The 576,716-nt window shown below is 39.9% G+C and overlaps 21 protein-coding genes and 3 long non-coding RNA genes across 95 annotated transcripts; 12 read left to right on the forward strand and 12 right to left on the reverse strand.

Annotated features, from left to right (window-relative positions):
• Positions 1-22,073: 22,073 nt before the first annotated feature.
• LOC101155151 (zinc finger protein 503) lies at positions 22,074-24,936 on the forward strand. The gene is made up of 2 exons (XM_004080400.5): positions 22,074-23,026; positions 23,356-24,936. Exons 1-2 carry the CDS (start codon positions 22,772-22,774, stop codon positions 24,784-24,786), a joined length of 1,686 nt encoding a protein of 561 aa, XP_004080448.1. The 5' UTR covers positions 22,074-22,771; the 3' UTR covers positions 24,787-24,936.
• A 544-nt stretch (positions 24,937-25,480) lies between these two features.
• On the reverse strand, positions 25,481-45,206 carry LOC110017168 (uncharacterized). The gene is made up of 3 exons (XR_013651488.1): positions 45,099-45,206; positions 27,507-27,624; positions 25,481-26,830 (listed from the first exon to the last, which is right to left on the reverse strand). It is a non-coding gene; the product is annotated as an uncharacterized LOC110017168 (long non-coding RNA).
• Positions 45,207-53,515: 8,309 nt separating this feature from the next.
• Positions 53,516-57,877, forward strand: comtd1a (catechol-O-methyltransferase domain containing 1a). Its single transcript, XM_023949420.2, has 7 exons — positions 53,516-53,668; positions 55,491-55,615; positions 55,719-55,824; positions 56,305-56,423; positions 56,793-56,847; positions 57,279-57,412; positions 57,490-57,877. The coding sequence occupies exons 1-7, from the start codon at positions 53,587-53,589 to the stop codon at positions 57,640-57,642; spliced, it is 774 nt and encodes a 257-aa protein (XP_023805188.1). The 5' UTR covers positions 53,516-53,586; the 3' UTR covers positions 57,643-57,877.
• A 773-nt stretch (positions 57,878-58,650) lies between these two features.
• On the reverse strand, positions 58,651-61,729 carry LOC101154906 (non-selective voltage-gated ion channel VDAC2). Its single transcript, XM_004080399.4, has 9 exons — positions 61,561-61,729; positions 60,800-60,871; positions 60,671-60,720; positions 60,165-60,317; positions 60,032-60,084; positions 59,731-59,958; positions 59,470-59,620; positions 59,329-59,386; positions 58,651-59,248 (listed from the first exon to the last, which is right to left on the reverse strand). Exons 2-9 carry the CDS (start codon positions 60,864-60,866, stop codon positions 59,157-59,159), a joined length of 852 nt encoding a protein of 283 aa, XP_004080447.1. The 5' UTR covers positions 60,867-60,871; positions 61,561-61,729; the 3' UTR covers positions 58,651-59,156.
• A 1,255-nt stretch (positions 61,730-62,984) lies between these two features.
• Positions 62,985-67,778, reverse strand: samd8b (sterile alpha motif domain containing 8b). 2 transcript variants are annotated; one of them, XM_004080398.5, is made up of 6 exons: positions 67,529-67,778; positions 66,245-66,815; positions 65,594-65,689; positions 65,355-65,472; positions 65,135-65,285; positions 62,985-64,333 (listed from the first exon to the last, which is right to left on the reverse strand). In XM_004080398.5, the coding sequence occupies exons 2-6, from the start codon at positions 66,799-66,801 to the stop codon at positions 64,029-64,031; spliced, it is 1,227 nt and encodes a 408-aa protein (XP_004080446.1). In that variant the 5' UTR covers positions 66,802-66,815; positions 67,529-67,778; the 3' UTR covers positions 62,985-64,028. The 2 variants fall into 2 exon arrangements, with proteins under 2 accessions (XP_004080446.1, XP_011486522.1); XM_011488220.3 differs by having other exon boundaries at positions 67,423-67,670.
• Positions 67,779-69,440: 1,662 nt separating this feature from the next.
• Positions 69,441-70,457, forward strand: LOC101170962 (dual specificity protein phosphatase 13A). The gene is made up of 3 exons (XM_011488331.4): positions 69,441-69,769; positions 69,843-70,060; positions 70,141-70,457. The coding sequence occupies exons 1-3, from the start codon at positions 69,555-69,557 to the stop codon at positions 70,326-70,328; spliced, it is 621 nt and encodes a 206-aa protein (XP_011486633.2). The 5' UTR covers positions 69,441-69,554; the 3' UTR covers positions 70,329-70,457.
• Positions 70,458-72,728: 2,271 nt separating this feature from the next.
• On the forward strand, positions 72,729-74,792 carry LOC105356560 (dual specificity protein phosphatase 26). 2 transcript variants are annotated; one of them, XR_013651490.1, is made up of 4 exons: positions 72,845-72,986; positions 73,104-73,131; positions 73,233-73,316; positions 73,781-73,885. XR_013651490.1 is itself a non-coding variant. In XM_011488219.4 (3 exons), exons 1-3 carry the CDS (start codon positions 72,868-72,870, stop codon positions 73,990-73,992), a joined length of 549 nt encoding a protein of 182 aa, XP_011486521.1. In that variant the 5' UTR covers positions 72,729-72,867; the 3' UTR covers positions 73,993-74,792. The 2 variants fall into 2 exon arrangements, 1 of the variants encoding a protein (XP_011486521.1); XM_011488219.4 differs by having other exon boundaries at positions 72,729-72,986; positions 73,099-73,316; positions 73,781-74,792.
• Positions 74,793-75,789: 997 nt separating this feature from the next.
• Positions 75,790-83,121, forward strand: LOC101175354 (dual specificity phosphatase 29). 5 transcript variants are annotated; one of them, XM_078937289.1, is made up of 6 exons: positions 75,790-75,878; positions 76,225-76,307; positions 77,954-77,995; positions 79,085-79,316; positions 79,392-79,612; positions 80,334-83,121. In XM_078937289.1, exons 4-6 carry the CDS (start codon positions 79,162-79,164, stop codon positions 80,537-80,539), a joined length of 582 nt encoding a protein of 193 aa, XP_078793415.1. In that variant the 5' UTR covers positions 75,790-75,878; positions 76,225-76,307; positions 77,954-77,995; positions 79,085-79,161; the 3' UTR covers positions 80,540-83,121. The 5 variants fall into 5 exon arrangements, with proteins under 5 accessions (XP_078793415.1, XP_004080445.1, XP_023804959.1 ...); XM_004080397.5 differs by having other exon boundaries at positions 79,088-79,316; XM_023949191.2 differs by lacking the exon at positions 77,954-77,995.
• A 37-nt stretch (positions 83,122-83,158) lies between these two features.
• On the forward strand, positions 83,159-85,509 carry LOC101175113 (dual specificity phosphatase 29). Its single transcript, XM_004080396.4, has 3 exons — positions 83,159-83,441; positions 83,677-83,894; positions 84,905-85,509. The coding sequence occupies exons 1-3, from the start codon at positions 83,314-83,316 to the stop codon at positions 85,105-85,107; spliced, it is 549 nt and encodes a 182-aa protein (XP_004080444.1). The 5' UTR covers positions 83,159-83,313; the 3' UTR covers positions 85,108-85,509.
• A 3,524-nt stretch (positions 85,510-89,033) lies between these two features.
• Positions 89,034-91,037, forward strand: LOC101170714 (dual specificity phosphatase 29). Its single transcript, XM_023949190.2, has 4 exons — positions 89,034-89,164; positions 89,249-89,435; positions 89,513-89,736; positions 89,812-91,037. The coding sequence occupies exons 2-4, from the start codon at positions 89,266-89,268 to the stop codon at positions 90,012-90,014; spliced, it is 597 nt and encodes a 198-aa protein (XP_023804958.1). The 5' UTR covers positions 89,034-89,164; positions 89,249-89,265; the 3' UTR covers positions 90,015-91,037.
• Positions 91,038-91,503: 466 nt separating this feature from the next.
• Positions 91,504-115,410, reverse strand: kat6b (K(lysine) acetyltransferase 6B). Of its 4 annotated transcripts, none has more exons than XM_078937287.1 (17): positions 115,185-115,410; positions 112,404-113,282; positions 108,214-108,322; positions 106,693-106,808; positions 106,412-106,493; positions 105,792-105,921; positions 104,859-104,914; positions 102,829-102,953; positions 101,311-101,423; positions 101,041-101,182; positions 100,723-100,884; positions 100,282-100,375; positions 98,845-99,076; positions 98,418-98,577; positions 96,703-96,963; positions 95,622-95,919; positions 91,504-95,539 (listed from the first exon to the last, which is right to left on the reverse strand). In XM_078937287.1, exons 2-17 carry the CDS (start codon positions 113,019-113,021, stop codon positions 92,808-92,810), a joined length of 5,430 nt encoding a protein of 1,809 aa, XP_078793413.1. In that variant the 5' UTR covers positions 113,022-113,282; positions 115,185-115,410; the 3' UTR covers positions 91,504-92,807. The 4 variants fall into 4 exon arrangements, with proteins under 4 accessions (XP_078793413.1, XP_023804954.1, XP_023804955.1 ...); XM_023949186.2 differs by having other exon boundaries at positions 103,959-104,914; positions 115,185-115,395; XM_023949187.2 differs by lacking the exon at positions 115,185-115,410 and adding an exon at positions 113,861-114,119.
• A 2,612-nt stretch (positions 115,411-118,022) lies between these two features.
• On the reverse strand, positions 118,023-253,931 carry adkb (adenosine kinase b). 4 transcript variants are annotated; one of them, XM_011488215.4, is made up of 11 exons: positions 253,582-253,931; positions 251,459-251,533; positions 251,289-251,342; positions 237,589-237,667; positions 195,451-195,623; positions 192,022-192,130; positions 161,331-161,501; positions 135,073-135,108; positions 129,933-130,047; positions 118,862-118,948; positions 118,023-118,691 (listed from the first exon to the last, which is right to left on the reverse strand). In XM_011488215.4, exons 1-11 carry the CDS (start codon positions 253,629-253,631, stop codon positions 118,567-118,569), a joined length of 1,074 nt encoding a protein of 357 aa, XP_011486517.1. In that variant the 5' UTR covers positions 253,632-253,931; the 3' UTR covers positions 118,023-118,566. The 4 variants fall into 4 exon arrangements, with proteins under 4 accessions (XP_011486517.1, XP_004080442.1, XP_020567531.1 ...); XM_004080394.5 differs by lacking the exon at positions 253,582-253,931 and adding an exon at positions 252,145-252,285; XM_020711872.2 differs by lacking the exon at positions 161,331-161,501 and having other exon boundaries at positions 253,582-253,886.
• On the forward strand, positions 198,705-199,861 carry LOC111946377 (uncharacterized). The gene is made up of 2 exons (XR_002872059.2): positions 198,705-198,841; positions 199,589-199,861. It is a non-coding gene; the product is annotated as an uncharacterized LOC111946377 (long non-coding RNA).
• Positions 199,868-201,131, reverse strand: LOC111946376 (uncharacterized). Its single transcript, XR_002872058.2, has 3 exons — positions 200,995-201,131; positions 200,285-200,364; positions 199,868-200,206 (listed from the first exon to the last, which is right to left on the reverse strand). It is a non-coding gene; the product is annotated as an uncharacterized LOC111946376 (long non-coding RNA).
• Positions 253,932-254,615: 684 nt separating the features above from the next.
• Positions 254,616-279,691, reverse strand: LOC101170227 (vinculin). 2 transcript variants are annotated; one of them, XM_011488214.4, is made up of 21 exons: positions 279,295-279,691; positions 269,875-269,945; positions 267,578-267,728; positions 266,920-267,028; positions 266,645-266,767; positions 264,987-265,147; positions 261,951-262,041; positions 261,687-261,834; positions 260,719-260,872; positions 260,462-260,637; positions 259,832-260,022; positions 259,425-259,624; positions 258,468-258,596; positions 258,220-258,369; positions 258,025-258,133; positions 257,643-257,945; positions 257,437-257,561; positions 257,174-257,359; positions 256,243-256,446; positions 256,062-256,166; positions 254,616-255,988 (listed from the first exon to the last, which is right to left on the reverse strand). In XM_011488214.4, the coding sequence occupies exons 1-21, from the start codon at positions 279,460-279,462 to the stop codon at positions 255,842-255,844; spliced, it is 3,201 nt and encodes a 1,066-aa protein (XP_011486516.1). In that variant the 5' UTR covers positions 279,463-279,691; the 3' UTR covers positions 254,616-255,841. The 2 variants fall into 2 exon arrangements, with proteins under 2 accessions (XP_011486516.1, XP_011486515.1); XM_011488213.4 differs by having other exon boundaries at positions 261,951-262,044; positions 279,295-279,686.
• A 5,721-nt stretch (positions 279,692-285,412) lies between these two features.
• LOC101174466 (C1q-related factor) lies at positions 285,413-293,171 on the forward strand. Its single transcript, XM_004080393.5, has 2 exons — positions 285,413-286,346; positions 288,368-293,171. The coding sequence occupies exons 1-2, from the start codon at positions 285,714-285,716 to the stop codon at positions 288,545-288,547; spliced, it is 813 nt and encodes a 270-aa protein (XP_004080441.1). The 5' UTR covers positions 285,413-285,713; the 3' UTR covers positions 288,548-293,171.
• Positions 293,172-297,842: 4,671 nt separating this feature from the next.
• On the reverse strand, positions 297,843-301,624 carry dcakd (dephospho-CoA kinase domain containing). Its single transcript, XM_004080392.5, has 5 exons — positions 301,290-301,624; positions 300,092-300,204; positions 299,461-299,664; positions 299,248-299,335; positions 297,843-299,174 (listed from the first exon to the last, which is right to left on the reverse strand). Exons 2-5 carry the CDS (start codon positions 300,201-300,203, stop codon positions 298,889-298,891), a joined length of 690 nt encoding a protein of 229 aa, XP_004080440.1. The 5' UTR covers position 300,204; positions 301,290-301,624; the 3' UTR covers positions 297,843-298,888.
• Positions 301,625-301,665: 41 nt separating this feature from the next.
• On the reverse strand, positions 301,666-305,111 carry pus3 (pseudouridylate synthase 3). 4 transcript variants are annotated; one of them, XM_078938159.1, is made up of 8 exons: positions 304,938-305,077; positions 304,826-304,846; positions 304,225-304,639; positions 303,646-303,923; positions 303,385-303,568; positions 302,772-302,881; positions 302,504-302,676; positions 301,666-302,071 (listed from the first exon to the last, which is right to left on the reverse strand). In XM_078938159.1, exons 3-8 carry the CDS (start codon positions 304,636-304,638, stop codon positions 301,815-301,817), a joined length of 1,416 nt encoding a protein of 471 aa, XP_078794285.1. In that variant the 5' UTR covers position 304,639; positions 304,826-304,846; positions 304,938-305,077; the 3' UTR covers positions 301,666-301,814. The 4 variants fall into 4 exon arrangements, with proteins under 4 accessions (XP_078794285.1, XP_011486512.1, XP_020567674.1 ...); XM_011488210.4 differs by lacking the exon at positions 304,826-304,846 and having other exon boundaries at positions 304,938-305,111; XM_020712015.3 differs by lacking the exon at positions 304,826-304,846 and having other exon boundaries at positions 304,225-304,665; positions 304,938-305,093.
• Positions 305,112-305,853: 742 nt separating this feature from the next.
• Positions 305,854-308,253, reverse strand: LOC101169982 (CD63 antigen-like). Its single transcript, XM_078937979.1, has 7 exons — positions 307,759-308,253; positions 307,450-307,638; positions 307,270-307,344; positions 307,078-307,182; positions 306,415-306,552; positions 306,258-306,341; positions 305,854-306,173 (listed from the first exon to the last, which is right to left on the reverse strand). Exons 1-7 carry the CDS (start codon positions 307,813-307,815, stop codon positions 306,102-306,104), a joined length of 720 nt encoding a protein of 239 aa, XP_078794105.1. The 5' UTR covers positions 307,816-308,253; the 3' UTR covers positions 305,854-306,101.
• Positions 308,254-314,663: 6,410 nt separating this feature from the next.
• On the forward strand, positions 314,664-323,211 carry LOC101169741 (myosin light chain kinase, smooth muscle). Of its 2 annotated transcripts, none has more exons than XM_078937904.1 (18): positions 314,664-314,804; positions 314,987-315,354; positions 315,917-316,060; positions 316,846-316,998; positions 317,076-317,210; positions 317,740-317,841; positions 317,927-318,057; positions 318,137-318,293; positions 318,405-318,707; positions 318,793-318,889; positions 318,972-319,175; positions 319,288-319,505; positions 320,238-320,361; positions 321,158-321,310; positions 321,420-321,549; positions 321,654-321,735; positions 321,879-322,019; positions 322,840-323,211. In XM_078937904.1, exons 2-18 carry the CDS (start codon positions 315,192-315,194, stop codon positions 323,043-323,045), a joined length of 2,643 nt encoding a protein of 880 aa, XP_078794030.1. In that variant the 5' UTR covers positions 314,664-314,804; positions 314,987-315,191; the 3' UTR covers positions 323,046-323,211. The 2 variants fall into 2 exon arrangements, with proteins under 2 accessions (XP_078794030.1, XP_004080592.1); XM_004080544.5 differs by having other exon boundaries at positions 314,687-314,804; positions 314,902-315,354.
• An 87-nt stretch (positions 323,212-323,298) lies between these two features.
• Positions 323,299-331,453, reverse strand: coasy (CoA synthase). Its single transcript, XM_004080390.5, has 10 exons — positions 331,217-331,453; positions 327,198-327,927; positions 326,900-327,114; positions 326,598-326,729; positions 325,955-326,144; positions 325,617-325,681; positions 325,436-325,520; positions 324,899-324,996; positions 324,203-324,349; positions 323,299-324,101 (listed from the first exon to the last, which is right to left on the reverse strand). The coding sequence occupies exons 2-10, from the start codon at positions 327,865-327,867 to the stop codon at positions 324,012-324,014; spliced, it is 1,692 nt and encodes a 563-aa protein (XP_004080438.1). The 5' UTR covers positions 327,868-327,927; positions 331,217-331,453; the 3' UTR covers positions 323,299-324,011.
• A 1,132-nt stretch (positions 331,454-332,585) lies between these two features.
• zdhhc6 (zDHHC palmitoyltransferase 6) lies at positions 332,586-338,100 on the reverse strand. Of its 3 annotated transcripts, none has more exons than XM_023949835.2 (11): positions 337,864-338,100; positions 336,643-337,189; positions 336,421-336,512; positions 336,079-336,238; positions 335,832-335,990; positions 335,635-335,688; positions 334,169-334,336; positions 333,969-334,010; positions 333,499-333,644; positions 333,381-333,427; positions 332,586-333,215 (listed from the first exon to the last, which is right to left on the reverse strand). In XM_023949835.2, exons 2-11 carry the CDS (start codon positions 336,907-336,909, stop codon positions 333,115-333,117), a joined length of 1,236 nt encoding a protein of 411 aa, XP_023805603.1. In that variant the 5' UTR covers positions 336,910-337,189; positions 337,864-338,100; the 3' UTR covers positions 332,586-333,114. The 3 variants fall into 3 exon arrangements, with proteins under 3 accessions (XP_023805603.1, XP_023805601.1, XP_023805602.1); XM_023949833.2 differs by having other exon boundaries at positions 333,499-333,647; XM_023949834.2 differs by lacking the exon at positions 337,864-338,100 and adding an exon at positions 337,593-337,704 and having other exon boundaries at positions 333,499-333,647.
• On the forward strand, positions 338,077-439,967 carry vti1a (vesicle transport through interaction with t-SNAREs 1A). 4 transcript variants are annotated; one of them, XM_011488208.4, is made up of 9 exons: positions 338,077-338,275; positions 342,291-342,349; positions 344,057-344,167; positions 357,587-357,664; positions 362,122-362,142; positions 368,526-368,610; positions 402,558-402,628; positions 406,707-406,779; positions 438,510-439,967. In XM_011488208.4, the coding sequence occupies exons 1-8, from the start codon at positions 338,182-338,184 to the stop codon at positions 406,770-406,772; spliced, it is 585 nt and encodes a 194-aa protein (XP_011486510.1). In that variant the 5' UTR covers positions 338,077-338,181; the 3' UTR covers positions 406,773-406,779; positions 438,510-439,967. The 4 variants fall into 4 exon arrangements, with proteins under 4 accessions (XP_011486510.1, XP_004080436.1, XP_011486511.1 ...); XM_004080388.5 differs by having other exon boundaries at positions 338,079-338,275; positions 406,707-406,768; XM_011488209.4 differs by lacking the exon at positions 362,122-362,142 and having other exon boundaries at positions 338,079-338,275.
• Positions 439,968-469,981: 30,014 nt separating this feature from the next.
• On the forward strand, positions 469,982-552,973 carry tcf7l2 (transcription factor 7 like 2). Of its 50 annotated transcripts, none has more exons than XM_078937950.1 (16): positions 469,982-470,565; positions 470,718-470,784; positions 470,972-471,096; positions 500,950-501,051; positions 507,066-507,125; positions 536,083-536,215; positions 537,936-538,038; positions 539,865-539,951; positions 544,228-544,368; positions 544,455-544,617; positions 544,723-544,830; positions 545,878-545,941; positions 546,722-546,772; positions 547,837-547,909; positions 549,000-549,060; positions 550,629-552,973. In XM_078937950.1, exons 1-15 carry the CDS (start codon positions 470,377-470,379, stop codon positions 549,040-549,042), a joined length of 1,509 nt encoding a protein of 502 aa, XP_078794076.1. In that variant the 5' UTR covers positions 469,982-470,376; the 3' UTR covers positions 549,043-549,060; positions 550,629-552,973. The 50 variants fall into 50 exon arrangements, with proteins under 50 accessions (XP_078794076.1, XP_078794080.1, XP_078794078.1 ...); XM_078937954.1 differs by having other exon boundaries at positions 549,036-549,060; XM_078937952.1 differs by lacking the exon at positions 549,000-549,060 and adding an exon at positions 548,438-548,510 and having other exon boundaries at positions 545,893-545,941.
• The last annotated feature ends 23,743 nt before the right edge of the window (positions 552,974-576,716 follow it).

A 576,716-nucleotide genomic window follows, 5' to 3' on the forward strand; every position in this document is an offset into this window, starting at 1 on the left:
CTAAGCAGGGAAATGACATGTAGAATAAGACATAATGAGTAAAGCACTGCGTGTGCCATCACTCATGTTTTCCATGAACTGAATTCTTCCTGTGCTCAAGTCATATTTCCAAGGTCTAATCTTCCATATGGAGAGAGATGAGTTATTGGCTATTTATGAATAGAGGTGATGATGAATAGTGCTGCATTTATCTGCATAAGTAACTCCAAGGGCTGGCACAGAGGTTCAGGCAGCTATAATAAACATAGTTTGCACTCAGGGGCAGCTCTTTATTTATGAGGCTGCGGTAATAGATATTATGTGGTCATCGTCAGTTCCTTCCCCCTAAAGAGAGGAAAGGAAATGGCTCCAATACATGCAATGGTTTTTGCACTCCTCTGATCAGGCTCACTGCCATCGCTGTAATCAGCTCCACTCAGAGTTTAGTTATGACCAATTAATGAACTACATTCTTTTGGGAATTATAACACACTCAGGGACCCGCGGTTTTAATTAGGAGGCACCTTGTTGGATCCAAGTTAATGCCTTCGACGTACTGAAAACATGGCAAATTAATCCCCAATTAATACTACAGGCAGATTTAGTCATTATAAAACTGCTTTCCACATAAATGGATGAAAATATCCCATATGTTCTCGGTCTAATCTTGTTTTTGTGATGAGGAAAACCTCTACAGCTTTTGCTCATTTTGCTAAAGGAAAAAGCAGAAACAATAGAAGAGGCATTATTACCGATAATCTGTTGTTCATGTTCTTACAAATCTGCACACAAAGAAACTATTTCATGGTGATGGAAAGTAGCAAAAGATACAGTAGCTTTTGTGCAAGTAAAACCATTTCTCTAAAGGTTCCGGATCTTAAACCAAACTTCTCCACAGCCAAACCAAATGTTTAACATTTATACAGGCCCACCGTGCAAAACGATACCAGTAGTTCCCAATTTGTTTTATTTTGTGGGGCAGAAATGATTGGCGTGCAACCAGAGAAATGAAAATCTTTAGCGTTTCTAAACTACATTTAAACAATGTGGGATTGCTTTGTTTTAAAATACATTTTTTAATCTGAATAACATCAATTCAATTTATTAAAGAAGTTAAACTAACACCTAAAAGTCGAGGAAATTTGGAAAGAAATTCCTTTTTTTCTGCAATAACAGCAGAAAACCCCAGTTCCTTGGCTGATAGCTCTGAATCTAACCAGACTTTTAGCCTGGGCTTTACGGACTGCATTGACCTTGAAAAAAAGGTATTAAAGTATAAAAATCTTACAATAAGATATACTTTAATGTTAAAATGTTATTCCTTACAGTCTATTTGATGTTTTTTTTTTTGCAGTTTGTTCACTTTCTAATGTTTCAGTATGCAACAATTATTCTAAAATACCTAAAGTCTGATTTAAAAGGTTATATTCCACTTAGATTTCCAGCCAAAATTGACTAAATTTATTAAAATAATCAGTTTTTTAGGACATTCTCAACATACAAGTGAAAATTTATTGTGTTTAGAATAAGTAATAATACAAAAGATCTGTGTGTTTTGTTTGTACATTTAAAAAAATCCCGGCTTTTCAAAAAAAGGTTAAGATTACAACTTTGCCAACTGAGAAAAAAAGGCAAAACAGGATTCTATGAAAAGCATTAGCAAACACCTGAGAGTACAGGTGTACAGGAAATAACAAAAAAGATTATAAATAACATAAAATACAAATAATATGTTGAAATGCTGCCTTTTATCAAACAACCGCAGTAGTTCAAGCATTTGTAAATTCATTTTTGCTTTAAGGTCACAGACTTCATGTTTGTAGCCTTCTAAAGGTATTAGAGCTTCTTTTTTTATAATCTTATGTTTCTTTTGTTTGTTTTTTTGCTAGAAAAAGATACTATTTTGTGATTGTTTCTTGTCACATTTTTACGGAAACCAAAACCTGGTGGTTCCAAACCCCAGAATTGCATCAAAGGCACACTGACTTTAAAAGGCACACACTTTGAGTGTCTTTTAATGTTGTAAATTAACATCTTACAAAACTTTAGTGTTCTGTGGATGAACAAATGAGCTGCTGTAGATGTTTATAAAAAAAAACACTTGCAGCAATATTTTACTAACTTAACTGAAGTTTTCCAGTTTTTATATTTTAAGCCTTATGCAATTATAAAAAATATATTTCCTGTCATCTAAAACAGTGAATTTGTTGGCATAAAGCAGCAGTTTGTGCTTTTTCAAGTAGTTTAGCTTCTGTTTAGTTTCTCTTCATTTGTAGTACAACTATGTTGTGTTGCTGGAAAGGTTAAACTGCAGAATTTCAGACCAAAATATTCTGTTTACTTTTGAATTTCTTCTCTTTCCTTCCCCCGATGCATAATAGTTGTCAAGGAAAATATTGCATGAGAAAATGGGAAAGGGGAATAGCTGTTACAATCTTAAAAAAGAAATCCACTTTATAAAAAATCCAGTCAGATCTTTTGCCTTGTTTTCATTTTTTCCCCTCATTTTGGGATTTGTTTTGTCAAGTTTAAAGTCTGTAATGTTCATTATTTTATGTTAAATTTTAGTTAATCTAAGCTGTTGTTAAAGTGTCTTGTCAGGAAAGTATCCAGACACATATTATACACAGTTATACTAACATGTTTAAAAGAAACCTATTTAGATTTTGTTTAATTAATTAAATATATCAACTCAAGTATTTCATCTTAACAGCAATTAAACCTGTAAAACATAATTCAGAAATTCTCAAAAAAAGAAGAAGCAAAATATGTTGGTGATAACTGTCAAACATCAGTTTCTACTTCAAAAGAAATGAAGCAATTTTAATTTCACCCTAAATATTACTTTAGAAAGTGCTGACTGAACTATTTTAATAAATAATTCTAACAAATAAATGCTTGTTTAGTTCTGTTTGTTGTTGAACTCCTTACAAGTGACAAGAGAAAGAATCTGCAGCTTTTCTAATTTTCTTTCTGCTGCTTTTGGTTATTGAATCTATAAACAAAGTATTTGGGGATATAATAATGCATCTTTTGTCTTCATAACTGTTTGCACTCATTTTCCTGGGTGTTGTGTATAATTAATATCTCTACGGTGCCAGAGGTTGTCATTTTTCAAATGGCTTCTCTGGAAATGTTTTACACCTCTTAATGGCTCTGCTAATGCCGTAGCTGTCATGTCTTGGACAGCTGCACTTTTACAAGACCAACTCGGCTGCGCCACAGGCTTCTCCGCGGACTCACTGGCTGGATTTGGGGCGGAACAGCCAGCTGGTGGGGTGTCTACACATATTACGAGCAATCTTTATAAACATGAGCGGGAAGTCACCTACCAACAATGTTCCATTTGAACTTGTATTCTTATTTATTTTATTTTGGACAAGAAAAACTAAAACCCGATGGATTCTTTTCGGCTTGTTGAGGCAAAGAACGGAGATTTTGAGAAATTGTATTCCTGTTAGTTAAAAGGGCCTTTGGAAATGTTTTTTTCACAACAGCGTGTCCCAAACTCCACACCCTGCAAGCAATCACAGGATTAATGGAGATGTCACAAGATAATCAGGATAGGGGGTGAAAAGGACTGCTTTTTTTAAATACTGTGTAAACTTTTTAAAAGCAAGGAAGGATGACAGGAAAAAGATCAGTACCTTTTGGGAAATTATTTTTATACTATAACATCTAAAAAAAATGTGCCTGAATATTGTAGTTTTATTAATAGAACCTGTTGCATGACACGAATAAACGAATAAAGAAGGTGGAAAACATGTTTTGAATAAAATTGGCTCCATAATTTAAAAAAAAATCATTGTATCAATGGCTGTAAAATATCATCAGCCATAGATCTCATAAAAATCAGCGTGCATTCAAGATATATGTACAAGGATACTGTTGTTCTCTCTTCCCATTTGTCTCCTCTTTACCATGTTTGGCCTTTTCACCCTAAAATGCCTGAAACCTCAACAGCCCTCCATTGCAATGCGGGAAAAACAAAAGGTCTTCAGAAGTCAAGCTGGATAAGCAAAATCACCATCATGTTTGATATAAGTGGGGAAGTAAAAGTGCTGCTGTTCTCATCCTTTTTCAAACACTATCTGTCTATTCTCCTGAAAGCAGATATTGTCGGCTGTGAGATTGTTATCACCGTTCATGCAGTGCAGCGCGAGTTCAGGGCGCACACTTTGTGTAAGTGCTGCTTCCTAATAAAATGACACGTGACATTAAAAGCGTCGATGAGGACCTCATGAGGACAGCGGGTGTATGATCAGAGGATGGATCAAAGTGAAGAGTTCTTTGTAATACTCGAGTCTTACTGCACATTAAAGATGGACATATTATTCAATGTGGTCATAAAATATAAAATTCCAAAAGACAAAGTTTGGGAGTGGGGCACAGACTAAAATAAAATGTTGAGGTTGGAAGCCACAGTCCAGAGTTGGTTTACATCTCCATCTTGAAAACGCCGCATGACGATGGCCCCTCAACCCCCATTTTCCACAAGCTTAGACCTGGTTGTTTGATGAGGGCTTATCCCTCAGCTGACATATTATCATTGGACAGGCCTCTGGCTGTGAAAAAAAAACGAGCTACGCAGAGGATTAGCCTCCACACTCGTGCTAATGCAGTCAAACTGTCAGAGAGATCAAAGCAACTCACCCCAGATTAGGACCAATTAAAGCAGGTGGCCCTGTACAAATTAATAGCTGGAGCACTCACCCATTTGAAAGACGGAAAACAGTGAGGAGTTTGGTGAAGTGCCGTGCTTTGCTACTGTCAGTCAGTTAAGGGGTTATGGCAGGCTGTCAGCAAACAAAATCAGTTGTTTCAGGAAGGTTTTTTTAACCTTCAGTTCCGCCCACAAGAAGTCAAATCAGCAGACATGTGCATCTATGTGCTGATGCAAGCATGACAGTTGTGACAGCTGTGTTTAATGGAGCAATTTAAAATAAGTGGCACTTCATTTGAAGGTCGCCTCATTACTAGACTCTGATCTAGTTTCTGCTGGATGAAAAGCCGCAACATTTGTGCATTTTGACTTAGCCATGATGAGAACTTTATTAGGAGTTAAAAGAGGGTTACATACAAAAAAGATTAAGTGGAGCTATGTTTCCCCTGCCCTCGACAACACACATTCAAGCAACCATTTCCAACGAACACATTTTTAAGACCATTTTCAGGCTCTTCATACAAAACGTGTAGCACCGCATGTTGAAATGCAAAACTTTGACGAGTCAGGGACTCCGATTTGGTAGCGACGTATAGATGGTGTTTCCTTTTCACTCACAGAAGTGCCAACTGTTCAAAAATTCTCCAAATTTGGATGTTACAAAACCGCTTAATGACATCATCAATAGTCACTGGTGAGCTATGTTAGCGCGTAGCTACCAGGGCTCGGAAAATACACAACAACACTGGTTTTATAACTTTATAAAGTCATGCAAAAACAAAAACCCAACACTTACATTTAAGTATTACCTTCTGTGCAACAGAGCACACCAACGTGAAAGAATACATTTTTCCTCCGCCCACAGGCATGACGGGGGTCACCCTACTGTCGGAGGGAAAGCCAGCCCCAAGTGGCTGCGGCTCCTCCTTACTTTTGGACACTAAAGCTTCAAATGCCCTTTTAATTGGGGGAATAGTGAGGAGACAGAGGGGTAGTGAAGCAATTGGGATATGAACCAAGTCTTTAACATAAAAAGCCTGGAGCAAGAGTCATGAGATTTGTAATACTTCAACATTTCTCACCAAGTCTCTTCCCACTGAAGGTGGCGGATAGGTCAGTAGCAAAAGAACAAGAAGAAGCCCCTCCCTGCTTGTCCAGTGTGAACACTGTGGCATGTGCGGTTAGCACGTTCAAGAACGCGCGTGACATGCCTGGTGGGAATATAGCATGAGTGGCGCCGAGAACTAAAATGAAGCTTTCCAAATATTCGTTTTCTCTTCAAAAAACTGTGCATGTCAAACACAGAACACCTGTCAAAAATATTTATAAAAAACGAATTGATTAATGTTTATTCCAAGTCCTAAAAGCTTGCCCTGCCAGTGGGAAATGATTATAAAATTATGTAAGGAGTTAATAGAGATTTTTTTGGAGCAGACGTGAACATCTGAGACACCTGAACCACAGCTGGTCAGATAGGCTCCAGGTCATTCGAGGGCCAGCGGAGGCCGAGCTGATCAAGGCCTCCGCTCTCGACAGGGGGATGAATGATGACCGCAGAGTAAATGCCAAAACTATAAATTTCATTTCACACCGAGCCAAAGCTCCTCCAGAGTTTATTTACATTTTGACATAGCATCTCCTCTCGAATGTCAATGTCAAAATATCTCAGGGCAGGATAATTTATATATTCCAGTGCACACCGTGAAGAAAGTTTCCTCCACTCTGACGTGTCCGTTGTGCGCCACTGCAGAGCAGACTGAAAGGATCTTTCATTAACTTGTCCCTTCTCGTTACTCCTCCTGCATTTTGTTTTTCGGTTGATCCAGCAGAACTGAGTGGGACCGTAAGGACTGTCAGAACAGCTTTATACATGGAGCTTTGCCCTTTCGATTATGAGCGCAAATGAGAAGATTTGACAGTTAAGCAAACTTAAAAAAAAAAAAAAGTAATAATAAAAAAAAAAAGCTGAGGTCAGACACATTTTAAAGCAGTAAAATAAATAAATATACCCAGCACTCTGATGGTAAACTTTCAATGGGCTGCATGGAGAGCCCTGTTTGATGTGGACGCCTGGAGTCAACTGTGTTTGGAAAGTCATGAGGTGGAGCTGCCAGGCTTTTAACTGCTCCAGAGAACACATCCCACCACAGAGCAGCACACAGGAGTCCCTCTGTCCTGAGGCTGGACACAAACGATCAACTGAGAGAATGAGAGTGCAAACCACAGTGGGATTTACTCCTGCACCCGTCTGCAGGCTTCTAAAACACCTTGAAGACATTTACAGACCTGTTCTGTGAGAGGGTCTCATGAAATCAAACCACAAAGATTAAAAAGAAGAAAAAATAATAAATCAATATTCCATCTTTTATTTAAAATATTTGATTTCCTAACATTTGTCAAAAGCCAGAAATAAGATCTGGCCAATAATAACAGAGTTTGAAAACATAATGAAACTCACATCTGCCACAGCAGGGAAAGATATATCCTAAATATATATTCATAGGAGATGGAAAAAAGTAATTGTTCCTGTTATGTGGCGTGGGACACATAGGATATTTAATTTAGGAGAACAAATGTGCTTAAGTTGTTACTGCAGGAAGGCTTTCTATCTCAGGAAGGTCGTTTTGGCATGTTGCATACCACTGCTGAGATCACAGAGGCTGACTCTGCTTGCAATTACCACCGAAGGACCTTGGATTCGGGCAGGCGGCCGTTATTCCAGCTTCTGGCCCTGAACACTGTGACATGTCAAAATTCCCACCGTCCTCAGTGCCACAGCCCCGGGCAAAACATGCATCAATGCAGCCAAACCACACTTGTGGAGAAATGGACACCATCATCAATATAATGAGCTGCCTTCCAGTCAGCAGTATGAGTTACTTTGTTCTGTACTGTATGGATTTTTAAAAAGAAAGGTGATGAAAGTATTTAATAGGAAGTTGGTTAAGTTTAACACAAAAATGCAGAAAAGTTGGGTGAACATCAACAGTTTCTTGAATGATCACAGCATCAAACCAAAAGTAATAGATTACTGAGCAAAAAGTCAAATTTCTGTTCTGGGAAACAAAACTCTTAAAAAGATTGATTTCGATCTGCTGTCCACCTAAATTACAATTTACTTTTAGGCTGTCTGCTGTTCACATTGTTTGTCATGGATTACCTCACAAGAGATTGTTATCTCTTAATGTTAAAGTGCAAATATCTTAATTTCTATTTACTTAAAGATAATAACATTTTATCAAATTTACTGGTCAAAATGTGTTAGGAAAGCTTGGATAAAGCAGTTTTGTGGCCTAGCTCAACTTACTTTTTTTTTTTTCTTCACTTTTTGTTTAAAGTTTTTTTACAGACTACACAATCCCAAAACTTTTTGGGGTAATAAAAGATAGATTTCATATGGATTTTATAGCATTATTTTAAAAAGGTAAATAAATTTGTATTACTTGAACAAGTAAAAGTTAAGGAACTATCCTTTTAAGGATTTTGCTCTTGTTTTGTTTTTACTGAAATGGCAGAAGCAAACAAAAAAAAATGACTTTTCAATCTATGTATTGATTTTTTGTGAATAATTTTCCTGCAAAAGCTTTAGCATCTCTGTAAAGCAGTTAGAACTGTCAAGGTGCTACACAAACAAACAAATCAAATTTAAACTGTCTGTTTTTGCTAAAAGGAAAATGATGTATGGGTTTTACTTATGGACTACTCCTATGATTACAGAGTTAAAAAATAAACATGCATTTAATGAATGTGAAGAAAAAAAGACACACAACGTAACTCATGGAAATAACACAATCCAAAGTTTAAAAATATGCTTCCTGTAGTAATTACACATTTTTTAGCAGAAACTGCTTCTTTGTTCAACCCAATGACATGATAAAACTGTCTTGTTTGCAACATAAATGATGCATAAAGTTGCTACAAATCCCCTAAAAGGAAACAGGAATCCAATGACGAGATTCCGCACCGTCTCCAACCACACCCACCCATCCTCCACCGCCACATTGCTGTGATCAGGTCATGTGGAGAGACGCTTCATCCCCATCTTAAGAATCCTAAAGCAGAGCATGATGCGTGGAGTAATTTGAGTGTAAGACGACACTTGAATTTCCTTAACCCTCTGATAGGATTAAAGAAAAAAGAGGAATAACGGTCTCCATCAGAGAAAGATGCTGGCAGCACCTTAAGCAGTGAATGAATTAAAGCCAAACAATTTAAACAAGTTAGATGATCTGAAGGGGATGAATAAATTTGGACTAAAGCAAAAAATAAGTTCAAACTAAAATAAAATAAAATGTCAATTGAAAAGAAAAGTTACATCTAACTGTGGGGAAAAAAAGAAAATTCTGACATGTCAGAATCTGACTGACATTCCATGAAGTGTGGCATTCACCAGTTTGTCACGCCTCCAAATATCTGCAAAGCATGTCATGGTTGGCCCGAGCATCTGTGCACAATCTGAAAAAGTAGCATGACTCCTGTGCAGATGGTCACAGGATGTGACCACCTCATGTTGCCTGTTCCCATCCATCCACAACTAAATAGCTCCTTTGACACCCTGCATTTGCAGTTCGTCTGAGATGCTCACATGATCACCTCAATGTTTTTTTTCTTTGAATGTAAAAAGATCAGAACATGTGCACAACACATCTCCGAGCAGGCTCAGTCATGAGTTATCCCTCTTCATATCATTCTTTGAAATCTGAATGTCCATCTGCCCTTTTTCATAACCCCCCCTCCACTCAACAGCAAAATCTAATTTATAACTACTGTCAAAGGCAGGTTTGACAGATAGATTAATCTTCCACTCAAGTTTACATCTTGGGCATCTGGACTGCTGATCTTGCTCTAACAAGCACAGAGGTCTCGGCCGGCTGTCTTATAACGGTGATGTGTTCATGGCTTCAGATGAACAGCTCTGTGACTGAAATCTATTTATGCGACAGCAGCAGCATCGGATCCAGAACGCTTTCCTGAGACCAGCACCAGTGTTACAGGAAGTAGGCTAGTGAACGGGTTCTTTACCTTGTCAAGCTTTGAATACAAAGAGTTTTTGATAGTAATGCTTCATTATCAGGGGAAAAAAAATAAAACAAGTTAAATCCTTTAAAGTCCCACTCTGATCCCCTTTTAATCTATTTTAGAAGCGTTCTCAGTGGTCTTTAAATAAAGATCATCCCGGTTTTAGCCAAAATTTAAAAAGTCATTTTCTAGGACATCATTTCTGAAGGTGTTTATTAGAAATTCACCTCTGAGTTGTGGGTGGGACTGTTGGCACGGGGCAAGCCCGCCCCACTTCCCGACAACCATCCATTTACACTCTCTCCTGCTTGCTTACAGCCCCTCAGACCCCCATCCTAACATTATAGGTCCAACAAAAATGCGACCAATATTGGAGCTATGCAGTTGAACAGTTTTGATCCAGATGCCAGCTCGGACTAGGAAAACAAAGATGAACATAAATCTGTTTGTCTGCAAGTGGATGCATCCGAATGGAGCAGGGAACTTGTGGACTGCCGACTGTGAGGCACTTACGTCACTGCTACAAGCTTCTTCAAACTGCATTTTTTGTCTCCTCCTGATTCACCACCATTTGAATAAAAAGATACTCAGAAACACAATTCTAAGCTTAAATTTTAATATTTATGTGTCCTCAATCATGGGAAAAATGCTACAAGAACATGTCGAAACACAGTTTTCACCAGAGTGAGTCTTTAAGGATTTCTTTCCAAGGAAAAACATGTTTTCACAAAGTACCCCTCTGTCATTGAGAAATGTTTTTTTTTTTTTTTTTTTTGCAATAATTTAACCCTAAAAAATGTCAAAAATGTTTATTTGAGTGATTATGATTATTTTTTCATTTGCTAAAGTACAAAAATGACAGAGTATTAGACAAAAAAGTTAATTCTAATTCAGCAATGAAGGCAGGTGAGGGTCCAGTCATTTCAATGTATATTTCTCTTGGATAAAATGTGTTTTTTTTACCTATAAAATATGCCATTGTCTGATCATAGAGGCTTATTTTTACCATCAACATTGCATTACTAATGGACAGCACAAACATCTCATACATTATAACATATTTTCTCTTTATTCATTTTAAATTAGAAATGCAGGTTTTGGATGTTCTAGTATCACAAGTACTTCATAATCCCCCAAATTTTAAAAATATGTCTTTTATAGATGTGGTGTAGTAAAGAGATTTCTCCATTTATAATTTTGTCAATCCTTTCTACATTTTTGATCACACCGGTCACTATGAGCAGTTTTCATACCCACAGTACACGATCTTTTCAGATGACTTGTCTCTTTAGGAAAGCTGAAGGAAAGCTGATTTCTTTCAGCTTTCCTTAGATATTCAAACTGAGTCTGTGGGACTTTTCCAGAACGAACCCATAGAAAGATGTTTGTCCAATGCAGTCCTTCTCGTGCATCATTTGCAACGCTCTGTAGTCCCATAAGTCTCTGAGTGACCCTGTGATGGGCTGATAACCTGTCAAGAGTAGCTTGACCTGCCTACCATCAGAAGACAACCTCAGTCTTCATGACCCTGAACAGGGTGGCTTGTTTAGAGAAAATGTAACTGATGTACAGAAAGTTCCTTCTATCCTGTTGAAGTGTCTTACCTTCAGTAATCAGCATCTTTTGTTCGTTCAGTTATTTAGACAAGGTAATTTAATTTGCATGGCATCTAGGGGGTTCAGAGTGCCGTCCAGAAATGCAAACAGCATAAAACAGGGGGACTGCAATAAAAAATAAATAAATAAATAAAGATAAAATGCATTTAAATCCTGTATACCAGCAACAGATCTGACGGGCATTTGAAATTCATCCATCCACCCCATCACAGAGCAACACAGAGATAAAGTCATGGCCATACTTTTTAAGAATTACATAAACATTGGAAGTTGAAAAAGCTACTTAAGTTTTTATAATAGCAATTTGCATATACTCCAGAATGTTATGAAGAGTGATCAGATCCATTGCATAGTCCTTCTTTGCCATGAAAATTAACTTTATCCAGAAAAAAACTTTCCACTGCATTTCATTGCTGTCACTAAAGGACCTGCTGAGATCATTTCAGTAATCGTCTTGTTAACTAAGGTGAGAATGTTGACGAGCACAAGGCTGGAGATCATCATGTCAGGCTGACTGGGTTAGAATGGCAGACTTGACATGTTAAAAGGATGCTTGAAAACCTTGTTCTTCCATTGTTAACCATGATGACCTGCAAAGAAACGCACGCAGCCAGCATTGCGTTGCATGAAAATTGTTTCACAGGTAAGGATATTGTGACTACTAAAATTACACCTAAATCAACAATTTATAGGATCATCAAAAACTTCAAGGAAAGAGGTTCAATTCTTGTTAAGAAGGCTTCAAGACATCCAAGAAATTCTAGCAAGCACCAGGATCGTCTCCTAAAGAGGATTCAGCTCGAGGATCAGAGTGCCACCAGTGCACGCACAGTGAGGCGAAGACTTTTGGAAGATGGCCTGGTGTCAAGAATGGCAGCAAAGAAGCCACTTCTCTCCAAAAATAACATCAGGGACAGATTGATCTTCTGCAAAAAGTATGTTGAAAGGACTGCTGAGGACTGGGGCAAAGTCATATTCTCCTATGGAGCATCTTTCCAATTGTTTGGGGCATCTGGAAAAGGCTAGTCGGCAGAAGAAAAGGTGAGCGAATGTGATTCTTGATTTGTGAGGGGCGCGTTATAGTAATTGTCTGATAACATGTCACTGAAAATGTAGCTGTAACACATGTTCAGGTTCTCCTAACCTTCTACAAAGGACCACAGAAGAGAGTTTCTTATCATTATAATTTGTCTTTTCCTTCAACTCTTTGTTCTGATGCGAATACTCATGGCTGCTCCTGGCAGTTCAGAGTTTGTAGCACTAGGCTAGGCTAGCAAATAACGGATGTACTATTTGAGCTACAGATACAAATTGCAAAAAGCTTCATCGCACATTTTTAGCAGTGTGGAAAAAGGGCAGTAGAAAGACACAACCAGCAGGATAACAACTCTGGAAAAATGTCATTGATAGCCCTCAAGCTCTTACCTCACCTTTTTTTTCACCTTTTACCAAATCACACAAATCCCGATCTCCACCCTCCACTGCCTCTTCAACAAAAGATGCTTTGAGGTCCTCTTTGTGCCCGGTGCAGATCAGGAGCGGAGCCACCTGAGACGAAGACGGCTTTAAATCCAGCTCACAATGGAAGCACGTCCATCCTAAAAAGAAACACAAACCGTGAATGACTGACAAAGTTTTACTATTTGTGGTTATTGTTTTACTTAATTTTCATTTTTTTTTTTATTTCACCCTCCTCATCAATTTTTGGCTGATGGTAATGCGCCCTGAGCTTTAAGCTTCACCTTTTTATATTCATCGCCCCGAGAGCCCTCCGTGGGGGCTTAAAACTTCAAACAGTTCCTCATGAAAAAGTCAGAAGGTGTGAGACATGTGTTCCCCCTCTTTGCCCCCTACCCTGCTGTCTTGCCAACACCAAAGGCCTGCATTGATTTTCTGTGAAGCAGGGCCGACTCCACCCCCATCAGGGATCACCTGGCTTACCAAAGCCTGCGTCTCTTACACAGCGCTGCAATTAAGGAAAAAGAGAACATATTGAGATGACCCTACAAGTTTTATTTTGTGATAAAATCTTCAAATAATCTTTAAATTCAAAGTCTGTTTTGTATAATGCACTTAAAAAAAAAAAGTTGAACTGTCAAGGTTGATTTCTTTACTCTGAGTCCATGTGGATAGTTCCTGCATATGAGTTAATAAAGTGCGGTTTATGGATGATCCTGGACAGACTGCACAATGTTAAAGAAATGTCCTGCAACTCAGAAAGATTTAAAACTGTCCCAGCTGTAAATTTAAAAAAAATGCAGCAGGAAAGGTTATACAAGAGCCAGCAGAGATAAAAGTCTGAGGTGGCTTTCCTGGACAATGATCCATTGACGATCCTCTTTAAATTAAACATTCCCTTCTGTTTGTCTACGCTAACTCCCTCCGGCAGGCAGAGTCAGGGGGATTTCTGCACAAACTTTTCTTAAAAGTCATGGTTCCTGTCCTTTAGCTCCTAAACCTTAACAATGCAAATCTAGCCAAATATTAAAAAAATTGTAATTATTTGATCAGTCAATCCTTTGACATTTAAATTTTTTATTAATTAGATTTATGTAGAGAACTGCAACATTTAACCTGAGCAGAAAACTGACAAGTGCTACTTTCTTTCTATGTATGCTCATAAATATTGAAACGGGTAAATCAGAGTCTCTGTTAACACAGAAATTCTTCCAACACAATCAACGTGTCTGCATTTTTTGTATTAACTGATTTGTAAACTTAGAATAGAATGTTATAATAGGATAGCAAAATAGCAAAAACACCTACATTTGGTTTATGGTAGTCTGCTTTCACACTGGACTTTTTGGACAGCAAAACATCATTATCTTCATTCAGTTATTAAAGCTTCTTGTTTGGAGGCATTAAAGCACAACAAAAAATGGAATTCCAAAAAAAGACTGAAAAAGGATGGAAAAAATAAAAGCCAATACCTATTTGTATGATCATCACAAGCACAGTCACCTCCCAATTACTCCTATATCACCATAAGACATTTCTAACTTTGAGATTCACTCCCCTTTTTGTTATCTTATCTAAAACATCAGATAGGTCGATTTTTCTTTGTGGTTTACGTCCTTTCTTTGGATTTGGAGGTCCATCTGCAGTACCAGAAGTGCTACCTGTGATACTTTGTATCCAGAGTTCATGTCATCAAAACATGTTGGGAATTAGAGCAAATGAACTGGTCTGGACCAAACATACTTGATGTGAATGCACCCAAAGAAGCCATATTATCCTTTACCTCAAAGTTGTTGGGTCAAATATGAGATTCAAGTGGAAAAGGTAATAAACTAATAAAGCTATGGATATTGTCAACAGGAAAGCAAGTAACCAATAATAGTTCTATAATATCTAGTCAGCACTTTCACCAATGGGATGCACACTCTTGGTTAGTTTTACGCACATGCTTTCACTGTCGTTCAACCTTCAGAACCTGCAGGAGCTGTATTGTATGCTCAAATCACATCAACTGATCAACTGAATGCAGACATGTAGATGTAACTGAACTCCATCCTACAATATTTGTCTGACAAATGACGCTTTTCTGATGTGTAAACGTAGTAAGTTTAAAGATCCTTTCTGATCTCAATGATTCAATGATTGTCCTCTCCTCTCTGCCTCCTATAGATAATCTGTACCATTTCATTCATCACCTGTGTGCATTTCCTGATAAGCGGAGAGCAGTCCTTTAGAACAGATAAAAACTGATTATTGAATAAATTTAACAGCTGGTTTTCCTTCTGTTTTACTAGCAATAAACATGTCCAATATTTGTTTTGCTTTTTGAGCACATTAAATAAAAGGAAAAATACAGACTTATGGTGTTAAATAGAAGGTAGCAAACAATAAAGAGTTTTTACAGAAAGCCCCAAATAAATTGATTAACCTGTATTTTATATTTAAAAGGATTTATCCCAATAACATCACTAATGCAGAGAACAGTAATGCATTTGTGAGAAACTCACAACGTTGTGCTAAAAGGACGCCACCCACCTCATAAACACGTTGACAAGAAAAAAAAAAAAAATCAGTTAAATATTAAATCCTAATGGAAACATTAACAGCGTGTTGAAGTGCTAAAGCAGCCGTTTATGGACAAAAATTACTCACTAATAAAGGTGCTTAATGCAGGTGATTTCACACGTTAAATGTTATGAATGTATGATGGTAATGGATTTGACAGACTTTTACTTCCCTGCCATCGACAGCAGACGTCTTTTTATTTTATTTTTTAAATGACATAATAAAAAGCACCAATTAAGGAGAATCGAAGCAAACCAACGTTGGCCGGGAAATGAGCAGCAAAGAATGTGCTTTGGAAACGACTTAAAAGAGCTTGGCGTCGACATGTGAGACACAACTTCCTTGGCTACTTCAAGCCCTGGTCTGATGTCAGCCTCTCTTTCTAATGGACAGCCACAAAGCTGACAGGCCGTAAATCAGAGGAAGTATAGAAAGCCATTAGTCCAGGGATACACAATAAAAAGCGGTAATGGTCTCATAAAGCCTGCAACACCACAGCAGACATTCTGATTCTGTCTATTAAGGGCTGCACAGAGCCTCGGATGAGTGAAAATATAGGAACCATTTTTCTTTTGTGCATTGTTGCCTGGGGTCCTGTGCTGATGATCAATGTACAATAAGATGCACTGCCCTGAGAGGTATTTATTTACGCCGCACTCCACCTGACTGAATATTAGAGAAGAACGTTGTGATTATGAAGTGCTCCTATTGAGCTTCATGTTACAGAAGCTTTATTGATTTACTGGGAGCTGGTTGTAGATGCTTTGTGAGCCATGGGTGCTGGTTATTGTAAGAACAATAGATTGCACAACTTTTTATGATGGATACAAACAAATATTTTTTTCTTTGGTGGTTAGCTGCTCTCATGGATTGTTTTTCGTTCTTTTTGTTCACATGTGAAGTTTTTCTGAATAGTTTTGTCTTTTTTTTATTACAACAAGAAAGTATTTGTCAATGTGTACATGACTCAGCTTTGTGACAGTCTGATATGAATTAAAGGCTGTCCATGATTCTGTGTGTACATTTAAAATGTGGGAAATGGATGAACATGAACACAGGGGAAGAAAATTCTAAAATAATAGGAAATAATTGCTTGTTGGAAGGTTTTTGGTACTCTGTCTTCTAAATAAAATCTGTTAGAAATTTTTTTGTTGAACCATTATTAGTAGCAAGAAAAAAACATGAACTTAAAAGTATACTCCGACATTAAATCTCTCACCTAAAAGCATTTTATTTCACCAACAATGCTCAATTCAAAGCCACCTCATGTTAATGCAGTTAAAACACACATCCGCACTCTCACTGAACTGCTGCACTTGAACTTTTTCTCTTCCTGACATTGTTCTATCAGTAACGAGTATAAGTCATTTTACCTGCAGAAGACTTCAACCCACTTTCAGTTGCTATATAGACGATGCCATACTTGACTCTAGACTTCTTTGGTGCAATAATTGCATTGAGGTTCTGTTTACGTGCAAAAAGGAAAGCAAAAACGCCTAATGCATCATACTTCCACCACCATGCTTCCAGAACATTCTAAATATAAGCGAAGGTATAATATTAAAGAATATTAAGGACGCATCTGCGCCATTCCTTCTGTTAGCTTCATACATTTCTGCACCAGCCAGTTATTTAAACTGAAACTAAGAAAATAATACGGTTTAGGATGACACTTGGGACAATATAAATAGCTCCATTTTTACGAAAGAATTTTTGATAACATTTTTAGCCAAACAAGAGTGAAGCATTGCCAGGTTCAAATTTAGAACCTTTGATTTGTTTGAGCTTTTTTGTCAATTCAGGCTTTGACCTGGCACAAGCAGGACACTGGTTTGCATTTTTCTTTTTTTCTCTTTATATCTGTCTGTCTATATGTTTGTCCTCCCTTATATTTTTTTGTTTCATTTTACTACATTTTTGTGTATTTTTTTTTCATTGGGATTTTAGTTTTTTGTTTGTTTGTTGTTGTTTTTTTGTTTGTTTGTTTTTTGTTACATGTAATTTTTAATTACTTTACTTTTTCAATGCTTCAAAACTTCTAGGGCATAATGCTTCAGGTCACATAGACCCTGACCAAAGGTTGCAATTCTGTCCATACTCTGTTTTTATGTTTTTCTCAAAAAAACAAAAATATTAATAAATTGTATCCATATAGACTGTAGAACTTGGAAGGGACTGGTTTGTTGTGATAGATGAAGATTATCATGACACAAGGGAAGGTTAGGGTTAGTATATATTGCTAAACCGTTTGTTAGGGTGACAGTTTTGTGAAATGATTTTGAAATTGATCAAATGTAAGCTATAAACTTGTAATTAAATATTGTAAAGAAAAGACGGACTCATACTTCTATGTAGAATTTTTATTCAAATATTTAATCAAAACTATACAGTTGCCCCAACTTTAGAGCAGAGACCAACTTTGTGCTGTACGTTTTATGGTGAAGGCCATAGGTTGGGTCATGATTTTTTTTGTCTTTTTTTCAGTTTTCGACATAACAAATTTAATTTACCAAAATGATTCATCTTGAAATGATGCCAGTGACTCGACAACCAGATGCCAAATTTCCAAATAATTTCCTCAAATCAACCCAAATCTCGTTCCACTCTAGAAAATAAGAAGCTCCACAGAGTGACACACCAACAGGCCGTTCCAAAACTTCCAGCTAGACTGAACCCGCCTGTAGACGATGACAAGCCCCTCTCTGTCTGATGTCACTTCCCATTTGCAGGCCGACTGCTATCTGCTACCGGCTTCTGCCAATAATAGCTCATCAAAACAACACAACCCTTCTTGGCACCAAAATAAAGGCTGCGGTCCATGTCTGTGCCACTCAGTTGTCAATTAAGACTCCTCTCCACACTGACACTTGTGACTTAAAAGAAACAGTGGAGAATGTGATGAATCTGAGCCGACAGTTGAGAAGGCAGTACGCTGTGTTGCAGTACCATAATGTGCTCAAGATATGGATAACAACTGACACCTCTGGCAGGTCTTATGAAGTTTGATTTCATTTGTCAGGCCTCTTCTATTTTGTCTTTTCAGCTCACTTGCTCTCCCGCTTTTCAATCATCATGGTAATAGCTCATTGTGATAGCCTGAAGACACTCGCACTCTCTTTCATTTAAAATGCAAGGACATAAATAAAGCAGGTGCTGTTGTGGGCAACATATCAAGATGGCATTTGCCATATCCCAGGGTGTTCTGATATAAAATTCATAGCATTTTTAAAAAAAATAGAAAAACACACAATATTTTGCTATAGACAGACCACAGACATCTCAGAAATAATCACTGGCTTCAGTATTTGATCTCAGTCAAATGGAGCAGTAAGTGTCCAAGCTTGTCTCTGCGAATGCCTTTCATGCTTGTCTCCAGCCAGCCGCGTGACGCTAATTCCTGACTGAAGCGCTCCTCCCGCGCATCCTTAATCCTCCCTTTGAAATGTGACAAGATCATTCTTTAGGCCCACTTTAATCTGAATAATCTGCCCATCACAGACGTTCATCCCGACCCGCACTGCGCCTCCAGCATCATAACACGCTACCTGTACATTTCCCCCACCGACTTAGGCTCCAGAAATTAAATCTAGGCAACTAAGTAAGACGGATCAACATCTTCTGCTAAAGGTTTGCCAAATAACAATGTTAGGTCATGAGAACGTATAAAAACTATCTGATTTAAAGAGTTATACATTTATGAAGTGTTAATTGAGAGGCAAACTTTGTCCAACATGTGACGTGTTTCACTTTTTAAACTTTTCGTCAGTTAACATAAAAAAAAACAAAAAACAAGTTTTTGATGTTTAATGAGTCAAATCAACTGAAGAGTCAAACTTTGATGCCGAAAACATGAAAATGCTAGTTGCCAAGCTAATGAAGAGTCCATTGGGTCTAACATGAGCTTCTTGAAGTTTCCACAAAGTTCCAAACCAGTAATGCGGCAGCTGTCAGATCAAATTCAGCAACTGGTTCCAACGCTAACAGGGAGGCAACATGAAGTTAACTCCTCTCTACAGCATGACTACAACTTGCCAGGATCTTCACCCACCTGATGGCAAGTAGAGGACAGCACATCATCTCCACAGGCTTTACTTTCTACTCCTGACCAGCTTTAACTAATTGAGGAGACAAAGTGAATAAGACCCTTCAACGCTGCGATCTTGGCTGCACCTCAACTTTTCTAACTCTCGCCGTCATGCTGAGCTCCTGCCGTCTGACTTCCGGCAAGATAATGTAACTTCTCCACGTCAGCTTGATCTCCTGCAAAAGAAGTCAGGTCTATTTGACACAGATGGGGAAGGCGGGGGGGGAGAAAAAATACCTTGGGTACAGTGAATGAGAGTAAGTATGACTTCTTAGTATCTGAAATGTCCTGTCATGAACAAGTAATATCTGTAATACTTCTTGACACATTCGCCTATAACCTCTTATTCTTTGCCAGCTTCTGTGGGGCCGCTCTCCTCTCTCCAGGCAAAGAAGAAAAGCAGTCTATTTTCTTGTCATATTTGGTTGAAAGGGGACTATCAAGTCGGAGTCTAATTTCCTCCACTTTAAAGACAGTCCACATGCAAGGTGCATTACCATGCTATCAAGGTGATGGGAGCAATTTCAAGCTGTCAGTCAGTCATGGAAATATCAGAAGGACTTAATGTCTAGTCCGGCTGTCAAAGGCACCGGTGAAGTCGCGGTGAGCTTAATCTGACTTCAATTCTCCAACTTACTTTCCAGAGTTTGCTCTGTTTTACTGTACATTGATACATGCACCTCCGCAGATATATAAATGACAATGTTTAGCTGGAGAAGACAGATTATATAGAAGTCAAGAAAATGAGACTTTAAAGAAATTCATTAAACGCTCTAGCTACATTCACACCAAGCTCGGCAACGCGCTATCAATTTCCAATAAAGTTGTGTAAATACGTAATTCAGACTACTTCATTCAAAACTCTTGGCAGACGTGCGATAGTAAACAGTTGAAAAAGAAGAAGCCCCTCCCTGCTTGTCCAGTGTGAACACCATGGGCCTAATGCGTTTTCAAGAACGTGCGTTTAGTGCGTTCTTGAAAACGCGTCACATGCCCAGTGTGTCTGTAGCTTTAGACTTTTAGCTTATGTGTACAACTGCATCCTATCCTGCATTTTGACGCAGCATCTAGTTAAAGCTGTTCATTTCCAGATAGACACACCAACTGTGGGTGACACACCAGGCCTGTACTAAACCATTATTAATGTGACAGAACTCGGTGCAAAGCAAATCAATTAAACAAGAGCAATATCCATAGTCTGGATAACAACCTTTTAAGACTGCTTTCATGTGACAAAGAGATCATGAACCAGACTTTTACACCAGGACCTGACAGGTCAAGAAAGCCGCATGAAACAATAGCACTTTCTAACCATAATCTCGCCTTTTTACCTGTCAGATCCAGTCTGCCTGTCGGGCTCCTGACATGGCCGTGCCTTGCATCAGCTGCCACGGGGTACATTTTAATGTCACATTGCGAGAATTTCTTATTGCATTTGAGTGACATTTTAATGCTGCATTTACAGGCTGTTTCATTTCAGGGGTGAGCTTCGTGAACAGTTTTTACAATAGTTTTTCTACTGTCCTGATAGTTTCAGTTATAGGTCATTTTAGGATTATTTGTTTTTCCATGAATCAGGAAACCAGAATATGCAGACTAGAACCAGTACCTGGTATAAACAAATCCCACTAATCCACACAGATATACTTCTGCAACAACAAAAAGAAACTTTCGCTTGTTATGTTTTTTTAACATAATTATTTTTTGTTTTGTTTTACACCACGGGCAAAAAGTGGCATTCAAAACAGATCTTTAGATTTCATTTGAAAATGTCAGAAAACAGAAATACTAATTTTATAGAAACATATAAATGTGAATAAATTGTTATTTTACCTCTTTAAAACTTGATATGTGTTGTATACTTCTATAATATAAATAATTTGACACCCAGTCCTAGTAAAATGTTTTATGTGCACCAACTGGATGATTTCTGTTAAAATTGATATTTCCTTGGTAAAACTAATGAATTTCTGCATAGTAAGTTAAAAAATGTCAGTCGTTTAGAGATAAAGCTGGGAGTTTGGTGTCTGCTGCAGCGCTCCATCCATCACGTCCACAATAAAGGAGTTTCTGCCTGACGGTCGAAATTTATGGTCGCCCTTCTCTGCCCTCATAACTCACAGAGCTGTGACAGAGGCTGACAGCTGCCGCCGAAAACGACACCTTTGTTATCAATCACAAACAAACAAAAAACACTTGCATATGCTTAACTTTTGCCAGATCAGCAAACCGTTCATGAGTTACTGAGTAATAGGACTGGAGGGGGTCTTTTGATGGGATGAACAGCTTGATTAATGATGCCCACAAAAGGGTTTACACACTGAGATGGAGGGCAATTTTTTATTGCTTTTATTAAAAATGTTTCGTAAATGTATACTGAAAACAACGGAATGTCTTAATCTGGGAAGTTGATTTAAAAAACAGACCAGTTTGTGATGGATGCGTGAGGGAAGGGAAACAGCAGTTCTTCTCTTGTGTGTTGAAGGAACCTCAATCTGAATCTGACTGAAAAAGAATCCAGAGACAGCTGACAGACAGCTAGTCAGCTGTCAGTTCCAGGTCTGCACGCCAACTCGGATTCAGAAGACAAACTAGGAGCTCCGCGCTGGATATACACGGGGCACGTTTTGTATTTCTAATTGCAGATTAAAATATCTCCTCAACAGTGACTGACAATGTGAAGACTGCTCCTGTATTCTTGTACCAAAAACTTAGACAAATTGCGCACTGATGAAAACGTGGAGAGGAAACGTTGTTCACAAAGTTATCCGATCTGGTGCAAATGTGTCTATGAAATTGTGTTTGTTTGGGTTTGGGTGATGTGTAACCGTCCCTGAGCTTCAGTCTCCCTGATCCACACACGCTGGACAGTGGAGCAGCGCATGCGTTCCTGTGCCAATTACGCAAAGACGCAGAAACATCTTAAAATTAAGGGCGCTCATCGTGGGTGAAAAATGAAACAGACACCAGCGTGGAGAGACAACTTTTTTTTTTTAGCGTGGAGAGACAACGTTACTTTACTTTGACTCTTCATTACGTCAGGATCTCCTCTTTGATTGGGAGGCTGCAGAGGCAGCAACCTGCAGTGTGATTCCGATTCCGCTGGAGAGAAGGAGGCGGGGTGATCTCTCCTGCCCGAGAGACCCACGTAAACCGAGCTCTCTTTCGGACCAGCAGCCCCACTGTTAGAGCGACGGCACGGACGGAGCAGCGCAGACGCAGAGTCAGAGTGCACGGATTCGGCTCACTCTCTCCGCGTCTGGTTTGAGGATACTACTGCGTCTTTTTGTTTGTTTTTCCTGGAAAAGCTTTTAGTCAGACGCTCCTACTGTTGGCTTCGAGCATCTTCCTCATGTATTTTTCAACCATTTGCACGAGACTTGGGTCATGATCACATCGCCCACGGTCTCTTTTCTGAGAAATAGCACAAATCCAGCGTGGGAGAGCGGCTCCACGGGGGAGAAGGGAGAAGGAAAGATCCGCCAAGTATTTTGTTTCAACTCGGTCTCTCCTGCAGACCCTTCTCGCCAAGCCAGTCGTCTCCCCATAAAGGTTTTGAAAATGCTGACAGCGCGGTCAGGACACATTTTACACCCGGAGTACCTTCAGCCTTTACCGTCCACTCCCATCAGTCCCATCGAGGTAAGAACGTGGTTTGGGTGAAACGTTTGCGCACAACTGTGGGACTTACGTCCTGAAATCCACGGACTCTTGCTTGCTTGGAAGCTTGCGGGGGGCGGGGGGGGGGGGTGAGGAGTTGAAAAGTGAAGTCATTGTAATTGTAAATGTAAATTTGTTCTTGTGGAAAATCGTTTTCCATTTCATCTTCACACAAGTTTGTGCGCAGTGCGTAAAATACGCGCAACACACGCCTGGAAACATATATTGGAAAACTTAAAAAAACGTGGATGTCTTTATTCATTTGTTTGTTTGCTATTTACTTTATTTATTGTCTGTTTTTTTACTCCCAGCTGGATGCCAAGAAAAGCCCGCTGGCCCTGTTGGCCCAAACATGCTCGCAGATCGGCAAACCGGACCCGCCGTCGTCCTCCAAGCTGTCCTCTGTCACCTCGAATGGATCTAGTGAGAAGGAGAGCAAATCTGGGCCGCTGAAAATGAGTGACATCGGAGCCGACGACAAATCTAGCTTCAAACCTTATTCCAAATCATCAGAGAAGAAAGACTCGAGCAGCGGTGGCAGCCTCAGTGGGGATAAAACTAGTTTCCGAGTGCCTAGCGCCACCTGCCAGCCGTTCACCCCCAGGACAGGCAGCCCCAGCTCCTGCACCTCCGTTTCTCCCCTGCCGTCTGATGGCAAAGCGGGGGATAAGGACGAAAAGAAGGAGTCTGACAGCAATAAAAGCAGCACAACAGAAAATAGTGGTAGCCAAAGGATAAACGGAATTACCTCTGAAGGCAGCCAACACCAAGAAAACACATCTGGATCCAAAAGCGGTACATCAGACTCTACATCCGTGACCTCCTCCTCCTCTGTTCTCGGCTCTGGACTGGTGGCCCCCGTTTCCCCCTACAAGCCCGGTCATACCGTTTTCCCCTTGCAGTCTGCTGGTATTTCATATCCAGGAAGTCTAGCAGGTGCTTACGCGGGTTACCCGCAGCACTTTCTCCCTCCCGGAATGACCCTTGACCCCACCAAATCCAGCAGCCAGCTTTTGAGCGCACAGTTTGCTGCTGCCAGTTCACTCGGATGCAGTAAAGCAGGAAGCAGCCCTCTTGCTGGAGCCTCCCCGCCGTCTCTGATGTCAGCGAGTCTCTGTCGAGACCCCTACTGCCTCAGCTACCATTGCACAAGCCATTTGTCCGGCGCGTCCAGCGGCAACTGCGCGCATGACTCGGCGGCTGCAGCTGCGGCAGCCAGCGCGCTCAAGTCCGGATATCCGCTCATGTACCCCACGCACCCGCTGCACAGCATGCACTCTTCCACTCCGTCTTTTACCGGACATCCTTTATATCCCTATGGCTTTATGTTGCCCAACGACCCCCACCCGCACGTGTGCAACTGGGTGTCTGCAAACGGACCTTGCGACAAGCGCTTTTCCTCCTCGGAGGAGCTCCTCAGCCACCTGCGGACTCACACGGCCTTCGCCGGCACAGACAAGCTGATATCGGGTTATCCGGGCTCAGCATCTCTCGCTAACGCAGCTGCTGCCATGGCTTGTCACATGCACATCCCGCCTAACGGCAGCCCCGGGAGCGCGCTGGCCCTCCGGGGCCCCCATCACCCCCTCGGACTCAGCGGCCGCTATCACCCCTACTCAAAGAGCCCTCTACCCACTCCGGGGGCTCCAGTGCCGGTGCCAGCCGCCACCGGGCCATATTATTCCCCATACGCTTTTTATGGACAGAGACTCACAACTGCTTCGGCCTTAGGATACCAATAGAGACAGAATAACAGGTTTATACGGAGATTGAGGCCCAGTGAGTTTTCTATTGTAATTCATGCAGGGACTGGATCCACATGAGGATCTCTGTATTTATTTGCGATAGCTTCAAGCGTGACTAAAATAATAAAACAAGAAAAGTCTAATACATACATTTCAAAAGCCTCGTTATTTTTGAAGGGATTTTTACAGTGTTCAAATTTGGAAATATTCAATCTTAAATCATGTTTAGTTTGTGCAAAACTTTTTAATCATGTATCATTTAAATTTTTGAGGAAATCAGAATACTGAATTAATTTAAACTTATTGATCAAAACTAAAACCATTAACTGTTTTCATTATTGATTGATGGTTGAAAATGCATTATTATAATTATTTTTTTAAAATATTGCTTTCATAAGTATTCTCATTTAAATTAATTTATTTGTGCTGAAGTTTTTGTTAAAGCTAAAATACAGACATAAAAGCTTTTGCATCTCTACAAGACCAAATATATAAATTTTGTGTGACTAAAATGATGATTGGAACTTGAAACTGCTCAGAAGCACCTAATGCAGCACTCAAAGTCTTTTTCCCAGGCCAAAACAGGCTTTAGAGCTTTAAAATGCAAGGATAGGATCAATCCATATATGATCTTTGCTCCATGATTTTATAAATATATCTTTGTGAGTGTTCAAATGAAACACAGTGCCAATTTAAAATGCTTACTAGTTTAATCAATCCATGTAAACAAGTAAGATAACTCCCACCGACAGCTTTCTCACCCATCCTGAGTAAATCATAGGGTTTCTTAGCAATTAAACAACCACAACAGTCAAACATCATAATCATTAAGTTTGCCCATTTTTCATGTAGATGAGGCCCAAACTCATGTGATGAAGGGAAATTAAGCAACAATTCAGCAGTGCAGTCAGTCAGCCATGGAGCCAGCATGCGTCTATGTGAGGCATTCATTCTTTTTTATGAACAGCACATAATTAACAGGCTGTGAACAAACAAGACTGAGATCTTTTTGGATGTGGAGCCGACGTGTGGTTCACCCTTTGCACATAAGAAGTCAGTAAATCATTCTTACAAAGCCAATTAGAATGGACCTGCAGGTGAATGATACAATTTTAATTCTGCAGCAATGAAAAAGTATTTATTTGGATTAAATTTGGGATGGTTAATTTTTTAAAATGAGATTATAAAGCAAGAGGTTATATGTTTGAGCTTAACAGAAAGTGCCAGGAGCTGTTCTTTAACAGAAACTTAAAAATTACTATATGCAAAATTTAAGATAAAGCTTAAAAACTACATTTTTCTTTCATCTTTTGAGGTCAACATAAAAAATATTTAACGAACAAACTCAACTATTCCAACTAATGATCTTAAATCCAGTTCTCATATAGGAACTTATCTTGTGTTCTTGATAAACACAGAACAAGCTTTTAAGTTTAAATGTGGTATTTTAACAAAAAATAACAAAGTTGCAAATAATTTTTTCCTCTTTTAATCTTTATTAGCAGCTAAATTACAACTTCATGAGCAAAATAGCAAAGTTGAATCTGAAGTCATGTGTTCTGTTAAAGTTGAGTTCGATGATGTTGCTTCATTGGTTTGTAAGGCTTTGTTTGCTCTTTTGTGATAGAGTTAAAGAGTTTGAACATAAACTAAAAAATAGCAGAGATTTTATTAGTAATTTATTTTTGGGTACTTTTTAGAGCTCAAAACGTTTAAGGAAAGTTTTCTTTCCAATAAAAAGGAGAATTGAGAAATTTGTTTGCAAGTATGTTCATCTTCACCTGAAATTATGGTCTCCTTCATTAGGTGTAATCTGCATTTGATACATCATCTTGATCAAATGCTTCTCTGATATGTTCAGGGTCATCCATCTTTTTCTTACGTGACGGAGGGTCTTTTCCCTGTTTGAATGTCTTTTCCTTAGACTGTCCAGCTGTGTGTCTCCATGTTGAATCCCAGAGACGGCCCCACCTGCTCTGCTTTGAACTCCGACGTGAGCTGGGCTCATGGCCTCACACATGAGCAGAAACAGATCAGCCTGCTGTAGACACTTGTTTGTGTTAAAAAGAAAAAAAGAAAAAGCGTCCACTTCTACACAGCTGCACGCCATGTGCCGCGGCGTTGTCCGGGGCCCGTTCTGGTTGAAGGCCGCGGACATCAGCGCTGCTACGCTGGATTCACGTTCATTCGTGAAGCGCCCACAGCCATGTGTGAAAGCACAGCTTTCCATATGCAAGGAACACATCCATCAAGCAACTTTCAAACACTTGTCAAAAATGTTACAGTCACATAATGGATTTAACACCCTTTTGTCAGCTATATTAATGATCCAATCAAGGGATTTCCCATAGTTACACAAACATTAAACGCTTTGAATAAACCATCGACCGTGATTACGCTCTTTAGAAAACCAAGCAGATTTCTGCTTAAGGACACAAAGGAAAAACTGATGACATTTTGCATGTTCAGTCAGCTGAAAAGCGTGTCTTCCATCATCCACAGAAACATGGAGGTTTATTTTTGCTGGAGAAAGGCTTTGGCTTCTCCAAACACATCCCATATTCATCATCGCTCCATCATTTCCTCCCTCGGACACGGAAAGTAAGAATACAGTTAAAGCTGGCTTTTACTCAGCCGCTGACCTTTGGAGCTTGTCTTCTTGTGTTAGTGCAGCATCAGAAAAATGGAGGAACTGTTGTCAGGACGCTGACAATTACCTTAATGCAGAGAAGCCGAGGTGTCCCTATTTTGTGTTTTCACAGCGGTGCATCTTTTATAAGCTTCTAGCCAGCCGATGCCATGCAGAGGAAAGGGGAATTTTCTTTTGAAGACAGTCTGTCAACACACAAAGCGAAAGAAGGAGCAGCAGTGAGTTAAACAGTGGGCCCTTGTCTTTCAGCACTCAACATGCCCTATAATTTACAAACTACTGACAGGGGGCATTTTGAAGTCTGTCAAAGGCGGCAAACTTTTTGTCTCCAAATGTCTTGCTCACAGTGGGCCGACTTCTGCCTCAGCTTGGGTGATTAATGACTTATGGCCTTATTGTGTGGAGGTGGCTAATTAACTACAGACTGACTGAGGAAATGCACTGTAAAAACTTGCCTCCAATAACCCCAATTTTTCCCTCTCCTCATCTTGGCATGTGGAAGCGCTTACTGACAAATTTACAAAAAAGCAGAGCAGCTTTGAGCAAGATGAATAGCCTCTGTAAGCAGTAAACAGCCTTTAATTTAACCGTGTTTAAATGGATGACACACTGGCATCGTGCTTCCGCGCCGTTCGTGCTCTCTGGTTGTGAATCGCAGCCAAAGCTCCCCCTCGCCGTTGGGTTAAAATTAGGCTTGGCATATTCATGGGGAGGGTTTCTCTGTGGTTAGGCTGGCAAACATGTGCTTGTTGCCTCTGAGTTTCCAGTGGTTCGTTTAGACTGACTTGCTAAGACAAAGACAATCAGTTTCTTTTGCAAAACACACAGAAGAAGAAGCCACAAAGGAACAGACCAGATGTTTTTTTTATGGAGCAAGCAGGAGGACAAAGGAGGACTGTAGGTGCCACTCCTGTCACCTTCTGTTATTAGGTTTGTTGCTGTTTTTGCAGTGATGTCGACAAGAAAACTCAATCAACTTACAATCAAACTTGCGTGCTTTGGTCACATTTTTTGCCCTGGCCTGTTGGATGAATTGAAACATTTTGGCAAAAAAAAAAAAAAAAAAAGTCAAAAGGGGCGAAGACAAACAGTGATGGAGTACGCAAAATGTTACTTCAATAATGTTGCATATGAGAAATGCCAAGTGGACCCCAAGTGGTGCACGATGCATCATGCCAGCTGGTCGACCATTTCAGGTGATGGACTTTACACTTACCTAAGTCAACTATAACAGAACGCTGGTCATTAATTCACAGAAGGACCTGCGGAATCGAGCCATCTGGCTAAATCGACAAAGTAATCTACAGCTCGTAATTATAGCTGAGGAGCAGAATTTCTCTTTAATCTTTCCCAGCTTTCAGGACGGAAGAAAAGAGAAGAAAAAAACTCCATCTGCGCCATGTAGCACATAATTTTTCTTTAAGACAAATGGTTTGTTTTCGTATGATCCAAAATTAGATCAGCACAAAACAATCAATCTCATACAGAGCCTGGGAAAAGAATCAGGATTCTGGATTTTGTTTTTCCTCCTTTTCTTCAGCTCCTCACCTTTCATTTTTCTTTAATGGATGGTTTTACAGCGGTCAGCATTCCTTCCGTGATGCTTTTTTAGTTATCACACGACATATACTAGACTCCAGAAAAATTATAAATATGAAAAAGCAACTTAATATAGTGATTCCTCTTTTTTTTTTACTCAGACCTGCAAGAGTGGAACCAAAATCAGTGTTAATGTAGAACTAAAGCGAGCAAAACACTTCATGTTATCCTGTCTCCAAATTAGGAAGACGATACAACTGTCAGGTGCCCCCCCCCCCCATTACAGGAGCAATGATGCTTTCACTGCACGACAAAAGGGAAATGGGTGCATGTTTTTTTATAAGAGACCTGTCTGTCAGCAGGCTCTCAAGTCATAACAAATCACCAGCACTCAGCTGAGGCTGAACATTCAGGGCGTCAGGAGGAAGACGGATGACCTGCAGGCTTTTGAAGTGCTCTGGCAGTTCAGATGGCTGAGCGGCGCTGACAGAGAAATATACACAACAGAGCAACCAATAATGAGAACATTAAACATTCCAGCCACCTGACAGGCTGACAAAAACAGCCTGACCGGACATCAATCATCCTGAGTCATAACCTTGACAATCAGTCCCTTCTGAAACCGTCCCTTTACCTCAAGGCCTGCCCTGCAGAGCGTCGCCACCTAAAAAGGTAAAAAAAATAAAAATAAAATAAATATCTGAAGTCTAATTCTTTAATTCTGATAGATAAAGACAGGCAGTCCCAGAAACCACAATGCATTGCTTCAGCAAATGATGGATTCAGAGAGAACTGGCAACATCTTTGTAAAATAAAACTCTCCAAAGATCGATTGGAGAAAAAATGTTGTCAAACTATTTTCCTGAAAGGATGTCTTGGTTAGGAACACAAAAATGCATCCAGCATATGTTTATGGACTTGGCTGCATAAATCTGTGTATTAATGACACCCTACAGGCATTTGGAAGCTATATAAATACTTGCAACGGAGCCAGCGTGTTTCGATAGAACTGCAGGCGTTAATCAGCAGCGTAGAGGCTCTTGAATGTGCTCTTAACAAGGTCATGCTTGAAGCCAGAGAGAAATGTACTAAATGTCAAGTATTAAAACTCTTATTTTTGCAAATGAAGGCCCTTGATCCATTTATTATGGGAATATGGGAAAGCTAGTTAGTCACTAGCCCAAGTCAGTAAAAATAGAAAAAGAAAAAGTGTGTTGATATCACTCGTTTAAAATTTGATGAAAGAACCTTTCAAAATAATACTTCCTGTTTTTCCATTTCACCTATAGAAAAACAAGCAGTAAACTACGTCAAAGCAGAACTGAAAGGAGAGCTTTAAAACCAACGTCGCCTTTTCGTTAAGCGAAAAACAAGAAGCAGGGCGGATGACCATTTCCAAACAGTACCTGAGAGGGAGCTGCACAATTCTAGGCCCTGAGGATGATAAATGACTTTGCTAACTCTGCGGGACTGCAGACTCAAATGAGGATGGAGCTAATTGCCGTGCGAAACTCTTTGGCATGAATGGAAAGAAAATGCAGGCACGCCATAGTTAGAAAAAAAAAAGTAGGCCCAGTTGCAGCTCTGAACTCCTTGCGGGCTTTTGCTTACAGGAGTTCACTTGGTGTCCATAAATCATTGACTGTTTACAGCTGAAACCACCCTTAGTCATCAACATGCAATACACTGAGTGACAGATTCCATCCTGACTACATTAGCCTGAAGTTCAAACAAGGTTCTTTTTTTTAAATCTCCAACCATTATGAACTCACAGGAAATGAAAGCCAGCTGGGTGAGGATTGCAGCATAAAACATAAAAATGAATTTTCATGAAGGAAAAAGACACTCTAAACATCAGAAGAAAAGCATTTACATTGATAAAGGAAATAACAGGTCAGTTTAAGGTATATTGAGACTTTAATTTCCTGTAAGCACTTTGTAACATCCATAGGCTTTCATTAGCGTAACATAGTGAGTTTTTGGGTTAAAATATTGTTGTCCTTATAAACTCCGACTTTGATCTGCACAGTGGCCAAAAATGAAAATAAAATACACTCGTTAAGCATAAATAATAGTTTTGTACTGCATCAGTACATGACCATAATCATAAAATAGGATGACAATTAGTTGCATGTGCCTTTTTTTCTTTTATCCATGCAAATACAGAAAAAAAGAGATTATAGCAAAGTTTAGTGAAGAAAAAAAAAAGTTAGGATGTTATGTTGAAGCTCTGCTGATTTACAAAGGGAACAAATGATGTGACCCAAATAAATGACCTTAACTAAAACAAAAGAATGTGGACCTCATTTTGAGTTAGCATGCCTCACATATATGTTTCTGTAACACAATCAATGCAGAAAGTCACACAAAAAACAAGATTTTCTTTTCCTGTGGTCAAGTTTTATGGCTGAAGTTTACATGTATACATCGTTTCCGCAATTATCGTGGGAAATACCTTCCATAAATAACACACAATAGGAAAACTCTGCAAAGGAGGATTGCAGTTGTTTTCAGCATACTACATATGCCGCAGAAAGGCATAAAGATTTTCACTTTTTTTGTTTAAACTCTCAAAGTTCAAACCTTCTTAGAAAAATAAGTTCAGTATTATCGAATGAAAAAGATCTATTCAGAATCTAAATCAAATGTGAACCGGGATATTGCAAGGGAAAACTGTAATCAAATTATGACATATATACCAAAGGCTTCCAGATTCTAAATTTCTCAAAGAAGTGAGGGAAAACAATAGAGAATTAAACCAAAAAGGGTTGAAAATAGCTTGAACAGAGAAACATGCTTTAGCAGCAGCTGCCATCTTGACTTTAGGATTTTACACTTGGACAAGAGACAATAGGTTCATGGATGTTTGCCTGTGTAATTTCAGTGCGGCTTCACTCAAGATTGTTCCAAGTATTTGACTCAAATTGACTGCAATGGCTGACGTTTTTACAACCTCATTTGGTTCGTTTTGCTTTAACATTCGAGAAGATCAAACTGTCCCCAACAGGTCATACAATGGTAGAAGCTCTTTATTTGAGGCCAGTTTTACAAACGGCATCCAAAATGAAAAGAAAAAAGGGAGACTAAATGGCTTTCTTTTTTGTTGTTTTTGCTCATGAGAACTGGAGAGCAAATTATTTTACCCATAGAAAATCATTTACTTCCAGTTCCAACAGAATGAAGTCAATGCAGTTCATGTTATGGAAGTTATGTTGGAACCAGATGATGTAGGTAAGCAGTGATTGGTCCGAGTCGGTCTGAGTCATCATTGCTATGGCAACCACTCTCACCGATCAGGAGTGAGCTTGTTGGAAGTCCACATCCTTTCCACTTGAAAGCGGCTCCGCAAATCTGTCAAACGTTTCAATATTTCGACATAAGACCACTTATCTTTATTAAGGCATCCAATTGGTCAGTGTATGACTTGAATAACTTGCACTACAGAAAAAAGTGAATGGAACAAAAAAATGGGATGAACAAGAACATGTTAAAAAAAAGGTAGCAGAGCAAGAATGGTTATTCTGACAAAAAGGATTACTGAGTAATAGCTTTTGATTTCTCAATAGAAGTTTATGGCATTTCACCTTTTTAGAATCAGTGGGAACTTCCTGTTTGTGGGGTGAAGGGGTCAGTCGCTCTAATTCTCATATACAGTCTATGGTTTGAACACATACTTTGACATTTTGGTCTGCAGGGTGTTCTTTCTGCATTCCCACTGTAGGTGAACCACATCAGGGTTCACTTGCAAGAGGACAAAGACCTCTGCATTTAGGTGGATCAGAGTTCAGATAAGCTTTCATAGTATCCAAGGAAATTACTTCTAGTAAAAACAAGCCATTGGCTTGTGGAATGCAACAGACCTACCCTAAAAGTACGAATTGTTCTAAAGTTCTAAAAAGTGTAAAAATCCTAAACAGATGCAAGTCTGTGATTTCAACCCCAACATTTATTCAGAAATAATTATTTTTCAATAATTGATGCTTTAAATAATAATGTCTGACCTGGAGGACATTACTACTCTGAAGCTTTGTTTTGTGGAAATCAGGACTCCACCCTGACACAATTCAGACGAACCAGGTCAGTCCCTCCATGATGATGGGGCCTCCAGCCTGAACATATTACAAAAGAGCATTTAAAGCGAGCCATCATTTCAGTTTTATGCCAAATTTCCATCAGTACTAAAACAATAAAAGCAGCTAAACAAATGAATATAACTATTATTATACTAATCTTATAGAATTAGTTTGAGTATTTTACAGACAGACTATATAATGATCAAATTATTTTCTCAAAGAGGGAAATTATGTGACCTCCAGTTCAGGGCCAAATAGAGCATAACCCATCTAACAGTACTTATTTATTCTGTGTGCTGCAGTTTCTTTGATCAAACTCAGACCCCCCTGAGGATTCTGTCAAGAATTGTGTAATTGCAGTCCTTTTAAAAGAGTACAGATTTTAGCTCTAAACACTAGTTTAATGTTTGCTCATGATTAGCCTTTAAGAGTGTTCCATTTGTAATCCATGATAGAGGACTTTATGCTCCTGTGGTTAAGCAAACATCAAAAAGACACTACAAAGAACCTCACATGGAAATGAAAGGCTTCTCTACTGAAACAAATGGTTTCAATATCCCCTTTTTTCATAACAGTGATTTATATACAGAATATTTATCGCAGGAATCTTTATTTCACAATAAATTCCTAATGCAGCCTGCAGTAATATTTTGTTTTCCTGCTGACATCAAAGGACACCAGTGAAATATTCCCACCTGCTCTTTTACAATTTGTGTTTTCATTATATGAGAAAAGCAGGTTGTGAGCCATGTGATTCGAGCTGGAATCTAGCTTTTCTGACTTCTCCAGCTGACACACCTGTCCTGTTTTTACAATAAATATTTGAGTGAAGGTTAAGGCCTGAGTAGGTGTTGTGGGTCAGCAGGAGGTTTGAGGCTGACAAACGCGTTGGACTGAATCCAAAGGTGATATCACAATTTGTCCCCCTTTTTATGCAAGAAGAGGCCAGATCATGCTGAAGATCTGTAACATGTGTTACAGATCAAGGAAAAAGTTGTTTGGTTTTATTTTTGTTAACCTTTTACAGTTTACAGAGAGAAAACTTAAAGCACTGGAATCATGTTCACGTTTGCTTTACAATCAGTTCAGATCAAAGCTCACGCTTGGAGCCTCCATGTAAGCGCAACATCTCCTCCCTTCTCTTCACAGCTTCCATGCATTCAGTCATCCCACAACAAGGAAAGAAGTCCTAAATTACCATCCATCACGCTAACCCTTTTATGGTTCATCAAAGGACAACGAGCTGCCAGAGTGAAAGAAGCGTGAAGCGACAGCAAACACCGCAGACACAAGTTAAACAGTGAATGCAAAAAAATGCAGGTAGCTTGTTTAATTTGTGATGGTTTTATGAAGCTGAAATATAAAAATAGGTTTTTGACACTTTATAGATATCACTTTACCTTGATTCTAAAGAGTAGCCACTTTCTTACATATGGAGAATGCTTGTACGACACTCTTTCAAACAGAAGACTTCCAGCACACGCTGCCAAACAGCTCATTGTGTCTTTTCTCTGTGGAATATTGCTCTCTAACAATCAGCCATTGTGACTATGGCAGTATGAGCTGTTGTGCTGCAGAAGTGTTCAGCAGAGACCCAGAGAAATGAGACACCAGCATGATTATACTGTATCCTGTCTGCAACTGATTTATTGTGACAGCACTAACTCCCTGCAGAACCATGTTGTCAGGTGCTAGGACTGCTGTTGTGCAAGATACTTGATATGCTTCAGTCTTTTAGTAAAGACCTTGTGAGAAAGTCTCAAGGCGCTGCTGAGAACCCTCAAATCTTCATTACTAAATATACAATCCCTTGTCCGCTTACACTGAACAGAACCCAGCCGCTCGTGTTTGTCTTGTGAAGTAACAGCTGCTGCTTTGTTTTAATTGAACCCAAAGTGCTTGAATGAGGTCTCATCCTTGTGGCTGTATTGTTGTCACACAGTAAGTTTAAAAATAATCGAAAAGCTGAAATCTGCTATATTTTAAAAAACAATAGAATGTGTCCATTTCATAAATGTCATGGTCTAAAATCCAGATGTGATCATATTTCAACCTAAATGCAGAATTGTTGGGTTCCTAAACAATAAAATACTGAAAAAAAATTGTAATCACACAATATTCAATGATGTATATAATGTATTCTTTTCCATATGTCTGCAAAACTAAAAAAAAAAAAGCTTCTGAATATCAATAAGAGATGCAAAATTGGAATAAATTTGGGGAAAATTTAAAACAATGAAGAAGTGTAACAGAGTTTAAATATAAAAACAAAGCGGTCCTAAAATTGAGATAAAGGTATAAAAAGTTTGGAAAAGTGCATATTTTACTGAGATTTGGGGGATTGGATGTATGATTTAAAAAAATCAGAATTGGCTCTGCAGAATGTCAGAGTATTCTGTGTCAGGTTAACTGCAACATCAACTGAGGAAGAAGATAAAGGAATACTTCTTCCTCCTATTAAATATTTAAATTGTTTCAGATGTTTTTTGTTTGTTTTTCTTGGGTTATATGGCTAAATTGTGCTGCTATGTTCTCATATTGTTACCAGTTTCTTTGTTAACCTTGCACTACCTTATTTTACTGGAATTGTTGCCATGCTTAAAAAAAATTGTCAATCAAACCAGCTTATACACATTATAATAATAATTAAATTACTTCAATAATTTAGCAAAGCTATTTACTACTTTCATATCAGTCTTCTGGTTGCTCCAAGTAAAAAAAATAAAAATAAAAAAGGATGCATCTCATGCAGGATGCTGCTGCCATTTTCAACCAGAACTAAAAAATGACCACATCGTTCCTGTCCCCAAGTCCTTACACTTATCAGGGAGACTGAGATGGAGGGAACATGGTGTGTAATCTGGAAGACGAAAGCAGATAAAAGAGTATGTGGTAAAATAAGAAGTTCAGGAGTGTTTTAGGAGGAAAAAAAATGTTAAAAAATGTGGAACAGAGAGAACTGGAGACAGCAGACAGGGAGATACAGCATGCAGCATACAGCAATGTAAATGGGGGTGGGGCGGAGTTACAAAGACCAAACAAAGGTTGTATGAGAACTTTTATGACAGGTTAGATACAAAGGAGGTAGAAGATGATCTTTACAGTCTGGCAAAGCAGATGGGAGGATGTGCAGCAGGTTAGAGTGATCAAGAACAGAGATGAAAAAGTGTGGACAAGTTTCACAAGTGTGATGGACAGATGGAAGCAGAATTTGAAGAGCAGATAAAGGACATAAAATGTTAGAGAGCACAGAGGACAAGAGGTGGCTGTTGTACAGCGGGAAGTAACAATGATCACTGAAGATGAAGTGAGGAAGACAGAAGAAAATGAAGAGTGGAAAGGGAATTTGTCCTGATAACACACTGTGGAGGGATGGAAGTGTTTAGGAGAGGTAGCAGTAGAGGTTTGGACTCAGAGGATTGAGTGTCTGTCTGAGGATGACAGAGAAATGAGGGAGAAGCATTCTGGTTCTCATTTTTTGGAAAAAAGATGTGAAGAGTTATGTAAACTACAGATGAATAAGCTGATTAATAACTCAATGAAGTTTTGGGGAAAAGTACTGGAAGCCAGGTTGAAGACAGAAGTGAACATTTGTGAGCAGCAGTAGGGTTGAACCACAGATCCAAAATTTGCTTTGATGATGCTGGAAAGGACAGAAAACCCCAGAAAGAGCTGCATTGTGTCTTTATAGAACCAGAGAATGTAAGACAGGATACAGAGAGGAGAGCTGTGGTTTGGATGAGCAAGTCTGGAGTAGCAGAGAAGTAGATTAGAGTTGTTGAGGACATGTATGGGAGCTGGAAGATAGTGGTGAGATGTTATGTAGGTGTGACTGAGGATTTTAAGGTGGAGATGGGACTGCACCAAAGATCGACTTTGAGCTTCTTTTTGCTGTGGTAATAGACAGACTGACAGATGAGTTTAGATAAAAATATGAGAACAATGATGTATGCAAATGATATTGTGATCTGCAATGACAGCGGTAAGCAGGGGAAGGAACATATCGAGGGGTGGAGGGTTGATCTGGAAAGGAGAGGAATAAAGGCCAGCTGCAGCAAGACAGAGCCTGTTTAAATGAGAGGAATTCAAAGGGAGTGGTGAGGTTACAGGAAGCAGAGGTGAAGAAGGTGGAGGACTTTAAGTACTTCCCATCAACAGTCCAGAGTAATGGAAAATGTGGGAAAGAGATTTAACATGTACATGCAGGTTGTGTGACAAGAGTGTCCTCAAAAAAAAAAATGAAATAACTATTGAGAAAAGCCATGTTGTTGGTTTAGAAGTTCTGAGAAAAAGACAGGAGGCAGAGCTGGAGGTAGCAGAGATAAATATGCTGAAGTTCTCTTTAGGAGTTCTGAGGACGGATAGAATCAGGGATGAATCTATTAGAGGAATAGCTCATGTTGGATGTTTTGGTGAATTATGCAAGAAAGCAGATCGAGATGATTTGGACTCGTCTAGTGGAGGGACAGTAAAGATGTTGGCAAAAGGATGCTGAGGTCGGAGGGACCAACAAAGATGCCTAAAGGAAGATCAAAGTTAACATTAAACACTAATCCAGAAAAAAAGAGAAATCAAGACAGCATCCATATGTTAACTATACAGAAACTGAATTTGTGGCTAAATGTAAAGTCCAATTTTTTTAATGGAAAGTATAGAGGAGGAAGATGTCTTTAGAACTCAGAGGCATTATGTAGCCACTGATCAACAAGAGTGAAGAAAACACAAAACATTAAAAATGACTGATTTCAATTGGTGTAAGGTTAATCCAGGCATGTCCCAAGTCCGGCACATGACCAAATTTCCACAAGCCTGCAAGACTCCTTTCATAAAATCAACTTGTGGGCCCCCTTTTTTCCCCGGGGTTCCCCCTCCTGGGCGGGGGCTGCGGGCCCCTGCCTTGCTCCTCCCTGGACCAACCGTGGGCCGGGCGGATGGCTGCCTGGAGTGCGGAGCGGGTCTCCCTTGCGGGGTCCTGGCTCGTACCTGGGGTGGGGGCAGGGGGATGCCCGGAACTCCTGGGTGGTGGTGGGGTGCTCGTCTGGGGCTGTGGGCGTCCTTCTCCGGTGGGGCCCTGCGTTGGGCGCTCCCAGCGCGGCGGGGGGGCTGCTCTCCTGGTTGGGCTGGGGCGGCGCTCTCTTTCCCTCCGTGCCTCCCTGCTCTCTGGCTCTGGGGGCCTTGCGGCGGTCCTGCTGGCCCTGGCCTGGGTGGCGGGCTTGGTCGCCCGGGCGGCGGTTGTTCCCTGCCGGTTCCCGTGTGGCGTTGGGGGGATTTCGGCTGCCGCTGCTGCTGCGGTGGGGGTCTTGGGTGGGGATGGCTGGGCACTCTCCCTCCTTCTTGTCACGTTCCACCATCCATTTTAGAAGAACATAAACACTCACCTGAGCACAGGTGTTAGCTCACCTTTGCACTAACAGTTTGCATGATTGAATGACTGAAATATTTCACACTAGTTGGTTTTAAGGCATAAGTATGCGTGTGAACACTATCTGTTTTGTGTACATGTCGACAGGTGGACATTTTTGCAGCTAGCAGGTGTGTTTATAACATTTGAGTGTGTGTGTGGATAGGCCCCGCCCTTTTTGTACTACATTTGAACCTTACCATAATGATTAACAACCAGTAAACTTGTTGCTTTATGCTGCTTCATGGTCTTACCCCCCTTCCCCTCCTATTATCACCCTCCTACCCCCCCCCTCTCTCTAACGTCCCTCTCTCTTCTTCCCCTCTTTCCTTTTCCGTCCGGTCCAACACCAAAGATTTTCAAACATGATTGAAATTTATAAAGTTTGGCCTCAATTACAAAAGGGGTTTATTCAGACATACCTTTGGTTTGTCTGAAGATTAATAACTAATAACCCCTCTTGTTAAAGTAAAATATGTCCAACACAAGAGGCCCTCAGCTCTCATCTGTCTGCCTAGCTGTTGGACAGGACAAGTTAAGAAGAAAAAAATAAATAAATAAAAAAATAAAATAAAATCAATAGGGGGCCCCCACAACATTTTCTAAATTTTGTGTGCATGATTTCTTGATTGTGGTTTGCTAAATTACATTTAAATCCATTGTGAACTTTTAGCAACACTATTGTACGACCCTTCTATAACGCCTTCTAGCTCATTTAAAAAAAATTCAAGTGTATATAAAAAAGGAAAGTTGACAGTATTAAATTCAATTCAATTTTATTTATATAGCCCAATACTTACAACAATAGTCATCTCAATGGGATTCATGCCGACAGTAATGGCCATCTCCTTTTTTCACTGGGGAAAAAAAGCCAAACAACTGTCTGCCTAAAATGCAGTGGAGTTCAATATTAAGAGGTACTACCAGACGAGACATGCCAACAACCACAAGGTAACTGGGAAATTAACTGTGGGAAAAATTGACAAATTTAACAATTTTTTGGTAAAAACTTATTTATATGCATTTGTTTTCTAAGTGATGAAATTGAAAGTTAAAAGTTTTATTTGCATTTAATAATATTAAGAATTTCAGGCCCAATGATTGGCCCTCAAACATGTTCACCTCACAGAATCTTTCCCTCTACAAAAGGTTTGGACACCCTTGGGATAACGATCCATCACTAAAGATAAACTGTAAAATGTTGTAGAAAGTGTTTTATTTTTTCTCGTTGCTTTTAATCTTAACACAATGTTTAGCTTTTAATATTATTGCTGCAAAAGAAAAGGTAGAAATCTAAACGAACATTATCTGGAAGTAGCAATAACGCCGTTTCCCACCAACAACTCTTTCTGCCAAATGAAAAACACTTGCTTGACCCCACTTTTCACCTCAAATATCCAGATAAAGCTTTTCTCCTTACAAAATGTGAGACAAGTTAGTGATGTCGGCTAAAAGGGCTATTGTGGAAACAGGGTTGAGACCGGGCGAGTGGAAGTCCTGGAAAACAGAAGCGAACTGGAATACAATGGACTAATTGGAACACTTCACTCCAAAGGAGTGTGACACATGCAGTTTCATTGTTTGCTCCATATCATCGCTATCTTAACCTTTATTTAACCCAGAAAAACAATATCCTATTGAGATCAAAAGGCTCTTCTGTGGAAACATCCTGGCTGAGCAGTTGGAGCATGAGTCACACATTATGGCAAAGCTAAACCCTGCCTTTCACCTTTTCCAAGTCAGTACTTTAGTCTCCGTTTTAAAATATGTCATATATAAGATCCAATTATGTGTGTAAAATCTGAAAAAGAAAAATAGCTGCAAAAATTGCCTTCCTGATTATATCTTAAAAGTCTTGTCAGTGCAAAAAAGAAAAAAAAAATAGATGAACTATTGACCGACCCACTTCAGGAGTCTGAACTGAAGGATTATGTTCCACCACGACTGCCTGCAGCTCTGCTTTGGGTTACTCTGGAACATCTTAATCACTCTGTTGTCACATCACATGAAGTTACCCATAACCATGTTATCCCTTTCAGGGACACAATGAGCAGATGTTTTTCAAAAGAAGTTCACTCATTCAGGGCAGTAACAAAAAAAGGAAATAAATTATTGCTAATTATATGTTCAAATAATTCAAATTAACATTTCTTTTAAAAGGTTGAATAAAGTGCTGTTGTTCCTCGTTGTAGCCTGTCTGCACACTTTGTGCTTTGTCTTGAGGGCAGAGGCTGGGCCCATAAATATATGCAGTTCACGCAGCATCACCTGAACGCAGCACTTTCAGCATGAAGGGTGGCATTATTCAGAATAAATGGATTATCAGGGAAACCAGCACAAATGACTCAATAAAACTGTAAAGCAGCCAGGCAGTAGTGGCCAAAATGATTAATGGCTGGCATTCAGGGGACTGGATTTATTTTGTATTCTATTTTTCCTTTAATGACTGCCTGTGAATGCCTCTTGCCCGTGCTTCTAGATTACCGGTGACTAATGAGGATTCCAAACTGGCTGTTATCCACTTGAATGTCTTTTTATTTAAAAAGTCAATACTGCCCATGTGTGCGTTGAGGGCATGTTTGTGAGAGTGGCTCGGGGTGATAAGTTATAAGCTTCCCAATTAAAAAGGATTTAGGAAAGCATTAAAGTACACTGGCATTCATAGCAGCACTTATCTTGATATATTTATTTAAATAATCTTGACTCTCCATTTACAAGTAAATTTACTCGTCCTCCACTTGCATCTGAATTATTCAGAGGCTTAGTCGTCACCCTTCGTCTTAGCAGAGGATCAATGTTTTGCATCTGTGGGATAAATTGCAAAATACTTTACATGTTGTTTTTAAAGCCTCCTGAAGAAAATGGAGGATCTAGAGGCACTAGTAGTGAGCTGAGGGACTTCACATAAATGAAAGAGTGCAGCTGTATAATTAGCAGTTTGGTTTATTTATGACAGAAATCAAACTGACGTATGTACCTACATGGTCAGAAAGACTATTAAATTTAAGAGTTTGATGCAAGTAGGATATATTTAAGATACAAGTGATGCAAATCAAGCAGAAAACTTTTTGACTTCCAAATTGAAGGTCAATGGAAAATACCTTTAAGGTGTTTAGTTTACCAGGTAACCAACCACTAAGACTTGCTGCACAAACACGTCCATCCCTATTTACTGCAACGATCCAGTTTTAACTCTGAGTTGGAGATCAGTGACATTTTATGTTCAAGATGATTGTTCAAGATAAAGATTTGTTTTATGTTTAGGAATAAACTCCTTTTTTTTTAACTGACAGGAGTCTTCTAAATCCTTACTGGTCCCAGCTGTGAAGTACATTTAAATTGATGACAACTTTGAAGCTTAAAAACAAACTTTAAATAAACAAAATAAAACTGTGGTCCCTTGTTTATCGCAGGAATTATGTTCTATAAAGAAATTGCAAAGTAGTCAGTTTTATTTTTTACAATCATAAATGTTTTAAAGTCCCACTCCGATCATCTTTTCCTCTATTTTAAAAGCCTTCTTGGTGTTTTTCTTAAATTATAATTGTGTTGTTTTTAGACCCAAAAAAAAAAACAACGTTTCTTTTAGGTCATTGTTTCTGCAGAGTGGCAGAAGTTCATTAGAAATTCACCTTTGAGTTGTGGGCAGGACTGTTAGGACCCCTACTTCCCATCACCCATCTGTGTACACTTTCCCACTAGCTCACAGTCCCTTACACCCCCAACTTAACTTAAGCAGTGCAACAAAAATGGCGAGGAATATTGGAGCTATCCAGCTTTAAACTCTCAAAGTTTAAACCTTTTTAATAAGGATTTACCTGCGCTTTTCCAGATGCTCAAAGCACGTTGTAGAAAAAAAGTCCAGCAGATCCAGCGAGCCTTCAGACTATGAAGCATTGTTCAATAAACATGGCAGTGTGAATGAACCTTTAATTTTATAATTAAAGGTTGATATAAAATTTAGAAATGGGAGATTTTAATTCAGGAAAGTAGGAAATTGCAAATTATCTAAGTTTGTGAAATTACATTAGGCATTAGACATTTTAGCCCAATAGTGTGAAAAATATGTTAGCTATCTAGATAAAACGAGACTTCAACCCATAACAACTCATGCTGACGTCAGTCTAACAGAATAATATCAGAAATGGATTCTGTGATCCACTTGCTTTGTCTTAAAATACAAATTTTATTTTTAAGAAAAAATGGGTTCTTATGGGTCAAGAATATGATTTAAAAACAGTTCATTACTATTATTATTATTCATGCATTTTACTTATAACACCACAGTCTTAAAAAACAAACTATTGGGTTTGTAGTAAGTTTATACATAAACCCAGAAAACCATATCAGACTTCCTTCACCACGTTCAACTTTTCTAAGTACATTGAAGTAAATGGCAGAGAACAACACAAGGAAACCAATTTTTCTTGATGAAAGAGGAGGGAGACATTGCTAATATTATTAAATAATGCTTTTATAGGCTCCTCTACATGTCTGCAGTTTATTCCTGAGAGGAAAAAAATGCTCTGAGGGGAAATGATTAAGAATAAAACAGAAAGCACTGCTGGCCTACATGTGTACACAGATAAGCTCTGTAAGACAGCATTTAAGGTTGCATTTCAGCGTTTCCAGTCAATAAGATTATAGCTTGGCGGTTGGTATGTCTCGTTAGCGAGACATTGTTGCGCTTGACATTTATCATAGCTCTAGGGTCATGAACTTAAAGCTAAACGGCAACCAAATCATTAAATTTGAACGGCTGCAGCTTTGCCATCTTGAAGGCACTTACTCGAAGTGTTTTCATGCCCAAAATTAGAGAGTAAATTCCGCTAAGCTAAGCATGTCTTTGTTCAAACTGGGACATTATGCGCTTAAAGGGACATAAACTCTGGTTTTGATGACACAATGGATGCTTTAACACGGAAATCATTTGGTGTATTTGATGTTAATTCAATTGGCTTCCATGGATTTATGCCTTCTTGTTTATCCAGTCATGTGGTCTGTTATTAGAGGCAATAAGGATCTCTAATAAAAATAACACAAGTAGCTGAAGCAAAGAATTAAAGAAACAAGACATAACTGTTATAATCTGTTGTAAGAAACTGTTCAATTTGACTTATGAAGTTTCGCTCACATAGGGCTCGGGAAGGTGTCTTCAAGCCACCACTTCCAATTAAAGTATGTAAATGTGCGTGTATGCAGGTTTCAGACTTCTGCGTTCAAATTCTCGCATTCACCGGTCGCACATTGAAAGTTAAACCAGAATGATTTGGTAGTTTTTCTGTAGGGGTCCCTGTTCATTCACAAAAGTGCATTAGTTTGAAATTTGATCATTGAGGAGAAATTAATCATTTACATTTGTGCCCGGCCTGAATGATATGACACCAAGTCTGTCATACATCGGAATAGAGCTGTGAAAGAAAAATATTTGCAAGATTTGTACAGCTTTGACATTTTGCACCAAGCCTCATCCAACTGTAGGTGGCAGACATACACTAGTATGGGGTAGCCACAGTCCAGAGTGAACACCATGCCCTAAATGTCCATTCAAGAATATATGTTAAGCGTGTTCTTAAACATGTGTCACGTGTCCTGTGTGAATGTAGCATAAGAGCATTTAAACATTAAATAGGTCATTAAAACAACAAAAATCACCAAGTTTAACATTTTGAAAAAAACGTTTGCTTCATTTGTCATTTTTGCAAGTCCTCCTTTTGTTCTTTTATCCATATTATTTATCAGACAAGGATATTGTTAAAGAATTGTAAATCTTTATCTTGTGCCTTCCTGGATGGTTTAGGCGGTTTCATTCAGCACAAAGCACACACACATACCCACACACTTTCTGTCACAGACACACAAGTTGTAGCTTTATTAGTCCTAGTCTAAAAGAACATTGAAACATAATTGAAAGGAGGAGATAGCAGCAAGTGGGAGGGCATTCAGGAAGTGAGCATCATTACAGCTATATCACCACGACAGCTTTATTGCCGTTTTTAGAGGATTTTTTTTCTTCAACAGAACAGAGGAGATTCAATTTTCTGATTCATCTGCAAACAGCGCAGACTTGAGTTTAGCATTCTGGATTTAAAGCTGGCCATCATGAGCTTAGAGGTCACCAGGAGGGCTCACAGAGTTGATGTCATGAGTTTGCGCCCACACTGTCACAGGCCTACTCATATTATTGCCCTCAGTGACAACGAGGGTATTGTTCCGCCTGATAAGGCTTCAGTGTGCGCTGTAATAAGAATTAGGGAGGGCATAAGTCACAGAGAAATTGGGTGACAGCAGATCAATAGATAATGGTGAAGCCTGGGGGACCATTAGTGAAGAGGAACCCTTTGTTTGTGCAGAGTTAAGAGATGGTTTATAGATCTTTGGTTCTGAATTAACAGTTTAGAGTAAAAATACAGTGACCTTCCACAGAGGGGTAAAAAGTGGATGTGGAATTTACAAGCTTTTCATTATTCCTGCATGTAGAGATGCAGCTTAAAAGTAAAGCTTTCACCTGAAATTAGCACAAAATGTAAACATATAATGTAACAAAAACTCATGAATAAATTACTTCTTACAAATTACATTCAAACTTGATTCATTTCACCCACTTGTTGACTTCTTTGACCCCTATTTGTCTGAGTAGACCCACCTCTGCAGCTTCCAGCTCCTCACCCTCATTCCTGCCTGTGGAACTGGGTCTCTGACCTGTGTTGTGTCCTCCAATCCCGCACGTGTTGCTCATCAAACAATCAGTAAATCAATGAGTAGTTCAAAGGCGCTCCGATTTTCAAGCGTCGGATGCAACTCAATACAAAGTTAATGCATGACTGTGACGTGTTTTGCTGTTTTATAAATAGTGTAAAGTGTCCAAACTTTTTGCAATAAGGGCCAGATTTTGTGAGATAAAAAACTCTTATAACAACATTAAATGTGAATGAAATTATTTTTGCAATGTCACTGTTCATTTCTTCCAATTAAACAGAAATATGTCTAAATACATTTTACCACAATTAGTGTAATTTTGAAGACTAGAAATGAACTAATGAAAAAGTCTGTCTGGGAAAAAACTTTTGTCAGCATTAAAAATAGGTTTATGTGAAATGTTACAAACTATTTACGAATAAATGCTCACTGTAGACTTCTAAATGTAAATCATGTAAACAGGAAAATAATAAAAACGTATTTTTCAGAAACAAACTACCGTGGTTTTGATCACAGTAACAAACACGTCTTCTTCTTTTTTTGTCCTAAAGGCTTTGAAGATCAAGTAGCCACAGGTTTACAACAGCTAATACTGGAATTTAGCCAATCACAATCAATAAATTATTGAATTAGCTCTTAGAGGTTGCTGGGGGGGGGGCATATTGTTAATTTTCTGACAGAAACCTGCAGGCCGGTGGAAATTTTAACATTGGCTACTTGTGGCCCCTGGGCCGGACTTTGGACATGTGGGGCATCTCTAATAAAATGTTGTCATATCGTACTGAGTATATGTTCAGTAACTCAATTATTTTAGAGTAACTGCCAAAATATGGCATTGTTTATGAGACGTAAAAAAGTAGGGAAAATAATCTTTTATTCATGTTTTTATTTGTCAGGTTGTTGTTTTTTTGTAGACTTCCTGAAGAACACAGCCTTAGGTTCTTTGTTTTGTCTGTTTATTATTAGATTTGATGTCCTTTTTTTATTATCATGGACCAAAGCGAATTAAGCTGAGAGTTTGTGTTTCTTTTCCTTAAAAAACAATGGATTATTCTAATTGTTACAACATATGTCCTTTTAACTAAATATGAAATACTTTGAAGTTTCTTATTACTTTAGACCTTTACACTCCATTTCTGCAATAGCAAAAAAAGTAACTTAAAAGTATAGGAATCAAATAACTGAGACAGTAATATTGTATGTATGTATTTCATTGCCAGTTGTAATTGATGCTGCTGTTTAAAAAAAATCTTAATTTTCAATTTTAAAATTTTCTTTATATCTCTTTTTAATTCTAAAGAATTCAAGTTTAATTCATTCAATCATTCAGACAGCAATAGGTCATCTGTAGGTTAGTGCACTTTGAATCAATGAAGCAATTGCCACTGGTGTAAAAAATGACCAATGGTGGGTCATTTAATGCTAAATATTTATATTAATATTACTTTACTTGCAAAAGGTTGAAGTAAGGCTGCAAAAAAAATATATCAATTAATTTAAATGCCTGAACTGGCGACTTTGTTACATAGAGCGGCAGGTTCTGCAGGCACAGCTGAAACAAAACTAGGTCATAAGGTTTGCATAGAATCCTTAAAAACGATATATTTATTTCTGATTAACAACAGCAAATACTTAACATGCAGAGTCTTTTTCATTGTTCTCTTGTCCACATGGGTTGTGGCATAGAGTCTTATTAACAGCGTGCAGCAAAACCCTGCAGCCCTTTAGAGGAGCTGGGGGATGAAAATGGGTAACCGTGTTCTGAATGATTCGGCAGAACATGTGACAACTCCGATGAAGATGATTCCATTATTGAGTTCTCAAGGCAAATGCATATTGTGGCCATCACTGCAGGACATTCCCAATTAACTGCACAGATTATTTCTTGTTGCAACGTTTTATCCGTACCCCATAACCAGACTCCAACCAAGTGAGCAATGAAAGCTGAAGATACCAATTATTATATTACAACTATGGCACATGCACTTTCACCACTAATAAATTCCAAGTCATTGGGTTGAGATTTAATTATAAATTATGTAAATGGTTGCCATGAATCATTTAGATTTGTGCTTTTTATTAGCTAAGTGGGAGCAGAATTCAATGATGGGTATTTACCCTGTTAAGTGATGACAGCGCAAGTGCAAGAGATTCAGTGAACAGATCACAACTTCGTACAGTTTAGGCTCCTGCAAATAGAGCAAAATCGACGTTAAGACACTGAATAATTGATTAATAGTCGTTAAAAAAATCTTGGTGGGTCTAAAGTGGTAAAGAATTGGTGTGTTAATTAAATATCATTCATATTAATAATCTAATTCTGTTATTTATAATACTTATTATGAGAAACACAAAGATGTTTCAATAAAGTTGTGTGCAGAACAACATTTTAATTTTTTGCTAATGTTCTGGTTTGCATGTTTTCCCTTCAAACCAGTTGGACTACAGAGTACAAATGGTTTTATTACTATTGTTTTTTCATCTTTTAAGCTTGCATTGATGATTTCCAAATCTTTGTCGATAAAGACATTAATATTGTCGGAAAATGGGGGGGCAAAGTTTTTGCTGCCCCCCCTCCCCGCATAGCTCTGCCCCTGAAATTGTATAAAAAAATATTGTACACCTTTGTGGAAAAATTTACTTGAGGATCTGACAGTTTTGGCATCTGTGGAGATTTTTCAAATGTAAATTAAATACACATCTTTTTAACTTAGCTTCTTTTATTAAACTCATTTGATCAAGTTATTTGTTTCTTTGGCTTTTAAATAATTTATTGATTTAATGGTTTATCCGGTAAATATTTTTATCTGTTCTGTCTTTTAATCTATGCAGTGCCTCCTCAAAGTTTTTGCTACAAGTTTTTTTTTCCATTTTATGTTCATCTGTTGTTGTTGTTGTTTTCATTTTATTCTGTTTCATGACTTTTTATTGTTTTAATATGTTTTTATATATTTTATGTCAAACACCTTATGTCCTACATCATGATGATGAAATGTGCTCATAAATGACTTGACTGACTGACTGACTGACTGACTGACTGACTGACTGACTGACTGACTGACTGACTGACTGACTGACTGACTGACTGACTGACTGACTGACTGACTGACTGACTGACTGACTGACTGACTGACTGGGTTGGTTGGTTGGTTGGTTGGTTGGTTGGTTGGTTGGTTGGTTGGTTGGTTGGTTGGTTTGGTGGATGGATGGATGGATGGATGGATGGATTGATTGATTGAAAGTTTCAAAATGTTGGTTTAGATAAACTTGCAATGTATAAATTTACATTATCACAAATTTTAACTGTTAAAGGATTAAAGCCTTTGACTAACTGCATCCCTCTTTTTTTCTTATTTTGAAATCTAATCCGACTTATAGATAGTGAATCCATATTTTTGCTGCCATTTCCCCTCATGTCAGGTTGATGCAGAGCCAGAAACAAGGAGTATATTTGGTCTGAAGAGGCCTGTCAAATCAAACTGTCAAGCTTCAATTTTTGAAGGAGTTGTATCGCTTGCTCATCTGTCAGTCAAAGAGAAGGACTGCTGGCAAAGTCAAACTTGAAAGTTGGGTGAAGTGGACTCTCATGACATTTCATTGTCTGGCGAAGAGAAAAATCTGAGTTTGTGAGGCATGTTTGCCAAGAAATAAAGTGTAGCAGCCAGTAACAAGGAGGACAGTTAATGCAGCATGTCACTGGAATGTGCTCTGAAGTGCAATGTAGAGAAAAATCATCAACTCAACATTTCCCCACGAAGTGGTGATAAAACCACAATGTAATTGGATTACATTGACGTGGAAGGGCTACATTCCAGGGCATGTCGTTCATCATAAATCTTTTTACACACTACGAAGCAAGACCAGCTCATAGGAAGAAAAATCCAATGGCAAAATCTATATTGAAAGACATCGTTCCAGCAGATGAGAGTTAGCATCAATTGTGATGCTTTTTAAACGGTGTCCCTGCCTCCATAATTCTTCTCTGTGAGGATCAGAAAAGGATGGCGAGGGCCAGAAACCCCAGTCAGAGACACTCATATAGCAGGTAATCCATCAGGCAACACAAGGTCATGCATATTTGATTTAGAACAACACAATAGATCTGTATCCACATCCAGATTTCTGAGAAACAGAAGTCAGAAGAACATTCTTTGTTATTATACTCCCTAAAAATAGAGTATTTAAAGGGTGACAAGTTTAGATAGCTGGAACTTGTCAAAAATTACTAAAATACTAATGTGGGATAATAAGAAAACTCAAAGTGTTTAGACATAGCAACTTTCAGCCCAAATCTAATATTTGAACTAAACCTTGATCAAATAATCTTAAATAGTAGAAGATTATTAAATTTTATTACAAATAATGTGGAAAATCCACCAGATAAGTTGCACTGAATTCACGTTGTGTATTCTAGTTCCAGGAGATTTTTCTAGAACTGGGGCGTCCAACCTAAAGGTCAACAAGGGGCCAACTGTGACCCCAGATTTAATGGCTCCTCAGCAAATCCAAATTGAAAGCGGCACACAAGATTTCGTTTGACCTCGGTGTAGTTTTTAGTTGTGACAGTAGGTGGAGCTGAGGCACTGTTCTCTCTCAAACACTGGTAATCCAAAAAAGGAAATAACAGATCTTTGTCAGAGATGACATGAAACTACTCTGACATAGAGAAAGATTAGATTCTAAATGAGACCAAATAAGCATCCGCAATCAAAATAGTTCTGTTATTCGCACAATTTTGCACTTTGATTTTGACCAACATTTGCAACTTTTCTACTAACTTGACCAAAAATCGATCAAAACTTTGTTGCAGTCAAGCAAAAAAAGGAGGGCCAAAGAAGAACCAAAAAATGTAGCAGATAAGATTCTGATCCAAACCATGTTGAATTAAACTGAGTTGAGTTCTGGAGGCATAAAAGGGTTTCAAAAAGTGGAACCAAAGGTTGGACAAATACCAGAGTGAAACAGTGTTTTGTTCTTAGCCACTAGATCAAAATAAAAGTTGCATATTTTTGAAAAGATGATGACTTATTGGGAATGTTACCAGTGTCATAGGATAGGAAAGATGAATGAAAGAGTGTACTGTACACAAATCAGCTTCATAGGCAGAACAATGCTGCCCTTCTGTGTGCAAACATCTGCATTACATCTTCACATCTGATCTTCCTGCACTAAATGTTACTGAATCACAGGTGGACACATAAGTAAACAGATTTAAAGATAAAATATTTGCATTTTTGAAATTGTCTTTCGAAGGTTGATTTTAACATTGCTTGGAATACTTTGAAAGGTTCCACCACTCATCCAAATGGCTTCGTCAGTCCTCTGCCAGTCCCTCTGCAGTTGTACATATCTCTGTAAAACAGCTACTATGAGAGAAGGCTAAAATAAAAGGTCATTGGGTTCCAGAGCAGCATGGCAGAAGAATGTGTGTGTAGCTGAACATGAATTTTAAACAGAACATCTGTTTTATGTCTAATGGTGAATTTGAGGAAACTCGTTTGCTCACATGACACAAATATTTTTTAACACAGTATTGGGAAGTTGCCCTTTAAATTTTTGTTATTATGTTGTTCTTTATTGCAGTTAACAACTGTTTTATTATTGAAAGCAACTTATCTTCATTTTGATGTCTTTGAACCATTTTTCAGCTCATTAAAAAATAATGGTATAAATCAGATGAAGCACCCCCAGATTGCATATCTTAGCTGCCACTTTGAAAACTGTTTCTGTTCATTTGCATTGTTTTCATTCCTTTATGTCATCCAAAAAGCACCATAGAAAACTGTTGCCACCCCCCCCCCCCCCCCCCTTTATTTTAAAGCCCATCTAAACTTATTGCACTGGGATAAATGACACAAAAAATGTCTTTTTTTGTTTGTTTTTTGTCGGGCTCAACTTCTGCATTCCACACAAAAAATACATGATTATTTGAGAAATAGAAGCCAACTATTTTTTTCAAACCTCAGACTTGTCTTAAATAAATTAATCAAATCCCAAATTTGCTTAAGAAATTTGTATAAACCTTGCAAGAATGATAAAAAAAAACGTACTTAAGTTCACTGTGGCATGTTTTATTTTACTCTGCATGAACCTCTAGTTGCAACTGTGAAGCAAGGCCATAAAATACATATAATAGAAAGAAAACGTCCCGTATAAGCCAAAGGTTTTTTTTGTTTTTTTTTGTTTTTAAACTAGTGATCATTTTAATCGAGTTGTTTTAGTTTGGCTACTAATTCTATGATTTTTTTTAAAACTCCATCAGGGTATAACCATAAAGATAAAAAGTTGAATTATTGTTTTATTTATGCAGTTTAGTGATTTTTTCTGAATTCATTAGTCTTGTGTTCCACAGTGTCAGTTCAGGGGGTGGCCAGCAGAGCGCACACAGAGTTAGATACAAAGTTTACCCGTTTGCACCCCGTTTTTGTTGAAAAATGAGGGGAGAAAATTTATAATTTACTGCCTGTTATATTAAATTTAGATTTGAAATAATGGTAAAATAACGATCACAACCCGTATCATTTACAAAACAAAAGTAAGCACACATTTCTCCACAGAAAAGTCTATTTGCCTCAAAACTATTGATCAAATGGGTTTAAAGGTCCAAAGATTTGTAGTAGAGCCCTGCGCGGGACTATTTTCTTCATCCCGCTTCCGCCCGCGCCCGCTGAATTTCTGACCAATCCCGCCCGCTCCCGCAAGGTATGCGTTACACTCCCGCCCGCTCCCGCAATATGTATGTCCAATCCCGCCCGCACCCGCAAAACTCAGAGAATTTAGTCCCGCACAGTAATAGAGATGCATTGATTTTGTATCGTCTCCCGTCCCGCAGGAAAAAACACGTATTTTGTATTGATGATATTAAAGAGATTCGTGTCCCTCCTCCAGCCTCATATTTTCATGCATTCCTCTTTTTTGAAATTTGCAACTTAATTATTGAATATATTTTTACAAATCCTGTTCGGTTAAAAGTGTGCGTGTGTGCGCGCGCAGACAGACGGCCTGAAGCGCGCTGAACCAGCCGGTAAAGATGCAGGTCAAAGTCATTTGAATTTATGGAGGAAAAAAACATTAATGGTTCAACAGAGCTGAAAATCTATGAATTACTTTTTTCCTGACAGAAAAATACTTTTAGCTTCAGCCTTTTCCAGTTTTGCTGATTCGCAGATCTGAGAACCATGCCTGACTCACGATGAACCTCGATTGTGGTTCTTTTCTGCTTCATCCATTGACATCATGTCACTGCCAGGTAACCTGCTCCATCCTTATCCGCGCAGTGTTGCCGGATAGATTGACAGCTCTTTCATCCGTGTGCTGCGCTAGAGCGCCCTGACTATCGTGTTAACCTATGATGACTGTATTTTGCGCTCTCTGTGTAGAACAGACTGGGAGCGCGGGGAAAAACAACTGTCAGCTACAGAGTATATGAACAGGTGAACAGGTAGAGAGGAAAAGCAGGTATAGAGGCAGGGGAGGGGCTTTGGCTTCAAACTCTGTCAGAGAGATGGAAACACGGGCGTCAGATTAAGATGCAGCTTTTACTGCGGGAGTTGAAGCAGACTTTCGCTGGGATGATTTTATAAACCCAAACATGGAAACATGATTTCCAAGTAGAACACTTCAAAATTATAAACCTGATCTCTCCACATTCTTCGTGTCTATCATGCATTTATGCACACATCGCTCCATTTAGCGATCCACCATAACCTCTAGCTGGTAGCTCCGCCTACACGTGACCGCGGTATCAGGCTTTAAGGAACACACTAAGAGGCGGGGCGGGGCGTTGCACACCCCCAACAACAGGTTAGATGACAGAGGCCATTGGGCGTCTCTGCCTGGTGCCTTCACGGAGCTTCAGTACATAAGAATCCAACAGCCGCACAGCCTAACGTAGTCCGCTAATATATATTCATGACATATTCATGGCAGCACTGATCCCGCAGGTTTTTTTTTTCGCCGCCCGCTCCCGCCCGCAGCACAATTGAAACCGCCCAATCCCGCGAGATTTGGGTTGGGTCCCGCGGGACCCGGCGGGACCCAATCCCAATGCAGCCCTCTAATTTGTAGCCTATTGTTTCTGACAGTTACAGGGTTAAAAGGGGGCGTTTGTCGCTAAATCGCAGTGGGTCACATGACCTTCATGACGCATCTCTTATTTCTTCTCTGATACGACTTCATACAGACGCTCTCCGGAGCCAAACATCTGTTCTACAACGCAGCAGAGGTGAGTTCTCGTCCTCGGTGCGTTTCCATCAGCCAGCATTCATGAAAGCTGTCTTTAAAGTATGACGTAGAATTCTGCGTTCCGTGGGAACCTGAAAGCATCAGAGCCGCTCCTTGAAGGCTCGTTGCAGGCGCGCGCTTACTCTATACGTTACGTCAGCAGCTCTTTCACGCGGAAGGCGGAAGAAGTGAGCCTTAATCTGTCCGCTGCCATGCCTGATCTGAACCTATATAAAAAGGTTCTGTTCGGTTCTGTCACAGTCGGAGTGGTTTTTGTCACAGGTTATCTATTTGGTAAGAACCCTGGCGTTAAAAAACTCCAATGTTCTTTAATGTAAAGGTTAGTTTATTAAAGGTCAGTGCAGGAGCTCACATACTATAGCTGTAGGACACGGGGCCTATCACTGGACTGGACAATACTGTTTATCTATTTTCTTTTTTTTTCTAACCGGAAATTAGAGTTATCACTAATATGTCGTTTTGCCAAAACTTTCAAAGTTGTGCAGACGTTTTTAATGCATTCTGTTTAAACCCAATAGAGGGTTAGTTTTACATTAATTTATACTTACGGTATAATAAAAAGATCAAAGGTATTACTCAATTCAGAGCTTAAATTGACTGGTCGAGATTACGTAATTATATTTGCTTTAACTATGCTAAATTTACAGAGCGGCTTTGAGTAAACATTTCATAAGATCTGCACTTTATCCCATTTTTCCTTCTGCAATTTCCTGTTCTTATTTATTTATTTATCAGGACCTCATCCACAGGATGAGGTCATTCTGTTTCATTTGTTTAAATCATTCAAACGAGATCTAATCTGAATTCAATTTAATCTGCAAGTCACTTGGATGGCCCTCGCCACTCGCTGCCTTCTGGCCCTGATCTGCACATACATGCAGTAAACGTCAGTCCTTTGTGCTCCACATATCTGTCCCTCTTCCTTAATGTTCCCACTTGCTATTTATTTATTCTAGATTGAACTTCATCCCTGCAGCTCTATAGACTGTTTGAACTCAAACTATCAAGGAGCACCACCACAGTAGCTCCGCCCACGCATCCATTCTTCACACGAGGCCATTAGGCAATAAGAGAGTTACTACAGAAATCCTCTGTAGTATAGAATAATCCTTGATCTGTCCAATGAACACAATGGTGGGCACATTAAAGGTGACAGCCCATGGCAACAATGATATGTTTTGGTTGCCTGAGGCTAAGGAGCATGTGTGTCAAACTTCATACTGATGTGCAAAACTAAATTTTAAATTTCCTTAGCAACCAGGCCTTTTAGAAGCCCAGTTTGCATCATTGAGAAAGTCGGAGGACATGAGATTTCCCTCCGCTCAAGTCACAGCTTGTGGGAGATTTAGTCTAAACGTACCCTTGGTGAAGCTGCCATGACCACGCCCCCACTCGCTTATTGGAAACAAACAAGGATAACCTTTAAAGTCAACTGAACAACAATGAAACTTGGAAAGGGCCAAACGCCTCCTTGACAATGGTTAGTAATGTAAATCCTAAATTTTTTAATGAGTGCAACTTATTCAAGTTAGACAATCAGGTGCCGTAATAAATGTATGTGGTTCCCACTTGCCCCCACACCGAACCTTCAAAACCTTTGACAGATTTTGTGGAGTGGAAGGGGTGTGGATTTCCAACAAGCTCACTCCTGATTGGTGAGAGTGGTTGACATAGACTAAGACTGACTCGTACCAATCACTGCTTACCAACACCGTCTAACTCCAACATGGCAGAGTTCATGTCGTGCAAACAATGGCGACTGAACTGAAAACCTGTGATGTCACACATTGTTGCTAAATAGCTCCGCCCTTGTAGGTCATAGGTCAACTCCACAGGAATAGTTAGTTATTCCTCGTTACGATATGCCTGACATGAAATATAATCAAACAGGATGGTTTGAGTCACTTTGGTGAAATTTCAGTGACAAAAACAGTGTAAATATGAATATTTTATGTTGATCATAGTTTAGTTCTTAATCCTTGATGTGTGCCCAGCCCTTAATAATAACTGGGATTCATGATACCATCTATCTGTATGATCTAATGACATCCCTGTGTTTTTCAGATCCGTATAATGACTTCATTTTTGTCCTTAGGAAAAAAGAAACTACCCAGAATGAGCATCTCCAAAAGTCACACGGCGGGGAGAAACGACCCACTGATGCAGTATGTGCTCAATCACTCCTTAAGGGAGCATCCAGTTCTCAAGAAGCTCCGACTGGTGAGTAAGTGCCGTCTCTGCGTTCCGTCACAGAGATGGAAAATCAGATTTCAGAACAACATTTGACAAATGTATGGAGCCCACTTCCGCTTATGGGTTTCAGAGAACGATGGAAGACCCTCGAAACATCATGATGGTTGCCTGTGAGCAGTCGCAGTTCATGGCCAATCTGGCAAAACTCATTCAGGCCAAGAAGGCAATAGAGATTGGTAAGTGAGGAAGATGAGACCTCACTTTTAAGTGTGGTTTTCTGTCCAAATTAAACATTTTATTTGAGGATTTCTTTTTAAATAAAATGTATTTGTTGCAAAGATTTATAATTGCGTTTGTTTAAGGAGTTTTTAAGTATATTCCTCAATTTATTATGTCTGTTTTTTGTTGATAAAATATTTTTGAAATTACTATGGAGAGACACTTTACAATCTAGTTACTTTGTAAACTAAAACAAAACATAATTTCCCTGCCCCTAAACTACAATTCTACCCCAGCCTTTCTGCCGGCAAAAAGCTGATTTAAAAACTGAATCTGCTGCCAGAAAAATCAACTTTCTGCAGCAAAATGAGGTCATAGGTTGCTGTATGAGTAAATAATGTCATTATAGCTATAGGTCTTAGTTAGCATTCACTGTAAACCCAGAATGACATTAGTTCTGGTTTCTGCTGTCATCACACACGGTTGTTCTTCTGCAGGGGTCTACACGGGCTACAACACACTGAGCGTGGCGCTGGCCCTGCCCGAGGACGGCGTCGTGGTAGCATGTGACATCAGTGAGGAATTCACAAACATCGCCAAACCCTTCTGGAAAGAGGTGCAGCACGCAGGAAATCCAGTTTTTAAAAATGTGAAATACTAAAATATAGATGGGCGGTCAAAGAGTGGGAACACGGTGTCATTTCCATCCCAGTGAAAGAAAAGGAATTGTGTTGCAGCAGAGATGCAATCACACACTGATCACAGCTAAAAACAAAAACCAATTATTTGCTCGGCAAGAGCTGAGACTGGTTTTAAACATTCCAGAAAAAAAGACATTGTAGTTTCAGAAAATGAATATTTTTGCATGTAAAATAAATGCACATTTTTTTCTTTTGAAAGTTTTCTATCTGCTTAAAGTGGCATTTACAATATACAATCCATTTCCTTTTTTTATTTTAAAGTTTTGTTTTTGTCCTATTGTCAGGCTGGTGTTGAAAAAAAAATTGATTTACGCATTCAGCCAGCAGTGAAAACCCTCGGTATGTAACATGATTTTTTATGTTTTAAGTAAACCTTACGGGCATTATGTATTTTTTCTAATTTGAACCACTTTAAGATTTCTTTCAGGGATTTTTATATGCTTTCATAATGGGCCTTAATGCATTCCAGATTGTGATTTGTGGTATTTATCAGCCAATATCTGCTCTAAATAACAGAAGGAATTGTTCAGCTGATTAAATCACTTTTTAATACTTAAGCATGTTTTGTTTTTAAATTTGCATTAGAACCTAGAAGGAACTGAATTTATATGGACAATTGTTTTACATAATCTGTTTTTTGTGCAAATTCTTGATTGTTTAGACAAATGTTTACAAGTTCATACCAAGTTCACGAACGTAGGTTTAAAGAATGGGGCAAATTTAGTTTATTTTTTTTGGTCACTAAAATACATTTTTATCTTCTCGTTTAGATGATCTCCTGTCTTCTGGTCAGGCGGAAACGTTTGACTTTGTGTTCATCGACGCCGACAAAACCAACTACGACAACTATTACGAAAAATCCCTTCAGCTGCTAAGAAAAGGAGGCATCATCGCAATCGATAACGTAAGAACAACCATACCAAACGCCACGAGCATTACAGACGGCGGCGTTTCTCTACAGACTCGTTTGTGCTGCTGCAGGTGCTGTGGGGCGGACAGGTGCTCAATCCGTCTCCTGGAGACGCAGACACCGTGGCGATCGACAAGCTGAACAAGAAGCTGCACAGAGACTTCCGGGTCACACTGAGCATGCTCACAGTGGGAGACGGGCTCACTCTGGCCGTCAAACTGTGAAGTCAGGAATGTGCGGCAACGTAGTCCATCTGTAGGAAGCTGGGAACGTTGTCTCCTTAGTGGAGAAACTGGAACAACTGATGTTTACTAACCAAAACAAGGAATCTATGTAGGAATCTAACAACAGCCTTTACTTTTTAGGCTTCTCGTTAGGTCCTGTGATTATTGTCAATTATTTTGTATGAACCTTTTCAATGTTGTCTCCTAATCAAATAAAAATGCACTTTTTAATTTAGTTACAGAATTGTTGTTTTTTTTCCCAAACAATAAATGTTGCTTTATTTAGAATAATAAAGTCTAAAGATTTATGAGGGTCACATTAAAGAAAATGGCGACTGTAGACATTTATTGTTCATGAGAGGCAAATATGATATGGACCAAGTAGTTTATAAAGGCTAAAAAGAAGCGCTACAAAACTTCAAACAATATAAGTGTTTCTTCGTGTCTGTCTTTGGCAATATTTTAAAACATAAAATGTGTTACATTTTAAAATATATTTTAAAACAAATAATAATGGCAGTTGCAGAAAAAAATGGTCCATGTAGGACATAAATTCCAATTTTGTTTAACTTTAAGATGTGAAAAAACTGCATGAAAGTTTAGCTTCTAATCTCACACTTTTTTTTTTTTTTTCTGTCTCCATCAGACTTAATGTTTCTCTCCCCAAAGGTCAACCAAAGTGACAAATGTGTTCAACAATTACTACAAAGGTGTCTTTTACTTTGAAGGAGGAACTCATAATTCATTCTGCAGACACTTCATCAGGTGACCACATGCTGGAGTGGAGTAAATGTGAGATTGCAGATAAGGAGATTGCATTGAAACAGTTCTGCGTTTTGGACCATTAAACACAGAAGCAACAGGAAATTGTTAGTGCATAGCAAGTCTTTCAAAACTTTCTATGGATCACATTTACTTCTTTCTGCAATGTAGACAATAAAACAAAAAAAAAGGAAACGGCTAGAAGAAATCTGAAAGTGATCCCCGCAAATGAAAGGATCTGCACAATGAGGGAAGAGCAGCTTTATTCTTTAAAAGCATAGACATTGTTGGAGAAACCTGGTAGGCAACACAACACTACCAACATACCAATAGGTTGTCCACATATTAGTGTATAGTAAAGGTAAGTTATTGTGCAAATAAACATCTTGGGACACATTTCTAGATCTTCACACTTCAACAGAACAAGGTTTTGGTTTTGTTACGTTTAGATTGTCATTCGAGGAACTTTCATCATATAGTGTGAGTTTTGTTTTCTTTCATAATTACAGAGGATTAAACAGAAAACTAGTGGATTCTTACATAATAAAAGCATGAAGCGGATACATGGTTACATGGAGTTAGCACAATGACAGAGGGTTGGTAAAAATATTTCTATATCTTTAGCTTTTTACAGAAAAAGAAATTGTGGATTTAAACTTTTTGGCCATATTGATAAAACATCTATCATTGACCACTCACGACCTATGAGAGCCAACGTTCTTCCTCTTCTTTTCAAATGTTAAAGAACATCCTCATGCCTCCAGCTCCAGGCCTAGACCTAGCTTGTGACCACCAGCATTTATATTTTTTCCATCCACCATTGCAGAGAGGGTGAGTTTCATTCCTGTAACGTTTTTATTAGATTAGAAAAGGAGAAAACATTTTGAGTCGGTTTATAAAACAAGTTCTAGAAATGGGTCTCACCAGGCCGCAGAGTCTGAGTGTATCCAATTCCAACCAAGCTGGCGTTATTCACCTTTGCCTGTATTAAATGTAAATTGTTTGAGTCAGAAATAAGTTTTGTTTGTTTTTTAGCAAACCTCCTGTTTTCAATCTGACACTTACAGATATGGAAGCACTGGGGTCCAGCTGGTATTTTGCAGCGATGCCAAACAGAGTACCATTGCTCCCAACCGTCCAGGCAAGATTTACAGCTGTCTCCAGTTTGTCATTCACTTTCTGATAAATGGATCCGCCAAACTCTGCACCATCGTTTCTGTAGGAAACAAGAAAGTAAACCTGCTTCTTAAAATAGTCTACAATGGAAAAAAAGGTTATATTTGATGACTAAAGGCCAATTGTGTTGTAACTGCTTTTAGGACTTACACATTGGTGTGGAGCTGAAAGTCGCCGGTCGTGTAACCGACAGCAAAGTTGCTGCGGGTCATCCTAGACTTGGCAGAGTCAAAGGTCATCTGGTAACCTGCCAGCCACCCCTCATAACCACCTACTGCTGCTGCGTGGATAGTAGGACCAGCAAAATCTAAATCTACGTCAACGCCGGCATTGACGTGTTCCTTTTTATAGGCTGCCTTGATTTTGCCACTCTTCTTGCTGTAAAATTAAATAAACAGATTAAATTGACCGTATAATGAAACCTGAATTTATGATTAAAGTTCCAACTTACCCAGTGTTGGGTGAAAACGTAGTATCAAAGTTAAGTTTCAGCCCTTTGGTGATCTAAATCAAAAAAAGAAAAAAGGAATTTATGTTGTTTTTTTTTAAATGGATATTAAAGACTTCTTTCTTTTTTTTGTTACCTGGTCCTCAACACAAACTTCCGTCCCCAGTGTGTTTTCTGTACTCCATTTCTCTGTAAAGGTCAACCCATACTCAGGCAATTTGTACTTGGTTTCCAAAGTACCAGTGACCTTGCTGGTGTCCGTGTTTGAGGAGCCAGACGTTTTAAACTCCTGAAGGGAAAAATTTAAAAAAGGGGAAATGGGGTCAGAGAAAATATTTTTTAAACTGCTTTCTTTTAAAACATCTGCAATTTTCATAACGATCAAATGTATAGCAGCTGCCAGTATTTGTTTTTTTTCATAGACAGAATATGGGGGGGTAAAAAACTAACACCGGTAAATATTTTTCTAAAATTAGCAAGGAAATATCAAATCACATATGCAACAATTAAAGAGAGTACTGTTAAAATGATTTTAGCAGCCATGCACGTGTATCTAAGGTGACTATTGCATGACCAAAGTATTCATGTTGACAAAAGAAAAACAAAGGGCTGATCGTGTTTTACAGGAGCTATTGAACTCACCACTCCACTTGAAGATTTGGTCTTCACATCAAGCTTGACCAGACCGAACCCTGAAATAACAGAAACATCATTTGGTTTCTAACCTGTGCTCTGCAGATCACAATATAGATAAGTATAGCTGCTATTTACCATATCCTTTGCTGAAAATGTCTTTTGCTGATTTTCCCAAGTCTGCATAGGCTGGAGGAACTGTCATTATGACTGTAAACAGTGATTTAAAATATCAATGGAAAAGGTGACTTTAAAAAAAATATAGAGGGACCATCCTTTAATAAAGAGCAAAAGGAATAAAAAGCCTTTTTTATGTATTTCCACTAAAGATGCTTGAACATTTATTTACACACAAACTACTAAAAAGGTAAAAACCACGAGAACAAATCTAATGCAACACTGTTATGCCTGAAAACAGCAGTAATTTAAGCAGATGGATTTGTTGATGGATGTGTGAATCGTTTCCATTGATTCACGGTGAGCCAGTCAAGGTTAAACTTGAGAAATGAACATCTATCATGCTGTCACTAATATTATGAAGAAAGAATATTTATGTTAACTCGGTTTGATTCTCCTGAATTAGCTGCTACTCAACTTCTTCTTGCACCCCCCCCCCCCTTTTTTTTAAACAAATTTTGACATTGAGAATTATCCAACTAACATGTAGTAGTTGTAATATATAAAATACTGGAAATCATAATTAACTTCAAAGAGCACTAAAGCAAACATTTTGAAATTCGCAGAAATGACGTCCTCGCTGTTCTTCAGAAGAGTTGGAACTCATCATCGAGGGGCGTTTTCGAGCGAGCAAATAGGAAGTCTTATAACCACTTTTGTAAAATATACGGAAAAAAAATAAAATACATGCGATTAACAAACGTATAAACTTCGAAACCTACCAAAAATTACAGTTGTTCAGAGTGTCCTGGTTAACTTTGGCGGTAGAAAAGGGCCAGAAATGTGCTCAAACCGGTGTAGGACGATATGGAGGAGACACCGCATTAAAACCCCTGTTGACCTCCTGGTCGTAGGACCACATACTAGGGCTCGGCGTTTTTTGCCTGAATAAAATGGCAGCAGATTTGCAATGTTCTTAAAATGTTTTTATACATAATGAATTATACTATTAGTTGTTAACAGCAGGAAAAATAGTTTTTACATTTTGAAATAAAAGAAGATTTTATGATAAATGTGTTTGTTTCAAAAGCACAGGCAAGTCAAGGACGTCTAAATCTCCATAGTAACCGCTACTCTCAATATAATGCATATATTAGCTCGTCTAAATTTGTTCAGGGGTGAAAAAGACAAATTAAATGTTCGATTAAAGCAAAGATATTTATTTTTCATATTATTACCGCATAGGGGCCACAACCCAGTTGGGGTCCCTATGCAGTAATTTGATAAGGGGGAAATAATAAAATAATTATGAAATAAAAACATTGAATTACTCAAAAAAGGAACTATTAAATTAGCATGAACGCATTTGTAAAACCCAAGTATTTGATTGAAAAGTATGTTGATGTAAAATTGTATAGATCTAATTAAAAAACCTCATAATTCAAAATGTTTAATCTCCACTGTTTGGATGACAGCAGAATAGACTAGAAATGATCGCACATACTATTTATCTTCTTATGTACTGCTGTGGATAAAAGGGCAACTTAAAATGGCTACAGTTCTAACATTTTACTAATACTATACTAGCAATTTATAATAATTTTAAAAAATTATATATACACACACACACGTTTCTTCTTTAACCCTTGTGCTATCTTAGATGACCCCCACCCTTACATTAACGTGTTATTCCTACCATGACAAAGGTGGATAAAGGTGGAAAGATTTCATGTAATCCATGGACACCAGTGAAGATCACAAATCATTGAAGAAAAAAGGTTTAGCGCACTGTCTAGTGGGTCTAGATGACCCAACTCCCAATGTTAAAGTGCCTAGGATAGCACAAGGGTTAACAAATAAAAAAAAATTCACTAAAATTGTGAAAGTGACCTCTTGCTCAGTCTCACTTTCCTTACTGGTTATTTCAAAAGATGAGCAAAAAAGTCAGAAAAAGAGATCCGTCTGGGAAGAGTTAAAATGTCTGATTTTAAGGGATTCCAACAATTGTATTTGCTCCACAAACCTGAGCTGGTGGAAAACCTTTCCAGAAGGGCTGCTATGAGATAAGAACGTTCCTAATGTTTAGTTTTTTAACAGTATTGATATACACCCTCATTGTAGTCAAAGTGAAAAACTTAACCTAACCTCTCACCTTTTCCCAACACTTTTGTACCAGGATTGTGCAGACATTGGGGGGGAAACATGAGCTTTTTCAGCTTTTTAATGATGAAAATGTTGGACAAGAAACAAGAACGTGTGGCATAAAACACCTCCTGTGTTAAAAGAAAAACAGCAGCCTGTCAATTTCATTTGGAAATGAAGAGCCCTCCCAAATGCCACAACGGCCAAACTGACGCTTCATTTCACAATGTCACCCACTGAAATAAACATCAAAATAGCACATCACAGTATTTTGCAAATACATAGTTTAGAGCAACTGTAAACATTTTTTTTCTCCATGTGCATGTTGCCATAACTCTGTATAGGGGAATACAAAAATAACTGTTGATATATATAAAAGAAAATAAATACAAACAAAGTACATTTAGAGATCAGCTTAGTGCAGATTTATGTCACAAAATTAGAATAAGGGAAAGCTCCTTTTTGTTCTATTTCTGATCATTCACAAAGGAGGAAATCATCTCTTTTACTTAAAAATAAAAATACACACATCCAACATGGGAAAAAAAACTGAAGAGTCGATCATCCGAAGACTGAGTTATTGGCAAATGGAATTTAAGACAGATGGAAAAGTATTTTGGCTAAAACTGAACTCATCCTGAAAGCATTTTTCTAGACCATAATCATAACGATCTGCACACGACCCCGACGGTTTGCTCTTCCTCCAACTAAACATTAAAAAAATCCTTTGCGCTATGTCATTTTAAACGCAGAAAACCATTTATTAAATGGCTTGATGCACATTTATAGTTGAAAATGTGGCTTTTTTTTAAAGGAAATTATTTTAGAGCAAAAGGAGGAAAGACAACTTTACTGTCCATCCAAATGATGAACTAAAAGCTGAAAACTTTAGGCAACGATGAAGAGCAGGTCAGAAGGTACTACAACAACGCTATCTGTGCTAAAATAAACAATATCCCTTTGAAGTAACAAAAAACTGATCGGAACATGATGACTTTTGTAGAAGAGTTTTGCAGATAAAATTTAAAAAAAGGTGACAGATGTCTGCTGTCTGTGTCGATAAAGATTCTAGTTGTCAACTTGAAAAAAGCTGAAAAAAAACTGTCCGCTACCCTATGAGCCTCCTCATCATAGCAGGTCTGGAGAAGGGCCAGCAGTACTCGTTAGGCACGGGTCCGTTAACGTTGCACTCAAAGAAGGAGAACATGGGGAACCAGATGCGGGCTCGCCGACTCTGCTGGTAGGCGCGGGTGTTGGCCAGAGTGTGGTAGTATAGAAAGAGTCTGGTAGTGATGTAGAAGGCTATGAACACGTCAATGGAGTAGTGTTCGTGTGCGGCCAAGATGAAGAAAATACCAAAGAGGTTGAGGACCCAGGACAGGGTGTGAATGAAGTTCCAGCTCCGGGGAGTGTCTGCAGAGGAAACCAAAACTCTGAAACCACAGCCAGGAGACAAGAGAAGCAGAACTTTGTCCTGTCCGGTCACTTTTACACACAGAGGCTGATCCTGAACATTTACACTAGCCCATAATACGTCAACAATATTTGAATACAGACAAAACACAGAAACCAAACACCTTTAGAGCTCACGCCTTTGATTGTTTTGCCTTTTTGTTATAATCCGGCTTAAGGAGATCAAACAAAAAAAATGAACACTATAATTTACTTTAGTCAGTTATTTGGAGTGAAGGATCATGATCTTAAACACTCGCTCTACTTCTTGTTTCCACATTTGAATAAATGCGATACAGAGATGGGCCAATAAAAAAATAATCTACAAAAGGATCTAGAACTGCTAGCTTGTTTGCATAGTTTAATTTTTACTTTTTTGTTCCGATTCCTATCCCAAAATCATATTTTTTACTTCTTCATTCCTGACTTTATTTCCAATTATGTGAAATAAATATTCTTCGATGTTTCTTTGGTTAAAGATGATGCTAAATTCAGTGCAGTCTTGGATTTAATGGTTAATGGTATCTTGCGAATTAGCGACCTATAGCATAACGGGGTTTAAACTAATAATATATATCTTTAAATGTTTTACTTTGATTTTTTCTGAATTTATTTCCAGCTATGAAAAAAAAAATAATGACACTCTTGTTTTTGCCTTCAAGTAGATGCTAAATGAAGGTCATTTCAGAGCTACATCAATAGGCGTCAAGGGGTTTAAGGATTTCATTTCCCTTCTTTATGTTTTTATGTCTGGCAACTTACATTCTGTCACAAAAAAGTTAAGCATGGTGAGAACGACAGTGTGGCCGCTGAACATGTAGTCGCCACACGTGTGCACTCCGGTCAGAGTCATCCCAAAGCCACTCCAGATGGCCACAGCCCGCTGCAGTTTGGCCCACAGGTCCCCATACATCTAAAGGAAAAAAGAACGTTTATTAATATGTCTTTAATTGTAGTTTAAGATATCCATGCATCATTTTACCTTCCCAGAACACTGCAGGTGCTGTCCCGGCACTGACAGCGAGGTGACAAACATGGTGATGCAACGCAGCATAAACACGGTGCCCATCAGGCTGCACAAGCGCCGCAAAAGGATGGACCTGCGTGGCGGGAACACAGACGGAACGCAGGTTCAGATTTAGAGGGAACACTCGACGCCCAAAGAACACAACTGAGGGAAGGGACGACAACAAACTGCTGAAAGCCTGTCAGAACTCCCACCTGTGTTTATGCAGCAGCAGAACCAGCAGCCAGATGTTACAGAGGATCACCCCACACGCCTCAGCCATGGCAAAAGCCCAGGGGATTCGGGGAACGCTGATCAATCAAAGACAAAAGGATAAGTCAAAACTGTAACAGAAGTTTACAACAAAATATCATCATTTCAATATTTTAGTCAAATTAATGATCAAACTGTGAAAAAATAAGCTATGTTCAAATAAATCTTGAAACATATGAATTTATTTTGTCTTAAAAAGGAATCAAATGATTAATTATTGTTTTTACAAGTTCTAAATATTTTTTTTTCTTAAAATATATGGAAAATCTAACAAGCTTTGATTCTTTTTTAAGGTCTAAATGCACAGAGGCGCAGATTCCCTGAACTCCGCTCTCGTTGATCTGAGACTTTCCTTTAAAGGCTCTGAGCTGCTCACAAACAATGTGCCACACTTAGAAGTAGGTCACTTCAAAAAACTCAGTAATCTCTTTGACCCCTTCAGGAGAACATGGGGACAATAATAGAACCTGTGCATTGAGGAAATAGGCCGTGAAGTTTGACATTAATTAGTCTGTGCCATTTCCGTCTTTTCTTGCCTTACTTGCTTGACCCCCTGAGAAATATTGGAAAATAAGTTGCAACTCCTAACTTACCTGTCGAGAAAAATATCTGGCAGTGGAGGGTATGTGCGCATGTCAGGCACGCGTTCGTGCACTATGACCATGACGAAGGATGTGAACCCGAACACAAACACCACGTACACCGAGCTGAGCACCGTTTTCCAGTACTCAGGATCCAGGCGCCTCATCTGCTGCTTGTATTTGCCGTTGGTGTACTGCTGGTACTCCTCTCCCACCGGAGCCGTGTCGGTGCCGTCAGAGTCCCTGCTTGAGTCTCCGTTGCACAACCAGTCCAAGGTGCCCCCAGAACCTGACGGAGAAAGCCCCTCGAAGGGAACGCCGAGCTCATCCAGCAGGTCCAGGTTCTGTTTCTGCAACTTGCGGATGGACACCATCAGCCTTTTGATGTCTCCCAGCACCTTGAGCTCCAGCGGCGGCGAGCGGAGGTCGTACTCGCTGAGGGCCAGCAGGCTGGATCCGTCCAAGCGGTGCTTGTAGCACAGTAGATCCACATAGTCGCAGAACCCTTCGTCTCTCAACCACTTAGCAACGTGCTTTGGCGTCCAGCGGCGGACACTCAGCTGGGTCATTTCCCCTCTCCTCACTTAGAGGGTGGAGAAGACGAGCTAAATTAGCTTCAAAAACTTCACTCCATCTTGGGTTAGTTTTTAAACATTAATAATGGATTGGATTTATCTGTGCTTTTCCAGACGCTCAAAGCGCTTACAGTGTGTCCATTATTCATTCACTTCTTATTCATTATCAAAATTTTGGCACAAAATGCAAAGATTGAACTCATGTATTTATATTAAAATTACAATAATTTTTGATGATTGCAAGTGAGCTCATTCACAAAAAATAAAAATCATATCACTGATGCAATTATAATATAATGTACACATTTCCTATCCAAAGGTGCAGGATTGATACTGTTTTATTTAATTTCACTATACTAGTAGTTGAAGCCTTCCATTCATCTCTATCTAAAACTCATTTAAAACAAATACGATATAGTCACTTCAAAATAATTGTCATTTTAACACAAGCTAAAACACAGACCATGAAAAACTAGAAAACCTTGCCTGACTCAAGTTAAGCTAGTCAACAACATTCATTTACAATCGCTGTAAAAACACCATATTTTGTAATTGTATTTGAAAAGTATTTTACATATTGAAATTAGCACCCATGAACATAAAATAAAGATTAACCTGAGGCACAGCATCTCCCAGCATCAGTATTCCAGAGTGACTCAGTCTGGTTTACATGAGCTAGTTAGCTTCTGCTAGCTTAATCAAAACGTGACGCCTTACTCACCCGGCTTAGATCAAACAGACGACTTGGTCTTTTAGTTATTCAGTTTATTAACGTAAAGCCATCTCGGCAGGGTTACACGGAATTGTGTCTACGGTGTGTGCTGCAAAAACTCCACCGTGAGGAAAAGCATTTCGCCTGAGGTTCGTGGTGCCTAGCATTCATGTTATCAATCTAAAGCGGTAATGTCGACTGTAGCGGCGCAGGAAAAAAATAAAAGAAAACGCCGCGTGCTTTAGTAAGGATGGTCAATGCTGACATCTAGTGGTGAGAAATAGATACTACATATTAAACGTTCAAAAATTCTAACAACAACAACAATAATAAAAATAATAATAATAATAACATAGAAAAATGTTTTTACTAGTGCTGGTAGTCGAGAAACATATTTTATTTTTTTTTTCTGAGTTATAGGATCAATTGGATAAGGAAAAGCGCAGTTTCAGGACTTCTAGACAACAATGAGAAATTTTGACTCCATGAGAGATGTGTTTTTGAACAAAAAAGCTTTACCACTGAGAGAAAAATATGCATTGAGATAAAAATTCCACATAAAAAGAAGACAGCTAGGATTCTAATCTGGGCCTTCAGTGCTGTTAGGTACCAGTGATGACCACCAAACAAAATAATTCATTCATTCATCTTCTTCTTCCCCACCACTTATGGGCAATGGCAGGGGACACCCTGGAGAGGTTGCCAGTCTGTCATGGGGCCAAACATGTCACACACCCAGCAATACTCACATTCACACCTATGGACAATTTGGAGTGACCAATTAACCTATGAAGCATGTTTTTGGACGGTGGGATGAAGCTGTCATCCCTGGAGAGAACCCATGCATGCAGAGAACATGCAAACTCCACACAGAAAGGTCCCTGATTGTTGTTCTGTCTCAGGTCCCCAAGCTGGGACTTGAACCAGGGGCATTCTTGCTGTGAGGCAAGAGCGCTAACCACTGCGCCACCATGCAGACCCCAAACTAAATCAAACAACTGTTATTGGATCGACTGATGGGCACACATTGTGCATTTTAGGATGATATAAATTAATCCAATTTGAGCAACATAAAGATTTTTTGTAATTATAAATTAAAAAGAACCAGGTGAAAGCATAATGGCTAAATTAACATCACATCAGTCAACACTTCTTCATAAGTCTACATCCGTTTTTGATTTAAATTTAAAACAACACAAATTCAGTTGGTTATTTGTTTTTATTATTAAAATGTCTTTATAATTAACATATTTTGAAAGTATTCTAACCATACTTGTTTGGTGTACTTTTTACATTCTAAAGTACTGTCTTCTCCTAATTTTAGGTATTCACAGACAGCTAGAGAGATGGATAGAAGTGCTCTTGAAAATCCTCAAAAAATGATCATGTGTGCATATAAGTGGAAAAAAATGTCTTAAAGATTTAGAGGTGTAAAGTTGGCCAGCATTGTGAATTTAGGTCACTGTTTTATTTTTAGAGCGGAGGCACCTGTCCTTGTCAGTGGCAGCTCGGCTGCTATCTTCTTTCTCTTTCGGCTTTTCCCATCAGGGGTCGCCACAGCGAATCATCCTTTTCCACCTCACTCTATCATGGACATCTTCTACCCTAACATTAGCCAACTTCATGTCCTCTGTTAAGACATCCATGTATCTCCTCTTTGGCCGTCCTCTTGCCCTCCTGCCAGGCAGCTCCATCTCCAACATCCTTCTACCAATATATCCACTATCCCTCCTCTGAACATGTCCAAACCATCTCAGTCTGGCTTCTCTGACTTTGTCGCTGACACAGGCAACATGAGCCGTCCCTCTGATGTACTCGTTCCTTATCCTGTCTAACCTGGTCACTCCTAAGGAGAACCTCAACATCTTCATCTCCGCTACCTCCATCTCAGCCTCTTGTCTCTGTCTCACTGCTACCGTCTCTAACCCATAGAGCAGAGCTGGTCTCACCACTGTCTTGTACACCTTTCCTTTGAGTCTTGCTGGCACTCTTCTGTCACACAACACTCCTGACAGAAGAGTGCAGCTCGGCTGCTATGATGCCTCCATTTAGTATCCAAATAAATGCTTGTGGAATAAATCCTCCAAATGTAGGAGTTTGTGTGCAGTTAAACATTAACAACATGCAAGTAAACAGTGCCGTTCGGCCTTTTACTCAGTCTGTGAAAGAGCTGGAGAAGATTTTATATGGAGGGAGAAGATCTGGAAACCATCTGGATGAAGTTTGGCCAAACGTCTTTATTGGGGATATGTGAGTCCGTTGAAATAAAATCTAGATTTATCTATGAAGTAGACCTTTTGTGTGATTTCTTTTTTTGTCTCAGGTCGGTAGCTAATGATCGCTACAGCCTGTGGAAGCTTAGAATCACTCATGTTGTGAATGCAGCTCATGGGAAGATGCACTCTCAGGGGAGTCATGACTTCTATGGACCCACAGTGAATTATTATGGGATCCCAGCAGACGATTCTCCATCATTTAACCTGTCTTGCTATTTCTTTCCTTCGGCTGAGTACATTCAGAAAGCTCTTAACACAAATGACGGTAATGTTGCTTCTCTCTCAATGTTCAAAAAATAAAAACATTATCTCCTAATTAATCACAAATTCTTCCTGTTTTTCCAGCTAGAGTTTTAGTCCACTGTGCGGTTGGAGTGAGCCGGTCAGCCTCCATTGTTCTGGCCTTCCTGATGATCCAGCATCATTACAGCGTGGTGGAGGCCATCAGTAAGGTCAAAGAGCACAGATGGATTTTCCCGAACAGAGGCTTCCTCAGACAACTTTGTGCTTTGGATAAACAACTTAAAAAATGACTTCTACTCAACAAAACCTTCTGTTGTATGTCAGAAAATGACCTTACTGTTGAGACGTTTCAGGAATGCATAATACTGTTTACAAGATGATATAAATGGATGAAAGAAAAGAAAAGAGACAAATTACTTTAATCACTTTTGTTGCTCAAGTATACTTCTTTAACTTCGTTTTTTTTTTGTATTTTTTGTTAGTTGAATGGGTCTTATAGGCTTTAATAAGCTGCAGCGTCTGCCTACGTCCTTTCTCATGTTATTTCTCTTAAGTTCTATCAAATTGAGACTTTTTTCCCCTTAAATAAAAAGGATTGAATGAGTGAATGAATGATTATTGTTATCACTTTTTATGTGTTTAAAATAACTAAACTAAACTAAAAATGATTAGATTTAATTAAAAAAACACATGTTTGAAGCACACTTAAGAAACATTGGCACATCAAAAACAATTCATGATCAATATTCCCCTTTATAAGGAAAAGCTAACCTGTTTGGTATTAGCTTAGCAAGCCTTTTTACTTTATATAGAAAACAACAGTTTTTTTTTCTAATTGATTACTTACTTGGTTTTGACAAGACAGCAAATGAAGTAGAAAAGATAATATATCTTAAGACTTAAACTTAAAGAATAATGAATTACTGTAAAAGGAAACCTGCAGAGTAACATAATCCCTTAATGCCTGAATTTATTTATTTCCAGCTTTGAAAAAACATTTCACTCATGGTTTTTCTTTCCTGTCTTCCCTTAATGAAGGTCGAATTTGGTTTAACTGCAGAGAGTGATCATATTTGGGCGTCAAGCAACTAAATTAAAAGATCAAATGTATCCATCCATCCATCCATCCTCTGAACCCAGTGAATCCCATTTGAGGCTATGGGGTTGCAGGAGTCTATTAACATAAAAAAATGTTATGAGTAAAATGTTTACAAGTCAATTATAAAAATAATTATATGTTTTGTAAAGGTGCTTTTTTTACTGTTGTTTTGATTACTGAATGAGTATGAGGATGCTTTTAATGCTAGGGACACTTCTTATAAATTTTACTTCTTTGTTTTTTTGTTCTTATGTTTTATCATAATTTGATGTATTTGCATTCTCTTGAACAAATAAAATACATTTGAAAAAAAAAAGAGCCAAACTTCATAGTTTTCAGTTCACATGTATCCAATAGGTTAACAAAAAATACTCTGCCTTTTATGGGACAATTTCACCTCAAATTTTTCACATATTTCTGAAAATGTTTTTTAAATAAACTATTTCTTTTCTAGATTAAACCGTTTCTGAATTTTAGAATTTAATTAATCACTAAGCCCACTACAGCCAGTAATTTCATCCAAATGGTTCTTAGATTGCTCCCTATAATTATTGTTATATTAAGGACATTTCCACAAATGTCACTTTAAGTATGCTATCAGCATGATTTCATGACTTCCTGAATGTCCTGTAATTTGTGGTTTTATGTTTCGATGAGTCTCCATGCGGCGCCATTATCAGGTCAAGTTTCCTTCTAACTTCCCCTATATTTAATATGATTTATGTTTTGTGGCTTTACTGTAATGAAAACTTCCAAATGATTCCTTGAGAGACGTTAATTTATTTATTTATCACATAGTTGCAGGTATCCCATTTTGAACCTCAACAGTTTTGACACATTTTTGCCTGATAAATTCTGTGAAAGTCATTAATATTTATCTGTTTCAAGGAAAAGCTGTGCTAAAAAAAGTCATTTGGTTTTCACAGAAATAAGAGCACATTTTTATATCACGCGTTCAGGCTGCTGACAGTTCTTTAACCTGCAGTTCTGCAGATTTCTTACTTTTATTGTATATGGGGTTTGTTTGTAAATGGAAGCTATAGGTCAATAGGTTAGAAATGACCTGCAGGCATTTATTGACATGTTTTATAATGCAGTATCAGATCTCAGATTGTGCACATTTAAATGACTGAATAAAAAAATCAGTTTTGCCTGATGATGCAAAAATAAGATACTTTTTTAGTCTTTCTAGAGGCTAAAATGTGTGAAATTGACCTGCAACATGTGAGTTTTCAAAAACAATTTCTGTATCTTTTTAATGGCATTTAACCAACAGCAAAGATGAATTTTCTTCATTTTTCAGGTAATTTGCCTTCGCTTGAGTGTTCATTTAAAGCTCCAAACAAGCTGCATTCATCTGTTTGAGCATTTCTGTTTAAAAAAAAACTGAATTATGTTTACGATAAGCTGCATGGATAACACTTTCCCCCCCCACAAAAATGACAGCAATTATCAGAGTGTAATGGAAATAGTCTTCTCACTTTAAAGTGAAGTAAAGCGGCGTCTCACAGCAGTGTGGAGAGCAGAGCCCTTCGCTGCACCATTTGTTGTTCTGCCCTCTGCTTGAGTAAGACTACACGCTAGGTTAAGCACTAAATTGGGTAACTGTTCAGTGACAGCACCTGCCGGCACTGATCATCTGGAGCTGGAGGAAGACTGGAACAACTTTTTTTTACAACAAACTTTTTTTTTAAATATATAAATAAATCCAAGTATTTGGAATTAAAACCATGAAGGACAAGAAGAAAGAATATCTGACTGTGAAGGACCTGCAGAGAGTTCTGGACTCATGCAAGCTACAGCTGAATCAAATTGATGAAGTGTGGCCGAATATATACATAGGAAATGTGTAAGTATTTCATAGTTCTGAGTTTTCCTTGCAACTATAGGGGACATCAAATAACGTCTGACTTTTTTTTTAACAATTTCTTACAAGTCTGGTGTCTCTTTTTCCTTGCTAGGGCAGTTGCCCACAACAAGGCGGCCTTGCTGAGGTTAGGTATAACTCATGTTTTAAACGCGGCTCACTCCAAGAGGGGGAGCATAGGGAATCAACGATTTTATGGCAACGACTTTGTGTATTTTGGCATTCCAGCAGACGACTCAACGCACTTTGATCTGGATGTTTATTTCCAGCCGGCAGCTGATTTCATTCACAATGCCTTGAAGTCACCGGGTGGTAAGATTCCCCACCAATTATTCTACAAAACACCAATTACACATTTGCAAGTTTTGCATGCCACTCTGAAAACCCCCTAATAGAGTAAAATCACCCACCATCATGCTGCCATTTCAATGTCACCGGTTATTAAAGTGCAGCACTCCTATGTAAACACATTTTCAGGCAGCAGTAATAGCCGCCTGACCTTGCCGAATTTAAATTTATAATATTACTGTGGCTCCTTTCAAAGAAGCTATCAAGCAGAAGACAAGTTGGGATTAAAGAATAAGTCGACCCCGTCGTCGAAGAGACCTTAAATGAACAAAGACATTGAATTGTGGTTTTTATTTTTAGCTCACAGCAGAGAAAAAGAAAAAGGCAGTTTGAGGCAGTCATGTATGATATTAATAAGACTGAGACTCTTCGCTAATCCTTTCTTTGCACCGGTCCCCTGCTCCCTGTCCCCTCATCCTTTTCTTTAGGGAAGGTCCTGGTGCACTGCATCATGGGAATGAGTCGCTCGTCAACCCTGGTGCTGGCGTACCTGATGATCTACCATCACCTCTCCCTCAGAAAGGCTTTGGAAAAAGTGGTGAAAAAAAGAGCCATCTACCCAAACAGGAACTTTCTGGCGCTGTTGCTGGATCTTGACCTTCAGCTTACAAAAAAGAAGAAAACATGTCAAATTCTGTAGTTGGATGGCATTTATACTTTTTACACTTTGGCTGATAATGCATCTTGTCCAGAAAAAAAAAAAAAAGATTTGTTACATCAATAGATTTGGGTCAACAAGTATCTTGATCTCTGTGAGGTTAACATTTGATTTGTATTTTTCTGAGCTGCAACAGCTTGTAGTATTTTTGTAAAGAAGACTGCAAAATGTCTCAAGATTTATGATTTGGCAACAATTATGCAACTTTTGTACAAACACCAAGTGTTACAGCCTTAAATTCTACAGAATTCATGAAACACAACTCATCCATCCTTTGGACCCTTTTCTTTAAGGATAAGTTTGCGAGCACACACTTAAGGGGGTTTTATGACATTAAAGACCCACTCCTATCATCTTTAAAGCTATTTTCAAAGTGTTCCCAGTGGTAAGCCCGCCCCTGCTTCCCGACATCCTTCTGTTTACACGGTCTCCTGCTAGCTTGCAGCGTTGAATCTAACATTCGCGATGCATCAAAAATGGCGAGCTGTATTGGAGCCATCCAGCCATACAGTTCTGAACAAGAGACCAGCTCAAACGAGGAAAATAAAGACCAACATGGATCTTCTAGTTGTCTGCAAGTGGATGCATCAAAATACAGCGGAGCAGGGCGTTGCGGCCCAGCAAATGTAGTGCACATGCTCTTTTTCCAACAGCACTTTTTTTCATCTACTACTGATTCCCAAGGATTTGAAAAAAAGAAACACTCAGAAATGCAATTTGAAGCTTAATTTTCTTTATATTTGGCCTTTATCATAAGAAAAATGCAACAATAACAAGCTAAAACACCAAAAACACTATTTTCATTGGAGTGGGTCTTTAATGCGCATTCAGTGACCAATTACTATACAGTATTGTCTTCTGTTTAGTTTAGTTTGTCATTGTAAATGTGATGGGAAAAATTTTTACACAAAAATAAATCTTCAAAGTAAGTATTTAGGCTCCTAATTTGTTTCATCCATTTTATTTTAGCCGTTTCGACCAATTTTCTTTGTCAGCTCTGTTAGGGTTTCCTGAAAACATAAAGTGTTTTATCCTTCCTTGTTAAAAAAAAAAGCTATGAAATGTAAATAAACCTGTTTTATTTATTTGTTGTATGAGGAAAGAGATTGTGATTTTAAGATATTTCTTTTGTGAAATAAATTTTCTTTACTTTGTGGTCGACCAAATGTATGATGAAATGCTTTTTTTTCAATTTCGACTGCAAGAATTCTGAGCTTAATCAAAATGGTTTTTTTTTCAACTAACTGTGAAATCAACAAATCTACATAACATTTTCATGACAATAAATTGTAACGGCAACGATTTTTACAAGTTATTGAAATTTTTATTCTGAAAGCTTGGTATATATATCAGATTCAAAAGATTATCATTTTAATTCATTTGTATTCTTGGATGTTTTAATTTAATTACAATTCAGTGGTTGATTTAAAAATCTTTTTTTAAAGAACAGAAGGTTTGGGGAAAAAAACTTGCAGCACTGTCCTACTTGTAATTTGACCTTAAAATCGTTATATTACCAATATTTTTCTTATGCTTTCCAATGAATCACAACTATAATTATTAGATATTTCACATGATGTAGAAATGACTTGCTCCAACAGATAAAAGAACGACAAGAAAGGAATGCTTCATTTTGATCTTATTCGGGAAAAATTAAAAAGCAGTGTCCTCTGCACCCTCTTGTGCTTGCAGCTCAGGCAGCCTGTAAGGAATGCAGAAGATGATGCCAGAATTATTTTGGGCATTGATTCAGATGTTAAAATAGCAAAAAGGGTTGCAGGGCAGATTACCAAAGAGAACACACACAGTTGTGCTGTCAACCTACATGGAGATCTTCACAGAGACCATTGAAAGCGAATCCAGTCAAGGCAAGTGTTTTTTCTAACAATTACTTTTTAACCCCTGTGCTATCCTAGGTCATCTAGACCCACTAGACAGTGCGCTGAAACTTTTTTCTTCTATGATTTGTGATCTTCACTGGTGTCCATGGATTACATGAAATCTTTCCACCTTTATTCACCTTTGTCACTGTAGGGAGAACACGTCAATGTAAGGGTGGGGTCATCTAAGATAGCACAAGGGTTAAAAGAAACATGCAAAAATATATACTTTATTGTATTAAAAAGTAATGCAGCTATGCAGGTTAAAAAAAATATGAATATTTACCTTGCCTGATGACTTATTATTTTAGTTTTTTGTTGTTGTTGTTGTTAGTTTGCCTAAAATTCAGTTGAACCAAACCTGACAAGTGGGAGAAAGAGGAAAAGGTCAAAGAACAGAGAATTGAACCAGTGAAGGTAAAAAAAACAAAATCACTCATTTTTCTTCCATTTTAACCGCAGGCATTTTCCCATACATAGCATCTTTAATTACACAAAAGTGGAGCAGGAAGGACAGGTTAGCCTAAGGGTGGAAGCTGTGCAAGCAGTGCTGCAGATCAACATGTGCACCAGGGAAATCTCTTTTCTTGCCCTCACTGTGGGAGGGAGGAAAGGGTTGTACTTATAGATCAATGAGGAGAAAGAGGAGCCTCCAGTTATTCCAGTTGTGCAAAGATACACCTCGACTTTGACTAGGTCATGTTCTTTTCTTGCAAGGAATTGGAAAACACAGCACTTGCATGCAGGGAAATATAGAGTCATCACAATGTTTGAATGCACTTCCATATGCCGCGACAGCTTAACAAAAGGTCACAGAAACAGATTTGGCCTCAATGGCTTAAATCCCCGTGGAGAAAAACTCTCCCAGGATAAATGCAAATAGGAAGCCGAGCTGCCCACAGTTTCTTCACCGGCAGGAACATCACTTGTACATCCTCATCCTGAAGCACAGTCCTTCACCTGACAAATTGATGCTAATGTATACAGTGTGAGTCTCTCCAAAGCCTGGTGTATAAATTGTAAATGTGAAAGTTAAAGTTGCCGACAGGAGAGGAAAATATATTTATTGGGCCAAAAAGCCAATTTTCTGTATAAATAAACTGCTGAACTGTATGTGAAAAACTGAGAGCATTGTGAGGTCAGCCTATAATTATGTAGACTTGTGGTCCTGTGCTTGTGTGGAGTGCATTTATTAACATAATTGCAATCTATATTTAAAGGGTACACTCCCTTGACATTGGATGTTTGAGTATTACATTTTCTTACAATAAAACCCACATTAAGTTTTCTGTTAGAGTTAAAAATGTCTTTTGATAAGGGATATGGTAATCCCATTATTTTGTTTGCATTCTTAGGTAAAAGGCGTGCCGTCTATTGCACAAGCTAAGGTGTCAGATCAATTGTGCACATTTCTTTTGTTTCCAAAATACATGTATTACGCATCAGTAAAGACCAAATTAAAAGCAAACTTATAGAGAAAATTCAGAGAAATGATTAAAAATTCTCTATATTATTCCCCCGTAGAGGTTTCAGTAGACCTAATGTCCCATTCATCCTTTTTGACTCTCTATTTACAAGTGTTCTATCTATATAAGTGTTACCAGTGCTCTATTAATTAATTGGAAATAATTACTACTACTGTTAATTACTGTGTTGTACTTTTGAACATAAACAAAAGGTCAACATAGTGTCTTGATGCCATCACCATCTGTTCAATTCGACGTTAAGTTGATTTTTGGCAGGAAATCTCTGTTTTTTTCTTTCTAAGTGATCTTTAATAATTTATGGTTTATATTCATCCATGATAGGGTCAAATAAAAAATAAAAAAATTTCTGAAACAAAACCAGATTCTTTTCTAGTTCTTTTCATTGTGGAAGATGTCCAAAAAGTTATCCAGCCTTAATGCTGCCAATATGTTTATATCAACCAACTGGAACATTGAACAAACACAAATGTCAAATATCTAAGATAACTAAGTTTCAGTGGGAAAAATCATTGAGGAAATGATAAATATTTGTCACACTGCTTCCTTTCTGCTAAATCTCTTGCTCCTAACCCACAGGGTTGTGATCGACACATCGGATATTATCCAGTATGATGCACGGTCAGTTATAAAATCTCGTCTTAATGTGAGAACTTCATTCTTGGATATAACTTTTTTTTCTTTCAAGCTGATCGAGCATGAATTATGTAAAGCTCAAAATCACAACCTTCTCAAAGTTCTGAAGCCTGGCACTTGTATCCTCTCACTTCCTCCTCCATCTCTTTTATTTCTATTTCAACCGCCCCACCCTTTTTTCTCCTTTTCACACTTTTCCCCTTCTCTCTTCCCTCTGTAAAAAATGCATAAATAATGTATATATATATATATATATATATATATATATATATATATATATATATAATATATATATAATCTTCTGCAATCTTCTGATGCACAAAGGGTATAATGGTGTAAAACCCTTTTCGTTTTTCATTTTATATATATATATATATATTATATATATATATATATATATATATATATATATATATATATATATATATATATATATATATATATATATATATATATATATATATATAATATTAATATATATATATATATATATATATATATATATATATATATATATATATATATATATATATATATATAATATATATATATATATAAAATGAAAAACGAAAAGGGTTTTACACCATTATACCCTTTGTGCATCAGAAGATTCGCAATCTCTATTGTAACAGTAATTTCTGTCCAACACAAGAGGCTTTCAGCTCTTATCTGTTTGCTCAGCTGCTGGACAGGACAAGTTGAAGAATGAAAGAAGAAAAAAAGAAAATATGGGAAGAAAAAGAAAAAAAGAAAATAAAAGAAAAATGAAACGATAACCATTTATGATGGGGATGAGCTTACCCGTCCACTTGCATCTAATTGGTAGCAGTTGGTTGAAAAGGAGATTTTTTTCTTTCAGTTCAGCTCCAGACTGATCTGAATCCACCTGTCACATCTCAGTCTTTTACCCTGACATCTAAATGAAACCCCCTAAAAACATAAACTCTCCAGTCCAACAATGGCAGAATGTTTAAAGTCATTTCCAGAGATCAGGCCTTTGCTGACTTCCTGACCCCCACCCCCCAGGCCTGTGTGCTTCAGGCATTATCAACAGTTTCTGTCTGTGCTTCCCAGCAGGCACAGTTGTCCAAACTTCATAAAAGTAAAAAGAGCAGCTCTTCGTTGTGAAAGCAGAAGTGGAGCATCCAGACATGCCTAAAGGCTTTACCTGCCTGGCGAGCCCTGAGGGGGGAGACGACAGGTATGAGACCCCTCCAGCATCTGAGCTTCACAGGCTAATGTGGACAAAGAAAGGGACCAGCAACCATCTGGATGAGGTTTTCCCAAGAATATACATCGGAGACATGTGAGCATCAATGTTAGAAAGTCATTTTAAATATGATGGTGTATGGTGGCGTCAGATTTTTTTTGTTTCATTTAGGCACGCGGCCAAAGACAAGAGGAGCCTCCAGGCTCACCTAGTCACCCATGTGCTCAACGCCGCTGATGGGAAGTTCAACGTAAACACGGGACCCAGCTTCTACCGGGACACCAAAATCACTTATTATGGTGTGGAAGCTTTCGACATGCCATCCTTTAACTTGAGCCCCTTCTTTCACCCTGCAGCAAATTTCATAAGAACTGCTTTGAGCTCGCCAACAGGTGAGGGGCTCCCAAAGACCTCAAGATCTCTTCTGCCTTTCACACATTAGCTTAGGAAGGACAAGGCCGGGTGCAGACACGGTTGTCCATCACAACAACCCCCCTAGATGTATTGTTCATTAACATGCAAATCAAATACTAAACACAATATCAAGCTAATATCTTTCCCCACACAGTAATCTTCTCGTGGGCTCAAACCTTTGTCAGGAAAATTAGTTTTAAATGGATTGCTCTGGTAATTTGTAAGTAACACTTTTATTGGACATGGAAATTACACAATTATGTTTGTGCTCCGTGCCTGCATGCCCTGTTATGCAAAGTGAAGCCAGTATCTGACATGACAGTAATAAGATGAGGCCTCCTCCTTCACATGTTGGCTGATCGAGGGCTCCAGTGTGTGGCGGGGGCCACAGTAATCCCCGGCTGCAATACATCGAGGCCAAGACAGTTCAATTACGCGCTCCTCTGCGCTCTAATCCCCAGTTCTGATAAGGAACCAGGGATTACTATGCTAGAAACATTTGTTGCAGCAATGTTAAAACTTTTAGTCTAGAGTTGGAAATACTCCACAACATGCATGGATTTTACTCCAACGGACAAAATTGAATGTCCAAAAATCAGTAAATAGTTACTTGATTGTTTAGAAATTGAGCCTTTTGTGGGTGAAATTCTACCAAGAAAAAAATCTGAAAGGACTGTTTCTGTTTCTGATGACTGGCAGGGAAGGTGTTCGTCCATTGCGCTATGGGGCTCAGCCGCTCATCCACCTTGGTTCTGGCCTACCTGATGATTCATGAACGCATGACACTAGTGGATGCCATCAAAGCCGTCAGCACCAACAGGAACATTTCACCCAATGAGGGTTTCTTGGAGCAGCTCAGAGAGCTGGACAAAAAGCTCCACTGCCATGGAATGTCAAGAAGCTGAAGCACAGTGACTGGATTCCTCCTGGTGTATAGAGAGAACCCAAACAGATGCAGTTGTTCTCACGATGCTCTGCCATGGACAGTTATAAATATTATATATTTAGCTTCTGACTTCCAGATTGAATCACATCTTAAAATGAATGCTATGACTGCTAACTGAGTCTATTATGAAATAATTGCTTGTGAATAATTGCTTGTTAATATTGGAATCTACCATTGACTGTGTATGAGAACGGGACTGAGTGACCCCTACCCCCCTGGGCGTTCCAAACAGGAAGTACCTGCTCGCCCCAAGACTTCTATAGAGAAATAAAAAGCTATTATTCGGTTAATATATTAGTCAGAATAATCATTCTTGTTCTGATACCCTTTTTTTTTAAAGATGTTCTTGCTAATCCTCATTTTTTTTAACACCTTACTTTTTTCATTGCAAGTTTCTCAAGTTATAAACTGGCCATTCAGACCCCTTAGTAAAAGTTTGGGGTCTCACGTAAAACATTCAAGACATTTAACTGACAGATTCTCCAGAACAAGCTTTAAGTAGTAGGGATGTGGACAATCAACAAGCTCAATCCTGATTGGCGAGAGTGGTTGCTATAGAGACTTAACAGAAACATAGACCGACCCCTACCAACCAACGCTTACAAAATGGCGTCAGTATCACAAAAAAATGGCAACTAAATTGACTTAATTCCGTTGGAGCAAGAGGTAAACCATTTTCTGTGGGTGACATCACAGTTTATCTGTCCAGTTGTCTCATGCAGTCAGTGGTGTCTACTTCAATATTCAAAACTTCTAAATTTTTGGGTTCTATTTTTATTCATTTTGAAAAGAAAGTAGAGGTGTTGATTTCATATGCTAATGGCTATCAACTCCTAAGCAACACAGCCTTACCAAGTGTGTTGCAAATACAAACACAACTTCTCATTTGGTCTGTTCGCATATTTAAAAAAATGTACTGGTGTGTCATCCAGCCAATGTGTCAACCATACATTTCTGTTCAGATCAACTTTGACAAAAGCTTTAAAAAAAAACTAAATAAATTAAGTGCAAAGTCTAGAGTCCAACCAAGACTTTAGATTTTGTGATAGGAAGCTAAAATTTAATTCAAACATTTGCCTATTTTGTGGATGTGGGTGAAGGTTGTCATTCAAGGTGGCGTTGTCTTGAAGTTGAGTCATAGCAACTGGACTTAAAACCTTCGTCCTTGAAACAGTTCTCAGCTCTTTATCAGTCTAAGTGGTGCATGATTACGTCCATATTTGGATCCTCCAGGTGGATTTCCCCCTCATTTCTGCAAATAGAAGCAGTGTAGTTTATACAGTCCGGTGCAGGGAAAATTGCTCATTGGAGAAACAAAAAATCAGCTTAAGACCAGTTTCTGTCATTTTCATCTAAGAGACAAAATTATAATAACCATTGGATTTATCTGCACTTTTCCAGATGCTCAAAGCGCTTCCATTGTGTGCATTATTCATTCACTCCTCATTCATACTTGGTGATGGTAAGCTACTGGGGCAGACTGACGGAGGCGTGGCTGCCAGTTCGCGCCTACAGCTGGGATCATTCATGTTAACGCAGTAGTGTTAAGGGCCTTGCCCAATTATGGGGCCTCATTGAGTGATGTTAACTGCTCGCTGATATGGTAATTGCCCCATTACCATTGTTCACCTTACCAACCGAGCTACCAAGCCGCCACAAAAGACACTCATTTGATGATCAAAAGGTACAGATTCTTGACAGAGAAGACAAATTGAAAGAGGAGTCAGAGAAGCAACGTACATGTTAATAACCCTTCCCCCTATTGACCATACTGCCCTTTCATTAGTTCCAAAGAACACTAAGATTGTGTTGGAATTCTTTCGCTACTCACTACTTAGTGCAATGTATAGTGTGTTTCCCAGAAGTCTCTGTGAAAAACCAGCGATGCATTGACAATGCATTGACTTGAAATGATTAATAATATGGGAAATCAAGTATTTTAATCTATTTTTATAAACCATCCAGATTTTCATCTTTAGAACACAGTTTTTCTTTAAATAGTTTTTTCTAAAATGTTCATATTTATTTGGTTTTTACTTAGGGAAATTGGTGATGTCATGATGACGTCAAGACTACTTTTTGGATGTTTTAAAGCCTTTTTTAAAATTAATTAATTAATTAATTCAGAGAAGATGGGGATAAAATATATGATTTTTTTCCCCAACCTCTTAGTTCTCCCTATAATGTGCGTGTAAACACATTGTCTGAGTCAAAATTGCACAATAAGAAACATATGGCTAAAATATCTCATGGAATACCCAGCACCAAGTAAAATTATACTGTAAAACTGTATTTTTTCGTACTTCATGAATTATTGTATAAAGCTGTGAATCCATTGTGTTTAAAAGTCTGTTTAGATGACTTGTTCATGCAACAAAGAGTTAGTTTAGATGTAGATCTAAGTGTTGATATTGTGCTTTTTACAAAATGCAGCATTACAATTTGAATTTAAGCTGTGTGATGCAGTTTGTCACAACACAAGTGTTCTGGTCTGTCACAGTGATCTAAAGAATAAATAGTTCTCAGGGCGTTTGCCCAGCACTCTGGTATGTTCAGCTGTCTCATTCCAGTGGGGTGACACTGATATGCGGCTCACATGGTAAACAGCTACAGTGAGGGCCTAATGCAGCAGGATAGAAACAGCAAAATCCCAGGTTAGCAAAGTTTTCTGAGTGTCGAGTTGAATCTAATTTGTGATGATTATACAAGGACACTGACTAGAGAGGTGTAGATATGAGCTCAGAGGAGGAGTCAAAGTATCAGACACCACCCACCTGCGATCTGCTCAGCCTTCTGCTGAAGAACAGACGTCCCACTGGAGCTGTCAATGAAGTTTGGCCCAACCTCTTCATCGGGGATGCGTAAGTGACATTCTCACTTCGGGGCCCCGCTGCAATGTGGTGATCCGATTGTGAAAGTGTTGCTGCAAACAAGTCGTGCATTCAGCCAACTGCTGGGATGAGTAGGAAATCTGTACATTTGAGTCACCAGTGATGCATTTTGTCAGCATATGTTACATAGATGGTCACAGGCAACAGGAAAAAACTGAAGAACCCAACACTCTTAGGCTCTTTTTGTCATGTCTGTCTTTTCCAGGGCATCAGCTCAGGATAAAACCCTGTTATCCAGTCTTGAAATAACACATGTGGTGAATGCTGCAGATGGCCGAGGGCACATTGACACCGGGCCATGCTTCTACAAAGACACCAACATAATGTATCATGGAATAGAAGCACCCGATTGCAGAGCTTTTGACTTGAGCCCATTCTTCACAGAGACAGCTGACTTCATTCACACAGCTCTGAGTGGGAAAGGTGAGCGTTCAAAACAGAACTGTATGGTGAAAATGTATTATGGAGCAGGAAAGGCGGATTATATCAAACATATGCAAAGGTCGGACTGAAAAAATTGAAATTTCTCTCTTTTTTTTGTTGCCAACATCTGAACAGTTTTAACTGTGAAATGGTTCTGTCAAAGCCTTTTCCCTATGTATAAATTTGTGATTTAGTCTTTTTGTGGCATAAAATGAGCTTACGGCAGCCTAACAGCTAAATACTGAGCTATGTTGTGCTTTTTTCCTGTTATGCAAATAAAAACCTTGACGGAAACTTGATTATCCTTAAAGTCCCACTCCAATCACCTTCTGATTAACTCTAAAAGTGCTCCCAGTGGTCTTTTAATCATGATCATGCCATTTTTAGCTAAATTAGTTTTTAAACTGTTGTTTTCTAAGATGTAGTTTCTGCAGAGCAGCAGGAGTTCATTTGAAATTCCCCTCTGAGTTGTGTGTGGGACTGTTGGCGCCTACTTCCCGATATCCATCTGTTTAGGGACTCACTCGCTAGCTTACAGCCCCTCACAACCCCAACCTAGCACTACCACCACAACAAGCAATGTTGGAACTATCCTATTGTGAGCCAGATGCCAGCTCTGACAAGGAAAAGAAAAATGTCTGCTCCTCTACAGGTGGATGCATCAGAATGGAGCAGAGCAGGGAGCTTGTGGCTTGGTATTGTCTACGTCACATCTACAAACTTATTCCAACAGCATTTTTGCTCCTAAATCACAACGATTTGATTAAAAAAAATACTCAGATATGTAAACTTACGCTTAATATTCTTTATACATGTCCTGCGTCGTGAGAAAAATGCCACTAGAAAATCTTTTTTTTAAAACAAAACATGATTTTTATCGGAGTGGGTCTTTACAAAATACTTTTTACACAAGAGGCAATTGCTCATCATAGAAATTAACCCAAAAACTAACATGTTGCTTCTGCTTAATCACAAATAATCTATTTGAGTATTTGTGTGTGTGTGTGCAGGAAAGGTGCTAGTCCATTGTGCACGAGGAATCAGCCGCTCAGCCACTTTTGTTCTGGCCTTCCTCATGATCAAAGAAAGGCTCACCATCGTGGAGGCGGTGAAGGCGGTTTGCAAAAGCAGAAACATCCTTCCCAATGTTGGCTTTCTTCACCAGCTTTGTTACCTGGACTTAACTTTGTCCCTGCAGAGGAGGAAGCCCTAATATGTGGAGGTGGAGAGGTGCTGCAGGAATGTTGGAGAGTTAAATTGGCTTTCAGCGCGCTGTGCGCTTCAGGCTGTGTGGGGTTGTGTTGCAGCCATTTAAAAATCAGCTTTAAAAATAGCAGTAAAAATAATCTAGTCACTTATTATGCTGTCACTGTGCAGTTTCATGACAGCAACAGAGCTGCAGCCGTAATGCTTTGACAGAATAAAGGAGGAAAATGTGGCCACCTAAGGATTTGTCACGACTTAACACTTGACAGTTCCTGAAATTTCCTCCCCAAACGGGACCTTTTTAGAGCTCTGGAATATGCTCTGAAATAAACCAGTTTTGTGTAAAATCAGCACATTTCAAAATAAAAGATTTTACTCTGTTATACGTCAAATAAAAAAATTAACCAAATATCAGTGTAAAAAGGTTTGTTTGGGAACAAATTTTGGGGATCTTTGTCTTAACATCAAATTGTTACTTTCATAGTTTCTGTCTAATTTTTTTTATTCTATATTCAGTATGTTAAATTTCTGTCAAGATATATTTTTTTTTAACTTGTCCTGTCCAGCAGCTGGGCAAACAGATGAGAGCTGAAGGCCTCTTGTGTTGGACATATTTTACTTTAACAACAGGGGTTATGAATCTTCTGACAAACCAGAGGTGTGTCTGAATAAACCCCTTTTGTAATCGAGGCCAAACTTTGTTCATTTTAATCATATTTGAAAACCTTTTTGTGTTTTACCGGACGGAAAAGGAAAGGAGGGAATAAGAGAGAGGGATGTTAGAACGGGGGAGATAGGAGGGTGATAATAGAAGGGGGTAAAACCATGAAGCAGCATAAAGCAACAAGTTTCTGGATGGTTAAACTCCTTAGAGTGAGTTTCAGATTTAATACAAGTCTATAAGGGCGGGGCCTGTCCACACACATACTCAGATATTATGAACAAACCTGCTGGCTCCAAAAATGTTCACATGTCAACATGTACACAATACAAATATTGTTTTACACATGCATACCTATGCCTTCAAACCAACAAGTGTGAAATATTTCATTCAAACACACAAAATTTTAGTGCAGGTGAGCTAACACCTGTGCTAGAGTGAGTGTTCATGTTCCTCTAAAATGGATGATGGAATGTAAAAAGAAGGAGGGAGAGTGCCCAGTCATCCCCACACCAAGACTCCCGCCGCAGCAGCAGCGGCAGCTAGAACCCCCCAATGCCCGCACGATAGCAGATAGAGAACAACCGCCCCCTGGGCGATCACATCCACCAGCCAGGCCAGGGCCAGCAGGACCGCCACGGGGGCCCCCAGAGCCAGAGAGCAGGGAGGCATGGGGGGACAGAGGGTGCAGCCCCGGCCCAACCAAAAGAGTTGCCCCCCCGCCGCGCCAGGAGGGCCCAACGCAGGGCTCTGCCCCAGAAGAGCGCCCACAGCCCCAGACGAGCACCCAGGAGTTCTGGGCATCCCCCCAGGTACGAGCCAGGACCCCACCAAGGGAGACCCACCCCGCGCTCCAGGGAGCCACGCACCCAGCCTCCTGGGCAGGGGCCAGCCGTCCCTGCCCAGGAGGACACCCAGATAGATTTGCTGTTCAGCAGAACATCTAATGTTCTCTATCTTTTTTTCTCGTTCCTTGTGCCCCTCAGAGTATAAAGTTTTTGGCCAGCAAAACCGAAGCAGATGTCACTTTCTGATTCTGGGAGCAAAGTTTTACTTTGCCATGCAATCGACTGGCCATCTGTCCAGGGGGTACCCTGTCCTTACTCAGAAATAGCTGGGATAGGCTCCAGCAACCCTGTAACCCTGAAAGGGATTAAGAAAATTGATGTAAATTTTTATTTAAATTTGTATTTTTACCACCAGATTTGAGGATTCCTTTGATGAAAACAGCAGCAAAGCAGTATCACAGCATTAAGTTCACAATTTTCTATTGCATGTAATCACACAGCAGCTGAAAAAAAACAAAAAAAACTCCAGATGATCAAATTTACAGAAGTTCCTCCACAGTAGGAAAGCAAATTTGGTTCAAGGTTTTGAGGAACAAAATGTGTAACATCTCTCATGCCTGTCCCTAATCAACTCATTCCATTCGAATGCCATGTTTGATCCAGTTTTAAATTTATTCTACACAATGAAATATTTAGAAAATCAGAATTTCAACCACTTTAATTACAACTTTAGTATTTTTTCTCACATTTAGTTTTATTAGAAAAAGTTCTATTAAAAAAAGTTCTATTAAAAAGTTTTATTAGAAAAAGTTCTTTTTTGCTCAATAAATACGGACATTGCTTAAAACTCTGTGCTATATTCAATAACACTGTTAAGAAAATAAACCCCTCCCCTTTGACAACAGCATTTTGATTTTCAACGTCCTCAAACAAATGTGTTTGTTATTAAGGTTTAAAAAAGAAAATTGTTTTGGTGGCAGCAAATAACAGCAGCCCAAAAAAAAAAATAACAACAATAACAAAAATACAAGAAATGTAAAAGCAAAAACAAACAAACAAAAAACAGAGGCCAAATTTGGCCCCGTGGGTTCTGCATTTTCATTTTTTATGCCCACATTCATGAATAAAATGTGTTATTTGTTCTATTCCTTTATTGCAAAGTTATTTAATGTGCTTGTAAAAAATAAATTTAAATTCTACTATTATTTTGAAAATCCACAAAACTAAAATGTTGTTTTTCAAGCACTGAATGGGCTCCCTGTGATCCTTTCTTCCTTTCTGGAGTACAAATGTATTGTTTTTACCAGATATTTTTACTGCTCAATGAAACATCTGGAAAGCATCTGTGAATCTTCAAATATTGCTGCAGGAGATAAAAGACAAAATGTATGAAAATAGCAAGAACATGCAGTTTTGATTGGAAAATAGTCAACCAAACAATACAATTTTTACCCAAATGTTGGTTTCTATAGAGGTCTTTCAAGTCTGACAAATATTGAAATATCACTACTTGCTGCTCAGACCCCTGATGCACCTCAACAAGACAAACAACACAAAGACATGTCTATAAATAAGCAATGCTCCACTTATTTATTCAGATTCCTCAAAACGCTGCGTCTTAACTGCTGCAATCTGGTGACGCACAGTTAAAACTGCGATGTGTCTAAAAAAGCTCGATACAAAATGACAAAAATATGCCAACATGGTCGTGAGCGTGTTTACAGATTCAGGTCAGACTTTGAAAGGAGATGAAACACTGAAGCCATCTTAATAAGAAATGCTCTCCAGAGTTCGCTGGGAGAAAGATGCCGTCAAAATAAAGGGAATTGGATATCACAGGTTTAATGATTTCACTGTCAGAATGAATGATGGCAGAGGATGAAGATAAGACGGAAAAATAAAGGAGTCTGATGGTGTGAAAACTCAGCCTGACATGTTAGCGGTTTCTGCAATACAGCCATCATCCTGCTCTCACGTTTTGGAGCTCGCATTTAGATCTCTGAATGGACCGTGTTTGCCATATAATGGGGAATCAAAGACATGTGCCATCCTGTAAAAAAAGAAAAAAAAAAACTCATCTGCCTGACAGTCTGACACATTTCACTTCTGCTCGGGCCCCTGAGGGCTTAAGAAGAAGCATCCCTAACAGGAGTTGTGAAGCTGCGCTTACATGCTTTCTCCCAGCCTCTGAAGATATGCAGAAAGGCTAAGAGAGGCTGACACAATTTCAAGAAGTCGCAGCTGAGCAAAAGCTCACTGCTCACCCCAGTGAATATGGGCATCCGTTGGCAAGCGCAAAGTTTGGATAACCACAGCTTGCAGCCGGCAGCAGAGATTAAAGCTGTGTGTTTAGATGTGGATGGCAGGGACTGGCCGGGTTGAAGTTTTCCCTACAGGCACAGAACGTGGCAGCTAAGGTCAGGGGCCTGCCACATCACAGCACTAAAAATATCCTCTGCATTTGAAGCTTGTCACAGAGGCGGTTATACAATCTGTGTCCTGACTCAAGGCTGCCAGTACTAGGAAACTTACCATGTTCTGCTTCACAACAAGCTGCCAGAATGCAGAAAAATCAAACTCTTGAGTAAAAAAAAAGAAATAGCCACGCTGAAATGGTGAGTTTTAACAAAGCGTGTGACGAACAGATGTCTTAGTTTGTGACTGTCGAAGGGCATTTCCGTTTCCTCTTCAAACTGAAGCTAAAGAGAGTCAAAGAATGGCTTCCCAAGAGAGGGAGAAAAACGATACGAAAGCAGGAGAGGAATCCATTCCAACTGATGACTATATCACACCTGGGGGCTACGAGCTGGAGAAAATCCTGAACCGTGGGAGTGTGGCTTACACTCATGTCAATGAAGTCTGGCCTAGTGTCTATATTGGGGATGAGTAAGTGCAACAAATGACTGTTCGGCAAAAAATAGCAAGGAATTTGGATGTTTTTACCAAAATGTTGCTTCCTACAGGGAGACAGCAAAAGACAAGGTCAAGCTGAGGAGTTTGGGGGTCACGCACGTCCTGAATGCAGCAGAGGGGACGTGGAACAGCGTGGACACCGGGCCTGCTTACTACACTGACATGAACATTGTTTACTATGGAGTGGTAGCAGAGGACGTGCAGACGTTCGATCTCAGCCAGTATTTCTTCTCAGCGGCTCAGTTTATCCACGAGACACTGAGCGACGCTCAGAGTAAGACATCTGCAGTGAAGTTCCAAACTTCCGATCTCAATGTCTGGAAAACTAAAATCTGATTTCTACTCTCAGATAAACTGCTGGTGCACTGTGTGATGGGAAGGAGTCGCTCCGCCACGCTTTTTCTTGCCTATCTCATGATCTACGAGAACATGACGGTGGTGGACGCCATCGAGCACGTAAAGAAACGCAGACGGATCATCCCCAACTGGGGCTTTCTGAAGCAGCTGAGAGAGTTGGACCAGCAGCTCCAGCAGGAAAGAAGCAGCTCTTGATAGCAGAACATTTTCAGACATTAAGAATCTGAATTTACACTCAGCTAAGAGCTGTGAGACATTTGAGAGATCCATTCTGAAAGTTAATCAAAATAAGGACTAACTTTGAAGACCTATTGATGCAGATCTTGTGGGTATGTAAAATCAGGTATAAACTGGGGACATTTGTTAGTTACACTTTAAGTTGATAAAGAATATGGTTGTAATGATTCATTTTAACAATTTGATTCATATATTTTTGCTGCGCAATACAAGTCATTGGTTCATTTTGAACGATCTGATTCACTGACCTAGAATTGATCCAGGACATCTGTAGCCAAAAATTCAACCATTGTGATTCAGAGATAAATACCTGGGTGTTGAACAGCACAGCTGAAGTTTTCCAGATTCTTTGCATTTCTTGCAAGATAATCAAGCGTAAATTAAATATGTGTACAGACAAGTAAACAAAAATGAATGACTAATTCATTTATACTACAGTTTACTAAAGTTCAGTCCACTGTTGTTTTTCCTCATCAAAATAATCGTCGTTATATATATATATATATATATATATATATATATATATATATATATATATATATATATATATTAATATTAATATATAGCCGTTTTTGTCTTATAAATAAACCTACCATGTCTCAATCCAAATGGTATTTTCCAATATCGATATAATCGATATGATAATAGTAAAGGTCGCTTTGATTTATAACTTGACTCAGACGGATTGATCTACTTGGACTGTAGAATCAATTCATCGATTACCGTACTTACCCCCCCCAATAAAGACCTTTTCATTGAAATTAAGATGCATAGATTAGAAACTACATTTTAGTCACATTAATCCAAATGCAGAGTGACAGATATTCATTTATATGAACTGGAAGCTGCTGCTACTCAGCTATTTTAACTTTGCTGAGATTTTGATGTATTTAAAGGTAGGAATCATTGACCGCCCAAATGAAAAATCACCAAGAACCCAAATCAGATGTTTTGAAGATTAAATATTAAATGTAGACAACATTGACCGGAGTGAGTGTCACATCATCCATAGAAAAGAGTTTCCCTCTGGCCCCAAGTGAGTAAAGTCAATTCAGTTGCCTTTCTTTTTTTTTAAGATAAGGATGCTGCCATGTTGGAGCCAGACGCCGTCAGTAAGTAGCGATTGGTTTCTACGGCAACCACACACTCACCAATCAGGAGTGAACTTGTTGGAAGTCCATCCTCTGCCAATTGAAAGTCTGCTTGGAAGAATCTAAAATGTTCTGAATGTGAGACCACCTATTTTTGAGGGATCTGAAAGGTCAGTTTATAACTAAACTAAAGAAATAACAATGGGATAAAAGGATTCGCAAGAACATGTTTTAAAAAAGGTAGAGAAGCGAGAATGGTTATGCTGACAGAATAATAGCTTCTTTCTTTCTCTAGAGATCTATGGGATTTTGGCTTCTTGGAGCCAGCAGGTACAAATGTATGAGGAGAAAAATGGTTTAGATGGTCAATCATAATTTATTTTTATGCTAAAATGTACAGCATTTTAAATGACTGACAAAAGGAGAAAAGTCATAAATACAAGAATGTCGTTCTCTCTGATTTGTGTGCACATCCCCAGGTATTTTCCTCCTGTTCAATCCAGCGACTCTGTACAGGTACAAAGGCTACAAAAGAGCAATATTAACAAAAACACAAATACAAGTTGCGTTTTACATGCAATCCATTAGCTTAGTTTGGTCTATTCACAGGCTCTATTCTTCTACACTTCGGTAAAATATAAATTCGACATTTTATAAAGATAGAAAACAAATCTACAGATGGAATGAAAACGTAGCTTTAAAGGCATTATGTAAAATATTGACTTTGGACTAAATTTATATCTTCTTTATTGTTATTCCTTTTTATAATCATTTAGTTTCTTTAAATTCTGCCACATTTCTTGACATCCTGAAATGTTTTAGAATCAACAGGGTACAAACACTGAGATATGCTTTGTTATTATGACAGAAATCAGTCTGCTTTATTAAACAGAAAGCTGCCTCGAGGAGATCTGTTACAAAAAGACTTCAGAATTATACATACATCGCAATAAAACCTCTCAAACCAAACAGAAAACAGGACTAAGTTTACATATTTTTTTTTTTACATTATTAGATTTAACAAAATATAGTTTCATCTTTCTCCCCGTGGAGGGAAAACCTAATAAAAGGCAAGATATTTTTAAAATGGCTTGCCATTAAGCACAACACTTGTACAGTACTACTCAATGCACTGTCACTAACAGAGACTGAAGCATGCTTGGTGTCACTTTACAAAATAAGTACAATAATTTAAATATGCAAAGGCAAAGAGTATAGTACAAACTAATTGTCAGCACTGTTAGACAGGTACACTGAACAGGTTCAAACAGCCACTATGTCCACTTGTAGCAGGCACATTAAATGGCTTCATCTGAGGCTGCTACACGACTGCAAGAGCACTGATAAAATCTATGTCTGAGCTCAGAACCCGACACGTCGGACACTAACACTACTTAAATATATTTTCATCGTAACGATGTAAGGCTTCCCATCTGAACGAACAAAAATACTCTTTAAAGTTTACTCGCGGAAACTTTTTGCATTCTTTCCAAGTGCTGCTGCTGGTTTTTAAGTAATAAAACGGAAAAGGAAAGACACGCACGCACACGCGCACACACACGCACAAAAAGAAAAGGCCAGATCAGTGCATCTTTAAAAAAAAAAAAAACACAGCTAAATGCACGCGAGAAGAACGAGCGTAGTCCTGCGGGGTGGGGGGTTACTGCCTGACGTAAGGCCCTTTCAGGGACTGCTTGGACATGCCCGTGTTCATGTAACCATGGTGACCAGCAGGAGGATACACCATGTTGCCATGTGGTGGAGCCTGCATGGGCTGCTGGGGGTATGGCTGTGTTCCCATCAAGCCCATCTGCATAGAGTACTGTGTTGACTGGTTCATGTAGGCATGGTTGCCATGGTAGCCGCTGTTCATCATGGGCTGGCTCATGCTGTAGCCATTCATGGCGTTCAGAGAGGGCATGTTCATGGAGTTGACATTGTAGCCCGGCGCCGGCATGATGTTCACGCTCATGTTCATGCGCGGCATGGCGGCCAGCGTCCTGGACGGGGCCTGCATGGCCACGGTCTGCGGCGGTCGGGCGTACATCTGCTGCTGGTGGTGGTGCGACAGCGGAGTGGACTTGGAGCGTGCCGACATGTGACTCTTCGATGTCATTTGGGGCTGGATCCGCTGTGAGGGCGGGATGCCCATGTTGCGCTGCAGCATCATGTGGGGGGGTGAGCTCAGATTGGGGGGGGGGGTCATGGTGGCCTGCACCTGGGGGTTAGGGACTCGATGCGGGGTCTGGGACAAAGACACAATACTGGAGTGCTGTGACGGGGTGTTTGCATAAGATGTGATGGGGTGTGAGGCGGAGTGGTTGAAAGGCAGAGAGTGAGGATGGTCGATGAAGGTGTTGGTGAACTGCTGCAGTTTGGCCAGACTCAAACCGGACGACTGAGGATAGTGGCCGCCGCCGTACTCCCCCTGGTGGTTAATCCTCTCATACAGGCTGAAGTTGGGGTTCCCAGACTCGGGGATATCTGCCAGCTGCATGGTGGTGGTGAAGTTGGTGGGTATGGCGCACTGCTGCTGGCCGTGCTGACTGTGTTGATTGTGAAGGCTATGCTGAACATGCTGATTGTGCTGGCTGAGCTGATTGTGCTGCAGGTGATGATTGTGGTGGTGGCTATGCTGGTTGTGGGGGTTTTGTTGGGCGTGCGGCGCTAGCTGATTGTGTGGACCGTGCTGATTGTGTTGGCTAAGTTGATTGTGAGGGCCATGCCTGCTTTGGGTGCTGTGTTGACTGTGCTGGCTGTTGCTGGGGGGCCTCTCCACCACCACGCAGCCCTGGGGCGACTTGACGCTGCAGTGTGGGGGCGAGCTCAGACTGTTCTGCTGAATCATCCCACAGCTGCCGGGATTAACGGCGGCCATTTGTTGGCTGACGGCGCAGCTGCTTTGGGGCAGGCCACTGGTGGGGATGCTGCCATACGAGCAGCTGTTCTGGGAAGGGCCGGCCCCGCAGATGCTACCCCCGATGGCGGAGTCGTAGCTACTGGGGTTCTCGTAGTTCTCCGCGTTACTTTCAATGCTGCCCAGATCACTGAAGCCGCTGTCCACCACCTGCTGGGAGTGATCCGACACTGACGGCACGTCCATCATGGGACTGGTCTCCATGTTGTGGAGGGACGGCACAGAGATGGCGCTGTGGTCGGGACTGATCTGAGTGTAGCCGCTCTCTAGGATGGAGACGGCAGGACTGTTAACGGAGCGCACCGACTGGCTCGGGTGGGACTGTGCAGAAGACAGAGGGCTGCTGTGGTCCGAATGGGGGCAATCGTCCAGTGAGGTGAGCTGGGGGCTTTGAGCCACGTGAGCATAGGTCTGCAGGCGCCTGCAGGGCTCCTGGCTCTCCACGCAGTCCTGGAAAATATTCTCCGCCTCGGTTTCTTGTGTCAGAGACTGAACAGCTTGGACGGTCTCTGAGTCAATCTCTGTGCAAACTGGGGGATCCTCTCTCAGGACAGGGCTGAGCGTCGACCTCACTGCAGACGGCAGAGGCGGCCGGTCTGGAGCGGAACTCGGCGTGCATTCCTCCTCTGACTCAGAGTCTGCAGGATTATCAGAGTCCACAGCTGCTATCGTAGCGACTGCCACAGCCTCAGGTGTCTGCTTTGCAGCTGTCGTTTCAGCCACTGCCTCCTGCAGGTGTTCTGCAGAAGAAGCTGGTTCCTCTGCGCTCACAACTTTAGATACATCCGGACTCGACTCAGAGCCATTGTTATCTTTTGGATTTAAAAAGGGCTGGGCACATTTTGGGGTCTCCTTTGGAAGATTTTCAAAGTCTTCCGCGCAGCTGTTGGGTCCTGCTGCCTTGCTGTGGCTTTCATCATCTGCATCCTGAAGCTCCACCTCCTCAACACTGTTGGTCTTCAGGGAGACGGCCCCCTCAGGGCTCTGATCCAAATCTTTGGCTGATGAGTCTTGCTCACGTCCACTTCCCTGTTGGTCCTCCTCAGCTGGCTCCGTGGAGTCCCCTCTTTCCACGGCTGCAGGAGAAACCGCATCGACAGAGCCAGCAGGAGAACACACCGGAGACGTCTCCAGGGACCTTTCAGGGGAGCTTAGATGTTGGGATAGATGTTGAGGAGGACTCGAGGGTGGACAGTGGACCTCCTCTTGCATCATGACTGGACTAGAAAAACCTCTCCCTTCTTTGCTGCCTTCATCTGCACTTCCAAAGTCCTGGTCTGGATCCTGTTTTGCCTCCTCGTGCTGCTGCTCTGCCTCCATTGGTGTCTCAGGAGGAGTGTAGAGGTTCAGCTTGAAGCCCATCTTTCGTTCATTCTTTAACCTCCATTTAGGAGGGCCACGCTTCACTCCTTTGGGCCAGCCCTTCTTCCGCTTCACTGGACGAGGTTTGCTTGTTCTCTTAGACAGAAGGCAATCTACGGATCAAAGGCAGAACAACAGATCTTCAGAGTCTTACCACGGAGAAACATCCTGTAAAATAAAAACGCGCTCAAATACCTTCACTCCAGAACTCGCGATTGCTCGTCAGCTTGTTTTTCTCCAGCCTTGGGCGACCTCTCCGCCGCTTCATAGGCACAGTTACAGTCTTCAGCTTTCGGGTCTCCTCCTCCTCATCGTCGTCATCTTCCATCTCGTCCCCTCTTGAGCTGCGCTTTAGCCGGGGCATGGGGTGTTCGTCGTCGGAGTTATCGAACGGCTCATTCAAGACCTCCGTGGTCTCAGAGATGGTTTCTGTCGTCACGCTGCTGTTTATCTGCTTCCTTTTACGGCCTCTCTTCTTGAGAATGGCGGTTCTCTGAAACACAGAGCAAAGAGGGGTTTATAAACGCCTCCTGCACAGCAGAGCCGCTCTTTTGGTTAGGCCACTAGGTGTAGAAACAAGCGAGAATAGAAGATATTCAGTCTGTGCAAAATGTTTAAACCACACAGAAAGACTAAATGTTTAAGCAATGGAGCTCGCTGTGCAAAACCACAAATGAGAAAGGCAGAGTAAGCAGAGACCACGGTCTAGCTTTTTTATTCTCCGCTTGTTTCCTTCCAGCTGCCTGCAACTCAGCCACTTTCTGCTGTAAAGTCCTTCACAAGGAAAATGTGAAATCAATACTGTAATGCACTAAATAAGCTCCAAAAGCCGGTGTCATTCTTTTCGGGCTTCTATGCCTCTCTTGTTGAAAAGGTCTCCTGACATGGCGCAGCCGGCAGTGTTATTATCTCCAGCACAAGGGGGCAGTGCCTTATAGACAGAACAGATGTGAGGCGCAGGGAAGAGGGCGGTAAATTAACCATGACCACTGACAATGGTACAAGGTTTAGCCTGCACAGGCTCAACACCGGCAGTGAAAACACAATCTATTATCTGCTGCTGCAGGCACACGGGGAGGCTGCAGATGACAGGAGGAAGCCACTGAACCCTAAACTAAATTTATGAATATTTATCAAACCTTTCCATCTCACTCAAGTAACCACTGTGCTCCTTAATGAAAGATAATATCCAAATGTCATGCAATTCCACTTTATCACAGACTACAACTGCAGACCAGTGATGCCCTGCATCTGTCACACAAACACCAAAAGGCACCTTTCTCTTGGCGGCCAGTATCGCGTGAGCTTTTTTCAGGACGGGCGGCGAGGCATCGGAGTCCTCATCGGTTTCGTCGTCGCTTACTGCCTCCGGCTGCTGGATTCGCCTGGTCCAGGTGGGAGTGGGCCGCCGCTGATAGGTCCGGAAGGGGATCTTGCAGTGGACCTTGGTGAGAGGCTGCCTGTGTCCGTGAGTCACGGTGTAGCCCTCCCTCTCCTCCTTCTCCCAGCAACTGGCCCGCTCCTTCAGCCGCTCAGCCTGGTAATTAAACAGACAAGACGCATTATCTCTGGGAAAGGAGCACGCAGGGATGGAATATCTGAGCAACGAGGCTAATGGGAAAACAAGTGATTCGAATTAACATCATGACAAATGAATCAATACACGTTTTTCCACTTAATATGAGCAGCTCCTTGATTGGATGTCTGCAGGTCGTGATGGAAACATTTCTGTTAAGCAACCATTAAAAGATTGCTTTTCATGGAATATTCAGTACTATCAATTATGTGGTGACACAGAGATTGCCTTTCCATTACTGGCCTTATTTTACCCCCTTAAAGACCCACTCCGATGAAAATGGAACTTTTCTCATAATGGAGGACTTGTATAAAGGAAAATTAAGATAAAAATTGCATTTCTGATGATTTCTTTATCCAAATTCTTCTCAATTTGGATAAAGCAGAGGGAAAAAAATCCAGTCTGAAAAAGATCGTAACTGTGTCGCAGAATATCCACTGGGCAAGCCCCAAGCTCCTCGCTTCACTTCATTCTGATGCATCCACTTGTAGACAAACAGATCCATGTACGTCTTTGTTTTCCTCATCCGAGCTGGTATCCGGTTCAAAACTGTACAGCTGGAACGTTCCGATATTGCTAGCTACTTTTTATTTCTGCACCGGTAATGTTAGGTTGGGGGCTGTAAGCTAGAGGGAGAGCGTGTAAAACGAGGGATGATGGGAAATGAAGGCATAGACTCCTTGTCAAAACTCAGGGGTAAAATTCTAATTAACTACTGCCACTTTGCAGAAACTATCTCCTAGAAAACGACACAGGTTTTTTAAATTTTGGCTAAAAACAACAAACTCCGAATTAAAAGAACACTGGGAACGCTTTTAGAATAGAAAAGATGATCAGAGTGGGACTTTGACCAAAATGAAACCGTTTTAGTTTCGCTTTTTTGTTCCTTCTGAGGGAAACGAAGCGCGTTCAAACACTCTGTTGTGCTTTCCTGTGACTGAACCAGTACTGTCCGTTTAACACATTCATTTCAACATGGATCTGCAGCAGCAACATAAATGGATAAACACACACAGCGGCTACGAGTTAATGGGACAATTAACCAGCTGTTTGGATGATTCAAGCAGATAACAAAGCGCTCCTCAATCTCCCTCTCTGTTGTTTTATTACAATACTTGACTGCACAACCAAGGCCTTTTCTTTCATTTGTGTTGGGATAGATGTGTAAATGATTTCCAATCTTTTTTGGGGGTGATATATAAAAGACATATTTCAACTGCTTCCATCCACCTTTGTTTTGTATTCCATCCCCTCCTTTTTGAGAGAATATTGGTGAGAAAACTGCGATAGCGCTTTCACAGTCGATGAGAGTGATCAAATGTATCAGATGCCTGAAAATGGCTAAATAAACATCATTTTAGGAGAGCATGAACAGAAAAAAAACCCAAACGTGGTTCTGGAACAAAAAAACCTACATCCATCTCCACCTCCCTCTCCTCCTCAGACAGGACGGGGTTGAGAGTGGAGGAAGGAGTCCACCGTAAGGCCTTTGGATCCACTTCTCTCTGGCGTGGGCAGGCTCTCAGCCTCTCCATGTGCTCCTGGATCAGTCGCTCTCTTCTGACTAACACAGTCCTATGACACACAGATTCAAACATTTTAAAAAAGCATGAATTAACGGCACAGAGGTAAAGTGCCGCGTGGTTAAATACAGACACGACGACGAGCTCTTTGGGACCGCAGGTGCCAAGTATCCTTTGGGGTTCTTAACCTGACTTACTTCTGTCAATATTCAGCTGCAATAATGGATATGCTGTTAAAAATACTTGCTGACCTGGTTAAGTCAGACGGCGTGCAGCAGCAGAAGCGCGGGCTAAAGGAGACTGAGGCTCGGAAACTGACCTGCCATCTCGTCTGTCAATCATGCCGAGCTGCTGGAGAGTGGCGGCGATGTCGTGCGGACACATCCCAGTGGCTCTGCTTATTCCTTTAATACTGATGTGTTTATCTGGGGGCATATAAAGGTGCTCCAGTATGACACTTCTCCAATATGCCAGGTAGGATAAGCGACCCAGATCTGACAGCGGCTTCTCCGGGGAGCCAACTTGTCCTTCTTGCCTGGTGAGGAGGTAACCTAAAAAGACACGGTTCAAACACAAACAAAAAAGACTTTTTACAGGCTGCTTCTGCATCATATTTAGCTTTGAAGCTAAAATTAGAGATTTTTATGGCACAATGAAACACATGGATAGCTGAGAAAACTGTAAACCAAGGGTAGCAAAGGTTGTCGGAGTAGAAGGAAGCATCTGGACGGCAGTGCTGCACTTAAATAGAGATATAAAAAACGAGGGGAAATTAACCTAAGTACAAATATATGAATGAGAGCCTAATTAATTTGATGAGCGTCCTGTCATGGGTCATCCTTTACCAGCAGAAAAACCAATGAATCCCATTGAATGTGCACCCAACACTCAACCAAACATCTAATGGGATGATTTTAAGAAATGAAGCTTCGCTAACAAACAATAACAAAGTGAAAGCACATTTTTGATAGATTGAAACAAAAGCATGAATGTCATACGTGTAATTATGACTTCAAAGAAGCGTTTTCCCACCTGCGTTCTCTGAGAAAACAGCTGTGAAGCTCAAACAAGCACAGCAGAAACTCTTTAATCTAAATAACTTCCAGCTCCAGAGCTACATTTTCCAATAAAGCCTTCAAAGGGCTCCAAACTCAGCCGTGCTTGTTCCCCCTTTATCCCTGCCTTTGTTATCAGCGCACTCTCAATATCACAGATGCTCTTGCATCTCTGTGTCTCAATGGCTCCCAAAGTGAACAGGAAATCAAATGCTCCATTACTGCCTCCCCGCGCTCCCGCGTCTCAGAGACAACTTTAGAAAATAATAAAAGTGTCTATAATGACTAAAAACCGCCTGCCTAAACACAGAAATCCACTCAAGGCAGCAACTGTTTTCTCAAGTGGACCGCAAACCATAAATACTGCATGTGCTGCATTTACTGCACGTAGGAGCAGCGTATACTCCTCATTAGAGGTCAGGGGGAGAAAATGGGGGGATTTTGAGCTCTTAGGGCGACCCTGAAAGCCATCAAATAATTCTAAGCTGCCAGAGCGCCGTTTCTCACCTTTAATCACCTGTGATTGCTTAAGAACTGTACATGAATGCTCCTGATTGGGCCCTTTCAAAGCCTTAACGAAATAACAGCACCTTGCCACGAGCTACAAATCCACCGTTTAATTTGAAATTGTTTGTGAAGACCGATGGAGGAAGAAGAAAAAGAAAAGATTTTAGAGCTATAAAAGGCAATAAAGAACTTACTGAAATCAATAAGGAACCTTCCAAATCCTTGCCTTTGGTACTGAGGCATGATCATTATGCAGGAGACATTGTACTTCTGCTGGCAAAGCTTTTCCTGAGGGAAGGAGAAACAGATCAAGTATGTCAGAGCTCTGCTGAAACTGGCAATTTACTGCACCTGCCATTGTCCTTGTTTTAAGCTGTGCATAAACACACTAAGGACTTTCCCTTTAGAAGTATTTATGTAAAATCACATGATAAACTATCTGCTTTGTGGACAATTTGAATATTTTGACATTTGCATCCAAAGGAAAAAAAACTTCTCAAATTAAAAGATTTTGTGATGTTTCTTGAGTTTTTTTATGAACAAAAACAAATACAAATGTTGCAAATACATCTTCTGTATTAGTATAATTGCTCAAAATAACGAGTGGTGTTTATCATTTCCCATCAAATCCGTACCTTAGAGAAGTAGCCCACAAGATGACAGCCTTTCTCATCGTTCTTTGTAAGTATGTAGAAGAGGAAAGGCTCCACATCATAATACAAGGTTTTGTGATCCAGGAAAAGCTTGGCTAACAGGCAGAGGTTTTGGCAGAATAGTTTGCTGACATTTCCATCAACCTAGACACGGAATAAAAAGAGCAAGGGGACACTGTTCAAACAGTTCCCATTTTCCCCTCCTTCTCCTTCTCCTCCTCCTCCTCCCACAGCCCCATTCAGTGGTGAAAGCTCATGCAGCATACAGTTATTGCTTTATTGCTGTAAAGGAAAGCTGACCTCAAATACGGAAAGGTTGTCCTTTCTGTAGATTTCATTGGCTGGTGGATGGAACCAGCCGCACTTCTTTGTGTGCCTCTGGAGAATGTTTTTGCTTCTCATGTACTTCAGGCAGAACTCGCACAGATAAAGCTTTTGTAATCTGGAGGAGACAAAACACCGGGTTATGGCTTCTTTATCCCTTCAATGTGAGGCCTTATCATAGTAACTAGAGATCAATGCAGCTGCAGGAAGAAGAGAAGAGACATGTTTGTTGGACAGGAACCCTACTTTGAATATTCAGGGGGGTACGGTGAGGAGTACCACGTCTGGATCTCATAACTCCCGAACTCAATGACAGACGGGCATCGACTCGAATCCGTGCACGTCAGTGATCCCGTTTTCTGTGGAAAGACGTTGAAAATGAAGTTTACGCAGAGATGTGATTTAGCACAAATGCACTTTGTGGGTCCCAAGTATCCTGGGAAAATACACTAAATCTACCTTTAATCCTTTTTAAAATAATAGTCTGTGAGAGGAATGCTGAAAAGTTTTTCATTTCATCTACTAAATTATTTCCAACATCTCTGTAATGGTTTGAACCAAAATGAAAAAATGTCTGGATTTTGTTGCTGTTTAAAAAAATAGCAGGTTGGATCTGTCTAGATCTGTCTAGAAGGCCAAACAAGAAACCAAACAAACAGATGTTGACTCAAATAATTTGTCTGCATGTGTTACCATAAGAGATGTTAAACGACAAACACTGCAGGAAGGGAATTGATGAGGTAAAATACACAATTTGAAGCTGCATGAGCAAACCGTTCTTTAAACATTGGTTTGAACGTCAACCTATCAGTGACTTCGTTTTGGTTTGAGACGTGTTGACGTGATCAGCGAGTGGAGTCCAAATCCATCATGCAGAGAATCCGATCGCTCTCCTCCTGAATTTAGATATTTTTCTTATTTACATTGAGAGAATAATAAAAAGGTCCTCTAATTTTAAATCCCATTTTTATGTTTCCCTCCTCGAACTAAATGTGGGACAGCAAGTTGTCAAACTGGGTCAGTAGCGCTGAAAGCAGCCGTCATTCAGACGCAGCTCCTGCAGTAGATGGTGAACCTCACCGTATTGGGAGAATCTCTCTCATGACCCCAGACATGTGAACCTATGCTTTTGTAAAACTCTTCTAAATACATAAACCTGTACTCTCAGCATCCTCTGTGTTCTCCATATCTTTGATCACAGTCAGATTTTTGTTTTGATTCTATAATACTGGAATTATTTTTCAACTTTGAGAGTTTTAACATAAGAGAAAAGTGTGAGAATGTTAATGTCTATCTGAGAAAAGCATGTGTGTAGTGAAGGGTTTACAACCTAGAAACATTGCTAAATTTCACCTACAGTGGGTTACTTTTAGAACGTAAAGCCCACAATAAACGAGGGAACACAGTACAGGAATCCAGTCAGTGCCTCCATGTAGCCATGAGGCTGAAAACCTTTCTCACACGTGCCAGAAAGTTTATGAAGACATTTTGGGACAAGTATCCAAAATCTGGGAGTTTGACATACATTTAAAGAGAGTCGGTGGATTTGACGCTTGAATCATGTTTGGTGTGAACGCAACATTAAAAAATACCAACTGAAATCAGATAAATCTTAAAGGCGAACAATACATCCGATTTTTGCTTTTATAATCAAGAAAAAAGTTAAACTGAAACAAAAACGAATGCTTTGTGCACTCAATGACTTGAGCATGAACAAATGTCTTGAGAATCCCAGATTGTATCTGTTTCTTCGTGACTCCTGACCTGAGCTGCGAGTTCCTGCACTCGTGCGAAGGTTTCCGCATCCTCTTCAGTGACGTGGTCACCGGACATGGCCACATAGTGGGCTTGGACTCTCTGCTTGGCGTGCAGCACAGCACTGTGATCCGCTACAGGCACAGGAACACACTGTTGTCAATCCATCAGGCGACATATCAACAGCAGGCTGTTGGAAACAGCTGAATAACCTCATAAATGAATTCTATGCAAATGTGCTTATACTGTGAGAACTGCTCCTGAGTCTGGGTCTCTGAGGAATTTCATAATGTATCATCTTTGCATGTTTATATGAAAATCCCTAATGTAATGAAGTGAAACTAAATCACTATAATTGCGTAACCGCTTTCATGTGCTTAGTCATCCACCAAGAGAGTTTCCCATAAATTAAGCAGCAGATGCAGTGAAGGGAACAAGTAAAAAGGAAACTGATGTTGGAATGCATTCAGGAATTTCATGATAGACATCAATATCCAGAGCTCAAAAAAAGAAAAAAGTGAAAGTGATATGTTATTGGTGCATTACAGATACGTGGTGTGCGACCTTGTTTAAAGCTGCTGGAAAGATGAAAGCCGTCTAAAGTGCAGCGGTGAAATGTGAGGGTTAGTGCACTTATGGGTGTAATCAGCATGTCAGCTCTGAGTCAACTTGTGTGGGTGAATCACTGCGTCTAATGAACTCTGGAAGTGGGGTTGACAGGAGACAGTGATTTCAGGGGTGAGGGGTGGGATGAAGAAGAGCACGGCGTGGCTACGGTTTCTAGGATGCGTAAATCACGATGCGCAGACTTGGGCAGAGGGTCAAGGACAGAGCAAGGAGCAACATGAGGAAGTTAGTGGGCCATGCACAATGACAAAAAGCCAACGGGCGAGAGGATGGAAGCCACGGAAACTTCGCAGCCAAGTCAAAACGCAACGAAATTGTTAATAAAGTAAAAAATAAAAATAAAAAAAGGAAGAGGATTAGTAATCTGTTAGAATGTTGAGAGTAATGCTCTCACAAAAGAATATATATAGAGATTAGCTGTTGGGGGGGGGGAAGCGAGATTCAAGCTAAGAAAAAAGCAGCTTAAAGGTGAGGAGACGCAGTTCTTGACTGAAATTTTTAACCTTGCTTACCATGAATATTCTCAGGCTTAATTCTTCCGTCTGAGTCTCCCTTTCCTGGCGAGGGGGCTCCCTTCTGAGGGCTCACTTTATACCTGAGCCTGCCTAGCGTCCTGTGCTTTTTAAGGAAAGGGTTACGTTTGAAATGACCGAGCATCTTAAAAGCGTGTCCTCTGGGTCGGCCGGGCCCGGCAGACGTAGAGTGTAACCTACTTTTGCTAAACTCGCCTTTTCCAAGGCACTGGGACCCTGTTTTGGAGAAATCCTGCTTAAGGGGCATGCGCTTAGGCGGCGCGTAGCAAGGTGGTCTCTTTTTCCGCGACTGTCCCTGAGTGGTATAAATGTGAGAAAGTCCATCAAAAAGTCCCTTCAGTTGGCTGCTACTGCAGAGACTGCTCAGGGAGGGAACACTAGACTGGCTGGAAGAGCTCTGAGGCGAGTTAGCAGAGGTGGAGCTGCTGGACACCTGTAAGGGGGGGCTAGGTCCTGGTAAAGTGGAAGCGGGAGGAAGTGCAGAGGATGAAGGGGTTATTTTTTGAGCGGCATCAGCAGCGAAGGCAAACGGCTCTGGAGGCTTGGCCGGCTCGGGCGGACCCTCGTCCCTACAGTACAACAGGCTGGGCGACTCTACGGCTAAAGCTCGCGAGCGACGGCCCACTGGGGAAGGAGTGAAGAATTTGGAAAGCCCGTCAATAAGCCCTTTGGTTTTCTTGTTAATAGTGAGTGTGGCTGGAGTGGAGGTGGGCGTGTGGGAGGTGGGGGTGGTGGTGGGAGGGGAGGTGGAGGTGGTGAATTGGGAGGCGTTGACCACACAACAAGGCTCTGCAACAGCCAATCTGTCTCTGGCGTCCTTCACAGATGCAGCATGACCAGATGAAGGTGAGGAACAGACGGTAATCTTTTGACCCCTACCAGGTGACCCCCTTCCTCCAAGTGCTACCATGGAGCCATCAACACTGGTTACACACCTGTGGGAGGAGGAAAAAAATGTATTTTTAGGTAAACAGTGTCAAGGTTTGTACGTTTTGAAGCCTTTTGCATCCACCGGTACTGAGACAGATCACATGAGGTTTGATTTATCGTAACTAAAGCTACGTAAACACCATGAAAAGAATTTCATTGGGAGTGGTCACTTGAACGCGGCGGCATTGTCGAGGGTGGTGTGAATGTGGCTCGACAGTGCAGAAAAATAAAAAAATGCTGCAAAATAAATCTTAAAATTCAAATTTAAATTTATTTATGGAGCGCTTTTCATGCTACAGAGCATGTCAAAGTGCTTCCCAGAAATAAGAATAAGATAACAAATATAGTAGTTAAAATAATAAACATAGTAAAAATAATACGAATAATAATACAAATAAATTAATTAAAAAATACACATAACCCAACACATACACATCCCACCATTACAATCAAAACAGATCTAATTGGTTGTTAAAATTTTATCAAATCAAAAACTATGTAAAAGCTTTACTAAAAAGAAGTTTTATGTTTTTTCTTAAAAACCTCCACAGTGGCTGAAGCCCTCACGTCCTCAGGCAGGCGAGGCCCACACTGCTGAAATGAGGCCTCGCCGTGGGTCTTAGTTCTGACCTTTGGGACCACCAGCAGACCTGCACCTGTGGACCTGAGGGCTCTAGGAGGGTCATAAACTAAAAGTAAATCTGATAAAAATGAGGGTCAAGTTTCATTTAGACTTTTATAAACGAATAAAAGAACCTTAACATCGATCCTTAAGCTGACTGGAAGCCAGTGCAAAGATTCAAAATTGGTCATTCTTTCTGGTTCTAGTTAAAAGGATTTAAGAAATGTAGGTAGATGGAAGCAGGTGAGTTCTCCACTCACATTCTTTGTTTGAGCTTATTTCTGGGCCTTCCCATTGGCTTTGCATATCGACGTTTGATCTGATCGGCCTTCTTGTGCAGTAGTTTCTTCTCGTTCTCCTTGGGCCTGCAGACTTGGCAGATCCAGGTTCCTGGAGAGTGTCCAAGGGGGGAGGGGATGAAAAAAAAAGCGTTTGGGAGGGTTCATCAATTCGGAAGATGGAGAATTCATTTATTCAAAACATTTTCTTTGACTTAAAGTGCTGGTAGGAATCCCGCCAGCTCACAATGACAATCAATTACTCAGCACAAAGCTAAAATCCATAAGGAAAACACAGGGTCACTTCACTACCCAAAGAAATAGACTTCATGTCAGCTTATTGAGCTAACTATGTGACTGGTATGAATTGCCTGCCAAGTATCTTATGTGCGCCACCATTAAAACCTCAATGTGGGGTCAGGACTGTACAGATAGCAAATGTCCCTGAGGATGGCGGTATAATGTGATGTGCATGCAAAGCTCTAACAAGTCCCTGCTTCTCTGTGTGCCGAGTGACAGCCTCCAACAGCCTGTGAAGAAAAGGCTTTGAATTGACAGCAGAAAGGGGGAAACAGAGAAGGCAGACAGTGTAAACACCTTACCTTTTGGCATTCTTGAAAGCGGTGGATCGCAGCACTCCATGTGAAAGCCCCGATCACATGAATCGCAGAACAGCATCTCCTCCTGGAAAGGGAGCAGTGGGCATGTTTGCCAGATGTCCCAGTTGCATTGCATGTAACACCCGCTTGTCATTTAAAGTCTTTTTGCAGGAATAATCTCGATTGTGCTCGAGAGGCTTTACAAATCTCCGCAAATCCTCAGGGGGGGTGGGCGGGATGAGATCTACCTTCCGAGCCAAAACGACACTATGGGATGTACTCACTGCGTTTTTGCCCTGGATCCGGCAGGAGCTGCAAGTTTTGCATTCGATGCACTGCCATCGTAGTTTTTTCACGTTTGAGGTCAAGTCAGGGGAAAACTTCAGACATGATGGATGCCCTTCAGAAGCAATAAAAGATACAAACACACACAGGCCTTGCTTATACTGAGTCGACTGAGTAAACAAGCTCTAGATAATGCTTCCCATCTATTTGCACGGCAAAGTTAAATATTAACGTGTTACAGCATGAAAAACAAAGGCGGGCCTGTGTGTCCACAACCTCCCCCCTCCCGTTCCACAACTTGTGTCTAAAAACAGTATGATCAAACATCTGAGCCGCTAATTACAGATAATTTGATCTTAATGAGGCAGAAACAGTAGCAGCACTCTTTCTAATGGAAGCCGATCCATGAAAATCATGTAAAAGCTTGCCTTCCCCCTCACCCGGCTCCCTCTCATGGTTGTAAAACAGCTGTTTTACAGTGAGAGCACAATTTGTGTACACTACAAGTGGTTAATGAAAACCACCTCTGCACTACTTAGTCAAATTTGAGCTATAAAAATGTCACCGGGAGAACAATTCCTTATGGCATTTAAAATAATTGTTCAAATATAAATGGCTCCTCGGTAGAGGTGTGTTGTTTTATATAAATATATATATATATATTTTATGGGCAGGTCTGCCCAGAACAAAAAGAACACAGAGGCAAATGCCAACAATCTAAAGAGAGGAAAAGCTTGATCTTTGCACGCCTGGAACTTCTCTCTTCCAGAATATGAAATAAGTGAAAATGACTTCCAGATTCTAACAGCTCCTTAGTGCATTTGTCCCTCTAAAGGTTGCAGCCACACAGTCAGATTGCTCCTATGATCCTTTCTTTACATAAGTTTAAGAAACTGAGGATTATCCACAGCATCAGTAACAAGTTTGAATAGAGTCTGTGTTTTGGCTTTAACAAATATGCAAGTAATTATGTTTTTTAGTCATGTGACAGTTATCGTTTATAGAAAAAGCAATAAATAATTCAGAACAGTAGAATTAAAGTCCATGTGCAGACAATAATTAGGTCATGTCTGTACACAAAGGTTGGCGATGCGGCAGCCATCATCTGACTCGATCCATTACAGCCTAAAGAGCACACTAAACATGAGAACAAACAGCCTGTCAACAGCCTCAAAACGGTTTACTCAGGTAGGAGGGCTGTGTGCCCAGTACTGACAAAAGAGGCTCTCTTTGCTTCCCAGAGCCTAAGTGTTTGTCTATTAGGACACATTTCATTACATTATAAATACCTTTAAGGATTATAATAAAGAATTTCAACTGGAGTCATAATAAATTGACTATAATAGAAGATCTAGTGGAAAAGTCTGTGCAGAAATAACAGTTACATTTTAATAAAGTTAAGGGGGGAAAAAGGTTTTTTTTTCTCTTTTGTAAAGAATAAAATCCTCCTTTTTGACATGATCAGTTTTTATGGTAGGTTTTGCATGAGGAGAGCCTCCATCCAGAGTGATGCTACTTACCACTGCTTCCACAGTCTGCACAGGACAGCAGTTCCTCTGCTCGCTTGTCTCGATTGGACTCCTTTGTTCCGAGACAGAAACTGCATATTGGGATGGGGTCGACCCGGAGCTGAGTGGGAAGGCAGACATTAAAGAGCATTAATGTAAAGCCGTTTCTTAGACGTCTCACTTTTCCTGGCACTTCTAAAGTCACTGGAGTATAGTGTCCCTGGTTTGGGGCACAAAAAGATAAAACTAGTTTGAGGATTTAATGAAGAGGCTGCAAATATATCAACTGGAAGTAGAAGCTCGGAGAATAAAAAGAAAAGGAAAAAAAGAGCTGAGTCTTCACAGACTAGAAATGAATAATAAATTAATCTCATCCTCAGAGATATGCTGCGTTTGAGATCCACCTCCTTTATCCGCTCCATCTGAATGTGTAAGTGATCTTGGGTAATCGTAGTTTAAGGGCTTAATCCAATTCTTAAAGCTTGCACTCCAGCATGAAAGGATTAACTAGCATGTAATCAAATTACCTCAATAATATAACATACACTCATTGTTGCTGCCATGATCCACTGTAAATGTTGTGGACAAACACTCATTTAAGGGCTTATGGACCAGTTCAGAGGTTTAGGAGGACTCCCACATAGACCAGGGGGTGGAGGGGGCAGAGCCAAGCCATAGCTTTATACAGTTACCAGTAAAGACTGATCTCAGGGGGACGCTTTTACTTCCTATTGTTGACTTTACATGCGGTATCCCTTTCAAAAGCCCCAGGGAGTGCAAGAAGAGCAGGCTGGTGAAAGTTCTGAACAGAAAAACAACACTTGACTGGGTGTGACCATAAATAACCCACCTCCTCATTAGTTTACACACTCGGGCCCTCCCAGTTGACTGCAGCCTTAAACTGTACTCCAGGGATGGGCATAATTAGTTCCTGTTTTCTGTGACGCAGGTCACCAACCAAATTTGCATCTTCCAAATCACCATTGGTGTTGACCTGCAGATGGCCTTTTGCTGAAATCAGGAGAGATCTTTCATTCTCCCCTTTTTTTTTCCTCCTCTCATTTGTCGACAAACACAAGGCACGAGTGCACTTTCAATCTGTCCCAACATCCAAATGAACCCCAAGGGGGGGTGCTGAAGTGATGCAGCAGCAATTTGGTCATTGTTCCTGGTTGTTTTAATTAGTCGTGCGGGTGAGAGGAGGTGGTTTGCTGCCACATCCAGGATTACTTCATTTCCCAATCTGCCAGGTCAATATTTGAATGTGTCTTTGAGTTGGAGTCATTACAAAGCTAAAGTCCCAAATGTGGCCGGAAAGAAATCCGAACCAGCCTAATGTTGTGGATTATATTAATAAAAATAAAAAATATATACATTCACATCGCCCGTTCAAGCAATCACTTTCAATAAAAGTCTATGTAAGCTCAAGTAAATGCGCATTTCGGACTTCTACCAACTCTCGTGTTCATGTGTACCTACTAGGCCTGCACAATGTACCGCAAATTTATTGTTATCGCGAAATCCAGCTCTGCAATATGCATATCGCAAAAGACGGCAAATATCGCAATAAATCGTAAGCCTTAAATGTGCTAAAAGAATCTTATGTCAGCTTGAACCATTTAACGAATCAAATAAATCCCTTTATGCATTTGACCAATCGGATGGAGGCCTATTATGTTAGATGTTTGTCACCTATGTCGACGAGTGACATTTGGAGTATAATTTTTAAACTGTTGCAATGTAATGGGAATGGTTATTTGGTTATTTTGCTATTTGTTTACATATCGCAAATTATATCATGATCGCAATTTTAATCTCTAATATCGCATATCGCGAGTTTTCCTCATATCGTGCAGCCCTAGTACCTACGCACATTTTTTAGCCCATTTTCGCGCTCTACATACAGCGTGGCCACTGAACGGACACTGAAAGTTAAACCAGGTCCAATTTTAACCAATCAGGAACTTGGATTTGGTAGTGAAGAATGGATGGCGTCCCTTTTGATAAACAGAAGTGCCAACCGTATGAAGATTGATCATGGAAGAGACGTTTATAATAATGGTTTGTGCCCAGATGGAACATTACGACTCCAAGTCTTTCATTTATTGGAACAGAGCTCAGAAAGGAAGAGCCTGAAGAAAGGGTCACGAAATTTACACCGCTTTGACATTTTGCACCAAGCCTCTTCCAACAGTAGGTGGCGGACATGAGCTAGTAAACAGGAGAAAAACAGAAAGATAAGGAAGCCCCTCCCTGCTAGTCCAGTGTGAGTACCACGCGCTAAATGCGTGTTCAAAAATGTGCCATTAGTGAATTTTTGAACGAGCTTCATATTTTTGGTGTGTTCGTAGCTCAAAAGCTGACTGAAGACATTCGGGCTGCACGCGCCTAGAATCAAATTTTTGTCATTCTCTATACAGTTTTGTGATTTTTTTTTTTACCCTAAATATAAGGTTTTAACATTTTATGGTGGTCTATCTGCAAAGAAAGTATAAATGTCTGTTAGTTGAGGGATCGTTAAAGGTCAAACGGCGCAAGCCTGATTCCTTGACAGCAGATTTCTGTTATCACACTTTAGTGCGTTTGAGCTGATAGCCTCTGCTATTACTGGAAAGCTTTCACTTCCAGTCAAGATGCTAAACAAACAGACGCGCATCAACAAGTCTGGAAATATTTACCTTTTGATCATATATGCTGGTGATGAATGGAGAACTTTTGAAAGCTCTCAGTAGAAGTTATCTACAACTTCCCCCAGTGATGGAAGTGTTTTTTTTTCTTCTAAAGAACGCATCTTAATGCGGTTTCCCAACACACTGTCTGCAGTCAGAGCAATGAAGTCTGTTCCTGGAAGTGGATTAATTTCCATTAGGAATATTTTTAGGTCTGGTGATAAAAATCAATACCAATTTAGAATCGGTGCGAGGCCAAAAAAGAAACGAGAAAAACAGCGAGACAAACGGCGGCTGAAGAGATGCTGATGATTTACTTGGGGATTCTAAATTAAGTACATTACAGGAAATTATGCTGCTTCAAAAGAGCAGGCTGTCCTGAGTGAGGGGGTGGGGTCCTATTAGAACATTGCTGGTAGAAAGAGAGCAAGCTGAAGTGGTTGCATAACACAGCAGGGGGGGAAAAAAAAAAAAAAAAAACCTCCCATTCCTCGCTTTTGTTCCTGCCAGAGTCTTTTCAAAATCTAATAAACTCTAAACCAAGACTGCTCTTCTTTGCCTTTAAACCTCAAAGTATCTCTTATTCTCAGCACACACACTATTTTGGTGCCTTCACAACTAAACGTCCTTTGAAGTCAATGTTAAACCTGAAGTGTTTGGAGGGGGTGATGTCATCAGGCTGGGAGCAATAGGTTGAAATGTTCCAAATGGAAAACAGCGCGCCTTTCCTCAACTATGAGAGTCAGTGGAGGACGCTATGTCTCTAAACAGTTCTCGGTTTCACTTTTGGCCTGACCACAGATGCAGTCACAGTTGTGGGTGCTGTATCAAGGTGTCGCTTCCTGATTATTCACTGTGAAACTGCTGAAGAGCAGGGCCACATTGATGCAGCTGCAGAACTGATGCATAACACCTTAAAAAAAATTACTCAAAGTTGTTTTTTTTTAAGTTTTTAAAGCAGTTTGCACCAACATTTTTTTTTTTTTTAAATCAAACACCATTTGGTGCTAAGCATGATGGAAAAGTATGAGTCAGCGGTGCAGAGACAGAGAAACAATTGAACCTGTGAGTTTGTTTACATGGTTCCATTTCCTCTCCGGGGCGGCTCGACTTGCACAAGGGTCAGGACCTGAACTCCAGTCTGAGAATAATCTGCCTTCCCTTTTCACAATTGCACAAGTTTCCAATAAAATATTCAGATTCTCCTCGCAGATGCTATAGAACTGGCAAGACAAGTGGCCACATCCTCTAAGGTCATTAGGCTAGAGTTACATAACCTGTGGGAAGCCTACAGCAGACTGCCTACCACACACTGTCAGCATTACTTTCAGAATATCTAAGCCCTCTTATTTTGGAGACCAATTTTGGGGAGACAGCTCCACTAGGTGATTTTTTTTAAAAACTTTATTTTGAAAGTTTAACAATCCATGTGCCCAACTAATTCGATTGAGATGTCAAGTTTCGTTCTTGTGACATGGCGTGCTTTTGTTAAACACGTCTGCTTCAAATATAGCATGAATGGGGTGAGTTTACCTGGTCTCGTTCGTGTGGGAGGAGCGTCACCAATGACAGGAGCAAGGGGGAAGCACTTGGACACCTGGAGCTCCTTCCCTCCACGCCACCATGGCTGAACTTATACCTCGGACCGTTCTTCAACAATCTGCCGTTATTGACGGACCGCTTTGCTGCCAGTCGCAACCTCTGCCGGAAAGCAGGGTTATCAACAACGTTTGACAGGTCGTCCTGATTCCTCAGATAGCGCTCGATGTTCTTTAGAGAGGAGCCGTGGGTATCATCCAGACCATCGATGGCCCTCCTAAGTATTTTATTCCAATCGATGTGGCGCAGATCGCTCGATTCCCATATAGAATCCTTTGATGGCACAGATGTGTTCGCAGGCAAAACCGATCCGAGTCTTCCCAGGTTCCCGGGGTCCTTGTAGGAGGTGCTCCCCTTATTTGTAACCTTGAGGATAGAGCCATCAAGAACGCTTAATTCCAACTGTTCAAGGATGGTCTTCTTGTCCAGTCCATGCAACGTGGCCACCGCATGGCAAATTCTTTCCTCCGAGGGCCTTTGCTTCTGCCTTTTGATTTTCTGTATTGCTTCAAGAATCCACTCCGTGTACAGAGGATTTGCAAGTTTTACCATGATTGAGCAATTCACTTCAAAAATGTGCGATCCATAAAGGTTCCCCCTTTCTGCAGGTGAAAACTGGGTACATCCACATCCTCAAGGAGGTCAAGAGGTTATGCTCCATGGAAGCATCCACACACTTGTTGTCCCGTCTCAATCCCAAGTTAACTTGAGCAAAAAGTTGTAAAAAAAAAAAAAAAAAAAAAAAGTAAAATCCACACTGGTAGGAATCAGCTGATCAGGAACTTTATTTATTAATAAAATCCCAGATTAAATCTGAAAAAGAAGGGGGGAGGAAAGCATTTTAATCACATTAACATATGTAGCTTTTTTTTTATATATATATATTGGGTGAAAAGGCTAAGCCATAGGAATGCAGGACTTCTTAAGATGTGCCAAAACATGAGAAACAGATGGATAAAAACAGATGCAGGCGCTGTCATGGCCGCTAAAGAAACCGGAGTGACTTAATCCATAGTCTGACACCCTAATCCACACAGTAAAACAGATGTCCGATTTCAAAGAGACTATTTTTTTTTCCAAGAACGGCGAGTTTTTAAACGCCATGACAGGCAACTAGAAACTTCCACGGACTTCAAGAAAAAGTAGTGTGTTCCCGTCGACAGATACGCATTTTTTTTGTTTGTTTGTTTGCTCCGTTTAAGGTTTGTCAAACCTAGCAAGTTTAAAATTACATTCCCGAAACATTAACGTAAAAAATATTCCCTAAAAAAAGGATAAGAATTTCCAATAAAAGCCGTGAGTTTAACCGTAGTTCTTGTCCGAACGCCACTTTTGACAGCTCGACGTCCGACAAACTGCTTTTTAATGACACAAGAATAATCAACGCTCACTCCTTGACAGCTGCTGCCGGACGCCGGAGGCACGTCTGCAAAGCCCACGCAGCCGTTCAGCGACGAAAGGAACCGGCGAGAACTACGTAACAAGCCCCGGAGTTGGTGTTCCGCGGAGTTGAACCTCTAAATCACAGTGTTGCCAGCATAACTGATGTCACCTAAACAGTCGCCATTTTGTTACAATGTTGTAGTTTACATGAATCCGACATGACGCTGATTACAATCCAATGGAGTCTCATTAAACCTTACCTACACTAATGTGCCCTCCCTAGCAACTTCAATATTGGCTGTAAAGACAAGATCTGATTTCTGGTTTGATAAAGGACATGTCAATCTTTATGTATGAGCTCGGTCTAGGCGGCACGCCACTGGCTGTATGATCTGTCACTTCACTCAATTGACCCGCCTCTTAAGGTGCCCCCAAGTGATGAATCGATACCGCTCTGCCCCAAACACGGGTAAAACAGGATCCTACGGACCAAACCGAGCCAGTGGGTCGTTATTACGTGAAAAATACACGAACAGACGCAAAACACGCCAAGTGGCAACAACAGTAGATGAATAACAACGCGGAGTTTTACGCCATCAAACACCAGCCCACCTTTACTCACATTCCTCCTTGAAACAGTTGGTTACACTTGAGAGTGATTTGAATCATTTTGGACTTTAATTGGCTGTTTGTTAAATCTATCATTTGTTTCCACAAACCGATTAAAGTCGCATTTTAATTTAAAGGGGAAAGTTACAAAAAATAAAATAAACACAAGTGTTCAGTACTAAATATATTTTAAAAAATGTTCCGAAGCTTCCTCTGTTTTTCATTATTCCCCCTAAGTGGAGCTCTAATTCTCCTGGTATAACATTTAAACTGAAATTTATGAGACATTAAATGCACATTTTTCAGCCCAGGAAAAGAAGAAGAATGCGTGCGGAATTATTAACGTCCCGTGCAAATGTTGGTATGACCTCTTTATCACCATCAACTATCAAATATCAGGACAAATAGTGTGCCCTGGAGGAAAAAGAGATATCCAGCGGGGAATACAAGTTACCACCGCGGCTCTTTCATCACAGCTTCTCAATTATGTATCGCTAGTTATGACCGAGCTTCCATTTCTCAGCTTCATCTTCTTCCTCTCATTTTCCAGATTATCCGCGGAAATGCTACGCAGCCTCCATTGGAGCATTTTCTCGCGTGCGCCGAGCGCGCGCGTCAAAAAACAATAAATTAACGCCAAGTTTCGTTGCAGCGACGACATCAAAACTGAAGAAACCCGCAAAAAAATATATCCGCTGGTAGTTTTTTTTTTTTTTTTTTTACCTCTTCAAGTTTTTCCCCCCTTCGGATACTCCTCCTTATTATCACGTCGAAGAATAAACGTGAGGCGACATATCCGAGCGAATTTGCGGGATTTGGTGTCTTAGAGCGATGGCTGGAAAGCTTGCGACGAGACATGGAGAGGACCTGATAACAACTAATTGAAAGGTTAATCTACATAGCAGCCTGTGACAAAGTGGGACCCTCCCCCTTCTTCTTCTTCCACTGTAGACATCCCTACTTCAGTGTAGTGGAGCGGACCGTCGCCCCTTTAGTGCGCTCCTGCAAAGATGTTGTCAATTTCCCCCCCTAAAGCCAATCCTCACGTCCACTGATGAGCCATGAGGGACGCGTTCACACTTTAGGTTTGTAGAGGATCAGCTTCTGCAGGCTGCAGAACATTTTTACATAACATGACACAAACAGCCAATGGGCATTTTAAACTTCCTCTCATTTAAAAACCAACTCTGAAGCAAATTTTGTTTTTATATGTTCTGGTGCCATTTTTCTAATGATGCAGGACACATATGAAGAAAATTAAACTCAAAATTGCATTTCTGGTTATTTCTTTATTCAAATCTTTGTGAATCGGGAAAGATGAAAAATAGAAAAATCTTGTAGTTGTGATGTAGAAGCTACAATGGGCGGGCCACAAGCTCCCTGCTTAAGGGGCCACCTTGCCCTGACATCATCGGCCATAAGCGAATATTACACAATTTACCCTTACCCTAAACATAAATGTGGGAAAGAAAAACTTTTTTAGCGTTTGTTTTGGTTCATTAGTCTCTACGAGTCTTTTGAGAGTGATATGGGGGGCCTTCCGGTTCTGATTGCAGACAGATGATTCTGGAAATTGATGGCTGCAGCCAGGTCCTTTTGCCCTGCTCCACTCCATTCTGTTGAATCCACTTCATTAGCATTTTTGCCATTTTCGTTGCACTGGTAACGTTTGGTTCTATGGGGCTGTCAGCTAGTGGGAGAGTGCGTAAACAGATGGGTGGGTGATGGGGAGAGGGGGTGGGCCAACTGTCCCATTTTTACTGTGTTTTATTGTGTTTAACTATGAACCACTTTGTGATTTTTATCTTGAAAGGTGCTACACAAATAAAGTTTATTATTATTATAATGCACAACTCATAGCCAAATTTCTAATGAGCTACCGCTTCTCTGCAGAAACTATGTCATAGAAAACACGTTTTGTGATAATTAAAAGACGGCTGGAAACGCTTTTAAAATGGCTCAACAGATGATGGGAGTGGGACTTGTATGTGACTGACAAACACAAAAAACACACTTTTATTATTATTATTATAACTTACAAGGAATTTTTCATTTTAGGTTTTGTTGTTTGGACTTTCTCCCCCATCAAATTGACCTTTTTTTATTATGACTTAAAATGAAAAGTCACACCCCTATAATATTTAAAGATTTCCTGTTATGCATGCCTTGACCTTTTGTTTATTTACTTAAATTCATTAATTGAAATAACCCTGAAGATTAAGTAGAAAAACCACATATATTGGAGTTCCTATTTAAAACAGGTTAAATAAAAGGCACCCAGACTTGATGCCTTTAGGACCAGTGTTAATGGAGGCCCTGACCAGAAACCTGCCTGTGTCTGGATATAATGAATGCCACCCTGGGCCCCAGCAGGTCCTCCATTGCTGCATGGGTCCAGGGATAATTTGAATTGGAGCATGTGCCATAGCAATCTGCCCATCCCCCAAATTCAATCCCTGCCAACTGCCACACTGGTGTTCACAAACACTGCTGCCCATCTGCGGGGCAAAACACTGGCCAAAGCCCCAGTTTACTAGTTTTTTTGTCTATATGATAAATAAAAATAGTCATAAATTCACCTAAAAAATCCTATTCTCAGTTGATGAGTTCTTAAAAGTTTCTTTTAGCAATATGATGAAATTTCAATCATAGGTAAGTTAAGTTAATATCCATATTAGTCAAAAACACAAATGAACAGATAACAACACACATTATTGTTGATATCATGTTTGTTTTTCTTTTGTTTTTTTTGTTTTTGTTGTTTTTTGCATTAACTGGGCAAATAATAAATAAAAGTTTATTGGGGAATGTGAGAGGAAGAAGTTTCCCTATTATGGCATTCATTCTCATTACTTAATCATGGCTCTCCTTTTTTGTGTTTTGCCATCTGTCATCTTGAGAAGCAAATGAACCAGCTGCCATGGAGTGTGATCCTGCCCAATCAGAAATGTGGTCCTTTTCAAAGCGCATCTGTGTGAACCTCTTTGCAAAAAAAAAAGAAAAATAAAACGCAACCAAAAAAAAAAGCATCTTAAAAGTCGGGAATAACATTTTTGGATGGTCAATGTTTTTACTTAAACGGTCCTTCTTAGCATATATGCATAAACTTTGCCTTTTTCAGAGTAAAATAGATTTGGAGGAGTGTTATTCCTTTTTACAATAAAAATAAAAAGAAAAAAGATAAAACTTTTTTTTTTTTACATCACAGTTCTTCGTAAAACAGACGAGAGCTGATTTACTTCTAACATAACCCTTGAGACACTGGACAACGCGAGTGGAACTGGAGGAGGGAAAGGGGCCTCCCTCTGATGCCTCGTCTCCAACCCCCAGCGACAGCACAGCTGGGTTGCAAAGGATCAGCCTAATTTTCGGGTCCCTTTAATGGTTGTGACGAAGACCAATCACTAATCCTTTAAACTGGGGAAAAATGATCCCGCAGCCCTGCAGCGCCGCCACAACTCCACGAGTCCAATAAGAACATGGAAGGGGGGAGGGACTTGGACAGAAGCAGGACACTTTGTCCATGATAGACAACCTTCAAATTTCAAAAAGAGATAAACCGGAGATTAGATGTTTAATGAAATTAGGATAAAAATGTGTTTTCTTTTTACTCAAGACGAGTCATACAAACATTTGTATTAGGTGGTGGGTAATGAGACAAAATTATTTCTAATCTAAAAAATATAAAAAAAAGAACCTATTTTGAGTTCTGAAAAATACAACTCAAATTATACCAAATTATTGATGTTTTAAAGCCAAAAATCTAACAAAACTTGAGTATCTTGAAGCCAATACACTGGATTATTAATCTCTTAACATGGTGAAACGTTTTTAATTTATTTTCCAAATAAAGCACAAGACATACAACCCTTAAAACCTTTCAGAGTGAAAAAAAAAACATCATCAGTTTCAACCTGCGAGTAACTATTTTCCATCACCTCATCAGGGTGGCAGGTGGTCTAATTTAGATTCTAAAAGAATTCAGAAATGTGTTGCAATAGGTTGCTCTTTGCTCAGTGACTCTAAATTCAAAAATGTACATAAAATTCAGAATAATATATATGTACAAAAAACATCTTGGGTAAAGGACAGGAGATTTGATACATTAGTGAAAGTTTGGCTTTTCTGGGAAGGTGCATCCAACCCTCTTGATTATGACGTTTGCCGCGTAGTGACCCGCCCTGATGCACTCCTCTAGCGGCTGCTCTTGGACCAGTGCAGACAGGAATCCTGGGTAGACAGAAGAAAATGGGAAGTCTGGAACAAACACCTTAAACTTATACAGTCATTAAAAGTTATCTTATTCAACCTAGAAGCATTGTCACAATATATATTGGGCTGGTTTGTACAGATCAAGTGGGAAAGTACACAGAAACATGTGGTGAGACATCCCTCCGTACCTCCAACAAAGGCGTCTCCAGCTCCATTAGTGTCCACAATGTCATTCTGGTCAATGTCCACAACAGGAAACATGGTCACTTGGTCATCTGTGGACAATAGAAAGACTGTTATTTTCTTGATTTTATCATTTTTCACAGTGTTTGGAAAGATATTTGTGTGATTTTTACATTATATATATTCATATAAATAAATATAAATATAAAATTCATATTCAACATTTAAACATTGTGTCTTTGACATTAATACGCCATTCAAACAAAAAAGGTTTGTTATTGTGTTTTTTGGAGGGAAATCATATATTTTCTTAAAATAACAGGCAGGGAAGCAAAATTCTTTTCATATATTGTTGCACATGATTAAAGAAACGTCTTTTCAACCCTAAAACAAGCAGGTCACTTATGCCTGCTGCCTATATTGCAATAGTTTTGCCCAATTCAATCGGTTTGTTCAAAAGAGGCCCAAGTCCACAATGTTTCAAAATAGAGACTTTATATGCTCTATGGTCTTCAAGGGAAGAGTTTCTAATTGTGTGCAAAAAAAGTCTGTTGTAATGTATTGACTATGCCAGACATTTAAAATGCATTAAGTGCAAAAATCCTGCACTTGGGCCTCTTTTGCATGGGTTTTGCTTTATTCCATAGATGGCAGTACTAGTTATCCAATATGGCAGCGCCCCTGTTTAATTCAAGAAGGGCCCAAGTCCAGAGACTTTAGTTTGCTAGTTCTCTGAAATTATAAAAGTGAGGTGCTTCATATAATAGCAATTGTAAGCTATGAACTGGTGCTAAATCAGGGTAAAGTATTAATCATTTGGTGTAGCCTCCCTTTAAGCTTTGCAATTACGGTAAAATAATTTCCTGGAAAAACAAAAACTCTTGGACTTGGGCCCTTTTTGAACCAACCGATTCAATTGTTTACGGTCTTTAGGATTTAAAACTAGTCAAATTCTGTCAATTTAGTTTTTTGATTTTCTGATGTTTCATGTGAAAAATGTCTTGTAGTTTTTGGATTTATTTTTCTAAATTTCAGTTATGGTATTTTCAGTTTGAGTCCTTTCAAAGTTAAAAGCCAGATACTGAAAACATTTGGAAGAAAAACCAGATGTGTCTCATGAAGGCTATTTATTATTTTTATTGTATTGTATTTAACCAAATTTTTTTTTCTACACAAAAAATGGCAGAAAGCGATCATTGTATTGATTGTATAAGCAATGGACTTTTTTTTTGTTTCATTTAGGGTCTATTCAGACTGTGAAAATCCTTTGTTACGGGTCAAGTCTGCTCAATTTGTTCTGAATCAAGTCCCGAATCTTGTGTTTGGTCTGTATTCAGCGGACTGTTCTGTTACGGACAAAAGGTTATAAACAAAACCACATGACTAAAGATCTCTTTAGTCATTGGTAAGGACAAGGAGGGCTGGTCAAAACGACAAAATAAAGACAGGCGTGCTGCGCTTTACAGTCCTTAATGGGACAGTTAACTTATTAAAACTATATTTTGATTACCAGTCTTGAACGTCGGGAACAACCCTTTTTACTTGTTACTTTGGTACTGCTTAGGCGTGCTGCAAAGCGGTTGCTGGCAAGGAGACGTACTGTGTGTGCTTTAACTCAGAGGATGCTAGCATCTGCAGTGATGAGGAGACGTATGAAGGTACGCTGATAGGTGTTTATGACATATAGATTGTCGGGAAAACAGGAAAAAGCAATAAAAGTTGTTTAATTAAGGCTGTATTCATCTGACCATATTTTTATGTGTTGCTGTGTCTCATTGTTGTGTTGTCATGGCATTGTTTTTAAAAGAATTCTGTTAAGGAAACTACCATGTAGCTTTTAGGGTGACATCATAGCAGCGCCGTGGGTGTCCCGCATAACGCTACAGAAAAGCATGTAATAAGCGTTTTCAGCAGTGTTAAAAAAAAGTTATAATGAATAAAAAGTTGAACTCTTTTTTTCCTTTTGATAACAAGAGAAACGTTGCTTGACATTTGTCCTTGATCTGTTGCTGAAGCAACAGATGAGTTCCTACTCTGTTTATGTCGGCTACGATGGTGGTTTTGGTTCAGTTGTTCCACTCAGAGGACGGATTGTAGTCAGACTAAGGAATCTCAGAGCGAACCGAAGCTCGGTAGGATTGGAAATGAACTGAGACCACTTCGAAAGATGGGTCCAAGAGTAGTTTCTGGTCCTGGACTTAGAAAATGTGTTTCAGATCATTGGGATAAACAAACTCTGGTTCACTTAAAGCAAACCAAATGTGTCCACTCTAAATCCACCCTGAAATTCATCTATTGAGTAGCATTTAAACTTTTTAAGAAAAGTGGAAGTTGTTCCATTCCTGGCTATCGCAAGCACTGGATCCACGACAGCCTCGGTGAGCAGATCAGCCAGTTCTATGTGCACCTTTGTACGCAGAGAGGTACGTGCAACATTGACAAGTATCTCTCTGTCCATTCTTTGCCTATAATTAAATTATTGTATAATAAAGCCAGGTTATTACTACAGCTGCTCTCATTTTTGTGTACGATCAGAACAAGTTTAAAATAGCTTTTTAAAGATATTAAGACAACTTTCCTTTCTGAAACTGCTGTCATTTTATCCAAACTGATTGCTTTTATAAGAATAAAGAATGGGGTTCCACAACCACATCTCAATAGTGAAGGCATCCACATTCCAAACGGTCAATGGTATTACTTCTTACCCAGGATTTAAGATTAATTTCTTTGTTGTAAGTGTGTAGGAGGTTTTTGCTCTCAGAAGTCTATTAAGTAAGGTTCAAATGAGGATTTTGGCCAGGTTGTGCCTCTGTGGATGGGCTTTTTTGATCAGTGTTACAAGTGACGGAATGTTACAACCTTTGTCTCAAACTGTAAAAACAAAACAAAAAAACAAGCCTCTAAGCTTGCCACAAGTGTCAGCGGGTGGCAAGGGTGGGTAGGCAAATAAATAAAGAAATGCCAAGCTGGCAGCACAATGAGTGCCAGTCTTCTGTTTTAGCACCATGACCTCATCTCTAGTAAATCTGATTATTTGCTTCATGAGAAACCATGTCTTGTGTAAGAAAAGAAGAAAAAGAACGATCCGAGACTTGTGATTAGTGTATGATAGTTGAGAACCCTGAGATCACCGTTTCATTGACTTTTTACATTGGATGATACAAAAAAATGGAAAGTTAAAAGAAAAGAAATCCACCCAATAAATCTGTTTCCCTCTTGATTTTTTGTGTTTTGCTTGGATTTAGCTGAACATTTAGTGTTTGGGAAACTAGATGGTTACAAATATAACCAAAATCCCCAGAAATCTAAAACTGTGACATTAACTAAGCAATCAGGGAGGGCAGCTTTACAGAGCTGGTTAGTTACATCTATAGAATGGGATGTTTCCTTTTCAGACATTTTAGTTCAATGGTTTGGATTCAGTGTATTGTGAATATTGCTCCCGTGTTGGTACACACTGGCATGCATTTATGCCACCTTTAATCTTTGATACACAGCAGCATTAAATTGACTACTTTCACTGACCATTGTTAAATTTTCCTGTGAATTATTTTGTGAAGTCTTTGTTATCTTTAGATATTGACACAGCAAGCCACCAAAGTTCAGTGACCAAAGTTAACTGTCATTTAATGTGAATTGCGTTTTTGCAGAGTAATAATAAATCAGTCAATTAAACTTTGTCTGTATGGAACATAGCCGAGTCTTCATGAAGTACATTTTGTTGTATAAAATTTAAATTATAGGAGAAAAAAAAGAAGAAAACTATTGGACTCCTTGACAGTATTAAGATCCAAGGAACATCGTTAAATGATCGTTTTTTACAAAACACAACAAAATTCTAATGAAAGCATTATACTTGTGTGGGTCCTCTTTATTGTTTGTACTATAATAAAAAAGACAGTTTATGTATTAAAAAGAAAAAAAAATATGACTAAATGAAGAATTTTATTGGTAAACTTATCTGTACAATAAATTTATTTAAAAAACAATTAAGAAAAAATAATAATGGGAGTGTTAATAGGCTTCTACACACCCAAACATTTTTGTTAGGTAATGTTCTTTGTAATGCAATTGTAAGAGCATACAGGAAAAAAAAGTCTTCGGTCTATTGTGTCTGGGATGTGGGAGGGGCAGAGTCACTGGCTGCAGCACCATTTGGGTAAACAATATACATGCTACCCAATAAAGTTTTCCCAAATCTCCAATTACAATGATATAAATAAGTTGGAGAAAAATGCAATGAAACGAGAACTTTTTGTTAAAATATCATATAATGTCCAGAAAGTTGATACTTTGAGAAGTGTCTTATTAAATAGTACAAACCTGATATAAAGGAACCTTTTGGCAATGTAAAAAAGAGACTTTCCACTTTGTTAACAAAATAATTGACTTTTAAGTGTAATGATCAAGACCGTAAACACAGCTTGTGTGAGTAGTTTCAGTTTCTAACGGAAGACACCAAATGGGAACCATCAAATCATTGTTGATGGATGATCCTGGATGAATTATGGCAGCATGTGATCTCCAAAGACTTTCCCAGTTTAAAAGGAGGAACAGACAGCTTATCAGATGACAGAGTCTTACGGTTTAGAGCGACACTGAATCAGCAAAGAGTGTCAGAACAATGTAAACCCCACACACACACACGTGTTCAAACACTCTAAGAACTCTGACGACGCAAGCCTTCAAAAACCTGCAATAGACAAGAGACGGATGTTGATAAAAGATGAATGCCTCTTAGTGAGGAAAGACGCTGAGAGTTTAAGCAGAACTTGGGAAAAAGTATTTGTTTAATGAGACCCCCTGCCCCAGTAGGTGCTCACTGATATGAAGATATAAGAAATTCCACCGTAGCATTTTTGATTTCATTTATTTATAAAATAGATGAAGGACAGAGTATGAGCTGAACCCCTCACATCATAATCATAATCCACCAACTGCTTTCTGCCTTTTGTGGTATCAAACAAAAATTTAAAGAATGAATGTGCAGTAGGTCGAGTGGATCGATGGATCAGATTAAAATATGTATTGTGTTTTTACAACAGCACTAATTCCTTTAAAGAGAAACAGCTACATAACAATAAATCAAAAAAAGAATACAAAAATTCCTTTCAGGATCAGCTAATTAGCAGCATAACGACTCCGCTTAATTAATGCCACAGATGAGGCTTGAAAACCCTCTTCCCTCTTGAAATGATTAACTGCACATAAAAAGTGTGCTAATAATAAATTACATTTTGTCAGTTGCTCTGCATTTAGGAAACTCGAGTCGTTAGATGTGGTCGCGCTAATGCATTGCATTTTGCGGCTATAAAACCGGATGCTTCAAAGGCCGCTGCACTTGTTCGTCTGCAGAGTCTGGCGTTCATTAGATCTCGGAAACCAAACAGAGATAAGTGTGAGTAAATATGTCTGCTGTGGCTAAAGCAAATGATCAGGGCAGTGCACAAGGAGTCAGATCTTATTAGAAAAGGACGCCAAGTAACCTTTAACACAAACTCGTTCTAATCTTCTCTGACTTAAGCTTCGGGACTCGTGAACAGTGTTCATTTGTTTGCTCTCATTTTCACCGCATCACTGTCAGATCAAACAAAAAAAAAGTCTCTGATGTTTTTGCTGTTCTATTTGTAGAAATTTAGTGACATCAACCGCCAATCAAGCGTCTGCACTTGTTTTAAAGTTGCATTAGAGAAAGGTGAGAAAATTTAAGCAATAATTGTTGTTTTAAGACCTATAAAATGAACTGAGTTTGCAGCTAAAGACTTGAGACCTGACTTGCAAACAGAAACTTGGTTTACCATGAAATCACTTAAATTTTCAAAAGTATTGTTCCATAAAAAGCTCAATTTGTACTGTTATTACTGAACAGGAAAACCTTTTTATACTTAAGAAACTTTTTTCTCATAGATAGAGAGGATTCAAGGATCTTAAAATGAGGTGCATTTTATCAATTTATCTGCAGTCTGTAACAATATAAGTGTTCAAAGATATAAAATAAAAATGTTTTTCTGATGTTCAGATGCATGGAGACGATCAATGTTGTCACGACATCTTTACATTTTTGATAAAGTACACAATTTCATATATTATATTTTAAAAATCATTTTATGGATAATTATAGCAGGAAAAAATGAGAAGTGAGTGAAACTGAATAGAGTAGCTATCTGAAATCTTTCTCTCTGATATTACTCCTGCTCCATGCTGTGGTGTGAATCATGACTCATGAGGAATCCAAATACCTCTCTGCACCCATGACCAATCTCTATATCCTGCTCTTGGGAGGGAAAGCTCAGACAACCTCACTGGTGCAAATAATTCAAACAGACTGACATGTTAACCCAAGCTCCAGCCCAGTTTTCCACTCTAACTAAGTTGTTATTGGCAAAAAAAAACTCTCACGGAGATGGCAAGAACCTGGAGTGGTCAAAACTGCCAGACTGTTGTTCCTGGCCTGCACAGTGTATCTGAAAAGATCCCTTTCCTGAATTCCACCTAATGAGACCAGCAACATTATTTTCAATCAATAACACTCTGCTACATGTTTTACTGATTCAATTTCTTTCCAGGGTGAAATAGCAGGCTGGATGGAGCCGGGGATGTGGGAGTGCTCTAAAGCTCTTCTTCAACAGGTAATATGCACAAATGAGGGGAAAAAAAACATTTTTTTAAAGGAATTTGAGTAATTCCGTCTAGTGTGGTGCTGTGCAATTGTGGGCTTTTGTTGATACGCTCTACAGAATTCCCTCGTTAAAGCTCATGAATAGTCGACATTAAAAGAAGTTCTTTCTAACAGGCGTCTCTTTGAAATGAGTATCAAGACCTTTATTACTGGCTATTCTTTTTGACTATAAAACGCAAAGCCCAACAGTGTCTGGAAAAAAAAACCTCTTCCATAAAAAAAGAAAAAGTTGTTGCTGAACTAAGACAACTTAAGCTTCAGTGAAAGCTGATCATAAGAAGCCATGTTTTTTTTTTTTTAATTACTACAAGCTTTGCTGTGGATTTTCCAGCGCTCCGTGTTTTTCCTTTGACAAGCAGGCTGGAAAGCTAGCCGATCATTAAAATTAACTTTGGTCCCGCTGCCCTTTATCATCTACACAAGTGAAACAATTAAAACATTGCTTTAAATTCAAGTACTGCAGGCACAGCTGAGTATCGACCTAAAATTCATGAGCTTGAGTTAAAGTCAAACATCTTCATGTGAAAAACGCTCCGTCCTCTCAGCCAGAATCCGAGCCTCAGAGAGGAAGGCTGCATTACCGCTTTCTTGGCAAACATGACAGGCTTGAAGTGAGCTGACATTCAATCCCTTTCCTAACCATAACCAGCATCGCAACTCTGAAAAAAAGGACGAGCGGATGTATGTAAATAATAAAGCTGGATGAAAAAGACCTGCAGGGCAGATCATTAGTTGAGTATATACTTGAAATAACCGTTTTTTATGTTTAATTATCATATCAACGTAAGGTGAAAACCTCCCTGCTTAAACAAAATAAAAGCCTTAAGTAAACACCCTTTTGCTTCAAATCCACTATTAACATCTTTGTCTCATGTGATTAACACATATAGATGAGCATCAAAGTTGAGATCAGTCTGCTTAGCCCCTTTGAGAGCACTAAAACTCTCAGAGGAGCTGAGTCAAGCTTTATCAAGCCCCTTATCAGCAATTAAGCGGCAACCTCTGGTGAATGTTCGTTTATTAGATCTCCTCAGTTAGGGTTCGGGGCACAGTGATCTTAATTACTGCTGTAATGGGCGTATAAGCAAAAGTTCCAGGATCAGCGGTGTCAGAGGTGGCTAAATAAAAGGCTGCTCCTCACTTTTTAAAAGGCATCTTTGAAGTGACAGTGTGACTAAAGTCCCCAAATGAGCCGCAGCGAAAAGAACAATAAGAAAGTGACATCTCTTTTTGGAGAATGATACTACTGGGGAAGGCGTTCTTCCATCCTTAATCACTATAAAATGGTTTAACATGACACACAGAGGCTGGCAAATGATCAAATCCTGACAGGAGGACAAATTGCAAACAAAATGAGAGATCAAGTTTATTAGAGTGGCGCCTCTGGGAAATGAAAATCTTTAATTCTCTTTTTACATTGACATTTATTTGGCTGGCATAAATAGCGATGTTCACAGGCAAACACGCACCACTTCACAACTACTGTAACCGCTCCACTGAAATGATGGCACACTTAATGACATTTATCATGTTTGCCTTTGTAGATTACATCTGAAACACATTGTCTTTCATCCAGCCAACATTCATTATGTATTTCATATAAAGTTCACAGTGGCGCACGGCTGTGCCTTCATGCAGGGGCAATGAGAGGAGCTGGCGGGAATTATCCATCACCTCCAGCACAATGGATGGATTCTCCGGCTTTTTAACAGCCAGACATTTCTTTAAAGATTTCTTTTCAAACTCTCATGAGAGAAAATTCACCTCTATGAGTTCTACTTTGATCACAGATATTGGAAATGGACTTGCTCAATTATGGTACATGGTTTTTTATTGGTCAAAATCTCTGTGTCGTCCTTTATCGACTTAAAGGGGAAGCAGAGCGGCAAAACCCTGTTACATCTCAAAGAGCTGTGATTAAAGCAATCCAGTGATGCCTCTGAAGTCTTCAAACTAAGCTTTAAAAAATGAAGGAGATAATAAAACCTGTTTGCAGAAATATCAATTGTATTGTATCGCACGGATAAATCTTTCAGATGTTTCGCATGTTTACCTTTGTGGGTTTGATCCATTCAATAAACAAGTTGGTAATAAATAAGTTAGAAATCTGTAAAAGAAAAAAAAAGGTGGTAGTTTATATCAAATATGACTTCCTTTTATAATAAAAATGATCAATATTCCTGCTTCCATAAGATGGTAAAAGTGCACAGGAATGCTTAGGTAGGTATTTATCAGGAAGCTCCACCTTTGAAATAATGTGTAAAACATAATTTTCTTTAATTAATAATTAGCACTAATTTGTTAACTTGTTTTTGGTTACAGTAACTCATTAAAGGAAATGACAAATGCATAATGCCAGCAAAGTAACAGCTAGAAAACTTATAATAACACTTTCACTAAGAAATTATGCCACAAAGGTAGATGTGAGCAATGTAAAAACAGACACTATTATCAAATATATTGTATCTGACAAATGTTTGAAAGTTTGTTTTAGTCCACGTGGCTGGTGTAAAAGCTCACCCGAACCCTGATATGAACAAAATCAGATAACTCGTCACTTGGACCTAATCCCTGCTGTGTTTCACTACAATGTGAATGCAGATGGACCATCCAGTAAAGCGGCTCGTTTCCAGGATGTTTGGTCAAAACCAAAATATCTCAAAGTGTGGTGTGTAAAAGCAAACCAAATCCAGGTTTGAGGAAACAAATCCACTGGGACTATTACTGGGCAAATGTGAAAGCTCTTTTTGCTTTTGGGACCTTTTTATTCCTATGATAATTAATCTTAAATAAAAGTTATGCAGCAAATTTATAGTAGGAAAGTTAGATTCCTCCTGTGATGGTTTGGAAGTTAAAGCATAACAAAACCAGATGGACAAAAGTTTAAAACTCGTAAAAGGAAACTGAAAGCAAACAACTCCTAAAACTAAGTAAACACTGGAGATTTGACACAAGTTCAAAACCCACGTTTATAGTAAGTTCAAAAATGCGCGTTTAGCCCATGATGCTCACACTGGACAAGCAGGGAGGGGCTTCTTCTTTCTACTGTTTAACTAGTACATGTCCGCCATGGGATTTTAAATGTATGAATCTATTTATGAATGTGTTCTAATGATGAAAACTTAGACAGTTTAGATAAAATAACATTTTTCACATAAATAAAATCATTCAAATACAATGAATTGTGGTCTATATTCACATATCTAGTGAACACTGATCTATTTTCAAACAGTTGGCACTTCCGTGAATTAAAAGAGGACGCCATCCATACGCCACTACCCCACTTCAGTCCCTGATTGGTTCAAAATTAGATCAGGTCAACTTGCAACGACCATTCAATGGTCATGGGCGTTGTAAAAACGTGTGACTCTACGTGTCAATGTGTGAGCCCGTAGCCCGAAACGTCTGTTTACATAGACTTTTCATTGGAAGATGTTGCTTGAACGACCGTTGATGCGGGCGGTGTGAACGGTTAATAATCAAGCAAAGTGATGATAGGTCAACTGTTGTAAAAATGAATACTATCGTTGAACTTTTTGCTAATAAAAGGATAACAAAAGAATATATTTTTTAGGTGTTTTAAAGTACACACTGTGCTAAATATCAGTGGAAGGTGTCAGCAGTATGAAACTGATGACAGTGGCACTAAAAGTCTTGTTGTACAGCCTCCCCGCAGCTCCCACTGATGAGTGATATGTTGGAGCCTTCACCTGAGGCCATCTCTTCCTGTGCTCCACTCGTCTGAGCTGAACTGCAAAGTCAATGAGGAGAGACACCCCGTGGGCCCAAACAAAGGCAAAGGCTCCCAGCAGTAATCTGAGACGTATTGTCTCCCCTCACACTGCTTAAACCTTCAACCCCTCCTCAGCTGTGATGACACTGCCTTTTAATGTCCCACTCGCAAAAACGCCCCGATCAAAGAAAATGGGGATGATTTGAGAGGGCCTGCTCTGTCAACTTCTCCCCAAGGTCACTCTGCCAGCGTTTTGCAAAGAAAAAAAAAACAAGGAAGGCAGGATGTCAGGATGTTGGGACTTAAGTATTAAATATTGCTGAGGACCGGTCTGGAGTCTGTCCAAGTCAAACTCAGAAGTACTTCACAAATCAATGGCTGCTCTCTGCATCCCCCGCACTTCTTTTATGCTCTAAAATAACAGAATGTAGTGCAAGCATTTTTTTTTTAACATCTGGTGTCAATATCGCAGCTTAACTTCAAAGAAATTACTGATAGCATTCTGCTCTTCTCGGTCTAGTGATCTATTCAAGACTGCATTCTGCAGTTACCAGATATGAGGTTTAAGTGAAGGTTGGAGATGTCTAAAGGGGGCCAGAAGCAGGGGTGGCTTCCAGGGGTTGGGGAGATAATCAGAATGAAACCAAAATGAGAAAAGCCATACCAACAGTTGCAACAGTGTCGTCCTTGCCCTGGGTGAAAACCACCACCCGCTGCCTCCTTGTGTTCTCCTTGGGGAGGTTTTGCGTCTTCCTTGCGATCTCTGCAATGTCATCCGTCTGCAAAAAAAAAAAACACAGTTGGTGTTGGTGTGAAGACACAATGAAAACATCACAAAAAGCGGTTGGGAGGTTCGATTTTTCCCCCCAGTTGGAACTAGACAGGGAATCTGGAACGGGCCAAAATGGATCAACAGGAGTGCGGAAGGGCTGGCAAAATATTAGAATTTCAATTCTCTTTCTTCGATGAAAAATGAAGTGTGTAAAGATATGCTGTTGTTAGATAAAGCTACTTGTGATAAAGCTGAAGAGATAGGTGGTGCTTGTGCTGTATCATTCTCCTTACTGGAACAGGCCATCTCTCCTCAGCATCTGCACAGAATGGATATTCTCGCCTGGAGACGACAGAGCTCTCCTGAGTGCTTGCCTTTGATCATAAGAGGGATAAAAAAAACCTCACCTGTCAGAGCTACTTTATTATTAACTCATCATGATGTTCTATGAACAGGTAAAATGTCTTTATTGTCATCTTGCAGTGGAGTGCACTGCTTTTCCTGTAAAACAGCACTATGAGGAGTTTGCATTAGGGATCGTGGATGCCTCCAGCATCTGTATCAAAGCTAACACTTGAGCACCTTCATGGTGAGCAAATACTGTGATTATGGGAGTAATCAGAGAGATAGGCTCTGGCCCAATACTCCCAACCACTCTGGCTCACTCAAACCAATGAGCTTTTACACCTCTAAATGCCTCCCAAACGTCCTTTAATCAGCCCTGAGAGGTCCGGAGAGACCCAGGGCTGAGGAAAAATGGGTGTAACACTCTAAGTAAGTGCTAATGGTGAGGTTAATACAGAGGCTGTTAGCAGGTGATGGTGAAAAAAGAGCAATTTGTCACTGCGACTGGATGTAACCACAAGCACTCCTTCAGATACTGAATGCACAACCACACAAGGCTTCGGCACATTGTCACCCTCAGGTTTTATGTTCGCCGACATAAAAAAGCCGCTCTACTCAGGTTTAGAAAGCTGAAAGGTTTCGAGGGCCAGAGGTGGCAGATTGAGCATCATGGCGGTTGAGCACCGCGAGACACCATCTTAGCCTGTCAGAAACACTTACCTGCAAACTTCCTGTGGGGTAAAACGGCGCAGGGAAACTGGATTTGAAGCAAGCCCAAAACAATTGGATTGACAAATGATATGGTCAATTTGGTTTACAACAGCCAAATGGCAATATTTACGACCGTGAGGCAACTGATCAGACATAAATCAACAAGGCGTGAAATATGAAAGCTTTACAAGGGTGTTAAATTGTGTTTCTGTGTTGAAGCCAGTGAGAAACTGATAATCTCCGCTGCAGGCTGCTTGAAAAACACTGCAAGGGAGAGATTCAATTAGAGCTGTGATGCAGAGAGTTCTTTGAGCCTTTAAAGGAAACAGATCACAATCAGGCAACTGTGTTCAGATCTGCTGATTGCTGTGTTGGAGAGGCCAAGCTCTTTATCTTGTATTTATACGGGAGAACTGCTGTCATTTTTTGTTAGTCAACCATAATGTGACGATTATAGCGCTTTGGGAAATATTAAAAGCACATTATGTTGTGGTTTCAGATTGGCTACCGTCAATATATCATCATGGTTGCTTTAGAAATCTGATGCTGGACTCAAGATAACCTCTTTTAGTTGACTACAGCTGATAAAGGACTTCCAGTACTGGAAGAGATGAATGAATATCTTTGACAGTCCATATCTAAAGAGCTAATGGTCCCAATTGTAAATCTGTTTTTTTTGGGGGGGGGGGGGTTTGTCTAGTTGCAGAAGATCGAAAAATGTGGAATATTGTTACAGTTGATGAAGTATTTCTCACTATTTATACATGGCCTTGACGGTAAAGTGTACCTGGCTGTCATAGTCAGCTTGGTTAGTTGTCTAATTACTTTCTGTTGGGGAGTTGTTATGAAGGAAATGGGGCGTTCCCTTCTGGCCTCCCAGTATTCTAGGGTCCAGCCCCCAATTAAAAAAAAAAAAATCCTCTTCTATCACTAGATGCATTTTTGTGACTGTGGTGTCACTATGGGCCGACCTCTGATCAGAAGATTGTGGGTTTGGTTCCTGCCGTGCCTGCCCTTGGGTCAAAGCATCCTTTGGCTAGACAGTGAACTTCACTTTGCTCCTGGTTGTTACAGGTTGGTGCCAGTCTTAGGCAGCAAAGCTGCAATCAGTGTGTGAATATGTGTGTCTGGATGGGTGAATGGGAGCGTGACTGAAAACGTACGTTTAAGCCACCACTTTCAATTAAAAGTCTATGGTAATGCTCATATATGCTTATTTTAGGCTTTCGCATTCAATACTATCGTGTTCACGCGTTACTACCCAAGTTTCTACAACTAACTAGGTTGAACTTTAACCAATCAGGGGACTGAATTTGGTAGTGATGTATACATGGTATCCTTTCTAATTCACAGAAGTGCCAACCATTTGTAAATTCATCATGGAGAAGAAATAAACATGACTCTAAAGGCCTGTTCACACCGGGACGAATTTCGCCGGCGATTTTCGCCGACGTTTAACGCCTCGTGACTAAAACAAAGGGCACCAATGAGAGTGTGCACACGCGAAAAAACGCCACGCGACAAAGCGTCAAAAAAAAAAAACGCCTCGGGTTCGTTTTTTTTTTTCGACGCATCGCGTCGAAATCTATTCGACCAATGAGAATGGCGCTTTTGCACACGTGTCTGGAGTTTCTGAAGTTACAGTAAAACACAACTTGGGGGCGCTCAAACACAAAACTGCCTTGCTGAGCACACATACCAGCGAAGAAGATAGACGCCAAGTAGCGTCAACACTGCCGCAAAGAAATAATGACGGACATTCTTAAATATCCCCTTACCAAGTACCAGTTGGAGCTACTGATGCTTGAAATATTCATGTTTTCTTTGTATTATTCTGACAAGCGCGTAAATACTTGCTATCTTCTTCTGAGTGAAAAGCGACTTTAAGAAGCGTAAAGTTGCGCAGCGCCACCTTGTGTACAGGAGTATTTCTGTTTACATTAAGCGCCATCTAAGGTCAGGGAATGAAATTGCATGTTCGCTCGGCTCACCGTCAGCGAAAATCGCCTGGGTGTGAACACAAAAAACGTGGCGAAAAACGCTGGCGAATAACGCCTGGCGAATATTCGTCCCGGTGTGTACGGGCCTTAAGTCTTTTTTATTTGAGAACTGAGTTGAGAAGGAAAAAGCCGGGAGCAAGACTCACAAGATTTGCATCACTTCAATTTTTCACACCAACCCTCTTCCAATTGTAGGAGGTTGACACGCAATAGTATCAGGTAGCTACAGTTCAGTGGGAACACTATATGCTAAACGCACGTTATTGAACACATATCACAGCAGGTCCAGTGTGAACGTAGCATCAAGTTCTTTGGGTCTTCCAGGAAAGTCGAAAAGCATTATATAAGGAAATGCCATTTCCCATTTATGCTATGGTATTTATCTGGAAAATCTAAAAGACTAAAAGTTTTAACAGATTCAAATAATCAAGTCAATAAAAAAAAAAAACTTTCAATGTATTACAGCAACTGTAAAAAAAAGTTTTGGCTTAAAAGACTTAATATAATATAAAAATGTATTCTTATAATTTCAAAATAAAAAAGTTGAATAATCTTTTTTTAATGTTAGCCATTTTTAGAATAACATATTTTTGTCAATTTTATGACATATGTACAACATATATTTGCATATATGTTTATGTTGTTTTTGTATTTTTTTTGCTTTGATTGCTTGAAATAAACAATTTCCAATTCCAAATCTAAAGTCAAGATAATTTTATGGAAATCTTTGTTACAGTAATTTAGGTTTTAGACACTGACATAGTTTGCCCTAAAACTGGAAAAATACTTACATTTATATTTAATAATCTGATTAGGAGTTTTTCTGCTTAAATTATGTCTTTGAAAGCTAAAACTTGGCAGTCAAGGGGTCAGATCACGAAAAGAAAGCAAAAAATCAGAAAGTGACGAGAAGAACTGTGAAGAAAACATCTCAGAATTATGACCACCTAGAAGAGAAGCAAGTACAGTACACACCACTGGTGTTATCTGAGAAATCACATTCATCCAACGCAATTTCGCAGAGTGTTCTGCCAAATCAGGTTGACACAGAAAATGTCAAAGAATTGTAACTACAAGCAGAGGCTTCACTTTGCCCTTTGTGCTTTTTTTTCTCTTTATGTGAGGCCCCCTCTATTACCACAAGCAACACCCCCCCCCCCCCCCCTGTCTTCCCCCCACCCCTCCTCCTGTCTTCAGCCCTTCTCTCTTAAACCTGTCACTGCCATCAGGATTGCATTTCTATTCTAGTCACGTTGATCACACCGTTAGTGATTCTGGATGACAATTATTCACACAGAGCGGAGCCATATTTAAGGGACTGCTGCTCCTGAAACAGAGATGCTACTTAAAATACCTGAGCTTCAAAAAATAAAGGTGGCTATTTGTGTTTTATTAAACAGAGATGCAGAAAATATGCAAAAGAAGAAAACAGAGCAGAGGGGAAATGAATTGCACATTTAAGAGGGAGTCTGCCTTTAAAACACACATTATAAGCGATACCAGGGAATGCAATCTTCATTTCCATAATGTAAAACCACAGGTGCCTTTCATTTGGTTATTAAAACACTACAGAGGGGTTCCAGTGTGGTGTAATGTTGTAGCAGCGAAGAGAAGGCATACAGTAACATCCCCGAACGCAAAGAAGATAATGAGGAGGCTTTTTAACCAGGCAACCTGATGAGCCGCACGCCTGCAGAGAAAAGCTTGAAACCATGCCCAACTTCTCAGCTTCCCAAGAGGCTTTTCAAAATTCAATAAATAACATCTGTAGGCGATGTTGGGTGCAGACCTAGCAGAGTGCGTCATAACAGAGAGCTGGCTGAACAAAGAAACCATGACGACTGCCAGGTTTCCATAGCAACTGCTGCAAGGCCTGGAGAGTATAATAGCACATCAATCACTGTCCAAAAGAACTTCATTATCAGCAAAAATAAACCTTTAGGATCTTTTCACTGTGCAATATCTGGTCAACTCACCTCAAAGCCCTGCTCTTTGGCAAATGTGGCCGCCTCCTGGAAAAGAGAAAAACATGCACACTCACAATTAAGGAGTTAATTACAGAGACAAACACGAAACAATGTCAAACTACAGGCATTAAGTAAAGACATTTCACTTGCCTCTGTCTCTCATGTCACAGTAAAATTGCTCATTTAAGCTAATATTAGGACTGCAACCCGACTGTTTAAACTATTACCAGACATGATGTTATCAGAGATAGCAGTGCATCAGTCGTAGCAATGAATATGTGCAGGTATGTGAGGATTCCCTGATGCTGAGGTTCTTAAGTGCTGATTAGACTGTAGATTTTTAACCTCCTGATAGGAGCACTTTACCTAACCATGCATTTGCTTTGAGTTAAATGTCACAGCTAATAACTCCGAATGGATGCAGAACCTTGCATTTTCCGACTTCTTTACGTTCAGTTGGTCAGTGGTGGTCCTCCCACAGAAAAAGGGAAGTTATATGTCTGGCAAAGGGGTTTATGTTTTTTATCCAATTGCTAACAAGACCAGCAGGCAACTATGCACCATTTATTCAGGGTATTATTGCTAACCATTTAGAAAACAGAAAAGATCAGTTAAAGTACATTTGAATCTGCAATCTTCTTCAAACTTTTTTAAACTGTGGGATTTGTGGAATTCTTCTCATGATGGAAATAAAGCATTTCAGTCAGACAACTCATACAGTAAAGATGATTTATTCCACATTTCTTTTAGTTTAGCAGAAGATTTACTCCATATTTCTTTTAGTTTGCCATGAGGCTCCGTTCAGATACATAAAACAAAGATCCTCATAGAAAACTTTGGGTATTAAACTACCCCTAACGGAGCTCACAGGTGGAAGCAGAGCTTGCGGAAATGGAAGAAGAGGATTGGACTGGACTTAAGTAGGATGCTGAACAGGTGAGTTGATTTGACTGAACCGCCCGCAGGGAGAAGTAACCAGGTAAACGCACTGCTCGAGTTGTCTGCCCGAAATACTCCCAGGGTTGTTCACTTTTGGATATCTGTTTATTCAAATCGTCATGAATCAGGAGCAGATGCAAAAGCGCAGTCTGAATAAGCTTGTAGGTGTGACGTATAATCTACTACAGCAAGCCACATGCTCCCTGCTCCACTTCATTCTGATGCATCGACTTGTAAACGACTAGATCCATTTACTTCTTTGTTTTACTGGTCTGGCTCGAAACTGTACAGCTGGAGGGCTCCAATATTGCTCGCCATTTTAGTTGCACCGGTAATGTTTGGTTGGGGTTGTGGGGGGTTGTAAGCTAGCAGGAGAGAGTGTAAACAGATGGATGTCGGGAAGTAGGGTGGGCTTAATGAGCAGGAGTGGTCTCGCCCATTTCTCAGAGGCAAATTTCTTTATTTTCTCCACACGTGCTTTTTATCCAATATCCCAGTTATCATAATTATTTTGTTAGAAACGAAACCTCACAAAATCTACAGAAAAAATCTGATCACAGAAATATTTGTGACATGTACAGTCCAGTCAAAGATAAATGACATTAGTTAAAAGAAAGTTTGTGTTGTGAAAACGTTTCTCTGTTTCATTTAGCAAAAAAACACAGCTAAAATATATATTAAAACCATATCCTCCTCGTTAATCAATTACTTAAGAAAATGTCTAAATGGTTTTGCCTCCATATGATATGTTTTGAGCAAATTGTGACGATTGGTTTAGTTTTTGTCAGTAATGTTATGGTTTTGGTCATGTTCTATTTTAAATTTCAGTTCATTCCCCTCATTGTATTTAAGTGTCGGCTTTTCAGAACTTCCTGCTCAGGTTTTTGTTCCAGTTTTTGTTCCAGTTCCTGACTGAAATAGTGTTACATTGCTGATGGATTAAATACAACACTGTGCTGCACATTAACATAACTTGTCACATGCTACATGTGAATGTATTTACATGCAATAAAAAAGTCTAAAACAAACTTTTACCACATAATTTGAAAAACATTACAGACATTTAAAAGTAGCTGGTTAAGTAAGGAAAACCAAATATAATAAAAATGTAAAAGTGTTTAGTCAGAAGAAATTATGATTTAATTACAAAAGACACTCAGTCTACTGGGTCAATTGAACTTTTTTAAATTAAAAATTATTTACAGCAACAACATAAAAAAACAAGGTTTATCTTCAAAAATATCAGCAGTGATCTTTTATTTAGCCCATGACAGAAGCTGTTGTTCGTCAGCTCAAAAAGATGCCGCAAATCAGGACAGACAACCTTGTGAACCAAATTCACTTCTGACCCGGGACAGGGCAATAAGTTGAAGCTATGATTCTAAATGATCCAATTATCTGCAAAAGGGGGGGCGAGTGTTTGTGTGACCTTGGGGAGAAGTTGACAACCTGGTCCTCAAACAGAATGGGAGGAGATGACATGGAACAATGAGGTTACTGGTCCCTGGAGGGGAGCCTCATGGCTCTCTGCTTTGGATCAACTTCCCGGCACCGGGAATATGTCAATTTATCACCCTACACACACACACACACACACCCACCCACACACACCCACACACACACACACACACATACACTAGACATTTAGTTGCTGCAGTCAAAAAGTGGTTTGATAATCATTAAAGGTAGAGCCGTCTTCTCCTTTTACCTCCCTTTGCCTTTTCAATCTATTGAGGGCTCAGGTCTCATATTTGTTTTCCTTTATTTATGACCACATATTGACTTTTCTCCTCAGGAACGTTCAATCATCGACAAGCAAGAGGCATCTCGCAGAGACAAGAGCGGCTTGAAAAGGGCCTTGTCAAAACAGTGATATTTCATATCAAAGCATTTAAAAGAGACGTATAAATATGAGCAAAGACAGCGGCGGCGCTGATTAGCGGCACACAGCTCCACTTCATCCCCGGTCTCCCTCTAGTTAGCAGCTATAATATTTGTGAAAAAGAAGCCTTTCGGAGGAGTGTGGGTGTAAGAAGAAAAGATAATTGAAGCAGTGTCTATGAGACACATGTGAACACTTTAATCCTTTCAGGGATTTTATTAATTTCTTTGAGTTGGCATGAATCAATAATATTTGTAATATAAGCCAAGCTAAACCCAGTACATTGGCATGATAAATATTCTATGGCATAAATATGCAATTACCTACATAGGCAATAAAATGACAGAGACAAGCAATTAAAGCCGCCATTTCTTAAAGAGCTTATGGCATTACTAATAAAAAATGTTGGGTTTTAGGCTGTGAATGCCTCACATTTGACATGTGCTGTTTTGGTATGTTGTGGAAGACGGTTTCCAAATGAAGTCCCATGTGCCTCTACAGCTGCCGCAACAATGACAAGTGCTTGGAGTGACATCTGGACAAATCCTCTCGCGCTCAAAAAGGCATCTTGTTTATTCAGAGATCGCATGCTTGCTTCTGAGGATCTGCTGCCGAGTCTCATTTCAAAAGGGAGAGGACGGTTGCAGAATCCGCCTTTTCTCCTCTTTGGGCAAACAAGGTAAGAGATAACAAGGGAGGCTGAGCGCGTGAGCCCTCTGCAGCCATGGTTAATATAAAGTTATCTGAATGTGTGAGATGTTGTTGCTGTCAGAGGCTTAAACAGTCAAAGGGATATTTTTAGAGAGCTTAAGCTAATAATCCAGAGCCCAGTCAGGGGGGTGGGAGTCTATGTTTTCATTTTGCCAACTAGCCAAAATGAAAACAGAAATAGACGCCTCAACCAAAGAGCCATTTGTAAATCTACACACTTTGGTTGCCTTGACAATTTAAATGAGGATTGCTAGGTTTAGAAAAAAATATGAAAACATGTTTTTATGTAGCTGCTAAATATTAACCACTACTTTTAAACAAAAATGGTTAAGAAAAAAGACAAAAATCCTTATAGGAGAGTGCTTATATAGAACTAAATCTACAAATAATTATACATTTGAGAATAAAAGTCTTAAGCTATGGACATATCAAGCATGTGACATGTGATGTACAGTACAAGTGCTCACACTGGACAAGCAGGGAGGGGCTTCTTATTTATTTTGTTACTGTGTACTAGCATATGTCTGTCACCTGAAGTTCGAAGAGGCTTGGTGTGAAATGTTGAAGCGGTACAAATCTCACAAATCTTGCTCCCGGCTTTTTATTTTATAGCTCTATTAAATAGATTAAAGTCTTGCTGTCATATAATTCCAGCAGGTCACCAATCGGAATTATTCATTTGTCCTTGACTCATTTCTCCATAATCGATTTTCTAAACGGTTGACACTTTGGTCAATTAAGGCCATGCATTTGTCACTACCAAATCCAAGTACCTGATTAGTTTGACCTAGTTTACCTTGCAACACATATTTATTGGCCAAGGGTTTGACACGTACAACCCTGCAAACAGCCCAAAAAATGTGTGTAGCTACACATGAACGGGAAAGTTTTCAATGCGGAAACATGAAATGTTCACTGAAGTGCGTTTACATTGACTTTCATTGAAACAGGCCACTTGGACGCGGGTTGCTGTAACATTATAAGGTGCACACCCTCATGGCGTACAGTGATGCCATCGTACGGAGCCTTTACAACACATTTCAGTTAACCTTACAGACCTTGAACAAATGCTGCATGCACAGGACGTGCAGGTGATATGCAAGTGTCCCTAGGATGCCTATAGGATGCTCAAATAATCTGTGCACTGATTGTATAATTTAATAATTTTTAACAGTTATGCTGTGCACAAGGGGTGCGCACTTATCACTTGAATAGCCCCAACGTGCCACTTGCGCAGTAGCATGATTTGGGAGCTAGAGTAATCTGTAGGACACGCCAGCATCTCACCTCCTTCACCCTTACTTCTCCTTAAGTGTTGTACAAAGTGGTCACTACGATCTGTTGCTCACAGCATTAAAAAAACATCAACATTTCCGTCTAGCAGGATCACTGAGGTCAACCACTTTGATATTTTGAGCAAGCGACCTGTGTGCCCTGTACAGGTTTGCCCATTTTTTGCCCATAGACAACCTGTAAAGGCAGTTGTAACATAAGTTAAGTATTTAGATTCATAATAATTGGGGTTGTTCAACAGATGCATCTGGTCCACAACCTTACAAAGCATAGCAATAAAGGAAAATATAATTCCAAAAGGACTTTAAACCAAAAAAAGGCCAAAAGAAAGCAACTTTTTTACTGAATGTCAATGAGAGTTAGTCCCTAAGGGGACACAACAATCAGCAAAACTACACAAACCTTTGGCTTTCAAGATAATATATTCCAAGTAACAAGCATTTAAGCATTTCCCCCCTCTGTGTAACAAGTTGTTCAGCATATGTCACAGCTGTACTGATTCAGGGGGGAAAAAAAATCCAATTTCAGCGTTTCCCAAAGAATCTGAATCAAAGAGCAAGCCTGAGTGCTAAGGTTAATAAATGTTGATAAGCTGAAAAGCGGAACTCCCCCAGGCCATTCAGAAAATAAGCATTTGTTTGACAGTGTTAGCCCAAGCTGAGGCAGAGGCAGAAATTGAATTGTATTTGACATGATGTGCGTATGATGGTGGTGGTGGTTGATGGGGGCGGGCGGACAACAGTGAGGAGGGTAAAACCCTGACAAGCTATTTACAACAAACCTTTTTCTTCTTCCTGTCTGTGCCTTTCAAAGACTTCAAAGTGTTAAAGAACTATATTTTGTTGCTACTAAAAGCGAGTCGTTTCAGCCAAAAATTCAAAAAGTTAGAAAATGAGATAAACAAAGTAGAGTCAAATAATCACGCCACATATATATATATATATATATATATATATATATATATATATATATATATATATATATATATATATATATATATATATATATATAAATCTACCACACCAGACAAGACCCAAGGAAGGTGTAGGCTGTGCAAAGAGGCACCTGAAACAATCCAGCACATAACTGCAGGATGTAAGATACTGGCAGGTAAAGCATACATGGAGCGCCACAATCAAGTTGCTGGAATAATATACAGGAACAAGTGTGCAGAATATGGACTGGAAACCCCAAGGTCAAAATGGGAAACACCTCCGAAGGTGGTTGAGAATGAGAGGGCAAAGATCCTGTGGGACTTCCAGATCCAGACTGATAGGATGGTAATGGCGAAACAACCAGACATTGTAGTGGTGGACAAAGAACAGAGGAAAGCCGTTGTGGTGGATGTGGCAGTGCAAAGCGATGGGAACATCAGGAAGAAGGAACATGAGAAACTGGAGAAATACCAGGGACTCAGAGAAGAACTGGAGAAAGCATGGAAAGTGAAGGTGACAGTGGTGCCTGTGGTAATTGGAGCACTCGGGGCAGTAACCCCCAATCTGGAGGAGTGACAACAGATACCTGGAAAGACCTCAGACCTCTCAGTCCAGAAAAGCGCAGTGCTAGGAACAGCTAAGATACTGCGCAGGACCCTCAAGCTCCCAGGCCTCTGGTAGAGGACCCGAGCTTGGAGGAGAAACCACCCGCGGAGGGTGGTTTGGGGCGTTTTTTTTATTTTTATATATATATATATTTAAGAACAGCATATTTTTCTAATTTACTGCTTGTAAGCCATCAGCGAGGTGAGTCAGACGGCTTTCAAATGCCCAGTAAACTGACATCTGGCTTTTAAATCAAGTGTTTCCAACCAGAATACTTACAGCAAACATTAAAAGCTGGGGGAGGAGATTAGGTAACTTATCAAGATAATGGAACCATGGAGGATTTTGGCCTCTAACACATGTCCTTCTGAACGTTGGGGCATCTCCGTCCAGGTGCTTGCTAACAGAAACCTGCCACCCCACAGATATGTGAGCTGATAAAGAAATGCAGGTAATTATTAATAAATTCACACAGGCTGATAGGGATGCACAGGGCGGAAAGAAGGCGGCTTGCTTGCGACTCTGCAGGAGAGATAAGGGGGAATAAATCACCTGTGCCGAGCCCTCCCAAAGCTCCCAGGAGAATGCAGCGATCCCGCTCAAGCATGACACACGACAAACACCGGGGTAAACACACGCAGGAACAACACACTCCAGAGGCAGCAGTCGCTTTTTACTGCCTTTGGGAATTTACTCGGCAACAGCTGATGGGATTTCAATCAGCTTTTACCGAGCCACTAAGTAGCAAATTCCTTCTTACGATTCCTCATTTAGACGCGACTACGTATTGTTTGCAGTTGTTGGCTTTTATTTGTAGATTTGAATCTGTTACTTTCATCAAGGCATGCATATTTTTACACTAAATGTGAGATAATCTTTCATTTTTCATGATATCCAGAGGCAACACGAGAAACATAAATAAGAAAAAAACAAACCCATGTTTTTTAAATGTCAATTTGTCCTTTTCAAAACATAACTAACAATTGATTTCCTGTCTAATGCTACACTCACGCCTACTGTGTGTTATTTTTAGCATATGATGTTCACAATGGACAAGGAGGGAGGGGCTTCTTTTTCTTGTTCTTTTTCTCTGTTATTTGTTTATGTCCGCCACCTACAGTTGGAAGAGGCTTGGTGCAAAATGTCAAAGCGGTGAAAATCTTGCGAATCTTCCTCCACACTTTTTTTTTTCAACAGCTGGATTCTGATAAACAAAAGACTTGATGTCATAATTCCCGCCAGGCACAAACGGCGATTAGTCATGTCTCTACCATGATCAATTTTCAAATGGAAGGCATTTATGTGAATTAAAAGAGACATCCAAATGTCACTACCAAATCCAAGTCCCGATTGGTTAAAGTTCAACCTGGTTTAATCTTTAGCATGGATTCAGTGACCATGCGTGCTGAGGGCGGTGTGAACGTAGCTTCACTTTTACATTAGTCTCTAAAGGGGATTAAAGTATTAACCTTTTACTTGTATCAAAAGTTTTTGGCAGCCTTTAAGCTAGAATAAATATGTGTTGCATGATTATCTAATGTAAGCTGTCAGCACTTTGATTATAAATAAGTATTTTACAGAAAAAAGATTACTGCAATATCAATTTACAATAAAAATGAGTATTTTCTTAATACTATAACTGGGTAGTAAACCTGCATTTAAACTAAATATATTAACAGATGAATAGCTCTGTGTTATAAAAGCTTGAGAAAAACTAAAGGATTTCAAGGTGACAATATCAAAACATCTAAAGCGAGTTATTAAAGCTCATGTTTTTGAATATAGTGTTTAAATGTGTACTTTCACTCTTGTGGTTTTTTTTTTTTTTAATAATCCAGAATGTTTTTTTTTTCTTCTTTTATGTTCAATGTCAAATGGTTTTACTTGTTCTCTCTGCAGAAGACAGCATAATTAGTCCCATTCTCCCTGGCTGGCTTGCAACATAAACAATCAGGATTTGCACACGGCTTAGCAAAACTCCGTCCATGAGGAAGTTCATAAAGCCTATGACAACTTCTGAAAGTGACAAAGCTCAGGGCTGCAAAAACGAACCACAAAACAAAATCTGTCTTAAATACCTAAACCCCATGAATGACAGATTATACTTAGAGTAGAATGGATAATCTGACATTCTAACCATGTTCATAAGGACATGCAAATGTATTTTCTTTTTCACTAAACAAAACTGATCTAGTGAGTTATTTAGTATTTTCTGGTGATTCTGTTAAAGCTTCTAACATTTAAACGATAAACTCTAATTTCTTGTTGGATGCAATTTAGGATATTTATATAATTTTGGGAAAAAGAAAATCCCACTAAAAATAGGCGTTAATGAGCAAGCACAGATAGCTGCTTTCAAATGCCCAGAGACATGGCACAAACTCTGCAGAGCACTGGCTTACAGGCAGCAATAACTTAGTATCAAAAAAAAGGAAAGAAACTTTCCAGGAAAAATAATATTTTCATAGTTACTGGGAGTAAAGATGACACACCTGTTACTGACCGTCCCCTTTTGACCACAGAGTGCTCCGTGTTGCTTTGACAATAAAAAAAGGATGCAAATAGTGGAGTTTATTATTGCCTAATGTTAGCTTAGGGTGTTTGTTTAATCAAATACTGGACCATCCATCCACTGTTTCTCTGTTCATCTCTTTTAAATCAACCCAAACTAGTCGAAACAGATGAGTTTTTTTTCAGTATTTCCTTCAGTTAAACAGTCTTTCCTCAACACTTCCGCTGCCTACATGCTGAATATGAAAATTGTGTTAAATGTTTCTTCGTGTAACCTATACCACCACTGTATCAGACAAAATTTTAAAAATCAGAGCTAAGTAGGGTGTTTTAGTGTAAAAATGAAGTTAGTTGTGGATTGAAGCTGCATAAATAAAATGCACTGTTAAGAGGGGTTGACCCGTACGGGTGCTGGCGGTTCTTGGGTTGTCTGGGTCCTTGGAGGGTCATTGAGGGTTGCGTCTTAAGGTCAGCATAGCTGTGTCTTGTAGTTCCCTTGAGGCTTGTGCGACCACCTTAGAAAACGCCATGAAAATGGAACGTACAATGTTGTGCATGTGGTAAGTGTATTTTAAATAATTTGTAAGGATAGTGCAAGTTAAATACACTGATGGCGTAGGGGTGATGTTGTGGTACTTTAGTCATTAGTAAGGTGTGCACATCGGCTCCTTACTGATTGGGTGCAAATGCTTCACACACTGGGTGTGCAGGTGATACATAGGCGACTACAGGATGTCCACGCTACATTCTCCACAAACTACACTCTCTCTAATTCCCTAATTTGTAACCGGCAGGCTGTATGCAAGGGGCGTATCTTTCACTCTAACACCACTAACAAGCCCCTTGCACAGAGCGCAGGATTTGGGGAGGTTGAAAAAATTAGCAATCTATACAGCGTGCCGTCGTCTCACCTACTTCCCCTTACTTCCCCTTAAGTGTTGTTTATATGTTTTCGCTACGACCTGTCGCTAGCAGCATGCCTGTAGAAAAAAATGTGCAAGAACATTTTTGCTTTACGGGCTTACTGAGTGGCTTATGATCTAAAGGTTTTGTGAAAGCCACCTCTAAGCCTCATATAGGTTTGCCTATTTTTTGTCTGCAGACAGCCTGTATCCACCTGTAAAGACAGTGACTAAGGCATTAAACAGGATAAATAGATGATACATTTTATACCTTCCAAGTAAAAAAAAACTAACTCTGAAATTGTAAAATAATAAACTTGAATGATGATTAAAGATAAAGTTAGATGCAAAAGTTTGTGGGTTTTATATTCCCAGCTTTTAACAATGCTCTTTCCGCCCAGTCCATTATACACTTAAATGAATAGCCTTTGCTCCTTTCTGTCACAGTGGGTCTACAAGGGCAGGAGAAAGTCTCCATGGTAATCCCACGGGGAGAACAGCAGCACCCCCAGCACAGGTCCAAAGGTTAAACAATCGGAAACATGTGCAGTACATAAATATCTCCACCGATAGCATCTCAGGGTAGGGAGGCAGGGTTTGCATATCTGCTTCAGAACAGTGGATGTAACCCCAGATAGAGCCAGAATCAGCAAATCTTTGGGGGGGCAAACAGAAGCTGTGGAAGTACTGGATGGTTGGGGGAACTAGTTATGAACCATAGGCTCTTATCGGCACTAAAGGCTTTTATCACATATCTCACCTCTGGGTTCTAACAAGGGGTCAACACACAATGCCTCCCGACTACAAACCGGTGATCTCTATTGGACGTGGTTAAGAGATTAACAGTGGGAACAGAGTTCAGAGCAGAAGCTTTTTGAGTGGCTGCTTTACTTTCCATTTCTTTTTACCATTAAAGTCCTACTCCAATCATTGTTTGGTCTATTTCAAAAGTGTTCCCAGTCATCTTTTAATCATGATTATGGTGTTTTTAACCATCAATCAAAAAATCTGTGTCTTTTTGTAGGACATTTCCGCAGAGCAACAGTAGTTCATTAGAAATTCAACTCTGAAGTTGAATTTACACCAACCGGTGTGCCATGAGATGTGGTCAGGTGTGCCGTGGGAAATTACCCATTTTCACTGATCTAAAAACATTTACCTTCTCCAGGATATCAGCTGTGGGTTCATCAAAACAGGCCCTGATAAAACACTGAGTAGTCAGGAATATGAAAGATCATAAAATTCTTTTTTATTTCTGTTTATTTGATTCTATTAAAGACACTTTGATGAGAATGACAGCACCGCGATTTAGCCGGAGCTTCAGCTCTGTTTTCGGAAAAGTGCCACCCCTTCAGCTGTCTCCACCAATCATTCTTGGACCCCTAATCATACGTCATCAGTCTGACCAATCAGTAGTGGTAAAAGTCTTCACTTCCTTGTTCCGATTTAGCTCCTAAAGTCTCTCAGTTCCAGCAAAAATAACAGCTAAAGCTCTTCTTTAGCGGTGTAGCTTTCCACGGGATCCAGTATCAGACCGTGGAACAAGTGATCAAAATAATAAAGCTCAGAGACGCATATTGCACTACATCTCCCAGGATGACTTGTGTTAAAGTGACAGCATCTCTGCGCTATAATGAGTCTTCCCTGATAAACGTCTTGAAACCACAACGAATACACATAAAACAGTTTTTAAATCTTCTTTATGAAATCAGAAATCAGTTTAGTTCTCCTTCAAGGTTTGTGTTTATTAACAGCCAAATATCCCAGAGTTTGGTCCAAGTCATCTTTTTAACTGAAAAACTTTTCTAAAAATGTCTGGATTGAAGGACAAATTCGCTGTCAGACTTTACTCACTTTTGAAAAATGAAAAGTTAAGCTTAAACAGAAGTAATAACAACATTCAAGAAACAGGATTAAGGTGAAGTTACCAACAGACACAATTAAACTAAATTGAAACAATTTAATAATCTATAAAGAAATAAAACTTTTAGTTAAAGTTTTCAAAGACTTGATTTTTGATTAAGACAAAAAAACCAATAAAACTTCAACATGTTCACTTTTTGTCTAGCTACAGAAAACATAAATATAATGTTAGTTTTTTTGTATAACATTTATCAAACATATTGTTATCATATTGTTCAAAAATTACAGTTGCCTTTGCACCAACATTTAAAAAAATATTTAAAAAACTAAATCACTATTTAGAAAGAATATATTTGTTTTTTTGTGAGGTTACATCAAATTGCATGTTAATAAACTGGAGGAAAAAACAACTACCAGGGTAAAATTTCAAATAATCTAGTTGAAAATTATTACTGAAAACTAACTTAACTTTTATTACAACTTTAAGAAAAAACAGCTGCAACTTCCAGCTTTTTCTGACCAAAGTTATCACAAAAATGCATGTGAGATTGTGGAGGGACTGTACATCAATACAGACTTTGAGTTTCTCCTTTTTTAATTTTTGGATGCTGATGTGGATTTTTGTCAAGGATAAAGTGTGCCGAGGCTCAAAAAGGTTAAAAAACACTGGTTTGTGTTAGCTCCTGTTACACCTGTTAGCTAACAGCCCCTCACAAGCCCAACCTAACATCAATGGTCTAATAAATATGCATGCACTATTGAAGCTGTTCAGCCGTACAGTTTAAAGCTAGATGCCAACACAGATGATTGAAACAAAGACAAACATGGATCTATTTGTCTGCAAGTGGATGCATCCGAATAGAGCGGAGCAGTGAGTTTGTGGACCGCCGACTGTAACACCTACGTCTGCTACGAGCTTTTTCCAACAGCGTTTTTTCCTCTGCTCCTGGTTCACAATATTTTTTTTTTTGCCACATTCTTTTTATTACATTTTCAATGCAAGAAAAAAAACAAAAACAGATTTTACATTCCACTAGATTCAGCCATTATAAAAATGGCAACTTTCTTCAACAGTATTTAGGTAATTCTTTCTCTTACTCACAGTCTTATTTTAACACACCACACCCCACCCCAAGAACAATGGTGCCTCTCCTTAGACTTTGACAAAATGATGAATATAAACTGAACAAACTTCAAAGTAAAAAAGTAAAAACCAGAGGTCTGTTGTACCATCCGAAAAATGATGAACATTGGGTTATGCTTGGACTGTAAGTGTTTTTAGAGCGTTTGGCAACACACATTTTTGCGTGATTCAAGCTGAGATTTCCAAACTCCCTCTCACCTTTGTTGTAGTTATGTATTTTTGGAAATTTACCTAATAAAAAGTGGGATCTGCTTTAAAGTCATTTTCTCTATTGTGACTTTCCCGTCTTCCCAAAATGTTTGTAAACCTTTGCATTCCCAAGTACAGTGGAAGTATGTTCCTTTAGTTTCTGGTTCACAACAATTTGAATAAAGAAATACTCAGAAATGCTATTTTAAGCATAATTGTCTTTATAAATGTCCTCCATAATGAGAATAGTGCCACAAGAACATATTCAAATCACCAAAAGCAGGCTTTTCATTGGAGTGGATCTTTAAATAACTTTGTGCTAAGCTATCAGACCCTCACAGATCCCACTCTCTGACGGTCGGCCCCTCGTTCCAGATGTTTTGGATCTCAATTTTCCATCATTTCAAACACCTTGTTTTGCTTTGCGTTGTTCTCTTTGGTGTGTTCATCTCTAGTCCGTGTTTGTTTCCTTCTTAGCGATTTAGTACACAGTGTGTGAATGTTGTGACTGCCTCACATCTGGTTAAGTTCCAGTAAACAATATTTCAAACCATAATACAGCAAACAACTGCGCCATGTGAAGGCTCAGCGATGCATTTGTGGTCCCAGCGGTGCTGGGCCTCTTTTCTCTCTGCTTGTCTTGTGTTTGAAAGATCTTAAATCATTACCGTCTCTACACAGAACAGCGTGTGCATCCATCACGCATGCACAATATGCAACTTTTTCTCACATTATTGAAACATTTCTAAACTCATCAAACACAAATTTTAGACCGTTTCTTCAATATGTTTGTAAAAAGTTAAATTGCCCTGTAATGTGAGCAGACTTTCATGAAAAAACAAGTATTTCGCTCAGTTTTTGGGTGTTTGTACCACTAAACTGTTAAATGAAAACAAATAAAAGGAGCAACACAACTGTTTTGGTAATGGATGAGGAATTCTCCTAGGGTCAAAGTTATGAAACTGAATCATATTGATGAAAAAAAAGGTATATTATGCATGCAGCAGAGACCGCACAGCTCTGTGCAGTTGTGTTACTGGAGTCAGTTGACTGACAGGTGCATCATTTAGATGAAGGCTGTATTTGGGGGGTGTTAAAGAATAACAGAAGTGGGGTGAAAAATATAACATCACTGCACAATATAGCAATTTCCACAACAGAGCACAAAAAAACCCAAACAAAGTGGGGGGTTACGGAAACACAGAAAACCAAGTCAAGTGACTGAGGCGTCGGTTCAAGCTCTCCGCTGTGTTGGAACACCCAGCAGTTTCTCTAAGGCCGCAGAGGACATGTTTAATAAAGGTTTTTATCACTACAGGTCTCAAAAGCTGAGTTTTTTTCCCTTTCAAGCCTCAAAACAACACTGGTAAATATATAAATACAACATCTATGTTTTTTTTTACCCAAATTATCCACAAAAGAAATGCTTTATTTTTGTGTAGATACTTTTAATTTTAGTTAAAACCAATTATATCTTAATTAGTAATGGCTGAATTGCTCAGCTGAGGATGAAAAAAAGATACTTGAACAATTCATTTTGAGTTTTCTCAAATATTTATTAATTATTAAGAATATTTGATCAAGGTCATTTAAAGAGAATGGAAAGTTTTCCAGGAAATAATTACTCTTTCTTACTCATTCATATGCAAACAAAAGACTTCAATCATTGAGGCACTCTTTCAGGGTTGGTGCAGCAATTTACATTTCAATTTCACTGACAAAATACACGTTTTATGTCAGCAGGTCCAGAATTCATTCAGTTTATGATGCTTAGATGCCTACTCTATTACAGAAGCATAACAAGACAAATTTTAGAAGATTACTGGTTTTGTGGTAAAGCCTAAAGTCTATTTTTAAAAAGGATTTTATGATGTTTTTTTGTTCTATTATACAGAAATCCAAACAGAACAATCAAAAGAAGCTGTTGCATGTCTGTTTATTTTATATAAATAAACTTTGTATGATTTTAGACATTTTTCTGGTAAGATTTGCAGCTTTTGTTGAGACCAAAACCATTAAATTCTCCTTTCTTTAATTGTTTTTATTCTTAACAGTTTATTTCAGACACATTTATCATCCTCGTGTGGTTTACTGCTGTTTTATTTTGTCAGTTTCACAGGCTTTGTATTTCTCCCTAAACTTCAGTCGTTGGATGATGATCACATTTTCATTTTTCACCCTGACAATCATCGGTTTTGTCGAATCCTTTGTTTTCGCCAAACGCTTTGATAAGTTTGAACCCAACTGTTTCCTTCAGCCCACAAAAAGCTCAAGGCAACCGACGCTTGATTGAAGATGCAGACAGAGGTCAAGAAAGCAAACAGCTTTTTTTTTCTGCTGAGAACTGTTGAGAACAGTGACCATACCCTCCTGCGTGTCATAAACATGCGAGCGTTTGGCCTGCTCTATTTACTTCCTAATGAGAAACAAAGATCTGCTCTGGAGAGAGTTGCATGCCTTAGATTATGAAAAACCAAGGCTGGAAAAAAGAAAAAAAAGTAAAAAGCCTTCAGAATAATTCAAACCATTTGTGTGCTCAAGGGGCCTGAAAGCTCTGAGTGGGTAAATCGACCGTACAAAAAAAAAAACAAGATATGACACTCTGTGTTATCAGTTTATGTGGCATTAGATGTCCATTTGCCAGACAAAAAAACAAAATCTGCATGGAGGGTAGATTTAGTATAAAAGCATGTTTTCTTTATGTTTACACACATAAAAAAGGAAAAAATAGCAATGAGCTAAATAGCACAAAAGCGCATACTGAAGCTCAATAAATTAGCAAAAAGCATAGCATCATTTAGCTGAAATATGAGCAGACCAAGAAGCTTATTCAATGAATGAGGCTCAAAAAAAATCTATTTGCTATTATGGGATGACACACAATGTTTGCAGATTGTGTTTTTATTCAGAATAAATGTTCCCTTCTCCAGAATTTTCTAACCATGAGGAGAAAAGAAGAGTCCTCTGAATGACAGTGGGAAACATGTCTGTGTAGAATGGACTGTGGGAATACAATTGTGCGTAGACAAAGGCCAGTCCTCCTGCCAACTCTGTGGATAAGAGGATTGGAGATGGGAGAAAAGGACCCAGCCAAACACCAAGCAACAGCGATTTGGGAGCGGGACGGGCCTCAAGACTGTAAGGGTATCTGGGAAACCCGCCAGTGTTTAAAACTTCTGCAAGTCTCACCAGCAACAAGCTGATATCCTTCATTCTGTCCCACGGTGACAGAAATATACTGATCTAAACGCAAGCAGAACGTAGGAACTATTGATCTGCTCCCACTGCAATATCTCCTCTTACATCCATAATTATTCTCCTTCAGCGGGCTTTACCACATGCTCCCGCTGCCCGACTGGCTGGCTTTCTGTGTGCCTGCTTGTTAAAGATGCTCTATGGTCTCACATTTCATGCTGCACTGCCAACGACCCCCTTCTCTTAACCCTGGCATTTTCACATATTTCATGGTTCAGTCCTGGGCTGGGGAAGGCACGGCGCAATTACAGCGGTTAGCCGGACTCCTCTGGCAGAACCATGCTGGCTCCCAAAGTACCATGACTCGCAAACAGACAGCCAGGAAAAACAAAAGGGTGTCAGAGAGACCGTTTTTTTTTTTTTTTTCCACCGCGCTGAATCAACTCTCTGTCTATAGGCACAGAGCAAGATTGACGGGTTAATTGTAGCAACACTTCACACATTGAGGAAAGGAGCTTTCTGTCTTTTTTTTCTCAGCCGCCAACACCTTTAGACAGAAGAAAAACAGGATCTTTCTGTCACATTTGAAAAGTAAATCCAACCACATTTGGCCGAATTTAAGATGGTTTTGGCTTAAAACTGCAACTTAAAGTACTTCTAAGTAGACACGTTATGACTTTACATCCTTTTTCATTAGAAACTATTACGACACAAGAAACAAGCTTATCTGTTAAGCTGTTTTTTATATCCTGATGGGATAATTTGGTGTCTGCTAATTTCTAATTAAAGAGGAGCTGATTAAAAGTCATCTGCTGTTCTGATTCCATAACACATTTCTAATAATAATAATCATCATAATTTTAGACAATTTAAATATTTTCAGGTGTGAAATACTTAAAGACCCACTGTGAGGAAAATAGCGTTTTTAACATGTTCCTGTGACATTTTTCTGATGATTAAGGACATATATGAAGAAAATTAAGCTTTTTGAGCTTTTTTTTTATTCAATCCTTGTAGATCAGGAGCAGATGTTTGAAAAAGAGCTTCTTTGTGACGTAGAACATCACACGCTCTCTTCTCTGCTCCATTCCGATGCATCAACTTGTTGATGACTGGATTTTATGTACTTCTCTTTTTTCCTTATCTGAGCTGGTATCTGGCTCAAAACTGTACGCCTGGATTGCTCTGATATTGCTCGTTATTTTTGTTGCATTGATAACGTTAAAAGTAGAAGAGTGTGTAAACAGAGAGGGGGTCCGGTTGCTCCACGTCAGCGGTCCCACCCACAACTCTGAGTGAACTCCTGCCAATCTGCAGAAACTATTTTCCAGAAAACAACACAGATGCTTTTGTCTTGGCTAAAAATAACATAATTATAATTAAAAGATCACTGGGAACACTTTGACAATACATCAAAAGATGATCGAAGTGGGACTTTAAGATCCCTGCTGGAGCCATGCTTGTATTCAAAATAACTATTAAATTAAAATCACAAGGTTGATTCTTTTAATTTGCTGATGAGCAAAAGGATGAAAGTTTAGGCACTGAGACCAAACCAATGGGAAAACACTAACTAAGGCAAAGCATCACCACTGATGCACAGATTGTTCGCCCTGTGATCTCCATTAGTCAGTTTTTTGCTTGATCATCTTGGCAGATCACGTTCTAAGAAATCCGACTTCTGAGCCGCTGATCCGAATCAAGTCGAGGCGTTGTGCCCACAGTGGCTCCACCACACAGACTGGCAGTGACATATCATGTCTTTGGCATGAGAGTTTCCACTCAGCTTGAGAAATCAAAAGCTACGAGTTTGTGCTATCAGCAATATCACATTCAAAGTGTGGGTTGCTCAACGGTGTAGTGGTTAGCACTCTTGTCTCCCAGAAAGAAGGTTCAAAACCCAGCTGAGTTCTTTCTGTGAGGAGTTTGCATGTTCTCCTTGTGCATGCAGGGGCGTCCTCTGAGCACTCCGGGCACTCTCCCTCAGTCTAAAAGAATGCTTTATAGGTTAATTGGTGTCTCTACATAGCCCCTAGGTGTGCATGTGAGTGTGTGGCCCTGCAACAGTATCTGTGTTGGGTCCAGCAGCCCTGTGACCCCTAAACGAGTTCAGAGACATTATAACTGCAACTAAAGAAGCTACAAAAGCAAAATGCCCTAGGATCTAACCATCTGACTAACTTTGGGTTGCACGGTGGCGCAGTGGTTAGCGCTCCTGCATCACAGCAAGAAGGCCCCAATTCAAGTCCCGGCTGGGGGACCTGAAACAGAATCACCAACGGTTTTCTCAGGGGACGCCAACTTCCGTCTACCGTCCAAAAATGTATTGGTTACTCTTTAAATGTGATGTGTCCCTGTGTCAGACTGCGACCTGTCCAGGGTGTACCCTGCCTTCACCAAAAAGCGGCAGGGATAGGCTCCAGCAGCCCTGTGACCCCAAAAGGGACAAAAACGGGTTTAGAAAATGAATGAATGAAATAACTTTGCTATCTTTAGATTATTCACTTGGGAGCCAAAAATAGCAGTTGGATAGCTCAGTTGGTTAAGTGCAGGATGGGGATATCAGGGTTTGATTCCCAGGGGCGCAAAACAAAAACACCTGTGCGAATCAGTCTCCCTGATGTTCCCTACATGAACAAAAGTGCTGTAAAATGATTATAAATTCCCTTTCTCTTTCCGCTTCAAACAAGCCAGTCCTTTAAATTTATTTTAATCTTAAGTAAATATAACTAAAACTAATGTCCACTTTTTTAATGTAATTATTTTAAGATCAGCATGTTTAAAATAACACCAAAGTTACATAAATACTTAAAGAAATGTTTAAGGCTTTCTGCACTTCATTGAAGTCCCACTCAGATCATCTTTTGATCTATTGTGAAAGCTTTCCCAGTGGTATTTTATATGTGATTTTGCCATTTTTTTAGACAAATAAAAAAAAATTGTGTTGTTTTCTAAGACATAGTTTCTGTAGAGCAGCAGTAGTTCATAAAAAATTTGCCTCTGACTATTAGCGCAGAGTAACCCGCCCCAATCTCATCATCCATCTGTTTATGTGTTCTCCTGCTAGCTGACAGCCATGCACAACTTCAGGCTAACATTAGTAGTGTAACAGAAATGGTTAGCAATATTGGAGCTATCCAGCCGGACAGTTTTGAAGCAGACACGGGCTCGGACAAGAAAAACAGAGACGTGCACGGATCTGTTTGTCGATGGATGCAGTGGATGCATCGGAATGGAGCGGCTGTAGCTTGCAATAAGTAACTTGGACATCACACTTACAATCTTTTCCTGACCCTATTTTTTGTCTGCTTCTGACTCACAATAATTTGAATAAAGAAATACTCTGAAATGCAATTCTGAGATTCATTTTCTTCAAATATATCGTTAGAAAAATGCCACAAGAACATGTTAAAAACACTAAAAACGCAAATTTTAAGTATTTCATGCTTAGATCCCAAAAGGTAGGAACATGAGTTTAGATTTTTTTTTATTTTATTTGCGTGTTTAAAACCAAAAGCTAAATCTTTGAGCCAAAACATGTCACCATATCATAAAAGGGTGCAGAAATACAATTTAAAAATGACTATTAATATTTTTCCTCCATTTGAAACGAGGGGAATCTTTGAAAGCTGTTCACCCTAAGACCTCAACATTAATATTTATAAATAAAACTTACATTTGAATAACTTAACTGGTCCTGAAAAAGAACAAAAAACTTTGGAGATCTTAAGTTCACATGAAGTGAAGTTCAGACGACAGCCAGCAGGAAACTGGCAGGTTGGGTTGTTGGGTCAACAAAAGGCAGACAAAGATAAGTTGTGGGTCATTGTAAGATCCAAAAATCTCACCCACCCTCTGTCCATCATGAGAGGACTGGAGAAGAGGTCCCGGGGACTAAAACAGTAAACACCATCATAAATGAAGCTCTTGGAGAGTGACAATTAAATAGGAAAACAGCTGGGACACGAGCCAGCATGCTAGGGGTTATTTTTACTCTTGGCAATATATTTATAGCACTTGCACATCCTTGCACACTGACTCCTGCATCCCTTCCCCCAGCAACCAGCGTCAGGCTGTAGAGACCAGAAGCTGGCACATGCCCCAAGAGTGTCTGACAGCATCGTTACTTATGTCCACTTAAGTCATAGCGTTAGCTTAGTTTAGAACAGATTGTGACAAACGACATCTTAAATTCCAGGAATATTTCGTCTGAGTCTTTGTCCCAAAAAAAATCTGAGTAAATAAAGGAACTGGTCATAGGTAATGCGGGCTGTGACTCATTACACAAGTCACAGAGTGTAATGCCGCGCTGAAGGTCAGTGTACCCCTCCGGCTCTGTACGGGAGGCATGTGACTTATCCCAGGAATAGCTAATTCAATTGAAATTCGGCACAAAATACACAGAAGGAGAACAACATCTAATATTTCATGTCTTTTCTTCCAATGACACTCTGATTGTTCTGCTTCACTAGCTTCAGAGATGTTTCCTCGCTCCCAGTTGGTCGATGCATTCTCGTGAATAACCACGCAGAGGTTAATGTCTCGTGTCCTCCCTGTTCTCTGCAGGCTGCTCCATCAGGATGAGAGGAAAGAAGATCCTAAACTATTTAGGTAACTTGCTAATCTTGTTGTCATATCTCTTTGTCTTAGGCGAGGGAGATGGGATATTTTCCTTGAGCTACCGTTAAGGACTTCGTCTTGAGACCACTGTGGGTGAGCTGTTGGGAGGGGAAATTCTTCCACAGATTGTTTTTCTTTTTCGAGAGCACCCCTTATGCCCTGAGGGGTCTTTAGTGAACTTGCCATCACCCACACATACTGACAAGCAAAGAGCACGCACTTCCACCGCCCTGCACACGTCACTGAGGCAATAAACAGCCACAGGCCTCGGCACGGAGATAAGGCTTCCAAGCAGTCGATCAAACAAACACAGCCAGATGACGAATCCGGAAAGATGTGAAGAAATGATGCCGTACTGCCCGCATATCTTTTCTTCCTGCAGCTTTTTTAACCTAACTACATAAACACACTCGTGCTGTACAGTATATACACTTGTACACCCACTTCAGCCTGTCTGGAAAAACCATTAGAGCACCCGCTTCACACATATAAATACACACACACATTGCATGCAGATGGAGAAAACTGGAGCTCAGAGCCAGGAGGCCTGAGGGGCTTTTCATGACAATAACCTTCTGTAGAACTGCTAGGATCCATCCACCTAGACTGTGGGGAGGTGCTGAGGGATGGGTGGAAAAATAAGCAGCACAGCCATAAAAAATATTAGACAAGGAAAGGTTCATACAAAGTAGAGACGAGGAAGAAATCCATGTCATTTTGCTCTCATGGCCTGGAGAGATGCAAGGCTAAATGCTTTTTTAAAAACAGCTTGAGCACTGAAATGATGATGACTCTTTTTGCCACAGTAAAGCACATTAATACGTCGCTGAATGCCATTCCCTCTTTTGCTAAATGGCTCACCTATTGAGTATTCAATTAAAATGACTGCCTCTCGTTTGGAAGACGGGGCTGGGACCCATATAAATACCCACCCTCTGAGTGTGAAGCTGCAGAATGCTTTGGACAGCAATGGAAGGCATGTGGAGCTCCTGGTATGGGGATGACGTTCGGCGTTAATGGAGGAGGAATGAGGAAATTGTTGGCTAATGGCTCGGAGGCAAAAGTTGCTCCTGAGCACCACTTTTTCAAACCATTAGCACATTTTATGCTTTAAAGGATTAAAATAAGTGTCACGGAAAAGAAAAAAACCCTAACGAAACCTTCAAATTGAAACGTCAAATGATTTGTCTCAAATTTTAGACGTAGATCTATCAACAATTATACAGTTATTCTCCTGCCTCCGTTTAATGGTTTATTTCAAACGTTTAAACAGCAAATTTGTGGCTAATTTCATGTAAGGATCCACCGGCGTGTGGTTTTTCCGGCAGTAATGATTCCCTCATCCGGCCTTAATTAACTGCGGCCTTTAAACTGAGGGAAATGTAATGCCCTGGGTTCCATGTCAGGTAGTCAGAGGAGGACGGCACAGGAGGACTCAATTAGGCCACTGCTGTTCCCAGGTTATCACACGACATGTTTGCCAATTAAGCAAAATGATGTCTCTGATGTCTGTATGCCTCTGTCGGCACAATCTCAGAGGCCCTTACGATGGAGAAACGGTTTCTCCACCTCCACCCCCCCAACAGGGAAGGAACAGACACCACACTATGCCCCAAAAAGGCAGTAATTACAGGACGGATGAGAGACTGTTATATAAGCAAAAAGGCTGCTGATAGGCCAGGCAGACCAAGCCCTATGCCAGGTTTTAAACAAGTGCCAGCAGGATGGAGTTATAGTAGAATTTACCAGGGTACACTCAGTGAGAAACACAGACACATTTCCACTTCAGAAGCGGTAAAGGCTATTGACATTTTTCCAAGTCTGCAGTCTGTGGTGCTGCATGACTCTTGGAGTTTGAAAGGATCAAAAGCAGAAAAGAAAAAAGGATAACCTGGAATGAAACCCACTTCTTGACAAATGATGCAGCACTCGTCTTAACAAACTCTTTTGTTCAAATGAAACAGTCGCTCTGAAAAGCTGCAGCTCTATCATTGCCTTACCCCCCCCCCCCCCCCCCCCCCCCAGCGAGGGTAGCTCTGTGTCGTGACTCACAGAATGTGGGAGAAGAAGGCAGAGACAGACAGACACATTAGCCTTCCCTTATGGCACATTCTGCAAGGCAAGAGGAGTCAGACTGCATGATGCTGACTGTCACCCACTTGTTATGAAAGCATTACGGGGCTGTGGCTTATCCACCGCATTGGGGGGTGGAAGTTAGGGTTAAGGGAAGGCCTGGCAGGCTGCAGGGGGGTGCGGGTAGGCGAGGCAGCCCTCTTGCCTGTCACTCATCATGCACCACTGCATGACCAGCAACCCTGTCTGGCTTCAGCACAATGGGAGGTCTGGGTTTAACTATATGAGCAGTCATTCTCCTACTCCCTACTCCCAGCAGCCCATGTGGGGGTGGGGGGAGAAGGAGTGTGAGGGGCCAAAAGGAGTCAAAACACACCGGACAAGCATTAGTCTTACACTGAGACTTGCAGAGCTCACTGCTTGAGGCAGCCTGGCTTTGAATATCAACTCTGTTCCTGCTGAAACTCCGGATTTTAGCATTCTTACCTCAAAGCAAGCCCTGGCAGAACCTCCAGAAGATAATCTCCTTTAGCAAACATACATTACAATTATCCAGAATCATTAAATGGTAATGACTGGAGGTGTGAGCAAACTTTTTAAGCAGTTACAGTACCACCCACGAGAAAATGCATAATGTTTACAAAATGCACGGCATGGTTTAGGAAACAGAACGGTTCCTCGTTGCAATTAGAGTAAAGGAAGAGACGGATGTGCATAAGAGCGGCTGGGGGGAAAAAAAAGCAGAAAAAGAGTGAAAAAAAAGCTGAAGTCAGCAGCAGCAATAAATCCTGAAAAGCTGAGCAGTTTCTTCCAGCTCTGTCCTGGTCCAAGACTCCGTCTGTAACCTAAAAACGGAGCTCTGATTAGTAGCTTTAGCAGACCAGTGAGCACCCACTCCCTTTCCCTCGCCCCCCCCAAAGGTGCAGTTTGCACAGGTGGTGCTTCAGTCAAGTTCATCCGGCTCATTGGAGAGCACTTCCCAGCAGCGCCACAGTCGGTGACCACTGCCCGACCTCGGAGCCAGCTCGCTTCCATAAAAGCAGAGAAAAATCAATAGATCAACCTGCATGAAACGGCGGCGAGATTGAGATGAATGATGGCTGAGCTAATTCTATTAATCTCTTTATGAGGTGGTAATAAACGCGCAACGTAATGAAGGCTGAGCGGAACAATTAGTGGAATCAAACAGTGGGTAGAGAACTTTGATTTAGCTTTAAATGATAGGAGCGGACATAGTGTTAACTGAATGTGTAAAGCATTGAGAGAACCTTCTGAAAAACTCTTCAGAACTCATGCTCGGTGCAGCGAACTTGAAAAAGCTTCAATCAAAGAGACTCTCGTGGCTTTATTAGCATGCTGTGCAGAGGCTGTACAAAGCCTTTAAGTCACTTTCTGCATACACTGCTTCATGGTGGACCAGTCACCTCAGTTTTCTTTTCTAGTTCTGCACATATGGAAGATCTTGCAGGCAAAGTGAAAGTAAATATCTTCAAAAATTTGATCTGTTTTGTTCTTTTAGTCCATCAGCTAAAGACGATTTCTGCAGATGACATATTTTAAGCAATTTCTAAAATAAAACATAGATCTAGGAAAATAGGAAAATGCTTGCAGCATTATCACCTGCTCAGACACCAACTCTTTTATCCAAACTAAATGTGATAGGTCATTAATAGTTGATGAGGTCGCGCAGGCTTCCACCTGTGTTTTTTTTTCTTAAGCTTTTCATAATTGCATGAATCTCTCCCAATCTCTCCAGAAGTTTCATAATGTTATATGTGTGGAAACCTGCTCTTAAAAGCTCAATGGATGTGGGATAAAGTCAGGATGAAACTGAAATGTTCTCCCGACTCATTGTAATTTATATGAAAGATGTAGTAGAACTCTGTAGAACTCTTCAAAAGCCGCCCAAGGAATCAGAACCGCTGAGTCACTGTTCAGTAGTTCCACCTTCAAGTGAAACCTATTCACTTTGTCAACAGTGATTTGATTGGAAGTCAATCAAAATGCTTTTCTCTTTCCGATTCGTTCCAACAAACAGGTTATATTTGATTATTGATTGGATTTTTCCCATTCGGTATCACTCAAAGAATTCTTTAACTTAAGATCAATCGGACCCCTTTCCAGAAGACTTTAGCTGGGGCTTTGCGTAGCTTATTTTGGGAGGGGGTTATTACATATTTTCTTATTTATTTTTTGTATATATATATATATATATATATATATATATATATATATATATATATATATATATATATATATATATATATATATATATATATATATATATATATATATATATATATATATATATATATTTATTATATTTTTGAACGCTTTTATTTAGACTCTCACAATAGAAACTCAACACCTGCCCAGGCCATAAATATAACCAAAACATCAAAATTTGAATTAACCATGCATCACTGATATTAAATCAAATTGTGAAAACATTATGGGAAACAGCATCACTTTTTACTGAATATTCTGATCAGGAACTGTTTTGGTGCCATGAATTGGAGAAACTGTGTTTATTTCCACGGAAATATTGCGCCGGATAATCTCAAAGGGTTCATAAGGTCAGCAGTAAACACCCCAAAACATCAGAGTAGAGAGGCGGAGCTGATGTGCTCGTCGCCGCGGCACTTGGCTGCACTTTCCATGCTGATCCTAAAGTAGTTTCATTACTGCTCGAGTAATATGTGCTGTCTTTTTTTTAGCCAAGTTCTAATGTCTATTTGTAGTAATTTTAGAGTACAACAAAACAGAGTGTGAAACTGTAACAATTCAGCAGCGCAGTGCCTTTCTTATGAAGCAGGCAAAGCCATGTCTTCTTGGAGGTTAAAATAACAGTGTCTCTCAATTTAAATGTGAAAAACAATATGGTAATCACACAGAGAGATACACAATCTGTCACCGAGCATTTGCTTTTAAGATACATTCTTCTATATCCACATGGCGTCAGTCTGCTTTTACCAACTCCCAGCATACAGGGATTTCTTTTTTAATTGAGTTTTTGGAAAGACGTGTTCAACAGGTTGAGCTGACAGATTTGATGAGTGTTTCTAGGATATGCTCTAGCAAGAGAAGTCTAATGATTCAAAGGATAGCATCACTAAATTAACGATTTATGGATTTTTACAGTGAGGGTTAGTCATGTGAACAGTAGCACTTAGTTGAGACCAAGTGCAGTGGTGTGAACAGCCAAATTGTGGTGCTTTTTCTGACAAATTATTGTTATTTTCATTGTGCAAAAGGTCATACTGACACAGAAAAATAAGAAAAGAGGGGGATTTCAATTTACAACTCGTTTATTTTAGGGTTTATTGGAAGTAAAAGCTAAATGTTGAAATAAGATATTATTAGAAAGCATCAGTCTTGAAAAGCTCATGTTTGGAGTCACTCACCGTCTCATTGCCAAACAGGATGTCAACATATGGCATAACTTTCATCAGGGGCTCTTTAAAGAACTGGCTGATGAAAGGTGCAGAGAGGTTCATGCAGAAGATCTTGTTGTTTTCTGAAGCGTGCTTCGCCACTTTAAGGATGGACTCTGGTGACACGGTCAGGAAAAAGCCCTGAAAATGAACAAAAGCCAACATTTTATGATGTTGTTTGCAGCTTTAGAATAGAATGCCTTTATTGTCGCTGTCCACTTGGACAATGAAATTGGAGTAGTCTCCATTTCAGTGCAAAAGGAACTCTAACAAAGTATAATATAAAACATGTCAATATGTACAAAGGAATTAGCAAATATAAAAAATGTCCGTAGTAATGTGCAGAGTGTGATGTAGTAATATGTGACACAAATTAAATCAGTACGTTAGCAAGAGGCAGACCATCCGTCTCTGTGTTTTTGAAAGGGAGAAACAGACGTGTGACTGATGAAGTGAAACCCCCTAAACTGATCATTTGTGGCTTTTTAAGTCTTATTTGGATGATATAATGTCATCTTTCTGACATAACACAGAAATGCAGTGTAGAAACACTTATCTGAAATGTGTTTTAGAACATGCACAAAGAAAGAAAAAAGAGCAGGAAAAAAATTTATCCTGGACAAAGCTCATGGCTGGACTCCAAGGTTTGTACTGGAGGAAGCAACATGCACGTATTCGATGATAGAGCGAACAAAAGTCTTGTCTGGACTCTCCTTACTTGGAAACAAGAGAGGCTGGCCCACTCATTGTGTGAATGAATACAAATCAGGTAAGAAAACACCTTTGTGTTTCAGGTGGAAACCTGAAGCGAGAGTCTCTTGCAAGCCGCACAAAAACACTCCTCCTTTGATACCGATCTTCTAAACTTTGTTTTTCAGCAACAAGCTGCACGGTAAAACCACCGTGTCACAATAAGGGCAAAGGGGAAGAGGAGAGGAAAGGAAAGTTTCAGGCTCGGTGATACATTTAATCCAGCTGATTGTGAAGGACATGGCAGCTCTCATGAAAACACTATGACCTTTGCAGCCACACAGGAGCAACCGGAGTGACGGATTGTTACAGCGAAGGAATACAGAGGGTAACTGTGCAGTCAATCAAAAGTAGGAGGCATTACAATACAGCCGTGAAAGCAGGCCAATGCTTTGTTGCACCTTTGACATCCTCCTTCCTCCCAAAACCTTGCATGTTTCCTCTTTGTCTTAAAGGCCCAGGTCAAGCCTGCGGTTGCTGTGTCATAGTACCATCTGTTGGGGGCTAAAACGGTGTTTTTAAAAGGTCTGGCAGCACAAAGGACCTCATTCTGGGCCAGTGGCCCATCTCTGATCATGACATTTTTCTTTTGCTGTGTGCCAATGTGTCGGAAGAAGGGGAAATTTAACAACACGTTTGCAGCACAGTTGGACAAAACTTTCAGTAAAATATTTTTAGAGTAAAAAAAATAATGTCTTTTATCTAACAAAATAAGAACTTTTGTTCTTTTTCTGTTTAGCATCAAATGCTTCTTTATTTGAAACTATGATGAAGCATTAAACTGCATAATGAGGTGTTCTTAGAAAACTTAATTAGTTTACTAAATTTTCCGACATGTTTGCAGGTAAATAGAAAAAAAGGAAAACAAACTCCAAACTCTTCTTTATAAAAAATAAAGCCCCTAAAAAAAAAAAAAAAAAATCAAAAATCCAAATAAGAAATCAAATCAAATCACATCCTATGTGAGCACTCTAGCTTAATTAGAAATAAGCTGATAAGTGGATGAACTTAAGCTGACAACAACATAAAATAAAATACATATTTTGGCACTGCAATGTGTATTTTTGTCAACATTTCCTGGTGTGAGAAATCTTTAAACTGATTAAAATCTTTGTAAAACCTTTTTTATGAATGATTTGTAGTAAAAATAGAAAGCCAAGCTGCAAGTGAAGTTAATCTTCCATTTTTATTGAGCAAATTATTTGTAATATCTTTAGTTACATACTGTAAATACCACTCTCTCATTGGCTCTTGTTTTCCTGTGTTTAAAGACAAAGCCACACTCAAAGAATCAAGCTCATAAACATATTTACATACTTTTTCCACTATAAACTGTGACTCAGTTGTGAGAAAATAAAATCCCCAGTCTGAACCACGTGAAATTCCATTAGCCACCCGTACTCTCTGCTGTCTACGAAACAAGAGAAGTTAAGTCTTTAGTGCTGCGGTGCGGATCGTGTAGCCAGCACACAAGATCCAGTTTCTCAGATGTCACACAGTCCTGTGAAGAGGAGCGACTATCACATTTCCAGGTCAAGATGATCAAAGTGCTGGGGATACTTTGTACTATTTCTTCCCAGCCAAAGCATTCAATAAAGTATTTAGAAAAAAAGGATTTTTCCAAGCAGTCATTGATGCAGAAGGATGTCTGGCCATGTCAAGTAGTAATTTGAGGGGAGACTTGGAAAGCAGAATAGCCATTTTCAATGTTTACTCTAAAAAGAGGTGGAAACTCCACTTCACTCAAACAAAGAGAATGTCTAAATGGTACTCTGAGATGAAATTAGAGGTAATCTAACCATGAATAACCTAACAGCTCAGCGACACCATGTTATCACACCTCCCTCTGGACTTTACCAGTATTCTGCCTGGAGCTGCACAGATCTGAAAAGCCGGGTGTGATGGATGACATGGTGTCACCAGGCCTAAAATAAAAGTGGACATCTGAAGGGTGAAAATGATCTATTTTGGGAAGGGCATTTTCATTTGCTGCTGCAGCAGCAGAGGTGGTCATGAAAAAGGAAAAGCTTAAATTTTTTTTTTTCTGGTTCATTGTAACCCAGGAGGGGATCAGAGGAAGTAGAATTTCGTGGAGGTGTGTATCACTCAAGAATGACAGAGAATTTAAACCAACATGTCCACTGAAACCCCTCCAAATGAAACAAAAACCTTCAAATTTGATATATTTGTGCAACTAAAATCAACAAATTTGAATGGTTTAACCTTGTTTCATGTCAACTATACTGATTGCTCCAAAATCTACAAAAATAAAATACAATTTCTAGTTTTTAGGGAAAGATGCAAGTTTTAAGAACCTTACATCTGTGACTTTGACCGCTTTTCATTTAACCTGATTAAGTTGATAAATTGTTGGAGTGAATGCACTCGGATGCAACAGGAACCAGCAAACAAGAAATAACATTTAAGCCCAGGCAAGTCCTGAGTCTTACTAAGCTACGTTTTTTTCAGGCTTTCATTCGTTTTTCCATGACGCAACACCATTAGACTAAAGCCTTCGTCACATGCACCCGTACAGGGGTTATCCAGGACTGATGCTGCGGGTAATTGCGTTGTACGGCCTGCGGAGGATTGTAGAGAAGCGGCTGCACCTTAAAAAGGAGCGCAGGTGTGTCTTGCAGTTTCCTTGAGGCACGTACAGCCACCCTAAGGGACGTCATGAAAATGGAACGTATTATTGTTGTGCGTGTGATCGTCTTATTTCCTCATTGTGCAGGTTTTGGGGGGTTGAAAAATGAAAAATCCATAAGACACATCTGCATCTTACCCAGTCACCCTTACCCTTGTGGATTGTGTAAGTGTGTGCGACAACCTGTCACCCACAGCATGCCCGTAGAAAAATAATGTGCACAAACATTTTCTCTCTACGGGCTCAGCGAGCGGTCAATGACATCACTATTTTGTGCTGCAGCCTGTGTACAGGTTTGCCCATTTTTCACCCGCAGACAGTCTGTATCCACACGTAAGGGCAGTTGTTGCTTGAGGCGGCAGGCCCTTTTATCTCTGCATTGGGCCTGTTTGGCTTTGAAGAGCAACGCAAAAGATTTAAATAAATAATAGTGTTTGTCGGCTAAAAATTTTTATCATATGACATGACACCAAATAAAGGGGCATTTAGAGCTTTACCTTTCCTTCAAAATGTACACATGCCAAATAGTTCACAAAAATGTAGGTAAAAGGTTTGATCTATTGTTAGAGTGGCATATTATAAGTTTAAACTCATATTCTTATCTTATGTCTAGTTGCCAAAGTTCTTAACCTATGATTTAAAGTAAATCTGCGGCAGCAGGATCTTATTTGACACGAGATTATTTTATTTTGAAAGGAACTTTTATGTGCTGCAATCAAAAGTTTAAAAAAAAAAGAAATATAACACTGTTGTAATTCAATTATTGTGAATATTCAAATGCTACATTTTATTAATTAATTGGTTAATGGCCACAAAAACATAAATATTGTTTTTTTCTAAACAGTGACTTTGCTGCTCTTGCTAGGTTTTGGTCTGTAAGAAACTGGTCCAAATCCCTTTTTTCACCATTAAAAGATGCAGACCCCTGAAATGAGGCATAAAACCTGTCTTTTTTAGCTTTGAGTGCTAACAGTAAAAACTTGCAGCTGACAATTTATCATCAAAAAAACGGTGTCAATGATTAACACAAGAGAAATCCCTTAAAATAATACCCCTAAAAAAGATAGTTTGTGGTTTGGAACACAATTGGAGGTTAACTAGCAACATTTTAAAGCTTTGTCATTACTATATACGCCCCCCATCATGTTGTGTGGTGCAGCAGGTTCATTACACAGAATTAGATGTCACACAGATCAGAGCGAGCGTGATGCCACACACTGCTCCCCTCCTCAGTTATCTCTGTGAAGCACTGTTGTGAGCTGGATCGATAGCTGAGGTTTGGAGCTTCATTAGCTCAGTATGACTCCATCTCCATCAAGACACCTCTGGCATGCTACACCGGTGTTGCGAGAGATATTTTACTCCCCGATCCTGAAGGTCCCGCTGTTTCACACACAAACAGGCGGCCATTCGCACATGTCGGGTGGGCGGTGGGGTTCTGTGTTAGTTTGTGGTTCGATAAACAGGAAAGAGAAAGAGGACAAACAGAAAGATGTAAGTGATTAATGGTGTCACAAAGCGCTTTGAGTGGAGGAAAAATTACGAGGATGAAAAGAGCTCATTTAAGGCTTTTCATTTCAGAGGAAAATGAGTTGCGGGACAGAAAAAGAAAGCTATAGAGCAAGTGGGATTTTTCACAAAACTAATGATGTTTTGTTTGCATTGAAATAGGCAGTTGGTTTCATTTGGGAACAAGTTCAGTTAGACCCACAAAGAAGATAAATGTGCAACAACCTAGCAACATGATTCAGCATTCGCTGCTCTTTCACTGTGTTTGATCTGGCTCTGAGGCAATTCCAGCAAGCCGATAGCATCTGCTGCTTCTTCTTCTTCTCTCTTCCATTAGGAATCATGTTCTGGTGAAGCTTATCAGACATCTAGGAATTCATCCTCTTCTTCTGAGGGGGCTGGAAACCAGCCAGATGTACTGGAGGGATTTTAGAAAAAGCTGAAGAAAAAGAGCTGTTACGTCGGGGAGGATTTTAACAACCGTGCTGTTTTGTGTGTCTGTGTGTGTGTGTGTTTTCTTAAGACATTATTTTCAAAGCGGTTCAACATAACCTGGTTCCAAGTTGAGGCAACAATAGTCTCTTGTGCAGCACGTGAGAAACTCAGTTGCAACTTGAAGGTCATGTTCAAAAGCAAACACACCTGGAGAAAGTCATCCCACCCAGCAGACATAAAACAAGACCCGAGAGCCAAGCACAGCAGCACAGGAGGGGAAGGTGTGTCACATTACCAGTCCACAATGTGCACAGCCATCAAGGATCGTAATTACATTAACCTCTGAAGCCTCCCCTCTGAAAAAGCAATGAAGGTAACTACTTGATGTGGGGGGAAACGAGGTTTCAACCCCAACGTGAGGTTAAGGTATCACTGGCACCACAACATCGGGAGAAGCCGCCTTTCATTTAAGTGCTATCTCATTAAAAGTTACTCAAAAACAGAGTCTCTTCAAATGGCTGCCTTTCGCGCTCCTGTTAAGCTGAAACAAAAATGTGTTGGCCGGGGGAAGAGGCCGGCCTGAGCAGGGGAGCGGGATGCCAAGGAATGTACTTAAGATCTAAAACAGACAAGATTTAAAGCCAAGAGCATTTAAATGCCAATACTAATCCACAAAATAATTCACTGCTCTGAACAAACTGTTTCTCCCTTACAGATACCATATGTTACCTCTGCGAAGAGATGAAATGAATTAAAGCAAACCAGAGGAGGTGCTTTGTTCTCTTCGAAAATATCAAATCTAAGTCCAGAAAAACAAAAGCTCCCCTTAAACTCTGCAGAAAGTACATTTGTAGCCTGTTTATTTTCCAAAGATCCTGCTTCCATCATTTGGAGATTAGCCCAGAACTATTTGGTTTTATGTGGAGTTAAAAACTTGCACACACTCTTGAGTGTCCTTGTCTGCCACACAGCGTTTCATTTGCATTTTAGTGCGAGCAGTTCTCTACTTCTGAGGAGGAAACATCCCTCTGGCTTACCAAAACACCAGTACTTTCAGCTGATATCCTGCAGTTTTGTACACAATCTCAGGGCAGGATAGAGAAAGAAAAAAGGGAGAGCGGTGGGTGGAAAAAGGAAAAAAAAGGATTGAAGCCCAGCATGTGAAAACAGATGTCAAGGCTTCAGATTAGTCTTTTCTGCACTGGCTTGAAAGGACAAATTAATTTATGGGTCAGATGTAGAAAGCAGAGGTCCAGCGTCGGGGTGTACAGACCGCAGAGCCGTGTCGAGTTTCAGCAGCTTGGAGGTTGTGCGCAGAGCAAACTAAATCTCCACAGACATTCCTGCTGCTGGGAAGAGAACATTTCCAAATGTGCCGATCTGTAAATGTAAATGAATTAGCGCACTTAGCTCGAAAACTGAAATGAGGAACTGCGGAGACAATCTCGCACTGTTCCAGAGTTGCTCCAGTGAAAGTCTGTGCACCAGGTTGGAAAATTACAGGTAATTGCTGAGGCCGTTGAATCCAGTTTGGTTTTGGTTGGAAGACTAAAATAACAAAGCTCTGATTGCTGCAAAGACAAGGCCAGTGAGCTCGGAGGCCCTGTTGCAAAGAGTTAATTTGATACATATTTCTTCCCCTTGAAATGTCTGAGGTACTGGCAAGAGACGATTAAGAAAATAAAGGAGAAAAAAAATAGGAGGGAGGGTGAGACCCCTGCTCCCCTTGCAAATACTATCCATCTGCCGCATTAAATTTAAGCAGCATGAGAAGCTAAAGGAGTACCCTTGCACAATATTGTGTGAAGGCTGTCAAACTCAATGCAGCACCCACTGCTTGGAGACGCCGGCTCCTAGCCACTAAAACTCTCTGTAATACCTTCTGACTGTGGAATTTACATCAGCCAAACACAAGAACACGCAACAAGAAAAGAAAACATTCAAATATTTATACTCAAAAAAGGCATAAATGAACCCCAGTCTAGGATGATAAAAAACATTTGTACTTAAAATGTTCAATACTTGAATATTAGATCTAGTTATGTTGGAACTTCATGCACAGGGTTTGTTTTGAATTTGATAAAAGTGATTAAAATAAAAGTGAATATTACATTTGGAATAAAGTAGTTCCTTTCAGGTTTCTGCTGCCTCTTTTTTTCAAGTCAATTATGCCATAACAAGTGGAGACTTTTAAATAAAATTCATCAGTGCACCAATTTTCTACAGAACTGCTTTGAATCTGTCAACAAACTACTTAGTTAATTCTCACATTCTCTTGCAACCACTGACTGTAGATGAGAACTGAAGTGACCCCTCCCACCTGACGTTCTAACAGGAAGTACCTGCTGGCTCCAAGAAGCCAAAATCCTCTAGACTTCTATAGAGAAACAAGGAGCTATTTCTCAATCATTCTATTTGCCAGAAAAGCCTTCTTCCTCTGTTAGCTTTTTAACATATTCCTACTCATCCAAGTTTTTTTCATGATATTTTTTTTTGCAAGAAATTCAAGTTATAAACTGACCAATCAGAAGCCTCAATAAAAGTGGTCTCACATCAAATGAAGAAAACGTCTGACATATTCTTTGCGCTTCCAAGTGGTGGGAGTGTGGACTTCCAACAAGTTCACACCTGATTGACAAGAGTGGTTGCCATAGAAACGATGACACAAACCAATCACTGCTTACTGACGCTTTGTGGTTCTAACACGGGATTCTAACACGGAAACACGGGAAAAACTGGCAACAGAATTGACTTAATTTGGTTTGAACCAGAAGTAAGTCCTTTTTTTGGGGAGACGTCACACTGAGAGTTTTAATCTTCAGAAAATCCTGATTCACACGTGGAGGTTTTCATTCGATTTATCTTAGACAACAAATGTAGGTTTCAAACTTCCTGTAACTTGCAGAGCGAATTCTTGGGTTACACGTGCTGATTGTGTGACTTTTATGTGTTGCATTTAGTTTTACGCACCAAAAAACCAAAATCGTTTCAATATTGTGAATGCTGGGATAGATCAGCTTTTAAGGGAGAAATCAACACGTGGTAATTCGGATAACTGCTGTATGGGATCAAGCACGCTGGAAACTCTTGTTTAAATGGTCACTTGAAAAATCGAATAAGTAAAACAAGATATAATCAGATATTCAGTGAGCTTGTAAACAGGGTCATTGTCTGTGACCTCCTGAGACGATGCTACAAGAAAGTGACAGAGTCAAACAATCCTTCAAACAAAACTCTCGATCCTGGATGGACCAACATTTCTGAATCAGTGCTCGTCTTTGATTCAGTATCACAACTTTGGACTGAATATAAATCCAACTTTTTGAATTCATGTCATCAGTTCGTTTTTTTGCCCAAAAAACACTGCATTTACATTAAAATAATGACATTATTTCATTAAGTAGCAACAAAAAAAAGAAAAAAGAAACGTAATATAAAATGCCTCCGTCTTTCAACACCTCAAAGTGTTAAATGGGCTTTTATGTTCATTAAGTTTATAGGTTTCATTTATTAATGTCAAAACCTTTAGCTCTTGAGTGTAAACAGGTCAATTACTTTTCATTAGCTTTATACTAATAAAGCAATTTTCTGCTTTCACTAGTATGTTGTTTATTTTAAACCAAAATACCTAAAAGTGTATTCGTGGCAAACTATCTTCCGTGTGCTAAATAGCAAAGCTGGGGTGAAATGAATGCATTTCATACTGGCTTACTGATCTCTTACTAAATCATTTTCAGCTTGTAGCAGTTCTTGAGCATCTTTAGGCTCGTGTGACACAATGTGGTGTCAGTGCTCGCTGTCGGTGTTGCAACAGCTTGAAAATCAAGCTCAGGAGAAATCAATAGCCCCCAGGCGAGAAAATGTGAACTTTCTCACCCTAAGCTCAATTTCCTTGAAAGTTAAAGTTCTAAATCAAATCAAGCCGTGTCAATGGACCGTGGAATTATGCTAAAATTGACGACACAAAAATGACAACCAGCGAGAAATGCTGCCAAGGCTAGGAAACTTCAGAGCGTGTTTATTTTCTCCGCCTTCCTGATGCAGGGATGATGCCTGCAGTCAGTTTGGAGCATTGTTTTGATTAAGACCACATGTGACAAATGTTAACGTGCAAAGATAAGAGCAGAAACTCAAGCATTAAAAATGACGTCTGTAACTCCAGCAAACGCAGAAAAAAGTTATATAAAAGGCTTTTAGTGGCCCATCTTTTGGATTAGAAGGTGTTAATTCTCTTCAGAAAGTTGAAAACTACACATAGCATTGCTAAAAAACTGCTCTAAAAGGACTGAAACAGATAAAATCAAGTGTTTAATGATGCAATTAGAAGCAGGCCACTCTAAGTTTTTGTGAAATGATCTGCTTTTACAGTATATGACCTTGCATTGAAATATTAGACGTCTTGAGGACTAAGCGCCTGTCACACTTCAGAAATGTATTCCAGGTTAGGATGGTTATCCCAAAAGCCAGAAAATTAGTCCTTAAGCTTAAAACAACAACAAAGAAACTTCAGTTTAGTGCTACTGCCGGCTGCTTTGCAGAGAAAATGAAGTGACATAAAATGAAAGTAGTTCATGGGCACTCACATACCGCTTGCCTTTGAATATTCTGCCCATTCTTCTGCATGTCCTTTGCAAAATAAGATAATTAGAAAATCTGGAAGACTTGCTTTATGAGGACATAACATACAAGGTTAAACTAGTAATTCAAAGTTAGGTTTATCTGACTGTAAAAAAAACTTGATGAGGTTCAGTCTTTCAAAAAAATAGGTTTTACTGATCCCAATTTATTTTATTTATTTATTTGTTTGCAATTTTAGGCTTTAGAGTTCATGAAAGGAATTAGAAAATACCAATCTGTGAAAACGCAGCTTTGCTTCACTTCAACTTCTACATGAATGCTGGAGAAAGCCGATTTAAATCATGTAAAATGTTATTAAAGTTCAAATGTTACAGTGAAAAACGAATAAAAATAAAAGCACTAATGTCAGAAAAATAAAGTTTAGAAAACTGAAACTAGAAAAGCGGATTTTCCCGCAATAGTAATATGCTAACTTTAGCAAATAAATTACAGATAACAGTTGCAGGAATTCATTCTTTGGATATTAAACACAAAAATCAGTAAGATTGAAAAACATGAACAAAACAAGTGAGTGGATGGAAAAGTAGATTTACCTCTGCTGATCTGAGCTACAGATCTAATGTTTTCTCCTGCCACAATTTACCATCTCTCCAGCAGAGCGGACGTTCGATGGATGTTTAAGTCCTTATGGATGTCATGATTTATTCCCAGAGTCAGAATCTGTTGTGTGCTCTTGTCTTCGGCTTTCATTAATGCAGTAACCTTTCCACCAAAGTGGAAAACTTCTCTGTGGTAGTTTTTTTTTTTTTTTTTTTTAAATCCACTGCAATCATGAATGAAAATAAAGATACAACACCTTTTGAAACTTATAGCATTATCATTCAAAACATTTTCCTGTATAATATTGAGGTTCATTATCATGACCTGAAATCAACAATGGCAAAGAATAAAAAATAACTATTTTTTTTTATACAATTTAGTTAAAATTGTAAAGGTAATTCCTGGTTGGAATGTGTTTGTTCTGAAAGGTTTAATTTGCCAAAAATGTTAGTGAAATGCTAAAGGTTGAATGTTTTGAAATGCAAAATTTTTTGTCGCTGATACAAAAAACATCAGTAGTTCTCCTGGTTGGTTTATAAAGAACCTCTCTGATGGACAGAATTGTCAGACGCCGCTTCTGCAGCCAAGATTTTTAAGGATTTCTAAACATCTCAAATGAAATATTTTCCAAAGATACGTGTGAATCCTTTTTCTGGAGAATCTTTCTTTTCTCAATTTTAAAGACAAAATAAATTTGGTATCTTACACATTTGGTGGAACAGTATCCATTACCTGATATACACCCACTCTTTTTAGAGCTTATCTCCAACATGAAAAATTACCACTTAAAGGAAAAACAAACGTATAAAGCTAGTCTGAGGAGCGGGAGGTGGAAGGTTGCCTTCTAATTGCTTGAGGGGAGAGAAACTATGGTAAAGTAAACAAAGTCTGATCGATGGTGGGGATTATATCAGAAAGAGCCTTTGGCCTTTGGCCAAGATGAGCAAACACACCAGTCTCTGTCTCAGCTACAGATGAGGAGAAAAAAAACAGCCAGTTTGTGAGTTAAAAGCATTATATGTTATAGAAGTTGGGGTGGGGGGCAGGCAGAAAGTAGTACTATGCCAGAAATGACATGTAGCCAGCTATATAATGCCTCAGCCATTTGTTCCAGGCAAAAATACCAGAAGATAAGAGAGCGGTGCTGTTCGTTTGAAAGGAAGGCTGTTGCAGCTGGAGGGTTAGCTTTAGGGTGAGCTTGCACTATAAGACCTACTCCAATGAAAATAGTGTTTTTATCGTGTGTTTGTGGCATTTTTCTGATAATGGGGAAAATATATTAAGAAAATTAGGCTCAAAATTCTGTTTATGAGCATTTTGTTATGAATGGGGAGCAGATGAAAAAATTCACTTTGAAAAAGAGCGTAGTTGTTACATTAAAACCCAATGGGCAGGCCACAAAATCCCTGCTCCGCTCCATTCTGATGCATCCACTTACAAACTACTACATCCATAGGCTGTAAGCTAGTGGGAGAGTTTGTAAGCAGGCAGCTCTGAGCAAGGGGGAAAGGGTGGCGGGGTTGCTCTAGGCAAATTTCAAATGAACTTCTGTCGTTCTGCAGAAACTATGTCAGAAAAAGACAAGTTTTTTTTAAATCTTGGCATAATCATAATTAAAAGACCACATAGAATGCTTTTACGATGGATCAAAAGGGGCGTGTGTGCAAACCTCTCCCTTTGCACATACATGCTCACTTCCTTTGAGTCACTTAGGAAAATGTGAAAAAGGGGAGAAATAAAGAAAAAAAGGACAAAATGAAGCGGAAATGCGGAGGCTCATCCCACCTTCCCTTTAAGCTAAGCAGAAGAGCGTTTAAAATACGTGTAAAGACTGCAAATAAGCTAATTCTTTACCTCTGAAACATGACGGTTGAGGGTGTAATAGGAGTCGAAGGGTTTTGCCGTAGATTAAAACCAAAAGAAAGTTTTTATGTGTCAAATGTAAGCTGCTTTGTCTCAGATGCCATTCAGTGCAAAATAGAAAACTAATGGCTTTTGAATCCATTCAACAACGCACTTCAATTTGTGATGTATATTAATGGCCCGTGTACTGCCTTCCCCGCGTTCAACAGGGCTGTGTTCTACTAAATTTCCCCATAAAATTCATGTTGATAAACAGGTGACGACTTGGAGAAAGGACTGATTATATTTGCTATTCCCCAAAGAAATTAGGGGAGATTGATGAATGCGCGCATACACTCCACACAAAGCCTTGGGAGTCTCTAAAAGCTGTTACCATGGTGGTATCCCATTAGAATAACAAACATTTCCCCTGGATGTTTAACATCGCTTCCCAGTGAGCACAGCCCTCCCCGAGCCTCGCCTCCCACTCCCCTCCTTCCTCTCAAGCACCTGCCTTAACATTTTCCACTTCTAAAATTCCACCATCCGTCTGAATAATGAAAAAAAAAGAGGAGGCAGAAGATGGCTGAAATATGAAATGCATTTATGAGAAAACTTGAGTGCCAAAAAGGACTTTTCTTCAAACCTGTAATAACTTGCCTTGATTTTCTTCTGCTACCACTTTTTTTTTTTTTTTTTGAGGAGGTAGTGAATTTCCTGGAGTGATAAGGGCTTAGCCAATGTAATCCTCCGAGGACCCTTCTCTGGCATGCCAGGAATCACGAAACCTTTCCTTAAAGAAAAAAAAAAAAAGGCAGAGTGGGAGGCAACAGTAGGTTTGGGAACAAGGGAGAAAAGCAGTCAGCAACTCTCATACATGCTGGCCAATGCAAATTAGCCTGTGAGCAGCCGGACTCGCCTTAGCTGGAGACCAACAGAGGAATATTGATATGACAATGCGAGGGGCTTCCCTGAATCAGACAGCAGGGGCCGCAGAAGATGCTCTAATTGGCCCCATGCAAAGGGAAGGGTAAAGTGGTTGTGGTGGGGGGCATAAATGTTTCATGAAGATTGATTCATTATCAGTTAGCTCGACAAGCCGGGTGGGCCCTCGTAAAGATGCGCAGCCCATCGAGGGGCGTGCGAGTCAAAGGGAATGCGGGACGGAAAACATCCGCTCAACCTTTCACCTCAGATATTGAAATGAGAGCAGGAGAACGTGACTTTCTGCCGAGCAGGAACTGTGATTGTTGAGTTTTAAAATGCAGGAGGGGTGGGATAACGCATTGATCTGTGACAGAGCAAGAAAAGCATTAATAATTCACAAATCTCCTCTGTGAGGAGGCAGGCTGCAATTTTTTACGACAACATATGTCAAAACAAACTGAAGTGTGTGAGGTTTGAATATTAATTAAACACCCACTTCCAATGAAAATAGTGTTTTTGGTGTTTTTAACATGCTCTTATTGACGTTTTCAAATGATGGAGAACATATATAAAGAAGCTAGAAGTATTGCTTTATTCAAATTGTTGTGAATTAGGAGCAGATGAAAAAATGTCATTTGAAAAAGATCGTATAACTGGAATGGCCACAAGCTCCCTGCTCCGCTCCATTCTGATGCATCCACTTGCAGACAAATACGTCTCCATTTTCCTTGTGGGAGCTGGCATCTGGATCAAAACTTTACGGCTGGATAGCTCTGATGTAGCTCGCCATTTCTGTTGCTAAGTTTAGGCTTTGGGTGTGGGACTGGAAGCTAGAGGGACAGAATGTAAACAAAGGGATGATGGGAAACGAGGGCAGGTTTTCTCTGCGCCAACAGTTCCAACAACTCAGAGGCAAATTTCTAATGAAACTATGTCCTAGGAAACGACAAAGTTTTGTATTTTGGCTATAAACGGCATAATTAGGCTGCAAGTAGGCACAGTGGTAGGCGCTCTTGCCTCACAGCAAGAAGGACCCCAGTTCAAGTCCCGGCTGGGGGACCTGAAACAAAACACCAATGGGGGACCTCTCATGGTGGGGTTTGCATTATCTTCCCGTGCATATGTGGGTTTTCTCAGGGACTCCGGCTTCCTCCCACCATCCAAAAACATGCTTCACATGTTATTTGGTCACTCCAAATTGTCCCTAGGTGTGAATGTGAGAGTGCATGGGTGTGTGATATGTGGCCCTGAGACAGACTGGCGACCTGTCCAGGGTGTCTTAGTCCCACGAGAGGCCGGGGTAGGCTCCGTTAGCCCCGTGACCCCGAAAGGGATAAAACTTGTTTAGTAGATGAATAAATGAATAAATGAACAAATGAACTGTGCGATTATCATTAAAAAGACCTCTAGGAACAATTTTACAACAGATGATTAGAGTGCAATTAATAAAAAAACACTAATAAAAGTTGATTGATAATACAAACCGAGTTATTATAAAAACATACACGTGTTCGAATTGTTTGCTACACGAGAGCTCATAAACTTTTACTGCCAAACCGCTTGCTGTCTCTTTGTGTGGTTAAACGAGACGTTTCTCCTCCATGATAAATGTGCACAAATTATTCAATATCCCACAAGAACTAATCTGTCCCTTAAAAAGTAACTGCAGGCTTCAGAGGCAAAGAGAGCCGGTGAACATCACTGGCAGCCGTTTAGGAGCCATGAGAAAGGCAGCTAAGCGTCTCAGCTCCTCGCCGTGCGGTTTGTTACATGTGGGTGACACATTTGCATCTTCAAAGATGCGTACAGACAAGCTCAATATGTGTGAGATCGGCTGGGTGGCGTGTGGAAAACCCCCTGCACTTCCTATGAAGAGGTTTCCTCCCGTCTTGCTAACAACAATGAGCCGCTTCGAGGTCCTTCATCCTTCAAGCAGCTGCCTCAGCAGTTTGCTGTAAACAAGTTGCTTGAACTGGATGCACAGACAGCAGTTGCTGTGTAGAGTGCAACCCTGTCTGCTCTGCACCAGGCGCTGCAGGAAAAATGCGAATCAGGAAGCATTACGCTGCAACAAATATGACAGGAGCAGTGCTGCACATTGTTGGAGCTACAACAATAGTTCACTCAGTGTCTCTTCCAATGAACAATGCAAGCTGGGTGTGCATTGTGCGGCGGCGCAGGAGACGCTTCCTTTGAATCGGAGGGGTAAATTACAAAAGAGGCTCGTGCAAATTAGACGTGATGGCTTCATAATACGTCTGAAGTGTCAGCTTCTAGGGAAACCTATCCCCAGGCTACACTCACAGATCGACGCTTTCAACTTCCAATTATTCCTGCCAAACCGCAGCAATCACCATGCTGTAAAACACTCAGCTAACATGACAAAACACACACAAGCAACGCCGATCCAGCTGCTGGCATGCGCCAAATACCCAATAAGTGAGTAAAGCCACATAAAAATGCGGCGAGAACTTGATTTGTTTTTTTCCTGTTCTGTGAAAGCTGTTGACGTCCAAGAAAAGAAAACCCAACAAATCTCTTCAGTATTTGTTGTTGTTTTAAACCTGAGAGACCATTCGTTGCAGGAAAGAGAGCTGCATTTCAAGAGGAACCATCTCTTCACTTACATTCATTTTGCTGAAGCAACATATTCAAGTGCTCTCACCATTTTGTGAGATAACTGTAGGGAGAGGACTCATAATGATACAAAACCCCAGCAGGATCCGGCATGTGTGCAACCGCTGAGCGATTTCATATCCAACGCAACTTCTAGTATGAATCTGCTTGCAGAAAAGAAAAAAAACTACTTTTGCGATTTGTGAAACCTCCAAAGGTGCCGGTGCGTGTCATTCATCTGTAACATGTTGAAGGATTCTGCAAAACTGGAAGAAAAGGTAAACCTCTGGGGTCGAATACCTCAGATGAACCACAAAGTCTAAATTGAATAAAAGACTAAAAATAAAAGAAACCCATGGGAGAGTCAGAAATCCCAGACTTATTTACCCACAAGCGTAAACACTACAGCATTTTCTCATCCCTGATTAAGCCTGTTTATCTATCCCATTGATGGGTAACATGCAATAGCTGCGATGCATCAATACAGTCTCCTCAACTACGTCTGCTACATAATTAATACACACTGACATGACATGGATATGATATGACAAGAGTATCAGAGGCAAAGAGTTAGAAAAAGAGCTGAGCCGATGCATTTTTCATGAGCTGCAGTGTACCGCAGCCAAAGTTCTAAACATGATGTTTCAGTTTCAGGAAAACTCACATCAAGGCCAACAGGGCTGCATATGTTGCACGACAACAAACCGTCTCCGGAGCTGCACAAACGCTGATGCATCAACTATTTAGATTGCAGAACCAAAGGTTTGGCTCTTCTTGTATCTATTTTTCTGCAATCTGAGTGTAAAAAACTGATATCTTAAAGACCCACTCTGATGAAATATGTGTTTTTGCTGTTTTTGGGTTGTGATGGGCTGTAAGCTAGCGGAACAGCATATGGATGGTGGAAAGTATGGGCAGGCCTACTCTGCCCACAAAACTGCATATACATTATTCCAACACTACATAATCATAATAAAAAATCCACTGGAAACACTTTTACAATAGCGCAAAAGATGATCAGAGTGGGACTTTTAACAGCTCATGGGAGGTGGCGTAGCTGTAGATGCTGAAATGTTTTCCTTCTAGATCTTGTCAAAAAACACTAAAAACCCAACACAAGTGTGGAAAGAATTTCATTTTGGACAGGGCTGATAATGTTCAGGTTCTGGGAGGAGGCGGAGTGAGTCCAATAGGGGCCATTCCTCCTCATTCAGAGCCATTACCACCCCACTGTCACCGCCAGTCTGTCCCCTCACCCATCACCCGAGCCCGGAGTGGGCTCCACCTCAAAACTAAATCACATTCTACGCACAAACGGATGGGGCCGTGTAGCCTCTACTGTATCTAATCTAATGTGTCCATCTCCTCTGTCTCCACGCACACTCACTCACAAGATTCTGGAAAGCCAGGCCCACTTCTCAGCACCTCAATCATGTACATTTCCACCGTGTGTGGTGAAACAAGAGTGGGTAATGCAAATCAGAGAGTAGAATTTGCCTCGATAATTGGGGCTTTATCAGCTCATTAAGAGGCATGGAGGCATGGTTGAAATGAGCGTGCAGTGTTCCTATTTAAAGCACCAGTGGAGAGCACATTTAAACATATCAAGTCCTTGAAAGGAGGAGAAAGCAGCTTTGATTGATGAGGTAAGTATCTTGTCAGGTTAAAATGGATCTATAACACAAAGAGGAGGCAGCAATTTAACTTAAAAACAAAAATAAAGTGTGTGTGTTCTCAGGTGGCCCTGATGGCCACTCTCCCGCCCCTCAGAGTTATAACGGCTGGGACAAAATGGCACATTGTAATAAAAATGTGACAGATTTATTATTACAGGTGTTTAACCTCTTCATAATCAAATCATGTTAGGGGTTCAAGGAGACTCTCTCCCGCTGAATCACATTCATTTTAAATTCACACGTGGCGGCTGAATGGTGTTGCAGTGCCTTCATCCAGCCTCACTCTCTGTTTACATTCTGCAAAAGAACAGGGGGGGTTCAAAAATAATATGAATCAGACTTTTTTTTTAACTTTGAGTTCTTTGTTAAAAGAAAAAAAAAAAGAAAATGAAAAAGCACAATTGAAAACTGCTTTTCACAGCTATTATATTGTGCCTAAAGGAAATGATAGGGTACAAAGTTGGCATTCCACCCTCCCCTGGTCCACAGGAACAGCCTTTGTGGTACAAACTGTACTTCTGAAACTCGCGTCTGAATGGCAGGATATGAATTTGTCCCTATTAAAGTGAGTGGGCACAGCTATATCAAGCCCACAGCCCTGGTTTGAAAGACAGGAAGGGTGACATGTCGCCATATTGTGTTTCATGTACAGTAATTGCTGCAGCTCAGAGGTGAAAATCACTGTGGAGTACAGCAAAGTACGAAGATGAAGGAAGCATGCCATTGGGCCCACGGGGAGAGCACTGTCATTATCCACAGGACACTGATGATTGAGTAACACCCTCTTACTGCAGCAGAGGAAAAACAACTGAAAGCCTTCGGCGCAATCAATACAGTTTGAGCCGTCGGAATGCAAATTGCGACTGTTCTGGCGGCATGACATGGGATGATGCACCATTACTTATTCTGGCTCCATTCAATGTCATCATTAGCCTCTGCAGTTTCAGATCCGCTCAATAAAGGGCATTATTTCCAAAAGGATAAGAGCTGCATTAATCCTTTTATGCTGCTTTCAGCAGGATAGACTCTCCCATATCTAATATTAATGTGCCAGGTGTCAAGAGTGAGATTGCTAATCCTGATAACTGGGTATGTTTGGGCAACTTTGCAGATGGCTATCTGCCCTCCACCAGCTCTCCTAATAGGGCAGAGGGAACAGGATGTGCTTTTAATGCCGCACTTCCTCAGTGTTTTCCTCAAAAAATTGATGATTTTCAACAGAGCTTTCTGAACTATTAAGATAAGCCAGAGAACGGGGGAGGACAAAATAAAAATGATGCTTGCCTCAGAGAGGGAAAAAATAGCTTCCTGATATAGTCCTAGCTCGCTCTTTAAAGCTGACACCTAGAACATACAGTGTATCAATTATACATGAAGCCAGAATCCATCTTGCTGTTGGCAGCTTGTTTGGATCTGGCCCGAGCCCTCTGAGTGCTGAGATGTGTCTAGGAGCCCCCCCATCCCTCCTGTCGTCTTTTTTCCACTCGCAGACTGTCCTTAAATCAATCCCTTTTTAGGCCTGAATTTATTTCTCCTGTAACAAATCTGTCTTGGCAAATGATGTCACATAAGCGGGGAGAATGACAGCCTGATGTCTGTGTGAGGAACATCAACCTTGCCACGGCAGCCTCCTCCCAAGGTGAGTAATCATGCTGGGGAGCGATGCAGTGGATGCCAGCCAGAGTCCAAACAAACCCAGAGTCTGTTGCTGAAGATAAACAAACCAATTAGGGGAAAGGCATGTTATTCCTCCGTTGGTGGGATATTTGCTAGATGGAAAATAATCAATGCATTCTTATTTCCACAGAGCGAAGCTGAAAAATCCTGAGCGGAATAAAATCTAAGGAGGGAAGGAGAATGAAATTACTTTGGAAAATAAATAAATAACGGGACTAAACTAGCTACTAGTCATGTAATTAATCCATACAGGCTCGGTGGAGAGAGGCGAGCACAGAGGGGAGGATTCATCATAGCTTTTTGCCCCCTCGCTCCCAGGGATACATGCCCTTCTTGTGCAGATGAGTCAGCTTACATCTTTTGACAACTGCAAGCCAAGGGCTTTGTCTAAAGGAACCTCAGTTATTGTTTTGATTGGTCCCCCCCTTCGTCGCCGCCGCCTCCTTCTTATGTTTGGGGCGCAAAATGCCTTCAAATATGATTGCGCCACAACAGAAAATGAAGCACGCACATCGAGAGGATCAGAGAGGAAGATGTCTGTTTTTTATTTGCTCAGGACAATCATTTAGCACTTTGGCTGCTCTCTCTCTGGCCTCTTCTTGAAGCTGGAGCGAGCTGCCCTGTTAGTGATTGCAGGGAGGGGCCCTATTGGCCAGCAGAAGCATTAGACAACGAGGCTCACTGAGCATGATGTTCAAGCTGGCCAATTACAACAGACATCCTAATCAAGGGGTCTCTGGCATCCCTATGACAGAGCGTCTGGGGGGCTCTTTGCATCTGGGGTGATGTTCAGCTGCTATGACCGCATTTCCACTCTGCTCCAGCAGGAGTTGGCCAAACCAAAGGCACAAAAAAACAGACAAAAAAATAAGAATATCTATAAGGAAGCAAAAGAGCTCATGAAACATGTCTTTTTTAAACATAAGGAAGGAAAAAAACAGGAAACAAAAAGAGATTTACAGGGAAAAAGGGGGAAAGAACTGAGATTTAATGTGCAGCTGAAATTCTGACACTTGCCAGAGGTCCAAATGTTCCACCAGAGCAACGGCAACGCTGTCGGCTAAGTCTCTATAAAGCCTCCAAAAGCTGCTTACAACACACTCTTGAGAAACAATAGATAAGGTCAGAGTAGTACCCCATGTCTGAGTGGCACCATGTATGAAACATAAAGGCTTTCCCGCTGCTTGCTTTCACCCCAGGCATGGCAAATGAAACCCAGACACAATTCAAAGTGAGCCGGTGCCACAAACGCCATTAATTGATTGTTTACAAAAAGAAAGCAATCTCTCTTGCTGATTTGAGCCTTTTGAAACTCGAGAGCTTGATTTTAGGGGATTTTGTTTTCTGAAAACAAAACTGCTTGTTTGTATTACCCTAAAATACAAGACATACTGTCATGGTGCCTCTTTCAGCTCTCCTCCCCCTCCATACCCTCATCAAAGACTTCTACCGTGCCCATCCGGACCGCAAGGTGGCAGTCGTTGAGGGGGGGGTACTGTCGTAGTGCCTCTGTCAGCTCTCCTCCCCCTCGCCTCTCTGCTCTGTTCCTGACGCGACCAGCTGGTTCCACTCACCTCATCAGCTTGCAGCCTTTTAAGGAGATCCAGTTCCAGCATTCAACGCCAGTTCGTTGTTCCTCTACGGTGCATAGTCTGGTTGCCTTATGTTGTCGTTCATGCCTGCTTACCTCTCGCTAAATCTTATTCTTACGACTCATCTACAGGAAAGATCACCACGAGTGCTCCTCTGGTCGCTGTCGTCTGTCCATGCTCCTCGTCCAAACCTTGCATCCTGTTCAACCCAAGTCATCCGGTTACTGCCGCCGAACCCTCCAGCACACCTCGCCTCCGAGTCAAGATTCCAGTTCCTCATAATTCTCTTGGCCATCATAATCACTGACTGTGAATTAAATCATTTCTATTTACCTGACGCCTCTCTGACTTTTCTTCCGGGTTCCAACATTTGGGTCTGCCAAGTCTTGTGAGATCATGACACATACATATAAATGCCACTTACCTTTTATTTTAAAATGCTTTTTCTATAATTCGGTTCATTTTCTATGAACTGAGCAACTGTTAGGACAGGAACAACCAAAAAAATAGTTCCTTGAAAGACTGGTGCAAACTACATCTGTTATTAATAGGACTCTATGAAATAAGCCCAAAATTCATACCCCATTGCCAGATTTTCTTAAAATAAGTAAATAATCTTTTAAGGAAAACATTCTAGCCACTATAGGACATTTTTTCTCAATCTAAAATACTATTGCTATAGAAAAACTTTCTTGATCAGATGATTTTTCTTGAAAGACAGAAAAAAAGAGGATCTTTCTTGGGAAAAAAAGGGTCTTTTTAGTTTTATAAGATTTGGTTTTTGCAGTGAAACCCTGACAGATTCTAGGCAAATCTTGAGTTTGGATTACAGAAAATTTCAATTTTTACTTTAGTCGGGCTGTTAAATTTAAATCTACGCTAAAATTATTCTGGTTTTTTAATGTCATTTAAGTTTTCTTTGCCAAGTATGTAGTTAGTTTTTATGATATCCATTACTTTGGGTCTCAAACTCCAATTTCTCCAATACAAAGTTGTGTTAATTGGTAGTAGCATTAGTAGATACTAGTAGATCTGGATTTACACCCAGAGGAGTGTCCCATGGAATCTGAATTTGTGCGGGCAATGCAGCAATGCGCATCTTGGCTGCACATATTACGTGTGGCCAACATTTATTTCACTTTTTGTGCAGGTTACATATAAATACAGTTGAATAACGTCAAAAAATTATCATGTAAAAGTTTTTCTAATAGCAATCTTAGTTTCGGAAAACATGGTGAGACAATTTTCTTACTCCATTGGCAGATTTTTTTTTTGCTTACTTAAAGAAAAGTTTTCAAATTTTAAGAATTTTTCACTTATATTTCTAGTGGGACTGTTTTTGAAGTGACACCTTCTGTTTTTTCCGGGTGAGAAATGCTAAACACAGTAAACTAGGTTTTTAATTAAAAGGGCAAATCATCGAGTGTAAGATTCAACTGAGGCAGTAAATTCAATTAAAGCATCTTACAAGACTGTATCTCCACAGAGATTTTGTCTGACAATAGACCAACATGATTCATAAGTGTTGGGAATTTGGAGCAGAGTGAAAAAGAAACTAAAAGGTTCAAAAATCTGAATTCCATCCATTCAGTTCTTTGACCCGCTGTATACTTATACGGGGCTGCCAGAGCCTAACCTGGCTGTTGGGCGAAGGCAGGGTACACCATGGAGAGGTTTTAATTCAAATATTAAATAAAAACATTATTTTTATTTATATACATAAAATTAAAAATGTTTAAAAGTGGAACAGGAATAATGTTCACTTTCAGAAGAAAACTTTTGAGTTTGTCATATGTGATCGTTCCAAGGATTTTTCCATAAAGAATAATTTAATCAATCTTGAATTTTTGAGTAGAGAATTGAACACATTGACAAAAGTGTTTTTGAAAAAGTGGCTAAACACAAAGGGGGATAAAAGCCAAATTAGCATTAAATAAAATAATTAAACACTTCTAATAGACCTTTAGTAATAACAAAGAAATAAAACATTAAAAAATATGGTAAATTGACCACTGCTACACCGGGGTCTCTGTATGGTCCTTAGGGACAATATTCAAGTAGATTTTATTAAGTGAGGCCTTTATGTACCAGTGAGATAATGTAACACTGTCTGACACTTAACTTTAGTCACCATCTTTGCCCAGGAGAGAAGCAATCATAAAGCATGTGCAGTTCCATCATGTGAATCTTAATCAGACACTTAGCCAGTAGAGCAGGTTTTTACTGTCCCTGGTGAGAGTATCAACACATGGCTATCAGGCACAATTCTTAGTCGCAAAGTGGCTATTTATTTTCTGCTCAGCATTACTTGACAAATAATTACTCAGGCTATTCAATTAAGCTGTGAAACTCACATAATTAGCTTCCACATCCCAGCCGAGCACTGAAACATGGATCAGTGTTTTACAACTTGGTCTCATGAATAAAAAGGAACACATTTGCCAGCGGCTTTGAAGCAGGGGGAGTGCAGGGACAAGGTGACGGCGAGCAGAAATATCATTAAGTTCAAACTATTTCATCCAGCAGAAAACAGAGTTGTTGCTGGTGGAGCAGATGCACACAGTAATCTGGGGTGAAAGGACACGGTGTTTTCCCTGCTGCATAAGAAAGGCTGCTTTTACAAGGTAATGTGGGTGTAGAAGAAGAGACTCTAAAGCAACACAGGCTACAGGCTGGAAGTCTGCCAGGGTTCCAAAAATGTTCCAATTATTAATTGGAAAAAAACTAAAATAAACCTGGCTCCGTTTTGCCAATCTTGAGCATTTCTGCACAGAACTTTAATAAAAATAAGTAAATTACAGCGAAAAGCGGAAAAAAAGCTAAACCGGGATAGTTGCCATTCAGTTTAATGAGGAACCACTTTATGAAAAAAGGAAGAAAAGACAAATAATGGAGAAATAATGGAGCAATCAGCTCTGTGCTGCCTTTAAATTATATATTTAAAAAACAAACAATGTATGTATTATTTACTCTGACCTTCCATATAATACATTATTATTCCATTGTCCAACTTAATGATGTATTTTTCTTTAAAAAACATTTTAAAAATTTAGGATGGATGGATTCAAGTATAATTTCCATGAAAAAAACAATTCTCCATTATTCAAAATCACGGCTTATAAATTAAACCGTCACTTTTTGATTTAATTTAAATAAAGCAATTCTTCAAATGTACCATTGGATTGTTGTTACAAATAAAGCAGCTCTTAAACTTCCGGATTGAAACCTAATAGAAATTAAATAACAGAAGAAATGCAAGTTTAGCATTAAATACAAAAGGGATTTAGTCCCTCGCTCTATTGTGGTTTTTGCTATCTTTTCAGTGCAATTTTGCATGTTTGCTTTTTTTTTCTACAGCACAATGTGTTCTGCGTCCTGATTGGCTGTAGACCTTGTCAATCAATCTCCTCAGCCATGCCTCCTGTACAGAATATGTGCAGCTCTCCAAATTTACATAAATCTTTGATCGAAATCAGATCTTTGCTTTCATTCTATTATGCAGGATTTGTTTTTCTATGAAGGTTTGAACTTTGAGAGAAACGTGAAAATGTTCATGTCTGTCTGAGAAAAGTCAATAAAGTGTGTAGTGAGGAATTTTACAGCCGTAAAACACCTAAAATCCTGCTTTGCGGATTTTAAGATATCGTGGGTTATTCTTAGAACGACGCCCTTTTACGATAAACAAGGGAACGCTGTATATAAATACACACCACATGTATCTGAAGCTATCTGACCAACAGATGGAACAGTTACATCAGTCAAAAACAAAAAAAAACAGGTCTTACCTGTTTTTTCTGCTGCTGGAGAGGACAAATACAAATATTAAAAAATAAAATAAAAATAACGTGAACAGGGTGCAGTTCCTCTATTAACCACTAGGGATGTGCCACCCATAGTTGACAGTCCCCATCAGTTCTGATTAAAAATGCAACTTTCTTAGTTTTACAGGAAATCTTGTGTTTACAGACAGATATTTTAAAATTGCCTATTCAGCCATTTTTACAAAGATTAATGTGTGGTAAATTTATATCCAGCCAAGATAGCAATAAGCACAAAACAAAACAAAAAAACACACACTAATAAGCCATTCGTTTAGAACAATGACTATTAACGATTTATTCTTTGAGTCAACCAAAAACAGACAATACTGTGCTTTTATTTCTTATTTTTATTTAACACAACAAGTTAAAAGTTACGACATTTGGAGATTTCAAATAAACTCAGGGCTTGCATGGTTAAGTGTGTCCATTTTAACCCCCATATCTGCTTGGATGATCTCTAAGGTGGGTTTTTGGACAGATCTTTTCTAGCAAACCTCTTTTTTCTTTGAAGTTTCTTTTTCGTAAACCTCAAGGTCTTCCATTTCTTCACGGGCTTAGATCTAGACGGACTCTGAAAGTGTTGATATTTTTCAGTGATTACTATTTCCGGCCTAATCTCGTTGACCGTTCCTGATCGCCGTCGTGTTAGAGGGTTCGCTGAGGCTTTCTTCTGCAGTTCCCAGAGACCTTCCCCTGAAGTGTTGATGTAGCTCTATCATGACATTCTTTGTGATCTCATACACCAGCAAAAATGAAAAGAAAGCATTATTATATCTATCTATCTATCTATCTATCTATCTATCTATCTATCTATCTATCTATCTATCTATCTATATATATATATAGAGAGAGAGAGAGAGAGATATCCATATATATATACATACAGTATATTCCCTTGTCTATTTAATTCTTTAATCCATTTCTACAATAGAAAAGCAAAATCTTTTGTTTTCAATCTTTTGAGACTTTGCTCTTTCATGAACTCCAAACCATCATTATAAAAAACTGAAAAATAATTATTCTGCAGAACTAAATAACAATTAAAAAAGACTTCTACAAGGAAAATTGTGTTTTTAACATGTTCTTGTGTCATTTTTCTGATGATGGAGGACCTGATGATAATTAAGAACTTGGAGGAGAAATCTAATTATTGATTTCAAATTTTTGTCAAAAACCTTTTTTTTTTTTTTAAGGAAATGTTATTGCCTTAATAAATACTGCAGCTGAGTGAAAGCCACAGCATGTGTCTGCAGCGAGCATCGTTGGCCTTTCCACCCTAATTTACCACACTCCACCCGCTCAAGCCTGTAGGGTGTGGAGGTGGCTGATGCTCCAGCAGGGCTGGGCCAACCCATACATCCCACCAGCAAAGGACACCCTGCCAAGAGCCAATCACCACACACACTCTCTCCTGACAGTTTATTACCACTCAATTAGGCAGGTGCACTTCCACACATAGGCTTCTGACAAAATGCAGCTCCCGGATGCATGTTTAACATCCAAGAGGATTATATAGTGAGAGCAAACACTAACTGCTTCACCCTTATCACTTGATTGCCTCAAGATTAAAATCCTATAATTGGTCCAAGCCAGCAGGAGAAAAATATGAAACAGCCAGAGAATATGATGAGATGTGGTCGACTTGTAATTAATCAATTATGAATTCAAAATCATGAGACATTTGCAGGCAGTTATGAAACGTTTGATTAGGCGCACTTTAAGTTGTACTCTGCTAAAGACACTGGGACGCATCAGAGCAGTTGTCCGTCCTGTGACATGACCTCCAGAGATGAGAGGCATGCTGACACGCTGGCTTGGCCGGTGAGAGACGGGACTTGGCACCCATTGCTCTTTGTCCCCCCACCCCCGAAAGTAAAAAAAGAAAAAGGGGGGGGGGGGGGGCTGGCTTTCAAATCTTAACACCAGTGGGCCCAGATTGTACACATACCAAAAACACACAGAGTCGAGAGAAAAAAAGGCAATCCCTTGAGATGGGATTCTAATAAAAATGAAATGATTTACAAATCTATTTGATAAGGCTTGCCAGAAGTCAAACTTGGCATGTAAATGTGGTGGGGATTAAATTTCATCGGCAACCAAGACTGTAACTGATCGCCTGCAGACAAAAGGGGAGCCTGCCAGTACCCCCCCCACCACCACCCCCCCACCTCTCCATCCTCCCTCCTGTTTTCTCTCCCATGCCTGCATTTCACTGCATGATCCCTTCACGACTGTTCGGAAGGACAGGGGCAGAGCAAAAGTGGTGCAGTGTTTTGGAAAAGGTGGAAAACAGAGAAGGGCTGGGGCAGAAAAGGCAGGGGGAAGACGGGATGAATGTTGGAGATAAAGAGCAGTGGGGAGACAGAGAGCAGAAGGACAGCGGGAAGAGTCTCAAGGTCAGCATCAGGACAAAGTCCCGAGTTGGACAGTCGCTGCTGCAGTTCACCTCTGTGCTAATCAGGCCTTCAGCTGGCTGATGAGGTGTCAGTAAGATGTGTTGAAATGATTTTTCCTTTGCTTTTTTGGCTGTGGGGTGGAGTAACAATGTGTGTGTCACTCTTGGGAGTAAGCAGGCTGACGTTCTCCTTGCAGTGCCAGTACTGCATTTTTTTTTCTCTTCCTGCCTTTTCTTTTTTTTTTTTTCCACTTGCATATTATGCCACAGTGGCTGAAGTTGAACTTAGTTTTCCCCTGCAGTGACGGGAAGAATGGAACTGCCAATTAATGTTATATAAAGTCCGCCAGTGTTAACAGTGAGTGTTCAACTGGCTGTGCTGCTTCAGGTCCCACTCCATTTATCTTTTGATCTACTTTAAAAGCATTACCATTGGTCTTTTATTTAGTATTATACCGTTTTTAGTGTCACAGAACCCCCAGAGTTGTGGATGGGACCGTTGGCATGAAGTGAGCCTACTCTTATTTCCCATCATCTCTTTGTTTACACTCTCTCCCGCTAGCTTACAGTCCCTCACACCTCCAACTTAACATCAGCGGTGCAACAAAACTGGACAGCATCATCAGAACTATCCAGCCATAACGTTTTGATCTAGATGTCAGCTTGGAGGACAAAAACGAAGGCGTACATGGAACTATTTGTCTGCAAAATGAAGCATCGGAAAGGAGCGGAGCAGGGAGCTTGTGGCCTGCCAATTATGGCCCCTGCGTCACTGCTACAGTTTTATCCAACTGCATTTTTCTGCAGTTGGATAAAGCTCCTGAATCAGTTGCTCCTGATTCACGATTTGAATAAGGAAATACTCGGTACTTCTTTAAATATGTTCTCCATCATTATAAAAATGCAACAAGAACATGTTCAAAACACCAAAAACATGATTTTCATCTGAGTGGGTTTTTAACAAAAAGGTGCACTAGCTAGTTTCCCCTTCAGGCACACCCAACCTCTTCCAGCCTATCGTAGGGTTGCAAGCTAACAGCTGTGATCCGATTTGTGACCTAACGGTTTTGCAGCTTGTGTCGCATTGGGCGAGTTCTGTGTAGCAGGCGGGCTGGCAGGGGCGAGCGTCTCCTCCGTCTATCCTTGGGTTATTTCTGACCATCTGTGCCCAGTCATTAACAGGACTTTTCACAGTCAATTGTCTTGTTCCTCTCCCCTCGACTCCATGCCTCTTAGTTACACTGACCATGAGATGTGCTTTTTCTTTCTCCTTGAATGTAAATGGCTTATTTGAGTAGAGGTCATTTTATTAGCAGGGGCCAAGTAGAGATATAGGTTAATTCAAAGTGGCATCATGGAAGATGCATCAAGCAGTGCAGATCAAATTACAGGGCAAAGCGCTCAGTGGTATAAAAAAACCCAACAACAAGCCAGTGGTATGCTGCAGAATGTGTATGTGCACGCTGTGTGTGTTAAACAGCAACGTATGTGTGTCTGAGAGCAGGAGAGAAGCAAAGAAGACAGCAAACGGAGAGGAGAAGCGGGAGGAAGAGGAGGAGGGAGGGGTGTCCATAGAAGGCCAAGGGGGGATGGGATGGAAGGAAAGTGGAAGCAAAAGAAAGGAGGTGCAGGGGAGGAGGAGGAGAAAGAGGCTAACTGGGCCAGCGTGCACACATCACCCCCACCAATTAGAGTCACTCATCTTCCCTCCTCACAACACATCACCCTCCGTTTCTGATGTTTACAATTTCCAGGGTAAGAACTAACTGTACACACGGCGGCGGCGATGGCATTCAGCAGGAAAAAGAGACGTGCCTGAAATGGATTTAGCCATTCCTTCTTTCCCCCCCCTCGCCTTTTGTTGTTGATCTTTGTGCGATGATTTGCCTAAGGACTCAGATTTCCTAGCAACAGCCTGCCACCAAACATTTGGCAGGAGTTCAAAACCCTCTCTCTTTGTGAAAAAACGGCAGTGCTGCCTCCCCGCTCTGCGTCTGCCACCAGCCCTGCTGCTGCCACCGCTGCCGGATGAGCCAGGCGGGCTGCAAGAGCTCTCCAATAATGCCGTTTTCATCCAATCCTGCCGCATCGCAGCGGCCACCTTGAGAGCCTCTGCCAGGGATCATCAATCAGCCCCTTGAACTCACATGCTCTGACAAACATCAACACATGTATGGGGAAAATAACATGCTAACACACACATGTGGACTTTGCGGTGACTTAATTTGCAGAACATGACCACAAAAACCACCTGGTATTAGTGGGATGGAGATCAACAAAGCATGTAAATATACAGAACTGCTCAGTGCGGTGAAAGGGGAGAAATCTACAATATGAATTTAAAGCAGTTAAATACTTCTAACTGCTCTTGACGAGGTTAATGGAAAGAGGAGGCTCCAGTCTAGACTCGTCATGCAGTACAACATGGGAATTGCCGTGGCGCTGTATCTAGACGAGTACCTTAGAAGTCTAATAAAGCGAGTGATCCCTCTGTTTTGACAAAGAGGCCCTGGAGGAACACAGAACGCCGTGTTTTTTAGATTCCAGGCACTGACAAACACCCATTTGTGGCCCTTCTATCCCCCCTCAAATCCCACGGAAGCTTTTCCCTGTGCACAAGACGGTCGGATGTGGGCAAAACCCAACTGCCAATTTGCAGAGGATGTGCCGTGTTTGCTAATGCGAAGCAGAGGCTAAAAATGAGACCACACATACGCCGACAAATCTGCTCTGTAGCGCAAGCACCGACAGCAACTCTTTGTATTTTTGTTGTTGTTTTTCCTTACTTAATTTTCGTGTTGGTCTTTATTTCTCCAACTGGGTGGCTAATTATGGAAACGCCATCATTATTGCACTACATCATCATCTTTAACTCCTGTTTAGAGGGCTTGTGGGTAACGTGGGGGAGAGCACACGGGGAATTTCACTTGGGACAATGTGCCAGGGAGTGTGTTGATGGCTGGGCTGTAATGCTGATTTATGTTGATAATGAACTGTTTAAAGATTTGGAATGTAGTGTGATTTCAGGGCTATCATTTGTGCCTGAGATGAGAGGGAAAATGGTAATCTGCTGGAATTAAATATAATCCCAAACAGTGAAACACGACCGAGGCGGGCCATCCTACTCTAGAAGCTGCATGTGAAGACATTACCTCAGCAGGGCCGCTTGTGTGTATGTGTGTGAACGTCTATAAACTACATTTGTCCTGCTCAATCTGTGCGCTGTGTTTTGTCTGTAAGGGGAAGACTGTGTAGGAGGGTTAAAGCCGAATGAACTTGCATAATCAATTTTCACACTTTGGCAGCACCTGTTGGTTTGTCCCCATGTTAAAAGAAATGAATGAATGCATTACATGTAGAGCAATTTCACACTGTGCTGCAGCTTCGTGCACAAAGACAAGAAGAAAATGGGGGAAAATGGAGCTGTATTGTGTCAATAGGTAACATAGCTCATTTCACTCAACAAAGGATGAATGGTTATATTGACAATGCAGAAGGCGTGCTGAGGCATTTCCTGAATAAAGCCTCTTAACATTTTGTCCTCTGTTGGCAATAGTTGGGGAACAATCATTTTGAATGTAGAAGGTCTCACTTACTGCAATATAATAGACTTTGGCTTTCTCCACCAGCTCCCAGTTGCTGTCCAAGTCCAGGTGTTTTTCCTTTTTGTAGCAGTTTGCCGCTGCCAGGTTAGCAACAAGGGACCTGTGGAGACAGACCCCATAAATCTTCTGCCTCGCTTGTCATCCATCTTAATTTTGTCCTTAAAAAAGAAAAAAAAACGCCCAGAAGCCCCAGAATTTTCTTTGTTCCTTGAAGATATAAAAGGATGATAACAGTTTCCTCTTCAGTGTCTGAACTCAGGTGAAATCTAGATTTATTTCCTTTAGAAAAGTAACTCTCAAAATACTACAAATAGATGTTAAAAAAGGAAACATCTAGAAGTTAGCTTATTACTTGGAGAAGTTGTAAAAAGTAGTGTATTTGCGACATAGAAAATATGCTGGGCGGGCCACAAGCTTCCCATTCTGGGCTTTAAGTAACGAAGGGGAAGAGGAAGAGGGGCCGGGGTTGCCAATGGTCCTGCCCACAACTCATAGGCAAATTTTTAATGTACTACTGCTGCTCGGCAAATGCTATATCCTAGAATTTTTTTTTGGTTTATTTAGGCTATAAACTGAATTATTATATTTAAAAGAGCACTGGGAATGCTTTTAAAATAGATCAAAGATGTTCGGAGGGGGTCTTGAACATCAAAATGACTGCAACCATCACAGCTACTTAAAGAGAGGGAGGTGAGGGGGATTCGGCCACATGACAGGAGGGAGTAGGAAGAAGTCTGTCCTTACATGGCAAAAAAAAAAAAAAATGCTGTTGGTGTCAGAGAGAAGAGTAACAGTGTGCTAAGTTGATCAGAGTGAGATGATGAAGGCTGCTATGTGACAGGAGGATTGGGACGGCGCTTGACCTGAGCTGCAGTAATCGACTCAAAGGTCGGAACAAACATGACAGGCAAAATGAGTGTCATCACTGAGGGAGTCCCGCAGACAGGAGCACCTAGAACACGATCAGGGGAGCAAACAGATCTGAGGGTAGGACACAGTTGTAGAGGTTCCCCTTCTAAATGTCTTCCAACAGCTGACAAACTTTCAAATCTACTAGATAAAAGTCCAGTTTGGTAATGGAACTAGTTTTAAAAATGTTAGTAGTAGTCGTAGTAGTCTTTTTTATTTTGGACTAGTGAAACAAATGTAAAATAACAGAATAAGACAAGAACGAGACAAAACTTACAAAAACAAGAAAAAGACAAGTAAATTATACAAAACAAAACAAAACAAAATGATATAAACACCAGTCCAAAAGGGAGTGAGAAGAAGAAAAATCTTATAAACTCTCACCCCCCTTTACCCTAAGCCCTTACTTTCCCACCATCAGAGTCCAGTGCCCTACCCAAGTGTATATGTACATATATACATGTAATTTTCATTTCCAAACAACATACAAATGAATAACAAAACGTATTGTCAAAGTATGCAGATTTATAAATGCTGACATTCTGTATTTTTTTGTATTTGCACATATTTATCCATGATCATTTTCCTGTATCTATATTTAAATTCTTTTATGTTTGGACATTGTTTCAAGCATTTACTGGTTCTGTTCCACAACTTCACTCCACAAATTGAAACACAGAATCTCTTTTTATTTGTACGTGCTTTATGTATGACAAATGTATCTTTTTCCCTAAAATTGTATTTTTCCTCTTTTGTAATAAATAACCTTTGGATATTTGTGGGTAATAAGTTGTTTTTGGCCTTGAATATTATTTGAGCGGTACAATACTCTACTAGATCGTAAAATTTGAGTAAATTTGATTCTATGAATAATTTATTTGTGTGCTCAAGGTAACTGACTTTGTGTATGATTCGTATTGCTCTCTTCTGAAGTATTGAAAGTGAATGTAACGTTGTTTTATAGTTGTTCCCCCAAACCTCTACACAATAAAAAAAATATGGTAAAACTAATGTACAGTATAACATGTGGAGTGATTTGTGGTCCAGAACCAGTTTAGCTTTATTTAAGACAGAAATACTTCTGGATAGTTTAGCATACTTCTGGATAGTTTAGCATTCATTGTATTAGTTAAAAATGTATTACCGGTAGTTCATTTCATGTTATTATTAAATGTAAAAACGCAGACATTTCTCTCCCTTTTGTTTTTGTTTTTCCACTTAACTGAATTTATACATTTAATCTGTAAACGTATGATTACTAAATGGGAGTGGTACTTATAGCAGCTAAAAAACACAATATTGGAATTTTTGAAAGCCTTTTTTGTTATTTTTTGAATAAATTGTAATGCTTTAAGAACATTTTTTGACAGACCATCTTCTTATCTCTAAAAGTGACAAATAAAAATAAAACATGAATACCTTTAAGTAAAATTTTAAGTTTTTTTTGTCAGAGATTACTTTGCAACTTTCAAAATACAAATGATCCAAATTATATGGATTTGTGTTTAAAATATGCTAAAAATATATTGGCAGAGCTTCAATTTATGATCACCTGTGCTAGTATCAGTCAAATATGACATAAAAACACATATTATTGAGCTTTTGTTCTAAAGGAGATGAAAATTATTAAGCTCCAATCACACCAACCCGACTATTCTGCAGGGATTCAATGATTCAGCTCCTAATTGCACATTTGAAAACTAGAATGTGATTACTCAACATATATTGTCCTCACAGACTGAAACTCAAGTTGTTAGATGTGAGAAAGAGGGGGAAGCCGATTTTTCTTTTCCCTTTGAAGACCTGCACTAATCAAAGCCTGAGGGCTGTGACATGTTGGTTCCCAGTCCTTCAAAGCCACTGTTGGCCCCGACGACGACCTTTCCTCTGGCCTCTTGAGCTGTCTGTTAAACACCTGTAAGAAATATTACAGAACTCGTCTCCCTGAGCACGGCACCTGACCTTTTAAGGTGTCAGAGCCCACATCAAACAAGTCCACAAAGAGCATTCAGCAGGGCTAACTCCCAGGGCAGCCGGGGCCCGCCATGACTGACTGACAACTACAGGGGCAGCAGATAAAGAGCTGCAAAGGGGGACGGGGGGGTGCTATTTAGAGAAGGTTATTGATTGACAGCTGGCCAATCACGAACTGCAGCCCCTTAGTGTTTGCGTGTGACCTCTGCTGCTTTAGCTGTGATGGTAATGATGCTAGCACGAGATCCGCCAGAGACGTGAAAGCCCCATTTACAACCAAGAAGGCTGACAAGTGAGAAGTGGGACAGCACAGACATCCCTTACACATTGCAACTGTCAGAGCATAGATGGATGAGAACCCATTGGGGTGGCAGAGACTAAGTACTGAAAAAATAAGCTCAAGTCGTTTTTCTTTTCCTCCTTTGATGTGTGAGCTTGACTGTGATTCCCAGTTATGATATCCTGCCCAGAGGATATTTGTCAAACCTGAGGTGAATGATGCTTTTACTGGTCAAGGGTGTCTAAAAAGTTGCCAACCTATTGTTTCCAGTGATACAAGCCGCACAGGTACCAGTGGGCTCCTCGTTTTGCTCATAGTAGCGGGCGTCCACGTGGGCCTCTTCGGCTTTCTTCTTCAGGATCTCGCCAAAGCGATCCGTTCCAATGCATCCGAAAAAAGTTGCCACCTTATGTGGTTTCTGGATCATCCACTAGGAAAAGGGAAAATAAAAAAATAAAAAACTGTTATAGAGAACTCAGTTTACAAATATAAGTCTGTTTGAAGGGTCAAGTTCGGCTAAGGCAGATGGCATACAAACTGTAGCTTCACAGCAAACATACTGCATGTGATATATGAGGGCTGCAGGCTGTCATAAACAACCAATTCCACTGTACACAGAGGGACTATTCTCATCCAAGCACTCCTCCTTTTTCCCTGTGTGCTAAAACAGTCTCATCTCCTTATTTACACAAACCCCATAATTCAAGGCTTCATCCTTCTTATGCAAACACGGTCTCTGTGCGGGTATGTGCCAGCGACCACAGGACACTCCCCAAATTGCTCGTTGGTCGTTTTATAGTCTGTGCAAACTTGATGTACCCAGTGACTTTTACCTGAAGAAGGGGTGCTGGTGCTGGGGGGGGGGGGTTGGCTGCACGAATTCTACAGCGGTGAGGCTTAACCTCCAAAGATTTATTGACGTTCAGTACGTGCTGGTGTTTGCTGGTTTTATTGCAGCCTCCAGTTTTGTTGCTGACAGGGGGCCCCCTGTGAATGAGATGTTGCTGCTTTTTGGGATGACCTGTATACGTGTGAAATTAATCATTTCACACAAGCAAATAGCATCTAGTGGAGTAAAAAACTGCATTTTCATCACTCGTGCTGAGATGCTGCCTCCTGTTATTTTTCACCACCCCACAATCCACCTTCAAGTCTAGTCTCCTGGTAACTAGCTCAAACAGAAAAAAAGTTGATCTATTGTAGAAGAGACTAACTGTTTAAACTGTTTAAACAGTAAGTAATCACTAGGGTGAATTTTAATGTAAATAAATGTAAAAACTTAGCTAAACAAAGAAAAAAACGGCCAGAAATTAGCATGTTTGCAAGTAGATTATGATTTTTTAGTTTTGGAATATAGATCTGTACAGAAAATTCAATTAAAACTAAAACATCATGATACTATTACTATCCCTTTTGTCCCCTAAAAACATGTTCCATTACCAAATTTACACACCTTGCATCAAATTAGATACACACCACTCTGAGACGCCAATCTCAATACGTAATCAAAACTTTTCTAGAAAAAACCCATTGTATATAACTTGGTCCATGTTTTCTGCACGATAGTGCATCATCATTACACTAGGGGCAGTAGAAGGGCTTTTACTGCTCATTTCAAAATGGTTGCTTCCATTAAATCTGAAAGATACTGATGGCGGCAAAAGGTTTTGCTAATTTTGAAAACTTTATGGTGAAAATAACTCATCTAACGTTATTCATTTTCTTAATTGACTGCAGTACTTCCTGTATTGAAACAAATGTGTGGATCAAATTTGAGACAGCACGTAGAAAAGGTGCTTTTTTTTCCTGAACACTCATATCATTATATTTTTTGGCATCTTGTGAGCAAAAACGTCTCGCAGATTTCATCAAGAATTTGAATTTTTTTTATGTAGTAGGCTTTACGGGGTTAAAGAGAGATGAGAATTTTTTATGGTCTTGTTCAGTGACAGAACTACATCCAATGCATCATTTTAAACTGTAGATATGATTTCATTAAAGTGACTCAATGATGTATCTACTATTTGCACAGGGACTATTATTGTGTCTGTCGTATCCATGACAAAAGTAATATAAAGCGTAATGGAACATAACAGCACTCTAGTGTAAAACGACTACAGTTGTATAACAATAAATGGGGAGTATAACAGCTTCAACTATCAATAATCAAAGAAAATGAAATAAAGTAAGCTCTAATATGATTGTGACAGCAAGATTAGATTTATGCAAATGATGAGAGCATTCACCTGTATGTGATTTTCTTTACTTGTGTTCTGTAAAACTGGTGCAAAAGTCCTGCTTTCTCTGTATTCTTTACTTTTATCATTATTATTCTTTATATTCTGCAAACATTTAAAGTCTTTTATATGTTGCCAAGTTTTTACATGAGCCATCATATATTAAATAAATGCCACAAACAAAAATCTTTTCAAATAAAATACTGTCAATGAACCTAGACTGAAAAAGAAAAAAATAATAATTCAAAACAGAGGTCGTTTTAGTTTACCGCCATGCTTTTAGAACATGTACAAAAAGTGGCTTGGGCATTATTACCTCACTAAAAGAAACAAGGTCTTTCAAGAAAATAACTGTGTTCTCTTAATGGCAGCATATGTTACTCCAAAACCTGTATATGTCACCCAGTATTAATGACGCATTCACAGATGTGCAGGAGAACTCTGCTACTTTCACTAAACCACCTCGAGCCATCAAGGACCCTGGCTTATGAGATGTACATTGGGAGAAAACAAAACAAAAAAACAGCCATTTTTTCAAAAAGGAAATGCGTATTTTGTGTATACACACAATCTCTCACTGGCCACTTTATTAGGCACACTTGTTCAACTGCTTGTTAATGCAAATTTCTAATCAGCCAATCACGTGGCAGCAACTCAATGTATTAAGGCATGTAGACATGGTGAAGACGACCGATCTGCTGCAGTTCAAATCATTTGGGATTTTCACACACAACTATCAAGGTTTGCAGAGAATGGTCCAAAAAAAAAAAAATCCAGTGACGGACAGTTCTGTTGGCAGAGACGCCTTGTTGATGTTTGAGGTCAGAGAAGAATGGCCATGCTAGTTCCAGCTGATACTACTGGTTACAACCAAGGTCTGCAGAAGAACATCTCTAAACACACAACACGTCCAACCTTGAGGGAGAAGAAGTAGAAGGCCACACCGGTCACTCCTCTCAGCTAAGAACATGAAACTGACGCTACAATTCACACAATATGGTGTCAAAATAGAGCCTAAAGTATTGCGCATCAAAACAGTAAAACCGCGCATCAAAACCCCAAATCTGCGAATCAAAATGCATAAATTGAGAACCAAAACCCACAATTTGCAACCAAAGGCCTTTCCCCAAAGCACAATCCTATTTCTCAGCTGCCGATTTGTTTTCTCGCCATTCTGAAATCCTGTTTTTGAGTTGCAGTTTTATTTTGAAACTGTCTTTTTGAGTTGCGCTTTTATTTTTTGAGTTGCGCTTTTATTTTTTGCGGTTTTGATTCTAAAACCTGTCGACACGTAAAAACAGCGACATGTCAGTCAAGGGGAGGGGAGGCGGGACATCCCTGATATCCAGAAGCTCATTGGCTACCGAATAAGACCGAGTCTTACGTCAACAGACCAGTTTAGAATGTGCCGGTAAGTTTCTCATGTTTTTCATATCTTTTACTATATTAAAAGATCAAAATTGTACTTTATTTAACCAGAGGGCGCCAGCACATTCAGATGAGGAGCTCCACCAGTAGCTGCTAGTGAAAAAAGATGTTAGAAAGTTAGATGTTGCATGAAAAACTACCACCATTGTTCTCCTGTGTTAGCATGCTAGCTAGCTCAATGCTAGCGGGGTATCCAGCTCTTCTCATGACTTTTGTGGATTAAACAAAGTACATTTTTTACCACAGTGTCAGGATCGGTCATGTCAACCTGGGAATAATTGCCCGTGGATTGTCACTATGGTTAATCAAATAGTTTTTTAAGAAGTACATTCATGTATATATAAGGTTTTTCAATATTTCCTTAGGGATTACACAGATGGATTGAACAACAAAGCAACATATTGCTGCAAGAAAGTGACACCTTTCCTAGTTTGGGATCAAGTTAATCCCTATTTAAAATAAATAAATAAAAGAAACACAATTTTTATTTGAAGTACCAGAGCAAATTTCCCACAGGTGGGATCAATAAAGTTTTTCTGATTCTGAACTGTATTCCAAAATAATCTTCTCAACCTTAAAGATTGCAGGTTAACACAGGAAGTTACCTTTCACAATATGCAGCTACTGAGTAGCAATTAAGGTGTGTGTGTGTGTGTGTGTATATATATATAAATATATACACACACACACTCATTTTAACTGTCTTAAATACATTTTTCTTTGTGTGCAGGATGCTGTGGACATTGGACGACAGACTAACTTAAACCAGGCAGAGCAGGAAACTGTTGGAGTTGTTGTTCCCTCTGTGGCTTGTCCTCTCTCCTCTCAGACCTGTTCAACCCTTGTGGGACATCAGAAAACCATGGCCAAGACATTAACATTTATGTACTGATCTATGCATGTCATCACAGCAGGATGTAACAAAAACTAACAATGTGAACAGATCTCATCTGCCTTACAAAATACTGCCCCCCTTAAGAAAATAAATGGCTAATAATCACCACTGGTATTTTGTAAAGCTTCATTTTTTAATGTTTGACCATTGAATGTGTTTTGTACAAAAGACTGATGGTTTTGCAAAGATCTTTGAAACACAGAGTCAAGTGCATTAGATTCTGTGAAATTCTGAACCACAATTCAGAGAAATTAAAATAACTGTTTTTAAAACTCCTTAAAAGACTTGAGGTGGAAAAGTCACTGTTTTCGTACAGGCACTAAGAAATGGGAAGCAGACAGTGTGGTCGAAATGGACAACTATTTTAAAGGCTTCTCTTTCAGTTGACAGGAGATGTCTGTGAGCCTGCTGGACAGCCTTTGCATCACACTGGGACGTCTTTGGGGCCTGCATCTGGAAAGAAACAAAAACAGCAAAGTTAATTAACCAAAAAAAGAAGAGAAAAATTAAGATTACATTTTTTTTCATTACCTTAAAGAAGATGTAGACATCCACGTCGTAGCTGCCTCAGTATTCCTGCCTTTTTTGTTATGGTATGCATAACAACGGCCCTTATAGAAAACAACAAACATTCAGCAATAGTCAATTTTAAAACCACCACCCAATTAAATATACTAATAATTCTATTGATGTCTAATACTGGAATAATTTTAAGTGGAATAAAACACGTTTTTGCTGGTCTGCTACAATTTACTCTGCTCTGGTTCACTCGAATACCGGACTTCTGCCAGTCTGCATAGTGCAGACGCATACATTTTGAATAATATGGCACAGCAATATTGTTTCTCTGTTCAATAATTCCCTCTGTCTGTAAACCCTGAAAAATATTGAGAAACCTTATAGGTTATAACATATTTGATTAACCCTAGTGACAATTCACGGACAATTATTCCCAGGTTTACATGACCGATCCTGACACTGTGGTAAAAAATGTTCTTTGTTTAATCCACAAAAGTCATGAGAAGAGCTGGATACCCCGCTAGCATTGAGCTAGCTAGCATGCTAACACAGGAGAACAATGGTGGTAGTTTTTCATGCAACATCTAACTTTCTAACATCTTTTTTCACTAGCAGCTACTGGTGGAGCTCCTCATCTGAATGTGCTGGCGCCCTCTGGTTAAATAAAGTACAATTTTGATCTTTTAATATAGTAAAAGATATGAAAAACATGAGAAACTTACCGGCACATTCTAAACTGGTCTGTTGACGTAAGACTCGGTCTTATTCGGTAGCCAATGAGCTTCTGGATATCAGGGATGTCCCGCCTCCCCTCCCCTTGACTGACATGTCGCTGTTTTTACGTGTCGACAGGTTTTAGAATCAAAACCGCAAAAAATAAAAGCGCAACTCAAAAAATAAAAGCGCAACTCAAAAAGACAGTTTCAAAATAAAACTGCAACTCAAAAACAGGATTTCAGAATGGCGAGAAAACAAATCGGCAGCTGAGAATTAGGATTGTGCTTTGGGGAAAGGCTTTTGGTTGCAAATTGTGGGTTTTGGTTCTCAATTTATGCATTTTGATTCGCAGATTTGGGGTTTTGATGCGCGGTTTTACTGTTTTGATGCGCAATACTTTAGGCTCTATTTTGACACCATACGCTACAATTCACACAACCTCACCAAAACAAAACAAAGAATTTGGTGTCAATAACGTAAAAACATGGATCCATCCTGCCTCGTATCAATGCTTCAGGCTGGTGCCCACTCCTGATTGGCAAGAGGAGTTGAGATAGCAACGATGACTCAGACCTATTCGGACCAATCACAGCTCACTGACATGAAGCCTAAGGTAAGCCGTTTGCTATGGATGACATCACACGCACCTGGTCCAGTTCTCATCAAGTCTACAGTCAAAGGAGCTGTGTAAGCAATTTTAACTGTGGAATTTACATTTCATTTTGTAAATATTACTATCTGACTGAATACATATTAATATGAATTCATCAATCATTTGGTTTAACCTCTTAAAGTCTTTTCCAGTTGCTCCCAGTTGCTTTTCCAGTTGCTCTATCTTCATTACTTTGCCAGTTTTCTTGAATTTTTTAATAAGAGTGGTTGAAAAAAGTTGTGATTGTAATTACTGAGTTGTGATGTTTTTTTCCATTATTCACAATGCCTGTGAAAAGAGCGCATATGCCCGTGCCATAGCTTGGTCGGTGAACAGCCTGTCCACGTGTCATCTTGAGTCATGATTCAGTCACTGAAGCGTGCCTCCAACCCCTCACCTGGTCGAAAGTACACAAAACACGTGAACACACACATATGCGCAAATCCCAGCTCGTCTTCCCTAACCTCTTGCTGCAGGCACCTCACACTTATCAAGGTCGCTTGCTTGGGTACACGTCAAGTCCAATCTGATTTTGCCTTTGCAGCAATGAGCTCTGAATCCAAGGTTAGGAGCTGTGGGCTGTAAATAATGACAGTGCAGCCCTTCCATTTGCAGGCCTCTCAGGTGGGAATAGAGAGGGCCACTCAGGGGCCTCAGTCCCTCTCTGATGACAGCATGGTGAATCACAGCAAGCACCAACCTCACAGACACCCCCCTGCTAGCCAGCATTTCCATCTGAACTCTCCTATATCCTCCTCTCTTTTCTTTCTCTCTAAGAAGTAGCTGTGCTCTCGCTGCCAGCTCAGCTTGTCATTTTACAGGGTCATTAACAGACCCACATACACACTAACACAATGCACCCACGCAGGAAAAAACGGCCGACTCGCACACATACAGAGAAATATTCTATAGCATCGACAATCGTAAATAAAAACAACCAAAAAATGAAATAAAAAACCTTCTCTGCTTTCTCCAGAAGCTGCTCTTACGGTTCAATAAACACAAAGCAGCAATAAATAAGAAAAATGTCTTTATTAGGGGCATGAAAAAGAAAGAATCTCACACTTCTTCTCCCTCCTCTGTGACACACCAGAGAGGGGAGTTGCATCAATTCATTTATACCCACAGCACCCTGCAGACAATCCCTCTCTATTCCCAGATTATGTGAGATAATACCTCCATTATGACAAAAGCGCTGTTCGCAGGGTCGCTGAGAGGTCAACCAACCTTGTGCCGGGTATTCATGCTTAGTCACATCCCAATTATATCGCAGTGGCAGAGGCAGAAATTGGCAAATGTACATCAAGGCGCTTCATTACTGAAGGCTGCTCTAGTGAAATTAAGAAGCAGATGAGACAGAGTGAGATTTGCCCCCAGGCGGCGTGTTAAAGAGAAGGAGAGGAGGATGGGAATAAAGAGGGAAGCTGGAGGGACAGATTTTTACTGAAGGTGCTCTCAGCTTGTTTCTTGCACGGCAGCTCGTGTATATTTAGCTTAACAAGGGGGAAGGCAGGTCCAGAATGATTAATAATTTCCCCTGGTGCATCACAGCAACATATCTCCAGGTGCTTGTTACCCAAGGAAAAGCTGACACAAATTAGTCAAATGAATCCTTAAAAAAAAATCTGTTAAAGATGTTGAGGAGTTAAAGATTTATGGTGTTGCTTCCAGTTCATCCAAATGCTTCTAACTCTCTATGTGCCAACCCAAAAGTGGCCCCCAGGCCCCCAGATAGCTATTAATTATGACATCTCATTGTTACAAGGAGCCCACTTGGGGCCTGACCCAAGCCTGCTACTCAACATCCAACAGCTGCCACTCTTCACTAGCAAGGCAGCCGCTTCGCGTGGCGGCTTCCAGGAGGGCAATTACATAGCCAGATGAAATGAGGCAGCTGAATGTTTGGGACCAGAGTGCTCAGACTGCCATAAGTACTAAAAACCATTACATTTACATTCCTGCTTATCCCCTCTTCCCATCTGCCTCCTTAACTGGCTGCTGTATATTGATAAAGTGGTAATGGGACCTCCAGTTCGATATTCCCCCTGTAAAAACATTGTCTTGCTCCTGGTCTCCCTCAGGGGTCAATGCATTCTCCTGCAGTTGCCGGGAATCATTTCTACCGTATTAATGATGCAATTCCAATGCAATCCAGATCTACTGAAGATGCAGCACACCAGGCTTTTTTTTTTTTTCCTGTGAACTTGATTGAGGACCCTGTGCGTTATACCACAGCTTGAAAACAAAGTGCCGCCTTCTTCGCATCACAGGGAATCTGGTTGGCACCCGCTCCTTTCCAGCCTCTGGCTCGGCTCACATCGCCCTTAAAGTCTCCATTCCTCCAGCTTGACTTCACCAGCTGGCTCCTCTTACGAGGACCACGGCCGTGCCTAATGATGGTCACATTAATTATAGGCTTATCAACCTAAGCTAAAATTCAATAGGGCTATTTTCGGAGGTCGAAAATTAAAAAAAAGGGTGTCGGGCCGGTCTGCTGGCCAACTTTCAGGCTCAAACCGGTGTTTCCTTTGACTGAGCGGTTAAAACAACCAGCAAACATCTGTCCATCAGGGCCTGTCATCGCAAGTGCTTTTATATAAAGCATTGGTGGAGTAGAGGGCCCTCTGCACGAACACTGACATTGATGAGGTCTGGCAGCTTCCATTAAATCACTCTTTCCCGTAAAGTGTCTAGCATCAAAGCAACCGACGGAGGATTTTTCACTCAATCAGGTGAGGAACTCCCTCGCTCCCTGCCTGTACTCTCGGGGGTTCCAACCTTCTGGTCAATAACTCCAATCAGCTCAATTTCATGCACAGTTAGTCATGTTGGGGTGCTCGGGCAGCGCTTGCATCAGAGTTGCATATGTTGTTGTCGCTGTTGGTGCTTGTATTCATGTTTCCCCCTCTTGCTCTGAGAGGTGATAAACGGCTTGGGGACCTTTGCCGTCTAAAAGCTGCATTTCTGGTCCAACACTGCAAGCTCTTTGGCAAGGCATTGAAAACATCAGCGCTGCGCTTTGGTGATGCAGCTAAACGCACGGAGGGTGGCAGAGCAGCAAATGATCAACACAATCATGAGATGAATTATTGGGTCAAAGCGCTCTCTCCGTTCAGATCAGTCACCCAGATTCTTGTCTCTGAAAGCAACACTCAGAAAGGCATCGCAGCTTGCAGCACCATGGGAAACGGGCCCAATCGCAGCTTCAAATATGCAGGTCCTCTCGTCCTCTGTTTAGTGCCTGCAAAGTCCCTTGCTGACACACCAGCATGGTGGGAAGGCTCGTGTATCAGTACTCAAGTCTGCTTTTGTAATTGATGTTTCACAGTTGTCATGTGGCTCCAGGCTCTGGCTGGAAGACAACATGCAGCTGACTGATGGTCTTCTGATGCAATCTGTGCAAGCATTTGGACACTGGCTCCTTTCATATTGTCTGAATTTAACACTGAAACATCAGATGTGAAAGAGCTTTGAAATACACCATTTTATCAGGATTTTCATGCTAAATAACACCTCAAAACAAACAATTTAAGCAATAAATATCCCTGACGGTCCAGTTTTAAACAATAAGCTTCTGTAGAGAAGGCCCTCATTGTCAAGTTTTTGAAGGTGCTCCTATTAAAGATCATTTTAATCTGCATTAAAAATGTTAAGCTTCAGTAAGGAATTTCATAGTAATGCATTAATATTGTGTTATATGCTGACATTGTGTTTTTTATGGCTCATTTCTCTCCACTCAAACAGAATTCCTTCAAACTTGTAAATGGGGTCAAATCAGGATCAGCATAATTTTTCCTTTTTTTAGTTAAGATTTAGAGTCCTTTCTAATTCAAGTTTCAATTTTACTTTTTTCAAAATTTTTAATATTTTGTTCAACTATACAATGTGTACCTTTGAGTTTGAAACTTTTTTTAAAATGTTCTGTTTTTTTAACTTGTTTTTTTATGTGGTCATCAGTAATGAAAACGCCCTTTCACAGTTTGGTGCATCAGGGGAGGGATGTTGTTTTGAAGCAAAACTGATGTCATCATAACCTGCCACCCGATGTCAATCATCTCCCAGTAGCCAATGGGCTCAAAGCCCCACGACCATGTAAAGTTATTGCAAAAAAAGCAACAGACTGAATTGAAACTGTAAATTGAGGACTAATAGAGAGGAAGGACAGAAACAAAAAAAAAAGTTGAAAATACAAAACAAAACATTCATTTGGTAATGGATAGGTTTATATTTTTCTTTTCAAATTCTTTCTTATTTACAATCTTATTTTTCTTTTTTTTTTCTTTTTTATTCAAGTTTACAATGTGTACAATCTGGTTTTTCATTTACTTAAGCCGATCCTGATTGGACGCCATTGGTGTAAATTGAAAACGTTTGCCAACATCAGCGTGCACGACCTGTGACGTGTTCCTACAACTTTACAACAACATGGATAAATATGTTTTTGGAGGACGTAAAAGTTTCAGCTTTGTGATGTCATCGGAGGGCTGTTGAGGTCTCCCAGCTTTTGGGGTAGAACATTACCAATCGTTAGAGAGCAAAATGTAAAGTCTTGGAACCTCAGGTAAAGCTGCTACCTTCAGAATGATATCTGAATGGAAAATGAAAACAGGCACTAAGTCTGATTTTGGTTCCGTATTTGTTTCCTCCATGTAATAAACTACAACAGCCTACTTCTATTTGAATTAAAAAAATCAAAGCCAGGACACTTTTCTTACTGCTGTAATATTTCCCTTGTCAAAACTGTGCTTCAGGAGGAGCTTCCTGATTAGATATTCTCCATTTTAACAATGTATAAGTGCTAATCAATTTACATTAGCTCTGCAAAGCAAATGCACCAGAGGCTAAAACATTACATAACTGATAAAAAGGGAATAAAAAAGCTGATTTTCATGTTTGACTGCATCTGTGTCATCTTAAAGCTTATAATAAAAGGATGAATGAAATGAATCACAATATTTTAAGAGGATTTCTTATCAGGAGGTGACAGCTAGATGAGTACTGTTTTGCTTGAGGTTTAAGACCCACTCCGGTCATTTTTTGCTTTTTTTTATAAAAGCCTTCCTTTTAATGATGATAATGCAGATTTGAGCTAAAATGTAATAAAAAAAAAACATAGTTTCTGCAGAGACGCAGGAGTCTATTAGAAATCCATCTGTGAGTTGTGGGTGGGACCATAAGCTTGGAGCAACCCCACCCCCCTTCCCCTCACCGATGCTGACAGCTCGTAGCAGGGAGCTTGAAGTCCACCCAGCTTATTTTCTACACTACAAAAAGGATCTCTTTGACACTAAATGACACTTTTTGTCTACACCCGATTCCCAATGACTTGAATAAAGACAGAAAAATCCGAAACATAATTTTTTTAGCTTAATTTTCCGTATATATCTACTCTATCATCAGGAAAAGGTCACAAAAACATATTAGAAATACAAAAAAAAACAATTTTCATCAAAGAGGGTCTTTAAATGAGTTGTGACAGGTGATAAAGACCAAAAAATGATTTAAAATATATAATGTTTCAGCTTCTCATTTGCAACTTTCGACTTAAAGCCCATTTTATCTCCTTTCCAGGGATTTCTTTTGAGGAATGTTTTGATACTTTTCCTCTTCTTTGCACCTACAGAAGGTACCTCTGTGCTACAGGTGTAGGAAAAACTAAGAGCATCTCACATGGGAGAGAAACGTTAGGCAACCAGACAAGAGCAACCAAGGCAGCTCATGTGTCCACTGTGTGTCTCAAAAAATAAAATAAAATAAAAAAGCATGGAAAGGGTAGCTAATCCCACAAGGATAAACATCAAACTAATGCCACGGCCACACACACCGTAGGTTATGATGTTTCATACGATAGGAATATCCACATCAGTATCTGGACCTTCTTCAAAAGGCTATCAAAGGGCGAGTTCAGTGTGCTCACAAAAAAAAAAAATACCTTTGCGCACCCCTCCCCACAGCACATAACACATCTCACTGCAGCATCTTCGCGCTGCATAGGAATCAAGATGTGTCGCCGTCTCCAGGTGCTAGGTTTTTATCTCAAAAGGAAACACCTGATTTTATTTTTCTTGGGTTCCTCTGCTACTTTGTTAAGCACACAACCTTGATTTTTTTGTGAGTGTGTTCCAAGCAAGGAGTGAATTATTTACAGAATAAACAAGGAGGTGTTGTTTCAGTCAGTCAAAACCAAACTCCCCTATCGCAGCAACAGAGAAGCAGACAGGTTTACCTGGCAGGCATGAGAAGCTGATGCAGAAGCCAGGGAGCATCTTCACCAAAGAACGCTGTACAATGATATTTATTTGCGGGTTTTAAAAAGTGTGTTATAGAAGCTTTAAAAAAGAGAACAGATTCATGGGTTGGGAGTCCCAGAATACTGGCTTTTCCATTTCATCTCCAGAGGCAGTTGTGGCTATAAAAGTACAATGTGGCTGAGGAATGGAAAAAAAAAGAAAGAAGAAAAACAGGAGTAAAGATGCTAATTGACCTTAATAAAATGGCATTTGAGTTTGCAGGGGTTAAAAGCAGTGGAAGGTTCAGGCAAAGAGAAGATGAAGGACCTTTGCAGCTAAAGCCTCTAATCCTGTCTGTGGTCAACAGACTCCAGCTGGTAGGGATGCAGCTGTGCTTGGCCCCTGCACAGGTGAGTCGGTTCTGGCCCCCTGCCTTCACAGCTCCTCCTGTACACATCACGGTGGATTTCCACGCTGCTTTGATCTCACTGGGTTGTCAGCCACTGCAACTGATCCCTGTTACCGAGGAGACTTTTTTTTTTTTCCTTTTTAAAAACATGCACTAAATGACAGCCACTGCTAAAGTCTTAATGCAGCTCCGACTTTGTTAAATTGCATTTGGCAATCCAGAAAATTCCCGTCACAACTCAACCGCAGGGAGAAAAAGCAAATGTGATGAGCATCAGCTGCGTACTTTGCCTCCTTTCATCAAGCTGATGAGTGAAAAGAATCGACAAAAGCGTTGTTATGTTGACATAACATTTATCTACACGTTGAAGTTCTATTGAAGGCATTTCAGACTGGAAGACTTCTTTGGCATCAGAAAAAAAAGTGCTTTCTTCAGACCAAGTAGACCAAACAGCCTGGAAAAGTCCCTCAATGATGAAATCAGTTTGTTTTAGGTCTGTGTACTTCTTGGTATTTCAAGTTTCATTTTAGCAACAGAAACAGACAAAATAAAATAGAAAGAAAGTTTGATTTAAATTGAATTTACAAAACAATCGTTGCAAAAATCAAACATTTCTTTATTTGTTTGTTATTTCAATCTAATTTAAAATATAGGAAACTTGGGTTTTTAAATATTTTTTGTCTTTGGGATAGAAAGAAAATTAAAAAAACCTTTAAAGAAATAAAGTTTCTTTAAATTGCAATATCGATCAAACAGTAATGAGCAAGTACGTAATTTTATCACCTGTACATTAATGACTGAATGTTGTTCCTTAGCCATGATTATGACAAAAACAAAGTACTAGGAGCCGCTGGGGTTCAGGTTGGTCACCATGGTTACAGGTAAAAATTTTAGATTCGGGCTAATTAAGTCAATTGCTTTTTTGTGTTTTGATTGCTTTCAATCTTTTTTTCCTGACATATATAATGATATAGAGAATATAAGCTGTTTTTATTTCTCTAAAATTTCTATTGTGAAATTGAAAAACAAAAAAAAGTAAATTTTTCTTTTCTTTTTTGAAAGGACACTTAAAACAACAAAACATAGACAGTTACACTCTGATAAGTAACTACACCTTCTCATCACCACGTTTTCTATTTGGTTTAATATGAGATGTTTGGTTGCTGCTTTTTACCCATGATGCACCTGGATGGTCCATTTGCATTTAAACTGTTGCTACAACACATCAGGGTTCACTTACAGACAAACTAAGAATCTTGTAAAAAGGCAGGTGAGGATGCGTTTGTGCGGTCTGCACCCCAGTTTAGGTGAGCTTTTATACCTGTCAAATTAAACAGATTACCCAAGGAAACATAATCAGATCCAACAGCTCAGTGTGAAAGCGCCATAAGTAGAAGGGGCGGAGCTACACAATCCTTTAAACATAGGGCAAAGCTGGACCCAACACTAAAGAAAGTGATTAGACAAATTTTCCATGTTCACAGAAATTCAGAAACTAGTCACATTCATTGTTTTACAAAAAGGTACGGAGGACGTTTTCTAGTTCTTGAAAACATTTCTTAAAATGTAAAAAATTGGTAAATGTTAGTGTTGCATCAAGGCTTTTTAGCATTGCAGTTGGATACGTTTACACCTCAAGCTGAGTCGTTAAGGCTCAATTTATCAAGTGAAAGACTTAACTGTAGATTAAACACATATGTGTCTGGAAATGAGGGCTTTTAAATGTCATGTTTCATTACACTACTGGCATACCTCATTATGAAAAATAAAAGAACAGTGGGGAAAATCCAAATGACAATTGGCCTGAAAAATAAAAGAATAGGAAAGACGTCAACGGTCTGGACTGGTTTCTCAGTTTTGACATTTACAACCCTAAGCCCTTCATTAAAAGACCCACTCCAATGAAAATCGTGTTTTTGGTGTTTTTAAACATGTTCTTGTGGCATTTTTAAAATGACAGAGGACGAACAGTAATAAAATTAAGTTCAAAATTGCATTTCTGAATATTTCTTTATTCGTTGTGAATTGGGAGCAGAGGAAAAAAACTACTTTTGTAAAAAAGGGTGTATCTGTCACAGAAAATATGCTGGGTGGGTCACAAGCTCACTTTTCCGAGATCACATCAAATAGGGACGAAAAGATGGGGCAGGTATGCTCTGTGCAAACAGTCCCACCCACAATTTAGAGAATTTCTGATGAACAACTGCTGCTCTGCAGAAACTATGTCCTAAAAAACAACACAGGTTTTGAGATTTTGGCTAAAAAAAATTGCATAATCATAGTTAAAAGGTCTCTAGGAGAGCTTTTATAATAGATCAAAAGATGATCGGGTCTTTAAGGACTAAATGGAAGGAAGAATTAAAAAGGTTTAACAAAGAGCTAAACCAAAGTTTTGCTTTAGAATAAAAAAAATAGTTTGCTGGATTTAAGTGGGACATCATTGGATCTAACAAAAACAGATATGCAAAAAGTAAAAAATTAGCATTTATAGAAGTGTTTTAGGAAGTGATTTTCACTCAGATTATGGAGCTTAATATCTGTTTTTATTGAGGACAATTTAAAAAAGTGCTGACGCTTTACTACTTCTAGAAATAACTGGACCTACCAATGTGCTCCAAGCTTGACCGCTGACCTAGTATGAACATATGAGGCCAACATGTTTACATAAAAATACAGTGGATCTACTTTGACAAGGACACACTGGGAGGCTGTGATTTGGCCACTGGCACAATTACGGCAAAATTCCTCATGTTTTCACGCACTGCAGCTAGATCCCACTTATCATATTACTCATGCCTTTGTGTCCTTTTCTGCAGGCGTAGAGGTTTCTCTTCATGTTACCAGCTGGAAATATCAGTGATGAGCTTCTCTGCTTACTAAGCTCACTGGTGCAAAGGCAGTTTGTGTGCAGCTTCTGTGGCCGGCTCGCTGCACAGGTAAGCAGAAAATAGCTCTTAGCTCCAGACTGACCTTGACAAGGATGCCATTCAATCAGTGAGCTCACCGCAGTAAAGGCCCTATCATTGCACTAATAGACTGGATCTTCCTCTCTGATCACCGACAGCGCATGGATGACTTCCTCCCGCCTGACAAGTTAAAGGAAAAATTTATTCAATAAATTAAATGAGGAAAGTAGGCCATGTCGAAAGAAATACTGCTGCTCGGAAGGTATAGATTGGACCTGTGTAACACTCTGCACACCTAATTTAATTTTCCATTTATAGACCTACAGAATCGGATGATGGCAATCGACGAAACAGTTAAAAATGCAAGGCTGAGCATCAGAGTGCGGTGAGTTTTTTTTACCCATCCTATGTCATTTACACAGTCTAGGATGAGCCTTTAATGACGGTGAACTTTGAGACCGTCATATTCCCTTCACATAAATCCAAAGCTTAAACAAGTAAGCGTTATTTTCATGAAGATTTAAAAAGACCAGCAGAAGAAAAAAAACAAGCTGAAGCCGTCATAACTGTTGGCTGCTGCAGAGCATCCTGACAAACAACTGAGGAAAAAGTTGGGATTTATTGCTCTGATAACCTTCCAGATTCCTTCGGCTGGTGCTGCAAACCAGACTACTCCAACAGAGTTATGCATCATTAATCCCTGTGAACACTGCCAGTGATAAATAATGCTCTGCATCCCTATGAAAAATAAGGCAGTTATTACTAAACCATGAAGACGGTATTTGTGTCATCACTTCCAGCGGATAATAACGTGAAGATACGATGTTTCAGGAACTCGACAGTGCACTAACAGTGACAGAAAGCAGTACATTTCTGCTCTCGTCAATATGCTGTTGGAGAGAAAGACTCAATAAACACTTGAGCCGAGCAATTCAAGGATCTTTATGTTTGTTTCACACTGCTTGCAAGGCCTAGAAGACACTTGAGCTATCAAATTGCATTAAGTAAATAATCCACCAATGTCAATAACAGAAATAACAAAAAACTACGTGGACTGTCAATTTGAGCTCTGTCTCCAGATTACTTTCTTAAAATGTGAATAAAAGCTCAGTTCAGCAAACCTCGAAAGCCTTTCTAAATGTATTAAGATACAGTGGTGGACAAAATTGTTGGTACCCCTCAGTTAAAGAAAGAAAGTCCACAATGTTCACTGAAATGACTTGAAATGTTCAAAAATAAATTAAAATGTACTGAAAATTAAATAATCAAAAGCAGCCATTACTTTTGAGTTTTGATTAACAGAATTAGTTTAAAAAACAAACTAATGTAATGGGCTGGACAAAAATGATGGTACCCATGACTTAATATTTTGTTGCACAACCTTTTGAGGCAATCACTGCAATAACGGTTTCTGTTTTTGTCAACGAGCCTTCTGCACCTGTCCACAGGTATTCTGGTCCACTCCTCATCAGCAAACTGCTCCAGTTGTCTCGGGTTTGACGGCTGTCTTCTCCAAATGACATGTTTCAGCTCCTTCCACAGATGTTCAATGGGATTCAGATCTGGGCTCATAGAAGGCCACTTCAGAATATTCCAACGCTTTTCTCTTAGCCATTCTTGGGGGTTTCTGGCTGTGTGTTTTAGATCGTTGTCCTGTTGGAAGACCCATGACCTGCGACTGAGACCAAGCTTTCTGACACTAGGCAGCACATTTCTATCCAGAATGCCTTGATAATCTTGAGATTTCATTTTATCTTGCACAACTTCAAGACAGCCTGTGCCAGATGCAGCAAAGCAGCCCCAAAACAGAACTGAGCCTCCTCCATGTTTCACAGTAGGGACAGTGTTCTTTTCGTTGTTATCATTGTTATTAATTCATTTTTGAGTCTACAAACATAGAGCTGATGTGCCTTACCAAAAAGATCCAGTTTTGTCTCATCTGTCCAAAGGACATTTTCCCAGAAGCTTTGTGGCTTGTCAACATGCATTTTTACAAATTCCAGTCTGGCTTTTTTATGATTTCCTTTCAACAGTGGTGTCCTCCTTGGTCATCTCCCATAAAGTCCACTCTGGCTCAAACAACGACGAATGGTGCGATCTGACACTGATGTACCTTGATCTAAGAGTTCACCTTTAATGTCTTTGGAGGTTGTTCTGGGCTCTTTGGATACAGTTTCAACTATCCGTCTCCTTAATTTGTCATCAATTTTCATCTTCCGGCCACGTCCAGGGAGGTTGGCTACTGTCCTGTGGGTCTTAATCTTCTGAATAATATGTGCCACTGCCATCACAGGAACTTCAAGCTGCTAAGAGATGGCGTTATAGCCTTTACTTGTCCTGGGCCAATTGTCTCCTTTGCTTTATGTTCAGTGTGGTCCACACCTTTTCACCAAACAGCAAAGTGACTATTTGTCTCCCTTTAAATAGGCAGACTGACTGATTATGAGTTTGAAAACAGCTGTGATGTCAATGAAAAGACATACCTGAGTTCATCATGACCCCCTGGACAATTAGTTCTCAGTCTTTTTTGGAGGTGCCATCATTTTCACCCAGCCCCATTTCATTAGTTTTTTTTTTTTTTAAATAATTCTGTTAATCAACAACTCAAAAGTAATGGCTGATTTTGATTATTTAATTTTTAATAAATTTTTATTTATTGTTACTTTTGAACGTTTCAAGTCATTTCAGTGAGCATTGTGGACTTTCTTTAACTGAGGGGTACCAACAATGTTGTCTACCACTGTATTATATTAACATGTTAACATTAAGTTCTTTATTCTATTATGCTTTCTTACTCCAGTGAGAATCGTGCCTTTGGTGTTTTTAGCATGTTCTTGTGCCATTTTTCTCATAATGGAGGACATAAATAAAGGACATTTAGCTTTACATTGTATTTGTGATTGTTGTTTTTTTTATTCAAATTGTTGTGAATCAGGAGCAGACAAAAAATTGCCAATTGGAAAAAGCTTATAGGTGTAACGTAGAACCTACTGATGTTCCGTTCCATTCTGATACAACCACTGGCAGACCTATAGATCCACGTACGTCTTTGTTTTCCTGGTTGGCTGGAGAGCTCCAATATTGTTCGCCAATTTTGTTGCACGGGTAATGTTAGGTTGGGGGTGTGAGGGGCTGCAAGCTAGCAGGAGAGAGTGTAAACAGATGGATGATGGGGATGCAGAAAGGCTTACTGCATTCCAACAGTCCCACCCACAACTAAAAGACGAATTTCTACTGAACTCCTGCCGCTCTGCAGAAATATTCTCCTAGAAATTGACATAGGTTTTTGATTTTGGCTTAAAATCGCATAACCACAATTAAAAGATCACTGGAAACGCTTTGAATATAGATCTAAAGATGATCAGAGTGGGTCTTTAGAGCCAATAAAAGGTGTCACAAAAAGTCATCTACCGGAGTGTTGCAGTATTAAACTAACATATTAAGTGTTTAAATAAATCGCTTTCTGCAGTTCTCAGAGTTAATTATTGTGGGATTCATGTTTTTGCCATAATGTTTTAGCCTTATTGCAGCTCTATTTATCTTGTCTATTTTCCCTGATACAGAAAAACCAAAAAAGGGAAAGATCTTCCACTTTTCTTACATGGTTTCAGTTGTACTCAGCTGATGAAAACAGAGACTGTGGTTTTCAGATGTTTTCCTGACACCATGCAATGATCTCTATTAACCAGACTGCACTTAATGCAAAGCCGTCGGAAAATCATGCCCACTCACTTATTAGACTGAGCGCCGCCTCCTGCATGTTGTCAGGTTTCTGTACATCCTTTGATTATGCAACACTGATCATTTTCTTCTTACAGGAAAAGGAAATTTCGCTAAAAATAGATTCAGTTAAGGCAAAAAAAAAAAAAAGAGAAAGGCCACATGAACTATTTTGAAACAAAGGTTCATTAAATTATTATGGGCCAAATATGCATAAAATGTACTTTGAAAGCCTGTATTCCTTTTTTTTAATATACTGTACTGCCAATATTATTTTTATTTTTTTCCTAACTTTTATGAAGAGTGCTGCTGGCATGAAATTAAAAGACATTTTTTTTAGTTTTGACATTTGGTCTTTGTACAAATATGTTCACCCAATTGTGATGTTTGTACATCATCTGCTTGAAACAGATGAGAGTCATTTATTGTAATCAACTGTCTATTTTATACGCTGTTAAAAGGTTTTTTTGGAAGCAGGATTGTTGACACACTTCATATTTAAATGACTTTTCCCAGAAAGGGCAGCCTATTTTAACCGCCTGATAATTTCTCATGGCTTAGACTTGAAGCCAATCCAATAAACATAGTAACACTATATCCCCTACAGGTGTAAATTCCTAGTGGCTGAGCAGAGCAAAAGGAGAAACTAGAAGGAACCCTATTTGATACAGAGATGTTTCCAGCACCAGATGCTGTGGGGCCCCCTCTTGTGAGAAGCAAGGCAAAGATCACTTACTTTCCTACTGAGAGTTGGAGCATACATTCAAACCCTGCTATAAATCAAATATAAATTTTCAGTTTCCTCTCACTTTCCTGGGAACGGCTGCAATAACAATGTCATTCAACTCTGCCTGGTTACCATAAATGCCCTGGATTCTGTCCATGCTAATGATTTGGTCCTGTATTTTACAAACTCTACAGTAAAAAAAAAAGATAGGAAATATTGCTGACCTATTTGATGTATTGCTGACTGTGTGTAGAACCCTAAACTTGTAGCAAATGTTCTTTACATATACAGTTTTTCACGAACCCTCAGATCAGATTTACTTTACCCTCTGCACGAAAACTCTCCCCTCCCCAGTACGCTTCCCTTCAGCCAAATAAAAGAGAAATTAGGTTGCCATGGGTAATTTCTCTTCAAAATAACAGATGAGTAAGAGTCCAAATCAAGTATGAGCCAATCCCACTCCCATCCCACTCACTCATAACCTGGAATGGACACAAATCACAGATTAGGTGGTTTAAAAGTAGAAATATATACAAGCTACAACCACAATCTCATTCATATATTTGCTTCACACTGTGTAAGCTGATCTTATATTTTTAAAGCTCTGTTGGAGCAAAGTTATCTGGTTAAAAATATTGTTTAAAAAAAACAAAAATCTATTTTGGAAAAAGAAACAGCTATTTGAAAATTTTTGCAAACCTGAAACAGTTTGGAAAAAAATTAAAACCAATTCCAGCATAAATGCTTAACTTTCTATAAAATAAATACAGTTATAATATTGTTTAAAAAATGACATAAATTGAAAAGAAATTGTGGACAGTTTGACATTGCAAGGGAGCCCGATCGTCTTGTTCAAGTGTCTACCTGACTAGTTTGTGTGGTCATCCTACAGGCATTTACATATCACCTGCACACCCCATGTGTTCAGCATTTGTGACTCGTCAGTAAGGAGCCAGTACTCACACTTCACTAACAACTAGAGTGCTGCGTTAGGGCACCGCACAACAGAATCATCATAAATGTGTGTATCTTAAATTAGCCTTACAAATAGTTCACAACACACTTACCACCTGCACGACAATCGTAGCCCAGATTATTATCACTCCACTGCCGTGTTGCATTTTTTGTACTTCATTTTTCTCATGGCATGTCAACATTTTTAATAATTTGTGTATGTTTTTGTTCGTGTCTTATGCATCAAACTTCAGCAGCAAACAGTTCATTGCATTTTCTTTACTACTGTGTCTTAAAAATTCCAAACACTTCGGTTAGTCTGGATCATGTATAAAGACAAGTTCCTATTTCACAGGAAAAGTCATTTCTAATGGCTGCTAATGATGGGAAAACCCCAGCAGGCTGCTTTTTAAGGTTGTCAGAGCAATGGCTAACAGCTGGCAACCACAGGAATCAAGAAATGCCAAACCAGCACTTTGTGAATGGCATAAGGAAGTTACACCCACTTTGCAATAATATGTTCCTCTCTGGTGAAGTGCCAGATGGGTTTCTGCCAATACAGACATGACATACTGATCAGATCATTCTGCACAAAAACACCAGACCAAAGAAAACTGTAGTTATTAGACGGAGATAGAGGCTGGCTCATTTTATAGCTCATAAATAGAAATGAAATGTAACTTGAAGATCAGAAATGGTTCACTTAAAATGTAATTTCCACAATAAGCTTTAATCACAGCGATAAACCCTACAACTTTTGCTATTTGCAGATCGCATTCAGACCCTGTGACAAGGTAATTATGCTTTTCACTTGACTGAGTTAAAATTCATTGCACAGTTAAAATGAACTGCATTGTATAATCTAATGAAGATCGACACAACTCTTGTTTCTATGTTAAAGAAACGAATTGGTGTTTTTTTTTAAACGTGTTTGGCGCATTCACAGCAGTCGTGCATCATCATTAACCGTATCACACCTGCTCAAATTCTCTTATGTCGTGTGGTGTCTTTTGTCGTACAGGTGTACATCGTGAATTTCCTCCTCTTTGTCATCATCCAGTGTCAATAAAGTCCCAGCTCTGATGATTTATTTGCCTTCTACAAATTAATTACTAAAACTCAGTAGGTAGCCTGAGGCAATCAGAGTAATCTATAAAGCCAGAGGTGAGGCAGATGCTTACTAGTCATGCTTGTCCTATTCATCTGACAGGGTACATGGCAGAATAATGGAACCAAAATAACTGAATTAAAATATATTATATTTAAAACAATATTCCTAAAAAAACTAAATTTGGTAAATTAATATCCATGCTGGACCATGAGTCTCACCCCTGTCTGCCCTGGAAAGCAGCTTCAGTCACAGACAGATCCATCCTCGCTGTGTGCAGGAGAGGTTTTGCAGGACTTTCTTTCCTGTTGCTCTCTTGTCTGTTTCACCCAAACATTCTCCAGAGTTCTTACCCTCCATCCATCCATCTCCAGAACCCACTGAATCCCTTTTAGGGGTCACAGGGCTGGAGGAGCCAACCCAGCTAACCCAAGTCGCCAGTCTGATGCAGGGCCACACACTCATCCACAAATGCACATTTAGAGGCAATTGAGAGATACCAATTAACTTTCGAAGCATGTTTTTGGACTGTGGCTGGACACCGGAGTGCCCAAAGAAAACGTACGCATGCATGAGTTGAACCTACAAACTCCACACAAAAATTTCCCAGCCGATATTTGAACCTTCTCGCTGTAAGCGTTAACTACTACCATGCAGCCAGAGCTCTTACTCTGATCTGTTTAAATTGTATCTACCTACATTTTTAATATTGTTTAGTCGTATAGGTTTGTATATATTTTAGCACTTACTTTATCTAAATTTTGACTTTGTATATTTCTTGTAGCTGTTTCTACAAGGCAATAAAGTTTTTCTTATCCTAATTTAAAAACTAAATGCAGCTCCAGATCGATTAGAGGTTTACTTTTAGATTCCCCTATTTCACCAAAAAGCGCATGGTAAACAAAAATAATTCAAAGCAGCTATTTTAGGCTATAGTTTACAATTAAATTATCCCTAATCATTGAGTTTCGTTTGTAATGTTAAAATGACATTTTCCTTTTAGAGAGATACGAAGAATGAAAAAAGAAAACAAAAACTGCTAAACTACATCCTCCTCACTACAAAGGAATTTTTCATACACAATCTTCTGTACTACAACAGCACCTCCTAGAAGCAGGAATCCTAATTCTCAAACGTCCACCTTTTTCTCTCCCCATCTACCCTCTCCCTGCAGCATTTTCCCTTTTCTCTTCTTTCCCAGGAGACGATGCACAACAGACAGCTCTAATAAACAGTGGCGAGAAGCCTCGCAGTGGCGGCGTATGCTGAGGTGGCCGATGTGATCAATTATCGAGTGGCCGATTCTCTTTAATTAGAGGGTTTAAGTATTGAGCCGAGCCCGGGTGGGAAGCTGAGAAGCAGCATGTAAACCAACCTCATTACACTGCAGTGATTCACCTCCCAGGAGTTGAGATTCACGCAGTGTTTACACCATACATTTGTTTCTGTGGTAACATATCGAGTGGAGGAATGGCTTGGTGACAGACCCCCCTCCCACCCCCCCAACACCCAACGTCCTCAGCTCCACTCTCTCGGTTTTCTTTATTTCACTCTCCCTCCCACTCACTGTTGAAGAGGCTGTCACACTGGTTTGCCTTTTGTTGTGCGGAGTCTGGAGAGGTAGCACAATGTGTCCTAGTTAAAGCAGTGCCCCATCTGCCCGGCGTAATTAGACAATTATGCTGGAAGGATCCGTCATTAATTCCTTTGTGGTGGCCAATTTTGCTGTACAAAGAGGTCTCAGGTTTAGTTTTTCCTTGCACATCTCTGTTCATTTACCCTGGGTCTGGTTATCGTGCTCAAGTATTGATAGTGTGGCAGCTTGGGACAGGAAAATATTCTCCTGCCAATATTGACTGGTTTGTGCTGCTGTTGTGAAAAAGGCCAAGGGGACTATTGGCTGCTGTCTCCTGCTGAATAAAAATAAACAGCTAGGAAACACCTGAATGAATACACAGGCAGTTACACAACAAACAACCATAATTAATGTACTTTGGTTAGGTACACTGATTAAAAATAAGCGCCCAGTGGAATAATTCTTGAGTTGCTTCATTGGATTTGCAGAGTGGGGAAAACCTTCATCAATTTTAAAAAAGGGCAGTTGCACCGACTAAAGACCCACCAATTCAATTTCACATTGATTCATTGCATCCAAGTCATGGAGGTAATGAAACACAAAGCAAATACTTATCCGCCACTTGCCTAAGATGTGCATCTGATTTGTAGCGGATTAAATCTCTCCCTTCTCAGCCAGCTAGCTTGGTCTTTTTAGTAATCTGACAAAAATCTAGACATGTCATCTCAATAATAAACCCAAGTTGATAATATAGGCTTTCTGTTTTTGGCAAAACAGTGCTGAGACACAAAGACAGGATCCGTGGAAGTTGTAGAGTCCCAACCATTAGCTGTAAGAAGCGGCCTGATGCTTGAACCAGTTTTCTGTCACTTGGATTAGTAAATGGCATATGCGTATTTTAAATATTTTACTGAGAATTAACAAGAGATTTATTTGATTAAAAAGCTAAAAAGAAGTGAAACGGTGTGATTTCCTGATCAACTTAAACCTGATGTCAGGAACTGGTGAGGTAGGACCCAATGAAGGAGACCAAGCTTGATGCCAGAAACTTCAACATGTAATAAACAAACATGAACATGACAAAATCCATGGAGAAACAAAAAGGTGACAAAGCAGAGAAGATGACCTCACAATAAAGAACTAAAAAAACTAAACACTCAAATACACTGAAGCTAAATGGAGAAAGCTGTGGATAAACAACCTGAACCTGGTGTGAATGACAGGAGGACTAACTCTAAACAGAACATGACAAGAACTAAGTCAATGTCTCTAAAAATGCAAACCACACATCATCCACATCATGCCATGCCACGTCAGATGGGTTGTCCTGCATCCATTTTCAAGTCAAGCCATCTGCATAGTTCTGTCTATTCCAGAGGGGGAATGCTGGGGCCACATCGCCCCTAAGGAGGGTCACCGGGAACATTTTTCTTCATGTGTTCTGTCCTAAGGAGAGTCACTCAGGCTGTTGTTCTCTTGTGTCCAGTTCCTGTCTTGTTTCTGAGGATGGTCACTGAGGTCGCTCTTCATCGTTTGTCCTGGTTCTGAGGAGGGTCGCTGGGGCCGCTCTTCTTCTTGTCCTTTTCCCATGGATGGTCGTTGGTCCTTCCCCTTTGTCGTGTTTCCCTGTCCTGAGGAGGGTTGCTGGGACTCCTCCCCTTCATGTTTCTGGTCCCAGGGGAGAGTCATCCGGACTGTTTCTCCTTCTACGTGTTCCCGAGGAAGGATTTACCATGCTAACTCCTCACCTTCATTTGGCTGCAGGAACCTAAACATTTTTCTGGTTTTACTTTTGTTCTGTTGCCTGAGTTAGGTCCCCTCCTTCCATGTGAGGTATCTTTTTAGGGCATCTGGAATCTGCCCTTTAGGGAAAGGGTACTGTGAGGATTGTGCACCTTGGTTTAGATTTTTGATTATATTTACTTCGTTCTTGTCATGTTCGGTTTTGAGATGTCCTTTGAGTTGTCATTCATAGCTTTCTTCATTTAGTTAATTATCATCAAGGTACGTGAGTGTTTAGTTTTCATTTTTTCATTTTAAGGCCATCTCCTTGGTCACCTTTTTGCATTTTCTATGAGTTTAGTTTATTTATTAAATGTTAAAGTTTCTGCCACCAGGCTCTTTCATTTTGATGTCTGCACATCCATCCTGAACCTGATTTTAGAGGCTAGCTGTGAAACACAAGAAATGTGTACATCATAAACAGAAGTATGTGATAGATGGAATTATTTTACAAAGAAATAAAAATAAAAAAATGAAATGTAGTTTTAACTGTAACAACAAGATTCAAAGTGACTGGCATGTTTCTATCTATTGCAAAAAATTCATTAAAAGAGTAGATTTTTGTTTTAAAAAGTTTAAACACGTGGCTGCTTTTTCCAGAATATATATATATATATATATATATATATATATATATATATATATATATATATATATATATATATATATATATATATATATATATATATATTTTTTATTTTTATTTTTATTTTTTATTTTTTTTTAAGTAGGATGATGCAGTCGATTGCAAAGGAGTCACACATCGGTGGACATAACAGTCCTGTTTCCTTGGTAGACACAGAAACAACATGCAACACTTTGACCAGTTGAGAACCTTTATAGTGGAACAGTGTGGCTGGAAATCTAAGCCCCTACTTGATGTGCAAGGTTTGAAATTATACTTTGGGATGCTTTTTATTGTGGTTTATAGTAAGCGAAGCATGTTTTTTCATGAAAACAAGGTTGAATCACGTCTTCGTTTTCTTGTTATGAAGCATCCTGATTGGAAATAAAAATGAATCTAAAAACTGCTTTTGAGTTACACAAAAGGAACTTGACACACATATGCGGGAAGGCATCGTACAATGTAACTCAAATCTGATTAAAGCAGTGATCTAATCAGGCAAGAATTCATCTGTAAAGACAAGCAGGCAAAGAGAAAATCACTGCAGAGAATTCTCTATAATTAACAAAAATCTCACAGCAGTGCATTAAAATTCAAATTACGACATATTATCTTAATTGCTTCGGAGATGCAAATCAAAACAAGGTTAACGCTGCTCCCTCAACGTGGAGGAGAGCGTGTGGTGGGAACTTTTCAATATTCACAGAATCAGCTTGACTTGTTCGACATGAGAGGCTGTCATTTTGTAATGCTTCCCCCTCATAGGGGTGATAATTCTCGCTGAGAGCACAAGCAGGCGCCGCCGCAACAATGACAGAACAAACAACTAATTGAGGTGCATTCATTTCCTTTTATTGTATCAAACAAAAGGCGGTGACTGCTCTTCACGAAGCAACTTGTGTCCAAAAATGATGATGAAGAATATCCAAATTTCTAAAGTAAATTGAAAAAGTAAAACATGACATTTCCATATAGCTTAAAAATGGCACATGTGTGTGTTCGATACAGGAAACGAGGGAGGAAAAAGAAGTTTTCAAGAAGCTGCAACTCCCAGGGTACACAACAAATTGCATGCCATAAATTGCATCTGACAGGTGCACACTGTAACTCTGCAGACATAAGACAGCCAGATGACAGCAGGCACAAGGGGTAACAGTGACAGGAGAGGAACATGCCATCCTTCGTGGATTTATGAGATGCCCCGACTTAGGCGATCCATCAGTAACGTAGCATCGCATCAAGAATTAGGATGAGCCTTCAGATGGGTTTTATGTTGGCAACACTGTTGCTTCCAACAAAAGGGACTTTAACTCCAGTGCAGTCTTTCAATAGGAGTACTTAAGCTCTGATAGAAAGACGCCATTTCTCTAGAGGTTATCACTTTAAGGTAATTAAAGCATGAAGCCGTTTTAACTACAATCATTTCTGAAACATCAGATTCTGACAAGTGCACCGTGTTATCGCTGAGAGCTACTTGAGTTTCTTTACCGATTGGCCTTGGGATAGTGGTTACCCACATGCTGTAAATTGAGTTTCTCTTTCTCACTTTCTTCTCACCCACGGCACAAACACTTTCACAGACACGCAGTGCTTCACTGGCTGGACAGAAATAAATGGAGACCCAAGGAGTTCCCTTTGGCCCCGGCCCTTGCAGTCTATAACAGAAACGACAGCTCTGATCGCTCCTGAGAAAGCAAAAGCTGCTCAGGGATCGCTTTACAATTCTCAGGGGCTCGAATAACCTGATCTTGAACTGATCCTGTGCACTGATCCTTTGGTATTGGGTTAGGAACGTGTGAAGGGGCCTGTTGAATGAACTCGCTGGATATCAACATCCTCAGTCTATGTTGGTCCAGCCTGGCAGATTGTTTGACTTGATTAGTCTCTGCCCAAGTGTTAGACTACCCAACGCCAAGCCCTCCAGACACCCGTATCAGCATGTCAGAGGGAAAAGTGTTCCCCCCAAGTCTTAAGGTGGAGCCCATTACTCTGAGTGAGAGCACTGTAAGTTAATAGGATTTGCTCACGTTCAAAAGGACTGAGCTATTTCCTGAGGCTGTTACAGGCCGAAGCACAAAAATAAATGTTCCTTTATTCAACACTATTAAGTGCCTCCACCTCCAAAAAAAAACCAACCAACCACCACCAACTCTGACCCCAACCGTATTTTTTCTCTCCGTGTTGGGATATCTGTTTTTACATCAGAAGGTTGTGCCCTCCCTCTATTTTTCTCCTTCATATTCCCGCCCCAAGCAGCCTGTAAAAGTAAAAGGTTGGCACTTTTTGTCTAAAGAAGTCATTTGTTCAGGTGAAAATGAAACTTGCATGGTAAGCAGAAGCAGGCCTGCAGTCAGACAGGGGCAGAGGGGATTCCAGATTAATCATAGGACTATACACCACACGGATATTCATTGAGAGGTAATTGCCAAGGGGCTTTATGTAATGTATTCTCCCCATGAGGTAAAACCTTGTAGCAGGGAGGAAGGATAATAGAGTAAGAGGATCATCTAAAAATGTTTGCTGCTTCAACCTTTCACTCTGAGCTTAACCCCGACCCAAGATAGTAATTGCCGAGTTAATTGCTAACTGATATGAGGTGGAAGCTTCATCCAGGTAGATCTTGAATGGGCTTACAAGGAACCTCAGCCTGATATGACTCCTTCTGACTCATAGGTTAACATTTACATATGTGATCTCTTTAAAAGAACTTGTACGTGCTTTGCCACTGTTTGGATTGTGTACCATAATTTTTGCACCATAAGGCGCACCGTCAATGTATTATCTATTTTCAAACTTAAGTCATATAAGGCAGCAGTCCCCAACCCCCGGGCTGCGGACCGGTACCAGTCCGTGGGTCATTTGGTACCGGGCCAAACAGAAAGAATAATTAACTTACATTACTTCCGTTTTATTTATTTTGGAATCTGAAAAATGTTTTATTTTGAAAAATTGCCCGATTCTCTGTTACATCCGTCTATGTCACTCTTGACGCAGAACAAGGCGCTCTTCTCGATCAAGTGATAGGTTACCGCTAAAATAAAACCCAGGAGCTTGCAAAATGAGCAAAAAACCAACGTCTTTGGAAAGTTTCTTTGACAAGGGGAAAACGCTCAGCCAGGAGACAGAAGAGGAGCCTTTGACTTCCAAAAAAAAGAAAGCTACATTTAAAAGACAGTACTTCGTTTTTGCACCATGAGTGTGGGAAGGGGAGAGGGTGATAACACCTGTGGGATGTACAAGGATATGCTTGTCAAAATAAAAGATCAGAGTTCGTTTTGTCATGTTTCTGTTCCTCCATCGTCGCAGCATTGCTACAATAATCATTTGCCCCATTTAAAAGACCGGACCGTGAAAGCTTTGTATGACGTCATACATGGTCCGCGTCGTTAAAAAGGTTGGGGACCACTGATATAACACACACCAAGTAATGAAGCTATAGTAAACATCGGCCTCGCCAACGCATGTTTAAGCGGCCACTTCCAAGATGTGAGAAGAAATAAAAAATTGCGGTTAATAATCCAGCTGAAATTCTATGACAGCAAGTCTTCGACATTTCACACCAAGCGTTTTCCAACTCTAAGTGGCAGACATGCGCTAGGATTGGGTAGCAACAGTCCAATCTGAACACCGTATACTAAACAGGCATTTAAGAATGTGCATTTAACGTGTTCCAGAAAGCATGTTGCATGTCCGGTGTGTTCACAGTAACTCTAGAACAGGCTTGTAACACGCTGCACGTTAGCCTGGCTGGAAGCGTTAGCCACGTTAGAGTATTCACAATACCTGCGACTCCCAACCTTGTTTGCACACGTAAAAAAACAGACTGCTACCACTAAAACAAACGCTACGATGACTATGCTAACTCCCAACCTAACCCAACACTTTAAACAAATGAAAACACTGCTACACTTTAGTCACATTACAATAACACCCAACCTTGTTTGCGACTCAATAGAGCTTTGGGTACCTTTCAAAAACAAAAAAAACATCGACATCGGTAAGCAACCAGAGCTAATCCATATAAAGGTATTCTGAATTCTAAGGCACACATTTGTTTTGTTTTTTAGTTTTTTAATTGAGGCTTTTAAGCGTACCTCTTAGGTGGATAAAATACAGTTTAAAGTTTATTCATTCAATTTCTTTTCAACTTTTTTTTGTTTGACTATGGCTCACTGGTGGTATAGGACTGCTTTCCTCAACAAATGGTGCAATCTCCATACAGATAACCTGTACTAAACATAAAGAAGGGATCCATTGGAGTAATTTTGCAAAAAAGAAAAAAAAAAGTTTAAAAGTAAAAGTGTCAGATTTACCGCACGCTTTCTATCGATTGACAATTGTGCTGTTTTCCAAATTTGCTGGAGTGACAGTCGCCCACGGAAAAACCGCAGCTAGATTTATAGGTTTAAGGGCTGCAGGACTACTAAAAGATTAAGATTAAGATTAAGTAGGCTGAGGCTAGAGGGACTGGCTTTGTGAAGGGTTTCTATGACAGGGAGGTTAAGGATCTTGTCAACACTTGCCTCATTTTTCACAGCAAAGTAACACAAACGTCAAGAAGAGACAGCAGGGATGCAGCAACAGTTTATAGTGGTTTAAATTGTATTCTATTTATATAGTAACTGTGTCAACAATATAACTGCACCAGGACAGTGCAAGTGAGACAGTTTAACAGCAACATTAACTTGGATTGTTAACCTTAGTTCCCAAAGTTTGGGTATGGTGGATAAAACACAAATCTGACCTTTTGCTTTTTTGACTGGACCAAAAGTTTTAAACTGATGCTTCAGGCCTTTTTTATGTTACTATCAGATCTTGAAGAAGTAACAAAACTGCCATTAAAACACACTATGAGCTGCCAACCATTAACATTTAAAATGATAGTAATGTTAATAGAAGTACAAGCTTAGAACATGTAGGAATAAACTATGAAGAGTCATAGCTGAAGGTTTTTCCAAACTTTACAAATCGTAGAACAGTTGCAACATAAAATTCAAATAACTTAAGACTTCAAGCGCAAACCTTTATTTACTGATCAGGCGGTGTTGCATCAAGAACTTCTAAAGATTATATACACTGTAAAATGTGTAATGTCAGTAACCGTTGCTACAGCAAGAGCAGTGAAGCGCTTCTTGCACAAACTGTATGAGCATCGTCACACAGGTGACTGTACAGCTGTCAGACTGGTTGGTAAAGTGTTGCAAAAGTAGGAGATTGAGCAGAGATTTGTGAAAACCTGATGGCAAGTAATGCTTTCTTTTTTGTTGATGCAACAGCATTAAGTCATAGACTAAGAATTCACATGCGATGATGCTAACCAACTCCTAAATTCATTACTACATCCAAAAATAGGGATTTTCTATTTAGACACTTCAGATCTACTTGATCCTATTTGACAAATTTACAAGTTTGAGGTGCAGCACTACTGCAAAATGAACTCAACATCTACAATTAGTGGATAAGAAAACCCTGCTGCTTCTTAAAGCAGACCGGCAATTGTAATTTCTATGTAATAAATTAGATCTTTAATAATGGCATTTTTTGTCAGCTCCTGATTCACAACAATTCAAATAAAGAAATACTCAGAAATGCCATTTTAAGTTAAATATTTTTATATATGTCCTCTATCACGAGAAAAGTGCCACAAGAACATTTTAAAAACACCAAAAACATGATTTACATTGGAGTGTGGAAAAAACTGTGTTTTCTTGGCTACTATCCCTTTATTCTCCGATCAATTGGATTATAGAGAACCCACTCAGTGACGTCTAACCTTCCCTCATTGATCTGTCGTCTGACACCTTATATTTTGGGTCCATGATGCAACTTTTCATTCCAGTGATGGTATCTGTCCACACAGAGAGGGCTGCTTCTTTGGATCCAATAACACACATGAACAAACATCCTTTGGTGAAGAATTATAAATCTAGGTATAGATAGTTTTTCCCTGACAATTAGCTGTCAACAGACCTTCCTAAAAGACTCTGGCTGGAGAGTGCTTGCAAAAAGTAAGATTTCACTTATCCAGCAATAAAACCACAAAAATAGAAAGACTTTTGTCCAATAACCAGAGCAGCAGTTAGAGACAAGTTAATTTATGGTCTGTGCTTCTAACACTACAATAATGTGCACATTTTTTCAGCAGTTGCTTGTGTGTTCATTAAATAATGACACAATAACACAGTTTTTACAGTGCCTGCTGCACATTTTATTGCCTAATTGTTAACAGTTCCTATTAAGTGCAGCAGTTTGTCCAAGGCATGCAATTTACAGCTTTTTATGAAGAGAGATCAAATTCATGTTTAGCTGAACTGAGTTCAGCCTTAGAGTGTGGTCTTTCGCTGAAGATTTGCACAGTCTTATCTTGATTTTAGGGGGTCTAAAAAATGTTTTTAAATAGGCGAGTTAAAGTTCTGTCTCTAATCAAACAAAATATGTTAGAAATGACCTAAAGGAGATGCTTACATAAAGAAACAATACAGAAATAAAATGTTTACTGCAAGTATTGATGCACAGCAGGGTCCTGTCACTTCCTAAATATGTAATCTTAGCTCAGTCTTCATCCTGCAGGATGAATAAATAAACAAGTGAAGTATTTGATAAAAATATGATGTCTGCAGTTAAGCAGACTTGTCTGTTTTCTGAGCTTTAGTCGATAGGCTATGAGCTGTGGTTTAGCAATCAAAAGAAAAGCTGTGAATGCAGATAAATGAATTGAGCTTCCCTGTCAGGTTGAGGAAGCCCCGTCATCTGACAGGAGTTTGAAGAAGAGCCATTCCTTTATGTCAAGAGGAGCCAGATTAGGTGTTTAAGACATCTGGTTAGTATGGTGTCACGGGAACGTCCTAGTGGCAGTCACCCTTGAGCAATCCCTGGAATCACTGAAAAGATTATAACTTCTGGCCCTGAATGTACTGCATGTACATTCTCCAAGAAGAGCTGGAGGTAATGGCCAGAAAGGAGGCCTGAACACCCCCCACGCTCTCCCAAGCCAAAACTGCACTAATGAAGGTAAGAGATGGATGAACCCAATCCGCTTCCATACTTACTTTTTCATTTCAGTGACATTTCAGGTCATATGCTTATAAAAATTAAAACAATTTGACAAATAAACTAATGATGACCTGGTTCCCAATGACATAATCTATGTAATGTACTAGATGTATGTAACTAGCTGATGTGTTACCTCCGTGCTGGGACTTTGTTGTGCTGGAAATGTTTTGTTTTTATTTTATTTTATTTTATTTATTTTCTTCTACTGTTGCTGTTTGCTTTTCTCAAAATAACAATACAAAAGTGTTAAAACTAAAAAAATCATAAGTTGTTGCACTATATGAAAGATAATTCTTTACTGTCTTTAATTATTTCTAAAATATTAAATAACTTTTTAAAACAAGATTTAAAATTTCTAAATCAATTTACCAAAACACTCCTTATATTTCCTCTTAAAAATGATTTTTAAAGACCCACTCTGATAAAAATGCTGGTTTTGGTGTTTTTAACATGTCCTTGTAGGATTGTTCTTGTTGATGGAAGACATCAAAATTGCGTTTCTGTGTCTTTCTTTTTTCAAATCATTGTGAATCAGGAGCAGACACAAAAATGCATTTTGACGAAGATTGTAGTCGTAACGTAAAATCTACAATCAGCCACAAGCTCCCAGTTCCGCTCTATTTTGATCCATCTACTTGCAGACAAATAGATCCCTCTTCGTCTTTGTTTTCCTCGTCCGAGCTGACAGCTGGTTCAAAACTGTACGGCTGGATAGCTAAAATATTGATCACCATTTTTGTTGCACCGGTAATGTTAGGTTTGAGATGTGAGGGGCTGTAAGCTAGCGGGAAAGAGAGTAAACAAATGGATGATGGGAAATGAAGGAAGACTCACTTCATGCCAATGGTCCTGCCCACAACCTAAAGTCAATTTCTAATGAATTACTGCTGCTCTGCAGAAACTATGTCCAGCATAATCATTGTTAAAAGAAAACTTCAGAAAGCTTCATCCAAATGGAGTTGGGGGGACGGCCGGGGGCGCGAGACGAGCCAGAGACAGGATCCAGGTCAAGACAAGCATGACCTGTGCGAAATGTGCAAAATTAATTTGCACAAAGCACAATGTGATGACTGATCAATCTTGTGCTGTGTAAATGTACAGACACACACACAACTTCATATTGCAATTGCTTGTTTGTTGTATTGTGATTTTGTTTTTTTCTGGTTCACAGTGCATGTATGGAAAACACAATTTCAAGGTTATGTTTCAATGTTATGTAAAACTATTGTATATTATATGGTGGTCTTTCAAAAGTAATACAGTGGTGAAAAATTTGAAAAAAGTTTGAACATGTATATTTTTAAGAAAAACAAGTGAATTATCTAATAATTCAATCATTAGCTGTTAGAGGTAAGGAACACCATTTCACTAGGTTTTTGAAAGAATAATTAGTAATGGAGTTAGTGATGATATATTCACACTGCTTGTTAGGATTTTTTGGGTTTCAGACCTCTTTTAATTAATAAAACTTTCACCGGGTCAAATTGACCCAGGAACATCATCTCTGTTCTTCACAAACGAACATAACAGGAGGGTTAAATATTTTTTGTCTTTTCCTGCATTTACAATTATCCGAAAAATAAAAGAGACTTCTTTGAATCATCCAACATGGACACCTTTTTAACAGTGAGTCAAACGGTGACAGAAACCTGCATCCTTTGATGTGCAGGACGAGTCACGTCTCAACCCCTGCCGGCTCAAATCAGAAAATAGAGCACATTAAACTGTGGAGTGAGTGATGGAGAAAAAAGGGACACTTTTCTTTTTGGATTTGTTTTAAGAGCTTAAAAGAGAAAAAGAAGTGGAATATTTCACAGCAGATCTAAGCACAGCTCTCTCAGGAAACCTGAATGTCTTCAGCGAGTCAAATAGTTAAGTTGAGCCGGTGCTGCCATGAACCCGGTGGGAGAGCCTGGAATAATCTAGGCGATGTTAATGATGCAATTTATATGTGAGGGGACCGGTGTTTGGCAGGCTCTTTCCGTCTGAGCAGGCTGCACAACCCAGCGAGCTCCCAACACCCCCTGCTAGATGGAGGGGGTGGAGTAGGAGGAGGATGTCAGAGCCCATGTGAAAAGAGGGAGCGAGCGAAGCACTGATAAGAGCCATTACTATTAGTGTCTGTCTGTCACCTGCTGTGCGTCATCCAGCCTTCTCTCTCCACATGCGCCCCCATCCCCGTTGCTCCATCCCGATACGTTTTCCTGAGGCGTATCACTTTAAATTTGCACTCACCTACACATTTTTCCATCATGTCAAAAAATATACTCAGCTGGCTTGAAAACTGAGCCAAGCTGCACTTTGAAAAACTACTGCAAGCTTTGTTTCAAAACAGTTGTGAATTAGGGGATCTGCAGACAGCTGCCAGAATTTTTTCGATAAACAAAACCGAAAGAGATGAATAACCAAATTGGCAGAAGGATATTCCAGCGTTTTTCATGTTTTTCCAGGCCAACACCGAGCCTAATTTGGCATTTCATTTATTACTTGGCGCAGATCTGCGGCTCCTTAAACTTATGAACTCAGGAGAAATGAACAGTAATTGCAGGCTGTTCTTTATTTTCTTAAAACCTTTTTAACCAAAATATTTAAAGCTGTTTTTCCTCAGTTGCTATGCAACACTTCAACCGCAAGAGTGGGAGCATGCTGAGAATGTGCCAAATAAATACTTGTGCCACAGGCATTCTGAGGGGAAATTGGAGAGAGGGGCATCATTTAATAGTCAGATGAAAATGTGGAGCAGTTCTGTAAAAAAGAAAAAAGAAAAGAAAAAGTAGACACCAAAAACCCTCGCCCTTTTATTCACTAGTTACATGACCTGTGCAAACAATTGTTCCAATAACAGTTGATTTAATAAGCTACTGTTAGACCCAATCAGAGCTGATCACATTTGTGTCTTCATATTTTGTGCATTTTAAGTGCATGCAGTGCCAAGTGACTTGTGTGCAGCACATCCTCCTGTAATTTGACGTGAGAGTGCTGCCAGTTATATAGACTACTGTCTACTTCACAAGTCTTTTCAGATTTCACTCAGACTTTGCCTGGAGCTTGGGCAGCTGTACAGCAGCCAAGGCAGAAAAAACACTAGCAAACCAATGGTGCAGGCTTTCTTCCTGAGCCTGAAACCAAGGACTTAAATCAAGGACACGTTATGCAAGATATCACATTCAATCCCAGTGCCAGTCTCTGAGGCTACATGATCCACACTGAGTCTCTGTCTCTTGAGCCCTCAATGTTAATCAACAGTCTTTTCAATGCATACTTATGAGTTACAATCTACTCTACTTGCTTTCCCCTTTAGCGACTTAATATAGCTCACCTCTGATGGTAAATTACCTCTAACGGTGATGTGTATGTTGATGTGTCACCTATATGATAAACTGTGTCAGTTCTTGTTAAAGCAACAAAGTCCCCAGTAGAGCAAGAGCAAGGGAACGGATTTGTCACTTAATGGCTATGAGGGGACTATTACCAAACTACTCAATCCAATCAACTTGATTACATTTCTATGTATTTGTCAAATTTTAATACAAATTTTGTTTGGTTACAAAAACCGTTTAGCATTATGTGGGATTTAAACTCACATCGCCTGTTATATGAATGTAAGAAAGACACAGAGCCCCTCCCACCATTACTATAGTTTTCATTTAAAATGTAATGTGAAGTCGTTAGCTTTTAACTTTTTGGCTTAAAACAATAAATCCTTGGAACTTTGTATATAGTTTGGTGGAGCTGTGTCTGTTTTTTTTTTACATTTTTCACATTGCTTTGACCCTATTGTTGTTTTGTATTTGTATTTATACCTTTTTATTTTGTCTTTACACATTTGATACTTTGTTATACATCATAAAAACAGTTTGATCTTAATTTTTGTAATGGTTGGAATTTAGGTATTTGAATAGTTCAAGGTTCATTGTACATCTATTGTGTAATATAGATAAAAAATGTGCGTAAAAACTGAAAGGAGCTAGGGTTGTACCAAAAAGACAAATGTCAAACATTGCCACAAAAAACTTAATTAACAGAGCACATTTCAATTTTTAATTTAGGTCTATTCTATAAGCGTTCTGAGTGGTCTGTTAATTAAGAGTAATTTAGACTAAATCAAAAAACTTGTGTCGTTTTCTGGGACGTAGTTTCTGCAGGAAGTTCAATAGACATTTCCCTCTGAGATGTGGGCTACACTGTTGATGCTGGGCAACCCCGCCCCCCATTCCCTTTTTCTGTTGCTTAGAGCTTGGGGTAGGGAGCTTGTGGGCCGCCCAACATATTATCTGTTTCATAAATAAGCTTTTTTTCAAACACTTTTTTTCCATCTTTTCCTGATTAATAATTTGAATAAAGAAACACTCAGAAATGCAATTTTGAGATGAATTTTCTTTAGATATGTCTGCCGTAATCTAAAAAATGTCATAACAACATGGTAAAAACTCCAAAAACACAATTTCCGTTAAAACATAAAGAAAAGCAGTTTTTGTGTCTGAAATTGCTTTGAAAGAAAACTGATTCATGGATTTGATAACCTCTGATCATATTTTAACTTGAAGAAGGCCTCCTTGCATAATGTCAGTCTAAATGAGAGTGATCACACAGCTTGAGGTTCGATAACTGCTGTGGCGCAGTGTCACAATGCTGCCGAGGCGTCAATAACACAAGCACAGACGCGTGTGCACAAGTGAGCAAGGAGGAGGTTGAATGTGGAACCAACAGATCTCCTCACTTCATCATTGAGTAAATGGCACCAAAGAGATGAACTGCAACTTCCCAGCTGCCTCATGGCGGGTGACATTGAAGAGCACGCTCGAACACATCGCTCATCAAAGCGAATGAGGCGTCCTTTTGCTTCCATTGCTTGTGACCATGAAAACAATGGTAGCCACCCTCAAGTGCACGCTCGCACACCTGGAATGTCTGGAGTGAGTGGAAATAGGAACGAGGGGGGGGGGGGGGGGGGGGGGGGGGGGTTCATTTGGCTTCATGCATGTCTCGCGATAAGCTTAACAGACTGTGACCTTTCACTGCTTCGTAATGGGAAGGAAACGACAAGACCCTGGTGCTATAAAAAAGCCCAGAGTGGGTGCCAGCAGTGGTTCTGCAATTAACCTGTCTTAAAACAAACAAGAGGGTTCTGCTTTAACAACAGGCACGTACTTTAGAGGCTTGATTTCTGTGGCACGAAGCTCAAAAGGCCCACCAGGGTTCGGGTTTAAATCGGTCATTAGCGTGCTCATTTCAGCACAGCTGGGCTGCGATCTATGCAAGACCAAGCTCACTTAATCTGATTAAAAACCGCAGAAACTCAAGAATAAAGCAGCATCATATGTCTCCTAACCTCCCCAGGTCTCTTTGGAGACAAAGATGATTTCTTTTAATGCTGATCGTTAAATGTTTGAAGCAGGAAGTAAAAATATGAAGTGAGACAGAAATTATAGATGCCCCTTTTTTTTTTACTTTTGGAGTTTAAAAGCACATCCTCCTAAAAATCTCACATAGTTTGAACACAAAAGCTCCACTCTTTCTGCTTAACTGTCCTCTTTTCTCTAAGTGGTACCAGACGTAGGCATTTCTTCATTTAGTCTGTTCAAATGGAGGCAAGTTCTTTATTTATTTAACAAAGCGAGCAGTAAAAGCCAAACATTAGGTCATGGAACATTTTCACCCAGAGAAATAAGTCATTGCCTTTACGGAGACATCAAAACCGTTTTAGATATTCTCCTCCAAAATATAAGCTGGGGGGGTGGGGAGGGGGGTGGAGGAACTTTCTCCAAGTCAAGTGCTGCTGTGGGATTTTTCCTGTTATTCATATATGACTTTCAACAGAGCGCTGGACATACGTTTCCAATTAGGAGCTCGGGGCCGACAGCCGAAGCGGGGCCCCACTCAGCCGTTCGGCGACTGACCGAGGAAATGTTAAACATGCATCACAACCGCCACCGAGACAGCATATTTTTCAAAACCTTTAGCTCTCTAAACAATTAAAACAGAAAAAAAATGAAGGAAGGAAGGAAGGAAAACACAATGAATTATAACTTTTTACGACACATTTACAGTTAAAACACTCAAACAAAACAGTTTGTCTGCTTGGTGAACATTTACAAAGCCTGTTTGTGGTGAAAACTAACACAAAACGTCAATGGTGTTGATTTGTGGGGGACCTAATGAGGGTGTATGGTTTACATGAAGCACTCAGGGTAGGTTCTACTTCCCTCACAGCAGCAATAACTCCCAATGAGTCTGTCTCTGCTCAGACTTCAATCTCAGGGCCCTTAGGAGCTGTTGGAGGACTTTGATGTTCTGTCTAAATGAATTGACTGTGCTTGTTGATACGGCCCTCCAGTCAACCGACTCCCCCCTCGCCTCCACCTATTCTGTCACCTGTGATAAACACTTCAAGTGCTCGGCAGTGCCAAATTTTGAATCAAATCCTCAGAAAAGCCACACACTTTCTTCAGCAACTTTGCAAATAACAAAAAAAAAGGATACATGATTGTTATTTCCTGCCATGAAGCATCTAAGCAGGAGCCTTTTGATGTGTGAGGCTGGTTTTTGTTACCTTACAGCCCTGCAACATCAAGTAAGTAAGCCTTTATGTTGGACGCTCCTTCAGGGCATGGTGTTTGTTAGAGCCAAGGCAGAGGCAACAACTTTCTTATATTATTGCGCTTTTTTTTTTTTTTTTTTCAAAAGAATCTGAGCTGGGGAGCTCTGCATACTTGCTCGCAAGTTCACCGACTTGATCCAAACAAAGATCTGAGGCTTATTCTGAAGCACCTCTGCACAGCTAGGTGAGCCAGAACGTGTTGATATATTTACTTTGAGACCTCTACCTAGTGATTTGAATATTGATAAGTGTGGAAAAAAGAAAAAAAGAAAAAGCACAGATAAGACATCACTGTGACCCACAGATGCATATCAAACACGGCTACGATCAAAGAGTGGTTGGGGGAAACTGTACTTATCCATCTAAGCTTCTTCTTGGTCAACTAAATAAACCCAATTAGGATAGATCTTAACCCTCTGATGTTCAGGTTCACCTTGATAATGTAGGATTCTTAACTTGAGCTGCTGTTTTTAACCTTTTAAATCCTTTTGTTTGTGTTTGTGAGGGGGCAGTGGTTGGGAGCTCTCCTGGCAGGAACACCAATCCTCCCACACCCTGGGTTCTTCCCAGCGCGCGTAGCGGTTCCTGTGCAAAAGCCTCTGTAATTTCTCTGCCTCCTCCAGCAGCGATGGTGCTCCTGAGTAAACCTGCCCTGGATCGAGCATCTCATTTAGTCACTGGGCCCCTTTGATGTGGATTCAGTGCTGCGGCGCATATCATTCGCGTTTGAAGGTTTAGCTTCCACAATACAGCAGAGTTTGAAGTTTCACATATTGCAGGTGCTACAATGTGATAATCTGGGAGCCGGTTATGCATTATACATTTTTCATAAAAGAATAGCATCAAGTGAAAGTGAAAATGTGGAAAAGTCAGTGCTTCAAGGCAGATATTGACAGAAACTGGTTCTGAGACTTCAGGGTGTGGGACGAAAACACTCTTGTTATCTTGAGCGCTTCAGAATCAGCTCTACATCTTTGCTCAGAAGGGGGTAAATATCCAAATAAACTGTAGAATAACATTTGACTAGGGCCTGCTTTGCCATTATGAGCCAATATTGTTGACTTTAATGTTTCTCGGAGGGCACAGAAGCCATGACGACTCTTTCTTCCAAAAAAAGGCCAGCAATGAAAACAGAGACTCCATCTGATTTCACAAGGGAGATGGTTCGCAGCTTGGGGCAGTGTCCTCTTTAATAAAACATGACAGGTTATTGTCAATGTCTTTGTTTCAGCTAGGGAGAACCAAACTGAACATGTGTCTTTACTTTAGCTAGTTAGGACATAAAATCTGTTTTTAAAAAAATGAAGCAATTGCGCTTTTTTTGATGACAGTCAAGGAGAAAGGAGAGCTCACAGCATCACCAAAAAAAAAAAAAAAAGAGAGCTGTTTCCTAAAGAATAAAATCAAACTGACAGTAAATGTCTTTGAGTGACTGTTTTATGCAAACACTTCTGATCTCGATAATTAAACAGTGTTTGCATGGAGGTGCGTAGCTCCGTGTCTCTTTTTAGAGGATGTTTACTGTCTCTGAAGCTGGGAGATGGTGGCAGCCTGAGGGCCTGTCTGCTTTCCTTTCCCTCACTTTGCATCCATCTTCTGCTAAATACACACAACACGAGTATACATACAAACCCTCTACGCTGGTACATAAAAACATAAACACAAACACCGCAGAAAACGTAGACATCAGCCTCTCAATTAGCTCCAGCACTCATTTCCCACTCCCCTAGAAGGGAATTATTTTTCAGCTGGATGCCTCGTCTTTGTTTGTCATGAGCAGACCGAAGTCTTATCATCAGCTAATTACTGCACGTCAAATGCATAAACTTATAGCACATTAAAAAAAATAAAAAAAATCATTGACTAATCATCTAAAGTTCAGATTGTCATTTTAGATTTGGGCAATCACTTATTTCTGTTATAAGCTCACATCTGTCTAACAACCGGGGAGAATTTCAGCGTTTGTTTGATGTAATTTGTTGTGACATGTTAATTGCATCTACTTGTAATTCTCTCTAATTATTGCTTGATATGTCTCAGAAAATTAGGCCAACTCGATAACAGTGAAAACAAAAAAAAAACCTCCCCATCTTTTTTTTTTTTTTTTTTACAACAGGTTTAATTAAAAAAAGTTGGCTGAATAGCAGCTTCAATAAAAGGCTTATTATGCATTTGGTAAGGCAAAAATACACAAATGCTTTTGTGGATGCAAGTACTACAAAAAGAAGATTTAAAAAAAAAAAAAAAGAATCTAACCTGAGCAATTTTCACTGAGTTCTGGGTAGAGCCGCCAGCGTGGTACTCAACTTTATTTCTCTTGACGATTTCAGCAAACCTGAAAAAGACAGAAAAAGATTGACGTGAATGTGTGCAGATCTACAACTATGATGCTAAGTTCATACCGCCCTCTGCAACACGCATTCAAGTGACCACTTCCAATGAAAAGTCTATGTAAACCCGTGTAAACGCACATTTCGGGCTTCTGCATTCAAAACTTGTGTTCACGTGTTGCTACGAAAGTTTCTACGCAAGTTTCTACAACCATTTTCAGGCTCTACGTACAAACGTGCAGCCGTTTTGAAAGTTAAACCAGATTAACTTTGACCAATCAGGGACTCTGATTTGGTAGTGACATATGGATGCCGTCCCTTTTTTGTAGACTGAAGACCCGACTGGTTAAAAAATGGATAAGAGAGGCGATATTATTAATTACGGTTTGTGCCAGGCCAGACTTATATGTCACCAAGTCTTTCATTTATCGGAATAGAGCTGTGAAAGAGAGAGTCTGGTGCAAAATTAATGAGTTTTGGATCCTTTCTACATTTCTCACCGCGCCTCTTCTAACAAAGAGTCTCAGGTAGCAGCAGTCCTGTGTGAACATTGCATACTGCGTTCAAGAACTGGGCTTTCTATCATTTTTTAACGCGCATCAATGAAAAGTCTCTGCAAATGCACGTAAATGCGGGTTACGAGCTTCCACGATCAAAACTCTTCCGTTCACGTGCAGATTTGCACATTTTTAAGATCGTTTTTTGGGCCCGTGTGAATGTAGCATAAAGGCGGTTCATCCAGAAGTAAAGACATCAGAAATTTGTATAAGGACACCAGCAGTCTATACAATTTCCAATGCAGTTTGCGTAGATGCTGTAAAAGGCAAAAAAACAATGTTCATAAGGTAAAGAGATGAATAATGGCTAGAAAAAAAATCTGATATGGCTGAAGCTGGTCATTGACAGACACAATAAAAACATTACACCCCAGTTAATGTTTTAACAATGTACTTTTTTTCCTGTATTCTTTCATAACTAAGCCATCTGTTTCCATTTCTTTGACCTTTTCTTAGTTAGATCTCCTTTGACTGAGAAGTGGACAATTGTGTCACATAAAATGTAAGATATGTGAAATATGAAGGTGGTGTGTAAATACACGACCAAGCGATAAAAAGGAGTCAAAAGAATTTGAAATTGTTGAGAACAAAAACAAGAGTTCACAGAAAGTCTAAAGACACTGGTATGAAGAAAGAAATGCTATCAGCACTACAGAAAACTACAGCTATAGTGACATTTTTGGTCTTTTATTGCATCACGTACACCAGGTTTGTGATTTGTTTTCTCCACTTCATGAATTTGTGCAAAAAATAATAATTAAATCTTGGCCAACAAAGCATGCATAGGTGCATCAGTCAGCGCTACAAACAACCTCGTGACCTGTTTTGCACATGCCTATAGGACAATATTTAGAGCCTCTACATTCTAAAATGAGCGTGCTCAACATATGTTGGACTTTACATGGGGTCACTTAACACTGCAGAGCATTATTTTGAGACCAACACATTAACTCTTAGGTTTCAAGAAAAAACATTTCAGAAAAATATTTAGGAATATGAAACATTTGTAAGTCTTCTGCTGGTCTTTTAGTTATGATTATGCCGTTTTATAGCCAAAATGAATAAGCCCTGTCATTTACTAGGACGTAGTTTCTGCGGAGCAGCAAAAGTTCGTCAGAAATTTGCCTCTGAGTTGTTGCTTACACAGTTAGTGCTGAGTGGGCCTGCCTTCGTTTCCCATCATCTCTTTTTTTTACACTCTCTCCCACCAGCTTTACAGCCCCTCACAACCCCAAGCTCACATTACTGAGGCAACAAAAACGGCGAGCAATATTGTACATGTATGAGCCAGATGCCAGATCGGAAAAGGAAAATCAAGAAGTACATTGATCTAGTCGTCTACAACTGGATGCATCACAATGGAGCTTGTGGCCCACTGACCGTAGCACCCACGTCACTGCTACCAGTTTTGTTTTTTGTTTTTTAATTAGGACAGTGCATATTAAACAATGTTTCAGCAGCTGCTTCAACATAAATATGCCAGGGTTAGCACAGGAACTAACTTTCATCCGTTGTCCTAAGGCAGGATAAAATGTTCAACAATTACATTTACAGCACAATACAATAGCACAATATCAGTGATAAAGATATTTACAATAAATCAGGAGTCTAAAAAAATCCAAGAAAAGCTATAATATCATAAACGTCTGCAGGACCGGTTTGTTTTCAGCCATTGTTTAAGTTTTAAACTGCACTTTTTCTAAGAAATACTCAGAAACGCAGTTTCCATTTAAATTTTCTTTATATATGTCCTCCATCATGACAGAAATGTTACCAGAACATGTTAAAAACACCCAAAACATGAGTGAACAATCTCCCTGTTTAGATATTCCCTAAAATGCAGTTCAGAAGTTAAAACAAAAAGAGATTTCTGCAATGTTTGCTTGACATTTGAGCATCAACACTGCCGTGCCAGCGTTACAACCCAGCATTAAATACACAATGCAAAATAAAAGGACTTCACCTCAGAAAAGGAAATAAAATTGCCAACTTTAAAGGAATTATTTTGTTAATTGGACATCGTTTTTCTGTCATTATTTCACCAAATGTTTTTTACTAAAAAAGATGTGAGTTGTTGGCCCACAACATTAGCTACATTAGCTAAAACTTACACGAATTTAAGAACCAAGTCTTTTTATGTTGAGAAAATGTTGAAATTTTATCAAATACCTGGAACAAGTGAAATAAAATGGGAATTGGAAACAGGGCTTCCATTGGGAAACGGGAGATAAACAATTGCAGCGTTTACACATAAACCACAGAAGCACACTTGACAAATACTGAAAGCAGTTCTTTCCGTTTTTGCATTTTCCCATCATATTGTCATTTTGAACATCAATACCTTTGGCGCTTAGGCGCAACATGATGCAAAGCTGGGCTCCGCAGCAGAGGCTTTTTCCTTGGAGCCAGGAACATGAATAATGTGTATTCTCCACATTCTTCACATAAACAGTCTCCTAGTGGGCCAAGTATATAAACGTGTCCACCCTGCTAGGGTAATTGACCCAACTGCAGTGAAGATGACATGCTATATTAGGAGTTGCTTGGCTTTTTTCCCATAACTCTACATCGCAGGCTGTTCCTTTGAAGCATATTTACAACAGAGGTGCAGGGGGGGACATCACATGACATGCTAAATAGGTCAAGGTGGACCATATCATTCCCTCTGGTGCCGTGTGTAATTTCATCTTATATTTACAGAGTGGAGGTAATTGTTGTGGAAAAAGCTTGATGCTGGCTTATGTTATGTTCAAATGCATTTGGGGATTTAAAATGTATTTTATGGCTTCACTTTTAGGAGGAAAAACATATGAATTTTAATCTTTAACAGGACGTGTACAGTTTTTATAAAATCCCAGTGCCACAGACTGGATAAATCCATATGCAGAGTGCATTATGACAAACCAACATGAGTGGAAACAGGTTCAATACCTGGCATAACCTTGCTTTAACGAGGCATGGTCGAATTTTGAGTTAGTGTGAAAGTACCCACAAATTCTTCAAAGAAAGTCTACATATCGTTTCTCAAGGCAAAGGGTCTGCCCGGGGCACAATGTTCCTAATAAAGAAAAAAATACTTTCCATGCAAGTGGAAAATATGCTAAGCAAAAGAGAAAAAAAATCTTTCCTCAGACACCTGTTATGAGTCCTCGACAAAAAGGAAAAAATTTGAGCTCTGTGGATGTTTATAGCAATGAATGTAGCCGAGGGACTCTACACCCATTTCAAATGGAGGCGCAGTTTCTGAGCATTTGAACTTTTTTTTCCTCACTAGAAGTATTTGCTCCACCTTTCAGTGCAGACAGCATGGGGCCCTGCTCTTGGACGCCTTGAAAAAAAGAAAAAAAAAATCCAATCCGAAAAAGGAGCAGCTGCCCGGAGACCTTTACACCCTCAAAAATCATGTGATCCCTCAGCAGCGACACCGTAAAAGGCCCCCATGGCCATTTATGGATAGAAAATCCCTTTCCATCTACTGCAGTCGGGGCTCACCCTTTGATAGGAGTGAGCATGAGGACAGAAATTGTTTTTTGAAAAAAAAATGTCTAAAGCTACTCACCTCACCCTTTAAAACCTGTTGGTGTTGCTCAAAGGAAAAGCAATTTCAACTGTGGCGCACATTTCACCAACATATAGAGTACATGTGCTTTACAAGAGGCTGCTATTGACACCGACTGGATATCACTCTTGAAATAGTGTTTTAAATACAAACACACCAAACAACAAGTCTGCCCCAATGGTAGGGGCAGCTCACATAACTCAGAGACATTTTGGTGTTTACATTCCTGGGGATTGAACCCCCCACCGTTGTTTCCCATCAAGGGAAATATGAGAGCCTCTAAGTACTTCTCTATCCAAGAGACTCACAAGTCCCCCCTCCTCACAAATGCTTTACAAAAAAAAGGCAAGTAGACTATTTACATGAGGCAATAATTCAAGATTTGCTCTTCTAAATCTCTTACATGGAGGGCAAGGCGAGCCCATTTAACCAATCCCTCTTCATTCGCCTTTGATGTTAGCCTATCTCTATAAGACTGGATGAGTGCTCTAAAATCCCAGTCGAGTGATTTCACAGGAAGAACAAGTCTCTGTTAATCAATGGCTAGATTGGATCTGGATCCTCCAGAGTGGTCTGCCTGAAAGTCCTCCCCAAGTGTTTGAGTGCACACCGGGGTAATTCATTGTTAATGATCACCGTAGCACCCATTCTCCTACGCGCCGTTCGTTCTCATTTAATTGCCTCGTTCACATTTAAACAGCTTACAAATCACAGGGACAGGCATGAAAAACATGATCAAGCTGTCCCGATCCCTAATCAGGAGAGGATCGACGTGTCTTCGCTGTCCTCCTTTGTAGAAGGTGCGTCGGAAAAAAGCTACAGGTATATTTAAACGGATGTTTTCTGCAGAGAAATGCGGCTAAAAGGCTTCGGAAATCACAGTTTCAACATGGCCATCTGGAGTGGAGACAAGTTCCTTCATTGATTAGATTCCCCAATCAGTAAGTGCATCCAATACCAGCCTTTCGTTGGTAGTCCAGAGGCACTAGAAGGACGGATGCACAGGTAATTGTTTCCATAGGTCAGGGGGAGGAAAAACCACTCAGGGATGTGACGAAAGGGAGATGGAAAGGGTGAGGAATATTGTTGTTTTTTTCTCTCCAATTAAATTGTTTGTCAAACCCTTCACAAAGGGTTACACAGTTTATCTGTTTAGGATCAATACGCTACGTCTGGGAGTGAAAGCTTGTCCCGACACAAGACAGGCCCATTAATTATTCTGTTCTGTGTGCTATCGCTGGGCTGCTCAAGGTTGAGCCTTATCTTTTCTTATTTCAAATCAATAATTATCTTCCATGCCTGTGCAACCCACTCAGAAATAGATGTACTTTTCATTCAATACCTGTAGAGTCTGCCTCTCTCGCGCAGCAGATGAAGAATGCAGAATGAATAGGAAATTCTTATCGCTGGAACATTAAGGCGGGGTGAGAATAGATGGCAAAGAACGAGGCACATAAAAGCACTGAGCACAAATGAGTCATGATTCAAAGAGCGACTGAGGCCTTGTTCCCTGTCCTCTGACACCCTCTAATAGACTGCACTGATGGGTAAATGTTGATTTGCACAAACGCATTACAATATCGTCATTATTCAGGTACCCCCGGTTCATTTGTGTAAAAAAGAAAACACACACAACTGCGTTGCACACTGGATGCACAATTAATGACTGCACAATTACATGGTCATAATGGGTGAGTAATTGCATTAGAATGCAGAACCAACAAATGTGCATCCCTTTAATAATCGGCCGATCCAGCAGCAGCAACAGCCATTTGTTGGCATTAGCTGAAGACTACTGTTTGTACGTAATTAGGCTGCACTCAAGGATTAGGCGGTGGGGATGAAACCGGTCGAGAAGGATGAGTTCATCTTATTTCCTCAGAAATGTCACAGGTTTTTTGGCTTCGCGCTGCAGAGGGTGGCGTTTGTCACATTGTGCTGTGTGTTTGTGGGAGTGTGTGAGGATACGAGGGAGAGGGGAAGAGGAGTGGGAAAAAGGCACGCAAGGATGGGGGCTTCTGGCGTTCTCTCGAGGATTGAGATTTGAAGCTCGAGCACAAAGCCTTTGAGACGTTCCCCTTATCTTGGAGGTGGATACCGGGATCTGGGCGATTCAGAGCGCTCCATGTGAATAATTCCACCAGCGTCTTTTGCTGTGGCGACCATATGGCCCAGTTTGAACTTTAAACATGCTGGAAGTGCTGTGGCTCGCCGCTCAGCCTTCCTATCTTTACACCTGCAAAGGCTCGGCGCACAGGAACGATCATGTACATCTGCAAAAGGCTGACATCAATGGATTCCTTCCTCTGTGGCTGCTGCGAGATCAAAGATGGCTAAAAATAGCGTCTCTGAACTGAACATTGTGTATGTACCGACTGAGACGCCCACATTTTAATTATAAAAAGCTTCTCTAAAAGGGGGAGTGGGAAGGAAAGGAATCATCTTCACACAGTCACAGAAATGTAGATTGTTTGTTACACCTCCTTTCACTGGGGGATGTTTCCTTCTGGCACCACCTGCTGGCAGCTGGCGTCAACAAAAGAGAGGAGGCATCTGCAGCTCCAGTGAGGACAAGCTGTAATTATGATTGCATCAGCCACCTCTGGTGATGCAGCGAGCGCGCCCTAAATGCAGAGAAATCACCCGCACCGCTAAACGTTCACCTGTTTCGTTAATTAAACATTTCTTTTTTTTTCTTGCACGATTTATGGGACGTGGAACCTCACTACAAGTCAGATTTATGTTAGCACTGCAAGAAGTCGAATTCGTGCTTATCAATAAAACATTCAAAGAAGTGTAGCTGGCAGCTGAGCGTGTTTCTGTTGTCTCTATTAACAGCTGAGTGTCATTATTCTCCGCGCTCTCTTTTGCTTGATGAAAGTAGGGCCATGACCTTTGTCCTGAGCACCAGGGGGAAGCCCGACATGCTGACCCCACCCCCCACCCCCCAGTGGCTGACCGAGGTGAGTTTAAGTACCGTACTCGAGCACTCTGTCTTAGCGGCGGATCAGGATGGGGAAGAGGCAGGTTGTAATGTGTCTACACACTCAGTCAAGCATAAGTGCCCCCAGTGAAGTGGCACCATGCAGCCCCGGCATGCACTCCTGCATGTTAGTACACACAAACACACACGAGGGAGTGTTTCTGCACGTCACACTCCGGGATAGCTCCACTGGGGGGGGGGGGGGGGGGGGGGGTTCTAGTGCTCTCGATTTGCCTCGTTATTTATTAAAAACATAAAATATGAAGAAAGAGGGGCAGAGTCAAGTGTGTTTACAGAGCAGAATCTATCACACACAAACCCAGGAGCTGGAGTGTTTAGCATGTACTCAGCGAGAGGGGCCTTTGTTGTTTTCTTCCCAGTAAGCAGATTGAGCAGCACAGCAGCAGCAGGAGTGTGTAAGATGTACACAGACAGCAGGGTGTGCGAGTGGAGAGGCACCTCCACTGATCTCCTGTGTCGTGTGATGATGTGTGTGTGTGATGTGTGTCTCAATCCAGCGCTGATCCCCCTGAGTCAGCCTCGTCAGTGATATGAGCCTCCCACCCTCCCTCGTTTCTCCCTTTCCTTCACCATCCGGAATGCTAATAACAGCAAGCCACTAATGTTGCATCCCTGAATTATTCATGCAGCAGAGGGTCACACGGCATAATGAGGAGTTTACTCTCATTCTGGATGTGATTGTGACGCTGCTAATCTGCATTTAGCACAGAGAAAAAGGGTGGCAGGGGAGGAAGGGGGAGAGTGCTGAGCGAGAGGAAAAGAGAGGATGAACACTGATGAACTTAATTGCTGTGAGCTAACAACCTCTGAAAGGAGCCACGCCATCATACAGAGATGAGAAAGTAAACAAATAATTATCACTGGACAGAAAGGGAGACGGGGAAACAAATGTTTGAACAGCGCTAATATTCAGAAGCCAGACAATTCCATCCCCTGCGAGGTGGAGACACGCTCTCTGTTACAATGACTCACTAATTTGACACACTAATAATCATTAGCTCTAATATGACATGGGGAAGAGTCCCAGGAGGGTTTGGTGCATGGCGTACTGTAAAATGCATGTAACAAGTTGTAATGCCTAGTTATCCTGAAATAAAATGTCTATTTGCTCCCATTATAATGTCAGACTGGATGGGGTTTGCCTTCATCCAGCTCAGAGGACTCTTGGGTCAAACAGCAGGCTGCTGTCGCCACCTGCTGGACGGATTAGGTACAAACCAAGAAAATGAAAAACAAATCATTGAATAAAAAAAGTTCAAAGAAGCAAGATTTTTTTTAAATGTTAGGGTTAACGTTTAAATTATTTAATACCCATTTAAATAAAAAAGGACCTGTTGAACGAATGAGAAAACAGAGAAAGTCAAAACTGTCTGGTTAGTCGTTTCCTTCCATACATCGCTTTGATGTGTCCCCTTTAAAACCAGCATCAACCCTGTGACTGCAGCTCTCAAACCACAGGAAATGTCGTCTAAATGAAAGCTAAGTCATGCAGTGGCTGCAACATGACTCATTAACCACCAGAATGTAAATCATAGACCAAGCAGCGGCTTCCATATGTTGGGGGGAACAGAGCAGAGCTGAAGCTACGTCTGAGATTCAGTTCAGCAATTGTTTGTGATTTTATTTGCAATCAGCAAATAAAATCCAGACACAAAAACTTAACAGACGTAGTTTATTATGAACAGAACAAAAGAAATAACAAGATGTTAAAAAAAAAAGAATAGATCTATTCCCCAGCCAGTACTATGGGGAAAGTGGATGGTTTGTGTTGTACAGCAGGCAATTTCTCAGCAACAACAGGATTATATGGCCTCTGCTGTGACTAGATAATTGAATTCAGGAGCGGCCACAGTGCACTGCCTCCAATGATCTTCCTCCCACCAGGGTGATGAAACGAAAAAAATGAATCGTGTTAAACTAGATTCGGTTGCAAAACAATGTTAGTTGACTGAGCTAGTAAGTCTATAGAGACCTCAGTTTGTAATAAAGATGTTTTTCACCTATACGATGCAGCTGTGAACGCATTGGATGTTGTTTTTCTTTTTATTCTGCATTGTGGAGGCTTTTTTTTGCCCAATGTCAGAGTGGGACCTCGCTGTTTTTTGTGAGTCTTTGTGCTTTTTTTTGTGTTGATTTTCAGGTGTAGTGCTGAACAGGTAATTGGACCAGAACTTTAAATCTCCATTTGGACATTAAGTCTTTGGAAAGGGGGCTATGCTGTAAACTTGTGGCACCTTCAAACAGTGTTGTGTTGTGCAGATCATTGTCAAGTAAGTCAGTGTATTTGTGGATTTGGACGTATGCCTTTTGTTCTACCTCTGCCGGTTCCAAGCCCGGTTTGAGAAGGTTGTGTCAGGAAGGGCATCCGGCGTAAAACATTGCCAAATTTACCATGCGACTCGTTCGCTGTGGCGACCCCTGATGGGAGAAGCCGAAAGTGGAAGGAAGGACGTATGCCTTTTGTTATTTCGGCCATAGTTTCACCTTTTCGATTCACCTCTAAGTTATTGTTGATTGTTTTATCATTATCGTAATAACATTTGCTGTTTTGTGATAAAGGACATTTTCCTGTTTTGGTTGTAGGTCTGGTAAAGACTACTCAATGTTATGCTCAAGCATAAAAATTTTGGGGGCTAGTCCGGGATATTTAACGATTCTAAATTTTATAAACCCCTTCATGTAGGTGTTTTGGATCCCACTGGGGTTTTTTTATCATATTTTTTGTGCTGTAAGAAAAACTTAAAAGCCTAATTTCTATTTTGTGTGCATTAAAATCTTTGAGTGTCCTATTGTGCTTACTGATTTCAAATCAATTTTAAGAGATACATGGCACTTCGGCAAAAAAAAAATTGTTTTATTTTTTTAGAGGTTGCAAACAAGGTTGGGTGTTATTGTAAATATGCCAACATGTAGCAGTGCTGAACTTTGCTTTTTTTTTTACGTGTTACTAAGAGGAGTAGGAGTTAGCGTAGTCACAGGAACATTTGTTTTAGACATGGTTTCAGTTTCCAAAAACAGGACATTCGGGAAGGAACTGTGTTTTTTTATTTTTTTATTTTTCATCATAAATGTTTAAAGGATATGATGGTGAGTTTACCGCAGTGGACAGGACATGCATTAAAATGCATTGTGCTGGGCATTAACCAACAAAACGGGATGTTAATCCTGCCCTGACCTTGCACTGAATGCGGAGAGAACCGTGTCTGTGGGACTAAAGATAACAACACAGCCTTTGTACTAAAGGAGAACGATACTGCTGATGTCGCTGCTTTGTGTTGACAACGATACAGCCCCCCAAGGTCACATGTGTCCTCTTGCAGAGTGACACCACCTGACGAGTTAGCCTTTTGTACCGCTCAGATCAGGAACTGATTTAAGTGTTTTATTATTATTGCCCTGTAGTTTTAAAAGTGAGTTACAGATCTAGGGTTTGACATAAAACCCATAAAGGTGCTCTTTTTCTAAACTAAGCATTCAAAAATATTTTTTTACTTATTTAATATGACAATAGGAACTTTTTAAGACTTTAACGTTGACTGAAAAACAAAATACTCCCTCCTTTTGTAGCTTGAGTACAGGATTAGATTAATTATATCACAATTAAACAAACAAATTTCAATAAAAAATAATTACTTTAATAATTACTTCAAAGCACACATATGCAGGCTAAGTGTGCTTATCCTAAAAGCTGTAAGGAAAATCTTAAAGTTCCCCATGACAATTTTTTTAAATAAAACATTTCTAGTGGTGTTTAAGTATGATTATGAAGTTTTTAACCCAAATCCCACACCCTAAATGTCTTAAAAGGCAATTTTTAATGTTTATCTGAAGCCTCTGTTGCCAAAATCAAAGTCAACAAGGGGGGGGGGCATAAACGACACCAACTGATAGTCTCTATTCTCAAAACTTTATCTCTAGCGATAAATAAACAGTGAAAAGTGACATATTTTTGGTTCCAAAGAGACACTTTTTGTATAATATGCAGAATGACAAAGCAAACATGTGTACCAGACCCTGCTGCTTAGTAAAAATGACACACCAAAAAGATCTTTAATAAGCACATGACAAATGATTTGAAATACATTATAATTTAGGCTACATTGCACCAGTAAGGAGCACTGGCTGTGGCTCATAACTGATGTGATGCTAGCTCGTGGAGATTGTTGAATGACCTTGCACAGCAAATGCAGAGAACACATTTGGGACTTTAAGCTTAAGATAAATGTTAAATATGGGCGGCCAACATCAAAATCCAGCCTTGGACGCACTTATATTATGTGCGAACAATGCAGCAATGTGCCATCTTCTCTTCTCTCGCACCTGAGCTTGTGCCCGCTGGATGGGGCAGATCAAGGAGCTGGTGCAACGCACATGCGTTACTGGGCCGTTGTGACATCACAATAGTTTATTCATTTAATCCAATCTTATTTGCAACAGTTTGATTGACACTGATTTAGAAGGAAAAATACTCGTGGAAGCAAAAATGACATTACTTTTTATTACATTTGTTTTCTTTCATAAGAAAATGTCATAAGCACATGTTAGAAACTTAACAAACATGATTTTCATTGGAGGAGGACTTTAAATAGGATGTTTGAGTTCAGTACAGTAATACTGATCAATAGATGCCGACACAACATCTGTAAAAAACGCTCAGCAGCTGCCAGATAAGACTAGAGTTATCAAGTTATCACCTCCGGCAGATACCAGTGGACAGCTGAGGGGCGTGAGCTCATTCAATAACAGCCTGCAATTGAGTAATGCGTTTCACTCTGGACAGAGTGGATAAAGAGGAGACATGCATTTCAGCAGCAGGTTGTGCTTCAAAATTACATCATCGTCTGATATTAAGAGAACAAATCAGAGTTAATATTGGAAACAATTATTACCGCAGGAGCAGACTAATGTATTTTCTGCACTATAAAACACACTTAAAAGCCCTCATCTTTTTTCTAAAATCAGCAGTGCGCATTATATATGGATTGATTCTGCTTGTGCTTACTGATGTCGAAGGGATTTAGAGAGGTACACACAGTGCTCTGTCAGCATGGACTGACATTCTTTCAGCTTGTTTGATTGAGTGTTATTGTGAATAGCTAAAATGAAGTGGTTAGCCTGTTTTTTTGTTGTTGTTGTTTTTATGTGCTACTAACAAGATTGGAGTTAGCGTAGTCACGAAAACGTTTGTTTTCGCAGTGTCCATCTGTTTTTTTACGTGTTGCAAACAAGGTTGGGAGTTACAGGTATTGTATAGACGCTAACGCTTCTAATGTGGCTCATGTGTAGCGTGTCACAAAACAATGCAAGAGTTACTGTGAACACGTTTAATAAACTCCGATTGACTGGACTTATCCTTGACTCTTTGTCTCACTTAATGCCCCAAATGCCCCAAACTTTCACACTGGCCATGTGTTGTGCGTTCAAAAATACGTTAAAGCTAAAAGCACATTCTTTAATCTACTTTTTGCATATGGTGTTCACACTGGACTGTCGCTACGATGCCTTTCATACATCATGACCAAATCAGAGTCCCTGATTGGTTAAAGTTCAACCAGTTTAACTTTCAACGTCCATTCAATTGACGCAAGTTTTGTACAGAGAGCATGACAACGATCTTAAAAATTTGCATAGCTACATGTGGCTGAGGCCCGGAAGTATGGCAAGCAAAAAGTTTCATAAATCACAAGCAAAAAACACCATAAACAATTGGTTTTCAGCCATCAAAAACACTGTTGTTCATGCCTGTTTTAAAAGTAACACGTAATTTAAGCTGTTGTAGTGGGACAGGCTTAGAGAGTGGTGTTTTATTGTTTTTCCTGGTGGTTTATGATATCTTTTACTTGCCATATAAGATGCATTGCACAAGTTTACACGGAAGTCGTCACCTGAACTCACGTTGCCAAAGGCTGTGTGAACATGGTAATATAGTTCTGTGGAGTAAAACTAACATTCATCCTTTTTTTAATTAAATCAACCACTAGCTAGTCAAATAACTGCCTTTTAGAAACGTATGAAGTATTGTGTAATTATCCAAACACTAGAGTATTTTATCACCTTCCTCCATCAATTTCCCTCACAGACGATGCACGTTACAGACAGCCGCTAACTATCTACACAAATCCCTACAAAGCACCCATCTGCACTAGATTAGGCAGAGGAAGTGAGTAGTGTTAGGTCAACTCAATGCTTAACTACACTTGATTTTAGGTATATTTCTTTTGTTTTTTGAGACAACTATAGTTGTGGTTAAAATGAAGGCAAAATCCAAAGCAATCAACAAATCAGAGGCTTGTAATTTCCTGCAAATTCAGTATTTAAAATTGTACTTAGAGGTCTTCGGCTCCAGTGATTTATGACTTTAGCTATTTTGAGCACTCCTAATAGAGCCAACATGGTAGTAACATGGGATGAATGGTTGGTGTTCCCCTTCCCTTTTTTTGGGATAATTTTATCCTCACACATTACACAACTGCCTGTACTGTACAGTCTCAACACGTGTGACTCACAGGGCTTTGTGCTTGTCTTCAGCAAGGATCTGGTCATTTGGCTTCAGTCCAAACCTTGTAAGGAAAGTCAGAGAAAAAAAACACAAGATCTTTAGCTAAGTTTATATCAGACGACACACACACACACACACACAAAGACAACCTAGAGCATCTGAGCATTTCAGACTTACTTGTCAAGGAAATCTTTGTCCACAACAGCAGAGATGTCAAGCAAGGGATTACCCATTCCAAAAAGTATGTTTTCACTGTGTGGAAAGAAAAACATATTGTATTATGCAGGGCTCGCACCAAACCCCTCTGCACAAACAATCCACTGAGTTACAGGAAGTCATCTGTTTGTGATTTGTTTAAGGTTAGGTACAATGCTTTTTTAATTGCTGTTATTGTTTATACAACAGTTGCTTTATCAAAGGTAAAAAAAAAAAAAAAATCATAGTTGTGTTATAAATAATCAGATACTGTTGCATCATCTCACATTCTCACACTTTTTACAAAATAATAGATGTTTGCACCAACATGAGAAATACAAAATATCCTTAAGGAAATAAATAGCATTTCCTGGAATGCTCCAACCCTCTAAAGTGATTTTTATACAAATAAAAAATAATTGTTTTTTTCTCTTTGTAAAGTTTTTATTTAAGACCTACATTTAAAGATGCACTATTTAAATGAGTTAGATCATCTCTAATGTAACAAAATTATAAACAGAATAATAAAAATTGGTCATTTTTTTACAAAACCGCCACAGAGTTGTCAGGGTTTCATTTTTCCAGGAAAATTCAACAACGTGCAGATTTTCAAGTATTTCTGTCGCACACGTCAATCACAGCAGAGCATACACCTTTCCGGATCTCACCTTGGGCTTGGCATGATGTCAGAATATTCAGTAGATGATTAAATGATCAACAGCTTCCCCTCTTGTCAAAGCAACGTGCTTTCCACTCCAGAAACTGTAGCAGCACTTCAGCCAACCCTGACACATTAGTAGAGGAAGTGGGCGGGGCTACACACGGTCCAACTTTTGTGTTGCATTCATGATCCACGGGGAAAAAGGGACCAAAAAAGGCGAATATTTCCGCTCCCTAACACCATAAGGATGTACACATTCCATTAAGTGTGTATGCGTTTGTGTTATGCAAGAATGAATAGTTTTTTCAGTTTCTTGACAATACGTTTATAAATATGCAAACATAATGCGAAGACGTTTGTCATTACGGAGTTTAATGTAAGGTAAATTAAATAAGTACGTTTGTATATTTGAGGATACGCTTGCCAAATTCTGTATTAAATTGAAATCCAGACCTTTTTATGTATTTATTTTATGCTTTTTAAAAATGGTCAAATCCCTTTTTCCATAACTGTCGTACCTAAAAGGGCGTTTTAGAGAGCTATTGTGTCTTTTTGTAGTAGTGCCACGTTTTTTTTGTGTGTGTTTTTTTTGTATGCTAATATTCTTTGATTTTTTTAGATTTCCGAGATAAATGAACGCCGCACAGCTGACTTTATGCAGCTGTTTTTTTATGTCAACAAAACATTTGGTGCCTCACGGAACAACGCTGTGCTATTTAGGTTAAACATCGTAAACTCAAAGTAACGGAATTGTTTTTTTTAAGTAATTGTTTTTCACAGATAATTTTTTTGATGCAAACAAGTTACACAACGTTAAAGACGTGAAACACAAACGAGAAAACAAATTATATAATATTAAAATAAACAAAAACATAAATTCAATAGATATATAACTAAGTTTCTGTTTTAAGGTTAATCGTTCAGTATGACATACTTTTTTAAACGTCAGTTTTTATTCCTAGCATTTTTGACGTCTGAATTAAAAAGTGGGTAAAATTTAAATTAGTAATAAAAATGTCCCGATAAAGTTGAAGTGTTACAGTCCACCACAATTTTTTTCTGCCAAACAAAAAATGAATTCAAATGTAAAACAAATACTATTTATCTTTTTTTAACTAAAAAACAACAACGCATTATTTGCATCAGCATGGTTTCATCTCCCTTTTTTTAATGATTTTTTTTTTTGTTCTAGTCACGTGACGAACAAATCGTGTCCTGGAAGCTTTGTCTGTAAACTTATGGTTTAATAAAATGTTAATGAATGTCAGCATCAATTAGTTTTGACCGTTTTCAGATTATGCAACGTTCAAATGTCTATGTGTCAAATCGCCAAACCGCCAGCTGACATTTAACACAACACCGCAGCTTCATGTCGGGGCTAGCCACCGCTGCTAGTGTTCCACTCAACAACAAACCCCCCACAAAAAATAACAAAATGTGTTACCTTATCATCATTTTCCTCCCCGTCGACGTGATTGTCTCTTTGTTGCACATGTTTTCTCCAAAATACGAGTCTGTTAATTCCGTGAAGCCTTTAAAAATCACCGTTTTGTGCCGATGATGCTAGCAGAAGGGCCGTAGCTTCCTGCCTTCCTTCCCTTTCCAATGGTAACACAGAAATCAGTCAACTGTATTAAACGTCAAGGAAAATCGGTCACTATATTCAAGCTGGTACTGCTATTAGCTTCTTTTTCTGTTCATACGAGGAGAAAAATGTGACGCCGGCAGGGTTTTTACTTTAACTGGTACATCAGGTTTCTCTTGGATTTTTTCAGCTACAGGAGACTTTAATGTGTGGAGTTCCTTGGGATGGAAGAAAAACAACCTTTTAGCATCACAGGGTTATGAATGAAAAACAAAGTTTTAGTGCCAAGTTGATTATTTTTTCTGATTATTTGTTAAATTCTGGTCAGTTCTGCACTATTCCAAACTACAAAGCATTGCATTTAAAATGGTTTCCCTTTAAAATTTCAAAGATTTGGTTTTTGTTATGGAAACTTCACATGAAGACAGACAAAACTAAAATATATATGAAGAATTTGATATTAATACAAATAAAACACAAGATTTTTTTGTTTGTTTTAACAAATCTGTACAAAAAAGACAAAAATATATTTGTTAAATTGATTTTTTTTTATATACCTTTGTGGTTATTTGACTCAATCATTTTGCTGAGTTTGTTTAGATATTTAACTACCAGCAAGAAGTTTACTTAAAATAGGATCTTTCTATAGTAGACTTAAAATGTTCCAATTTGGTCTGAAGAAGTATACTTCCTACACTACACATACATGGTCTAGTATACTTGCTATACTTATATTTGTGCTCAAGTGTACTTAATAAACCTCAAGTGTAAAATACTGTTTAATACACAAAGTCAACAAGCATAGGAGAATTTCTTGCATTTCAAAAATTTTACACCCCAAATTAAAGTATTTTTATGCATGTTTGCAAACCAAACAAATAATCAAGACACAATTTTAAGTGCTGTAAAATGCTTTAATACAAAATAGTGAATAATCTTTTAACAAACTGATGTTTAAACTCACTTTAACCCACCAAGGTTATACCATTTTAAGAAAAAAAAAAGGTTTGCATTCCTCCTAACCTCACCATAAAAGTCCTGATTTGGATTGAACTTTCAATAAGTATCCTATGCAAAAATGTATCGTAAAAAAATTCATTGCAACACAAATACAAAAACAACTTAAAGGGCAAACCGTATGAATTGCAAAAACAGTTTATTTTAAAAGGCACATCAGTTGTTAGAAGATTCTAAGGACACTTTTACAACAAAAGGTCTTCACGTTTTAGAGTATCTATTACAGTCGTCACAAAACATGGACGTTTCTGTTTAGTGTATCAAGACATGTCCAAACAAAAGAAAGAAAATCAAAAGTTCATTGCTTTGCATTATCTTATTCCGCTCTCTATTGACTACTGAGAATTGTGCAATTTACGTAACAAAAACGGACCGTGCCTTATATAAATATAAATGCTTTAAAAAAAAGTAGGTGATATCGTTTTAGCTGAATTAGCAACAGACGTGGAAGTAGTACACAGTGTGAAACAGACCTGCTACTATAGTTCATGTACAACAAATACTTTTATCAATCCATTTTTTCATTGTTTTCAATAGCCCCTAAGTTATGTTCGATTAAGAAAAGTATAAATTCAAAATATATTGCTAAAAAATCTTTGGCAGAAGGAAGAAAAAGGCCGCTACAACTGGATTAAGTGAAACTGAAAAACAGTGCTTCTATTTCCCTTGTATTGACAATACTACAGTAGATGTATTCAGTATTCTGTACTTATAGCTTCTCTTTGTACTTAACGTTTCAGGTTTGTTTGCATAAGTGAGTAAATCAGAAAATCACCAGTACAAAGACAAAAAAAATGGTCAAGAAAATATGGTTAATTAAATTTAACTTAATGTGACCTGGATCTAGAAAAGACCCTGAAATATTACCCTTACATTAAATGAAATCTAATCTCTGACCAAAATATTTATATCCCTGGGATTCATCCAAATAAGCTTAACATGTAGTTGTCTACCAAATCCCATCATTTACATTCTATCAGAACAGCAACCGTTCCAGATTAAGGAAAACGGCTTCACCCACAGCTGTGGCGTAGCACATGTCTGTCAAAAGCCTTCTGTGGACCGCTGGACACAATGAAGGAGGAGTCCAAAGGCCCTTCTCTTACTGGTACCAGGGGGTCTTCCTCACCCAGTGGAGGGTGAAGCCCGCGTCTGTCCGGATCTTAATGGAAGCGGCTTCTGCCTCCCTTACCGTCTCCTTCACAGATTGCATGAGGTTCTGAGCATTGTGGACCAACATCTCAGTCGCCTAAAGACGCACAACATAACCCTTTAAGTGTTTGAAACTCTTCGCTTTAATATTTGTCTGAAAGACTGCTCACCTGTTCCGACTCCTCCTCGCTGATGTTGGTACGACCCAACATGGTGGCTTTGACAGTAGACAGGATTTTGAGTTGGGTGCTGATGGTGGGAATGCGCTCACACACCTGGAACAAAAGGCATACGCTCAAACGCCCGTCAAAGTCCACGTCCAAACTCTCAGGTGAGGAGGGCTGCACAGACCTGGAGCAGGTTGGTCCGGATCCGTTTGTCAGTGCACTGCTTAGCGACCTCCTTGGCCATCTTGGTGACCTCATCGGAAGCCTTGGCGATGTCCTTGGCGCACTGGATGAGAGCACGCTTGTTTCCGCTACCTCCACGCACCAGGCGGGACATCTCTGCCATGAGCAGGGCCATTCGCTTGGCAGCACCAATGATGTCATTTCCCTAAAACAAATAATCGATTCAGTAAGAAGGTAAGGCTTTACATCACAACATTTTTGAAAATATTTAAAGACAATAAAGTCAAAGATTAAACCAATTTCATACATTTATCATAAAAAAAGCAGAGATCATTGTCAGAAGAAGTCATTTCTGTTAAACTGAAAACTTGAGAACTGTAAAACTATCACGTGATGTTTGGTGTCGCGACTTTGATGTGCGTTAAGTGTGACGGACGTAACAGAGAGAATCCGGTCATTTTTCAAATAAAACGTTTTTTTCGAAAAAAACAATAAAATGGAAATTATTTTTTCTTTCTGTGCGTCCCGGTGCCAAGTGTCCCGCGGCCCGGTGGTTGGGGACCACTGCTCTAAAGTACTCTAGAGTCAAACATATGTGCATCTGTTTGTCTGATGCTAAAGATTGACTACACTTGGTTTAATAATCCCAAAGACATCGCGCAAATGTGAGACAAAGCATAGATTTGAGATTTGCAAAGGGATCTCCCACAATGACTGGTATGAGGAAAAGAGGATCACCAGACTTATTATTCTGCTAAAGTTGATTTGTTACAAAATCAAAATATGACCCTGCTGTTGGTTTAACAGAATACCAAAGCAGCTGCTCATCTGAAAGACCTGATCAGATATCAATCGAACCTCTCCGCAGCTTTTAGCATCAACCTTTCTGTATGTTAGAACCAGGAGTAGAGAGCTTCCTGGGGTCCACTTACTTTGCTTGACCACTTGCGAGCTTCATCGTGAAGCTGCTTGGCGGCCACCATCATCGGCTCGTTCACCACGTCACCAGCTTTCTGTTCGGGGAACTCCTCGTCCTTTTCCTCTGGGGGAGGAGGTCGGGGGGGTGGGACTTCACCCTCTGGAAGAGGAGGCTTGGGAGGCGCTGCTTCATCGTTGAGCTAGAAGGTCGGAGACATAAAAGTTCATGTAGGCCTGCTGAACAAATGTAAAGTCTTTTAACTATGGAATAACTTACATTAAGCTGATCCAGCTCAGGAGGAGGGGGTGGGAAGTCTGGCTCTGGGGGCTGGAAGGCCTCCCTGACCTTTGCCACAGCACCGAGGATCTTAAAACCAGAGTCCAGAAAGCCTTTCTGAAGACCTGGTTTTCAAAAAACAAACGTATCTGGATGCTCCGCACAAACAAACCCTCGTCTATCTTCAGTTAGAAACAGCAACCTACTCGGATCTTGGATTTTTGCAGCCACTGCCTTGGCACTCATCACCATAGGAGAAATTGTCTGGCTCAGTTCATCGGATGCAGCCTTCACCACCTCCCTGAATTTTGGATCCTCAGAGTTCTCCACCTCTCGTTTGGCCACCAGCAGGATGCGGTTGGCTCTGCGGGCGATGCTGGTCGCACCAGCCACTAACATCTGAGGCTGGTGGTTGGTCATGGCCACGCGGCACTTATCCAAGTCGTTCTTTATGGCTTCCTCTGAGGCGTCCAGCAGAGACTTTGTGTCGATGGCTTCATCCACCAGACCTACAGATCCACAGAGGACCATAAGAATTTACACTTTGGTCTAAAAGGAGGTTTATCTATTCACGCATTGCAACATTACCTGTCATTTTCTCGACATTGTCGATCCACTGATTCTTCATGGTCTCAAAATGTTCATAAGCAGCTTGGTTGCCGGGGTTTCTCAGCAAAATCCGAGCAGCAGATACAACCTAAAATAAACAATAGCAATAAATCAAAAAGTCACCAATAATATGGGTTGGGTTAAAGCTGACCGAATCCACAAACAGAAACATACTTGTGGTGTCAAGTCTCTGGTTGACTTGACGGCAGCCTGTATTCCCTCCACTGTGCTTTTGTTAGCCGTGCCAACAGCAGCCGCCTTCTCCGCCGTGGCTCCCAGCTTATTGGCATGGTTCTCAAAGTTGGCAGCTCTTTCGTCAAAGACCTACAAAGTCAAAAAATCAGTGGAAACTATTTTTTTTTTTTGCAATTAGAGCATCATTGCTCATAAAAACTGAAGGTTACAGAGGGGAGGGCACTGACCTCATTTCTGTTAGGAGCATCCAGAGGGGCAGTAGCAGCTACTGCCAACAACTTAATGGGGGTGGTTGTGTCACTGAAAATGTCGGACACCTCCTGAGTCATTGCCTCCTGCATCTGTCCTTTGAGGTCCTGAAATCAGAAGGAAAAGGCTTTTATGACAGGTTATAACAGTACAGGTAAGACCTGCAGGGAAGAGCATTCAACAACATGATCAAGTCATCAATAAAAAACAGTTTCAAGGACCACTGTTGACAGCTTTTTTTGGTTGAATGATCAATTTATTTAAAGACAAAATAGGAATTATTTGTAGAAGCTAAACAGAAATGATCATACATTTATGAATCAAATACCTAATACTTCATTGTGATTTTTATTCTTAAGAAATACCACTTTTTTGTTTTTTTGTTTTTTGGGGGGTGGGGGGTGGGTAACATATTTTTGGTTTACAGTAAAAAGTTAATAGAAACACCACCTTCTCCAAATCAAGCCTCTGAAAAGACAACAATTTTGAATGTATTTTTAAAAAAAATCAGATTATGAGAAGTTGGGTAATAACCCACTTTCACTTTTTTGTTTCTCTAGCATCTATAAACAAATTCACCATCTAAAATGACTTTGTTGGTCTGTATTTTTAAACACACACAAATACGGCTCTAATGCTTATTTAAATGTTAATAAAATAATAAACTTAAACTGTGATTCCACTTTTCTTGTAATTTAATGCAGATTAGTTTATTTATTTTTATAAAAAGGGTCTATAAAGCCACCACTTTTACATGCTAAATCTATTTTATTTCTTAGTTTTAGCAGTTTATATGTGTGAGTTTCCATCCATGGAAGCAATAAGAGAGCAGCTGTGAATGTATTTCTCCTACTGTCCAGCAGAGGGAGCTGTGTCTCTGTCTTTATGTGTCAACTGGGACTAAAGAAAGGGGATGGTTGTGGGAGCAGTCTTACTTTTAAAGCCTCTTGGAGTTGTTGAGCCACAGCACGTGCCTGAGGGGAGTCCCCTTCCCCTCGGGCTGCCAGGTCGGCCAGCTGGGCCATGAGCTGCTCCACCCGCTCGCACTTACCCATTAGCTCCTGGCGGTATGGGCCAGGAAGAGCGTTGGCCAGCCTGCGGCCCTCTGCTGCAAGGCCACGGATAGCTGTCTGGCCTGGAAAAAAACGCACAACCATTTAAAGCCCTTTATTGGGTTAAACCTTTGCTTTAATTTTCAAACGTAACAAAACAAAAAATACAAATGTGCTTTTATACTGCTACTATACAGTTTATAGAGTAAAACCACAGATGGAGCAGTGAAAGGAATGTGAAGCTGTGTGATAAAGACAGAGAGATAGGACAGTTTGGAGGCCAGACTCACCCACGCCATTGTCATCCACGGTGGGATTGTCGATCCAGCGCTGTGCTTGCTCGATCTTTCCCTCCAAGTGCACAGCTGCCTTTGCAGGCCGGCTGTTTGTCACGATTTTGTTGGTTTTGGACTGCAGATTCTGCAGAGCTGTAGCGATCTGTTTGGCCAAAGCTCTGGCCTCAGGTGTGTCACCTTTACCCCTTTAAGGAAACGCATTTTAGGTAAAATAACAATCATATGTGACTGAAATAAAACCTGTGAGACCAAAAGTCCATGCACTACCCTATTGGCAATTTTTAGAAAGTTCATCAACACTTTTTAACAGAACTACACGTCTCCTGCTTAATTTTTAACTTGTAAGAAAACTCAACAACCAAATCAAAAGATTCAATACCCATGTGATAACATCTTGACTGTGCTGCCAAACGGAAGACCTAAAAACCACATTCCTTTGCAAGACTATATATTTTGCACACTTGGGTGATCTTAAAGTAAACCCTATTTCCTGGATGTGCATAGAGTCAAAATAAAGGTATAGAAATGGTGTAAAAAAAAAACAGCAAACAAGAAAACAAAAACTAAAAAATCCTGTTCCCCTGGTTTTATTAACTTTTACCTTCAGAGCACTAATGAACTTACATTTTTCTGAGGTCAGACAGTCTGGCGGTCAGAGTAGCGAGCTCTTTAATAGAGCGCAACGCATCTTCTCTTTCCTTGGGGTCATCACACATGTCAGCAATCTTCTTAGCTTCTGTGAGCAAAGCCTTGATGTTCTCTTCTCCCTCAGGGCCACCTTTGGGATCTGCAAGCCAGCTCTGCGGAAGAACACAACGCACATTCAAAAACAATCCAAATGCTGCATCCTCTGAGCTCTCAGCTGAGTTACAATGACCCACTTGTGCAGCATCAATCTTCTTAGCGATGGCCTGCTTAGAGTTCGTCATGGCCTCCAGTTTGCGAGCCGCATTCTCAACCTTGTTTGTCAGCACGTCGAGCCCGTGGGAAACCTGCTGGGCCTTCTGCACGGCCACTGGGGATGCTCCTTGACCTCTGTAGGGAACAAAGAAAGCACATGGATGTCATTAGATGGTTTGATAAATGGAGTTTTAGGGTTTTTTTCCCTACTAAAGGCTGGGATCCCAAATTTTTGAGTCTGCAGAACGAGAACTCCAGCTGCTCTCAATTGTTTCGACCCAAGTCCCTTCATACATTTCTTTAATCTAGAACTTTGGAAAAGAACATCTCCAAAATGAGAATTTTAACATAAATGTGTATGCACGCTACAGGGAGTGCTTAAAATACAAAAACACATACAGTACAAGAAACATTTTCCACTTTAAAAAACCATTTTCAAATATTTAGCTCACACAACCTAAACCAATGACAGACTGTGTGATTTTACATGTATAATAACATCAACAGTGGTGAATATTTCTGCATAAAAATAATGACATGACAATGAAACAAAACAAAAATGTTAATATTTATAAAACTTTAAAACTGAAAAGTCAAAAATGCTGAATTTATTTGGTTTATTTACATTAAATTTAAGGGTTTATGGTTGTTTTTTTTAATATAAATTGTTATTTGCTTCTACTTTCAATGAGAAGCATCCGTAGATATTCTGTGTTTATGACAGATTTAACACGAAACAGCTGCTTATTTGCTGTGGCTCTGTGTTTGTGATAACAGGTTTGATTTCCCTTTAACACAGGAAAGAGGCTTTTCCCTTTATAATGACTACATTTTACTCAGCAAACTAAAATCCAGTGTAAGAAAAGATTAAAATACTCAATGAAATATTTCAAGACATATACATAAGCCTGTATATTCCTCTTTTTTTGTCAGTAGAAACAGACTTTACCTGGCTCTCATTTCAGACACCTGATCTGTAATCTGGCCCAGGGTTTTTGCAGTGCCCACAATATCCCTGCGCTCCTTTCCCGTACACAATTCCCCGACTTTTCCCGCTTCGTCCAGAATCTGACGGATGGCCTGTTCCCCTGCATCTCCTGGAAATACAGCAAATGCAAACTCAGACGTACATGTTGATGCTAAAGTACCTCAATATTCATGAAAAAGTAAAGGATGTGGATATTGGTAGGATGATCATTATGTCCTGACATACCTGGTGGAGCATTTGGGTCCCTTAGCCAGTTTTTGGCATGTGCCATCTTTGAGTCAATAAGCCCCAGAGCCCTCTTCATGGATTCTGTGTCCTTTGGGTTACAAAGCAGAATAAATCAACATCTTTTATAGAATCAATGCAACCACACAACATGAACAGATCTTCCGTTCATGAAGCATTAAACCGCTTTAAGCAATATTCCACCCTGACGTTGAGTCAGCATTCCTGTAAAGTTCCTGTCCATATATGATGCACATAAATACGTTTAATGTTAAAAAAAAGGATCATTTTTCTTTACTGAATCCCATTCTCCAGGTTAGCTGAGACTCTGAGCTGCTGATTTTCATGATCGCACGAAAACCTGAACATTTATGTGCAGCATTTGCCAACATCTGTGTGGAACAGCAGTGCAAAGCACGGCATTCACTACCTTTGCTTTTGGTAAATACTGTGGGCATCATGGTGAAGCAGTCAATGATTTTATGTTGTATTTCATTCAAATTAGATGGAAATACAACAAACTGATCAGCCATGATGGGCCCAGATGAGCGAATGAAGTCCTGCAGGCAAATGGGGCGGGGCCAGACCCAGCAGAGGAGAGCTTAAATCTTCATTGATTCATAAAGTGTCAATATATGATAAAAAAAAATACTCCTTTTTGTTAAGAAATCTGATCAAAAACTGAGAGTCAGACTTTACAATAGTGTCTGTGTTAAAACAAAAGAGGGCATATTTGTGAGAACAGCTAAGTGTGTTGTAACAAAGCCAAAATAAACAGGGAAGAAGAAAAAGAGGAAGTACAAAGGTGTGACATTACATCATAGTTATGTGGGCGGGTTAGTTTATTGCTCAGACATGCTCAGTATGCAGCTGCTGTTCAGCAACCAATTTAAGGAAAAAGCCAGTTAAGGAAAATGAATGCACTTCTACCAAAAGAGGGCTGTTAAGCTTAGCGTTCTTCAAAACCTCTTTTAAAGAATAAACCACATTTAAAGGGTTAAAACAGCAAATGAGCCAGTTAGGAAAACTTTGTGTTAGCCGGACACTCATGACATGGGCTTTCAATTCTCCAAGGACAACTAACTAAAGGGGGGGTGCAAAGATGTCGATACGATGCAATGTTATGATTCAAAAGAAATAAAAATAAATAAATGAATGGCAGTAACATTGCAAAGATCCACATGTCAGCAAAACATCCTCAACGTCAAACCATTCCAACAGTAGAGCAATAACTCAACTCCTAATGGACTCTACGGATGGTCATTTCCATCTCCAAACAGAGAAGCATACGATGACACCACAAAAGCACAAACTATTTTCTTTCTTTCTTTCTTTTCCAGACATGCTGCTGCGCAAACAAGCTGCGACAGAGGAGAGGCTTACCTTCTACACGGGAGAAAAGAGGAACAAAAACAGTCAAAAGAAAAGAGAAAAACCACATAATTACAGAGATTAACTAGACAGCCTGAGGAGCAGGAAAAAGAGAAACGTGACAAAAGTAAAAGTGGAACAATACAGAAGAGGATTTTGCAGAACCAAATACACAGAGACAGCAGTACACAGTACACATAGCCTCACAGAAGCTTTAACAGAATAAAAAATATATTACTATATGGAACCAAAGGGTTCTTCATCAACAGGAACATTTTTAGTGTGAGGATGCAGAGCAGCAACTAAGGAAAAACTTTGTAGGAATACATAAAAAAAACTTGCTGGAATCTCTTCGACAGTTATGTGGGTCTATAAAACACATCTAGTGTTTTGAGATGAGTTTTGATTGAGGTTGTATTCAATCTGTAACCAGATCCAGTCTGCTTCATTTGGTCCGGATCGAGTCCTGAGCCTTGCGTTTGGGCTGTATTCAGCCATCAAGGGGACTTGACTTGACGCCCTGTTCCAGATTAAAGCTTGTAAACAAACCCATGTGACTAAAGATCTCTCCACTCACTGGTCAGGAATTACAAGGGCGGGGCAAAGCAACTACAGGCAGAAATGATGGAAGTCCTGTGCTTTAAGTACATTCAAACTTTATATTTTGCTCACAAGTTTCGAACGTCTGTATCAACGTCGGGCTCAACTCTTTACTCTTTCCTCGCTTTTTTTGGAGTCATGCTGCAGGGCGGTTACTGGCAAGAAGACAGCTAAGAAAGTATGCTGATAAAGAGTTATGACATACAGGTTGTCGGGAAAACAGTGAGAAGCTATGTGTGTCACATTAAAAACGGTTTTGATGAGTCAGAATTCATCTGATCACATTTTAGTAAGTTGCATTTCAGTTGTTGTAGTGTAGAAATTTCTAATTGCTTCTTTATTTTGCAGTGAACTATTTTTTTCAACAGTTGTATTTTTTAAATATAAGAGAATAAACTACAAGGTAGCTTTTAGGGTGACGTCACAGCACAGCGTACTGTGTAACAAGACAGAAAAGCGGTGTTGAAATCAATGTTCTAACTAATAAACAGCTGGGCCCTTTTTTCTGTTTGATAACAAGACAGTCGTTGCTTTATATTTATCCGCGGCTCATCTGTTGCTACATTCCTACTCTGTTTTTGTCGGCTACAGTGGCTGTTTTGGTTCAGTTGCTCCGCTCCGATTTTATTCAGACTGAGGAATCTCAGAGCGAACCGAAGCTCAGTCGGAAGGGAAAAGAAGTGCGAAAGCCTTAAAAGATGGGCCCCGAGAGTCAGCTGTTTAGCGATGGGTGCATTCAGAATGAAAATCTGTTCTGAAGAATCAGGGGAAACAAACTCAATGGATCAAATGTGTCCAGTCTGAACACACCCTGATAATCCTTATGTCTACAAACGGATTTCAAAGACTTCTTTAGTCAAATTAGCGGTTTTTTTTATTTTTTAAGTAATTTTAACTATTTTGGTAAATATTTATCAATAATCTGTAACTGAGCATGTGCTAACTGGATCAGAATACTTTCATCTGGTAAAAATAGAGAACATTTTAATTAGCAGGACATAATACAGCCTATGTGGGCATGGTGTAAAGATGAACAAAAAGCAAAGGTTGGTGTTTTGCAAGCACCTTGTTGGCCCAGGCGTCCTCGTCCCAGGACGTAAGCTGCAGCACCCGAATGATCTCATTGATCTCAGCGCTCATCTTCTCAAAGGTGAAGTTGCGGTTCTTCAAAGCCTCTTCCACACCTTGTCCACCTGACGTCTTGGTTGTTACAAAGATTTTGATACCTAAGAGGAAAAAAACTCAAACAATTAAAACAAAAATTGGGTTTACAAGTGACTAAAGCTGGTATCTACCTATAAGAGGGTACCCCTGGATAAAGTCTAGATATTTTGTCCTCATTTGAAAAGCTTCTGCTATACTAAAGGATCAGGAAAATCCATTTCTTTGAAAGGATAATACATTAGCTGTGGCTAAATATTGCCAACCATCATCTGTTGATGAACTGACCAAAAACAGGTGAGCAGATGATGAGAGAAACAAGAGGGGGGGGGGGGGGGGAGAACTACAGCTCAGACCTATCCTATTGAACTCATAAATGTTTATTTTCATTTCAGGATACTTCGACAAGACTGAAGATGTGTGGTATTTTCTGACAGTTGCTGTGAGAAAGCATTCCGGTGTCTAAAAAAACATGAAAGTATGACAGAAAACCTTACATCAGCAAAGCTACTGTCAAAACAATAAAGTTTCCAATCCAAACACTGGAGATCGAATTTGTTGCCTAAAAGTCTTCAAAAGTAGGCTTTGTTGTAAGAATTGTAATAGTTGTGGCTTCATTTATGTTTCTTAGATGATGGAAAGGGAAAACGTTTCTCTTACGGGACCACCATTAGAAGTTCTTTTTTGTTTTTACACATAGAAACTATAAAAACAACCAAAATCAAGTCAGCTTTATTATGGTTGTCCATAGACACACATTTGCCAAACTGACTCATCAGAACAGAAGGGCTATTGTTAACCAGGCCCAGATTTGGTTCCTCATTCTCCTCTCACAGGACACACAGAGAGAAAACAAAAAAAACAAAAAACATTTTTGAATTTTTACCGACATGTGGTCTAAACATGTCAGACGGAAGAAGCTAATAAGATGAGCAACAAAATGTCTTCTGGATCAAAGTTACAACAGAATTCCAGGAGAATGTGACCTGAACAAACTGGCGTCTGATTAGGGATGGCTACCCAAACTAATTTACGTGCAACTTCTGTAAGCTATAAGCTCCCTGCTCCGCTCCATTTTAATGCATCCGCTTATTGACAAAGAGATCCATTGACATCCTGAGTTTTCTCGTCTGAGCTGACATCTGGCTCAAAACTATACAGCTGGATGACTCCAATATTTCTCAGAATTTTTGCTGCACTGGTAATGTTAGCTTGCGGTTGAGAAGGGCTGTAAACTAGAGGGAGAGCAGTAGGACATCTGAATGATGGAAAGGGGACAGCGTTACTCTGTGCCAACAGTCCTGCCCACAACTCGGAGGTGAATTTCTAATGAACCCCTGTCGCTTTGCAGAAACTTTGTCCTAGAAAACAACACCGGTTTTTTGACTTTGCCTATAAACGGCAAAATCATAATTAAAAGACCACTGAGAAAAGACGATTGGACGGAGACTTCAAATATTTTTGGAAAAAAATGCGCTTGCTTTTTCATTTTTTAGCACCGGATGAAGCCCAAACGGTACCCATCCCTCGGTCTGATGTTCCTATGAAAGCCGTGTAGACACCTGAGATGAGGATGGGCAGCAGCTCCTTGACTGTGTTCATGGAGTTGACCAGCATCACCCGATGCTCCTGATGCGTGAGCTCCTGCTGCCGCTCATCTATCATCTTCGCCATCTTTGTCATACCTGGGCACAAAAAAACAAATAAACAGGTCAATAGTGTTGACGTTTTAAAACAACATGTTTCAGACTGTAAAGAAAATGCTTCATTTGTATATATATCCTCTTTTGACCTACATAACGCTGTTCTAAAGTATCATGCACTTATGAGCCTATACCTGGACCGAGGTTCTTTGTGTACGTGATCAAGTCCTCCATTGATTCTACCACCTCTGCCACAGTCAGATACTCCAGGATCCCTTTGCACACCCGGATGATTTTACGGACCTGAGATGAAAAAAAATTTATAAAAAAGGAAAAAACATTTCATTGCAACAGAAAAGGCTCATACCAACACATTTGGCCTGTTAATATCAACATGCCCTCTATTGACACAAGGACAGGACAACGCTGTCGCCTGCTTCTGTTCAGCTTTATTGAGGACTGCAGGAGTCACCACTTTTCTACAGTGATCCCTGAGCTGCAAAACACGATGGCACTGCTGACTGATCACTCCTGCAGACGTGTTGAGATGCCTGATATGTGCTCCAAAGTGCTGATCTGCAGCTTCTCGCTTTCCCTTAGTGTCCCAGAGCGGAAAAGATGGATGCGCTTGATGAAACCCGCGTCTGGGTAAAGATTTAGAAAGTGTGCCTAAGTGATTTATAAAGTGTTACCCCGACCTGAGCCGAATATTTATTAACTTCCTGGTCGTCTTTATCCTTCACAGGCACCAAAAACTCTTGCATTCTAACTGACATTTAATTATATTACTCTATCTAAATCTTGTTCTGACAGCAGATTTCTTCTGGGTGGGAAAAGAAAAACTATAAATACCTCAGCTTCATCAAAGGTCAGAAGCAGATCAGATGTTCCAGACAGGATGCCCCGGGAACCATCGATCAGAAAATCCCGAGCAGGAACGGCGTATGGGTCCGATTTGAGCATGGAAGCAGCCTGCACCAGCTTTGCGCATGCATTCTCCACTCTACGGAGCGAAAAAAGTGGAAAGGGAGAAGACCAAACATGTCACTCAACACTAGAGACCAAACATGGATTCTCTTTTGTTAGTTTGTCTTTTCAAACATCACCCTTACACCCACAAAAGTAATAATTGAGCAGTGTAAATATTTATTGGATAAAAAACAAATATGAAATAAAATATTCAGACTTAAATGATTTTACACCCAGAACACGAATCCTTAACTAGGTTTGACTGCCTAGAGTTTTAAAGGACTGCAAAAACTAATCGTTTCATGGAAGAAAAAGTTTTTTTTTTATGTCCTACACAAATTTTAGACCACGTGTCAATAAAACTTCAGAAATCTGGTTTGAATGAAAGGGTTGTCTTCTCTCTAACAGAACGGGAAATCAAATCTGGGCCTGGTTAACAATAGCACTGGCTGTTGTTCTGATGAATCAGTGTTGCAAATGGAAAACAAAAATAAAGCTGACTTGATTTGGAGCTTTTCTAACGTGAATATTTCTACTATTTTAGAGAAGATAACAGACTTTTTGAAGTTTTAGTTGGACTTGATTGATGTCAGCTCCCAGAACATTCAGTGATTTGCAAATTTACATAAGTCAGTTCACCCTCTTATGTGTAAAAACAAAATAATCAGATAACAGTGGTTCAATAACAGGAAGTTTTTACTCTGTCACCATCATTTAAACAAAACCAAAGTCAAAATGATCATAATTGTACGACAAGGCTTCATTTCTTTAGACGTTTGGGCATTTTCTTGTCCACAGACTTCCAGTGTTTGGATTGTAGCCTGAACTTTGACTTTAAAACATCTTTATCATTTTGACACTAGCTTTGCTGATGATACTTTTTGTACTTGTACTTTGCGTGGTTCTGCTCTTTGCATGACCCAGTTTCCCCTCTGGGTTTTGTCTTTTCTCAGAGAGTGACACATGTCTTTAAATAACTCTGATTTAAGATGAATTCATCTTGGTCTCCACAGCTCTGCTGCTGTGCCTCACACTTGGTCATGTCCGCTTCTAACCAAGCATTAAGCCAGAGTCCATAGATTATTGTTCAGTCTTCTTTAAAGCCATAATTTCCACACATTTATGTGTAGAATGTCTTTTAGTCTTTTAGTATCTATGTTTAATCATCTGCACAGCCTGTGATAATCTGTTATTTAGCTTCAACTTCAACTTTTATATCCTGATCCTAAACCTTTGGCTGCTGTTGCATTGTGGGTAAAATGTACTCTTTGACCTGCACAGCAGGAGTCCTACATTCTACCTGCACAATATTAACAGCCATTAAGCATGTGGAAACAGGCAACAAGCCAAAAACCACCACATGTTTTATTTCCCACGGTTTGCAGGCTTCCTACTTTTGCCTGCAGGGCAATTGTTGAGGTCAGAGTTTTTTAGTGGAAGATTTTCACAAAAGAACCAACCAGTAAAGAACCTTTTCAAAGTGTTTAGAAGTCCAAACTCATTTTAAGAACAAAAAGTCATATAAATGTACACATTATGCATTTTATGAGTTTTTTTCTGCAATTTGAGCGAGTAATGTCCTTCAGCCAGCACTGCAGAGAAACAGCTGTGCAACCCCCAGAACCCAGCAGACACTATATTTAGTGAAGGAGATGCATTCCAGCACATGTGCTGATGGATGACGACAGGGTGACGATTTGACTTTGAGGCGCCAAATGTGTCGGGCTCGACAACGTGTGCCTGCCGATGTGATTCATATCTGACCTTGGAGGCTGTCACGATCTGCTGCTTCTCCATTGCTCAAACAGGAAGAAGCACTTAGTGACTCATAAGACAGAAGCTTTTGGGGGGGGGGAATGATTTGGGCATTTAGTTCTCATTTTTAAGTCAGTTATTCTTTTTTTTCTTCTTTTATTGGATATCTGTTGATGCTTTTTGGTCTCACTCCTAGAAAGCAAAAGGAAGTCCCGCCAGACTAAATCATTTCATGTAAATTGCTAAAAGACTCCGAAGCATGCCATGTCTGACCTTTCCCTGAGCCCAACCGGCCATTACCTGAACAGATAAGGACAAACTGAGCCAAAGAGCGAATAGTGAGTTCCAGAATGCAGAAAAGGAGTCATTTGTTTCTAAAAAAAAATGTGTCGCTTTCTTCATTCGAATGAGTGTGGAGATCTTACTTGATAAAAGCAGGTTGCATATCCCTTTTCATAATCTGGTCTTCTGTAGTTTGAACGGTCTCCTTCCCAACCTGGAAAACATTTGCACTCATTTAGAAGACATTCCCAGCTTAAAAAAAACTAGATTTTTACACCATGAAATGACTCTTCCTTCAGAGTCATGAAGGAGAAAGGCCCTTCATGACCTAACCAAAGGTCTGCACAGCAACCATTCTGCAGGTCAGTGGTACCGAATGGCAACAGAAATGTTACGCTGCTTCAAATGAGCCCCACCCAAGTACTGAAATTAGATGTAAAGAGGCCAACAAATGGGACATATATGCCAACTTAAACACATGCTGTGTTTAAATTAATTCAAAATTGGTTGTCTTCACAATATGCAATATTTTGACATGAAAGATATAGATAGAATGATATGGAATCTTTGGTGAGTTTTTTTTAAATACATTTTGTCTTTCTATTGGAATTTAATGCAAGAATTCATCACTTTGTCAGGAAAAGTTTAAAGGGCCTATACCATGTAAAATCAATATTTTGAGCTTATATGATTATTATAATGTTAATTCCTCATGGAAAAAAACCCAGAAGTGGTATTCTGATCTGTTCATGCATTTCTGAGTATTCCTCTAAAAACCTGCGCTCTGAAGACCAGCCCCTTCCAATCCACAAAGCGAGCAGGTTTTAGCAATCTGACTTAGACCAGTGAGAACAGCCCCTTCCAGGAAGAGCCAGCTCCGCCCCCAGGCTGACACAAACGCTCTCACACCTTTTACGCTAAGCTAAACGCTTTTATTTTATGTGCACAATATGCACATCCATCTTTACAAAAGTTTGGATGGCGTTAGTTTTCGTCTGCAAAACGCAGACACGCTGCCGAGGCCGGCTCTAGGTTGACGTCACCAAATCCAGTCATCTTAATAATGAATATTTAACAGAAAATGTGTCTTTTGTGTGTCAGAAATTGAAACAAATCCATAAAATGAAATCATATTGGATGAGATAAACTTGTGAACATAAACTAAATCAATTCAGGAGTCTGGTGTTGATACTAAGTGTGTGTTTCAGTCTGCAGCAAACACCAGATGATGATGATGACGAGTTGACCATAATTTTGGCCACATGTCAGTTGCAGCTAAAAGTCCGTCTTACTGTAGGTCATTGCGTTCATTTTTTTCTTTTTAAAAGGAGTTCTTTATTTTTTTCTGTGTCCAACTCCTAGACATATGATTTGGGTAATGCAGCTTTTGGGGGGACCCGAGGACTCAGCACAATATAATGAGTAAAGAAGCCAAATGACTCATGTCCTCCAACATGACTTCAGCTCTGTGGGGAAAAACATGAACCATGTTGAGTGACAAACCATGTGCGTTTGTGATGGGGCATTTATAAACACAAAAAAAGTAATATGCGTTTTCTTTCACCTTTTATGCTAAACATGTTTAAAAAGTACAATATTCTGTATCAATGCAACACATTTGCAGCCTACTAAACTTAGTATTTTACCGTTTTGTGCCCTGAAAATAGTTTTGTGTAGTTTGTACTCGTTTTAAGCAACATCCGTCATAACAATTAATGTGGATGTTACATACCCGCTTTTTAGGCCCGGGGATCCTGTCAATAAGGTCTGAACCGCAATCCTGAACTTATCAAGAGAAGAGGAGGAAGAAACAACAGTTGCCTGTTTCTGTTTTCTTTTCCAGTTTGGATAAAACTGGAAAATTCCCAAGGCTCTTCTTGTTAACATTTCAGGAGAGTAGCAGATCCATTCCAGTCGGTTGACATGGAGGCAGCAGTGGAGCTGAGCACACATGCATTTAACACCCCGTTTTCACTGGGCCTCAAGGGACTGTGAGGAACTGCAGGGTTATAAATTAGGGTTAAAGGTTGTGTCAAACTAGAGCTTGGGCATCACTGGGGTCCTGTCTCCAGCAGAGAAATGTCAAAAGATGAACAAATGGCAATGAAAAACGAAAGTTGTCCCATCTCATTTCATTTTTCGTTTTGAGATTTTAAAATAGTTTCCCTGTTTGTACTATTTTTAAGGTTTCTCTGTTTTCAAACCTGCTTATAGGGTAGACTTGGTTGCAGTTTTTTTAAAGACTATTCGGTTATTAGATCACAAAGAAAAAAAAGCCTTTTGCCAGCATTTTCTTGGTTCTGTGCTTTTACTGAAAAAGAGAGTTGCCTTTGTTTGAGTAACCTCGGCATTGCTGAGACTTCCCTAACGTATGAAATATTTGTGTCTTCTTGAAAAAGAAAGGGTTGCAACAGTTTTTTTTGTTTGTTTTTTTGGTTTTTTCATTTTGACGTTCAACCAAGACGTTTATTTGTCTTTCCAGCTTGCGAAGACAGACAGAAATTTACACAAGATCAAGTCAAGTTTTGACATGACCTCACTGGAGCAAAAAAGGCAGGGAATCGTGCCGAGGCTAGAGGCCAAATGTGGCTGTTCAGCAAATGCTGAGTCATACTTTACCCAAAGAACCAGGCAGAAACTTTTGAAATGGAGTTCATTAAAGACTAAAGGACGTACTCATCCGCTTCTTACAGTCATCTTTTTACTGCTTTCTTACTTGGCCTAATCCTGTTGTCTGGTATTCCGCTGCAGTGCTCCAAGTAATGTTCTTTAAAAATAGACCAGTGGCCCAAGTTTAAATATATTGTTGTCGAGCAGTTTGTGATGGCTGGTCTTTTCCACTCTGAGCATGCGTCTTGAATTGGAAGTGTTGCAGCTGATATCAGCAGGTTTTTCTTAATCCAGCTGCTCACCTCCACTAACTTTTTAAAGACCCACTCCAATGAAAATGGTGTTGTTGGGGTTTTTAACATGCTCCTTTGGCATGTTTCTGATTATGGAGGACGTGTATATAAGGGGAGTATTTCTTTATTCAAACTGTTGTGAATCAGGTGCAGGTTAAAAACTACTGTTTGTTACGTAGAAAATGAGATGGGCGGGCCACAAGTTCCCCACTCTGCTCCATTCTGATGCATTCACTTGTAGACGACTAGATCCATGTATGTCTCTGTTTTTCAAAACTGTACGGCTGGATAGCTCCAATGTTGCACCGCTAATGTTAGGTTGAGGGTGTGAGGGGCTGTAATCTAGCACGACAGAGTGTAAACAAACAGCTCTCAGCAGTAGTGAGGGGAGGAGGGGTTGAGTTGCTCCATGCCAACAGGCCCCGCCCACAGTTCAGAGTCTAATTTCCAATGAACTACTGCCGCTCTGCAGGAACGACAGGTTTTTGGATTTTGGCTAAAAATGGGATAATCACCATTAAAAGAGACCACTGACAACCCTTTTAAAATAGATCAAAAGATGATCACAATCGGTCTTGCAGATTCAGAGCCTGTCAAAATACCATCCAATACTAACGACGGGAAGTTTCTGGAGTGGAAACACTGACAAGCCCGTTACCACCCGGAAACCCTTGTTTCTTGATGGAGTGTCTGATGGTTGAGAACAAGCTGGGCTTTGTTTAAAGCAAACCATCTCTCTGCCACTGGATGAAAAGCCACTCTGAAAGCAGCAGGGCTGCTGAGACAGAGCCTTCCTTTCACATACTGCTCAGAGTTGAAGCAATGCTGCAGTCGTTATAGTGACCACGATTATCTGCAATGGGACATTTTCAACAACAATGATTTCCTCACAGCAGCACATTACTGGATATATTTTGACTGCTGCAGTCAAAAACATGACTGTTCTATCTGAAGCAGAAACTTCTGCCGTCCATTTTATCAAATATCCGCTGTCTAATTATGAATCAAAGGGGAAGCAGAGGTTGCGTTGAAGGCCAGCGCCTTTATTTTGCATCTGCCAAGAGGCGTCAAACATTATTTATTCATTTGGCTCAGGATGCAGTCGCACGCGGTGAGTCCAAGGTGATGAGAGGCACACAAATCAAACGGCCTGCTTGGCCAGGGCAAAATGAAGTTTGGCAGTCAAAAGTTTTTACTCGTCAGATCTTTCTCCTGTTGCTGGAGTCTAACAGTCCATGAGGTGGGAGTGAGAAGCAGGTGGAATTATTAGCAAAGCTCTTCAAAATAGAAGCCAATAAATACAAGGTTTTTTTGGAAATGAGACTTCCCATCACCCATCTGTTAACACGCCGTCTCGCTTGGAGCAGGGAGCCTACGTCAAAAATGCAATCTTTTTCAAACGCCATCTCTTTGTCTGCTTTTGATTTACAACGATTGAATGAAGAAATACTGAGAAATGCAATTTTGAGCTTAATTATCTTTTTGTCCTCCATAATCAGAAAACGCCATGTTAAAAATACCAAAAAAATGATTTTATTTTGCATCAGAGTTGGATTCTAAACAGGCTTGGAAGCAACAAAAAAAACATTTATCTGTCAATTTCTACCATCCGAAATAGTTTTTTACTTATTGTGGTTTTAGACTGTATTTAAAAACGGATTATATTTATTGTTGTTTTTTTGACTCAGCATGATGATCTATATGTTTTACTTCAAGTTAAACTCACTAGTAAGTTATGAACTTCAGATGGATTTGAATAGCTTCCTCTTATGTTTCACCATGGCAACCACTATTACCAGAGTTTGCTCAGTGGTTCAAAATACAGTTTCTTTTTTCTTTAATGTTAATCCCTAAAAAGTTAGTACCAGTACTGCTAATATGAAAAGTACATGTTTTACATTCATAATAGTCGGCTTTCTCCTTCAAAGATTAGCTAAAAAGAGAGTTCTGATGTGGACCTTAGTCATGGTCAGCAGCCATAGACCCATAAACAGCTGGGTTTCCCAAAGCTGGCTCACATTCCTGTTTGGAGCGGGGTTGACAGCTGCCAGGTCTTCCTAGCTCCACTTCCTGTGTTTTCTTTTCAACACCCCCCTCCCCTCCTCTGCTACTCCATAAATCTAACCTGCAAACATTGTAGAAGTAAAAACTGGACTAGTACACAACATGATCTTTTCTTGTTAAAACGGGGTAACTGTTTTGGACTTGAACTGTTTCTGAGTTACCTCTGTGACTTGCTGTAGTACCCTGAAAGATTTCCCAAGGCAAATGACAGGATGCCCGAGTCTCAGATAACAGGAACCGTTTTCTTTTGTATGCCTTTAAAGCACTTGTGTTAATGGTTTCACTGGTTTCCTAACTTCAAAGCCCTTCCAGAAAAAGTATGAGTAAATCGATGTACCAATTCTTGATCTGAGTAAACACCTACAATTCAATAAAAATTCCAGCCTGCTTCCTCATTTTTCCACTTCTGTTAAACTACGGATATCCAAGAACGTAATTCTGTTTATTTTTAGCCAAAAAGATTTTCAAAGGGAAGTTAGTCCTTCCGCTTTTTAACTGAAAATGCTTTTTTTTTGGTACCAGACTTGCTTTTTAGCTGCTATGTATGCAACTCAATTCAAAGGATCAGAGGCCCCGCCTCCTGGATGACATTCTGACATGTCTGGAATTCTCTGCATTCCTTAAATTCCATGTTTAAATGAAGTTTCCTAAATTGCTTAAATTCCATATTAGCTGTAAAATTCACTATAAAAATGTACTTATGTAAATATAGTACACTTAAACATGTACTTATAGTCATTTTTCTTTTTAAATATCCACTTTATGACAGATGGACTTCGGGAGCATTGAAAAAAAATTATATTTAGTGAAAAATTAATTATTCTTTTAATATGCATTCAATAAGATATTCTAATGTGTTATTTGTGAATTATTTGGAAAAGAGTCAAATTCTGCTGCACTCCTGATCTTCCATTTGATTTATAAAGTAAATAGTGTTCAACAGAAATCCTATTAGGCAGTTTCCTCCCCTTTATTCTGACGTTCTCCATGGAGGACCATCTCCCCCATGATTTCTCGACAACAGCCTTGTTTTAATTGTCTTGCAACATTAAACTTGCAAAGGCAGAACCGTTGGTTAACAGTCTCAGCTTAGAGGAAGAAGACAGAAACCACCAATCCTTTAACAGAGCAGTTGGACTTCACACGTCTTGCAGAGCTACAAGAAGCCAAATGAAATCAGCTGCGGCACATCGTCACAGGCACAGGGTTTCCGGCTCGCGCAGGAAGACAGATCCAATTTCACCCTCACCTCAGTTCAGCACAGAGGTCTAACAGAGGTGGGAGTGTTTATCTTGAGTCATCATTGTGCAATTCATACGCCATAAACCCAAAATAAAGGAGTCAAAGCACACAATGATTAGCCTTAAGTATCCTTTATATGTAAGCCCAGCAATATGTTACTCACAAATGTGAAGCCAGACATCTTCAATGACCTCATAACGGGTTGCAATGTTGCTACGGCAACTGGAAATAATCACAGACGTGTGTGGTCATTTAGGCCATTGTTGGAGACATCTGGTAATTATTCTGAATGTCCGGAGAAGCCTGCATGAGTTCATCTCTGAATGAAGACGCACAGTCATGTGTTTGTGGTCAATCAGTCAGCCAGAATGTCCTATTTCCATATTTAAAGTTGGCCCTAAATATGGAAATATATAGTAAGCCAAGTTGCTCACATTTAGAAAAAACAATAAAACTATCAACACAAACGCAAAAAATAAAAACCCACAATGACTCGTTCCTTTTTTTAATAGCAGAGGCACTAAAAATAAATGAATATAAAGCCGCACATCAACATTTGTTCAATTCTGCATGAAGACACTTTCTGTCCAAAACAGTAAAGGAAGTGCCTTTGTCTCCCACACCCACCACAAGCCCCCTAACAGCACACCATACAGCATCTTTATCAGTGGAAAAACTATCAAATAGCTCCAAAGCCAGAATTCTTGCCTATAAGACAACACATAATCATTTAAGTTTGAAATTATACAATTTACATCATCTTCTTTTTTTTACGTTTTTTGGAAAATGTTCCTCATAACACTACAAATTCCTTAGTTTTCTCTGATTCCAAGGAAAGGAAGGAAGTCTGGGGGGAGTAGAAATAAATAATCTGATAAAAAGAGAGGAAAACCTGTTTCACAGAGGCTCCAGAGAACACACAGAAACAAGTTAAAATGCCTCAACCTAAGGGTTTAAATAGATGTAGACCATCCCTCCATCTATTACATGATTCGACTGTCACCAGAGTAACTCTCCAAATGTATTACCCAGCAACTGCCAGGCTATCTGGGAGTGCCCAGACTGACAGATTAACAGACAGTTAGTTACAGTTATGTCTGCCTTAATTTAGCCTAAATCTTTCTTTTGTGGGCTAATAACAATGTCTGCTTTAAGCCCTTCCCAGTGCTTGGTTTCTCTTCCAAAACTGCCATGTATGGGTTAAGGTTTCAGGATAAAAATGGAGGAAACGTCTTTATCATTTCCTGCCATGCAGTTGTTCTGAAGAACGGCTTTGTGGCTGGGAGAGTTTTTCCATCTAATTATACCCCAAAACTGCAGATGGTGAGGTCAAATGGACTATTGCTTAATTTAGGAGAGTTTTGCAAATTGATAATTAATGGACCAAAAGAATTTAAATTGCAGTGTTGGTAAGGAGGAAGAAAAACTTTTCAAATTAAAAGTAGTTAGATATTCAGAACTTTAAGAGGCAGTTACATTCAACAATTGGGGCAGTGTTGCTTTTTATTTCAATTTAGGTTTTTCAAACTTTAACAAGAAAAAAATGATCAATTTGGTTCAGATTAGAATTCAAGAAACATCTTTTTAAAGAATGGTTTTCTCTCTTTGACTGGGGGTCTGCTAGCTGAGGCTTTGGGGCCACAATTGGCTCTTTTACCCCTATAGTGGCCCCTCTGGCTGAAGAGAAAAGTAATTTTTAGAAGTAAGGGTTACTTAATTAGAATTGATTTAATGTAGATCAGTTTTGTTTATAAAATTTATAGCTGACGTGCTACTACAAGATAAACTATGTAAGTGAATTTACATCCTGCTGACATAATACTTTCAAAAACTTTAATAAATTGTCTGATCTTTTCTGATTGGTCAGTTTATTGTGTGCATATCCTCCTATGCTGCACAACAATGGTTGGTGGGATGTATAACAAGAGAAAATCAATTTTTTTGTCGTGTTGTTTTAAGTCCGACTCCAATCATCTTTTAAATCGTTGTAAAAGCTTTCCCTGTGGTCTTTTATTTAGTTTCTGCCGAGCAGCAGTAGCTCATCAGAAATTTGCCTCTGAGTTGTGGGCGGGACCTATTGGCAGGGAGCCTAGGCTCATTTCCCATAATCCCTTTGTTTACACTCTCTCCCACAGGCCCCCCAACCTAACATTAGCAGTGCAACAAAAGCGGCGAGCAATATCAAAGCTATTAGGCCATACAGTTACGAAGAAGATGCCATCTCGGTCGAGGAAAACAAAGACGTACATAGATCTATTTGTCTGAATCGGAATGGAACGGAGCTTATAGCCTGCCGATTGTATTATCTATGCAACAATTACAAGCTTTTTCAAATGGCATGAATGTGTCTGCTCCTGAGTCACAACAACTTGAATTGGCGTATACTTATATTGCACTTTTCTACCTACAAGGCCCAAAGCGCTTCACAGTCACACTCATTTCACACACTGATGGTGGCTCCACTGCCGAACACTGGCGCCAACCTACCACCAGAGGCAAGGTGGGGTTCAGTGTCTTGCCCAAGGACACTTCAACACATGGGTGTGCAAGGCGGGGAATCGAACCTGCAATCCTTATATTCCATTTTTAATCTTTATTCTCTTTGAATGTTTCCTCCATCAAGAGAAAAAATGACACAAGAACATGTTTAAAACACCAAAAATAAAATATTCATAGGAGCGGGTATTTTGTAGGAGTACCTGGTCCAGATAGAGGGCCTCTTATTTTGAAAAGAATATGGGCTTTTGTCAAAAGTAAAAGAGAAAAAAAAATCAAATCTTCGGAAAATCCTAGTTTCTATTTATATTTCTGTTTTATTCATGCCATACAAAAAGTAATGTAAAGAATTCAAAAGTAGTATCTGATTTGCCTATAAGGGTAAAAATATAAGCATTTGGTGCTTGATGAGTGAAAAAAGCCAAATATGGCTTAACCGGTATGATGCTGACCCCCATCTTTGATCACTAAAAAAACAATGCATTTGTAATATGTAGCAAGAAAATGTAAACTTTTTCTCTAAATTCTAGTCCTAGTTTAGTCAGCGATGGCACCCACTCAGCTACAGGAGGCAGGGCGCAGTCTCAAGGGGGGAAAAGGGCGTCACTGCACTTTATTAAGACTACTTCAAAAGAGTTTGGAATTATGTATGAAACTATGTAACTAATGGCAGAATAACATAATGCAGATACGTCTTTTTTAACAGTATAATATCGTTTCAATGCAGGAATGAGGGTGAACCCCGAGGGACAAAGCGACAGGTAGGTTCCAAGTTGAAGTACCACCAGACCAGCCACAACTATTCACGAAGAACCGACAGATGGTTTCCCATCATGGGAGGAAAAGAAGTTTACCCACCCGGACGAGGTTGCTAACGGCCGCCTGCACCGTAGCCACCGGCGCCGATAGATCTGGTATCGCCTTTCCGTCAACTTCACCTTCCTCGTGCATTATCACCAGATGGGATATTTGCTGAGCCACCGGCTCCAGGATACTTTCTATAGTCTTCGTGTGAAAAACGGGCATTTTGGCTGCTTTTTTAACGCTGTCCAAAGAAAATACCACACCACCAAGGGCAGTTTCTCTACGACTCCAACACGGATAAAACCTCAAAGCAACTTAAATAAGCCTTTCTTCTTCCCGGGACAGCGTGCAGACTTCAACTACACCGAGGAGCCATGAACTGGTGGTGGAAACTCGGACAGCGCGAGCGAGCTGTGCGTCAACGAACGTCGTAAGTCACAGCGGCCAATCAGAATGCGGCTAGGCAAGATTTGTAAAAAATGATTGGCTATTTTGAGTGCCACTCAACATTAGCACTGCCCTCTTTCCCAATGGAGCGTTTGCTCTGGATCCGAGTGCTTCCTAAATTACGTAATACACTCCTATGTCCTAAAAAGGGAAATATGCCTCCTGTTAGCGAAGCATGGGATTCCTGGGCTGTAATTTAGCTCATTACATTTGAAAGGCAATAAATGACTCTTGAGAAATTTGACTTGAAGAAGAGAAATAGTGCATTTAATAAAAAAAAAAGATTTTTTTTAAAGACAGCACTATGGCAAAACTGCCTAATTTGCTAGTTTTGTGGTTTTCATAATGTCATGCATTCAGTTTGCTAAGGAAAATGTACAACTATTGTGTGTAAATAGAAACCAGAAGGAGTTGTTTACTTTTCCTAATCCATCCCGCACCCATTATTACAAAATCCCACAGGGATAAGTGTGGTGCATTTTTTAAATTCCTTATCTGTCCAACCTCCTGAAAAAAAACTAAAAAAAACTTCTGAGGATCCAGAAACTGCCAAGCAAACTAGCAAAAGAATTTCCACAGAGTCCCAAGGCGGCCTGCACAGCACCAGTTTGTTGCCTAAAAAGGAAGAGTGCAAAAAGAAGGAATCAAGTGGGTCACATACATAAACAGAGGGTTGATATGCCATCTAGGGGAGTTTTTGTACTAAAAATGTCCAAACACATTCAGCAACAGCAACCCCACGCCAGCCACATCCAGGTATTCCCTTCACATGTTCAAATTGTCACATATTTTATGTCCCCCTAACGCTAAATATATTGACCTCCACATGTCCTCAAAGTGGGCTAAATGCAGTGTCCTGCAGACTTCAGACGAGTGAATATAGACATCAAAGATGGCCTGCTGCTTCCTCAGCTCTCCAGTTACTCCAGGCTGTCCCATGTGATCCAGTCTGGAATGTGCAGGTCTGGTCCAGATGGGTGGTCTGCACTCTCCCCTACTGTCCTACTCCCTGTTGATAAGACAACAAGGCAGTGTCCTGCTGCGGCAGGGCAGACAGGGAGCCGTCTCAAAGGTGTGCACAGTTACAAACACTTAAAAATCTGAAAATAGAGATCTCTGAATGTGGAGACATTACAGTTCAAAAGTTATGTATTTACCTTATTAGAGTATCATTGAGGATTATTATTGGTCAAACAGATATAAATATACAGTAAAAGTTTGTAGCATGGGCCAGTTGTTGGTAGTACTACAGGTTTTTTGAATCAGGTTTCCTTCTATTCTTGTGTCCACAAATATTTAGTGCCATCTTGTGGTTGAGAATAGTAACTACAACCCCTGCCACAAAATCACTGATTTTAAATCCTTTATTACTTTTGAATGTTTGGATCTAACAGTAATGTAACTTGTTTTAAATTTAAGTTTCCCTTTGAATAAAGTAGAATACAGTAGAAAAAAATGAAGTTAGTGTTATTGGTTGAAGGATGGACATGTAATTTGTTTAAACTTTTTAAAGCACGTCATTATGAGTATAACTCCATGTGAATGTAGAACTGAAAAGAAAACAAGGGTGAAAAACAAAGAAATAGGTTAGTGCCCTGATATGATAAGATATTTATTTTATAAAGTTGGTTTCATTTAGTTTTAAAGATGAGATGTTGAAAAAAAGAGTTCCCTGTGTACAAATGGAAACATGTTAACTATTGCAAAACCTGCTGATATATCTCAACTAAGCAATTGCTCACTGTCTGCTCATTTTAGTACATACCCAGATGGTGCTACCTTACCAGCTCTTGTGCATTTAGTCTAGGATCTCCTAGGGTGGCCTTGCAATGGGTTGGTCACCTGCCCAAGGTGTACCTCACCTTTGCTTAGTAGCTGGGATAGGCTCCAGCAACCCCATTACTCCAAAATGGATTTACAAGGTTTGGAAGACGGATTGATGTTGTTGAGTGCATAAAAAGTCTCTTTAAGAATCAATGTAATCTATTGCTTTTCCTGTTGACGATAATAGTATTGACACTTGCAGTCTGCATGGTTTTGTGAGCATATAAATCCAAATAGATAAAAAATAAAGTTGAAACTGTGCATCTTTAAGAAAAAAATCACAAAAAGAGTTGCATTAATAGAGCTATGATATGGCTCCCTGTGATAAACCACATGAGGGCACTAAAGTCTGCCATGGGAGGAAATTGTCGTTTCAATCTTAAAAATGTCTATAATAAGGTTTTAATTCAATGGAACAACTTTGATCATAGTGATAATCTGGCCCTTCACAATTGAAAAAAATGGATTTGATTTGTTTTTATATTAACAATTTAGCATATTAAAGAAGAAAATAACCAAGTTAATTCAAGCTTAATTTAATCTAAGAAATTGTATTTCTTAAATTAAAGCCACAAAGGTCTAGGATTTGAGGCCAGAACAGTCTCATAGAAAGACCAAGTTTTTAGTAGCTATCCTTTCTATGCAAATGAGCTTCTAGGCATCAGAATAAAGCACAGAAAATACATATACGTAACGTATCAGGCTTCCATCACTCAAATTCCTTTATTTTCTAATCTGTTGTTTAACTATATTTTTTGCTTATTACTGTTTTACATTTATGCTATGGATCTTTCCCCTATTCAATTCATTTTCTCATTACTTTGTATTTGCAATCTCAATGTCATCTCTCATTATTGATGAAGTGAAATGTACTTTAGTAAAACAGAGGATGTTACAGACTTCTCTGGTCTGGTCATCTATCTCATGCAGCACACATCCATTTGGCTCAGCATCTTGATTCTGGAACATGAGGGTCCCAGCAACAAAACCCTGCCCGTGGGATCTGACTCAGTACAATTGTCATGTCCTATAACTACAGCAGCATCAAAAATATAAGGAGGACTCACAAAGCCTCTGTCAGTTTGTACAAAAATCTTGACTCACTTTTTGATTCTAACATTTGCAGTCATGTAACCATGTGCATGCAGCTGGTGAACTGAATTGTGGGTCGTCTGTTTGTTTTGTTGTTCTCTGTGTGATTGCTGAGGATATTGTTCCTCATAACACAAGCATTAAATACCTAAAGAAGATAATGTTATGTGTATCGCATTGCAGGAAAGTAAACCCTGTTTTTGGTTGACCATCACATTATATTTATAGCATTCTGTTGAGGTGTTCCAGGTCCAGGACCTTTCCTTGTAAGTTCCGGCTCATTATCGTGGCTTGCTGGAACTCGGAGCTGCACTAAATATAATTTTATCCACAGCAACGTGTCGAGTGCCCGATGGCAAGCAAACAGAGCAGAGTTAAACCAGGGAGGTGCTGGAGGATTTAACGGCGAAAGAGACAGCATTTCCCTCAAGAGTTGGCTGATTGAAGTGGGTTAAAAGAAAAGAAAATATTGGATATGTTGCGTGTGGGTGGCAAACAACTCCAAATGAATGCTAAAACAGCTCCATGAGAACTGGACAGACACTTAAAGGTCTACCGTGCACATGACTGTAGTGATGCAAATGTGGATCCAGAAATACCTTGGATGCAGGTTTTCATTTTTAAAGAAAAAGCACTTACATTAAATATTTTTCCAAAGGTTTTTTCTTGATTAAAGACTAAACAGCAATACATTTTTTTAAAAATGTATTTATAAAACATGATATTTATTTGATGATCAGTCTGATGGGGTTTTATGATTGGTTAGCGAGTATAAGGGGAGGAAAATCAAAATGTTCAGTTAAATACATGTTGGATTTAGAATTTTCTGAGTCTTTAAATCAATTAAAAAAGCTCCAAAGCAGTTTTTAAAGAGAATAATAAGGTAAGATAAAGAAGCAAAGTTACTTATATCTTAGTATTTTTGACAATGAGCACCGGTGGCCATAGTGATAATGGCCACAATTGATGCAGAAATGATTTTAAATTACATCCATACTCTAATTTGTGTTGTTGCATTTCATTAATTTAATGACATTTTTATTCTTATTGATTATCCCGCAGTCACAGCTAACTATTCGTGTTTATTTTCGGTTTTCTCTATCATTTCGAGAAGAAACAGGATTTCTGTTCAACTTAGATCATTTTAAAAAAGGGGAAAACCAGGATGTTTATGAAAAATGCCAAACGAAAGTAAGCTTAATCTTTTCCGTATGGGAACAAATAAAAAACTTTTGAGACAACTATCTCCTCTGTGTCCAAGTCTGCCTCAGGTGGACAATACTGTGTTGGACGATGGGTTAGGTTATTTCTTTATTTGTACAGCACAAAAGTGTTTCACAAAATAAGACAGAGTAAAAGCACACAGAAAGAAAAGACATACTTGAGATTGTAATAAAATCGTAAAACAATAATTATGACAGTAAAATCATTACTCATAACTGAAAATCAGCTTAAAACAAGATTAAAATAGAAAAATGCACTGAGCTAAACAAATAGATTTTAGTCTGGATTTGTGGATAGTCAGAGTGAACAATTGTCTGACATTTTGGTACTCAACTAGGTTTGATATATATATATATATATATATATATATATATATATATATATATATATATATATATATATATATATATGTATGTGTACAGTTTTATTTATTTATTTATAAACATATAAATATCAACCGTATGTGTTTGATACATACATGAGACCTAGCTCAAGAATATAATCATGTTATATTTGTGTCATGGGATGTTTCTTTGTTTTGCTATGCAAATTTAAAATACACTGTCATTGACAAAAATAATGTTAATACGAGAACATTTAACAATATATTTGATTTTTTTAAAATGTTTTAACAACTTTCAATGTTTGTTCCCAGTTTCTGTTCCAAGTCGTGTTTTAATTATGATTCTACTGTTTTTGGCCTAAATAAAAAAACCTTTCTTGGACAGTTTCTGCAGAGGGGCAGGAGTTCAGCAGAAATTTAGCTCTGAGTTGTGGGTGAGACTATTGGTGGAGTGAGCCTGCCCTTATTTCCCATCATCCCTATGTTTAGACTTTCTCCCTCTAGCTTAAAATCCCTCACAGCCCCAACCTAAAGTTCCCGGTGCAACAAAAATGGGGAACAATATTGGAGCCATGCAGATGTGCAGTTTTGAGCCAGATTCCAGCTCAGATGAGGAAAACAAAGACACACATGGATCTATTTGTCTACAAGGAGATGCATCGGAATGGAGCTGGGAGCTTGTGGCCTGCCATCTGTAATTTCTACATACTTTTCCAGATGACATTTGTTTTTGTCTGTTCGTGTGAATAAAGAAATACTCAGAAATGCTATTTTAATCTTATTTTCCTTGAACATGTCTCCCATCATGAGAAGAATGCTACAACATGTTATCCAAACACCCAAAAACACAATTTTCAGAGTGGATCTTGAGGGAAAATAAAGATTGTGTACAAGTCATAATGCTGCCGACAGGCAGAGAGGTGAATTTCTCATGCCTATTCTGGTTGTCTTCATTAGCTCTTGTCACTTCCCCCCCACACACACTTTTTTTTTACATGTATGCACTTTGAAACATGATGCAACTTCATTTGTAAAGCTTTGATCTGAATAAATACTTATTTATCTTTTTCCAATAACATGACATGATTCGGTTGTTCTTCTCTGCTTTGTTTATTCCTTTTTCTTTCATGTTGTTTCTGGGTTGACACATCTGCCAGCAGGAAATTGCCCTCCTCAGCCCTGACTCAGACGGTTTGTTAGTGTTGCTCACTCTCTCCTCCCCTAGCTTTGCTTCTTTCCTCCCTCTCATGCCTTCTTACTCCCTCCCTCACACAACATCTTTACTTAGTCTCCTCATTCTCAGTTTCCCTCCTTCTGATCACTTTAGTCTGTTCTCCCTCACTCCTCCTTGGCTCTGTCACTCACATCAGTTCTCCCTGGACATCATCTCTTCCATCAGAGATCGTTGGATCTGCGTTTTGCCAAGTGGACGCACTCCCCCGCAGTCACCATTTCCACCCCGGAGAGTTCCACGCTGGCAGCGCAGCCTCTTCCCAGGCTGAGCATCGGGCGGAAGACCCTGGTGGCAGCTGCTGTTGGGGTCATGCTGGTCCTGGTTCTGGTGGTCATCATCCCTGTGCTAGTCAGCTCAGTTGGCACAGGCAGCACGGAAGACAGTGCCAGCCACTACGAAATGCTGGGCACCTGCCGTATGGTGTGCGACCCTTTCCCGAGCACCGGCACTGCAGGCTCAGGCGTGCACACCGGCACGGACACAGCAACCACCGGCTTTCTAGTGGACAATGGGGAAGACCTGAGTGATCACAGCATCGGCCCACCATTACCTACATACAGCGCTCACGGTGCACAAGGCAAAGTGGGACGTCCCGGAAAGCCTGGACCCCCGGGACCCCCTGGAGAACCAGGTCCACCTGGGCCAAGGGGACCACCAGGCGACAATACGGACATTGTTCGAACAGGAGTTCTTGGAGCAGTCAGCACAACCACCTACAACACCACTCCGCGGGTGGCATTCTATGCAGGACTACGAAACCCTCAAGAAGGTTATGATATACTGCATTTTGACGATGTGGTGACGAACATAGGTGGTAACTATGAGGGTACAACAGGCAAGTTTACCTGTAAGATTCCCGGCACCTACTTTTTTATCTATAATGTGCTGATGAGAGGAGGAGATGGCACCAGTATGTGGGCGGACCTGAACAAAAACGGTCAGGTGAGTGGCACTTTTAACATGCATTTATCTCAGCGTGGAATCAAAGAAGAATCCATTTTTTAACTTTAAGTGAAAGCATATGAAAATGAATTGAAATCCCTCAGTGGACCGTTATCACATCATACTGCCTGGAGGACAGTGCATACATCCTTGCAAGCTGTCCAAAGGCATTATTTATGTATGTGTGGGGATTTTAGCTGGGATTTTGTCTGTTGTCCCAGTGCAGCGTAATGACAATTCACTGTGGCACACTGCCACACTGTATATCTGTGTGTATTAGACATCCAATGATGTACACATTGACGCATATGGAAGCAGCACAGCACTATCTCTGCTCTGCACACACCAAAATACAGCCCGGGGTATTGGCTAGTTCAAAGCTGTTGCCCTTTGAAATACAACAAACTTCATAAAAATCATGATGTGCCAGCGTGCATATCAGGCTGCCCATCAGGAGAAGGCATTTCAATATTGATCCATGATGTTTTCTGTATTCACGGATCATTTTGGAATGGCCTGAAGGCTCCCGGAGGATGGAAGTGATAAAACACCTCACGTGCTGAAGCTTTTAACACTTTACTTCAAATATCCATCAACAGGCTTTACACAGAGCGGACTTAATAATACAAATCACAGTGTAAAAAACCCACCCTGTTCAAGAATGTACACTTGAATATAACAGATGGGGGAGATGTAGCACACTCAAAGATTTTGCTGTCATGTTTGATTGCATCACGTTGCAAGGTGCATCCTCAAGGAGCAAAGTACCCTTTAGAGCTGTGAAGAAACAATGGACATGCAAACCAAAATTATCCACAATTATCCGCATTTGCGTAGATCAGGATTATCCAAGGGCATGTGCTTATGTTTAAAGGGGAGAAAAAGAGAGACAAACAAGAAACATATATAGTGTAAATTAAGGGTAAGAGTACACATTTTGATTCAAGAAAAAAACACTGATTTCACAAAAATGCTGCCAAACCACTCACCCATACACAACCTGTAGGCAACTTTACTCAGATCTGTAGAGGTTTATTAGCCTCCTTCATCAGGTTTATGATGATAAATGATGACAAACACAACATTTATTGCAAATCTTTCTTTGTGTTGAGATTTAGCAATAGCATGATTGGCAGGTAATTTTGAAAGGAGCTGCATTTGATTTTTGGAGCATGGATGAACTCTAGTGTAGTTACAGTGAGGCAAAATCAGGCCATCTTCACTTAAGTTCACTAAGCTTTGTATCAGACCTCAATATATTGCCAAGAGCTGCAAAAACGTCCATATTTATCTAATAGAAACATCACTGCAGACAAAAAAACATGTGCTTTTAGCTTAAAAAAGACTCCCTTACAACTATTCTGTAGTCTTTCTCTGCAATTCCTTCATTAATGCCTATTTTGCCTTCTTATTAAGTCTCCTAAATCTGGGTAGAAGTGCAGATAAATCCAAATGTTTGGTGTGGTGAAGCTGTAACAGCTGACCTGGCAGCCAAATACACTGAATGTTAGCTTAAGCTTAAGGAGGATCTGTCCTCCAGTGGATAACTCCACATGCAGAGGGATTTGTGTGTGATTTCTCATAATAAAACACCCTCTGTAATTATCCCGCGTTGACAAAATGACACATTTTACTGAGGATAACATGACATTTTCGGGGCTTCACCCAGGAAAAGGTGGACGCTGGGGTTGAATGTGAAGGAAAGGGATAGGATGTAGTGCTGCACTTCCTCAGAGGCAGACTGAGTCAAGCTTGAGTCCTTCAGTTGAGTCATGAGGTAAAAAAACGAAATATTCACCATAGGGGACACATTCTCAAAGTCAAACTCTCTGTTCAGCCCACATCTTGCAAGATTTACCCTTTCCATCCACAGAGAAATTGATGGTCTTTTAGTAGTATGGGAAATTGGATTTATAGCATCTTAATTAGAATTTATTTATAACACTGGTTTTTCAAATGATAAGACTTTTAATGTTGTTTTTTTAACCTGTCCTCTTGCTGCACCATGTGAAATATTTCAGGTTAGGGCCAGCGCCATTGCCCAAGACCAGGACCAGAGCTATGACTACGCCAGCAACAGTGTCATTCTGCATTTAGATGCAGGCGATGAAGTTTTCATAAAGCTGGACGGGGGAAAAGCTCACGGTGGCAACAGCAACAAATACAGCACCTTCTCTGGGTTCCTCCTGTATGCTGACTGAATCCCCGAGAGGAAACAGCGGCTCGCAGGTGACAGATCTCCACCGATAGATTCTGATTTTCACTTCTTGAACTAAGGCTCATGTTGCCCACAGCCCCAGATCCACAGTTAGATTGGCTCATTGGAGATGCTTATTGCTGTGGATCTGCAGGTTTCGGTTACTTCCGCCTCCTCGTCCATTCATTACACTGTAAACTGTGTGCCTAACAGACACGCCTTGGATTGACATGAACACTCAGTTCAGTCACGCTGGGGTGCAGTGATAAATCTGACGGTGGACTCAGCCTCATCCCACTTGTGAAATGTGATCTTCAGGTTTCTGTTGACTTGTTTCATGTATGTAAGATGTTGCACAAAAATGAAAGAGGAATTTATCCAGAGAACTTGATGTATGTTGGATGAGATTGTGATGTCTGAGTGGCAAACAAGTGTGATGAAAGTGTGTCTTTTCAGCTCATCATATCTGGAAAATTGTGTGAGTATAGAATTGTATATTTGATATTCAATCTTTGTGCATAATACAGTCGAAGTAACGTCAACTTACTGTATTTTCTCTGTAACCACCAACGCTGTTGATAGGTATGGTCTTATCATGTAACGTGCTCATTGAAAAATTTGCTTATGCATGCATGCCACACTTGTTCACGTGTTCCATGTCTTCACAAATGATAAATGTTGATTCAGAAATTTGGGTTAAAAAGATCATTGTGGACTTTGGGGAGAGTTACTGTTGTTCATTTAACTTATTATTTTTAATTAAAAAATAGCTCCCAAAGCTGAACATCATTGGTTTCCTTCATCGGCTGTTCTGATCTTTCATTATCCTGTGAAACCAGCTTTTAGCCCTCCAAATGTTACAACTAAAAGAAGCCCGCCAACGCCGCGAGAGGCAATCAATGTTGGGGATATCACAGCTGTGTTAAATGCCAAATGAAGCAGGGGAAGATTGGGAGGCACAATCAAAGGAGGGACGTGTTTTTTTCCCCTTAACAGCCATGGATACGGTGGGGGGACGGGTGTTAGACCATATCATGACAAAGCTTAGATCCACCCTGCAAAGTAAACCAGGGCAAATTATGCTCTGCTGTGACTGCGACACGAGTGTTAGCGACAAGAAAAACAGCTCGCGGGCACAAACTGTTAAAACTGTCCGGTTTTCTTAAAAGCTGCTTTGACATTATGATATTCTTTCGACGCGATTCACCTCTGACACTGGTTCCCAAACTGTCTCTCACATGTAGTTGGAAGCGCAAAGTCAAAAGTTCAAAAATTTGGAGGATATCAAAATGTGAGATTCTTTACATCAGTCCGCTGAGATAAACAATACAAGTGACAGGATTAGACTAAATGGACACAATGAGCTGTGTTACAATATCCCGATGTCACTTTAACTTCTTCTTGCAGTCGAAGCCACAAAACATTCTGCTCTGAACTTACGCTTGAATTGAAATTCCTCCAGACACAATTAAGAGTGAGGTTCTGCACATAGGCAGAGGTCATCCGAGCCATGGGGCCATCGAGTACTGGAGCAGGCGCTTTTCTCCTTGCAGCATGCATGAGCAGATCGTCACATTAGAGACTTCATGTCACAATGTCAAAGACAAACGCCGGCGGTGTGGTCGCAAAGAAACGACTCTCTCTGCTGAGACCATTGCGTGTGGACATTGCCCGAGAGAATGCAGCATCTGTACTTTGTATGATATTGTCAGGGAGAAGCAGAAACTCAAATCAAAAGCTTAAAAACTAACGCTAAATGGCATTTATTCTTCGAAACACATGGCCTAAGAGGGCGTAACAGAACTATACATATTAGGCTTCTTAAGGTTGTGTATTCGTAAAAATTGGTTGTTTCATTAACTTTTGCCAATGGGTGCTTCTAACTATTATTGTGCAAAAGGAATTACCTTTGACTCACTTTTCATTAGCACAATTATTAATTTGAACTTTTCCTTTTATAAGTGAAAATAATTCTCAGTGTTACAAATAATTTAGGTGATTTTATACATTTTCAACCTGAGCTAAAAATAAGGTTGATTCAGGTCCTCCCACCCACTCCCTGTCAGGAAATTGAGATGGCTTCAGTCTGACATTTGCATGGGGCAAGTCGTTGAGGCGTTAGGCTTATCAGACCACTGCAGAGCGAGCGTGCACGCATGTGGGGCCGTGTGTGCGAGCGTTTGGGTCAGCGTGTCTGCATGTTCCTTCTGCGAGAAAGGAGAATGTCTTCACTGAAATGTCTAAAGTGACGCTAATGAGCCCCTTGCTGTTGTTATCTTGAGCATCCCCACTTAGCGCACTGGGGGACATCCAAAATCACAGATAGATGCTCTGTCAGGCTAAATTGCTCTTCATCCTCCGACACAGTCCCTCCCCATCGGAGATGCAGCCACCTGCCCCCTCCAAAAAATAAAAAAACCCATGGAGTATTGCAGGTTTTACGTCAACAACTAAATGTTTCTGTTTTAATTATTAAACGTGACGGAGTGTTAACTATTATCTGAGTTCTCATCATAAACAAAAAAGGTCAAATAGTCATGCCACATACTGACAGTTAATGTGGATTTATCCAACAAGCTGAAGCAAATGACATGAATCAAGATGAGTGTTGATCCCTCTGGCAGACAGTGACATGTTTCACGAGATAAGTGAAAAGGCCTGATCTAAGTGTGCCACAGCGTAGCTATGTTCATTTCAAACGTGCTCTCCACACTGTTATCTAAGAGGGTCGGACGCCTGCTTAACATAATGCAATAGCAGTTCACATCTTTTTCACTTGTACCCCTAACAACGACAAAATGATGATCTGTCCCTGGAGCGTCCAGTTCTGAATCAGGAAAAATGTCTAATGAATGAAGGAAGTGGGCAAATTTGTCACTGATTTGAACAACTTTGTTATCGTTTTGTCGTGTTGTGTGGATTTTATGTCGGTTTCAGGAATAGTTAATAATAGTTCTGTTTGTGCATTTATTTTTATGTATGGTAAACAAGTCCCTACCCCACCCTTCTTTGTTTAAATCCTCCACTGAGATGCTCCTCCTTGTCTTTGCTGATACAATCTAAGGTTGTGTCTGAATTCCTTCACTACTCACTACTTACTGCACTACACAGTGCATTCGCCATTTTGTCTGGGTGTCTGAATTTACAATTTACAATTTCAGTCACCTGGAAATTTCCCACAAGTCCCTGAGAAAACTTAGCGTGCATTGATGCTCACTAAATTGGCGATATAAACAGCATTGCATTGCGTTTAAACAAATTTTGATATGGAAAAAAATGCATTCAATTAGTTTTTTATAAATCTTCCAAGTTTTCATCATTAGAACATTCATAAATAGTCTTTGTTAAAATGTCATGTTTATGGGTTTTTAATTTGGCAAAAGGTTGACGTCATATTTGGCTTTAAAAAAAATGGTATTGAGAAAGTGTCTGAATTGAAGTCCAGGGATAGTCTAGCACTATATCGTCATTTTGGGGTTTTTTAGTGAGGGAAATCGGACGTAGCCTAAAGTTACGAACACACCGGACATGTGTCACATGTTCGCATGTATAGCCCATGGTTTCAAGCTGGATGAGCACGGAGGGGCTTCTAATTTTTCTGTTCACTAGTTTATGTCCACCACCTACAGTTGGAAGAGGCTTAGTGAGAAATGTCAAAGCGGAGCAAATCTCGTGAATCTTGCTCCAGCCTTTTTCTTTCACGCCTCTATGTTGACACATGAAAGACATGTCATATACTTTTGGCCAGCACAAACCGTAATTATTCATTTTTCCTCCATGATCAGTTTTCAAACAGTTGGCACCTCTGCGGATTAAAAGAGACGCCATGTCACTAGAGTCCCTGATTAGTCAAAGTTAAATTGGTTTAACTTTCAACGTGAGTTCAACAGCGTTTTGTACGTAGAGCCTGAAAAACGCGAGACTTTGAACGCGGAAGCACAAAGACTTTTCATTGGAAGTGGCCGCTTGAACGTGCGTAGCTGGGGGGATTGTGAACACAGCTGTAGTGCGACAAATGCAGAGAGCCTGAACACAAGCAACCAAAACAGAAAAACAGAGAAATACCAGACAAAAATGTGAAAAACTTGTAGACGAATTAAAAACAGGATTTGTACAAAACAAATCTGAGAAGAGCAAAAGTGTGACAAACAAATCTGGCAAAGAAAGCCTGAACTTTAACACACTGAGGGAGCAATTAGCAGAAGCAGAGACAGCTGCGGCCATTAACAATTTAAAGCAGGTGTGAACAAAACAAGGAAAAAACACAAAAATGAAACTGAATCACGCGACACTGTACTGAACTGAAAAGGATAGATCCTCACAGATACACCAAACTTTTACTAAAAGCCAATAAACCTGTTCTATTTTCATTTTAGCACTTGATTTAGAAAGAAATTATTCAAATTAGTAGTAGGACATTTCAATTATATATACTTGTTGGAAGGATTCTGGAGCTCAAATGGAAAAAATTGCTTTGCCCAAAATTTTGACTAACACTGTATTAGTGGCTCATTGCATCCTTAATGGAATCTGACATACAACCGTAATGGTTGACGAATGTAGTGACTGTAAACTTGTTATCATACGCAGTTTGATGCCATCTGTTTGAATAAAGGACAATAAACCAAGCTGCTCATTTCTACTAACAGTGCTGTGAACATTCCTTCTCTTTGCTTCCATCCTAACTGGTTATGACTGTCAGACAACCTGGCCAATCTAGAGTGGGTGCAGGTTAAGACTTATGTAACGCTGTATGTTGGATGAACTCATTCCTGGGGACATGCCATGATCGGAACGACAGATGGGGTTTTTTTGCACCTCGGAAGTAAAACCAAAAAAAAAGGAAGGATCACAAGCATGACAGGAAAACAATAATGTAATTGTTTGCATCATAAATAATAAAAATGAAAGCAGATGGAATCCCTGTTCTAAAATGCTCTGTGTTAACACAACAAGGACCTGTTTTTCCTACTGCACATTGTGTTCTTAAAATCCGAAATGAAATCGCAAAGGAAGTCTAAACAACATTCAAATAAAACATAGAAGCTAATATTATGTAGGGGTTTAAAAATTGGATTTTACTGAACTGAATAGTAAAGCAAAGAAGTGGTGGTATGATAATATGGGACTTAATTAGCAAACAAAACTCTGGTCATCATCTCTGATTTTAAAACTTTCAGAGAGTCCTTTAGAAATTCAATCCGTCTCATTAGCAGCTGGTATTTTTCTACCACCCCTCCACTCAGAGCAGTCATATTCACAGGATCCTGATGAGGCTCGGCAGCATGTTTGCAGCTGACAAGAAAGCCCTGCAGTTAGTCATAGAAACTGGCCAGAAAAATGGAAAACACACACACACACCTCTCTGTCCTGAAAGTTATTTACATCTCATGCTGCATCTTTAGGTCTTCATCTCACCTTGGCCACAAACGGTTTGAACATCTCCCTCAGGCTAAAGACACAGGCCCATCAAAGCGCACATCAAAAGCCTGGCAAACAGTTTTTCCACTCAAAGCCATCACTTTGCACTAAACACCTCACAGGCAGCATAACAAAAACCCATTTATGTATTTATTTATGTTTTGGCTTCACGGCAGCTTTTAATTTTGTCCATTAATTTATAACAACCCCGAAGAATTTTAGTGCTGCATGCAAAACTTGCTCTTTCCAGAAACAATAACATCATTTCTAATTCCTCATATAGGGCATAAAAAGATGAACATGTTTGTACCATCTTAGATCTTTAGAGAAAGAAATCAACATAAACACCTCTCATGCTAATAATTTCCTGAACATGTTGTTAGTTCAGCTAGATAAAAACCTTTTATGACCTGCAGCCACTGCTCTGTTCCCAAAAAACGTTCTCATTAAACATATTATCTCTTTAATTTTTTTAAAAATAAATAGATTACATTTTATAATCCCCAATACAGCGGAGAAGAAAATTAAATATTTTATTTTGGGTAAAATAAAAAGGATTTAAATTAAACTTCAACGTTTGGATAAAAAAATATTGAATGAAAATTGCTGAGCTAAAACATTCTTTACTCAAATGAAGGAAAGTACTTGTCATAAACAGGAAGCAGTTGTGTAAATTATTAATGGAAAGCAGGATGGACGTGTAGAAGCAAAACAAAAAATAAGCATCTAAACCAGAGAACTTGAACATTAAAAAGATAAATATGAATTAAATGTTTGGGGGGAGACATATTTTCCAAATATAGCAGAAAAAATACAAAAACTACTGTATATTTTGAAAAACATCAATGCAGGAACATTTTTACAAATTCCAATTTTTTTTTTTCATTTAAAGCTTCCCCTATAAGAAGTTTAAACAATAAAATGTAAAATCACGACTGAATGTATGAAAGAATTTCCAGCAGGACATACATCCGAATCTATAGATCCAGAAAAAGGAAGAACTGTGCTTGTCAAAAACACTGGCCAGCAAGATAACTTGTGGCATCTAGAATATTGTTCTGGCCGACTGACTTTGGGGTCACAAATGAACCATGGAAATCACAGCTTTGGACAGTGGTAGAAATGAAGCTGCACATGGTGAAACCGCACAGGGCAAAGAGGAGATGAAAAACTGAAATACGCAGAATCATCATCGTGCATTAGAGCAGACGTGCAGCACATATCCACACATGACCCCCGTGTCCTTGCACTCCTTGAGAGAAAATGACAACAAACAAGGCTCTCCCCTTCCTACTAGTTTCTATCATCATGCCTGTCCAGTATGTCAGTGACTCAATACCAACGGCCTCCTTCCCTCATGGCCGTGACTGAGCCGGGCTAACGCACAAGGACAGGTTGAGTCATGTGGCTGGAGACGCTCCGCTGGCGTCTTGCTTGTCTCTTCACCTCACCGCGTTCTCATGGATGCAGCCTGACATAAGGCTATGGAAGCGCTGCGAGTGCTCCTTCCCTCGGTGTGACACTGGACGCCAGAGTTCAAGAACACCACAGTTGTTGTAGGTTGCCAGGCCAGTTTTTTTTTTTTTTAACCCCCATACGTTGGTGTCGGCCTGCATTTGTGGCCTGTTGTTAGGGAGACTGGGATGAACCACTGACTCCTCACTTTAGATTTGTTTTCTGGTTTGGGTTTTATCTCCAACTCGTACATTTTTTCAACGGATTAACAGCGAATCCCCATTTGCAGAAATAAAATAGAAAAAAAACTCTTTAAATCAACAAATACAACTCAAAACATGCACTTAAATATTCTGAAATGTGCTATAAAGTATGTTTTTTGTATGGAAAGTTGTGGTTGGGTTGTGTCCAAGCTTTGCCTAAACTGTTTCCCTCCTTCTGCTTGCAGAGCTACTTAAAAATGTTATTTAAAAATGTCAAAATGCCAAAGGCTAATGCTGTTTAAACACGATGGCGAGACGATAGCCGCCCTCGCTCCCCGCTGTTTGAAAAGGATTTGCTCTGTTCTTGGAATAAGACCCGATGCACACAATAAAGCAGCGGGTGCACTTTTACAAAGCAAATCAAAGGGAATTTAAGACTGAAACCCACTTTATATTCAGACGAAGACTCCTCTGCCGCCCTTCGCCTGCAGCGTTCACACATGCTGGTACAGATATAGTCTTCTGTTCACGCTCCATCTTTGGCCTTTTGTCTGGGAGAGATACCACGCCAAGGTGCAATTGTCAGACAACTGGCCAGACATGTCTGATTGCAGATCTACTTCTTCGCAGCTCCAGAAACATTTGTGCATCCGCTGGTAGGTCAATTTTAATAAAGAAGGCCTTTAAGTTGGATTTTCCTTGTGTTCAAGTGTACGGCCATGCAGCCTCGACTGCCCCCGCATGCCTCAGTCCAAGTCACTTTGGATTAATGCGGCAACGCTTGATAAAAACTAAGAGCACACCAATAGATGGGTTCAGAAGATGGCAAGTCAGCTGGTGGATCTTCACTGCCAGAATGATGTAACCACACCTGCCTCAAGGCCTACATTTCCATGCTTGTGCTCCAGTGCAAAGAGGGAGGGTGATGGCATCCTTCACTAGTCTCCACTAAACGGATGGTTCCTTTTCCTGAGAACTCATCACTAACACGGTTTCCAACCACCAACCAGGAAAGGTCCTTTTCTTAAAGACAGCTGAACGGCTGACTTTCTGAGATCTGAGAGAAAACAAAAAAATATTTTGCAATGTGAGACTGCATTAATATGAATATATTAAAATTTCCTTTATATGGAAATCCTCAGATGGTTTTATGTGCAAAAATTCTCCAGATGCAATGCATTGTGGTTTATATTTGCCAATCTGGCGAGCATCGATGCACACTGGTTTTTCACAGAAACGTCTGAGAAATGTCTAGGATCTTTTTGGAATTGTAGATTGGGATAGCACTACAAAATGGAGAACGCACTAAATAGTGCACTATGTAGGGGCACGCAGCCCATGACTGAGTTGCTTGTTGTAATGTGATTGGATGATTCGAAATTTGCGTTAACGAGCAGTTAGACAGGTGTGCCTATAAAATGGCCAGTGAGTGTTTATTCTGTCTGAAGTTTTGATGATTGATAAAAAAAAAAACAAGCAAAAGTTATGGAGAAGTTAATTATTTTTAATTTCTCATAGATTTAAATGTTGGACTGCAATAGTTTGCAAACATTTGGAAAAATTAACATTTAGACACAAATTGCTTAATAAATGTGCACTTTTCTGGTACGCTCCTGCAAAATTTTCCTTTTTGTTTGTTAAATATGCACCAGACTCTTGAAGTTTACTTTCTAAATGATGAAAACTATTAAAAATGATTACAAACACCAACAGTAACTCCTTGTAGAACTCAAAGCAAACCTTTTTTGTGCCTTTGAAACACACATTTTGAGATTCTATTTTATTATTTATCTTAATCCTTTTTTAATTTCCTTTTTCTTGATTTATCTATAATTTGCCATAATAATAGACTATTAAAAGAAACACCTATTGGAGCATCAACATCTGTCCTTCTGGGATGAAGTCAGTTTGATCTCTTCTGACATGCAGACCGTTAATATCAGACTGGTTTTAGGTGAACCTCAGTCACAATTTTTACCTAAAATGTTGCAGTCAAATGTGAAATAGATTTTTTGTGACTTTTATGCATTTTAAATTTGCATCTTTAAAAACTTTCAAGCCACTACATACAAATTCAACCATTAAAAAAACTGAAAAAAAAATTTTTTTAATCAAGCTTAAAATTTTTACCTTAAATATAGAAAAAAACATTATCTGCTAACGTTTTTAATGTTAAGATTCTTTGAACAAATCTGTTTAGAACTGCAAACAACAAACCAATTTTGAAAGGTTGTAACTTTATTTAATGTATTCAAAGTCAGAAAAACAGCAACATTTTTAAGTTGATGCTTTTACCTTTTCAGTGAATAAAAATGGTTTATTCCACTTGGTTGAAATATATATATATATAAAAAAAAAAACTGTTCAGGGAAGCAAAGGATAAATCCAATATTTGAATTTCTTAGCTCCACAAAGACAAACTCAGCTACATATTTCTGGTTTTTGATTTGGTGCTAGAAAAATGTCACCAGAAAATCATGCTAAATGTTTTTATTGTTGTTCATAGGTAGATTTAAACTGTGAAACATTCATTTTTTTCAGCCTCCAAATGTGGAAAAAAAGTGCAAAATTCTTGTGTGGAACACAGACAGTGTCATCATTCCCTTCAAAAATGCGTCATTCTGTCATTTACAAATGACTGTGCAAAGAAAACAACCAAACAGGTGTTTTAAAGGCAGCTAAAGTGTGAGAAAATACAGTGAAAAAGAGGAATTGTTTGCTACTTCCTACTGTCAAAACAGACTGGTTGAATATTTTATTTTTTACATTTTTATCAAACGTTCTGAGAACATCAGTCCAGTCAAGCGCCGACATTCTGCAAATAAAAACAACTCAAAAACTGGATTTTGATTGACACCCATCCATCATAACTATCCCAATTTGACAGTTTGATTAAAATAAGTTATTCCTATAATGGTAAATGATAAAAAATAAATAAGTATTCACAGTCCAAACACCGTCTGAAGCATCAGCTACGAGTTTTTCCAGTGTTTGAACCGCTTTAGATTGTTGCAATTGTCTAAAAACAGTGATTGCACATAAAAACCTTCAGGTTAAACTGCAGCTTTAGTAAGTAATGCAGGTCGGTGTTCACTGTCACAGGAGGCCACACTGCTGGCAGTGTAGTGTTACGTGCTGTCAGGCTAATTTCACAGTTAAATTCATCTTTACTGTCATTAAGCCTGTCATTGCTCAATTCTACTGACAGCTCGCGTTTGAAAACCTTTCAGACTAAAACCCAAGTTTCCTTCATCCTGCCCCCTCTGTTAAGACATAAGTATCCTGGCTGCGTAAAGCAGTATCCCGCTCAGACCCGCCGTGGCGGCGATGGCGATTGCCCTCACTAACAGGAAGTCCATGGAGTCTTCCAGCTTTGTGTGGAGCCGCAGGACCTGCCGGTGGGTGTCTTCCCGGCTGCCCGAGTTCTCGATAACGTGGTTGGCCAAGCCGCGCTTCTCGTTGAGCGGCATCTGTGCAGCCACGCGCTGCTCCGCTTGCTCCTGGGTCAGGCCGTCCCTCTGCATGAGGCGCTGCAGCTGAGTGGCAGGATCGCTGCAGAGCAGCACACCGAAGAGGGTGATTTCCCGGCCAACATCCTTTCTCAAGTGTGAAAACCGGAACTTACCAGTAAACCACGACAGTGTGGTTCAGAAACTTAGTGAGGCGCCTGGTTTCAAAGAGGAGGGGAACATCCAGGACCACATAGCGATACCCTTTAATGAAACAACACAATCCCTTTAAAAAGTACATTCTAAAGCCCTTTTTCATTGATTCCCCAGATTAGTTTAAGTGTCCTCCCTCAATTTTAGCCTTAAAAGCGGCCAAACTGCTCCCCTACCTCTGAGGAAGTATAGCAGGATCTCTTTCAGCATTTCCTTATGAATCTCTGGGTGGGTGATGGAGTTCAGAAGCCTCCTTTTCTCCTCACTGGCAAAGATGATCTGGCCCAGTTTCTGCCTGTCGATTTCCCCGTTCTCCAGAACAATCTCTGGTCCAAAGTGGTAGACGATGCGAGAATAAGCTCGAGTGTGCGGCTCAACCACTGGAAGGCGGGAAAAGGTCATCAGATTTGGCGTTATCCATTAGGTCCTTTTTAATTAACCAACTAAATCAGGCCTTTTTAAGTTTTCTTTTAAGTACTGCAGGCCTAAAAGGTGATAAACAAAACCAATTATTGTTTTTAATTTGGGGTTGGTGAATGAAAAGGAGGAAAAAGAAGACATTTTTACAACAAAAACCATTAGCGTAATTAAATCATTTCATGCTACGTTCAGCAACCAGCTGACTCCATGGTGACCTTTTACGTTACTCGTCTTTACATTAGCATACAACTTAAACATCATCCCTGCAGTGAATAGAGACGTCTTCCGTGATTCAGCCTCTCCAAGCATTTCCTTTAACGAACCTCATTTAGCGTGGAGAGACTGCCTGAAGACAAATTCAAATACATGACAGTTTAGCAACCCAACCTTTTCTGGCCACAACATCTGCATCGATGATGGGACAGCCGAGCTCTCGCAGCATCGAAGACACGGAGCTTTTGCCCGAGGCGATGCCTCCCGTAAGGCCCACCAGGAACATTCTGCGGCACAGAAACACGCCGTCAGCAAGAGTCACAGCGAAAATGTAATTGAAAGTTTAAAGCAAAGATAGATAATTGAGTGACTGAATAACCTAAGGACCTGTGAGCAAACAGAAGGAAAGGCTGATCGAAGGTTTTTGGTGTAATTTGATAAACCTCTTTAATAAGCACATATAGTAAAAAAGGGGTTACTATTTAAGTAACAACAAATATCTGTCTGTGTGCACTTGTTGAATTTAGATGTTTTGTGTAATTAAAAAAAAAATTTTTTATGGTTGTGCTGAAAAATGCTAATATTTTTTGACTGATGTTATTAAGTGTGTCCGTTTCTTTATGTTAACCCTCGGCTATGTTTCTATTACTATATGAATTAAAAATAGGACAAATGAACCTTTTATTCTTTTATGTTTAATATATTAAATAGGCGGAGAACTTTCAAACTGATAAAATACTTTTTGTTATTTTTTTCTTTTTAGGTTTTTAATTTTAAACACAAGTCAATTCAACCCAGAACATAACAGGTGGGTTATATAACTATTTTTATTAATTTTATTTTTTTTAGTGAGTGGATGTGTCTTCACCCGTTTGGCCACCCATAAACAAATATATTTGATGGTAAGAAAGAGCAAATTTAAACAAATTAAGAATTAAAGGGAAATAGTATTTGTTAATGAATGTTTGATAAAACGTATCAATAACAAAACCAGGCGTGTTGTTGCTAATCAAAACATGTTACACGGTTTTCCCCTTTAATTTAATTTTAATGTATTTTATCATAATTTTTGGAATAAAACTAGTTCATTTAAGGACAAAAACATTTTTTTTTCAACCTTTAAGAGGAAATAATCATTATGTCACGCCCAAAACGCCATCTGCCGTGGATATTGTAAAATGTATATTTAGTTTTAAATCTGCTTATGAAAGCTAAAGTGTTCATCAGACAGCATGTTTATGGTTAAGCAAGTTAAAAATAGTTTCGAAGCTTAGGTCAGTCGGACCTATATTAACTTAAGGTCACTTTTTTTTGCACTGAAGGAATTTCTGAGACCGTGAATATGTATTTAATCTGCAAAAGTTTTCTTTACCTTTGCAGGTTTTAGATTCCTGAGGTCGATGGACGAGGCCCCCCCGCCGGAGGGAGGCTGACGGAGTAAACAGCAAGGACTGCTAGCAGTAGCTAACGAGCTAGCCTTAGCACAAGTGTCATTCGGGTTAAAACAGCCAGAAAAAATGTCGCAGCCATCATCTTCGTAGAAAAGTTGCGTTTAGAAAACTCGTAAAAAAGATTTTAAAATCTCTAAAACTGACACACGCGTGGAAATCTCTGACTTCCAATGACGGCTAGTTTACTGGCTTGTCAGCTTTTCGTGGGTTACTTAAACCTTCCCCTCATCTGTTTCTCTCAACATTAGTTCCGTCCATAAAACCCAAAAGTTACCTAAAATAAACCAGATTTAGCCATTTCAAATTATTTTTTTTTATTGATAAACAGAGTAATCAACTTTAAGCGTGAACACAAAAAGTTTGTTTAATTATTTTTCTATCCAAAATCATATTTTTTTCAAAAACTGAAAAACAAAAAAAAAAGGTCGACTCAAAACTTCAAAGCATTAATCTTCTGCTTTCTGATCCTCAGCTTGTTTAGTGATCTCTGCATGGGTAGAAGAATTGTGACAATGTTTGGGTCTTTTTCCTCTTTTTAACGTTCCCTCTCCGTTCTCCCCCTCCTCTCGCTCCAGTCTTCCTCTTTTAACAAAGTGGTTAATCCTGGACTCCAGGCTCTCGCAGCACGGACGCTCCAGCAGCGGCCGGTACTTTTTCTGCCTGCTGCCTTCAACCAGCCAGCAATGATTGGAGGACACCCCACCTGTAGATGGAGAGTGGCGACATATTTCTACAGTTCTGTTTGACCCAACTCTTTCAGTTACTTGTAGAGGAATAATTGGAAATTGCATAAAATCTTCCATTTTGTCTTCACATTTTCCTTTTTAAACCGTACATATCTGAGCAAATCTTTAAATTCTGCTGTCTTAGAAAAATATTTATTGATCTGAGATGCTCCTTCCAAACTTAGACTTATCCTTTTGAACATTGTGTGCATGTTAAATAAAACAATTTATATTTAACACTACCACAGAGCGTTAGAGGCAGTTTTTAGATGCTAACATGGTGCAATACCTGCAAGAAATCGCTCATTTAAGCCCAAAAATTCAAGGCTTGAATCGTTTTCAATATTGTAAATGTTATATTTTATGTTCAATTCTCTACAGGGAAACTCCAGTCGCGGCTGACCTCTCACCTCTGTCTTTCAGGTCTCGTATCATCTCTTGCAGAACCTGAGCTTTGACTGCACTTTGGATCCAGTGCTGCTGCAGAGAGGACATGACGTAGTTCAGCTCTTCGGTGTCCTGCTGCCAGCTCAGCCCTTCAAAGTGACAGTGATGCAACACCAGAGGGTAGTCCACCGCCATGCTGAAAAGAAAATTCACCAAAGATTAGGATTTCTATTACTCCGAGTGTTTGTAAATATTGAGTCGTCTCTTTCAAATTCGTGCTACAGCTGTAACCTGTATTGAGGCTTTCTGGGATTATTTTCAACATCAAGGAGTTGGCTAATAATCTGAGGATCTTCAAGCTTCTGCCCAATCAAAAGAAGCACTGCCATCATGCAACGCACCTGAAAAACAAAACAAACACAGGAATTTTGTTGTAGAAAATCAGCCTCAAAAAGCTACTACTATGTATTTATTTTTTACTATGTGAAAGACAGTATAAAGACAGTATGTCAAATATTTCGAAAAACGTGCCATTTTTTTTCTCACTCCAATCATCTTTAGATCTAATGTAAAATTGGTCTTTTTTTTGCTGTTTTTAGCCAAAATCCAAAACTCTTGCCTTTTTTTTAAAATAAGGATTATTAGAACTTCAGCTCAGAGTTGTGGGCGAGACCATTGTGTTGTAGAAAATAATTTTTCTTGTCCGCTCCTGACTCACAACACTTTGAATACTAAAATACTTATATAGATATATATATATATATATATATATATATATATATATATATATATATATATATATATATATATATATTTCCTCCATCTTCAGAGAAATTCCACAAGAAAAACACCAAATATGAATTTCTTGAAAGGAAATAGATTGCAATCAGTAGTTTCTTAGTACCTGATGATAAAGGAAAGCCAGACCTTTGACCTCAAACACAAACAGGCTGTACTGATCCATGCTGGAGGCCTGCTGAGACCACATTGGTCTAATGGTCGCTGACAGGATGGTCCTCTCAAACTGCAGGACTCCGTTGCCCACATCCATTTTACACAAGTTGCGGAAGTCATGGGTCCCCTCATATCTGTTGGGCGAATTATCATTGTATTATTAAGCAAAGCGAGGACATCAGTGTTTCTGATCTGATGTCGTCCTCCTCACCTTTTTGCTGCATCTTCCATCAAAGCCACATCCAAAGAGCCGCGGGGGAAGTAGTAGCGGTAGGTGCGGGACTGGCAGTCGAAGCGGGCGCTGAAACCTTCCGCCACGGGGGCACAGTCCAAGATCCGAATGTCCTGTGGCAGAACTCTGTTCAGCATCTTCACATAAGGAAGCTCGGAGGAGGCGGCTTTGGATTTGATGGAAGGATCAACTTTTTCAGGGACTGTGACCCCGAGTCCACCACAAAACTGTGTGGAACGCAAATCAATAGTTATGACCTGCAACAAAAAGAGAGAAAAACACAAGAAAAGAAAACAAAGAATGAATATAGAACAAGTTCAAAGCAAACACAAAAAGTCGTCCATATTTAATGCTCTTTATTCTAAGTATTAAAAAATTAAATTCTAATATTTCAACATTTCACACAACCACAGCAATGTGGGTTTAAATTCAGACCCTTTTGACCACTGGGGGGTTGATAGAGAAAATACCTTTTCATAAGCTTTGGCCCTGAGTGAATCAATTGAAGCTTCAAGTGCGCCATGAGGCTTCATCTTTCCATCCCTGCACTGAACTTACTTGGGAAAAGGCGCTGACTCCTTTATCAGTGCGTCCACAGCGGTGGTAGTTGGAGCTCTGGCGGTCCTGGATCAGGCGGGTCTTGAGCAGAGCTTCAAAGAGTCTGGCCTCCACTGTGTTGTCAGTGTTCTCCTGGACCGCAAAGCCCTGATAAGCCCAGCCCAGGTAGGCCAGCCGCAGAGCCACATGGCGTCGAGGATGTGCAGCAAAGTCAAAGGGTCGCTCTTTCCCAGATTTCTTCCTCTCCTTCCTGGTGCAGTTCCCTTCAGAGCCTCTGTCTGTGACGTCATCAGCAGACGAGCTGGACATCATTTCTACATCACCTCCAGCCTCTCTGCTCTCCTTCAGCTGAGACTTCAGCTTCTCCAGCTCTGCCTCCAACTCTTTTATACGCCCGATAAGAGAGTCTGACATGCTGCTTAAAAGGACAAAACCAAGTTTCTGCACAGGGGAAACATTTCAAGCTCGTTTTTCTCCATACATTTGGATCACTATAATTTATTTTTTAAAAGTACTAAACAGTACTAGTAAAGTAATAAAGACAAATATATTGTTGTGTTTTGTTTAGTTTTCGAAAGCAAATAAGAAAGCTGATACATACTGCAAAGATGAAATGTGGTGGCTGAGTGAGTCGTGTTGTGTTGAAATATTAAAACAGTGATTGCTTCCTGCTCAAACGCGGACATTTTTAAAAAATAACATTAAGCCATTACCTTTAAGTTGGTTCCCTTGATAATCATTCACGTGAAAATTAGAATTTTAAAGATAAAATAATGTTTTGGCTATGTTTTAGCTGGATGTGTTAACGCATGCATCTACTTCTTCGACACGGAACCGGAAAGATTTAGCGAGCGGACCAATTTCCGCCAAACTGGGAATTGTAGTTCGCTTAGGAAGAAAGACGGGTGTGGTTAAACCCATTGACTGTGGACGGTTTTACAGTCTACGATTAGAACCAAAACATGCCGAAGGTTGAAATCTTACTTTACCGTAATAAAAAAAGCTACAGCTTTTTTAGGTTTTTGAAAAATAAAAGTGTAACATTATGCAAGCTTATGGGTTAAGTATCACATGTTTTCTATAGCTGGGCAACTAACTAACTAACCAACTAACTAGAGGCGCTCAAAAACAACATAACTACATTTTCTATTATATATTGGCCAATATATATTTTTTAAAAACTTGTGAAAATAAACTTTGTTTTGATTAGTATATCTGCATTAATCTTTGTGACTGTGGATCAGTGTTGTGCTGAGCTATGTTTATATGGTTGTTGAAAATGTGTTAAAAAGACATTTAAAAAACATTTATAGGATAAAAGAAATGAAACAAAATTAAAATAAAAAATACAGAAAGATCACGTGTCAAATAAGATTGACAGAAATGTCTTCGCTTGATGGCAAGAAAATCTGAATATTCTCCAAATTGTGAGACTAAAATAAATCCACAATCCAGTGGTTTTGTGCGGTGTGTAAATGCAGAGAACTGTGTCAGAAAGGGCATCAAACATAAAACCAGTCATGCACGTTATGAATGAAGCTTTTATACCTTAGATTGTGTGAGTAATCCTGATCCTGTCTGGTTAGGAAGCTTTCTAAAATTTGATGCAAAACTCCTTATAAAAAAAACTTGACCAGACAGCTTTATTATAATATCAATATATTGAGCAAAAGCTTTCAGAGAAAGAGTAAAATTTAGACAGCAGGTCTTTTTCAGAAGTTTCCAGTGTTATTAACCATTGGTACTTTGCAGACAAGCAGTAAAAAAGAAGCAAGGCAACCATTATGATAGGAAGCAAACAGAGGAAATAAACTAATCCTAATCTGACAACGTGTTTAAAAAGATCAGCAATTTGTGACGATGGTTGACGTAATGGGTCAGTCCAAGTTTTGATAGTTCTTTCTTTTAATGTTCAGACACAAGCAAATGCCCACCAGCACTCCAAAGACCTGCAAAAGGCAAAACAGGCAGGGTCAGAGACAGAAATTAAAAATGTCTTTTAAGCATTTTTGCAGAAAAAGCCCCTCTGTTACCGCAGTGATTCCAAGTCCAATGCAGACCGCCCCAACCCACACTATGTTCTTCAACAGAAAGAGCTTGATAGCCATGCTGCATCCCTGGAGAGAGAGCAAGAGGGGGAAGTTATTTACATAAACAAACAAAAACTGCAAAGAAATAACCATTACTGACCTTTTTGTTTATTTCCTCCTTCTGCTGTCCACAGCCAGGCTTTTTCACCACACAGCAGGAATCTGGCACGGCGTCTTGTTTGGCCCAGCCTCCACTTCTGTACCAGTCAGTGTAGGTGTCTGCGCCGCAGCAGCTGAGCTTTAAGGGGGAGTTCCCACACATCAGTAAGGCCCAAATCCTGGCATTAGTTATTGATCACCAAAAACTGTATTGTGAGAAAGTTTTAAATGACTTTTCAAACGTGGAAATATCATCTTGTAAAGGTAAAGTGGGATAATCTTCCTGTGAAAAATATTTAACCTTGAGATGTCAAAGTGCAACAAAGGATGGTTGTTTTTCAGAGTTATCATATTTATACGATCTTTCAACTTCACCAACAAATGAAACGACAAAAACTTTTTTGGGATGCACGTCTGCAAGGAAATATCAAGGATGATCCCCCCTCAATTATTGGGAAATATTGTATTGGTTTAAAAATGCACATTCATATGAGAATGCACATTGTGGAAGCTTCCTATCTGGGAATGCTTTTCTGTTAGCGGCTCTAGATATTCAAATGACTGCAAGTTACAGTGACTCTAATACCATAATCAGATGGTTCAGCAGAACTAAATTGGCAAAAAAAAGGAAGCAATTATCTGCTCAAAATGAACATTTTTACACCTTTTCTTGAATCCTGTTGACAGGATCTCTGTTCTCTGGATCGTATTTATAGATCGCCTCCCGCGTTTTTGTGTTGATATCGCTGTTCATCTTCAGAAGGGCCGTCTGCAGAAACATCAAGAAGAAAGTTTAATTGGATGTAACCTTGATTATCTCTTCAGGAGGTTCGACAACACCTTAAAAGAATCTCACCCTGCTGTGGAGGATGTAAAAGGCCCCTCCAGTGAGTAATTCCAAAAGGAGGATGACTATCAGGATGCAGATGAACTAGTTCACAGAGAAACAGAGTCTACACAGTTGTCTTCCTTATTATACTTTAGTCAAATGTGAAGAACATCATCTACAACCTAAGTTAATGCATGTGATACTCACACTGCCCAGCATAGAGGTGTTCTCCATAAACGCCCCAATGTGACCTAAGAGGGACACCAGGACGATGCTGACACCTACCACGATGAGAACTATGGAGATTTTAGACAAGCTGCTTCCTGTAAAGTTTCCAAATTGGGAGTAAGTTGAGTGTTGCAGCACTCCGATCACCATCAGAGCGATCCCTGATATCTGTAAACCAAATCAAGAATGAAGAAAAGTCAGAAACTCAAGTTATGCCATGTTAGATTGAGAGGAAATCCCAAAAGCGAGACCAATGAATAAAGTGATGAAATGAGGAACTTTACTCACCAAGAAGAGTGTATTGAAGAAAACGAACAAACATTTGAAGCTGCAGAATTTACACATTCTGATCAAAGTTGAAGCCGAACCAGAAAAGAGTTGCAGACCTGTGTGGAGCTTGATGACAGGTGAATGGCCAAACTGTGAGGGTTAATAATCCAGCATCACCTGACCATAAGTAAATGAAGCCTTGTAAGAAACTGATGTGTCAGATAATGTTTTTGCATGAAAGCATCATGTGTCAGATCGAAACAGAAAGTCTCTTCTGGGTTGTATGTCTATAAATGGAAGGATAACGACATCTGAGAATTCCAGGTGAGTTTTACAGAAAATTGTATTTTTATGCTAACCTGAATGCATTTTAATTGGCTGTTTTCATTCTGATGAGCAGAGTGAGAAGAAAAAGGACACCCAGGGATCTGACTTCAGATCCACCTCTGCTGTTGGTCCAGCAGAGGTTCTCTGTAAGCTCCAAGTGTTTAAACCTGGGGGAATCAGTCACGTCAGAAAACGGATTTGCATTTTTGTTCATTGTAACTTTTCTTGATGTGGTTTTAATCTGATTTGGTTGGGCTGGTTTGGGGGGAATCATCATCAGATGTCTGGGCAACTGTAGGAAAAATAAAGTGGATTTTGATCCATCATTTGCTCCCTTTATCTTCTGAAGCGGTTCAAGAAGTATTAATTAATCCGTTCAACTGGACAAGGTACCAACAAAAGCCAATAAAATGTGCAAAAAGAATTCAAATGACAGCAAAACAAAAATGTCAGAATAAAAAGAAAGAGAAAAAATGGATGGATTTGTTGGTAAATCATGAAGAACTGTGAATTAATTTCCAGATTTGAATTTCTTTTTGGTGGTTTTTGTTATTTTGCTTTTATTAAGTCATAAAATTCAGTATATAATGAATTACAAAGTGAACCATGATTCAATCAGAGAGCAAACAGAAAAGCAACAAGAACATTCTTAAAGAACTTTTGAAAGTTATTTCATTTTTTTTTTTCTTGTTGCAGTTGACAGTCTTAGCTCCTTTGCCAACATGTGGATCTGCAGCAGCTGCAGGAAATGGGCTGAAAGAGGACCAACGCCTGAGGTTGGAGCACAGAAGTCTCCACTGGAGGGAGCTGCAGGGATGCCAACATCTCCCCTCTTCTCCCCTCCTGCCATCTCTGAAGTTTTCAAAGTCACATACTTATTTATCTTTCCAAAAATGAAACCAAAGCGCATTAGAGTGGGAGGAACATTGCAGCCTATTTGATGCAAGAAAATAATTTTTTCTTGTGTCTTCATTGTCTGTAATATGGACATGACATCCAAAAAAATTAGAAAAGTTGTTCCCCCATATTAATTGTGGTGGCTAATTATAATTTTGTGGGCACGATTTAACACTGTTTGCGTACAACTGAGTATTTTTGAATCATTTTTTCTACTATTAACTTCTACAGTTCTAATAATTTAAATAGTAATTTAGGCTACCAAAATACTATGTGCACATAAGATAATATTTAGTGTTTCAAATGCTAATTTGTGCCCTAAAATGCTAATTTGTGTACATAAAATACTAAATTACGATTCAAATCCTAATTTATGCCCACAAAATACTAATTTGTGCACACAAAAAAAACTGATTTGTGCACACAAAATGCTAATTTGTGCACGAAATATGCTAAAAAAAAACTCATTTGTGCCCACAAAATGTTTATTTGTGCACATAAAATACTAACTTGTGTTTCAAATCCTAATTTGTGCCCGCAAAATGCTAATTTGTGTCTTTTAAATGCTAATTCGTGCCCAAAAAATACTAATTTGTTCCCACAAAATACTAATTTGTGCACACAAAATGCTAATTTGTGTTTCAAATGCGATTTGTGTCCACAAAATAGTTATTTGTTCACACAAAAAGCCTTTAGTGCCACAGAAAATGCTAATTTGTTACAATAGTTTCATTACTACAAGTTCTCTGGTTGTTAATGAAGTAAATTTGCGGACAAACTTATCTTTAGCTTCAGTTTTATTTAGTTTTATCAGAAATTGTAATTATGCAGAAGAAACAGGGGCATTTGTGAATTTGGAGGTTGCCTTTTAGTAAAAGTCATTTTCTCTCTTTCCCCATCAACTTTGTTCATCAGCCTTTACTGTCTGTCAAGAGTTTATTAAAAAAAAATTACATGTTGCCTTTCAAAAAGGACTGAATTTTGATCCATTTTGCATAGTGAAGCTTCCACCACTGGGGGGCGCAGCTCTTCTCTTTTTCAAACAGGTTGAAGCCATTAACATGCTGGCACAGGCTTGCTGCAGAAAAACCAGCCCTGCCTTTTGTCCCAGTGTGACTGAGTGATGGAGGCTGAGAGGCTTCAGGGGAGTCTGGGAACAGAATGCACACTGATTTAAGTGGCATGTCTTTGAAGGGCTCCATGAGAACAGGAAGAGAAATCATTACCATAGCTGGGGAATTCAGACACACATAGAAGACGCTGCCCTTCCCACTCTGCTATTCCTGTTTTGAATTCCACAAGACTTTGTCAAAACTTCCAACACATCTGCCTGATGACAATAATTATCTATGCGAGAGCTGGTGTTGTGAACGAGCTGTAGTAAAAACACGGACGATTGCAATCTATTACAATGTATTATAATGATGGATGTGAACGAATCCAAACAGGATTCAACCCTGAATGGGATAAATGATTCCCAGAAAAAAGGTAGTGAAGATTAAGCACCTCTGAAAAAGGAGCACAGAAGATACAAAGAGTGGATTTATTTTTCCTAATAGTCTCTGATAGCATGACGAAAACAGAGACATTAGCTTCCCCAGTTTCGGTAGCTAAATGTCGGTTCCGCTCCACCGGAGTGTGAATGTGCTGAGGTCAAAGAGCAGAAGTAAACAAAGAAAGCAGCATTTTGCCAGGTTTTTCCTCTTCCAGATCACTTCCTGTTTTAAGTAATAACGTCTCCAAAATAGCTGCTGCTGAAACTGACATTTCACACACTTTGGTGAAGAAAAACGGGGTAAATCATATTTTAACCCATAAATGAATTTTCTTTAAATATTTATTAAATATAATTATATTTACTGGATTCAAAACTTGTATTTTTCTTTTCTTTTTACAGGGTGAAAAAGAGTATTTTTCTCTTTTCAGCTTGTATTTTGTTAAAAAAAAAGATTTATTCAGCACTTTGAATTCAATTAAATTCAATTCAATTTTATTTGTATAGCCCAAATTCACAACAGTCGTCTCGATGGGCTTCGTATCGGTAATTGAAAAGTTTAAACATAAAATCAAAAGGATCGTGAATACATGGAATTCAATAGGAAAATACTAAATTGAACTAACAAACTAACTGAGATAAACTGGACATCCCTGCCCTTAGACCCTCTTTCACAGTAAGGAAAAACGCAGAAACCTCAGGGGTGTCCACGTGAAGGAGGGATCCTCCCCCAGGACGGACAGGCGATTTACCAGAACTCATAGAGAAGAATGAACTTATCTAACTCTACAACTACATATTTAAAGTCCAGCAGACAAGCTTCATCCAGACGGAGTTGGGGGGACAGTCGGGGGCGCAAGTCGGGCCGGAGACAGGATCCAAGGCCAAGTGTAGGAGCAGTAGTGGAGGTGAGCCAGAAACGAGGTACATGGTCAGGAACAGGAGCACGGATGAGCCAACTGGAATCTGGAAGCACTCCCACTCCCCAGGAGGGGAGAGGGACAGAGGGACAGTACTTGAATAGCACTGCACCAAACAGCGGGAACTAAATGATGAATAATGATCAAGAATAGATAAGAGAGGAAGGGTAGAAGTAGATGAGAAAAGAGGACAGAACCCCAGTGCACCATAGCTACCCCAGCTTCAACTTCTAGCAGCCTACTAAAAACAAATTGTTATTGTTATTAATTTTAATTTAAACACATTAACATTAAGTTAAATAATCTCTGAATACTAACTAGTCTGATAATAAGCCTGTCCAAAGAGGAATGTTTTCAGTCTAACTTTGAATATAGAAACTGAGTCGGCCTCTCTTACATAAGCTGGGAGTTTATTCCATAAAACAGGGGCTTGGTGGCTAAACACTCTATCTTCAACCTTACTTTTACCAATTCTAGGAACCACAATGAGTCCTGCATTTTGTGAGTGAAGTGTTCTGTTTGGGTGGTAAGGGACTATGAGGTCCTTAATATAGGACGGGGCCATTCCATGTAAGGCCTTCTAGGTAAGCAGGAGGATTTTGAACTTGATTCTTTGGTCTGTTTCAAGTGTACTAAAATTAAAATTGGATTAGATTGGAACTTAATCTTGAACCAATGATCTTTTAGGTAAATCTTGGGTGAGGAGGTGCAAAAAAGGGAGGTACTTGCATTGTTCCTATCTGTTCATTACAGAGGATTTTTCTGTTTCTGTTTAGAACTGTGCAGGAGAATTTGACCATTTGCCAACTCCATTAGTTGTTCTATTTAGATAAAAATAAAAAACAGTTGCTACAGGAAAGCAAAATCCTCATAAATAAAAAGTGCAGCCATGGTCATCTAAAGCGTACACACCACGGTTACAATGATATTTGCTGAAGAAGTGCAAGATTTTAACGAGGAAAATCCTAATTATTGATTCTGAAATGCGATGCAATCACAAATATCGACAGTATTTGTCCTCAGCAATGGATGCCATCTTCATGCTGTTGCATGTTGTGTTGTGTGCCAATCTTTTTCTCAAATAAAATATTTGCTCTTATTAACAGTCAGTAATATTTTGGTATTTAAGGAGATCAACTCAGTGAAACCATTAACCTTCAACCACCATGCTCAAGAGGCTGGGTTTACATCATTTCCAAAGAGCTTAAATTCAATCTGACATGTTCAAAGAAGTTTTGTGTCTTTTGTTAGATTATATTTGATTGGCTGCCATCCAAAGCACTTTTTATTTTGATTCAGTTTAGACAAATGAAGCTTTAATAAGTCAATTGTCATTAATATTCCTTTCTGAAATTTGTATAATAGCCAGAAAGATCAGTGACAGAAAGCAGTTTCAGCCATGTGTGTTTGTGTATTGTTAACTTTTAAATGCGTAATCAACAGATGTTGAACACTGGGCAATGTTTGTGAAATAAACTGTGTGCCTCCTCCACATGGCAGTACTTATACATAAAAGGCCATGAAACTTGTCCCTCATATTTTTGTCAGATTACTTTAATTTAAAACTTTTGTGTTTTGTGTTAACTTTTGTTTTGCTTATTTGAAAAGAAAAACGAAAAAAAAGGATTAACTCCTAAGAAGTAAAACATAAATCCCCTAAAAAAAAGGATTTTAAGAACACTTTTTTAACTTTATTTGTGTATAATTTATTTATCCAGGTAAATTGCAAAGTGTAACAGAAATACACATACATTACACAATTTTGAATGAGTCTGGGAGCCATAAAATCTTGCATGTTTTTCTTCAAACACACCCACACAGACAAAAAAAAGGAAAAACACCACAGCATTCCTGTGGAGTTGTTTACAGCCTTGTAATATTCCCACACAAAGAACCTGGTGTGTTTTTTCTTTGGCAAAGGAACCCAAATTGAAACTGATTCAGAAAAATTCCAGCGTATGTAATGCAATAATCCAGATTACCAATATTGACACATTATTAACTGTTAAATGAATAATCGTTTGCATAAGTTTGCCTTTCGTTGGTGCGGCATATTTCATGATGTCAACCTTGGCAGCGTGTTTGCATTTCGCCCACAAAAACAAACAAAATCTGAACTTTTGCAAAAATAGATATGCATATTGTGCATATTAAATAAAGCGAGAGCAGGTTTTTAAGGTTCAAAATACTGCTTTGGCGTTGTTCACAGTGAGGTATCAACACTATATTACACCTCAAAAAAGTTGATTTAGCATGATATAGGCCTTTTAAATTAAATTGACTGCCCCTTAAATATCATATTTTACTGTACATAGTATTTACGTATTACTTCAAAAAGATGGAAATCCTATACTTTAATCTGTATGGAAAAAAATAAAAATAACGGTGGAAATTATGAACCTCAGCCTCAGAGGCAGAGCTACAATGACTGAAGAGGGGCAGCAAAAAGCTTTGCCCTCCCACTTGCCCCTTCATTTTTGAGTCAATATTAGTATATTTATGGGCAAAGGTTAAGAAATAATAAAAAAAAATTCTTTAAACATTGCAAAAATAAAAAAGACAACATTTTAAAATGCAATCTTGAACTCTCATGTATTTTTGGAAATTCTCCACCTCAATTTATTTATAAAATGTATGGAAAATATGGAAAAACAGATTAATACAACAACAATGGAAATTATGAACCTCAGCCTGTTTTTAAAATAAATACAGGTACTAAAAATAAAAAAAAGATTGAAATCCTGCACCTGTCTTTTTATAAAATCTTCATATAAGAAAGGAAAACCAGGGAAATATTAATAAAAAAGTGTAAAAACTCTCGCACCAGTTATAAAATGGCATGAAAATTATGTATAAACCATGTAGGTATGTATAACAACATACCTGAAAATGTCAATAAAAAAGGAAGTTTTTCCACTGCATTAACCAACATGTTGGCTTGAGTAAAGCACTTTTGAGAACAGGAAACATTTTTTAGTGGTTAGCGTTTTATTATATGCACTTTCAGACCCTGCAGGCAAAAAAATAAACCTTATGTGATTTCAAAAGACGGCCACCCCTTTTTCCATCAATTGTTCTCAGCAAACATGAAGCAGAATCTTTAGTAAACAGTCGAACAGCTGGTATAATATTAGCAGCATTAAAGCCAGATGATTGAACTCAAATGTGGTTAGCTCTCACTGAAGCGGCCTCTACTGTAACTTTTTGAAGAAGCACCTGAAAGGTTGTGTTTCAGGTCAGCCAAAGTGAATGCGCATTAAAAAGCTGCTCTACTGGCTCTTCTTGATTCATGCAGTGAGTCAGGCAGTGCAACTCGCACGACGGTTTGACAGTGTTTTGCAGGAGAAATCTGTTAACAGGGGAGACTGCTGAAGCAAAAGGAGGTTTGAATTCATGGCCTATAAGGAGACAGAGTGTTCATGGAGGTAAATACGCTTCTTGTTTTTTTTTAAAGTTGACTTTTCTTTCTGCAGCTTCACCACACATTTCCTAATCTTTGCTTCTGTCCCTGTCTGTTCTCAGTTCAGAGGGCCAGTGGGGGCTGAACATGTGTGTTTTTGATTAGCCCTCTGATAAAACTGTCTGTTTCCTGTGTACTGTGGGACAGAGAGAGCGCAGTGATTTCAGCGAAAGCAGAGGCTCCTCCTGTCAGCGTTTCAGGGAATGTGTGAACAGGGCAGGACAAGCATGAAGCACACAGCGTTTACTCTGGAAATGCAACGAAATCAGTGAAAATCTGAAGCGGAAGTAGAAGCCACACAGATTTTACCTCCCCTGAAACCTATCTGCTGACAGATTCTTTCCACTCAAGGATGGACAAGGATGAGGGGAAGCCAAAGACGTATTTGTCCACCTTTCACTTTGTTCTCAAGCCCCGGGGTCAGCGCTGTGGGGGCAATCAGAGAGAAAATGGCCGGGTTACTGCCAACAAGTCATTGACAGGAAGCAGCAAAGTGGGAGTTTCATCTGCAGCAGGTAAATTCCAGATTCTCAAACTTCTGTATTCTGCAAGAAAACAGAATAATATTTATGCATATTTAACTTAATTTCTCCTATTTAACCAAATAGTTGCAAAAATAATGTCATTAAGAATATGTAGCAACAAATTAAAAGCTGGAGAATCACAGAAATGCTAAATAAATGCTTAAATAAATGAATGAAATGCAAGATAGAAGAGCAGTTTTGGACTATTACCTTTGAACCTTAAGATGAACATGGATTTAAAAAGACACAATTCTGCAAAAGAAATCAATAATGTCAGAAAAACTAGCATTATAGCATTACATTATGGTTTAAATTCTTATTTAGTTGCATCAGCCCCAGCGGGGGCCGTCACCCACCCTGCTGGCCATTCCACTAAATAAACAGTAGAGCACAAACACACAGATAATGTGGCAATCCGGCTCTTTTTTTATTATTTTAAACAGTTTACATTTGAATTGCTACATGACACGAGGAAGTGATTATCTGTCATTCTGTGGTAATATTCCCCAGTCTAATGATGGTGTCAAACTAAAAGCCTGTTTTCTCCCTAAAGACGCCAAACAGGTGGCGGATCAGAGAGTTGAGGTGCCATGCTTCACGGAAAGAGTCCGAAACTGTGCAGTCAGTGATGGAGGAAGTGTTACATTTCAGGCTATAATCGCAGGTAAACCTCTGGAGGTTTCCTGGCTACACAATGGTAAGAGGATTTCCTACCGTACTTTTGAAAATTGTATTTTCAGAAGGGGAGAAGGAAGAAGGAAATTGGCTGTAAAACAAATAACAAACTTATCAGACAGAAAAAGGTCTGACTTTTAAAAAGTTTATTTGGGTGTTTATATTCTTTCCTGAACACTTTTTGTTTTGAAGATTTTGTCAAAAAACAAGTGAGTTTTGGGATCATTTTCAGTGTCATTTGTGTATTTGTAAAAGGAATGCAACTGTTTACTTGAACATTTAGCAACAGTTAACTCTTTCATGTGTAGTAGTTACTGCACAACTACCTTTTCTAAACTTTTCTTTAACTAAATAACTTCTAGCTTCATATTGTTTTTTTTTTTGGATGCAAATAGTGTCTGTACTATCCAGACCTCTAGAGATGCACGACTACATTTTGATTTAAGATTAAAACCATTGTTTCCGCCATAAGAAAAATGCAGTTAGTCAGGAAATGATACATTAGAAACTTGTTTAACGCCAGAAAAAGGAATCTTCTGGCATAATGGGGAAATAAAACACTTAAGAAGGTTTTAATTGTTTTTAAAGAACAAGAACAGTATCTTAATGTCTTTTGTCAGGCACAGAAGTGTGAGAAAAACATGAAAATGAGTTTAGCTTTTAAGTTAAGTGTCATTTCAAAAAAGAATTCTGCTCTAACAAGAGTCCAACTCATACATTTGGGAAAATGCAACCAAAAAACGGACAATATTTTGGCAGAAAATTCAGTTATTTGTGTGTGAAGTTGATTTATATTTTGACATTTAGGTGAGGTGGTGAATTCAGCAGAGTCTTCCTTCAAAAATGGCGTCGCCAGTCTGACTTTAACATGCTGTACGCATCAAAACGCTGGCGTGTACACCTGCGTGGCGGAGAATTCTGCAGGAAGGAGGACAAGCAGTGCCGTGTTGCGAATCACAGGTGAAGACTGACATCCCTTCCAGCAAAACCTGCAGTTTTCTGAATGCTGAACTCGAAACTTTTTGCTTACAATAAAGCAGCGACAAAGGAAGTCTCCAGAACAAACAACCATGACCTGCAGAAGGAGGTTACACTCAAGCATGTGTCATGTGAAAACACTCAATTGTCTTTACCTTCCAAAGAGGAAAAGCAGCAAAAAGAAGAAGACAAAGGTAGATTAATGACTTTTCTTAAGCTTTCTTTGACCCCAAAGCTTCTAAAATCTGCACTTGGGCATAGAATTAATAAAAATATTGAGTTTTTATTTCAAAAAAGTGTTTTTTGTTCTCATTTTAGTGTCAACTGCACCAGTGGGTTCCTTCAGAGTAAAACGCAAACTTAGAGAAATGCAGTGTTCATGTGGTGTTGTGGAAAAATGACTGTCCCACTTTGAAAACACGCATAAACGTCAGAAAAACAACAAATCTTCCAAAAGCACATGATTGTAGAATAACTTTCTGCACCTAGACAAAGGTCAATTTGTTTGTATGGTAAGACGCCAGAATTATGGGGAAAATAAAATATTATTGAGGATTGTCAATATCATTTAATCCAGTTTGGAGGGCCAGATTAAATAGTTTAAGAGGCCTCCCCTGCTCTAGCAGCTACCCGTCTAGTTAGAAATAGTCATTTCATGGCTGTATATTAACTCCTGCATTTGCTCTTGCAACCACACTTGACTGCTCCCCTGTGATTGGCCAGTTGCTGATTGCATCCCCCTATCAAGGTGTGTACCTGCACGATCTCCTTTCTCTACACTTATAGGAGGAGCAAACTCTCAAATAAAAGTTTCCACTAAAAAAGGTGAGTGTTGAAGATTGTGTCAAAGTGAAATCCAAGAGCACTAAGTGCCTATTTTGGGGCTTTAAAGAAACTTTCTCCTCCTCAGAGCCTGCTGTGGAGTTTGTTGACACACCTGACAAGGTGGAGGTTTGTGTGGGGGAGAAAGCTCAGCTCAGCTGTAAGTTTAGGAGCAGCTCCCTGCCTGTGGTCTGCTGCTGGATTTTCAACAGAGTTAAGGTAAAACCGCTTTTTGTGCTTCCAGTCTCCCAAAATTCTGTTGTTTTTTTTTTATATTGTTTGTCCTCTGCTCCTCCAGGAGGTGACGGGAGGACCTCGGACATCAGTCAGGAGCACAGAGAAGCAAAGCTGTGTGGAGATCACTCAAAGTGTTCAAGAGGACGCAGGATTGTACACCCTCATAGTTCGAAACCGAGCCGGTTCTGCTCAGCACACAGTATCCTTAAGTATCATAGGTAACTTCAGCTCACTTAAACAACATTTTGTATTATTAAGTCACCAACAAGCTTGTAAGAATGTACTTTTTCTATAATATTTAAGTGAAGTTTTGCCTCTGTCTTTCTCAGACCGACCGTCTCCCCCGGCCTCCCAACCTTTTGTTTCTCGGAAGACCCCTCACTCCCTGGTTCTGTCCTGGAGCGGTCCCAGCTACGATGGGGGCACTGCTGTGTTGGGCTACATTGTAGAGATCAGTCGAGGGGATTCTGACAAAGCCTGGACAGAAATAAGCCGGTGTAAGAACACGTCCCACCACATCCGCTCAGGCCTGGAGCCTCAGGGCCGGTACCGCTTCAGGGTCAGAGCTTACAATTCAGCAGGGGTCAGTGAGCCGGGCAAAGAGTCTGAGTATGTGAAGATGGCAAACTCAAGTGAGTCTTTGATTTTAATTAGCGCTTTTTGAAAGAAACCAGTACTTTGAACATTTTCTTTTATTTTTTATATTTGTGGTTGAAGCTGAAAAGAAAGAAGAGCCAGCATCGTACGCCACCGTGACTATTGACACCCAACACGATTTTAAAGACCATTATGATGTACACGAGAAACTAGGGGTGTAAGTATACTCCCACCGCCACCAGCATGTCTTTGGACAACTTTTGGTCCAGACCAGCTGTAAATGTTCTCCTATCCTCCAGTGGGAAGTTTGGCGACGTGTTCCGGGTGACCCACAAAGAGACGGGCCAGGTGTGTGCTGGCAAATTCTACAGAGCTCGGACATTCAAGGACAAGGTGGCAGCACGCAAAGAGATCAGGATAATGAACAAGCTGCATCACCCAAAGCTTGTCCAGTGTCTGGCGGCATACGAGGCCCGCTCTGGGATTGTCATGGTCATGGAGTAGTGAGTTTTCCTGATTTTTATCCTCTTACTCTTTACAGGAAAATAATTTTGACCAGGATTTACCCATTTTAGGACAGAAGATGGCAAAGCTTAATCCTTTTTTTTTGTCCAGTATTGAAGGCGGGGAGCTCTTTGAGAGAATCGTGGATGACAACTTTGAGCACACTGAGCTGACCAGCGCTCGCTACATGCGGCAGATACTGGAGGGCATGCAGTACATGCACAAGCAGAAGATTATCCATCTGGACCTCAAACCAGAGAACATCGTCTGCGTGGACACGAACGGCACACAAATCAAGATCATCGACTTTGGCTTGGCTGCCGAACTGGGTGAGGTGCACAGCATGGATCAGCTGAAATATCAAAGAGAAGGTCTAAACTTCTCTAAAATAACTCTTTTGAACTATTTTAGACCATTTTTAGCCAGAAACCTGTGTTTCTATGACATAGTTTCTACAGAGCGGCAGTAGTTAACAGAAAATCCCCTTTAAGCTGTTGGCTTGACTGTTAGTGCGGAGCAACCCCGCCCCCTTTTTCCTTCCCCGTTGCTGACAGCTCGGAGGAGGGAGCTTTTGGTCGGCCCAACATATTTTCTACATCAAACATGCGTTCTTTTTTAAAACAGTATTTTTTAGTCTGCTCCTAATTCAAAATATTTGACTAAAGAAATACCTAAAAATGCTATTTTAAGCTTAATTTTCTTTATATATGTCCTCCATCATGAGAAGAATGCCACAAAAACATGTTAAAAACAGGATTTTCATTAACATGATTGCAGTTATTATTCCAGCTGTTTTGTGGAGGAGAAACCATCACGGTTGTGGTCTTAAGCAGTTATTTACATTGATCAACTTTGCCTAAATCTTTTTGTTTAGGGAGTGTCGAGGTCAAAAATGACCTTCCGTGCCTGAGCCCATTAAAAGCAAATGACATGTTTGTCTCTCTCATGCTGAAAAACTAACAGTGGGTGGTCTATTTAGAGATTACAGGTTAATACAAACAAGGCGCACATGTTCAGAGACACGGTTTGTAAATGCTGCTTTTGTTGCTGCTCCTCCTCAGATGAGGGCAAACCTCTGATGGTGCTGCATGGCACTCCTGAGTTTGTGGCCCCCGAGGTGATCAGCTATGAGCCGGTGGGGGTGGAGACCGACATGTGGAGCATCGGAGTCATCTGTTACATTTTGTAAGTGAAAGGCTTATGTTTGATATAAGACTGTTTTGAATGTGGGGAAACTTGACTGCATCACTGTCGGCTGCAGTAATGTCAATTGTCTCCCTGTGAGATTAATAAAGGTTAATCAAATCTAAAAAGAGTACACGGGAAATCTTCATGTTTACAAGTCAAAAGAACAGTTTTTGGTTCTTGTTACTTAAAGAGGAAGCTGTTTCTCATTTGAATTTTTTTTGAGTTAATGGAGAAACAGCACCCCCTGCTGGTGCTGATTTGCCATGACCCAAAACTTCTTCAATATGAGGTTCAAATTAAAAGAAAACAAAAAGTGTTCAGACTTATGAAGCCATTTGCATGAGAGGATAAAAATTTCAACAAAGAAGCTTTTAAGTCCAGTTGCCATGACGAGACAAATGAGAAAAATGAGTAAAAATAAGACCTTGAACTACACTAGGTCATATCCAAGTCTTATAGTGACTAGATCAGGGGCGGGCACAAAGGGCCACATTCCTGCTAGTTTTCCCAACGTGAGCTACCCTACTCTGCAGTGTTGTAAACACACCTGATCCAGGTAATCAACCACTCCTGGACAAGATCCTCAACCCCGAAGGACTCGAGACTTGACTTAAGCATAAAACTACTAGAGAAGGTCTTTTCACGTATTTTCTTCCTGTTTTTTCACTTGTGGTGCAGAAACAAAAAGATTTATTTTGTCCCCACTGGCTGTGAAATATCACAATTATGTGACAACAGAGAAACAACTTGTGTCATGATTTAAGAGTTCTTCCTCCTGTATTCTTTTAACCAGGCTGAGTGGAGAGTCCCCCTTTCAGGGGAACAGCGATGCCGAGACTTTGGCTCTGGTGACGGCTGCTCACTACGAGTTTGACCCGGAGAGTTTTGAAGACATTTCCGACGAGGCAAAAGACTTCATCAGCTCTCTGCTGAAGAAGGATAGAAGGTCGCTGTGCTTTTCTAATTTCTATGTTCACATTTTTAACTTGAACGTTTTACATTGACGGCAAACCCATCCGTACAGCGTTTAAGCAAGTTGTTCCTTTTCTGTGCAGGGCCAGGCTGTCATGTACCGAGGCCCTGTCCCACATCTGGATGGCTTCTTTCACGCCTCTGAACCGCAGAGCCACCAAGTCCCTAAATAAGGAAAAAATTAAGCGCTTCCTAGCTAAACAGAAGTGGAAGGTAGCTCAGCTGACTGATCAAAAATGTTGTCTTTAATTAGGAATAAAAAAATATTATTTTAATGAAAATAATGTGTGGTGCTACATTTTTTTTTCTTTTTTAAGAAAACTGGTCAAGCAGTTTTGGCCCTGAAGCGGATGGCTCACTTCTCCAACAGGCCAGACTCTGATGGCAGCACCTCAGACGGTAACATAACACACACTCCATCATCTTCTTTGTCCCAGATCCGAATTCTCACTAAAACAAAACCTTTGAAGTTTTCTCTTCTGTAAACCAGTGAAAAAGCACTTTTCTTGTATTTTTTCCCTCTTTTTCATGGTTCACTAAAGAGCCGATATGGAGCCAGGAAGCAGAGGAGGCCATCCAGGCGCTGGACAAGCAGCTGCAGATTGAGCCTCGCTTTCAGCAGACCCTGAGGGACACCACTGCTGCCAGTGGAGCCACGGCTGAGTTAACATGCTATGCTGAGGGTACAGAGGCACTCGCAAAAGCAGCAGACTCCTCCTGCTGCACCACATTCTTGTATTTGGTTTATTTCAAGCAATCAAAACCAAAAAAATACTAAAGCAGAAGAAAATGAATATATATCTATCCATAGATGTATCTCATTTTGTATAATTAGTCATGACTTGATTGGAAAAAAAGAAAAGCAATAAAGGATACACTTCCATATAAACATGCACATGTAAATTATGCCTTGATAATTGCACTTAATCACAAATAAACATTTATTTTTACATTTAGTACAGGACATATTGAATCAATAAAGTTTTGAAGTTTATCCAAAAAATTTGCTTGGAAAGATTTCTTAAAATAATTCTTCCATTTTTTTGTCTAAATTGATTTTTTTTTTTAAAATTTTTTATTCCTATAATTACAACTAAATTTCACTGTGGGAGTGTTGCATGTTCCCACTTTGCATACAATCTGTGTAATTAGCTTTAATTTCCTCCCTTTAAGAATAGAAAACCCTTTTTTCAACTTGAAATATTTTTTAAACATCTACAAGCATATTTGATCAAAGAATAGAAATCAACATAGAATAAAACTTCATTGATCTTGCAAAGGGGATATGACCTTGTTACCGTAATAACACCAGATTGATAATTAATAACACTAAAAATGTTTAAAAAAATCAATAATTTTTCCGATAGGACAGCAGTTTTCCAGTGTGCTTAGACAATATCAAGCAGGTCCTGCTGCAATACATTTTTTTTGGTATTCTTGAAGAAGTTCGTTTTTTTTAATTATTATTTTCAATATTTAACTGAAATTCTGCTTTTAAACCAGGTTACCCAAAGCCAGAGGTGAGGTGGTTTCATAATGAGGAGGCGGTGTGTGACTCGTCCAGAGCGAGCGCACAGCAGCATGAAGACGGACTCTGTCGTCTGCTTCTGGCCGACCTCCAACTCTCCGATTCTGGGGTTTATAAGTGCAAAGCGGTGAACAAGCTGGGAGAAGCAACGTGCTCTGCCAAACTGACTGTAGACCCATGAAAGAATGGGACTGGATGGACTGTTTTATCGGGTCAGCATATGAGCACACCTTCCACTTGGGACACAAATGTTTTAAAAGGAACACAACTGTGCACACTTTTTTTTTTGTATTTGTAACTGGCAAATGTTTCACAAATGTAAATTAAAGGTTGACTTTCACAAAGCATTACCTTGGTGAGGATAACTTTTGATCAAAAATGTGCCTAAGCAAATCTGCCTTAAAAATGATGGCTGAAAACGAGAAAACAAGCCGTTGGTAAAGAAATATTTATTGTTCTGACAATAAAGCAGTGAATGAGATGAAACTGGCTTGAAGGAAAATGTGTAAACATGGAATTTAACTTTCAGTGTTGACATTTAAATGTCACAATAGTTTTTTCTAGATTATTGCACTTAAATGATTTCAATAGACTTTTTACTAACATTTTAAAGATTGATCGTTATTCACCAGTACCCAAAATCTATTCTTTGAACTAAGCTGCTGTACTTACGTCATTTTTCTTTGTAATGAACTTTAAATTCTTTTTTTTTTAAGCCTAACACCTTCTTTTTAGTATCCACAGTCCGTGTTTTGCCTTCTATAGACTTTCTGCTCCAGAAGAATTGTGCAATATAAATAATTAAAATTCAAAGGTGGATGATTTCTGAATAACCAGAAAACAAACTGATCTTTTGAAATGACTGTTTTGGAATTAGGAAAGACTTAAAAACACTTAGACTCATTCATATTTTATACATTTCAATTATGACTTCCAAATTGAAGATTGAAAATATTTGGTTAGTCAGTTTTAAACTAGGCTAAAATCCCATTTTAAAAACAGGCACCTGGCACAGGCACTGACTGTTGAAGTGAGACAGCTGGATGGCTGTGCAGCATTGGAATACTGGCTACCCTGACCCATCAAAGGCAGCACAACTTTATGTGGCTCCGTCCTTTTTGCACACGTCCCTGGGCCTGGAAACAAGTCAGACCTGATGTGAGCCTCCAGCATCACCTTCCAGTCCTCCCAGCTTCAGCTGGATTCTCTGCTGAAGAAGGTTCCAGGCTTTCAGGACCTTTACGGAGAGAATTGAACAGCTGTCACGTTTCGCACAACAGTTGCTTTGTAGAATATATAAATGTGAGGCTCCCACGACGATAGGACGACGTGTCTGACCTGTTTGCGAGTGATCTCCTGCTCCCACAGAGAACTAAGAACAACATTGGCGTGCTCGACTTGCTTGCTGTTGGACCATTGACTCTGCAGCCTGTGCTGGGCGTCCTCCACAGTCACCCCATCCCGCTCGGTTATCCTCAACACTGCCTGAGTGGAGAGATCAAACAATGGAAGAGTCAAGTTAGGTTTTCATATTTAGTGACATGGCGACCCCTGGTGGTAGTCTCCACACAAAGCAATCAATTTTGAAAAGTGAAACCAATATTCAGATGATGCACACTCTATATTGAAGGTATATTTAGTGACTACAATTGATTAATATTTGGTTAAAAGTCTTAATACACTGAAAAAAATAAAAATCAAACTATTTGACTTTTTTGATAATCATATTTTAATTTTCTAATGTGACCTGTGTGTACTGTATGCATTACTGCAAATATGCTTATTTATGATGAGTAATTACAATGTCAAGATGGATTTCATTTGTTTGTTTTGCTTTATTTTCTTATCAATGTATTACTTAATATTGGATTTAACTGTTTTGTATTTTATTGTATTATTTCATTATTTTTAATGCTTAGAAAAATAAAATAAAACAAAATAAAATAGAATTGAGTATAATCAAATCCAAATCTCTGTCTTGTCAAAGATCTGTGTATTTGTCTGGTTTTAGCTCTGTGGGTTCATGAGCATCACCTCCTCCTCTGGGATGATGGTGAGCCAGACCTCATGCATCCAATCTGTCCAGCCAGCCTCAAGGAGAACAGCTGCGTCCACCACACAAACACGTTTACCTGAGAGAAAAAGAAAGCAATCTATTAAATTTTAGGGATAACATGAAACTTCAACTAGAAACAAATCTCCGCATTGTGTCAATTAAATTGGTTTTATTGTTTTTTATAACTTTATTTATTGAACTTTTTTTTATTAAACAGACAGAGTGTATAATGAAATGTCAAAAAAGGCAACGTGTAAAAATAAACACGAACATCTTTAGTGAGCGCACGTTTTTCTTTATATGATATTTTTGGTATTTTCATTTCAATGCAGATGTACAGATAGTAAAGAATATTATTCTAAAGTTAAACTAGTTATTAAAAGTCCATCCAATGTTTGAACAAACCTTTGATAAATAGAAAAGAGAGATGGAATAAGCATTTTATTTTAGTTGAAATTATTTAGCCTTGTTAGCCTTTCTTCTTTTATTCCAGACAACAAAAGATAAAGGAATACCTTCTTCTCGGGCTTGGTGGATTCGGCTTTGTGCTAGCTCAGCGATTTCAGGCCACACAATATCTGTCAATGCTTTTAACTGCTCCTGTTATAAACAAACAAAAACAACTGGTTTAATTTCAGTTTTTTTGCCATTATCTACAATAATGTAACTGCAAATGTATAGGAAAAGTCACTCTACCTTGTTTCCAAAGACTTTCCTCCCCAGAGCTCGCCTGTTGATACTCTGATCCTCGTTCAAAATTTCTTAAAAAGGAAAAAAAACCATAATATTTTAGTGTTTTTATGGAGACCTAAGCAGAAATGAGTTGACCAATCAGGCTTCGTATTACTAAGTGTGTACATTTTAGGGCCTAGCCAAATATTTCTGGACTGTGACATCATGTTTATTAATAAATATTTGCGCGTCTTTCCTTGTTCTCTCGATTATGTTTTGGATTTGTGTTTAGAACTAAATCAGTCTCTTCCACATAACTCATACCAAACCAAAATCTGGCCTAAAACCGAACTGTTTCCCACCTGACCCAAAGACTTCCAGTACTTTGTGATAGGCCGCGGTTCCCTTCTGGTACACTTCGTGACCTAGTTTGTCGCAGTCGATGCGAACTGCACCCAGAGCTTCCAGCTGCTTGGCAATGGAGGTCTTTCCGCTGCCGCTGCCTCCCGTCAGTCCAATCACATATGGCAGGGTGGGGAGATGGGAGGCGTCCTAGTGCAGAGAGCAAAAGAGAAGAGATTCAGGATATGCAGCAAACACAGCAGTGCTGAAACGTGAGAGAAAGAAAAGAAAGAGATCTGTGTATTGTCCTAGAACAAGACAAGCCTGTTAACAGTGAGAATATAGATCCTTTTTTAAATGGAGTTTGTGTGGAATGACATCTCATTTTCAAATATCCTCAGTGACTTTCATTCCGACTAAAGAAGACACACATCTTTAAAAATCCACTGGTGTGATTCAAATTAAATACCTTTGTTAATAACGGGTCAAATCTTGACATTATCAGACTCATCTATGGTTTAAATTTGATGCAAGCATGTCTTCTGAAATTATGTTTCCATGTTTTATTAGACCAAAAAAAGATGTGCTAAAAATACAGAAACCAACACAAATTGTTTTATTCACTTGCAAAGAACACTTTTGAGCAGAAGCTCTGGGTTTTACCTTTGGAGGAGCGAGGAGAGTACCCAACAGACGGAAGCGGAGGCTGGAGGAGCTGATCTTCTCCTCCTCTATGTCAGTGTGGTGGACATCTTTGAGTAACTGGATCTCATGAAGGACAAGTGGCTGAAGACCCTGGATTAAGACAAAAATCAAAAATCTAATTGTAGATCCTAGACAAGGTGGGTGTTTGATTTTAACATTTGACAATGTCTTGGATAGCAATTATTATTCACAATGTACTATTCTTAATGTAGATTCAAGTTTCTAAAGCTACAACTTACTCGAGACATTTTCTAACTTACGTTCTCAATTCGTTTCTGGTTAACCGCTTCGCCTCCCTTTTTAGTCTCTTCACTGACCACAATGCACTTTAGCAAGGGGTCTACTATAGACACACCGAAGGGATCGTCCAGAGGCACAATCTCCACCTGGAGTGAGGGTTTGGTGTCTTGTAGAAACTCTTTCAGTTTCTGGACCCGCAAAGAGTAAGGTTCAACCAGCTCCTTTAACACTTTTTCTAAAAGCAGGGCATAAACAAATTGCATCAGGGCAAGCACTTCATTGGTCTTGGATTGGATTTCTTCCAAAAAAGCTACTCACTTTTCAGCATCGCCTGGTTGCACACACCGATGACAAACCGTTTACTTGCCAACACGCATGAAACATTAAGTAGTGACTTGTGGGCCCCATGAAGGCGGTCAAACGTTCCCCCTACCACTACGTCGCTGTAGGTCTCCAAACACTCTAATTTTTCTCCCTGGTTTCTCAGCCTGTCTTCATTCTCCTGCAGCTGCGGGTGAAGAAGCACCGACGAAAGGCCGGGCCGACAGACGTAGCAGCAGCCGGCGTACTTTTCCAGACACTGTGTGACCTGATTGGTCTGGTGTGGGTCCTGCACCGCAAAGTCCGTGAGCACAACCTCTGGGGAGTGAGACAGCGGTTGCGGGGTGGGGAAGGGCGAGCTCGGAGTCTGGCTACCGCTGCAAGCGGTCGGATGAGCGCGGATATTGGTCAGCAAAAAACGAACGTCCAGGTGGCCGCAGACGTCGGCCGCATTGCTGTACAAGCGAGTAATGAACGTGGACAGATCCACCACAGGCGGGAGGTAAACTGGCCGAGGCGGGCTCCCACTTCCCAGGTTCAACCCAGGGTGGAGGTGGATGTACAGGGTGCGGTCCACGAGCTGGGCAGCAGAGCTGAGTACTGGAGCGATGCGTAGAGGGAGGACGTGCAGCGGAGACGTCAGCACGAGGATGCCTGTGCTGAACATAGTCGTTACTCTCTGGTGGTGCAGGGACTCAAAGTGAAGTCACTTTAAGAGGTAGACACACTGAAAAAGATGTAAAGAGAGGAGAGGACATGACAGTTAAGGCTTTATTTGGAAAAATCTATAGGAAAAAAAATCTCCTTCAATATTCTAAAGTAAAAGTTAAAGTCCCACTCTGATCATCTTTTAAGCTCTGTTAAAAGTGTTCCCAGGGGTGTGTGTGTGTGTGTGTGTGTGTGTGTGTGTACAGTCAGGACCATAAATATTTGGACAGAGACACATTCTTTCTAATTTAGTTTCTGTACATTACCACAGTGAATTTTAAATAAAACAACTCAGATGCCATTGAAGTGCAGACTTTCAGCTTTTATTCCATGGGCTGAACAAAAAGATTGCATAAAAATGTGAAAAACTAAAGCATTTTTTAAACACAATCCCTTCATTTCATGGGGTCGTAAGTAATTGGACAATTGACTTTCATGCTATTGCATGGGCAGGTGTGGGCAATTCCCTTGTTATGTCATTATGAGTGAAGCAGATAAAAGGCCTGGAGTTGATTAGAGTTGTCGTGATGATGGCTTCTAAGAATGGACAGCCCGGTTTAAATCACACCACAGATTTTCAATAATATTCAGGTCTGGGGACTGAGATGGCCATTCCAGAACATTGTACTTGTTCGTCTGCATGAATGCCTTTGTAGTAGGGATGGGAATTGAAGCCCCATGAAGCTTCTCTTGGGGTTCATGTAATTGTGCCGGAAAAATGAACCACCCATTCAGTGCTTTGAAACCACACAGAACAGCGGCATCTGGTGGCGGACTGCACGTATATCATATGCTTCAACTAAGCTCCTTGTAACACTTCAATGTGGAAATGATGAAAAAACGTAAAACAAAACAATGTTGTTAATTATTATTAAAAAGAACAACGTAAAACAACACGTGACGTTTTCTGTGAGAAGTGCATCCTCTGGATGTTACTCCCATTGACCATTCCACTGAGCTATCGCTACTGATGTCAATTTGCCTTGCCATTATAAATTTATTGAAGTATTTTTTTTTTTTATACACAACGTTCATAGTGCATCGTTTTATTAGGAGAAATCGAGTAGAAACGATCTTGAGCCACAGTATTTTTTTTACTAGGAGTCATGGTAAAGTGCAATGAACTGACGCTGATTCTGATACAGGGGAAACAATAGAACTGGTCGGGATACGTTCGGGATTCATTTAGTATTTCTAGAGAATAGCGCGCCCAACTGTTCGAAACGCAAGAGACAACTGAACCGTGGTTCGACCAAACGATGCATTTGGTGCGTCATACGTCATCAACCACGTGATCTGCGCTAGTTGAAACACGCCTCGAAACATTGTGCAGAAAAACACTCTGTTTCATGAAAGTGAAACGCGCACCGAAGCGCCGTGTCAAACGGGCCATCCCTACTTTGTAGAATTAGAGCAGTGTTTAGGGTTATTGTCTTGTTGGAGTATCCAACTTCAACTTTGTCACTGATTCTTGAACATTGTAAGAATCTGCTGATACTGGCTGGAATCCATGTGACCTTCAGCTTTGACAAGATTTCCAGTCTTGGAATGCTGTGTTCTTTGTTCGCCAAGCATACCGCCCCTTGTTATGTCCAGATAACTCCCTTTTAGTTTCATCAGTCCACAGCACTTTATTCCAAAATGAAGCTGGCTTATCCAAATGTGCTTCAGCATACTTCAAGCGACTCCGTTTGTGGCATTTGCGCAGAAAAGGCTTCTTTCGCATTACTCTTCCATACAGCATCTCCTCGTGCAAAGTGCGCTGAATGGTTGAACGATGCACAGTGACACCATCTGCAGCCAGATAACGTTGTAGGTCTTTGGAGCTGGTCTGTGGGATGAGTTTGATTGTTCTCACCATCCTTTGCCTCTGCCTATCAAGATTTTTCTGGGCCGGGCCTTTGCTTGAACTATACCTGTGGTCTTCCATTTTCTCACTATTTTCCTCACAGTGGAAATTGACAGCTGAAATCTCTTAGCAAGCTTTTTGTATCCTTCATCTAAACGATGATGTTGAACAATCTTTGTTTTAAGGTCATCTGACAGCTGTTTTGAGGTTCCCATGTTGACGTTCTTCAGAGAAGATGCAAAGAGGAGAAAACCATGCTCCTAGCCACCTTAAATACCTCTTCTCATGATTGGTTTCACATGTGTATGTAGGTCAAGGGTCAATGATCTTGTAAAACACATTTTGTGTTCCAATAATTATTGCTAAAGGTAGTCAAATCAATAAAACAACAGGGGTGCCTATTTTTGTTTAAGTAATTATTGCACAGTTTCTGCAAATCCAATAAACTTCATTTCACTTGTCAAATATCACTGTGTTCATCTGCAATATGAAATATTTTACTGAAATTGATTATCTGAACAACCAATAATTTATGAAGAAAAATCCTGAAAATTATCAGGGATGCCCAAACTTTCTCATACCACTGTGTGTGTGTGTATATATATATATATATATATATATATATATAAATTGTGATTTTTTTTTTAACAGAAGCTGCACACAAGGACGCATCATACTAACGACCTTGACATTACCTTTGGTGTCACATATAGAGCAAAAATTTTTAGACAGAAAAAAAGCTCTGCCCTTAAAAATATTAATACTATTCAAGGAAAGATTAAACGTAAAGCTAAATAACTGTTTGCTTTAATTTAAGAATCTGGAATAAACACGATGCAGGGTTAGATTGTTGCTACACATCTGTCTTGCAGGACAGCTTGTTTGCAGAGCACACACACACAGATAAACTGCTGCAGCTCATCATGCGGTGTGTTTACTGCCTCAGTCTACCTTAACTGAGAGAGAAAAAACCTTAAAAGAGTTTAATCCTTTTCCACATTTGCTTTAAAAAATGTTGTATCCCAGAAACCTCTGAGAATCTCCACCTGTCATGATTGGCTACCTGACCAAAACACAAACAAAACTTATAAGAAAAACACATGACATTTAGGGGTATTTTGAGGGAGTAAACCTGTTACTTCTAATTCAAAAATACCTTTTTGTGAAACAGAACTGAGTTATTTATTACATAACGTATAATGAAGAAGACGAGGACTGTTATGTAAAGGCAAAACAAAGTCTTTCCGATACTAAAAAATGAGCAAGTACGGACATCATAGATAGTGCACCCAAAGTAAGAATAAATTCAACTGAATGATAAAAGTAAATAAAAAAATAAAATTATAGACGCTATTTACAGCATACATAAAATGCTAAATTATTCCAATGAGGCCTGAGAACAGCAACTGAACTTTAACCACCAGGTACTTAGCATACTTGCAAGGAAACAGTAGCTTACCTCCGTCGAACGAATCTACAGAGAGGCTAAGAACAGATTCATGGTGCGGAGTTTATGCAAGGTTGTTCCTAAATTCACTAGACAGGTCGTTCATCTCAAGCTCTGCAACTTGTGTTTTGCTTTTCAAGTTTACTCGTTTCCAAAGAGCAAAGAGGAAGTCACCCTGGGTCCGTTCTTCACTGCGCCTGCGCATTGCGGGTGGGCGGAGTCTGAATGCGACCGACCAGCGAATCGGTGGGCAGGAGTAAAGAAAAAAATATATATAAATGGAAGCGATTCAGTTGCATAATGAAAAATAAAAGTCAAAACCAGAAATGCTTTTTCATTTTCAAAATTAAGCTGCATTTTTTGACTCAATAATAAAGCGATAGGAACATACATTTATTTCTTTCGTGAAATATTTTTAAGTGTCAAAGAATTTAAGTCCATTAAATCTTTTTTTTACTATTTAAGTCCATTAATTCTTTTTTTTTTAATTATTTAGGTTGGTTGGATACTTGTTTTACATTAATAAATTTGTTTCGCTGTACAAAATGACCATCAAATGAATTATAGATGGAAAAAACTTCCATATTAAACAATTTTAAAAACCTATATCAAAAAACTATTTAAAATACTGAAACTGTAATCTCAGAAGTTGTAGATAAGATAAATATATACTGATTCTGACCTTCACTAGATGACCAAAGATCATCAATCCTTTTTTTTACTTGAAAAGAATCTATCGGATGAGACCGGTTTACAAAATGAATGAACTTAGTAGTAGCTTTTTAAACTATGCATTCCAACATTTCTGTAATGATTTTGATAAATATGTGTAAATTCTTTATAGCTTTGACTATAATGCTTGAAATAAATCAATAAATTAAATCAATCAATCAATCAATATGAAAAATAAGGCCACAAAAGGAAATAAATGTGCAATGGGCATCTTGAATTTTCAGAGCAGAGGTATTATTTTCATACATGCATATGTGTGTGTATTTCTATATCTTCTTTTACTTTTTAACTTTAGTATTTTCCAAGCAATTTACTGCAAATTATTTCAAGTTTTATTTATTAATGCATAGATCTTTTTTTTTTTTTTTTTTTAGTTTTTTACATTGATTGACAGAAATAAACCAATTTCAATTAGGAAAACCAAAAGATACTCAACTGAAAAGATTATGAACAATGCTGCATTCATGCTGCAGCGTTGAGAGGATAATCTGTTCAAGCAGGTTAATTCAATTTGAAAACTGTTTAATTTGCATGGTAAGAATAATTGCTAGTGTGTGACACCAGCTTTTTATTGTGTAGCCTGGAGCTTTAGCAACAAGCACTCAAGACAATTTACGACACTTACAAAAGTCCAGACAAACAGCCACTCTTGCTGTAGATCTTTTTTTTAATTTTCAATTTATAAGTTGAGGCCAACAGCTTGTGCCTACAAAAATAATATAAACAAAGAGTGTTATCTCCATACGGTACAGAGAGTTGCATGATGAAGCCCTGGGGTTAGCCGAGCAGCGGCATTACATGAGTAAAAAAGAAAAAACACAGAGCAACAAAAGTAGAACAGATTGGAGTAAAAAGTCACAGATAATTATGAAGGTACATTGAAGCTTGTTGGCTATTGTTGATAATTAAGGCATTTTATCCTGCAAGATGAACCCAACTAGAACCCTCAGTCCCTTTAAGATATTTGACAGATAAATACTAAATAAGCCTTTCACCCAGTCTAAAAAATTAAGTTAGAACTATAATGCATGGGATTATTTAATCAAATTATGACATTACAGATTATAAGACTGCAGCATCCGGCACATCGTCACTAAAACTTAAATTTATGAACATAGACAGACATCTTGTGTTTAATTAAACCTCCTATCAGTCAAAGGAAAAGCTATCCACATGCACTAATTTACTTTCTTATCGCTGGTGCTTTCATTGGCAGCTGTGTCGTAGTGGCACTTCTCCACGCATCGCCTTGGAAACCAACCTCGGACGCGTACTCCAGCTAAACAAAGAGGAAAAACAAAGAAACTGAGAAGGTGGACAGTGAAGGATTTAAAATGGTGTTTTTGAAAACCGCCGCGTCTCAGCTAGCCAATGGCCATTTGGAGCAAAGTTAACTCAAAAAAAATTCAGGATGTGGAAATAAGTATAGCAAAAATGATTTTACCTCTCATTTCTTCCTCACTAACAATTTTATCTCCATACATCCACCACCTGAAATGATAAAATATAAACAATGATTGAGAAATTTTATTCTGGTCAACCTTTATTTGGATTAGGCGTACTTGGTTCCACGAGTTGCTAGGATGGTTTCTCCCTTGCTGAGGGGAATTCTGGGCTCCTCTGTGCAGGGAGTTCTAAAAAAGGTTCGAAAACCCTTATTCAGGGGGCAGCAAGCTCCATTGTAGTCTTCCACTGCCTGGTATTGGACCTGCTGGTCAAGCAAAACAAAAACATTGAGTTATTTTTAAGGTATTATTTCAGTTCAGGCAGCTGCAACAATGCTTTTGAAATTATTGACATTGTGAGGAGGTCAGCTATAGTAAATAGTAAATAAAAGTTTAATAACTAATGCACTGCTTTGCACATAAAAAGGAACTTTTTAGGTGGTGAAAACTGACAATAGCGGATAGTGGATATATAAATTAAAAATAACACAAAAAAACTCTTGACAGAGGCTGGAGAAGTAAAAAAAAAAGCAAGAAACTGAGTTTTATTTATGACACAAAATGTTTTTGTCTTTTTAGGTACTTACGCTTCTCACTCGTTTATCAGCTTTTTGTTTCAGCTGCTCTATCTATTTTTAAAAGAGCAAAAAAAATGTGTTTAAGTCAAACTTTACACCAAAAGTTTAACATGAAATGTTACAGCATTAAGAGAGGCTCAAATTAACAAAAAGTCATGTTAGCAAACTAGTACAAGGAAAACTAAAATGCTTGATAATGAAAAACCTACAGTTAAGGTATATTGGTGACACTTGGAATGAACAGGCCATTCAAGACCATTCCCTCTGGGTGTCCCTGACAATGTAAAAACATGCTTGAAATTCAGCCAGCGGCTTCCGAGGTCATAAGGGAAGACAAACTCCTCCCCTGTTTGGTAGTGCTGTATTCGGTCTTTGGCCTGATGGAAAGACAAAGCACAAAGTAGCACAGAGAAAATAGGGGAGCTATTATAGCACGATCCGGTTGCAGGATATAGAATTACAATAATGTGGAACTAGCTAAGGCGCTCACTGTTCCTTTAACGAAATCTATGCATCAGTGCAAAAAAAAAAAAGTTTTTTAACATGGTTACATTTGTAAAGTCACACCATTTTAGTCAGACTTACCTTAACATTTAGGAAGAGCATTTACAAAGAACAACATGCAAGTGCCTATGCTTTATGTCATGCTTGGATAACATATTTTATTATTATTATTATTTATTGAAATAATAAAAATACGAAAGGGGTTTATACAAATGTACACCTCCTGTGACAGAAGATTCATAAGCCTCTATTGTAACAGTAAAATCTGTCCCAAACAGGAGGCCTTCAGCTCTGATCTGTTTGCTCAGCTGCTGGATAGGACAAGTTGGAGGAAAAAAACATTTTATAATTTAAAAACCCTTATCCAAACATTAATGTCCGCCAAACAACATTTTCCTTTATACACTTTTAAAGATCTCTTCATAACTAGGTGTCTTTTAATTATATTTAGGCAATTTTGCTTTAAAACAGATGTAACTTAACCAGTAATTTAGATGCACAAATCGATTTTTTTTTCAATAAAATTAACACGATCACGTGTTTGTTTCCATCAGACATTATTTTTTTTATATTTCTTTTACACTCTAACTTTTACATCTTAACTCATGTTTAAGAATGTACCACAGTACGATACATGGAATTGGTTTAAGTATGTACACAAACACACAGTTTCTAAACAAATTCAGCCAAGTACAAATTAGTGCTTTAATTCAGATTTAAACAATGTGTTTCAGAAATTAGGTTATTTTAGTTATGAGCTATAGTGGTTAATTTATTGAAAATAAGTTTTATTTTGTAACCTTTGTCTTCTTACAGCCATATAAACATGGAGTAAACCCTGTATGCTAAAACAAAGAAATAAAAAAAAAGACATTTAAGAATATTTTTTTTTTTACTTTAACATCAAGAATGGTCTTATTCATTTTGTAATCAATTTATGAACCGGTATTTTTAATAGATATGTATTTTTCTTTTCCTTCTCTTGTGTTTTATAGCTGAAAACTAATAAAAAACTATGGATTACTAAAATGATCAAAATGTTGGATAAAAAAAGAACAAAAACATAAAAATGGCAATAAAAGTGTTTAATTTTCTAGATTATTTTGGGGGGAAATACCAGTTTAATTAAATTTAGTTATATACATATATATATATTCAAAGACCTTCTGACCTTTTCCTCAATCCAGGACTCGATTGAGGTCTTATTTCTCAATATGACTTTCATCTGGAAGAAGAACAAATTCAACTTAAAACTTACACTTTTATACATTTCTAGAAAAAACTGTATTCTGCTGTCACACTTATTTCAGAAAATGGTTTAAACAGCTTGAATGAACAGCGAGCTGTGAATATTATTAACAAACTTACCTGTATGAAAAAAAGCATTCCAACTGCAATAGTAGTACCCAATGCCAAACCTAAGGCAAAGAGTGTGGCAGCAAAGGCGGGAACACTGAAGGGCATGAGGGGCTGAAACTGGCGAACAGCGCTCATGTCAATCTTTACAGTACTCCACCCAAATGAAATCTGCAAAGAAGTAAGATGGAAAGGAAAAAAAAACAACCCTCAAAGAGCTTTCTAGCAAGTTAAGAGACTGGATAGTGTGGATGCTCACCCTCTCATAGAGCTGCGTGTACATGGTCATAACAAAGATGAAGGCAGCGTGGGAGCATCCCAACGGCGCCAGCAGCAGGAAGCTGGTGAAATAGGCATGGTTCAAATGGCCACAGCAGTTGTTGATCCATGGGCAGTGATGGTCCATTTTCATAACACACCTGAGGGAGGAAAGCCATATGAGGAAAGCATTTTGTTTTTATAAGACATTTAAAGAGTGACACAAAAAGCTTGAAATTTAAGGTAAATATTGCATTTTTTTAATTCATTTTTTGTGATTTTTCTCTTTTTTTTTTTTTAACAAACAATAGTTTCCATAGTTTATTTGCAGTTTACATGTTACCTGTTACACTTGCGACAGTGGTGGGATCTGGGTGCCTTGTATCCTTGGCAAATCCTGCAGTATTGTAGGAATTGGGTATCTTTTGGGTTTTCCTGTTCAGGAATGCAAATAATAGGTAAGGTGCCTGATGTACCTTTAGTGGATTCGAATGGTTTCATTGTTTTTAGTATCAATATACTGTGAACTCAAACAGTCATCAGTGAAAAGAAGCAAAACTCTTACTGGTTTCCAGCCAAGAGGAATATATCCAGGCCCAACAAACATGGCGTTGAAGTAGTTGTAAAGGATAAGAACAGTCCAGTTTAAGAGCATGAGGAAGTTAATGCTGCCTGCAGTGGTGTCTAGAGGCCAGTACCAGATGACTGAGTCTATGATTGCCATGGTTGAACATATAGCAATGACAGAGAGGGCTATGATTGGGCCCCAGTGGCACAATCTTCGAACCTCATGGAGGTTCTCGAATCGAACTAACGCTGAAAGGAAATTCATATTCGTCCCACTGGAAGCTTAAGAAAATGTTCTTTTTTTTTTTTTTTTGTTGGGGACCTGAAATGTTTGGACTCTGCCTGAGTGTGCTACTTGTTTCTTATATCTTGCAAAGTCAGCAGTGCACACATTTTTATTTTCATCTTTCAAGAATCCAACTACATCCCTGGTCTGTGGTCACCCGGCCTTTCCGTGTCCCGGTGTGTCTTGCCCTTGAAGAGCGCAGCATGCTCCCCTCTCAAATCCTGAAGCACAGGAACCTTGTGAGAGTCCGTTTACCCATCTGATGGAGAGAAAGAGAGAAAAAAAGGGGACAAGCATTTATCATAGAGTGCTAAAAGAAAAGGCTATATTTCCTCTTTATATATGCAAAATAGGTGCTATTTATCTGGAAAACAGGTAGTTGTGGGTCACATATTGACTCCTATCTTTATATAGAAATCTATATATTCTAAAGAACGACATAACTATAATGAAAACACTTTTAATGGTCAAATTAATTACGTTTTATTGTTTTTTAAAAACAGAGATATTGGAAGGGTGAAGCTTTGAATGAAAGAAGAAGAAACTCCATGCACAACTAATTAGCTTGTCAAGTCAAGCTTAGCTAGCAAATTCAAAACAACATTTTAAGCTAATTCCAACAAGTTTCTCTATGTATCAGGAATTCATACATTCATACTAACATCTTGCAAAATTGTAATTAGCTTGGCTGTTTAGATAAACATGTTTCGGCTTAAGAGTAGATGCATGCAGCAGGTAGCGAAGAAGTGAGGTTGGTTAGTTAGCTAGCTCGTTCACCATCTTCCACTACCAGCACTGACAGGAAAACCATTTCAAACTCGAAAAAAGAAAGATGAATCAAACATGACACACGAACGTAAAGCTACGTAGAAATAAACACATTGAATAGTGTTTCAGTAAATAAGCTGTCACTTTAAATTAGTTTAACCTTACCACTTGCACTTCGGATTTTTGTTTTCCTCCCCTATGTGCCCTGAGAACCTTCCTAGTTGCGTCTCGGATTGAAAATCCGTCAACTACAAACAGTCAGATCAAATTTAAAACAAAATGAAAAAATATATGTTTTGTTAAATAACACAACAAAGAGATAGGCGTGATAGTTTTCCGAAACCCTCTCTCAGTAGTAGCGCCAACAGAACACCCAGTTCCTAGCCGGACACCTTTTAGTGTGACTCAAGGAAGAAGCTTGTTATTATTTTGAGCTAACTGTCAGCCCTAGAGCTACTTTGCTACCTAAACGTACTGGTCAAAATGTCTTCAGACTTTGAATCCTACGAGCAGGACTTTGGAACGACTACAGCCGAGTTAACAAATAAAATCGGCAGAATTCCCAAACTAAGTGGAGGTAAGACTTTTACCATTTTAGCGTCAATTAATGATGAGCTGGCAGGCTAGCTAGTAGTAGCAAGAAAGCCTCAGTTCTAGTAGAAGGTGTAGCTTTAATTGTTAACTCTAACTTGTTTGAAATCGTTATAAATATATTATGTTGATACATTTACACGTTTATATTCGCCGTGTGACTCAGTTACTGTGCTCTTTCTGTAGGAACAAAAACAAGTGACCGACTACCTGTGGTTATAATAAATTAATGGTAGAGGCCAGTGTCAAATAGAAACATTATGTCAAATTTATATTATAGATTTTAAGATTATAATTTAAAACCAAAGTTGTTCTTTAGCTTTAAGCAACTGGTTTTAAAGTATTAAAATATTTAAGAAAAATACTTCTAGATTCTACAGATGGCAAGAAACTCCTAACCCATCATAGCTGCTGCCTGTTTTCTGTCAACTTACATAATAGTATTAGAACTGTGATAATCTCTATTCTCTTTTACTATTCTAACATCTTAAACACTTTTAAAATTTAACATCATCAATAATTGTGTACTTAAGCTTCATTTAATTGACTAGAAACATATGTACTTTCCTATTTAAAGTACTCAGTTTAATTTATATCCCAGGGTATTTACTCCACTAATTTGAGAATGGGTTTCAACACTACTAAAAATGTCACTAACATAACAAGAGAGCATATGTGTTCAAATGAAAACAAAAGATCCAAAGTGGAACGTGCATTTTAATAATATTTAGTGGTCTACTACCATCAAATAGTCACCATTTTAGACTTTTACATCCAATGTTTGAAAGCACTTCTATCAATTCTTCTTAAGCCTCTATTTCTTATTTATGCATTTAGTTTTTCTTTCCCAACTATTGCTTAACTTCTGTTAACTTACTGTAGTAAATGAAAACCTTTTCACGATAATTTTGAGGATTTAACTGCAAACCAATACCCTTAGCAAATCAAGTTGTTGTGATATGTCATAAGGTTTTTAATCCCAGTGGGATATGATGCAAAAAGACAATGATTATATTGTACACATGCCTCAGTTAGTTCACATAAAACAATCAAACCATATAGTGTTGGAAGTCTGAACCTAATCATATTATTTACTTAAAAAATATGAACTGCACTGTCATGGTAAGCAATAAAAGAGACACTGTACATATTTATCTCACTTTAAACACTTCTTTGTCACATATGTCCCTGCATATCCATGAAGATGAAGACATTTCTACAGCATATTTTAAATTAGTTGCACATCTTTATTATGTCAAAGCACGAGGAGGACATGTGTTGGTCACAATTTGTGTTTCACAGTAAGACCATATTGTATTTGTCACTTTATTTATGGCACTTTGCTTTGTTTGTATAAGAAAGCATTACTACGGCAGTTATATGGATCACCTCACTGAAACACTTATATTGCAGCCTATACGGAATAATATGCAGTTCATATTGTAACTGTCACAAAATAGTGTGAGCAGATTTCAGATAAGTAGCATATAGTATATTATAAGAATGATTAAGTATGAATGAAGAGTGAATGAATAATGGACAAATTGTTAGCGCTTTGAGCACCAAGAAAAAGCACAGATAAATCTAATGAATTATTATTATTATTATAAAAGACATGAATGAATACAAATTTAAGTCTTTAATTGTAAAAAATCTAACAGAACTAAAAAAAAAACTTAAAAAAATTCACCTGAACATGTGAAACAATGTACTGCTGGTTAAATGCGTAATAGCAATAGACCGGTCAGTTTATTTATATGGCGTCTTACTATGACCGTATAAAACAAGGAGCTATTCATTGAAACTCAACACATTAAAACAACAGTTTAAATGATAACACAATTTAAAAGTTAAATAGTAAAATATTTATAATATTGGAAAATAAAAACACAGTCAAAATAAAACACACCAACAGAGCAGCGTCTAATGGGCAAAAGCCTGGCAATAAAAGTTTTCAGAAGCTTTTTATAAATAGACTGTGAGGACGCTTAGCGAGGCATTCCTCACCTTTGGTGCACAGACTGAAAAAGCCCATTCCTCCTTTAACTTTCTCTTGAACTTTTGTACTCTAATCAGAACCCAGTCAGCTGCCATGAGGCACTGACTGGCATGAAGGGAGAGACAGGCTCAAAGAGGCACGGTTAATTAAAAAAAATTAAATGAAACGGAAGAATCTTAAAGTTAACGTCCAAAATGCACTGGCAGCCAGTGAAGGAAAGCTCCAATTGGGGCGACGTGGTCCCTCTTTAGTGTTCTGGACCACTTAAAGAAGCGGAAGGGACAAGAGGCTGACTCTGAAAGTTACAGTAATCCATTTTAGTTTCTGATGAAAGCATGGATTACTGTCTGAAAGTGTAGTCTTGATAAACAGCGTCACCTTCACCAGCTACCTTAAAGAAAAGAAGCTATACAAAGCGAATTTAGCTATCACGTTTAAAATCACTGTCCGTTTCTGACCTAGATTTGTCCCAGACTTTTAAATGTGAATCAGGAGAATCAGATCTACTGTGGAGGGGTCACACGACTCACTTTAAACTGTCTAAAACAAACTAGGACATAGTTAATTATTTGTTTTTCTAGAAAATCCTATAATTGATAATGACACAGATGTTCTGGTTTGGATGTGATATCTTTGAAGAGTCATGCGTATTTTGAAGAGTATTTGTATGCCTGCCGGGAACTCACTACTGGAGGTTTGGCATTGCCAGAAGCAACCTTTTGCCGGTCACCCACCACAAAAACATATGCTGCCTTTCTACAGACATGTTGGCTTCATGATGTTTAACGTGTCAAATCCAGCAGAGATTTGAAACAAACTTTTTGTATGAAGTTTGGGTTTTCTGGCAGTTTGTGCGGCCGTGGTGCAGCATGAGCAGTTTAGAACGGTCCAGTTTAGAATGGTCCAGGCAATTTAGGTGAGCTTTCCCACTCAAAGTTGGACCTGTCACAGCCTTTGCAGGGTGAGGCTAACAACATTCAGGAGCTCATTTTTCCCCCCCGGCTGGCTTTTTGTACTTTGTGGATACAAAGTATTTAATGTTGTTTGAGAGAAGATTGCGGATGGCGAAAAGGAAAACAGCTGCTTTCTTGGCTCCATCTTTTGTTAGCTCCGCCCTAACTGGTCAGTATCATTCCCATTTTACAACCGATGACGGCCTAAAAATGGTACGGTCCAGAATGCCGGAATGGACCAAACCAGAAAGTACCGTACCGTTCAGTGGAAACGAGGCTAAAGTCTCATTAAAGCATTGAACTATGAATTTTTGGTTAAAGCAATCATCTGTTATGGTCAGAATTTAATTTCACCCAGATTATTAAAAAATATGTTGATTTTACTGTTGATATCGTTTAGTCTTCCTGCTACAAAGTATTTCTTCCATAATAATAATAAAAAAAATCTTAAATTAACTGCTTTTGTTAACAATTTTTACCAAAACATGTTTTTTTGGTTTTTATGAAATGCAGGGTGTGTAGTTACAAACTAGTCTTGGTAAACAATCAGACCAGAACGTTTTGGTTGTTGTGTATTTTATAACTAACGCATGTCCAGGAAGGAGTTTCTGCAGTCTACTTAAGTTTATAAACCTCTTTACAACTTGTAGATTTAATGAGTTTCTTTGGGTAATCTGGAGAAGCACCCATGGGTTGAGTTGTGAGAACCCAATATTAGTCATTCTGAGAGGGACTCACTTCTGAAAAGTGAGTAAAGCTGACGTCCCCCCCCTTCCGCCCCCTCTATGAGGTGTCTCACAGCTCCTCAACAAAGGCGTCATAGACGCATATAACTAAAAGACATCAAATGTTGACTCATCGTGTGGAGAGAATGTGTAAATATATCTTCAAATGTGTCCGCGTGTGTGTTTGTTTTCTCCCAGTCCCCCCCCCCCCCCCCATATTTTTCCCCTTTGCAGTGGGGGGAGGGGGGTGTTGGTTGGGCTCTTGTCAAGATGTGCTGTTTCTCCGTCGGCTGATCAATATGTTCCTGTTTTTTTCTCTTCCAGAGGAGAAGACGCAGCTGATTCTAAATGTCGACAAACAGCTTGAAGAAGTCAGAGAGTTGGTACGTCTTTGATCAGTAATTTTCTCCCTTTCCCATTTCCTAAATTATGAATTTGGGGGGTAGAGGGAGGGGACCATTTTCACCGGCACAAGACAACGCCACCTGTGTTATCATGGCGGCGACATGACACGCAGACACACAGGCACCCTCTCACGGCGGGGAGGAGGCTTCCTCCTCACACAATTGCTTCCCAGTAATTTGCTTTTAAGTGACACCCCTATGACACATTTCAAGCCATTATCTTGAGGAGGGAGTCTTCATCTTGCTGTTGAGAGAAAAAAATAAAAAGAGCAGTCACCTAACTGAGACAAATTGTTATTGCACTTGTCTTGCTACGGCGTAGTGATTAGTTTCCTCCAAATCTGCCAAGGTGATCTGCCAAGCGCTGCATCAAATGTGCCTATGCCTCATTCACGGTGACACTGTTGGGCTGCTTCGTGTCATTTCTGCAAAGGGGCCTTCAGATTTGGGCTGTATTTATTTACAGAACAACCTCACTCTGCTGCTACTTTCATCACAGCTGAGAGGCATGAGCAGGAGACGCTTTTATTTTCAAAGTCAAGACAAGAGCATGCTAAACTAAAAGCTGCTAAAAGTTACCTTACGCCAAGAGTTTCAAGTTGAATATTTTAGAAGGACGTACTGGTTTTTTTCTCCACCAGTGGTTGTTTTCTGGTTGATTTTAAGATTTAGGAAATCGATAAAAAATGAAAGTAAAAACCCTTACATTTGAAAATATCATTTATTTTAAAGTACATTGGAACCTTAAAGAGCCAATCTGTTGAAAATAATATTTTTGGGTGTTTTGAACATGTTCTTGTGTCATTCTTTTGATCATGGAAGACATGTATAAAGAAACTAAAATTGCATTTCTAAATATTTGTTTAGTCAAATTGTTGTGAATCAGGGGCAGACAAAAAAATGCAGTGTAAAAAACATAGGGTTACTCCTCGCCAGTGGTCCCGCCCACAACTCAGAGGCAAAATGCGAACAAAGTACTGTCGCTCTGCAAAAGCAGTGTCCCAGAAATCAACTCGGGTGTTTTGACTTTGTCTCGAAATCATAATTAAAATACCACTGGGAGCGCCTTTTTGAAAAAGATAGATCAAAATGATTGAAATGGGTCGTTTAAGTCCCACTAGGACATTTATTGCAGATTAGAGGTTTGCCTCTGACTGTTGGCACGGAGCAAGCCCGCCCTCACTTCCTTTCATCCATCTGTTTACACGTTCTCCCGCTAACTTACAGCCCCTCAAACCCTAATCTAATGTTACTAGTGCAACAAAAATGGCGAGCAGTTTTGAGCCAGATGCCAGCTCACACGAGGAAAACCAAAATGAACGCGGATCGATTTGTCTGCAAGTGGTTGCGTCAGATTGGCGCAGAGCAGGGAGGTTATGGCCAGCCAATTGGAGTTTCTGTGTCTCACCTACAATCTTTTTCAAACAGCCTTTTTCCTCTGCTCCTAGTTGACAACGATTCGAATAAAGAGATAACCAGAAATGCAGTTTTAGTCTTAATTTTCTTAATATATGTCCTCCATCACCAGAAAAAGAACATGTTAAAAACACCAAAAACTCTGTTTTCCTTGGAGTGGTTCTTTATTGGGTCAAACTTGAGAAAACGGTGTATGTCTTTGAAAAATTCCTTTGGATCTTGAAAGACTTATTTTGCCCTGAAATGAACCGGTCCGACCTTGGGTTGTAGATGGAGCAGATGGATCTGGAGGTGCGAGAGATCCCCATTCAGAGCAGAGCCATGTACAACGGCAGACTGAAGAGCTACAAGCAGGAGCTGGAGAAGCTTGAGAAAGATTTTGTAAGTACATCCCAAATGAAGTTGCTTTTACTTATTATTAAAACATTACAGTCAAGCACTGGAATATGTCTATAAATGCCATTATCGACCCATAACTCTTCTTATAACAGACAATTGGTATTTTAAAGCGAACAGTACAGACCATGTGTATGCAGCATAAATTGGTTTCCAAACGAGTGTTTGACACTAACAGACATCCAACACTCCAACTGTGGAACTCAGCGGTGCATCCACTGAGGTTAATTCACTGTTTATGTTTGAACTTGCTAGCTACGCCCATCGTGTTGTTGCTGCACACTCTGGCCTTGTTTACTAATTTATCAATGCATGTCTGGGCTTTATTGCAAGCTTCTGTTGAAGCTCAATGAACACCTCACACTACTGGGGGCTCACACTTCAAGTCCGTATTGTTGTTTACCTCTTCATTTAATCCCTGCGGTGTTGCAGATATTGATTTTAATGTTAATAAATGATCTCTGGGAGGAATTTTTAATGCCAGTTTGCATTTTAATCCTTGCATTGGAGGCGTAAATGTTTTAAGTGGTGAGTTTCTTTGCTGTTTTCCTCAGTATCTTGTGCATATTTGCTGACATCAAAACAGTGTAAATGCAGTCGATTTTTGAGCTCAAGACTGCAGCTGATCTGCTCCTATATACATTTAGAATGCGATTTGCATCCACAATATCACCACAGATACATCAAATTCATAATTTGCCAAAAGAAAACATTTATTTTGTTTACATTTACCAAACTGCTTGTCCTTCTATTAAGGATTTCATGGTGAGTTAAAACCCCAACCTTCCATTGCAACAAAATAGGATGGTAGTAGACATTATTTTGAACCCAGTAAATTTTTAAGTTTTTTAAGAAATTACAATACATTTAGTGAAATATTCTTTTGGTGTAAGTTATACTGAAGGCTGCAAACTCATAGATACAAAAAACAACCAAATAGCTCATCTTTTTCTGTTTTTGTCTACTTGGATTTAGTCTTTACCACAAACTAGATCCCCTGCTGTGGTACTTTTATTTGTATTATTTGCACTTTTGTTTCTAAATGCTGCACTCTTCTTCCTCCTATTCCTGTGTTGTCACACAAAAAAGGACAACTCTTCGTCCTTGTTGCATGTCATTTAAAATGCAAAAATGCAAATCTGATCATTTTTAAGAAGTCCGGATTTCATGACTCAAATTCGAGACATTTGAAAACGAACAAAAAAGGCCGTTTCTGAGTTCTCTCACTACTGTCTAACCCCTGGATTTGCAACGCAATTCATACACATGCTCACAACTTTTTCATTTTTTACATTTTTTTATTAAATGGCAAATATGACTTCCCTATTTGTTGACCGAATCAAAAACCTAGGTTGTGTCAGAATTACTTCACTACTTAGTGCACTATAAAGTGTGTTCACTACTTTGTAGAGCTACAATTCCAAAATCTGTCACCATGCAAAAAACCAGTGTGCATTGATACTCTCTCTAAATTGGCAAATATAGACCACAATGACTTGCATCTGAATTATCTTTTTATATGAAAAAAACGTGTCTTCATTTATTTTTTATAAGCCATCCAGGTTTTTATCATCAGAACACAGTGGATTCATGAATAGTCTTGATAATAATTCATCTTTATTAGGTTTTTACCTCGGGAAATCAGTGATTTACCATGAAAAAAAAAGGAAAGAAGAAGTAGTGGTCATGGTGTCTGAATTGCTTTTAACATCCAGTGGACTAAGTAGTCCCACACTATATCGTTTTTTCTAGAGGACGGGAATTAGGGAGGGGATTTGGACGTAGCCCTAATAAATATGAGCATTTTACAGATTATTTATGAATCCACTGCATTCTGATGATGAAAATGTGGATGACTTTTAAGTAATTCATTTACAAGTGACAAATCATTGGAATGCAGTGCATTGTGGTCCATATTCACCAATCTAGTGAGCATCAATGCACGCTAGTTTTTTGCAGAGGAAATTTTCTGAGGATTTTGTGTATTTTTGTAGTTTTAGGCACCCCGAAAAAATGGTAAACGAGATAGTAGTGAGGGATTTCAGACACAACCCTACAGTTTCTGTGGTTTCCTAGTTTTATTTGTACATTTGTTTTTGTGGGGGGTAAGGTCAGCATAACTCTGAACCATAACCATCAAACCAACACTGAAGCATCTAATCCATCTTTGTCTTTGTAATGCAAGTGTTTAGAAGAACCTGAGGCCTCTCACATTTCAAATGTCCATCTTAGCCTCTCACTTTCTGCAGACCAAGCAAGGATATGGCACCCGGCTCAAAAGAGTTCTGGTGGATTGAAAAAAGGCCCTCTCCTTTCTTTTTACTGTAAAAAGTTCCACCTTTGTTCTGCTTTTTGTGTATCAAGGCCTTTTTTTTTTTCTTTACTCTCTTACCGCCTGATCTCCGCAAACTTTCCACCTCCTGCTGCCCTCCCCTGGGCTTCCCTCTCTCTCCTCCCCCTGCTTTTTCATCCTCTTCCTCACCTGTGCTAACATTGCTGGTTTTTAAAGGTGCTGGGTTAGACAAACACCTGTTAAGAGGAGCTGGAGAGGATGTCAGCCTGAAAAGAGGGAAAAGGGGAAACAACAAAGAAATAAAAGGGGGGAAAATAAGCCAAAAAACAATCCTATTGATGAGGTCAGTTTTTTTCAAGCTAGGTGGACAAAGCTGGGGCTTTTAGTTTTGATCAAAATTGGAAATCCTAAACTAAAATTTATGAAATAAAACTGGTTGGATCAACAGAACTTTTCAAAGTACATAGTGTGGCACAGTGTGGCTAACGCCAGTACCATCTATTAACAACAGCTTGACTGCATTTTCATTTTTTCACTACTTTCATTTTGAATTATAAATGTGAGATGCCTTTTTAGATGACAACGGAATTCAAACCTTTTTCCTTTGTAAAATGGGTTCCTAGACATATCTTGAGTGTCTGTCCTTTCTTTTTCATATTTATTAAACAATTTAAATCTGTTGTCACTTAAAAAATGCAGTACAGCTTCTTAAATCTTCCGTCAAACACCTACTTTTGTTTTTTTGGGCCTCTTTCTGTTATATTTTTCGGTAAGAATTCAGAGTTTTGCTCATAACCGTTTCACCTTTGTACAGTAAATTAGTTTCTCCTACCTAATTTAACATAAAATATTAGCTCATCAACTTTTACATAAGACAAATATAATAACACAGTAACTGTACTTAAATGAAAATAACTTTTTAGGGGCTTCATCAATGAAGATGATTGTGATTTTTAAGGATTTTGAACAAGCCAGAATAACTTTTGTTTTTACTTATGCTTAATTGAAAAATATACATTTCTGTTCTTGCATGTCAGAGTTATTGCACCTTTTGTACAGCAGATGGCGGTCTTGCACTACTAATTTTCCCAACCCCCCCCCAGACTGTGGTTTTATTGCATATGTCTCCAATGTTTTTCTGATGGATGAATGCAACTGCTAAAACAAAAAGTTCAGCATTTACTGTTTTTCACTCCTCCATTATTTGCTGTTGGACCGATTTGAAAATGTTCGTATGGTTTTATATGTACGCACACGGCTTTAGGCCAAAATATAATACAAATGGGAAGGACAGTGATAAAAGTGCAATTTTATCCCTTAAAGGCCCAGGAACAGATGTCAGTCACCATCAGAGACGCTCCGTATCATCATTACCTTGAATATAAAGTCAGAAAAATCGAATAAAATGTCCAAATATGAAACAATCACATTCAGGTTTTTTTTCCAAGACCAGATTTTTTTAAATATTTCAATTAGATAGATTTGTATTTTTTGACTGAAATGTGTTATCCTGTTTCCTCCTTGGCTTATTAATTCTATTATGGGCTTTTAAGCTGAAATCACAAGACTCGGTGTCATGAGCATACAACTGTCCCTTCCCAATTTCCAGTTATCTATTGGCGATTGTTTGGAGTTTCAGTCATGGTCAAGGAGAATGTTTGGACTGCCCTTTCCTTTTAATAAAGCCCTTTAGATGGAATGCTTCTTAGTGTCTGCCCTATCCGCCCTGATTATTGCTTTTCCAAAGAGTCCGCCAGCCTTGAAATATTGAACAGTTTATTTTCTGAACGCGCTCAGGTGAATGGAATAAAAAGCTGTTTGTTCTGAATACTTTAGGTCTGTAGATCTATTTCACAAGTTACTAGGATTTAAATGGGGGGGGGGGGTGCATTAGTTGGATAATAAAACCTTTTTTATTTCTTACACTGGGCCTTCTGAGTTTGTAAAAACTGTTTAAACTGGAAATGTAATGGTATTTGTGGAGGAATAACACATTTTAACACAGCTCACTTAGTTTCTTGTTTGTATTGACATCATTCTTTCTTTAGCTGATTTTCATAAATTGCAATTTAATAAATAGCATTCTAGGTTTTTTAGAAGAATCTTTTCTTAATTTTAAATGTTTTTTTTTTATTTTACTGTTTTCTTTTTCTTGCCTGTGGCATAGATTTAACATTTAATTGAACGTTTTTCCCCTAAATGTAAATGAAGCATGATTTAAATGGACTAACTTTTCATTTTCTGATGTTATTACTAAACTTTTTTGTTTTTCAATTAGTTGTCTTTGTTATTTGAAGGTCACAAAGATGAACTCTTCTTAAGAACGGTTAAAAAACACAAACTAAGGAGAGAAAAGAAAGTTTATAAAGTCCATGAAGAAGTTGTAAATTTAATAATAATAAGGCTCCATCATGTGAAGAGTGTTTTTTTTAAATTGTGCTAATAATTCTGATGAGATTTATTGTTTAATGAGGGACAGTGTGTGTTGGAGTGGCTTTATTGTTGTAAACCGTCTTGAAAAGTTGCCGTTTCCTTGCTCCTTGTCCTCATTAGGAGGACTTTTGAAAGCAGAAACATGACAGGCCTACTTTAGTGGGGTGTTGAACACTTGAAATCGTCTTACACCGACTTGGCTTACTTACTCTTATTAGACGTAAAAGTTGACTCTTTTTATGGTTTGTTGCTCAACAACCGATCAACAAAACGTAAGTCTAATCGCTCAGAAACGGAAAATTACAAGGACGCCGCTACAATCCCACTGAATGCTGACTTAAGATGTGAGCCAATACATCTTTGGTTATGGATAGCAACTTACATTTATTGAAAGTCTTTCAGTTTTCGTCTGAAAGCCCTTTGTAGGGTTCTGACATGGGAAGCTTATTCATGTCCTGTATTTATTTTTTCTATTTTGGGTGGGGGGGTGGGGGGGGGGGGGGGGGGTTGGATTTGTTTATGGATGTACTCTTTTCACTGGTGTGATGAAAAACCCTGCATCTCCTTGCTTGCTAATTGGAGTGCCACATCAGATTTAGGTTGAAGGACACCGCTACAAAAAAAAGAGAAAAAGCTGTTCATTCGTGTCATTTCTGGAAGAATGGGTGAAACTATACTGTTGGGGTTCAATTATTACAAATGTGTACAAACGATGACCTTTTTTAAGCATTAAAAAATAACTCCGGCACTCTGGTCATCTTTTTCTTCTTAAGAGATGCTGCAATTTATTGTGAATTGAGTAATATTAATAGTTTTTTTTAGCTCTTTTGAATAACTTGAGGAGAATAGCAGTGCTGTTGAATTGAAAATGCCCCTTTTATTAGGTAAAATAGACTTCGATGTTGCACAAAGATGGTTCTGAAGTGACTCCAGAGCTATTGTAAACAAGCAAGTCTGCACAGAATCTGATAAACATGAAGCATCCCTAAGATGAACACTGTCGAAGGACAATTAGATGTCTTTTTAAGTCCATGACTGAATGAGTCCCCGTCAGGAATCCACTTGCTGCAATCGCATCGCCTCACATTTGAACGCCGGAGCACATTTCCTCGTCGCCTGCGCAGAGGGCAGATCTGCATTATGCCCGAAGCGCCAGATTTGTTTGTCAGTGTGCAAATTTTGGCTGTTATCCTTCCGTGCGATCGTTTCCTTCCTCGCTTATCTCTCCTGGCCCCTCCAAAGTCACCCTACATCCACACACACTGACAGTGATCAGTATAGCTTTCAGACGCTTGTCTGGCTCAGTCTACCAAGAAGCAAAGGCCCTCCCAGGTCCCCCATACTGTCCTCAGGGCTTGTGTGATTGAGTGACTGGAGAGAGTGGGGGCCAAAGATAATAAGGGGTGGGTATGGGGGGGGGGGGGGGGTATAAAGACATGGGGTGATGATATGATAACACCCCCTTATCCCCCTTTCCTTCCCACCTCCCTTTCACGTTTCCTTCTGTTCTTCTTTCTGTCCTACCCTGATTTTCCTGTGCAGAGTCTGTCCCATGCACTGGTGTAAACCAGAAGTGACATGTGACACCCACTCCCCAGTGATGTGCTGACAAGCTGGTACTAGAATAGGTGACAATGTTTTCTTTTTTGCCTGACTGGCTTAAGTATGGTGAAGGGGGTTCATGAAGTATTTATGAAATATATTATGAATCGTTGGGTCTGTGTTTTCCCTCTGTGTTTCAGGCTGTGGTATTTGATTTTTAATAAGTACTGTGAGCCTCAGAGAAGGCAGGTCGGAGGAAAAAGGGGTAAACAGAAGAGGAACTCTTTACATTTCAAAATCTTTAGTGCTTCGGAGTCGATGGAGTGGTATAGATACACCTATATTTATCCCTTCTCGCAGCCCTTTACACAAACACATTTGAGTCGGTTATCCTTTTTTTATTGGACGATGAAGATGAGTAAAAAGAAGAAAAATGTGGTCTTGTCTTCGGCGCTTTGAAATTCTAAAGTAAAGCCAAGATCAGAATTATACCCATAAAGATCAATTCTGATTTTTAATCCTGGGAGTTTCCTACTGTGAGACTAAACTTTTTATTTCTAATCCAATCACCCTCAATCTGTTTTCCGCCGTCAAACTCTTTTTCTTTTTCAAAGGGTCAATATTTGCTTTACAATCATTGTTTTTATTTCTATTGATTCTACACTTTCATATCTTGAAAAGGGTTGTTCTAAATTGTTTGCATCAAATGTAAACAACTTAAGTGTGTTCTCCTAACGTCTAGCGTATTCCTCTGCAGAAGCCGCAGACGGCCCGGGAACTCCGAGTGTGTTGGGAAGTTCAATGGGGTTTATATTGGAAGGGCTTTGGAATGGGGCCTTACTGGTCTCATCTGCATTTGAATGAGTTCCGGCTACAAAAATAGCAAAGAATATATAAATGTATGGAGATAATGATCTGGGTAAAAGTCTTTGTGCGCTGCATTATTCTTATGCTAATAAACTAGCTATTCAGCAGCAACAATGGTCACATTCCAATAAAAGGGAAAAGCACTGAAGGAGACTGTCTTCTGCGTGTTTGTCCACTGTTGGACGCGCACGTGTGCATGCTCAGTAGGCCTGACTCCTCTCCCTTTGTGTCTACTTTTTTTTTTCTTCTTCTTTTTTTTTATCGCATTTTTCAATTTGAAGATAACACTCTAAGAATAGACATCACACAAATATGAATCATAAATCGAGGTCAGGACTGAGCCACTTTCCAAAGCAGGGAAAGGGTTAAAAGTGAAGGGAAAAAAAAAATAAAACCCAAGGAAGACCGAAAGAAGAGGAGCTCTTCCCAGCAGAAGGTTCAGTGAACCACATGTAGGTGCCCACAGGCTAATGGGCCGGTTGGTCCCTGGCTTGCCAGGTATCCAGCATGCACGTCTTACACTCCCCAGATGCACGCACACACACACCCAACCACACATTTGCCCGCTTGTCGTCCTCCAACACCCACCCCTCCCACCTTGACTCTGTGAAAATACCTCCTCCACTTTCCTCTAATCTCACCTTTTTCTCTGGTGCTGACCCGGGGAGGCCCACTTTATTCCCCACTGCACGCCAGAAGCCAGCGCTGTGATCGGAGCCTGGGCCCCTGCGCCGGTTCCCCTCTCTTCTCCTGTCTCCCTGCCCTGCCTGCTTGCCTTCCCGACGGCTCAGCTCTATTGATTTACTCCTCAAACCTATGCTGTCTGTCTCAGTTTCGCACCACTAAGCACCTAGACCCCCTCATCTGTATAACCCACCTTCTCTTTTCATTTTCTCTCACTCTCTTCTTTCTGTCTTTTCATACTTTTTATCTGTCTCCCTGTTCCATGCTACACAACTTTACACTTTGGAGGGTGAAAAAAAAGGACAAATGAAAATGAGGGCAGTGTAGGAACGGAAACACAACTTTTTTTTTGTCTCCTTAAAGCCCCTTAATTTTTAACATTTGAGTTTAATTGTTCCTTAAAGAAACACCCAGCGTCTAAATTGCTTTTTCAATCAAAGGGCCTCCTTGAATCTGATCTTTTGTTGGGAGTTCATTGGCGGTCCTTCTCTCTCCTCCCTCAGTCTCTCACTGTATGGTTACAGTCGTTAGGTTTCCTGACTGATCTCGGCGGTTGCATTAAAAACGACTGTGACAGGGAAACACGCCGCTGGTATCACAGAGGCTCAAGCATAAAAGGCCCTTTTCTGAATTGTGTAGTCTTTAACCGGCTGATGCTGAGGCATTTCCCCGGGAGATAAATCCTGTTTACATCTAGAAAGCAAAAAAAAAAAAAAAAAAAACATATTCTGTGTCACTTTAAAAATATGCACTGATGTTTGAATGTAGCATCACTATACAGTAATAAATACTATTACATAAAAGATTTCCCTTTTTACCTGCTTTTTCAATGACTCGGGCTAATTTATTGCTTTCCTGGGGTTGATCTTTCACCTTTTGTGTTTTTGACAATTGCCTCTTTAGGACTCCTTGAGGTGTTTTATTTTGGTGGGTGAACACAACCACGCGTTGCAGATTCTACCAAAGCGCCTACCTGTGAGCTAATGAGTGGCCCCATGCTGCTATCTGAGGCTGCGGTTCCTCCACCACCGCTTCTTTTCTGCTGGGGGAGAGGACACACACTGCGCCGGCGTTCTCATGTGTTGCACTCGTTCTTCCTCTAAACGGGGGATTTCTCATAATGCAAAAAAAAAAGAAAAGATCCAAAGTTGCTTGAAGCGTACAGGCGGCTGCTCTGGTACATATGTGTGTGTGTGTGTGTGTGCACGCACTCAAACCAGACATAAGTGATGGACTTTTGGGAGCTTACACCAGAAAGAAAAAAAGGGGGGGGGGGGTCACATGACCTCTTCTTTTGTGACACAAAAGCTTCCCTTTGTCACATAATTCATCAAATATTTCTCTAAAACAGCTCCTGGTTCGGCGTTCTCTAATAGTTTGCTTGCATTGAAGGAAATCAGAAGATGCAAGGCGACATCTAATGTGGACGCCTTGCTTTGTGGCGCTGTGAGAGTGCACGTGTGTGTTCAACCCCCGCCAAGCGCAGATGCATTATTTAAGATGCTGTTGTGATACTTGTGCCTGCTTAAAGGTCTCGGCTTCCTTTAAACACCACGCCACATCAGTCCACCTATGCCCCCACTTGCAGAGGAACCAGAGTGCAACCTGCTGGCGGTGGTCCACATATCAGCAGAGAAGCAAACCCCGCTGGGGAGAAAGAGAAATTGATATCCATTGATAGAGATAACCTTTGAGTTATGCATGCATTTTTCAGAGAGGAAAGATTTTCATTTTTTATTTTTCCTAGCTTATTTCTTGTTAAATCGTCTTTGTTTTTGAGTTTTCTGCTCGCCTAACGATTTAGGTAATTGCTTAGTTCCGTTCGATTCGCTCATTCTTCGAGAAACTAATGATAGAAAAATTAAAAAAAAAACAGAAAATCCAGCTTCACATTGAGATGGACATCAGACGTATTAACCATAACGCAGCCGGTTACTCCCCTACTGGTGAAGAAGCACGCGATGGAGCCCAGCATTTTAATTTTAATGCAGTTAATTATTCCTCATGCTATGCCACCAGCCATGTGTGCACAGTGAAAAAGGGAAAAGCTTTGGAAAGTAAAGGGAATAAGCGTCTGCAGAGGAACTTCAGGGCCCCTCATTACACTCTGCCCCTGGGTATTTTTTAAGCCTTTTATTTCCCATCTAATGAACTGTTTACATTTTATCTGCTTTCTAGCGCCAGATTTATTCCACTGGTCTTTGTGACATTTGTTGTACGACGCAGGAAGCAAAGAGGAGAGTTGGAGGGCATTTAAAATACAACGTATTTCCACGTTTTTATGAAAAATATCATTTTACTTTATACTAGTAAATATATTCTATGTAAATAGCCCCTTCACAATTATTCTTTAAAGTCTGGGGTTTAGTAGGAGACAAAATAAAGTAGCTATTTTTCTTTCTAAACATGCCCACAACCAAAAGTTATAATTAGATGAATGCGATTTTTTTTTTTTTTTGCAGTTTATGCTAAAGTTATTAGCATATCTGATGTGATTTTTTTTTTTTTTCCGTCATGCATATGTAATAATACCTTGACAGGCACAGATGAGTATTTTTTTTTTTTATCTGCGATCATGTCAGCAGAGGTAAAAACGTGTGTTTTTGACAGGACACCAGCACCTCCATCGCCACATTTGACAGGATGTGTAGGGTTTTAAAGGTAGGCCACTTTGCATAAAGTTAAGATGTACCTTTGTACTTCCCCTGCAGGCTTCCGGGAATAGTAGCAAGTTTTCACCCAAGATTAAAACAACAGACAAAAGACAGGCCTTTGAAAAGGATTTAAAAAGCACCTCTTTTTTTTATTGTTCATTTTCTGCGCAAGAATCTTTTTTTTTTTTTTTTTAAAGCTTTCATTCTTTTAAATTACCCAGCTTGATTAGATGTCCTCAGTTGCAGAGCTTTGTTTCCTCGTTCTGTAAATAGAAACATCCCTTTCGCAGGTTTTACTTTTTTTTCTTTCTTTTTTGGTTTAAAAAGCTTCATTTGTTAAGAAAAAACCGTCTGCTCTCCTGACCTAAAATCGAGCTTTTTGTCATTTACCTTGACATCCAAACTTGTAATCAAAATTTGCAACCACATGGAGCAGTCAGCATCACACCTGCTTACATTTGTACATCAAAAAGAAAATCTTTAATCGCTCTGGAATCTGTTGTTTTCCAGAGGGGGACTCCAAAATCTGAGTGAATACTGTAGGTACAGGGGAAGTTGCAGAGGCGCTTTTATTTCTGACATTTTCCATTCTTTGTACTCTTTATCTTCTCTCTTCTCATTGCAGAAAGCCCTCATATGTTCATCTGTAACAAACAGCTATTTAGAAACACCCTAGTAAAAAAAAAACCCGGCAACAACAAAGAACTTCCTGCACATTGTGTGAAAGCGTCGTAAACCTCGACATTCAAATCAATGCTTCTCCCAGGATTCCTTGTCTCAATTACTGGTGAAATCGTCTCCCCCTTAAGTTGCCCTGCATCTTTTAAAGATAAAACTTGACTTAAATGGAAGGAGTGGGTGTTTTTTTTCCTGGTAAAACGTGTGTTCGTCTGATGTAAATCCCTTAATCTAGTATTTAAAAAAAATTGCTGTTTAAAAAAAAAAGAAAAAGCAACCTAAAAAAGTGCAGAGACATATAAACTCCCCTTGAACAGAAGGTAGAGCTGAAAAGGTCAATATTAAAAAATAAAAGTGAAAGTTAATTAGACATCAATTGATTAAATTTATTTTATTGTACATTTAGTATTTCAGCAGTTTCAAACATAATAAAATAGCAGTCCTTTTTTGTTTTGTGGATTTTTTTGAATACCAAAATATGTTGAAGAGGATGATCTTTCAGATTTATTTTTATGTATGTTAAATTAATTAATTAAGACCTTTTTATGCCTTATTTATACATTTAAAAATCCATTTACCATTCAGCTTTTAAGTTATTTAATGTTAAAATTTAAAAAAAGAAAGAACAAATGCTTTTGCAAACTTCTGAGAAGTAAAACTCCAGATTTCAGCTTCATTTTTGTTGCGGGTTTATGAAGCTCATCTTCTCCTCTTCCTGTCAGTCGACGCTCGCCGTTTGGCTGGGGTCCCTGTGGAGAAGTGTTGTTGGGTGCGCTCTTTATCTAATGGATTTTTGTGGTCTGGGTCAATCAGGCCCTCTGCCTAGCCGGTAATTACTCCAGAGGACGGTGGTCCTCACTATCACGATAATAACATCCAAATCACATCAACCCTGACTTTCCACTCGGTGCTCCAGATTATGAGGAGAAGCAAAAAAAAAAGGCTGATGCCTGATGTGATTGGTTCAATCATAAAACTTGAAATCAAGACTTCGGAGGTTATACTATTCTTTTTTTCCCCTCTTTGAATATGTATATATACATAAAACAACTTTTTACATCTTTGACTGCTACTAGAAGGATGGTAAAAAAGAACAGCGCCTTTGTGGAAAAGCATGTTTCCACTCGGTAATTGTGCACCGATTCCCCGTGTTTGTTTTTATTTCTTCCGTTTCAATGTGTTATAAAAATAAAACGTCTGGACTTATTTTTTTTTTCCTTTCTTCTTCTTTTTCTCTCCAAGTCAATTTAAAAAAAAAAAGGCAATAAAACTAAAACCAAATTGTGTTGGGGAGAGCCGATATTTTCATTTCTCTGCTGGTGCTCGCGTTTGATTTTGCCCACCTCCTGCAGCCCTCCTAGAAACCCTGTCAAGACACTGAGAGAAAGCGAAGGAGGCTTGGTAAACACTTTCTGTGTCTGCTGCTGGTGTTTATTTAGTTTAGAGGGCATGCTAAGAGGCTGTTTTTCCATGGGTCGGGTGTCTGTAAACAAGAGGTACAACGGCAGCCCATTCTTCTAGCAACGGAGGTGGCACACTTTTGAAGTGTCTATGAAATGTGTGTCTGAGGGTTTGTCTTTTTGGGTGTTTTTTTTTCCTTTTTCTTTGTGGGACATGGTTTGATTTCATTGTAGCCTATGTGGAGGGAGTGTGTGATAGTGTTTGTGTGTGCGAGGCAGAGAAAGGGAACCCTAAATCCGATGGGCCGCCTATGGGTGATGAATTATTCCCTGTCTGAGTCACCGCATTGGTGCTATCACAGAGGCTGCCAGTGCACTGGGATGACAGCGGTGACAGACCCCCAGAAAAGATTTAGCTCTGACAAGTGATTCTTCCTCATATTACATCTCCCTGGTTCTTTTCCTCTGTCCCCTTCTCCACTGCCTCACCACGCGCACAAGATGGTGTCCCTCAACTTGTATTTGTTTAAGTGGGCAAGGTGATGGGGGCCGTCTTTTCGCCGCGTTTGAGCTGCACGGTAGACCCTGGAAGGATTCCTGGTCACAGACCTAGACATCTGCTTGTTGTCAGTACATTTCTTGTAAGAGTGCACAAACAGTAACTCGCTCACATGCGCACGCAACCTCCAAGGGTGTCACTCCGTTTGTCACCTAGTTCCATTAGGGGGCTCTCGTGCTTAAAGAATGCCTGTTGTGACTTTATTTTTCAACAGTACTAAACCATATTTTTTCTGTCTGTTTTTTTTCTCCTCTTTTTTTTTTTGTCCTTCTCCCTCATCTCCCCTTTTTGCAGAAAAGGTCACGTATTGCCTACAGTGATGAGGTGCGCCACGAGCTCCTTGGGGATGATGGCGGCTCCTCAGAGGGCCAGGTGAGGCGCTAATCAGGGGCCCAAACAACACCAGTGTGGGTGGCTGACTGGCCCCCAGGGTGAAGAAGTGGGGGCCCTCACAGGGGCCATCTTGAGCTAAAACCACACTATTGTCACCAAGTCATGTGGAAGAAACACTGTTTAATGCAAAGCTGGCTTGCCAGTGAGTGGGTTCAGGGCATATAGGACCAGTATCTGGCCAAAGCCAGATTATGGCCAACACACACACACATTTCCACACAAACATTCACATGTAAACACAATTCTATACAAATTTCAATGCGCGACCCCAGTCCCCACACTCCAACCTTCCCACAGCTGTTCTCCAGCCGAGTGTCGGATAAGACGCACAATGGGCCATCATGATCAAGGTACACATACTCAAAAATAAACACAAAAAATCCAACCGCTACATTTTTTTTCTCTGGTTGATGCCTAAAATGAAGTTTTTTATTATAAACTACTGTCTCACATTTGCTCTTTGAATACTTTGTTTTTTTACTTTTAAATTCACATATCATTTATTCTAATCCACATGTTCCTGCATTTACCATATTCTTAACATTATTTTTCTAAAAATAGGACTAGAAATACTCAAGAGCAATCAATTTATACAGAGATATCACAAAATAATTTTTTTGTCACAGATTTGAAATAGAATTGAAATAATAAAACTGTATTGATCCCACAAAGGGGAAATCACCTATATTTATTTAAAATTAAAAATATTTTTCTACTTGAAAAATATTTTAGGTGTGGTTTTTTGATAATGATTTGAATAAATGCTGAGCTGTAATAAATATTTACTCTTCACTTCTGAGTGCTCTTGTGCAAAGTTGCTGCTTGTACACCAGCAGTCCTATAATAAGGTCGTGTGACTCCAAATATATTTCCTTTAGACTTAGCTGTCAGTGTGCATGGGCTACTTTGTGTGGAAATCAGTTGAACTCCCTCACATAAAACTAAATGCTGCGAGCGCACGCCCCCCTCACACACACACACGCACACACACAAAGGACAAAAAGAAATCTTGTGTTTTTCTGGATCTCACAGTTCTTCGTGTGAGTATATTGCGATGATTCACAGCCCTACAAAGACAAATGAAACTGCTCTTTCTCCGCTTTTTTTGTCGAATATCTCTTCTATTATCATTTCAAAAGTGACCCGTCATCTGCTCATCTTAGGGACGTGTGTGTCTTCCCAGCCAAGATGGAAAAATTGCAGGATGCAGGCGGGGTAGACCCTGGACAGATCTGATATGCACATTTCAGACCAATTATGTCAGCAATAAAGTAAAATTGCATATAGATGCTAAGATTTGCTTTTAGTATGCCACATTTAATATCACGTGGATTTTCTTTTTAAAACCTCTTTTCCTGGTAAAAAATTAAAATTAAATTAAAATAGATATCCCTATTTTATTTATTCCCAAAATAATATTTAAATATGTTTGCAAATAGTATTTGCATTCATCTAAAATAAAGCAATATTTTGGGGTTTACTCAAACCTATAACATCAGAATAAAGAATTACTATCTAAAAATTTTAAGAACATTTTTAAAATTGTGCATTATTTAAAAAGGGAAAAAAAAACTATAATGTAATTATAAGAACTATTAAATAAATAACTTTGATTTAGTAGGATGTGAAAATAACACAATGTCGGATATATAAAAAATTGCTCAATTTATAATTTAGCTTTTTTTCCTCCTTTTGTAAAGTAGGATAGAATAACTAAATTATTGGAAAATGGTTATAACAGGCAATAACAATATTAATAATAATAATCATAAAATGTGATAATTAAAATTCCAGAATTCTCTCAAATATTTACTCACATATATAAACAGAAGGATTTCATGTCATGTCCACATAGAAGGTAAGTAGATGAAATATATATTTTTCAGTTTTTTTCTCAAGGTGTCAAATGTGCCTGGTTGTAATTTTTAAACTTATGGAGATAAACTTGTCTCGGTCTTGCTGTGAGTGGAGTACTCTGAACTTCAGGGTTTTGCTTTTTTTTCTGTCTCCCTTTTTTTTATTTTTTTATCTAAGACGGGAGCGATAGGAAAGGGGAAATGGTGGGGGCCGGGGCAAGTCGGTCAATTTAATTCCTGACGATCTGAAAGAGGTTAGGATCATTTCATATAGCCTTGGCTGAGCAGATCATTACCAGTCACAAATCTGTTGGTTACATGGCAAGGATTTATTGCTAAGAAAATAGGGACCCGTCATAAGTTCTAAAAATGGCGTCTTGGCCCTGCGATAATGGCTAAAGGACAATTTAATAGAGTTCGGCATTTTTTCGTTATCTGTATGCGGGCAGAGACTGAATTGGCACTATCACTCTTCTTTTTTTTTTTTTTTTTTAATAATGTGCAAGGCTACCGTTGCACATTTCTGTTTCCTCTGCATGCAGTTCACGCTCAAATGTTTCTATGCACACAAGACGCCAAGCACAAAGCAACAAATGCACACACGTTTTTAACACACGAACACTATGGAATAGTTTCGATTTCAGTCACAGCAGAAGGCTTGGCCACAAGAGATTGTGCTGGTTTGAGCCGGCACCGACCAGATTTTTCAGGCTACAAAGGAAGAAGATTACCACTTGTATCAAATTCAGAGTTGAATGAAAAAAAAAAAATCTTTTGTTTGAAAAAAAAAAAAAAAAGAATGCTGATTATCATAACAGAAAAATTGCAGCAGTGCAATTTTGAACGCTGGCTGGCGTCACAAAAACACAAGGATAGGCGCTCATGCAAGAGTAATTAGACCATTTACAATGTTCTGTATTTTCTGCAGTATATCTCTTGAGCAACATGAGCGTTGTTCGCCATATTGAAGAATACATGCCAAAGGAAAAGGAGGCAAAGCAACGAGAAGAGACGCAATAAAAGCAGCTCATATAGTTTGAACACATCCTCCACGAGGACTTACAATCAGTCAGGCAGCACAAATAAGCTAGAACAAGTTTTGTGTGGTATCCATTGACTGATGCCAGCGCTGGGGTGAGGGATCGCAGGATCTGGTGTGTTTGTTCAAGACCCGAATACCCACATCCACTGTGTCGTTTTAAACTTTGGCCTCTTCCATAATACATTCTTAGCAGGGACTTGATGCTTAACTTGGAGAGAAAAAACTGTTTCCACTCCAAAGTGCAACATCGTATTGTTGAGGAATATTTCCAGTTCTAAAGTAGTTTTTATATTTTATGTGGTTAACAAAAGGATGCTGCTATTTTTTTTTTTGTTATTGGGAATTAAGAGGAAACATAAAAAAAAAGAAAATTGAAATACTTTATATAAGGGCATTATACATTAATGATACATTATTTAAGTTTACCATTAGAAGTTCTAAAATTAGAGATCAAGATTAGAAATATAGAATAGGATGCCAAAATATTAGATATATATTAATTCAATTTTAAATCTATGACTTTGAGGATGAGAAAAATAAAAAGTTATCATTGAATAGGAACCTTTTTTTTTTACTTTTAAGCAAGGATTAGAATTTGAATTTAGCAATAAAAAAAATCTAATCAATAATAAGGTATTGCTTGTAATTTTTGCACAATCCCAAAAATTTAAAAAACAAACAAGTTTGTACTTTTTGTAATATTTTTATGTTTGGTCCGGAAACATTTAACTAAACATAAATAAATGAAAAACCAAATAATGTTGCATTCTTACCAAAGAACAATATTTCCTTTTTTTCAGTCCTAACAGTTAGACGTGCCAGTGAAGTAACCTTTTTAATTGTGATAGGCATAATTAATTTCAAATGGGATTAAAGGCCTCCCTCAAATGTCTGTTTTATTATCAGAGATGCACGCCTTTCCAGGATGGGGAATAGGAATTGCATTTTTTATTTACTTCACTTTACATTTGCAATTCTCTATCATCAAAAATGTATTACCATGCTAAGATTCATTTTTCATCATTTGTGGTTGTCCCAATACTAAGCAGCACTGTCTACAAGCGTAGCTTTACATGACTTTCTGTGTGTAACCTGAACAGCACTCCCACTCAGATTGAGAAGTTGAATGAAATATTGATATCATATCATCAGCAAATAGAGGTAAAACTATTGCAATTTAATTTGAAAGAGTAAACATCTCTTGAAATTATTTTTCATCTTCTGCATTGCTGTCTGATCTTCTGAGGTTTGACTTCCTTAACACTTTATTTTGAAATGCCTGCTGAGTGATCTGGTCTCTTGTTTAATGTGACAGCAACAGGACTTGATCTTTGTTCGAAATAGTCTATTAAAATGGCATGTTTAGTTGTGTTTAACATTTGGAAAAAGCCTCGACAAACACATTAAACATGCAAACACAAAAAATTGTCTAGGGTTAAGTCTGCTTTTATTCTGATCTACTTGCCTTTTTTTTCCTGCTTTTATCTGTCCTTCACTCTTTCTATATTTTCTCTCTTCTTTTGGCTTTCATGATGCAGTTGATAAAGTTGCGTGAAGAGGTAAGTGCTTCCCTCCTTTAACAATTTAAATTCTGCTTTCCCACTGAAATTTCCATTTGCCCTCTCCAGTCTGGTAGAAAATTTAAATCAGTTAATTTGGACACTTTGCATGTCTGATTGAACAGCTTCAAGGCCAAACCACAGATAATGAGTTCATTAAGGGCCAGTTTCCCAGCTCCATCTCCCTTACATATTACAGAGTGAAGATGAGATTTTCTTATTGATGCACCCATTTGAAGACAAATACTAGGAAACTCAGTGCGGCTTAATGTAACTTTAATTTCAGAGCCCAGCAATGATCAGAAGTCAAACTACTTCTTATTTTCAAGTGGGACTGTCAATTTTTAAAAACGTTTTTCATTTTTTTCTGAATGGGGTAGATTAATTTGTATCCTTCACTTTGTCCAAAAGAGCAATAGAGGGTTTTTTGGCTTACTATCGTGTATTAAAAAGCTATACATGATAGTGTAAGGGTGTATTTTTTTATGCAATATACCGAATTATGACATAGGATTTTGCATTGAAAATATACAGCTTCTATTTCAAATAGTAAAACCTAATTATTTTATAAAAGTGGCTTTGTGAAGATGTTGGTGTCTTACCTGACAAGATAACAGTCAGTTGGGTCCTAATTTATTGGATAAATGTAAGAAGTATTATAGCAAAAACCAAGCTAATTTCTATATTTGGAATTAAATGATCTAAAACCTAAATATTTCACATTGGTTTTGTGCTATTGCATATGTTTTTCCCTGTACTTTCTATAAAAGGTATAGATATATTTTTTACTTTTCTCTGTCCCGCTATTTCTTTATCGGACAAACAGCTGCAAAACTTAGGTTTTGCTTCAATCTCTTTAAAAACAGTTGCTTAGTAACTTTTGTTTAAAAGAAAACTAATTTGCTTTGTGATATAGCTAAATGACTCTTACAATCAATCGCTTACATTACAGCTCAAGTAACCCTTGTGCTGTCCTAGGCACTTTAACATTGGGAGTTGGGTCATCTAGACCCACCAGACAGTGCGCTGAACCTTTTTTCTTCAATGATCTGTGAACCTCACTGGTGTCCATGATTACATGAAATCTTTCCACCTTTATCCACCTTTGTCATGGTAAGGGTGGGGTCATCTAACATAGCACAAGGGTTAACTGTAATATTTGCAAAGTATTGCCTACATATTTACTATAACATTCTGGTAAATAGTTTACTTCTAAATAAGTTATAGATTGAGTGAACACAACCAATTCTATATTTTGCCATTCAATTGAAATCGACAATGGAAAAGTTACTCTTTAGTAAAAAAAAAACAGCTTTTAGCTGCAACTGATTCATTTTAATCATACGATTGTTTAAAAAAAAAAAAAAAGCTTTTTGTACTTTCCTAAAATATGGATTTACTTCAAATTTGTATTTCTCTAGAATAAGGAACATTTTTTAACTTTTACTTTTTAATCTTTTATATTTTTATCCACTTCCTGCCACCCTGGGGTTCAGAAAGGATCTCTAGTGATCTCATTGTGTGTTTTTTTCCCCTTTTTTTTGGGATTGTCCACTCCTCTCACACTGACTTGATCTAACGCCTTCATCTTTATTGCTGTTTTCCACCCTCCTGCTCCTGCATTTGAAGGAAAGGCTGGCACAGCTTATACTCACTTATGTCTTGCTTTTAAAAAACTACATTTTTTTTCCTCCTGCAGCTGAGAAACATGTTTAAATATTTAGCACCTATATTCACAGCTGTTTGACACTTGTAATTCCTCGTCTTACAAGTCCCAAACAAACGGCACAGAAGATCACACAGTCAGTCTGAATCACAGCTGTCATCATTATTCACTTTGACTCTCCCCCACCCTTATTGGAATAATAAGAAAATCATCTGAACTTTGGAAAATTGTGATAGTAACTGCCTGTGTTTGATATTGAAAAAAGGCAGGAGAATGCAAAAAGAGGAGAGAGATTTCTTTTGAGCTACAGCAGCATTGTTCTGGGGCTCCCTGTTAATAACTTACAACTGAGGAGGGTTTCTTGATGCAAAAAGCACAACAGAAAAAAAAACAACATCTTTTTGTTCCTAAGAAGATCTTTGTTCAAAATGTAGGTGTCAGATAAAAAGGCTTCCATAGGTAGAAATGGCAGTAGTGGGGTGTTCCAGTGCACTCACAGATTCACTATATTCATCACCTGAATTTAAATCCTTTTATTTTGAAACTTCACAGTCCAATCAAGTATATAATTTGATAAAATCTTTTCGTTTTTAAAGTCAAGGGCATGTTTGAAACTCAAAAATCTATTAGTTTTAAAAACACCACAGTGATTATTATAGGTGTTAATACAATTTTTACAGATTAAATGAATATTTTATGGTTTTTAACACCTCCGTGTTTAACAGAAATCTTTTCCAAAGAAAGAAAGTTTACCTTATTTCAAACGGGTTCAAGATCAGAAGCACGCAAGCCACAAAAAAGGATAAATTCCAAGAATCTAAAAGAAAAATGATGAACCATCAGTTTTGCAAAGCATTTAAATCCTTCCCAGATAAAAGAAGAATATTAACAGCATAACATTTCGTGAACATTGGAGCATTTTCCATCACTCATGAATCAAAAATAACTGGTGTATAAAATAGTAATGTTTGCAAGGGGAATAATTTATTGCCCATAGTTTTATTGACTCGACTTCACTTAAAAAGTTCATGTGTTAATGTGTGAGTTTAGTTTTACCTCATCATATGTTAGAAGAAACACTAGTTATGAGATGCTACCGATATGTCAATAACCTGTGGTGGCAGTGTTATGATATGGGGTTGGTAAAGTCGGCCAAGAAAACGTTGGACATCAGTGATGTACCAAAATAACTGACGTTCCATTTCTTTGTCTTAAAAGACCATGATTCTGGATGACTAGTGCATTCTTGATTACCAGTGACTAGTGCACTTGAGTCTGTTGGAGTCTTAATTGACAAGCATTTTGGAAATCATGAAAATAATTTTCCACTATGAAATGGCTGAAACATAGTAAAGATTTTAACCCTGCTTAGAACCTTTGGGATTTGGAGGAAAAGGGTTCTCAACCCCCTACTCTAATAACAATTATGTTTTTGGTGTTTTTAACATGTTCTTGTGGTATTTGTCTCACAATGGGGACATATATGAAGAAAATTAAGCTAAAAATTGAATTGCTGAGTATATCTTTATTCAAATCGTTGTGAATCAGGAATAGATGAAAAAATGCTGATGAAAAAAGCTTGTAGATGTGACGTAGGTGGTCCAGTTGGCAGGCCAAAAGCTCCCTGATCTACTACATTCAGATGCATCCACTTACAGACAAATAGATACATGAACGTCTTTGTTTACCTCATCCGAGCTGGCATCTAGCTCAGAACTGTACGGGTATATAGCTCCGTAGGTTGGGGTTGCGAAGGGCTGTAAGCTAGCCGGAGAGTGTTAACAAAGGGATGATGGAAAATGAGGGCAGGCATACGCCAACAACTACAAAGGGAATTTTCAATGAATTTTTGCCGTGCTGCAGAAACTGTTTTAGAAAACGAAATAGGTTTTTTTTTGTTTTGTTTTGACTAAAATGGCATAATCGTAACTAAAAGACCATTGGGGACGGCTTTTAAAATAGATCAAAGGATGATCTGAGTGGGACTTTAACTCTTGAACACGAGCTCAACTACAGTGTACAATTTGTAAATCTTAACAGTTTTTCTTGAGTCAGTTTACCAGTCTACCCTGTGGTGAAAGATGCTTAGTTTTAATTCTGGAAGCTATTTTTCATTACTTTTCATTGTGTCATCTCCTGTACACGGTCAGATTGTTCCATTATTAAGGCCATCATTGTGCCATTATCAGATTATTAGTAGCTGAACTCTCACCCTTACCTTCAGGTTCTTTCACTGCCAAACTCGTTTTACATTATTCTAATGATCCTACAGACATATACTCTGCTGCCACTATGAGCCCCCCATCTTCCCCCCAGACCCTCTCCCACCTTCCGCACACTCCCATCCTCACCCTCCCTTCCCCCTGGCCCTAAAAGAAGTCGGAACGAGAGAGAGAAGAGAGAGGGAGAAATTCAGGAGGAGAAAGCTTTGAAGTGGCTTTCCATCGTAGCAAGTCTACCGGCCGTCTCCCCGAGACGTGTCACCTTTGCCGAGAGGGAATAGGAAAATCACGTTTCGAATGGTAATGATAACATACTAATCACTTGAGCTCTTTGAAGAACCCAGGGAGTATGCTACTCTGTCAGTATCCCTGGCTGCCTGATGCTCCCAAGCACACACAAGCAGTGCAGCCATGGTCTAGGTGTATTACTTCAAGCAATGCATGTCAATACGTCTGCTCTGTCTTTACTGATCCATAGGGGCTCATTATAGGCCAAATTTGGTAACCATTTTCCCACCTACCAGCACACTGCCACTGTCTGTGTTGGGGCTGCTACATCTTCCAACCCATGTAACCCACCCTGTACAAACCTAACCAACCATTGTGCCAAAAACCCAGGATCCTTTTGCGTCCATTCCTAATCGCCATGTTCTTATCTGTTTTTGCACATTTTATCAATCTCTTTACTCACCCTCCAACCACTCAGTCCTTCCACTGCCCCATCTTTAACTATTAAGAGTGTCTGCAATTTTAAGTGACATCTGTCAGCAGCATGAAGAAAAGGAAATGAAGGATGGAAAGAAGTTCAGAGGGAGTTTTCTCCTCCCTGCTCTTTTCCCGTCCCTCTTGTTGTCAGACTTTGAAAAGTGTGTCGCTGGCTTTTTTTTCTTTCTTTCTTTTTTTTTTCTTACTTTAACATTTTTCATTTCCTCTGAGTGATTAACTGCTACATATTTTGACAGCCCAACCAAGACCTGAGATTTCAGTTCCTCCCCTGTCCTCTTCACTCATGTGATATGCTTACAACCCTGTCAGTCAGTTGGTTGGTTGTCATTCATTGGGCTGCTTTTGAGTATCAGAGTTATTACATCTAATCAGTTTTTTTAACAGGCCACTTTAGTTAGACCATCAAAACCAACAACATTTGAGTAAACATTTAACTCTTCTGTGATCTAGCTGTAGGGCGCACTCTTCTTTGGGTTCAGCATTTTGAACATTCCTACAAAGTTTGTTGAGATAGCTATGTATGCTGTGTATGTATTAGACTGTAAATGTATTTCAAATTCTTTTAAATGAATGCTATTTTGACACTAAGGGAAAACATATGTTAAAAAAATGTCCAACTTAAAAACCCAGAAACATCTTGGCCAGTTATTAAAATAAAATTAAAGAGAATAAACTTAAAAAATGTGTCAAAACCACTATGAGTCTGTGTTGCATGTTAAACAAAGTAAATACTGTATTTTATTTTATTTGTTGAAAAAAAATGTATCATGTGAACGTTATCTAAAAAACTATTTATTGTAAAACCCCAAAACTGTGGCAAAAGCAAAATCTTTTTAAATGTATACGGTATGTTTAAGGATCAGGGTGAACAGGTTATAGCTTTTTTTAAGTTTTTTTAAGGACACAGATATCTGACATTTATAGAAGAAAACAAAATACACTTTTAGTCAACAGGTTGTTTCTTTTCAGGTTTTTGTTTGCTATATTTGAGTTAATCATCTGCAAAAACAACGGCCCTATACATGGTTCCTAGGGGATTCCTAACAAACCGGGTGAAATGATGCTCTCAACATAAAATAATGACAATTTGGTACATTACTAAACTATGATTTAACTTTCAAAAGAAAAAAACGACCATCTAACTGTTATTTTAACATTTTTTACCATTCAGGTATTTTCTTAGTTTACCCAATGAAATCCATTATTAAAAAAGAAAAAAAAACTTTTTTTCTCTCTCTCACCTGGATCCATTTTTTATTATTTTGTAGCAATAGTAGCATTTTATTTTTTGATTTTTATTTGCACTGATAATACAGTTATGTTTGATAAAATAGGCAAACGTTTAAGGAAATGTACAAAATTTGAATCTTTTTTGGTCATTTAGATTCCACAGGATTTTCTTTGGATTTTTAAAATCAAAAGAAAAAGTTGCTATCATGTAATAATACTTTGTGTAACTGAGGACTTGCCTGTCAAACAGTGCAGTGAGGCAACAAGACTTCCAAGCAGTTGCTCTTTTTATGTCCAAGATGAGGCAGCAGCCTCCATTACATCGTCTGTCTGTGTGTGAATTTTCATCAGCATACAACATACCATCACCCCTTGAAGGTTATTTCCACCCTGGTTGTATTTCTGTGGCACTGGTCTCTGTTTAGGTGACAGCGTTGATGTGTTCCTTTGAAATCGGTCCCAGCCCACTCAATCAATTTTTATTTTCTGATTTTTGTTTTCTTTTGCTGCTATTTATTTACCCCCTCCATTTGTTGCAGAGAGCGCATCTGTTGGACAACACAGAGAGGCTGGAAAGGTCATCGCGGAGACTGGAGGCTGGCTACCAGATAGCAGTGGAAACTGGTGCGTATTCTGTTATGGATTGGAATAGATTGGGGTGTTGGTGGGTGGGAGTTGAGGATGTTGGCGAGGATGAGTGAGCGACAGCAAATTGTCTTGCTCATATGCGTAGTGGGAGGATTTGTGTGTGTTTATATGAGTGTGTGTTGGAGGAGGGTGTGAAGGTAAAAAAAAAAAGAAAAAAAATTTTCTTTTTCCTTGACGACTGATGACATTTTGGGGGGAACATCAAAGACGAGCCAGGGAGGTAGAGGGAGAAGTGTACAGGCGACAGATCGGGTGCTGCATCTCCTTGCTCTGCTCCTGAAAATTCAAGCATCACTATGGCGGCGTGCGATTGTTTGTGTTGTGTATGCAAGCAAATCAGGCCTTTATTTTCTTTTTTGCACAAATAAATAGAAAGTATATGAAAATAAATATTATGAGCATTTCTGCCAAAGTTCTTAATTCAGTTGTGCATAAGAAAGAGAAGAAAAGCATATCACTTTCCAAATAAACTATCTGTCTAACCTTCTTTTTTCCTCATTATCAAGGGTGGTTTAATCTTAATAGAGAAGAAAATATCATTGGGATTTTAAATAGATTGAGCCAGTTTGCATATGTTTTTTCTTTCTGTCTTCTTCCATCCCGACAGTCACCACATTATTGAGGCACAGTCTATTCCTCAGAGATATATCAAAGCTTATTCTTGAAGAACCAACCAGCTTTTCGTGGCTTCCGCTGTAGTTTTGAAAAAGGTTTGTCAATTTACACTATAATCGAGTGGTGGCTGGTACAAGCGACATTGGCAGATTTAATAATTCAAGTCAAGGAAGGTTCGCATGCGGACTTTCAGCTTTTGATGTCCTTTGTGACATGCATTTACAAATTCATAAACATGATCTGCATTCTCTGCTTAAAAACCTTAATTCTGAGGATTCTGCGACATCCAGTAGAATTTTTTTTTTTCCCCACCTCTCCTCAACCGTGTCTTTCATTGTTACTTTCTTTTCCATCATGTGCCTCACAGCTTGGTGTTTTGCTGAGAATTTTGGTCCCGGCTCAACACTGCTCAGTACATCATGGGTCCAGCAGTTTGTCCTGCTGTTGTCAGCCACATGCCCCTTGACCTCGTGACATTGCCGGCTGTCTGGTCCGCTGTGCGTGAGGCTAGCTAAGAACAATGCGCATTTATCCTGCCCCAGTCCCACACACTTGGCTTTCCTCACACCAGCTGTGGGGTGCGTTTGTGGTTTGGCGGGGAAGCTTCGTCCCGTCTTTAATCCGTGACCCCTTCTTTACTCTGCTGTCGATATCGGCCCTTCGCTTAGATGCACAACCTGAAATGCTGATGTCTTCAGGTCAAAGAAGGAATACATCTGCTTTTGGAATGCAGATACATGGGGATACGCCGCTCTATAACAGACAAACAGCAGACATTTGTAATATCCAATGGGGTCCTACACTTAGACAGTTATTTATTTGGCATCTTTTACCTAAATATAACCAACTTTATATTTCTTTTAGGAGTTTTTTAAACATTTTTTAGTAACTGTTGTGCCTTTAACTTGAAAGTTTCCTATACTTTAAGCACTGATATTTCCTGGCGGATACTTTTTAAATGATTTTATACCAGAACAAAAGCCAGTTTTATTGTGATTCTGTCTGCAATATAAACAAGAAATTGCAAATAATACGCAAAGATATATAAAAAAAAAGTTTATTTAAGTACAATATTAAAATGACATTGGAGGTAGGTAAGAGGTAAAGCGCATGCTTTCCATCTTGAGACTAATTAAAGGATTTAGTGTTTCTCCAATCAGAAATCATCTAGTTATTCTGCGGATACTTTTGTTGCAAAACTCTCCTTTTTTTATGACATCTAAGCTTTTTCCTTTGTGTAGGGAACATTTTAGTGCCATTATTTTGCAGTAATTCAAAGTTGCATTCTCCATTAGCAGTGACACAGTGACCCTTAACAAAAAGCAGTTGACCAGCTGGAAGAAGAATTTAATGGCACTTTATTTCAAAGGGACAAATTCTGAACAAAGCAATTCTGTTGAAACTCAGCCTTTTCACGTATAGATCTCTCCGTCGCCTACAATATCTTTTTTAATGAAAAGGGATTTAAAAAGCCAGGATGCTTCTGGGTCACGTTTAAGGAAGAAAAAAAAGATAAATCTTGTTTCTTAGAAGAAGAAAAGAAGAATGTTGACACAAAACCATTTTATCATAGATATTCATAGATATTTCAACATTTTTTTTCTCTCTTCTCAATGTCACCCATGTATTTGCTGAAAACAAAGACTTGCCAAAAGCAGTGAGAGCCATCTGGGGGATCTAGAGAAGACTCTTTGGACATGCAGAGCTATTTTCCCCACATTCACCCTGAAGAAGCAGAGTTCCTTGTTTGTCTCATAAATAAAGTATAGAAGTTCATTAGTGAGGAGCCCTGACTTAAAAGCCTTTGCACAGCATCCAGCAAACACGAGAGATAGCTTAGTTAAAGAGAGCAGTAAATAAAGGGGTAGGGCATGCAGTTAGCCAATTTAAAGATATTTGAGTCAAGAGCATTTGAAATGCCCAAATCTGGAGGCTTGTCAAACCTGGAGAGTGATGTTAAATCAAAGGATTGTCAAAATCTGGTCCTGCTCTTCATATTTTTAAGGAATTTGAATTATTTATGATATGTTTTAAAATGGCATATCAAACTAGAAATCACACTTGCAACAAATAGCTATTCCACCTCTTAAATCCTATTTTTATGGTTGCATGTTAACTGACGGACTGATGGTTCCTTCAAGGTCTGACTGAGTGGAAAAACCAAAGAAAACGGATTTTAATCAACTTTAAAGCAATAGCTGCAAAGTTGAAATACCCTTTTTTTATTTTCCATCGTTCATAGTATATTAATTAATCAATCCCATTATTGATACAGTACCTTAACACGATCCCATATAAACAAGGTACTGTGTATTAAAAATCTAAATATTAAAACGGCAATAAAACAGTAAAAATTTAGAACTCAATAAAATAACACATAAAAAACTAAGGTTGGAATAACATCTTATTTTTTTAACATGTATAATAACAAAGAAGTTGTTAGGTAATAATTTCAATTGCAAAAACATATCTAAGACTATATTGAATGTAGATGTAGATTTTGAGTTTTCTATAAAAAATGCAACTCTGTTACAAAATAGCATGGCAATTTAATCAAAATAAGCTTCAATGAAATTTAAACCATCTTTACACGTCATAAATATAAAAAATCAAAACTTGGAAACTCTGAGGGCTGTATGTAGTCAACCCTACAAAATAAAACAGCTTATTAGGGATTGATTTCAGCCCCATTTAGATAAGCGGAGAGGGTCAGGTTGTGGCCCCGAGGGCCCCCAGCCCAGTCCAAAGTTCACAACATGGCAGGTAGAGAGCAACACCACAGGCCATCAGCTTTATTAGGATGGAGATAATCTGATTAAAAATGGTCAATCAAAGGTACTAGGGACTCAGTCAAGGTCCTGGGGATTTGATTCTTTCTCTCCCTCCTTCTTTTTTTCCTTTTTCCACTCTCACAATCGCTCCCTCTTTTTTCTGATAAATCATTGAAGCGACCAACAAAGTGGCAACCGTCGCTGTTGAGCTAAGCAGCCCTACAGTTGTCACCAAGGCAGTCGTGCGAGGACCCTGTGATGATGTGATGACTATATTAAAGAGTACATCAATTTGTTTTAGAGCAGTTTGATTTTCAAGTGCAGTGGTATTAAAAGACAGGGGGGAGGGCAAGCATGGCAAACGGAATTCCAGCGGCAGAGCAAGGGGTACGGGGACATCAAGAAATAAATACACAAATAACAGTTACCAAAAGGGAGCAAAAAGTGTTTTTGTTAAAATAAAAAAAGCAAAAAAAAAAAAAAAAGACAAGTCTTCACGGCTTTCTTTTGAAGCCGAGTGCAGCTTTGAGTCTTGCTGAGAGTCCATGGGTGCTGGAGTGGCCCAGTAACACAGTACACGTTTGTCCCGACTCTCTATCTCTCCCCCTCCATCTTCGTTTCTTTCTCTTCTTTACTCCCGCTTGCTTTCTTTCTCCCCGCTTCCTCTAAAGATCAGACTCGAGGATTCTTTTGGTGCTGGGCCACCAAAGTGGCGCCTGCTTCTCAAATCCGTGAGAAAACACTTAACAAATGACATAATCAGCTTTATTTACAAACCTGCAGTTACACCTTTACTTGACTGTTTCATTAGCTCTCCTAGCAAAAATTTAGTTCTGTAGTATTTAATTATAAGACGGAAGTATTGGACCTTTTTAAACATAATAATTCTAATCTGTTTACATTTTAAAATGGGGAAAAATTCATGTGAATTTTTGAGATTTTTCTTTTTTTCTTAATCTGAAAGGATAATTCTAGATTGAAATGTATATTTTAAAGGTTCATTATACAATTCATTCCAGCACATAACAATACTTGTAACTTTGTTCTACAGTCACTACATAGGTAAAAATATATACAGAATATATGCAATCATTTCTATTAATATCTAGCCCAGTCTTTTGTGTGCTTTATTTTAAAGTGCAGTCTCTTTCTTGTACAAGCTTCAATATTTAAAGCATCTTTCTTTTTTTTTTTCTTAAAGGACGTTTGGTAAAGCCGATTCCTTGAGGTACAGAATAATAGATCTTTTTTTGTAGGCTGATACAATGGGTGCACTGCGTTGTGTTCAAAAAGAATATAAAGTTATTTGATAATTGTTTGATTAGCTAAGGCAAGAGCGGAGACTTAAATATTTCACAGCTTGAGTTTTCTGCTAATGAGAAAGGAGGCGCTCTAAAAATATTTTAAATGTTGGAAAAAAGGTTTTCCTGCTGCGTTTTAAAATGAAAATAAGGTTGGTAAACATTTCGAAAATTTCACGTTAAACTACATTTTCTATATATATGCTTCAACGCACAACATCTTGTTCTGAGAAAATCTAGCCGTGGGTGAGCTGTTTATCGGTAAACCCCCGATGGATGAAAGGCGCAGCAATAATGATTTTTTTTTTCTCCTAATCGGACCTTGTCAGCAAGGCGTCTTATCGTGGAGAGGAAAATGACACCGATCCTATCGAAGAGCCTGGAGTCCGAGTTGGCGGCGTGTGTCTCCCCCCCAATCATCGCCGGCCATGGCCCAGCCATATCTAGCGCCGCCACAAACGGCGAGCGTCGCTTTTTTCATGTGGACTTCAAAAACGTCGCGAGTCATTAAAATTGCACCCACGTTCGGCAGCAGGGATCAGCCGCTCTGGAGCGAAAATGGGATGTGGAAAGAGGAGACTCACTAAATGTGTTAATTCCATCCTCACATGTTTACAGCTTAATTTTAATCTGTTTGAGGGACAAGGAGGGGTGGAGGGACGATTGGAAAGGGGGGCAGGGGAGGCGGTGAGAAAGCTTCGCGCTGCAATAAATCGCCATTATCTTTGACACCCTAGGACTCAGCTGTTCCAGGGATTTAGGGGTCCACTGGCAACAGTGTATATCGTAGGGCATGAAAACACTGTTTACGCTTGAACTGCGGTAGCTAAGGTGCAATCACCAGTTTTCGGCTACTCAGACAAAAGGGCTTGCCCGCACAATGGCCAGCTAGCACACGGACCCTCAATGGAAGAGCTGAACCAACAAGACTCAAGTATGTGTTGGTGAGCGAGCTCCTGCTCCCTGGATCCGCTTGGACAAATCTAGACTTCTCCCCGTTTAGACAGAGTTCTATCGCAAGTTTCCAGTCGCTAGCTAAGACAAGACATGACTTTTTAATTTAAAACCTAGAAACACATCTGTGTACATTTAAAGAAACATTTGACTGAATATAAACTCCTGGCAAGATTTCCTACATAAAAAACAAGTTTCAATCCCCATTTCATACAAAAATACACCTTTAATCGTCTCTGTTGGGTCTCAATAGACGTCTTTTAATAAAATAATTGAAAATTCATACATTTTTATCATTTATTAGTCAAAGCCAACAGTCTGTAACTTTTTAGGGTAATGATCTGACTAGAAAGCTTAGTAGAGCTTTACAGTTAGTCCCGACAACATTCCCGTCATAAATCTTAATTTGTCCATTTTGACCCATTATACAAATGGTATTAGATAACATTAAGTTTAAATTTTAAGAAAACTGGTAAAATAAAAGAGAAGTAAAGTTTTTATTTGGGAAAATATTTTTTTTTAACTGAAAAACCTCTGCACCACCAGAGCTAACACATTTTAGGGTAAACTGTAAACCACAACAACTATGTTTCAAACAAACAATTCATATATATATATATATTTACCAATCTAAATTTCAATAATACACTGTGTCCTTGCAATTCTGAAAGGTCATTTTGTAAATTGGTCTATATTCTCGAATCAGACTCCATTCAAAGTGTTTATTGATATAATCTAATCCTTATCCTGAGATACAAAACACCCTCCAATTGTCAGATAGTGGGTATGCCACTATATCTTTAAGGACACCCTTATCCTAACCTTAAATAAGATTTTTCTTTCTCCCCCTCTTCTATTTTGAGGTTGCAGTAACTAAAAAGATGCCCCCTGCCTTGGTGCACGGAGGAGAAAAAAGTGTGGCATTGACCTCTGGCTGACAGAGAAAACTAAGTAAGAGGGGGAGATAGAGGGGAAAAAAGAGCGACGGAGGGGAGAGAGCTAAGACAACAACTGTGAAGAACCGCACAGGGTTAAAGAAAAACTGTTTCAGAAGGAAATGGGAGACAAAAGCAAGGACTCGAAGCCCCCGTGGGCACTTTAAAGAGCCAGTACATCTAAAAAGCTGAAATATTAAAAAAACGGAAAGGGAGTACCAAAAGGAGAGAAAAAATCAGAAAAAGAGAAATTTAGTAAAAGAGCGGAGGAGAGGGAGATATGTGCCACCATGTCACCTGAGGACGTCTATCCGAATATTTCATTCAGTAATGAGAATGATGTTTTGAATGACAAAAACGGATGACATTCAAAACCCTGAAAAGTAAAAAAATATATATATATAAATTGTTAAGATTAAGCTCTGCTGAAGAACAAAAGCCGTTTAAAAATGTAATTACTAGTTTTTACAGAGTCTACATTTACTAAAAATATTCAAACATGAATATACACACGCCAAAAAGCATTTGTTCAAACTGTTGTAAAGACATGCTGCAACAAAGCTGTACATCTGCAGTGAACTTAGCTGAAATGCATTGGTGGCGCTTTTTGATGCAGATTCATCTGCTATTTTGGGTAGAAAATGACCAGAATTTGTCTACATTTATATTTTTACTTTTATTTATTTATTTATGTTTATTATGTGTGTTTATTGAATTTCACAATGGCAAGATTTTTTGTGGTGCATGAACTTTTAATTTTTAATTGAGTTAGATTTTTTGTGTTTTCTTTAAAGAGATCCAAAACAGTAAAACATTTATGACTTTATAACTTTTACACTTTTTAAAAATTTTTTTTTTTTTGAGGGAAAATGTCTAAACTAAAAGCGCACTTTCTAAAATTGGAAAATTATTTTTAACTTTTATTTTTTTTTAAATAAATGAGAGTATAGTCCTATCTTAAAGCAAATTAAAAGAAATAATTCATCAAATTTGCATTACTTAGATATATATATATATATGTCTATATATGTTTGTAAAGTATACTTCAAAAAAACGTAAAAAAAACTTTGTTTCAATGTGCGACAAATTCACATTTTACGTCTACTTTTTTTTAAGTTTCAGTGATTTGACGTTTAAATGGAAGACTTGTGTAATTCAGGACTAACAGTATGTTTTAACAAGTAAATAAGCCTAACAAGTATTTTATAGCTGGCTACGGTAAATATTTTATTTAAAGAACTTTTTCACCTTTTGGGGTGTATAGCTGGTTATTTGCTACTTCAGCCTTTCACTTTTTTTTCTTTGATTTATACATTCTGAACATTTTACAGTACACTTTGATTATATAATGCAGGATTTGTTGATAAACTAAATACATAAATTTGCAGCATGAATTAATAAGAGTCTAACTGAACAGAAATATTCAATACTATGATATAATTTTAAGACAATAGTTTTATAAGCTCATTATCATTTTGTTTTCACTGTTGAACAAAATTGCTGAGCCAACCCGTCATCTCCACCCTAAAATCTGACTTTGGCTGTTTGAAACACAATGAAGCCCATTAGTCACCTCCGTTTGTCCTCGCAACTCCTCCGCTCAGTGGCAATCACACCTCCCCTCCACTGTCAAAGGAGCCTTCTCTCAGGCCGCTCCATACCCATCAGAAGGGATTGTCCGCCCGTTTAAGACACCCGGGGTACATGAAACGGAGCTGAGCCCAGATGTCAGCTGGTTGCCCCATCTGCCAGTCAGTAGGATGGTAAAGCTTTTGTCCTAGGGGGTAACCTTAGGAGTGCTGTGAGTGTGTTCCAAGTGTGTGTGCTTGTTATGAGTCAGGAAATCATATCACGGAGCAAAACTGCCAACTTGACCAAAAATAGACAAAGTTAAAAATTAAAATCTGCTTGGTTAGATCAGGTTAAAACAACTACTGTTTGGTACAATTTATTTATTTTTGAACTGGCAGTCATTTCAAGGCAAATATAAGAAGGTCCCAAGAAATTGTCCTTGACTCGATGGAAGTTAATTGGTCTCATTTCAGATCTGCTCACTCTACATAGAGCTCAGTTGGTGAGGCATTTTAGAATTTTAAATTGCCTGAAGCTTATTTTTACTCGTTTTTTTCAGTTAAATATCATAACCTTGATGGTACAAACAGTTTGACTTTCATGTAAATGAACCAAAGTGGTGACTCCGAGTGCTGGCAGAAGTACATTTTTACTGCATGCATTCTGCCTTTTGGTAGATAGGCTGCGCCCTTGAGCTTCTTTGGGAGTGGAGCTGTGGCGGCTCTTCGGTGCTGAAAGGGGGACTCTGTGCATGCTGGAGTGCTCCTGTATAATCCAGTGGACCGGTCTGTGTGAACCCAAGTGTTCCTAAAAAGAAAACATACACTCTGACAGCGCCAGCCTTTCATTCGCTGCCGACTTATCAAAGTTACGCCTGTAACAGTGGTGCGAGTACGTTAATAGGTGCCTTTGATTGATGCAACATGCATTGTTTTTTGCACCTAATTAGTTTCACAATGAGTTAAAATCAACACAAAAAAAATAAATTCAAATGTGCTTTTATTTTATTTTTTTTTTACAGATTGGGTGTCTTTGATTTGTCTTAAAAAGTCAACACAACACCCATGCTCATATCAGTCAGTCCAGCTGTAAGATGTTGGAGTCCTAAAGGGCTGATGTATGCACAGCTCTGCAAGTCCTCCCCGAGAACATCTATGATCTTGGGTTGCCCAATCATCAATCACGGCGAGCTGTACTGTCGCCCATCTTTTAAAGCACAGTTGTGAAGGACTGACTAAGGTGGCCTCAGGGACACCTTACTTGGTCTGGTCTAGTTTAGGTTTGATGTGAGAAGGTGCCTAGTTAGGACTACACACAGAACAAAGTCGACACATTGATGTAGGCTTTTTTTAAAAACTGTTTGCTGAAGTGTACATATTAGTATTTTTAAACGGCATTTTACATCGTTTTTTCTAGTTTATGTCATTAATTTATTCAGAATTTTTTATTTATTGTGCTCTTTTTAATAACCTATTAATGTTATCAAGGTGCAAAGTAACATTTGAAATTTTGGAAATGTTTATTTAAATGTTGATTTTATGTTTAATAGTTATGAAGTTTCAAATATTTGAATAAATGTTTTTAGTATTATTTAATATTTATTTAACAAAAAGTTTCTTTTCATCAGTACAGCAAAAAAAAAAAAAAAAATCATAACGATTATTTATTATTTTAAACTAAATTCGGGCTTACCTGAAGAATCTGAGAAAATGTATCATATTGTCCAAAAATTGATCTCAACACTACTAAATTATAAAGTTGGCTGCCAATTTTCTTGAGTGCTTTAAGATGAGATCAAAATACTTTATTGATCCCAACCTGGAAAATTTGACCATTGCAGCAGCAGCAGTGTGAACAGTAGGAATGCACTAAATCTACAGTAAAACAACAAATTTATCTTTAGTGGTGTTAGTTTAAGTTATTTTAATGAGGTGGGTAGTTGCAGCTTAATGAAGGTTTTTTGTTTGTTTGAATAAGCATAGACATATAGAATCAATGTAAATCTTCTACAAAAGGAATAATCTATGTCTGAGCGTAAAGTCGAGTATTGGTTTTAATTGAATTCCAGACCTTTTATTTTTATGCAAACTATAGACACGGTTAAGGAGGACTAAGCCGACAGAGTTGATGATAATTAAGATCTTAAACTCAGAAACTCTGTTGTTTCTTTAAATGTGCACATCTGTGCAGCTGAGGGATTGTTTCTTATTAATGAGTTTATTTTATTTTTTTACATTTCTGTCACTTCATTCATCTGTGACAGGTTTACCCATCTCTCCTGGGGAGGCTTTCAAACTCAATTTCTATGCAACCACTGTCGGGTGACAGCAGAAGCTCGAGCAAAGCACCTTTGGAATGGGACTGCAGTTAACTTAACAAGTCTCGATATGTGAGCTCAATCTTTGATGTAACCCGTTTAAACGATTTAAGTCTCTTTGTCGTGGAGAAGTTTATGGGAGATCTGTCAAGATGGTCCTTGGAGGGATACAGGTCATATCTGTAACATTTAAAAAAATATATATATTTTTTTTCATTAAAATTGATTTTTATTTCTTACTTTATTAAAGTCGGGAGCTCAATCATATCGTCTTGAGAATGAAAACGTATAGACTCGTCGGGTCTCAGTAGGAGATGATGTAATCCACTTCTTCCTCGTCACGCTTGTCGTGGAGTGATCATAAAGCAGAGCACAGTTTCAAGTGAAGAAGGTGCTTCTTTTACAAACAATTCATGGATTTCAGTGGGGTTGTCAGTATGCTGCACCTTTTGTGGGTTGTGATTTACTATACAAATGAGCACATTTGTTGTTGTGAGTGTGTACAGTAAATCATTTGTATTTTCTGTTCCTTTGATACTTTAACAGACTTTGTAACACCTTCGTCTGACTCAGATGTTGCGCTTACTTTGAAAATAAGTGGAAAAATGACTGCACCGATAAGAAAGAAAATCCCATCAGTTTAATATACAAAACTACACAAAGTAAGCTTGTAATCATTTTCAGAGCAGAAATCTTGCACGTTGTTGTTCACCTTAAATGACTTGATCATATGACTTACAAGGTAAGATTAAATAATTTATGGTCATCTAAACCTTAAACCATGACTTTTCACTACATCAGCGGTAGTTAGGTTAGGTTAAAGATGTGTTGAGTGACACGGGCACACGTCTTGAGCCACCTGGATTTATTTGGGCCAAACAAGAGGGCCCATGTCTGTCTGGGCCCCCTCTTCTGTCCGCTGTGGGGGCTTGGAGGCTCGAACAGAAGGTGCCTCCTCACAACTTGCACCTGAGCTCCTCCCAGCCTGGGACCAAAACTCTCTTTCTATCTCTTCCTACACCATGCCCCCTTTTTTCTCTCTTTCTATCCCCATCCTCAGCATCCTCTTTACTTCTCTCCCAGGCCACGGCCTGGCCTACTTTCTACCTCTCTCACTCTGGACCCTTTGATGTCAACTACATTGGCCTTTTCCACAGATCATGTGTATGATTGAAAATATCACATTTGCTAAATCCACAGTTTGTTTACAAATATATATTTCAAAAACAGGCTATGAAGTTATTGGTCTACGAAGACGAGAGTGCTTTCCCATGCATTAGCTCTGCCTATCACAGTATATGATGCTAAAGGTCCTCCCCCTCACATTTGATGCTCTTCTATCCTGTTGAGGTTTATTTTTTATTTTTTGTAGGATAAATAATATTTTTTATACAAATCTGTCAACACTTTTTAGAGGTTTTCCTTTTTTTGCTTTGTTACACCTAAATGCAAAAAAAAAGAATATTATAGAAAAATAATCCAAATTTTAATTTTAAAATGGCATGGTACATTATATTCATTAAAATAAAACAATGATGCCCCTATTTTAATCAGTCATCTATGAATAACCACACAGATATAATTACAAGCAGATTTATGACAAGAAGTGATTACACATTTCAAAGACATCTCAAAATGTGATACATCATGCCATATACAGATATTTAAGCACAATGAGTTACGAAGGCTTTAAAACTGTTGATTACTCTTTCTGTCAAAAATGTTACCCATGTAAGACGAAAGACCCTTTTCGGTCTTTCGTTTTACATGCGTCATAAACACATTTCACAAGTGTTTCTTGCGTTTTTCATTCATCGATGTGCACGGATGTCCGTCGAGGGTTTCTGCCTACTGGTCTTGACGTGAATTCAGTTTTGAGCTGTTCAAATGTTTTGGTTGGTAGAGAAACACGCAGTTTACGCGTATTTTATGTAGTTTATACGCAATTATTACGTAAATCTTACGCAATTGTGCGTGATTTATGTGGGATGCTTACTCAAATTTGTACATATGTCTGTAACTGACTGACTTCTCACCCATGTACCACTGATGTATATATTTATGGCGTATACGGTGCACATATCACGTTAAAATTAAGTAATTGAAACACAAATTACTAATGAGCAAAATAATCAGTCATGGTTCATGTTCTAAGTTGATTTTCATCTTCTTTGAGCAGTTTATTTGTACTTCTTCCATGGTTTTAACGTGGTTCATTTGTAATACATCTGTTAGAATTGTCCGTAAAGACCACAACTTTCCTCACTTTATCCACGTATAGTCATGTATGACCAATTTTTATCCATGCAGAATGCGCAAAATGTAAGTGTGACACGGCCTTAATGGCACACTAGGTTAGGAATTATTTTGTAGTTCTTAATATTTCATGTTGTGCAAAAAAGTTGATGTCTAAGATGCTGTAACTAAATTCAGTGTAGGCATTCTTTCCTTATGAAATATGGTAATTATAGTTTCTCCAAAAAACTAAATAATATTCCATTATTAACATGTTTTCACTACAGCTGCATACAAATTCTGTTTATTCTAATGATATATCTAAAGAGAAAAAAAGTTAAGGACTATTTCATTCTTGTGAGGGTGAAACGATAAAGTTAGAAACTATAGAGTTTAGTTAATATCTATTTCTGTTAACAGAAATGTTGGACAATTCATACATCCTGTTTTTTTCTTATACTTTTTCTGTTAACTGTTAAAGAGTGAAAAGCCATCCCTGCCCTGATTTATTTAGGAAATTTAATTGGCTTGGAGTTTTGTCAGTCGTTTGTACTTAATAATCAAAGCAACATGAGACCAAGTGGTGTTTCCAGCATCACGTGAAACCCTGCAGCTAATGAACCATGGCTGGATATCTCAGATTTAGTGGGGTTAAGTGAAAGTTTCTGCCTCACACTTAAACACCAGCATCATTTAGCCACTGCTAAGCTGTAATCATATAGGCTAAAAGAAGGATTTGAAGGATGAAACGTATATTTTCCTCTTGAGAGGATAGACTTTAAGAAATCAAGCCCTTTATTTAAACGTATGTACTGTACAGACCAAAAGTTTGGACCCCTTCTCATTCAAATTAATTTTAGATTTTAACATCTGTTTTTATTACCTCTAAATTGATAACTTCATATTTCCAAAAGCATATGAAAAAATCGCCCTAAGCTTAACAGATTTGATTTAGCTCAATGGCTTTGCTGATTTACAATATTATTTTATTCCAAACCCTTTTTTTCCCAGAAAAATCAATGACAAGACATTTAGGAAGTGTTTCCATTTTAAGTACTTAGGGTTTCAACAAGTCACTGCTAAGGTGACAAATCATATTTAATACTTGGCTCAAGTCTCTCAAAAACTAAACATTTATTTTACTCAAAGTGCATCTTTAGTGTTAAGATGAGTAATCAATGAGTTTGTCTTCTGCATTGCAGAGATTGAAGAGACTATTCAATCTCAAGTGTACTTTGGTATCTCTTGTTGCTCTGTTTGATACCCTCCATTCCTGCTTGTTGTTTCACTTTCTCAGGTTTACTAAAGTGTCACACAATTCTAGCTTTTCATTTGTTTTATCAAGTTTAATGCGATTGGTGATCACATCCCTATATTTTTAGTCTGTAAAGATATTTTAGCCCAGACAGATATAGTTTAGGTTTTCTGTTTGTGAGTAAGAGAATGGCTTTTCTCTGTCAGACAGAGATTATTCTGAAAGATTGTTCTTGAAGATGTCTGAGACAGTAATTAGAAAATTGCTTTGAGTCATACTAAGCCAGATGAGTGAGAAGGTCTTTGGGGGAGTGAAAGGAACAGTAGCATGACCCAACCTAGAGACGAAGGGAGCTGCCCATTTTGTAGTCTTGATGGAGGTTATATTTTCTGTGACAACTGGACCAGACTAATCAAAATGTGTTAATAATCCCTTCAAAGGCCCTGGCGGCACATCAGTGAAGAGCCTCATTGAATAACAATCCCCCACCAGACCTTGATTCTGGTTATCCTTATTGCACTAACCCTGCGGCTACTTTTTCTTCTGCTTTAAAGTAATAACCATTTATTAGTAGTTCTATGTTTCAGGTTCAACCATTATGTGAGTCTTAACAAATTTGTAGTGATTTTTAATCAAAAATCATGTATTCATTTACAAAACCATCTCTTGATAAGGTTGTAAACCCCTATGAGGCTCTTGAATTGAGTTTTAGTGCCTGTTTTGGCCCCCGCTGCTTGTTTCTGCCCCTTATAGTATGAAATCCAGGTCAGATGTGTGGCTTCCAATAAGTTTTATCTTTTGTTTGAGGATTAGCTCAAAGGTCAAAGTTCACAAAGCCGGCCAGATGAGGTCTCTCGTGCCAAATATCCATATCTTCCGCTCCTAAAAGAGTGTTGAGCATCAAGATCAATGGCTTCAATCGATGAGCACAGGGATGGAAGTAAAGCTTGCAAAAAGTTTGATTGCATGCATATTGATCAGAGTAAGGCTAAGAAGCTGTTAGGCAATTTACTTGATATTTGTTTTTTTGTTTTTTTTTGTCTCCTTTGTTTGAGCTCATTTCAATAATACCTACTTCAACTCGACAAAGATAGGAGCTGGCGGTTAATGGTTAAATGAAAGAAAACAAAAATGTTTAAAAAGATCTACTGAACTGCAATTATTTGATTATAAACCCAATAACTGGGTATCAAGAGAGCATATTTTATAAAAGCCTAAAATAAAATAAACATTCAAAGTGTGATATTACCTTATAATTGTATAAATTGTTTTTTTAATTTTAATGTTAAAAAATCCTTGTTGGCATTCTTTGGAAACCCCGTTTAAATTAAGTTCATTTAGCAGTCTAGTCTGAAGTTGTGAGTCAAGACAGGTTTGAGGCGTTAAAAAATGCATGCGGTCCAGGTGAGAGGTCCGAGCCCCAGTTTGCCATGGGATCAGTTTGTGTGGTGTCTCAGGAGAGCCTGTGTCCAGTCTAAGGCAGGAATGACGGCAGTGCTTAATAATAAAAACGTCGGATCAAAGGCCAAAGAGTGGTGGTGACTGAGTTGGCATACATCATGAAGAGTTCTGTGTGTCAAGTTTTTTTTTTTTTTTTTAGTATTTTTTTGTTCAAGCTTACGTGCAGGTGATTTATGTTACCATTTCTCATGTTGAGAATCTTTTTCCTTTTGCTTATAGTCATGTGTGCAGTTTGAGGCATGAATATACAGCGTATAATAAATGTAGTTTGTGCTTGCATGCTCATGGTTGCTCACCATAGGGCCTTCACTAGGTGGTGTTGCTCCCTGGGAAGGCCAGCGTAGCTGCAAGCGCTAGAGGACTCATTGACTTTATAATGATTAGTGGTCAGGCCCCCAGCCCATGCTAGTACCAGGGGTTTGGCCGAGCTACTGCTGCTAGCCCCTTGGCTACAGCCATGCACCACTATCGACTCACCCCTAGCCCCCTCTTTCTTTGGCCTGCTGGCGATATGTCAAAACCCATTAGCCCAGAATTCCACAACTATAGAGAAAAGATCATTTTAGGTTTTTATATTTTTTTTGTTTTCCTCTTACTTCTTCTGAGCCATCCCCTCTCTTTTTCCTTCTCATTTGTTCTTTTGCTGTCTCCTCATACTCCTCCGCCCTTCTAAAGTAAAGAGAGAGAAAAAAGTAGTAACCTTTGACAAGAGTAGTTCCAGTTGTGGTATGTATGGCAGTGTATTGATCTGCATTGGCTTTAGGAACTATAGAGAAGAGAGTTAGCAAGCTACTGTTGCTTTCAAGTCCCACACATTTTTTTCTGGGGAAAGACAAGGAAGTTTCAGATGCACGTTGACCTTCTCAGGTCTCATAAGCTATGGAGATTTGTTTAGAGAGTGGAGTGGGGTGTTGGAACATGTATACATGTGAAAAATAAGTTCAGGAGTGTGTGACCTAGTGTGTAATCTTCTATCATTGTAATTTTTATTGTTTGTCTGCTTTTTACATATGTGTCTGTTTTGGCCAAGAAAAGGTTCTTTTTTTTTTCTCTTTTCACTCGGTTTAAAACTGTTTTGTTGCTCTTCTTGTTTAGTTTGACCTCTTGACACGTTTGGTTGATCCTTTTAAGTTATTGACTGGTGCTGCCAATTTGCCCATGCAACTGTTTTAGAAAGTAAAACTTCTTTATTTGTGAAAAAAAAAGATGAGTTATGATTTAAATTTTCTTATGTCCACACACACACACACACACACACACCTCTTGAACACACACTCTCTTACACCCACGCACATGCGCTCTCACATGCATGCAACTCAGCGAGACATTTTTCCTGACACCCAGCACTTATTTTTCTGATAAGCTCAATCTCCCAGGAGAAAAGTGCCTGTCAAAGACTTTGTCCAAACAACAACAAACCTGTACAAAGAGAGAAGAAATACAAAAAAAATAAATGTAAAACAAAAAAAAAAACACATACTACTTTATCATTGTTCATCAATCCATCTACTTGTGACTTCATTATTTATTTAAGGATCTTTGGGGCGCGTTATTTGAATAATGCGGGGTATGACGAAGAGGGAGCTGTGTGAAAACAACAAGATGACAGCCAAAACCACTCGAGGGCACATGCCAGCACAGCACATCAGTGTCATCCTTTCCTGCTATACCCCTGTGGGCTTGCTACTCTGCAGGTAGCCTCGCAAACACACACACACACTTATATAAGCACAGTGAGGCTTACTGTATATTCCAAAACAAACATAAATATATAATCTCCTTTTCTTGCACAAGCACACTGGAAGCAATCAGTAGCTTCCTAAAAAGAAAATGGCATTGACTCCACAACTTCCTGTTTCAGACCCACAGATACACACACTTACATACATATGCACCATGCCCGTAGGCTCTGGAGATGGCAGTAGTGGCATCAGCAGTCTGATAGATGGATCCTGTCCCAATGTGATCTTCTATTGTCAGACAAGCGTCTCACAAAGCTTAAATACAAATCAAAACACGGAGTTTAAAGCACACCTGAGTTTGATAGGACCTTGTGGTTGCCTCCCTATCCATCAGCAGCTAAGATGTTTATCCATCAACTTCTAAAGAGGCTTTTAATGTCCGCCTGTCAGAGTGTTTGGGCTGCTGATGGGTTTGTTCATAGACAAATGGGCTGAAAATGTGTTTGGTTCATGCTGTGATCTTAGCTTTTGTTCTCATTGACAAACTGTCCTGGAGAGCTTTTTTAGGTTTTTGGTGGCTGAATATACAAACATACATACAACATTATGTTTCTTTTGCTTTGAGATAGATGGTACATAATTGTGATTCCTAAATTAAGAGTTTTAGTAGATCCATCCATTAACAAACATGTAAGGTTAAGTAGCTACAATGGCCACATTCAACTACAGTTGTGACACCTTTCGTTCCAGTTATGGAGCTGGTCCCGCCCTGAACAAGCACTGTTCCCAAACCTTCATAGTGTCACAGGTATACCTCACAAAAGCCCATCAGCATAGCACAGCCCACCTAAATGCCACAAAAGGAAAAAACCCAAGCTGGACCACAGCAGAATCCAGGCAGAGCTCACCTTTTGTTTACTATTCTCAAAGGTGGATCACGGACCAGGCCGGGTAAAGGATTGTGACAGAGGTGATGTCTAAATTAATCATTCATGCTCTTTTCACATGGGCTACAGTAACAGTACTAAAATATTAATGTCAGCTGCAGAATAAATTTTATTTTCTTTTTCCTCTGATTATAATCCACAGGCGTGCTCACTCACACATGTTTATTTATGCCCTGGAGATGAGGTATGGGGTCACTATCAGAAGTTTGTCTGCAGACGTAGACAAACACAATCTCCCCTTCTTTCTCCTTCTTGCTACTTGATCTGGCGTACAACCTCATTGTTTTGGAATATGAGCATATGTTTGTCTCATGTGGTGGAAGAGTGAGCTATACATTATACATTACATGCTCGTACCATCCAGGTGTGATATTCTGTATGAATACTGCACAGTTGGCATCCACATTCTTTTATTTGTTATTTTAATTAGCCAAGCCCACCACCCCAACCCATGTTTTTTTTGGGAGATAACAACCTGTGTGGAGATAACAGAGGGCAGCTTGTGTTCTAGTGTTCACGCCATCCTGGTGGAATCTGACTTGCAAACTGAGAAACGCCTCAACTCTGGTCATGCCACTCATGGATCTAGTGACGCACTTTTTTATTTACGATATTTCCAGCTTCATAGTAATAAAACAAGCTTTTGAAAATGCTTTTAATAATTGAAAGCAAAGGAGAATCCATAAAATGACTGGATGTACTTTTTGTACATCAAATGGCTCTCTCTGTGGCTGTTGCCTTGTGACATTTTTCTAGCCATACTGATGGCTGACTGTCATGGACTGCATATTATTTTTTATTATTTTTCTATATTTTTGTAGCCCACACAGTATTTCTGTGTGAGCTTAACTTACGACAGCGTAAACTGAGCTTGCTGCCGAGTTGACTTTCAGCTGTTTGTCCCAACCTGTCACTCAAGATCATCTTTTTCTGTCAGTTCCTTGTGTCCCACCTTCCCCCTGTTTGCGCCTCATTGTCTTGTGTAATGTGGGATACAGAGCAAGCGAACAGGCTATTTCTCATAGAAGCTAATACACAAACCCAAGTTTCAAAAACTTTTGTTGGCAGACTGCTTCCACAAGAGATTTCATTAAATATATATTCAGTCAAATCTTTTTCTATTGGTTTATCGTTACTGTTTAAACTCAGGGTGTCTTAATGCCTTAAAAAGGGTTTAAGGGGGGGGTGTCTAAGGAATTAACTTGCAGTGAGCCTAGAAATAGCTCAAATGAGGAAAACAAAGACAAACATGGATCTAGTTGGCTGCAAGTGAATGCATCAGAATAGAGCGGAGCAGGGAGCTTCTGGCCCGCCCATCTTATTTTTTGCATAACAGATATGATCTTTTTCTAACAGCCTTTTTTGTTTTTGTTCATTTAAATTCACAACAATTTCACAAATATTACTCATAGATGAAATTTTAATCTTAAATGTCTGAAGACGTGTCTTCCTTCATCAGAAAAAAGCCATAAGAACATACCATAACACCAAAAAGGAAATTTCCACTTCAATGTGGGTCTTTAAAGAAGAGTGGAAGAACCGTATGTGTTCCTACCAATATATCCAAGTACCGTTTTTTTATTTTATTTTACAATTTCAGGAAGTTATACTCCTAAATAAATAATTAAATAGTAATAAATGTATTTTCATAATAGATGTTTTTAATGTCTTTGTTGCACTACCTGTAGGCTATGACTCCAACATCTTCACTAATTTTCACATATTTGCATTATAAATTTTCTGTTAATTTACAGACCTATAAAATGCTTTAATTTATTGTAAAACACTTATCTGAAAAAAATATTTTTATCTAGTTTGAAAACTAATGCACGGTCCTTAAAAATAACATTAAGGCTGTGTGTAATCAAGCTGTTGTGTGTTGTGCAGTTTACTTTTTCCTCCCTCCTATATCTGGTTTGGTCGTTTTTAGCCCTGACACTCTCTGGCACATTGCGCCTGCCACTACGACATCACAGCGGCCACAACGTCATGCTCTGTTTGAGGTTTGAAAATATCTGTCAAGAGGCTCTTTTTTTCCGTGCAAACAGGCATGCACCGATTTTCTCATGTCTGATGGAATGTATTTGAGCTTTCTGTATATGAATATTTGTGCTGTGGCGTGTGTACTCATGTTTGTGTGTGTGATACTAATGATGCCTTCCTGCTGTAGTCTTTGGCTGTCAACACCGTGCTGGTGACTGTCAAACACAGTACAACGCCCTCCTTCCAAATCTTGCTGAGATGGGTCATTTTTCGTTGTCAGGACAGACGGTTTTTGGCACTGGATATATCCGACACACATTGCACTCATTACTCTGTTTGCATACGTCTTCTTCATACAGATATAAAAGTTGACATGTGCTGAAGGAATAAGCAGAAAGCCTTTGTTTCGAACAGGCTAATGCAGCTGCATTTCTGTGCACCACAAGTACAAGACAAATCCGAATGACCTGTTACCTCTATTTGGCCTGGTCTTTTGTGGAAGAGAGAATGCATTAAATACCTTTTAAAACACATTTTATCATTGATTGATTTATCTCCTTTTTGTTCTTATTCTTTTTAATAAGTTTTATTTAGTATGCTTGTGAGTTTATAACAACAATTTATATATTTTTAAACTATTTACTGTTTTTCTTTTCAGCGATTGCATCCCCTCTCTTTGGGAGTCAATCCTAAAGGCCAAATTAGTGCAAAGTTTAGAGGGCATGAGAGGCAGAGAAAGTAACTAAAGAATGGACTATAACATTCTCTATTCTAGTCTTCTCTCTTACATCTATTGTTTTTCTCCAGGATTTTAAAAGGACGTTTTATTTTGTTGTTTTCTCCTCCATCTTTTCTTTATGTTGACTAGGATTTAGACGCTACTTGCCGGCAGACTTGCCTCCTCTGTACCACCCGTCTTCTCCCTGTTTTCTGTCCATCGACCGGTCCTCCTTGTTCTCATGCTTTGTAAAGCCTTGTGTCCCATGACAATAGGCAAAGTTTTTAAACTGTTGTTTTCTTTTCAGAACTATTTTACCAATACATGCTGGATAACACTCATTATCCAGCATGTATAATGAACACTTTAATATTTTAGATGAAGCATTACAAAGCAACACATTTTGCTTACTTTACAATAATTGGGAATATTGTGATAGCTAACCAGTGTATTTTTTTTAAGATTTTCATGCCAAAACATGACCTTTTATTTGGGTGCATTTTTTTAATGCAGAAACTTTTAGTCATCATATGCGCTAAAAGACCTTAGCTGACTCCTAATAAACTCATAGAGAAAAGGACAAACAGAAGAAAAGGTTCTGTTTATAACATTTCAGGCCCTGTACATCTTTATGTCTGTGTATCTCCTCCTCTGGCATGGAACAAGTATGGCTGAGCTTTGCCCAGGTGCCGTCTGTGCCATTGGCGCCAGAGTGAGGAGAAGCTGGCACACTTTGGGCACGGCTGTGGCCTCTTCTTCCTCAAAGGCTTGCTCCATCTCCCTTCTTTCTCCTCACGGTCCCTGCTGCTCCGTAGCCCAGGGAGCTCATTAGGCCAGACTTCCTTTTTATTTAATCCATTTTTTATAGCTTAAAAAAATAGTGATCTGATCTTAAAAATCCTGGCTAATTTAAGCCTGGATGTTAGGGAAAAGAACTTGAAAAATCTAATGGAGGAAAAAAAAACTGTTCTGTGCAGATCTTTCATACTTGTGATGTCAAAACTAAATGTTTTTTATGGAGTAGTAGGATGGCCAGAGTAGGAAAACCACAACCAGCACTAATATGAACATTTCATGAAGAGTTCTGGACCCCAATAGACTGTTTCCTATACCGTTCTCTTTCTTCTAGTGTGTAGGTCTTTGGGGAGATCAGTGTGTTAACTTGGCCTAATGATAACATTGGTAATAACATGGTGCCTGTCCATGTTCTTTTAATTATGTATCTCTAACTGGATACCAGAAAGCCCCTGTTGGGTTTCTATCCCACTTGTTGTGGAAGTGAAGTTTCATTTGTAACTCCGCTCCTAGTGGGAACAATCTGCAAATACACACATTTTTCTGTTCTTCCTCTCATGCCTCCTTCTCCTTAAAGGTCCCTGACTTTCTCCTTCCCCCTACTGTTTTAAATAAGAAAAGAGACAATTTATATAAATGTTTTCGTCTTTGAGAAATACCCTCAAAGTCTTCTTGTTGATATTGATATATGCTGTTGTTATTTACTAGAAAACTATTTTAAGGAGCACGATCTTAATAAAAATGCAGCACAGCCTGCTATTTCATCTGCTTTTGCAGCTTAGATGTCAAAACTACTGACTCAAGGAAACTAAACAAACTGATAAAAAAAGGATTACTCTGCTGGGATTGGTGAGCGATAAACATAATATAGACATTTTGCGCTCTCTGAAGAATGTTCTAACTCAGCAATAGAGTTTCTACCACCCAAATCCTCTTAAGTTTGTGGGTAAAATATGGCTTGGATGAAATCACTGTATGGTCCTATTGTATCACTTGTTTTTGATTATTTAATTATTATTTTTTTGGTGTAGTCAAAGATTGAGTTCCTCTTAATCTTTACGTCACTTAAAAACGGTAAACTTTCTTGGAGTTTGGCTTCCATCACTTCTGTTGATGAGTGATTGGGCCCTTATGTGACACATATTTCACCAAGGTTTTCAGAACAAGGGGACAAGAAAAAGGATGAAAAAAAGCTTCTTGCTTACCTAGGCAACGACTATGGTAGAATTACTAAGCAGTCTCGGTTGCCCTCTCGTTACTCTCCGAGATGCCTGGTGACAGAGGTGACGCAACGAAAGTGGCTGTGGGTTGAGAGTGGAAGGGTCAGTGCCCAAAGGGTACAGTGCCATGGCCGTGCCAGGCCAGGACCCTGTGCCATTGTCTCCTGTGCCCCCACTGTCAGCTCGTCCTGTGCTCCGGGCCACTGACGAGAGGGCACGGGGGGACTGTCACGCGTCGGCCCTAATTACAATCAGGGGAAGGAGCTACGATGATTGTCCACTGTCACATGTCCCGCTGAACACCCATAATGGCTGCACGGTATCTTATTTCACATGCAGATGATGCTTGCATCAGATGTATGCATTTTTAATGTCTCCTTCTTTGGTCTCTTACAAACCCTCATAATGAAATTCTATAAGTTAGGTAAAAATCTACAAGTGTTTAAAACCAGCTTTAAATACTAAAACTGTATTTTAACATTATTCAATTGTTTTATTGAATATATTTATAAAATGTAAAAATGCAGAATTCATACACATTTAAATAAGATAGCTTACCATTGTCTTAAGTCCCTGTTTGATTTGTGATTTATTGTCAAATCAATAAATCCCTCATTCTTTAACCAATTCCCAAAGAATGTGAACAACTCATTTTAGGTCCTTTAATAGACAATCATAGGTTTGTGTCAGCTGACTTAACTATGTGTAACCTCCTACTGGTAGAAAATGTCCAGTTGTTTATCTCAAAGTTGGTACATATCTGTGAAGACTGTCATTCATCCAGGATGGTTCCAAAAGAATAAGACGTCAAATCTCAACTCAAAAAATCAAATCCAGATGACCCTTTTTTTAACTTTCAGCTCAAATTTGTTAATTATCTCTTTCTGGCTGGCACCAGGCTTAAGACTGAGTTCTCATATAGAAATATGAATGTTACTCATCAATAAAGACTTCCTGCAAAAAAAAGATTTGGGTGTTGGGTTGGCTTAGGCTTTCCTATTTCAACCCTAACTACCAGAAACCGATAGTTCTCAAAACTTTTGTCACTTGTAGCTTAGAATAGTTTGCAGCTTGTCAACGTCTTTAAGAAAATGAGCAAATATAGCCACCCACAGTATCAATGTTTTTAATGGATAACAGAATGTGCTTCTTATAAGTCAACATAGCTGTTTTTTGGCCTTCTTTGTGTTGTCTAGCAGTGTAAAATATACATTGACACAGGGTCATGAACCTTCTGATGACCACAAAGGGAAAATCATACAAATAGAGTTTAAACGAAAAACCTGGTTATGTAAAAAAAAAAAATAGACAAATCTAAAGATGTGTTTGTTGATGAGCCCCCCCCCCCCCCCCCCCCCCCCCCCATCAGCATGCAACTACACCCACTTGGAGCCACTCTAGTCAAAGAAAGTCTCCTCTATCCTTTTGGAACATTCATCAGAAGACCTTAAAAGGCAGCAAAGAAGCCAATTATCTCCTCTATTAGTAAAAAGGACAGTACACTTAACTTTGCTGTTGAAACAAAGAAACAAACAAAGAGTGATGGGCAGGAGAGGTTGGAGGAAAAAAGGACAGTTAAAGTTGACAATAGAGTTATAATATCATGTCCTTTATGAATAGTTAATTTGATGGTGCCAAGGTTCTTTGGGAGATTGATTAAATTCGTTCTGGCATGTCTTAAAACTTAGATACGCTTCATTACTGTAGAAATTGGTGGCAGGCGTGCTGTGTTTTCACTTAAGCTTTTTATTTAATGATGAGGGGCAGGAAAAACTTGTCTGCCTGACAGTAATGCACACTGTTAAATTCAATTTATTTTGCTTATAATACAGTTTGTTAATTAATTGACAAATTCTGAAGCTCAACATGTTATTTCTTCCCTTTGCTTGACAGGTGGTCCTACTTCTCTATTCACTGATATAATATCTGCCAGTGCATGCATTGAAGGTTTTCTTAAGCTTTGTAGTAAAACTGATCATTATAAAAGCCTTGTGTGAGGTTTGAATAATTTTTCTTTGATTGCTGATTGAAAGAACGGTGTTTAAAACACAACTGGGCTATACGTTTAAAGTCCAAACCTTTTTTCAAAACCAGGCACGCTTTTGTAGAGCCGCCAGATCAAAATTCCTGAGACAAACTCACTTCCTTAGGAAAGCAGAACACACAAACCCAAAGCTAAGCATGATAGAGGTTTCAAAACTGTCGAAGCCACAACTAACTTAGCTGTTTGACTAAATTCCTCTGAAAATCAACTCTGTAGTTGAGGAATGATGTCCTTGGTGTGTATATTGATGCCTGGTATTCTTTGTCAGATATAAAACCTCCAGAAGCTGTAAAACGAGAATTCTTCAAATTCTACAGTTATACAGTTAAAAAAAAATCATTTAGACTGTTGGAGATTTTAAAATGTGACCTTTGATATCACACCGTCACTACTGACTGAGCAAGAACGAGCGGAAAAATGTATTGTAACCTATGATTCAGTAGTTATTAGACTAGGCTAAAGAAGTTTTGAAATCTTGATTCAGGAAAAGAGCTGGACAGTAATAAAAAGTAGTTTTTTTTTTTTTTTTTTTACCTTTTGTTTTTTTCAGTTCAGCATCATTGTCTAAATTAGTTTCCCATTTTCAGAGAGGCTTTGCTGTCTGACAGACGGCCACACCTTTAACTCCAGAAACCTGTCGCTTTCAGATGCAGCTCTACAGACCTAAGCCCTGTAGCCATGTCATTTCAGATAATTTAAATTTAGGTTCCAGGCTTATCCCCAGCACATAATCATTTCTTCACCAGCTTTTTTTATTTACTTATTTATTTTTGAGTTGCTGGCTGCTGATGCTGCTGTCCCAGCACATAATTGGGCTGCAGATCTGCCCTTCATGGTAACATATCTAGGATGACACCATCAGTTGATACCAAGCACATCAGAGTGTCTTTCTTTCGTTTTCCCTCTGTCTCCATGCTTGTTTGTTTGCTCATATATTTAGAAAACTGTATATTTGGACCCTGGAGACGGGTGATGCTCATGCAACCATGTCCTTTTCATACAATGCTGCATTTTTGTCTCTTTGCATTTCTTTAATTTAGACTCATTTGTGAGAAATATGTTGAATGAATATAGAGTAAAATTGAGGTAATTTCAACATTGTTATAGGCCGACTCTGTTTCGAGTTTAACAAATGTCTTTTTTAAGGGCTAACTTAAAACGTGTTTTTAAGTAACAAGTTATTTTTATATTTATCCAGTGTTTTACTTCTCAAGTACTTGCTTGTCTTGTTACATACAAGTAAAATATTCTTCCTGTTTTATATTGTTGGATAAATAAAAAAAAAACCTTTAAACTATTGAAGGAAATAGTGTGTTCCTTTCATAAAGGTCTTGGTAATCTCCTCTACCTTTTTACTTCAGTGTAGCTTTAGTCAACACATTCACTTGTCTACTAGTTCAAACTGTTTTCAATGAGATTGATTAAATCGCCACCATGCAGAGTCAGCACAAATGAACAATGTACGCTGGGTTTTTTACATCCCATCACATGTTGAGCGGTTTCACGTAAATTCACAGTGGCAGCTGGCTATAATCTGCCTTCAACTCTGTGGCCTCAATCATTGTGAAATGAGGCGCGTGATGTCTCTCTGTGGTTAGTCCTGTCTGTTTCTCGTGCCCTCGATAATAGCTGTATTGTTATATTATTATTATATGCCAGAGAGAGGAAGTGCAATGGTGTGATCCCAACAAAAACAATAACTTGGTTGTGTTCTGTCTTTTGACAACAGTTTACATCACCTGAGATCTAAAGGATATATTTCTGTCCATGCCCGTACATTTAGCTTTTCGGGTTGTCTGGGTGGGTCGCAGAGAAAGGTGGTCAGTTCAAGAAGCATCTCAGGGGGGGACAGTTGGTGTGTCTTGCTGTTCTCCCGAGGCTCATTGAAAATGGGATATACCATTGTCGTGTGTGTGTGGCAAGTGCATCGTGAAGTATTCATGAGGCTAATGTAAGTTTAAGTATTTATCACTGTCGTACTGTGCCCTTACACCAAACTATGGTTGGTAGTAAACTGACTCCAACACACAGGCTGAACTGGGCATTTTGACTAAACAAGTTTAAACCATCCACCCCAATCCACCTTTGGTTTTTTTCTTACATAGGCTTCCCCAACTCATTAGTAGTATTTTTTTTTTTTTTGATTTAGCAAAACATTATTAATTTGTTTCCTGCTGACAGATTCTGTCACTGTAACTGTTTAATCTAACTAATGCCTGCAACTTTCCTTCAGGCTAATTTTTGATGCCTCATCTTCACGTCTTTCTTTCTCTCCAACATTAAATCGTTGTGTATAGTGTTGTGACAAAGTTTGTCGATTGTTGTTTTTAAGTATGCTTGTCTTACAGGATTTATTAGATGAGAAGAGGGCAAAGGGTGGTTGCTCTCATCTGATCAAAAGACAATTTGAACATGGATCAGGTAGAAAACTGATGTTTTGCTCATAAAACAAGCCAAATCTTGAAACATTATCCAAAGAAAACTTTGGATAATGTTTGTGTGCCCACAGAAGGTACCACACCTCTATCAGTTTTTACATTAAGAATTATTGAAAAAGAAAAAAGATTAAATCTGTTTTGCGTCACTTGCTCAGGCAGCTGGGTGAGCAAATTCAGCAAAGCACATTTAGCAATCTGGTTTATTTTTTTATTAAATAAAGGCAATTACTATAACGGTGTTGACAGGTTAAAAATAAAAGCATACATTGCCTTTGTGTGGGGAAAGCATTTAACAACCTTTGTCAAAACATGTAAATTAGACTTATGGCAAGCCTAGTTTTTGGAAGATAATTAAGACATTACGATTCAGGACAAGTTAATAGGGATGATTACAGGCGTCCTTTAGGTCTTCACTAATCATAAAGACTTTAAGCCTTTGCATGTTGGCTTGTCTACCCCCCCATCTTTCGTTTTATTGGTTAATGAACTGTGGTAAATGTTAGATCTTCATTCCCAGTCTTTCACAGAGTTTGAGGAGATAGGCAGGGAAGGGCTGCCTGAGGTGTGGTGTTGTACAGATAATTAGACGGCAAAAAAATGTGTGTTTCCCTCTTTGATCTGCCCGTCAACTTTCTGATTAAAGGCGTAAAAGCTTTTAATCAACAGTAATGCGATGATTAGCGTTCTAAACTCTTGAAATTGAACTAGGGGAACATCAAGTTTTCTCTTTCTTCTTCTTCTTCTCTTTCCTCATATTTATAAATACATCTCCGTCTCTCTGCATTTCTAAGAACACGTTTCACGTGTTCAATTCAATATCGCTTTTGGTTTGATTATTTCTCTTGTTGTGGTGCGACATGAACGGCGGAAGTTCACATCAATTTGGACGATGTTTTGGTTGACATTTTTTGTTTTATAGTCTGAAGAGTCCTCATTTAGCTACCAGGTCCAGTGAAAATAAATTCAAATCCTTAACATTGTCCCTGGATTGATTATTTGGACTGACTGGCCTGTATAAATGTTCATTTATAAGTATTTGTTATACACTCATGTTAATTTTTTTCCATCTTTTAGTTCGAACCAATGCTTGCACAATTGCATGACACAAATGTCAGACTTATGAATAATGCAAAAACAAATTAGCTCATCTGGATTTGAGTTTTTAATTCTATACTTCATACATTTTATATAGTTTAGAACAAATTTAATCAACAAATACAAAACACATTTGCCTGGGCTGGAAATGGAATTTATATGTCAACTTTGTTTGAGTTTAACAATTGACCTGTTGGGATGTGAACACTGCCAAAGCAAGTGTAAATGCTGACCAGTCGCCTGTAGAAATTCCTTGTTTTTTTTTTTTTTTTAATTGAGGACCTTAGAAAGTATTGCTCCTGTTCACACATTGTTGCATGTGGAGCAATCACTGCAAGCATCCAAGTCTATTAGTTTTCATTTGGATGGTTCAGTGAGACTGGTTGATTAAGTCCAGGCAATTTGCTAGAAGGAACACTCATTCTGCTCTCACTCCTCCTGCCTCGCAGCCCTTTGCCACCAGTCGCGTTGTTGTTCAGGTTAATTTAATCTGGTTTGTTAGATTTTTCAACACAAAAGTCTTGTGGCTGTCTCTGGGCTTAAGTAGAACGTTGTTTTCCTGTAATTTCCTGCAGAACGTTGTGTCCTGTAAATGCCCAGTTAATTACACTGAAGGTAAATATTGTAATGCAATAGTTCCACCCCACAGAAAGCATTGATACATGTGAGTGGTTTTGTCAATATTTGTGTGGCTTGTCCAAAGGGATTTGTTTGTATGGGTGATTTCATAAATGTAAAAACAAGCTTTTCCCTTCCAGGGCTCATCAATTCTCATTGAATGGAGTGGGAGAGGGACTTTTCCTGTTAAAAAAATGTAAATCTGGTAATCTGAGAATTTGACTTTGAGGTTGAGGTTAAGGGAAAATAGGAGGGGGAGCTCAAGTAGAAAGAAAATGTAGCCTTCAGTTACCTCCACCCCAATACAGCTATAAACAAATTGTTCTATTACCAGCTGCTCTCATACCGGCCCAGTCATTTATACCCATTAAATCAGTGTCTTATCACCCATAAGACAGCCTTACGTCTCTCAATCCACCAATTGTCCATAATCAACCATTTAAAGCAGCAGCGGAAATTTCTTTTGTACTTTGCTTCGGTCTGACAGACAGCCAAACGAGCTGGGAGGAGGAGGGATGAGGGAGTAGAGAGGGATATTTTCTGTGGAATGATGAATAAGCCAGGTTGAGTGGCTGACTAACGGAGATCTGTCTTAATCAGAAGTGATTTGTCAGAACAGGAGCTCTGCGGGGTCAGGGCACAGGCGATGAATAAAACACAGTCTGGCAAAGTGAAGAAAGGGCCCAGAAATCCAACCTGACTGCCCACCACCACTCAAATGCATGCAGGGAAAGGGCCACTGGATGGCTTATAACGGGATAGACTGAAACTACTACAAATCCTATTGACTATAGCCTATAAATCTTGACTTTTTAAATCTTTTATTCCTGTATTTTATGGACCACAAGGCACACTTAAAATGCCTTTAATTTTCTCAAAAATTGACATTGTGCCTTTTAAGAAGGAGCCTCTTATGTCATAATTCTGGTTGTGTTAACTGACCTGGAACCGATTATCTGTAGTTCAAGGAGCTCAAAAATCTGTCTAAATGTTTTTGAAAGACTTTGGTAAACTATGGAATGTCGAAACATTGCGGCTACCAAGTGATACGTACTGTTCTTCAACATAAAAAAAATGAAAAATTGTTGTTTTGTTATGTGTTACCACTGAACAATGTTGAGTTATTGTGAATAAAGTTCGACTTTTTTGTTCTGTTGCACTCTCTGCAAGGGCTGAAGGGCAGAAGAGGCAAATATAAGCAAAAGTGTTTGCTAGAAAAACTTCCCATCAAACCTTCTGACCAATCGACTGCCTCTTGGTTCCTAGGCATTCTGGGTAGTGAGTCATACAATATTATATGACTGTTTTGTCTTGCTTAATGAGCCTTAAGATCCTGTCTGCCTTATGGTCCAATACAAAACCTTGATGTTGTGTATACTCTGTCATTTGTGTATACTCTGCCCACCTCCCAATATACATCATGTATGATTGTGACTTTATTTATTCATGGATTTTGTTATGGACTCAACATTTCTATTCTTAATTTTTTGTCCAGCAGCATAAAAGCTAAGGGCCTCTTGTGTTTGACAGATGTTATTGTTACAATAGGGGGTTATGTAGCTTTGAATACCCAAGGGGGTATATTTGTATAAACCCCTCTTGTATTTCAAACTAACTTTTTTTTAACTATATTTACATTATATTTACTATATTTGAGTGCATTTCATTTTGGACTGAACTTGGAACTCCTGATGTAGTTAGGCATATGATATAAGCTCTAGACTTCCTTAAAACATGCAAATGTATTCATTTATTAGTGAGTTTGAAATGGCAAAACTATTTGAGTCTTGGTTTCTCTTTACTTAACCTTTACCTTCCCACACGTTGAGTTGTCTTGTATGTGAGGCTTGTGTTAGACCAGCAAAAAAGTGCTCTTTACTACTAAATGAGAAGGAGCTGTGGTGATCCTTTAGGTACACCCCTGTCAGGTTATGTTCTCTTTAGGCTCCAGGGACTGAGGGAGCAGGTTAAAAAAAAAAGAGAGCCTGCCACACAGTTAACAATACAAGGCTCTCAGACGCAGTGTAACTGCAATGGAAAAGTTTGTTTAAAATAGATTGTACCACCAATTAAAATTGAAGGGTGTAGACATGTTGGTGCTCCTCAGTTGCTTTCTAAGCGCCATAATTCTGAGGAATGGAGCAGAGCTCTAATTTAATGCACAACCACTAAAATATGAAGCCTACGCTTTGTTTTGGAATAAATAAAAATAGTTAAAAATAGGTTAATGATTCTGCTCTTAAAAAAGTAAGGTAGCTAAAGTTTTTGTCACTAAAAAGCATACTACAAAAATAAAGACAGCCAATTCTTCTGGATTCCACATATTTGATTGGGAGTCTGTCCCACTATCCATCCATCTTCCTACGCTTATCTGGGACCCACTACATACTTTCCCACAACATATTGTGAACATTTTCTAAATTATGATCACAATCATTCAACTAATTGATACAGTTTCACTTGAGGATCATATATTTGCACACCAACTCACAAATCTTGAGTTTTAACTTTAGTCTAAGATTTTGATTAATTTGTGTTTAGAGATTATAATCCCTAATGAGTTTCTATTTGGTGGATATCATGAAACATAGATCTAAAGTATGACTTGGAATAAATCCACATCCAGTACAAGTAAGTAGATGTGTCCTATTTGTTAACAGAAAAGATATTTGTCCAGACACGCATTTTTCTCCTTCAGATTTCTGCATTCACTGTTTTTGTACACGTTCTTTGTATTACATTAAAAGGCCACATCAAATTAAGACCCAGTGGTGCTGATGTAAATGTAATGTAATGGAATAATGGGCTTGTTAAATAGGCGTTTGGGGATGGGAGTCTTTAACAAGAGCACGGCCTCCAGGCCAGGGTTATTTAAATTGTTAATAGCCGTTAAACAGGCGGGGAATATTTTAAACGCTAACGAGCAACAAGTCAGAAGCATTAGCAGTGAATTCTGTCTCTTTTTTCCATTTCTTTTCAGCAATTGGACAGTTTTAATTGAGTTTTTTTTTTTGCATATATTTTGAGCATAGTTTGTATGGGGATTGTACGGGCGTCCTATGGGCACTTGCATTATCACCTGCGAGCGGCATTTGAGTGCAGTCAGTTATGGGCCAGCACTTGCACCTTATTAATGACAAGAAGGTTGAGGTGGATTAACGGCATTTTATGACAGCGTAACTTACATTAGCCTTACAAATACATAACAATTCACCCATCACACACCCTATAATGGTACGTTCCTTTTTCATGGCATCCTTTGAGGTGGCCATACAAGCCTCAAGGGAACTGCATGCAAGACACACCTGCACTCCCCACACGGATATTTAAGAAAAGTGTTTATAACTAGAAGTAGACAATCATAAACCTTTAGTTTAACATGACTTCCTAATGACTTTCACTTGGGTTTTGTTTAATAGTACTTAATGTTGTACTTATACAACATATCCTGCAGTTTAACCGCAGTTTCATGTTATATACAATATATATATTTGCAGTGGCTCAGGCGATAGAACAGGTCATCCAATTGACCGAAGGGTTGGCGATTCGATCCCCGCTCCCCCCAGCCTGCTGTCGTGGTTTCCTTGGGCAAGACTTCACCCTTCCTGCCTCCAGGGCAGCTGTGGCTACGTCAGTAGCTTACCATCACCAAGAATGAATGAGGAGTGAATGAATAATGGACACATTGTAAGCGCTTTGAGCACCAAGAAATAGTGCAGATAAATCTAATCCATTATTATTATTATACTACATTTATCACAGCCACTGACAAAATGTTATTGTGGCTTCAGCCTTCAGTTAACTGAAATCCTCTTTATTGCTCAGACTACTTATGAATTCTTCACCTTTGTTGTCACCTAAACATTCATAAAATAATAATTACTAAACATAACTGCCTTTCTCCCATTACCTCATCCATCTTGTTACGCACTGCAAACCTTTCCAATAAGCCACTTGACATAAAAAACCTCTCCTCCTGCAATACTTGTCACACTCATTTATTGAACAAAAACCAACAGCCTTGACAGAGATGGATAGATGTGCTTATTTGTCTCTTTAACAGAAGATTTCCGCTTCAACTCCCTGCGTGTTTATTTCTTGTTCTCTTCCAGTCGGGATGGGGGAGGGCTTTTTTTATGGTTATTAATACCTGCACTCAGTCTTTTAATCTGCCCTATTTGTCAGATGTGACTGTCTGACTGCACTGTTTAATCTGGGTATCCTTCAATCTGTCTTTTCCCAGATTAGAAATTAATGAAGGCAGGAAGAGACACATTTGACTCACTTACAGTGTTGGAGGGATGAATGGGAAATAAATAGTGTTCTTTTTTTTTTGCTGCTTCACCCTGATCCTCTTTCTCTGTAACTTGTTCTTCATCCTTCTCTCTCTTCTCTTGTTTAGCTGCCAGATGTAGCCCATTTTTACACCCCCCCCCCCCCCCCCCCCCACACACACACACACACACACAAAACAGGCGCTCAGCACGTGGGCCCTTTGGTGTGCGGCACCTGTGTAGCGTATTACAGTCAGCAATTGTGTTGTTTATTCTGGATTTGTTTGGTGTGCTTGAAAGCCCGCCTTTGATCGATATGAAGATTTTTCACTTATTTTCATGATTCCTTCTCCTCCCCCTCTCTCAATTTAAAACTCTTATTTTCAATTTAGACTCTTATTTACAATTTGAATAATAAAATATTCAGAAACACAATGTTAAGTTTTAAGAAGAGCATGTTAAAAAAAAAATCAAAGCCCCCTTTTTCGTTGTGAGTCTTTATATTAGTTTATTTAATTTTAAGACATAAAATTGATGTATTTATGTTGAAATTAACTCAAACGCATTTTTTTTGGATGAAGTTGCTTTGGGTAAAGAGACGACCCAAACTGTTATATTGTCACCTATATAACATTGTGGCATGACTACGAGAATTGTTAATGCTTGCCTCTCATGCTACATGTCCTTTTGCAGAACAAGTCGGACAGGAGATTCTCTCCAACCTGCACGGCGACCGTGAGAAGATACAAAAAGCCAGAGAGAGGGTGAGAACACACAGCATGTGCACACACTCAGACATCTGATCTAACAAAGATTTGCGAAACCAAGACGGCTGAAAGCCGGTTAGCAGAAATGCCATGAATTACCACTTTGGAGAATGCCAGGTAGCACACAAATGAAAATCAACACATTCAAATATGAAGAGAAGCTTTCATGGAAACCTCAAGGTAGCAGAAAAATCTAATCTGGGGCTTGTGTCCTGCTGGTTTTCCAGATCCTATCCTTACTTTTGACTACCTGAACCTTCTGTCAATAAAAAGTTCAGTTTAAAAGAAGCAGCACTGCATAACATATCAGATCTAACACCTGTTCATGTTTGCCAATCATTTAACATTATGATTGAATCAATATTTTATTTATTATATTGTGTAATTTGGCTTTAAGGGCCTTTTTTCCACTTCCGTGTTTCCTAATAGCGTAACCTCTCCTTCTAGCCTCCTTCCTCTGCCCTTCCTTTGCATTTCAGCAGCCTCTGTAGTTCAACTCCCTCCTTCAGACTGTACCTCAGAGGCTCTTAATCCTTAATGTTGCCCCTCCTAACATGCAGGCTGCCAAACAGACAGGTAGGCAGACAGAGCAAAGACCAAACATAGGAAGGGGGCCCAGCCCTGTTGGCCCACTCAGCGCTGAATGCTTAAAGATCACAACATGGCAGAGGGCCTCGTACAGACGATTTCAAAGAAAATCAAACATCTCCTTTCAAAACTGTCTATAGTGACTACTGAGAGTACCTGTGCTCCTATTTTTTTTTTTTTTTTTTTTTTTTTTTTTTTTTTACTTTCCCTACCTCTCTCTTTCTCCACCCTCTTCCCATGGGTCTTCTTTGCTTAACCTCTCCAACAAATGCATACACACACAAACACACACAGCAGATGCTTTAGAAGAGTTTTGTCCGGAGATAGTAAAAAGTGAAAAACCAATAAAATATAAAAAATGGAAGATGAAAGTGCTAAGTAACTCCCTATATATTGATTTATACGATTATTTTTTAACTGTATGATTTCATGAAGAGCGAAAGAGACCCAAATAATAATTGAGATTTATTGAGATTGTACATGTAGGCAGTTAGTCCTTCGTCCAGAGAGAGGATGAGTTTGTTTTTGTTTGCAATATTGTCAAGTAGCTTCTTTCTGATACCCTTATTTCCAAAAATAAAAGCTGATATTTACATTTTATTTCCAGTTTTACTTTTTCAACCTCCATCTCTAATAAGCTACAGGTAAGAATTGATAAATGGAGTATACTCATATATTGCTTTACTACCTTGTAAAAGTCCCAAAGCAGTTTACGCACACTAATGGCGGCTTCGCTATCTTACACTGGCGCCGACCTATAACCACCAGAAGCTATGTGGGGTTCAGTGCCTTGCTCAAGGACACTTTGACGCATGGGATGGGCAGGAACCGAACCTGCTATCTTCCTATCAGAGGTCAACCGCTCTACCACTGCACCAATACTGCCCATGTATATCAGATTTTTTTTTATTGGGTTTGATTTGTGATCACCTAAAAATTTTAATTTTCATGGGGTTTTTTTGTATAAAAAAAATCTTAAGATGATCTATGATGCTTTTCCATTTTGTAGAAAAACTCAAAAAGTAAGTTTGAACAAACACCTTCATGCGGTTAATTTTAGACACTGAACTGCAAAAAAAAATAGTTCACTTGGTTTCCATTTCAGGTTAAGGAAGAAAGTGAAAAAATTGGCACAGCGGGTGTGAACAGGGGGAGGGACGAAAGGATGATTCAAAAGGAGAAATGTATTTTGGGAGGAAGTGTGAGGTGTCTAGGGGACAGATCTATGGGCATAGGCAGACATCAGGCAACCGCTGGACTTGTTGTCTTTGCCAGAGGGCCTAAACCCCAGGTCCCTCACCCCCTACCCTGTACCACATGGATCCTTGGCTCTGATAATCTGCATTGCACCAGCTCAGGCTGCCAGAGGGCTGGAAAGAAAGATGGAAGAAAATGAAGAACGTAGCAGGATAGGGTAGAGAAGATGGGAAGAAAAGCAGGCTAAGAAAGATGACATCAAAATAAGCAAGGACTTGCAGGAAAAGATTGGTGCTGCAATGAATGGTGGGAAAATGGGTTTACAGAGAGAACATGGGAACCCAAATAAAACGGCAAATAAAACAGCAATGACAAAAAAAAGTTAGCTAAACTTCCCACATAATAAAAATCTGCCTATTAATTGAGAAATAAATGTTGTGACTCTAAAAAATAAAAGTAATTTCATAACATAAAAAAAGAGCAGAATGAAGAGAAGCTTTCTCTGCAAAAAGATCAGCTGAAGGCCATTTAAGTGACTTGTGGTTTGCCTCGCAATTAAAAAGTTGTTTTTAGTTGGTTTCTAGTAATGTTTTATAGTGCATGAAAAACAGACTGTTTAAAAGTATATTCTGTTTTTTTCACTGGTAAATTCCATGAAGTAAATCTAAAAGAATTTTTTTTACTTTTGATATACGATTGTCTCCTGATAGCTAGATAACTACTTTAAAAGTAGATCAATAAACTCTGATTCTAATGTACAATTCATAAATCTCTTTTATAAAGAAATGCTTTTGGTGAAAAGAGGAACACCCAGTTCCATTAACCCAAAAAATGTGTTTTCTTCCGATGGGGGGGGAGATGACTGTAGTACACCCATCTGAGGATGGATTCCCAAACCTCCTTTTCCCCAGCCACCCCTGTGTTTTGTTTTGTTTTTTTAGAATACCTGCTTCAACTAAGCAGTTTAAATCTGTTTTTTTTTTTTATTCCATAGTAAAAATAGTCTGTCAGTCTTCTTCATTGTCTTCCCTTTTCTTGTGAACCTTAGATTATAGATGTAAACCCTTGGTAGCTCATAAAGCATCATTTTATCTCCAAAGTTGAATATGTGCGAAAGTTAAAGCTGTCATCATGTGTGTCGACCAAGCTAAAAACATCCACTCCTCTGGGTGTAACGGAAAATCTGTCTTTCCGAGTTATGAAAAAGAAAATCTATGACCAATGGATGACCTCCACCTGTTGGGTTTGATGCACTTCAGCAAAGAAATCACCTTAAAACAAACAAAAACAACGCCATTCCCATTTTTGACACAAAAACTGCATTTTTATTCAACCTCCACTTGTTATGTTTTAAGCAAGTCTCTGAGTGACTGCAGAGTCAGGACACCAGGAGTTCTCATGTCCGCCCATCCATCAACCCATGTATCCATCCAATCATCCATTTTTCAAACCCGCTGACATTCTTTTGGGACCAGAGGGCTGCTGGAGCCTATCCCAGCTACAGTTGAGGGGGACTAGCAATCTGCCGAGAGCATGGCCTGGAAGTAGCAACTGGCAATCAGAGTCGACTAAATTGCTAGTCTGTCGCAAGGCAAAGTTCCTATGTCCATCTCTTTTAACCCTTTAACACCGGAGATGTCGCTGGTTACTCCTAAAATAACGCTCTCTGACATACCGTATCTCTTTGACCGTTTACGCGATCAACATTTTTTAGCTGATTCTGACTTGGAGAAAAGCAGCTCTTTATAATATAATGGCTTTGCACCGATATGCACACATGACCAACGTTAAGTGTTGCATAACAGCGAAATGCCGCTTTGGTTTGTGATGGAATCAGCTGATTTATGCTGACTGCATGAGCCCTTTACTACTGTACAGTGTTGCTGCTTATCTCCGCTTCAGAAACTGCTGGAGTTACGTTAAATGCATAAACTGTTAGGGGTTACGGTAGTCAAAAGAAGGGTTAATTCAAGTTTAGCTGCCGGAGAAGTATTTATGTACAACTTGATGTGAAACATAAATTCCTTTAAAGTAATTTATTGAAAAACTTTGAAGAGGTTCAATTTTTTTGAAACACCAAATTTAGTCAATCACATTTGATACTGATCGTCCCCAATTTCTCTGCAACTATGAGGTCTATATTGTGAAATGATCTGAAACTTTCCAACAGTTTGGAAGACTATCAAACTCTGTTTATATTTGTTTTGTGTGTGCATTGCTGTGTTTCCTCGTAAACGGCGTGCCTTGGAATTGAAAATGAAAGCTGTCTTTTACTGTTCTGCCTTTGCAGCTGAGAGAAACGGACGCCAACTTGGGCAAGAGTTCCCGCATCCTCACTGGCATGCTGAGAAGGTAAGAGGCAGGTAGGGACTTCGTTTTTGTTGTATTTTTGCTACAACAGTGTTATGAATAGCATGATACGGTCTTTTTTTTTAAAACTTTTTCAAGAAAGAATTGTTTTAGATAAGTGTCGACAATCCCTCCATTTTTGTATTGATTTGTTTGGCTCAGTGACTGTCATACTGAGTTGGTCTTTCTTTTATTGACACTTATTTTTCTTTAAATCATCTGAGCTCCCCAGCTCTATCATCATAAACTGAGTACACTGAAGCTATAAGTAATTGGTTGAATTCGACAGTATTTGTACTCTGGTTGTAAAGAAATGAGCAGTGAAGCACTGAACAGAAAAAGGCTGGAGAAGACAAGTACGCTCTGCACATGTCTCCATTCTTTTCTTCACTTTTATTTTTTCACAAAGGAAAGTTGCAGGCCATATCTCATTCGCAGCCTTTGGTTTTTTTTTTGCCCACTAGTTCACAAACAAAGATTCACTCGACATAAACACAGCTCTTGAACACAAATATATCAATGGGCTTTGCATTACACCAGCCCCTAACCCACACTCAAACGGGGTGATGTATAGTCACATCTCCATTTCATGAAACGCCTGTGTGGTCACCCCTGAACCGTAACTGCACGCTTTTGTTTCTTTCTCTCTCTTGTTCCTCCCTTCCTGTGGATTTTGATTAAATGTAATATGTAAATGACACAGACTGAATGTGAAATCCTTGCGCAGGAAGGAAGTGCCAATTGAAATGGATGCTTCAGTGCCTGTAGACAATTTGCAGGGCAGCTCGCGGGGCGACCAGTAGATAGTAAGGAGGGAAGGCCTGAGAAGGGCTGTGACGCCAACTGTAACCAATATTTCTGCATATGTCTCTATTTTGTCAAGTCTGATTATGGGGGAAAGAAGGATTGAGAGGACGGGGGTCACCTCACGTGGTATGTCACCCAAAGCTGTCCAGAAATCATTCATCATTCCCTCCCCCTCCCTCCCCCCACTCCCTCTGGTGCAGAAGTAAATAACACACACTTATTTCAATATTATCATATTAGTGTTAAAGTTCAGCTGTCACCTAATGGGAAGACTTAATCAGACATAGCATTTTAAGTGGCATGCCCCCCCCCCCCCCCCCCCCTCATGTGCTCTCCAACGCACCCCCCACCCCCACTTGATGTGCTTTGGCTCCTCTGGTTAGAGCCCCTCTCAAATCAGGATTTATGAGGGCTTTCTAAAGTGTTGCCCGGCTGCAAGCCTCTTCCTATACTGCTTGCCATTCCGCTTGATGGGAGCAGAAGAACCAAACAACACCCCCCCCCCCCCCCCCCCCACACACACACACACACACACACCTTTGTTCCATTCTTCCTTGTTGCTAAAATACAAGAAAGTATTTTGTTTGTTCTTTTTTTTTTCTAACTTTGCACATTTGAAAAATTTGAATAAACATGAAAAACTTACAGCAAAAATGAACATAATTTTACCCTCCCTAGCTTCTTACTGATTTTTTTTTCTAATTTACACTGTTTTTAAAATCCAATTTTGTATTTTTTTCCACACTTCTCTCGTTTATCAAAGGGGAAAGGTTATAAAAATAACTGTGTGAAATCTGTGAAATCCCCTCACTACACTTTTTATACCCCTTTCTTAGAGAGACGACCATTTTCACTCTTTTCTCTCTTGTTTCAACTTCCAACTTTCAAATCTTCATAGAAAATTAAGTCCAGGATTATAGAATGAAAACAAAGATCTGCTCGTGAACTAAATGCATTCTATACAGGTGACACAGCAGGGAAAGGATTGATTGACAAGGTCAACGCCCAATCAGGATGCAGAACACAGTGTGCTGTGTTAAAATAAAAAGGCATGCAACATTGCACTGAAATAAAACAACAAGTCAGAAAGACTGCATAAGGTGAACTGCGATATGGTGAAGGAACCCTGTAAATGCAAAAGGAAGTGCATTTACAAAAGATCATCTTCCTTAGAAGTAGCCCAAAAATGGATAGAAATAATAGTAGATAGAGTAGTAATACTCTTTTCCCCTCAATTCAGTAATTTTGGAGAAATGTTTTTCATGATTAGCACAAATTTTTACATTTCTAAGCTAAATGGATAAAAAGATGAATATAGCAGCTTTCCTTTGACAAGTTATAACTGCTCTCTCTTTAATTTCAGACAAGTAGACGAAACAGGCTTGTTGCGGTTTCCTGAATCCTGTTGATGTTGTACGATTGAACCAACACCTTACACATTTCTTAGTGCTCTTAAGGCTGCCACCCCTGCTGAGAAACAATTAGACACTCATTAGGCTATCTGCTGCAGTTCAAGAAAGCTAATTAACTTTAAGAATCTGTGAATATCACTTATTGCAAGCAACCCGGGGAAACATGCACATCCCAAATAGCTGTCGCTTTGTTTTTTAAACGAAACTGTTGTTGCATTCAGACAGAAACTCATAACTTCAACGAAGGGTAATTAGTGAAAGAGATTGTTACAGTAGCTGTTAATTGGTTCTTTCATGGGCTTGCTGCTCATCTCACAAACCGATATCTTTGATGCCTTAATTCCAAATTATTTGACATTTTGATCATGTCTGATACAAATGGTAAGTTTGGCACAGGCTGTGGTGGGAGGGGTCACAGTAGTCCATGATGTGGATTATTGTCGCTGATTAAAAGGCTGTGGGATCTTTGATAAGACCCTTGTAGTGTCTGTGGAGCTTTGACTCTGTTTGACAAGTGCTATACTGAGCATCTTAAGCCTCTCGTATACATCCATGATCGGATCAGTTGGGAATGGAATGCAGCTCCAGACCCAGTTAGAACTACTGGGGCTCTTGGCAGCTTCATGGAAGGAGGGGGTACAGTGAAGAGCAATGGAGCATCGAAGGGAGGATGAAGGGGGAAGGATGTGTATTTTGAAGCAGAGGGGTTGTCTGCTCACGCTGGCAGCTGATCCCACATGCAGGTGGTCGACTCAGTCGCCAGGCAGATCAAAAAGTCAAGGCCCCGAGTGGACCTCCCTTTGAAATGGGAATGGGGTCTAGATATCAGACAGAAAACATAAGCAAGCTCTAAGCCACAGAACAGCTCCATATTCATGGCTGGGCATGGAAGTAGCAACGGGCATTCAGGATGGACAGAGCCCCGGCCTTCAGAAAAAGACTCATGCGATCTCAACACCGATTAAGAGATCAGCCTAAAAGTTGGAGCGAGGTGATGCAGAAACCTGCAGGCTGTTGCTGTTGCTGTTGCACCATTACCAGAACATTAACCTTCTGTCATGCTCCAATTCTTAAAGTGTCCCCAAGATTACTTTTGTTTTCGAGTGCGACAACCCTGTGCTGCAGCAAGCTCACAACAAGCCTCTGAGAAGTTTTTCTTTTGAAACCCTTTGGAAAAATATATTTACTTTTTAATCTTTTTTATACATAAAAGGCTTTTTGTGTTTGTTGTTTAGAGGTTTATTCTGTGTTTTTAAAAATAAAGTTCAAGCAGTAGTTGGGGTAAAAGAGGTAAGCGCAGTTGTGCACCCAGTTTTGCCTGGGGTTCCTCTGGGGAGAGTCCTACGGGTTCCACTTGCAATGTGTTTGATAGAAAGTAGGTTCAACAGAATAAGGTTTGTGGAAAAAAGGTCAGATGTTCAATACATAAAATTAAAAGTTTTTTTTCCAATTTGGCATGAGCATTTAGAAGACAGACTGAGTCTGCTCAACAGGCTTCACAACTTTACATGTAAAGTCACAAACATTAAATGTTACTTTCTGTGTACTTATTCTCTTCTCAATAACAGTTAATACCTTAAAAACACGATATAGTACCACATAAGTACTATGTAAATACCTATCCTCTTACACATGGTGAGTACCATGAAATGCACATATACTTATTAAGCACATAGAAAGTACATTTTGGGAACTTCTTTACTGTATTTCAAAGGTACTTTCTTTTTACCCACCATCTTATTTCACAAGATAAATACCATGAAACATACATTAAGTTGACAAGTAAATTCAAGGTACTTTACTTGTACTTACACTGTCATTACATGTAGTAACTACCACAAGAGACCCAATAACTCAACACGTAAGTAAATGGTAAATGGCGTATACTTGTATAGTGCTTTTCTACCTTCCTCGAAGGCCCAAAGCGCTTTATAGTAACAAACCCATTCACACACACATTCATACACTGATACTCCGCTGCCGAACACTGGCGCCTTGGTGTCTTGCTCAAGGACACTTCGGCACATGGGCAGGCAATCACGCGGGAATCGCACTGGCAATCTTCCAATCAGAGGTTGACCACCCTACCACTGCACCATGGGCGCCCTAGTGTGTACCACATGAGTATGAACCAATAAGTACCACATAGATACACAGCAAGTACCACGTAAGTACCCAGTTGGTACAACAAAATTGTCATGTAATTATTACTTAAATCCCGCATAAGTACCAAATCTGCTTAAATATCAAGGGTATTTAAGTGGTAATTACCATTTAGTGATCGCCTCAATACCCTGTATCACATAAGTATCCATTTAGTATAACAAAAGTACAATCTAATTAAATACACTGTACAAGTACCTTAGTGTAAAAGAAAGCATTACCAGTGTGGTTTTGATAGACTTTCTTTTATGTTTAGAGAGAGTTCTTTTAAATTTAAATTGAACAAAATAGAGGTCAAAAACCAAATAAGATTACTGGTATTTGGGGTACTTTTTAAAGAATTATTGCTTTGTTTTATCCACACATGCAAACGAACGTGTTTATTTTATGTACTTTTCCGTGCATTCCTTCAACACTGCAGTGCAGTTTGTTGCAATACAACTCAAGTCAACACACAACTCCTGATTTGTTTTTCTTTTTTGCCCCAAGTGGGACAGATTTCTCCCGGCGGATTATACTCTCTCTGATCTTCTCTCTGTTTTGCTGCCACAATAATTCCGTGTACTGCCCTTAAACTCATCCCCTTTGCTTTGTAATTTGTTCATCCTGGCATCATCAACACACCTCAATCTACCCTTCGCTCCCCGCCATAAAACGGCGCTACATCCCTCTGGATCAGTCACGCCCCTCCTTTTCTGTTCTCTCCGGGGAACGTTCTGTCCTGGCTGCTTTCATTTTGGAATAAGAACAAAGTGAAGTATAAATTTTCTGTGCTCTTTTGGCACGGCCTTTATAAACTTTAAAGTAAGGTGAACGCAGCTGTTGTTCGATATGTTCACAGATTTGGGGAAAGTGTATGAGTCTACACAGCAGTGAGTTTTGGAGGATTTTGTTGCTTTTACTTGGTCAAGTAAGCCCAACATTTTTTCGGTGCAAATTTTTGGCAATTTTTGCCAAACTTTAACAAACTGATATTGTATTTTAAGAAAATCCAGATATCAAGGGATAATTGGTTGAATAGAAACGAATTACGACTGTCAAAAAAAACCCTTTTTTAAGATTAAAGGGGCAAAAAAATAAAATAAGATTTTAAGGTTTCACTTCCCTCTCTTTATTCCTTCTTCTGTTAGGGTGTTATGAATGTCAGATGATTGTCTTATTTTGACATAGCTGATGCTTTTTGTTATTCCTCTGTGCCTGTCTTTGGCTACAGGCTGCTGCTGGGACAATGACAGGGAGCGCCTCGGCCTCATTACTCGCTGCTCCCGAGCCAAACAAGCGCCGCTGCCTTCACTCTGTCTTCCTGACTCTCCCTCCTCCTTTATCTCATCCTTTTTCTTTCCTCTCTTCCTACACTTTGCCTATTAGAGAGTACTGATGGGACAATTTTTGCGGGGGGAAAAAAAGTAGACACACACGAGCCCGGGTTGTAGAGGAATGGCTTGTAGACAAGGGCAAAGACCTGTTGTTGTTTTATATAAGGGATGCATTTGTGTGCTTAGGATTGACTCACTTAGCTGGCTGCCAAAGCTTCCTTTTTCTGCCTGCATACCTCCTGTTTTCTATTATTCAGCCCATAGTAGGATTCTGTTATTTGATGAGGCTGAGCTTCCCTGAAATCTGCTGGCACTGGCCTTATGAAGGAATGTTCCTTTAAATAAAAATGTGTAAAAATGCACACAAAAAAAGGAATATGTAACATTTATTAAGTACAAGATGGATTTTAAGTAAATCAAACATTAAAATATTTTGTGTAAACTCAATGATAATACAAATGGTTCACGGTCATCTTGACACAAACATCGAGGTGCTCAAGCCATCCCAACTGAAGGAACTGTTTTTTTCTCCCCATCCTGTAACTCTGACTGACTTTCATTCTGACGAGATCACCAGAGATCAGTGGTGTCCTTATCCCTTGAAGTGGCTCCAGGTGTCACTCCAAGGGTACATGCCCCGTTTGATCTGTCGTGGAGCGCCAGTCGGGCCATGGCACCCTCTGATTTCCCGTCAGGAAAGAACGAGCCTCTCAGTCCAAAAGTTCCACTTCTACTTTTGAGTGATGGGAGGTGTGAGAAACTGGCAAGTGTGACACCTCGTCCCCACAAAGAAATGAGCATGAAATGTTTTGGAAATTAACCGTTTCCACATATCTGTCTGAAGATCCTTCATGGGAATATTGTATACAGGTGATCTTGAAACAAACAAAAGAAAAATCAAATAAACCCAAAACGTCCTCAGTGATCATGCTGTGAACCTTGCCTTAAGAACAAAAAACATCCTCTAAGATGCTGTCCAAAGTAGGTCCCTCTGTTTATTGAAGAGCTGCTGAAACAAAAGGGATAGATGAAACAAAATGAAGGAACCGAGAGCGATCTATCTTTGGAGCAAATATAGATGGCAGCATCCTTCCTGTCTTTTATTCTATTATATCTCTTGTGTTTTTCCCCCACCTACTGTGCACTTCTTCAAAAATTACAGGTGAGATCTCAGTCTGTGGCAGGCCCTGCTTTTCGTCTATAGTGAACAAGGGGAAGGGTGGTGGGTGTAAAAAAATACACAAAAATAAGAAAAGACTGTAGAGGAGAGGAGAGGAAAAAGGGATTCATGCTATGCAGTATTGCTGTGTTTGTGGAACGCACTCTTCCCTTTGTGTGTCTGGAGATAACTTATTCAGCACAGGCCCGTTCATCCAGGGGTTGAGCTCAGGCGTCCGTCAAGATGGAAAATAATGAGGCGACAGCCGCGCAGAGGATAGCTCTCACCCTTTGTCTAGGTCTCCTAGCCGTTCCTCCCACCCTTCTCCATCTCCACATCCTACCCTCACATTATCAACCGATTTAAATAGATAATAGGGGGTCTTCTTTAGGACGTTTTGAAGCAATTAGAAACTGTCACATTGTTTTTGCCTTGGCACCCTTTTCCCTCAGAATAAGCTATTCTAAATACCTCTGGACATGCTTTGGAAAAATAACCTGGAATTTTGTTACGTTCTATGAAAAGAAGCCTGAAAAAAGCAGACGGCATGAAACTCTCATATCAGTCATTATGCATGATAGGAAGACCTATCAGGATGTGCACTCCTCATAAGGAGCAACAAACTCACATTCATACTGAATGAACTCAGCCAGGTGTGTTCTTTTAAATGTTTGCTATTTTTCCTTAAAGCTGCTTTTTTGGTCATGAAACCACACTTTTAATGTGTGTAGTTGCATAGTTACATCATAATACTTTAAGCTACAATTGTTTTCACTTATCATAGGTTCTGTTTTAAGTATATATATTTAAATATATATAAAGACTCAGATGAAAATGGTGTTTTTAACTCGTTCTTGTTGCATTTTTCTCATGATAGAGGACATATTCGAACAAATGCGTTTTCTGATTTTTTTTTTTTTTTTTTTCAAATCACAGTGAATTTGAAGATGAAAAAATGCAGCTTAAAAAAGCTTGTCATTTCTACGAACAAACTGCAATCGGTAGGCCACAAGCTCCATACCTTGCTCTATTCCGATACATACACTTGCAGTTAAATAGATCCGTGTACGTTTTTGTTTTCCTAGTTCGAGCTGGCATCTGGCTTAAAACTGAACAGCTGGATAGCTTTGAAATTGTAGTTGCACTGCTAATGTCATGTTGCGGGTGTGAGGGTCTGTTAGCTAGCAGGAGAGCATGTAAACAAGAGGTAATACCAACAGACCCACAACTCAGAAAACAACACAGGTGTTTTGAATCTGGCTAGAAACGGCATGATCACAATTTAAAAGCCACTGGAAATGCTTGTAAACTGATCAAAAGATGATTGGAGTGGGACTTTGTTGGTTTTTATGGTGCACAAGTAAAATTTATTTTTAAAAAATGCTCAATTTAAAGGATCTTTATAGAAATATCTGTGGGCATCAATCATTTGCTGTTTTTTTATATGAATGGCTCTGTTAACATGTTGATGACATGAGGGATATATTTTATATGATTGGATAAAAGACGATAAACAGAAAAGCGGCTTTGATTGAGTAAAACAATAAAAAACTTCAGTATTTTCTTCAGAATTACAAGCTTATAATATTGCTTTTATACCAAACAAAAAAGAAATCTATGTATATTGTATTTTATGGTTTTAAAGTCAAAAGGCTGTAGAGTGAAAAGTTAGATCCTCCACTCTCTTTTAGTTGTCCACTCTGAAGGACAAGCCACGATGTGTAAAACAGGTATTGACAAACACAAAACTTTCAAAGTATGTGATTTACCAAATCCAATTTCTAATTGTTTACAACTCTTGCAATAACATTTAATATTTTTGAATTCTTTCTATTGTCATATAAAAATTGGTGTTAGTCGCAAACTCTAGAATTTAGTCAGATAAAGGAAAAATACAACAAAAGAAATACTGAGAAAGGAAATTGAATTTTTTTTCTTTTCCCTTATTGTTTACCTAATCCTCCTCTTGTTAAACGGTTTCAACATAGCAGTGTTTTTCTACCTTATTTTTAACCCAAGGTGCTTTTTTTTTCCTTGATAAAAATCCCAAGGCACACGACCAACTGAAGAGTTGTATTAGTCTGTATTCACAATATACAGTGATTTTAGCAAAGTGTCTTAAATAAGAAAACAAATAAACAGACAGAAAAAAGTATTTTATGATCTTTCAGATTCCTGTGTATTCCTCAGTGTGAAATTTGGGCCTCTTTGGATGAACACAGAGCTGATATCCTGGCAATGGTACATGTTTTTTAGACAAATTATTCCTAATTGAATAATTACCCACGGCACACCTGACCATCTCTCATGGCACACTAGTGTACTGCAGGACGCTGGTTGTAAAACACTCACCTAGAGAGTAAATCTGTGTTTTGACATTTCTCTTATCATTAGAAATGGGGCCCTCTTGCAGAAATAGTAACTCTTAACGTTGTTGTTTCGTTGGCAGGAATAACATTTTGTCACTTAGGTTTTTGTTTTTTTTCTTAAATTCTAATATTTTTGGCACAGAAACACCTCACTGGAATTTATTTTCAAAAGGAGTTACTATATCGCAAAAGTTTTAAGTAAGTTACAAAAGTAGGAGACAGATTACCTAGATAGTAAAACTACTAAACTTAAAAATGGATGTACTTTTCTCTTATTTTTAGAAAACAAGGTATATTGCTAAATAGCTATGTTCTTTAGAAAAACTGTTTAGATTTTGCCCATCTACATTAAAGATTTAAATTTTATCAATAACTAAGTATAAACATTTATTTGTACCTGTGTATTTGTCTTGCCCACCTCTGGGTCAGACTTTATTGGAAATGGCAGGAATACAATTTTTAGGATTTAGTTATAAAATTTCACATTGATTTACTTAAAAATAAATAAATAAATAATCGACTCATTAAATGAATGAATCTTTTTTATGGGCTTTTTTTTTTTACAAGTAGCTTTTTGAATTTTCTCAGCTAAAAACAGCCTTTTTGTTTGTTTGTACTGTAAAAATTCTTAATTTTACCCTGTTTTGTTGTGTCATCACTAAACCAGATTTATTTTAGATGGACATTTTAACTGTTTTTCAATACATAATTGAAACCCAAATTGAATTCACGTTGAATCAGTTCAGTCTTGTGGCTATCATACCCAGACCTATCAAGTGCAGGACTTGCATCAGCCGTTGCCCTGGCTTTGGTTTAGCCAAACGAACCAACCATACTCCTCTGGTAATGGCAGGTTGTTGTCTGCTGTTTGTGGTCCAGTGCTCTGTTTGTTTAGACAGCGCTGCTTAGCCATTAAAGGCTACATCAGCTGTAGCGGTTGCCCCTTTGCCCCCATGGCTTTCTCTTGTTTGGGTAGGCATACTGGCATCCAAGAAGCTTTAAAAAGAGAAGTTTGAGAAGGAGAAGCGTGTGATGGAGGAGAGGAGCTGTTGGCAGAGCATGGTAGTGCTAGGCCAGGCTTGGTGCCAGCTGCAGAAAAGACTTCCATGAACACCCCACAGTCTTTTGCGTCTATGTGGCAATGGGGATGCTAGTTAGCACCTCACAGGTCAAAATTATACCAATGGGATCGGTATGAACAGCTGTACTCACAGCATTGCACTGAAAATTTTGCAGATTCTTTTTTTTTTTGTCAATACCCACTTTAGAAGCTAACACAGAGATCCTGAATACACTAAAAGACACTTTGTTCTTAATCAACACAAATTAATAGCAAGTATAGACACATTTTTATAGGTTTTAGAAAGTGATTTCAGCCCCTTTACTTTTACTTTTAGGATAATGTCCATAGCTTCAGGCAGATGTGGAAAAATTGTAACAATTGTATTTTGGGTTAACTAATGTAAAAGGTCAAAAAATGTGTGTTGCTGTTGAGTTCATCTAGAGTTTATATGGGAGTGTGCCATGTCCTGTGTGTTTGTTTTTCAAATCAAATAAGACATTTTGCTCCTTAAAATATTAACTTTAAGCTTAAGAAATTCTGATTTTGATTCCTAAATATCCTCAATACCAGTTTTTCCTGCTTATCCTTTCAATGATTTTGTTGCCATTAAATCTTTTCAAACATTTCCTTGATACTCGGACGATACCTCGTCCATCACTGAAACACTTTTTACTGTATACATGCAAGATTCCACACGGCTGTGGGCTGACTTTTGGGCCAAACTTTTTCATTGTACTTACAAGAATATTATTAGAAATGTAAAACTTTTAAGAAAAAGGCTGTTTACACATAGAGGTTGTTTGTTTCCTGTCAAACGTAAATTTTAGAATCTATTTTTTCCTCAAACACATCAGAACTACAATACGAAACGTTTTTGGCAGAAGACGGTTCTTGTGTAATTCTTCCTAAAATGTTCATCTAAGTACTGAAAGCGGCTGTATTTCAAGAACTTTAAGCCACTTTGTTTATTTTTCAAAGAGTTTACTGGGTCAGATGTGTACATCCTGTCATCCATCGTGTAAACTTGAACCCCCCCACCCGACATTCTGATGGCGCCACGGCTAACATTGCTTCACTGTTGAAGGGAAGTTATGAGGACATTGATGCCTTGGCCTTGCATCCTGGTGTCATTTTCCCAGCCTGTTTGTGGAGCCCGCCAATCCCCTCATTCTCCTCAGCTGACCTGAATGCATCACGGAGTATCACACACATGCGAGGAGCCAATCCAGCCAGCAGCAAATGTTTCCCTAACATTATTATTGTACACTGCTATGATCCTCTGTTTTGGATCATATTTAGGCTCTCTTGGGTGGATGGATGTTTTTTTCTTGGGTTTTCAGCCCAAGATTTTATTTAACAAGACGCTAATGCACACCCATCTTTTCTAAAGGTTCCCTTGTGGTATGGCATTCGAGAACAGTCTGAACATAAACCATCTCTAAACACTGGTTTCCCTCACCAATCTTTAATTACATTGTACAAAATCACAGCAAAGCGCCATGCTAGCAAACTGTGTCATAGTGAGGCTTACCACAGCCAGAGGACATTGGGTTGAGAAAAAGGGAGAAATACCATCTACAAATAAATACTGAATGAAAGATTAGGGTGGTGAGAGGGATAGAGACTTCTAAGAATGAACATTAATTGCTTCTGACCTAAAAGGGAACAGGGAGGACTTTCAGCATTTGAATATGATACGTTTTTAGGGGAAACCTCCCATCTGTGATGGCAGTGGTGCTCATTGGCTGAGAGTTTTAGTTAAAAAAAAAAATCACCGCCAGGCCTGTGTCAATTTATTGCACAAAAAGGAGGGGGGAAAAACTAAAACCAAGCTGCAATTATTTACATTTTTTTAAATCTACATAATTCAAGGCTAACAATTCTGCACACCATTATCAACAAGTCTTTGCTGTAGTGGAGTGGTGGCTTTTATTAGTGACAAACATCCCATCAGAGGGGCGTTCAGTAGTACTCCATACTGAGCAAACAAGACATTAATGACCAACGTAAAGCCTTGCAAATTATTAGAAAATAACATTTAATTTAGTAATTTCTATGACTTTTTAACATGATATAGACTTCATTCCCGGTTTAGGTGTTAATGGTTTATTTCAAGACTTATGCAGCTGTATTACAGCCCTGTTTTTATTGTAAAAGGTCACACTGCCTAACAAAGCATTAAAGAGGAAGACACAGTCAATTATCTCTAGGTATACAAACTGCCCGATTGCATTCCAATTGCATAGCGTTCAGTGCATTATGATGCTATGAAGAGGTGCATTGTTGCTCAGAAAGATGTGCAAGCCTTCCTCCAGCTCAGTGACAAAGAAAGCTGTGAGGTCATGACTGAGACCAGGACTATCAGAACTATCAGTCTAGCCAAGAGAATGACAACAATAAGCCCTGTCAAATAATGGTGTCAACTATGGGATTGTGCGAGGAGACTCTCTAGCTTTATGGTGATCACTGCCTATTGACTGAGTAGATCCCATTTTACAATTCTTTCTCTTGTTTTTCCTTATAAATAGAAAATTCTTATGCTTAAGTTAATTTTTTTCCTTTCTGTAAACTTTCAAGGAACATCCAAGGAATTGAAAAGACGATTTACTATAGAGAGTCCCGACAAAATAAAGGCTGCTGTTTTTCCCACATATTTACGTGCAGCCAAGATGCAGTTTGCGGCATTTCCTGCATGGATTTTGTGTTTTTTAAACAAGGCTAATGTTGTTAGCGTGTTAGCCCACTCCTAACCCTGGCTTCTTCTGGCTCCGTTCCACCACAAAAAAAGTACTAACCACACGGATTAAAAATAAAATGATGAGTGAACTGGTGCTTCATAATAACCATAACAATAATAAAAGATGATGATCTTGTATATTACCGAGCTGTCAGTTATCTACTGTGTGGCAGTTTGTTTACACCGGGACTCATTTACGCTTCCGGTATTTTCAAAACTACTGCGCATGCCCAAATGATTTATTCCGACCGAAAATGTGATCATGTGTATGTTTGTTCTAATCGGAAAAAAAATTTCTGGGCCCATGTACACGGTTGAATTTTAATCCGACCATTGATCCGATCAAGATATTTTGCACATGTAACCGCGGCTAGTGTTATTACTTTGAACAGCCAGTTTGTATCAGGAAACAAATAAGAGGTTTTAGTGATTTGCTTAACTCTGCTGTTGTCTTTCATGGACTTTATATATTCTTTTTGAACCGTCTCTCATTTGTTAATTATTGACCACTGTTCCCCCCACACCCCGCGATCTTGGTTTTACCTTCTTCCTTTACCTGACTTGTCGGATAAAATGATTTCTTTTAGCTTCTCTTTTCTTTTCTAGTCAGAATATTGCTTTCCTTCTCAGCCACACCACATCTTCCCCCTGTTCTCCTAACAGTAAACGTTAAGATCCAGGAGTGGATCAATGGCTGTTATCCTTTGATGTGTTGGGACACATTAGAAGAGGTGAGTTCTAATTGGGGCAGAGAGCTGAGGATCAATGTTGGCTGTAATTGCCTAACACAGAGATGGGTGTGAGACTTTATTATCATTAATATTTAGACATGATGTAGGAGGATCCAGCCAAGCTAAATGTACTACAGCTGTGCAGGCCTTTGATCTTGGGAGATAAGCAGATCGATTGGGGTTTGGTTAGGAATGGCTCAAGGAAGAGAGGTTGCAGAAACATGGCAGTGTGAATGTGAAGTGAGGATAGATATTTGTTAGATTTCTTTTGGATATTTTCTTTTAGATAATATATTCTCTCCCCATTAGTTAAAAACTTTTTTGTTATACATTTTTCCAGCAGCTGTAAAACGTCATTAAGTACCATGAGAGGGTTTGAGAAGTACACAAATAAGAACAACAGGTGTAGTTTTTCCCACAATCAGTGCAGGAAAGTTCATGAAGGTGATGGAGACGCGTCACCTTGCCCTGTACCTTTCTTTTTAGACTAGTTCTGGTTTTCTCAAGTGTATATATAGCTTTAAATTCAAAGAAATCGACCCGGTGAGGCTAAGGATATCTGATTCTGACAGGTACATTGTTTAAGGGATGTAACGGAATATGATCGAGGAGGACTCTGTGGAGCTCATTTCTGCCATCTTGGTGTCAGCAAACACAAGATGATGTTACTTAATCTTATGGGTAAAAAAAAGGGACTAGATTGGCTGATCTCCCTCTCTCACGGAATATCCAGGGGCAGCAGAGACTATTGATTCATGGAAGAGAGTTGGAGTACACGGAAACTGAGAGATTATAATGTGAACTCCCACTGCTGTCTCCTCTTTTTATGCTCACCTGACTCCCCAAGGAGTGATACCATTATCAACTGCACTTAGCAAAACAAAGATGGGTAACAAGTTGCACAATAACAAGTGTGTTAGTTTTCACATACCTGACTGGGTATCTGTTTTTGAGCTGGTGAGTGAGAAAGACTTTATGTTTCCGGGTTAATGAGGACACCGAGGCTAGGAGATTTCTTCAAAAGAAATTACCAGGACGTTTTTTTGTAAATTTAAATAACGAAAACATTTCTGGCAGCATTTTTCAACCCTTTTAAAACTATAGCGGTTACTGTTTTTCCATTTAGTTTCTTCACTTTTTATTCATATGACTATCTGTCTTTTAATGCTCTTTACTGTATTTCATTCAGAGCCGATTGAATTTTTTCAGTTGCAAATTGGCCAGATGCGGCTCCCTCCTCCTCTGCCGCAAATACAAGAAAACAATTGTTTAAGTGTTTGCTCTTTGTGTCTTTCACTCATAGCTTTCTATTCTTGTGTACACCCCTGACACATCATTGTACAGTGACTGGGATCATTGTGGAAAACACTGACTTTGCAGCAAATACCACTCTATGTAACTTTCTTACACACCATCATTGTCATAAGAAGAAGTCTATATGACTTAATAAACTCGAATTTAACTCTGCCTTGTAAAGTAAGTAGTTGTTGTAGTTAGGTTTCCAACTACAGCACATAGAGTTGATTTTGTTTGTTCTATGAAAAAAAAAAAAAGAGTGTTACGAAATTACCATTGGACCACAAACCCATTGCAAAACTTGGGATTGAAGGTTACAAATGTACAAGTCTTTACATCAGCTGACAAACTACTACCCTTAAAGTTAACTTTGTTTTATTTAAATTCATAATATTGATGTCTTCTTGACTGAATTCCTGTCGGGCTTTGACGCTGCCAGCGAGCATTTGATCAGCCGACACAGTAAAGCCCACTGGCCTGAGTTTGTGGCTGTAAAACAAGCTTGAACCAGCTCTGCCCACTGTCTAAAGGCTTCTGAATGAACGGCTTGCGCTGCTACCTTTTGGTATTAAACAACCAAGGTATGACCAAACATCTCCACGTTTCTCCCTCAGGTTATATGGTTTGTTTAAATGCAAACCTGCAAATCAAAAAAGTGCTTTCACATTTGTTTGGTGGATAGTAATCACTTTCATACCACCTGTAAGTGTTGTGTTATCTCATTTGCTAGGACTTCTGTACGTCACATTAGGAAACGACCAAATTAGGAGGTGGTCACATTTACTGATGATACAATTAGTTTATTGCATTTCAGTAAGCAACACCCAATTCTTTTCCTCAAATTTATACAGATACAAATATGAGGTCAAACATATATTAATTTTTTTTTCCGTCTCGACATTTCTTATTTTAAAAAGACAGGGAAGAGTTTAAAAACCTGCATTTTTTTAACAGATTAATGTCATGCACACAGCTTTTTAACGATACTTAACCTCAAAGTCCTCAGATATGTACATTGCTCAATACATGTATTCAGTGTGTCTACATCTTCTAACGTTTCATTAGAGCTATACCTTCAGTGGTTTACATTAAAATAAGCTCTTTCTATGCTTGTTTTCTGGTCTTGTGTTTATATATATATATATATATATATATATATATATATATATATATATATATATGAAAGAGAAGCCAGTGTTTTTGGCTTTTTTGGCTTTGTATTTGTGTATCTAAGCACACACCTGACTGTCTGTGGTTGAGGGAGATGATATAGGAAGAAGATGAAGAGCATCTTTTACTCTTAGAGGCGTCCCCATCTGTTCGTCGAAGCCTAATTGTTTCTAGGTGCGAGGACATGGAAAAAAAAAGCAGAAAAAGCAACTGTACTCATCCCTTGTCCCAGAATAATTTCCGTAACATTAAAAGACCGCCACCAGCATGCTCAAGATTATTGCCGTATAAATAATGGCACTTGGCTCGATTCCCCACTAATGAATGTCATTTACACTTTTAAACGAGGATTAATTATCGACAGAGGACCCTTCTCTCCTCCCCCTAGGAACATGTCGCAATTAGCTGCCAAAGGATGGCTGCTTACATTTCTGTTTTTAAATGCATCTATATGTGGGCACGTGTTTGTCGGTTCTTGTGACGGATATGCTCTCAATTAACTGCATTTCTTAATCCGACTTGAAACTGAGAGTCGAGAAAGGAAAGATGTATTCCAGCTTAATATTCTTGCCTGTGCATACAGGACTCTTTATTATTTTTATTTCGTTATTTATATGAAAATGATGGCGCTGGACATTGTTGTGAAACTATAGGAAAAGGACGAGTTGTGCTGCTTTGGAGTCTGCCTCCTAGTTTCAAAATAAAGCAGGAAAAACAAACACAGGCCTGAAATTAGATTTCCCAAAACATACCTCTCCCTCTCATTTTACACACCACTGCGGCCTGCAGACGAGAATAGAATAAGCCATGAAACCCGCCTCAGATGCAGAATGGCACAGTCACTGGAGCATTTGTCAACCTAGGGCATTGGAAATCTCTGAGCTGTGGGAGAAAAAAAGATCAAGATGTATATTTTTTAAGCTTTTTGGGATCATAAGTTTTAATCTTTATTTTCAATCTTTGTGCCTTTTTTGAGCTCTCCTCTTTTGTCTTTGTTTCTGCTCTCCTCAAGTGTGCTGCTTGAGTCGGTTATTTGGGTTCTGTATCCTTTCTTTGGATTTTGAGACTTCGAAATGTTGCAGATCCAAAGGGGTTAAATGGACTGTGAACAACAACCAGACTGAGCAAGTGTCTCACTTCCAGCTCCAACAAAGTTAAACCAATTTAGTCGCCATTTTTTCACAATACATACGTTGCCACGCTGGAGCCAGTTGTTGTCAGTAAGCAGCCATTGATCCGAATTGGTCTGAGTCATTGTTTCTATGGCAACCCTACCACTTGAAAAGCGAACTCAAGAGAATCTGTCAAAGGATTTGAACGTTTGACGTGAGACCACATACTTCTATTGAGGCATGTGATTGGCCAGTTTATAATTTGAATAGCTTGCAGTAAAGGAATAGCAAGAGCGTTTTAAAAAGAGCAAGAGCAAGAATAGCTATTTTGTCAAATAGAATGACTGAGTTACAGCTGTTTATTTCTCTATAGAAGTTTCTGGGATTTTGGCTTCTTGAACGCAGTAGGTACTTCCTACTTGGTACTTCCTACTTGGAACATACTTTGACTACAGTCGATGCTTGACACACGATGTCTTATTTTGAAATTTAGCTTGGTCAATTTTTGGTAAGAAGATGCTGTAAATCTACGGCAGAGTAAAGTCCTGTTGGCTTTCCCCTCCTGCCTGGTTGGATGGGTGGAATCTTTACAAATGAAAGTTATGGTTTCTATTTAACCCCCCCTCCCCACACACACACACAAACACGTACACACAGCACAGCCACACATCCACATAAGCACCACTAAGAAATCTGTTTCTGTTTGGGTGTAAGTATCAGATTTATCATCTGCTGACTGTGTCATTGGACATGTGTTCCTACACAAAGTTTTAGTGATTAGGCAAATGTTTATGTGTATAAATAACATTGGTATATAAACCTCTAAAGAGAGATAGACCTCTGGTTTGAGCATATTTACTGTAATGTTGACTCAACACTTACAATGGTGGGTAAACAGCAGAAAGGTCTGATGGATTTGGAGCTTAAAGAAAGAAGTGCAGGATTCCTGCATCACCACTTTTGCACCTTCTTTCCACTAGTTTGATTTTTCTTTCCTCACTTTCTTTCCATCTATCTACCAAGAGCAGGGGCATGCTCCAGGCTGTTGCAGGCTTAGCACATTCTGAGGAGAATAATTTGGAATCGGCTCCGTTTCATCATCTCCTGCTGTCAGAAGTTTGTTTCTGAAGCAGGAGCCTGAACATTTGCTTCCTCGGATGATGTGTCACAAGTGCCACTTTGTTGTGCAGTTGTATTTGTTTTTGTCGGGTTAACATAGAGAAAACGAATAGGAATAAACAGTCATACAGTGAGCAAAGTCTTTTTGTATTCAGAGCTTTTTTGTGCTAGGGTTTCGTTTCAGTGTTTGATTGAATATTCTTTATTTCCTTCTATATTTTTATTTGAAATTTACTGTTTTTCCTTCTTCATTTCACAGTGCTTCCCATTCATTTTTTTTTTACCTTTTTCTTAAGATTATTTGTTCTTTTTACTTTGTTATCATGGATTTGAAAGCTTGATTATTAGAGCTTTATTTTGAAAGAAATCGCATGTTCCAAACACTGCAAGTGAAAACATTTGATCCAGCTTTTTCCTCACATACCTGCGTAGCTCAAAGGAGAAGGTGTGAACGTAGATGTTAAAGCTGGAAAATGTTTCTGTGCACCCACGTGCACAAGGTGCAAGTGAACGACCGGAAAGCAGCAGCCTCTGCAGAAGGAGGGCCCTCTGGCTGTGGGCCAGACAGGTAATACCTGCAGCATAGTTTTAGTAGGGCCACAGCAAGCCAAGCCCGCCTCAGCAGTCAGACTGTCTGCACATTTCTGCCACTGATGGCATACCAGGGGCGCCATTTTCCTCCTTGAGACAGACAAGCCAGAGGATCTGATTGGCCTTGCGCCAATGCGCGCTCACAAAGACTCTTTTGACAGCAGGTCAGTCGGTTAACCAAGCAGAAGGCGGAGGGAGATGAGAATAAGCCTGAAAGAAAAAGAAAAAAACCCTTGTCTTCACCCCTAAGCTGCATGATTAAAAGGTTCCACAGACTAAAAAAAGTTCATCCTACTCGTGTCAGAAATGTAGCAGACATGTTTGGATACGCTATCAGCTCTGCAGGCCCTTAGCTTGCATTTTGAGAAGTTTGTGCTGGCCTCACAGACACGGGGATCTGCGTGTGCGTTTGCTTTCCATAAGCAAATATGACCCATGCTTGTGTGTTCTGGGTGTCAGCTCACATCTTTGGGGTCTTGTGGAGACTTTCAGACTGGCAAAAGTGTGCCAGTATGTTAAAAAGGGACTGACAATAATGTGTCATTTTTTTCCCCTGCTTGATATGGTTACCTTCTAGCAGCAGCTTTACCAAAACCTTTTCAGTGTACATTGTAAAGGAAGAATATTTGTATTCTGTGGCAGCATACTTTCAAAATTACAGAAAATTTTTCATTTGCTTCTGTCAGAAGTTGCCTGGATGGAGATTCTGATTAACAGATAGATTTTATTTTGTCTGACCCCCTATCTAATGCATTCACTTAGAAATGAATGCATTCTCGATGATTGGCTCATCTTTGTTTTGATGTTGATGCAGCCGCACATCCTATATTTTTATCATAAAGCTGTGTAGGTGCCGACAGGCTAGCGTTAAATAGCTGTTGATGTTCTCATGTGGGCTCCTGGGCTCATTATCTCTCCAGTCCAGGCCTTGCTTCCCCGCTTTCTCCTGCCTCCCGTTTCCTCCCCTGTGTATCAGCCACTTTGCATATGACTGATGTTTAAATGCTGCATTGTTAACTGACGTGGGGTAGCCCTTTGCTGACCCGGGAGGTATTTGCCCGTTTGATCACGCCGCAGCAGATTTAATGTATTGGAGCAGCGCAGCTCCGTAAAGCCCCTGGTATAGGTAGAGACAGGCCCATAAGCAAGACGCGGGGGGCTATTGGTTGCTGGCCTGACTGTAAAGATAGAATAGTGATTACTAGAATATCTATTGGTCAGCGAGGCCGGAAGGGATGCTGCTGATCCTGCATTTCCACCTGTGCAGTGATGATGATGTTTTAGTAGGAGCAGCAGGGGGTGTGGCAGGGATGGAGAGAAGGGTCTACTTGACCGTAATTCCATTCTACTGCTTTTATTTAAACAAATCTTTGAGTTTGGATTATAGTTTGAACATTTCCAAACAGTTTTTCACAAAAACTGGAGGAAAGTTGAAAAAACATCAAGTTTCAGTGAAGACCACCCTCTGGATGGAAGAATCTCATTTCAGCAGCCGACACCACAACAGAGGAAAAATGTTGAAAAGGAAAACAGTGACACAAACACTGTACGGGTTTGTCTCTGCACCTTGGGACCTGGGTATCAAGAACCTGTTTGCACTGAAGGTAACCAGGTGCTGACCCTTTAAACAAAAATATTGAACATTTTCTTCCTTTTTTTTCCCCTTTTTCCTTCCTTTTTCTGTTTCTTTTTTGTGTCTGGTTTCTTTGAGTGACATTGACCATCAGTACAAGAGGGAGAAAGAAAAAGAAAAAACAAAAGAAAAGAAAGCCTGCTTGCTGAACTACATTATTAATATTTGATGGATAGATCCCCCATGAATTTCCCATAGCATTCCATAGTGACCAGAATAAAAGGCTGCAGAGAGAGGATATTTGACTTGAAGCACAGCTCACAGTCGGCGTCTTTGACCAGTTGGACCACAAATAAAAATAGGAAAAAGTGATGTTTACAAAATACAGTTTTATGTCTTCCATCTGCAGTTAAAACAATTAAATCAAAGATACCTTTAAATTTTAGTGAAAATTACAATGTTGACATTCGTTTAATGAACTCCCAACCTTTTGGATCTAAGTCCAGCTCTGTGCCTCCTCACGATCCCTCACAACTGGATTCTGTAAATATGAATTTCCTCATATTATTTCCAGCAGTCCCAGAGCAACCCGAGTGCCCTTTGACTTTTGAACCGCGGTTCACAGGAACGCAGAGGTGAAGCAGCATCTGCATCTCTCATCCCGCTTCACGCCCACACTGTAGCTGAGATGGAAAGCGTGAGAGTGCCACAAGAGTTTACTTCTGCACGAGGAGGAAGGAATTCTAAGTCGCTCAGCTCCTGCTGTCAACATCAGCTCTTTCCCAGCGCTTTACATTTTCTCTTTTTATTATTTTTGCTCCTGCTTTTTCTGATTTTTACTGAATTGACTCCACGCTTGAATTAAAGCTGGGATTAGCAGGACTTTAGAGTTGAGTCTATTGATAGTCCCTTCAGAGCAAATGAAGCTGGAGATAATAATGCTGCTACTGCAACAATTCCAGTCACATTGGATGGGTTCCTTAAGGGCCCACTCTGATAAAAATTTTGTTTTTTGGTCATTTTTAACATTGTTCTTGTAGCATTTTTCTTATGATGGAGGATTTATACTGTATAAAGAAAATTAAGTTTAAAATTGCATTTCTGAGTATTTCTTTATTCAAATCGTTGTGAATCAGGAGGAAAAAAACAATATTGTTTGAAAAACATTGTATTTGTGATGTAGAAAATACAATGGATGGGCCACAGGCTCCATGCCCCGCTCCGTTCCGATGCTTCCATTTATAGACCAGATCTGTGAATGTCTTCATTTTCCTCTTCGTAATGTTAGATTGGGGATGTGAGGGGCTATAAGCTAATGGGAGTTCATGTAAACAGAGAGCTCTCAGGAACAGGAAGGGGAAAGGGGGTGGGGTTGCCCCTGGCCTAAAATTCGCCAGAAATTGAGTTTCTAATGAACTACTCCGGCTCCACCGAAATTAGGTCCTAGCAAAGTTTTCTGGTTTTGACCAAAACAGACAAAATCATAATAAAACAAAAAACTGGGAAACCTTGAAATACATCAAAAGATGACTGGAGTGGGTCTTTAAACTGAACCTGTTTTTCCCAAACAGTTAAAAAAAAAAAAAGGTGATGAATGTACACTTTCTATCCACATTCTTATTTTTCAATTCTAAAATATGCTTGTTGTCCTTTCAGGACACTTAAAAATAACATCTAGTTGAACAAACTGGGATTTTTTAAAAACAAGTTCTGCTTAGGTTTTGGTCTAATTTATTACTCATCCTTCCTCTCTTATCTCACATCCCATTGAATCTGTCTCTCTGAGCTGAGACTCGGAGAGTAGGGAAGCTAGTCTGCAAATTTAATGGTACAGCATGGATTATTTAGACTGACTAAAGTCTCCCTTGTAGTGTCAAATGAGGGCTTGTGGGATGACATTATACCCCAAGTTCTCCCCTTCTTCTACTCCCCTGCTTCTCTGCTCCAACTTGCTGGAGCAGAAGTGATCTGGGTTCGCAGGTTTCCACACGATAAGCTTGGTGGTTTCAATAATCTCTGACTGATCTGATTTCATGCAAGATTATGGGAAACACTCCCCAGAGCAGCTTTGCAATCTTTTAGATAAATGCATTTTCGTTTGGCACTGGTCCTCCACTAGCCTAGCAGGACAAAGCAATGAGGCCACATAAACATGGGACAAAGGCTGAACTTTTTTAGCAACTGCCCATAACAACGTGGTGTAAAATAGGACATTTTAAGAGCCACTATACAATAGTTGAATGTTTACATAGTTGTGACTTAACCATTGCAGGGTTTTGTACATTTGTGGGAGAAAGGTCCGGCCTGTGGGTTTGTGTGTGCGTGCTGGTGAACAATCTGTGGACACACAGGATGCAAAACCACACGGGACTTGATGCAAATATTTAGAGAGTTGATTTGAAATGGCAAACAAACAGTTTGGGTGGATTTTCCTTAACATTAGAAAAAGACTCAGACATAAACACCAATATCCTTGAGTTTGGCGTGAAATCCTAGATGGATCATATTTTTTTTTTCCTACTCTCTCTTCCTCAAAGAATTTGAAACGAAATTTAAAGCGGAAAATAGCTGTCAAACAAGTGGCATGAGTAAAAAATAACACGTTAAAAATGAGTTCTGATCTAATGAAACACACTTAGTCCTCAGATAACATCCATAAACATTCCTGACTAACACATTTTTTCATGTTTCAAATCTAAGCCTAAAAATATTAAGAAAAATGTTAACTTTATAATATTAACGTTATAATGTTACATTTATGGTGTATTTTCTTATTTTAGTGACAATAAAAGAAGTATATCTTGTCAGACAGTCATGTTAGGTGTTGAGCAGTAATGATTTGTGTACTTAAATGGGATTTTAGTCCTGAGGGAAACAAAATATTTTATAGGATTCATATATTTTCTTTACAGCTCCTACTTTTTTCCCCTTTTATTCTGAAGAGTGTAATCAGATCTGCAGCTGAAACTCCGCCCTCACAGAATGTAACCTAGAACAGCTTTCATTTTCTGAAATCTTTGCAAGAAGAGAAAAGGATTGCTAATTTTTTAATGTTAAGTTTAGCAAGTAATGTTATTGTTAAAGTGGTTGATTTAATTGTGTTTTAGTGCATAAACTCAAATAGTCTAACATTGTAACTACATGTTAATAAAAACAACTGCAGAAGAGCTTTTTAGAAAAGAAAACACATTTTGTGCAAAAAATATTTTTACTTAGCGTTTCTGTTATTATTATTTTTTAATAACAAGGATATTCAATTGAGATTTTGTTCACTTGTCTGCGTGCACGCCAGCATGATCAAACCCATTTAAAGCACAAAAGTGTTGACGTTTTCCTGTAGTGCAGCAGATAAACAGGAAGTGAGTCTGATTCAGTTTTAGAGTTTTCTCCAGGTTCCTCACTCAGATCCGGTCACCTGCAGTTTTGATAATCTATAGCCCTTCTTGAAATAATAATCATCATCATCTTGGGCAGACAAGGAAGTGCAACGCTACATCAGATTGACTTTACTATGTAATGTTACATCTATACAACGGTAACTTTCCTTTTTTTTTTTGCTAACAGACTGTTTTTTTATTGAGATTTAGGAAATTTGTAACAAAAATACATAATTTTATATAGTAAATACTTAAGTTGCAGTCGAAATGTAGTATTATGAAACACTACAAAACAATGTGCATCAGCTATTGACATTATACGATTAATCGCAATCAAAATTTTCAATTGATTGACACTTCTTGTTTTTAGGTATCACTGTTTATTTAATATTGCCTTTTGCCCACTTTGTACTACCAGAGTGGAGATGTTGCTGGAGCCTGTCCAAAATGAAACCACAGACAGTCTTCAGTCCGACAGTCATGCAGATGCCAGTAAGATGAGCACAACTAGACTTTAGTCTTTTAAAAATATGGAAAAGGAAAATTCAACTAATTACTTTTGTGCTTGTTTAATCAGAAGGCTAAAATACCAAATAATGCTCAAAAATATACTTGATAAAAAAGGGGGAATAATAAATGCCTTTACTTAGAAATGCCCCATTTAGTATTCAAAGCAGACACCTTTTTCTTGTCCGCCAACAGGCGATAACCATCATCTGAATGTGCAGTCGCAGTGATGGGTGTCCCTGCATTATAGAATGCACTGAGGGTTCAATCCATTTAAGATCGCTGATTTCAAACAAAGTGGAACAAAATAATCTAAATCAGAAATAACTTGTCCAGTCCTGTTTATTTTAAAAGCCACCAGTTATATGTGAAATGATTTTTCAAGATATTTAGTAAACAAATTGTTCTTTAACTGATTCATGACCAGAGTTTGAAAGAGAACCTGACAAAAATCCCAATTTTGCATTTTATCATTGAGGTGGATTGCTTTAACTTTGGCTTGAGCTTACCTAAAGTGCATTTTCATTCAAAATAGTGCAAATGATTTTCAAAGGGGGCAATAAATAACGTAAAAAAAATCATTGATTGTCTATATTCCTTTGGACTTTAGAGCACCACCTATGTGCACCGTAATAATCAAGCGATTTAGCAGCTACTGCCTGAAACTGCAGTCAGCAGGAAAAAGTTCTTTAAAGTTGTTCAAACTTTTTCTTTCATACACTTTGCATTTCCCTCTCCATCATCTCCTCTCTCCACACTTCTTATCCCATCCCTTAAAGATGTGCACACATATTCTTATCTTCCTAGTCTATATTTACTCATCTTTACCTCCCTCTATCCTCCACTTTCCCTCAATCTAACTCTGCCCTCATTCTTTGCACGCTTTTTCCGGCAGAATACTGGGCCACGGTCTAGTCTGCTACCGGCCACGGTTGTTAGCTGCCAAATAAAAAATGGATGAACCAGTCGGGCCCTGGTGCTGTTCTCCTGCATCTATTTGGTGGGAAAGGAGAGGAAAGTGAGACAATCAGGCCATGTTTTCCTGGCAACAAGACTTCCCAACGCTTTTAGGTTTTTATCAAATTTGAAGGAATTTAAAATTGCGTCAGAACAAGTCAAGAAAAAATGTCCTTAATTTTAGAGAAAAGAATATCTATCTGGTTTAAAAAAAAGTGTACTTTTCCATAAATCCACTCTACATACATCCCAATAAAAGATGGCCAGTCGAGGGCGGGAGTTTTCCCAGTTGCCACTGGGCACGATTCAGAGTAAACATCAGAATGCTTCTCTGACAGAATTTCAAACTAAATGTCTTTCAGCTAAGATTTGGATGGAACCAAAACTGGCAACACATTTGGGACAGCAGGGAATCAAAAATTGATTAGTGAAAAAAGTGGTTAGAAGACATTTTTGGAACGAAAACAAGGCTTACCTTCAAGAAATGGAAATAAACGCAGCAAAACTTACTGTGATCTGTCTTTCTGTCATAAATTTGCAAGTGTGGTGTAGTTTAGTGCCGTAGGATGAGTTCATGTCAGGATTTTTTTAATTTAAAATTACTTAATTTTAGGGGAAAGGATTAAACTAATGATTTGACCTGTAATGAACTACGATTTAACATTATATGTTTCTTGCTAGTTCTAAGTTTTTATTTACCTGTTTGTAGTTTATTTGATTACAGCAAAAAAAATTGTGTAATAAGTGGAAATGACTGATTTTAGAACAAAATGTGAACAAAAAGAGAATCTTAGTAAAAAAAAATGTAAAAGCATGTTATTTGAAAGCTTTCAAGTCTTCGTCCTAATATTTAAATGTTGCATTTTATGCTTTATTTACTTGGATAAAAGTCTAAACTCCTGCTGCATGTAATAACAATCTAATGCAATCCTGCATGGCTGAACCCCCAAACATGTGGGTTTGCTCTTAAACGCTGTTTTATTTCTAGGAATGACACGATGTTTGGGTCGTCTTTAAATAATTACAGTAAACATCTTCCAATTAAAGAGCCACTCTGAGTGTGTGTGGGCTGTGCACGTCAGGTTGGTGTGTGCACGTGCATCTCAAAAACCGTTGTTTAGCTTTAACGTCCCCTCGGGGGGGCAGTAGACTGAGGCATGCTCGGTGGTATCAGTATCCTCCAGAAAACAGGTGAAATGATGATCTTTGGATCCACTTGCCTCAGCCTCACTCTGTGAAAGTTTTTCACCGTCTGCTCAGTCGAACGGGTCCGACTTAAAGCGCTTCTCGCTTCTGCGTGTCTGCCCCCGACAACAACAGATTTGATTGTGTGCATACAAGGGAGAGCGTGCGCTGCTTAGATGAAAAATGTGTTTGAATTAGTCTGGGGTAAGAAGTTGGGGCATTACTTAGTCTTTCTCCCACCGGCGCCCCCACCTCCATGTCCATCAGTCAAACCATTTGTGAACACATTGATCCTTCCCTCCCTCCCTGTTTCTCCCCTCCTTCTCTTCCATGCTGGATATTCCCAGGGTTTGGAAGGAGGAGAGCCAGAATGGCTCAGACAGCCATTGATTTTTATTTTATTGGTCTACTTGTGGAAAAAAGAAGGATAAGGGAGGGCCTGAGAGATGTATCTCCAAAGCTAAGTTTGCTGGTAGTATTGTGTGTTGTGTGTGTGTGTGTGTGTGTGTGTGTGTGTGTGTGTGTGTGTGTGTGTGTGTGTGTGTGGGTGTGTGTGTGTGTGTGTGTGTGTGTGTGTGTGTGTGTTTGTGTGCACGTTTGAAGGTGGCTTGGGCCTGTCTGAGGTTGTTTTTGTTTTGGGGAAGGGGTGTTATCTGTCTGTCTAAAGGTGTGCATATGTGTCTGCATGTCCAGCCACCTCTGAGAGCCATCAAAGCAGCGCGAACAAGCGTCTCTGTGTGCCCAGCCGTGTGTCTTTGTGTGTAAGTGTGCTTACATGTGTGTCACTGAAGGAGCTGGGGAATCTGGGTTACTGATGGAGCTGGCACCAGGGACTTGGACCCCAACATACACACACACACACACATCTCCACACAGCTGAGGTGCATCCCGGTGCTCATTAGAGCTGGTAATAAGGCTGAAAGAGGAGGGAGAACCAGGCAAAGGAAGTGAGGGAGGGAGTAAGAGGTTGGGAAGGGAGAAAAGGGAGGGGGTGAAAAAAAAGAGAGATTTTAAATTTTAATAACACTGGTACGATTTTGTAAATCTTTCCTGACAGAAAAGTCCTCATTATTTTCATCTGTCTCTGAGGAGCCTCTCCTCCAGCTTTGCCTCCTTGGGTAAACGGACTTTTCTCTCTCCTCCTCCACCTCTCATTCCCTCTTTCTGTCCACTCAATCCATCTCTCAATTCTATTTTTTACAGTTTCTTGCTTTCCTTGTTTATGTTCAATTGGTTGTTTTATTATTTGCTCATTTCACTGCTTTTTTTTCCCCGTGTGAGTTATTCTGCCTGAACGGCTGTCCGGTGGGGTGTTAACCCACTGCCAAACTTCTCTGACGGATCCTCAGGAGCCAATAGAAAAGCCGGCGCACTTTCCTCCCGTTGGTTGACATTTTAGGTACAATGAGGAGATCCAGTGAACGCCTATGGAGCATTCAGCAGCACTACTGAAACCGAGAGTTCAAAGCAAAACAAAATTCTTAATAAGAGTTATAAAATAAAAACCCTTTACAGTTTGAAAGGTATAATTTTGTTCTTTGATTACTATTAAATATGTTTATTGGGAAAGTACTGACTTAAGGCTCATTTAAACCAAGTGTGTTTACATGAGCACTTTATTGTGAAATCTACTATTTATGTTCTACTTGTCTGTGAAAGAATAATTTAGGTGAAACCTCTCAAGACTATATTTTTCCCGTACAAATCTGCAGCTGAATTAGCATTACACCCCAACCTCATTGAAGGGACTGGAGTGAAGGTAGCAGTTGGTGTGGACGTGTCAGCACACACACATCACTTCCTGCTTTTATGTGAAGTGTCAAATCTGGAGGGTGGATCCAGTTTGACGAGTTCTGTTCAGTTTGAGTGTCGTCAGGACAGAATCAGCCGCTCTGCAAAAAATTTAAAAAAGATGATGTCCTCTAAATTTTGAGGTTTTCCTTTTCTTTTCTGACTTTAAAGACCAACTCCAACGAAAACTATTATTTTGGTGTTTTTAACATGGTCTAATGGCAGTTTTCTAATAATGGAGAACATATATAAAGAAATTTAAGTTCAAAATTTCATTTCTGAGTATTTCTTTATTCAATTCGTAAATCGGGAGCAGACGAAAAAATGCAAATTGAGAAGAATGATCCGTTCTGGTGCATTCACTTGTAGATGACCAGATCCGTGTACGTCTTTGTTTTCCCCGTCCGAGCTGGTATCTGGATCAAAACTGAACGGCCGGAGAGCTCCAATCTTGCTCAACTTTACCTTAAATGATTAAAACAAGTTATATAAGCCGTTTTACATGCTCTCTCAGATTGTTTAACGGTGAATCAGTTTACGACAAAAGAACGTTTGATGTTTTTTTTTAAAATTTGTCCTTAGAGATAAATATCTTAAAATACAGCACCATCATATTCTGTAAAGCTTTGAAGCTTTGAGTGTTTGAAGTTATTCTGTGTTTGCTGGCGAATCACACTCTTTTAATAAATGCTGTTTTATTTGCGCCCATGCTTGCAGCCAAAAAACTAAACTTTCTTTACATTTTTCCTCAGCAGTCCTCTAGTCATCTCCTCCCTTTTTTTTTCCCTCCTAGCAGAAAAATTAACAAACAACACAAAGTGAGCTGGTTAACACACACACACACACAGGAAAACACTCCTCTGGGTATTTGGATGGAATAAATAATCATCGTGAATAATGAATGTCAGTTAATTTGGAGAGATGTGGTCTTGCTAAGTACGCTCTGATTAGAGTTTCACTGGGATCTCCTCCCCAGTTTGCAGCAGCCAGACTGACTCATCTAAGCAGGATGGTGAGGATGGTCTATCCCTGCACAACTTCTACGGAGGGCTTTTCTTTCTGTGTAATCTGAAAGATAAATATCTACTGGATTATGATGCATGGATTTATTCAAGGAGAAACATCTTCTTTTAAAGCAAATCTAGTTGCAATGAGCACTTGTATTATAGAGTTTTACCGCTCAAAGTTATCCTAAAACGGCTGAAAGTTATCTGTCCTGGTTTTGGGTGGGCACAGTGGCGATGTTCCTATGACCAAACTGGCTCCTGGTATGAATGGATTTCCAAATACTTTTTCCTCACAGCAGAGCCAAGCCTTAAAATTCTTTTAGAGGTTACTTTTATATGTATTGTGTGTGTGGGGTCATGTGTCATGTGTGTTAACGGAGAAGAGTGGAAAAGGTGGGTTGGGTTTTTATTGTAATGTTAAAGCACTTCAAGTTGTGCAAGGTCTGAGAACGCTTTTTATAAATAAAGTTTGATTTCATTTAAAAATAGAAAAAGAACAGTATTTCAATGCCTTAGTCACAACTGCCTTTACAGATGGATGTGCGCTGTCTACATATGAAAAATGGGGAAACCCCGCAGGTGGTCCGCATCAAAATCTTTTTCAGTTTTCTAGCACCCTAAGTCCCTTTATGAGGTGACCTCTCCTGTCTATGACTCTCCACGTGGCTGGAAAACCCACAAAACTGCATCATATGTGTGCATGAGACTAAGGCATTGGCAAGGAAATCTCTAGAAAGTAGTCCAGTTATCTATCCATGCAGCAAGTCATTTTAAATTAACAAGAAATCCTATAAGATACAAATTTAGAAAGGAGTTCCAAGCAAGCATTCCCGTTAGAGAGAATTGCTTAAAATGGAATGCTATGCAGTCCAGTAACAGGTATGCTTCTCCATGTTAGGAATTCTGTTTAATAAAATTCATTTAGATTTTGAACATCTCTTCAATCTTTCTAAAATTGAGGTTTTTAGAGTTGTAAATCAAGTTTTTTCTTTTTTCTAGAGTAAGGAGGAAAAAGGATTTTGACTCATTTCAATCATTCCCAATTTGTTTTTAGATCCGAGCTCCTATTGAGACAAAAAAAACTCTCAACTGTGCTGATTTTGTGAAAAGCTCGAGTACAACAAAGATATGTTATGACTTGGTCAAATCTCTTGAATGTCTAAGAACAAGGTTTTAAATCCACGGTTTGCAGTGCTTTAGTTCTTCAGGATCTCTTCTGCATCTTTAGCTCTGAGGTGTTTGCCATGACAGTGAAAGAATCCTTGAAGAGGAGGAGTTTTGAAAAGTACACTCTTCCCTGACAGAAAGTCTATACGAAGAAAGCAAGATGTAATCATTAATGCTTATCACCGGGACACAACAGTGCAGAGTCGTGTTTTTCTCATCTCCTCCTCCTGCTGTGGCTTTAAACTAAGTGGCTGGTTGAGGCGGCGGCGAATCCGAGCTGTTGGACAGCACGAGGCTGTGAGCTCCACTGCTGTGTCGGCGCAGACTCCGACTTTAGAGGGTAGCGGGGTGACTGAACAACGAGCCAACCACACACACACACACACACACACTTCCACCACCTTCCACCAGTGATAAATGGCCATGGCACGGGCTATTCATCTCCTGCTTAGAGAAGTGGACAGTGCCCCCCTACCGGCCTCTCCTCCACCCCTCCACATGTCAGCAAATGTGATAATTCTCTCATTTGTCAGAAGCAGCGGAGGGTTAGGAATGTGTGTGTGTGTGTTTATCTATGAGTAGTGTTACACACACTGGGGAACTTGGGGCACAGAGGATAAGTGTCCACATAAGCACTTACTGGAACTGTCCAGCATTGTTTCCTTTCACTTTAAAAGCCCCCTTTTGTCAAGTTTACTTCGGTCAACGTTGGAAAAAGTAAATGTGCAAAAGGAAGCTTTTTTTATTTTATTTTTTACATTTTATTAAAAGATTCCACCATTAATGGAAGGATTTTATTGCCTACAGGAAACTACTGAGCCACTTTTTCCACTTTAAAGAGCAAATAAAGTTCTGTGTTTGTGCTTGTTTGGTTTGGGGGGAAAAAACTCATGCAAACAGTAAAAAAAAAAAAAAACCCTTAAAGCAAATTGTGCAATGTTGATGGTTTTTCAGATTGAATGCATGTGATAGATGCATAATTTAGGCCTAATGACAACTAATAAATGTCTCCAGCTTATAGGTGCCTTTCTAGTTTACTCATAAACAAACGATTCTTTTCCGTCCACTCATAAAAAACTATGATTTGGCTGAATCTGACCTGCTGTCTGTCTTTTCTTTTGCTTCTTCTCCTCAGGATCATCCAAAACCGCGTCCTGGTCTTCATACTGGGAGCCATCATTCTTCTCACCATCATCCTGGCCATCTATTTCAATCTGCGAGGCCACTGATCTCAGCTGTACACACATACGTACAAGCTCCCCCCTCCATCCCAAAACAAATACAAATACACACTCACCCTTGATTAATAGCGACAAACGCGTTGTTCTGCTGTAATTAGGACAAATGGTCCCAATGAATCACTGTTTCCAAAGCCTGACAGGGAGCTTTTTTTTCCTCCCCATCTCTCTGTTTCTTCCTTTTCTTTTCTGCCTTTTTTTCCTCCCTTTGTGCTTCCTTTCTCCTTCTTTCTCTCAGTTGTTTATTTCCTCTCTGTGTCAGGCTTTTTCTTACATCTCTAGGGGGATAAAAAAAAAAAAAAAAACTTGGTGAGAATTTTTTCCACCAGTTAAATCTTTCTGTGGCATCATATATAGTTTGGTGAACACAGTCCGAATCAAAGCCGATTCCCAAGTTCCCTTTCCTTTTTTTCCACAACAGAGGTGTGGCAAGCCACTTTCCAGATCTGTATGAAAAGAAAAGTCTTAAAACGATGAAAATGTAATGTTAGCTTCTGCAGCTTCATGATTCAGTAAATCTTTATAGACCCTTGCATACAAAGATACCTAAAAATACATTCACAGCACATCAAGTTGGTCGTTTACTCTGAGTTGTTATTATAGTTTGCATTTAGTAAACAAACATGGGAATATTTTAGGAGCCCAGCAACTGAGACTAATAAATATATATATATCGCTTTGCTACACTTTTAAGGGAACACTGACCGGGCCTTGTCAGGTTCAACCCATAAAACAATCCAGAGAAAAGCTTTTCCTGACTGTAAAGTATGAGCGTCAGCTTCCAGGCTCTCCCAAAGCACACATTACAACTCATTTTTATGGACTTGCGGAAATTACAAGTTTCACACTGTTGTGTACTAACATTTAAATGTCTATCTTGTGTAGTTTTTTTTTCTTCGATATGAGCAATTTTGTTTGTATTTATTTATGATTTCAAGATTCCAATTAAAATGTATGTAGTGGAACTGTACAAGAGAGAATTTTTGTTGTTGTTTCTAACATTGTTTGTGTTATTAGTAGATGAAGAACAGAAGGCAGGACAAGGTGAAGTTTGTCATCATATTCTTTCATGAATGTAGTTTGTTATATGTCTGAATTCCGTCCCTACCTTCTAACTTTAAAATAACTATATAATGCGATACTATCTAGTGCCCTGGATTTTAAAAACAATTCGGCGACCATGCTCAGTACTGTTACTTTTTTTTAATTATTAAACTGCAAATATGATGTCACAGCTTTCCCGAAATAAAAACCAACTAGATACATTTTACAAATACTATTTATGGGTTCTTAAAAAGGAAAACTTGGATAGTTTAGTTTTTTCCCCGCATTAAAAAAAAATCATTCAAAAGCAATGCATTGTGGTCTATATTCTAGTGAGCATCAACACTCACTGGTTTTTCGCAGAGACTTCTGGGAAATTTCTAAGGCTCTTGATATATATATTTTTTATATATATTCCAGAAAAATCTTGAACTTTGTGGCACGAAAACCTAATTAGGGATGGACATAGCTTAGGATCCCAGCAAAAAAATCCAAAGATGGCAGCCATACACTTGATGCAGTCTTTCAATTTTAGGGGTATTTGTAGAATACTATATGTGTTTTATGTATACTTAAAGATTACATTTTGGGATTTCTCATGGCTAACAAGTTATATACATTATATATATGTTTTTATTTATTTATTTTTTTCTAACACGCCATGTAGTGCTCTAAGTAGTGAGTAGTGAAGGAATTCAGACTACAGTGTTTGTTCTGAGTATGGAGTGACGTATTTTCACATTTTTGCTATTTAATTCTTCATAAAATCTGGGAAAATCCTCATTTAAAACCCGTTTTTATGATTTTTCTACATGTGACTTGGAGGATGGATAAGAGTGCTGTTCTAACCAGAAGTACATATGAGGGTAAAAGTGTCTCTCGTGGTCGCTGTTCCCACTGAGGACATTTGCTATTCTGTTTCAGAGCCATAGTCTTCTATTTGGTCCATGAGGGGGAGGAGGGGTTCGTCCCCCTCCACCCCATAAACACACACCAGAGTACCTCCCCAGTCACCCATCGTTTCACAGGCCCTCACCAGCCGCTGCTCCGTCGTCGGCTTCAAAGCCTCAAATTAATGGCCAACAAAATAGCATGCCTCCAAATGTCCAAATGTCCCATGCGGGGCCACCCCACCAAGAGTTATCATTAAAGTCGGGGACTAACGAAAACCGAATCAAGGAAAAAAGAAGTGAAAAAGGAAGGAAGGACATTGGCGGGGGGCGCCAAGGAGGGGGTGCGTTCCCCGGTAGTTGGGCAAACCCCGTCTGTTAATGACCCTCATAGATGGTGCCTTCACCCAGAGAAAGTGCACGGTGTGTGTCTGCCTGCATGTGCAGCCTGCCTACAGTCTGTGCTCTCTTCTCTGTCTTACCCCCCCCCCCCCTCCTTCCCCCTTTCCCTGTACCTCTCCTGCCACCTCCTCTCCTCCTCCCTGTCCTCCCCTCTCTCCCTGCCTCCCTCCATCCCAGCCTGTCAGATGAGCAGAGCGGTAGCTAGTGAGTGAGCGGTGGAAGGCAGCGTGGCGGCGGCTTCTATTTGAAGTTGTAATGGTGTCAAAAAGTCAGGGCTGACTGACAGACGTCAGTCCCACAGGGCCTCATTAAAAACAGACCCACTTGACAAGGAAATAATTGAACGCCGGCGACAACTCCAGGGCCCCTTCGTGTTTTTAGATGTTTTTATTTTCTTTTCATTATTAGCGCCGAGCTATTATGTTCATTAAGAAATGGCATTAAGACAAGTTTTAAAAGCGGGCAATGGCGGGGAGGGGCGGAGGGAAGGCGAGGATGCACTGAGGTGGGGAGACAGCGATTTGTGTAGAAACCCCTGTTTTGTTTTATTATTGAAAACGCCGTCATGTGATCGCTCGGCTCTCCCCTGTTTCCATTCTTCTTTTCATCCCCCCTTTTTTCCTCATTTATCCCCGGGCTTTCATCTTTTCCCCGCGTCTCTCTCTCTTTTTCTCCCTACCTTGCCCGTCTTTTTCGTCTTTCCGTCGCACTCTTTTTCTCGGCGAAGTGGGCGTCTCGGAATAAGACCTGGATTATTCATTAACCTCCCCTCCCCACCACCGCATCACCCCCACTCCCTCCATTTGCTGATTTAGTTTTCGACAAGCGTCTCGCAGCAGAAGAGAATGAGAACTTGTCAAAAATGGGTTATATCTTATTCCAAAGGGCAACAAAAGCAGCAGCAACAGACATCTTTTAATATTTAATCTAGATGGGTGTTAACCCTTCTTAAGTCTAAAAAGAAGAAGGGTGGGAGGTAAATAAACATGAAGAATTAATTATTGTATGTCTGTAAGGTGAGTTTGTCTCCAATAATGTGACAGCTCCATTTAAAAGCCCATTATTTTCTCATCAGTTTGCTCCTTTTGGCTGTTTTTTTCTTTTTTTTTTAGTTACACAGACAGTAGGATTAGACTTTTATTTAGTCATTTTCTAATCTATTGCTGAACTTCCACGCCTCCCATCTTCCAGCCAATCCCCTCCTCCTGCTCCCCAGCAGTTTCGCAGCATCTGTGATAAACACACAGATGTTCGTCAGAATGACTACTACCCTCGTTTTTGGCAATCTGTTCCTCTGTGTTTGTGTGGCACCTGTGGAGGGTGGGCGCCTCTTCATCTTAAAGGGTGTCCACAGCGCTGTCACACATGCACAAACATGCATGTATTTTTAAAGAGGGCCCACAACACACCCTGGAAGAGAAAAAGCAAACCACACACACACACACAATGGCTCTGTTTGAGAACTAGAATGAGCCTCCTTCTATTTGATTCATAGGACACAGCGCTGCACGTATGGTAGATGCACCCCATTAAGAGCACACACACGATCTAGTGTACGGGTCTCCGAAACGGAGCCATGTTCTCCATTTGTACACGCCACCAGCTCTAGCAGAATGGCTCCCTTTCTCTCATCTGCCCTTTATCTGCCTTTTCCTTCACCCCACGAGCGCCGTCGACCGTTTTATTGGTGTTTGTGCTCACAGTGAAATGACAATGACCCCCATTATTTCAGGAAGCCACAGGGTCTGCAGCCATACATACATTGATGTCTGTATGCTTGCACGCACATGATGCCTCCCCCTGTCGCTCAGAGAAAGAGGAGATGCCGGATTGTCTGTTATTTCCGCGTGACTCATTCTTTCCTCCGTCCAGATGGACCAATCAGAACTGGATTTGTGTGATCTTCTGTCTGTGCCTGTACTGTTTAAAGCATTTCTGATAATAAAAAAAAAAAATCAACATATTGTGCTGCGACTCTTGACTGAGTCAGACCAAATCACTCAACAGAGAAGAAAGTAACAGATTACTTTTTTAACGTTGCTGTTTTACATTTCCTGTTTTCAAAACCTAAAAGTTCAAAGGTTAACTTATATACTTAATGTATTGATTGTTTATATGCATGAATTCTCGTTCAGCAGTTATTTTTTCATCTGAGGAAGCCACAGAGTTCACCTGCATGAGGACAAAGTCTGGACCTTGATGTTTCTCCACATTTGATTGGCCGGTTCAGTCACGGTGGATCCAGTTCTAGAAGATCTCTGCCAATCAGAGCAGATCCTGTAGAGGTTTGACACGGGAGCCCTTTGTGAGCTTTCTTTACATTTACAAATATCTCCACTTTTTGTCAGCATAATTGTGAGATGCATTGTGTTCTTTGTTGACAGATGAGTGGGAACTACTTGTAGTGTTGAAGGTTAGCTTTTGAGGGAGGCAGCTGATCGTTCCGGTGAGCAGATGAGAGCAGAAAGAGACGGTTCTGTTTTTCTTACACCTCCACTGGAGTTTGTTTCCTCTGTTCGTCCACGCCTTTTGTCAGCTATGAAAGCTCATGCAAACGGAAACAAACAAGCAAATGGTGCTCTGCTGGATGATGAAGCTTCACTTGCAAGAGAACCCGAGTGCGCTGCAGCAACTAGAGATGCTGCGATTCACTTTTGCCTAAATTAAATTAAGCTTTGCGAGTATTTCTTTATTATTATTTGTTGTGAAACAGGAGCAGACCAAAAATACAGTTAGAAAAAGAGCTTTTGAGTAATGTAGGAAATGAGCAGGGCAGGCCACAAGCTCCCTGCACCATTCCGATGCATCCACTTCTAAAAGATTAAATTGTACGGCTGGATAGCTTTAATATTACTCACCATTTTTGTCTCTTTAGTAATGACAGGTTGGGGTTGTGAGGGGCTGTAAGCTAGCGGGAGAGTGTAAACAGGAAAACCTCTAAGTCCCCTTTCACCTGGATGGTGAAAGGGGACTTAGGGTTGCTACTCGTCAACGGTTTTCCCCCCATTACTCGGAGGCAAATTTATGATGTACTGCCACTCTGCAGAAACTATGTCCTAGAAAATGACACATTTTTGGATTTTAGCTAAAAACTGCATAATCATTATTAACAGACCACTGGGAAGGCTTTAAAAACAGTTCAAAAGATGATAAATGCTTGTATTTCATCCAGGGGATTAAAACAGTCCACTAAACCAATCAGAAGGCGCAAGATTTCTTATTTAGTTTGTAATGTTGATGAATCAAATCAAACCAAATTTTCTATAGCACTTTTCCAACTAATGCTACCGAAAGTGTTTAACATAAAAAAACATAATCGAATTTTAAAAACAAACAAGTCAATGCCATCACCCCCCCCCCCCCCACACACACACACACACACACACACACACAGACACACACCATGATAAAAAAAAATGATGACATGATGCAATGTAGACATCTGGCTTTGTACTGAGGTGGGGACATTATATTTTGGGGACATGTCCACATCAGTGACCTCCCACTTAGGTTCACAGAATACGCTACCACGGGACACACCCCCTCCTCCCCCCCAGATCTAAGTTTAAGAGCCAGAGATCCCATTGCAGTGACCCCGTTCACTGAGAAGGGTCAGTCACTGACGTGGAGGATCCCTCTGAGCAAAACACTGGAGTTACAAATACGATTTAAAAAGGACGAAAATTTGTATAAATTCAAACAGATAAATAACCAGATACGTACATAAATAAACCTTAATAGACAGATATAAAACAGCAAATGTGAATAAAATAAGAATGAATATATATATTCATTTTTATTTTAAATATAAACAGTCTCTGCATATTAACTGCGTGAAGCCTCATCGTACGTTTTAGTTCTTACTTTTGGGATAACCAAAAGACCTGTATCCGAGGACCTACGGGTTCGCTAGGGCTCATACTTTAAAATCAAATCTGATCAATATGAATGCCCTAGACCATAAAACCATTTATAAAACAATCAAAGAACTTTAAAATCAATTCTTTGCACAGGAAGCCAATGCTGCAAAAGGGTTTGAACCAAAATATTTCAAATATAGTAAATTAAAGTCCCACCCCAACTATATACTTATCTATTTTAAATAAGTTCCCAGTTGTCTTTTAAGTATGTTTATGCCGTTTTCAGCATACATTAAAAAAACGTGTCATTTTTCAAGACATTTTTTGCAGAGCAGCAGGAGTTCATTAGAAATTTGCCTCTGAATTGTGGGAGAGACTTTTGACAAAGAAGTAAGCCTCTGTTGATATCCCATCATCCCTTTGTTTACACTCTCTCCCACTAGCTTACAGTCCCTCGTAACCCCAACCTAATATTACCGGAGCAACAAAAACAGCGAGCAATATTGGCGCTTTCCATGCCAGCTCAGACGGGGAAAACAAATTTGAATGAACACATGTTCAGAAACACATTTTTCATCTTAAATTCTTTTAAATATGCCATCCATCATGAGAAAAATGCTAGAAGAACATGTTAAAAACACTAAAACCAGGATTTTCACTGGAGTGGTTCTTAAAAAAAACAGGTATTTTTTGTGGTTACTTTAGAAATGAGCTGTTATCTTTCCAGTAGCTTTACAGTCATTTTCCCTAATATTATGCTCAATGATTTTCATTTTTGGTTCCTTTTTTTTTTTCATTTTAAACACTTTCTTTAACATCGTAAATATTTAAGAAACACCATGTTGGATCAGACTTCTCAGTTTAACACCTCTAACTGTGGTACTTTACCTGTAATTGAGTATTTTAGCAGCACTGCAGAGCTTCTTCCACAGCTGTCACTCAGCAGCATATGCCCCCCCCCCATATCTCATCTCCATCGTACCTTTCCTTTCCCTCCCTGTAGTATTCTGACACACCCTTTGAACTGAAATTAACACTTTACCATTACAAAGACAAAGACTTGTAACCAGTAAATCCATTTGCATGATAATGCAGGGAGGAAGAAAATGCTGCTGTTAATGGCAGGCAACCCCCCCCCCCCCCCCCCCATCTTTCTCTTTTTGGCTCAACTCTTTATGTTACTTTATGTTCTAATATATGAGTTTTCTAAAAAGGAGACAGCTACATTTAGTTTTTTTCCGCTTTGGTTGGATGTTTTTTCTATAAAAGACAAATGGTGGATGAGAGAAGTGAAGGGGAGAAGAGTGGCCGGTATGTTTTAGAGTGGAGGCTTTAGCCGGGCTCGCCTTTGTACAGTAATTTACTTTGCATACGGTGTCTTAGCAGACACGATTCTAAATTTCCAACTGGGAGGCATCAGTGGAGGAATCACCGTCTTCAAAAGACGGCCTGCCAGTCACGCTCCTCCCGCAGCCGGAGATCTGAGCGCGCAGTGATAACCCACGACAACTTTCTAGAAAAACGGGGAGTCGATCAGCTTTGATGGAGCACATCCTCCATGACAGGCTACTGAGGAGCTCGCTAATGAACTGGGAAGGAGGGGGGTGGGCATCACTTAGGTTAAGAGGATGAGTGCGGGATAGATGGATAGATAGATAGAGGGAGGGATTTTATCCTCAGCTATTATATATGTTTAAGTTTCTCTCTCTTTAAGAAAAAGATTTGCCTGTTTTCTGTCAAACCAACCTGCAGATTGGTTGCTGTCAATCAAAAACTCATTGTGTCACTGTTTGTTTCCATGTTGGTCAAGATGCATATTTGGATACTCATAAGGAAAGTCAGGTCACAAGGCCGGTAGCCGCTATGTATTTTGCTCCTAGACTTTCAGAGGATTCATTCTTCATCCCATCTATAGATATAAACCTTACAGTATCATAAAAATTACACTAAGTAAGAATCCATAGAGCAGTGTTTTTCAACCAGTGTGCCGTGGAAGATGGTCAGGTGTGCCGTAGGAAATTGCCCTCATTAACTGATCTAAAAACATTTCCCATCTCCAGGATATCAGCTCTTTGTTCATCCAAACAGGCCCTGATAAAACAGCGAGTAGTTAGGAATATGAAAGAGCGTAAAATACTTTTTTCTTTGTGTTTATTTGATTTTATTAAAGACATTTTGATAAGAATGACGGTACCGCGATTTAGCCGTAGCGTCAGCTGTTTTCTGAAAAGTCCCGCCCCTTTAACTGTTTCCACCAATCAATCTTGGAGGCTTAATCATACGTCATCAGTCTGACCAATAAGAAGTGGTTCAAGTCTTCACTTCCTTGTTCGGATTCTGCTCATAAAGTCTCAGTTCCAACAAAAATACCAGCCGAAGCTCGTCTTTAGCGGTGTAGCTTTCCACAGAATCTGGTATCAGACCGTGGAACAAGTGACCAAAACGATGAAGCTCAGAGACACTAGTCTTTCAGCGTTCGGCAGCTGTTTGCACTACATCTCCCATGATGCATTGGGTTAAAGTGACAGCGTCTCAGCGCACAATGAGCCTTTCTTTGTTAAACGAGCCTTTCTTTGCCTCACTGGCATCTGTGTTCAAAACACTCACATTCGCACATCGCTACGCAAGTTTAAAGTCAGTTTTCATGTACAAAACCGTTGAATGTGCGTTGAAAGTTCAACCAGCTGTATTTGGACCAACAAGGGAGTTCGGATTTGGTAGCGACGTATGGATTGATCATGAAGGGAAAATAATTCATTGTATTTTGTGCCGAGCTAGAGTTCTATGACCAAGTCTTTCATATATCGGAATAGAGCTGTGAAATAAAAAGCCTGGAGCAAGATTTGCACCGCTGCTACATTTCCAGCTGCAGGTGGTGGATATGCTCTAATAGACCAAAAAAAATGAAGAAGCCCCTCCCTGCTTGTCAAATGTGAACATTATAGGCTAGACTCCCCTTTTAAGAACTCATATCACATGTCCGGTGTGTCTGCATCTTCACACCCAAAGTTTTTACTTGTGGTGCAGGAACTATATTTAACTAACAACACTAAACAACAAATTTAACTTCTGACAACAACTAAAACCCTGACAAACACAAAAAAGCCACAAAACAATGGAAATCCTAATCTCCCATAATGCACATCCCCTTGCAGTTACAATAATAAAAAGGATCTCCTTCACAACACCTTCTTTTGGAAGTACAAATTAAATAGCTGTGTTTTGTTCACTCTAGAGGCTAAAGCTCATATCCATCTTGTTTGGTTTTTTAGTATGAGTTCTGTAAATAACGGTGACCCTACAGTTTTGTAGAACTTTGAAGGCCTCAGGCAGATTTCTTGGCACCTGAATATACAAGGAAGCTGAAAGATGTTTGGATGAAAACTCTACCATAATGTGCAATACAGTCAGCAGCTGAATAAGAAGGAAAATAGTTTCAAAATTATATAAAGTCATTTTTAATGACATCTTTATAACAGTAAAATAATTAAACCTACTTTTCTAAATGTGTTCAGGGCAGCAGAGAAGGCCTTGAAGGCCTTTAATAGCAAACAGGTCTTCACAGCCTGATTTACGTCTTGTAAAAAAATATATTTTTTTGTTGATGCTTTTACTTATTAAAAACTGGACTTTTAAATCAGGTCAAAGCTTTAGAGAGCTCTGTTATTTAAAAAGATCTCATGATATTCAATCGCCCAAACGTGATTGCATCTTTCCTGAAGAAAATTCTTCAGCACATCCGAGAAATAATGAAAGCAGCCTTGCAGACAAAAATCCTAGTTTGCTCGCACTCCCTCAACAACACACACAAATACACCTTTACTGAGACGTATAGATTTAGCCACAAAATGCACAACTTTTTGTTCATCTCAAGGACTTGTTAAGGCCCAAGTGAACCGAGAGGCATTATTGATTTTCCCTCTTTTCATTCTGCGACTCTGGGATTACCCATTTTCTCATTCATTTTTAAACACAACTCGTGAGATTCTTTCTTTCCTCTTTCTCTCTGTTTATTCCTTTTTCCACCCCCACCCTCAACACCCACCCACCCCACCACCACCACCACCGCTTCCTTCACCATCAGCGCACAGTTGCAGCCACTCCTTTTCCACTATACCAAGTCCCTCCTTGACCCTGAAAATTGTAATTCAGCCGTAGATCACAGCTGCTGAATATTAGGGCTTACAAAAGCAGTTAAATAAAATATGTTGAAATCATATATTCCCAGAGGCCACAGCCGGAATTCAAATCAGGTGAAAGAAAAGGGAAGGAGTCAGGAGGCGGGGGGGTTATGGGTAAAGAGAATCATCTGGATTTGCACCACAAAAGTATGAGGCTGAGCAAAAATTCTGTGCAGTTAAATCAGAGCTGCGGATGGTTTTGGAAACATGAAGACACAAGAAAACACGTGCAGGATTTTTCTATATCTTTTAGACTATTTCAAAGCTTTTCAACCTTATAATTTCATACCTTTCCTTGTTTACAGTTGGTGCCAAAAGCAGGATTGCCCCCAGCTGAAAGTCTCTGAAGTGAGCAGCCTCCCATAACATGCAGTGTCAACCTGTAAAATAATTGAGTCTCCGGGTATTAATGCACTCATTTTATGCTAAATAAGCCAGCAACACTTTTAGCCCATAGGCCTTCCTTTGACCAGATGTAGGAGGGTGTCAAAACATATTAATTATTCTCCTGTTATGCTTTTTATGGTGAACCACAAAGGTTGACCCAACTGAGAGCAGTGCATTATCCAGCGCTATTTAAGATGATAAGACTTCTTTTATTTTTTTCTCTAAATCGCTCTAACATGAACTGCTGATGTGAGTCCAACAAAGGACTCCAAACACGATAAATGTACTTTCATGTCATGCTATGCTGGTGCGATGAGAAAACCATAAACCAAGCTCAGACCTTGTCAGGAGCGCCGTGAAAACTTCTCGCACTCAGGTTCAGCCACACGTTAAAGGTTGGACAGTCCGCAGAGAGGTGATTGATCGTGCTTCAACGCCTCAGCGGTTCTCCAAACACGGAGACGTTCACTTCAGGATCAAGATGCTGAATTCCCAAAACCCAGCGCCTGCATGGGCAGTGTGGCTTCTGCTCGCTTTTAGAACAGAAAACTTGATCAGAATCTTCCAGAGCCGCAAAGAAAATATGAAAAAGCTCTCACTTTCTTAAATGTTCTTTTTGTTTTTAGAAATAATTTCCAAACACTTCCTAATTTGTTTGAAAGTTTCTTGTCTCCTTCAAAAATGATGCAACAGAATAAAAAGCAACTCAAAAACTCGCAACATTAAGTAAAAAACAGATTAGTTGAGCGCCTTCAGCTCTTTTTCTTCCAGGTTGTGGTCAATCAGACGAGTTTAGACTTTAATAGTCAAATCAATACGACATTCAGGATTCCTGAATAATGCAGCTTTAGAGATGGTGAGTCTTGCTTACATGAATTACTTAAACTCTGTGTACAAAATAATGCTAAAAAGTACATTACTATTCTTTTGAGTTAGTTTTTCTAAGCTTTATTTAGTGAGAGCTGCTCTTTTATATGAATCCAACAGCAGCAAAGCATTCAACACAAGAGCACTTCAGTGTTTATTTTTTGAGATTTACAGTTTAAATAGATGTTGCCACTCAGAAGAAGGAAAAAAAAAACCTCTTTTGTTGCTTCGATGGGGCGAACATGTTTTTCATGCAAGCTCCTGTTTACTCCCATTGAAATCAAATGTAGTTTATTACAGCTTATGACGGCGGTTGAAGGTCAGCCGTTTGAAAAGAGAAAGATCTTATTGTTGCACATATCTTGGGCTTTTCAAAGCGCACTCACAACTGTAGTGTTCTTTCGGGGAAAATGCTTCTTTGAGTGGAGGTGCTTCACTGAAAACAAGACAACCTGAATGAAAGGTAAAGAAAACTTAAAGTGGTGTAACTCAGAGCTCTTCAATTTCCATGGATTCATGTAGGTTGAGGGAAGGTCAGCAGCAGGAGAAGCTCGTCTCTGCAGACCTGCTGCTCTGTGCGATTGTGTGGTGGCCTTCAGATTGTCCTGGGGCAGTTTCAAAGTCCTTTGCTGATTAAGTTGCACTTACAACCCTTTTGAATGCAACATTCTTGTTTTTTTTTATTTTATCTGTTACAATGCATCTCTTAGAAATCATAAAAATACTTAATGTATTCCAGCATTTTGTAACTTGGAGAATAAAAAGAAACATGTTTATCTGATAAGTAAACTTCCACAACTTCTTAAAGTTACTTATGTAGGTATTCAATGACCAGACACATGTTAATTTGCAGGGTGTGGAATTAATGTGGAATTATTCAAAAAAGGTTACATTCTTTCAAATATTTGAAAATGTTTTCAATATTTGAGGACTAGTTGGGGTCTTAATTACTGAGCTGTCATGAAATGTACCACTGCACAGTGACCGCATTGCACAAAGAGAAATAACCTGACATTGGAAAACATTGCTATGTATACAGTGGTGGACAAAATTGTTGGTAGCCCTCAGTTAAAGAAAGAAAGTCCACAATGTTCACTGAAATGACTTGAAATGTTCAAAAGTAACAATAAATTAAAATGTACTGAAAATTAAATCATCAAAATCAGCCATTACTTTTGAGTTTTGATTAACAGAATTAGTTTAAAAAACAAACTAATGTAATGGGCTGGACAAAAATGATGGTACCCATGACTTAATATTTTGTTGCACAACCTTTTGAGGCAATCACTGCAATAACGGTTTCTGTTTTTGTCAACGAGCCTTCTGCACCTGTCCACAGGTATTTTGGCCCACTCCTCATCAGCAAACTGCTCCAATTGTCTTAGGTTTGACGGCTGTCTTCTCCAAATGGCATGTTTCAGCTCCTTCCACAGATCTTCAATGGGATTCAGATCTGGGCTCATAGAAGGCCACTTCAGAATATTCCAACGCTTTCTGGGGGTTTCTGGCTGTGTGTTTTGGATCGTTGTCCTGTTGGAAGACCCATGACCTGCGACTGAGACCAAGCTTTCTGACACTAGGCAGCACATTTCTATCCAGAATGCCTTGATAATCTTTAGATTTCATTTGACCTTGCACAACTTCAAGACAGCCTGTCCCAGATGCAGCAAAGCAGCCCGAAAACAGAACTGAGCCTCCTCCATGTTTCACAGTAGGGACAGTGTTCTTTTCGTTGTATGCTTCATTTTTGAGTCTACGAACATAGAGCTGATGTGCCTTACCAAAAAGCTCCAGTGTTGTCTCATCTGCCAATAGGACCGTTTCCCAGAAGTTTTGTGGCTTGTCAACATGCATTTTTGCAAATTCCAGTCTGTATGCAAAGTAATGCATACAGACAACTCAAACAAAACAAAAGTAATGGCTGATTTTGATGATTTAATTTTCAATGAATTTTAATTTATTGTTACTTTTAAACGTTTCAAGTCATTTTAGTGAACATTGTGGACTTTCTTTCTTTAACTGAGGGGTACCAATAATTTTGTCCACCACTCTATATAACATTCATCCATCTGTCTTCCAAACCTTCGTAATCCCTTTTAGGGAGACAGGGTTGCTGGAGCCTATCCCAGCTACTGTTTGGTGAAGGCGGGGTACACCCTGGACAGATTGCCAGTGTGTTGCAGGGCCACGCTCACACCTAGTCTCCAATTACCTTTGACACATGTTTTTGGACTGTGAGTGGAAGATGGAGGGATTGGAACCAGACCCTTGTCGCTGTGAGGCAACACCACTAACCAATACACCACAGTGCAGCCCAATTTGTAAAATGTGCTTTACATTTTTAAAGAATGGACTGAATATGGATGAAGTTAAGGAAATATGTAGAAAGAACTTTGACACTAAGTCCTGAATCTAATTGACACCATTTGGAAAGTCTAAAAAATTAGATTAAATCCAATGTGATAGCTCTTGAATTACTATGTTATGAACTTGTTTGTTTTTTTCTGCACATAACTTTTTTTGTAATTGAATTAGGTTGGAAAAAAGTTCCTTTTCTCCTTACAGAGGAACAGACTTTAGGCATTTTTATGGTTGTAGAATAAACATTTTCTTTTTCTTCCCATGGTCCTAAAATGTCTCTCATTTGACCCTTCATGATTTTAAACTTCTCGGTGTATCAGGAAAAATAATTGAACAAGTTCAAGGCACCACTTGAGAAAAATGTCTTAAAGAGGCCCCTTTTAAAAGTAATACAGGTCTACTTTTAGTGTTTAAATCAAGCTAGAGGCACAGTTTATGGCGTATAATTTGACTTTTTCTACCTTCTTCAAAGGCCCAAAGCGCTTTACAGTCACATTTTAGGTGCAGTTCAATTCCACACCCTGTGTTAAATTAGATTTTTAACTTTTGGTGAGGCATCTTTACATTTGTGTTACACATGAACTCTGAAAGAAAAATTAAAGCTTGGGCTCAGAGCAATCAGATGTATGATACGTATTTAGTCGTCACGTCAACTTTTATTCTTTATTTTGACATAAAACAATTGGAAAATACTCCTAAGCTCTGGAGGATTGAGAAGTTTAAGTAAACATGTATTTACAGAAAAACGTGAAAATGTTATGTAAAAAAAAGCTTAAGAGGCTCTCTTTCTTTCATTAAAGGCTTTCTGGCAGTAAAGCACAGTTGTGCGAGTAAGCAGAGACAAAAGAACGCAGGTTTGTTTCAGCTGTCAGGATGCCTCAGTAGATGTCTGTCAGAGTTTGAACTCCACGGGTTAAACGTACAGACTGATGGATGATGGGTATCCACCAGAGAAGACCCCATCCAAGAAAGGCCAGATATGTGGAAAAAGACAGGCTGAAAATGAACTTAGAGTTCACGGCCTGGAAGGTTTTCTTCAAAGAACCACATATCAGATCTGACCTTGACGGAAAAAACAAAATAAATCCTGAGTGTGGAGTATGGCTTAAAAATTCAGATTGAAATGCAAGCGCTGTGCAATTACTTATGTAATGCATTGTAGTTGAAAGCTGCTGTATAGCATCAGTGCCATCAATGACTGTAATCGCTGGTTTGAAACCTAAATACACAATGAGATCATAAATGTACATTGGTATGCATTTCCTTTGGATTGGAGACCATGTGAAACATGCTGGACAGGTTTGTTTCAGCACCATGGACAGCTACTTAAAGCCTGACTTGGCCAATAGGACTGGCTGAAAAACAAAGGTTCATTAAGTCAAAGAAGTCTTTATCTAGAAAAGACTATATTACATAATCAAACCTGTGATTGATTTTTGAAGCAAATCCATGTCTTTTGTGTTAGTTTTGAAAGTAAGAATTCATAATTTTAGTAATAAAAATCCCATGTTTTTCGGTTTATATAGTTAGCAGTGGGAAAGCAAGTTTTCTAAACCAACCAGAATTTATATCAGAAAGAAAATGGAAAAAAAGTTATTTGACATTTTTTATTTTTGTTGTGATCTTTAGAAACAAAATTGATTTGAATTTAGTCAATATATGATTCATCTGTTAAAATTGAATATATCTAAAAACACTCTAACGTGTAGCAGATTTATTCTTCACCTGCAAGTGTCCTAAAGCCTTACGAAATGGTTCTTCTGGATTTTTGTCCCAGCTCTACCCTGTATCTATAATTTTTGTTTTTCTATTTTGTTTTCAAAAACTAGCTAGAGAAATGTGCTAGCTTTCATCAGCCTCCGTATGAGTTGTTGTTCACCTTTTGTTCTGATTTGCACAGGTGGTTTAGCAGAGATTGGAATGCCCTTCTTGACTCAATCCTGTATCTCATCCGGGCTGGGGACCGGCACAGGGAGGCACAGACTTGTGGTAACGTAATTAGGCAGTAACATGAAGAGTCTTGCCCAAGGATCCACACTGGATGAAGCTCATTGCACCCCCAGTCTCCACATTACATAAACTCATATAGAAATGTTACAATTTTATGAAGAACTGTTAGCTGAAGGTGATAAACTAGAGCCAGAGTGGAAAAAAACTTGCTTAGAGCAGTGTTTTTCAACCAGTGTGCCGCGGCACACTAGTGTGCCGTGGGAGATGGTCAAGTGTGCTGTGGAAAATTGCCCTCATTAATCATTAACTGATCTAAAAACATTAACCATCTCCAGGAAATCAGCTCTTTGTTCATCCAAACAGGTCCTGATAAAACACTGAGTAGTTAGAATATGAAAGATCATAAAATACTTATTTCTTTGTGTTTAACTGATTCTATTAAAGACATTTTGATAAGAATGACGGCACCGCGATTTACCTGCAGCTATAACTGTTTTCTGAAAAGTCCCGCAGCTTTTACTGTCTCCACGACTCCACCAATCATTCTTGAAGGCTTAATCACATGTCATCAGTCTGACCAATCAGAAGTGTTTAAAGTCTAAACTTCCTTGTTCCAATTTAGCTCATAACTCAGTCAGTTCCGACAAAACACCAGCTAAAGCTCGTCTTTAGCGGTGTAGCTTTCCACAGAATCCGGTATCAGACCGTGGAACAAGTGAACAAAACCATGAAACTCAGAGACGCAAGTGTTTCTGCCGTTTTCTCGCCGTATTCACACTACATCTCCCATGATGCATTGGCTTAAAGGGACAGCGCCTTAGCGTACAACGAGTCGTCCTTGTTACACGGATTGAAACCACAACGAACATACAGTTTGCATGTAACTTAACTTTTATTACATCTTTTAGAAAAAACATCTGCAACTTACTGCTTTTTCTGCCACAATTATCACAAAAATGCACGTCAGATTGCCGGGGGGGGGGGGGCTGTAGATCAAAACAGACTATGAGTTTCTGCTCATGGGGGTGCTGGTGTGCCGCGGGATTTTTGTCAAGGTTAAAGTGTGCCGTGGCTCAAAAAAGGTGGAAAAACACTTGCTTAGAGGTTACAAGCGAGAACTTAAAGTCAGTGTTTGTGGTTAGATGTCTTGATTTGTCCCACAAACTGTAGACAGCGGAGATTTTAATCCTTTTTTAAACAGGACAGTTTAAGGTTTCAGGTGGTGATTGAATGATCAAATTTTCATGAACTCTGAGGACACATGCCTCAAATGAGCCGTGAAAACTGTTTATTATCACGGAGAAAGCGATACAACCCCTTCTGGCCAAAGAGGTGTTTGTTGTGTTACATGTGACTCATGGTGAAGTGGCGGCCCTCCCGGATATACACCGTTTCTCTCTAAAAAACACACACACACACAAAAAAAAAAAACAATCTCCTGGTGGAGCTCTGGCTTCAAGCTGATGTGCTATAGGGAGGCGAGGTCATCGGTTCATCCGTCAGACAGACTCCTCGCTGATGGATGGCACTCAGAGCAACGCGTGCCCAATCCGTTGTAGCCCTAACCGCTGAGAAAAGGCCTTTGCAGGCAGAGAAATAAATAAATAAACAGCAACATCAAAGGGATGTTCAAAAGAAAAACAAAGCCTGCGCACATTCGTTTTGCGAACACACGCACGCCTCAGCCCTCTCGCACACATCCGGCTAGCAAAGAGGAAAAAGGGGGAGGTGGAGGGGAGTAAATACAAAGGACTGAAAACATACACGTAGTTTACTCTCCAATGACACCGAGCTTGAAGAAAACAGACAAAACAAGGCAGAGTGGCAAAAATTGAAGCGTTTGATGGTTCAATATTCACTCTGAGCAAACTCCAAGGATCAAGACAAAATGGAACCCAGTTGCCGTTTTTCCTATCTGTGATGATTGCGTTTCTCATTATTTCACCGTCTGGTTGGGAGGGGAGGATCATTTCCATTTTATTTCCTTGATGCATTTGGAGTGAGGGGCTGGTGTTGCCTTTAAAATCCGGTTTTCCTCTGACTTCCTGCACAGATTTCTATGTTCAGGAGGTTCTAAGGACAGAAGAAGTCTGGTGTTCATCCTGTCACGCATCAGCATCTAAACAACAACAACAAAAAATCTTTATCACGGTAAAACAAACAACAACTTCAGAGGTGGGTGGGAGCTGTAGGATCTCTCAAAAACTTGTCCGAATAAGTTTGAGCTCCAGAACTTTGCCCTTTTAAGCCCAAAGGAGGCAGAGGATCCTTGAAATGACTATTGGGTGCACCCCTCCATGTTTGGCTCCCCTTATTGCCCCTGCAGACATGTTGCCCCCTCTTATTTTATTATACTTTTCCATAAAGCTGAGCAGGAAGCGGCGTGCTGATCTTGGTCTGGTTTAAGTGATTCCTAAGAAAGGGCGGCTAAATGTTTTTGTTTCCGAGATGGTGGATATTGGCAGCTCGGAATGGTGAGCGCTTTGGTTGCTCGCATGGCCTTGAGTTAGTCAGCACGGACTCCATTCATGAAATATTGAGGAAGGCGGGAAAGCTCAGCCGGGGCCTCGTGTACGATGTGTGCTTTTTGAGGGGAATGCTTGATTCTCCAAACAGTGGGTGTTGTGTCAGCTCCCCCTAACCAAAACAAACTCCTATAGCCCTCTTAGTCTACTCCTAAGATCTGAAAAGTGAATTACAATATAGCACACCTTCCACTGAAAAGGCTCCCTCTCTTGTTTCTGCCCGCCAATCCTTTCTATTTCACACACATCAGCCCTCCTAGATTTAATCTCATCCGCATTCCCTTAATCTTTTGATTTCTTTACATCTCCATTTCCACATGCAAATCAATTCCTCTCATCTTTTTGATTATTCCCCTTCTCTTTCTGCCTCTTTCGGTGTTTTTTCCAATCAGCCGCGGCTGTATATGTGTGCAGAAATGCGTGTGCCAAGTCAGTCGGTGAGCTGAGCTACAGTACAGACAGTTTAGTACAGTTGAAAGAGCACATCAGACTTGTGCTCTGCTCTCTCTGAGGGCTGATAATATGGGCCCCTCTTACCTGTTAGGAGCTAGTGAGCCGCTGCTCCTCCCTTTAAATGAACTTCAGAGGGCGGATCAGATTGACAGGAACACAGAGAGGGCTGCCTCGTTTGACTGGCGGTCCTGTCAAGGTGAGCCCAAGGTGCTCTCTCAGGCCTGCGCTGCTTTCCACAACGCTGCCCTGCTGCACTGATTGGCTCTTAATGGTGCAGTAATGACCAAAATAAAGCCTTTTGCGTGCGCGCTCACCCGGCCGCAGAGCCACACGCCGTCTCAACAGATTGTAGGAAGCTGAAGCGGGCCAATTTAGCGTCGCTTGAGCTTAATCTTTGTTCCAAAGTATGTGAGGGAAATACAAAGTTGGGCGCAGAAGCAGTTTGAGGAAGCATTAGGGTTGCCAGGTCTCACCCCCCCTCCCCCCGACATATTCTGCATGGTAATAAAGCAGAGGGGGAGCCTCTTTTTAAGCCTCAGCACCTTAATAGCCCGTATGATGACACTTTATCTATAGTTTGTGCATATAATCACCAAACTAAAGGGGGCGACCTGAGGGTGTAGGTTCATCCGCTGACACTTGACATCTTTATAATTAACTGGGAAGGTCTAATCTCTGGCTTCAAATGACGCAAGGCCACATTCCATTTAATATGCTTATAAGCAGCATGTTTTATTCAAATATGCTGATGAGAGTCTGTGAGAAAACAGACTTTGTGACACAGGTTTTTCCACTCCTGTCGTGGTGCGGTGCGGGTGGGGGGTGCTAATGGACCTTCAGGGATCGGAGAGCACCAGCCCTTCCGAATTCTTCATTCCCTGTGGAAAATCGGAAGTTTACTTCCAATTTTTAGTCATATGTATTTAACCTGTATTTAATATCAAAATAAAGATATTGGTTGTGTCCGAATTCCTTCGCGACTTAGTGCACCATACAGTGTGTTGACCACTTTGTGGGGGGGGTCCGAATCTACAATTCCAAAATCGAGTGCCAAAGAAATTTCCCAGAGGTCTCTGCAAAAACTTGTGTGCAATGGTCACTAGATTGGCAAATATGGACCACAATGCATTTAGTTTGAACCATTTTTCAAGTGGAATTTTTTTTTTACTTTAAATTCTTTAAATCATCCAAGTTTTCATTATCAGACCTCGTGGATTCATAGTCTTCATTAAATGTCCATATTTATTTGTTTTCTTCCGTTAGATCTGGGACTTCTTCTTTTTTTATGGGGGGGGGGGGGGGGGTGTTTAAAAGAAAAAGAAGTACTGAGTATGATGCTTTTAAAATTCAGAGTGCTGTATAGTCCTGCATTATAAAGTATTCTGAATATTTAGGGAGGGAATTTGGACATAGCCTAAGTTTGTCGTCCATTTTTGGGGGGAATCTTCCTGAAGAGTTTTGGCAGCCATATTTAAACTGAGTGAAGCAGTGGGGGAAGAATGAGACTCTTATGTTCCCTTTTGCCTTGTGTTACTTTTGAGAGGCTGGTGGTCGGCGGGTCAGAGGCTTCAGTGAGCTGGTAACAACTACACGAAGCCCTCAGTCCTCACCGGGGCTTTTCAAGTGCAGCAGTGCTTCTCCTCCATGCTTTCAGCTGAAGCAGGGAGTCGAGTCAGACTTCTACACAGTGTGCCTTCGGTCCAGAACGCGATTCATGCTTTCGCCCTCTCCTTTTTTTTTTAATCCATATTCATGAATCACTCGCACAAAATTGCTAAATCAATAAAACACCGCAATTACAAGGAGTTGAGGTCATGCGGTCCTGTTATTTGGAAATCTAACATGCACATACCATCGAAATAAAAAATAAAAGCACCATAAAAATATTGTAATTAATTCATCAAACACCTAAATAATCACAGACAAGAATATTAATTTTTTTGCCAGATTTTTTAAAGCATTTGTCGTGTGATGTGAAACAGTTTTAGCTGTATGGTGATCAATGTACAAAAAATACCTTTTCACCTTTTCACCTAAAGTCGTTTCAAAAACTTGTTATGGATTTCCTCCTCTGTGTTTTTCATAGGTTTAACTGTTGAATAAGGAAAAACAATAATATGTACATTATTTATCATCAAGGACCACAAACGTGTGCCATACAAGCGCTCCGATTCAAGTTTTTCTGTCAATTTGCTTTTAGGATGCACCACGGCGGGGATCGAACATCAAAAATCCCCTTTTTGTCTTCCTAAAAGGATGTAAACATTTGTAAATGAGTACTTGCATGTGTTGCAGGCATATTAGGTATTCTCCCTGTCGTCCGTGGGGGTTTATTGAGTGTGCTGTTGTTGATCCTGACCACGAATCCTTCCGTGCTCTCTCCTCTGCCTGCAGCCTGCCCCCAGCCCCTCTGCAGCCTCCCACTGAGTTCCCTCCGTTTCTGGCTTCATCCGCGGCTCTCTGTCTGTCCGGCTAACCGCCGCAGCTCCTGCCTCCTACATCCTCTTCTTTTTGACTGAACTGTGGGCCTTTTTTCTTCTTGATCAGCTCAAGTCTTTGCATTTCAGTTAAGTCGTACTTCTGGTTTTGTTGATGTTTTGGTTTCATCTCGGCTCTCATATGGTGAGGTCAGAACTCCTTCATTGAACCCAAAAAATTATAGTAGGTATACATTTTGTTATACAAATTAACACTTAAAAAAAACATAAAGGCAAAGAAAAAGTGTCATTATGACATTGATTCTATGAACCTTGGGTTTTTTATTAATTCATAAAAAACAATTCTCCACAAAAAGAGCACTTTTTTGTTTTTGTCCGCTCTGGTCATTGAAAGCCTTTACACGCCAAATTATCTTATAGACCCAATCCAAGGAAAATTGTGTTTTTGGTGTTTTCAACATGTTCTTTGTGACTTTTGTTTTTGTTGACGGAGGACATACATTAAGAAAATTAACATCAAAATTGCATTTCTGCCTAAATCTTCATTCAAATTGTTGTGAATCAGGAGCAGCTGAACAAAGGCCATTGGAAAAAGATCGTATTTGTTACATAGTCGATACAATGGGCGGGCCACAAGCTCCCTGTTCTGCTCCATTCTGATGCATCCACTTGCAGACAAACAGATCCATGACTTCCTTGTCTGAGCTGAAATCTGGATGTAAACTATACGACTAATAGCTCCTTTTTGCTGCACCAGTAATGTTAGGTTTTGAGGGGCATTAAGGTAGCGGGACAGCGTGTAAACCAATGGATGATGGGAAGGCTTACTCTGCTGCAACAGTCCCCGCCCACAACTTAGAGGTGAATTTCTGATGAAAACTATGTGCTAGAGAACAACAGTTCTTAAAATATATATATATATATATATATATATATATATATATATTTGGCTGAAAACGGCATAACCACAATTAACAGACCACTAAGAACACTTTTAAAATATATCAAAAGATGGTCAAAATGGGACTTTAATCACTTTTGTGTCTCGTGCAATTGGCAAAAACCCCTATCCCCAAAGATTCTAGTCTAAAATAAAAGTTTAGAGCGTGTTTGCAGTTGGACTTTGAAACAGAAAACACTAAAAAGTCTGCAGCAACTCTGTCACTTTCATTTGCTGAGACCACGGGATGCTGTTTTCCCCTATCCCTCTAAAAACAACAAAACGAAGCAATATCTGGGTAAGCCTTTGCAGGACAAGAGTTACACTCTGCATCTGCTTTTGTGACGTTAGAGTAACAGAAATCGGAAGTCCCTGAAAAGTGCCAGACAAAAGTAATGTGCACAGATGTGTGTAGGACGCACCGTACATCTCTGTTTTAGAGTGCATGCCCATTAACAAGTCCCAGCAGATCCATCAAAAGTGAAATAATCTAACCAAAAAATAAAAATAAAAAGGGGGGGGTAGGCGGCCTTTCGGCTGCCATAGCAGCAGACAGATTTATGACTTTTCTCACATCCACCTGTTGTTTTTCATGGGGCTCAATTAGAAGCCTGCTGTGTGTGTGTCATAATGTCGCCTCGCTCATTTCGGCCTCCTGAGAATGTACGGCATAAAAACTTTGTTTAGGGAGAGCAATGTCGCAGCCTCGTGTCACTTCACAACGGCGGGATTTTAACAAGCCAAGCGGTGGTGCCCTTTGCTCCGCCTGCCTCTCACCAACCCCACAGCATCCCTCCAAGCACCAATCCTTCCTCTCCCTCTCCAGGCTGAGCAGATTGTCACTGTTATTTACCAAATATAGTCTGACAAAGAAGGAGTGGGATTTTTTTACTGATTGAAGATCAAAGTGGCAAAGTCTCCTCCTCAAAGCCCGCCCCTTCTATTAGCCGCCCTTAAGAACAGAGGAAAACATCAATTTCTCGCACATCAATGGCGGCTTCATAATCAATTGAAAAAGACACTTGTATGGGGATGCAAATCTTATCTTTGTCTTATTAGAGCTTTTAGAAGATGCATGTCGGGATTTAATGTTATGAAATAAAAGGGGGTCGCTTTTTTAATCTAAAGATGCAGAGGCGTTAGTAATGGTCGAAATCAAAGCCTGGAGACTGTGGTAATTACTGGAGGAGTTTGCCTATCCTTATTAATATTGATCAAATATTACTGTTATCTGATCTCTGGGCTTGTGATGAATTTTGAAGGTGGTTAATGAGCACAAACGGGAATGTGGCGCTCGTTTTTCCCCACGCAGACGCTCCTAGCGGATGCCAGTTTTCCTCTTCCTTTTGACCATGAATGACAGAGAAAAAGAATAATAATACAACGGGTTGGCAGTGTTGGAGGTAAATCTGCCCTTCTCCTCTTTTTGCCTCGAGTCTTACCCCGATGATGAGTCGGACGATTGGAATCAGACAGATGTGTCACAGGGAATACAAGGTTGCAGCTTTATTGACCTAATGATGATGTGCAAAGGTATCTAATGGCCCTAAATAACCCGGTGAGCTGTGGGCAAAAGGGAAGTGCGAAAAACCCTCTGATTCATCTGCCAACAATGCTGCAGATGATCACAGAATGTTAAGAGATCTTCGTTTTGAAGTGTAAATAAGGCCTGTTCAGAAGTGTTGCCGATAAGGACACAATTTCTACACAGCATGCATGCCCGTTTAGAGAGGCTTAATTTATACCTAAGTGGTGATCTGGAATATACGCCGTTTATCACATGGGATAGCAAAAAAGATGCCAAACTCGTTAATGTTTATTTCATTTGAAATTCATATATCGAAAACCTGCAGCTATGAGCACGTAAACAAAAGAGTGAGGCAGCTTTGGAGCCACCCATGTGGAAAGCATTGATTGATGCTCGCTTGAAGCCTTCAGGAGTCTATTGGACATAAAACTTTAGGCCAATTGATTTTTCTGCATTAATTTCTCAATTAGGACTTTCGAAGAGGACCACAAGGGCTGCAACCCAAACAAGGTAAAAGCAGGAGGCTTTGGGGCCTTTTTTTTTTAGGAGGGGGGGGGGATTTGTGTGTTTTGTGTGTGTTCATTTACTGTATATGTGTCCACATCTGATCTACCTAACAGAAGACTATCTCTGTGATTATGAAGGGTTTTGAAATCAATTCTCAGGAAAAGTGAACACTGGAGAGGTAATCAATATTTGAACCAAAAAATGCCCCTAAACTTCCTCCACCCGAATCCCTCCATGAGAGTCGAACACCAGAACAAAAGACCGACAGACCTTTAAGAGCAGCTGTGAGCCAAGAGTGTGTGTCATCCTGACAACAAAGAGCAGCTCAACAAAGAAATACTACACAGATGAGTACATACTCCGTTTTATTTTGTTTTCCCTCCCCTTTTTTGTGTCTAAGCGAAAAAATCAAGTTTAAAGCACTTCTGAATGTTACCATTTTGAGTCATCTTACCTGCAGAAATGACTACTTACTGATGTACACCTTAACCCTTTAATGCTACGTACTGTACATGTGATGCACAATCAAAAGGGGGGGTTAACAGAGATTTTTGAACACACTTTTAGCCTATGGTGTTAACACAGTACTACCTGAGACTAGCGCACGTGCTAGCCGTGCAAATCTCTTGCTCCAGACTTTTTCTTTCCCAGCTCTATTCTGATACATAAAAATCTTGGTGTCATAGAATTCCCTCTGGGCACAAATCGCAATTATTAATTTTTTCCTCCTTGATCAATTTTCAAATGGTTGATACTTTTGGGATTTACAAAAGATGCTACCGATAAGTCACTACCAAATCAGAGTCCCTGATTGGTCAAAGTTTAATTGGTTTAACATTAAACGCACATTCAATGGTTTTGTACACAGAGCCTGAAAACGGACGTAAAAACTTGTGCAGCGTTGCGTGAACACATATGTGCATTTATATAGACTTTTCATTGGAAGTGGTTGCTTGAACGAACGTTGCCAAGCAGATTCTGACACATTACTAACGTAAAGTATTGCATAATCACACAATCTCCAGAAAAGTATCAGCTGATTAATTGCGTTCACTATTGTAAAGTGTTCCTTATGAGCGCAAGGCTGCTTTTCTTTGCTTCAGAATATGTTAATTGCATAAACGGTTGAAGAGTTACAGTAGTTGAAATAATGTAAATGCCAATAGCAAGTTTTATTATGCCATTGTTTTATTTTTTTAATTCCCTTTTCTCTGTGGACATTTTTTTTTACTTGATAACTGAAAATTGGTTCCCGCCCATCATCTAGCTGGTGCTGCCTGAAGAAAAACAGTTCCTAAGGGAAAACGTTTGCAATCGTAACCCAAAGCAGGTCTCTGTGAAGCCATTTCGTAATGCAAAGAAGTGATGGCGTTCAAGGTGGAGACAAGTTCAAACCACAAGTTTAAAACATTTTTAGGGCGGTACCTCGCCTAACAAACCCCTAACATATCGAACGATGGGTATAGCAAACTCCACTGCTAATATGGCTCTCAGAATATACTTGCATTGTAAAGAACCGCATGTTTCCCTTGATACATCCTTTAAAAAAAAAGCATTATTCTATGGGATGATGATTGTTTTAGTTTGTACTTGCCATATTTTCTTGCATCAACAGGAAAAGATTTCCATGATTTACCATAATAAATCCCCTGCTGGGAAAAATTGCGTTATTTGAGGTACCTCTGTAAAGTATAGCTTTAAAAGAGGCCAATATGTAATTTGGATATAAAATTATCTTTAGATTAAGTTAACTATAGATGTATTATACAAAATCAACAGTGAATTCTGGCCTAATGGGGCCCCCGGTGAGTTTTTGGCCCTGGACCCATAGATACTCTAGCAGCGCCCCTGCCTCCACAACGACAGCAAACCTGAATCAATAAATGATTTGACTTTTTGTTTTCACAGAATACATTTATATCATTTAGATTTTACTTCGCTTTTTTTTTTTTTTTTTAAAAAACAACCTTGCAATGGTGTGACTTTTTAACAGAATAACTCACCTAAACTGCATCTAAAGTAGTAGGTTTCATAAAGTTCACACACTGCAGATCTTTCTAAACATCTCCAGGGAAACAAAAATGTCAAACTCCTGCCACCTTCTGCTTATTATTTACAGTTGTAGCCTCATTCTTCTGATCAGATCGGTCCATTAATTGATAAACCTGTCTCTGTGTTTACCGCTGTTTTCCTGTTTTCTTTGTAAAATAGAAATAATGACGGCAGCGTCAGACCTTCGAGATGCCAGCCTTTGCACCAGCTCTAACCTGCTTTCAATTTACCCTTGGATGATGTTTAACTTTCATTTGACTCTTATTGTACAAAGAATGTGGACTGATATCTCATTAATGGCCTCGTCTTCCGTTCTGTTAATGAAAACCCTGCCAGATGAACGCGACGTTGCACTGATTTACTCGCAGAGTCGACTCATTTGACGGAAGGTCGTGCCTGGTCGCTCGTTAATAAGCGTGCATGTTAAAAATGCTTTCCTGCTCTAAAGCTTCTATTTTTTTCAGGAACTTGTGGCACTAAAAGAAAAACTAAGTGAGAAAATGAGCAGTGAGGTGGGTTCATGTGAGCGTACTTTTGTTATTCCCCACTAAGGTTTGATTTTGGCTCAGAAAACTTTTGCCAAAAACCCACAAAGAGAGAAGCAAATCCAGCCCGCCACGATGCACACAATGACTCTTCATTCTGACCCCCGGAAAGGTCAACGTGTGCTCCGCTGTGACTTTAATTGAAGTCCCATTGTCAGGAACAAGAGGACGACACAGTTGCTTCTTTTCTTCCCTCACAATAGGGGCTCCTGCTTTCCTGGTGGAGGAAGCCCCTTCTTCCAGACGCTCCTGCTCTCTCAAGAAGAAATCGGAAAGAGTTTCTGAATGTTTGGCCCCTTTTCTGTTCTGTTTGTAACCTGAGATTCTACAAATGAAAAGGAGCTTTCAATTCCAAAAGAACGTACTGATGTAATCTTCACCGTTAAACTATGAAGTCTGTCAGGGATTTCTGGGACATCAACCTCATAATAACCTGAGTACACATAAAAAATATCTTCTCTAGCCATCAAGACATGAATCAGCGTAGAAAATTCCCTGTGGCTGCCTGACGCCTGATGCGTTTACTGTAAAGCTGTGTGAAAGCATTTCTCCAACCAGCAGCCACTGACCTTTAAGTAACATTTGGCAGCCAGCAGCAGCTTTGGCTCGTCCCTCCCTGCGAGATGCTGCGGTGACGGACAGGTGAGCGGTGTGTGCACCGGCCTGCAGATCTGCAGCAGCACGTCCGTTACCCCCGTCTCTCAGGTGGATTCCATGTTTGGAGAGTTCAGGACCTGCCTGGGCTCTTGATTAATGGCCATCGCGGCTATTTCTGAAAAACGCTTGGCTGTTTGTTTTGGAGGTGATGGGAGAAGCCTCACGGTGCCGGGCTGACACCGTTCCCACGATACCGAGCAGACGAGTTCTGGAGACGCTCTGCTTCTGGTTGCAGTGATATGAAAAGAGGTTGGGCCTCCATTAATCATGCAGAGAAAAACCCCTGACCCAGCTGCTGGGCCTTCTCACTGGAAAAACAAAACACACTTTTCATTCTGGGATTTGATCAGTTTGGTTTATTGACTCACAAACTTTTAACCAGATGAAATCCTTCTTGAGCTCTTTGCTGGAGTCTCATGAGAAATAATATTGATTTAAGATGAGTCGCAGGCTGGGGTGAATTGTTCCTCATTACACTATTATTTTCTGGGTTTGATTGTTGTTGTTGAATTGTTGATGAGGGCCGCCAACAGACAGGAAATAAATAAATACAAGGGAACCTGTTTTTACAGATTTTCTTGCTTTAAAGCCCCACTCCGATCATTCCCAGTGGTTTTTTAATTATTATAACGCTGTTTTTAGCCAAAATTTAAAAAAAAAAAAAAATCGGTGTCATTTTCCAGGACATAGCAGCAGTATTTCATTCAAAATTAGCCTCAGAGTAGTGGGTGGGACCGGCGCGACCCCGCCCCCCCTTCCCCTCCCCGTTGCTGAGAGCTCAAGCAGGGAGTTTGTGGCCCACCCAGCGTATTTTCTATGTCACAAATACAATCTTTTTCAAACAGCATCTTTTAATCTTAACGATTTGAATAAAGAAATATTCAGAAATGATACTTTGAAGATGAATTTTCTTCATTTCATCAAAAAAGGCCACAATGACTTGTAAAAAAACATGCCTCTTTAATAAAACAACCCCTTACAAAGCCCCCCAGATGAAAATCCTGGATTTAAGTTAGTCCGGAAGAATAACAACTAAATAAGTAACGCAACTATTTTCTCATCATCCCTGATGTATGGAATATAACTAAATCTTTTAAAAGATCCTTAATACGCTTTAGTGAGATGTTGGATTTAAGGACAACAGTAGGTCCACCATTTAAACCTCTAAATGCAAGAGTGCATATTTGTTATTTTATTTGCTTTCATTCTGACAAATGACATGCAGCATGAAACATGCTTTTCATAATCACTTCATTCTGTCTCTCCATTCTGCTTCCCAAAAATAATGACAAGGACCATTAGTCAATATATAATTGCAGCTAACACTATTATCTCGCTGATAGACTTTATGTGAGCAATAAATACCACGCATGTTAAACATCATGACTTTCTGCAATGTGGGGGGAGAGAAAAAAAAACAAACATTTGCACTCAACTAAACTGCAACTGAAGTGAAATGTTAAGTTTCACTTAGGGAACGTATATCTCAGCGGGGGGAACAAATGAGCGGCTGTAAAAACGAGTGCGGTTTTTGTGTGGAAAAAGGAACGAAATGTCCAGCAGTAATATGTTAATCAGGCATTGAGGGACCTTTTAGAAGCTGTGGTTGGCATCGTGGATTCACGATGGTTAATTAACTGTTTAGGAGGCTGGATAATGTGTGCTAAAGCTCCACATTCGGAAACTTCACTGATCCCACAAGCACGCTCGCACAAAATACAATTTTTTTATTTTAAAAAAAATAATATTTCATCTTACATCCATTTCTGTCCGTTTGTACAGGTTAACTATATGTTGCGTAGCAATTAAGCCTTTAGATTTTTTGGTTGCATTTCCTAGATTATGACACTAATACTGATTTTCAACAGTCTTCATGAAAGTTTTTTTTTATTTGTATTTTCTTTTTGCATTTCTGAGCAGTGTTTTGACTGCGGCTTGACTGTTTAATTATTCAGGATTTGTAAAAACCGCCAGCCCTGAGTAATCGGATACCAAAACACAAAGATAAAACTTCAGCAGAAGAAAAACGAGGCATTTAAAGTGTTTTGTAGATGCGTGCTTCAAAACAGATGTGTAGCCCCTATTTTCTGCCTCATTTAAAGCAGATATTTGGGGAAATAAACAAAAAAAACAACAATAATATAGTATTTATAAGCATATTGAGTAAAAGTGTTGTATATCAGGAAGGTTTGTGAGTTTTCCTTTGATTTGTTGGGATTTGTCACTAACAGGAAGTAGTGGTGGCTGGATGGAGGATTGTGTGATCAATCACTGCTGATGTCTCCAAGTTCCTCCAACTTTTGGCTGCAGGAGGATGGTGCAATTCCCCCCACCCCCATTTTTTTGTGTCTGTGTGTGTGTGTTGGTTTTCTTAAACAGACCTGTGGTAGAGATGAGTAACTGTAGCCAATATGGGACGTACTCCATCATCAGGAGCAGTGAAGACAGCACAGCCTATCATCATGTTATTAAAGGGTTCTGCAGATTACAATCACCAGAGGCTGGTGTCCCTGAGGCATGCACCACAGCACGCTGCTCCCCAATCCAACTCTCAGGTACCTGCTGAGGCAGTCCGGCCGTAGGAGCCCTCCTCTGCCTTTGGTCTGGTTGCCTCGTCCTCCACTGGCTGGCGAGGCACAGACGCAGCGGATGGGAACCAGAGGCGGCCGCCCCCTTCTCCCCCTCCTGCACGCTTCCCTGACAGTGCAGCCTCCAAGCCCAAACACTGCCTTCCCTTCATTCACATAAAGAGCATCAGTGATCGCAGCTGAGCGCAGTCGTCTGCTTTCATGATGGTGTCTGGTCTGCGTGTTGGTAGCACAAGCATTCACAAGAAAACATCCATTTTCATCAAAACGATCATTTTTAATCTGCTTTTTTCGGTCAAATTAGTATTCATTTATGCTTTTTTTTTCTTCCTTAGATTCATTTTTAAAGTATCTAGGAACGTTTGTCTTATATTTAAATACATGTATAGTCTTTATTATTTATAAATTCTTTAAAAGTGAATGTGTCACGCTTATTTTTAGGTTTACCTGCACTCAAATAAATTTGATGCAATTTTTTTTTTTTTGCAGTCCAGCTTGGCTGACGAAGAGAAAGAAAAACTAGAAATCTATCTATATAATAGGAGCTCAGCCTGTGCTGCCAATGAGGAATTCTGGGCGAGTCCCAGAGGACATCACACCTGTCAAGAAAACAGAATGCAACACGGCCTCCATCCCAAAAAATAGATCTAAGGAAACATTAACCAAAAATAATGAAAAATAGATCTGAGGAGCCGACAAAGCACAGAAAATAGGAAAAAACTAGATCAGAGTCATTCCACTTTGATAGGCCTGGAGTATTTAGTAAGGAGAAGAAAAAAAAAGACAAAAGTAGGTTATGGGAGGATAAATATATATATATATATATATATATATATATATTTGATTTTTTTTAAGCATTTATGTTAACTGTGGCTCAAGTGTGACAGACTGGTGGGGAATAGAGGAGTCAAACAGCCTGAGGAAGTGCCCTCTTTTCCTTTTTTTCCCATTGGGAGACCGCCCATGTGCGTTTAATCCACATTTGCAAACACTTCCCCATCTTCCTGCTATTTTACCATCACTGTCCTGCTCCCAAACTGCCTTTCCCCCCCCCTCACATGCTTTTTCACTGCAGTCGTCCGCAGACTTCCTCCAGCACTCCCTCTTTTCTTCTTCTTCTTCTTCCCCCCTCTTCCTCCTCCTCCTCCTCCTCCCTCTCTGTCCTTTTTTTTTTCCTCCTATTTATGAAAACGTCACTTCAAGTCCCTCCCTGTTTGAATCTCATTAGTTTCTTGTGTGTTTCTCCCTGTCAATAATCCCGAATCCAGACTCTCTCTATTTCCATCCCTCTCTATCTGTCAATCAGCGCCGCCTTTGAACTGAAAACCACTCCGACCAACTTCAACTCACTCAATCCGAGCGGCTCGGCTCCTTCTCCGGCTTCCCTTTTCTGCCAAGATTCCCCCTTCTTTTTTAGTTTTGTTTGGAAAACGCCGATACACAGCAGCAGCAGCAGCAGCAGCAGAAACTTCCAGCGCGGACTTGCGAGATCAACCGACATTAAAAAACTTTGGGCTTTGCCCCCCTTTTCAACCAGTTTCCCTTTTTTTTTTTTCTTCCTTTTTCTTTTTTGGTTTCCTCGGGAAAAAATGCCGCAGCTCAACGGCGGTGGAGGGGACGACCTGGGCGCAAACGATGAAATGATTTCCTTCAAAGACGAAGGGGAGCAGGAAGAGAAAATTTCGGAGAACTCCTCGGCAGAAAGGGATTTAGCAGATGTCAAATCTTCACTCGTGAACGAGTCGGAAACGAATCAAAACAGCTCGTCGGATTCGGAGGTAAGTTCAGATGAAAAGGCGGCGGAGCGGCCGCTAAGTTAGGGCCTACTTTTCTTCATGTAACGCCGACAGAGTACTGACACACAAAAAGAAGAAAGTTAACTCTCGTTTGTTAACTTTAACGCAATCCCTGTGTTTCATTGCATTTCAAGGCGGAAAGACGGCCTCCGCCTAGATCTGAAACTTTCAGAGACAAAACAAGAGAAAGTTTAGAGGAGGGTGAGTTTCTGCTTTATTGTTTTTATCCACCATGACATTCTGTGTAACCCGCGGAGGGTTACCTCCTCCGCGTTACTCCACAAGTGCGATTTATTATTATTTTCAAATGTGGGAAAACTCAACTTCACAAGGCCACCTTTATTTAAAAAAGTTTTCCTCTCTTTTCCCCCCAACCCCGCCATGTTAGCTGCGAAAAGGCAAGATGGAGGGCTGTTCAAGAGCCCACCGTACCCGGGCTATCCGTTTATAATGATCCCCGATCTCACAAGCCCCTACCTTCCCAATGGATCACTTTCTCCGACAGCACGCACAGTAAGTTCATTTATTTTACAGCTGCTTATGTGCTCACGTGCGTGCCGCTCACGGCTTCCGAGTGGGCTGCGGGAGTGTTGCCCGCAAAGTGGAAAAGGGGGGGACGAAAAAAGGGGAGAGCTAAATTTTTCCAACTCCCCCTGAAGTGTACAGTACGGCGGCATGCGTGCACTCCCGCGCGCCCTCCTCATGGACGGAGGCTAGCATGCTAAATGCTAATCAAAGGGGACTTTGCAGTTAAAAGGCAGGACTTGTTACCAAATGTCAACAAAACAACAACAACAAAAATAAAATATGATTGTGCTTATAAGGGTCTGCAGCAACACAAATAATTTAAATATCATCTGTATTTTTTTTTTTACATTTAAAGATGTTGACAGTCTCATTAATAATGCTCTTTAATTTAATTTGACACCTTTTTTTTTTTTTTTTTTTTTTTACATAGATTCATGTAGGAGAGCTGCAGAAGCCCGCGCATGAAATCAATATGCAAATCAGCTTCTAAAAGTGATTTGCATGTGTCAAAAAAAGGATGCATTTAGGAACGCTTATTTTCCCTGTAAAACATAAAACGTTTCTCCCTCCTTGTAATATTTCTGTTTATTTAGAGACACATTTATTTATTGATGAAAGCAATTAGGAGGTGTGATTTTTTTTTTTTCCACCCTTTTTTTTTTTTAAACGAAGAGAAATTCGTAAAGTTGTATTGATATCATTTATTTACGTAGACACATTGAGCCAGCCTGTAATTATGCACACTTGCTCGCACCTCCATAATCTCACAGGGGAAGCGGCAGTTTTGGAAAAGCATCATTTTCTTAACAATGGGTGTTACTTTCTTGTATTTTTCTGTATTCTAAACGGCTGCAATAACAAGTCTGTGCTGAAGGACCTGTCATTTAGTTTTCCAAGGTGAAGGCAAAGACCAGGTATTAGGAAATTTGACCCCCACCCACTCACACACACCTCCCAATTAGTCTGCTTTGCCAATTACATTTGCCAGCATTTTTATTTTTTATTTTAAAACCAAACACACTCCTGATGTTCTCTTTTGTTTGTGACATCACTTCTTTTCTGTGAAACAATAAAGCCAAGTTGCCAGTGCGGTCACGTGTAAATCCTTTTCGGTGCGCGGCTCTCTCCGTGTGTGCCTGTTTGTTTTCGGCGCAGCACAACATTTGCCATTCTTTCTCCACTCTCAGCGAGCCAGCCTTGTTAAAGCTGCTGGCTGGTATGTGGAATTAGTCACTCGTTATTCTCATCGGCGCTGACACAAATGCACATTCACAAACAACCCACATGATTGGAGGTGAAGGACTTCCTTCTTCCAGCGGTGGAATTTTGTCGTTTTTTTTTTTTTTTTTTTGGCGTAACAAATGCAGCGCTGCATCCTTCTGTCCGGTCGTTCTTTCACGCGGAAAGGTAACGGTTTCTGCAACACCTTTGCCCTGATATTACCCGTTACGTCCTCCTCATCAGCCACTTGTGTGACATATTTTTGTCCAAAAGTCTGTGGCGCACCTGAGCAGCAGCTCTGACAGAAGGAGCTCTTTCGGCTTCCTCATGCACTGCCTGGGCCCCCCGTGTCTGAAGCGCCCTGTGTGTCCAGCCATTAGAGCTTTGAAGTCAGCGGTGGCTGTAATATAAATCTATTAGACCCAAAACTGGCATAAATAATTCACCTGGACATTGATTAGCTGTCTTGCTCCCTAACATGTCATGTTGGGCTCTGAATATGACTGCTCGTATTATTAGAATGAGACTTTCTGTGTCTTGTCATGAAATCCTTTGATTCTCGCTGCTTTTTCTTCATCAGATTTATTCATCTCCTCTACTACGGTTTCAACGATGCTTTGATTTTTCTTCTTGAAATATTCTTTCTTTTTAATATATTCCTAAAATATATATTTTTAGCCAAACAAATAAAAAAAAATCTTTAATTTCTGCCTAATACATCTGCATATCTTGAGTTGTTTTGCTTTTTTTCTGAGGCTGCATGACCTGAAAGGTTAAAAAAATGAAAAAATATCCTGCATGTGGCCGTTAACTATAGTTTGCCTGACCCTCTGGGAGTCATAACAACTGAGGATTTGTTTTTCCTACCACCTAAGGAGGTTCACAATTTAGAATCATTTAGCAATTTGACGTGACGCTGTGGCCGGGCTTTAAAAGCCCTGCTGCTCCTGCCTCCTGCCTCCCGCCCGCCGCCTGCCTCCCTCCTCCCTGAAGCTGACACAAAGGCCCTGCTGCATCCCTGGGTGCACTTTGAATCGAGGAAGTGGCTTGGCTACTTTCCCCCTCGCTCCCCCATATTGCATCCTCTTTGGGTCGACTTTTTTTCGTTGCTTTTACCAAGCAAATTTGGGGGGGAAAAAAACCCAAAAAGTCAGCAGGTTAACTCGTGTGCTGTGGGCCAACATCACACCTCAACAGGTCCGGAGAGGCGGAGGGAGGGAGAGCGGCGGGATCTGGGCGCTCAGCCCTCTTGCATGGAGGCTGCAGGGCCGTAAATCCACCGGCTTTATTTACTGCCTCTCGGACTTATGAATGTTAAGATATTTGACGCCACCTCTGGCCCCATTATTCTCGGGGCCCGAAGACGTCGTTTGGCGGCGGTTTTAAGTTTCAGCGTTTATTTACAGGAATTTTTCTTTTTTCAAGTAGACGGTAAAGATGGTATGAAGGTGGTTTAAAGATGCAGCACTGAGCTTTGCTACCGTATTTAGAGTTGTGGGTGGTGGCGGCGCACGCAGAAGCTGCAATGATTCTACTATAAGATTATAAAAGGCTTTGTGTGGTTGAAACCTCTTTGTTTTCAGACGTCTTGTTGTTTTAGGAGCCACTTTGTTTTACTGCTATTTTCTTTTTTTTAAAGGAAAAAGAAATCCCCTTTTCACGCAGTCTCACTTCACCCCCTTTGACACAATTTTAAGAAATAATAAAAATGTATCTTTTTTTTAGTTTTTCTTGTCAAATTATTGTGTTGAAGATGCATGAGCGATGGTAGGTCGCTTCAGCTTTGTGCTCACTCAAACGACACAGACAGTATCTTCCTCCAACATGCCAGCAGCATGTGCATAACAATGGGAAATCATATGGATTATGGGTGATCAGCAGCTGTAAATGGTTTTTTTTTTTAGCTGTGACACAAGAGGAAAGATGGTTTAAATGCGGATTTAAGGGGATCGGGGTCCGCACCTTATCAAATTGGCTTTACATGTTAATCGGGCCTAATTGGTGTCCGCAGGGGGGGGGGGCGGTGTGTTCCGTGGCACGACGCGGCCCGCATCTTCTCCCTCCAGCGCCAAAACTGCACCCTAAATCTACTGGAGGGGGGCGCCCCTTTTGTCTTGCAAATCACTTTTGTTTACAAAGTCTGGCGGAAACGGCTCCCGCTCTCCATCTCCCTTCCCCGTTTCTTCCTACCCCCCACCCCCTGTGCTGCTCCTCTCATCCCATGTGAGGGGAGAGAGAAAAAGGTCCTCCGAACCCCCCCCGACCCAATAAACGGCCGTAAAAAGAAAAAAAAAAAGTACAATCTGCTTTGGATTTGAGGAGTTACATTTGAGAAGGTGAAGAATGGGTGGGGGGTGGGAAACAAAGTTTGGCACCATTAAACTGAAATTGGGGTCTGCTAGACATTAGTGGTGTGCAGCACATTCTCAGAGCTTAATTAGTCCGAACTGTAATTGTTCATGGTCTGCCAATAGGAGTAATGCTCAGGAAAAGTGAAGTCGCACTAAATCGGCCGGGGGTTTTTAAAACAATAAATCACTCGCATATTTGTGCCGTGATTCAGATGGAGGCTCGACCTCTCCCATCTCGACATGTGGTAAATTGTAAAGTCAATGAATCGCAGATGTAGAGGGTGGTGGTGGGGGGCGCGGCGGCAGTGGTGGTGGGGACTCGGGGAAGAGAGACGGAGGGAGTACAGTAAGGTTTTGTTAGCGCCTGCTGAATGAATGGAAAAGATTTGTGCAGTAAATATTTATCGAGGAGATGCATATAATTGTATTTTTTTGTGTTCTCTCTTCCTCGCAGGGTTTAATTGTCTAATGCTGGTGATGGCCGGCTGAGCCGTGTGAGAGCTTAGGTGCCTGTCGATCTGTCACTCTGCTTGAAACACCACAGAGGAGGGGAGAAATCCGTTTGTGTGGTGGTGTGTTTTTAATCAGATTTGAAACTAGTGCAAAGGGAGTAGCGGCTCCCAGGTGGCAGGCAGAGCTGGGTTTGGGTGTAGCAGCTGCAGTCAAGTCTGGTTTGGAGCTGAACCTTTTTATGAGAAGAAAATTGTGGACTTTAGGAGTTTTTTTTTTTTTTAAAGTAATGGCGGCTAATATGAGGTCAAATTATGACATCAGGATTGAGGACGACAGATTATGGCGTTCGCCATTCATTTAATCTACGATCGATATAGTTTTATAAGAAAATGCCCTTTTTATGATTTTTTTCTTTCTTTTTTTCACCCAAAATGTGAAGAATTGCAGTAATTAATCTGGTGTTTGTCACTCAATTCATGTAGACTATAATAGAGAAGATCATTAACAAAATCAGTTTACATTTTTCTTTAATTTCCTTTTTTCCTACCCCAGACAATTTGTCAGTTTCATGCCAAACATTCTCTCATTAAATGATTTTAACCATGTTTTTCAATTTGAAGTTAAATTTTAAACAGTCTTTTAATGCTTGACTGCAAAAACTGAATGCTAATCTGATTTGCTGCAAATGCAGTATATTGCCAGGTGGGGGCGATGTGGAGAACAGACGCGTGAGTTTATGAACAGCAGAAAATGCAGCGTTGCTAACAACAAACAGAATTTGAGACTGCAAAATAAGCACAACTAGAAAAGAAATTTCGATATAAGAAAAAGCTAAACGTTCTACCTTATTTAAAAACCGCGGTTTCCTCGCTTATCACGAGGATACGTTCATAAAATAACTTGCGATAGGCGAAATCTGCAAAGTAAAATTGCAAAAGTTTAAGACTTTTCTAAGACAGCCAACTCTTGTCTAAACTCAAAGTTCGAAACTTCGTAGAAAAAGAAGTCTGGTGTTATGAAATGAAAACAAAGATATGATCGCGATCAAAAATGTATATAAATTTGGAGAGCTAAGCGCTTAAAAAAAAAAAAGTTTGCATGGAAATTAACAAAACATCAAGACTTAAATATGAGCCGCGTTATAGCTACAGCCACTGTAGTTGTTATTCGGTAACAATAACTATCATCAAGTATTGTATTTGAAATAATAAAAAACAAACGTTCAAACTGACAAGTTAAAGAGCTAAAAAAAAACCTCTTATTTTACGTTTGGATACTTAGATGAGATTAGTTTTTTTTTTTTTTTTTTTTTTTTTTTTTACAAATAAGAGATAATCAGCTAGCAGATAAGAATCGGTGTATTGCATTAATTAAAACTTTTTACATTCCATTTAGACATTAAGTCATTAGATTGATTGACAAGGTTTTCTACCAATCAGGGCAAAGAACACAGAGCGCTGTTAGTAAAAAAAAAAAAATCAAAATTGCGCTGACAAATAAAACAAAACATCAAGACCGCAGTAGATAAACCAGATTGTATCGAGGGACCACTGTAGTTCATATTTGTTCACAATAGCTACTATCAACTATCGTATTTGAAATAACAAATAAAAAACACATTGGAACTGACCACTTAAAGAACGCAAAGGAAATGTTTGTTTTGCGTTGGATTAAAAACAAAAAACAAATTAGAGATAATTGGCTTTGTCCGCTAGTGATGCTAGCAGATAAGAATCGATATTAAGCTAAAGCTTAATTATACGCTTTAGAAAGAAGTTAATCCTTTTAGAAATTAAGTCATTCCGTACACAGAAAACTTACTTAAACTTTTCTTTTTTTATTTTTTCCCCCAACGATTGGCATCAAATTAGTCTTTGTTTAAAAAAAAAAAAATATATATATATATATATATATATATTAATATCTCATATGTGATTGGCAGTTACAAATCTGTATCAAAGACAAGGATAATGTATATGAGTATTGATCACATGATTGATAGATTAAGTGTGTGGTTTGAGTCTGAAGTTCTTTACACTTTTAATCAATGTCAGCATGTACACGCTTTTCCTAAAATGTCAAACAACAAATCTTTATGTCTAAACAAGTCACACATGCAAAAGTAAATGTCTATGTGGCTGCATTTTGGTTCAGCTAGAGCCAGTGAGGGTAAAAATTCAGACGGAGAAACCTTCCTGGTGTGTGCGTTCCTTTGCTCGCCTCAAAAGGTTTCTGGAAGTTCACTCATAATGGGTCCAGAGTGCTCCAACAGCCAAATGAGTTCAGCAGCAGGAGCAGAGTGGGAGGGGGCAAGGAGAGAAGCGGGAAATATGCGCTGGGTGTGTGAGTGAAGGGGTGACGGTGGGAGGGGGGCCCGCAGGTCGGAGGCACAAAAGCCGTCTGAATAGAGCGCATAATTGCTGTTAATGCCAGGGCAATGAGAGCAGCGACAGTTCCTGGTTAGATGTCCAAACAATGGTGCCCCTGGGCTTCACATTTATCTTCAGCGTAAGAAAGAAGAAATGCGGGCTGTGGAGAGCGTGGAGCCAGAGAGTTTCGGTTTGCCGCCATGCTTGATGACCAAGCATGTGCTCACGTGTTTCGTTTTTTTTTTTGCCTCTAAAACAAGACCCCTGAGGGTCCTCCACCCCTCTTTTCTTCCCTCATCGTCATCTCAAAATTAGCCCAAAAACTCTCCGGCTGAGAGGGTCGCTGTGACGCTGGAGGAATTCCGGCAGTGTTTGGATAGCATAGGATGTTTAGGAAGGGTCAAAGTGCAGCCACTAACATGTTTCAGTTAGGACCCCCCCCCTTACCTCTGTTTTCCTGTATAAGTGAATCTGTGCGTGCGTGTGCATGCTTGTATACACCGTCAGTAGGCACCACACTGTCATCACAGCTCTTAATGATCACGTTGGACTCGATAATGACTGGCTGTGCCAGTGTGCAGTGAACACCTGTGGTACACCAGACTTTTATGAATGTGGTAAAAAGCTTTGCAGCTTCAGACGAATCGCCTCCGTGTCTATATATTCTTTAAATACCTTTTTTTTCTCCCCTGCTTCCCCATCAGGCAAAGAGTTACAGAAGATCTGGATTTCTCTCAAAAATGCTTTGACATCCTAGTGTGCGTATGCTAAAAGTAGAATGTTTTTTTTTGTTAGTCTAACGTCATATCGCGCAGTATTTTTTTTTTCAACTATAGCGCGATGCTAAATCCATCTCTGCATTTGTTTAGTTGCAATCTGAATGCAATGTAAAATACATCTGGTGTCTTCCAATCCTAAAGCAGTCGAGGGAATTTCAGCATGCAGATAATCTGTTCCGAATGCTTTGGATGGGAAAGGGGGGGGGGGGGGGGGGGGCTTGCGTTTGCTAAATACATAATGGGGGGAGTTTAAGGTGATAAAACTGCATTCAATGTATTTTTAATCTGCTAATTAAACTTTTAATTGTAGCAGGATAAGCTCCAAGGAGTACATTATGTGTGGGGTTCTGGAAGAGCGGAGGGAGTCCGCTAATGAGGTGATCGTCCGCTTGTTTGTCGTTTTTAAAGGTTGTGGGCACGTAGCCGCCTGCGAAAGGTGAGGGAGGTTTTGGAGTGCCAGCAGAAATAAATTAATCTACTAATCTGCGGATTATAGATGGATTTAAGCAAAAAAAGAAACAAAAAAACAAAAAGTTAGCAACTTAGAAATGTGCAAGGCTAATAAAATACAACCCCTTTACCCAGCAGGGCTACATTCTTTTTTTCTTTTTTTCTTCTCTCGTCTAGTTGATGAACCAATTCCTGTGGAAAACAGATTAAGAGAAAATTCCCATGTGAGCTCTTTAACCAGCTGTTAGAAACCTATTTACACACAATAATAACACGCCTCTTACAAAGCGACAGCTGTCAACTTGTGCACAGCACTAGATAACATTTCATGTGAACAGCTTGTCACATCCGCACGGTCTGTACCTAAATCACACAAGCACTGAATTGCATAACGATTGTGCCAGCCATGATGGATTGAGTTTTCATTGTGCTTTAAAATCCAGCATCAAGCGCTATAATTGTTCATAGAAACGGAGAAAGGATTCGATATTTGTTCGTGTCTGACAAAAATTCAGTTGTCACCCCCCAGATGCTCTTATCATGCATTCATTCCTCTGCAGTGAGAAGACTATATATGTGTGTGTGAGACAGCTGAGCTCAGGGTCAATTCTAAAAGTGAACAAATTGACTTTTGGAAGTGAATTGTCAATTGTCTCTCCCGCAACGGGTCGCACTGAATGAAGTGTCTTGTTTGGACAACTGTCGGGAGGTGAGGCGGGTGGCCCTCCCCCGCGCGGCCCCCAGGGACAGGCCCATGTCGAGAGTCAAACAAACGGAGAGCCACCAAATGAACTGGCAGACAAACGGATAGCCCAGAGAGAACGCGTCCCGAAACAATGCAATCTAGTTACCCTGAATTTGCTGTTTGATTGCAGTAATGACCTGCAGTTCCTCACTGCTGGCAGCTCGGATTGTGTCCAGCGCTGAAGCGCAGACAGAGAGGAAGCAGTGATTGTGGACTTCCTACGATAAAACCAAGCCTGAACAACAGCTGATTTATGGGACCTCTGAGTTAAATATTAAATGCAAATTAGAGCAGCACATGTTCTCCTACTTCAGCTGGAGCACTTTGGCACTGGGTGGCTCAAGGAGGGTTTTCCTATGTGCCGCTTTCATAAGTATGAGTTCTGGCTCCAAGCGGGTTGGAATTCCTAATCCAGCAGTTTTCCCAGTGGCAGTCCTGGAATTCGTAGTTTGGAAACGATCTAACGCCCTTCAAAGTCCCAAATAGTTGTTTTTATACTGGACTTTGAAAGCTGGCATGTATTCTCTGGTGTAACGTAAAACCAAAGGTGAAGTTCAAGCATTAGCTGTCATCCTGAAAGCTGCAGTGCAGTCATAATGAAAGAAGAGATTAGAGGCCATGATGGCTAAACGAGGCCTGGCTCTCGTGTCTTGTGAAGGACGTCACTGTGCACTTTAGAATCAGGAGCCTTTTTATCTCCACTTTACTGCCTCCTTTATCTTTACGGCCTGCCACGCTTTGCATATTTCAAATATCAATAAAGATAAATTTTCAGCTTGGTCATTACAGGTAGAATTCAAGTGGGGAGGGTTTCAGTAACAGCCCTTTAGGGATGGGAGGATTTCCTGTAAATCCTGCTTCTGTTGGGAGCTCATCCTTGGAATATGTCACTGGGAAAAGTAGGAAGTTGCCAGCGCGACGCTCTGGAGGAAATCCAGTCGACAAATCCAGTTTTGCAGGTGCATAAGCAGATGACCCTTGCTTGTGAGGCCGGTACCAGTCTCTGCGCCGGCATGCTGGCCTGCAGTGAGGATGCAGCGGCAGGCGTAGGAATGCTGTGTGTTCTGTTTAAACAGTGGCTTGTCTCAGTGCGGACTTGAAGGACTGGAGGGAAGGAAGTTGCTGCATGTTTACATTGTTGAATTGTCTGTGGGATGTGCACCCCTCCCTCCAAGAAACTAATGTACTTCTGTTCAAACATCCACAAGTGTGGCCATGACCCCCACTGATGCTGGCGTTCGCATCTCAGCCTCCACCCGGCCTCTCTCTGTCTGAATGTGTCTGCGAACAATGGAGACGCCGACTCTGCTTTCCTCCCTGCTGCGGGTGTTTGCTGCTTTAACCTGGAGGCTTGGATGGTAGATAAAAAGTATTACAAGACTCTGTTCATCAAGCCAAGACACGAGAGACGGGGAAGACCTGCAAACCAACAGGCCTCGCTTTTGCCGAGGAGCCAGACGTCGACGCATGGCAGAGTTGTCAGGCTAATTGTAGTTTGAATTAGTCGTTGTGATCCAATGACAAATCTCTCACACTCTTGCCATCGGAGCGGAAAATGTATCCGGGGGATTGGCATGATCTTCATGAGTGTGTAAACCTGGCTTCAACAAGATGGATAAATGCAATTATTGGACAGACCTGGAGAGGAGAAAATCTATTTAAAGCCTGCAAAGCTAAGCAGGGGCCGTGGTTAATTCATTTGGCCAATTTACGGGTGATGTACGAGTGTCAGGGTACATTAGTCAGGCAGGGGAAAGGGGTAAGTGTGTGTTGCCTCACGAGATTGGGAGGATGTGTGTTTTTGTTTTTTAAGATAAAATGTAGGGGGGCTCTAAGTGAAGACGATCTTTGCTTGCAGAGAAGTCTCCTTGAGACCCGGTTTCTGCGCTTGGTGCCCCACTCCACGCCACTTGGTGTCTCGGCAGACAAAAACCAATGGAGCCTGCTGGGCGAAATGACAAAAAGATGCACTGCATGCGTTTAGTGGGATTGCTTTGCAAATGAGGTGCGGAAAATGTGGCTTTGCTCCGCTGGGCAGTAGAGTGAGGACCACAATGCTTCGCCATACCAAGAGCTCAATCAAGTTCTGTCAGCACACCCCCCCCCCCCCCCCCCCCATCCCACCACTCTCCTCCAAGTTAAATGATTGTGTTTTCCTTATGCAGCAGGTGTAGCCACACTGTGGCTACCCAAAGTCTGGTTGTTCTCAAAGCTTGTAGTAGTTTTTTTTAGCCAGAAGCTTAATTGAACAATCCTCAGAGGTGTACAACATTTCTAGATTCTCTAGGTGAGAATTGTTACATTGCAATCGAAATACCAACTGGGACTGCCATATGAGCTCCTTTTATTACATATTTGTTGGCACTCTTCAGTTTCACAACACTCAAGTTTTGTTTGCTGGTGTTCCTTGATTCTGTTGATCACCTCTTTTGTTAGCATTAGATGGCTTTACCCTGCCTTATCTGTTAAACAGTCTTTTTTTTTCTCGGTGGAGCAAAACCACTCAACGGTTACACAAGCTGAGTGGTATGCAAAAACAGTGGTTAGAGCAAAGCAGGCCGAGTGAGAGGCGTTGAGGGAAGTTTTGGTTTACAGCTTCAAGCCGCAGCCTGAATCCGGGCATGGTTTGCTGTCAGACATGGAGACGTCAGAGGTAAAGACCTCGCACAGTACCATGCAGATGTTTTAAAGTGGGCTTCTTAAGTAGCGATGATCACGCTCTAGTGGCTCTTAATTTAATAGGTTTGGATCACAATCGTCGGCGGGGAAAGCACGTGTCACCTAGTCGTTAGGCAGCCGGCCTCGAGGATCTCAGGGTCAAATTTGAATGGCTAAGATTATGGAAAACAGGTGCCAATGCTGCCCTCCATGCCTTCCACGCAGCAGCTGAAAAACGACTCTAAGACCCAAGATCAAGTTTGGGCCATTCATAAACAGGATTCATCAAGAATTATTTGTCAAACTGATTAAAAGTAAAGGTTTTCATACATTTCTGGGCCCTACTATAGCCATTTTTGGGAAACAGTGCATTTCATATACATATGTTGTTTACGTATGTTTTGGTAGGGTTGCACGATATGAGGAAAACTTGCGAAATGCGATATTGGTTATTAATATTGCGATGATGATATAACTTGCGGTAAATGAACATATAGCAAAACAATCAAAAACATAATTTCCGTTTCACTGCAACAGTTTAAAAATGACATTCCAAACGACCCACATCTACATAGGAAATGAACATCTAACTCAAAAGGGCTCCATCCGATTGGTCTATGATATAAAAGAGTCCATTCGATTGGTCAAATACATAAAGGGATTTCTTTGTTTCGTTAAATACTTTAAGCTGCCATAAGATTGTTTTAGCACATTTCAGGTAGCCATTTATCGCGATTTTCGCCGTCTTGCATATTGCACAGCTTGATATTGCGATAACAATAAATTTGTGGTATATTGTGCAGGCCTAGTTTTTGGCTTCAGAAAAGAACACTGACTGAGATTACTTGATAGATTTACATTAATGAATAGATCAAATTTAAGGATGAATGGGTTTAAAATCCATATTGCATTTAAAAATCAAGCATTACAAAGCATACAGCTGGTAGTTGGTATCAGATCTAACTTCATACTGCCACAGTAGCAATAACATGACATGTGGTCTACAAGATGCATGTCATAAGTTCTATTTAGAAATGTGAAATTCTTTCCAATTCAAAAAATCTGTATAGATTTTATTGGGTATCTGTCAGTTCTATGAAATTGGTTTTGCAGGTTCAAGAATGACGCGTACATCAGGAGAAAAACAAAACCCTTTCTCTTAGCCCCTCCCCTTCAGGGCAACATTGTTGTAGATGTGCCTGGGAGCCATTACTCAACTCAACTCAACTTTATTTATAAAGCACTTTAAACAGAACAAGGTTCACCAAAGTGCTGAACAATACAAAAATTAATAAAAGCACATGAAAATATAAAGCATAAAACACATAAAATAGGTCCGGATTCCAACTCAGTTAAAAGCCAAAGTGAAAAAATATGTTTTAAGAGCAGATTTAAAAATACTGAGTGAGTTTATCTGTCTGAGGTACAGGGGCAATTCGTTCTAGATTTTTGGTCCGAAGACTGAGAAGGCTCGGTCACCTCTCAGTTTTCTCCTGGTCTTCGAGACGACCAGCTGTGTCTGATTTGTTGACCTAAGGGAGCGGGGGGGAGTGTACACCTGAATCAGGTCAGACAGATATTTTGGGGCGAGTCCATGGAGACATTTAAAAACAAATAGGAGAATTTTAAAATCAATGCGTAAGCGAACTGGGAGCCAGTGAAGAGATGCTAAAATGGGAGTGATATGTTCTTGTTTCCGTGTACCAGTTAGAAGACGGTTGCATTAGTGCAACTTTTCTGTCTTCTAGGGTGATGCTTTCTTCTAACCCTTTTCTTTGGGATCATGTGAGTCCAGAAAACACACAGTCCTGTACTCCAAATATGCAGATATGTGAATCGTTTCTCCCAGTGTGCTTCTTCCAACTGCACCCCCCCCCCCCCCCCCCCCCCCCCCCCATGGGAGAACAACTGCTGTCCACCATGTATAGGCCAAAGGAATGCCTTACCCTGACTCAGAATGGGGGGGGGGGGGGGGGGGGGGGGGATGTGAGTTTTCTTCACGCTCTCGTAGATCATTTTACTCGAGTCAACGTACCTCCCAACTTTTTCAGTTGGTGGAAAGCCCCAAATCCTCATTCCCCAATTACTCAAAAATGAAACCAACAAGATCATGCTATTGAATCATGAGTTTTAAACAAATGGCATTGTATTGTTTTAGATGTTTGCTGTTATGATGTATGCAAGTGCAAACTAGTCACATGCATTTATTTTTTAAAAGTTTTCAATTTAAGCAATGAGCTTTCAGATGTGATACACTTTCACTTTAAAGAATTTGTTCCAGAAAAATCCTTCTTTGTTTGATCTGGATAAGTCCAGTTAGAGGTCTTTAGTTGTATGTATTTAGTGCTCTGGTTATGTTAAATCATAAACAGATTGACTCAGACAAAAATACCCAGAGTCTGAGCAGAACTCCAACCTGAACATCACGGGAATCTTGTATTTTGACACCAGTTCAGTTACTGGAGTCTAATGGTTAAAGATCGAGAAGCTGTAGAAAGTTGACCTCTAATTGTTAGCAGTCATAAGGCAGGAGAACCTATGAGACATTGACAGGGAATTGGTGTGAATGTTGGGATAGGAAAAATGGGAGTTTCTCAGGAAAATTATTTATTGTAATGGGATTCTCCCCAATGTCAAACTGGAAAATGAAAGCTTTAGAAAGAGGTCATATTACATAAAAGGTCTTGCCCTGTAGTTACTTCAACTGGGGTTGGTTACTCCGTTTCCCCATGCAGAGATACGCTCTGTTTTTGTGATTTTAAGAGAGAAAAAAGTTGTTTTTATAGCATGGATCATCATTGTATTAAGGAACCAATCTTTCCAAATTGCTGACACAGTTGCAGTTTTATTCTTGATGCTTTTTTTAACCCAAGATGCCGGGCAGGTGGTGCATCTGCCCCTCTGTCCCTGCACTTCCTCAACCATCTCCCTCCTGCTTGTACCACACATCCACGTTCTCTTTTTCAGTGTGCCATTTTTTTCGCAAATAACATTAGTAATCATTCAATTGGGCATAAAGTAATTGAGAGACGGCCTGCTTGCCATCTGTCTGGTGAGATTACTTCTTTCTGTTTAATTAAACGTGTGACCTTGCGGCCATGGAGGGAGGTGCCGGTGGGAAGCTACTGCCGAAAGAGCTTATTTGAAGTTGGGGGAGGCTGCCTCCGAGTTAGTGGTGGTGGTAGTGGGGGTGTTGCACGGCTTTAAAAGTTTAGCCCAGCTGCTAAAGATAGTGCAAGCTGATGTGAGTTAAGCTTAAGTGGCGGTCTTTACATGGACGTGTCCTGTGTGTGCACTCAAACATATAGCAATGAGCCCAAGTCAAAGCCCACGCAGCCAAGCCGCGCACAATTTGGCCGTTCCAGAGGAGGCCTGTCGAAGTCGGCATGATCCCTGTGTGCACACTGTGTAGCCAAGTGCAGACTGAGTGGCAGAGGTCAAAGAGTGTGTGTTTGTTTGTGCTGGTGGGGTCATGATAGGCTGAATGGAGGCTGCTGTTTTAACTCTGATTTTATGTGTGGTTTTGTTTGGACTCTTGACGTTTGGTTTCCCCTGGACACTCTCCAGAGACTACAGGGCCTGCTTCTGCTCAGCTCTCTTGTAAGGCTGACGTGAAGGGCCCTGCAAAGCGCTCTGATTGGATTTCAGTCCTGATCTGGTGGTTTTGTGTTGTTAACAGGACATTAAAGACAGGGGTAATGGGGAGATAACAAGTCCTTCTGCCAGTGCCTTCACTGGGATCTGTGGTTTGCGTTTTTAAGTTTTATCTTCATCAGCATCCACTGAATTCGAAAGAGGAACTAACCCCCCCCCCCCCCCCCATGGTACGCTGATGACATACAGTTTACTCGCAACTGAAAGAAAGACATCAGTATGGATTAATCAGCGCCGCTTGGACACCATGTTGCAATACTTCCTTCCAGAGCTCTAAAAGAAACCTCAAACTTGTTTCCCAATACAAAAATAACAATTGTAATTACAATGGTTATGCGATGGTGAGGCCACAGCGTGGCACATGGGTCCTGGGTGAGGTGGCACCGGTCACATGGGATGGGGACGAGCTCTGGGCCAGCCTTTGGGGAAATTACAGGGTTGTATGAAGAGATGGGGATAGAATTCGTACTCTAACACCTCCCCTCATCCCGGTGACAGTGGGATGATGGGAAGCCATCCAGCTTGTTCTGTCATCCTTAAACACCGGGGAGTTAAAGTGAAGAGATGCTTTTATTTCTCCACAAATTTAAGCTTTAATGTTTTAAAATTGTGTGTATTCATATAATCTTTATTTATGCCTCTGTTATTCTCCAAGATATGCAGCCATCTCATGTCTTTCCTGCTTTTATTTCTGCCTCTCTTGACCCAGCAATCCTCCCCTTCTCTCTTCACCCTCTCAGTATGTGCTCTGATTACCTCTCCAAACTGGCAATAAGTTGATTGCTTTACAGAGATGATGTAAGCCCCTGCCCTAGGGTACATCAGGTTGGATTTCTCCTGCTTTATCTTGTAAAGCCTAAATTAACAGCTGGTTTGGTTGGAGTTCTCCTGGATCTGACTAAAGGATTAGGCTTGGTTCTCATGCGAGTCAATCCGGTTTGATTTATTGCAGGTCTATCAAAAAAGATCAATGGTAGTCCTTTTGAAAGTAAATCCTTAATCGCTCTTTGCACTTACGTGTCATCATTGCGAATTTTTTTCCTGCCTTCCATCTCTCCCTCGCTCCTAACATTTCTCACTGCCTAATTTCTATTCTGTCCTCACACCGCTGTCTTGTCTGTTTTTATTTTATTTTTTTTCCAGCTCCTTAGCTCCACCAAACTCTGGTAGAAATCTGCTCTTGTTAGTTATTTTTTCACTACAATTTTTATGTTCTCATTAGATTCTCACCGGCTCGAGTCGGCTATGAGCCCAACTAACATCCAAAACAATAGAAGTAAGATCCTTTAGTCTTTGGTCTAACAACAAATCTTCATTGTCTTTTACCTACACTGACTGACTATAGAACATCATGGCAGGTACAGTGTTGTCCATGCCTGCATCGACTTGCTTGGGACTTCCATGTAGTGTTTTTCTTGGCCTATGCATTGGGTTTTCTTAAAGTCACTAAAACATGGAAGCTGCTTCAGCTTTCACCTGTAGATGACATTTGCTAGTTTGAGTTTCACTTCCCTTCTCTTTGGTTCAGTTACAGCTACAGTTACAGGGGTCATTTCCTATTTGGTTTCTTATTGTCTTACTGCGTTAGTTGAACATAAACCTATTTATCTCTGTAGTTCAAGAACACTCTGACCGAAAAAATGTCACCAGTTTGACCTAAAGTAAATAAACAGGAGCCTGTTGTTGCAAAAGTGTAACAGCGATTGATGTGTAACTGGAACTGTAGCAGAGAGAAGCCTGTCATTTTTAAGCACCTGATGAGAGATGCTCCTTGTGGTGTGGTAGAGATGCCGCCGTTTCAAAGATGCTTGAGGTGACCTGTCCTTGTGTCTCCTCGTCACATTTTTTTTCTTGTCATTTGCTTCTATTTGCTATCCCTCAATCCCATGATTCAATGGGAGTTTGTATCTTGAAGCACGCAACAAACATCAGAAAAGGAGACGAGGGGAATTGACAAACATCTTTGGCGGTGTCACCGATCTGAATGCTTCTCCATCTTGACACAAACGTTCATCATAAACGTTTTGCATGTCAACTAGTGCTGAGCAATTGGTGACAGATTTAGGCGTGTCCTCCTGGCGTGCTAGGTGAACTGTTGAGTTGGGATACCAGGGGGATGGAGGTATGGGAAGGGGGGGCGGTCTGGGTGTGTGTATGTCTGTGAGAGAGGGTGAGATCGACGGGATACGTGGGAAGGAAGGGCTTGCTGTCAGCCAGCTGGACCTCTTAATCCCACTGCCTTGGGGAAAGGGTGTGCGAGTGTGTGTGGATTGTGTTTATCTCATAGAGGTTTGTCAATTTTAGCACACCTCTACTCTGCTCTTTGGCCCAGCTGAGCCCACGGTGTTTGTGTGTCTCCAGTCTAGAGAGAGACGCAACCGGAGTTACATGTGTGCTAGCTTTATTCTAGACTTCATTTTAACAGCATTCCATATTTATGTGAAGACGGCACGGTCCCTCGCCGTCTTGATGTTGAGGAGCTGGGGTTGGTACAAGAAGAGGGGGGTAGGAATTTGTGTTTGAAGGGAATCTGCAAGGGCAACAAACACTGGCACAATCCCCTGCTCCTCGTCCCATTCCCCGCCTTCACGCCCAGCCCTCCAGGAAGTGTCAAGTGTGTGTTTATCCAAAACTTGTGTGCTCACCTTCCTCACCTCTCTGCATCACTCTGCAAACAGGCCAGCTGACTGCATCAGCCTCTTGTCAGTCATTAGACCCAAAACATGCCATTTAGCTGCATTCCATGCTACTTCCCTCCTGCATCTCTCTCTCTTTTTTTTTGTCTGTATCTCTGCCTGACTCCCTCTCTTTTGGCGTAGACTTTTGCATATATAACAGGCTGGCAGGGTAAGAGCTTGGGACTTCCCCACGCCACACTCCAAGCCTTTGATCCTTTGCTTTGGAGGTAACATCAAAAGGAGAGGCATAGAAAGGCAGCTACTACTGTGAAGTTCAATGTTCAACTTGATGGCTTGGCTGAGGGCTTTTTTTTTTTCCTCTCTTCTCCTCCCCCATCCCTCACCTCCCTCTCGTTGCTCCCTCAATCCCTTCGCTGCATCCCTCAGCTGACAAATGCACACAGTTTGTAGCCAAGGGTCCCCCCCCCCCCCCCTCTTTTTCTGACCTCACCTCCTGACATAAAACAAGATCTCATCCCCATAAAAATCCTAGGTGTACCGAAACCACGCACAAATTCAGACATGTCTTTTTGTTTGACGGTGAGGGAAAGTGTGCAAATCCAAGTGCCAAACCTTCCTATTTCTGTGTGGATAACAGGCAACAGACTGTGTTGCAGCTTGTTGCATCAATGCAGCTCCAAACTAGGCAGCTTGCAACAGAGGTACGTAGATAGATAAGTTAGAACAGGCAAAAGGGTGCTGTGTTTTATCATTTTTCCCCCCTCCCAGTTTGAGTAAATCCATCCTAAACAGAGAGATCACTGCCTTTTGTCCAAGTAGGATTAGGAAAAGGGATGTAGTTAACCTGATGCCCGGTTTATACTTCATAGTGATTTGTAATTGCTTAGGTCGCATTGGGCGCAAGGCCATTGAAAGAGAATCACCTCAATCGCTGTGAAACGTGACAGAAGCTGATGACATCATCCGCAATTGAAATTTTATACCTGTAGCACAATGGCGTGGATATTGGGCCATTTAACTTATACTTATTCCGAGTGATTAGAATAGGTAATGGTGGAGCAGAATCAATCAGAAAATTGCCATTTCCACGTACCGGGATTTCTAAAACAAGGCCGCTATTACTGCATTCTAAATACAAGAGGGGTTAGACATTACTTCATTCCGACTCTGTTCCAAAAAAAATTACATTAAAAAACACATTAACTCTGCATATTAACTTTCTAATGTAACTATAACTTCAGCTATGCTACATTCAATTAAGATATAGAGCAGGTGGCAAATCATTACAAATGTAAAAAATATTTAAAGTAAAGTTATTTGGTATGTTGCAGCTTTTATAATAACAAAAAAAAAACCCTGATGTACCACCTACCTTATCTAATCTGCTCCATTATTAACCCTAAACCTATTTGTATAGATGTAAGCATCTTCAGAAAAACTCAGAGGTTCGTCTCAGTTATCGTGGACAGTGGCAAGCGAAACAAGCCAACCTTGGTCTGAATTTGACCGCATGATTGCGGTAGGTTCGCAACACGATTGATGGGATGGTTATTAGCTATGAAGTAAAAACCGGGCATTTGATATAGAACAGCCTTCTGTTTGGGAGACCTAAAGAAACTTGTAGGAAAGTGAAAAATGAATGGCTAGATTATTTCAACATCCATCTCTGTATTAAGTAGCTGCAAACTCTTTTGGGTTGAATAGTATCTTACCCTTTACCACTAAAAAAGTTAAAGTTTTTAATTTTAAAAGAAATCCCCTACACTGTGGCCCTGTGGGAATAGCACAGTTGCTATTTGGTCCTGGGCACAGTCAATCATGTTGCTTTAGGAAGGGCATCCAGTAAAAAATCTTAATGTTTAACTATCCTGCAATTCAGTTTACTGTGGCAAGCCCTCAAAACGATCACCAAACAACTAATAAACGGAGAAACTCTGCTTACATTCAGATAAAGAGATTCACTTCTATTGCGATTTCTAGCTCCTTTTGTTGGCGTTTTCTATAAGTTTGCACTGGCGTGACAGTTGTTTTTAATGAACGCCTCTGTTGAGTTCTTCAAAAAAGACCTTAAGTTAAGGAAGTGTCAGATGAAGCCACGTGTTCCACGTCAAAACTGCACTTTTCTGAGGGTTATAAACTGTACCTAATGACAAAGACGATGATGTGATCTAGAAATCTTAGGTTCTCCTCTAAATGTTTTTTTTATCCTTTATGAGCTTCCCTTTCTGACTGTGCCAATTAGCAAAGGCGTGTGGCCTGTTTTTTCTTCTGCTCCTCTCTTTTTGTCCTTCCACAACTGTCTTTCTAGACAGATGCTCTCTCTATCATGCCCCCGCAGACACACACGGGTGTGCATGGCAGCAAGCACACATTTCGAGTATCATTAGCTTAGTGTGCTGGGAGGCGTGCGAGCCGGGGCTCTCTCCTGCCTTATCTCCATGTCAATCACAGCGTGTGTGTGAACATCAGTTGTAATGATCTCCATCCAGCCTGTCGGTGCGTGTTAGCGCCCGGCTTCCCTCGCCCCCGGAGCAAGCCGTTCCCTAGCTAATAGATGCAAAATTAAGCTGATCAATAGATGGCCTTGGCTCATTATTGACACGTTATCGCGGCGTGGGATTTTTGTCCTGGCATTTTCGTACAGACCTAGCCAGAGATGCAAGCAAGGGGAGGGAAAAAAGTTAGCATCTTCCCCAAATGGTATGGGCCGTTTCATTTCAGTTCTGCGATAATATTGCATTAAACTAATTTATTCCCACTCAATTTATTTCTTGTTATGTGAGTTGCTAAAGCCTCTCCTGGAACTGTAAGCATCGACTTGGTGGTAGGAAATGAAATGGAGACTTTGCAAAACGGTATATTAAAGATTTATCAATAATTGGCATGTGTGCTGATGTTTGTGTTGCAATGGAAGAGGGTGGAGGGGCTCTTATGACCAGATCACCACGTGATTGAGCTAAGTGGTAATTAACCATGAGAGATACGTGTGTGTGTGTCTGTGTGTGTGTCCTTTTTAAGCCCATGGCTGTAGCTTGGTCATGAAAATGTGTGTGTGCGCGTTTGAAGGAGGGTGGAGTTGCTAAGGATAGGGATGCAAATGCAGTCAGAGATGATTTGCCAAATTGAGAATGGATCACGCAGTCGGGTTATCTACAAAAACTGTGGAAGGGGCAAGTAGCAGAACAGTCGTACCTGACCTTCACCAGCTCTTATCACCCATCATCATCACCTATCAGCATCACCAATTTTAATGAGCTCCAATAACCAAACCCCAATTACAAATTCAACCATTAAACTCCAGAGGTATCTTGATACATAGTTTCTCTATACCTCACATACAACCTGATTAAAAATTACATTAATTGCGTTAAATTATGGTAAAGCTTGTCAAAACAATATAAATCTGTCGAGGCTGTTGAACGACTCTAGTTGGGTTGGGTTACAAACTCATTACCTGTAACTTTATTTATTCTCAAGACCTTATAACACTAGAACTCATGAATTTTAAGGTCATATTTATGTGTGTTGCATATGTGACTTGGACACAAAACAAAGTGTTGGTTTCAGGTGATTAGTTGCTTGTTAGTGTGTTTTGTTGTGCATTTCCGCGCAGTGCTTTTAGACTGATACATTTGCGTGGGTGGAATAGTGTGATCGTTTGTTGTGTTTTTTTGGAGAATATCCCAAGTCTTTTTGAAGCCTGAGAGTGCACACATTCTTTTTTTTTTCCTCCTCTAAGGCATGTTTCATCGCTTCCTCATATCCAGTCCACCATTTAACTAATTCATAGTGAACTCTTGCAGAACAAAACCAGACACCCAACATCAAGGGCAGCGCTCGGCTCTCTTCTAGCACAATACCAAATACAGCACTCTACCAGCCTAACGTGGGTGCAGCAACTGGATTGTGTTCTCCCCTTAGTGGAGCTCAGCTGCAGGTCATTGCTTTAACTTTTCATTCCATGCCATAAGATGCCTCCTGCAAACAAAGGTAAGGTTGGACTGAGTATATGGGTTGCCCAATCGCTTCTCCTTCTACTCTTTCGTGGCCTGACCTTGCGTTAAGTATTCAGACACACCTTAACCTGTACACAAACCAATTTCATAATTATGCTAGTCCACAAGTATACGGTTGCTTTCTAATTTTAGCCAGCAAGCTATGTTTTTTAACTGGTTTCCCCTGTTAGAGCTGTCTTTAAATGATTTATTTCATTGATTAGTACGTTATAATAAATTACAATTATTGGGAACTTTTAAACTGTATAGATGTAATACTTATGGAATAAAGCTAAACAAAAATAATTCTTTAAAGATAAGTTTACACTTCAGCAGAGAGTTGTACAAGCCTTTTAAGAACCAGTAACGCCAGCTTTCTTTGGCTAGTTGTTCCTAAAGATCGTATTACATACACAAGTGACAGTGCATATATCTTTTGGTAAGCTGGTGTAAAAGAACACTAAAAACAAACTTGCAAATGGAGTTCGACCTTTGGGGTTGCCAAAAGTTGCTTTAGCTTTCCTGCCCTCACTTTAAAAAGTAATCAATAACTTTTATTAAGTCAGAATCTGAAGTATAATAAAATGTAGGTGTCTTCTTTTTTAGACATTGCTGCTTCTGGCAATTCTGTGCTTTTTAGTTGCTTAGACTTTTCTTCCCCAACCCTTAAACACTCTAGATGTCCTCCATTAAACACACACTCTTTGACATACCATAACTCTTTAACCGATTGCACGATCAACATAAATTAGTTTATTCTGAAGCGGAGAGAATTAGCCGATTCCCGCTGATTATGTAAGCACTTCACTATTGTAAAGTGTTGCGTATCAGAGAAAAGTTGCTTTTCTCCATTTAAGAATCGCTGGAATTGAATTTTTTGTGTAAAGGGTCGAAGAGTTATGGTTGTCGAAAGAATGTCAACGCTGGAGCTAAAGCTCTAATGTTAAAGGGTTAATGACATTTTAGTTGGCAAGTACATAAAGTTCTACTACTTGGAACCAAAGAATACAAAGATAAACATTAGAATGTAAAAAGGTGATGAAAGACTCTTTAATTCACAATAGTGAAATGTACCCAAAGAAAATGTGCCTTGTATTGAAAAGAGCAAAAAAAGAAAAAATGCAGACATTTCAGTGAGTGGCGCTTTGTGGAACTGCAGAAACCCCCTTGGAGAAGTGGCATTCTGCTGCAGCTCTTGACGCTAAAGATGCCAGGCTTTCTGATCATTAGCAAGGCTGACAGAAGACCAGTCATCTCCTGCTGGCCCTCACCGGCTCTATTTATAGAACAGCCAGGAGAAACTTGTATTGACACGGGACAGTGGCAAAGGGAGAGTGGGTGCTAAAGTCAGATATGGAACACTGTTTACTTTCTAAGGCTAGTTTTGGAATGTGGTCATGTCAACATCACACTTTCTTTGAGAGGTTCATGTAGGTGTGCGAGTTCCTGCTAGTATCTGATAGTATCTGAAACATTATTATACAAGATTGATGAAACCTCACATCATAATGTCTTTAATTGGTCAATTTACTATTTTAATTCTTGGTTTAATGATTATAGGAGCTATCATAACCTTGTGTTTTGTCATCCTCACAATGGAACTTGTGGCTTAAAGGACTGAGTGTGCGGTCACTGGAAGCTGAGAAAACAGCTGGGTTGTTTCAAGACCACAAACTGAAATGCATTTATATCAACGCCATTAGTGAGTGTTTAACAATAAATGGAGAACATCAGTGTGGAGAACACCATTCCTGTTAAATCGGTCAGCTTGTTTCCCAGTGAAAAAAAGAAGAAAAATTTAGAAAGTGCATGCTAAGCAAGTGTGGGAACAAAGCCAGAACTGTGTCAATGCTTCAATGCTGTGGGATATATTGGTATTATTAACAGACCACAGCCTAGATTTATAGGGTTGTGTGCAGGAGCACCACAAGGTTTTGATCTCTCACCACTCTTCTTTGGTCCCTCCTACTTTTATCTTTCAAAGAGTAATGAGGGGGGGACTAAAAAGTAGTTTACCTGGGCACCAGATTGTCTTTAAACACATCAACAAAGCCATGAAAAGAGGGGAACAGGCTGTACTCCTTGATGAGGCTTGGGATCTCTATGTTTTGCGGCATGATGTCGCATATTTCTGTGGCGGAGAGCACTGTGTTCTTTGTGGTCACATTCAAGGGTAACGGCAGCATCAGAGCTATTGACTCAAAAAAACGTAACAAACTTATCAAGGGGGTTGAAAGGACGCATATGATGTGAATGGCACTACATGCAAAAGAGGAAAAGACATTATGGACAAAGTATTGAACATTTATTATGTGATAAATGTTGTTTTTCTTGTAGTTAGTTTTCTTCTTTTCTTCTGGAATGGGTGTTAAAAGAAGTCTTGACTGCGCCTTCAGAATTTCTTTGGTTAAAAACTTTGTTTAGTCTCTTTATCTTTAATTCAGTTTATTAAAAAAAATGTCAGTTTTCAATCTAGTTTGTCTCAAGGCGAGGTGGTCTTATGTCTCTTCTCCTTGTACCATGGCGATCTACTTTTTCGTTTAAAATTATTAAAAGAATAAAAGGTTCCATCTCTATAGAAATCAATTAAAAAAACATCAGTCTGTATTTATATTTTCTTAGCCTTTGCTTTAGCCAAGTTGTTGCCTGTGTATTGTGCAATCTTTCTAAACGTTTTGGTCTATCATCTGGTGTTTGAACGGCATATTTACCCACACCTACTAACTAAATAATGTCAGAGTGGAGTTTTACTTATCATATATAGGTGTGTTTCAAGAGAGCACCTTTAAGCTCAGTGTTTTTTCGAATTAACTCCTTGCAAAAGGAATAAAAAAAAAAAAGGTCACAAAAGATTGAAGCAAAAATACTTTGTTTTTCTCTACTATATTGGTTTGAAGTATCATGCTACCTTGAGTTTTTTTTACTGTTTTGTATGGTATGGTGACATGTGCCTTCACCTGCAAACTTGTTTTAAAAAGGTGATCAAAGTCTGAGTTTGTTGAAGAGGAAGGAGAGGTCATGTGCACCATCACCCAGTGGAAGGAAAAGCCTTATTTGAAAACTTTAGGTTGAGTTTTCAGGAAAAAAAAAAATCAACAGAGAAAAGGAGTTTGGGGTTGAAATGGAAATTGTTGAGAGAGGTTGGTGGTAGGTGAGGAGGGGGAAGGTTTATGATCCGGTCGGGTGCCCCCAGTGCTGTCAGGACTGGTAGATCCCCCAAGCGGTTCTGGCTTTGGAGTAAATATGGGCTCAGTGGACCCTTTCCCGCCCCAGGGCACGCAAACCCCAGGCCTTCCCACATTTCACTTTTATTTTCCTGGTTGCAAAATGCCTCTGGCTATCAGCGCAGGTGGGGTGCTTTTTTTCTTTAATATTTACTCATAAAATGTGCATTAGTAGAACCAAAGCAGCCATGATGGGCCCTCTAGTGTTGGCAAACTTTTTCTTGATATTTTTTTTTTGTTGTTGTTTTTTTATCAAGAAACTCCTGCACTGTTTCCCCCTCTCCTACAAAGATGTACAATTTGAGTTTTAAAAGCAAACTGACATTTTTGGAATTTGTTTTGAGCTTTTTCAATGATCAGTGTCTAAATTGGAGTCGATAATTTGTTAGCATACGCTTTTGCTTCTTCTCCTTCACCTGCAACCAAAAAAAAATCTGTAACGGATCAAGACAAGATGGTCCGATCTCATTTTGAAAAAGGATAAAATTGTGGTTAAACTGGATGGACTAATCCCTTAAGCTCTGTGCAGTTTACATGCCAATCTTTGAATAGAGTCCTCTTACTAGCCTTGATCATTTCCAGATTCAAATAAAGCTCTTTATAGTTGGAGTTTGATTGGGAGTAATCTGCAAGCTGTCAATCTTGTCTCTGAGCATGCTCTCCTAGGAGAGCCGATCGCCCCTAAGGAATACTGGAACATGGGTGTGCATTGCTGCTCAGGTGTGAATCAGACTGAAAGCATGTACAAGTATGTTAGAGGAGTGATGAAAGGGGTCACCGTGAATGCACTTTCATTGTCTGCATTCATGCCTGTGCAGCGCCATGCCATGTGTAGGATAGGAGGCAGACGCAGATGGCCAGAAGATCCGGCGTGTCTCTTTAGAGCAGCACCCAGCATCCATATGCTGACTGTAACCCAAAGCTGCTATCTGTCTGTCTCTCCGTGTCAGCCGGCCCCCTGTGCTCACATTGCTCACATGTCTGAAATCCTCCGCGGAGCCTCGGCGGTCCCCGCCGTTTGTCTCGCGGTTGCCCGCTGGAAGGGAGACCAGTGAATGTGAGCCATATTGGCACATAAGGAGCTCAGTTTGTTTGATTGGTCTCAAGCCCTATGCTCTTAATCCAAAACAAAACGAACAAGCCGTGCTGTGGCTGCCGCTCTGGCTGCCAGGTGGCTTGTGATAAAGACATCAGATGGGGAGAGGGGGCTTGATAGAAAAGTAACCGGTTGTTGAGTGAAATGGACAAAACAATCCAGGACTGTTCTGTCATTTACTTAAAAACACATTTGCAGGATTTGCACTTCTTTTTTTTGTCCTAGGGGCTCTACCGTGATTTTTACTGGGACCATATCTGTGGATCTAGACTTGAATTCTTCCTTTCAAATTGCCAGACTAAGCTGCGTCAGCTCTAATGATGAACAACTTAGATGAGTGTAAGCTAGGGATGCCAGAAATCTAAGTTTAAAACCAAACAATGTTTTACACCATTGAACTGAATGGTAGGGGAAGTGAATTGTTGCATCGCTATAAGCATGTTCCAACACGTGTCGTGCCAAATTTTTGAGGAATATGATTTATTGTTTAATTACATTACACCAGACTCAGCCATTGAATATATATGAAAACTGGACGTACAAAAGTATGTGATCTCACATTCTCTAAATTGATCTAAATTGATTGACAGATTCTCCTTTGACTACTTTTGGGTTATGGACTTCTGACAGGCTCACTCCTGATTGGTGAGAGTGGTTGCCTTAGAAAAATTGACTCGTACCAATCAGTGCTCACTGACGAACGATGTCTGGTTCCAACATGGCGGTGTCAGCAAAAAAAAAGACAACTGAATTGACTTCATTTTGTTGGAGCTGGGAAGTAAGCCATTTTCTATGGATGACGTCCCACGCATTCAGTCCAGTTCTCATATACAGTCAATGCTAGAAGGCATTGAAAGTTTTTGATTGTTGTTACTTGCTTATTAGCAAATGAAAAAGTATTTTTCTGAATTTTTAGTTCTTGGTTGTTGTTTTGTGATACACAAATAAAATATCAGACGAATATATACATCACAAACATGAGGTTTGAGATGAATCGTGGGGACAATGAATTGCTGCTTCGTGTAAACTTTTGTCAAAACGACGCTTTTCTGACAGAACTCAAAGACTTAACTGAAATGACTGCAGATGAAATAATCAATGTAGAAGTTCATTATAGCTTCTAAACCTTCCCTCCCCCAGTACCCACCCCCCACCCCCCTGCACTTGGGAAAGCAGTCGATGACAGGGAAATCGGGACGGGGAGGCTGAGTTCATCCCCTCTGTAAGGATTTATGGGACTCCCTTGTCTTTCACTTCATTAGAGACAATTGAGTCATTCAGCTCCCATTGTGGGGCTGCCCATGCGAGGAGGGGCGCGGGGCAGGGGAACAGAACAACTTTGGGTGGGAGGGCTGGAAGGGGGAAAAGGAGAAGCTTCGCAGCCACTGGGTGGCTCTTTTTGGGTGGGGGGCTGTGATGGGGGGCTCGGGTGATGGTGGTGGGGTGCTGGTTAGTGTTTATCTGTGGAAAAGGGGATGGGGGGGGGGGGGGGGGGCGAGACAGAGGAGAAGAGAGAGTTATCCTGGAACTCCGGAGCAATTTGTCACTTTGGAATGGCTCTTGAGTTACATGGGGGGCCCCCTCATAGCAGGAGAGTTTTCAGGTTGCAGAGTAGGGAACGAGGAGGGGCTTGGAGCCGCGCCGAGGGGTCGGAGGTCATGGCCTTTTCGAGCCCAGGCGGTGTGTCCGTTAGCGGTGCAGACGGGCGGGTGGAGGGAAAGAGGAGGAGGAGGCCAAGAGGAGGTGGGGGGTTGGAAAGCCTGTTGCTTGCCAATGTGCCGTCTTCCTCTGCATGCCTGTAAAACCTGCGGGGGAGATTAGTGTGTGAGAACATTTGCAGAAGTGGAGCCACTTGTCAGGGCGGGCACTAAAAGGCTCCCTCTGTCCAAAGGTGTTCGGTGTCCCACTCCTCCGTTGGTACAATTGGGATGTCCCCCCCCCAACACACACACACTCATAATGTCCTCTTGTTGAAGTCCTATACTGGCTACAGCTGTGTTTGAATGCATGCATGTGTGAGCATGCGTACGCATGTCATGGCAGAGCTTTCCCATGTCTCCATTCACAATCCATCTTTCTCCTGCAATGCCCTGCCTCCCAGCCTCTCCGGCTCCGGTGGCTGTTGTCTTAAATTACCCTATAGATGACAGCAGTCCTGTCACTCTCCTCCTCTTTTACTTGTTGCAGCTCCGCCCTCCTTTCCTGCGCGTGGTAGTTAATATCTACTGTGGGTAAAGGGGTTCATAAAAACCACCAGGACCTCAACTCTTGAGCTTTTACGGCCTGTTTTTCTTTTTCCGTTCTGAAGACGTACAAACGAGCATAAACAAACTCGGCTGTAAAAGTCGTCTTTGAGTCATTAAATGAGCATTTGGGGTAAAGAAGGACCAGGCAGGAGGTTGTTTTTTTTTTTTTTTTTTTTTAATGCAGTGAACGGGCTGTAACTGAGGACACGGAGTCAATAACTCCCTCCAGCGTCAACCACAGGCAGGCACCCCACAGTGAACTCTTCGCTAATTACGCCTGATTTAGACACCGTCTCAGGAAGGGTCGAGACACACTCACTTCTTCGACCAGCTCTGACACACACGCATACGTGTGCAGAGACCGTCAGGCATGCATGAATGCAAGGCAGGGCAGCGGTCACCTACGCCAGAAAAGGAATCCTCTGCTCTTGTCACCACGCAAGCAGCTGATAATTAAGCCTTGTTTCTGACGGACTCAACTTTGAGGGAGCTGGTAATTATTTATTAAACCGCAAACTTTTGTAAGTGCAACCATGTGATCCAGAGTTCAATAGTTATGTTGGGGTGATAACTGAAATTGCAGTCGAAACTCCTGGGGTCATTATTGCAAAGAAAAATTACACTCGGTCCTGAAACGCCTTTAAGATGATGGGAAGAGAAGAAAGACCCCTCTACTTTTTTTTTTTTTTTGATCATGTCGAAGGTTTGTATCCAAATGGCATTAGAGATGCAGCTCCAAGTTCAGGTGCACTCATCGGAGCTCTCCAGGTCTAATAAAGCCGATCGCAATATCTTGACAATTTTTAATGAGCGTCTGTGACACCAAGGTTACAACACGAGCCCGTTTTCCTTCGTTGCATTAAATATCCAAAAACCCTGTGATTGCTCCTTCATCTCGTCTCTCGAGGCAGATCTGGAAAGACTATCGACTTCCTTGTTTATTCTTTCACACATATTAAACTTCTCTTTGCATTTTGCGCATGACAGGTTTGTTTTCAGAACCCCACACATGCTTTTTACATGTTGTGAACAGTTACTGTGACCTCCTTACCCCAAACCATGTGACTGTGACACTGATAAGCAGTGTCCCCTCGACACCAGGAAGTCAGTTGAAAATAATCATTTGAATTAGTCAGTCTTAAAATATTAATTCGCTTTAATGTGTATCATATTAAGATATAAATATTAGCCAAAGGAGTTTGTTTTCTTTTTATGACGTACTGGCTTTTTTCCCCCCCAGCGTTTGTCATCAAATAACTTTACCCGGTTTATTACCCAGGCAGATGTTTTTCGTGACCCTTGTTTCTGCTTATCTGTTTCTTTTCTGTGCTTGTGTGGGTGTGTGAGTGAGAAAAGGAGGGCAGCGACAGACTGACTGACTGACTGACTTCTGATAGAGACAAAAGTCAATCATTTATGGATGCAGGCAGAGGGTTTTAACTGAGCAGGAGCGTGGTGAGGCGCCACGCTCGCCCACCTTTTCTGTTTTTATGGGGTCCAATAAAAATGTCACATTGACGACATTAAGTCACTGTAAAGCCATGAAGCACATGCCTCCCAAGAAGTGACCAAGGAATGTTTAGAAAAAAATAAGACAATTTTTCTGCTTTAAAATTAAAGAAAATAAGTTGTTTTTTCCCTTCTTTGATTTTTTGGTTTTTCAAAATAAAATGACAATTTTTTTAAAATAAAAATAAAAAGTTGTGTTCATTCTGGACTTTTGGTTGCATGTTGGAGGCTTTTCCATCCTTCCATCTGCCTCAAAAGTTCTTATTTTCGTCTCCATGTTTTAAGTTTCCACTCCTGTGCTTGTGCCAAGAAGTGTCGTCTCTCTCTCCCTCTTTGTTTTTTATTTATTTTCTGTCCTACTTTTGATTTGTTCTTTTGGTTTTTGCTTTCTGCATTGTTAACATGTTTTTTTTCTTTCCTTCCATTCTGTTTCCTTTTCCTTCATTCAGTATCTACAGATGAAATGGCCCCTGCTAGATGTTCAACCAGGAGGTCTTCAAAGTAGACAAGCACTTAAAGATGCCAGGTCCCCGTCACCGGCACACATTGTTGTAAGTAGCACTCCACTTGGTACTTTTCCTCTTTTTCCACTAGCTCTTCCTCTCCTTTTTTCCCCCTATGAAAGACCAGAACAGAACTGCTTCCTTTCTCTTGTCCGTTTTGTCGTTTGGACGCTTGATCACTAACACACAATCTTTTTTTTTTTTTTTTTTATAAATCTGCTCTCTCATATTTGCATATTGCGACCTTTGGTAGACGTGGGTTAGGTGATCAGAAGGGAAGCATTCGAAGGGTGGCAGCTGCAAAAAATAAAAAATAAAAAAATAAGATTGTTCTTTGAACAGGCTTGTCACCTGTATTCTCAGAGAAAATGATAACTCCCAGGCTAGGCTTGCACAGAGTTAGATGATTACGGAGAACTGACCTCATGCTGACAACTTTTCCATGAAAATAAACGAACGCAGGGCAGCGGAGGCAGGAAAACAGGAAGTGTAGGCGTCTTTTTGACTAAGATTACACTGGCTGTGGAGCTGTGCTTCAGTAAAAGATCTTACTGGGCAGCCATAGGGGGGATTACACACCAATAACAGAGCATCCACCTCAGGCATATCGATATGTGAGAAGTTCTTAATGTAAAGTTGCTGAAAGATGCAAGTTTACAGGAAGTCAGTGAAAAGGTTGAGAGGAAAACAAATCAGTATTAAGTTGGGAACCCATAGGGACCGGGGCCACGCAGTTCTTTCTTAAGTTTTTTGGACTTTTAAAATGCACGTTAGCTTGAGGCCTTTTTTTTTATTTTATTTTACGATTGTACATCCAGCGCATGCTCTGCTGTGATAACGCTTTGTCTGCTGCAGCAACCCAACCAAATGCCGTTAAGGCTCCGCAGCTAAAGGTAACGACCATTTGTTTATCGCCCAGATTATTCTGACAAGACGCCGTGTCCCTCTGAGTCACATCAGTTCATTGGCTTTTATGGTCTGCAGTAAACTTCCTCGCAAATCAAAAGCTCGCAAAACCTCAGCCACCTTTGAGTCGTCCCGTTCAAGTCGAGCACGTCTGAAAATAGCGGGAAGGGCTTATTTCAAACAGAAACCTTGTCAAAAGTTTAGAACAAAAGTGGCGTCTGTGTTGGTCTGAACAACACAAGCCCCCACCCCCCCCAAACCGTCAGTCCTTTATCTCCCCCAAATGATGTTTGTGTTATTTTTATACCTGAGAGTTCAGCGCACGTTCCTACTCTTATTATTTTAGGAGACGCTGAGAGAGCCTTCCAGCTCCTATGAAATCATTAAACTGCTCGTAGGCAGCAAATGCTGCAGGTAAATATTTAAGGTTTCGTCCTGATGTGAGTCATATGGCAGTAAACGCAATCTCCTGCCGTGCGCCTGAATTTAAATCACTCCGAGGAGAAGGATGTGAAGAAGGAACTTCAGCTGTAATTTTTTTTTCTGTTACGAATTTTAAGGGGCAATTTGGTTGTTCAAGTCATTTCTGTTCAATTAAATAAAAGCGCATTATAAAACTGGGTCAGGGCAATGATGAAGCTGATGTGATTCAGATGAGTTGTACAAAAAAATAAAACGGTAATTGATACGTAAAAAACACAGAAACCTGAAAGACCAAGACCAGAATACACATTTTGCTCAATAAATGTAAAACCACAACATTGGGTTTAATGGAAAGTGGTTTTCTGTGGGAGGCTTAAACTTTTCCGTCAGGTTTTTTTTTCTTCTTAAAATGAGGTGAACCGCTTTGCTTGTTGTCCGATGAAAGAAGATTTTTTTTTTTTTTGCAGACTTGGCTGTTGGATTTGTTGATTGATCACTCCGGATCTAAAATTTACACGCTTTTCTTTGGTTTATTTATTTTGCTCTCCAGGCTCTAATTTTCAGAAAGCAAATAAAAAGCAAATCAAAAGCTCACTTCAGTTATCCGAGGGTTGTTAAACCTATAATGTGCGCAACATAAATACATGTGACAAAAAAAAAGAAACCCAAAGCAAAAAAAAAGTCTATTGTAATAACTGTGGTCATGTTACTGAGTGTGATCTGTTTGAAATGGAGGCTGGTAAGATCAGAAGCGTGGCGGCGTTTCTCTCTGTTAGTGCGAGTGATGTAATTGAACGTGAAGTTCAGGTGCGTCTGCTTTTTCTGCTCCAGCATGCACCTCTGACTGGGATGGAGGTGCTCTCCGATGAGATGGACATATTTGATTTTTGGGGGAGGCTTTCGTTTCCTGCGTGGTCCTTCTTCTCCAGGAGTTTGGTTCTAAACAGTAGCGTCTTCTTGTCTACGAATGCAGAGAAACGTTTGAGCGCCTGGAGCGCCTGGAGCGCGTGCAGGCTGGTAGCGATAAGGAGCCGTTGAACGACCTGCTAGGTGACAAACATCTGAAGTGACCCAAACAGCTGAAACAATAAGAGACCACTATAGAGAGAAGGAAATGAGGGAGAAGCTGGAGGGAGAAGGGACCAACATCCAGACATGCGGTTAGCTCGGTAGATGGAGGAGGAAGTGGCTTCTCTTCAGGCTGGACTTTCTGAGGGTGAGCCGGGTGCCCTGTTGACCATGCCACCAAAGGAGGCCACGCCAGCCCTCTTTGAAGTGCCTAACCTCCCCACAGGCAGCCTGAAAACCTGCCGCTGCTGAACTTTTCTGCCACTGGCTGAAAGTTATTCAATATTTATCCAGCTATTGATGTGCACTTTTTGAGGGTGAGACTCTGAGAAACATTTAAGCTTCAAGCTGCACCTGTGAGAAAATGTAACGTTTTTTTTTTAATGTTCTAAAAACCTAAAATGGATGTAAAAATCAAAGGTTTTCATTAGGCGTGGTAAATAAAAAATACATCTCTTTATAAAGTATTCCTAGTGGTCTTTTAATTATGATTACGCCATTTTTTTAGCTAAAATAAAGAAAAAACATTCTAGGACATAGTTTCTGCAGAGCGGCAGGAGTTCATTACACCCGTTGTGGATAGGACTGTTGCCGTATGTGGAGCACGCCCGCCCCCATTTCCCGTCGCCCGTGCGTTTACACGCTCTCCCGCTAGCTTACAGCTCCTCACACCCCCAACTCAACATTACCAGTGCCACAAAAAAGCTTGTGTCCCGCCCTACAATCTTTTTCTAACCGTTTTTTTCCGTCTGCTCCAGATTCACAGTGATTTAAATAAAGAAATACTCAGAAATGCAATTTTGAGCGTAATTTTCTTTATGGTTGTCCTCCATCAAGAACATGTAACAATTTTTAATGGCGTATCAACAGTTAACAAGAGAATACGTGCAGACTAAAGGATCATTAGCCTGAGAGAAATCAAACTTTTTCTCACGATTATGTTATCCAACTTTTTACGCTTTTGGGTTTGAACCCATGATAAACTCAAGTCATTCGTACCAAATCCCATGTATTAATTTGCTCTCCTCTGTATTGGCCGGGGGGAAGGGAGCATGCCCACCCTACACACACACCGTTCTATGACGACCATGTGCGCACACACAAACACACACAGCCTCAGATTCTAGAGTTAAGCTCGGGTCAAACAATGTCTCTGTTGTTTAGTGGGCTTTCTCTGGCAGCAGGGGATGACTGGAGTGTTAACCATTTCCCAACTGCACCTCACTGTGTGTTATTGTGTGTATCAGAGGTAGTGAAGCGTGGATTGGAAGAAAGGCAGGAGGGGGTTTGTCTAACATGAATGATAATTAGCGAGGAGGAAGTGATGGAATTTGGCCATATTTACAGCCTGCAGGACCTCCCACTTGAGCCTTTACCAATACAGTAACCTGTTACGTCACGCTTAGAGCCTTCTTATGTTCGCTATTTACCATATAAAATACCAGAATTGTTTTGAAGAAGTTACTGTAGAGAACATAACACCCATCCACTTTCCCGGACCCTTTGCTTCGTCTGCCCTTAAGGAGAATGGAGAAGAGGGGGCTTCCTGAGGTCTGAATAGGCTTTGCACCTGGACTACCCAGACAATTGTGCAGGACGAAGAGAGGCCCGGCGTTCCCCGTTGTTAATGAACGACCCCGTGGTCAACAAGCGCCACCCACGCACTGTCCGCAGACTTCACCTTGGAGGCTTTCTATGTCCTGAATGCTGACCCAAAGCTGCTGCATTTTAAGCTTTTGTCCAAATAACCCCTTTTGTCTTCTTTCAGTGCATGCATCTCTGCATCCAACCTTTGCTGCAGGACAAATCTCCAGAACAGGATCGGTTCTTACACTTTCTCTTATTCTAAAGAACATTCTCAGTATGCAGGTTCAGAATAGTTGAAGCGTTTCATCCTGATAGAAGTGGGATTTGGTCATTCTGGTGTGGATTCAGCTCCTAAGATGCAGCCTGTTGCTCCTGTCTGCTTACTGTCCCTGTTTATATCAGAGGAGGGGTTTGTTCCCAGGGTCACGCTTGCATCACTGGACAGGGCCAAAAAATCTGAAGCAGTCGAGACGTAGCGTCAGGCCTGGGAACTCCTGACAATGAGAATGAAAGCACCTCAGTCATTGTATCGCTCCAGGATTCTGGATGGCAGCTCATTCGCACAGACAATCCACTCAGTGTTGTCTTAACTCGCAGCAAGACTACGAGCAAACATAATTGCACAATTTGATTTGACAAAGAACCTTTCATTGATAGTAGCTTTTAATTCCCCTGTTTTTGGTTTTGACTGTGAACTAAAGAAACCCTGAGGAGTCTGTCACTAAAATTTAAATAAATAAAAGACGGGCACATGTACTACAGTAATGGACATTTGTAGCTGTGTGTGTGAGCATTTCACCAACAACCAAACTGTCCCTGTCAAGCTTTTTATAAGCAGCTATCTTGTTGGCCTTAGGGTCAAGCATGAGAACAAATAAACCCCAGTAATCCGAGTGCTCAGTAGCTTTTAGGTACTGGGGCCCTTCAGTAATAAAAGACCCTGTTGCTTCTTTCCCGCTTTTTTTGTTCTTTTTGACTTCTTCACGTCTTTCCCTTCCTCCTAGCAAAATCAAAATGTCATTTCCTCTCACTTCCTGTCCTGTCATTCCATGATATCTGTTTAAGGTGCGACTCCTTGCTTTTAGGGACAGTGTGATTGCATTACCTTATTCTTAAAGAAACTTCGAAAGATGATGCAGATTAATCATTTCTGTGTGATGAACTGATAATTGAGAAAAAGTCTCACTAAAAGCATAAATTATGCGTTTAGAGTTGTATCCCTGCGGCATTTGAACCCAAACGTGGCAGAAGACGTCAAATGCTACATTCTGTGCTACGCTGAACTGGGTTCTTGAATGAACTACCGAATTCTAGTGCATGTACCTACAGTTAGAAGAGGCTTGGTGCGAAATGTAGACGCGGTGCAAATCTAGCAAATCTTAGTCCGGGCTTTTTCTTTCACAGCAATACTCGGTGTCATGTTATTCTGGCGAGTCGTATACCCATTCACCACTACCAAATTCAAGTCCCTGATTGGTCAAAGTTCAACTTGTTTGACTTTCAATGCACGTTCACTGGCTGCACATTTCGGACGTAGAGCCCGAAAACTGACTTAAGAGCTTAAAAAAACACATATGTATGCAAATTTTAACCGTTTTTTGTTTTTTTAAAGACATTTAAGATCTACACGTCTTTCAGCCATTCTTCATCATCTATGATGGTTTGAACAAATGTTCTGTTAAAGCGAAACATTGTTATACCAACCTGCCATGAAACACTATTTCTGTTACGAAACGAAGTTCAAGTTTCCCTCGATTTATTTTTTTGTTTTGTTTTGCGCTCTATAAAATGAACAGAAATGGGGCCAAACAGGCACCCAGGAGGAAGCGGAGCTCGCAGAGAACGAGCTAGTACTTTAAAATAAAAAAATAAAATAAATAAACGATGCCAGGGGATGCATTATTTTTAAGGAGAACACGGAGCTTTTACGTAAAACCTGGTGGGCTGGGGTTGTGTGTAGATCTATGCGTGCATATGTGTGTGTGTGTGTGTGTGTGTGTGTGTGTGTAAGAGAATAAAGAAGAGATGGAGAGCTGATATAATTGTGTGACTTGGGAACGTCCATCTTTGCCTTTCAGGGGCCCTTCTGCTGGGAATTCCCCGGACAGTCAGATCTGAGCCTTCACCAATTTCATTTGGTGAGAGACCTTTGAATTCCACAAACATCTTCTTGGAAATTTCTATTTCTTACTCATCATTTTGGCTGATTCCACACACACAAAATGAACTGATGCTTGATTATAAATCAAAGCAAAGAAAGCCTTAAATCATGGTGATGCTTGAAATGCTGCTGTTGTGCTTTGTGCTTATTCAGTGCTGCTTTTGCTGCAAGTAAAGTGATGATGATACATTGATATTTATTTATTTTCCAGAAACTCCTCTGCTTCTTGACATCTTTATTTGGCTTTGAACTCACATGTAGCTCTCTTTAGCCTCTTTTTTTGTTGTATTATTTGTTTAATGTCTCTCAGTTTGTGGATCCGCTGTGGTGAACATCTTTCTTTTGTCAGGAAAACGTGTATGTTTAGAGTTTGAACTGGCCTACGATCCTGCAGCAGGAGGAGAAAGGGGGGCTTTCTGTTTTGTTTTGCTCCTTCTCGCGCAGCTGCTTTGAATCGAGCTCTTTCCTAACCCAATCTGGGGAACAGAGCTCCACAAGCAGAGATGAAGTAATATTACAGTTTCGCTGCCTGAAGATGTGGAGGAAAGGTTACCATATTTAAGGGACGTGACACCGACCGGCCTTCTGTTATTTAATTGTCTTGCAAAAAGTTTGTCTACAAAAATAAGGAAGTGGAGCTTAAAGGTGACGTTACTGCTGGTGAGACAACAGAACTGGCATAGAAAGAGGATATCGGTCAGACTTGTTTGGATTAGCTTCACTGATGCATTTTGCAGCTAGAAATGAGATTGCATTGTAAAGCGTGAAGCAAAAGTCTTGATTTCTTCCAAAATTGTTTGATTAATCAATTTCTTCATGCTCATACACACTTTGGAGAAGTTTTGTTGCTTTTGATCCAAAGTATTAAAAAAAAACAGGTTAAGAATGATGAAAAAACGTCTTGTGTGGAACTTCATGTCAACCCGATGCCTCCGTTCCCTCCCTGTCTTATTCAAGTGTCTGTGCTAGAACTTGTTTGGCAGGGTCTGGCAGGATCACTGCTGGGTGTGACCTTCTGTTGTTCTGTGTGCGTCTTACAAAAACACCTTTGTCTACTTAGTTTTAGCGTCCTAGCATTGGGGGCGTGTCTAGAGGTGGGCACCAAGTCAGCGTGGGTTCGAACAATTTTAGCTTTTTATTTGTAAACCCCCAAAACCCCTCCTTCTGGTCTCGACAGTATAATTATATATATAAATATATATTCCTGACTGAGATCTATATATATTTCGACAAAGAGCCGTGGTTAAAAGGTTTGTACGCATTGTTCTGTAGTCTTGATTTATTTTGCACCACTTCTCGCGGAGTGACAGTTTGTGTGCTCATCTTTGACAAAGTCCTCCAGATGGGACGATCTGGATTCGGCGGCCTGCCCCGGTGAGCGGCGGCAGCTCCGCACGCCACTGTAATCCCACTGGAGGCTGTTTCACAGGGAAACTTGTTTTGACAGAGCTCCAGGTGTCTCATTGTTGGGGATGGCACGGTTCAACAGATTAACCAATTAGCACCAGGCCGGGGGCACAGGAAGGGGTGGGAGCGAAAAAGAAGGAGGAGGGAAGAAGGGAAGGGGGGGGGGGGGGGGGGGTTAGCCACAGTGATGGAATGAGGTTTTTAAGTGAGACTGGCTGACAGGGAAAGGCGTGGAAGTTAGGGGAGGGTAAGGGGGAGGAGTTGTAACCATAAGGAGGCAGCGTGGAGTAAGGCGATCCTTGACCTCATTTTTTTCTCTCTTTTCCCAGCAGAAGCATGGAAGGAGCTGAGCCACACAGAGAGGATTGGGGGGGGGGGGGGGGATTAAACGTGGAGGGGGGGGTGACACAAAGTTACCTTTTTACTTGGTTACTCAGCAAATCCTAAATGTTGATGTTTCAGCTGCCTCTAACCTAATCTTTTCCATGAAACTGAACTTAAGTCGTTTCTTTAAGTTGCCATTAACTGGCACTATAAATTCTCCAGATAATCGATTCCTTTTAAAGAATTATTTTCTGCTCAACATTCTTTCCATCTTTCAAAAGAAACTCTCTTTTTATGTGCCGACTAATTACAAAGCAAAAAAGGAGAACGTTGTTAGTTTATGAGATTAGTCGGGTTAAAACAGTGGAAAGTGTTTATTTTGCTCCTTCTGTTAGCATCCAGTGTACTGTTGTTGGAGTCGTCAGTTCCTAACAAAATCTCTAAGGGAAACTCAAATGTAGTCAGGGCTTTTATTTTATGGAGTTTAAAAATAAAATGAAAGGAACCTTTTGTTTTTTCACCCCACAAAGTTAGAAACCTCGCATACATGCATGTGACAACGAAGTCACAACTAAGGTATAACGTCTATTTAGAATTTGAAAAGTTTTTAAAAAATATTGCATAATAGACTAAAATGTTCATGCCAACATTTTTTAAATCAAACACATTTTTTTGATTTGTTGGGGTCCATGATACATTCTCACTTATGGAATTTGCATCAACTTAAAGAGAATATTTTCTATTTCAGTCATAACTAGATGCCACCTGTGCTTGAGATAAAAACCAAACGCATCAGTTCCAAGACAAATGAGAGAAAAAAAATTAGACGCAGGAGGAGATTCAAAAGTTATTGATGTGTTCTTCTTAATAAGCTCCAGATCACTGTGGGGCCTCAGGAATACGTCTGGTTTTATAAGGATTTAGGATGGAGAAATACCACAATTGCTTTGGCAAGTGTCTGTTTTTTTTTTAACTTATGAACAAGCAGCATGAGAGTGAAAGTAATGGAGACAGCTTTTTGGAAAGGGAGTTAGACTGGGACTAAACTGGGGGAAGGATGGGAGGGAGAACATGAAGCCCCACCAAATTCCCAGAAGAACAATTTGCTGTTATGGATGAATACCCTGTCGCAGTCAAATTTCAGCTCGGTGGATGTGTGTGCTGAAGACGCTGGAATGCTGAGTGATTCCAGAGAGCACTTAAGCTGCCTCGAATTTGGGTTTCTGTCCCCACCCGCGTGTCAACAGCAGAGGGGCTTTTCTTTGGAGTTTGCAGGGGTAAACACTGGGTATCTGCTTTCTGAGCCATTAAGCGTCGCCCTTCGTCACCTTCCTCTATATTCAAAAAAAGAAGCGCGTTCTGCCAGAACACTTCTAACTCGCCAATTTATTAGATTTCTCTTCCACCCTGCAGCTTGAATGAGGACTTATCTAACCTTTTTTGGGGGGTTGTTTGGTTGTGGTTTTGATGTGCATGTTGTTATTTATTCATTTTTTCGTTTTTCAGTCTGGTACAGTTGAGAGTGCCAGGCCCTCCTTTTGTCTCAGCCTGGGGGAGAAATTGTCATCTGACTCTCATTTTTGCTACCAATCGAGTTTCCTTCAGTACTTTCCCCCCCCTGTTTCTGTCGGGATTCCTGTTTTCGTCTCGACAATTTGAGACGAGCGATGCGTTTCGAGGCGTGCACCTGCATTAGTATTTGTTTACCTGCCTTTAAGAAGAACTTGTCCTGTTGCTGGAGCGTCAGAGAAGTCAGTCATGCAACAGCAGGAGGTGAAAAGGAATCTGGCTTTCTGTAAAATCATCCCTTTTTTTGGGTGCTTTATCAGACACGCTGACGAGTCGTCAAAATGAGTTGGACTCCTAGACTGTTTATGAGAGCTGGAGTGAGTGACCCCCCCCCCCCCCCCCCCCCCCCCCCCCCTCATGCTCCAAACAGGAAATACTCGATGGGTTTCAAGAAACTTAAGTCCCATAGACTTTTGTTGAAAGTTTTGCCTAATCCTTTTTTTTGTTGATAAAATGTTGACTTTACTGCAAGCTATTCAAGTTATAAACTGACCAATTGCCTCCATAAAAGTACGGTGTGCCCGCTGGCCCCCACCTTGAATGTTCGAAACATTTGATTGACAGGTTCTCCCAACCCCGCTTTTAAGTGGTAGGGGTATGGACTTCCAACAAGCTCACTCCTGATTGGAGCGGTTGCAATATGAACTTTGACTCAGACTGACGCAGATGCTTACTGATGTCGTCTGGCTCCACCATGGCGTAAAAATGGCGACTGAAGTGACTTTGCTTTGTTGGAGCCGGATGTAAGCTCCTTTCCAGTTCTCTTATACAGTCAATGATTGGACTTCATCCCTGTTAGTCACCATCTATTGATGCAGCAAAGTGCATGCTGGGAAAATGAGATGAAGTTAGGAAAAATCCTGATTTTTATCTTTCCTTTACACAAATAATTTGTATATTTATTCATCCGTTTGTCTTGTTAACATCCTCCTGGAGTAAGGTAAACAGCGTGGCCGGACTTGGATTGGTGACAGTTGCGTGAGATTTGAATAAAAAAGCTCTGGCGGCAAATTCTGTGGACCAGACTTCCTCTCCAGGCTCATTAAGGGACAGTAAGGCGATGATGTGGAATCGGCGCACACTTTCCTGGCCTGCCTTTCCCTTTGAACACATCGGCCTCTTATCTGCAACATGCTCTGTTCCTCCATAACAAGACGTTCCTTCTCCCATAGGCGCACATGCTTCGTCTGTCTGTCTTCACTCAAATATTCTGCCTACATACACACTCTTTTTCTTTTTTTTCTACCCATTTGTTTGCTTAAAGAGAAAATTATTAAGGATGGGCCTTGTCTGTGAAATCTTGGCAGCTTTTCATGGCCTTTTCTTCTCCTGAAAAGTCGTGGAACGTATATATAACACACACATATATATATATATCTTTTTGTTTTTCTGCACAAACATCACCATGTCGGCCGTTTTAATTGGAACTTTTTGCCACTGTCTCCATCTTGCGTTGGGACGGAAGACGTGGCTGGCGAGGTTTGACACTGGGCTGATTGGTGTGTAGCGAGGCATGCCTAAATCAACTGACGGCATGAATGGCTCGCCTGATTCTCACTGGCATTCAGTTGAATCATAAAAAAAAAAAAAAGACAAACCCAGATAACCGGCGCAGGAGTGACTGCCTCTTACTTCCTTGAAGCATGACTTCCCTTTAGTTGCATTCGTGCAATTTACTTGCCTTCATGCCGTCGCAGTTCTTGTTTTTTTTTTGTCAAAATAAAAGGGCTCACCCTTGTTGTTGCTGTGCCCCAGCCACATATGAATTCAGTTTAAAACACACGACGTGGGCGGGAGCTGATTGTGTCTGTAAAACGGCAGCATTAGAACTCGAGGCGGTGATGTGTGAAGGGGACAAATCTAGAAATCTGGTCTGTGGAGATATTCCAAACATCTCTTTTTCTTCTTTTTTTTTTTGAAGTGATGTAAAGTACTCTGGCTGTGTCAAATCATGACTCTTTTGATGGAATGTTGTATTTGGATGTCTCAAGCTGTTTACTAGGGCTTTCTTATAAAGCGAGGCCATTTGGAGAAACCTTCAGGTTCAAGAAAGACGATTAAAAGAAGGAAATAAAATGTAAATCTGGCTCCACTGAACCTCTTTTACTGTGCCAGACACCCACAACTCAAAGGAATTAACACAGTTTACTCATAATTCCAAATTTTACACGAGGTTAAAGAAGCAGATGGCGCTGCAAGTGACTTATTCATTCATAGTGTCCATTTCCTGCATTTCGGATTATGAAAGGGAATAAATCACCGACTCCAAATGGCATGTTGAGTCCGAATCCTGCTCCAGGGAAGACTCCACTGCAGCCACTAATGCAAACCACATGTTGGAGCCGTGCATCTGCATAAGCGGACAGTCTTCCACCTCTAATGGTAAATCCAGACACTTGTGCTAGAGGTGGAGTGACTGCAGGGACAGGTCAATCTGAAAGGCTTTGTAATCCTCTGTTGCATCATGTAATCTATGGACTTGGCTGGGTGCATACGTGACGTGAGGCTGCATACTCAAATAAAAAACCTGTGTCGTTTTCCAGGACATAGTTTCTGCAGAGTGACAGTAGTGGTTGAGAACTCTGTGTTCACATGCTCTCCTCTAGCTTATAGCCCCAACCTAACAAAACCAGTGCAACAAAAACGGTGAGCAACATTGGAGCGTATATTTATATATGTCCTCTATAATCAATAAAATGCCACAAGAACGTGTTGAAAACACCAAAAACACAATTTTCTGCAGAGTGGATATTTAAGGAGTTGTTAGTCAAACAATTAGTGATTGGAGTAAATACAGAGGCTAATAAGGTGAATGAATTATTTTATAATAAGTGAGCCACAAAAGAGATGTATAGCATTGGCATAAAAATGCATCTTAGGTTAAATGCTCCAACCCTTTCTACTCCTTACTACTTGAGTAAAAAACCCCCTGACCTGCAAAAGGCCAGTGTTCTGGCTGCAGAAGCACGCTCATGCCCCCGTGAGCACACACTGCCATGTCAGCCCGCCTCTCCCGCCATTTTAATTGTTATATATCCTCAGCCTTGATATGAGCAAAAAGGGAGGCCTCTGCAAAACTTGGCACTTCAAAGGCTACCTCCCCTAGTCTTACAAGTTGCCTGTCTCTTCGGAGGAGCCCAGGCTTTGGAGATTCAGAAAAGGGGATTGGAGAGGTGATGTGGAGTCCCGACTGGAATGAGTTTGATGGGCTAATTGTAGCCCCCAGTGGACACAGACGCACATCACAGAGGGCTGGCGGGGGTGGGGGTGGGTTGGTGCAGAAGCTGCGGTCGAGGAGCCGCGGAGGTTGGCTGCTAACGCTCGCCTCCTCCTCCGTCTCTGCGCTCATGACTCCCTGCTTCCTTTGATTTCAGCATCCTGTCATGAGTGAATGGATGCCATGAATATTCCCACCGCATTTGGGTCCTTTTGTTTTTCCAGTGTGTGCGGGTTCTCCTCCCTGACGCTGCAAACCAGCTGCAGACTTTCCCTTACCCAATTAGCACGCTTTTGCAGGTAAAGCGGCGCTCTGACTAGAAAAGCTGGGTGGTCCGGCTGCAGAATCAGAGGCGAAAATGCGCATTGTCTTTATTTATTTATTTGCCAACAGCATTACCAACTGGCTCAACTCTAGTGTTGATCAAAACGGCCTTTTGCAGCTTTGAACAGTTTTCCTTTTTTCCCCCCGATCTGCATCAAAAGGAAATCAATAGCCAAAAACTTTTGAGCGCACGTATCAGCCTTTCCCCTCCTCTTGGCTGGTTCGGCAGTTGTACATTATACCACAAGAGTAAAACACAGTTAAAAGGAGGAAGGCACAAGGAGATGACACCAGCGAGGAAGCAGCTCATGTAGGGAAGGGCCTTGGCTGGGAGAAAATCAATGGGAGGGAGCACTTCCATACACGGAAATGGCACAATGGGAGGGAGAGAAGGGAGTAAAGATTTTTCTTTTCTCTCCCTCCCTTTAACTGAAAAATGATGCATTTGTTTTACCCAGGGAGAGAAAAAAGCAAAGATGAGGAGATATATAAAAAAATAAAAGCGAGCGCTCTTCTGAACATCTTTTGAAAAAAAGACTGGCTCTTTGGTGAGGTTGAGTTGTGTGGTTAAGGTTTGTTTTATCCAACTGTGCAGAAGCGTGTGTAGCTGTCTTTCAGGTCTCTTTTTAGTTGAGGCGCAGAAAGATTTTTCATGGCATGTTCAAGGGCACTCGGTGGACACGGATGCCCTGCAGGAGGCGGAATTATGAATACAACATGAGTAAACAGACTCCTACATATACGGTTAAAATAGGAAGCCTAGTACTTGGCAAGGCACCATCTTAGTAGTAATTTGAGCTGGTCCTTAGCCTCACTTCTGTGAGGGTCATTGAGAACGTCTTGTAAAAAATAAGCTCTAATTTGCCCGATGGTGGAATGATTTGCTCATTGGCAGTAATGTGTTCCTCTGTGCATTCCTGCAGTACAACCGTTTTGAGGATTCAATTCAGTGATGAAGGATTTTCTATTTTCTTTTTTACACACAACAGCTGTGAACAAAGGATACATCAGTGCAGAAACTTGAAACACAATTCCGAGCCTGAGCTTTGAATGCTATTCAGACTTCACTGTGACTGAGCGAGCCCATTCACTGGAAGCGCGCGGCGGTTGAAGAGATGGTATCGAGTTGCCTGCAGATGGAGGTCAGTATGACTGGCACAGTTGGCACCTTGGCACGGCATCAGCTTGCCGCAGCACTCGGCTGCGCGAGAGGATGCGACAACCAAAAGCGGGTGGTGACGATGCTGATGGGAGACCCGGTGGAGCAATGTCTTCCTCTCACTTCTTCTTCTTCTTTTTCTGTAATTTTATTGTCTGGGCTTCCTGTCTTGAAAGCCATTAAGGAGCAAATTTCCTCACAGCGAGAGGGGAGATGAAAAGGCCCCGTCTTTTGAAACATGTCCAAGCGCAAATGTGAAAAAGAGGGGGGAATGATAGCTATCTGTAAACATCTTTGTGGAGGGGTCGACGGAAAAGGAATTGTGAGGGGAAAAGGGAGGGGGGGGGCGCAATGATACATTCATTTGCGTTCATTTTTTTTTTTTTTGATTAGCTGATGAAAGACATGCTCCACTTTTTTGTTCGGAGCCAGCTGTATTGCTCTTTTCAGCCCCACTCTAATGTATCAGGGCAGAATCACATAACTACACATCCACCCCCCCCCAACCCCTTTCCGAAAAGGCTTTGTGACACCTGCATCCACACATGTCGCCATTCACTGGAGCCAGTCAGTATTTATAGATGAGTTGAATTTGTCTTCCATTGATCCTAACAGGTTCTCTGATCATTAAATTCAACTTTTATGTGCCAATCTCCTGGTAATCTCTGCACATTGGAACAGAGGGCATCAATGAGGATCTGCTTAACTTGATGTGAAGTCTTGATGAAGCACTTTCCTCCAGTTTGTTGGGTTACCACCCAACCCTGGTTAGTAGCAACTGTCATCTCTGTTTAGGTGGTTTTATAGTTTAATTGCAGCACTTTGCTCTCCGCCTTCATTGCCTAGCTTCTCAAGCTGTAGATTGGTTCTGCACTCCCCCCCCCCCCCCCCCTCTCATGGTTACTCCTCCCTCTTCTACCCCTCACTGCCCCCGAGCCTGGCCAGTCTGCGCCTCTTAATAAAACTGACAGGCTCTAATTGGGCTTAATTGCCCCCTTTGGGCGTCGTCAAAAAGAGTGTTGCTAAACAAACTGCAGGGTCTGCAAGCAGGCCAGGCAGTCTTCTGCAGCGCGTTGGCCGCCGAGCTCATGCCTCCACGCGTGTGCACGGATCGTGAAAGCTTCTGCAAAGGAGCGTCACATAAGTGTGTGTGTGTGTGATGCCGCATTAGGAATGTGCATGAGTAAGCATCAGATTTAATTGTGTGGGTGTGCATGCACTGCTTTTGGAAGAGTGCATCAAACCATTCATGGCTCTCAGTGAGCCAAGTAAACAAGAGCTCACTAGTCTGAGAATCTTGTGCATTCATGGAGGCAGCATCTCCTCTCCTCCATGTGAAGCTCTCACAGCGGTTCTCCACCACCGAATCGACACCCACAATGAAACGGGTCGACAACTAAACAAACTTTTTTTTTTTTTTTTTAAAACAAAACAAAATCCAGACTGCTGTAAAAAATAAGCACCAAACACATCCTGGCCAGAAACAGATGAAGCAGTGCTCTGCATCTCTGCAGCACCACCTTCTGGCTAACAGACTGTGACGGTCGCACCCTTCTCGCGTGAGCTCTAATTTAGAGGTGGAGCACACAGGCCTTTGACAGGTCACTGACCACAGTTGATGGAAACGCGATTGAGTCATCGAAAACCGTGAACCGTGCATGTTCGACCCCAAAGCTGCAACACACCAGTGTTTGTTTGTATAGTTTCTCATTACTATTGTTAAAGAATGTCTTTACATTTAGAGGCCAACGCTTGATGCGGGAAAAATCCACAACGTAAAGAAGGAGCGTCAAAGCTTCAAAGTCAAGTATGGATGCAGTGAGGATCCATATAGGCTGCACAGGCCTCGTTTCAGGAAGCTGCTCGCAAACTCCACAAGTAGTTCTTTTAGGAAATGAGGCAGAGTGCATAATTAAGATGTACAGCCCAGGCTGGACAGAATATATAGACTGAAAATACAGAGGAGCAGGCCAGCCAGCCTCAATCACAGCCTGTGGTTTTGTGTTTTTGCTGCAGACGCTGCCCAGACTTGTGTGTGTGTGTCTGTCAGCAGTGTGAGCAGCACGCTATAAAAGGCTGGTGAGTTGAGCCACGGCCTCTCTGTGTGTCGGGGTCACACTGAGCCAAACTGTTTGTGTGTGCAAGTGTGCACGTACACACACAGGTATCCTCTCAGTGCATTTCGTCCACGTCTGCGTGTGTGTGGGTTATTTTTGCGTTAAGGATGCCGACCTGCTCCCTGACCCGAACCTCTTCTTTATGTCCCTTTTGCCTGCAACCAATGCGGCTGCAGCGTGTGTCTGCTCCTCGACTTTACATCCCAAATGCACACTTTAGTGCTCACGCCTCGCTTGTTTAAAGGCTTTGTCACTCCCTAATGATAACTATCCATCAATGGTAGGGACGGTGCTCTTGAAAATGAAGATGGATTGAATTAGTCTTGAGTGTGGTGGCCGCCGTGTCGTGGCGGCAACCCATAATTACACTGTCAGGGCCATTGAACCACCTCCCCCTTCGTTCAGGACACTAAACTTAACGCATTTACACTAGTGTTTATTACAAGCTCTTTTAGTCTGACCAGATTTACATCATCCAGTTCCTAATAGTAAATGAAAGGCCTAAAGATTCAAGGAAGATTTGTGCTCTAGTGTGGCGTTTCTGCAGCCGTTCACTAAAAGGAGATCAAGAAGAGACTGCAACAAATGTACATTTGCAAAAAAATAAATAAAATAGAATGTAACAATCCTTGTGGTTGCATCTGAAATTAGAAAAAATCAGCAGGATAGTGATGGGGAAGTAGGAAATCAATTCAAACTTTTGTGGATGATCACTGCTGCATGTCTAGAGACTGGTGTTTATTTTTTGTTCTTTCTTTGAAAGCAAAGAAATCCAAGCCTTTTATTTTTGCATCTATTGTACTTTAGCTATGCATCTGAAAACGATCCAAAAAGGATATTTCGGTCCACTAACATGTTTTTTTTTTTTGTTTTTTTTTCACATTCTTGTCATTTTTGGCATTCCCTCTGAATTCTCCCCCTGAAGCTAAAAATTAACTTTGTCTGCAAAATATACAAAAGATGTACAAAAATACAGCGTTTTAAAAAAAGGAAACTTTTTCACTGGTTGCAAGCTTTCAAGGAGCTAATTTTAGAGTAAAATTATAAAAAACAGCAGTGCGTTCAAGGAACACAAACAACAACCAATCCCTGGATGTATTCATTAAAAAAAATCCAAATTTGGCTTAAGTGCTTTGTTATTAAATACATCCAGGGAAACTCTAAAGAAATGGACTTCATTTCATATAGAGACACATGACTCAGAGCATGTTAGTGATCCAATTAACCTCACCTCAGCTCATTAAAAACTCTCCTTTCATGGCCAGAAGCAGCAACTCATCTACTAACACGCGACATGAAAGCACAAATTTGTCCATCCAAAACTCTCCAAAGTAATTGGAAAGGTAGATATGAAGGGCCAGCAATCTGGTGACACAAACTAAACGGAGTGACGTGAAAATATAGAAGATTTACAACATTGCCACAAGTGGAAAAACCGTGCAGGCTATATTGTGAAAAGTCAGACTGCGTTATCGGCTCGAGAGGAATGCAGATAATCTCAAAAGCCAACCACCGGTATTCAGAAAGTTTGTTTTAGTAGGGTCACCGCGGGATTGAGGGCCGTCCTGGGTTCACGCAGAGCATTGTCCCTTTTAGGATGACGGATAAACAGCTTGTAGTGTGCCTTCATTAGTACGATGAGTTATTTTTGCAAATACTTTCAAGACAAAGTAGTTGATCAGGGTAACTAGTATTGGTTTTTATATCCTGATTGCGGCTATGTTTTAGTTTTAACCCTAACAACAACAAAAAAAATGTCCCTTTGCTTCATCACACGCCTTTGTTGCTTGTTGCTGGTGGCTTGTACTTTCAATCTCATTGAAAATCCATTTCTGTCCCCCCAAAACATGATTATTAATATTAGTCGTAACACAGAAGTCATTTTACATGCGGCGTCTTTTTTTTGGCACGTAAAACATTATTTGTAAGCCTTTGTTGACTTTATCTAATGGATTAATGGCATTGAGGGAATCCGTTCAGCCCTGTGCTGGTATCAGAGTTGTGTACGTGTCTTGGGCTCACACTGTGCGCACTCATCTAGCCACATGCAAACAACCAATCTCTGTCATCTGCATCACAATAATTACAGAGATAAACACACAATTTGACCATTTTCACAGTGATCTAATCTGAAGCCGGGCTGTGAAGGCGCACGGGGGAGATGATCAAATCCCCGCTTAATGGAACTGATCACTGCTGTGTGTTCAGCGTTCAGCCGACAGCCGTATTACACATGCATCATCTCGTCTTTCATGCCCGCTTTTTCTCTTCAGCAGCGTTTTTCAGAGAAGGGATATTAGACAAAAAAGAAGAATTGCATTTGGTTTATTTTGCATTTCGACTCCGTTTTCCCTTTTGTATCACAAAATTTGAGTTCTGGGAAAAGCCGAGTGCTGGCCTTTTGTTCTGGGGTCAGGCTTGGCGATGAACTGGAATTGTATTGGTTTCAGCCTTACTACTCCACACATTTCTATCTCTTTTTTAGCTTGAAGGCAAATCCGAAATCTGATTAGCCCCCATTAGAAAGGAGTGATATTTTCATCCCGCCGATTCTCGGCACTGCGTCGGAGCATTCGGTCGCTTTTATGCCGGGAAAAGCCTGCTCTTTTGACAGATAGTAGATATCCCCAACATCTCTTGTTTGGACGTTTCTGTCTTTTGTGACATGGAATAAAAGACATGCAAGAAAATAAAAAGCAACTAAATAATGTCAAAAGATCAGAAATCAATGGGGTTGGAGGAACGTGATCCGCACGGGGCCGTACGCGTCCGGCCCGCTCTACCACTCCCATGCATTACGAGAGTCTTTCTACAGCCACTGAAGTTGCTTTTGTTCAACCCCCCTCAGAGATGTAACTCAAGCACGAGGAAGCCGTCTGACAACGTTTGGAGATCGGCGAAAAATAGCCCGTTACTTAAAGGTTACTTGCAGAGGTTTATTGAGTTACTGCAGTGATGGGAGGCAGAGGAGTTGAGCCAGGAGAAGGAGACGTTAATGTGTAGGTTTGTATTTCACTTTTTGATGTCAGCATGACGGGGAGTAGCAGGAAGTGATCAATGAGAATCCAAAGGGAAAAAAAAGTTTAAACCAAAGGAAAAAATGTCATCTTTGTTGGAGATTGAAAGTAAGCATTTTTTGACACTCTGTGTGGCTCATATAAAATATATAAAGTTTTATATGCTTGTATTAAAATATATAGAAATGTTTTTGGCATTTTTTTCAATTGAGCTTTTCGTTCTATTTTAGAGTTAGTTTTTTTTTTTGTGACATCGTTTTTTTTTGTTTTTAACTTAAAACCAATGTAAAATTTTATTAATGTATAAAATTTTGATATATATCTTAAAATTATATATATTTCTTCTCCACATGTAGGGTAAAAATAGGATTAATCTTTGTTTGTTTTTTTTTTTGTCAAAACCGAAGGTCACAGGAAAAGCTACTTTATCTGCTTTCTTCCCAAAGACATGCTGGACTCCTTTAAAGTAATTTTTCTGGGTTACACTGGAGGTTACAGTATAGGGTGTCAACTTCTGTGGCAGTTGTGATCTGTTCTAATGAGAAAAAGAAAATGCAGCACCACAATGCTTTGTGTCACCCACTGAGGCTGAGAGATAGACACAGGATTAAAAAAGAAAGAAAAAAAGAGAAGGAAAGAAGGGGGGGGGAAACAATTTCTGGGCATTTCTAGGAGATAAATTTAATTTCTTTGCTATTTGGAGGTCTTCTTTGAAAAAGCAATTGTAATGAACACATTCAAAACTGGAGAATAGATTTACCCTCGGCTTCAAATAAGTCTGCGTTATCGGAGTCTGTCATTCGCTCCTTCCCATTTTCGAGCTGCTAATTGATGTTTTTGATGTCGGCGAGAAAATTGAAGAAAATGTCATGTGTGAACCGGCGCGGAAGTTAATAAGATTGACTTCGTTGGTTGAATTCACAATGAGCGAAAAGAAAGGCGTGTAATAAGGACTGCTGCGAATTCGCACGTCCATCTGCCGAAGGATGAAATCGACTCCGATACGAACGGGCCTGTAAAGGTCGAAACGCAGGGAAGGAGAGTTTGGGGCAACCCATCTTAAGAAAGTTTTTTTTTTTCCCGTCGCTCCTTAGTGCCTGCGTGTTTCATTTTGTTTTCCCACTGATTGAAGTGCATAAGCAGCTGTTTTTCCAGAGTGCTCCTGCCTGGTCCGGGTCCAGCTTTTCAGTTAAGTCGTCTCCCTGGGCAGCCTCTTCCACGGCTCCCAACAATACTCGTTTTTAATGCTGTTTTGAGTCTGAAAAGCCGCAGAGCTTTATAAAGGTTAGAGTTAGATGAAGCTAAAAGATGCTTCGATATCAGTTAGGGTCATTGCATATGCTTGGCCGATGTGAAGCCGAGCCTAAACTTAAATCCCCCCCAAATAAAAGGATAGAAGCACCACTGGGGTCGCGCCATCTTGAGCCATTTATCGAGCGGCGGCTTAAAACCAGACGTAGATAGTTTCGTTTTTGGCCCTTTTCTCCTAAAGTCAAACTCATTTAATAATTAGGTTATTTACTTAAAAAGAGCATTGTTTAATTCGTTTATACGTCAGACAAATATGTTTACATTTACGCCATCTACTATTGGGTTTTAACGTTTTCGCTGATTTCTTTTTAATTAGGGTGCGGATTAGCGCAGTTCGGTTCAGCGCTTCTGATTATTTTTCCCCGGCATAAAGGAGACCGAGCTAAACCCCTAACATGTCCAGTACCCCAAAGCGCTAGCCTTTTGAAGATGCCGAACAAAAAAAAAAAAAAAGCCCTCTGCTAGCGTTTGGCCCTCCGAGGTTCGTGGTTAAGGGACATTATTCACAGAATAGGCAATTAATTCTGCTGGCAACGATCGGTTCGAGTTTCTTCCCCACCGCCCATCCAGATGCCCTCCACCCTCCACTCGCCATTTGAAATGCTAACACAATGAAATATTTTCTATTGGTCCGTGTCCCTCGGCTAAGCCACCGCCGCGGGCAAAGAATTTCATCGACTGATGAGACCACAGGCATGCCCGATAAAAAGGTTAACTGTACGTGACATGCACTCCAAGTAGCCGAAGCTACCTTGAACTCTCAAGTTCTGTAACTTTTATTTGACTTTTTATTGTTAGCGAGTCTGGCTAGTTTGGCTGCCGCGGCAGTTTTTTTTCTTCTTTTTTTTTTTTTCTTCTCCGTCGCTCTTCTTTTGTGGTCGCCATGTAAGAGAAAATTGAAGATTACGGCAAGCTTTTTAATAACGCCTCTAGTTTTTGATTATGCTATTACTACACCGCCATTTTTCTATCTATGTTTACCACTTTTTTTTTTTTTTCGCAAAAAAGGATCTAGCATGTAGCATACGATTCAAATTTTGTTTGCCTAAAAATGAATACATGAAAAGAAAAATAGATGTAAAAGAAAACGATAAAAATCAACATTTAGTGATAGCTATCAAAACAACAACAACAAATAAATACAGAACTATGACAATTTTTTATATTATAATTATCGTTATTATTTCTATATATTGTCAAGGATTTTTTTCCCCAGACTTTTGTTTGAAGTTTTTGCTTGGCTTTGCTGAGAAAATAAAGAACAATCCAAGCTTCCACCCTCATGAAAAGGCGAGGTAGACTGCCACGAGAATAGGAAGAGGATTCCAGGCTGTTTTCAAATAGTTAGTAAAAGATATATGGGCACAGAACAGGTACTGCTGCTGCAATACCCCCAACCCCATCTTTCATGCACATAAACACGCACGCACACTCACGTGCACGTGGGCACACACACACACACACACACACACAGGGAACGCTCTGCGAGGACTGAGGCAGGTGGCTCCCCATGGCTGCAGCTTCATGACAACATGCCATTAGAAATAGCAGGCCTGTTGATCAATCCTGCCGACATGACAGCTTCGCCGCGAGGCCTGGCTCTTTGAGTGCCGACGCCGCGGCAGCTCCCTCTCCCGTTTCTCCCCACTAATTGGTGAAGGTTTCTCTTATATATGCTTTTGGCACAGGGCTTTTTTCCTTCTTCTTCTACCTCCTCCAAAAAATTGAGTTTTTTCCCCCTCTCCTTCTTGTTTTCTCTTTTGTGTTTATTTTATACATGTGTGCATATATATATGTATATATATATATATATATATATATATATTTATATATATGCAATGTGACACAGACGCATTAAATGTGGGTGAGATGTTGCAGGTGAGTTTAGCAAAGGGACTTTCTGCGCCGCAGGCTCTATTCATTCTGTATCTTTTGCGGGACTTCTAGCGCTGGGATTTGACATTGACTCAAGGCACTGAGCATCACTATGAGATTCACAGTGGGAGTCAACCAGATAAAAACTTTGTCAGGTGGAGTATGGGAGAACACAGGCCTTTGATGCCACTGCATATATAGTTGTAAGGCTTAAAACATTTGCAATGTTGCAAAATAGTAAACCGTGTTTGTAATTAAGCTGTAGAGCATCATTTAGACATTTAGAAAAAAAAATTCTAGCATATTACATATTTATTTAATTCATCGCCTAATTTTCTTTTGCTCTCATCGAACAGAATTAAGTTGCAGGAAGTCAAAACAATTGTCGGCGAAAAATGGTCGTGTTGCTTGGCGGCACGCGAGGCTGTGTTTCAACTCCAGCGGCGTTTTGTTGCTGCTCGACGCCATCCACTCTGAATTTCTCTTAACTAAATAAATGAAGGGGGAGGTGGGGGTGGGATAAGCACACATTAAATGTTTAACTGTCTTGCATTTGTCATCTGTTTTACCCCCTCTTAATTAAACAGGCTCGGCTTAGCCCGGCGCTCCAAGTGCAGACGTGCTCGTGCACAAACACGCACACACACACACGTCCTGCTTCTTTGAGCCTCAGCGCAAACACCGTGCTGCCGCTGATTAATGTAGCCGTTAATATTTATTTTGCACTGCGCTGCTATGTTAGCAGCTCAGCGGAGGGCAAACCCGCGTTTGTGTTTGGCAGCTCAGGGTTGGCTGCTTTGTTGAGAATGCAGATATTTCTGCTAGTGTCTCTCTTCTTGAACATTTCCCTCATCATCATTTTAGCTGGTGAGCAAGAGTTTTCAGGGGCCGGTTATGGTTTTGTGTGTCTCCATGTATTGTAGTGATACGGCGCCTGTTGGAAACATTAACTACTACCTCCACCCAGTGGCACAAAATAAAAAAATAAATAAAAAAGGCAGGTGTGATTGGCAGCACACATTTAATGTAGTAGGAAGACTTGCCTTAAGCGAAGAGGGGGATGTATTCATCACACAATAGTGCTGCTATCTTCCACTCTCCATTGTCTCTCTCATCGCAGACCTTATTACATGCCGTATTTGGCGTCAAGAAACCACTCCTTATCAGCTCTGAATTTTAATGCCAATATGCTTCGATGGCCGACATACTCCTCTGCTTGTTTTTGACATCATATTGTATTTTCTGTGTGTGCGTGTTGCTTTTGTAATTTTTTTTTTGGGGGGGGGTACAAATATAAAAATCTGCCTGCGCCGCTCGCCGACCGTTCTCCCAACACAGTGCGATCCGTGGGCTGCTCCGGCAGGCTGCGGCAAAAAGGGGAGAGGAGCGAGCCGCAGCCTGGGCCCGGGGTGAGTGGGAGAGAAGCACAGAGCAGAATTGGGGGGTTCCTGTGACGCTCCCTCTCCAGATCCGAGGAGCGGAGCGGGGATCAAAGTGGCTTGTTTTATGTGGCTGGCGCAAGACTTTGAAGTCCCAGAGTCACCTACAGCACTCACTTCATCAAGTTCACTAGTGTCTTAATAGCAGATCAATAAATTTCAAAGTCGTGGAGTTAATTTGATACTCGCACTGATGTGATCACGCCGGGCTGCCTGCTCTGCACAGCCTCTTTCCTTCTCTCCTCCTCATCTAGATTGCCGTCATTTTAGCTCAACGTGATTGGAGTGGCGGCGTTTGGAGCGTGCTTTTATGAGCAGAATTTAGTCATACAGAGTTGTCACTAAACTATGTATTAATTACATCTTATTTGCCCTAATTATTCCTCATTTAAAATAAAAAATATAGATTTTATTTAATAAAATGTCCAATTTTTTGTTGCAGGATGAACAATCAAACCTTTAAAAAAATGTACAAGGGAAAAATACAAGTCTTATTCAATGTTTAACTGCATTTGATTTCTTTTGGGTTTTATTATGAATGTTAAAATACATTTCATATATATTTACTAAGGGAAACAATATTTCCCATAAATAGAAAAAGAAAACAAAAGTTTGTTGCTACGAAAAAGCAGAAAAAGAAAAGCCGCCGGCTTTGGAAAGCGGCGTTGGAGGAGAAAGACGCGCTTTCATTTGAAGAAAAAGTCAGACCATCTGTATTTGGTGCTGTTCACAACAGCCGTGTGGTGTGGCCAGATCGGCACCATGAGAACAAAAGGCCAATTTAGTATGTTCATCTAAGGGTTGCTAATGGTATTAGGGGAGCCGGCAGGGTGGTCGGCAGGGGCCTGGCGCTCCAAGGTGAGCCCCGCAGCTTGACCCCCACGCTCACACCAATTCACAGAGCTGCTGGCATTATTGCCCCACATCTGCCGTTTCTCTATAGAACCTCACCACTGCTCATTTTTAGTATTTGTTTGTTTTTTTTTCTTTGCGTGTCGGTTTTCAGATGAAAAGGTTGCAAACTGAAATGTGAAAAACCAAGCAGGTATTTTAGACGGGAAATGCTGCCTCTTTTCTTGCAGGAATCTACAAAATCTTGTTAAAATGAATGGCAGAATATTATGAACTTTAATACTTTAAATTTTTTTAGAGCATGCACAGGTTAAGAAGCTTTCTGCGTTTTTTCTTATTATTGGTTTGGAAAGTGTTTATAGAGGGGGGAAATAGTCACTTGTGCCCGCTGACATGAAGCTTTTGAGCAACCGGGTCCGGGAGCAGAACTCCTGGAAGGAGCTGAAGCTCTGCAGCGGGTGGTGCTGACGCAGCCTGCCTGTGTGGTCCTCCGCGGTCAGCGCTCCGCCGCTCTCCGCCGAGCGCATCACAGGTCTGGGATTTTAATGAATGTTTCATGTTAAATTTAACGCCGGCTATGTTCGCGGTGCAGAGCTCGCAGGGCTTCGTCTTTTATTCATCTCTGTGCTTCGACAAAAGGTGAAAAAGCAAATGTAGACCTCTCAGAAAAAGAAAAAAGAAAATCACGAGATGAGTGGAGTTTCGTCAAAAAAAAATTTATTCCCTTGCCATCAACATTTGGTATTTATAATTTGATCTTTAAAAAAAAAAAAAAGTCAGAATATATCTTTTCCTCTTTTTCCTGAATTCCTGCTGCTCATGCACCACAAAATGTTGCTTCATTAAAAGTGTATTAATCCTGGCTCGTCGTATGGGAGGCACCTTAAGATGATGTTGCTTCTTTTTCTTTAAATTGTTGGAGGGGGAAAAAAAAAAAAAATTCCAGATTTGGTCCCTGTCAGTCAGAAATAATTGTGTGCTTAATCTTGTCCCTGATGGATGACTTGGAGTTCAGCAATGGGCCAGCTCCAATGACAAATACAATATTAATATTCATTAACTGCTTTGACAATGCTAATTTTGATGCAGTAGTAAAGGGCCTTCCAAAGTTAGCGGCCAAAGCATCAGAGCTGAGCAAGGTGGCAGGATAATTTGTGCTGCTTTGCTGAGCCGAAGGCTTTTAAAGTCTTAAGCAGGAGGGGGAAAAAAAGACTAGGTACCACAAACAAAATAAAAGAGAAAGGGAAAAAGTTCAGACGCATTGGAAACCAGGACTGTGGAAGTAATACGATCAAGTGACGGCTGCAAAAAATTTGACACCTCCAATGCTGCATCTTTGAGCGTTTTTTTTTTTTCTTCCTTCCTCCTTTCTAATTAATATTATTTAAACCAAAACTTCCCAAGGAAAAAAAAAAGGAGCACAACATGGTAAGTCAGCACATTCTCTTCTTTTTTTCCTTCTTTTGTTTAATCGTTTTGATCTTTTCAATTATCGCCATTTGAAGATCAATAGTAATTTTTTTCTGCTGTGGTTAAAAGGCTCACAGCGGTGGTTTGGTGGATGGTCGGATCACGGCTTTAAGAGTGGGTTTCCTCTCTGTTCCAGCCATCAGTTGGTCGGATTCAATTTTCTAATGCCAGCTCTTCGGAAGTCGTCCACGGCTCGTATCCATTTCTTTGTGCTTTTGGGTGTTTTCTGCTGCTGCTTGTTGCCTTGTCGCCTGGCAGGTTCATCTAGAGACTTGGCGCTCCTTTTCCCCCCTCAGTCGTCTGAGGGTTCAGCCAGGAAAGCTGGAGGTGCAGAAGCTGTGCAGCAGTGACGGGCTACTTTTTTATTAATGTGTTTTTTTATTTTTTATATTTAAAATAAGGAGGGAAAAAACTTTGGCGACCGGCGGGCAGGACTTTTTGGGGGGCTTCAACTCTGCACAGCTTTTGCCCCGGATCGGAAGGCTTCTTTTCTTTCCTGACACTTCTCCTGGTCAGTGTTTGTGTTTCTGATTTTGCATTTAATTTACTGTGACTGGCGGTGAATGGAGCGTGGCTAGTTTTGGGGATTAATGGCATGACGAGAGACACCCCGCTGCTTGAGTTTAGCCAAGTTAGGGCAAACTCGTATAGACGGCACTCCACCACCTTTATGTCTGCCAAGCCGCTGAATGAAAGCCTTTCTTTCTCTCCCTCTTTTTGTTGTTCTTTCAACTTATCAAAGAAAGAGAGATGGACACAAAAGAGCATATTAGGGGGGATATGAAGATGAACGGGGGAGAAAGAGGGAGTCTGGGGCAGACGCGGAGAGGAGCAGCGCAGCCTGAATGGCTGAGAGGGAGCGCTGAGCTCCGGCCGCTCTTCTTCACTTTTCGGAACTTGACGAGCGGCCGTCCCCCCCTAAGTGGCTCCAGCACACCTTTCGGCCGGTCCTCCGGTCGCGGTCTTATCGGCTTTACCCATCGGGTTTTAGCGAGGGGGCTGCCCGTAAATGAGGTGCTGCCCCCCAGTGGATTAGTGGCTGACATGGTGGTGGGAGTCTGCTTGGAGTCTGTGCACTGCCATGAGTGCCAGCATGCTTGTTTTAACCAGGAACCGAGTAGCATCCCAAATACAGCTCTTTTAAATGGTAAGACTTTTCTACATTTCTATTGTAATTTTTCCCCAATTTTTTGGTACTAGTTTGATTAGAAATGGTGTGTTTGGATTGAAGGCATCGATTGATATTTTATCTGCTCTCTCTTTGGCAATTTATAACACTTATGTTGCTAAGTGACAGATTGACAATTTGGGTAATGAAAGGCACTGTTTGATTGCTTTGTCTTGACAGCCTGACAGATTTGTATTACTCTAAGACATAAAGCTAAATAGGACTTTTTGTATTGCATCAAAAAGACATAATGATGTTAAATGTATTTCATTAGACACATTCTCTTACTGAGTACATTTTAGATTGATATTTTATTAACATTGAAGTAGACTTAATTTGGCTTGTGTTCACATCTCCTTTTCCTGTGCGTTTATTTATCAGTGATGATCATAATAATACGTTTTTAATATTTTGTAAATTTAGTTTAAAATCTAAAAAAATAGGATTATTTTTCCTTTTTATTTATTGCATTTATTATTATTATCATTATTATTATTTTTACCAAAGTAGAGAAGGAGCTTTAAAATGTAATCAATAGAGAAATAGAATAATTGTATTTTTATGGTGTAATTGCTTTGATTAATTATAGAAAAGGTAGTATTAATGAAGGCCATAGGTGTTAGTTTTTGTCCATCCTTCTTCTTTGGTTCCTGCACGCTTGCCGATCTTATGCGCACGTCTTGGACAGAAGTGGAATTGTTTTTTTTTCCGTCTTTAATATCCCTTTTGCTTGTGTTGTTGCATTGATGCCATTGTGGCTGAGTGATTGGGAGCTGTCCATCACTCACGGAGAACTGGCAGTTTACTTTAGAAAGTGCACGTGGGACAATGGGAGATGGCAGGAGCGTGGCAGGGCGCTTGAATGGAGGGAGGGCAGGCAATTAGCCGCCGCCTTGTCGGAGCTCTTTTACTTGTCAAGCTGGAACCCCAGTGCTATTGTCCAACTTGTGTAAAGAACATTCCCGGCGCTTTGTTTTGGCTCTCCGGGCCTCGGGACTGCCTGCTGCAGGCCAAGAGAAGAGCAGTGTCCTAACAGCGATGGAGAGGCTGAGCGAGAACACCACAACAGCGAAAAAAAAAAAAAAAGGAAAAAGGAAGCCGCGCATCATGAGAAAAGTTTTTTTTCTCCTTGAATTATTATTTATTTTGCTAAATCCACCTCACAATTTCGATTTTTATTATCCAGCGTTTCTTAACTTCCCTAAAATTTCAGTTATTATATGTAAATTATTTACATTTTTCCTGTTGTGAGACGCCAAAAAAACCTACAATTAATATTTAATTTGCTATAAATTGAATTGATTCGATTAGAGGCTATAATTGGAGCATTATGAGACTCATTTAATGCAATTTCTTTGACATGTCAATTGATTAAACGCTTACAAATGTTTTAATTAGGCGATAGGTTTTTTAATGTTTACATTTTATTTAAAATCTCTTGCAAACATGCAGATGATACTTATGCCAAAATGCGAAAGGTTTGTATGCAAATCATTTCAATTAAAAGAAAAAGAAAAATGTGCTTTATATATTTACACACAAATTGGGAAAATTTGTAAATTTTCCAGGAAAAATTGAAAGTGTTTTAGGAATTTCTTTCCGCGTTTTTGAGAAAAAGGGAAGAAAAAAAAAGCCCGTCTTCACCACACAGAGCTCGTCATTGGGTTTTATTATTCAGGGGAATAATGGCTGTGAAGGTGAAATAGTTGCGGAGAAAGGCGAGGAGGGGGCCCCGGGGCCTTGTTCACGTGAACCTTGAATGGCGTTGAGCGAGGGTGAGTCGGGTGTGTGTGTGTGCATGGAGGGGGGGGGGGGGGGGGGGTTTGAAGAATTATTCTCCACTCTGAGGTATTGTTTGGAAGAGGAAGAGCGGGAAGAAAGAAATTGGGAATAACAAAAAAAAAGAAAAGAAAAAAGTGCCATGTCCGTGTCAGAGTGAAGGCTTTTTGCGCTCGGGTTCTCACCCCCCCCCCCCCCCTCCTCCTCCTCCTCCCACCCTTCTGGAAAAGCGGACATGAAGAGGCGACTGTCAGCATCACACAGATGCAGTGACTGTTGGCCACACTTTTCTGAGCCTGCCCTCCTTTTGTGGATGTTGTCTTGTCTTTTCTTCTTTCTACCTCTCTCCCTCTCCGGCATTCTCCTCTTTGTCTCCGTCTCTCGTTTTGCTCACTTTACCTTGTAGCCAAAGCTTTTCAAGCTGCCAGTTCGTCTGTGGGCATCCTGGAGGCACCGCGGGGCCCACACACATACACAGACGTGTTCCTGAGAAATGCATACACAGACCAAGCGCGTACAGCAGAGATTTCGCTAATAACAGATTTTCTTTTATTTATTTTTTTCTGCATGTGGAAAGACTTATTGCGGTGCTGAAAAGCTGCTCTCAGTATTTCTTCCTGCTCTTGAACTTCCTGTCACCGGCGTGAAAATGTTCATTGGGAGAGAAGAGGAGATCCCTGTCTGCTAAGCTAAGCGCTTTTCTGCTTTCAGGAGAACATTTGGGGGGGATTTTCCTAAAAAGAAAAAAAAAAAAAGGTTGGATGTGGGTGAGTGGGGAGGCCCCGAACCCTGAGCCTGCTCTGGTGTTGCTGAGGATTGCCCTCACTTGAATGTCCAAACCTGCTGTGAGAAAGGTCAGCTGGCTGCAGCACCAAAGAATCCAGGTTCACGCACACAAAGAAGAGGAAAGAAGCGGCCAGGAGGAGAAGAGGAAGGAAGAAAAGAGGGCTTCTTCTTGGCGTGGACAGGAATAGAGGGTGGAAGGAGGAAGATAGGGGCAGGAGGGGTGGGACAGAGGGGGGAGAGGGGGTCATGCACCCTCAGGATGGAGCTGCAGCCAGGCCAGAGAACACGGGAGCCAAGGCGGCAGACCTAGGCCCCGGGCTCTCGCTCCTCCAGCAGGTGGGCTGCTGGCACCTCAGTCTAGGCAGCTGGGTGAGTAATGCAGCCCCGCCCCCTTCCCCCTTTTATTTAGTTATATATATACTTTACCACTGAAGGCTTTTGGCAGCGTTTTTTAGGGGTAAAGTGGACTCATCTCACTTTTGAAGTACGGTCAAACTCGAGGCGGAAAAGTCCTGTTGTGATCGCGTGAGGACAAACCCCCCCACCCCCCCAAAAAAATCAACATCCCACGCAGAGTCATTAAAAAACAGTGAACTTGCCGAGATGTGACCTTCTCCAGTGGAATATTATTTACTCCACAAAACCTGATGTGATCGAGCTCATGTCTTAACCATGAAACGAGAAGGGAAAAAAATTTCAATAACCTGGCAGATTAACATATTCCTTTGTTAATTGCGCCACCCAATTCAAATTCTTAATTGCTTGGCTTTCAAGTGAATTTCTGAGCGGCTGATTGCATTTCAAAAGGCAGAATTCAGTCTGGCTCTTAGCAGCGTGATGCAATATCACCTCTCAGAAAAGCCCCTTCAACTCAGGTATGGGAGTTCAAGAGCCTGTTTACTCTAAGGGGGGGGGGCTTTAACACACATGCGTGTCTAAGAGGCGATTTGTCTTCACAGAATACAACAGTTCTGCCGAAAGCCACTTCATATTTAAGCTATTTGTGCGCAGCTTTATTTATCTATGACATATCAGAACATGTCCTTTCTGCGATTCTATTTGATGTGCCGACTATCAAAGATGGGGAAGTGAAAATAAATGGTGACGAACGCCTCGAGTGCCGGCAAAGGGAGCAAAGGCGCTGGCCCACATAATATTTTTGTTCAGCGCTCTGATCAAGCAGTCGGCAAGTCACCGCAGCAAAGTGAATAGATTAACTTTTAAATATAGCCGCCGTCTCGGGAGCCTCCTGTCCTCGGAGACGCGTCTCAGAACGGAACCTGATCAACACCTCATATCCACTTTTTAAACTCGCCCCTAGATTCCCCCCTTTTTTTCCCCTTTTCTTTGAGATTATTATGTTGTTGGGAAGATTATGAAATTTAATGGTGTTTCATTCAGTGGGGCTTGATAAAAATAAAAAATAGAGTATATTTTCCCTCCTAATTGATTAATCTGAGGATTTGCTTTGGTGCTTTTTAAAACTTGTCTCAGATATTTATTCTAGTATTTGGCCTGGAGGGGGCTCTCTTACCTCTCTGAGTATAAAAGTAACTGGCATTGAATGATAGCAGATGAAGCACATTCTGCTGCTAAAAATTGTTTTTGGCATGCGCACACATTTTAAGATCTGGAATGGCCTCCTCAACCTTTTCCTTTTTCGCCCTCATGTGTGTTTTATTTGTGAAGTCGCTTGGATCCAGACCCATTTCGGATGAGGCAGAGCTCTGACAGCTTTTTCTGCTTGCTTTGGAATTTTAGGGGACCCCCCCCCCCCCCCCCCCACAACACCCCCACCCCTCCAATCCATCAAGGCACTGTCATTCCCACATCTTCCTCCCGGCCTCGCCCTCCGTGCCTCGGCCTCTCTACAGCTCATTAGCACCCTGCAAGCTGTTGTGACATCTCATCATATCATGACATAAAGCAGGGAGACAGAAGCTTTGGGGGCCCACCCCCTCCTCCTCCTTTGCCCAACTACCCAGTGGCCCCAGAAGGTCGCCACCTTCCCTTTTGGGCTCAAATTGGCCCTGCAAGGTGCCACCATGCAGAAATGTAGGGCCAACAGCTTTTTCCTGTCTGACCTCCACCTCTGTGCCTCCCTCCCTTTGTCTTAGTCTGTCCTGCTGTCAGGCTATTTTTTACCTTGCCGTCCGCCTCCTTATTTGCCTGACTTGAAGCAGCTCCCTCATTTCTCCCCTTCTGAAAGGTGCAAAAAACAATTAGCAACCTGCTAGTGTGGCTAATGTCTGTGGTCAGCTGTTAGAGAAGCCCTACTGTGAATCCAGTGCAATCCCAGCGACTGCATGATGACTTAAAGCAAAAGGGCTGGTTTTTCTCTGAGCGTTTTTGGAGAAGGAGGAACAGCACAAGAAACGAAGGCATCAATAACATGACCAGAGGCAACAGCTGCTGCAGCAAAAGTGTGAAGCCTGAATTTCACAGAGCTGGCCTTTCTCTGCAACAAGCGCTGTAGGAGTCCAGGATGTGGAAAGAGTAAACGTGTTCATTGATGTTCACACAAAAGGGTACTCTTCAATATTCTTTGGGGCTTTCAAACAACTTTTTTAAATGTTTTTCAGGGAGTTGAAACTCCAGTCATGGTGGGTTCAGAACAGTGTCTGTCTTCCTCTGTATTTGTTTTATTTAAGGACGGCGGTGGTGGGAAGGATGCGGGTCAGCAGGGGTGTAAGGGGCTTGAGTCTCCTTTCTTTTCCCCTGCCTTAGTTTGCGGAGCAGGAGTGGTAAATCCTCCCATGTCGCCTGCTTTTGTTTTTCTGCGCGGCTGAAGCACCCTGAGGCCTTCCGAAATAGAGAGTCCCGGGTTTTTCTCTGTCCCACGGTGGTCATTCATGCAGTTGCTCTGCCTTTGACATCAGCAGGAACCAGGGTGGATGTTGCTCTGTACATGAAACGGTTGCTCAAACGTACAGAATGTGTGAGTTGATGGATGACTAACCAGTACTGTGGATGTGACCTCGACTGAATGAATATTTTTTTGCCTTTGTAGAAAAGTTCAACACTTTTGATTATACATTTTTGACTTTGTGGGACAGTTTTGTCTTCACCTCCAACTAGGGTGTGTAACAGCCTCTAGGAGCATCTGTGCTGCCCTTTGCACACATTTTGGTGACACTTTTATCCCACAAAGGAGTATAATGCAAATGGCCTGGCCTTTCTCAGTCTCTCAGACCTTCCTCCCTTATTTATTTATTTTTTTCTCTCCAAATTGTTTCCTCAATGGCGGGGATCCTTGGACAAAGAAAGAAGTTCTTTAAACGGCCACATTTAAAGGAGACTTTCCTTAAATACGGCCATGTTTTCAATCCATTCCTCCCCATTGAAAAGCTTTTTCAGTGAAGAATTGGTTGCATTCTTTTGAGGCATTACCCAAAGAAGGAGCAGGGAGTGGTGAAGGAGGAAGGTTGGGAGGTGGCATTTGAATGGAGAGGGGGATTAATGAGAAAAAGAAATGTCCTCTAACTTCAGCCCCTTCTTGCTACGACCTCAGTCCTGACCATTTTTCCTGTCCGTCTTTATCCTTTTGCGTGGTTTATGAAGATCAGATTCCAAATATATGTCTTTTCATAACGTAACCCATTCCACGTGATTCCCCCACGACACACAAACAGCCCCTTCAATTCCAAAAGCTCTCCCTCCTCCCTAGCCTTTTCAGCTTGGGGCTGTGAATGAGTCCCAGGAGTCCCTCTGCCTCCCTGGAGTTCTGCTGGGGTTCATTAATCTTTCATTGGGACCATGGCAATAGGCAATGCCCCCCACTTTCGCACACACACTCTGAACCCCTTTCACAATTGCCGGTATAGAAGAGGTGTAGACGGCCGTGCTTATCCGCCAAACTGATAGACAGCTATAACAACCCAGAGAAAGTTTGGCACCAACTCATCGGACTTGTGGTGCATCGTGGGCCTGGTGTTAACTTTAGCCTTTAACAGCCTGGGCAGATGATTAGTTTGCAGCACTGAGCTCGGCACACATTTGTCTTGCCCAAGGCCCACAGCTTTGCATTTGTATTGTCAATGAGCGTCGGGCAACTGTGCATCTTATGCATGTAGCCCCCCTGCCAACATCTAGCCCCATTAATGTTTTTCAAAGTCTTCTGGAAATGTGCCACAGTGGAGCGCTCTGTTTTTTTTTTCTTTTCTTGCATGGCTTAAAGTCACTAATGAGGGTGTGTGGCCTATGAGGAGGCTGAACACATACACAATAAGCTTGGTGTCTCACTCTTCTCCCCCTGAATTTATCATCCATGTTATGATAAGCCTGATTAGTGCTGCTTCTTTGACGTCTAAGGGCAGGAAAAGGATGTGTGGGTAAAGAGACGAGAGCAGCCTCTGCTACTAGTCTAATCTACAGCAGAGCGTTAATCTGGTTATCCTGCGTTCAGGGACTGTGTGTATTACCCTCTGTCCCAGCCTGGGCTGTAGAGAGGGGCTGGGATGTGGTTAACACGGGGGGCCTACGGCAGCACACCCCTAAAGCTCCACTGTAATCTTTGGGTAATTGAAAAAAGAGAGTCTGCACCACTTAAGAGCACAAAAAGAAGATTACATAGCTAAAGCTAATTTGGCACAAAAAAAAAAACCCAGCAGAAATGGATTTTCAGCCCCACCTCTTCTCTCCAAACCCCTTTCAGTCTTACACTATTACCCTTCATGAACTGGGCTCTGTGTGGAAAGATGAGGCAAAGGGGAGGCTGAACAGAGCTGAGTGCAGCTGCTAATGGCTGTGGATTTACACCCGCTGTCTTGATTTTTGTGGTTCACGGATGATCGATTACTCTGCTGCAACTGTGGTTAAACAGTGTCTCATCACATATCAAATCCAAATGGGAATTGGCAAGCTCAGCTATTCTCTTAGATTGTGTTGTTGAATTCCAGAGTGACGCTTTAAAAGTCCTTTTAATTACAAACCACTGCTTTCCCACTTTGGTTTGATGGTTTGGTGCCGCAAGTGTACCCGGAATTTGATAGCTCATCTCTCATCAGAAGGAGCTCTAAACTCTTTAGCCTGTGATTGAACATCCAAATATTAACAATACTCTTTTTGTTCTCTCCCACCCCCATTTCTTCTTGTCTTTCTATCATTCCTTTCTCTCTCAGTCTAATAAGGTTCCAGTGGTACAGCACCCCCACCATGTGCACCCTCTCACGCCTCTGATCACCTACAGCAATGAGCACTTCACACCGGGGAACCCCCCACCTCACCTACAGACAGACGTGGATCCCAAAACAGGTAAAGCTTCGTACTCCTGCACCCAAATATCTGTTTGATCTGAACAAGTAGAACCTCAGGTAATAACTGATCAGGCATTGTGATTTATTATTAAGTAGTCCACTAGACCAGTAGACTACTTAATTATCAATGAGACTCACTGAAAGGGTTCATATCTTATTGTGCAGTTGGGATTTTATAGTAGATTTTGAATATTCGTCTAAAAAGACCAAATTAGTATGTGGGGTTCCTCAGGGTTTTGTTCTGGGTCCCACACTTTTTAGTATTTAAGCTGCCACTTGGTGATACATTTTTGCAATTCTAAAAGTTTAAGGAGCAGCATTCTGCATCAAAAATTGCTCTGTAAGTAAACGTTGATTTGGTTAATGTTAATCCATTTAACTACATAGAAACATTTTGATTTATTAGACTGAAAGATGAAGCTGTTTTGTTAAAGTTGACACAAATGTGGGGTGATCACTTCTGTGCCTGTTGAAGCTGAATTTTGGGGGTAGTCCTACCAATATCTGCTGCACACTTCAATGTAATTAAATTCATTTCTGCGAGCGTCTTTAACTAGCTCTTCATTTTTCTCCATTCAGCCCAATCATTCAGGTTAATGCATTTGCAGTGTGGTGAATAATTTGGTGCTTTTCCATGTTCTCTGGTGGGTTCAGCCTGTGTTTTTAGGTAATAACGTTCCCTTATTCAGATGGCTCCTACAAAAGGGGAAATAATGTGCCAGCTGCTGTTTAATGTACTGCTTAATGGAGCATCTTAATTGGGCACAGTGCTTAATTAATTAATGAGTCATATTAGGTCTTGAGCGCCACACAGCAATGGGATAATGTTCTGGTGACTTTCCTTTTCATTAGAGCACGCCTTTGTTGTAGGGATATTTTAGATAATCTTTACATTCCCACCTACACAGCACATTCAGACAGATCCAGGATCAGACAAGAATTGGCATTGGTTAACGCTCTGGTGCTTATGCTGGACAAAACACCTGAAAAGTGGAAGCAAAAAGAAATACGAGTGAAATGAGTTGCTTCCCGGTCCACCAAGGCAGCTTTGTTGAAGTTTTTTCTGTAGCAGTTTTGGACTTGCTGTTGTTTAGATAGAATATTTTCATGGAGGTCACTGGTTTGATACAGTAAACCCAATTTGCCTCCATATTTTGTTTGATGTCTGGTCTAGCAGAATAAAAATACACCCAAGGATGCAGTATGTAAAGTAAAAGTATTGATCTTAACTCTTTTATCAGCTTAGTCACACATCTCCAATGCCAGCAGACAGAATCACCACTGTTTCAATATTGGCAGCTCTCTGATGAGAGAGACAGCTTTTAATTATATTGCTGTATTTCATTACCTTTTTCAAACCTCAGTCATTTCCTATAATTAATCTCCGGATTTGCCAGACGAATGTGACAAGAGTTGCGTTGATGTATTTTTCTTCCTCACCTCTCTCCCCCCTCTGCCTCTTCCAACACATTGTGCTGCTGCGTCGCCTCAAAGGCCTTTGATCAGGAAGTGTGATTTAATGCTGTGTACATGAGAGCAACAACCAGCACCCCCCTCCAGCTGCACTCCTCTGATGTCTGCCCCATTCAGATGTGTAACTCAACAAAGAATTAATGCAGCCCTGACAAAGATTTTGTTCCTTTTCTCTCTGTCATCACGTTTTCTGTCCCCCCCCCCCCCCCCCCCTGCTCCCATCATCCTCTTCCTTCCTTCCACAGGAATTCCGAGGCCTCCACATCCTCCTGATATATCTCCCTATTACCCTCTTTCACCTGGCACTGTTGGCCAGATCCCCCATCCGCTAGGATGGTTAGTACCACAGTAAGCAACTCTTTTTTTTATTACCTACCTTTCTGCTTTCTTTTTGATAAAATTCTTCATAATGCATTAATGAATAATACAAAAATGTAAAAAAGAAGCTAAATAGTGAAGGAGAACATTTTTTGCCAGTAGCTGATGTGTTTTGGTTTGCTAGAAGGTATTGGAATTGTTAAATTGCTGGTTTCGTTGACCGTAAATGAGAACTCCACTGAGTGACTGTGACGACATTGTTTCTATGGCAACCACTCTCACCAATCAACAGTGAGTTTGTCGGAAGTCCACACCCCTACCACTTGAAAACGGGCTAGACGAAATTCGTCAATCACATTTTTATGCGAGACCACATACTTTTATGGACCAAAATAACACACACTCTATGAACTACTGGAAAGTGTTGCATATCGGTGCAAAGCTGATTTTTTTTTTCCCCGCTTCAGAATCCGTTGGGATTACGTTGATTGCATAAATGTTTCAAAAGTTACCGCAATTTAAAGAACATCTTAAGCTTCTGTATTAACAGGTTAGGACAGCTTAATGGCTTCACTTATTCATTTATTTTAAAGTTATTTTATCTTAAACCACAGGTCCACTGTTTTTTTTTTGTGTATTGATTAGTTGGACAGACAGAACAACTTTAGCTTTCTGTGGCGCATGTGAACAGTACAGTTTGTCCTGCATTACTTGCAATTACTTGTTCACTTCATAAAAGCTAGGCTCCAACCTTTAACTTGAGCATGTAAGTACGTCTTAAAACAAAAGTAACTGGAACCAGGTCAGTTCCCAAAGTAACCATTCGGGGCCTGTTCTGCAATCAAGGTGGCCCAGATTCCCTCGCTTGCCTTTGAGTTTGCATCCTGTTTGGAGTTTTGGCTTTTAATTGATAGTTAAACCATCAGCTGTCAAATATCATTACCGGGTATGCTCCAACAACCGTCTGAATGATTTACTCTGCCTACTTTTCCATTTTCATGAACAATTTTGTAATGTAGGTTGAGCAAAAAAGAACAGGTTTTAAATCAGCCTCACAGAATTGGATAGATTACACGTCCAACGTTGTTCCCAGCTCTTGAGCAAGGCTCATTAGACGCCTGCCACACATGGTGACGTACGCTAAACCTACAAGATGGCTGAAATCACACAGCGTGTTGGCGCCTGTAGGCTCCCACCACCTCTACTTGCTACTTCGTGGCAAATACAATTTTGCATGTCTGTGTTTAGTTCAATTAGAGTAATGAACTGTGATTGCCTGTATTTTACGCACAATTCCTCATAGGGACTCTCCCCTGGTAACTCTTGTCAACACTTGTTAATATGACAAAAGGCTACAAATTAAGCTCTGTTAATTTAATGTTTTCTCACCGCGATCTAAATACCGAGAGAGGCCCTGAGCGCAGTCATGGCGCCCTTTGATTTGCTGCACTTTATTTTGGTATAAATTTACATTCATTATTGTTTGTCTTTGGATGTGCAGACCTCAATTAGTGTGATGGCTCCATTAAAGGAGACCGCGCTTCGTCTTTAATTATCACAACAAAACACCTAGTTCCAGCTTGGGGAGGAACAGGGCCCCACTCTGTCGACACAGAGCGAAGGGTTATGAAATTTAATTAGCCATCGCTATCAAGATTTGCGGCATTTAAATTGTTCAGAGTTTTCCTAACCCTTTTATCAGCACTCTGCAATCCCCCAGATTTTTGTCCTTATCAAATGAGGGGTAGGGGGGAGGGGGGGCTTGGTATAGTGAGAGACGAAGGGCTTTGGAGTCCCTTCTTCTATCAGCCCTGTTCCTTTACCTTTTCTTTTTCCCTTTCTTCTTATCTTCCTAGGCAAGGTCAACCTGTTTATCCAATCACAACAGGGGGTTTCAGACACCCATACCCAACTGCGCTCACTGTCAACGCATCCATGTCAAGGTGAGTTAAGCCACTAAGAGTCGAGCACATCCTCCTCCTCCTCCACGCTTTCTCCGGTGTGCACTACCTGCATGAGCAGCACACACACACATGCGCACACGGAGTGTAAGGAGAAGCGTCTCCCTAAAGGAGAGCTGCCGTCTCTGTGTTCAAAAGGCCAGTTCTCCACCGCGGTGCTCCAGCTAGCACTATCAAATATTAATTATATTTATCATTTTCTAATGAGGCCCCTGAAGAACGTTTACCCCCACTGTATGTCAGGCAGATGTGAAATGAGCTGGGGCATGTCCTTGCTGTGAGTCTGAGCAGCCAGACAGATAAACAAACAGCAACTCTTTGAAGGCTACTTGATGATATAAGCTGGGGCCCGACACTTGGCTGGTGCTTTGGTCCAGCCTATTAGACTCCAGCTCAAGTGCTGCTCTGGACATTAGTGCACCAATTGGGTTTGTGAGAAGGGGCGGAGGAGGGGAGTGCATCTGTTGCCATGTTATAATGTGTGCATGTTTGTCAATCTGTGTTTCCCTCAATGAGCACATACCCACTATATTCTATGGGATATTACATTTTGGATGACTAAAAGCCTGTGATTTTTGGGTCTCTGTGAGCTGAAAAAAGCAACATCAAGACACAAAAAGCCTCTCTTCTTCTCTTCACTTCTTCTCTCCCCTTCCTCTCCTTAGTACTTAAGACAGAGCGGGTTTAGTGTGTAGGGATAAATCCCAGCTTTAGTTTAATTGCTGCCTGATTGGAACAGCGGCTTCTGAAGGCAGATTGTTTAGACCTCTGTGCCCATGATGGATCATGAAGATGCAGAGAGGGAGCAGTTAGTTTTGGATAGAGCTCAAGCTGCGTTTCCACCGATTTAGGCAACCTGCGTTTAAGCGGTCACTTCCAATCAAAAGTCGTATATATGCAATTTGGACATCTGCATTCAAAACTCTCGCATTCCCGCGTAGCAACACACATTTCTACGACCATTTTCTGCTCCACTTACAAAACACGCAGCCATTGATCGCACGTTGAAACCAGGTTGAGTTTGAAAATGTATCATATAAATTATAAATGATAATGGTGGTTTGTGCAGTCCAGTGTGAACACCATGGGCTAAACGTCACACGTCCAGTGTGAACCTAGTATCAGAATGAAGCTGAGATGACTCCACTTTGTCGTTCTTTAGCACTTTCTTTTCTTTGGGGGGGGGGACTCACCTCAACTTTCTTTTTAGTCATAGCTGCCCCTCCCCATTCACTGACTTTCCCCAACATGTGTCAGGTGCAGGGGGGTGACATGTAAGGTCTGTCCAGACATTGGCATCTGGCAGTAGGACATAGCCAACTGGGGCTTTAAGTGGCTGCTAATTTGGTCCCTTAATGACAGCCTCTGCAATGCGATCATCTTATTTCCAGTGCAGCTAATTGAATATACTGGCTGGGGTGTGGGGGGGCTGGCCATGGGGAAGAGTTAATGCCCTGTGATGAGGGCCCTAATTGAATTAGTATAACTGAATAGATGGAGAGCTCTGGGAGTTCTCTGCAGAGCGGGAGGTTTTCCCTCATTGCCCCACCCTCCCACAGTTCCCCACCATAGAAAAGAGGAAAGATTTTGAACGACGCAACGAATCCAGCAACAATTTGTCTAATTGTGTCTGCACAACAGCCGCCTCCGTTCATACGTAGCCTCCAGCGAGCTGGCTTCATTCAGAGAGCAGGTCAGACTGTTTTGATGGCTTAAAGAGCTTCCAGTGACGGGAGGAAATTACAGTGAACGACACCTCGGCCTTGTGCTCCTGTCAGGATTTCGGTCCTTCCAGGAGAGCCTTGTTTCATCTCGGCCTCCTGTGTCCAAACCGAATTACGATGCAGGGCTTGAATCTTGCCTCGTGGTCCCATGTTGAGGACCCTGCCGTCTAGGTCTTGTTAAAAATAAAGGAGAAAAATGACGAGACGTTATTTTGGTAATGGGGCTGGAACCAGGAGAAGTCCCTCATATTCTGCGCGGTTTTGGGGCCAGGTGGGTAGATGCGGCGGCCCTTTTGGCCCTCACGCTTAGGCCTGGCCTTTGATATCCGTCCCGCTTCTTCTCTTTTCTCGGGGAACAGGAAAGGCGCGACGTCCAGATCATTATACATTAAACAGGCACAGGGGCCGCCGCTTCACACCGGCAATTAAACGGCGCTGGCTGACATCGGGCTCTCTGCGGCATTGCCCCCCCCCCAACCAACACAGTCCCACACTCTCCACCCCGCTAGCCATTTTTTACCTTTCAGAATTGAGATGTAGAAGCCCCAAGGTGGGGAGGTGGGTGGGGGTCTAAACTGCTTCTCCCACTCCACGCTGCTTAAATTAGCCGGAGCCGGCGCAGGCTGCTGATGAGGCCGGTGATGATGGCGACGATGCCCCCGCGCTTCAAAGGGTTGCTCATCATGTTTAAAGCATAACCTGGGCGACGCAGCGGCAAGCGGGACAAGGGGAGGGATGAGGAGCAGGAAGCAAAGGAGCATGGAGGTGGTGAGGGGGACAAGGAGGAGTAGAGAAGAAAAAGGAAAGGGGGGGGGGGGTTAAATCTTGGAACAGAGGAAATTTTAACAAGTGCACAGAGAGAAAAGGCGGGCGGTGAACGGGGAGAGAGGAAAAGGGAGCGAGTGAAGAAAATGCAGCCTTAATGATGGGCGATATGCAGCCACTGCTGCAGAGATCCCCATCAACACATGACATGGCACAAACACCAGTGTGCCGGTGATGAAGGAAGAAGAGGGGGAACGGAGGGAAAGAGTTTGGGGGGCTGGCACTCCCCTGAGATGGCCTCCAACAGAAACTAGTTGTTCCTGGCGAGTTTATCCTCATCATTATATTCTGGCTCGGAGCCATGCAGCCAGACACAGCCGGATAATGAGCAGCTTTAAACAAAATTCTCTCTCTTTTTTTTTTTCCTCTCTCGTTCATCCTCCCCTCTTCTGTTAAATGTGTGTGTGGTCACGTGAAGCTTTAAACACGCAGATAAACATGTTTTGGTAATTAGAGTGATGCACACATTCACATACTCTGCTCTGTGAGACCCGTTTTAAATAAGGTGGTCCGGTTTTAACATTGTAAATGGTGAAAAGTGAGCAAAAAAATCCACAGACTGCTGAATTTGCAGAAAAGTGGAAAAGAAAGACTCCTAACTAGGAGAGGAGGGTCTAAAGGGATGCCCAGTTTAGTTGAATTGAATTCTGTGACTTAATGTTTCTTTATAATTCATGTTTGTTACACAAACTACTGGTTTGAATCCCATTGAGATGACTGTTGTCATTAAACTACAAGTGAAGATGAGAAAGTAGCAAAAATTTTTGCTAGAAGAGAATAGTTTCTGTCTTTTTCTATCCAAACCTCTCATGTCTTCATGGTTCAATAACAACCTGAAGTCCTACAGTTCGGGTCTCTTTATTATTCTGGTTTTATCTTAAAGACCCACTCCCATGACAATTGATTGTTTTAGGTGTTTTTAACGTCATCTTCTGGCTTTTTTTCTGCATTTCTGAGTATTTCTTTACTCAAAACGTTGTGAATCAGGAGAAGGCGGCAAAATTTCGTTGGAAAAAGCTTGCAAGTGTGGCATTCAAGTTGCCATGGCAGGCCACAAGCTCCCTGCTCCGCTCCATTCTGATGCATCCACTGGCAGACAAATAGATCTGTGTAGGTCTTTGTTTTCCTCGTCTGAGCTGGAATCTGGATCTAAACTGTCCGGCTGGATAGCTCCACTGTTTCTTACCATTTTTGTTGCAACAGTAGCGTTCGGGTCATGTTAGGTGGGTTGTAAGCTAGTGGGAGAGCATGTAAACTGATGGATGATGGGAAGGGGGCGCCAACTGTCCCACCCCTACTTCAGAGGTGAATTTCTAGTTTCTCTGCAGAAACTACGTCCTAGAAAATGGTAGTTTTTCTTTTTTTTATTTTGCGATAACAGCATAATCCTAATTAAAAGACCACTGGGGAAACCTTTACAAGAGATCAAAAGCTGATTGGAGTGGGATTTTAATTTAAACCAGAAAGCAGAAGAGACATTCAGCTGAATTCAAATCTTGTCATAATGTGTTGCATGTTTAGTGTTTAATGTGTTCATGTCTTTGTGCATTTGCTTGATTTATATCTTGTGGCCAAAAGTCCATTTCTTTTTTGTTTATTTATTTTTGAAAAACCCGTAACTTTGAAGCACATTTTGGACTTTTGGGCTACAGTGTTCTGTGTGTTCCATCTTTCCATTTCACTCGTGTCCATTCTGACGATTTACACAGTCTTCTGTCCTCCAGGTTCCCCCCACACATGGTGCCCCCTCACCACAGTTTGCACACCACAGGCATCCCTCACCCAGCCATCGTCACACCCAACGTCAAGCAGGAATCCTCCCATAGTGACATTAGCTCCCTTAACAGCTCGTAAGTGAACCGTCTCCACCTTTTTGTAGTCCCGTGACCCCCGCGGGTTTTCCCTCCGCTCATTTTGCCGCTCTCCGCTCCACCAGGAAACAGTCGGATGCGAAGAAGGAGGAGGAGAAGAAGAAGCAGGTCCACATAAAGAAGCCTCTGAACGCCTTCATGCTTTACATGAAGGAGATGCGGGCAAAGGTCGTGGCGGAGTGCACGCTGAAAGAAAGTGCTGCCATCAACCAGATTCTGGGGAGAAGGGTGAGTCCAGACCCAAGGCGGAGGCTTAGAAGAACTGTTTGGAAACCCGAGTCGTGGTACATGTTCTCCTGGGTGACTTTGGTGCACCTCCTCCTTACTTTTCAGTGGCACGCCCTATCGCGGGAGGAGCAGGCCAAGTACTACGAGCTGGCCAGGAAAGAACGACAGCTCCACATGCAGCTGTACCCGGGCTGGTCAGCACGAGACAACTATGTAAGTTTTTAAGTTTACAAGTCGTAACGGCCTGCTCTTCTCCCCAGCCGACAGCTTGAAATGTGCAGGCTGACCCTGAGGGATTTGCTTTTCTGAACCCAAACAACACTATTCTTTCAGGGGTTTTTTATGGAAATGTTTGTCAAATGCACACAAAGTTTTTATGAGAGATTTTATTAGAGAAATTTCTAGTCATCTTTTTTTCTTTTCTTAACTGAATCCATATGAATCTTGATGGATGACACTTTTGCATAGAGGTGACTGGACACTCAGGGGCTGGGTCCACAAACAGAAACCCAAATGTTTCACAACAGGCCTCCGTCTGTCATGATTTGGAGAAAGGTCCCACAGGCTTTATTCACTCGTGTGTTTACTAGTGGCTGGAAATGGGTTGTTCCTCTGGCGCCCTAGGGTCAAAAAGTTGTCCAAATTTTCATTAAATCATTAATGTGCCGCTGTAATTGGTGAAAATGCAAGCTGATGTACGCATTCACCACATACTATTGCCATTTTTAATAACTTTTTTTAAAATTTCTCAAAAAAACAATTTTTTTATCACATATAGCTACACAAAAATCAGTTCTGATCCCCATGTTTATCTATTCTTGTTCATTCATCTAAATGAAATCTCAGATTTGGTTGATTATGTTGCACCCTTGACCTCTTGGGACCCACATATGCCGTATGCAGAGGCTTCCACAAGCAAGAGAAGGAACATTTCTTCCAAAGCTGAAGTGTGTCCAATTGTCTGGATGTTAGCAGAACACGGGAAAATAACAACAAAAGATTTCAGGGGGGGAAAAAAAGAAGAAAAGAGCAGCAGCAGCAGCAGGAGGAGGAGGAGGGAGAATCTTAGTCTGGCCTGCAGTGGCTGTAACAAACCGCAGGGCAATGACAGCAGAAAAAGAAAAGGCAAAGAGAGAGGGAATGAATAAATAAGTAAACAGAAAGATCAGTCCTATTCTCCGTTTCATGTTTTGAACATTCTGCAATATAATAACTAAGGTTCCTGTCTGTGTCTGTTTTTTTTTTCTTTCTATTTTTTTGGCGGCTAACCAACAGGGGAAAAGGAAGAAGAGAAAAAGGGAAAAGCAGCAAGCAGAGAGCAATGGTAAGTGAGCTGCAATTATCTCTCATATTAGAAGAGCCCCATCATGTGTCAGGCAGATGTGACATCTTGCAAGATAAAAGTCAAGCTGTTTTTTTTCTCCTTTTCTTTTTTTTTAATTCCTTATGTTTTTTCGTGTCTTATTGTGCCTGCCCCCCTCCCCCCCCCTTTTTTTTTTGCAGTAGTTATACTATCCAGTGAAATATTTAAATGATATAGCTGCCTGTAAACCCCCCCCCCCCCCCCCTCCCCTTTTACCCTGCTTCTCCCTAGCTAATAACAACTGAATATGCATGACTCCCCACTCCACCCCATCCCCTATGGCTTGGCCTTTTGGTATTTTGATATGTTTTTTTATTTTTTTATTTTGAAAGTTGACTTGTACGAGCCATTAACTTTGCAAGTGTTTGTATGCGTGCTCTTGTTTAAAACTGCCTGTACCCCTGCAGACCGTATTACTATGTAATGTGTGTGTGCATGAGAGCGTGCATGTGTGTGCTTGTTGGGCTACCCCCCTCCCCCCCTCCTTTGCTCGCATGCTCCTATAAGAGAAACCACTCACTTTAAAATTAAGGAGGTTTGCTAATTCCATGATTCATCCATTCTTCTTTATTTTTTCTTTGTTTATATTTATTTATTTTTTGTAATTTCTTTTAATCTTCTGATTCATCCGTAGTCTTCTGATCATTTAGTGAGGAGCCACTTGTTGTTGTGCATTTTTGCGCTGGTTTTTGGTGACGGATTTCTTCTTGAAGGCCTCTCTATCTGTTTCTTTTTTTTCAGAACACAGAGAATATTTTCCAAACCCTTGCCTTTCACTTCCTCCGATTACAGGTGCTAATGTCATTTTGAGTATTAAATCACTGTTTGTTGTTGATTCTTCTTTAAAGTTCTGGCTATATATATATATATATCAAAGTAGCCCTGAATGTGTAGTCTGAGGCGAGTTCTGTACTCTGAAAAACCTGCTCTCCTTGTTTGCTGCTTTCTTCTTTTGAATTGATGCTATTAAACTTGAAGCTAAACTACTTTAGACTTTATTTACTGCAAATGACGATGCAGTGAAGCTAGATGGTTATGTTTGACCTAAAGGCCGTTCCTTCAGGGTAAACCTCCTTAATCTGAAAGCTTCAGTAGCAGCACTTGTGGCTTCCCTGGGCCGGCATGAGTTTGGCCTCCTAAAAGTGTTTCTGCTCGGATGAAGCTGGCCTCAAACTGGGCTGTCACTTTGCTCCACTTCTGATTGTGACACCATTACTGCTTAGAGTGTGACTGGCAGCCGCTCAGCTGCAGACGGCCAATGCTGATGGAAACCAATCCAGGGTTTGATGCCAGCTCTGAAGAGCAGATTCCCCTCTTCGGGGTCCAGACTCCTTTCTTTTTTTCCTTTGTTTTTTTTTTAATCCTTCCCTCTTGGCTCGGGCTAAATCCTGCCGTTTTAAGCAATCCGCTACCGCCTAGATCTTCCACCTTGACCCCGCCTCTTTGAAATCCTAGTGCACTGATAGCATCTAACAGCAAATTAATCCAATTCGCATTTGCTCCATTTCTACCCTCCCGGCCAAAGAAGCTTGTCTTTAACTTGGTTCAGTTTAGCTTATCTGATGGAGTCTCTGAATATCGCAGTCTGATAATAATGCATGCATTTTGATTCCACTAATGTGTTTTGAATGCATTCCTGTCTTGATACATAATGGCTTTTGTGGGTTTGAAGGTATTTCTTGCTCAGTGAGCTAAGCTTCACAGATTCACCTTTACCTGTGTTTTTTTTTTCCTTTTTTCTCCTCATTTCTCTCCCTTTTTTTATTTTTTTGTTTCGTTTGGATTTCCCTTATTATATTCCTTTCTCCTCCTCCTCCTCCTCTCTGCTGGCTTCCCCTTCCTTGTTGCGGCATCAGACCTGAGCGCTCCTAAGAAGTGTCGAGCGCGCTTTGGGCTCGATCAACAGAATAACTGGTGTGGCCCGTGCAGGTGTGTATGGTGTGTGCTTGCACTTGCCAAGGCCAGGTGAAGGCTGAGTAACTGTATGCTGGGACTTCCTCCGCTGCTCTGTGCTACACTCCTTCCCTCTTTGCCCCCCCCCCTCCCCCTGCCTGTCCCACCAGGCTATCGGGACCTCACAGCTTCCTCCAGCCACGCCCTGTTGGTCTATCTCTGCGCCATTTGATTTTTAGCTTCCTGTTTTGGGGGGTAAATCAAAAAAAAGGGGGGTGTTTTACTCATTAAACCAGGATTGTTTGACTGAATGGTTTGCGTGTGAGTGTGTATGTTAAAAACTCGTGTGTTCAGAAGTCTTAAACTGGCAGGTTGGGGCTTGGAGGATCTGGAGGCTGATGGCTTGGTCCATTTGGAAGATGTCCTAGTGTTGCCAGCCTACACCTAAGCCCTGGCCTCCTTTTTTTTTTTGTCTGTGCAATGACATGTCCGTTTGTTTTTGTTTTTTCTTTTTCCCTTTTTTTTTTTTGTGTCTGTGTTTGTGTCTACCTCTTTGGCTAACAGATGCAAATACCCCAAAGAAGTGTCGTGCCTTGTTCGGGCTTGACCAGCTGAGTTTATGGTGCAAACCGTGCAGGTATAACTGCTGTAGTGCCATTGGGGATGAAGACATCCCACATCCAATGAGCATCTTCCTCCAATTTCATTGGCTCAGATGTTCTTTCCTAAAACAGATCAGTGAAGTGTCCTTTCACCTCACTGACGCATTTCCTGCTTATTCTTCGCTGAACTCAGTTCAAGCCCCGGAAAAGAAAATGGATTTTCCAGAAAAACTGAAAAAACAAACCGACAACAAATCTTTTAAGTGAAATTTTTGCACAAAAAAAAAAGATTCGGATTTAGTTGAAAATCCATTTTCTTTCCAAGCGAAACACCTTCCCAACTCTACTGTTATGTTTGTCCTAATTGGCAGCTTTTTTTTTGAGTAACCGCGTTGTCCGTACAAATTTAGCCCTGCTTTCTCTGAGGGCCTGTTCAGTGACACTCTTTTCTGTGCCCTCTTCCTTCTCCTCCTCCTCCTCCTCCTCCTCTTCCTCCAAACTCCTCTTCAATAACCCTTACTTAGTCCCTACCTGTTGTCTTTCTGTTCCGACACAAGCAGTCTTTGAATTTGGAATATTTTCATGGTAGGTATTTGTTTCTGCTACGTTAACACCCTCCGTTGTGTCATTCCCATCTTCATCGGTCACCGCTACGCTTTAGTTACACCTTTCATCCGTGCGATTTTGAAACCACCGAGAGGCTCGTAGTCCCACCTTTTCCTTTCTGCGGTTCCTTCATCCACAAGTAAGAAAACCGCAGATAAGCCACAAATTTTCCATATTTTATCGTCACAAAACGGCTATTTCCACTGAGTCTCCTTTATTTACTTCTCTGGAGGACGTTTCCTAAAAAACAAAAATGTAAAAATGGCACTTGGACTTAAAAAAGAATCCCCCCCAAAGTGCTGTAATTCACTCAGAGAGGTTAAAAGTTCTCTCTGGGCTCCATTTCCTAAAAGATGCATCTGCTGTAATTTCCCAGGAGACAGAGAATCAATAACACACACAGGCACATACTATAAATCAATATGTCTGTTAAAAAATGGATATTAGCTCATTTGTAGCAGTTTGACAGACAGTTACAGGGACCGTGATGTATGTAGAAGCAAAACGATACCTTTTTAAGGCCCGGTCGATGCTCCGCACCGGTGCCGGCGCTCCCAGAAGCCTCGTCCTCACTACTTTTTTTTTTTTTCTCCAGCGTTCTGTGCCGTCTGTTCTCGTGTGCTCATCACAAATGCATGCCCGTCTTTCATCCAGCATGTCCTCCAGGTTTCATGGGCCTGTATGTCTTCTGTTGAACTCCATCTTTTCTCGGTAATCTGCTCTCTGGATTTCAATTGTGGAGCGGGGATGTGAAACAAAAACCAAATCGTGTACATCTTTAAAGCTTGAGGTTGTAAATATCCCAGCTTTGTCCTGGAAAGACTGGAATATACCCCACTGCTGCAGGCAGGACCCAACTGAAAGCTGTAGGAGGGGGGGAGGGGGGGGGGTCACTGTAGGGGTCAGTGCAAAAGATTGAAGTGGGCAGAGATTCCCCCCTTTAACCAATTCTGAGCTTCGCAGCAGAGTCACCTGACATTCATGCAGTAAAGGCCCCCCTCCTCAGTTCAGCAGGCAGGGGGAGGGCCCCAACCTCAGGCAGGAATGTAAACATGATGCCTTGACCCCCTCAACGCACGCTCACACTGGTGTCTGTGGGGCAGATGCAAAGGTAGTGTGGATCTTGTTGACTTTTTTTGCCCAGTCGGTACCCTCAGGAGAAGAAAGGGTCGACTGTTGGAGGGGATGGAGCAGTGAGCCCCCCCCCCCCCCCCCCCCCTCCCATCCTCGATTTGCTCTCTGCTGCCGCACAGTTTAAATTCCGAGAGCAAACGTTACCACTCGCTCCATCATTTTCTTTCTTTCACCAACTTGTGGGTTTTTTCCTCAACGTCTGTCCTGTCTGGTGGTTAGTGTTTCTGTACCCCCCCCCCCCCTCCTCCTCCCTAGCACCAGCTTTATTTAAATGCCCCTAAAAATCAAATCCACTGTTTTTTGAGGAGGGTTTGGGTGCATTTAGGTAATCTAAGGTGCTCTGGAGGCGGTGGGTTTAAGGGTTTGATGCTTAAAGAAGTTTTTTTTTTCTTCCTTCTCATCTTCCCCCTCAGGAGAAAAAAAAAGTGCATTCGCTACATCCAAGGTGAAGGCAGCTGTGCCAGTCCTCCCTCTACGGACGGAAGCTTACTAGACTCCCCCCCATCCTCTCCTTCCTCCGTGGTTCCCTCCCCCTCCTCAAAAGAGTCCAAACCTCAGACTGAACAAATGCAACCTCTCTCACTGACTATGAAACCGGCCCACCAGCCACTCCACCACCCGCACCTCCTGGCTGGGCCGTCTCTGGGTCAACTGGAAAACTCTGCGGCAGCCGGCAAAACGCCCGCCGCCTCCTCCCACAACGGAGCTCTGGAGCGCGCCGACGTCTCGTCCTCGCGGCAGCCGGGCTCCTCTGTGGCATCCTCGATGGCCCGGCCCTCGGCAGCGCTGTGTCATTCCCGCTCGCTCCACCCCTCCGCAGCCCCCCAGCCTCTATCGCTAGTGACCAAGTCTATAGAATAGTCTGCGCTACTCTTTGTTTTTATTTTTTTCCTCTTTTAGCTCTGCACTCGCCCTTCTCTGCTCAGCCGTTTTTTTACGTTTCTGTGCCGCGAGGCTCCGAAATTTTTCGTTCTTTTCTTGAAGTTCATTGGTCAATATTTGACCCCATCAATATCGACAAAGTCTAATTATTATAAAGAAATGATACAACGAGCTGTAGTATAGCTTTATGAATCTGCCCAAATTTTGATGGAATTTTATTTTTGTTTGTTTGTGTCCTTCTTTTTTTTTTGGCAGTGTTCAGCAGCACCAACACCCCAAAACACACAATCTAGTTCAACATCGCACTTTCAACGATGTGTAGTCTTTTTTTTTTTTTTTTTTTTTGAAGCGGTAGATTATTCAGTGAGCCCTGTTCTGGAAAGAGTTGGTTCTTCTTCTTATTTGTATTAAATACGAGCTCTCGAACCAATCATTCGACACCTCTTCGAACTCTTGGAGGGCAGGAGGCTGGCTGTGACCCCCTCCCTGAGGAACAACTTTAATTGTGATGTTACTTGTTTAAATGTACAGAATTGGAAAAACAGGGGAGGGGGGGCGTTACTGTGTTAAATATGCATTCTTCCACTGTCTCTTTTTTTCTTTGTTGTTTACCTTTGGGGTGAAGTCAGGAAAGTTGAGAGCGGGGGGGGGGGGGGGTTAAAGGGCGGGTGGGGAGGTGGGAGGGCTAAGGGATATTAAATTCAAAATTGTCACAACGCTAGGACCAGTAGTATTTATTGCTTTAGAAATTGCTTGTTGTATCTTGTACGTGTCTCTTTTTTATTATTATTATTTTATTTTATTTTGTTGAATACAATGTACAAATATTTTTTCTTAAAATTAAGGATGGATCCGTTTTTACAAGGAGGTTAAACCTGTCTGTCGCCCGATTCGTCCTCACCAAAATCCCAGGATTCCGCTCACGCGAAACCTCACCAACAAGAAGTATGCACAGCTTCATTTCAAGAAACGCGCCTGTAAAAGCCATTTTACAAAAAAAATCATTAAAAAAAAACACGAAAAAGACAATAAAACAGCGGCAAGAAAACTTGAAAGCAGACAGTGGGGTACCGTTTGTTCCGTGTCTACAGCCCTTGTTTTTTATTGCACAGTCCCACCTCAGACTGTAGATCCGTGTACAGATTTTCCGTGCCAAATTTTTTGTGATTTTTTTTTTTTTTCTCTGCCCCAACCCAATGCCCCACATTAAAAAAAAAAATCTGTAGGGATCTATTTTTTGCCTTTTTCTTTCATTTGTTTTGATGTCTTTATTTTATTTTGATACCATTCTTTGCTGTGACGTTACATAGATTGCTATGTATGTAGTATAAATGTTGCTATAACAAATGTGTTTGGTAGCAAAATTGTCAAATAAAATTTAAACTTAATAAAAAGACGGACATCATACTGTATAAACCCACCAGGGCCAAATTATGTATATTAGGAGGTTCATAAAAAACTATTAAATGCAAAAAAAAAAATACACAAACTGCCACTTTTAAGTACACTACTGCATATAGGTAGATAGAAAAAAATAGGCATGTTGATGTTGCAAGAGGCTGTAAAAAAAAGCTACAAAAGAATCATCCACTCGGTGCCATTGTAGTTGACATGACACGACTGTAATCTGTCGATTTCTTCTCTGGTTTACTAAGATGCTAATGATAAATAGTTTGAATGTTTCCTTAACGGCTGTGATGTTGCTGTTCTATTTTATGCTCTTATCTTTTTTTTCTTTTTTTTTTTTCGTTTATTTGTTTTTTCCTGTTATTTTAAATGGTTCCAAAACCATGTTTTTTGTAATGAATAAATGTTTATGCTGTACAGTCTCTGTAGCATGCAGTTCTGTATTAATAAAAGCAACTTAGTATGTGCATTTTTGTGTTTTATTCTTTTATTTTGAAAGTCACCATCCCCTGCAGGTAACTCCTTATTGTGTAAACCAATGACCGGGACATTAAATAAATTCATGATGACGTTTTCTTTGCTGCAACTATTCATAAATGGTATTAATTGAAATATCGCCTGTCTTCTTTGCTTGTTTCCATCAAGTATTTTAACTCCTTACTACAAAACTGTTTAATGATGTTCAATTCAAATTAAATGCAAACTACAGCAAAGTAAAGGCTTATCTACGTTAAGTTAGAAAAAAACAAATAAAAAATACTCTAGATGAGGGGTGGGCAAACTATGTCCCGGGGGGCAGGCGGGCCGCTAAATTGGAAATAAAGTTGGGGAAGCGGCTGGGGGCGCGAGACCAGCCAGAGGCGAGGTCCACGGCCCGGGACAGGAGCTGAGACGAGCCAACTGGAATCTTGGGAAAGACATGAATGGCACTGCACCAAACAGAGACACAGAGAACTAAACGATCAAGAATAAAGGAGAGGAGAAGTAGATGAGAATAGAGGACAGAAGCCCACTGCACCATACTTTCCCCAGCTTCTAACTTCTAGCAGCCAATTGTTATTAAATATATTCAAACATGTTAATAGTAAATTGCATGCACTATGGCACATATAGCAGATGATAATAATGACAATAACAGATAATCTATATTTTTGGCAAATCAATATTAATACAAAATGTTTTTTTTTCAATCAAAATTCCTGTTATTGACCAGATTCCACAGTATTTCTTTCTCTTATGAGGTGGATTACCAAAACACGCCACACATCTGCCCCTAGCCCTTCTGTCAAATTTTAATAACCCTTTGTCATCCACAAGTTGAAAAGTTGGCCCACCCCTGCTTTAGATAGTTAAGCAAAATCAATCATGTACAAAATGACTCACTAAATAGAGCTTTAACAGTGATTTAGATCTGACAGGTCTGGGACAGATTGAACACTCAAGGGCATCACAGCCACTGTCAGAACTAATATATGTAAAACGTCTTAAATACCTTTTTATCCTTGGTATCTTAATTTTATGATGTTTAGTAAAGATTCCTTAAATGAAGATGTGTGAAACATCAAATCCATAAATAAAGGATTGTCTTTGTAACCCTGGGCTCATAAGAAATTCTCTTCTCACCCCCACAGGTGGTTTCTCCTCCAAGCTCGGGTCCTCTACCAGAGGCCTGGGAGCTTGAGGGTCCTGCGCAGTATCTTAGCTGTTCCTAGCTCTGCGCTTTTCTGGACTGAGAGGTCTGAGGTTTTCCAGGTATCTGTTGTAGCCACTCCTCCAGCTTGGAGGTTACTGCCCCGAGTGCCCCGATCATCACGGGCATCTTCAGGCTTTCTTCCATCACTTGGTTTTGCTACATCCACCACAACGGGTTTCCTCTGTTTTATATCCACCACTACAATGTCAGGTTAGTTTGGCGTTACCATCCTTTTAGCCTGTATCTATGGCTGTGTATTTATAGATGGATGGATGTGAAACAGATACATTACAGAGCAGCACTGAGAGGAACCAGAAACAGCCAGAAGTAGATCAATCAAAAGGGAAAACCTCTTTCTTTTTTTATCCAAAAAAAATTGAAATCTAAAGATAAAATTTAAAAATATGACATCATTTGACTATTTTTTCTAACGCCATTTTTTCATCTCCTGATTCACAAGGATTTGAATAAAGAAATACTCAGAAATGTAATCGGAAGCTTCATTTTCTTTAAATAGGTCCTCCATCATGAGAAAACGGCTACAATAACATGTGTTGGTTTTGATTAATTTGTCTAATGTCAACTTATGTCAACAAAGATGCCAAAAACTACTAAAGTGGGGCTTTTTTATAGCATCAATTTTCCGCCATAAAACCTTGAATACAGAGAAGAAAAAATCCAAGAAATCTGTTGTGATAAAGTAAACACAGGACTGTTTCTGGAAATATGTTTAGTCTGAACACCCAGGTAATTGCGTTCAAGATTCAATTTTATTTGTATAGCCCAATTTTACGACAATAGTCATCTCAATGGGCTTCAAGATGTTTTTGAACTTTCAACTCACTCTTAACTTGTACAGTTGAAGTGTCAGAGATGTTTCACATATAAGGATGGAGGAAGCAGTTCTGTATACTTGAGAAGAGAATGTTTTGATGCTTGAAGGAACAATATAGAAGGCCAAACAGAAAATTCAAAGAAAACCTTTCAAAACTCCTAATATGTCTTCGTGCTTGAGGACCACAGTGCACTAAAGGTCTGTTTTTGGATATTATTTTCATAAAGTCTAAGTGTGTTTGACCCAGATCACATTGGAGGAGCAAAATAGACAGGATGGGGGAGTGGCTGAAAAAAAAAAAAGATTAAATTTATTGCTAAACGTTTGTCAAAACAGAACTTTCTCATTTCAAGATGTTGCTTATGACATGAAAAAAAAACTTATATAGTAAGTACTTTAGTGTTGTTAAAGCACTGAACTACTTTTAAAAGAACAATCTCAGTATTCTTCTATAACCTTGAATAACAAGAAAAACAAAGCGCACAAAAAGTGGATCGATTTATTTTTTACAAAAACGACAACTACTTTGCTTTTTCCTAGAACTAAGCAGACAACCACTCAAGAAAAGCATCTGAAACAATAGTATGTCTAAAGGACAGTTCCAGCAAGGCCATGTCGGGTCAGGTTGAAACCACATCCATTTATAGAAGGTTCTGGGAAGAGGGACTATGAAGGGAACAATTGAGAGAAGGAATATGAAGAATAAAGAAAAATCGCAACACCTTCAGTTCTTTGTCTTTTACTCACAACCTTCTTCCATAAAACAACTGGCCTCTTAAAAACTAAAGAGGAAGCAGAGGAAAACAGCAGAAAACATCAACAGATCAAACATGTCTGCTTTTAGAGACACTCTAAGGATTTAATGTCACAGCTTCTGCTAGAAAGGCAGCGTTCAACAAAGTGGACTCATTACACAATCAGACAGATCAAATAGATGTGTGTCCTTTTATTCCATAACATGGTGGTAAAAAACAGACATTTTATTCACAATTTGTGGAAAAATTGTGTTATTCAACATCCACTTTAATGAAAATCTGTTTTGTTTGGGTGCTTTTAAAATAGCATTTCTCAGTATAACTTTTTTTTAAATCAGTGAAACAGGAGCAGACGAAAAACTGCAGTTTGAAAAAGGGAATATTTGTTACATTGAAAATACATTTGTTTATTCAAATGTATCCCTTTGTAGACAAATAGATCCGTGTTCGTCTTCGTTTTCCTCGTTCGAGCTGGTATCTGTCTCGAAGCTGTACGGCTGCATAGCTCCAATGCTGCTCGCCATTTTTGTTGCACCGGTAATGTTAGGCTGGTGTTGTGAGGGGCTGTAAGGCTGTGTCCGAATTCCCACCCTACTCCCTAACTTCCAAAAAACTATATAGTGCTGGACCATCTAGTGCCCTGGATTTTAAAAACAATTTGGACACCATGCTAACTACTTTTTTTCTTTTAACGGCAAATATGACGTCACGATTTCATGAAATGAATCGATATGAGACGACTATTTATGAATACGCTGTGTTCTGATGATGAAAACAAATGTTTTTGTTGTTGTTTTTTAAAAACACATTGAAATACATTTTTGTTTTGCAAAAAGTCTTCTAACGGAATCCATGGTGGTCTATATTTGCTAATCTAGTGAGCATCGATACACACTGACTTAGCCTAAGCTAGCAGGAGAGCACGTCAATAGATGGATGATGGGAAATGCGGGCGGGCTTATTCTGCACTGACAGTCCAAAACTCATTGGCAAAATTTTGATAAACTGCTACTCTTCCAAAATTATGTCCTAGAAAATTATGTCCTAGAAAATTACGCCGGTTTTTGATTCTGTCTAAAAACAGCATAAGCATAAGACGTGCATTCATTAGGCTGCATGGTGTAGTGGTTAACCCTCTCACCTCACTAGGTGGAGACCCTGGTTCAGATTTCAGCTGGCTCCTTTCTGTGTTTGCATGTTCTCCTTGTGCATGTGTGGGTTTTCTCCAGGCACTGCGGTTTCCTCGCACAGCCCAAACACATGCTGCAAAGGTTAAATTGCTAAATCTAAATTGTCCTCCTGAATGTGTGTGTGTGGTCCTGCAAAAAAACTTGTGATTGACTAAAGGTTTACCCCACCTTTGCCCAACAGTAGCTGGGATGAACTCAAGAGACCACATGGATGGATGGATGGATGGATGGATGGATGGATGGAAATCCCTGAGTTAGTTCATCTTTGGTTGACGAGACCCTTGGAAGAGAAACTTCATAAAAGAACAACCTGTTTGTCCGAATTCAACCTCTGAAGAGGTTCCACTAACAGTAAACAAAAAAACTGCTGTAAAGATGGAATCTGATGAAACAAAGTTTTAAAGCTAAGATTTTGATTAATTTAAATATTTCCTTCTGTAATAACCAAAGGGCTTTGTTCTTAGTAAGATATTGTTTTGTCTTTCTAGAAAAAAATGTAAATTCTTGCACACAAAAAAAGAGGGGGCCGGTGTGGCGACTCCAGTTTCAGCGACTGTACGACAGAAATACCTTGAGACCAAGACAGACAAAACTGCAGAAGAACTGTAGCATATTTACAGGTGTTATGTGTGCAACTGTTTGAATGAAGGCTTGCGTTTCACCTTCCCAGCACAAGTGCCCTAGTCCCTAATGATGGCGGTGTGCAGTAAGCTAACTACCCTCACAGTGGAGCGAGCCCCCAGGCTAGTGCCACATCTCTCCATCAAGGCCTGCCTTCATCCTGCTTTACACTGGGCCCTTTCCAAAGACACACACACATACACACACACAGCCAATGACAAATAATTCATATTATGGCCTGCCTGAAAGTTTGCCACACTACCTCATTAAGCAGCCTATTGTAACCGGCTGACATTCCCTCAGCATAATAACATTCCTTGGTCGGCTTGTTTTTGAAGTGACATCTCACTAGAGGGGAAAAAAGAAATAAATAAAGTAATAAAACAAAAACACCCAGTTACTCTGTGGTGTTTTTCACCTTCGGAACTCTCAAGGTGATGCAACTTTAGCTGCCAGATATCAATAATGGATTCCTGTTGTTTCTTGATAAAGTACAAGGTCCAGCAATGACATATCAAATGAAGACAGAAAAACATGGTTACTTGTGCTGTCCATTTAAAAAGTGACTTCCTTCTTCTGTTTCTTTCTACAGAAAAAGTACAAAGTCACATTGAGTTTCCTCTTTTTTTACATGTTCATACTTTTATTTTTGATCAGCAGACATGACTCTAATGACCCCGGTTTGTTGCTAAAACTTGCATCATGTGCAGCATATTTGTTGCTGGAAAGTGGAAGACATGACACGCTGAACCCACAAAGGCGTCGCCTTTATGGGAGCTGTGACCAAAGCTGCTGCTTCCAGTCACACGTGAAAACTGGAGCCTAAATGTCGAGCTTCGATTGGAAGCGGCATTCGTTTTCTCTGAGCTGTGCTGCATCTGAAATCTGGAAATTTTGCATTGGACCAAAAAAAAAAAAAAAGGAGTGAGGCTGAGGAGCTGGGAGTGATGTGATCTGGGATGTATGACTTGATGAGGGCGAGGAGTAGTGAATATGCTTCTTTGATGGGCTCCATGTTTGCACGTGTGGTGGCAAATGGCAGAACAGCAACAGTGTGGGAGTTTTTTTTATTTTATTTATTTTTTCCTCTACTGAGTGGCAATCAGTCAGTTCAGAGGCGCTGAGCTCCTGGCGAGCCTACAAGGCATGTGGCTAGGTGCTCTCTGTCCTGCGGGCAAGACAGGGAGAATTCTGACTTTTCCGGGGCAACAAGGAGGCATGGGAGAGGAACAAGAAACTTTCTTAGAAAAGTGGAAAGCGGAAACGGGGGGAATCATCCGGGGAAGTCAGGCTTGAAGAGTAGAGCACTTCAGTTTCCCCCCCAGTCTTGATGAGTGAACAGAACATGTATTTCGCATAAAAACAAAGCACGTCTCAGGCAGCGATACAGAGGAATAACAAGAAGTAAAAAGGATAGCAGTATTGGAAGAGTCTTTAACAGGAAAACATGTGAAAGAACTCTTCCTAAAGTTGAATTCTTGAGCTTTCTTTCCATCATCAGAAGCACTTTCCAGCCTCGTTTAATGCAGGTCAGATGTATTCAAGCAGCTCTCCTCCTTATCATCACAAACATTGACCTTGGGATAGACGTCTCAGCTGTGGGTCTTTTCTCATCCCCCCCAGAATACAGTCCTCAAGATCAGCAATGAGGGATTAAAAAGGAAAAATTCCACATAAATTAATTCCATGCGACTGCATCTCTCTGCTTTATAACCATGAAACAAAAGAGTCAATCCTCGCTGAACCGACCCTGACCTGTTGTGAGGAAGAAAAAGAGAGGCCACTGTCATGGAGGACAGTCTGCTCTTTTTTTGTGTTCTGGGTTGTTTTACAGGAACAATGAACAACACTGCTGGACAGGAAAGAGGGAAGAGAAAAGAAGTGCACATGAAAAAAACCCAAAAAAGTCACACAATTTATATTCTGTTTATGATCAGCTTTTCCTGAAAGATGGTATGATTTGTATTCAAAATCATAATTTAACTCTGACAAATCCAGATTGATCAAACTCTAGAAAAATTAAAAATGTAACGACTAAGCAGCTTTTCACGTTACTCATCAGCTACATAAAGACTCACTCCAATAAAAATTATGTTTTTAACATATTTATTTTCCATCTTTGCACAATTTTTTAATCATTTACAGCTAAGATGCAACATCCAGCAAAATGTGGCAAAATCTTATCAGGTGTATAAACAGAAAAAGACAATCCATCTTCACACTTAAACTGATTAGAAATATAAAGTTTAAGTGTGAAGTGCTTATTTCATCATTTCATACTAAAAAAGTTAGTAAACACATGATTAGTATACAAATATATGTTTACTTGTTTTCCACCTAACTACAGAGAAGTGAAAGCCTGCTCCGTTTTTAAAATTGGAAAAATCAATGGTTAGTGGATGTTAGCTACCATTGGGAAAACAAGCATGCCAGATTAAAAATGACCTTGTTGCTCACATTACTTTACATCACAGCAAGTTAGAAAAACAAATACAAATGTACAGGAAGACAACAAGTTAAGAATAAACCCAGAATCCTGCTCCAGTTTTCCTGCAAGGTACAAAATAAAAGCCCTGGAGAGAAAAAAAAAAGTCCATTAGGATTCTTTAACCCCCAGAGAAATTTGACGATTTCAATCACAGTGCCTAATGATACACTTAACAAGACGGTTTCATCACACGGCTGACAGCAGGAACAGATTTTGTTTTTGTACAGAGAGTTACTTCTTATTACCACTTTTAGTTCTGGGAGATTAGAAAGCACAAGACACGCCGAAGTGGCTGAAAATAGCAGGTAAAAACATTTCAACTACAATGTATCGCAACTTCAGTGGCGCACGCTCAACCTCATAAAACAAAAGTGGCATAAAGTGGGATGCCGAGTCTCATGGAGTAGGCACAATTACAGTGTTGAGGCGATGCTGTGAGCATCCGATGTAAGACAAGAGAGCCATTTTAAAGGAGATTAGTGCTGACACCTCCCTGTGTCTCAGCATGCAGTGATCACACTGCGCAGCTACTGTGTGTGGGAGGCCTTTTGTCACTTGTACCATTCAAAGTGGGAGAGGGAAAACAAGCGTTGGGATGGCACTCAGCCGCCTCCGATAGATCAAAACCAAACTAATAAGCTAGGATGCTCAAATTAACAATGAGGCCTCTTGTTTAACTCAGCAGCTTGACTTCCTCAGCCGTCAGCGGCACGATTTAAACCCATATCAGGATGTGACTTTGGAAATAATGACTGCGCTCAGCTCTACAGGTGAAAGAATATGGCTGCAAAGAAGATTTTCCACTGTTTCTTTCTGTTCGTGGGCAGAATGAAGGCAGGAAGTGTATCATCAGCAACACGGCAGAAGCAGCGGATTCAGAAGCACATTAGCAGGTCAGTCATCCCTCTTTTTTGTAATAGTAATCCATTTCTATTGTTCCCCTGAAGAGGCTTGTTGAAAATTAATTTGGGCTGGTCAACAGTCAATAACGCCCCTCCCTGGAGACCCACAGTTTAACCCCAACAGCGCTCAATGTAACAGCGTGTACACAAACACTCCAACCCACATTCCACTCTGCTGCCTCTCAATAGCGAGAGGAAAGGATTATTGACCAATTTCTGAGTTTAATGTACCTACATCTCCCCCTCCAGGCATGTTACTTCACCTCCTCCACCCACTTTTATTGTAGCATCAAGCCGTCATGTGATCTTTTATTTAGCGCACAATATTAGGGGAGGAGGGAGCCGAGTCAAGCAGAGTAGCCTAAATGTGTTTGAATATCGCACCTCAAAAGATCCCCACACTTCATCTGCATAAAGCTTTTCTTTTGACTAAAAAAATGTTGTTTACAAACAGATTAAAAAAAAAAAATTAAAAATATATTTTTTAGTTTTACTTTCACAGATGAGATGCTGGTGAATTATTTAAAGCAGTTCTTAATAAATTAATGATAAAATGCTCTACAAAGGCACGACACTTTTAAAGTTTTATACATTTTTCAAACACTCTTGCAACCGGGAAAAAAAGTTTTACAACTTACAAACAGAATTTGTTTATATTTGTATGCTGACCTGCCTTCTGTTTTCTATGTTTCACCCTCAGTGAGTACGGTAATATAGCCATTTCTAATGTTGGTGAACAGAAAAACCTGCAGAGGTTTATAAATGCAAAGTGTTTTAGATTTGTCTGACGTGACCAATTTTGTTAAAACTTTTTATCAAAAAGGGATTTTGTACATTTGTTGGCGCTAAAAATTGCAAGCAGAAATTAAACAATCTGTTAGTGTGTGCTGACTCTTCCTTTGTGATGGACAGTGCTGCTGTCAGCTCCTCGTCTGGCCCTTTGCTGCAGACCTCCATTTGAAAGTGAAGATTTCCTGTTTTTGCTGAAAAGTGAAAAAAAAAAAACTATTTCAGAGTAGTCAGCGGTTTAAGTTCTCAATCCTCAAGTTTAGCGTTTGCTCACAGAGAATTCTGTTTAGAGGAAAAACTGTCACTGTTCATGCTCAGTCTGTGGATTTTAACATTGTGGCAATCAGTTCTCAATTTCTTTTTATAAATGAAGACATTTTTCATGTATTAAGCTCAGAAAGAACAGTCCTTTTAATGTTAGAAAAGAGATCAATAAAAGTTTTTCTTTCTCATTTTTCAAACGATTTTTAAAAGTTGTTCCCAGTGGTCGTATGCAAGTGGATGCATCGGAATGGAGCGGAGCAGGGAGATTGTGGCCTGCAGAAGTAACTTCTACATCATCAATTTCAATAAAAAAATACTCAAAAATGATAAAAACACCAAAACACGATTTTAACCAAAGTGGGTCTGTAACTCAATTTTATATTTTCTTTCTTTATAACATTGCTTCGAAATGTTCTGGACCAAGCTGCTCTCTAGCAAACATCTTCCCATAGAGGAGAAGCATAAACGTTCGGCGGAAAGCGTGTTCTGAGGGGCACGCATGAGCCATTTTGTCCGAGCAAGTGGCGAGGGTTTGGTGGTGAGTGAAGACACCAGAGGAGAAGTGCCTGCATTAAGGTTGCAAAACAGTGAGAGAATACAGAGAGAAAGGGGGCTCCCCCCCACATCAAAGCTGTTCCCTCCAGCTGTGTCTTTTGATATTTATTTATTGAGATGATTTTGCCAGAAACCTAGTGGCCTGGCTCTGTGCCCCCCCCCCCCCCCCCCCCCCCCCCATTCTTTGATATGTTGCATAGTTCTTAGCTGACTGTCCTGGGGGAAAAAGAGGTCAGGGGTCAGCCAAAGAGACCCCGAGAGGAAAATTCATGGCTTACAGAGAACACTTAGAAACACCTTACACCATATAGTTGCAGACGTACACACAAACAGGGGGGTGGTGGTGGTGGATGAGAGGGAATCTAGCATTGATTATCATTAAAGGGCCAATGATTTGTTTCCCCCACCATTTGGAGGAACATGTCTCACATCTAAATGAATATCAGATTAATACCTTGGAGTTATTACAGCGTGTGTTGTCATATTGAGTCCATTCAACACAAGCTTAAGGAAGAGAAGCGCACAAACACAGGCAGATGTGTAGCGTGAGACGGGGGCGCACGGGATCAACAGGGTAGTTTACTTTTCTCTTCCAAACTTCCACATTTGAGATTGTCTGACACCTCGTACCAAGATAACCCTACTAAAAAAGAGAACCACTCCAATGACAGTCATGTTTGTGGTGTTTTTTACATGTTCTTGTTACGTTTTTCTGATGAGATTGAGAAAATTAAGTGTGAAACTGCATTTCTGAGTATTTCTTAATTCAAATCATTGTAAATCAGGAGCAGGGAGATAGAGGGCGGGCTAACTCCACAGTGGTGAATTTTTAATGATTTCCTGCCGCTCTGCAGAAACTATGTCATAGAAAATAACAGGTTTTCTGATTTCTGCTAATAATGACATAATCATGATCAAAAGATTCACTGGAAACTTTTAAAGCTTTTAAACTAGATCACCTTTTGATCGGAGTGGGACTTTAACCCTTGTACTATCCTAGGCACTTTAACATTGGTAGTTGGGCCATCTAGACCCACAAGACAGCGCGCAGAACCTTTTTTCTTCAATGATTTGTGATCTTCACTGGTGTCCATGGATTACATGAAATCTTTACACTTTTATCCACCTTTGTCATGGTAGGAATAACACGTCAATGTAAGGGTGGGGTCATAGGATAGCACAAGGGATAAAGGCAAAAAGAAAGATGGTCACTGGCTGCTAAAATTCGCTTCTGTCTTGACCCCGTCTGTGCAGATGGAGACAGTTTGTTAGCGCCTTGTCATTTGCAACTGCTAAATAGACAGTAAGACAGACCTGGAGGTTACACCTTTTGTCGTTTTCACTCAGCGTGGACTATCAAGGTCAGAAAGGATCTTTACGGCGCAAATAAAGGATGACATTAACAGAGCATGACCCTGAAACCCAACCTGACAGTAGAATTCATGCATACTGATGCTCCTTAGTATTTATTTTGGCACTTTCTAACTTTGAATAGGTAGGTATGGAGGCTCCTGGTCAGTGCCCCCCCCCCCCCCCCCTCCCCTTGAGGCTGACTCGTCCACAGAGAATTGACAAAGTGGCAGCTCACTGCACCGCAGGCTGTAATTTTAGCCGCAGGGGAGGACATGCTCATCTTTTTGTGTGACATATCTCCAGCATAATGCATTGTCAAATAATTCTTAATATGTCCGGTGTGACATGATGTCCGTGTTCTCAATATTCAGATTTGCTCTGGCTCATAAACCCAGGCGGCGCGGCGTGCCATTGGCCCATCAATCAAGACATCTCCACCCACAGTCCTCCTTCCCCTCCCTCTGTTTTTTTTTTTTTTCACCTGTCAGCCCATTTGAATATGAGGTGGCGCTTGGATGGCTTCCATGAAATCAGCTTCTGGGAGAACAGGGCCTGTAAAGCTGTTTACACATGTAGGAATTTTGATTGAGGAATCCATGCAGCTCTGCTGTGCCAACACATTTGACAGCCCCCCCCCCCTTCAGTCACAGGTCTTCTGCTGACTAATTTGCATATTACAAGATCCATTTTATCATCGCGTGGTAAAAGTCAGGGCTTTAGAAATTAATTTTAGAACCTGCCTGTTCTGTTGCCACGCTTTGTTTGAACAGTTTTGCAAAATTCCTCTGTCAGGGCTGCAAGTCCTATGCACTGCTCGCTCGGGTTTGATGATAAAAAAACAAACATTGACAGAAGATATCAAGAGCTGACAATCACTGCCCATCTCCCCCCGCCTTCACTCTAAAAGCCCCCATCTAGACACCCCGTGTAATTGAACACGTGCAAACAATAATCCATCTGAAAGCAGACGGGCCATTTAACAAAGAGTGATTGTTTGCATATGAGGGTAAACAAACAGAGCACCGCTGGATCTGTCAGTGCTTGAACCCTCTCCAGATAAAGATGGATGGGGAGTGCAAAGGAGGGAGGGCGATAAGGGACGGCGATGGGCAGTAAAGAGCCACGTCAACTGCTTTCCTTCCTCATGCATTAAATTCAAAGCGGGCTGCTGTTCAAAACTCCCACTGATCAATTGTGAGCCAAGGGGAACGGAGGGAAAGAGTGGATGGGGGGGTTGTAAGCCTCAGTTTTGGCATACGTGATCAGCACATTGGGCCAAATGATGTCATCCATCAGGATGGACACTGCAATTTGCCATCTATTTCCTCATCAATCAAACTTGAGAATTCGTATAAGCAGGTGAAATATGCGTGTGTGAAAGTGTGTGTGTCTTCCTGAGACACAGGAAATGTCCAAACCAAAGAGGAAGTAGAGAGAGTGAAAATGTTGAAGAATCTAGACTTGCAGGAGGGGCAAATCACACCAACAATTCATTCAATGCAAAAACATTTGAAAAATGACAAAATAGCGAAACAAAAAAAAAGAAAACAAAACAGAATTCCAACAAAATGAAGTGTTATAATTTTCCATTTCAATAAGTAATAATTTCAATAAATCTGAAGGAAACGTAAAAAATTGAAACAAAAGAAACTGGGGAAGGTAGGTAGGTACCATGGGACATCGCTGATTGGATGACATTTGAACAGACAGGCATCGCTGTGCTCCGTACTAATCACAAAACGGTTTAAGTATGCAGGCATTGAAGATGTATTTGAAAAAATGTCAAAAAATAAAACCTCTTTAACAAAACAGGCAGACGGCTGGATCCAACTGCAGCAGGTTTATTAGCTCAGCTAAAAGGCCACAAAGCTAAATCAGGGTCAGGCAGGCACAGGTCAATAATGAGGACAGGAGCATCAGGGAGGAAACTAGAGATGTTGGGATCCAGCCGAGATTCGGGGCAGGCGGCAGGCAAACTGAGTCAAAGACAAACCAGGTTCAGTAAAGCAGAAGCTCATATCTAGATATTACGCTCAGTAACACAGGCAGAGTGGCACAAACTATACTTAACACTGAGTGAGGCTCAGGACAGTGCTTAAGTATACTACAGGTGATTGCACATGAGAGTCAGGCGTGTGGCATCCAAACTGTGCGCTGGGGTTGCTGGGAGATGTAGTGTGTTTAGAACTCTTCCTGCCGATGACCAGAAGGGAGACAGAATTCTGACTTCTGACAACATCATCATCCAATCAGCGATGTCCCATAATACCCACTTTCTCTGGTTTCTTCTTGTGTTTCAATATTAGTACATTTACATGTGATTTATATATATATTACTGCTGTTTTCTGAAATGTTTTTTTTTATTTCAATTTGTTGGAATTTTGTTTTGGTTTCTGGAATTTTGTGTTGATTTCTAAAATGTAATGATGCTTTTTTTACTACTGGTTTTGCTTTTTAAATTATTGTTGTGATCCTTAATTTGCTTTTCTATTAAGTGATTTGTTAGTGTGATTTGCACCTCAGGGCCACCTAACGTTTATCTTAATTTTGTCAACTTTTTCTAGGAATTTTATAATTCTAAATCTACTTTCATTTTTAAATCATTTAAATGAAACTTTTATTGCCCAATTGGCTAGAAAAGCTTATTTATGCCCTCAAGGTAATGCTCTCTTTCTCCCCTCTTGGCCCCTTATCAGTAGATTAACATCTGTTGAGTTGCTTTGGACTCATACACCCTTAGCTCTTGAATATCTCAAGTAAAATCTTTCAACTGACCACTAGATGTTATCCTTGCCTAATTTGGTTATAGATTCTAATAAATCGCTTTTTAGTTGCTGGCTCACACCTTTAGACAGGCAGCTTGTGCGCCCAATGAGAAACACACAGATCAAGATGCTTTTTGCAACCTACAGAAGTCTGAATCCCAAAGCTTCTCAAGTTCTCACGAAAATGGCACTTCCACTGGAAATCTAACCTCAATAGATTTCTGTTTTCCCCCCTGAGCCGGTTATGTTAATCTTTATCCGTCACTTCTCATGCAAGTTTAAAGCAAATGGTGTAATTGACCAGATCAACAATCAAAACAATGATAAAAAATGTTAAATTTCTAATGTAAATATGTAAAATGACATTTTTTAAATTTCCTTAAGAGTTTTTATTTAGCTGCTTCATAACTAAATCTTGAAAAAATAAGCATTCCATCATAAAAAAAGACAAATGAGTGAAAAGAATATTTAAATATTCATCGTGTTTTTTTTATATTTTTATACATTGAGGTTTGGCTATAAGGATAATTCACAAAATTCCCCCAATGGGAACATAATCAATTTGTATGTTTAGTAAAATCAGCTTTTTTTTATACAATCAAAAAAGAAAAAAAGAAAAAAGAAAAATAAAGCCACATCAAAGCACAGGTGAAGAATGACAGCTTTATATATAGACATGCAGTGCAACCTCAGTGTGAGCTCATTCCGGCCTTTTGGAAGTCTAGACTTTCAGGTCAAGAGTGTTAAAAGTCTTTTTGGTTGGGGCTATTAAGCTTTGGAATAAAGTGCCTGGAGGGATCAGTGTCTGCTTTCCCCAAAAAGCTTTCCCTCGACTCACCTTTGGCCGCTGGCTTAAAACTGAACCGCGCTGATCACGGCAGAAAGATGCCTCTAGAAATCTCAGCAGACAACACAAACCCAGCTTGAAACAAAAAAAAAAAAAACCTCGTCACAAAAACACCATTCAGACTAAACTGTTCTTATTTTTATGGTGCATTACAGAAAAAAATATCAATTCTTTAACGACTCGCTTAGGCGTTGAACCTGAACCTTTTCTTGCTTGATGTTGAGAAGATGAGGTTCACCCCATTATTAACCCTTTGACCTTTTATAGCTTTTAGCCACCAGGCCGTAACATGTGCATCTCATTTTAGGACGACTCCTCTGAGGAGATCCACTGCTGATTTATGGGAATAACAGATTGGTCCCAAGTGACTCTAAACTCTTTGCAAAATATAACGCTTGACTGCAGGGGGCTGGCACCAGCGTGTGCTGCATGAATGCTTTAAAGGCTGCGTCAGAGCTATTTGAATGTCAAAGTTAAACTAAGTTTTGGTGACTCTACAGTTGAAGTTTTATTTCAACAATAAATCTAAAAAAAAACTTTTTTTTTTCTTTCTGCACTCAAATATAAACCTTTTTGATAATTTTTAGAGCAAAAAAAAATATTTTCATTTGAAAAAACATTATATGTTATATAAATCTAATTGTAAATTTCTTACAGCAATAAACCAATGTTGTTTCCACTCAAATGTTTATTTTCTACTTTTCTTTTAAGGAAAACATTTGATCACATTGTAATTGCCGTTTGAATTATCTTTAAATCAGCATAACATTTGTTAGAAAAATCCAACTGTTCATGTTTTTTCATAGAGTGAAAAGTGTGTTTTTTTTCTCCGTTATTGACTGTCACCTGCATAAATATAAGAATTTCTCTGTTCTGTGATGTAATTTTTTCAAAACAAATAATGGAAAAATTCAAAGAAAACAACATATATGCAAGAATTCCTTCCAATCTGATGTGCTTTACATGGTGGAACTACTGATGAGGGCAACAGGAGGATGCTGGACTGACAGTCTGGTAAAAGAATAAATATGCGAGGAGAACAAAAAGTAAAAGCACCACACAAAACACACACAGGCACACACACAAAGGAGAATCTCTATTTTTCACTTGCTCTCTTTCGCTCTCTTTGTCATCCAGTCTCAGTGCTAGCGAGGGTGCTGGCATTCACTCGGGCTGGGAGATGTTCTAAGACCTTTTCTTACTTTGTGCCAGCTCTGCTATACCCTAGTGGGTGTGCGTTTAAGTTTCCCCATCTGCTTCTGTTCACATTATCTGGCTCCAGGGCAGGCACCATGCCTAAAATACACACTTGCAATCGTGCACACTGACGCGCACACCAAGAGTTTTATCTTTGTGCTGATGACGCAGTTTTTAGAGTTGTGTGAAGCCCACACACACAGCATAGCAGGGGAGGCTTTTTTTTCTTTCTTTTTTTTTTTTATCTTTACCTTCCTCTTCTTTTCTCGACAGAACAGACAAAAATCAAGAGGAAGCGATGGCCTCCGGAGAGTGGAGGCCGCTAACTTCCTCTGAGCGTTGTGATCACCTGCTTCTCATCCCGGGAGGTTAAATCAGCGGTGAGGCTCAGAGGACGTCGGGGAGCGAACATCACTGAGCTGTGAAAGAGGGGCCGAATTTGCATCAGACTTCCTGTTTTAAAAACCTTCACATTTTGGGTTTAACTTTCGAGGTACAAGCAAAAATAAATAAATAAAAGAAACACCCATAGAGGCTGCAGATTATTACAGATCATTGATGGTGAGTAATGCATGAGTGTAAGTGCCCAAAGTGATTTGCGATGTGATGCTGCTAATTTAAAGTCTAACATCGAGGCTGCATAACTGAGGAGAGGTTAGAATGGGAAAGGAAACTCTAGAGATGCTGCCAAGTTTCCTTTTCTTCTTATTTTTACGCCGAGTGATGTTCTCTTTATAGTCTCGGCTACGACTGACGCAGTAAGAGGTTGAATGAGCTCTCTGCTGGAAAGGTCAGAGGTCAAACCCATCCTGTCAGAGGAAGGCTGTTGATGAGCCACAGGGAACGGTTAAAGGGCTTTGACCCCTCCATCGTCCCGCGTATATATCGTAGCTCGGGAGGGAGGCCGCCGTGTGTGGCGCTCACAAACTATGAAGGAAATCAGTGGCGACAGGAGGTGACTCTGGGTGGCTGGACGAGTCTGTCAGCAGCTATTTTTGAAATCCTGGAGAGGAAAAAAATAATAATAAAAAGAGTGCTGGGGAGGAGAAAAAGAGAGCAGGAAGGAGTCCAGCAGGGGGCTGTTGTCTTTTTTCTTTTGTTTTTCCTAAAAAAACCCTTTAGTTCAAAGATGCAGGCAGACATCAGTCAAAGCGTTTTGAAAGTGCATCAGTGGAAGTTAAAAATAAGAGCAGCACGACGTACCTGGCACAATCAAATAGATATTATGTAACAAAGTAAAAATTCGTGTAATGCTTCAATCCATTTTGAAGCAACATTTGAAAAAATAAAAAAAAAGAAGCAGGCGTCCTATTTACGCCTCCACTTCCAAAAAGTCAAGGCCAGAGGACAAGGAGCCTCAGTGCACCACAGATAAAAGTGAACAAGACCTTCTAAACTGTGAATGTGCGAGGAAGAGACTCTTCCAGGCGTGCAGCGCCCATCAAAGGAACAATTTATTTTGAATTTAAAAAGAAGAACTTCCCGTGGTTAGTTTTTGTGCATCCTTGGGGTCCTTGTTTGGACCCCATGTTTCGTTTCGTATGTTGTGTTTGTCTTCCATCTTTCTTCTTTTGCATCTTTTTATCTGTTGTTCCTTCATTTCTTTTTTTTTTTTTTTTTTTAATATCTGCGATTTGGGAACCCCTTTCCCGCCTCTTGATATTTGTCAATACAAGCTTGACCTCGGTGGGCAAAGTCTCCCCTCTGAAGTGAGAGCCGGTGATAGCCTTGAAAACAGACCTTTAAATTAAACGGGGGAGAACACAGATTGTTGTATAATTCATCCAGACCCCCCGTTGAGGATCCTCTGTGCAAGCATGTTACAGTCAAGATTAGAATTTCCTTTTGTTGCCGCCTGTTTGTGTTACACACAATGTGGATCCTGCCAGGGCCCAGTAAATTACCTCTTTAAACATTCATTTGCCTTAACCAAGACGAAGGGAGGAGTGGGAGCGCACAGAGAGACGGAGAAGTCTCTTGATTTCACACACAATGAATAAGTTAATAAAAAGATTTTCCTCCTTTTCCTTGTTGCATACACTTTTTTTGCACCCCTCCCTTGAAATCAACCCTTCCCAAAAAGTAAGAGAAACAGCGGAAGAAGAGAGGAAGACAGAAAAGCTGGAGTGAGACACAGAATGTGTGCGTTTGCAAAAGTACAACACAAAAAGAGGAGGAGAGCCGGTTGGAGAGGAGAGGGGAAGCAAGGCAAAAGGGAGAGAGCCAGATGAGCTCCTGGAATGATTGTGCCTCATCGTCCCCGCTTGCGTATCCCAAAATACCTGATGCTGGAAATGTGAAAGCCAGGCGCACGACGGACGCCATTCCCCAGAGAGGCTCCGCTGGTATCATTAGTGAGGGAAGCGGCGGGCTCAAGTGGCGTACAAACTTCAGCAAAACGTCAAGCGAGAGAAATGTGCACGCACTGCGCTTCTTTTCTTCCCCTCCCCTCTTTCCCCACTTTTTCCCACTCTCCCCCCTTTTCTTTCTTCTTTCTTTGTGTTGTGTTTCAGATGCGACACCACTCTTCTGCCAAATTAATATTTCTCAAAATAAAAGCCAGGACAACTTTAAACTAGCGAGTGAAGAAAGGGGAAGGAAGAAAAGAAGAGAGAAGGGGAAGACACAGAGGGAGAATTTGGTTCCGTTTGCACGCTCCGTGTGATGTTGAGTCTCCGTCTTCCTGCTCCTCTCATTTTGAGGTCTGCGGTTTTGTCTCCGCCGTCTTGGAGTCAGCTCCATCTAACTGATGAGGTCGTCACAACTGCTTATGAATGGCAAATGAAGGGGGAATCTTTTTGAGAAGAAAAGGACATTTCCATATTGTTTGTATGATAAGCAGAAATCCTCCATGAACAATAGTGACGATTGATCAATTAATCAATTCAATTCCTACGATTCAACCAGATCAATATGTCTGAGGCAAGCTGTTACGCAATCGGCTTACACCATTATAAAGTCCTTTCTAAATTAAATGAATTGATATTGGCCAGATCCCATTTGGATTGAGACATGGTAGGTTTATTTTACTATAACGTAAAAACAACATAGTGTCATCACAGCGGACAACACAGACGTGATGGCAGCAAAAAATGATCAAGCCATCAATACAGTCCAATGTGTGTACATTTGCAAAGACATTTGTGTGGTAGAATGTTTGAATACTGTGAAATATGTGGAAAATCAACAGGGCTGAACTTTATAAAACTAAAATGTGAATGGATTTGCCGTTCATTCTTGTTTACTTGTTTGTTGCACAAATTGAATTTACACTCGATTATCTTGCAATAAATCTAAGGAATCTGGAAAAACTCACCTGCACAGGTGTGTATCTGACGATCACACTGGTTGACTTTTTGGCTAAAGATGTCCTGGATTGATTTTAGGTCAGTGAATCGGATCGTTTAAAATGAACCAATATTGTATTGTATCAGCAACCACAAATTATGATATGAATTGAATTGTTATAATGAATCGTATGAACATAGTCATTGCCAGACCACTAAAGCACAATAAATACCAATATTCTACTTGATTTTATTTACTTTGAAGGATTGTTTTTCCATTTTTTCTGAATCAACTTTGAAACATTTTAGTGAAAAATCAAAGTTTTTGCACTGACTTTAAAACATTCAGAACATTTCATTCAGTGGCAAACTCTCCTTCTGCATAGCACAACAATGCACAACAGTAATCAGAAGGGACGGCAGGGACCGTTTGGCAACTGGCTGGCAAGTAAAGCCGAAAAAGTCTGTCCTATGTGGCGCAGTCTGACGCAGACATAATTACAAGTTACAGCTAAAAGAGACAAAGAAACAAACAGGCTTGACTGGCCCTTCAGGAGCTGCTGCCAGGGACGCACGCTCACGTCTGCTGCAGCACATACAGATGTGCTCCACACTGAGTGCAAGCAACACGCAGCACAACAGCCAACCCTGTTATCATGCAGGTCGTCACACGCACTCCATACTTCCTAATGACAGCTCCAGTACCGGCATAAACATACAGAACACATACATGCAGACACACCATGTGTAATTTCAGCCGCCCTATGGAGCTGAAGGATGGGACTTTTCTCTGATGACACAAGGCACAAATTCAGTGTAATTGTTGAGCAAACCAACAATTTGCCTTAACTTTAAATGGTGGTTTTCAATGTGAATCAAAGATCCAAGGAGGTTGACCTCGCAGTGGTGCTAAACTTGGAGTGGCGGGTTCTTTTCCACTTCTTTTATTATTTTAGAAAAATAGAAAACGGAGAGGCAGTGAAACATGTACGTGCAATGCTGGGGCATTAGAAATCAGACAACCTATGAAATATAAATAATAGCTCACCTAACATTTATCATATTTAATCACACTATCACTGACAGTAAATATGCGTCAAACCATTCAGAATTTACTTAAAACGTCCCTGACAAACACTGAAAAACCATGAAGGTTTTTTTTATTAATTGCAATGACTTTTTTTTCATCAGACGAAATAAAAGAGAGGTTTCCTTTCTTTTATTAAGCAGATTTGGATGAGGTTTTTTTGAGTTTTATGTGTAGATGGGCTCAAAAAACTTAATAAGAAACTTCAGAAATGATTAACTCTTATTCAGAATCAAAAGAACAGATTTCTTTATGAACAACCACAAAATAAAAAAATTTAAAACACAACTACCGAAAAATAATTATCACAAGGATCATGCGTGGTTTTGCAACATTGACCCACTTTTTGTGGCAAAATAATCAAGACGATAAGACCATGTTATAAAAACAACACAATACCCCCATTGTTTTTAATATTTTTAATCTATTTACAAAAATAAAAGTTCTTGCAAGGTCAGACATCCCCTGAACAATGGCACTTGTCAGGATGCTTCATCAAAATAGTTTTTTTGTTAAAAAAAAAAGTAAATAAAAATACTATTCCATCTCATAATTCACATCCATCAGTGATAACTTGCAGCGTTTCTTCTCCACATGACCTCATGTCACCTCCACAGCTCAGCTGAAGAACTGTGGACTGCCCTGTCTTGTTTGTTTACATTTCTCAAACAGATTTAAGGCTTCTGCAACAGGTAGTCTTCCAGCCGCCATGCTTCTAGTTTAGTTTTTACTTTTTCTGTTTCCTTTTGCATCCCACCTTTTCTGACTTTAGCATTAACTTTGGGTGGATTAGTCTTGCATAAATATTTGTTTGGCGTAAGTGAGTAAAAATGTGGGTTGTGTGGCCCCAAACTCAACAAATCAACCCAGAGCTTGACAATAGAGCCGCATGTTTGGTTACACCAGACGTGTTGTTGTGCTTTGTGACCAACATCTTTGCTTTGGTCCTGTCTGTCCCCCCAAAAAAGAGCTTTAATCCAAACATTTATGGTTTTAATCAAACGCAGATTTGCAAACGTAAGCTTTGTAATTGTGTTTTTATCATGGTCTAAGTCAAGGAAACCCTTCCAAATGAGTCACACTTTTTTCAGTCAGTTTGAAAGTCTTAGCCTCTAGAAATATTTCTTTTTTTCCTCTGAAATATACAGTCTGACTTTTGCTTACAGAAGATTTTGAGATTCCAGATGGATGAGCATCTTCTTTTACTTTTCAAATATCACTGCTGCAGCTGTGAACAGCATAAACCTGTGAACGTTTACTCTAAAAAAACATCAGATTTCTAAAAAGTGAGCACTAATGTTGATGAATAATTAAAAGCATTAATCTGACACTGGTTCAGATTTTTCGTCAAATAAAAAAGAAAAGAAAAATTACAGTTTGATTAGTCCTGTTGTACTATTTATTCACAGGTGTCTAAATTCAATGTGCCAATTTTGCCTTCATTGTTTCAAGATAAAGTCATTATTTAAGAGTCATATAATATATTTCTAATAGAAAAGATCAGTTCTTGTATTTCATGTGTTGTAAAATCTAAAACAGTCTAAATCATTTTCTTTTACTCTATAGGTAACTGAAACTTTTAAATTAACTTTAAAATGTACTAAAATTCAATTTTATTGACCTGGTCTCTATTTGAATTCTCTCGGCCCATTTTGATACAATAAGTACAACAAAAATCCACAACCGGACCACAAATTATGGTCCGGTTGCATTTCCAAAGCTTTAATGTGATACTTATCTTGACTCTAACAAAACTTTACTTTTTCACAATTACTGATGTACCCTGTTTTTATATATTTATATTTATATTTTTGTGATCGCAAGTTGTGAAGTTTAAGACCTTTGTCTTGGCAATACAATCTTTTTTTTTAAATCACTGAATTTGTAAGGCAGGAGGAATGTTGCTAATTAGAGATGATGGGGAAGTTGAGCTGAATTGAAAGCAGCTACCATTCTTTAAATCTTTACTCCAGATCATTGCAGTGGCCAGAAACAGCCTTTTGGAATGAAACAGTACAAACAGGAATTTTAAAAGACCCACTTGGAGGGAAAATCGCGTTTTTGGTGTTAGTAACCCTTGTGCTATCCTAGGCACTTTAACGTTGGGAGTTGGGTCATCTAGACCCACTAGACAGTGCGCTGAACCTTTTTTCTTCAATGATTTGTGATCCTCACTGGTGTCCATAGATTTCATGAAATCTTTCCACCTTTATCCACCTTTGTCATGGTAGGGAGAACACGTCAATGTAAGGGTGGGGTCATATAAGATAGCACAAGGGCTAACTTGTTCTTGTGGCATTTTTCTGACGATGGAGGATATTTAAGAAAATGTAGCTGGATTTCTGTGTATTTCTTTATTCAAAATGTAAAATAGCAGACGTAAAAATTCAATTGGAAAAAGGTTGTGGGTGTGACCTAGAAGCTAGTCACAAGCTCCCTCCCCACTCTGATCAAGACAAATCGATCCATGTACGTCTTCATTTTCCTCCTCTGAATTGGCATCTGGCTCAGAACTGTGCAGCTGGATGTAGTTCCAATATTTATACGTACAAAATTTTACATTTTTGTGGCACCGGTAATGTCAGGTTGGGATTGTGAGAGGCTGTAAACTAGTGCGAGAGCGTGTAAACAGATAGATGATGGGAACTACTGCCACTCTGCAGGAACTATGTCCAAGAAAACCACACAGGTTTTTGGATTTTGACATAATCATAATTAAAAGACCACTGGGAAGGCTTTTGAAATAAATTAAAAGATGATTGGAGTCGGAAAGTAAGTTGTTTAATAAAAGCCAATCTGAAAATCTGTATCTGATTGGATTTTTTCCCCTCATCATGCTCTTCAAGTCTTTTAAAAAATGAAACAACATAACTTGCAGTGGAGAACATCTTCATTCATCTGTGGAACAACAGCTATAATCTGACACTTTGTGCTTGTCTGAAACAATCATGAGACACTCTGATGTATTTTATTGAATCTATTATAAGCAATAAAAACCTGTTTGCATTTCCTCTGAATGCAAAGCGAGTAATGAATCAACATATGTATGAGTTGTACAGTTTGACAAGTTAAAGGTCACCGCTTTTCATCCATCTGAGTTTTCCCCCGTACACATTTTAGCCACCAATGGAGCTTTCTAAAGCAGCAAATGTTCTGATAATGCGTTACGTTTGAAGGTCTCATTGCTTTGAAACACTGGTGGGATGAGGTGTGGGAATCCAATCCATTAGATAAAGCCAACAGTAATAGGTATCCCATATCAAAGGGACATAATTTAGACTGCAGGGGCTTTGGATGCGCCTACTGCATTCTATTGTTTCAAGTAGAGCTTTATACACAGGAGGTGATATCAACACACTAACAAAACTCTTTCAACACCAGTGGGCTTATAGTGACATCAAATGTGGCTATTAACCAACCTCTTAACAAGCCAAGGTGATTCATCTCCACTGTGCCGCCTGCCTGTCTGTGTGTGAGAGTTGATGTTCTCAGTCCAGGCTGTGATTTGAACAATGTCCTAATAAGAAATGGACTAGCAACTACCCTAACTGCTTTTTAGCTTTTTGAGTTGTTTCCAAAAGTC

The sequence above is a fragment of the Oryzias latipes genome, chromosome 19 (genome assembly GCF_053564925.1).
Source record: "Oryzias latipes strain Hd-rR chromosome 19, Olatipes_Hd-rR_3.1".
In the NCBI taxonomy this organism is placed as follows: Eukaryota; Metazoa; Chordata; class Actinopteri; order Beloniformes; family Adrianichthyidae; genus Oryzias; species Oryzias latipes.

What these genes read in the sequence shown, in the direction of transcription:
- dcakd (XM_004080392.5), bottom strand. Translation starts at nt 300,203, where the DNA reads ATGTTCCTGGTGGGCCTTACGGGAGGCATCGCCTCGGGCAAAAGCTCC. An exon ending in CCTGCTATACTTCCTCAGAG is followed by an intron (nt 299,336 to 299,460) that starts GTAGGGGAGCAG and finishes GTTTCATTAAAG; the next exon opens with GGTATCGCTATGTGGTCCTG. An exon ending in CACACTGTCGTGGTTTACTG is followed by an intron (nt 299,175 to 299,247) that starts GTAAGTTCCGGT and finishes GCTGCTCTGCAG; the next exon opens with CGATCCTGCCACTCAGCTGC.
- zdhhc6 (XM_023949833.2), bottom strand. Translation starts at nt 336,909, where the DNA reads ATGAATTTCCTTTCAGCGTTAGTTCGATTCGAGAACCTCCATGAGGTT. An exon ending in GAATGCTTTTTTTCATACAG is followed by an intron (nt 335,689 to 335,831) that starts GTAAGTTTGTTA and finishes TTCTTCTTCCAG; the next exon opens with ATGAAAGTCATATTGAGAAA. An exon ending in GTCACCAATATACCTTAACT is followed by an intron (nt 334,011 to 334,168) that starts GTAGGTTTTTCA and finishes TTTTAAAAATAG; the next exon opens with ATAGAGCAGCTGAAACAAAA.
- comtd1a (XM_023949420.2), top strand. Translation starts at nt 53,587, where the DNA reads ATGCCTGATCTGAACCTATATAAAAAGGTTCTGTTCGGTTCTGTCACA. An exon ending in TGTCACAGGTTATCTATTTG is followed by an intron (nt 53,669 to 55,490) that starts GTAAGAACCCTG and finishes TTTTGTCCTTAG; the next exon opens with GAAAAAAGAAACTACCCAGA. An exon ending in CCAAACCCTTCTGGAAAGAG is followed by an intron (nt 56,424 to 56,792) that starts GTGCAGCACGCA and finishes TCCTATTGTCAG; the next exon opens with GCTGGTGTTGAAAAAAAAAT.
- LOC101174466 (XM_004080393.5), top strand. Translation starts at nt 285,714, where the DNA reads ATGCTGGTCCTGGTTCTGGTGGTCATCATCCCTGTGCTAGTCAGCTCA. An exon ending in ACCTGAACAAAAACGGTCAG is followed by an intron (nt 286,347 to 288,367) that starts GTGAGTGGCACT and finishes GAAATATTTCAG; the next exon opens with GTTAGGGCCAGCGCCATTGC.
- LOC101155151 (XM_004080400.5), top strand. Translation starts at nt 22,772, where the DNA reads ATGATCACATCGCCCACGGTCTCTTTTCTGAGAAATAGCACAAATCCA. An exon ending in CTCCCATCAGTCCCATCGAG is followed by an intron (nt 23,027 to 23,355) that starts GTAAGAACGTGG and finishes TTTTACTCCCAG; the next exon opens with CTGGATGCCAAGAAAAGCCC.
- LOC101154906 (XM_004080399.4), bottom strand. Translation starts at nt 60,866, where the DNA reads ATGACAGTTCCTCCAGCCTATGCAGACTTGGGAAAATCAGCAAAAGAC. An exon ending in AAGTTTGTGTTGAGGACCAG is followed by an intron (nt 60,085 to 60,164) that starts GTAACAAAAAAA and finishes TTTTTGATTTAG; the next exon opens with ATCACCAAAGGGCTGAAACT. An exon ending in CACTCAGACTCTGCGGCCTG is followed by an intron (nt 59,249 to 59,328) that starts GTGAGACCCATT and finishes AAAACGTTACAG; the next exon opens with GAATGAAACTCACCCTCTCT.
- LOC101170714 (XM_023949190.2), top strand. Translation starts at nt 89,266, where the DNA reads ATGGCTTCCCAAGAGAGGGAGAAAAACGATACGAAAGCAGGAGAGGAA. An exon ending in AGTGTCTATATTGGGGATGA is followed by an intron (nt 89,436 to 89,512) that starts GTAAGTGCAACA and finishes TGCTTCCTACAG; the next exon opens with GGAGACAGCAAAAGACAAGG. An exon ending in GACACTGAGCGACGCTCAGA is followed by an intron (nt 89,737 to 89,811) that starts GTAAGACATCTG and finishes TTCTACTCTCAG; the next exon opens with ATAAACTGCTGGTGCACTGT.
- LOC101170962 (XM_011488331.4), top strand. Translation starts at nt 69,555, where the DNA reads ATGATGCCTCCATTTAGTATCCAAATAAATGCTTGTGGAATAAATCCT. An exon ending in AACGTCTTTATTGGGGATAT is followed by an intron (nt 69,770 to 69,842) that starts GTGAGTCCGTTG and finishes TTTTTGTCTCAG; the next exon opens with GTCGGTAGCTAATGATCGCT. An exon ending in AGCTCTTAACACAAATGACG is followed by an intron (nt 70,061 to 70,140) that starts GTAATGTTGCTT and finishes CTGTTTTTCCAG; the next exon opens with CTAGAGTTTTAGTCCACTGT.
- LOC101175354 (XM_078937289.1), top strand. Translation starts at nt 79,162, where the DNA reads ATGCCTAAAGGCTTTACCTGCCTGGCGAGCCCTGAGGGGGGAGACGAC. An exon ending in AGAATATACATCGGAGACAT is followed by an intron (nt 79,317 to 79,391) that starts GTGAGCATCAAT and finishes TGTTTCATTTAG; the next exon opens with GCACGCGGCCAAAGACAAGA. An exon ending in TGCTTTGAGCTCGCCAACAG is followed by an intron (nt 79,613 to 80,333) that starts GTGAGGGGCTCC and finishes GATGACTGGCAG; the next exon opens with GGAAGGTGTTCGTCCATTGC.
- samd8b (XM_004080398.5), bottom strand. Translation starts at nt 66,801, where the DNA reads ATGACCCAGCTGAGTGTCCGCCGCTGGACGCCAAAGCACGTTGCTAAG. An exon ending in CCAGATATTTTTCTCGACAG is followed by an intron (nt 65,690 to 66,244) that starts GTAAGTTAGGAG and finishes TTGATTGATCAG; the next exon opens with CGTTCCCCGAATCCCCTGGG. An exon ending in CTGCTGCTGCATAAACACAG is followed by an intron (nt 65,473 to 65,593) that starts GTGGGAGTTCTG and finishes CCCGCCACGCAG; the next exon opens with GTCCATCCTTTTGCGGCGCT.
- vti1a (XM_004080388.5), top strand. Translation starts at nt 338,182, where the DNA reads ATGTCTTCAGACTTTGAATCCTACGAGCAGGACTTTGGAACGACTACA. An exon ending in AATTCCCAAACTAAGTGGAG is followed by an intron (nt 338,276 to 342,290) that starts GTAAGACTTTTA and finishes TTTCTCTTCCAG; the next exon opens with AGGAGAAGACGCAGCTGATT. An exon ending in AGAAGCTTGAGAAAGATTTT is followed by an intron (nt 344,168 to 357,586) that starts GTAAGTACATCC and finishes CCCTTTTTGCAG; the next exon opens with AAAAGGTCACGTATTGCCTA.
- LOC105356560 (XM_011488219.4), top strand. Translation starts at nt 72,868, where the DNA reads ATGAAGGACAAGAAGAAAGAATATCTGACTGTGAAGGACCTGCAGAGA. An exon ending in AATATATACATAGGAAATGT is followed by an intron (nt 72,987 to 73,098) that starts GTAAGTATTTCA and finishes TTTCCTTGCTAG; the next exon opens with GGCAGTTGCCCACAACAAGG. An exon ending in TGCCTTGAAGTCACCGGGTG is followed by an intron (nt 73,317 to 73,780) that starts GTAAGATTCCCC and finishes CCTTTTCTTTAG; the next exon opens with GGAAGGTCCTGGTGCACTGC.
- pus3 (XM_020712015.3), bottom strand. Translation starts at nt 304,964, where the DNA reads ATGATTATCAAGGGAACCAACTTAAAG. An exon ending in CCCAGAAAGCCTCAATACAG is followed by an intron (nt 302,677 to 302,771) that starts GTTACAGCTGTA and finishes TTTTCTTTTCAG; the next exon opens with CATGGCGGTGGACTACCCTC. An exon ending in ACGAGACCTGAAAGACAGAG is followed by an intron (nt 302,072 to 302,503) that starts GTGAGAGGTCAG and finishes CTCCATCTACAG; the next exon opens with GTGGGGTGTCCTCCAATCAT.
- LOC101169982 (XM_078937979.1), bottom strand. Translation starts at nt 307,815, where the DNA reads ATGTGTAAATTCTGCAGCTTCAAATGTTTGTTCGTTTTCTTCAATACA. An exon ending in TTTACATCCTCCACAGCAGG is followed by an intron (nt 307,183 to 307,269) that starts GTGAGATTCTTT and finishes ATGTTTCTGCAG; the next exon opens with ACGGCCCTTCTGAAGATGAA. An exon ending in TCAACAGGATTCAAGAAAAG is followed by an intron (nt 306,553 to 307,077) that starts GTGTAAAAATGT and finishes TCCCCCTTAAAG; the next exon opens with CTCAGCTGCTGCGGCGCAGA.
- kat6b (XM_023949186.2), bottom strand. Translation starts at nt 113,021, where the DNA reads ATGGTAAAACTTGCAAATCCTCTGTACACGGAGTGGATTCTTGAAGCA. An exon ending in TAAGCCTGAGAATATTCATG is followed by an intron (nt 102,954 to 103,958) that starts GTAAGCAAGGTT and finishes CTGTGCCTGTAG; the next exon opens with CGGATCACAGTGCTGTGCTG. An exon ending in TCGCGAGTTCTGGAGTGAAG is followed by an intron (nt 95,540 to 95,621) that starts GTATTTGAGCGC and finishes TTTGATCCGTAG; the next exon opens with ATTGCCTTCTGTCTAAGAGA.
- adkb (XM_011488215.4), bottom strand. Translation starts at nt 253,631, where the DNA reads ATGTGCAACAAAGAGACAATCACGTCGACGGGGAGGAAAATGATGATA. An exon ending in GACAAAGATTTCCTTGACAA is followed by an intron (nt 251,343 to 251,458) that starts GTAAGTCTGAAA and finishes TTTCCTTACAAG; the next exon opens with GTTTGGACTGAAGCCAAATG. An exon ending in TGTATCACTGGAAACAATAG is followed by an intron (nt 192,131 to 195,450) that starts GTTGGCAACTTT and finishes CTGTCTCCACAG; the next exon opens with GTCCCTTGTTGCTAACCTGG.
- LOC101175113 (XM_004080396.4), top strand. Translation starts at nt 83,314, where the DNA reads ATGAGCTCAGAGGAGGAGTCAAAGTATCAGACACCACCCACCTGCGAT. An exon ending in AACCTCTTCATCGGGGATGC is followed by an intron (nt 83,442 to 83,676) that starts GTAAGTGACATT and finishes TGTCTTTTCCAG; the next exon opens with GGCATCAGCTCAGGATAAAA. An exon ending in CACAGCTCTGAGTGGGAAAG is followed by an intron (nt 83,895 to 84,904) that starts GTGAGCGTTCAA and finishes GTGTGTGTGCAG; the next exon opens with GAAAGGTGCTAGTCCATTGT.
- LOC101169741 (XM_078937904.1), top strand. Translation starts at nt 315,192, where the DNA reads ATGGACAAGGATGAGGGGAAGCCAAAGACGTATTTGTCCACCTTTCAC. An exon ending in TGCCGTGTTGCGAATCACAG is followed by an intron (nt 316,999 to 317,075) that starts GTGAAGACTGAC and finishes CTTACAATAAAG; the next exon opens with CAGCGACAAAGGAAGTCTCC. An exon ending in ATTGTCATGGTCATGGAGTA is followed by an intron (nt 319,176 to 319,287) that starts GTGAGTTTTCCT and finishes TTTTTTGTCCAG; the next exon opens with TATTGAAGGCGGGGAGCTCT.
- coasy (XM_004080390.5), bottom strand. Translation starts at nt 327,867, where the DNA reads ATGTTCAGCACAGGCATCCTCGTGCTGACGTCTCCGCTGCACGTCCTC. An exon ending in CAACCAGGCGATGCTGAAAA is followed by an intron (nt 327,115 to 327,197) that starts GTGAGTAGCTTT and finishes CCCTGCTTTTAG; the next exon opens with AAAAAGTGTTAAAGGAGCTG. An exon ending in ACTGGAAGTCTTTGGGTCAG is followed by an intron (nt 325,682 to 325,954) that starts GTGGGAAACAGT and finishes TTCCTTTTTAAG; the next exon opens with AAATTTTGAACGAGGATCAG.
- tcf7l2 (XM_023949750.2), top strand. Translation starts at nt 470,377, where the DNA reads ATGCCGCAGCTCAACGGCGGTGGAGGGGACGACCTGGGCGCAAACGAT. An exon ending in ACAGCTCGTCGGATTCGGAG is followed by an intron (nt 470,566 to 470,717) that starts GTAAGTTCAGAT and finishes TTGCATTTCAAG; the next exon opens with GCGGAAAGACGGCCTCCGCC. An exon ending in TTTCTCCGACAGCACGCACA is followed by an intron (nt 471,097 to 500,949) that starts GTAAGTTCATTT and finishes TCCTTCATTCAG; the next exon opens with TATCTACAGATGAAATGGCC.
- LOC101170227 (XM_011488213.4), bottom strand. Translation starts at nt 279,462, where the DNA reads ATGCCCGTTTTTCACACGAAGACTATAGAAAGTATCCTGGAGCCGGTG. An exon ending in CCGTTAGCAACCTCGTCCGG is followed by an intron (nt 269,946 to 279,294) that starts GTGGGTAAACTT and finishes AATGTTTTCCAG; the next exon opens with GTTGGGAAGGAGACCGTTCA. An exon ending in AGAAGATTGATGCTGCACAA is followed by an intron (nt 260,638 to 260,718) that starts GTGGGTCATTGT and finishes GTTCTTCCGCAG; the next exon opens with AGCTGGCTTGCAGATCCCAA.